The sequence below is a fragment of the Microcebus murinus genome, chromosome 25 (genome assembly GCF_040939455.1).
Source record: "Microcebus murinus isolate Inina chromosome 25, M.murinus_Inina_mat1.0, whole genome shotgun sequence".
Classification (NCBI taxonomy): domain Eukaryota; kingdom Metazoa; phylum Chordata; class Mammalia; order Primates; family Cheirogaleidae; genus Microcebus; species Microcebus murinus.
In genome coordinates, this window is record NC_134128.1 from 4,963,351 (window position 1) to 5,540,066 (window position 576,716).

Here is a 576,716-nt window from a genome sequence, read left to right on the forward strand (position 1 = left end):
ATGCAGCAATTCTTCAACTTTCTCAGTCATTGGCATAGTCTCAAGAATCTGTAATCAAAAGCAACAAATATTGTGAAATCACAAAGTTAATTTGATCTACACTAGTATCAAATAATCTATTTCCAATTTATTGATAATTTTGAGATTTGAGGGTCATTAATAGACTCTCTAAAGGATCTACATTAATTACATACTATTGTATATACACTCCTACAAAAGTTTCCAATATAATAAAGATCCAAAGGTATTCTTATTTTGAAGACTATTTTACATAAGCTTCATATAAAATGTTACACAATAATTTATAAATTTTATTTATTGGCCAGGCGTGGTGGCCAATAGTAGAGATGGGGTCTTTCTCTTACTCAGGCTAGTCTCGAACTCCTGACCTCAAGCAATCCTCCCGTCTCACCTCCCACAGTGCTAGGATTATAGGTGTGAGCTACCATGCCTGGGTAATAATCTATAAACTGTACATTAAAATCTAGGGACTTTTTATTGTATAATCATCAAATTTAAAATGCATAATAAATTAACTAAAAAGGCATCCAACTAATAACTATCAATTGGTGACTGATCAAAGAAATTAAAGTACTTCTATATATGGATTATTATGGAGATATTAAAAAGAATAAAACTAGCTCTGTATGTGCTGATCAGAAAAGTATCTATAATATTTCTTTCTTTTTTCTTTTTTTATTTTAAGACAGGGTCTCACTGTCACCCAGGCTGGAGTGCAATGACACAATCATAGTTCACTGTAGCCTTGAATTCCTGAGCTCAAACAATCCTCCTGCCCCAGCCTCTTGAGTAGGTGGGTCTAGAGGCATTAACCACCATGCCAGGCTAATTTTTTTATTTTTTTGTAGAGGTGAGGTCTCAATATGTTTCCCAGGCTGGTCTTGAAATCCTGGCCTGAAGTGATCCTCTTGCCTCAGCCTCCCAAAAAGCTGGGATTATAGGTGTGAGCCATCGTGTCTGTCCTTACAATTTTTCTTTATAGGAAAAAAAGCTAGTTGCTACACAGCATGTTTAATATGATGCTGGTATTGGTTTTCTTTCTTTTCTTTTCTTTTCTTTTCTTTTCTTTTTTTTTTTTTAAGACAGAGTCTCGCTTGTTGACCAGGCTAGTGTGAGTGCCGTGGCGTCAGCCTAGCTCACAGCAACCTCAAACTCCTGGGCTCAAGCAATCCTTCTGCCTCAGCCTCCCGAGTAGCTGGGACTACAGGCATGCACCACCATGTCCGGCTAATTTTTATATATACATTAGTTGGTCAATTAATTTCTTTCTCTTTATAGTAGAGACGGGTCTTGCTCTTGCTCAGGCTGGTTTCGAACTCCTGACCTCAAGCAATCCGCCCGCCTCAGCCTCCCAGAGTGCTAGGATTACAGGTGTGAGCCACCGCGCCCGGCTTTTCTTTTCTTAATAATTGGAGATATGTATATATATATGGATAGATAGATCTCTTTTCTGAATCAACCTACAAAATACAATTAAAAGTAATTACCACTAAACAGTGCAAATGGAAGGAATGGGGAAGACTCAATTTTCATTTTATACTTCTTTTAATGTTTATTTTTTTAACATTTACATATGCTGTATTACTTTTATTATAATGAACAAATTTATTACTTTTAAGCAAATAAAATCCTTTATCATTCTTGTATGTTTTTTCGGCTTATATATAGATTTTTAATTAAAATTTTACTTTTTTCTTTTTTACCTGTGCAGGTAGTCTGTTTGTTTGTTTGTTTATTTTTATGTTTTCATGTACTTATTTTTGGTAGGGTAGTCTGTTTTGATACAAGCAGTTTTAAAGATACTCTCCCTGCTTTACTGTTTATTTTCCATGTTCCACAATAGAATGTCAGCTCAATCAAAAAGGGCCTTCATCTTTTTGTTTTTGTTCACTCCTATATTTCTAGTTTCTAGCACATAGAAGCTATTTCATAAGCAACCTAGTTTAAAACTGTAAAATTCTTGTTCAAACAACATGCTTTTATTTATAAAACTGATACAGGATAAATTCTCAGTATCTGTGGTAACCAGCAATTTTGATATGATCCTGAGCTGAGATATGTCCATGGACATTACCACCCACCATGTGTAATGTGTGTGGGAGGAGGTTGTTAAGAGGAATTATACAGAATAAACTGTTCACAATTACTAGTTTTAGTGATTATAATTTAATTCTAGTTTATAGTAATTCTAGTTTAATTCTAGTTTATAGTAAGTTATCTAACAGGATTGAAAAGAATGCTTTAATCACAAAATTTGTGATTTGTAATATATTTATAATTCGTAATGTATTTGGATTATAATAATCCTGAGAATTAGCTTCACACCGAAAATTGAAACCATAAGGTAATGTTCATTTTGATGTGACCAAAGTCACAGCTTATAATAAATGGCAAACAATTCAAACATAAACCAGAAGGCTTCACACTACCCCACACTGCCATAATACAAAGACCTGACTTAGCAGAATCCAGTAAGCCAATCACATAACCCATCCTGACCCCCAGTCATCACCTCCTTTGATCCTCCTCTTCTGGTTATCTCTCAAAAAAAGTTTATAAAAAATCTCTTTCTCAGCCGGGCGCGGTGGCTCACGCCTGTAATCCTAGCACTCTGGGAGGCTGAGGCGGGCGGATTGCTCGAGGTCAGGAGTTCGAAACCAGCCTGAGCAAGAGCGAGACCCCGTCTCTACTATAAATAGAAAGAAATTAATTGGCCAACTAATATATATATAAAATTAGCCGGGCATGGTGGCACATGCCTGTAGTCCCAGCTACTCGGGAGGCTGAGGCAGCAGGATTGCTTGAGCCCAGGAGTTTGAGGTTGCTGTGAGCTAGGCTGACGCAACGGCACTGACTCTAGCCTGGGCAACAAGCGAGACTCTGTCTAAAAAAAAAAAAAAAAATCTCTTTCTCGAATTTGTCCTTAAATAAAGCTACTAGATTCAGTACTTGAGTTTTTCATGCCCCATAAGATAAGGCAATGAATTTTGTTCTCAAAAGTGTCAGAACTAGAGAAAAGAAGTATATGCTAACACTAAGCAAACCGCATATTTATTCTTTCAGTAAGCTAGTAATAGAATTTCAGTAGTCAATATAGTGAGAACACAAGTGATCAAAACAAGACACGCTCAGAATTTAAGTGGTTATTCTCTGAAGAAGAAACTTTAAAAATACACAAACCAAGAAGGATGATCTTAGTCATTCGCAAAATTTCATCCCTGATACCAATGCTAGAATACAAGAAATGGCAAGCACGCACACATACATGAGATGGAGATAGAAAAAAGGACACACAGACAAGCAAATCTCAGTCTAGGTAACCACTACCTACCCTTAGAGAAGGCTCTATATAAAGTTATAAGTTAATCAAGCTAATTCAACATATTGTAACCTATCTAAACAAAGAATGTCTTAACAGAAATATTTGGTAAGCTGCATGGACTCTGGAAGAGTAACATCAAAGCACAATAATTCTTCTAGGTTTATCTGGCACTTTTCCTTGATGAGAGACATCAATCAGTTTAAGATGATGAAAATGTCCTGGAAAGGTGCAGATAAACTCTATTAAAGCAAAGATTAACTTCCTTGGGCTTCTTTTGTCCAAGATGAACACATACGTGAAAGCCATCAAATCCCAATGCTCTACTCTCTGTGCAACAGACAATATTATAATAGTAATCACTAATTTGGCCTCCCAAGTGCTTCTGACCTTTTGAGAAGTGTCCTACATATCAGCCCTAAGTATGCTGATCACTAGAAAAGTCTATCACCCACTGTAAGTTATGAAATTGGAACTCTGGTTTTTCCCTCGATCTGCAAAAGATGGTTACCATGAGTCAATCCTAAAAATAAAAGTCAACCCTCAATACTCAGAGAAAGCTAATGTTCTACACTTGTTGCGCTATGAAGTAGACCCTCAGCCATGGTAACTTTTAGGTTCTATCCTTTACAAAACCCTGCCCTAATCCTCCCTCTATTCCAGTGATTATCCTAGTCTCTTTGAAATCCTGAAATAATTAGTCTGGGGTCATCCTGGGGCATTTCTATTTTTTCACAAGATCCCCTAGTGACACTAGTGTGTACCAAGGGTCAATACACTGATCTCTCTTTAAATTCTATAAACATAATGCACATTATTCAAGTACTATAATAGCTGAATACTCTGGAAATCTCCGTTAGATAGCCTCAAAAATTTAATAAAAAAACAGAATTTTATACTTCCCTCTGATAATGAATAAAAATAAACTTTAAAGAAACATGGATTTTCCCCCCAAACCACACTGCTTACTTTATTCCTCAAAGCTAATATCCTACTAAATTGTGTTAAGAGAATTTTTTACCCTAGCAACTTTTTCAGTGACATTTTACTGGAAAATTTATAAATTATGAAAAGCAATTTTCTATAAATTGTTATCCATTATAATATATAAATTAAATACATAAAGTTTCTGAAACCTTTGAATGCAAAAACATGGAATGAGATTTATACTCTAATGAGTAATGCTAAAGAGCAATAGTACAGTGATCTGTGAACTATATTTTTGTTATTCTTGTGAACTATATTTAAAAACATAATTTAATGACTAATCACTGCTCCAGTTAGTAAATTATTACAGTCAGAAAAAGTCCCACCAGTTAGATAGAAGCTGTGGGGGGGGGGAGAGTCTAAAATTCAATAATAAAATCTATAGGATAATGTACTACCCCACAAGATTATTTAGACACATGCAATTTTATCTACTGATATCCATAAAGCTAACCTCTGAAAATAATTCAAAAGAGTGATCAAATTTCCAGTTTATGGATATTCTAATATTTTTAGATTTACCTCTAAAAATTTACTATAAACTTTATTATATTCACAATATGAAATTAAATTTTAAAGTCTCAATGAAAACAGTGTATTCTTTAAATTAGAGAGGTAGTTATAGAAATCCATAGGCAGTGGAAGCATTTTAAGATAGCTTTGGCCGGGCGAGGTGGCTCACGCCTGTAATCCTAGCACTCTCGGAGGCCGAGGCAGGCGGATTGCTTGAGGTCAGGAGTTCCAAACCAGCCTGAGCAACAGCAAGACCCCGTCTCTACTATAAATAAAAAGAAATTAATTGGCCAACTAATATATATATATAGAAAAAATTAGCCGTGCATGGTGGCACATGCCTGTAGTCCCAGCTACTTGGGAGGCTGAGGCTGAAGGATTGCTTGAGCCCAGGAGTTTGAGGTTGCTGTGAGCTAGGCTGACGCCAAGCAACTCACTCTAGCCTGGGCAACAAAGCAAGACTGTCTCAAAAAAAAAAAAAGAAAAAAAAAAAGATAGTTCAAAGCAGCAGTATCATTTTAATCTTTCTTGGGGAAAAAAGTAGAATACACATTGTTTCATCTCCCTCCCATTTTAAATTGTGGCCAAAAAAAAAAAAAAGAAATTAAAAAAAACCATAAACTGTGCCTCTACCATTATTTAATAAAATTAGATAGAAAACAGTGGGTAAGTTTTACTTAATGTGTGAATTCAACTTTATTATTATAGAAGTATGTCCTAAAAATTATAATGATATTTAAGGTAAAACCAAAAAGGTTTTAGATTATCTTTCTTTTTCTGCTTTTAAAAGACTCCTTTGTTATTGTGTTATTTTTTTTTTTCTTTGAGACAGAGTCTCACTCTGTTGCCTGGGCTAGAGTGCCATGGCATCAGCCTAGCTCACAGAAACCTCAAACTCCTGGGCTCAAGCCATCCTACAGCCTCAGCCTTCCGAGTAGCTGGGACTACAGGCATGCGCCACCATGCCCGGCTAATTTTTTCTATATATTTTTAGTTGGCCAATTAATTTGTTTCTATTTTTAGTAGAGACGGGGTCTCGCTGTTGTGCTCTTGCTCAGGCTGGTTTCGAACTCCTGACCTTGAGCAATCAGCCCCCCTTGGCCTCCAGAGTGCTAGGATTACAGGTGTGAGCCACCACACCCAGCCTGTTATTATGTTATTGATATAGTTAAGAGCCAAAAGAACTAAACTCTGTCCTCTGTTGCAGATAAAGTCTTACTTAATGAAAATTGTGAAAATATAACAAAGGGCACAACTTTTAGCAGTATAGAAGAGATAAAAAAAAAAAAACTGTTATAAATCTCCTAAATAGATATTACTACAGAGATGAATACCATCAAACTATCTGGCAAAAAACTAGTCCTTTTTATATATTTTCTTTATGTTCAAAGATAACTTATTTAAGATTAGCAAATAAAGATTTTATAACTTCTGATCCATGTCCAACATAAAAGTGGTCCTCTATAAAAAGGCTTTAAGATCATCTTTAATTGCTTTTTCCCCATTTTTTCCCTTAGTTTTCTATTCCATTGTAAAGGTAAGATCAATTTTTAAATCTTTGATTTCTTCATAAATCTGTCCCTCAAACCAATACCTTGGATATACTTGAAAGAGCTAGTTAATAAGGAATGAATGCTCTTCTTTGGCAATTAGCAGAGAACTAAAAGCATCCTTATCTTATTCTGCTTCTGAAGGAACTATGCATTCACAGAAAAACGCTTGGTACTAAGAAGTCCAGTGATGGCACTATCTCAATTTATGAGTCAAAACTTGTATGAGCATATTGTTGGACAGTCATGTTGACCATTTCTCCTAAATAAAAAGTTCCAAAGCAGAAATGTTTTCCAGACCATCTAGGTACTTCTCAGACTCCAAAGTAAGGGACACAAATATTTTCAAAGATTTTTATTCCCACACATCCTCCAGAAGCTGACTACAGAGAAAGATGTGGAAAATGAAAAAAATAAACAAACAAAATAAAACATATCACCACACTGTGATATACCTTAACGAAAAAAAGCACTTTAACATGAACAAATAAAGCCCTAATAAATTCAATAATCTAGATTCTATAGTATAACATACTACCATCTTCTTGCTCCTTAAAACAAAGCAGCTAATTTGTCTGATCACAAAAGTAAATTTTTTTTATTTTCTTCTATGAATTATGTTTCCTACCTTTTTCATTTCTTCAACATATGCAATCATGGCTTCCTCTTTGGTCATATCACCCAATGAATTCCAAGCATCCCTAGAAATGAAAATATCCAAATAACAACAGAAAGACACCTGATGTTCAATTGCTCAGAATACTATTTATAGTTGATGCTATATAGGGTCATTTATTCAAAACAAGCTCTCCTTAAAGCCATGTTATGTTTCCAAAGGATCCCTTTAAATGTACCACCTTGAAGAAAACTATAACAACAAATAAACTGGAAAATTAAACAGTACTTAAATAAGTACACATCTATATATTAATAAGCTATCTATATATTAATAAGCCACAGAGACTATAGACTATTCACAAATACTTGCTAAGAACTCTTTAAAAGTTTTTACATTATTATAAAGAACAGTAACAGAAATGAACATCTTAGAAGACTATAAATTGTCACAGGCATGTTTAAAATGAACTTAAGTTTTGGTTAAAAATTTCCACGAATTAATTTATTTATTTATTTTAGCTTTTTTTTTGAGACAGAGTCTCGCTTTGTTGCCCAGGCTAGAGTGAGTGCCATAGCATCAGCCTAGCTCACAGCAACCTCAAACTCCAGGGCTCAAGCAATCCTGCTGCCTCAGCCTCCCGAGTAGCTGGGACTACAGGCATGCGCCACCATGCCCAGCTAATATTTTCTATATATATTAGCTGGCCAATTAATTTCTTTCTATTTATAGTAGAGACGAGGTCTCGCTCTTGCTCAGGCTGGTTTCGAACTCCTGACCTTGAGCAATCCTCCCGCCTCGGCCTCCCAGAGAGTGCTAGGATCACAGACATGAGCCACTGTGCCTGGCCAAGTTTTCATTAATTTAAATACAATTCCAAGGCCGGGCGTGGTGGCTCACCCCTATAATCCTAGCACTTTGGGAGGCCCAGGCGGGGCGGATTGCTCAAGGTCAGGAGTTCGAAACCAGCCTGAGCCCAGCCTGAGCGAGACCCCGTCTCTACCAAAATTAGAAATAAATTAATTGACCAGCTAAAAATATATGTACAAAAAATTAGCCGGGAATGGTGGCACATGCCTGTAGTCCCAGCTACTCGGGAGGCTGAGGCAGTAGGATCGCTGAGCCCCGGAGATTGAGGTTGCTGTGAGCCAGGCTGACGCCACGGCACTCACTCTAGCCTGGGCAACAAAGTGAGACTCTGTCTCAAAATAAATAAATAAATAAATAAATACAATTCCACCGGACAAATTTTTATGGGCAAAAAAAATTTTTTTAAATTAAAAATTTAAAAAACTATTTAAATAAAAGCCCAACTTAAACACTTTAACTAAAAGTGAAAATGGTTTCTTACTTCTAAAAGAATGAAAATGTGAGTGACAGAAAATTTTTAAATCCCTAGATAATAAGAATAGTCCTTTCAAACTTTTGCCTGATGTGAAAACCTCCCGTTTTTTACAGTTTCTGAAAAGGAGTTTAACTCCACCAAGATCAATTCCAGGGGAAAAAAATGTGAAGCAAATAAGTAAATTTTCTTAAAATGGAGAGATTAAATAACATATTGCTATTTCATTTAACCTATTATTTTATGATTATTCATAAAGATCTTAGAGGAAACTACAATATTAAGAAATCTTCAAACAAGCTTATGGCACTTGCAGTTCAGGGTGAAGAAAATGAGCACCAAAATGCTTGGTGTTCATGAACTTGGTTCTATCTGAGCAAAAAACAAAAACAAAAAAAGCATGGCTCAAGGCCAGGCGCGGTGGCTCACGCCTGTAATCCTAACACTCTGGGAGGCTGAGGCAGGCAAATTATTTGAGCTTAGGAGTTCAAGACCAGCCTGGGCAAGAGTGAGACTCCGTCTCTACTAAAAAAATAGAAAGAAATTAGCTGGACAACTAAAAAAAAATATATATATATATATATATATGTAAATATATAAATTAGCCGGGCATGTGGTGCATGCCTGTAGTCCCAGCTACCTGGGAGGCTAAGGCAGGAACATCGCTTGAGCCCAGGAGTTTGAAGTTCCTGTAAGCTAGCCTGAGGCCACCACACTCTAGCCCGGGCAACAGAGTGAGACTCCGGCTCAAAAAAAAAATAAAAATAAAAAAAGTGTGGCTCTTAAAACATGCTTCAGCAATCAGCTGAAGCATGTACTTTGTTCATAAAGTACAATCTAAAACTGACTTTTGTTCAACCCCATTAGGAAGGAAAAAATAGGGGAAAGAAAATAAAAATAGAAAAACAATATAAAAATAAATAAATAAATAAAATTGACTTTTGCCAGACATTTGTAAAGTCTTCAATAGCATGTAAGAATATTAGGCTGGGTGTGGTGGCTCATGCCTGTAATTCCAGCACTTTGGGAGGCTGAAGCAGGAGGACTGCTTGAGGCCAGGAATTCAAGACTAGCCTGGGCAACATAGTAAAACATGGTCTCTACAAAAAATAAGAAAAATTAGCTGGGCATGGTGGCATACACCTGTAGTCCCAGTTACTTAGGAGTTAGGATCGCTTGAGCCCAGGAATTTGAGGCTGCAGTGCGGCTATGACAACACCACTGCATGTGCATGCCAGCCTGGGCAACAGAACAAAATCGTCTCAAAAAATAATAATAATAATAATATCAAATGTTAGTCATAGTCAATTGGGAAAATAGTACAGGTATCTCAATAGTTTATAATTCTTTTAAGGATATTTAAAAATCTAATTTCTATTTGAGTACAGTGGGTCAGAAGTGAAGGCTCATATAAGTTAGTGTGCCAGTACCTGAGTCATAGTTTTAGTTATTTATTATCTTAAAGGCTCAGAGCAAACAATGTCACCTGACAAGCAAACGTCATTATTTTTCTTGGCAAGTAAAAGAGACAGTTAAAGTTTGTTTCTTTTTTTTTTTTTCTTTTTTTTTATTTCAACATATTATGGGGGTACAAATGTTAAGGTTACGTATATTGCCCATGCCCCCCTCCCTAAAGTTTGTTTCTTTAACTTAGTCTGGAAGTTGCTTTTGGATCAAAAAAAAGAAAAACTCCATAAAGGGAAAGATTAACTGGAAAATGCTTTTTATCTTAGATACACCTATCCCTTTTGGTTTTATTATTCTCCTCTCTTCCCTGAGAGTTTCCTATTTGTGTAGAATTTTAAGAGGACCTGGAGGATAAAAACTGTACCCAGTACATATGATACTTTATACACAGAATAATATATAACCACATAAGTGACAGTCATATGAATTATGTCATTAAAAATTAAAATTCTTTCATAGTGCATATATAAAATTACCATTTATATCTTCCAATAGGATCCCAGAATGCAGGCCTTGAAAGTTTACAGGGTCCTTCAGTTGCCTGTTTATAGAAACTATAGAACTTAAGCATCATTTCATTTGTTGGCTGGAACGAACCTATTGGAAACATACATTAAATATACATCACTTAGGGAATACAATTGATAATCTAAGGTTATAAATTAACTTGGCTATACTAATAATGATTTTATATTTCATTAATAGTTCAGATAATAATTTATTTCTACCTTATAGAAACAAAAGTCATGGCTCTGTTGCTTGTTCCTTCAATTTAAAAAACACTCTAAGATTCTCAACTTTAATAACAATGCCTAAGACAGTTCAATAAATAAAATAACAAATGAAAAAACATGCTGTAGGTACAACCAAAATAACTGGCAAATGTCACTTTAAAAACAAATATGTTCAAATGTAGATTAATTTATTACACAACTGTAATAAGGTATTTTTATTCAAAGTTTGTGACAAATCAAAATCAACTAGCATAAATGAAAAAAGTACAGGTATACTCTGCCAAATTTCAATTTCTCAGTAGATAAGGAACTTTGGGCTAAAGCCAAATAGTAGAAAAAGAATTCATCTAAGATAAAAGAGATTTCTCATTTCCTACCTCTGAAGTTTTGAAGACATCGATTTCTTTGAAGTCTTCATATATATTTCTAGCATATCTATTTTTTCATGTTTAAAACTTTCAAACTGTATGAGCAAGTCCTATAAGTTACAGTACTATTAATAATAGTGAAAAATTGGTATGTTAATAATAAATTGGTTTTATAATAAATAGCTAAATAATTATGATATACACATATAACAGGTTATTTACAGTATAGCTATAAAAACTTATGTTGCAGAAAAATATAAATAATGGCATTAGAAGTTTCATGATCTATTATAAAATGAGAAACAAAGCAGTTAAAAACAGCATTTATGATGCACTTTTGCAAAATAAGAATTTATATACATTAAAAGTACAGTAGAAGTATAAATAACAAAATGTTAAAAGATGTTATCTCTGGATAGTAGGTGTATGGATTATTTTATTTACCTTTTGGCTTATTTGTTTTAAATATATTTTAGCATCAGTGTGTATTACTTTTATAACAAAAATAACAAATAAAGTTAAAATTGTAAAAAGATATTTTTAAAAGTTTGTAAATTGCATAATAAACAGATAACATGTAGTAATCAAAAGCTATCAGTTTATAAAAGCTGTGGAAACTACCACACAGACAAGCTGAGACCTGGTGTTTCAGGTTTGGCAAGAGTGTATAATTAATTCCAAAATCACAATAATAATTATCTACATACTATATGTACATTTATAAGTATCTATCAGATACTGTGTTTTAATGATGTCCTTTCTACGGCAGAGGGGAAAAAAATGGAGAAACCACAGTTAAAAATGTTTACCTGCCTACCACACCCGTGGCTTAAAGTAATAATTGATTAAAAAATGGTTATCTATTTAAATGACACAAATATAAATTTCAAACTTTAAAAGTTTCATCTCAAAATATGAGGTGAAGTCAACCAAATAAGATTTGAAAGTGTATTGGCTTAGGTGAATGCTATACACATTATGCTAGATTAAAAACAAAAACTGGAAACATTTATTGAATGTATTCTACGTGTAAAGCAGTAGATAAAGTAAGATGTCTGTCCTCAAAGTACTCACCCAGAATATATCTGATATATATGTTTGAAATATTACCTAAGAATTTAAGTTTCTAAAGGCCAAGGTGATACCAAACAGGATGCCATAGGACTCATTATCATCTTTGGCTTTAAATTAAGATTAAGCAATAAGGAGGCCGGGCGCGGTGGCTCACGCCTGTAATCCTAGCTCTCTGGGAGGCCGAGGCGGGCGGATTGCTCGAGGTCGGGAGTTCAAAACCAGCCTGAGCAAGAGCGAGACCCCCTCTCTACTATAAATAGAAAGAAACTAATTGGCCAACTAATATATATAGAAAAAATTAGCCGGGCATGGTGGCGCATGCCTGTAGTCCCAGCTACTTGGGAGGCTGAGACAGAAGGATCGCTTGAGCCCAGGAGTCTGAGGTTGCTGTGAGCTAGGCTGACGCCACGGCACTCACTCTAGCCTAGGCAACAAAGTGAGACTCTGTCTCAAAAAAAAAAAAAAAAAAAAAAAGATTGGGCAATAAGGAATAAAAAGCAAGATCTTCTTCACATAATAGTTCAGAATAGACCAAACGATTTAAAAGTCATATTATAAAAATATCTAATAATTCATTATAACAAACTTCTGCTTCTATTATTATCAATTTAGTTTCAGGGGATAACAGTACACTGGATGTTGTCTAACACAGGTACCATTTGGCAGGGTATCTTAACTTTGCAATACCTTTCTAAATGTTATGCAAATACAAACTGCTTTTTTTTTTTTTTGAGACAAGGTCTTGTTCTGTCACCCCTGGGCTAGAGTAGAGTTGTGTCATCATAGCTCACAGCAACATCAAACTCCTGGGCTCAAACAATCCTCCAGCCTCAGCCTCCTGAGTAGCTGGGACTATAGCCACATACCACCAGGCCTGCCTAATTTTTTTTTTTTTTTTTTTGGGAGAGACGGAGTTTCACTCTTGCTCAGCCTCTACAAACTGTATTTTAATTTATATAGGTTTCCTAATAAATGGTATATAATGTCACTAGAGATAGTGGACCAAAGACATGAAATTTAGCTTCACCAATTTTCAAAAAACTATAAAAACGTGTGGTTTAGGAGAAAGGGTGAATGTACTACTTACATAAAACTCAGAATCATGCCTTTCTAAATTGGGTACTTAAAAAATCAATACCTAAATAAGTTCCTATAATATTTCTTTACCTTTTGTTTATTTTCTTATCTTCAATTCCCAATATGACCTCTACCAATGAAATATTTGAAATTACATAAGAAACAATATTTTGTGCATATTTGTTTTGATAACTTTTTGGAAGCTGCACTTAATGAGTTTTTATTGAAAAACTTATGTTGAATAATTATTACTTAGCCAAATGATGATTAATGAAAACAGAGACCATGACATTAAATATTATAGTAAAATATCAATATTGTAGTCAGTTAGTTTTAATAATACAACTCTGGCATAATGGTACTTGAAATTATTTTTATAAATATGTTAATTGTGAAAAAAATTCATATAATGCAGAAAGATATGGATTGAAAAATTTAAGTCTCCCTCCTTAAGCCTCTCCACTTAGAAGAAAATATTTAAACAATGACCGAAAATCTGTCAACATTGGTCAAAGACATAAAATTGCAAACTCAAAAAGCTCTGCAAACCATGAACAGGATAAATATCACAAAAACCACACCAGGTAGTCAAATTGCTGAAAACCAAGATAAAGACAAAAACCTTGAAAGCAACCAGAGAAATGACACATTACATACAAGAGAACAACTCGAATGACTTTTTTCCCCAGCTGCAAAGAAGGTCCAATATTAGTATAAAAAAAGAGAACATTATACAATGGAATAGCAAAGAAAAAATAGTAAATATATACTTATTTAAAATAAAAAGAAATCATTTTTCAAATGATTATAGTTCTTTCCTTTCTCTCCATATCAAAAGTTTTCAAAAGGCTTAAATAGTAGAGTTTATGAGTATGCAGCACTAGGCATCCCTACCCCTAGATTTTTTTTAAAACACACAAATCTGCAGTCATTAAGTGACACGACTTTTGTTTTCAACAATATAAACTACTTAAAATTTGGATACTATATTGCCTCTGGCTTACAAGATTAGAAGGCAATTATTAATTCATATAGGATACCTCCCCTTCTACTACATCCCTTTGAACACAGAGAAAAGTAGGCTAACAAAGCAAGACTAGAACTAGAAAGAAGGTTAAAGGAGGTAAGATTTAGAAACTGGGGCTTCAAGCCTCTGCCGGGTTTCTTCAGCGGGGGTCGGTGCACGTACCATTTTTCGGCAAACTCTGGATCACCTTCACGGCCGCCTCAAACCTGGTTTCGTGCACGGATCTCGTGTCCGCCATCTCCAGCTGCCGGCCCCGGTCCCCGGGTCTGTCGGCGGGAATCAGGCAGCAGCAGCACCAGCTTTCCCAGGAGCCTGCATGAAACTGGAACATGCAGCGCAGCCGCGATCAACAAGCCCAGCAGGAGGAGGATCAGGAGCGCGGCTGGTCAGTTCCCCTTTGCCCTGCCCTATCCAGGCCACACAGATCTAGGTGGCCCGGCTGCTTCCTCCTCCCCTGGGCGTGACTAAGGCCGAGAACCCGCAACGACAAAAAACAACTCACCGAGAGGAAGAGCATCTCTAGCAGCAGGCAGAGCGGGGCCGGCCGCCGGTGGCCGCGGAGCCGCTCCCCCACCCGCGGGACCCCGGCTGGGCAGCCACACCCCCCATTCCGGCGGAGTCCGTCTGTCAGCCGGCGCCCCCCCGCGGCCCCGCCCCGCAGCCCCGGAGGACCCACCGGCCGCCGCCGCGCAGCAAGCCCCACCCACCGGCCCCGCGGCCGCGGCGATGACGCGCGCGGCCGTCGGCCCAGAGAAGGACCCGGAAAGGGGGGAAAGAAGACGACCTTCCGAGGGGCCACTGCCCCGTATCGGTCCGGGAAGGACCCTGTGCTCCCTTTTGTGCAGACAGGGGAAACCGAGGCCAGAAGGCTCTGTCCCGGCAGGCGGAGCGCGCTGGGGACGAGGGTTGGGTTCTGCGCCGGAGTCTTAAGCACCGCTGGGCAAGAAAGTGACTCCGCGGTCCCCAGCTTCTGCCCTCCCTTAGCTTAAGGCGAGAGGAAGGCAATGGGGCTTAAGCAAAGGGCTTTAGATCCTCGGGCGCGCACCTTCAGTCCTGCCATTTACGCTCTGTGCCCTAGGGCAAGTCACTTAGCCTCTCCTTTGGAGTGGCAATCGCTATGCTACCCCGAAGGGTAGAGGAAAGGATTAGGGATATCGGATGGAGGTGCTTAGCAGTCCTTGGCCCGCAGGTCTTTCTTTGGCAGCTTTCGCCACTCGAGCCAAGGACGTCCGAGCAGCAACCAAAGGCGAGGGGAGGTCGCCGCTACTAGACCGGGCGGGGGGCACCTTCTCCACCACCACCCCGTCCGTCGAGCCCCGGGGAGCCGGGCACAGCCCCCCTCCGGCTGGATTTAGTACAAGAACGGGCGTGGGGGAGGGGCCGACGAGGAAGCATTATGGATTGTCAGCCTGGAAAGCGGAGCCCTGGGCCTTCACCTTCCTAGCGCAACCCCCAGCGTCCTCAGGCATTTGGGAAGCGCCCCAGGCCCATGGGGGTGGGGGGCAGGAGGTGACATAGGTTGTGACGGTGAAGTCCTGCGGTCTGGAAAGCTCAAAATCGCCTAGTTGGGAAAGTCGTTTTTGTCAGCTCGGGATGGGTCAGGAGGGTTACTAGCACAAATCTAGGCGCGGACCATAAGTTACTCTTCCCTCTGAGCCGCGGTGCCGGCATTTTACCTTGGTATTGCCGGGCAAGGCCCGTCCGGTAAGGTCCCCGACGCCCGCCCCTCGCCCTGCCCCGCGGCCTTGTGGGAAATGTAGTCCCCCTCCGGGCGCTTCCGGACTCCTTCCCTGGGCGCCCGGCGTTCCTGCCATCTGTTCCGGTTTGGCTACTCAAGCCAGCTGACGCTCCTGCTGTGCGGCGGAAATCCCTCCTTCCTGCTGGGTTGTACTTTGGGCTCCTTATCGAAATACTACATCCGCTTCTAGCAAAAGGCATACTGGGTGGTGTGTCGTTTGAGAGGTATCCCGGTGTGACTGGACTCGGTCCCAGAGACCTGAGGTCTCATTTCTTGCCCTTGATGCTTACTCACTTTGATGTCATGTAGGAATGCAGAGTACCTTGCAGGTATTAAAGACACCCAGATGGCCGGGCGCGGTGGCTCACGCCTGTAATCCTAGCACTCTGGGAGGCCGAGGCGGGCGGATTGCTCGAGGTCAGGAGTTCAAAACCAGCCTGAGCAAGACCCCGTCTCTACCAAAATATAGAAAAAGAAATTAATTGACTAACTAAAAATATATATACAAAAAAAATTAGCCGGGCATGGTGGCGCATGCCTGTAGTCCCAGCTACTAGGGAGGCTGAGGCAGTAGGATCGCTGAGCCCAGGAGATTGAGGTTGCTGTGAGCCAGGCTGACGCCACGGCACTCACTCTAGCCTGGGCAAGAAAGTGAGACTCTGTCTCAAAAAAAAAAAAAAAGACACCCAGATACTGAGTGCCTGGTATTTGCCAAGCATGTGACACGTATTCGTAAGGTGTTTACTAATGAGGAAACTGAGACTCACCTTTTCTTACTTGCCCCAGCCAAGAGTCACTCGATCCAAAAAACCTCTTACTTTAAGTCATGGACTTTTCCCAGCACACGAAAGGAAGATACTAACAATGTTTCCAATTTATTCAAACTAGGAAGACTATGTGTTTAATGTATATTGCTTCCTCTACTCTTTTCTTGCTTTTTATTAGTTTTCATTTCCAATTCATGCAGACATGCATACTTATAAGAAGATTTTGGATGTTTATTTCTAATCTAGGACTTCATTTTGACAGCTGTTCATTAAGCTTATGCAATAAGCGAACAGTATGTTGATCTTAGATAATGATGAATAAGAATTTCTGCCAGTGATTGCTGTTGAATTTCCATTCACTGGTTGTATGGATTTCCAGTTAAGGGGACTAGTATAAGGATAAAGGAAATTGAGGTTATTGTGGTAAAGGTATTTAAAAAGGATTTTTTTCATATAGCTATGTGGGTTTAGTTGTGGTTACTCTCCTGCTGGAACATATTAATGGATATGATGGATTGAATCAGTTCCCAAGATGTCTTCCAATTGTGTGAACCTGTACTTTTACCTAAAATATGCTATTTCATTAGCACTTTCAGTACAATGCCTAATAGGAAGCATACTTTATCATATATTAATATTTCTGGAGATGTTTTAATTAAAAATTGATCCACTTCTTACACATTATCATAAAAAAATAATATAATAAATTTGTGGGTTTTAAGAAACGTAAAGGAATAAACATTAAAATAACTAAGAGTGGATTCTTTTTTTTTTTTTTTTTGAGACAGAGTCACTTTTGTTGCCCGGACTAGAGTGCCAGGGTGTCAGCCTAGCTCACAGCAACCTCAAACTCCTGGGCTCAAGCAATCCTTCCGTCTCAGCCTCCGGAGTAGCTGGGACTGCAGGCATGCACCACCATGCCCAGCTAATTTTTTCTATATATATATATATTATTTTAGTTGGCCAATTAATCTCTTTTCTATTTTTAGTAGAGATGGGTCTCCGAACTCCGGAGCTCAAAGGATCCGCCTGCCTGGGCCTCCCAGAGTGCTAGGATTATAGGTGTGAGCCACCACACCTGGCCAAAGTGGATTCTTCTAAGATGCTCCTTTACAAACTATTTTTTCCTCCCCTCCCCTCCCCTCCCCTCCCCTCCCCTCCCCTCCTCTCCTCTCCTCTATTTTTTTTTAGGGACGGAGAATTGCTCTGTTGCCCAGGCTAGAGGGCCATAGTGTCAGCCTACCTCACGGCAACCTCAAATTCCTGGGCTTAAGCGATCCTCCTTCCTCAGCCTCCTGAGTAACTGGGACTATAGGCGCTTGCCACCATGCCCAGCTAATTGTTTGTTTCTATTTTTAGTTGCCCGGCTAATTTTTTCTATTTTTATTAGAGAGGGGTCTCGCTGTTGCTCAAACTCCTGACCTCAAGTAATCCTCTCACCTCGACCTCTCAGAGTGCTAGGATTATAGGCCTGAGTCACCTTGCCCGGCCTATAAACTGTTCTTAAACTCCAACTATATAGTAAGTGTACTTGACTATGAATTACAAATCCCCTCAAGGAACTTACAGTCTAGTGTGGTAGACAGACATTTAAAGTAATAATTAATTATTATTAACAAAAAGCAAAAGTGTTAAACTTGGAGGATATAAAAAGTGCTATAAGCTGGGCGCGGTGGCTCACGCCTGTAATCCTAGCACTCTGGGAGGCCGAGGTGGGCCGATTGCTCAAGGTCAGGAGTTCAAAACCAGCCTGAGCGAGACCCGTCTCTACCATAAAAATAGAAAGAAATTAATTGGCCAACTAATATATATAATATAAAAATCAGCCGGGCATGGTGGCTCGTGCCTGTAGTCCCAGCTACTCGGGAGGCTGAGGCAGGAGGATCGCTTGAGCCCAGGAGTTGGAGGTTGCTGTGAGCTAGGCTGACACCACAGCACTCACTCTAGCCTAGGCAAGAAAGCGAGACTCTGTCTCAAAAAAAAAAAAAAAAAAAAAAGTGCTATAATATGTGTACTGAAAGCCATGTACAGAAATGTTCATAAAAGCACTATTTGCTAACAACCCCAAACCTGGAAATAGTAACCCAGTAACCACCACTAGTAGGATAGATAAATATTAACTACTGAAAAGCAATGAGAACAAAAGAATTCCAACCATTCAACATCTATGAATCTCATAGATATAATGTTGAAAAAAAGAACCCAGATTCAAAAGAAAAACTATATGATTCCATTTATATAAAGTTCAAAAGAGGCAAAACCAACATACTGTGTTTGAACTGAGGCGGGAAGTGTAGTGTCTGCAAATGGGATAAGGGAACTTCTGGGGTTCTGGTAATGCCCTATTTCTTGAATTAGATGCCTGTTACATGACTGTGTATACCTTGTGAAATTCTATTGAACTATATAAGATTTGTTTACATTTCTTTGTGTATGTTATACTTCAATTAAAATTTACATTAAATTTTTTTTCAAAAAAGTGCCATGGGAACAAGAAAGAGTGATTAAATATACTTGACACAGATGGGGAAAATATCACAGATGAAGCAACATTTGAACAGATTCTTCCAGGATGGTATTTACAAGCAGAGAGGATGGGACAAGAGTCATTCTAGGGAGAGGTATGAAAGCTAAAAGATCACACCACATGTGATAAACAGAACGTTCATTCATGTGATGGGCCCATAGATACAAGAGAAGGTAGGACAAGGAATGGGATGAAAAGCTGGTTGAAGCAGACTTCAAGGTCACATATGCCATGGAAAGGAGTTAGGATGTTGTTTATAATCCATAAAAACGATATATTTTTGCATCAGGTAGAATTTGATCAGGAAAACAGAACCAATATGATTAATATGGTATCAGAGGTCTATTACAGGGATTAGACTTTATATAATTGTGGGAGCTGATGAAGAGACTTCTTGGCTCTGTGTCTGTGGGTGGACCTCCAGTTGCTATAGGCCAGCAGATTCTAGTCAGGAATTGGTCTAAAGCTGGAAAGAGTGAGGACAAACTGAACCCCCTAAGGGATTCAGGGCTATAGTTTCCTATTTGAATATTGAAATACAAAAATCAACTCCATATAGATTAAAGATTTATACATAAAAAGCAAAACTACAAACTTTTTTTTTTTTTTTTTTTTTTTTTTTTTGAGACAGAGTCTCCCTTTTTTGTCCAGGCTAGAGTGAGTGCCATGGCGTCAGCCTAGCTCACAGCAACCTCAAACTCCTGGGCTCGAGCGATCCTTCTGCCTCAGCCTCCCGAGTAGCTGGGACTACAGGCATGCGCCACCATGCCCGGCTAATTTTTTATATATATATCAATTGGCCAATTAATTTCTTTCTATTTATAGTAGAGACGGGGTCTCGCTCTTGCTCAGGCTGGTTTTGAACTCCTGACCTTGAGCAATCCGCCCGCCTCGGCCTCCCAAGAGCTAGGATTACAGGTGTGAGCCACAGCGCCCGGCCAAAACTACAAACTTTTAAAGGGTATATAGTCTTAGCCAACACACTAAGACAAAAGAAAATGAATGAGATATAATAAGCAGGAAAGACAAGCTAACCATTTTGTTATTTGTAAATGATGTGTTGTTCACATAGAAAATTCAAGGGAAGCTACAATTATTATAACTAATGAAAGAGTTTAACAAGGTTGTCTAATATAAGATCAATTAAATATTAATAGTGATTCTTTAAACAAACAGTAATCAATTCGAAAATGTAATAGAAAAAAATTGCATTTACAGTAGCAGTAAATTCCAAAATACTAGAAACAAAAAAAAAAGATATTTAAGATCTTGGCTGGGCACGGTGGCTCACACTTGTAATCCTAGCTCTCTGGGAGGCCAAGGCGGGCGGATCGTTTGAGTTCAGGAGTTCAAAACCAGCCTGAGCAAGAGCAAGACCCTGTCTCTACTATAAATAGAAAGAAATTAATTGGCCAACTAATATATATAGAAAAAATTAGCCAGGCATGGTGGTGCATGCCTGTAGTCCCAGCTACTAGGGAGGCTGAGGCAGGAGGATTGCTTAAGCCCAGGAGTTTGAGGTTGCTGTGAGCTAGGCTGATGCCATGGCACTCACTCTAGCCTGGGCACCAGAGCAAGACTCTGTCTCAAAAAAAAAAAAAAAAAAAAAAGATCTTTGTGGAGAAAAAATTATAAAATATTATTAATGGACATAAAAGATCTAAATAAATGGAGATAACAATTTTACCCAGTATTATAAAGGTCCCAATTCTTCCCAAATTAATCCACAAATACAACTCCAATTAAGATCCTTACAGGACTCAGAAAATGTATAAACTGGCTCCAAAAACCTACAGAAAGGTCCAGAATAGGCAAGATGATTCTGAAAAGACCATGGTAGTAGGATATATTAGTCAGGGAGATCTAACTGTTATGATAAACAACTGCAATATCTCAGAGACTTCACACAATGTAAAGTTGATCTGTCACACATCACAGTCCAAAAATGGTCAGTGGAAGAAGGGAAAGGGAGAAGGGGACACTGCTCCATTCAGTCATCCAGAAACAGAAACGTAGTGTCCTTCCATCTGGGTGGCTCCATTATCCCACAGGGCTTCAGAGTCCACACTGGATCTACTGCTTCGAGCCAGAAGAAAAGAGAAGTGGCATGGACATGTTTAGGAGCCAAGTCTAGAAAAGGCAAACATCACTTTCTACCAACATTTCATTGGCCCAACTTAACTTCAAGCAAGACAGAGAACTTCAAGCAAGCTAAATTTCAGAAGAAAAAGAAAACTGGGCTTCGTGGACAAATAGCAGTCTCTGTCACAAAGGATTGGCCCTGCCAAATATCATAATTATGAATCATTGGTAATTAATAACAGTACAACAGTTGCTAAATAAAGGCTATTTCATTTATTGGAACAGAAAATAGAACCCAGAGAAGATTGGCACTATTTGTGGAGAAAAAAATTAGTGGGGAAAACGCCGGGTGCAGTGGTGGCTCATGCCTGTAATCCTAGCTCTCTGAGAGGCTGAGGTGGGAGGACTGCTCAAGGTCAGGAGTTCAAAACCAGCCTGAGCAAGAGCTAAACCCCATCTCTAGTATAAATAGAAAGAAATTAATTGGCCAACTAATATATATAGAAAAAATTAGCCAGGCATGGTGGTGCATGCCTGTAGTCCCAGCTACTTGGGAGGCTGAGGCAAGAGGATCACTTGAGCCCAGGAGTTTGAGGTTGCTGTGAGTTAGGCTGACACCATGGCACTTACTCTAGCCTGGGCAACAAAGCGAGACTCTGTCTCAAAAAAAAAAAGGTAATGGGATAATTCCATATAGAAAGCAGAGCTAATGAGATACCTCAGACATACAGAAAATAAATTCTACATGGGTTAAGGATCTAATATGTAAAATACATCTTTAAAATCATTAGGATTTAAAATCATATAGTCATTAGGCCGGGCGTGGTGGCTCACACCTATAATCCTAGCACTCTGGGAGGCCGAGGTGGGCAGATTGCTCAAGGTCAGGAGTTCAAGACCAGCCTGAGCAAGACCAAGACCCCCGTCTCTACTAAAAATGGCAAGAAATTAATTAGCCAATTAAAAATATATAGAAAAAATAGCCGGGCATGGTGTCACATGCCTGTAGTCTCAGTTACCTGGGAGGCTGAGGCAGAAGGATCCTTTGAGCCCAGGAGTTTGAGGTTTCTGTGAGCTAGGCTCATGCCACGGCACTCACTCTAGCCTGGGCAACAAAGCAAGGCTCTGTCTCAAAAAAAAAAAAAAAAAAAAAAAAAAAACAAAGGACAAAAAACTCAATAGAAAAATAGAAAAATGGGTAAGGAACAAGCACTGGCATGTAACAGAAGAGGAAAAACCAGTGGCTAACAAACTAAGGAGAAGATGCCCAGTCTCAGTGGTAATTAGGGAAATGGAAATTAAAATGATAATGAAATACCATTTTGTATTTATCAGTCCTGCGAATAGTTTTATGTCTGACAATATCAAATACTGGTAAGAATATGAGTATACAGAACTCTTACACTCCTACTGAGAATATAAATTGATACAAGCTACTGGAGACCAAATTTGCATTTTCTAGTAAAAATTAAAATATGCATACCTAATAATGAAGCAATTTCCCTTTCTAGCATATATTCTAGAAAAATATCATCCATGTGTACAAGGAGACAAGTATAAGCATCGTCATCAGAGGGTTATTTGTAATAGTAAACAGTGTGAAACAACCAAACTATCTTCAATCAATAAATGGATAAATTATAAAAAGAATAGATAAATAAAATGTAGAATATCTTAACAATGAAATCATATACAGCAATAAAAGTATTGAGCTAAATTAGATATATAAATCTTAGGAATATAATGTTAAATGAAAAAAATCAATTTGTGGTTTGTATAAATTGTTTACTTACATAAACTTAATACATAAAATTATTTTTCAATAGATAGAAGATAATACTAAATTTATACTTATGATTGCCTTGGTGGATGGACTGATTATAGTAGATGAAAGGCCTTTATTTTTATCTGAATACTTTATAATATAAATATGAAAATGTAATAATTTTTAAATTTTTTGTAGGTTGTTACCCAATTGCCCCACATTGCTTATTGAATAATCCATCTTTTCTCCACTGATTTAAAATGCCACCTTAAAAATTCTAATTCCCACAACAAACAATGAAAAAAAAAAGAGATGAAAAAATGGGCAAAGGACTTGAATAGACATTCTTCCAAAGAAAACATTAATGAACCTTGAAGAAATTATGCTAAGTGACATAAGCCAGTCATGAAGGCACAAATATGTATGATTCTGCTTACATGAGGTAGAGTAGTCAAATTAATAATAGCAGAGACAGAAAGTAGAGTGGTGGTTGTCAGGGACTACAGGGGGAAGAGAATGCGGAGTTATTTTTAAATGGGTACTGACTTTCACTTTGGGAAGATGAAAAAGTTCTGGAGCTTGATGGTGGTGATGGTTGCATAACAGTGTGCATATGCTCAATGCTACTGAAGTGTATACTTAAAAATGGTTAAAATGGTAAATTTCATGTTATGTATATTTTTCCATAATAGCAAAAATCTGCTTTATAAAGATACATGCTTTTGTAAAGTCTGGAAACAGCAGGAAAGGGAGAAATTCTAATGCATAAAAATTAATTTTGCAATGCAAATCATATTTTTTGGTAACTGGAGACTTCGTGTTTATTTCAATAAAGCCAAATTCAGTAAACTATTTTCAACCAGGGATTAGTCAGAACTAAAAGGTTGGACTGTTTTCCTTCAGAGACTGAATGTTTTTCTTGCTTGCAATAGGCCAGTGTGTTCCAGAGTAAATGGAATTGCCCTCAGAAAAAGAAAATACTAGTTCCCCTATATTTGGGGGCCTATTTCTATACTGTCTATTATTTTTCACTTATCTCTTTATTTATTTATATGCTACCCAGCCATTCTAATTCCAGAAACATTTAAATATGTTTTAATAACATATGGGGATAGATTTCCTCATGTAAAATAAAAACTATGCATTGCAGAATTGTGGTGATAGCCAAAGAGTGAAAACAATTTAAATGTTCTTCCACATAGGACTTGACTGTATAATTGTGACCCATGTATTCAGTGGAATACCATCAAGAATAATGGGGAAGTTTTAATGTTTAATATGGAACAATCTCCAGCATACATGGTTAAATGAACAAGAAAAGCAAGAAGGCAGAAGACTATATACAATTTATGGCTGGGTGCAGTGCCTTAGCCTACCAAAGTGTTATGATTACAGGCATGAGCCACTGCGCCTGGCCAAATCATAATATACAGCTTTCCCAAAGGAATAATAATCCTTTCTCTCTCCATATGCAGTGAGGTCAAAATTTATAAACTATGTTTCGGATGCAAAAAAATTGTATTATATTTATAATTTATCTTGTTCTCAAGCCTCAGTCTGGGTGAGTACAAGAAAAACCATTTATATTGCCAGGGAAAAGTCATTCAGTCTTCTGTTTAAACACAGTCTCTTTCAGTTCATGCCAATTTCTTTTTGGTAGATAATCAATCTATTCAAAGTCTAAACTTCTACCAGGCTGCCTTTGTACTTTGAAAATGCCTTCCCTCCCAATCCTCCTTCCCAAGTGGCATTGGCTGAAGGGAAGTTCCATGCATCCTCAAAGGAGGGTGAGAGAGAAGCGTTAATTCTTGTGCTGTCTGCTGTGTCAAGTAAAAGACTGCAGCACAATGTCGCTTGGCTATTCTGGGCCTTAACATCAGTCCTAGAGGCCACAGATGTGTGCCTTGTCCAGCATGATTGCTTTAGGCATTTTGTCAACATCAGCTGGTAAATTCTTGGTTCCTGTTCCTGCCTTGGTCTCTGGTTGTAAGGTCCCTGTAACATGCACCTTTTATATTTAAACCCCAGGCCTCCTTTGGAATTTCAGTTCTCTTAGCATTTTCACATGTTCACTGAGGCTTGTGTAAATTTTGGATTTTTTTTACAAAGATCTGCAGTTATTAATATTAGGGAAGGGGCTGGGAGCGGTGGCTCACGCCTGTAATCCTAACACTCTGGGAAACTGAGGCGGGTGGATTGCTCAAGGTCAGGAGTTCGAAACCAGCCTGAGCAAGAGCGAGACCCGTCTCTACTATAAATAGAGAGAAATTAATTGGTCAACTAATGTGCCGGGCATGGTGGCACATGCCTGTAGTCCCAGCTACTTGGGAGGCTGAGGCAGGAGGATCACTTGAGCCCAGGAGTTTGAGGTTGCTGTGAGCCAGGCTCACGCCATGGCACTCACTCTAGCCTGGGCAACAAAGCGAGACTCTGTCTCAAAAAAAAAAAAAAGTAGGCCGGGCGTGGTGGCTCACGCCTGTAATCGTAGCCCTTTGGGAGGCCGAGGCGGGCGGATTGCTCAAGGTCAGGAGTTCGAAACCAGCCTGAGCGAGACCCCATCTCTACCAAAAATAGAAATAAATTAATTGACCAACTAAAAATATATATACAAAAAATTAGCCGGGCATGGTGGCGCATGCCTGTAGTCCCAGCTACTCGGAGGCTGAGGCAGTAGGATCGCTGAGCCCCGGAGATTGAGGTTGCTGTGAGCCAGGCTGACGCCACGGCACTCACTCTAGCCTGGGCAACAAAGTGAGACTCTGTCTCCAAAAAAAAAAAAAAAAAAAGTAAATAAATAAATAAATATGAGGGAAGGAAGGCACTATCTTGGGCCCATTTGCCTAGAAATCTCCTCAACCATTTTTCTAAACTAGCACTTGGGTACAGTCATGTTTCTCTGCCCTTTGCTGAATGGAAAGTGTTGCCTAAGAGGCTTTCCATTTCTTGTTTTATGCACTGAGAAGTCAGGAGAAAGTAACACTAGCCTGAGAGTCCCCAAATCTAATGGATGTTTCTTCCTAGAGCATTAACCTAAACCCTCAGGTCTGCCCCTTTTTCCTCTCTTGCTTGTCTTTCCCTGAGTCTTGGAATTGCTCTGCAGTTCCTTCTCATGACTTGGATCTTCTCTACACACTAGCTTAGTATAAAACTCAATTTTCCAATATCTAAGCTCTGCTTTTAATATATGAAAGGATGGTTTTAGAGTTTCAACATCCTTTTCTCACAATAAAGCCTGACTTTCCAGACTATTCTCACTATAGGTTTTTTTTTTGTTTGTTTGTTTGTTTTTGAGACAGAGTCTCGCTTTGTTGCCCAGGCTAGAGTGAGTGCCATGGCATCAGCCTAGGTCACAGCAACCTCAAACTCCTGGGCTCAAGTGATCCTCCTGCCTCAGCCTCCCAAGTAGCTGGGACTATAGGCATGAGCCACCATGCCTGGCTAATTTTTTGTATATATATTAGTTGACCAATTAATTTATTTCTATTTATAGTAGAGACGGGGTCTTACTCTTGCTCAGGCTAGTTTCAAACTCCTGATCTCGAGCAATCCTCATGCCTCGGCCTCCCAGAGTGCTAGGATTACAGGCGTGAGCCACCGCACCCAGCCTATAGGTTTGTATGTATGTATTTATTTATTTATTGAGTCAGAGTCTCTCTCTCTTGCCTGGGCTAGAGTGCCGTGGCATAAGCCTACCTCACAGCAACCACAAACTCTTGGGCTTAAGTGATCCTCCTGCCTCAGCCTCCCTAATAGCTGGGACTACAGGCATGCGCCACCATGCCCAGCTAATTTTTTGTATATATATTTTTTAGTTGGTCAATTAATTTATTTCTATTTTTGGTAGAGACGGGGTCTCACTCAGGCTGGTTTCGAACTCCCGACCTTGAGCAATCCGGCCGCCTCGGCCTCCCAAAGTGCTAGGATTACAGGCGTGAGCCACCACGCCCAGCCCCCTATAGGTTTTAAATCCTATTTTGCTATGTAAAATCTGAAAATTGACTCTTTCTTCCATTCTCTCCAGAGCAAACTGTTGTTTCAGAATTAAGAGAAAACAAAACACCAAGAAGATTAAATCACATCTGATGGAGTAGGAAAAAGGAAAGCACATTAACATAGTTTTAAAAGGATTACTAGAGCTGCCTCACGAAAGCCCATGAAACACTTTTTTGCTAATTTTAAAAAGGCAGCCCTTCCTCTGAGTGAACGCAGCCCACACAGGGACTTTCAGCTTGGTGCACCGTGTGTGAGTAACTGGCATAATTATACACAGTCATCCTGGATGGGACCCAGGTATCATGTATACGTATTGCCAAATTTCCCCAGCTGTAGTGGACACCTGATACTTTTTTTAATCTACTCTCTCCAGAAACTTCCCACGCCAACCTCAGTTTGGTTCAAACAATTCTGCCACTGCTGCTTGCACATGCCTCTACTGCCAAAGGCAATGAGTGGAAAAAGATGAAATTCAAGTTGGACTAATCATATTTTCTTTTTGAGGAATATGGGTTTGGAACTGAAGGATTTCAGTCTCAGATTGGGCTTCTTGAATGAAGTAGAGGAAAAACCTGGGAGCTAATTTGCCGTGCCCTCCACCATTTAGAATGGGCAGCAAAGAAAGTCTTTTGGTAAACAAACAAGACATTAATTGACAATACTCTCTGGATTCCTGCTGGCCTTACAAAGGATTGTTCCAGTATTTTCTTAGAATTGATTGCATTTCTATTTTTGGGTTCTGTGATTTAAAGTCTGAATTTTCATAAAAGAAATCTTTTTCTTTTTTTCTCCCTTGTCCCTCATTATTACTAGCTTGAATTGTTTGCTGTAACTTCCAACTAAAGGAATACTAACTTTACATGGATTGTCATTTGTCTTTGGAACTTTTTTTGGGGATGGGGTATGGCATCTCACTATGTGGCTCAGGCTGAAGTGCAGTGGCTATTCACAGGCATGGTAAGAGAACACTACAGCCCTGAACTCCTTGGCTCTGGCATTCCTCCTGCCTCAGCCTCCAGAGTAGCTGGGAGTATGTAATATTTTTTTTGTTGGTTCGAGACAGACTCTCACTCTGTCACCCCACCTAGTGCCGTGGCATCATCATAGCTCATTGAACATCAAACTTCTGGCTTCAAGCGATCCTCCTGCCTCAGCCTCCCGAGTAGCTGGGACTACAGGCACACGCAAGTAGGCCCAGCTAGTTTTTCTATTTTTTGTAGAGACAGGGTCTTGCTTTTGCTCAGGCTGGTCTCCAATTCTTGAGCTTAAGCAATCTTCCCATCTCAGCCTCCCAGAATGCTAGGATTACAGGTGTGAACTACTACGCCCTGCCTACATAGAACTTTTAAATGTGTTCTGTTTAGTTGTATTTGTCAGAGTTCAGTCAGGAAAAGGGAAATTACTCTAGATAATTCAAATAGTAAGGCATTTATAACATTTTTGGAAGGACTGGAGGGACAAAATTCAGAAAAGACATCACCGGCTCCCAGTTCATCACTATGTTCAGAGAGTGAGGTACTTGTTACTGCTGGCCAGGTTAACTGCTCCAAAATTTGCTCTCTTTGTTACAAATGCTTACAATATCTTCCTGAAGTTGAAAAAGGGAGGTGGAGGAGGAAATGTTGATTCAGCAGCTTCAAAATTAACAAGAGAATAACTGAAATCATACTGCAAATATTGCAGCTTCTGGAAAAGAAGAAAAACCAATATGAAATTTCACTGAAAGGCTTATTTTTCTCCTAGGACCCCACCTTGCATTTTTAGATATTGCTAATTTTTAATTATTTCATGATAACAGCTTGCTCCACAACAAAATAACCCTGGCATTCTGCAGTGGTTTGGCTTAAGCTAACTAAAAAAGATCTTTTCCCCTATGCTAAATTAATAATCAGATCTGCTTGAAAACTGGTCTGTGGGTCTTTTCTGTTACAAAAATCATGACTGTGCATAAAAGGATTTCTACCATCAATTATAATAAATTTGAAGGAAAAGTCATAATTTATCTGTCTCCTGAAATCCTCTTGCCTTGTGTGGGCTTTGCTAAACAAATCATAGTGCTCCATTAATCTTCCTTCTCTTTCTGGGGGATTCCTGGATGGTAACATTAACTCAAAAAGAAGCTAAGAGGAAATAATTGAGGGTTGTAGAATCCTAGAATGTCAGTCCTTTCTGTGGACTGAATTGTGTCTTCTAAAATTCATGTGTTAAAACCCTAACCCCTAGTACCCTTAAAGAAGTAAGTTAAAATGAGGCCATTAGACTGGGGCTCTAATCTAAGATGACTGGTGTCCTCATAAGAAGAAGAAGAGATGTCAGGGATATGGGTGCACAGAGGACATGCCCTGTGAAGACACAGGAAGAAGATGGCCATTGACAAAGCAAGGAGAGGCCTCAGGAGAAATGAAACCTGCCAACACCTTGATCTTGGACTGTCAGCTTCCACAATTGTGAGAAATATATTTGTTGTTTAAGCACCCAGTCTGAGGGTTTTTTTTTTTTTTTTTTTTTTTTTGAGGTGTTTTATTATAGGCAGCCCTGGCAGACTAATACAGATTTCGGTACTGTGAAGCGAGGAGCTGCTGTAACAAATACTACAAATGTGGAAGTGGTACTGGAACTGACTTATGGGTAGAAGGTGAAGGAGTTTTGAGGTACTTGCTAGAAAAAGCCTAGATGGCTTTGAAGAGAGTGCTGGTAGGAATATGAACTTCCAGCCTCCAGAATTGTGAAAAATAAACTTCTGTTATTTAGCTGGGTGTAGTAACACACACTAGTAGTTCCAGCTACTCAGGAGGCTGAGGCAGGAGGATCCTTTGAGCCCTGGAGTTCAAGTCCAGCCTGGGCAACATAGGGAGATCCCATCTTTCTAAAAAAAAAAGAAAGAAAAGAAAAGAAAAAAATTCTGTTATTTAGGCCACCCAGTCTGTGGTATTTTTTTATAGCAGTTCTAGCAGAGTAATATTAATACATTTCTCCCTCCCCTTCTTTGTGAAGAGGAGAAGGTGACCATGTCACATAGTGGTGGTGGTAGTGGTGGTATGGAGTGCAGGGAGGTGTGAGACCCCCGGTTACTTTCCACTATATCACGTTGCTACTCTACATTCTGGTTTGTTGACCACCTACTTTCTATTTAGTGTCCGGGGATGCCATGTTGGGAACTAATGTTGTGAAAGTCTGAGCTTTTCTAAGTATGCAGTCTCACTCTTTGCGTGGCAGACAACAAGATCAGCAATTATGTACCAAAATAGTCCAAATTATGATTTTGCCTGGCACATCTCTTAATCCCTTGAAAGTAAGGACTTTATGATTGTCAGCAATCTGCTATTTCAGATGAAATACAAGAAATTTCAATTTCTCTTCATGCATATGTGCAGCATTTGCAGTTACAAATTGTTTTTCCTGACAAAATTGATTAGCCTAACTAGACATCCATGAAATGAAATGTATAAGGGCTGTTTTATAATTTGAACCCTAGGAATACATCACTAAGTGTAATATAAATACTGTTATTCTTTATTCTGTTGGGATTTCTTTGAAAGGCATTTCCTTCTTCTTTTTTTTTTTTTTTTAATGTAATCAAGATGTTTGTAGGCATTTCCTTCTAATTTATTTGAACAAAATCCACAGAAAAATACTAAATAAGGAGTATAAAAATGCACATTATGGGAGAGATGTTGGACTTTAAAACATTAGCATAACACTGTTAATTTATTTTCACAACGTTTACCTGTATTTCTTAATTTTAACTCTTGACCATTTAGTCACCTTTATTACTTGGAAACACAAGTTGTGCCCTATCCTTTAGGATGATGTGACTTTTCTTCATATGTCGAATGACAACAAAGACATGTAATTTTTTTTTTTTTTTTTGAGACACAGTCTCACTTTGTTGCCCAGGCTAGAGTGAGTGCCGTGGCATAAGCCTAGCTCACAGCAACCTCAAACTCCTGGGCTCAAGCAATCCTCCTGCCTCAGCCTCCCTAGTAGCTGGGACTACAGGCATGTGCCACCATGCCTGGCTAATTTTTTCTATATATATTAGTTGACCAATTAATTTCTTTCTATTTATAGTAGAGACAGGGTTTGGCTCTTGTTCAGGCTGGTTTTGAACTCCTGATCTTAAGCAATCCTCCCGTTTCGGCCTCCCAGAGTGCTAGGATTACAGGCATGAGCCACCGGGCCAAGCCAGGTTTTGTCTATTTTCAATAATGCTGCTCTGAACATTTGTTTATAAGTCTCTATGTAGATATATGTTTTCGTTTTTCTTGGGTAAATACCTAGGAGTGAAATCCCAAGATCATAAGTGTGTGTTTATCTTTATAAGAAACTATATAACCAAAGTGGGCCAGATGCAGTGGCTCACGCCTTTAATCCTAGCACTCTGGGAGGCAGAGGTGGGCGGATTACTCAAGGTCAAGAGTTCGAAACCAGCCTGAGCAAGAGCGAGACCCCGTCTCTACTATAAATAGAAAGAAATTAATTGGCCAACTAATATATATAGAAAAATTTAGCCAGGCATGGTGGCACATGCCTGTAGTCCTAGCTACTCAGGAGGCTGAGGCAGGAGGATTGCTTGAGCCCAGGAGTTTGAGGTTGCTGTGAGCTAGGCTTATGCCATGGCACTCACTCTAGCCTGGGCAACAAAGCAAGACTCAGTCTCAAAAAAAAAAAAAAAAAGAAAAAAGAAAAAGAAACTATATAACTAAAGTGGCCTTAACATTTTGAGCTCTTGTGTGAGAGTTGCAGTTGCTCCCCATCCTTCACAATACTGGTATTATTAATCTTTTAAATTTTAGTCATTCTACAGGGTGTGTTGTGATATCTTTTGTGGTTTTAATTTGTATTTAATTAATGACTAATGGTGTTAAGCATCTTTTTTTGTGTTTATTTATCAATGTCTGTCTTCTTTGGTGAAGTATCTGTTCAATTGTTTTTGCTTGTTTTAAAAAACTGGTTTGGCATTTTATTATTGAATTTCTTTATAAAATTCCTTTACCAAGATATTTGTTTTGCAAATATTTTCTCCCAGGTTGTGTTTTGCCACCACTACTACTACTTCTCCTCTTCCTCCTCTGTCTCTCTCTCTCTGTTTTTTTTTTTTTGTCACTAAGATTAGGATGTGTCTTAGTGCAGGCAATGGAGCTTGTCCATTGTGCTCTTGATGTGTAAAGCCAATTCTTGAGCAGTGACACTAAAAAGTTGATAGCCTAGTGGATGTTGTACACCAGCTCACCATCTGTCATTTTTACATGGCCAACAGCTACTGACAGACACAGCACATTCATCTGGAACTTTTTGTTTATTTGTTTGTTTTGAGACAGAGTCTCGCTTTGTTGCCTAGGCTAGAGTGAGTGCCATGGCATCAGCCTAGCTCACAGTAACCTCAATCTCCTGGGCTCACGTGATCCTCCTGCCTCAGCCTCCCAAATAGCTGGGACCACAGGCATGCTCCACCATGCCCGGCCAATTTTTTCTATATATATTAGTTGCCCAATTAATTTCTTTCTATTTATAGTAGAGACGGGGTCTTGCTGTTGCTCAGGCTGGTTTTGAACTCCTGACCTTGAGCAATCCACCTGCCTTGGCCTTCCAGAGTGCTAGGATTACAGGCATGAGCCACTGTGCCAGGCCCATCTGGAACTTGATCGTGGACTTTACGTCTGCTTGATCAGAGACTCTGAGGCCAAAAAATCATACTTCTCATTCAGCTTCTTACTAGCTTTTTATTTTTGTTGAGTTTCTTCAGCGCCTAGATATCCAAGTGGGGGATATCCATAGCCTGGGCCTTGTCGCAGGCTGCTGGTACCCCAGGACACATACGGAGGAGTTGGGGCAGAGAGTGGACTTAAGCCAGATAGTACCCAAGAACTGACTGTCCTCCTTAGGGGCATGGTTCTTCAGTGAGATCTGCAGCTCTACCATTTGCAAAAACTCTGGCACTTGTGCAAGTGTTGCTGGAGACTGCTGCTCATGGTGCCCTTCCATTTTCTTACCAGTGTTTTTTTAAAACAAATGTTTTAAATTTTACCGAGACCAATTTATCATTTTTTATTTCTCATTTCATGTTTTTATGTCCTATTTAATCTTTGCTTAACCAAACTGCAGTAATATTTTCTCCCGTTTTATTCCAGAAATTTTATGGTTTTCTCTCTTTCATTTAGGTTTATGACCCATTTCAATGTGGGATGGCAAGGGATTTTGACTCTCAAATTAAAATTTCTTTTAGAAGATAATTGAAAACCCACTTGTTGCCATTGGGTATAGAAGTTAAAGGAAAAAAAGAGAAACAAACAAAAGAAACCCACATCACTGCACAAATTTGTGTAGAAACATAATTTGTGTCTATCTCCTTCCATTCAACCAGTTAAACTGAAAAAAAGTGCAGAAATCTGTAAAACAAGTATCTTGATAAAGGAATTGTATGAAGAACTCTTAAATAATAAGATGCCAAATAGTTTTTTAAAACAAGCAAAAAGATTTGAACAGATAGTCACCAAAGAAGATAGGAAGTACAGATAGAATTGCTATGTGTTACTCAACCTAGTTACTACTGGAAGCCTGAAAATGTCTTCTTTTTTCTTATTGTAACTTGTGCTATTCCCTCTTTTTCATTTCTAATAATGATCATTTGTACCATTGTTAATTTTACCATTCAAACATTTATAGCTTAACTTTTCTGCTTGCTTCTTTGGTCTCTGATAGGGATGTGTTAAAATCTTCCATTTATACCTGTTGCTATGTTAATTTTTCTTTGTAAAGTTTTTGCTTTATTAATTGAGAGGCTGTGATATTTACTGCTAAGAAGTTATGATAACCATATTTTATTGATGAATTATTATTTTTATTATTGAATATCCCTCTATTCTTTATTTTATTTTTTTTGGCCTTGATTCTAATTAACTTGGTATTATTATTGCTATAACAGTTTTCTTCAGGATTATAATTTCCTGGTAAATATTTTTCCATCCTTTATTTCAAGGATGGTTTTGTCTTATAGGTGTCTCTTATAAGCTGGATTATATTTTTTAACATATCATATAAAAAAACCTCAGATATTTTATTTTTTTAACTTGAAAAAATTATTTTGTTAAGCCATAGGTAATCAAATTCACCAATTTGATTCACTGTTTTCATTATTTCTTATATTTCATACTTTCATTCTGATTTTTTTTTTTAACCAAGATAATCATGGTTCAGACATATAGGGTGGTAAACTATCCTGTATGTCTGAAACATGATCATCCTTCAAACAACATTTAGTTGCATTTAAATTCTAGGTTGAGAGTTATTTTTAGAGGTATGAGGATATGACTCTCTTATTTTTTGTACATCATGAAATCAATTTAATGGTCCTTACTAGCATTAAATAAAAATGAAATAGAATAGGAAATGTCAGAGTGTATCATGTTTAGTTTTGTGAAACTTTTATATCTCTATATATCATATATATGTCCTGAGTCATTGTATAATCTTATTTCTTATTTTGAATTGTGTCAAAAAATATTGAAAGCTATTGTTCAGAGTATGGTGCCGTGTTTTATGGTTTTAGCCCCACACAGCCCATTTGATTTTAAATAAAGAAGTATTATTTGATTACATACTATAATTATCAGGGAAACTAGATTGTTTGTTTTTTGTTTTTTTTTAAAATAGAGACAGAGTTTCCTTACATTGCTCAGGCTGGCCTGGAACTCCTGGCCTCAAGCAATCCTACCTTAGCCTCTTGAATAGCTGGGATTACAGCCCCCAGACTGGAAACTAGGTTTCTTTTAAGATAAAAATACAAAGGGTAGCATACTTAATTCAATCACCTTAAAGGTATGAAGGATAACTTCTTGAAGTGGACTTTATATGAACCACAAATATTTGTATACAGTTACACTATTCTCTGGATAATGGCAAGGTCACTGACCTAGGAACTTGACCACTATTTTCAGTGCCTTTAACTAAATCCCTTAACCTGTCCAACCTTAAATTTCCTTCTTTGGTAAAGAAAGAAAATAATGTTTACATTATTTATCTCTCAGAGTTATGAGCATTAAAGAAATTAACAATACTTTGCAAATAGTAAGGCAGTATGACCTTCCTAATCATTCTCCCAATGTTGTTGAAATGTGTAAATATATGGATATATGTAAGCTTAGTGATTTCCATAGTTAAACCCGGCTCATGTAGATAGCAAGATCAAGAATATATCTTACTGACTTGTATTAAAACATGTTTGGATTAATGATAAATATTAAAGGATGACTATTATACCTATTCCAAATATTATGGAAAGTAATCCATTTATTGATTTATAGACACTATAGTCCTTGATGGAGAATCTGGTGGCAAGGGGAAGTTCCCTCTTATTTAAGAGACTTAAGTTTTTCCTTTTAGAGATTGAACATTTTACGGCCCCCAGTAAAGGCAATAAATACCTGTTTGTGGCAATTTTTTAATTTGGTTGAGTAATGTTGTTATTCCTATAGTTATTATGATTCCAAATGATTTCATGGAGAGAAATAAAAATATGGATTTTAAAGTGATCTTTAGTTTCCTTTTCAGACTTTGGACACCACTTTTCATAGCACATTATGTGAAAGTATTTAATGTTCCTGTTGAAGTGAAAAGCTTGAAATACAGGGCCTTTTGAGACTCTTCCAAAGCAGTTGATGATAAATAAGAAAACAAAAATGATCGTGCACAAACAAGAGAAATAATGTGTACATGACTTAAAAAGTGTAAGAAGATATAGAAAATTGAGATTAAGACAGGAAAGAACTAAAAATTTTGAGTGTTTATGTTTAAACTGCGAGTCTTTAAGGGTACAGAGTATTCTTACACAACTTGTACCCTCAGTGTGTAGTACAAGGGTTGGTACACAGCTGGCAATCAACAAATGTTCGCTAAATTCTAAATGAATTAAAATTCATTCATGGGGGCGGAAGTTTACAAAGTAAAGCCTAAATCGCGTTATCGCTAAGAAGACAGAGGAAATAAAGATTTGGAGTGTTCTGTTTTCTACCCCTTTTTAGTCCGTATCTGAATGGATGTCGCAGATTCACTGATACTTCCTAATTAACCAAGTTCTGCCAACTTACACAGCTTTCTCGGCAAACGATTTCATTCCCTGCTGTCACCCGGTGGCGCCATCTTTCGGAACTGTGAGGAAACCGCGGTTTTAACACCGCCGCCTTCCGTGGGCGTTCTTCACCGCGCCCCTCCCCGTCGCTTTCGGAGGCTCTCTAGACGCATGCGCCCTAGACGGGACGCTAGCCTAGGAGAGACTACAATTCCCAGAAGACCGTGCCAAAGGAAAAAAAAAAATCCCGTGGTTGAGGAGAGCCATGAAGACTCGCGAGAGAACGAGGTTCAGGCGGCTGCGCGCATTGGGTGGAGGGAGGCTGGAGAGAGTGAGGAGGAAGAGGAGGAGGTGCACTCCCACAATACCAGGCGGGAGGGCGGGTAGGCGGTTTGTATCCGGGCTGTGAGGTGCTCCGAGCCGCGGCGGACCTTGCTGCCTCTGTCTCTTTAACGCGAGAGGAAGCGATGCAGAGGGGTGGAAAATGGCAGAGCTGCAGATGTTGCTAGAGGAGGAGATCCCGTCTGGCAAGAGGGCGCTGATAGAGAGTTACCAGAACCTGACCCGGGTGGCGGACTACTGTGAAAACAACTACATTCAGGTGAGGAGCGCGGGCGCGGGCGCGGGCGCGGGCGGCGGCGGGCGCCGGCTGGGTGAGGAGCCGCGGCGGCCGCGCGAGTGACCGGCCGCGGGGCGGGGTGGGGAACTGCCCTGCCTCAGCCGCTGCCCGGCGCGGCCGCGGCGGGAGCGAGGCCGGCTGAGGGAGCCGGGCTGCGGCACAGGAAGTGGCTGTGGCGGCCGGAGCCCGAGGAGGCGAGAGGGAAAATGGGCGAGGGAGCCGGAGCCCGCCGCCTGCGCCCCCCTGCCGTCCGCCTCCCGCGGGCTCGGCCCGGAGTCGCGCCCGGCAGCTCCCGCTCGCCGGCTTCGGTCCCGGAGCCCCGGCTGCGCCGCGCCGCCTCTGCGCCCGAGAGTGAGCGGAGAGGGAAGGGCAGGGACGAGGCGCAGGGAGAAGCCGCAGAAGGGAGAGGAAAGCGGGGTGTGTGTCGGCAGAGGGTGGGGTGGGCGCGATTATGTCAGTTCAGCCCAGAGGGTGTGTCTTTTATTTATTTATTTTTTAAAAAAAATTTGTCATGAGTCACATTAAGAGACCTCCCGGAGGAGAGGAGGAAGCGGGTGTGGGGAGTGAGTGAGGGCGTTTGAGAGAAGTTAATCTTAAAATTCCTTTAATTGAAGGTTTGTAAATTTGGCTGCCTGTCCGTTTTCAAGTCGGGTTTCTCCCCCCTTCATCATTTTCACTTCCTCCCCCACCATAATGTATTTTAGGGTTAGGGTTAATGATAAAACACGACTTATTAAATACTTGGAGAATTGTCTTAAACACTCTCTCTTCCTCCAAAAGTTCTTGAACTGTAGCCTTCCTAAGTAACTTAGAATGGTGTCATCGCCGTTGGTTGCTTATTTTCTGAGGTTTCTCTCTTTTCAACCTAAGTAAACGTATAGAATATGAATCCAAATAAATTAATGAAGATATGTATGTAGCTTTTGAACTACAACGTAAAATGTTTGTTGTTGTAAATTAGAAAATTATTAGGACCTTATCTATGACAGATGCTTTTTTTGTTTATTTTTATTTTAATGATTGGAAGTGAAGTGTGTGTGGTAGTTTTCTCTAGATCTTTACCTGTGTAAACCAACAGTTCGCAGTAGAAGCAAATAAAATAGCAGAGCCCTTTGTATCAATATAATGACACCAAAAATGCGCTTGTTGTTGGTAAGGCAAGACCAAAACGTGGTTTGAAAGGTTAGAGTTATTGGAATTCAGAACAAAATTATTTATAGAAATGCCTCCTACGCGATTATCATTTTTAAGAACCAGTAGTGTCTGTATTGGTAAATGCTTTTCGTCTTTATTTTTAGAGGGATATACTGTTTTAAGAATATTTTGAATATTTTTCAATTTCCATATTAGTAACATTGTATCTTTCTTCAGTAGCACTAGGAATTTATCTTCATAATTTTTTTCAAGCTTTTTCTTTAGGAGTTCTGATAAGTAAACTTGTTGAATGTCTGCCATGTCTACTGTATTACTTTTTGCAAACTTTATAGTTAGCCTTTTAAAAAGCATTTTAAAATCTAGTTGAAATGTAGATATAGTTTGCAAACAGAAAACTGATCTTGTAATTTATCAATATTAAAAATATGCAACTTTTATTCAACTTAACATGAAAAGCCTTGAAGTTGAGAAGAACCTTAATTTGCTGAAAGTTTTACCAAGATTTTGAAAGTCGAAGGGAGAGCACAGGAAGTTAAATTGCCCCCATTCCAGAACAGTCATTTCTTCTCTTGAGAAGTCAGCAGATAAGTACTTCATAAAGGGGTGGCTCCTTTTTGTTTTGCATGTTGAGAAATCTGACAAGTATATGGTGTGGTAACTATGTGTTGGCAACAGTTAGTAACTATAAACATGTTTTAACCTGTGTGTTTACTATTTCTTTTTCAGGTAGTTATATGCTGTAATGCTTTTTTCCCCCCCTCCCAGACCCCATCCTTTCCCCCTCCTGTCACCATCATATAACTTTGAAGCACTTTAAAACTTCATTGCTAATATAAGTATTAAGATAAGTCTTATTTCTCATGTGGTCTCTCATTTTAAAAAATATTAATACTATAGTGCCAAGAGCCATTGTTACTGGTCCCAAGTTTTTTTTTCTTTTTCTTTTTCTTGAGACAGGGTCTTGCTCTCTTGTCCAGTGATCATAGCTTACTGCAGCCTCAAACTCCTGGGTTCAAGTGATCATCCTGCTTCAGCCTCTGAAGTAGTTGGGACTACAGGTGTTCACCACTATACCTGGATAGTTTTGTATTGTTTTTTTGAGACAGTCCCACTCTGTTGCCCCGGCTAGCGTGCTGTGGCATCAGCCTAGCTCACATCAACCTCAAACTCCTTGGCTAAAGTGATCCTCCTGCTTCATCCTCCCAGGTAGCTGGGACTATAGGTATGCGCCACCATGCCTGGCTAATTATATATATGTGTGTGTGTGTGTGTGTATGTGTGTGTGTGTGTGTGTATGTGTATATATATACTTTTTTTTATAGTTTTCCAGCTAATTTCTATTTTTTTTAGTAGAGATGGGGTCTCACTCTTGCTCAGGCTGGTCTCGAACTGCTGAGCTCAAAGAATCCTCCTGCCTTGTCCTCCCAGAGTGCTAGGATTACAGGCGTGAGCCATTGCGCCTGGCCTAAGTCTTTAAATTTTTTGTAGAGATGGTGTCTTGCTGGCCTCTATCCATCCTCCCACTTTGACCTTCCAAAGTGCCATCATTACAGGCATGAGGCACGGTGTCCAGCCCCAAGTTTTTTTTGGTGGTCCTAAAGCTGACACCAGTGAGGTATTTTGATCTTACTGAAAAAAAAAAAAAAAAAAAAAAAGATTCACACATAGCGATGATTATCTCAGTATGCTAGTAACCTTTAAACTTTGGGCTGCATTATCCAGGCCACTAGTTGCCTTCCCAGGGGGCTCAGACAGAGTCAGGTTCAGACAAGCTCAGAAAATGATGTGGAGGTTGATGTGGTAGTAGGTGGTGCTGCTAACTTTGTTGTTATGAATGGGTAATGAATAGTACTAGAAATAGCCACTTGAGTGTCTACTGAGATCTTTCCATATCCTTTTTGTGAACTTTATTGGGTTATAACTAATACCCTTCATAAATAACACCTCTCAGGAGGGAAAGTATGCAGTCACTTGTGTTTTGAGAATTTCTTTATACCGAAGGTGAGTTAAGTTATTGCTTAGGTGATTTTTATCCTGAGAATTCAATTTTTATTTTGTTGTTTTCTTACAGTTTGAAAGTGCAGTCCAGTTTAGCTAAGGCGTTTAATTGAGTTCTTTTGGCTGTACTGCATTTGAGTCCTTGGAGCAGTTTATTATTAGCTCTTTGGGTCCTGTTGACTTTATTAAATTATGTTATTCACAACAAAACTTCTCACAAGATTCCACTATCTTAAGAAGGACAGGTTTTAGAAGTTGTTGTGAGGTAAATAATATTAAAAATAGAAAGTGTTTTTATATAGACATCTATATGGACATTTGGGAAAAAAATCTTTTTGCTTTTTTCATCTTTTGTTTGATATGACCAGATTGAATTTTTTGGTGGATTATGGCAAGGACAGTCACTCCTTAACTTGAACGAATGCACTTATTCATCTAGTCAGTTCTCTGTGCTCTACCTTAGAGTCCATACTGGCTTTGTTACGGGAGCTGTTTGGGGGACTAAGAAGGAAAGCTAAGTGAAAAGGAGTAGAAACTGCTAAAGAAAGGTTTCTCAGGATGCAGATTGCTAGGACAGCAAAGTCTTCCATACAGCTTAACTTTTAAATTGAATTTTTCTTTTTCTTCCTCGAATTCTACCAACAAGAACTTTACTGGTGTTAACAAGCATGTTCTACCCTCTGGGAATATAAAGAGGACATCGTCACAGTATGTTACTGTGAGCTACGTAGTTTAGCTTGCTTTACTCCTCCTGTGACATTTGCTCAGTTCTACACATTTGATCTTGAAAGGCAGGTAATTTTTGAGCAGGAATATGTTGGAGTAGGTAAAAGCTAACATTTCTGGTACTGTACAATTTATGCCAGTTTATAAACTATGTTACAATTATAATTCTATGATTTTTTGATTTTCCCTTTTTTTTTTTTTTTTTTTTTTTTTGAGTAACAGATGAACAGTCTGAGGTTCAGAGATGTTAAATGTCTACTCTAAAGTTAATAGCTTGTATGAGACAGTGCCTGGAATCAAACTCAGGTTTTCTGATTCCAAATCCTAATTTCCTTTAAATAAATCCTGAACAGGGTGCTTAACGGCAGCATAGGGGATAAAAACAATGTGTGAAGAGGGTAAGAGAGAAGGGTAGAGGGTAATATTGATATAATTGCCTCTATTTATTGAATACTTTCGCTGTCACAATCTGTGCTGGTTGTTTTATATTATCTTTGACCCTTACAAACTCTACATGATAGGCAGTGCTGTCTTGTATATATGAGGAAATTAGGACTCAGAAAAGTTAAATAAATTTTGTTTTGTCTTATAGCTAGTCATTGGCAGTGAGGATTTCTGTCTTACTCTGACAGACTCCACAGGCTGTGCTCTTTCCATATTATGTTGTTTCCATATGAATGAATCTGGAACTCAAGACTAGTTTAGGAGTGTCATGGAATAAATAGAATAGGCTTTTGGCTGGGCGCGGTGGCTGACAGGCCCAGGCGGGAGGATTGCTCAAGGTCAGTAGTTCGAAACCAGCCTGAGCTGAGCAAGAGCGAGACCCCGTCTCTACTAAAAATAGAAAGAAATTAATTGGCCAACAAAATATATAGAGAAAAAACTAGCCGGGCATGGTGGCGTATGCCTGTAGTCCCAGCTACTCAGGAGGCTGAGGCAGGAGGATCGCTTGAGTCCAGGAGTTTGAGGTTGCTGTGAGCTAGGCTGATGCTACGGCACTCTAGCTAGGGCAACAGAGTGAGACTCTGTCTCAAAAAAAAAAAAAAAAAAAGAATAGGCTTTTGTTGGGCAAGTCTGGGAACCTAATAACTCTTTTACCATTGTTTCTTTTGAAAAGCATTCTTAGTTTCAAGTTGTGAATATAAGCAGAGGTGTGTTTATAATTTAGGGACTTTACTGTATCACCCCAGATCGTAGTAGTAGTTTTGGCACTCTATCCAAAATGCTTGGGACCAGAAGTGTTTCGGATTTCAGATTTGTTTTGGATTCTGGATTATTTGCATTATATACTTACCAGTTGAGCATCCCTAGTCTGAAAATCTGAAATTGGAAATGTTCCAGTGAACATTTCCTTTGAGTGTCGTCTTGGCACTCAGAAAGTTGTGAATTCTGGAGCATTCTGAATTTTGGATTAGGCATCCTGAGTGTGTATAGGAATCATTGGCTAGTTTTTCACTGAGCTCCCTGGATCCTTTTCTGTGCATCCTTGCTTGTTTTTGTTTTTGTTTTTAATTCTGATTTCATTGTTGCAATTGTGATAAGTAGTTTTGTAGAAGAATTAGTAGAGGTAACAGAAAATGTCTTGAAATATTTTGGGTAGATCTGATTTCAGTCCAAATCAACTTTGAGGAAAGAGTCAAAATGATTGAGGAGATTAAGATAGACTAGAATGGTTAGAATTCTTAGAATTGCACTTTGAAGTTTGAGAAAAACAGTGGCTAGCAAAGTTAGAGATAGAGGTTGGAATTGTAAATGAATTAAACAAGTTTAGATAATTTTATGGAAGATCCTCAGTTAATTGTTAAATTGACCCAGACCATGTTGCAACATGTTTATTAATGACGTCGTCATGAATGATACTGGGCTGGGTAGAGCAGGATCTGACCTATTATATCAGTTCTTCTGAAAGTCCATATTACAGAATGTCATATCAGTTTTTGCTAGTAATTTCAAAGAAAATGCTGAATATTTTTAGGACTATCTATTATTTGAAAGTTTGTATTAAAACTGTCCTCTCCTTTTTTTTCTTTTGTAACTTTAAAAATAATAAGAGCTTTTTTTTTTTTTTAACTTTTTAACTTGTATTTCTAAAAAATCTTTTACCATATGCCTTTCAACCCAATAAGAGGTTTACATATGGTATTTCCATCTAGTCATGGTCTGTTTGGATCCTCAGTTTTAGCATGCTTCTTTTGGAGAGTTTTTTTTAGAAAATTGTTGTAATAATCCCTTAGGACACTTTCTAATTCCTCTTTTAGGCTGCTGCTTTCTCCAGTTGATTTTGATAGCTGAGGAATGCTAATAGTCCTGTGGAAAAGAGATATTTGGGCAATTGGGGATCTGCTATGTGGCTATTTAAGTTTTGATTGGGGGGTTATATTTTTTTCTAATGTCTTATGTTGTATTATTTATTGAAATTATGGCTTGATTTTAGAAGAAATAATAGTCAAACTCCAGAACTATAAACTTTTTAGATCTTAATATTTAACAAGACACTATGCTACAGAATAAGAGATTTTTAAAAATAGCGCATCATTGGGAAGATAAGACACTAGGAAAATAGCAGTTATTGGATATTGTTTTTAAAGGAAATAGCTGACTTGATCTCTCAACAGTAAACATCCATTCCTTAGAGACTTGGTTTTTTTGTTTTTTTTTTTAGTGCTTGATGTTGACTACTCTTGTGTCAATTCAAGTTAAGTACTCTTAACCTTGGATCTACTGATTTTCTCCATTTGCAAAATAAAACTTTCTCAGAAATAGTTGGTAGTAAACCAGTGTTTGTGAAGAAAATCTGAAAGCCATACAACAAAACATCCCAAGGAAGATTGTGTGTATAGGTTGAACCTCCTAAATCACAAATCTGAAATTTTTTGAGTGCCAACATAATGCCACAAGTGAAAAATTCCACACTTGATCTCACGTGATGGATTTCAGTCAAAACTTTGTTTCAGGCCGGGCACGGTGGCTCACGCCTGTAATCCTAGCACTCTGAGAGGCCGAGGCAGGCAGATTGGTCCAGGTCAGGAGTTCGAAACCAGCCTGAGCAAGAGCGAGACCCCGTCTCTACTATAAATAGAAAGAAATTAATTGGCCAAATAATATATATAGAAAAAATTAGCTGGGCATGGTAGCACATGCTTGTAGTCCTAGCTACTCAGGAGGCTGAGGCAGTAGGATTGCTTGAGCCCAGGAGTTTGAGGTTGCTGTGAGCTAGTCTGATGCTATGGCACTCACTCTAGCCTGGGCAACAAATCGAGACTCAGTCTCAAAAAAAAAAAAAAAATAAATAAAAATAACTTTGTTTCATACACAAAATTATTAAAAATATTCCAAAAAACTTCCTTTAGGCTATGTTTATAAGGTATATATGAAACATAAATGCATTCTGTGTTTAGACATGGGTCCCATCCCCAAGATATCTCATTATGTATGTGTAAGTAATCCAAACTCTGAAAAAATCTGCATCTGAAACGCTTCTGGTCCCAAAGATTTTGGATAAGAAATACTCAACCTGTATTTTTAATCGCATGGATTCTAATTTTGGTGTGCATCTGTACTTAACAAGTTCCTTACATGTAGATGTTCCCAAATGTTTGTGTAATTGAGTTTTATGTTGACTCAAGTAAAACTTACAGTATAAGGAAACTAAGTCTTATTTTACTAATTATCAGCAGAGTAATTGAAAAAACTCATTTTGGAAAATTTCAAGCATATTCAGAAATAGAAATAATAATATAATGAATGTTCATTATATACTGTATGTTCATTGCCTAGCGTTAGCAATTATCAACTCATGGCTAGTCTTTTATTTGTATTCCTTTCATATCTTCTCACCATTAGTATGTAACACATCTTTTTTTTTTTTTTTTTTTTTTTTTTTTGAGACAGAGTCTCGCTTTGTTGCCCAGGCTAGAGTGACTGCCATGGCATGAGCCTAGCTCACAGCAACCTCAAACTCCTGGGCTCAAGCAATCCTATTGCCTCAGCCTCCCAAATAGCTGGGACTACAGGCGTGCGCCACCATGCCTGGCTAATTTTTTTTGTATATATTAGTTGGCCAATTAATTTCTTTCTATTTTTTTTTTTATAGTAGAGATGGGGTCTCGCTCTTGCTCAGGCTGGTTTTGATCTCCTGACCTTGAGCAATCCACCCACTTCGGCCTCCCAGAGTGCTAGGATTACAGGCATGTAACACATTACAGGATTACAGGCCTGAAATACATCTTTGACAGATCATTTCATTCATAAATATTTCAATATGTATCTACAAGGAAAGATAAAAGATACAAGTTATGTTTCATGATTTTTATATGTGGGGAAAAAGTTAGTGACTGTTAATCCAATTTATTTGTGACAGAAAGGATTAGAGAGCTTTAAAGTAGATAACATTTTTAATTTACAGTTAATTTTGTTAGTGATTCCTTACATAAGTTGATTAAAATATAGCTATATTTGCTTCATAATGGAAATTTAAAAAAAATTGAGATGTGATTGATATAAATCTAATCATTTTAAAGTTTACAATTTAGTGGTATTTAGTACCTTCACAGTGTTGTGCAGCTACCACTTTGGTCTAGTTCCAAACATTTTCATCACCCCCAAAGAAAACCTTGTATCTGTTAAGCAGTTAGTCCCCATTTTCCTGTCTTCTTGCTCCCCAGCACTTGGTGTCCACCAGTTTGCTTTCTGTGTCTTTGGATTTACCTATTCTATACATTTTATGTAAGTGTCTATGTGGTCTTTTGTGGCTGGTTTCTTTCTTTCTTTTTTATTTGTGGCTGGTTTCTTTTCACTTAAATTAAGCATAATGTTTTTGAGTTTCATTCACTTTATAGCATGTATCAGTACTTCATTCCTTTTTATGGATAAAAATATACTCCATCGTATGTATATAACACATCTTTTTTTTTTTTTGAGACAGAGTCTCGCTTTGTTGCCCAGGCTAGAGTGAGTGCCGTGGCGTCAGCCTAGCTCACAGCAACCTCAAACTCCTGGGCTCGAGTGATCCTTCTGCCTCAGCCTCCCGGGTAGCTGGGACTACAGGCATGCGCCACCATGCCCGGCTAATTTTTTATATATATATCAGTTGGCCAATTAATTTCTTTCTATTTATAGTAGAGACGGGGTCTCGCTCTTGCTCAGGCTGGTTTTGAATTCCTGACCTCGAGCAATCCGCCCGCCTCGGCCTCCCAAGAGCTAGGATTACAGGCGTGAGCCACAGCGCCCGGCCACACATCTTTTTTATCCATTCATCTACTGATGGACCATTGGATTGTTTCTACCTTTTGGTTGTTGCGAATAGTATTGCTATGAACATCATTCATGTATAAATATTTGTTTGGGGGCTTGTTTGCACATCTTTTGAGTATATACCTAGGAGTGGTTCATGATTATTTTGTTGTGAAATATATAATTGTCTAAGTTTGCACTTAGATAATTTCGAATTTCTACCTCTGTACTGCATTGTATGAAGGATTCCTAGGCGTGAACATATACTTAGAATTTCACTGTGCATTGGTAGAAATTAAGCCTTGGAATCTAATTTTTCACTTTATATAAAAGTGTGAAAAAAAAAGTGTGATTTTTTTCCCTAGATAACCAAAGTAATATTAAATATGGTAAATGTACGAATTTTAAATTTTTTAGAACTATATGGCTTAGATAGTATAGTACAAGTCCTTTGTAATATCACTCCTATGAACAGCCTTTAGTGAATATATTTATTTTTCATGCTGTATGATAAATACATAAAGAATATACTTATTCTTTTTTTTTTTTTTTGTACACAGACTCTCGCTCTGTTGCTGGGCTAGAGTGCTATGGCATCAACCTAGCTCACAGCAACCTCAAACTCCTGGGCTCAAGCGATCCTTCTGCCTCAGCCTCCTGAGTAGCTGGGACTACAGACTTGTGCCACCATGCCCGGCTAATTTTTTCTATATATTTTTAGTTGTCCAGCTAATGTCTTTCTGTTTATAGTAGAGACGGGGTCTCGCTCTTGCTCAGGCTGGTCTTGAACTCCTGACCTTGAGCCTTCCTCCTGCCTTGGCCTCCCAGAGTGTTAGGATTACAGGTGTGATCCACCACGCCCAGCCAAGTGTGACATTATATTCTTATTCAGAATTTAGATGAAACACTATGCGAGATTTATAGTTGGATGTTCTCAGGGACTTTTAATTGGGGCCAATTTTTATTTATCTACTTGAAACTTAAAGGGAACAAAAATACTATGTCAATGAAGAAGTAATGTTATTGAAAAACTTTAACTTACCTTTAATTTGCTCATTTCTTGAATGCTTTATAGTTAATTCCTGTTAATAATTTCTACATGCTGCAATGAAATCATGTTTGGTAAATTTTATTTTTCCTTCTGTGGAAAGGCAAGTGTGGAACTTTTTCAGAACTCATTCTGCATTATGTAGAAAATGGTGCTTTGTAGTTCAAATATTAGCAACCTAAGACTTGTAATAACAAATGCTTATTCTAAGAAGGCAGTGTAGTGGAAAGAGTACATGGGTGTCATTTTAAAATCATGGTTATCATTCAAAAGTGGCCCTCAACATAGCTTGGCAGTCCCACTGTATTTTCTTCATCAGTTTATTCTTCTACTTACCATAAACTATTTAAAATTTTCTCTTCCCTTTTGAAATCGGACTCTTTTACTTTCTTGTCTTTCATTTCACAGAGAAAATAGACTTCATCATGTGAGACCGATAATTTTTTACCACTACATCTGCAAACCTACTGGGATCCTTGCTCATCATATTATCCTTTTTTTATCCTTCCTCCTAGCTAAATTCAGTCCTTTCTTCTTTGCTCTGGCTTCCATCCCCTTTTGCTTTTTCAGAAACCTTATACTTTTTATGTCTTTATTCCTTCTCTCTTTACTGAATTTGTATAGTCATAACTGAAACATTTCAAGTGTCTCTCATGTTAGAAAACTCCCCTTTAACTTCATATACCCATCTAATAACTGATCTGTCTTCCTTTATGACTTAACTAGTTTTATTAAAACTATTGTCGACTTCTTCCTCCATCTCTCACTTTACATTCACTCTTTAACCTGTTCTATGTAGTTTGTCTTCTTCACTGCTCCATGAAATTATGCTAATAACCTCCATGTTGCAGAATTCATTGAACACTTTTTAGTTCTCATTAATCTTGCTTGTCTTCTCAGCATCATTTCTCACAGTTTATCATTCCCTCTTTTTTTTTTAAGAAGTTAATCCTGTGGCTTCTGTGATACCTTTCTTTCCTGCTTTTCCTATTACTCTCTGCCCCTTATTTTCCTTTGCCATTAAATATTAAAGTGGCTTTGTATAGGCTCCTTTCTACATATGTCACCTCAAGCTGTTTGATTTATTCCCATCTGAATCTCAGATTAGATCTTTCTTCCACTGAGGTTTAGATCCATGTATCTAATAACCTGCCTGACACCTTTGCTTGTTTGGAATGCAGGTACGTCAGACTTAGAATGCTAGAAAATGAACTCATTGCTTCCCACCAAAACTTTACTACCATTCACTCACTAGAAACTTAGGCATCCATTCTGACTCCTCCATTATTCCCTGCACCTGTGCCCTTGCCCACTATCCCAAACACTAATTTATCTGTAACAGGTCCTGTTGACTATTCATGTTAAATGCCTCTTAAATTTGTCTGTCTCCATTGTGCCCCATTGCAAAGCATTATTTGTTGCTTAGCACGTTAACTGCCACGTGAGTTGTATTTAACTATTGCTAGTTTTGAGCCCGGGGCCTCATGAAGTGTATGTAACTCACATGTCTCTTTACCCTGAGAGCCACATGAACTATTTTTCTTTTTTTCTTTTTTTTTTTTTTTAGACAGAGTCTCGCTTTGTTGCCTCGGCTAGAGTGAGTGCCGTGGCGTCAGCCTAGCTCACAGCAACCTCAAACTCCTGGGCTCAAGCCATCCTCCTGCCTCAGCCTCCTGAGTAGCTGGGACTACAGGCATGCACCACCATGCCCGGCTACTTTTTTCTATATGTATTAGTTGGCCAATTAATTTTTTTTCTATTTAGAGTAGAGACGGGGTCTCGCTCTTGCTCAGGCTGGTTTCGAACTCCTGACCTCGAGCAATCTGCCCACCTCGGCCACCCAGAGTGCTAGGATTACAGGCGTGAACCACCGCGCCGGGCCTCACATGTACTATTTTTCAAGTGTGATTTTTCATTTTAAATGACTCGATTTGTTTATCTCCATTGTACTTCCCCTGTTGCTTGGACAACTGCTGTAGCTTCCTAACTGCCCTCTTTTTTATCACCACATATCCCGTTCTGATCTATTATCCACACTATAGCTCCTGTGTAATACTATGGTACTTTATGTCACTCCTCTGCTTAAAAATCCTTCAGTAGCTAGGCATAGTGTCTTGTATCTGTAGTCCCAGCTGTTTTGGAGGCTGAGGTGGCAGGATCGTTTGAGGCCAGAAGTTTGAGACTAGCCTGGACAACATAGCAAGGCCCTTTGCTAAAAAAAAAATTAGCCAGGCATGGTGGTGCATGCCTGTAGTTCCAGCTACTCTGAAGGCTGAGGTGGGAGGATCACTTAAGCCCAGCAGTTTGAGGCTGCAGTGAGCTATGATCGAGTCAGTGTGTTCCAGCCTGGGTGACAGAGTAAGACTCTGTCTCTCTCCTTTTTTTGTTTTGAAACAGAGTCTCAAATAAATTTCTGTCATTTGTAAATTACCCACTCTGTAATATAGTGTTATAGTAGCATAAATGGACTAAGACATACACAGTCTTTCAGTGAGGCCTAAGAGGCCCTATATAGTATAGCTTCCGTCTTTCTAGTCTTGCTGCATTCGTGCCATTGGCTTCATCTTGCTGGTCACATTGGCTTTCTTTTGGTTTTTGAAATCTCATTCTTTTTTGCGTTTGCAAATGTTGTTCTCCTTGATTAGAAAACTCATTCCTCTCGGTCTGAATATTGTGTAATTGCTATGTGCTTGTAATTCACATGAAAGGTTACTCTATTCATTTATACATTCGCTCTTCATTTGATAAAAATCCTTTGATTATCTATTATGTGTCTGGTACTATTTTAGGTCCCAGAGATATAATAGTGAACAAAGCACAGTCCCTACCCAGAGGGAATTTTCATTATAAAGGGGTGGGGACAGACAATAAACACCAAAAAATGAGACTATATTTAGATACAGAGAAGTTGTGTTTAGAAAATTTTTTTTTTTTTTTTTTTTTTGAGACAGAGTGTCGCTTTGTTGCCCAGGCTAGAGTGAGTGCCGTGGCGTCCTAGCTCACAGCAACCTCAAACTCCTGGGCTCGAGTGATCCTTCTGCCTCAGCCTCCCGGGTAGCTGGGACTACAGGCATGCGCCACCATGCCCGGCTAATTTTTTATATATATATCAGTTGGCCAATTAATTTCTTTCTATTTATAGTAGAGACGGGGTCTCGCTCTTGCTCAGGCTGGTTTTGAACTCCTGACCTTGAGCAATCCGCCCGCCTCGGCCTCCCAAGAGCTAGGATTACAGGCGTGAGCCACAGCGCCCGGCCTGTTTAGAAAATTAAATGGAGTGAGATGGGATACAGAGAAGTGGGATTAGGAAGGAGGACTTCTTAAGCTAGGGAGGTTAGGAAATGATACTCTGTGGAGGTGACTTTTGAGCTGATATTAGGAGGTTAGAAAGATATCTTCCATGTAAATGTCTAAGGAGAAGGAAGTACAGAGGCTCTGAGATAGGAAAAATTTTTCTAAAGGTAAAGTGGCTGGAGGGTAGTTAGTGAGAGGGAGAACTGGCAGGAGAAAAGTTGGGGAGATTACTGGGGTCAGATTACCTAAAGCATTGTAGGCCATGGAAATATGTTAGATTTTATTCTAAGTGTACTGGGGTTATCATTGGAGTACTTTATTTACTTTTTAAAGAATCACTCAGGCTACTGAGTGGAAATAGATGAAGTGGAATACATGAAGGGGAGGCAAGAGCAGAATCAACCAGCAGGGAAAGTATGTGCAATAAGTAGAGGGCATTATAGTGAAGAATTAGATCAGTGGGATACTTTTAAGGTAGAGCTGAATGAGACATGTTAGTGGATTGGGCGTTGGGTATGAGATGGAGGAATCTAAGGATGACTCCTACTTTAAATTTTTTTCCTGAGCATGTGGGTAGATGGTGGCAGATGGTCAGGCAGGGGTGGGGTGTGGAGAGGATAGCAAGAGTTCTGTTTTGGACATGTTAAGTATGAGTTACCAATTAGACAACTAGGTGGATAGATAGTCCAGATAGCTATTCTGAAGCTCAGGTAAGAATCAAGAGTTAGAGATCAGCATTTAGGAATCATCACAGAATAGATTAGTACTGTTTAATAGAAATATAATATGAGCCATATATTAATATAAGGAAAAAATTTTCTCTTAGCCACAAGCAGTCCTCCTGCCTTAGCCTCCCTACAGGTGTGTGCATCTGCACCAGGCTGAAATTAATTTAAATAATATATTTTATTTAACATAGTACATCTAAAATACAATTATTTAAATAAGCAATCAGTATAATACACTGTGCATTGGTTAATGCCGAGGATAGATTCTCAGAAATACAGTATTAGGCGATTTTGTTGCATGAACATCATAGATTGTACTTAAATAAACCTAGATGGTATAGCGTATTACTCCTAGGCTACAAACCTGTACAGCATTTTACTGTACTGAATACTGTAGGCAACTGTCATACAATGGTATTTGTGTATCTAAACATACAAAAAGTACAGTAAAAACATGGTATTATATTTTTATGGGATCACCATTGTATATGTGGTTCTTTGTTGACTAAAACATGCAGCACATGACTGTAGTTTATTAATGGGATATTTTACATTCTTTTTTTGTTTTCATTGTACTCCTTGGAATCTGATGTGTATTTTATACTTATAGCACATCTTAATTGAGACATGGGTAGTGAAAAACTGGTAGGATTAATGGATAGGAAGTTCTGTAGGATAGTTGGATAGGATAGTTGGAACCAAGGTGTAGAATAAAGTAATCTGTACAGGTAGAAGATGGGTGTTTAGAATTGTGGGATTTTTGAAATCTAGATTGGAAATGATGTAATGACCTTGGGAGATTTTGACTGTGGTGAAATAAAAATGGAAGATAAAAGTGATTGAGAGCAAGGATTTTGGGTGGGTTATCTGGGTGAATGTTGACATTGCTAAGTGTAATGATAGGAGTAGTAGTGGTTAGTGAGCAAGATGCTACAGTCTTTAAGGAGTGAAGTGATGAGGATTTTGGTAGATGACAGTAAAAAAGAGGTTCTCTGTCCCACCAGGTCAGTTTATACTCTGTTAAATGCTTCCATAGACTCCTATGTATTTCCTCTGTGGTACTCATTATACCTGTTTTTTTTTTTTTTTTTGAGACAGAGTCTCGCTTTGTTGCCCAGGCTAGAGTGAGTGCCATGGCATCAGCCTAGCTCACAGCAACCTCAAACTCCTGGGCTCAAGCGATCCTTCTGCCTCAGCCTCCCAAGTGGCTGGGACTACAGGCATGCGCCACCATGCCCAGCTAATTTTTTCTATATATATTATTTGGCCAATTAATTTCTTTCTATTTATAGTAGAGACGGGGTCTTACTCTTGCTCAGGCTGGTTTCGAACTCCTGACCTCGAGCAATCCGCCCGCCTCGGCCTCCCAGAGAGCTAGGATTACAGGCGTGAGCCACCGCGCCCGGCCTATACCTGTTTTTTTTTTTCTTATTTTTTTAAGTTCTAATTACTAAACATTTATTCTTTATATTATAATAATTTTTATTTTCTTATCATTATACTTGTTTGACGCTCACTTGATTCTGGTCTCTAAGAAAGCAGGACCAAGTTTGTCTTATTTCCACATTACTAGTGCCTGCCCAATGCCTGGCACATAAGTTCTTAAAAGTTTACATGAACTTTACCAGATGTCTGGAGGTTTGGTTCCAGTCCTTATTCTGTTATGAATTAATTGTATCTTAGCCATCCTTTAACTTTGTTTCATCTTCTATAAAAGGATGAGTTGGAACTAGATTTTGTCCAAAGTGACAGTTCCAATGGTTTTTAGTAGAGTTTTTTTCTGTGAGTTACAGGCCTACAATTCTGATGTTTTTCAGTAGAGTTTGTTTTCTGAGTTCTTCAATTTCCTCTAAAGTATCTTCGCTTTATTTGTTATACCTGTTCCTTCTATTTTGTTGTTAGCAAACATGTTCAAATGTTTCCTTTGTTATAGTTAAGATATCAAGACACTGAATAAGTGGGTTGTTCAGGAAATGAGTTAATTCAAATTGCTTATGAGCTGTGATTCCTTTTAAATTCTTAAATGTTTTAAAATCTTTTGTATTAAAATCAATTTTTCTGCTGGGCGCAGTGGCTCACGCCTGTAATCCTAGCACTCTGGGAGGCTGAGGCGGGCGGATTGCTCAAGGTCAGGAGTACAAAACCAGCCTGAGCGAGACCCCGTCTCTACTATAAAAATAGAAAGAAATTAATTGGCCAACTAATATATATATAAAAAATTAGCCGGGCATGGTGGCGCATGCCTGTAATCCCAGCTACTCGGGAGGCTGAGGCAGGAGGATTGCTTGAGCCCAGGAGTTTGAGGTTGCTGTGAGTTAGGCTGATGCCACGGCACTCACTCCAGCCTGGGCAACAAAGCGAGACTCTGTCTCAAAAAAAAAAAATAAATAAATAAAATCAATTTTTCTAAGTCTTACTGAAGAAAGAATATAGGTGAGAATGTGTTAGAGTATCTTCATCTTTATGCCTTGAGCAAGAGCAGCTTTCTATAATATTACAGATCTGCAGGGCTCAAACTTAAGGGTCTCTACCTCTTTAAACTCTTAGAAATTAAAGACCCCAGAGAACTTTTTTTATGTGGGCTATATCTATCAGTATTTACTGTATTAAAAACTAAAACTGAGAAGTTTAAACCACTTATGAATTCATTTAAAATAACATCTAATGGGTTTAGTATTAACATAAATAATATATTTTATGAAAGATAATCATAGTTTTCCAAAACAAAAATTTAGTGAGAAGAGTGGCATTATATTATTGTTAATCTCAGAGACTGGCTAATAGAAAATAGCTAAATTCTCATATCTGCTTCTACATTTAACCTGTTGAGATATTTTATTTTGGTTGAAGTATATGAAGAAAATCTGGCCTCAATAGTTATGTAGTTGGAAAAAAGAGGAGTATTTAGATAGTCTGTGCATGTAATTGTGGGTAATTTTATTGGATACTTCATCACAACTTGGCAGATGGTAGTTTCTTACAGGTTAATTGCAGTGTGAACTCTGAAACCTTATCAGTGAACATTTTATATACTCCATTACATTAAAATTCTTTGCATAGGCCGAGCACAGTGGCTCATGCCTGTAATCCTAACTCTCTGGGAGGCTGAGGCTGGTGGATCGTTTGAATTCAGGACTTTGAAACCAACCTGAGCAAGAGCGAGACCCCGTCTCTACTATAAATAGAAAGAAATTAATTGGTCAACTAATATATATAGAAAAAATTAGCCAGGCATGGTGGCGCATGCCTGTAGTCCCAGCTACTTGGGAGGCTGAGGCAGGAGGATTGCTTGAGCTCAGGAGTTTGAGGTTGCTGTGAACTAGGCTGACGCCATGGCACTCACTCTAGCCTGGGCAACAAAGTGAGACTCTGTCTCAAATAAATAAATAAAATTCTTTACATAGGTCATTTGGAAAATATTTGTTCACTGAGTGTTGACACATTTCATTATACAATATGAAAAAAATCACATTCACTAATATTATTATAGATCTCACTAGAATAATATTTAAATATTGAAAAGCTTTCAAGTTCACATTGATAGATACAAGTTTTCCAAAATTCTACTTTTTGCTTGAATGTTCAGATTTTATTGTTGGCAACAAATATTGCCAGTTATTTTCCTTGAAGTGATAGATAGATAGGCTCACTTCATTCATTTTCAGGAAAATGCCTGCCAAATACCCAAGTCTGAATAACCATAGTTTGTCAGTAAGTTTGGAAGTAATAATGGTGTACTATCAAAAACTGGCTTATTCAGCTTGCAAATAAGCTGCACCAAGTGCCTTTTCTTAACAGCAACCATAATTCTTACTATGTAGCAAAAGTACTTGATGTGTGCTTTCCATTTTATCACACAGAATATTAAAAGGCATTTTCTTAAAGGGTCAAGATTTAATAAAATTAATCATTTTTTCCTGCTTCATAAAGAACATTTTAAGGTGAAACTAGCTTTTTAATTTTTTTTTACATTTTTCCTTTTTTTCCAGTGAAGAACACAAGGACTGCTAGTATAGTTGGTGACATTGTTTTGGTTGATGCTAACGGGCTGATACAGTAGTTTCATTCACCTTTATTTTTGCATCATCATTGCAAATGTCAACATGGAAAAGAAGGCAGATAACAGTGTTATGAAAATAGTTCTGACCTTATGAACTCCCTGAAAGGAAGGGTCTTAGGGATCCTTAGGGGTCTGCAGACCACACTAAAGAACTTTTGGTATAAATGATTGGCTCAGTAGACTTTATTTTTTTTTTTTTTTTTTTTTTTTTTTTTTTTTTTGAGACAGAGTCTCGCTTTGTTGCCCAGGCTAGAGTGAGTGCCGTGGCGTCAGCTTAGCTCACAGCAACCTCAAACTCCTGGGCTCCAGTGATCCTTCTGCCTCAGCCTCCCGGGTAGCTGGGACTACAGGCATGCGCCACCATGCCCGGCTAATTTTTTTATATATATATCAGTTGGCCAATTAATTTCTTTCTATTTATAGTAGAGACGGGGTCTCGCTCTTGCTCAGGCTGGTTTTGAACTCCTGACCTTGAGCAATCCGCCCGCCTCGGCCTCCCAAGAGCTAGGATTACAGGCGTGAGCCACAGCGCCCGGCCTCAGTAGACTTTAATACCTTCCTTTTGTGATAATGGGAGTCTAAATTTTAAATATTATTGTATTATCACTGTGAGCATCCCTGATATAGTCACTATTAAAATAAAAAGTTTAAAGTTCCTTATGTAGTAAGTCTCTTAGCATAGTATGTGTGCTGTACTAATTATTTTGGGTAGTTTTTTTATATTTTGGGTCTTATTGCTCTGTATAATTTGCTTCTCAGTAGTACTGATTTTGAAACTGATGTGTTTAAAAAGTTTCATATATCTGTTATTTACAAATTTCACCAATACCAAAAATTTAGTAAATTATATTAATTTATTTGATTCATAGACAGATGTTCATATTATATGATTTTTAGAAAGCAGTAAGAAATACTAATTTTTTTTTTTTTTTTGAGACAGAGTCTCACTTTGTTGTCCAGGCTAGAGTGAGTGCCATGGCATCAGCCTAGCTCACAGCAACCTAAAACTCCTGGACTCAAGCAATCCTCCTGCCTCAGCCTCCCAAGTAGCTGGGACTACAGGCATGCACCACCATGCCCCGCTAATTTTATTAGTTGGCCAATTAATTTCTTTCTATTTATAGTAGAGACGAGGTCTTGCTCTTGCTCAGGCTGGTTTTGAACTCCTGACCTCGAGTAATCTGCCTGCTTTGGCCTCCCAGAGTGCAAGGATTACAGGCGTGAGCCACCGTGCCTGGCCTATAAATACTAATTTTAATTTTAAAATTATACAGTAATCATTCATTTCTAATTTGAGTGTGTTCCAAGTTAGATTTGAAGAAATCTGTTGTTGATATTATGTATGGAACTTAGTTTCCTTTTCAGTATTAATATATTTACATCTTAAAAAATGAAAACCCAACTAAAGGGATGAAAAGGACAAAAAATGAAGGGGACACACTTTTGTTTTAGCTGTTTCTCTGGCATTTTCCCTCCTTTATTATGAAAAAAGGCTTTGGATTTATCTATTTCTCTTTCAAAGCATATTTGTTTTAAAGGTCTGAGAAACTTGTTTTTTCTTTTTCAGTTCCATGTTCCCCTAAACTAATGAGAATTTTTCTTTGAATAGTAGGAAGACAAACAGGTGATGCTCTCATTCTTTTATTGTAATCAGAGAATGCCATAAAGATCCCAAAGAAAACTGGCAAAATTTTAAAGGATTCCCGACTTGGAACCACAGGGAGTTCCTAAAGAAATGCTCAGTAAAATGAAATATAAATATATATATATTTTGCATGTACTGTGCTTCACAGTATGACAGAATATATCAGTATGTCATCTATTCAGTTAGTAACTTTTTCTGTCTATTATGTGCCAGACTGTATTTTGTCAATCAGATATAATCTCTGTCCTCAAAGGAATTTAGAGCCTGCCTTTCCCATTAATCAAATAAATCACAAACTATAACATTTTATCTAGGGAAGGTACATGTTGACATGAGAGTATATATCAGGTACCCCCATCTAGCTTGGTGTGTCAAAGACATAATGTTGGAGTTGAGATTTGAAGGGTTAACCAACAAAATTTGAGGGAAGGGAAAACAATATCTCTCTTAGGGGAACAGCATGTGTACAGGCTCACAAGTGAGTGCAAGGGGTGATTTTGAACAAGTTACAGACCTGTGTACTTCAGATAGAGTGAGGTACTCTATAATAGAGTGATCTGTGAGGAGGTGGGTAGAGACAAGATCAAGCAAGTGCTTTATAGGCTGTGTTAAGGATTTTGTTTTTTTTCCTGAGGCTGATGAGAAGGCATTTAAAGTTTTAGACATCATTTTTACCTTTTGTGAAGGTTATTTTTGTTTAGAGTGGAGAAAAGATTGAAAGGAGGATTGAGTACAGATTGGAAGGAGGTCAAGAAGAGATTGGAGGGAGGCTAGTCTAGAGGTGATGGTAGCAAGTGGTGGTGGATTATCTAAAATCTCTAATGCGTGGAATCATGGTAGACTGACTATTTTTTTTTTTTTCTAGAAAGAGGAATGTTTGAGGCTATCAGGATGAGTTAAACTGAAATAGAGGAGATTTGTTCAACAAATATTTATTATGCTATAGAAGACTCTGGTAGGTAGTGCGATGTGTTGTGATGTCTATATTATATATAATAAAGCTACGTAGAAATCATTGAATGACAGAGTATAAAGCCTTAAATCTAAGAAAAAGAAAATTGGTCTATAGTATTTATATTTAATTCAGGAAATGTTCTGTATAGAAGAAAAAGAATTGTTTGAAAGGTTTTTAATTTTAGTTTTGGCAGTCAGAATTTTGCTTATGGAAAGAGAAAATGTCAAGCAGCTTTTTTAAAGAGCATTTCAGTAATTAATATGTTCCTATAAAAGATTTAAAAAATAATACAGTTATATTAAAAGGCAAACCCAAAATGCCTCTTTCTTCTTCTTCTCCCCACACTGCTATTCGTCCTCTCTCCCCATACTGTAAGTTTATTATATACCCCTTCCAGTTTTTGCACAAAGAATATGGTTTAGGAAGATTTCATCTTGCATTGGTACAAGATGGATGGGAGAAGGGAGAGACTGGATGCAGAGTGACCATTTAGAGGACTGTTATATTTGTCCAGATGTAAAGAGTATTTCTTGAATCGAGGTAGCTATAGTAATATAGAAAAGGAAGATAAGAATCAGGAAGCCTTGGTGAAGGGTATACCAAGGTGTTGGGGGCAAACGGAGAACTCAAAGATGACTTATTTTACCTGTATCCATTCTCCTCCATTATAAAGCTAATACGCCTACAGAAGGTAATTTGCAGTCACAGAAGTGAATCTATATACCCTCTCTTTTTCAGTCATTAGTACACAGTTGGTTCCTGATGCTTACCAGCTTTTACTCCTCCACAGTGGAATTGATTGGCAGAGCAGTGCGTTGGAGAATAGGAATAAGGCTTGACTGCTAGCTGGCTGTGTGGGCAGAAGAGGGGGAGAGGGAGAAAGGAGAGGAAAGGGACTCTAAGGTTTCAGGCTATAGGCTATTGTAGCATGAGTTACATGTTTCTTCTAATGTTAATTTTGATGTTCTGTTATAACTTTCTGTGTTATAGATGGTTGGCATTTTTATACGCTTAGAATCTTGTTATAGATTTCAAAATATATATGACTTATATGTGGATTGAAAACTATCTCTCTTTGAAAGGAAGTTTTAGAGAGAATTATAAGGAACATTGCAGTCTTGGTGGGGAGTGGATCTCAGGGAAAGCTTCTCATAAAGAATGAATTTAGTCTAGTCATATTTTAAAGGGTTGAGGAGAAGGGAAAATTGGGAGGCAGGGATATATAGGTAGTAGGAACAGCAAGACAACAAGGCTTTTTGAGAGAACTCTGAGTAGTGTCAGATACAAGGGAGGGTAGAGGAGGAGATGAGGTCTCAGTTAGAAGTACATCTGAACTCTTGTCAGTGACTGTAGAAAACCAGATCAGTGTTTCCCACATTTAAAAATAGAGAGAAACCATGTTTTAAATTTAACACTGGTAAGATGATTATGCTTTTGTTATGTCCTGACATACTCTGTTCCTTTGTGTAGACTCATTTGGCATAATCCACAGAAAGCATTGGATGGGTGTATAAATACAAGAGAAGTGAGTTATAGGTATCAATAAATCACTCTTTTTATTTTTTATTTTTTTTGAGACAGAGTCTCACTCTGTTGCTGGGCTAGAGTGCCATGGCATCAGCCTATCTCACAGCAACCTCAAACTCCTGGGCTTAAGTGATCCTCCTGCCTCAGCCTCCCGAGTAGCTGGGACTACAGGCATGTGCCACCATGCCCGGCTAATTTTTCCTATATATTTTTAGTTGGCCAATTAATTTCTTTCTATTTGGTAGAGACGGGGTCTTGCTCTTGCTCAGTCTGGTCTTGAACTCCTGACCTTGAGTGATCCACCCACCTCGGCCTCCCAGAGTGCTAGGATTATAGGGGTGAGCCACCATGCCCGGCCAAATAAATCACTCTTATATGAGCTATTTGTCATAAGTTGGGGACTGCTTACATTAGTGGATTTATTATTAGTATTTATTAATGTCTCAAGGTATATATAAAGCCACTTATTTCCAATCCAGTTGTATATTTCTTCCACCCATTCTTACTTTCCTAAACTGTCCCCACCTCCAACAGAAGCAGAAGAAAGGTAGCATGGTACTATCTGTATTAAAGTCCTGCCACTTTTGGGTTTTTGTTTTTTGGTTTTGGGTAAAGAAGTACAGTGCTATAAGGTGGGATGTATATCACTGAGGAGAATTGCAATAAAACATTCCTTTTCCAGTCAGATGGAAGTTTTAAGAAAAGGTTTGCTTCCACCAAGATGTTTGACCACATGGATACTATAAATCATATAGTGATCTTGTTTCTTTCTTTTTTTTTTTTTTGAGACAGAGTCTCGCTTTCTTGCCTAGGCTAGAGTGAGTGCCATGGCGTCATCCTAGCTCACAGCAACCTCAAACTCCTGGGCTCAAGCAATCCTCCTGCCTCAGCCTCCCGAGTAGCTGGGACTACAGGCACGAGCCACCATGCCCGGCTGATTTTTATATTATATATATTAGTTGGCCAATTAATTTCTTTCTATTTTTATGGTAGAGACGAGGTCTTGCTCAGGCTGGTTTTGAGCTCCTGACCTTGAGCAATCCGCCCGCCTCGGCCTCCCAGAGTGCTAGGATTACAGGCGTGAGCCACCGCGCCCGGCTGTGATCTTGTTTCTTTATCTTTTTGGATTCATAGAAACCAGAGCCAAACTTATGCCTCTTATTTATTATGTAGTTCTCTGGGGTCTGTGTATTAACCTCCTGCCTTTATTTTTTATACTATTGGATATCCTGAATTTTGTCTTTTGTGTTTTCCTGTTTTAATGTACACATTTTTGTACTTGTATAGTAACAGTTAATGGCCCTACTGTAGACCAATGAAATTGGCATCTTTTTAGTGAGAAAAAGTTAGATTGGGTCCCAGGATCTGGAATTTTTTTTAAAGCTCATCAGTGGTACTGATGTCCACCTAAAATTTGTTTTTTGGATACCAAACCAAAGCCTCAGGCTACAAAAACAAAATTAAACAGAATAATGTCAGATTAAAAAGCTTCTGCACAGCAAAGGAAGCAGTGAAGAAAATGAAACAACAGCCTACAGATTGGGAAAAGATATTTGCGAAACCTCATATTTGATAAGGGGTTACTATCCAAAATATATAAAGAACTCATACAACTCAATAGTAGAAAAACAAATAACCTAATTAAAGGCTAAGGACTTAAATAGACATTTCTTCAAAGAAGACATAAGAATGACCAACAGGTATATGAAAAGGTACTCAACAGCGTTAATCATCAGAGAAATGCAAATCAAAACCAGGATGAGATATCACCTGACACCCACTAGGATAGCTGTTATCAAAAAGTGAAGAGATAACAAATGTTGGTGAAGGTGTAAAGAAAAGGGAACCCCCTTGTATGTTGTTGGTGGGAGTATAGCCCTTATGGAAAACAGTATGGTGATTCCTAAAGAAATAAAAATAGACCTACTGTATGACCCAGAATTTCTCTTCTGGGCACATACCCAAAGGAAGTGAAATCACCACCTTATAAAGATAATGGCTTTTGCACTCTCTTGTTCATTGCATCATTATTCACCATAGCTGTGATATGGAAACAACCTGTTGATGGATGAACAGATAAACTGTGCTTTACACACACACACACACACACACACACACACACACACACACACACACACTTTAAAAAGGAGATCCTGTCATTTGCCACAACATGGATAAACCTGGAGGACATTATGCTAAATGAAATAAGCCAGACACAGACAAATATTGCATGATCTCACTTATATGTGAAATCTAAAAAAAGTTTTTTTAAAGAGTCAAATGTACAGAGGTAGAAAATTAAACAGTAGTTACCAGTGGTGAGTGGGTGGGAACAGGGAGGAAATGGGGAGATGTTGGTCAGTGATATGTAGGATGAAAAAGTCCAGGGATCTAATGTACCACAAGAGGGCTGTGGTTTATAAAATTGGACTGTATTGGGGATTCTTGCTTAATGAGTAGATTTTTTAACTGCTCTTGCCACAAAAAATACACCCCCCTCAAAAAAATGGTTAACTGTGTGGGATGATAAATATGTTAATTTGCTTCACTGTAGTAACCATTTTACTATCTATATGTATCCCATGACAGCATGTTGTATACCTTAAATATATACAGTACAATTTATTTAAAAAATATATACTTGATACATAAAAAAATAAAAGCTCACCAGCTGGTGCTCACGGCCACCTAGAGTTAAGAATCACTGTTCTAGAGCAGGAGTGGGAAGATGTTTTCTGTAAAGGGTCAGATAGTAAATATTTTAGGCTTTCTATGACATATGGTCTGTCACAATTAGTCAACTCTGCCATTATAGTAAGAAAGGCACAGGTGGTATGTAAATGAAATGCCTGTGGCTGAGTTCTAGTAAAACTTTATTTGGAGAAAAAGGGGGGTGGAAAGGAAGAGTATTTGGCCTGAGGGTCAAATACTGTTGACCTTTCTTATACAGCCTAAACTTTAATTACTATGCTATAATATAATGAGTAGTAGTTGGTGATGAACCAAAACTGTAATGCAGCTAACATACAGAAATGAATGGCTTTTAAAAAAATATTCTTGTATCCCCTTAATTGGTATTTATATCTCTAAGTGATTACATTATCTATTTGCTTAGGATTTGATGCGTGATAATTCATTGGTAAAATATTTTTCTCTTTTGGTCTCTCCTTTCTGTTTTATAATGTACATGTGTGAACAGAATATCTCTTTGTAGTTCAGGTTTTTTGGAATAGTTGTAATATATAATGGAAAATTCAGTTGGTTACAATAAAGATTTGTTAATTGATTTTTATAGTTTTGTAATTCTACTTTTATAGAACAGATTAAGAAATTAGGATACAAGTAATTTGTGAGATAGTGTCATACTGATCCTGATTTTTGGTTTGGAAAATGTCCCACTTCCAACAGTAGGGATTAAATTTCAACATGAGGTTTGAGTGAGGACAAACATCCAAACTATAGCAGTGAGGAAATAGGCAGAATCAGTGGTAGGACAAGGTACTTTTACTAATATTTATAGAAACCTGATTTTTTTTTAAAGCAGAATGTTTCTCTCAAGTCAGTTAATTAAGGGCGGTGCTGATTGTGACATTATTATTATAAATACCACCGTACCCAGTAGTTTGTAAAAAGATGCATTATATTGCTTAAGTAAATTTCCTAGCAAAGTTACACTTACTTGTTTATGAATTAAAGATGTGAATTTATCACTTCACAGTGAAGAAAAACCCAAAAAAGTATTAAATGTTTAATCTTTGTTTCTTCCATTTAAAAGACCTCTATGTAGAACATCAGTTGTTTCATAGATCAAAAATATTCTCAAGTATCCTGAGAAGGTCAACTTTGGCACTCTCCTCTCTTCACTCTTCCACTGAATTAAAGTTTATGTGGTATATAAATTAATTAATGATGACATGGAGTGGTTCTTCTTAGAGGCAGTACTTCGGTGGTTTCACTCTGCCACATTAGAGCTCTATACTTTGTTCATTCTTAGAATTGTAAACGGAGGCAGTGTGGCATAGTGGAAGACCATAGCCTTGGGAGACATAATGGCTCTATTCCTTCCCAGCAGTGCTGCTTTGGGCAAGTTACCAAGTGGTCGTTCTAAAACCAAAACTAGTCATATCTTCCTGAAAATTCTTCAGTGTTTCCCTGTTAGCCTCAGGATAAAGTCCAAACTCCCTAACATGCTCTAAAGGGCCTATAGGATTTCTCCAGCCTTGTGCTATATTCCTCACTGGGCTAGCTATTGTAGGCTCACTCATCTCCAAACTAATGTTCTTGTTGTTCATTTCATTCCACTTGGAACCCTGTCTTCTACTTCTAGCCCTTTACCACCCCTAAGCTGTTTCTCATGTTTAGAACATTAGGTGAAACAAAGTTCCCATACCTCAAGCATGTATGACAACAATAAGAGCCCTGTAAAGACTACTGGACTAGGATTAAGACCTGGGCTCTAGCCCTAGCTCCTTGATTACTAGTTATGGAATTCTTAGACAAATTATGATAATATCTTGGCTTTATTTTGTGTCTTCACCAGTGAAACCAGAATATCTGCTTAGTTTACTGTGTGAAAATGCTTTGAAAACTAAATACTAATTACATGTAACTGAAAATATTACCATCAGGTAGTTTTTTGGGTATTTGTAAGAAGGCACCATTTCCTAATATTTAAAGAGAAAGATTGTGCTGTGGACTGAATTGTATTCTCCCCTCACCCATTCATATGTTGAAACCCTAACCTCCCATGTATTGGAGATGGGGCCTTTAAGGAGGTGATTAAGATTAAATGAGGTTATAAGGGTGGAGCACTGATCTGACAGAACTGATGTCCTTATAATAGAGGAAGAGACACCAGAGATTGGTCTCTTTCTGCCGTGTGAGGACACAGCAAGAAGGTGGCTGTCTACAAGCCAGGAAGAGATCCCTTACTAGAAACAGAACCTTGGTGGAACCTTGATTGGGGGCTTTGCAGCCTCCAGAACTGTGAGAAAATAAATTTTTGTTTAAGCCATGCAGTATATGGTATTTTCTTAATGACAACCTGAGCAGACTAATAACAGATTAAAATATAATTCTCTTGTGGGAAGGACAAACTGGAGTGATTTCTCAGATAACATTTTAATGGTAACATAATCAGCTGTAAATTAGTGGACTAGTTCAGAAAATAGCCTCAGTAATTTGAGAATTACCCTGATAGATCTTTTGTCTATGTGAGTAGGGGTACTATAAATTGTTACTTTTAAGTTCAGCCAAGACTCTTTTTGAGAAACTTAATTCTCTCCCTCTCCCCATGCAGGAGTTAAATCATTTAGGATGCATTTGGCGGTAGGTAATAAAACTCAATTAGCTTAAGCAGTAAGGAATATTTAGTATTTCATATGACAAATTCCAAGGTAGGATTGTCCCTAGATGGGTTGATTCTTCAATTCAGTTATCAAGGATTCAAGTTCTTTACATTTCCCCCCTCATTTTTGGTGGGGTGGTAGTGAGAGGTAGTGTTAGCCTTATTCATAGTCTCCTGATGTCTACAGGATGGTTGCAGTAAAAATGATACATGATTATTGTGGAAGATTTGGAAATATCACAGAAGGAAGAGGATGAAAACACAAATCACTCATAATCCAACTATTAGCATGCTGATGTATCTCCTCATTATCTGATGTATTAGTTTATATAGATATTATACCAAAAAAATTAGGTCACACTATCTACACATGTATATTTTGTTTTTTTTCCATTAAGATGAAATCACGAGAATTTTCCATGTCATTAAAAATTCTAAGTAAGTGATTATTGATGTCATGGTCATTGAAAAAGTTGGATACAGAAAAATATAAAGAATATTAAAAATTGGCCAGGTGTGATTGCTCACGCCTATAAGCCTAAGACTCTGGGAAGCTGAGGTGGGAACATTGCTTGAGGCCAGAAGTTCAAGAACAGCCTGAGCAAGAGCAGCCTGAGCAACAGTGAGACCTCATCTGCACTGAAAAGTAGAAAAATTACCTGGGGTGGTGGTGTGTGGCTATAGTCCCAGCTACTTGGGAGGCTGAGGCAGGATGATACCTTGAGGCCAAGAGTTTTAAGTTGCAGTGAGGGATGATGACACCACTGCACTCCAGACTGGGGTGACAGAGCGAGACGCTGTCTCAAAAACAAAAAAAAGGAAAGAATATTATTATTACTATTATTTTTTTATTATTATTATTTTTTTGAGACAGAGTCTCACTTTGTTGCCCAGGCTAGAGTGAGTGCCGTGGCGTCAGCCTGGCTCACAGCAACCTCAATCTCCGGGGCTCAGCGATCCTACTGCCTCAGCCTCCCGAGTAGCTGGGACTACAGGCATGCGCCACCATGCCTGGCTAATTTTTTGTATATATATTTTTAGTTGGCCAGTTAATTTATTTCTATTTTTGGTAGAGACGGGGTCTCGCTCAGGCTGGTTTCAAACTCCTGACCTTGAGCAATCCGCCCGCCTCGGCCTCCCAAAAGTGCTAGGATTACAGGCGTGAGTCACCATGCCCGGCCACTATTATTTTTTGAGACAGAGTCTGGTTCTGTTGCCCGGGCTAGAGTGCCGTGGCGTCAGGCTAGCTCACAGCAACCTCAAATTCCTGGACTCAAACAATCCTGTGGCCTTAGCCTCCTAAGTAGCTGGGACTACAGGGATGCACCACCATGCCCGGCTAATTTTTTCTATATATATATATTTTTAGTTGTCCAGCTAATTTCTTTCTATTTTTAGTAGAGACAGGGTCTCACTCTTGCTCAGGCTGGTCTCAAACTCCTGCGATCCACCCACCTCGGCCTCCCAGAGTGCTAGGTGTGAGCACATTACAGGTATGAGCCACCATGCCCAGCCTAGAATATTATTAATAAAAATCACTCACATCTTACCACCCAGAAATAACCACTAACATGTCAATATATTTCCATTTAGACCTTTTTGTTTGTGTATTATATGAATACCTTTTTTCAAAATCAGGCATTGAATACTTCTCTAACTTGTTTTTGTTTGAATATTTGTCACTTTCTATTGTGGTTCATACTCCTGCTACTTTGCATCTTTGCATTCAGCTTATACCTGTGTCCTCATGAGGAGTTTCAGTTGACCAAGGAAGAAAAAACTTAGGCCTAATTTATTGATGGTTCTACATCACTTGTTGATACCACCTGAAAGTAGACAACTGTAGTAGCATCATAGCACACTCAGGGGTGAACCTGAAGGATAATGGTGAAGGGAAATCCTCCCAGTGGGTAAAGTTTTGAGCAGTTCACCTAGTTGCTCCTTTTGTTTAGAAGGAGAGATGGTTAGAGACGTGGATGTACTTTGACTCATGGCAGTAGATAATCGTTTGACTGATTCATTACAGACTTTGAAGGAATATGATTAGAAGTATGGGGAATAGATATGTGAATATGCTTCTGAATGGGCACTGAGTAATATTTGTGTTATTTGTGAATGTCTCCTCAGCAGAGGAGGATGTTAGTAATCAGGTGAACAAGATGTCACTTGTGGATTTCAGCCTTTTCCCCTAGCCGTCCCATCCTTGCTCCATGGGTTTATGAAAAGCACGTAATGGTGACAGGCATGGAGGTTGCGTATGTGCTTAGCAACATAGATTTCCACTTATCAAGACTGACCTGACTACTGCGGCTGCTGAATGACCAACTCGCCAGTAGCAGAGAGACAACACTGACCCCCGTAGATAGTGCCATTCCTCTGGAGAGACCAGCCAGACATCTGGTGGCAGGCTGCTTCCACTGAACTTGTGTAATGGAAAGGAGAGTACTTTGTTCTCAGTGGAGTAACTGCTTACTCTGGGTATGGATTTGCCTTCCCTGTCTCCATTGCTTCTGCCAAAACTATTTGTGAGTTAGAAAATGCCTTATTTATGTCATGGTATTTCATACCAGTTTGATTCTGACTGGGGAATTCATTGTATAGTAAATGAAATGTGGCATTGAGCTCATGTTTATGGAATTCCCGGTCTTCCCATATTCCCTGTTCCCCTGAAGCAGCTGAATTGACTGGACAGTGGAATGTCCTTTTGAAGACTGACTTACTGAACTAGGTAGGTGGCAACTCTTTGCAGTTCTCCAGTTGTGTTCTCTAGAATGTAGTCTATTCTCCGAATCAGCAGCCAGTATGTGGTAGTATTTCTCTCATAGCCAGCATTCTCAAGTCAAGGAATCAAGGGGTGGAAATGGGGTGATTTTCTCTCACTATTACCTCTAATAATCCATGAGCAAAATTTCTGCTGCTTTTCTCAACAACTCTGGGCTATCCTAAGTTAGAGTTCTTATTCCTTTTCTTTTTTTGAGACAGGGTCTCACTTTGTTGCCTGGGCTAGAGTGCTGTGGTGTGGTATCAGCCTAGCTCATAGCAACCTCAAACTCCTGGGCTCAAGTGATCCTTCTGCCTCAGCCTCCCAAGTAGCTGGGACTACAGGCATGTGCCATCATGCCTGGCTAATTTTTTCTATATATTTTTAGTTGTCCAGATAATTTCGTTCTATTTTTAGTAGAGTGGGTCTCGCTCTTGCTCAGGTTGGTTTTGAACTCCTGACCTTGAGTGATCCACCTGCCTCCGCCTCCCAGAGTGCTAGGATTACAGGCGTGAGCCACTGTGCCTGGCCTGATTATAGTTTATCTTGATGTTATTATATCAATATACTATATATTAATATATAGACTATATCTTTTCTGATCTTTTGCTGGAAACTTTTTGTTTTTAAAGATTTGTCTCTTCTAAGCATATAACTGGATTCACAAAATATACTATGATGTTTCTTTTAATGGGAGATACTGCATTTATGTGTAATATATTAATAGTTATTGATATATACTGCTATTGATATATACTGATAGGGTTTTGATATGAATCTTCAAGCAATTAATTTATTATGTTCTCTGTGCTGTCAAACCTTCTGCTAATGGTAATCTGTATTTGCAGCCATTCCCCAGCACTAGTATCACCGCCTCAGCTCCACCTCAGATCATCAGGCATTAGATTCTCATAAGGAGCGTGCAGTCTAGATCTCTCACATGCACAGTTTACAGTAGGGTTGGAGCTCGTGTGAGAATCTAATGCCACCACTGTTCCTGATGGGATGGGGAGCGACTGTAAATACAGATGAAGCTTTGTTCCTTCACCTTCTGCTGTGAGGCCTGGTTTAGTACCAGTCTGCAGCCCAGGGGTTCGGGACCCCCGCCATCTTAAAACAGTTAAGAGTATTTAGACTTTGAATGGAAGAATGCTATAATTGATAACGTCTATTTTAGCTCCTTGGAAAAAAGCTGCTATTTTTTCTTCTGGCATGTGATCTGTTTTGTGTGACGCATGGAACACACTAAGGCTGCGTGGTGGTTACAAAGTCAGTGTATCACTTAAGGACTGGGATATGTTCTGAAAAATGTGTTGTTAGGTGATATTTTCATTGTGCAAATATCATAGAGTGTACTTACACAAACCTAGATGGCATAGCCTACTGCACACCTAGGGTATATGGTACAGTCTATGGCATGTACTCACTTTGTGTCTCTGTGTCACATTTAGGTAATTCTTACAATATTTCAAACGTTTTTGTTATTATATTTGTTTTGGTGATCTGTGATGAGTGCTCTTTGATGTTACTATTGCAGTTGTTTTGGGGGTTCCATGACCACATTCATATTAGAGAGCAAACTTAATTGACAAATAAATGTTGTGTGTTCTGACTGCTCCACTAATTGGCTGTTTCCCTATCGCCTTCCCTCTCTTTTGGCTTCCCTATTCCCTGAGTTACAACAATATTGAAACTAGGCCAATTAAAAACCCTACAGTGGCCTCTAAGTGTTGAAGTGAAAGGAAGAATCACATATCTCTCACTTTAAATCAAAAGATAGAAACGATTAAGCATATGAGGAAGGCATGTTGAAAGCTGAGATAGGCCAAAATCTAGTCCTCTTGGGCTAAACAGCCAAATTATGAAGGCAAAGGAAAAGGTTTTTTTTTTTTTTTTGAGACAGGGTAGAGTGCAGTAGCATCATCATAGTTCACTGCAACCTCAAATTCCTGGGCTTATGTGATCCTCTTGCCCTCAGCCTCCTGAGTAGCTGGGACAACAGGTGTACGCACGCCGTTGGCTAGTTTTTTTTGTATTTTTAGTAGAGACATGGTCTCACTTTTGCTCAGGCTCGTCTCAAACTCCTGGGCTCAAGCAATCCTCCTGCCTTGACCTCTCAGAGTCCCAGGATTAGAGGCATGAGCCACCATGCGTGGCCCAAAGGAAAAATTCTTGAAGGAAATTATAAGTGCTACTCCACTGAACACACAAATGTTAGGAAAGCAAAAGAACCTTATTTGTTGATGTGGAGAAAGTTTGAATAGTCTGGGTAGAAGATCAAATCAGCCACAACATTCCCTTGAATGGAAGCCTAATCCAGAATGAGGTTCTAACTCTCTTCAATTCTGTACATTCTAAGAGAGGTGAGGAAGTTACAGAAGAAAAGTTGGAAGCTAGCAAAAGTTGATTCATGAGGCTTAAGGAAACAAGCTGTCTCCATAACCTAAAATTGCAAGGTAAAGCAGTAAGTGCTGATGTGGAAGCTGCAGCAAGTTATCTAGTTAAGATAATTGATGAAGGGGGTAAACACTAAACAACAGATTTTCAGTGGAGACATCTCCTGTATATTGGGAGAAGATGCTATCTAGGACTTGCATAGCTCCAGAGGAGAAGTCAATGCCGGGCTTCAAAGCTTCAGAGGACAGGCTGACCCTCTTCTTGGGGGCTAATGCAGCTGTTGACTTGAGATTGAAGCCAGTGCTCATTTACCATTTCTAAAAATCCAGTGGCACTTAAGAATTATGCCAAGTCAATGCTGCCTGTGCTATAAAAATAGAACAACAAAGCCTGAATGACAGCACCTCTATTTACACCATGACTTACTGAATATTGTAAGCCCACTATTGAGACCTGTTGCTCAGAAAAAAAGATTCCTTTTAGAAGATTACTGTTAATTGACAATGCACCTAGTCACCCAAGAGCTCTGGTAGAGATTGCACAAGGAGATTAATGTTGTTTTCATACCTCCTAATACAACATATCCCATGGATCATGACTTAATTTCAACTTTCCAGTCTTATGTTTTTTTTTTTTTTTTTTGAGACAGAGTCTCGCTTTGTTGCCCAGGCTAGAGTGAGTGCCATGACGTCAGCCTAGCTCACAGCAACCTCAAACTCCTGGGCTCAAGCGATCCTCCTGCCTCAGCTTCCCGAGTACCTGGGACTACAGGCATGCGCCACCATGCCCGGCTAATTTTTTCTATATATATTAGTTGGCCAATTAATTTCTTTCTATTTATAGTAGAGACGGGGTCTCGCTCTTGCTCAGGCTGGTTTCGAACTCCTGACCTCGAGCAATACACCTGCCTCGGCCTCTCAGAGTGCTAGGAGTACAGGCATGAGCCACCGCACCTGGCCCAGTCTTATTATTTAAGAAACACATTTCATAAGGGTAGAGCTGCCATAGATAATGATTCCTCTGATAGATCTGGAGAAAGTAAATCGAAAACCTGGAAAGGATTCACCATTCCACATGCCATTAGAACATTCACAATTCATGGGAGGAGGTAAAAATATTAACATTAACTGGATTTTGGAAGAACTTGATTCTGATCCTCATGGATGATTTTGAGGGCTACTTAAGAATTCATTAGAGACAGTAACTGCAGATGTGGTAGAAATAGCGAGCACTATTAATAGAATTAGAAGTAGAGCCTGAAGATACGGCTGGATTGCTGTAATCTCATGAGAAAACTTAAACAGATGAGGCGTTACTTCTTAAGGGTGAACAAATAACTGGTTGCATGCTACAGAAGAACTTTTGTGAAAGTAAGAGTCAGTTGATGTGGCAAACTTTGTTTTTTTCTTTTTTGAGACAGAGTCTCACTCTGTCACCCTGGCTTGGAAGGCAGTTGCATTATCATAGCTCACAGCAACCTCAAACTCCTGGGCTCAAGTGATCCTCCTGCTTCAGTTTCCTGGATAGCTGGGACTATAGGCCTGCACTACGATGCCCAGCTAAGTTTTCTATTTTTTGTAGAGACGGGGTCTCACTCTTGCTAAGGTGGTCTTGAACTCCTGACCTCAAGTGATCTTCCTGCCTCAGGCTCCCAGAGTGCTAGGGTTACAGGGTGAGCCACCACACCCAGGCAACTTGGCTGTCTTATTCAGCCACTTCCACCTTCAGCATTTTGCACCCTTCAGAAGCCATCAACATGAAGGCAAGACCACTAGCAGCAAAAAGATTACCAACTCACTGAAGACTCAGATGATTGTTAGCATTTTTTTAGCAATATAGCATTAAAATTAAGACATGTACATAGTTTTCAAAAATGTAATGCTATTACACAGTCAGTAGAATACAGTATTGTATAAACAACTTTTATATTCACTGGGGAACCAAAACATTTATGTGACTTGCTTTATTGCAGTGTTCACTTTATTGTGGTAGTCTCAAGTCAGAACTGTAATTTTTGAGGTATGCTTGTACGTAGTTCCAAAGGCAAATCTATGAAACAAGATATATTTAAAGAATCCCATTTTCTATCCATGTTTTCTCAAACCTGTTTACCCTCTCCCATTGTATGTAATTATTTTTTTAAAATATCATGATTTTCCTTCCTTTTTCAAAAAGTATAGGCATGTATTTCCATATTACTCCCTTTGTTAGTCAAATAGAATATTATGCACATTTTTCCCACATTGTTTTTTTTGTTTTAACCTTAGCAATATTCTGGAGATCTTGGAATGGTGGTAATAGAAATATTTATTGACTTCCTTATTATGACAGTATAGTACTCCATTTTGTGGAGATACCATAATTTATTCAACCATTCTCCTATTGATGGTTGTATGGGTTGTTTCCAGTCTTCTGCTATTATAGATAGTGCTGCAATGAATAGTTTTGTATATATCTTTTTGTATTTTTGACATTTGATTTTTTTCTTTATGAGATACATTCTAAAAGTGAGCTTACTGCGTCAGAGAGTAAAGCTATATGTAATTTTGCTGGCTGTCACTAGCAGTGTGTCAGAGAGTCTTCCTACAACTTTGTTTTGTACATTTGGTAGTTGGGTAGGTGAGAAATAGTTATCTTATTGGTTTGCATTTGCATCTTTTTCTGATCAGTGAGGTTGAACATCTCTTCACGTGGTTAAGAGTGGTTGCATTACTTTTTTGTGAACTGTCTGTTAGATCTCTATTCCATTTTTTCCATGTATTCTTGGCCTTTTTCTTCATTTTTAGGTAATATATTATTGATATTTAGTCTTTGTGATATAAGTTGCTGATTCCCCCTCTTAACCACATCAGTTTATGACTTCTCTCTTAACTTTGTTCCTGTTTGAGGAGTTCTTATCACCTAACTGAGTTATGTACAGGAGTTTGGGAAGGAGCGATGGGTGGGGACTGATTGGGAAATAAGATTCACAGTAGTTTTTGTGGAGATAATAGGCTCAATCATAATAGATAATGATCTATTGGATTTCTCAGGGTGATTAGTGGGGTATAAGGCGGAGTAGATTTAGTTGTTGATGGCTTGGGAGCTTGGAGCTGACAGTAAGGTCCTAAAGATGTAATGCAGTGAATTGGTGGTGGAGAGGGTTTGGGGTGAGGAGAAGCAGCTGGTGCAGTGTGTCTCTGATACTGTGATTACAGTTGCCTGATGGCTCCTTTAGTGGATCTCAGTGGATGGGCTGCTCAGGAGGGTGTGCTTCCCAGCTGGCAGGTAGCGATTTCTGCCATGGCTTAATCCAGTGTCCTGGGACTATTGTCAGATTGGTGCCATAAATTTTTCCATTTAATAGAGCTTTTCTATTAAATATAATTATAACTTTGCCTTTCTGTAGAATATATTTTTAATGAACATTAACCTAAATAACTATGTGTTCTTATTTCAGGCTACAGACAAGAGAAAAGCTTTAGAAGAGACCAAAGCCTACACAACCCAATCTCTAGCTAGTGTTGCTTATCAAATAAATGCATTGGCCAACAATGTACTCCAATTGCTGGACATCCAAGCCTCTCAACTCCGGAGAATGGAGTCTTCCATCAATCATATCTCACAGGTAACAGCTTGTAAATAGCTTTAAATTCCGATTTAATCAAATGGCAGCATATGTCAAAGAAGTATTAATAGACTGAGTATATGGATTTCTTAGTCCTTACTGACTGACTATAGTCATTATCACCTTTAGCTTCAGTTTTGGGTTCAGGAGACCTACTGGTTTTATTTTAGTCTGTTTTTTATTGTGGTAAAGTGAACATAACATAAAATTGACCATTGTAACCATTTTTAAGTGTACCTTTCAGTGGCATTAAGTACATTCTCATTGCTTTGCAACTGTCACCACTATGCTACTCTTCTAAGAGCTTTTTTGAGGTGAAGTTAATTGCGCACAATTAAAGCATACGGTTTTTGTAAATTTTGACACACTTGTATACCTGTAAGACCATCAACACATTCAAGATAATGAACATCCCCCCAAATTTCTTCATGATTCTTTTCAAAATTTATTTATCTTTTCTTCATTGAAGCTGTCCTTCAAAATCTTCATGTTCCTTTATAATCCTTCTCCCCTCTCCCTGCCTTCAGGCTTTCTGTCCCTATAGATTAGTTTACATTTTGTAGAGTTTTACACAAATGGAATAACTCAATATATATTATTTTTTTGGTGTGGCTTCTTTCACTCAGCATAGTTATTTTGAGATTCATCCATGTTGTTGCATGTAAAAATAGTTTACTCCTTTTTATTGCTGAGTAGTTTCCACTGTTACACGTTTTGTTTATCTGTTCACATGTTGATGGAAATCCAGATTGTTTTCAATTTTTGGCTATTACAAATAAAACTTCTGTGCAATACCAGCTACTTGGGAGGCTAAGGTGGGAGGATCTCTTGACCCCAGGATTTCGAGACCAGCCTGGCCAACACAGTGAGACCCCATCTCTAAAAAAAATAAAGTAAATTCTTAAAAATAAAACTTCTACGAACATTTGTGTACAAATCTTTGTATGGTCGTATGCTTCTAATTCATTTGGGTAAATACCTCTGAGTAGAATGGATAGGTAACATGGTAGGTGTCTAATTTAGCTTTATAAGAAACTGCCAAATTGTTTTCCAAAGTGGTTAAATCATCTAGTTTTAGTTTTCTGGGAGTTCTTATTGGGAATGGATGATGGATTTTGTCAAATGCTTTTTCTGCGTCTGTTGAAATGATCATAGTTTGTTTTTAGTTTGTTAATATGATGAATTGCTTTTTTTTTTTTCTTTGAGTATTAAACTGACCTTGTTTTCCTGGCATTAACCCTACTTAACTGTGTTTTATTATCAATTTCCTAGATGGTTAGACTTACTTTGCTAGAACTTTAAGAATTTTTGCTTCTGTGCTCTTGAAGGGTTATTGGTCTGTAGTTTTCTTTTCTTGTAATATCTTTGTCTGGTTTTGTTGTCAGTGTAATGGTAATTTTGTAGAATATATTGGGCAGTTTTCTATTTTTATTGATGGAAAGGCTTTTAACTACATAATATTTAATTTCTTTAGTAGATACAGGTCTAGATGGAGTTTGCTCTGTCACCCAGGCTGGAGTACAGTGATGTGATCATAGTTCATTGTAACCTTGAACTCCTAGGCTCAAGCAGTCCTTCTCTTGCCTTAGCCTCCTGAGTAGCTAGTACATACAGGCACACAGGCACGTGCTATCATGCCCAGCTAATTTTTAAATTATTATTATTTTTTTTAGTTTTGGTAGAGATGAGGTCTTACTATATTGCCTAGGCTAGTCTTGAACTCCTGGGCTCAAGTGATCCTCCTGCCTTGGCCTCCCAGGGTGCTGGAATTACAGACCTGAGCCACTGTTCTCAGCCTTGGCGAGCTTTTTGTCTTTCCAGGAATTTAGCCATTTTTAAAACAGCCCTGTTGGTTAAAAGCAAATTGTACACATTTCATCTCTCAGTTTTAGCTCTGAAATAATATGAAAATCCATATGAAGGCAGTCAAAATCACTGTTCTACACCTATTTTTAGATTTTTCCCCCTTCCGTTGGTTTCTTTTTTTAGCCACCTGCAGTTTTTTTTTTCCCCCGGCATATTATGCCACCTGCAGTTTTATGTGCAATTGCACATGTTCATTTTTTTTCTAATGTCTCCCCTCCCCTGAAGCGTGGCAAGTAGCTTCTCTAATGCTCAGGTTTATTCTCATAAAGGTATTCATAACCCCAAATTTCTAAAATATTTGCAGAATCTGTGGTGATTTTACATTATTCATTCTTGATATTGATATCTTCTTTTATTAATTATTATGGCTAATTTATCAATTTTATTGATCTTCTAAAAAACAGCTTTTGGTTTTATTTTCTGTATTTTTTTTGTTTTCTGTTGCTTTCATTTCCATTCTGATCGTTATTTCTTTTTCTTTTGCTTACCTGGGGATTAATTTGCTCTTATTTTATACTTTATTAAAGTGAAAGCCAAGGTCATTGACTTGAGACCCTTCATCTTTTCTAACATAAGTGTTTAGGTCTATAAATTTCCCTCTAAATAGTGTGTTAGCTGTATCTCATAAATTTAGATACGTCGTGCTTTCATTTTCATTTTTTTTTTTTTTTTTTTGCTGATTAGCTAAAACTCTGTTCCATTTTTCTTCTTGTCTCTTTCTTTTATTCCTTTGTGTTTTCCTTAGGGCTTCTGGTAAACAATTTATCACTTAAAGGTAGACTATAATATTACTTCATGAGTGTATTAAGACCTTACAACAGTTTATTCCACTTCTTTCTTGCTTTTGTGCTGTTGGTGTCATACGTTTTCTTTCTATGTATGTTTTAAACCCCACAATGCTTTGTTTTTATTTTTGTTTTTAAAAGCAACCAGCTTTTAATGAGATTTAATGAGGAAAATAATTCCTTTATATTTATCCATGGTTACTATTTCTGATCAGAAAATATCCGTGATATGATTTGAGCCTTTTCACATTTACTAGGAATTGTTTTATAGCCTAGAGTTCTGGTGGTCTTTATTCTTCTGGTATCCTTTAACATGAAGTGTTGTGCTAGTCTGCTGGTGATGAGTTCTTTTAGCTTTTGTATGTCTGAAAGAGACTTGCCTTTTTTTCCCTTTTATTATTATGGTAAAATAGACCTAAGATAAAATTCAGTGGCAGTAAGTACATTCACATTGTTGTGCAACCATCATCACCATCTATCTCCAGAACTTTTTTCATCTTTCCAATTTAAAACTCTGTATCTGGTAAGCATTAACTCTCTATCCACCACTGCTCCCTACCAACCCCACGTAACCACAATTCTACTTTCTGTCTGTATGAATTAGACTATTTTGGGTACTTCATATAAGGGAAATCATGCAGTATTTGTCTTTTTGTGACTGGCTTATTTCACTTAGCATAATGTCCTTAAGGTTCATCCATGTAGCATGTGTCAGAATTTCCTTCCTTTAAAGGATGAATAATACTTCATTGTATGTATTGACCACATTTTGTTTATCCATTCTTGTGTTGATGAACACTTGGGTTGTGTCTACCTTTTTGGCTATTGTGAAAAATGCTGTTATGAACCTGGGGTCTACAAATATTTCTTGGAAACCCAGCTTTTAATTCTTTTGGGTATATACCCAGAGTGGAATTGCTGGATCATATGGTAATTCTATGTTTAATTCTTTGATTAATCACCGTACTATTTTTTTTTTTTTTTTTGAGACAGAGTTTCACTCCATTGCCTGGGCTAGAGTGTCATGGCATCAGCCTAGCTCATGGCAACCTCACACTCCTGGGCTCAAGTGATCCCCCTGTCTCAGTCTCCTGCATAGCTGGGACCACAAGCATGTACCACCATGCCTGGCTCATTTTTTCTATATATTTTTAGTGTCCAGCTAATTTGTTTCTATTTTTTTTAGTAGAGACTGGATCTTGCTCTTGCTCAAGCTGGTCTTGAACTCCTGAGCTCAAACGATCTACCCGCCTCGGCCTCCCAGAGTGCTAGGATCACAGGCATGAGCCACTGCGCCTGGCCTCACCATACTGCTTTTATGTTTTGTGGTCTCCTATTGCCATTTTAGATTTTAGAACAAAATTGATGTAGACTGAAACTTTGCTAAAATAATTTTCCATATAGAACAGAATCTAGGATAAAAGTGATCTATCCTGAATCTTAGAATTCTTAAACCTAACTTTAAAAATCTAATTCTTGGCCGGGCGCTGTGGCTCACGCCTGTAATCCTAGCTCTTGGGAGGCCGAGGCGGGCAGATTGCTCAAGGTCAGGAGTTCAAAACCAGCCTGAGCAAGAGCGAGACCCTGTCTCTACTATAAATAGAAAGAAATTAATTGGCCAACTGATATATATATAAAAAAATTAGCCGGGCATGGTGGCACATGCCTGTAGTCCCAGCTACCCGGGAGGCTGAGGCAGAAGGATCACTCGAGCCCAGGAGTTTGAGGTTGCTGTGAGCTAGGCTGATGCCATGGCACTCACTCTAGCCTGGGCAACAAAGCGAGACTCTGTCTCAAAAAAAAAAAAAAAAAAAAAAAAAAAAATCTAATTCTCTAAATTCACTTAGAAATAAGGTTTTGGAAAGGGCATGTATTCTTTTTTTTTTTTTTTTTTTTTTGAGACAGAGTCTTGCTTTGTTTCCCAGGGTAGAGTGAGTGCCATGGCGTCAGGCTAGCTCACAGCAACCTCAAACTCCTGGGCTCAAGCAATCCTTCTGCCTCAGCCTCCCAAGTAGCTGGGACTACAGGCACGCGCCACCATGCCTGGCTAATTTTTTCTGTATATATTAGTTGGCCAATTAATTTCTTTCTATTTATAGTAGAGACGAGGTCTCGCTCTTGCTCAGGCTGGTTTCGAACTCCTGACCTCGAGCAATCCTCCCGCCTGGGCCTCCCAGAGTGCTAGGATTACAGGCGTGAGCCACCTTGCCCGGCCTAAGGGATGTATTTCTATCTTATCTTGCCTGCTGGGTGGTATGTTTTTAGTTACAATTCTGCTCTATAATTTCTTAATATAGCATAGATTATGTGCAAATTAGGACATAATCTCATAATTTAGAATTCAGAGCTTGTTCTGAGTTTTCAGTTTCAAAACATTTTTAAACTAAAAAAAAAAATCATCTCCAAATCTGTCAGTACTTGGATAAAATAAATCTTTAATTATTGCCAGGAAGAATTCCTTTCCTTTCAGTGTGGAGTTTTTTGTTTGTATGTTGGCATGTTTTATATTTATGAAGTTTTCTACTTTAACAACCTTACATTTTTTTTTTTCCTTTCTTGGATTAATAGTTAGCAAGTACTAATGGCTTTCTTTGGTAAAGTACTTACCAACAAGTCATTTCTGTAACCAATATTTACTTCTTATTTTATAGATTTTTAAAAAAAAGGTAGATTCTTACATGATGTTTCTGTGACACAGTAGTCATCTAAAGGTGCCAATCACTTTTTCTGGAAGATATAGAAAGGTATATTAGGAAAAAGTCTCCAACTATTAATGATCTTCCAAATCACTGACTTAACTGTTTCGTAATTAAAGTCTTTGCTTTGTAGAGTGCTTAACAATGCCCTTTATGATTTCCTCTTCCATTGTTAATTTTGTATTTTCCTCAAATTATGGAATTTTCAACTGTAAGGGACATGAGGTTATTTTGTTTAGCCTGTGTTTTTATAGTTCATGACACTGATCAACCCAGAGAAATAAGTGATTTACCTGAAGTTGTAGATAGCTAGGATATCATTAGAAATCAAAAGCTAAGCATCTTGACTCATAGATGATCCATTGATTTTCTCTTCTGTACCATAGTGACTCCTATTTATAAGTTAGGGTCTCTAAAATGTAATTAGAAGAATCATTCCATCCCCTGTCTTTCTGTAGTGGGCTAGCTAAACCTTATAGAACAAACTCTTAAAGTAACTGCGTCTCTCAGTGGAACATTAGTTTTATAGGCGAACCTAGTTAGAACAGGTACTGGGGAGGGAGGGTGGGTTCCTGGAATGGAAGTGCTAACTGAATCAGTGTTCTGGGTTCTCAGATGTTTTGTTCTTAGGATCCTTTTACATCTTAAATTATTGAGGATCCAAAGGGCTATGGATTATATGGGTAGGTCTTCTAGTATTTGTCATATCAGAAATTAGAAAATATTTGTTAACTCATTGAGCAGTAAAATAAACCCACTGTAAGTTAATACAAATAACATTTTAATGAAAAAAAAAACTTATCCAAAACAAATAAATTTGTGAGAAGAGTGACAATGTTTTACATTTCTGCAAATCTCTTTAATGTTTAGTAGAAGATAATGGATTCTCATGTCTCCTGAATTCAATCTGTTGTGATTTGTTGTTTTCATTGAAGTATATGAGGAAAGTCTGACTTCATACAAATATATAGTTAGAAAAGCCAGGATCCTGGGGACATCAGTTGGAGAAGCATTGCTTTATGTGGTTATATTACTGTTTAGTCCCTATGGATATGTATTCCCAATATTATATATTTGCCATCATGCCCTCATTTTTAAACCTTTCCCGAATTGATAATATATCTCCACCTCCTGTTTCTTTTGACTCTTTATCATACAACTATTCTTTGTCATACAATTCTTGGTTCATCCTTACTGACTTGAAGGATGTTTTTGGTGCCCTTATCAGTAATATCGGGATTTATGCTAATCCCTAAGGCTTGTTGATATTTTTCTTAGGCTTTCTCAATCAGTTTCTTAAAGATGTTTCATGAATTTTAACATTAAGCATGATACTCTTCTTTGTTACTTGTTACCAGTGCTCCCCCCCGCCCCCATTTATATGTTGAGGTCCCAACTCCCAGTACCCCAGAATATGACTAAATTTGGAGAGAGGGTCTTTAGAAAGGTAATTAAGTTAAAATGAGGTCACTAGGGTGGGCCCTAATCCAATAAGAGTGGTGTCCTTATAAGAAGAGGACATAAGTACACAGACATACAGAGGGAAGACCTTGTGAAGACACAAAGAAAAGATGGCCATGGCCATTTAACCACTTTGGTACCAGCGTCAACTGTAGTCGATAGCCACAGATGAACACAAGCATTGACCTTAACCGACAGCTGTGATATGAAGGCGCACAGCTGTCGACTTTAGTTAATAGCCAAAAGCTTTTACTTTTATCTCTGCAGTTGCAGTGTGTACATTCAGCTAATAAGTTACTATGAATCTGTGACCTTTTAACAAGTCTTTAGTAGGAGTTATTATAGTTATTTTCCTAAAGCTGCCTGTAAAGTAAAAGAAGCTTTCAGTGCTTTAAAGCTTTCCTTATCACACAAGAGCAAAACGGATTCATCGTCAATGATGAATGACAGCACAAACTATCGTGTGGACTACGAGTGCTGGCTGTGGGCAAGGTTTCACAGTGGTGAGCGTGGTACCGAAGTGGTTAAAGCCAAGGAGGGAGGCCCTTAAAAGAATTCAGTCCTGGTAACATGTTAATCCTGGACTGCTAGCCTCCAGAGTTCTGAGAAAATAAATTTCTATTGTTTAAGCCACTTCCATTTGTGGTACTTTGTTATGGCAGCCCTAGCACATGAATGCAACACCCACGTCATCTTTAGCACTATCACTTTTATACTTTTTGTCAGCTATTATGGATATAAACTTTTCACCAGAACTTCCAGTAGTGGCAGAAAGATGTAATTAGATTGATGAGTGTCATTTATATGAGAAAAGCATGAGTCAGTGCCTAATGGATAGGATCATTCAGTAGCACTCACTTGATTCGCTGACTTACTGTGAAAAAACATATTAACTGCACTACTCAGTACTCCAGTGGATTTGTATATACATCTACTGTTTCTGAGATGATATTAGGTTGAGTAATGACCCCCAGGGATATTCAATTTTTAATCCTTGGGAATGTTACCGTATAAGGCAAAAGGAGTTTTATAGATATAAATTAAAGATTTTGAAATGGGAAGATTATCCTGGGTTATGCAGTGGACCATAAATGTAATCACAAATGTCCTGGTAAGAGAGAGAGAAAGGAAGACTTGACACAGAAGAGTAGAAAGTGATACGAAAATACGATTAGAGATTAGAAGGATGTGGTGACAAGTCATGGAATGCCAGTAGCCACCAAAAGCTGGAAGAGGCAAGAAAATAGATTGTGCCCTGGAGCCTTCTGAGGAAGCCTGGCCTGGCTGACTCTTTGATTTAGCCCTGTAAGATTTAGTTCAGATTTCTGGCCTCCAGAACTGTAAGAGGATGAATTTCTGTTGTTTTAAGCCACTAAATTTGTGGTATTTTGTTATAGTGGCTGTAACTAGGTAGGAAACTAATATATTAATACATGCTATAATAAATAAGTTCTAAATGTGTTATGACTTTATATATTTGTATAAATCTTTCATTGAGATTGTTGGTTCTTGTGATCTTCATAAAATGGATTAAAATTATAATTTTAAAAGAATATTATAAAATTATATAATAGTCTTAAAAAAGGAAAATATGAAAAATTCTGGAGGTTTCCTGATAAATTCCTATTATGAAGTAGTATTTTTTATCTTTAAGACTGATATCCAACCTAAACAATTACTAAATTTCCTGTTTTTCTTGTAAATATTGAGGACCAACAGTAAAATGATTTAGAGCAAATTTCTTCACCCTCTTCTTTGGAGGGAGGACACCTTTTATAATTCAGATTACTTAAGCATTCTTCCTTTAATTGTAGTTATCTGCAAAGTAAATTTGTAGAGGAACAAGCTATAATAGAGGTACACTAATATAGATTATAGATTCTTCTCTGAATGTAAATACATGCTACAGAGCATATAAATGTTTATTTAGGGGATAGAGGGACTAAACCTTGTCTCGGCACCAAACTTTATTTCAGCATTATCTAAAATAAAATTCACTTAATTATTGTGTTGATAAGTATTGATATATATATACTTTAAGTTCAGGGTTTTTCTTCTTTTAAAGAACAGACATACTAAACTTATCTCTCGAGTTATTTTTTTTTTTTTTTTGAGACAGAGTCTCGCTTTGTTGCTCAGGCTAGAGTGAGTGCCGTGGCGTCAGCCTCGCTCACAGCAACCTCAAACTCTTGGGCTCAAGCGATCCTCCTGCCTCAGCCTCCCGAGTAGCTGGGACTACAGGCATGCGCCACCATGCCCGGCTAATTTTTGCTATATATGTTAGTTGGCCAATTAATTTATTTCTATTTATAGTAGAAGCGGGGTCTCACTCTTGCTCAGGCTGGTTTCGAACTCCTGAACTCGAGCAATCCGCACGCCTCGGCCTCCCAGAGAGCTAGGACTACAGGCGTGAGCTACCGCGCCCGGCCTATCTCTCGAGTTATTAGTTATTAGTGTGGTAACCAGACCTTCATGCCATAAGAAGAGTTACATCATACTTATTTGAATAAGTAATCGAATGTATAGGGGTCAGAAAACTGATCCATAGGCTACATCTTGTCCAGCCCCCATTTTTATAAATAAAGTTTTATTGGAACATACTTGTGTTCCTTTGTTTACATATTGCCATGGCTGCTTTTGCTGCTGCAATGGCAAAGTTGAGCATTTATGCCAGAACCACATGGTCTGCAAAGCCTAAAAGATTTACTCTCAGGCTGTGTCCAGAAAAAGCTTGCTGACCCCTGATGTAGTGTTATACAAACATTTGCTTCAAAAAATTTAAACAATGTTCTTGGGATTTAACACCAGTTTCTCCAACTACTTAATTTTTCTGGAGGTTGATTTGCTGAAATTTCTGAAGGAGCCAGAAATTGTGAGGAATTGGGCTAGTAGAGATTGTGTGATGATACAAATTGTGCATATTTACGGCTTTATTCCTACTATATCCTTAGAATATAGGGATTGGGTTAGCATGTGTAAGATATGATAGAATAAAGTTCTTTTAGGGGTTTGGTATTGCTTTTTTTTGTTGTTTTGGAGACAGGGTCTCACTTTGTTGCCTGGGGTAGTGTGTAGTGGTCTTGTCATAGTTCACTGCAATCTTAAACACCTGAGCTCAAGCGACCTTCCCACCTCAGCTATTTTTTTGTGGAGACAGGGTCTCGCTGTATTGTTTAGGCTGGTCTCAAACTCCTGGCCCCAAGTGATTCTCTTACTTTGGCCTTCCAAAGCTCTAGGATTATAGGTGAGAGCCATTGTGCCTGGCCATGGTATTCTTCTGACACCAGCTGGAGTACTGCATTATGGATCTGATACTGACCACCCAGAGTTAGTGTGGACCCCATAAGGTAAGGGCTCAGTTCCACAATTCAGGCACCCACAGCAAGCCCACACTTCTAATCAACTGGCTACAAGTCTGGGCTGGGGGTGGGGGAGGTTCCCAGCATTAATAATTTACTAAAATGACTCTCACAATCTAGGAAAGCACTATCTTTATGATTATAGTTTTATTTAAAGGGTACATATCAGGACCAAATTAAAAGACACATAGAGAAGAGTCTGAGGGTTCCACACACAGAGCTTCCATGCCCTCTCCCTGTGGAATCATGGCACATCACCCTTCTGGCACGTGAGTGTGTTCACCAGTCAGGAAACTCCACCAAGCTTCACTGTCTCGAGTTTTTATTATGAAGTTCGAGGGCCAGTGCTGTTCACTCACAGTTGTTTCTGGTTTATGCAGAAGGAAAAATAAGGTAAATCTAGTGTTTATGTATATTATAAGTTGATGAAATGTTGTCAGATAAGGCTTACATTGATTCTAAGGTTTCCCCCTTTTGGTGTTAGAATGATGGGCCGGGCACGGTGGCTTATGCCTGTAATCCTAGCACTCTGGGAGGCCAAGGCGGGAGGGATCCTTTGAGCTCAGAAGCTCGAGACCAGCCTGAGTAAGAGCAAGACCCCATCTCTACTAAAAATAGAAAGAAATTATCCAAACAACTAAAGATACAATCAGGTGGGCACAGTGGCGTGTGCCTATAGTCCTAGCTACACAGGCTGAGGCAGGGGGATCACTTGAGCCCAGGAGTTTGAGGTTGCTGTGAGCTAACTCCATGGCACTCTAGCCCAGGCAATAGAGGGAGACTCTGTCTCAAAAAAAAAAAAAAAAAAGAAGAATGATGGTTGCTGGCAGTATTTTTATTTGTTTTAAAAATAATATTGGCCAATTAAATTGGCAGTAACACTTTCTGATTCCTTCTCTCCCCGCCACTACACTATTCTCTCCATCTCTGTCTCTCCCTTTCCTTATCTTTTCCTTCCTTCTCCCTCTCCTCTCTCCCTCCTCTCCTCCCTTTCCCTTCTCTCTTAAGTCCTTTTAATATAATTTATTGATTTGTGAAATCCACAGTTAATAATAATCCAAACTGCTCTCTATCCCAGTTACCTTCTGACACATGCATACATAGCAACCCACCATCCACCTCATAATGAACAAAGAATGAAAGAGACTTAAACCATCAACCTTAGAGGAGCAGAAAATTATTTATTTTTAGGATAAAGAGAATAGGGGCAAAGCTATGAATTTATTAATACTTTCTGTTCCACAGTAAACCAACCAAATGATCTTCCTATGGTAATGATAGAATAGTTTTCCCACAGATAACCTGAACTCTGAACCAAATATAAGAGACAAAATCTACCTGAAAAGCAACTAATTACAGTCAGAAACTGGGAAGAAGGGGTTGTTAGTTTACACTTGTAAAAATGAAACAGCCCTGGTGGGTTTGCTACATTGATAGACAGTTGGCACTATGCGAGACTGGTAAAACTCTGATAGAAAACTTAATAAAGGTAGATGACCCATAGAGCAGAGTTCATGGTTCATGGTGACCACAACAGTTAGAAACTGAGGGGAAAAAAGAGACCTGAAGGGAAAGAGTACCAAATTTTGCATTACAAATTTATTATGTCACAAGCTGAACTGTGTTTAGAACATACTGCCTGCATCCTAGCCAAGAACTAAACAAAGATTTCAGCTGGTGCCTATCTTAGGGGAGAAAGTTTAGAGTTTAAGTCAAGCTAAGTTCACGATACACACTTTTCAAAGGACTATAACGGGATCTAGAATTTCTATAAGGTATCATTCATTTACCATGTACAGGATGTAATCTAAAATTATCAGACCTTTGAAAAAAAGCAGGAAAACATGACCAAAACTCAGAAAAGGTAATCAATGGAGATCAAGCTTGACAGAGGATACATGTTGGACAAATAACTATTTCTTTGTCCATTCCTTGATTCAGGGACTTAAAATTTTTATTGTCAAAGGGAATTTCAAGATACTGATTCTACTCTCATTCGTGTTTTTCCTCATGTATCTAAAGTCTAAGCTACATGTTAACAGTTTGTTAGTCTCTTACACTAGTATTACTCACTTTCTCTCCTCCTTGGTGTACATCTTCCCCTGTAAGGTGTTAACTTGTTTAGTTATGATAATGTATGATCCAAGGTCCAGGAAACAGAAACCATGCTAGCTATTTTAAATATAGATTAAGTCTCCCCAAATAAGCCCCAGAACTCAAGAACTAATCCACTGGAGAAGCTGTAACCACTAATGGTGCCACCAGAATTGTTAATTTAAGACACTGAGGCAGGGATTTCAGGCCAAGGTTTAGAAAACTTCTCTCACTGTTGCTGCCTGAACTGTCTCAACACCCACAAAGCTGGTGACTGGGCATTGAATCAGAGTCTAGTTGTTGCCTCCAGTACAGCTTTCAGGATCCAAAGAATTTGAGAATGTATACTGGAGCACCATTTTGGGAAATTATCTTATTTCTTGAATTGTTTGATTATAGAAAATGTAAAGGGATAATAGATCTTTACTCACTTTCAGTTTCCTTATCCCGTGAAGGTATTTCATTGATAGACCAGAAATTATATCCAGAAGCATGGTGGTAAGAACAGTTGGACAGTGTTGATTTTCGCTTTTTAGCTTCTGCAGCCCCAGAATGTACGCTTAGAGTCGGTTGGGGAGGGTGGAATGAAAATTGATTGAGCTGGTTTTACAGCATGCATAGAAGTGACATTTCAGTTGGGTCTTCAAGGAAGCCTATGCATTTATCCTATTGACGTGGAGTACAGATGTATATCAGTCTGAAGTAATAGCATTTGACAAAAACATGGGTAGCTTTACAGGATGACTAGGATGTCAGGTGTAATTTTTTTTTTTCTTTTTTTTTGAGACAGAATCTCGCTTTGTTGCCCAGGCTAGAGTGAGTGCCGTGGTGTCAGCCTAGCTCACAGCAACCTCAAACTCCTAGGCTCAAGCAATCCTCCTTCCTCAGCCTCCTGAGTAGCTGGGACTACAGGCATGTGCCACCATTCCTGGCTAATTTTTTCTATACATATTAGTTGGCCAATTAATTTCTTTCTATTTATAGTAGAGAGGGGGTCTCGTTCTTGCTCAGGCTGGTTTTTGAGCTCCTGACCTTGTGCAATCCTCTCATCTCGGCCTCCCAGAGTGCTAGGATTACAAGCGTGAGCCACCGCACCCGGCCTCGGGTGTAATGTTTGGAATCAGGAAAATACCTGGAGGTTAGTTTGAAAAAATAAATCTAAATTATAATTTATCTCCCCTGGATATGGTTTCATTGATGAGGCTGAATGATAGCTTGTGTTGTATTAGGGGTGTACATGGTATCCCTTTGCTGTTTCTCTGCTTCTTGTATCTGCCTAGTGCTGGAATTATACAGCTCTTGAGTCAGACCAACATGCTTAGTAAGCAAATGTCACTCTTATTGAACCATCAGATGGCAACTGATATGATTAAACCCTGAATTAAAGGAAAGACAGTATCTTTTGGAAATTGGAGACTCTGTTCTTTCCTTTCAAGATAAATTGCAGGCTATCCTGCTTCTGTTCAGTATGCTTTTTGGAGAAATGAATTAGTCAAGCCCACAGTTCTGCCTCAATCTATTTGTGGGGTTGAGGAAGCAAACTTTCAGTCTCCTCCCTGTTGATTATGAAGTTTGGACCAAACCATTTCTTTGTTGTCTTACTTAATAGTATTACTATAACAAAGGACTGCACTCATCTCACTCAGAGTAAACACTACCTTTTTTCAAAAAGGGACTTTGGAACCATTCTTCTTATAGCCTTCTTATAATCAGCTAGTTTGAGAATCTTCTTCCAAATCTCATGTTCTTTTGGTTGTCTGTAAGCTGTTCATTAGGCTACAGATCAAACCCTCTAAGTCTGCGTCTTCACAATCACCTAATCTTGTTTCAAAGTCTGGAAATGGTTTTTTACTTCCTATAGTTTAAAGTTCAGATTCCTTAGCATGGCATAAAAGGTTCTTTGATCTGGTCAGTTCTCATCATACTTCTGCCATGCTTAACTTCTTGAATTTTTCCAAATATAGCATGTAAATTTGTGCCTCTTTGCTTTCCATAATCTGTTTGTCTTACCTGGAATTCAATTTGTCCTCTTTCTTTTCTGCTTAACACAAGTACCATCTGGTCTTTACTCATCAGCTCAGGACAGATAGAGTTACTGGCTCTTTCTTTGTGCTATATAGCCTCTGATTCCTACTTCTGTCATTGATTTTGTATACATGTCTGTCTCCCCTCCCTCACTCTTTAAAGATAAGGACCATGCTTTATTCACTTCTGTATCAGTACATAGTAACTGACACTTAAATAGTTAGATAAGTATTTGTTGAATGAATAAGGCAGTGTGGTATATGGCGTGCTTTGGAGTCATAAAGAATGTCACTATGATTTGTCCAAATCACCTTACTCTTTGGGTTTAGTTTTCTTGTATGCAAAATTGAGACAATAATGCTGCCCTTAGAGGCTAAGTAAGGGATTACACATAAAGTATTTAGCCTAGCACCTAAATATATAGTATAAAGTATACTTTATATAGTATACTTATAAAGTATTGGTGCTTTTAGTCATGTCTGTCAACTCTTTTCTCTCTTACATTCAGCCTCTCTTGTGTTCCCACTTGCAATCAACATTTAAGTATTTATATTTTCCTATCTTAAAATAAGCTTTCTGAACCATTGTCTATTTTGTGCGTCACTATATCCCTAGTGTCCTCCATAGGGCCTAGCAAAGAGTAGATCCTCAAGCCCCTTTCCCCCTTTTAAGTCTTTCATTGTTAGGAATCCTCAAGTCTTTGAATTATCAGTATAGCATTTTACAAAATCTGTAGTCCTTTACAAATAGGGCATAGGTGTCAATTTTATTTTTGGAAGGTTTTCTATTTCAAAGCCAAATGGATGCACTGTAGTGTAAAATTTGAATTATCAACTATTTGGTTCAGAATCTTAAATAGATTACTAATGGGATCACTAAAAGTATTTTTGTCTGTCTGTTCCTTGAAAGTCAGAGTATGGGGAATAAAAAACAAAAGGATGATGTAGATTACAATTTTTAATTTAGTATCACCAGTGTTTACATTGTTCTCTTAATTCCCACTTTGCAGTTCTTGTGAAATGGTCAGGCAGGAGCCGTTCAACCAAGAAATAGTAGATCGAATTGACTTCGTTTATTTAAAAAAAAAAACCTCTGTGCCTTTTACCTTTATTAAAAACTCACACTCATTCCTATCAGAGGAGGTCATGTTAATTCTTAAACTTTGCCTTCAGGGTAAAGGTAAAGTAAGCAGAATATTGATGCAAGATTGATTTGATTTCCCCTGGGCTCTGTAGCTTCATTCCTTCCCCTTTTTTGCCTTATACTCTGTTTCAAACATCCTGATTTATTTACTATTCCAGCAGTCTACCTTTGTAGTGGCATGTTCCTTTGTTTGGAGTGTCTGTCTTCTCTATTTCTTCTAACTCCTGCTTACTCTTAATGCTTCAGCTTAATTGTCTCTGCCTCATGGAAACCTTTTCCTTGGTCCCAGAAGGCTAGGTTTGATCTTTCCTGGTACTTCTGTGCATACCTCTACATGACAGATAACTTCTGTTTGATCTTCCTGATCTACTTTCTACTGCCTTCCCTGGTCTTTGCCTTCATAGGCTTACTTGTATGGGTTATGTCAAGGAGCATCTGTGGGTTGGGCTTTGGTGTTCAGCAAATGTAGAACGCAGGCCAGTCAGAAGCAGTGAGGAAGGTAAGCTCAGAATTTTTATTTCCCTGGTTTCTTTCCTGTGAGATTGTTTTGGGCCGGCTGTGTCCCCAGACAGGTCACTACTCCCCCTATGGTGACCTTCTCTGTGATTTTCTCTTCCAAGTTTGTAATCTCTCCTTCCTCTTGTCATTTTTGATTTAGAAGTCTGGCACCTGCCTTTATATTCAGCCTCATCCTAACCCTTCTTGGACTTTTACTTTCCAGGGATGATAAGTGCTTTCTCCCATGTCAGTGTCTTGGCATATATTGTAACAGACATGGTTCACCTAACTAACTCCCACGCATACTTTAGTTCTTAACCCAACTTTTCTTTAAGAGTGGTTTTTCCTTGATTTTTTTTTTCTGAATTGCCTCCTGCCTGTACACATATTATTAGGAGTCTCTGTTAACTGTTTTTGTAGCATCCTATACTTTCCCTTCATAGCATTTATTACTTGAATTATATAGTTATTTGTCCAGTTATTTAATATCCGCCTTCTATAAGGGGTCTGTTATGGCCATCGCTATATTCTCGGCATCTAACATGTATACATTTATTCAGCAAATAAAAGGGAACAATGTTAGAGTGGAAGGAAGACCCAAGCATTTCTTTGGAGGAGTGCGATGCAGAATTTAGGGCCATCAAAGTTCTTCACAGTTTTTAAAGGAGCCATCCCTATTTAATTTCAGTTGATGAAAAAAAATCAGTGCATCCTTTTTTTAAGAGAAATATTATTGGGTTGTGTTTCTCCTCAGATTAATGGAACATTGATTACTAAATACTCCTGAATCAGTTGACTAAAAACAAAATATCATATGCTCATTTTTATGACCAAGTAATAAAGGTGACTTAAAACATTTTGGGGAAACAATTTTGAACTTGCAGAAAAGTTGCATGTACAGGATCAAAAGCTTTTCATTTTGAACAGTTTGAGAATAATTTGTTGGTATGATACCCCATTACCCCTGTGTACCTTCTAGAAACAAGTACATTCTGCATAACCATAATGCAGTCATCAAAGTCAGGTAATTAGTCTTGATAAATCGCTATGAGCTAATCTTTGAATTCCGTTCAAATATGCCAGTTGTTCCAGTAGCTTTATTGGAAGAGGATCCAGTTCAGAAATGTTTAGATAGCACATCTCCGTTGCCTTCATGAGTCTGGAATAGTTCCTTCTCCTTCTCTTGACTTCATCTGACCTTGATACTTTTGAAAATTTATAGGCCAGTTTTGTAGAAAGTCTCTCAGTATGGTTATGTTTAGTATTTCCTAATGGTTAGTTAGATTCAGGTAGTACATTAAAAGTGATTTTTTTGAAGGCAGTACCTTCCTTCCACTCCTATTGTCTTAGTTAGAAAAAAAAGCTTTTTCTGTTTACATTCAAAACTTTTTCTAAGTGTTTTTAGTTTGGGGGTTTGTGAATCTACAATAATCTTTAAATCTAGAGGAAACCTGTAAAGAACTTGGCACATCCAAGACTTAATGGCCCTAAAAATATTTTATAAGAGACCAGCAAAATTTACTCTCATAGGAATTTTTTTTCAGCTAATCAGGAATAATTTATTTTGGTATAATTCATCATTAGGATAATTTCTGATTGTGAAATTCTTTGGCTTTTGAGTTGCAAGTGGTACTTGAGAGCTTCTAAGCATAAATAAGTATATTTAATTATGGCATAACTTGTTTTTAAAATAGCCCTGTTGGTTAAAAGCAAATTGTACACATTTCATCTCTTGGTTTTTGCTCTGAAATAATATGGAAATCCATATGAAGACAGTCAAAATCACTGTTCTACACCTATTTTTAGATTTTTTTCCCCTTTCGTTGGTTTCTTTTCTAGCCACCTGCAGTTTTATGTGCAATTGCACATGTTCATTTTTTTCCTAATTTCTCCCCTCCCCTGAAGCGTGGCAAGTAGCTTCTCTAATGCTTTTGGTTTGTTCTTTTTGAAGAGCAAAATGTAAATTATAAAGCCTTCATTGAGTATTTAAATTCACTTAAAATATATATATATATATATATTTTGGAGACACTGTTCACTCTGTTGCTCAGGCTAGAGTGCTGTGGCGTTAGCCTAGCTCACAGCAACCTCAAACTCCTGGGCTAAGGCGATCCTCCTGCCTCAGCCTCCTGAGTAGTTGGGACTACAGGCATGCGCCACCATGCCTGGCTAGTTTTTGTATATATATATATTAGTTGGCCAATTAATTTCTTTCTATTTTTAGTAGAGACGGGGTCTCACTCTTTCTCAGGCTGGTTTAGAACTCCTGACCTTGAGTGATCCACCTGCCTTGGCCTCCCAGAGTGCTAGGATTACAGATATGAGCCACCTCTCCCGGCCTTAAAAATATTTTTGAGAAAACATGGAATTATTATGGAATAAAGGACCGAGGACTCTCTGCCTCTAGGAATCCTTTTTGATTATGGTTTATCTTGGTGTTATTATATCAATATACTATATATTATTATATGGAATATATCTTTTCTGATCTTTTACTGGAAACTTTTGTTTTTAAAGATTTGTCTCTTCTAAGCATATAACTGGATATACTATGATGTTTACAAAATATACTATGACGTTTCTTTTAATGGGAGATACTGCATTTACATGTAATATATTAATAGTTATTGATTTATTTAAGTTCAAATGAACCATTGTTTTGTGTTTTCTACTCATCTATTTTGTTTCTTTTCTCTCTTCTTTGGATTAATGTTCTTTGGTGGTCTTGTGTGTGTATACATATATGTGCACATGTGTATATATGCTGACTCTTGATTTTGGTGAATTGTTTCTTTTTATATGTGTTTTGTAAATTTTTGTTGTGAGCTTATTTCAAGATGTCATCTTTTGAGATTTCTGTGTAGCCTAATGGATAACACATTGATGAACTAAGCTTAAGGTATATTGTTTGTTTTGCAGAATGTTCTAGGGATAGCATCAGTCCAGGACTATTTATAGTTTTTATCCTGAAAATTTCATGGAAACATATTACACTTTCTAGGGTAATTGTGCCCTCCAACTCCCACCCCAGTGTGTGTATCTTAATTTTCTATTGTTCCTGTAAAAAATTACCACAACTTTATTATCTTACAGAATCTGAAATGGGTTTCACTGGGCTAAAATAAATACATGAGTGGGGCACTGTTCTTTCTGGAAGTACCAGGGGAGAATCTATGCTCTTGCCTTTTTGTTCAGCTTCTAAAGGCCTCCTGCATTTTTGGTTCCTGGGTCTTCCTGTGTTAAGTCAGCAATGGCCAGTTAAGTCTTTTTCATGTTGTGTAACTCTGATCAGTACTGACCCTCTTGCCTCCCTCTTTTACTTAAAAGGACCCCTGTGATTTCATTTGATCCACCCCGATAATCCCAATAAATCCCTCATCACAAGATCCTTAATTTAATTCCATCTGCAAAGTCCCTTATCAGTTCTAACATCCCATTTTCACCAAGCCCAAAGATATTTTTATTTTATCCTCACGTGGTGTAAAAGTTGAAGCCCCTTTGTTAGTGGCTAACAAGCTACTACAGACAGAATAGCTTCAGCTTCATTCATGTTTTCTGTTTTATTTAGTCCGTCCTTCTTCCTACTCTGCCTGGATTTTCTTCACCCTCTAGAGCATTGGACTGTGAATTAAGAAAAGATTCTGTCACGGCATTTCTGATCAAGCATTTTTAGGTAGTTTATAGTGGGAGAGCTTTCAGGTTATCTCATCTACCATATTGAACATTAGATTGCCATATTGACCCATTGACATTCCCTGTGTTAGCAAGGTGATAACGAGTTTTAATAAGATGAAGTCTGGCCAGGCGTGCTCACACCTGTAATCCTAGTCCTCTGGGAGGCGGAGATGGGCGGATCGGGAGACCAGCCTGAGCAAGAGTGAGACCTTATCTCTACTAAAAAAATAGAAAGAAATTAGCTGGGCAACTAAAAATATATATATATAAAAAGTTAGCCAGACATGGTGGCGCATGCCTGTAGACCCAGCTACTCAGGAGGCTGAGGCAGGAGGATCGATTGAGCCCAGGAGTGTGAGGCTGCTGTGAGCTAGGCTGACACCACAGCACTCTAGCTGGGGAAACAGAGTGAGAATCTGTCTCTAAATAAATAAATAAATAAATAAATAAATAAATAAATAAATAAATAAATAAATAATAAGACAAAGTATGTTATCTTTGTTTTCCTAGTATATTTTAATTTAAAATGCTTTAATTTAACCTAAAAAAAACCCCCACATCTTTGAAAATGTTTGTTAGTTAACTGTGTTTAAAATACTTTTTCTTCGGCCGGGAGAGGTGCTCACGCCTGTAATCCTAGCACTTTGGGAGGCCGAGGCGGGCGGATCGCTCAAGGTCAGGAGTTCGAAACCAGCCTGAGCGAGACCCCGTCTCTACCAAAAATAGAAAGAAATTAATTGACCAACTAAAATATATATATATACAAAAAATTAGCCGGGCATGGTGGCGCATGCCTGTAGTCCCAGCTACTCGGGAGGCTGAGGCAGTAGGATCGCTGAGCCCAGGAGATTGAGGTTGCTGTGAGCCAGGCTGACGCCACGGCACTCACTCTAGCCTGGGCAACAAAGTGAGACTCTGTCTCAAAAAAAAAAAAAAAAAAAAAAAATACTTCATTTGAACTTTCTGTTTTGCTCTGCTGTCAACAAAGTGTGCCTATTTTCTTTCATTTGACCCTGCCTGTCTTGGTTTACAACTCTGACTCTACTATTCAATCCGTCCAAGAATATCTCCTACCATACCCTGCATCCCTTCTTGAATGTTTGCTGAGGTTCTCTCTCAGTTTTTAATTTTCTGTTTTCATGTAAATGGATTCATGCAATATGTGGTTCTTTGTGATTGCCTCTTTCCCTTAGCGTGTTGTTCTCAAGGTTCATCTCTGTTGTAGCACGAATTAGTACTTCATTCCTTTTTATTGCTAAATAATGTTCTATTGTATGGATAGACGAGACCACATTTTATTTATCTGTTCATCAGTTGATAGACATTTGGGTTCTTTCCACTTCTTTGCTATTAATGAATAATGTTCCTGTGAACATTTGTGTACAAGTTTTGCATGGACATATGTTTTCAGTTATATTGGTTATATACCTCCTAGCACAATTGCTGGGTCATTTAGTAACTCTGTGTTTACCATTTGATGAACTACCAGCTGTTCTCCAAAATGGCTGTCTCATCTTATATTCCCACCAGTAGTGTTTGAGGGTTGCAGTTTCTCCATATTCTTACAAATACTTTCTTTATCTTTTTTTTTTTTTTTTTAAATGAGGTCTTGCTATGTTGTCCATGCTGGCCTCAAACTCCTGGGTTCAAGTGATCCCTCTGCCTTGCTTCCTGTGTATCAGGGAGTACAGACATGCGCCACCATGCCCTGTTAATTAAAAAAAATACATTTTTTTAAAATTTTTATATAGATGGGATCTTGCTGTGTTGCCCAGGTTGGTCTTCAACATCTGACCTCAAGTGATCTTTCTGCTTAAACTTCCCAAAGTGCTGGGATTACACACATGAGCCTGGCCCAATTTTTTTGATTCTAGCCATCCTAGAGAGTATGAAATGGTATCTCATTGTAGCTCCTTACTTTTGTAGTCTGTAGAACCTGGTGATTTCAGATTTTGAGCCTCACAGGGTTTATTTTTTTCTTGTAGAATAATTTGCCTTGCTGTGTGCAGGTATTTTAGGTTCTAGTTGCTTTTGTTTTGATCATTTAGCTACTTTGCCTCCATTTGCTTTCTGATATTCAAAGATTTATTGCAAATTCTTATCCCTTTGTCATTCTGAAAAATGTGTGTGTGTGTGTGTGTGTAACGTGTATATAGGTATATATCTAAATAAATTCTTTGCAGTCATTTTGGTGAAGTTTCTGGAGAGAGAGACATTAGTATGTAATCAGTCCTCAAAATTTAAACCGAAGTACCAACTTGTACTTTTTTTTTTTTTTTTTTTTGAGACAGACTCTCACTCTGTTGCCCGGGCTAGAGTGCTGTGGCATCAACCTAGCTCACAGCAGCCTCCTGGGCTCACGCGAACCTCCTGCCTCAGCCTCCTGAGTAGCTGGGACTACAGGCATGTGCCACCATGCCCGGCTAATTTTTTTTTATATATATTTTTAGTTGCCCAGTTAATTTCTTTCTATTTTTAGTAGAGATGAGGTCTCACTCTTGCTCAGGCTGATCTTGCACTGCTGAACTGAAAGGATCCTCCCACCTTGGCCTCCCAGAGTGCTAGGATTACAGGCGTGAGGCTCCGCCTCAACATTTACTTTTAAATAGCCTGTCAGTATAAAGATCTTTGAATGTGGTCATTATTTGTAAGAATTACAGGACCAAAAATACTCCTGTGACGAAGAAAGAAATAAGGAGACTCAGAAAGGGCTACTATTAAGTATAGTCAGAATCCTTTCAAAGTATTGAATTTGATGTGGTGATGTGCACTCATAGTCCCAGATACTCAGGGAGGCTGAAGCAGGAGGATTGCTTGAGCCCAGGAATTGAAGGCTGCAGCGAGCTATGATGATGCCACTGCACTCTACCCTGGGTCACAGACCAAGGCCTTGTCTTAAAAAAAAAAAAAAAAATGAAGAAGTAGAAACAAAGTATTGGATTTTAATCTTTTTTGATAATTTGCACTGTTTGTCATTTATGTTAATATAGGTGGGGTATTTTAAATGAACTATGCAACAGTTTCTAAGATTGCTAAAAGAGTTGTATTTATTGGCTTTAAGCTTTTTCTGGTTTAATTTCATTAAGTAAACTCAGAGTTAAATGCTAGAATATGGATTGGTGAACAGAGACTAATAATAAAAATAATAATAAAAGCTAACATTTATTGAGTTTTTAATACTGTCAGACACTGTTGAAAATCCTTTATATATATTACTTCATTTAATCCTTACAATAACTATGTGAGGTTTATACAGTTTTTTGTTTGTATGCTGTATGATAAGGAAACTGAGGACATAGAGTGTATGTCCTCAGTATGTCTCAGCTGTATGATAAGGAAACTGAGGACATAGAGTGATTGAGTAACTTACCCAGGTTCACAGTTAGTAAATGGAACAGTCACTTGTTAAATCCATGCAGTTTATTTAGTTCCTCAGCCTGACTCTTAGTCATTAGACTATACATCTTGAGATTTCTAGAGAATTTTAAATATATTATCTTTTTAAGAAGGGAGAGACACTCATGAAATATTAAAATAAATGTTAATTCTTAGGTAAGGAGCAGTAGGTTGAAGAGTAAGTACAAATTCATGACCTGATGGTTAGAAGATAAACTGTTCTTCTAAAAGTTCATATTTAGCTTAGATCCTAGTTTGGATCAAAAATGGTTATCACTAAACTAAGCATAAAATTTTCCTTTTTAGTTGTATATAAATTACCACATGGAATGTTCTGTAGTTTGTCTTATATTCTTAAGCAATTGGGGAGGAAACAGAAAAATGTCATTGGGTGGTACTAAAAAATTAGTCATGGGCCAAAGTGTTAGTGACAGATTCAGTTTTTCCCAGCATAAAATATTTCAAAATAATTCTGATCCAAGTGTTTTGTGTTTTTCCACCAGAGTCTGATTTTGTAGCTCATCTTTTCTAAATGGATCTATTTAATAGTGTGTATATATAGGTCATTCTGAATCAAGTTAACTTCGAAGTTGATTGGGACCTAGTTTCAAGCTTATTGAACAAAGCTCTGTAACACAGAATTTTGGGCATATGGCCATTTCCAGAGTCTGGTCCAAATAAGCAGTAACAGACAAAGATTGTCTCTTTCTTGGCTGAAGGCTTTCTCTGTTAAGCTTGTCTCAGGCTCTCTTACATTTTTTCTACCCTTTTTTCACCCCTCTCCTTTTTCTGTTCAGGGCAAAAGTATTTCAAGTTTTATTCTGTAGTTATTTCTTTAGCCAACATTTATTATGTTTTTACTTATATACAAGGTTCTTTGCTTGAAACCCATAATACCTTTCTTGTAGAGGCAGTTGTGAGGATAGTATGCCTTCTGATATGATATTGTAGAAAATGTGAAACTTTATGTAGTGTTGCTGTATCATGCTTCTTTCCTGCCTGCCTTTCTGTCTTTTGATAATTAGGAAGGGTTTTTCTGGGAGATCTTTAAAAGAAGCATATGTATTGTTCCTACTCGGCCCCCCCCACCCCCAAAGTGACAAGGGAAAGGAAAAACAACATATTGCTACATAGTAGATTTAAATAATCATATCTTCAAAAATAATTTAAAAATCTTGTCTACTTATGGAATTTATCATTTTTATTTCCACATCTGTTTCAGAAAATAACATTTTCTTCACTAAATAGGATTGTTTTTGGAACATTTTAATCTTTCCTTTAGAACTTTTGCTTACCATGCAATTTATTTTACTTATTCAATTTCCTGTCTGCTCATATTTACAAAAGACCTGTTTGAACCTTTAAAATGCAGTTTTCAAGTTTGGTCTCCTAATTTCCGTAGTCTTTTTTATTCATACTGTTTTAGCTTTTCTCTGATCTCTGAGTAGGTGTCTTATTTTTGTGTCTCTTTGCTGTGGTTTAGGCTGTTCCCTGTGCTTGGATTTTCCTCTTTTCCCCACTTTCCTTTCCTCTCTTTGACCTACTAAATATGGCTGGCTAAAATGAGATTTCTTTTATGGAGTCTTTTGATGCTGCTCTAGGAGTATTAATCATTCTTTTCTCTGAGCTTTTATACTTTGTGTGCAATTAAATATTAATACATTAAAATTATCTTACATTTAGTATGTTCAAAAGAGTAATAATAATAACATATGCTATAACATATGTAATAATAAAACAACCATCTGTCAATCTACCACCCAAACTAAGAACTAGAAAATGATCAAGTTTGTTTCTTCTACCTGTATATATTCCCTTTTACTTTAAATTTTTTTATCACATATATCACATATAAAAGCCCTAAATAGTTATTTAATTTTGCTTGTGTTTGGGTTTTATAAAAATGGATTCATGCTGTATGTAGTCTAGCATGGTTTGCTACTTTCTTTTCAGCATTTTAATTTCTAAGATGGATCTATATTGCATATAGGCAGTTTATTCATAGTACTTTGTTCATTCTCATTAATGTGTAAATATGCTGTTTACTTACACATACATTTCATGGATTTGGAGTTTTTTTTGGTGTGAGGTAGGGATACGTTTTCAGTATTTCTATATGGCAAACTAGTTGTTCTGCTTGCATAATACGTTCTTTCCCACTGTGCTATCAGTGTAAGATACCAAGTTTCCTTGTGAGCATGAGTTTGTTTAAGTTCTCTCTTGTCCTGTGTCTGTCCAGTTATTTAACTCTGTTGAAGAACTCTACTATCTTATTTACTATGGCTTTGTATCTCAACTTACTATGACAAATGACTCTCCTTCCTTCTGATTTTTCTTTTAAAACCATGTCTTAGTCATTCTTTCCTTTTTGCCCTTCCATGTACATTTGAAACCATGAAAAACTCTATTGGGGGATTTTTATTGGGATGCATTGAAGTTGTAAATCAGTTTGGTCTTTGAAGATTTGACATCAATACTCCTGGCCTCAGGCGATTCTCCCACCTTGTCCTCCCAAAGCTAGGGTTACAGGTGTGAGTCACAGTGCCTGGCCTTTACTGTTTTCTTATTTCATTTCCTTAATTATAACTAGTATAATGTATAATCATATAGGGGAGAGAGGTTTTTAAATTTTTTTTTTTTAATTTCGTTTTTTTTAAGACAGAGTCTTACTCTGTTGCCCTGGCTAAAGTGCCCTGGCATCAGCCTAGCTCACAGCAACCTCAAACTCCTGGTCTCACGTGATCCTCCTGCCTCAGCCTCCCAAGTAGCTGGGACTACAGACACATGCCACCATCCCCGACTGACTTTTTGTGTTTTTGGTAGAGACGGGGTCTCACTCTTGCTAAGGCTGGTCTTGAACTCCTGAGCACAAATGATACGCCCGCTTCAGCCTTAGAGTGCTACAATTACAGGCGTGAGCCACCACACCCTGCCTAGGGAGAGTTTTAAAAAATCTTATACTGAGTGTTCTAATAATTTTTATTGTATGATATTTCAGTTGATTATCTTATGTTCCCTATTGCCATTATTCTTTCTTGCAGCTCTTGATATTATTTTTGCTTATCATATCGATTCTCTCAGAATTGTTTTCCAGTGTATTATATTAGCTCTAGATTATGCCTCTTACATTACCTAAATTTAAAGGCCTTGTTTGCTTTGTATTAGGCCACTGCAGGTATTTTTTAACCAGCCCATTGTAGTGCAGTTTCATTTTATGTGTTGAAAATACAATATAAAATATTAATAAAATTCAGAAAATTACTTTTAAAATGTGAAGACTTCCTTCAAATTAAAAAAATTTGTGAGCCATTGCATCATTTCAAAACTGGACAAGGGAATTGCTAAACTGTTTATTATTTTCATTTGATGTTTAATCAATAAACAGAAACACCATCTTTTGCTAAATTTAGTGTTTTGGGTTTTTTTTGAGACAGAGTCTCACTCTGTTGCACAGGCTAGAGTGCTGTGTGCCATGGCAACAGCCTAGCTCACAGCAACTTCAAACTCCTGGGCTCAAGTGATCCTACTGCCCCAGCCTCCCGAGTGGCTGGGACTAACTAATAGGCATGAGTCACCATGCCTGGCTAATTTTTTTTTTTTTTTTTGAGACAGAGTCTCGCTTTGTTGCCTAGGCTAGAGTGAGTGCCGTGGCATCAGCCTAGCTCACAGCAACCTCAAACTCCTGGGCTCAAGCAATCCTCCTGCCTCAGCCTCCCAAGTAGCTGGGACTACAGGCATGCGCCACCATACCTGGCTGATTTTTTCTATATATATTAGTTGGCCAATTAATTTATTTCTATTTATAGTAGAGACGGGGTCTTGCTCTTGCTCAGGCTGGTTTCGAACTCCTGACCTTGAGGAATCCGCCCGCCTCGGCCTCCCAGAGTGCTAGGATTATAGGTGTGAGCCACCGCGCCCGGCCCTAATTTTTTTAATATATATTTTTAGTTGTCCAGCTAATTTGTTTCTATTTTTTTTTTTTTTTCTTTTCAGTAGAGACGGGGCTCCCACTCTTGCTCAGGCTGGTCTCGAACTCCTGAGCTGAAAGGATCTGCCCGCCTCAGCCTTCCAGAGTGCTGGGATTATAGGTGTGAGCCATTGCGCCCAGCCAAATTTAGTTCTTGAATTTTGTGAGCTTTGAATTATATAAGGCCTTTAGGAATGTACTCATGCTTTAAAAGTCTCCCCCCTCCCCATACATGTTCATGGTATCACTTCTACATTTGTCTCATATATATTCTATTTTGACTTTGTCACTTTTACCTCAGGTGCTGATTCATCAAGCATGGGCTTCATTTATGAGAACTTGTCTTTGGGTTTCTATCTTTTCTCTGGTTGGTGCTTCTGATTTCCACACCTGTAAGATCCGCCTTCTTTTTTCAAATGAATTTCATTACAATTTGTTTACCTTGGAATCATTGAGTTTTCAACCTGTCAAGACCTAAGTGCTTATTAGAGTTGCTCTGAGAAGTCCTTCAAAATCCTATTGCTAGTGGCAAAACTGGAGATTTGAACATAATTCACATTCATCATATTTCAAATATATATAATGATACCTTCACATTTTAATATGAATATTTGAATATTTTAGAAATGCTTTTTCTTTTCTTTTTTTTTTTGAGACAGTGTCTCACTCTGTTGCCTGGGCTAGAGTGCCGTAGCATCAGCCTAGCTCACAGCAACCTCAAACTCCTGGGCTCAAGCGATCCTTCTGTCTCAGTCTCCCCAGTAGCTGGGACTACAGGCATGTGCCACTATGCCTGGCTAAATTTTTACTATATATTTTTAGTTGGCCAATTAATTTCTTTGTAGTTTTGGTAGAGATGGGGTCTTGCTGACTTTTAGCAATCCGCCCACTTCGGCTTCCCAGAGTGCTAGGGTTACAGGTGTGAGCCACTGCGCCCGGCCTAGAAATGCTTTTTCTTAATTGCAGGGTTATAGATTGGGTAATTTGATAAATAAGATTTAGATTTACTTTCTTTTACTTTTTTATATCACAAATGTTATAGGTTCTAATATTATCCTATTGCCATTTTATATAAGCAAAATGGAATCTTAGTGAATTAAAATTTGTATCAAATTTTATATCTAGGCAAGTGTGGTATCTCACACCTGTAATCCCAGCTATTTGGGAGACTGAGGCAGGAGGATCACTTGAGGCCTAAAGATGGAGATCAGCCGGGAATCCTGTCTCCAAAATAAAAAAATGAAAAAAATTAGCTGGGTGTGGTGCTGTGGGCTCATAGTCTGAGCTATTTGGGAGGATAAGGGGGGAAGATTGCTTGAGCCCAGGAGTTTGAGGCTGCAGTGAGCTATAACGAGTCCCCATCTCTAAAATAAAAAATTTGTATCTAGTAAGTGAAAGAGCCAGTATTCAAACCTAGGTTTCCTGATTTCAAGTTTGCATCGCATCCCCCCTCCTCCAAAACCTCATGGTTCTAAGGATTGCTATAGGGTAGTCTCCCTGGGCCTTTTAGTCCTCTCAACTAGGATAACTCTGATTTTGTCTCTAGTATATTAAGACTAAAACTAATTTTCTCTCTATAAAATTGTTTCTTCCACTATCTAAACTGAAGAAAAAAGTATGAAAGTAAGGAAATTGATCATGAGAAAGAATTAGTCTTACTGAAAAAAGCTAACTCTCACTTAGTGAACATATGCATACTTCTGTTATACAAATGTTCTGATTTAGAACAGGTTTTGTTCCCCTCCTCCTACCCACTTTATTTGCTCACCCTGCCATATGGAGAGTTGCGCATTGCTGGACGGGTTGTGATTTGGACTTTCACATTTCAGAATTAAGAATGGAGAGTAGACCCAAAGTAGAATTTTTCAAGTAATTGCAAATAATGTCCTGAATAGTTCTGCAGTGTGAGGGAAGTAGGAAAGCTGAAAAAAAGATGATTTTAAGAAGTAGAGTTGTGGACTCCATGATGTTTGAGAAAAATAGAGAAAGAACTTGAGCCATTTTGAATTTATTTTTCCCTTGAAGACTGGGGACCGTGTGGGATGCAGTGAAATATACATGTTTGTATTTTTTTTTTCATTTTGTTTTCTCAAGTTTACTTTTTTGTAAAGATCACCATGGTTATAACCATAAAGAACAGTTTGGAAAAAGGCTAGATTGGATGCTAGTGGACCAAATGGAAGGCTATTGCAATAGCCAAGGTGAGAGATGATAGTGGACTGATTATGATTAAATTGTTGGAAACAGATTTCTCGTGGTATTTAAAGGTATATGTGACAAGATTCAGTGATATTGGATATCAAATAATTGCTAGATGTCTGACTTATTTTTTTTTTTTTTTTTTTTTTTTTTGAGACAGAGTCTCGCTTTGTTGCCCAGGCTAGAGTGAGTGCCGTGGCGTCAGCCTAGCTCACAGCAACCTCAAACTCCTGGGCTCAAGGGATCCTCCTGCCTCAGCCTCCCAAGTAGCTGGGACTACAGGCATGTGCCACCATGCCCGGCTAATTTTTTGTATATATTAGTTGGCCAATTAATTTCTTTCTATTTATAGTAGAGACGGGGTCTCGCTCTTGCTCAGGCTGGTTTTGAACTCCTGACCTCGAGCAATCCGCCCACCTCGGCCTCCCAGAGAGCTAGGATTACAGGCGTGAGCCACCGCGCCCGGCCGATGTCTGACTTATTTAACTTAATAGAGAACTAAAGTAGACACATTGACATTAGGGTTGAGTAGACTGTGTGTTTGATTTTGGGCAAATTCACTTTGAGAGGTACCATTGACATATCTGAGAGGAATGTCAGTTTTATGTATGAATCTACAACTCAGAGGAGGGGTATTGAATAGATATAGAAAAGTTAATGTGTGTATAAATGGTAATTTAAGCTGAACTGTGGATGCATTTGCCAAAGAGAGCTTATAAAGAGAAGAGTGCCTAGAACTAAACCTGGAGACATTGCTTGTATTAATATAAGATGAGCTTGCAAAGGAGACAGAGTGAATGTTCAGGGGAGGCTGAAGTAAGCCAAAGTGAGTATTATTCCATCTTTTTCACCTTCTAATGAAATCTTAGCATTTCCCCCTTTGTTGAATTATGGATTTGTAAACTTAATTACGTGTCAAGCAATATTTGGCTAAAATTTGTGCTAATTAAACTTGTCATGGACCTATTAGAAAAGGAAGGAGTTTAAAAATGTGTAGAAGAATTCTAAAAAGATGTGTCTCCGTACATTTTGTAATATCAACCACTCTATATTAAGCAATCCTCAAAATTTGGGGGGTGGGGTGGTGGTCAGAAGATATGAATTGTTTCCCATACAAACAGTTGTTTCAGGAACTGTGAAGGGTCAGAGATTTTGTCCTCCATGCAGGCTAACAGGTTCGCCTGCCACAGGTTCACAGTTGCTAGTAGAAGACTTTTGGGTCCGAGACACAGGACTTCATTACTCATGAGGGTAGCAGGAGCAGGAGTGTTAACATTTATGCGTTTCCCAAGCCCCCAGCTCCATAGAGTGGAGAAACCGAGTGGTGCCTGTGGTGCAATACAGTCTGTTACAGGAGAGGAATCTCCAGTTAGGGAACCCAAACTTTTCTGTTGGACAGTAAGCCTGCCTGACCTTTGCCCTGGAGGGAGATGACATCATTATTATACTAGACCAGCAAATAAATCTGCCCTTTGCTCCTTAGGGAGACACTGTTTCTCCATCCTTCAAGACTATTCCCTATGCAAACATACTTTAACAAATTAGTATGGAAGAAAGGGAATCAGTGCCTCCATTGGCAAGAAGTACAGAAACTTGACAGACCCCAGTATAATTGCCTTTTAACATTCACCCCTCATTTCTATAATATATCTTCTGGACTTCTGAGAAGATTTCCCATGATTATACAACTTCATTGGTCACTCCTATTAGTCTTTCTGACAGAGGCTGGGACCAGATCCATTTAGTTTGTGTTAGGGGGCATTGAATTAAGGTTATTATCAACAAAGTAGCAGGATGAGGCCAAAACTGCAATATTGACCTCAGCTATGCCCCCCAGGGTCTGAGCCAGCCAGCTGAACAAATGCCATAAACCTTTAGGGTCTACTCTAGAGAGCCAGGTGGCTTTCTCTTTAAATTTCTGTACTGACTTTCCACTTGGCCCAAGGCATTCATCTAGATATTGCAGGATGTATTGCATGTATTGCACAGATTTTGCCTTGGCCTGCCAGAAGGAAATGTAGGGCTATTTTATTATCCATAGCATTCCTGGCCAGTGAGTTGAGACTGACCTGAATGCCTCTAGGACCAACGTGATGTCATTGATTGCTTCTGCTAAAGTCAGGAACAAATTTTAAACAACTTTTTAAAATTGGATGAATCCCAAGGGATTAGTGCCTCACTATGCAGGTCACCACATTTTTCAGAGGGAAGCATTGCCTGACTTCCATACAAGAAGTACTGCCAAGGCCTGTACCTCTATAAGAATGTGTTGTTTACAGTTTCCACACCTCCCTTTAGGTGGGCTCTACTTACATCAGGGGGCATAGGCTGGGTAGTTGCTTCAGTGTGGCCTCCCTGGTGGCTGGTAGACCTTAGGGTTCCCGGTTCAGTATGAATAATTGCCCAGTACTTGTTTTTGGAGAAACTACCTGAAGGCAATCAGTTCAATCTGTCTTACTTATCTGTGCCATCAGCCAGATGGCATTCCCCTGTCCCTTGGAGTGACTGAATGATAGCTACAGGAATGGGGGTAGAAAAGACACCTTGAAGTATTGACAGGTTTTTCATGTGGGAGATGCAGGGGCTTGAACCATCCTCTGCTGCTTCTGAAAGACTTTCTGTGAGGTTAAGGAAAATGATGATCAAGTTGTGATCAGAGCTTTCTGACAGGGTGTGGACAGACCCAGCAGTTAAATTTTAGGTGCAGGAGCTGCACCGGGGAATTTTCCTCTGTGAGGGGTGATGCTGAGAGACAGAGATCACTAATGTCCCTCCTTTTTCCATACCTCCCAAATTCTAAGGTGTTTTCTCACAGGTTGCCATTGTTGCTGTATCCCTTCCACTGCTACAAAAATCAGTGTGTCCCATTCCAGTAGCTAACTTTACCTTTTTTCTAATCATCCCTGACTGAAACCCTGACCTTTTGTCTGGACAGGTTAAGCACAAGAGGGACAGGGACATTTTTATTAAATAAGAGATCCTCTTGTATCTCCCACTTTAGTCCACATGGGCCACCATAGGAGGTACTTGGTGGACATTATATTTAACCAAGTGGTCATTATCTTTATTATGTAAGTCCATGGAAAGCCAACAAAAAAGCCAGGTGGCTGAACCTGAATTAAGTTTGAATTCCCAAAGCCCTCTTTTGCCTGGGCTGCCACCCAGAGAGCAAGCATACGAATTAGGCCAGCCTGGGGTTTCCATTAGGGGAAAGAAAGAAACATCCTGCTCAGGAGTGGTCAGGGCAGAATCCCAGTGGCCAAGTGGAGATGATCTCTTCTTCCTGTTGACAGCCACATTCAGTGACCAAAGTGTTTTTTTGTGTGTCTGAATGAGGAGGTGGTGAGGGAGATAAACTCAGAAATCTGTTGAGTTGATTAAAAAAATTTTTTTTTTTTTTTTTTTTTTTTTTTTTTTTTTTGAGACAGAGTCTCGCTTTCTTGCCTAGGCTAGAGTGAGTGCCGTGGCGTCAGCCTAGCTCACAGCAACCTCAAACTCCTGGGCTCAAGCGATCCTCCTGCCTCAGCCTCCCAAGTAGCTGGGACTACAGGCACAAGCCACCATGCCCGGCTGATTTTTATATATATATATTAGTTGGCCAATTAATTTCTTTCTATTTTTATGGTAGAGACGGGGTCTCGCTCAGGCTGGTTTTGAACTCCTGACCTTGAGCAATCCGCCCGCCTCGGCCTCCCAGAGTGCTAGGAAAAATTTTTTAAATTATAATAAAGGACATATAACAGTACCATCTTTACCAGTTTTAATTGTATAGTTCAGTATTAAGTACAGTCACAATGTTGGGCAACCAATCTCCAGAACTCTTTTCATCTTGCAGAACTTTAATGGATAAAACTCTATACCCATTAAACAAGAATTCACCATTGCCTGTTGCCCCTGCTCCCAGCCCCTGATAACCACTGTCTTTACTTTTTGTCTATGAATTTCACTATTCTAGGTAGCTCATATAAGTGGAATCATATAGTATTTGTCCTTTTGTGACTGGCTTATTTCACTCTGCATAAAGTTCCATCCATGTTGTACCATGTGTCAGAATTTCCTCCTTTTTCGGGCTGAATAATATTCTATTGCATGTATACATCACATAATATCCTTTGATCTGTTGATGCACAATTGGTTTACTTGCTTCTGTGGCTATTGTATAAAATACTCCATGGAGACCCTGCTTTCAGTTCTTTCAGGTATATGCCTAGAATTGGAATTGTTGGATTATATGGTAATTTTATTTTTAATTTCTTGAGGAACCACCATACTGTTTTCCATAGTTGCTGCACCATTTTATATTCACACCAACAGTCATGAGGGCTTCAGTTTCTCCATATCCTCACCAACACTTGTTTTTTCTGTTTTTGTTTTTTTTATGGTAACCATGTTAATGGATGTGAGGTTGTATCTGCTTGTAGTTTTAATTTGCATTTCCCTAATGATGAGTGATGTTGAGCATCTTTTCATGTGCTTATCAGCCATTTGCATATCTTTTTTTGAGAAATGTCTACTCCAAGTCCTTTGCCCATTTTTTAATTGAGTTTTTTGTTGTTGAGGTTTTTTGAGTTGATTTTGAGGGGACTGTTCTAGCACTTACCAGTGTAAGATGCTTGTGGATGTTAGGCAGTGTCAAAGGCTATCACATACCTTGACTAACAGCCCATTGTTGAGTGACTTTGTCATAAAAAGCACACTATTGGCAAATTACAAATGGGTCATAGGATTGTGGGGCCCTAAAGCTACTAGTGCTTTTCTATGTGGACTTATACCAGTTGGTATAATCTCTTCTGAAGTATATGAGCATTCACAGTACAAGCATGTAAAATATCAATACCAGTTACACACTCATCAGTGGCACAAAAGAAGCCACAATAATAGTACATTGGGTTAGAGAGCTTTACTGAAAAGGACACATTAGCTTCCCTTCTCTACCGTGAACCCTCCCCAAACCTCAGCAGTTGAAAAGCGGGTAAGTTATCACTCCACAAGACTGGTATGAAGGTGACTTGGGGTCTTGTATCCAACAGAGCCATAACAGTTCCCACCCCAAAGTTTTCTAGCATACCCAGGTGTGTTTGATCTTCAGTCTCCCTTGGCAACTTGGAGAACTTGGCTCCACCCCTAATCTTTCTCTTGAAGCAGCTGAGGTTGAGGTATGGTTGGTGAGGAGGGGGTTGGGAGAGAGCAGCTCTGTACCATTAAACAAGCATGTACTTTCAGTTTTGCATGCTGGTGTAGATGCATGCTCATCAGCCAAATAAGCCCATAGTGTTTTTGGTCCACCCAAAAACCTATTTTCTGTGGCAATGTTATCATTATGGACATCCATTTCTGTATAGGAACACCTTTATTCAACAGCTACAGCCACATTGCTTTCTGGTGGGGGCAGTGGGTTTTGTCCCCATTGGCTGACTTGAGCTTAATCTGTGGGGTGGCATCATTGTTTTTAGGAGTCCATTTTAAGGTGGGGTATTTTGTGCTCCTTTGTCCAAGATAATGTCTTCCTGGATTTCAGTGCTAGGGCTAGGGGAGACTTCTAAGGCTGCAGGATTGACAGCAGAAATTAGCTAGGTCCTTTGAGCTTTTATAGTTTCTGATTCTCCAGTGAGTTACCTTCATCTGCATTTTAAACCCAATCCAGTACTGTAGACTGGTTGGTGTTGAAGCGAGTTTGTCTTAGGGAAATTTCCCCAAGAGAGCTGAAGGTCTCTTGTAGCAGACAGGACCTATTGCTAAAAAATGCTGATGCCCGTTATTGTCATCTAGAAAGGACTGATTTTTTTTTAATACAAGGTGTTACTCTGTCTAGCTAGAATGCAGTGACATCATCATAGCTCACTGCAACCTCAAACTCCTGGGCTCAAGCAATCCTCCTATCTCAGTCTCCCGGGTAACTGGGACTAGAGGCACATGCCACAATGCCCACCTAATTTTTTCTATTTTTAGTAGAGATAGGGTCTTGCTTTTGCTGGTCTTGAACTCATGACCTCAAGAGATCCCTCGTACTCCTCCTCAGCCTCCCAGAGTGTTAGGATTACAGCATGAGCCACTCCACTGGGCCTCAAAAAGATTGAATATTGACAAGACAGACTGCAGGAGGAGCTGAGCACTGGGACAGCTAGCTGTTGCCATTCTTTTTTAACAAGCATTACATGCCCATACAATGTAATTAATTACATGCCCTTCATCATCCAAGCAAACTAGCCCAGGTTCTAAATATTTGCCTGGTTCTACCTACGATGGCTTCAGATTTTCCTTTTTTCACACTTAGTGTAGATGCATCTCTGTAATTCTTACCCAAAAGGGAACAGAACCCCTCTCCCTTTGCCAGGCAAGCCTTAGCACTGATTGTTGATGGGGCACACCTGCTGAGGCTGACTGTCAGCTTGATGAGGAAGTCCTCCCATCTGGAGGAGAGTTGGCAGTAACCAAGGCTTCATTCAGGCTGTTGTCCTTTAATCTGCCTACTTCCTGGTACTCAGCCTGAAACTTCCTCTTCAATTTAGGCTCATTAACAGGCAACAGAGCGGAAGACTTTTCATTGCCTGGGTGACCATACAATTTGGTTAACATGTTCACTAACAATGCTCATAGACTTTTCTCAGTTCCTGTTAACTGGCCTTTTCTTACCTTTATAGAAAGCGTTGTCTCTGTCAACATTCTATTGTCATTGCCAAAATTGTCAAAAATTGTGAAGGGCCTGAGTTATCCTTGCAAGGTAACAAGTTTGCCTAGTGTAATTTCATGCATTCTGTTGGAAAACATGAGACTCTTGGGTCAGAGACAAAGGATTTGATTAGTCATGGCAATAGCAGTACCCAGAGTGTCAGTGTCAGCATTTGTGCCGGATAACAGAGCCCTGGTTTCCAGAGTGTACTGCAGAGAGAGCCAGGTGATGCCTACACACACAGTCGGTGTATTAGAGGAAAGAGACTCCCAACTTAGGGGACCAGATCTTTTATAGTGGGCAGAAAACCTTTTTAACATTTGTCTGGAGGGTTATATTATCTTTATTATATTGGACAGTAAACAACCTGCCCTTTGCTTTCCAAGGAGATGCTGTATTTTCGAAGATTGTTTATATAAACATCCAGAACAAAGGGAGTTAGTGCATCTTTTCCCAGAATGTACAGAAATGCTACACGAGCATATAGAGAGGTGTCTCTTTCCAGCTTGTTTTGGGGTTGTGAGAGCATTTTTAAATTTTTGAGAAAGAGTCTTGCTTTGTCACCCTGTCTAGAGTTCAGTGGCATCACCAGAGGTCACTGCAACTTCAAACTCCTGGCCTCTAGTGATCCTCCTGCCTTGGCCTCCCAAAGTGCTATGATTACAAGTGTGAGCCACAGTGCCCAGCTGTGATAGTATTTCTGATTATAGGTTCTTTACTAATCAATCTAAAAATCCTGGTGAAATAAGACAGAATTTTAATAGATCCATTTCAATCATAATATTAAGGTTTTCTTTCTTTCTTTCTTTTTCTTTCTTTCTGTCTGTCTGTCTGTCTGTCTGTCTGGTCTGTCTGTCTGTCTGTCTGTCTGTCTGTCTGTCTGTCTGGTCTGTCTGTCTGTCTTGTCTGTCTTTCTTGACAGAGTCTCACTCTCTTGCCTGGGCTAGAGTGCCGTAGCATCAGCCTAGCTCACAGCAACCTCAAACTCCTGGGCTCAAACAATCCTCCTGTCTCAGCCTCCCGGGTAGCTGGGACTACAGGCACGTGCCACTGTGCCTGGCTAATTTTTTTGTTTTTTTATTTTTAGTTGTTCAGCTAATTTCTTTCTATTTTCAGTAGAGATGGGATCTCTCTCTTGCTCAGGCTGGTCTTGAACTCCTGAGCTCAAGCAATCCTTCCGCCTCAGCCTCCCAGCGTGCTAGGACTATAGGCGTGAGCCACTGTGCCCAGCCAAGGTGTTCTTTCTGACAATACCTTTTTTCCTTTCTTTTTGCTGCTTCAGTTCAGTTTAGATCCTGGCCTTTTCTTACCTGGACTACCATAATTGTCTCCTAGCTTGTTTCACTGCCTATAGTTTTGTTCTTTCTAGCCTCAACACAACTGTTTAGAGGGGTCTTCTTAAAATGCACATATGATCATGTCACCCAATTTAAATTTGTCATCCATTCTGCATTACTATTAGGACAAAGTTTTAAGTTGTTGAACAGTTTTGTATTTATTTCTTATGTGCTGACCCATCCAGTTTTTAAATGTCGACAACTAAATAAAATATATTTTTACAGAAAGCCTCGTAGGCTGGTAGTAGGTAGGCTGCACCAAACAAGTTTCTAGGCTGCTTATTGACAGTTGACAATTTATAATTCTATACTTTTGTCTGTAGCACATTGTTCTTTCTGCCTTTAATAATTTCCATATCTGCCTCTTATACTCCTATTCATCATTTAAAACCTACCTACTCTGTAAATCCTTCAGGTGAACTCTTTTCAACCTAGTTAGGTGTCTTGCTCTCAGCACCTTTATAGTAATTTCAAATAAGCTGTGCATGTGTCATTACAGCAATGACCTCATTGTGTGATAATTACTGATTGTTTTTTATCTGCATCCCCATTAAATAAAGTGTAAGCTACTTGGAACAGGACTTCTTTCCCCTTCTATACACATAGCAAGTCTTTAGGGACAAAAACCCCTGCTTTCCTCAGAATTGTTTTAGAATCAGATCCATTAAATGATTTGGTGCTTTTAATCACCTTTAAATATTTCCTGCTTTTAGTTTTGTATAATTTCCTTAATTTTAAAGAGAAAGATAAGGTATTCACTAGAAAAGAGACATTTAGTACAGTCCTATGGTCCAATATTTATGGACCTCATATATATGATTTACCATGTCAAATAATTTCTTGTTTTGTTCAAATTTAAAATACAGACTGTGGATATTCATAAAGAGAAAGTGGCTCGAAGAGAGATTGGTATTCTGACAACAAATAAGAATACATCAAGAACTCACAAAATAATAGCACCTGCAAATATGGAACGCCCTGTAAGGTATATTCGGAAACCTATTGACTACACAGTTCTGGATGATGTGGGCCATGGTGTCAAGGTAAACATTTTATATTACATTAACGAGCTAATTTGTATATCCAATAAATATTTTAGATAGGAAATGTGATAATTTTCTTAATAGATTCTCTTTAGCTAGTAACTAGCATAATAATTTTCATAAAATATTTAACATTAGTTATGTATTTACTAAGCTTGGGGCAGACTTTTACCTACAGAATCGGCTATATTCAAAAAGTTATTGGCTGGGAGTGGTGGTAATCCCAGCACTCTGGGAGGCTTGAGGCAGGAGGATTGCTTGAAATCAGGAGTTCGAGACCAGCCTCAGCAAGAGCAAGACCCCGTCTCTACTGAAAATAGAAAGAAATTAGCTGGACAACTAAAAATAGAAGAAAAAAAAATTAACCAGGCACAATGGTGCACACCTGTAGTCTCAGCTACTCAGTAGGCTGAGGCAGGAGGATCGCTTGAGCTCAGGAGTTTGAGGTTGCTGTGAGCTAGGCTGACGCCATGACACTCTAGCCCAGGCAATACACTGAGACTCTGTCTCAAAAAAAAAAAAAAAAAAGTTATTAAAACTTAAAAATAGTTATTCATTAAATAAACCATTTAAATCCTAGACTATTATTTGTAAGGTCGTGTTGTGAATGGCATGTCTCACTTTCACTACTGAATAAATATTTAAAAATAACAATCTATGTGCTTTCCAGAATTGGTCTAGAAAATAATTTATAAATCCTTACACTTGGCCGGGCGCTGTGGCTCACGCCTGTAATCCTAGCTCTTGGGAGGCCGAGGCGGGCGGATTGCTCAAGGTCAGGAGTTCGAAACCAGCCTGAGCAAGAGCGAGACCCCGTCTCTACTATAAATAGAAAGAAATTAATTGGCCAACTGATATATATATATATAAAATTAGCCGGGCATAGTGGCGCATGCCTGTAGTCCCAGCTACTCGGGAGGCTGAGGCAGAAGGATCACTGGAGCCCAGGAGTTTGAGGTTGCTGTGAGCTAGGCTGACGCCACGGCACTCACTCTAGCCTGGACAACAAAGCGAGACTCTGTCTCAAAAAAAAAAAAAAAAAAAAAAAAATCCTTACACTTTTATTTCTAAATATGTATATATATAATATTTTTATATCTATGTTTATATATGGATTGAATTACAACTTATAAAAAATGAAAATCGTATGTAATTTTCTTTTGTGTAAATACACAATTTTGTGTAAATCCCACAATTAAAAAAAAAAATCTCCCTTTTAGGAGAGAGATTATTAATTGCCCATGTCCATTTCTAAGCATGGCAAAATTAGCTCATCTTGAAGTATACCTGTATTCTGTCAATTTTTTGGTATTCATGGGTCATTTTGCAAGCATCTGGAATGACCTAAATTCTTTAGCCATCTGTGTTCAGGATAAACTGTTCCTTTTAAATGTAGTTATCCCTTTCCAAGAGGACCATTATTTAATTTTGTTTCTGGTCTTCAGAATATTTTATAATAATCTTAAAGGAGTAGGCTAGAATCATGAAGCTTTTCCTAGCAGATTGATGTGACCCAGTACTATTGCTATGTATGTTGGATTCTGGATTTTTTGGGCTTCCCAGTCGAGAGAGGAGGATAGCTGACAACATTGACCTTTATTCAACTTTTCTCTGAGACTGTTGGAATCTCCCCTTCACTTTCATGATTGGAAGTTATATATAAAGTTGAAAGACTTTGGAAATATAGTGGAGACTACAGTTTCTTTCTTGTATTTTATCCAGGGGTATGGCTAGGGTTGTATAGGAGTTTAAATTCAATTTTAATTTAAGGTATTTTATACTGGATTGATCTACGAGATTTGAGTTTTGAGAGTCTGGGAAAAGTGTCTTTTATGTTATTACCCATCTTGGGGTTAAAAAATATATATATGTGCATGCATATACATGTACCTCTATACACATGCACACATACACACTTGCTCATGTCTCCCCCTTTTGCCCCATCTTGATTTTTCTTCCTATTGAAACAACACAAAATCATTTAAAAAATTCTGTCATTACCTTAGAAGTGTATATCCTTCATTATATCATTCTTCTCCTAATAATTGTGTATAACAATTTAAGACGTAGTACCTAGCTGAGAATAAGATGAATGAAAATTTTACAGGGAGGTTTTAGCTAAAGTATATACAGAACATAATATATGCTGAAAGTATATGGAGGTGAATTTTGACAATTTACTTTCTAATCATAATATGGATACATTAGAGAAAGGGTGTTTTTTTGTTGTTTGGTTTTTTTTTTTTTTTTTTTGAGACAGTCTTGCTTTGTTGCCCAGGCTAGAGTGAGTGCCGTGTCGTCAGCCTAGCTCACAGCAACCTCAAACTCCTGGTTTCAAACAATCCTACTGCCTCAGTCTCCCAAGTAGCTGGGACTACAGGCATGCACCACCATGCCCGGCTAATTTTTCTATATATATTAGTTGGCTAATTAATTTCTTTCTATTTATAGTAGAGACGGGGTCTCGCTCTTGCTCAGGCTGGTTTGCAACTCCTGACCTCGAGCAATCTGCCCGCCTCGGCCTCCCAAAGTGCTAGGATTACAGGCGTGAGCCACCACGCCTGGCCTGTTTTGTTTTTTAATTTTTTTGAGACAGGGTCTCCCTCTGTTGCCTAGGCTAGAGTGCCGTGGCGTCAGCCTAGCTCACAGCAGTCTCAAACTCCTGGGCTCAAGTGATCTTTCTGCCTCAGCCTCCCAAGTAGCTGGAACTACAGGCATGTGCCACCGTGCCCGGATAACTTTTTAGTTGGCCAATTAATTTCTTTGTATTTTTAGTAGAGACGGGGTCTCACTCTTGTTCAAGCTGGTTTTGAACTCCTGACCTTGAGCGATCCTCCCGCCTTGGCCTCCCAGAGTGCTAGGATTATAGGTGTGAGCCACTGCACCCGGCCCGCTTTTAAATTTTTATTGTGATAAAATATAACATTTAATAAAATGTACTATTTAACTATATTTAAATGTATAGTTCTCTTACATTAAGTTCCTTCGCATTGTTGTGCAGGCTATGTTAAAATATTTTTTTGGCTAGGGGTAGGAGAGTAGGTTGTCTGTGAGAACAATATATTTTAGAAGCTAATATGTGGCATATTTGTCTATATTTTGTTTCTGTGATTTACAAATACATATGACACATAAACACACAATTATTTTTTCCCTAGTAGGCTTATTGCTGTTTTATTGCCTTAGTTTTATGATTTCTCTAAAGTATCATTGTTGGCTTAAATATTTCTAGAGGATCATAGAGATGCATGTGGATAGGAATTTCAGTCTGAACAAATGCCAGGGCCAAAACTATTAGAAGGAGACGTTTAAATTTATTTAAAATTTGGTATTTTAAATGTTGGGAGACACTACTTATAGCTTTAGAATTATTTTTTTTTCCTTTGCCTACTTTTCCATTTAGAAGTTTGTTTTGTCTTATTTGTAAGAGTCCTTTTTAAAGGAAATTAGTCCTTCATTTATTAACAGATAGTATTTCCTCATATTGCTGTTTGGCTTTTGACTTTGATGTTTTGGTATTTTAAAAAATACATACAAAGTTTAAAAAATTTCATGTAAATATATTAATATTTTTCTTATAACTACTAGGTTTTATGCTTAAGGTTTCCACACTCCAAGATTAATAGTCCATCATATTTTCTTATTTTGTGATATAGATTTTAGTGTTTTGGTGTTTGTATTTGATATAGCTAGGTTTCATTTAAACAATATTTATTGTGTTAATGCATTTTGTACTATGAAATGTACAGCACACCTAAGTTTAGTAGGAATTAAAAATATGGAAAAAATATGCTAAGGTAAGTCTGGTTTGATTTTTTGAAACAGTGTAAGATATGGATAAGATCCCGGCATAGAGAAACTATTAATATCAGAACATATTTATAAAGGAGAATGAAAGATCTTTATAAGTGAGCACAAGTTTTAGAGTAAGCTAGAGTAGGGAAGGCTTGGATATGTAGCAGAGAAGTTTAAGTTTATTTTTGATGCACAGTAATAACAGTTAACACTATTATAGCCTGATTCATAATCTGCAAAGGACTTTGCATATATAGTCAGCCCACTGGAGCTCTGGGTTCCCCATCTGTGGATTCAACCAACCCTGGATCAAACATATCTGGAAAAAAATTTAAAAATGACAAATACAGCAATATAAAATAAGTAAAAAAATATAGTATAACAGCTTTTACATAGCATTTACATTGTATTAGGTATTAGAAATAATTTAGAGGTGATTTAAAATATACAGGAGGATATACCTAGGTTAGTTACATGCAAATACTGTGCCATTTTATTTAAGGGACTTGAGCATCCTTGGATTTTGCTATCCACAAGTGTCCTAGAACCAATCCTTCATGGATACCAAAGGACTAGTGTATATTAGTATGTGTTTATGTGCTTGTTCTTAAGCTTCAAAAGACCAGGTGATATTTTATTAGTGATGTTAAAAGATAAACTTAAGCACATTAAAATTTTTTAGAGTTTATTTGAGCAGACAGTGATTCATGAATTGGGCAGCTCCATACCAGAGGGGACATTAGGGAAAGTACAGGGAAACCAGACAGAGAAAATATTTGATTGGTTAGACGTTAATTGATGGTTTCTGATTAGTAAAGTCCCTAGTTAGGTTAGTGGCAGTTTCTCATTGATTAAGTTACTCTGAGTTTAATTTTGGTTTACTCATGTAGGAACCAGAACATCAGAGTCTTATTAACTTTAATGGTCTCCCAATTAATTTGTTTTAACAGTGTAGACACTAAAGTTTTATAATATTTACATAGCAATGATGTTTTTTAAAAAGTTTTAACTTTATTAAACAGAGGAGTAAGAATTATTTCAAGGAAAGAATTGGCCTTATAGTACCTATGGTACTACCTACCCTACCCTACTTAGAATATAAGGAAGAATCAAAGAGAATTCTTTTGTTTTTAACCTAAGATTCCAGGCAAATGGTAAAATTACTCTTTTATAAATATAAATGTTAAGGAAATGAAATGAGATATTAAGGAAATAAAAATAATTCTTGTTTTAGATATATTTTGAGGACATTTAAGTGGAAAAGTTTTATAGGTTTCTAGCAATTATAATATTTTGAGCTGTAAAATATAGAGATGATTTTCTACCAACACTCCTCAACCCCAACTCATCTGCATCCATAAGCACACTTAATAGAGGAGGCTGAGCTCCACAGGAAGTTAAAGGTTTTATCATTGCATAATAGTGCAGAGTTCAACTAAAAATTTCACTCCCAATCTAATTCTCTTTTTATGCTTTCATTTGGCACCAGCTTATGCTTGGATGCTACTGTTTTTGTTTATTGTTCATGTTAAACAACAAATGAGGGAAGATGGGTGGGCATATTTAGAATATTTTCTTGATTATTTTAGGATAGTATTTAGTGTATTATGTATACACATTATAAGATAAGATATACATTAGGATATGCATATACTGAAGTATATATATACTATAATACATATAAAATGATAATATATACATTAGTATATTTTATCTTCAAGGATTCTAGTGTTAGTCAAATTCAATTTTCTAAATCAAGGGTGAAATGTAGTGGTGAGGTAGAGTTCCAGATGTTGTTTCTGGATAAAAGTGAGCAATATCATTTTAAACATACATTCAAGAATACTAAATTTCTGGCACAGTTTCCATAAATGAGAATGTATTCAAGAGAATGTAAATTCCTCCTTTGGATGATTTTCCTTAATATTGCCTGAAAAATGGCACATACTTATTGAGACTGGCAGATGTTATGGAAAGAACTTAAAACTCAGAAAATCTAAAAAAACTTAAACTAAAACCTGAAGATATTTTTTCTTTTTTTTATTATAATTTTTAAAAATTTATACATTTTTTAAAATGTTTTTCTTTTTTTTTTCTTTGTCACCCTACAAGAACTTTGACTAAGATATTTTTTCTCAATGGCATAGTACCAGTAGTGAAGCTTTAGGACTGCGATCATTGTTTCATGTGTGTAAGCTAGTCACCTTTTGTAGGAGTAGCCTTTAGGATCAAAGTAGCTTTTTTCAATTTTGAATTTTGACTAAATCGGTTCAGGAGAAAACTTAGAACTAAAGCTATCTATACCTTCCTACTAGTGTTGGCCTGCTCAAGATTTGGGTTCATAAGGTATTAATAGAAATGAGAGGGTTTTCCAGACCCTGTTTTTTTATTCCTTAGTTAGAATCTGGCTAAGCGATTACTGGGTATGGTGATTTTGTTTTTAAATACCAAGGCGCTAAGTTCCTTTTTTTTAGTTTGGAAGCAACCTGTGATTTTGAATTTTAACATTTGAAGTTTACCACTTTTTAAAATACTATACTACAATTCAAGTAATGAATACTCATACTTGGGCATTCATTATCCAGTAAAGTCTCAGGTGTTGTACATTGATGTGTTAAAATAGCTTTATATCTAATGCGTTATGGTGTTTATAGTTAAATTACAGAATTTTTTTTCATCTATGATTCAGTTGGATTAGTTACATAGGATAAAATACTGACCTAAGAAATTATTGGGCCTGCACGAGATTGGCATATAAATAAGTGGTGGTTTCCTTATGAATATATTTCTTTTGAAAAATACATAAAACGTATGAATATTTGCCCAGTACTTATGGATATCTTTTTCTGTATGAAATATTTGAAATGTGGCTGGATAAAAGCTTATTAACATGAATTGAATAACTGTAAATGTAAACCTGTCCTATCAGATATAACTTATCTAGCATTAATTTCTACCTTTTCCCCCCCTTTTTTTGCCAACGTAAAGTGGCTAAAAGCCAAGGTAAGAGACGTTACTTATTTGATCCACAGTATTCCCTCTATATTGATAGAGGCTGCAGAGCCACTAAAATGTGAAAACTCTTCTTATGTCTGTCTGCTTTCCCCTGTAGGATTTACGTAAATTAAATATACTCAAATTCAGTTCAAATCAGCAACATTTAGCTTGGCTGTGTTAATATATCAAAGATATATTGACATCTGCATTTATATAGGAACATTAATTTTGCTAACATTTATTGCTTTGCTCATTTTTTGATAGTTGCCTTGCTTTCATTGACTTACAATTAGGAGGTTTCCCAGACATCATATGTGACTTTGTTACTGAATTGTTAGGATACAGATGATTTTTCAGATGGATATTTTAGTAAATTGATGGTGAAATCTATAGTTTATATTTATGCACCCATTTCAAAATTGTTAGGAAACACAGTGTTTGATGCAGATAAGTTTGATCTCCATGAATATGCTTTGCAATGAACTAATGTATGAAATGCAATAATCTCACCTGTATTGGGCCATAAATTGATGGGAATGGCACAAAATAATAGGAAAAAACAAGTGCAAGTGGTTCCTTGACTTTTTAAAATATAGTACCAAAGTCTTATTAAAACTGTCTGGGAATCCTTACTTCACATTCTGATATTAAAAAAATAATAATACATGGTGTTAAAACACCAGGAGAACAATTTGATATAAAAATAAAAGCGTTTCTTTCCACATTTTAGCATGGAAATAACCAGCCTGCAAGAACTGGCACACTGTCGAGAACAAATCCTCCTACTCAGAAACCACCGAGTCCTCCCATGTCAGGCCGGGGAACATTGGGGTAAGAATTCAACTACATTTTAGAAAAGAATTCATATGCTTAAAGGAAAGGTATTTCTTTGACTTAAGGAAATACCTTAAGTCAAATGTATGGATCCTTGCCATGGGACCCTCTCTATGTGACACTACCTGCTACAAATTCATTTTAACTCTTAGTTCCCTGAACCAAATCCAAAATGAATCTGCCTGCTGTATAATAGCCTCTGTAGAAGTCTGTATGAGAAAAGATTTGTATATGTGTTAATGGCATTATTTATTTTTTTGTCTTCTAATTACTTTAACTATAAATCTGACTTAAGTTTGTTTTAGATGGAATGAATGACCAGAGGATTATGTATGGTGCCTTCACATGTATTTACAATATTTATATTACAGAACTTTGAACAAGTGGTCTACTTTATGTACTTTGGCTTGGTTGCCTGCGGCTTTTCTGTTTCTCCTATTATGTGGCACCTGTGCTTAGAGACTCTTTACTTGAAGTACTTTTAACTGTGCTTCTGCTGGCAGCCTTAGGCCCCTTCATACTAGAGTAGCTTTATGGGAAGGCCAAATAGAGAAGTAGAAAGTTGGTGGCCTCTTCCTTCCTGATTCTTAATTACTAAATATACTGAATACTTGGCAAGACATTACATTTCTTTAAGATTGTTCACCTTAACACAGGAAATACTATATTAGATTTCTTGTTTTTCGTGGAGGGATTATAGAACAATCAACTTTTTCAGAGGATCTTAGTTTCTGTTTTCATTCTTTAAAACCTCTGCCTTTGGAAAAAAATGAAATTATTAAACAGATAAGTGATAATCATTGAGAATATAATGGCATTACATTCTGATCCTAGATCAGAGTATTTCTCCATTTATTTCCATATTGACATAGGGAAAAAAAAGTTGTAGCTACGTACGTAAATAAATTTAGTTCTCTGTGTAAAGGACAGTGGCTTATGGGCAACTGAGCTGGTAATGTACATTTCAAAGTTTGACATTGAGCATTTAAAAAATTATAGCCATTATTTTTAGAAATGAGGTTAGAACTTTAAATACCCTTTGCTATGTTTTTCCTAAGAAAAGGTAACAAATTTTCCTTTTTGTGTTAAAGTAACTAAATTAATATACCCAATTTAGAATATTTTTAAAAATTACAAACTATTAAAAATTTAAAAAAATTGTTACACTCGATCACACAGGGACAGTCACAAATTTGGGGGGGAAATACTATTTTATCTTTCTTATTCCTTTCTCTACTATGTTTCTTTAGACGGAATACTCCGTATAAAACCCTGGAACCTGTTAAACCCCCAACAGTTCCTAATGACTACATGACGAGTCCTGCTAGGCTGGGAAGTCAGCATAGTCCAGGCAGGACAGCTTCTTTAAATCAGAGACCAAGGACACACAGGTAAATCTTCAGGTTGAACATTTGAATATCTGAGAGTGGGTGTTATTGACTGGTGACAAACTCCTACAAAGGTGCTGAGCATAGGTGAAGTACTACTTTAATGCTGATACCAAATGTAAAAGTTGGAGGTAATAATATTGCATATGTTTCTGTAAATTTGTGTCTTTACTTCTGTTTTTTTAGATTTTGTTAAGATTGTTAGTATTTCCTCCTTTTGACAGAGATACAGACATATTTATTTGATTCAAGGTGAAAGAATGTTGTTTTAAACAGTGTTTTAAAAAAGGGTAAGACAGCCACTCTTAAATATTTTTGGAGGAAAGGTTAAATACTGTAAAAATTATACAATATGATTTAAACTTTAAGAGATTGGAGAAAAGATTTAGCTTAAGTCAGAGGAATAATTTAGATTGATACACTGGAATATGTTGTTATGTATATTATTTTTAAATGTTCTAAAAATCAAATACCTAGTGGGTTCTTAAAAAACTTCATATGCAGCATAACATATATTCAGAAAAGTATATGCTTTGTTAAGTAAATACAGCTTGATGGACAGTATACACTCATGTAACCCTCTCCTGGATTGGAAAACAGAACATTACTAGCAACTCAGAAGTGCCCCCTCCTCATCCTCTTTCTCAATTATTGTCTCTACCTTCTTCCACCCAAAAGTCGCCAGTTTAGTTTTTGAGCACTTTTATAAAGTCAGGTAAGTTTATTATATAAATTAGTTTGTTTTATTATTCAGTTTTATTTCCTAATAACTTGAGCAAGGAGCATCTCTTTGCCTTTTAGGTTGGTAAATTACAGATAACTTAGCAAAATTATTTTTGGGAATTCAACTAAGTGGGGTCTATCAAGCTGTGAGATGCTAGGTACTTGGTATTTATGTAAATAAATAGTTGATATCTACAGATACTACATCAGCTCAGGTTCAATGAGGACCCAAATTGTTCTCTTTTTATGTTTATTATTATTGAATTATTGGATCAAAGTATGGTTTTCTCTATAGTGGAAGTAGTAATTGTTTAATCACATATAACAACCAGTTCTTAAGAGTTAACTTCATTAGATATTGGGCATATACCAATAAGGTGTCATTCTTTTTTTCAATCTTTTTTTCTTTTTCTCATCCTGTTAGAGCAAGGATCAACAAACTTATTCCTCTAAAGGGACAGATTGTCATCATTTTAGGATTTGCAGGCCATATGGTTTCTGTTGCAATAACTCAATTCTGTCATTGTAGCATAAAAAGCAGGCATAGACAATATGTAAATGAAAGAACATTGCTGTGTTCCAGTAAAACTTTATTTATAATATAATAATTTTAATGTGTTACAAATTATTATTCCCCTTTTGATTTATTTTTCTATTTAAAAATGTAAAAAATGGTCTTAGCTCACAGGTCGTAAAAAACAGGCAGTGGACCCGCTTTAGCCCACAGGCCATAATTTGTCAACTCCTATGGTAGTGAAGAGGTATGTAAGCCAAAATTGTAGATAAGAATAAGTGCTAAAATATTCATGTCTATGATGCAGTGATGACCCATAGCTGAATATTTACCTGGCTTAAGGGAGTTAGGGAGGCCTTCACATCTAAGCTACTTTTGTCATACAAAATGGATTTTTTCTCTTTCATTAACATGTGATAATCTAATTATAGAATGGTCATATTGGGGAAGAAGAAAAAAGTCTTATCCAGGCATCTCAAATCTTTGACCTATTGAGTTTCTGGGCTTATTGAGCAAATGATGTTGATTTCAAAATATAATATGGAGCTTAAGGCTACATGTGCACGTATATATGTTTTCACACATATACATGTGTGCACATATTACTAAGAACACTTGGATGATGCAAGATCATACTCCTTTCTAAAAACAACTAGAAAGTGTCAGGTCTTAAAGCTAAAAGGATCTACTGATCCTTACAGCTAATAAGAAGTAAAATACTAGGGAGTTGGTTAGAGTTTATTAGTAGCAACTATTTCAGAATATCTCACTGAAACTTCACTACTGTCTTTGTTGTTATGCTCATTGTATATGAAATTTCCCTGTTTTATCACCTTTCTCTGAGATAAGTGGAAATTTTCATATTAATCTCTGGCTAGAGTTGTTACCCTTTTTACTTATTTCCATAGTATCTGTACATTCTTTTGTAGTATCCATCACACTATTTTTTAATGTCTGTTTTCCCATGCATGACTGTGAGCTCAATGACAATGTGGTTCCTGTTTGCAGTGTTCACTGCTCTTCGTATCAGGTTTTGAATAAACACTTGTTGACTCACTGTACTATAAGATTTTGTTGGTCATAAATTTCTCAATAGAAATAGTTCTGAGTACTGTTTTATATATATAGATATAGGTTGAGAAGTAGAGTGAAACACAAGAACCACTTCAAGTAGTAGGATTAAGAGTTATAATGAACAGTTTAACAAATTTTTGGCCACATGTGTAGCCCTCCCTAGTTTCTACACCCTCAGATTCCACATTTGCAGATTCGACCATCTGTGAGTCAAAAATACAGTGTTTCTAGAATGTGGAACCTGTGTACACAGAGGACCAACTTTTTGTTTCTGTTGGTTCTTCAGAGCTGACTATAGGACTTTGAGCATCCATGGATTTTGGTATGTGTGGGGGTCTTAGGACCAATCTCCTATGGATATCGAGGAATATTTAGTGGCCTTAGGTTGATTTCTTCTTCTTCTTCTTCTTCTTCTTTTTTTTTTTTTTTTTTTTGAGACAGAGTCTCACTTTGTTGCCCAGGCTAGAGTGAGTGCCATGGCGTCAGCCTAGCTCACAGCAACCTCAGACTCCTGGCTCAAGCAATCCTCCTGCCTCAGCCTCCCAAGTAGCTGGGACTACAGGCATGCACCACCATGCCCGGCTAATTTTTTGTATATATATTAGTTGGCCAATTAATTTCTTTCTATTTATAGTAGAGACGGGGTCTCGCTCTTGCTCAGGCTGGTTTTGAACTCCTGACCTCGAGCAATCCGCCCGCCTCGGCCTCCCAGAGAGCTAGGATTACAGGCGTGAGCCACCGCGCCCGGCCTTTTTTTTTTTTTTGAGACAGAGTCTCGCTTTGTTGCCCAGGCTAGAGTGAGTGCCGTGGCGTCAGCCTAGCTCACAACAACCTCAAACTCCTGGGATCCTCCTACCTCAGCCTCCCGAGTAGCTGGGACTACAGGCATGCGCCACCATGCCCGGCTAATTTTTTCTATATATATTAGTTGGCCAATTAATTTATTTATAGTAGAGACAGGGTCTCACTCTTGCTCAGGCTGGTTTCGAACTCCTGACCTTGAGCAATCCGCCCGCCTCAGCCTTAGGTTGATTATTGGAAATTTTTTAAGTCTCTAGAATTGCTTTTTTCACAGTTTTTTCTTTTCTTTGCAGTGGAAGTAGTGGAGGGAGTGGAAGTCGAGAAAACAGTGGAAGCAGTAGTATTGGCATTCCCATTGCTGTGCCTACACCTTCACCACCCACCATTGGACCAGGTATTTTTAGTGATCTATGTTTAATATGTGGTTATATTCATGAGCTTTGTCATGGAAGGCTGAAATAATATAGTCATATTGGATAAAATTATTAGATTTGTGATTGCTTGATAGCTAATAACAAATTTAGCCATATTTTTAGATTGGTCTTCACAGTCTTTAGGATTTTATCAACTCTTTCTCCTTATATATAGTACATATTAAATAGCTTTGTTAAATAACTTTTTGGCTATTTTGCTTTAGAAATAGTCATCCTTCAGTACCCATGGGGGATTGGTTTTAGGAGTCCCCAGTGGATACCAAAATCTGAGGACACTAAAGTACCTTATATAAAATGGTATAGTATTCACATATGCACATCATTCTGTATACTTTAAATCATCTCTAGATTACTTGAAATACCCAATACTGTATTGTTTAGGGAATAATGACTAAAAAAAAACCAAAATAAGCCTATACATATTCAGTATAGATGAACAGACCATCCACTTTTTTCCCCCTGAATATATTCAGTTTGCAGTTGGTTGAATCCAGGGATGTGGAACCCATGGATATGGAGGGCCAGTTGTATTTTCCTTGAGCACTAGTCAGGAATGACATTTATTATTTCAAAAGCAAACCAATATTGTATGATACTGCAATCAAAGAATCAGTATCTATAGTATCTCAACTTTGGTGTTGGCATGTTCTGTGACTTTACTACATTTATGTATGATATTCAATACATGTTTTAAGGAAATACAATAGGAAAAGTTCATTCACTTTTTAGAGTATAAAAATTTAAGAAATCCTTTGGAAAGAACTAAATTAGTCACTTGATATTTTTGTAACTGGAGACTCTAGTATTAAAAATATATACTTTAAGGCCGGGTGCGGTGGCTCACGCCTGTAATCCTAGCACTCTGGGAGGCTGAGGCAAGCGGATTGCTCGAGGTCAGGAGTTTGAAACCAGCCTGAGCAAGAGCGAGACCCTGTCTCTACTATAAATAGAAATTAATTGACCAAATAATATATAGAAAAAATTATCTGGGCATGGTGGCGCATGCCTGTAGTCCCAGCTACTCGGGAGGCTGAGTCAGGAGGATACTTGAGCCCAAGAGTTTGAGGTTACTGTGAGCTAGGCTGACGCCATAGCACTCACTCTAGCCTGGGCAACAAAGCGAGATTCTGTCTCAAAAAAAAAAAAAAAAAAATAACGTATACTTTAAAAGTAAGTGTGTTTCATGAAAAATGTTAGGAAAAAATTCTTAGTTTTTCAAGCATATTTTTGAAAAAGAAAAAACTAATAAAAACAGGTATATTTTATAGTTAATGCAAGTATGAACTAAATGGCCTTTTTATCTATTATATTAGAATTTTTACTCATTGGAACATGCTTTAGATATGGGTGTCTTTTTTTTTCTCCTTTCCAATACATTGTGCTTTCTTGCTGTTTCAGAATGTTTAGTTTTCCTTTCTTGCACTCTGACCTGAATTATAAACTATTTTATTAGAAAACATTTCTGTCCCTCCTCCTTCTGGAGCTCCACCAGCACCACCTCTGCCACCACTTCTCCCAGTGAGCACTGTGATAGGTGAGATTGCATAACCTTTGGAGCCGTTGAACTTGCTTTGCACAATTTGTGATCAACTCCTCTATAGCTAGTAGACTATTAGCTTTTATAGTCATTAGTTGTAGGTGATAATACAAACGTTGAAGTATTAAATCTAATATATACTAATTTCTTTTGGTGAAAGGCTTCTGAACTTACATAGTAAACAAATATAACTTTTTCTTCCATGCTTGGTTTATAACCAACTTAATATGGTTTTTATTTGTTGTTTGTTTACATTTTTCTAGGATAATTTATGGCAGTGACAGTTAAAAATAAATTTTAATTAATAGTGTAATGTTTTCTTCCCCTCTGAAGTGAAGCTTGATTTGGAACTCCCTGGTATGTACAACAAAGGATCAGGGTGAAGATAGGGATAGGAGGAGAAAAATGCAAAGGAAAATGATGTGTGTTGTGGGGTGCTATGGTGCTTTCCTGTGGAGCACAGTTTCTTACGTGTGAGAATGCCATAAAACAGTTTTCTCAATAAAATGTATTTAAATCGTCCTCAAGTTGGGGATGACTAGATTGAGCATGTAAGGAATTTTAAATACCAGTACAAAAAGCATTCACCCTAGAAATACACAGTAACAGTAATCTGTATGGAAATGGACAATTAGGTGCTTTAACTAATGAGAGCTGAGTTTCAGGCTAAGTGAAATAAAGCTGTATAACAACATCTTTTCAAAACATTGCATATATACACAAAGGGAAAGGGGGAAAGGAGGTAATAAAAAAGAAGACCCTAATAATAGAAATTGTTGGGAGGCTGGGTGTGGTGGCTCACACCTATAATCCCACCTACTTGGGAGCCTGAGGTGGGAGGATCACTTGAAACCAGGAGTTCAAGAGCAGCCTGGGCAACATAGCAAGACACCATTTCTACTTAAACATAAATAAATAAAACTAAAAAGAAGAAATTGTTGGTAGAAAGTCCATGTGGAAAAAAATGCCCTCAACCTAAATTAATAATGAGGAAAATTAGCATTAAAACCACAATGAGATGCTACTTTATATCCCCCAGATAGATAAAAATGTAGAAGTACACTAGTACCAGTGTTGGTGAGGATGTGCAGTAACAGGAAAGTACATTGCTGATGGGATTTTATTAGTTGATACATTTGCTTTGGAAAGTAATTTGTTGTTACCTAGTCAAGATGAACATGTACCTACCCTGGATTTATCAGTTTCATTTGCAGATATTTGCCCTAGAGAACTAGTTCTCAAAATATGGTTAAGGGACTCCTGGGGATTGCCAAGATCCTTTCATGGAGTTTTTGAGGTCAGAACTATATTCATTATTTGCCTTTTTCATTCTCATTATCTTCTAACAATGAGAATGGAATTTTTCAGAAGCTCCATGACATATGTATGATAAAGTCACTGCTTTGACAGCTAATGCAGTGTGTACTTGTGTATTCGTGTATTTTAAAGATATATCAGTTTAATTTCTGTAACCTACACAACCAAAAGTTTCTTAAGGTTCTTTAATTTGTAAGAGTGACCTCTCAGACCAAAAAGTTTGAAAACTGCTATCCTAGACCAGTGGCTTTCAAAGTGGTATTCTTAGACCATCAGCATCTTGGAACTGTTTAGTTAGAAATATAAATTTTCAGGTCCTATTCTAGATCTACTTCAATCAGAAACTGAGAATGGGGCTCAGCAGTCTATATTATAAAGAGCCTTCAAGGTGAAATTCATGTATTTATCAGTGCTGAAGTTTGAGAACCACTGTCCTAGAGAAATTCAGGAACCATCTTTAGGAGTGTTCATAGTAGTAGTGTTGATAATAGCACAAATCTCAATGCAACCCAAATGTTTAATAACAGTAGAATGGACAAACAAATTTGGTATATTCATATACAAATAAAGCAGCAAAAATGAATGATAGCAATTTACTTATCCACATGGATGAATTTTAAAAATTAATATCAAGAAAAAGTAATTCAATAAAATCCATACAGATTTATTCTATTATAAAAGTTCATAAATTAGTAAAAACTATGTGTATTGTTTAAGGTTACATATATCTTTATACATATCCATGGTAAAATTATATAGAGAAGGAAGAGGATGTTTAACACATACCTTGTGGGGTTGGGAATCCTGGAGAGAGGCACACAAAGGCAGCTTCAATGATGATGTTAGTTTTCTACTATTTACGCTGGGTATTTCTGTTATTAAGAATAATTTTGTATACATACATATGTAATATATAATTTATATACATAACAGAGTTATATATCCATCTCATACCCTTTGGCATTATGATTTATCTCATGATAAAATATTAAATTTTAAAATAGTCTGGAATTAGTAAATAATTGATTTTCAGTTCTGAATCACCAAGAAAAAATAATTTGGATGCTATGTACTTTTTATACAAGCTAGGGAAATGTAACAATCATTTTACAAATATTTATTTTGAAAATGATTAAAGGCTCTCTGGAAAACCTTGCCATCCAGAATTACTCATTCATAAAGGCTTTCGAACAGAATATTATTTTTAAAATGTTTCTATTTAGAAAATGAGAATGTGGAAGATTCAAATAATTAGTGACTGCTTGTGGCTTGGGAGTTCCAAAATGTTAAATATCAGCACTTCTTTTAACAAACAACCTCTGCTGTATGGTTTTATCTAATACCTCATATGATCTCTAAGAGAGATTGTTAAACAACTGAATGAAGAAAACCTAGGATACTGGCTTCTTACTCTGTCATGGTTCAGTGTTTAGGTGGGGGACAAGGAGGATCATATTAATCCTGAAGTTAACTTTGGAAAGTATAGTTAACTTTAGAGGCTTTGAATTCTGTTCACCTTTTAAATATTTAACTTTTGAAATGATGGTAAAGATGACAATGAATAAAATTTTAAGTATTAGTATTAATATAATACTTTGGTCAATTTAGGTACTAAGTTTTACATATAAGCCTGATAATTTCCATAAAAGCAGATTGCTTTGGGTATAGTACAGGGAAAAAAGTCCTCCAAAGTATGGAGAAAGATAATAGATTTTCTAAACAAAGGTGCCTTAAGATGCCATATTTTATAGAGTCTAAAAATTTTTTCCAGTTTTGTCAGTTATAAAAATTTAAGTGATAGGGAAATTATATTAATCTTAAAAATTTGGTTATATATGACAAATCTGACATATGTAAATGCTTTGAAAGTAGAAATCATACTTGCCTTAAAACTCATTCTACTGTAATATATATTGATACTAATAACTGCTAATACAATAAAAAATTTTTAAAAATAATTGTAGTTGTGGAAAATATGTTTAAAAGAGTTTTTAATCTTTTAACCTGGATTTGGCTAGATAGATTCTTATACTGTGAGTCAAAATTCTGAAAGTTTTGGCAAGGGAAAGGAAGATGTTTGTAAACCAGATTATGAATACGTTTTACTGCTAAAGACTAATGCTTTCCACCTCAGGCTGTCTTTTGGTATTTACAGTTGATATATAAAAACTACATATTCTAAAATGCACAAAGTTTACTTGTAATATTAGCAAAATACCATTTGGGATTATATTTATTTAAAAGGCTTAAGAATGTTACTTATTTTCTTTTGCAGCTTTCCATGTAGTACCATTTTTCGTTCTGTTTTTAACTTCAGAGATAGAGTTATTTGATTTTTCTCTTTACTTTTCTCTTATTTTGTGCCTCAGTCTTGAAAAAGTATTTCATAGAGAGGCCCCCTCTTTGTTCTGCCATCTGAGGTGATTACAATGCTCAAGTCTCTTTGTTGGTTGCCTTTGACTAATGCTTTTCAGCAGCCCCGGGCTCAGCTCCTGGTTCCCAGTATGGCACAATGACCAGGCAGATATCTCGACACAACTCTACCACTTCTTCGACATCTTCTGGTGGATACAGACGAACTCCCTCTGTGACTGCTCAGTTTTCTGCTCAGCCTCATGTTAATGGAGGTCCACTTTATTCTCAAAATTCAAGTAAGCTTGTGCTTTGCAGGCATACAGCAGTAGTGGAGCTCCTTTTGAAAGAAATTATTTGAAACTGTTATTCTTGCCAGTGATAGACAACAATTGAAACCATGCTATTTCATGTTTATTTTTGTTTCAGGACATTACTCCTCGAATCATACCATTTTATTAATATGAATAATTGCTTATTACTTTCTCTTCCAAAATTCTGATTTATCTGGTGTACTTAGTATAAACTAAAATTTAACTGGTGCTTTTAATATGCTATTTTTATTACTATATAAAGAACCTAGAGAACAAAAAAATCACTGAAATAAACTGAATTTGTTTTTATTGGCATGTTTGAGAAAGTTCAGTAAAACTAAAGACACAAACATTGTTAAAGTTTTCCTTTAAAGTAATATACCGCCGGGCGTGGTGGCTCACGCCTGTAATCCTAGCACTTTGGGAGGCCGAGGCGGGAGGATTGCTCAAGGTCAGGAGTTCGAAACCAGCCTGAGCGAGACCCCGTCTCTACCAAAAATAGAAATAAATTAATTGACCAACTAAAATATATATATACAAAAAATTAGCCGGGCATGGTGGCGCATGCCTGTAGTCCCAGCTACTCGGGAGGCTGAGGCAGTAGGATCGCTGAGCCCCGGAGATTGAGGTTGCTGTGAGCCAGGCTGACGCCACGGCACTCACTCTAGCCTGGGCAACAAAGTGAGACTCTGTCTCAAAAAAAAAAAGTAATATAATGATTGGCTGGGCACGGTGGTTCACACCTGTAATCCTAGCACTATGGGAGGCTGAGGCGGAAGGATCATTTGAGCTCAGGAGTTTGAGACCATCCTGAGCAAGAGTGAGACCCTGTGTCTACTAAAAATAGAAAAAATGCTGGGTGTGGTGCATGCCTGTAGTCCCAGCTACTCAGGAGGCTGAGGCAGGAGGATCGCTTGAGCCCAGGAGTTTGAGGTTGCTGTGAGCTAGGCTGATGCCACTGCACTCTAGCCCAGGCAACAGAGCGAGACTCTGTCTCTCAAAAAAATATAAATAAAATAATAATAATAATATAATGAAATTGCTGGCTATCACTTTTAAGGTTATTAACCTATACTGAAATGAGTTCAAAACCAATTAAAAACATCTGTGATGCCTGCTTACTCTGTCTCTGAATAACTCTAACAGTGGGAGGGATTTTCTTTTGATTTCTCTCTGTTAACCTCAAATTGCACATCTCAACACTAATTGCAATTAATGTTTAAAAGCTGTTAAGATTAGGAAATAGTTTTAGCATATAAGGTTAGGAAGTTAGAATAGTTTAGGGTCATTTATATCACTTTCCATATTAAGATGGTTAATGCAAAAAGGGAAAAAAAATCAGGAATGATCCTGTTGTCTAGTATTTATTTGGTTTTGTTTTGAAATTGTGCTTACCAGGCAGAGACTGAGACATGCCTTTTGTAGAGCTGCATGTTATATTAATTTACATAAAAATATTGAATACTCTGTGAATTCTCCATATCTACATAGGAATTTGGGTTAAGTTGTTTTTTTTTTTTTTAATAATGCATTTCCTGAATATATATTTTAAAGCAGAATGAGAGGGAGACAGGCTTTCTTATTAGTTCTTTGTTAAAATTTTAGAGTTAAAGATTAAATGTGTTAAAGCAAAAAACTCATAAGACTTGAAAACCACTTCAGTAGAAATGTCAAAATCAACAGGGAGTTCCAAAATTTATGCAACTTTTTTCCAGACTAAAATATTCAAGCTACTAAGAAGTATTAAACTTTACCAGTTAGAATTTTGCCTCATTCTACAGATTATCTCATAATTCACCTCATTAGTTTTATGAGCTTTAATTTTTTTCATATTCTGCATTTTTTAGATCCCATCTTTATGTTCATTATTTTTCTTTTCCCCATTTAGGCATTTAGTTTACTAAATGCTATTAGGATTTTTAGTAACTCTTCACATAATACATATTTGTGTAGCTTTAGTTTAGCAATATTTGCATGGATTATTTTTAAATAAGATACTTTTATTACTGAATGTCTACATTCTTTTGACTATTAGCAAATTTGGCCCCCAAATTTAAATATATTATTAAGGTTTGTTAAATTGATTATCCTTCCATCTGAGTTACTGTTGGTGTTATTGTAATAGTAGCAGTAGTAGTAGTAGTATGTAAATGTTGTTAGTGTTTTGATGTGCATATTTTCCCTTTTGTCTAAATGTAGTGGTAATGACAAATATTTTCACAGCATAGCTTTTCTTTTTCTTTACATACTAACCAGCCTGGTTACTAAGGGTTGTTTCTAAAACAATTTTTTAGGTTTGTGGGAGTTTTTTGTTTTTTAAAATCAAAACCTCTAACATTTTTATTTATTAAGAGCCTTATGTATACAGAGTATCCAAATGAAAGAGGACCACTTTCACAGTGAATTGAATGTTATTTTCAGTTGTACAATGGATATTAATGCACATAATTGCTTTGTTAAGTTGTTACTACTTTGAACACTGAACCTCTTTCAAATTTTTATGCTTACCAACCAAATTCTTACATTGGATTAATTGAAACAACCTTTTGATGAAGAGATCCTTGGGAACCAGTAAATTGTTCTCTTTTAATTTAGTGTCACTTCTTGGTGACTGCCAATAAACTGACTTTTTCTGAGCAATCTTGGCAATTTTTGTCTTGTTAAAATGAAACAAAGTAATAAACATGAATATTTACTTCTAGTGTATAATTTTAAATAGATTTGCTACCCATATGAGCATTTGTTATCCATTTCCTATAAATTATGTCCTTTCCAGAAATAAATTTGACTATATTTCAAACTACCCGGTGATTCGTTAGAAATTACTTTAATGCAAATAATTGCATATTTTAACTTATTGACAATCAGGTTTCCTTTTTCAGAACAGTGATTAAAAGGTCACTTTTGAGATATCTTGTGAAACTTTGAATAATTAACATGATATGTGGAGCATTCTTACTCCCTAGTAAATTTAGGAGTGATGTCTTTAAATTGCCAGTTTAAAAAATAATAACAACCTTATTTTACAAACAAGGATTTTTCCCGGAGAACTGTGTGTAAATTTAGATATATAGTAAGAACGGTTTTTAAAGGAAACCTGTTATTCATATATTTATTTATACATGAAGTAAACAGCTATTACACATTTGTATTATTTAGTTGAGTTCTAATTTACAACATTACCTTGAAGTTAGACAAACCTTTAATAGAGTTATGGCAAAGACACGATATTATGGAAACCTGTATAGATATTTCATTCTTACTTATTTATACATTTTTCCTTAAATATTTGAAAATATCATTGCACTAAGGTGAATGTGGTTATAAATTTAAATCTTTCCCAAATAATCTAACATCAAGATTAAATTAAGTGTATTTGTTATTTTATAAAATTAACCAATTAATTGACTAAGCACAAGTTAGTTTTAGGCTTACTTATGGGAAATGAACTTGAAAAAGGTTATACAGGTTTTTGTTTTGTTTTTTGTTTTGTTTTGTTTCATTTGCAAACTGTTCTTTGCATACTTATGTTTGTGGTCCTTGTAACTGACTTCTGCTTTTTGTTTGTTTCCTTTTCTTTCCTTTATCTGTTTTACTTCCCCCATACTGTGTTGTTGCTACCAGTTTCTATTGCTCCACCCCCACCCCCTATGCCTCAGTTGACTCCACAGATACCTCTCACAGGCTTCGTGGCCAGGGTGCAGGAAAACAGTAAGTTTGGAAAAATTGAGCTATCAAAGAGTAGAGGCTGTCTCCTTTTAGCATGCATGGCTGATGAGTCATCATTTTCCTTACTTTTATTGAGTAAGCTAATCTTATTTCCAAATTAGGTGCAGATATGTTATTGAAACTGAAGAGCACGGTCTTCAGTTTTTTATTGTGTGCATGATTACTGACCCATATAAATTTCAAAACTGCGATTTTCTTATGTCTTTAAGTGATCCTAAAACATGAGATCTGATCTCACATATATTCTTAAGGAAAGAGTAATCAAACACAAAAAGTCAAATTGTATGGAAACGTCTTTCTTCTAAAAGTTATTAGGCAAATTCGCATTTTGTATTTTAACATATTGATCAGCGTATAGGTAGTTATATTGTGAGATTAAATTTATTATGAAATTGGGACAGGATTTTTTCCCTTTAATTACAAAAAAATTTTATTGAAATCTTTATAACTTCAAATTTTTATATATAAATGATATTGAACCTGCATAAAAGTTCACTGTTAGGATAAGAGTGGATGTCCAAGAATAAATACATTACATCTGTGCTTCCTATTTAAGGATAAGTGATAAGCAATGTAGAACTCTCTTCATGTTTTGGCCACATGCAGGTCCGTGAGTATTGTTTCCGAATATGTAAATCTGTCAACTTTTTAAGGTCTTCTCTGAATGAAGATAAGGTTTATTGATTTTTGGAAATTATTTTGAATATGTGGCCTTTATCAAGATAAACTAGTTTATGTCTGATTTCTTCTCAAGTTCCTCAAGATGTATAATCCTAAATATATGATCATAGTGAATTTTGTATGTATGGCAAAATGAAAAATAACACTATACTGAATTATATTACAGTAAAATACCTATTGAGATTAAGATGGTAATGTGGCCTAGTTCTAAAGGGCTTCACTCCGGACCATTACCATGAAAATAAAGTATCAGAATGGTCTGAACAAAGGAGTAAGGCAGTTGACCAGCCTGTCTTCTGGGAGAATACATTGTGGCAAATTCCATTCTTCAGCTTTTGCTGACCCTGTTGTGTTACTCTCCCCATTACATCCCTTCTGCCAGTCAAATATTTGTTTATTCAGTGTTGCGTGCTAGGGGCTCTGGGAAGGATACAGATAGTTTAAGACAAAGTCTCCTCCTTCAAGAAATGTATTATCTGATGGATTATTATAAAACATTGTAATTTCAAAATGTTGAAATTTCTGAGTGTAAGCCATCATTACCATTAACATTTCCAAACATTTAAAAATAAGTGAATCTTATTTTAAAAAATAAGTAAGGATAAATTGCTGCTCCTTAATGCAGCAGGGTTCAGAAACTAAGCCAGTTTAGCTTTTTGAACTGCCATATTGATAAGAATTATTAGGAAATAATATAAAATAATCATAATGAACATCACATTTGTGCGTCTAAAGGTTTATTGACTAGCTTTTTGGTAACTTTTTTTTTTTTTAGCTACAAATCTAGTATTAATGTACCTTATTCTAGTACCTTATCCATGGGCTTCGCTCAGTGAGGCCCTTGGTACTATGATAGTTCTTTTTACTAAACATAGGAACTTGAATCAGTCAGTCAGTTAGTTATTCTTGTGCCACAGATTCCCCAACTTTATTTGGCATCTATTTTCTTTGAAAGCATGTTAGGAAGATTTGTGATAAACTGTGTATCAGTACTTTATATGTTTTATGAAGTACAAATGTTTTATGATCTTAAATGTCAGGTTTCTTATGGCACTCAAAGTGTGTGGCAGTGAATACATGTAGCAGTTAACCTATTAATAAGTGTTGAAGATTGGAGCCTCTAAAGAAGTCAGCAGTGCATTTACATCTGTTTATGAATAACACCAGAAAGCATTTTTGAACTAATTATGCATGGTGCTAGACAAAGTTTTATGCAGAAAATTAGTTTATCAGACTCCTGCCATAATTTGAAGATAAGCTAATGCAGATTTATAGCAGTTGGATATAAAGACAACTGAGTGAAAACATTGAACTAGTACATTGTGTATAAATCAAGAGTAAATGCAATTTAGGGATTTAGGCAAGCATGTATAATTTGTACATTAAGCAAATTAAGTATATGTGTTATGGCTGTCTTATACCAGGATGGGTTCATACCTATTTTACTCTCTTCTCAATAATACTAAAAAACTTTATGGAGGAGATATGGGCAAAGATAAAACGGATCCAGGCATAAAGTAGAAAAATAAATTGTAGACCTGTTTGGTAGGTGTTAAGAGTATCACCACACAGGATTTGTTTCTAATAGCTTTATTCAGTCCCCAAGAGGATAAAAAAGGAATTACAGAATTGAAGTGGTTATCGAAGTAGGTCTGTTATCTACAACTGTTTTAAATTTGGACCCCTTCTGAGTAGTGTAGAGTAACCTTTAAAAACCCATGTGACAAATAGATTATGGCTGCTTTCTTTGATCACATAAATAGCCCTAGAAATTGGCATTTGATTTAAGATGTTTTTATTACAAACTTATCACCTGCAGGTATTATATGATTCCTGTCTCAATGTGTATTAAAACATTTTCATATGTCTTTTGAACTTTTAAAGAAATTTGTGGATTGGAAATTTCCAGCTTTGAATTCCTTAATATTGGGAGCATTTGTTACCTGGTATCATAATAGTTCAGTGAACACAGTTACAGCCTGACATTTTTCCATTTCCCTGTTTATATCTTTGATTATTTAAAGCATACACATATATACATACCACGACATCTAGAATTTGAGGTATGAGTCATTTTTATTGTTTTGTTTGATATAAGTTCTTTTTTGTTTTTTATTACATCTTCTCTCAGCACTTTATGTTTAAATCTTAATTGTTGATGTATTATACTTAGAAAATTAAATCTTTAGGATCTAGTGTTTCCCTCATCCCTTGCTTATGTTTTACTAGCAATAATGCAAAATCTTAGCTTTCCTTCTACATTGAAAATTTGATTATGAATACTTTTGAAACTATTCAGTGAGATATTCTAATTAGGAATTCTTTTTTAATTTTTTCTTGTTAAAATTTAAACAAAAGAATAGGAAATGTATGCACAGAAACAGACCTAATACCACCACCTTTACTATCCTTTCCATTAAAACAAACAATAAGCCACAAATAATAAAAGTCTGTTCATGGGAAACTTAATTTCTAGGGAACCAAAACTATTAAAAGCCAAAATCAGGGACACAAATGAGGATAATGAAAAGTTATCAAACCATTAATTTAATGTTATTCATATCATTTATTACGGTCCAAATGACAAACATGACTGACATAAGGTTTATTTAAGCAGATAGGCCTACTAAAGAGAGTGACATTTGTCCTGACCTGAGCCTTGGACTAAGGAAACTATAGCTATAATCCTTATAAGAAGAGACATTGTTTCCTAGCCTCCTACATTCTTTAATTTGTTGTACTTCCTGATGCTGTTATTTTTAGCTCATTTTATGATTACAAAATGATTCTTAAGAGTAACATAACCTTTAACACACCAAGCTTTTATTTCTAATCATTGCATGTTTTATTATAGTGCATGCTAAATATGTTAGAGCTTTCTTAAATTCTGTTAATTTATAAATTTCCATTTAGATTAATTTCTGATTCAGATTATTTGACACTTTTTAGTTGCTGATAGTCCAACTCCACCACCACCACCTCCACCAGATGACATTCCCATGTTTGATGATTCTCCACCTCCACCACCACCACCTCCAGTGGATTATGAAGACGAGGAGGCTGCAGTAGTTCAGTATAATGATCCATATGCAGATGGGGATCCTGCTTGGGCTCCCAAGAATTATATTGAGAAAGGTAAGATCCAGTCATCATTGAATTACCAGCCCAGGCAATATAGTGAAACCCTGTCTCTACCAAAAAGGAAAAAATAATGAGCCAGGCGTGGTGGCTGACTTTGTAGTCCAAGCTACTCAGCAGGCTGAGGCAGGAGGATGGCTTGAGCCTAGGAGTTCAAGATTGCAATGAGCTATGATCATGCCTTTGTACTCCAGCCTGGGTGACAAAGCAAGACCCTATTCCTCTCTTTCTCCAAAAAAAAAAGTCATTGAATTAATGTGAAGGAAAATAACCTGATTATAGAATTTTAGAACAATAAAGAACATGTAGTTTAGTGTTTCTTTCAGAGTGCCTTATCAACCAAAATGATTTACCTAAACCTTACTTCCTAAGCTGTTTTTTTTTTGGGGGGGAGACAGAGTCTCACTTTATTGCCCAGGCTAGAGTCAGTGCCATGGCATCGGCCTAGCTCACAGCAACCTTAATCTCCTGGGCTCAAGTGTTCCTACTGCCTCAGCCTCCCGAGTAGCTGGGACTACAGGCATGCGCCACCATGCTCGGCTAATTTTTTCTCTATATATTTTTAGTTGGTCAATTAATTTCTTTCTAGGGGTCTCGCTCAGGCTGGTTTCGAACTCCCAACCTTGAGCAATCCACCCACCTCCGCCTCCCGAATGCTAGGAATATAGGCGTGAGCCACTGCGCCTGGCCCCTAAGCTTTTTAAGTGGAAGAGTCTTCCTTTATTTTTCTAAATGAAAACTATGTTACATATGCTTCCAACTGGAGATTTAACACACCTGTTTGCATTTTATAGATGAAACAACTAAGGCATAAAAAAGGAGTTAATTGAGTTACTAAATTATATGTGAATGTAATTAGTAAAGATCTAAAAAGTTTTGTTAAGCTCTTTTAATTAGAATAGAAATCTTTCATATGTAAGTAAGATGGTCTCTGACTTGGATGGTTCAGGATTTTTCAAAATGATGATGGTGCAAAAGTGATATGCATTCACTATGCTCCTCTTTAGGATGGTGTTGTGTCTGGATAAACCCATATTAAGTCGAAAGTGTACCTAAGTCGAAAATGCACTTTTGATTTACAATATTTTCAACTTATCTATGTCTGGACATAGATAAGTTGTAAGTAGAAGAGCATTTATATTCAAAAATATATTGTTACTATCATGAGAAAAGCCTCAATTAAGGTTTTCAGTTAGGTGATTTTATAAAAGAAACAGATTACTAGAATTTTATTTCATGAAATTATATACAACTCTAAAGTATAAATTTACCTAGAGTACCTGATATTCAGTATAATTATTAAGAAGTATGGATGAGGAAGAAACAAATTGTGTTGATAGATTTTTTTCCATTCAATTCTGTTTTTAAATCCCTATTTTGATAGAGTTCTGAAAAATACTTGTGATTTACTTGACCACTTTTGGTTGCCCTTGAAATATATTGCCTTTATTGGGTTAACTGACTTTAAGCAGGTAGCCATAGCTCTTGAGACAAGTGGCATTCATTCCTGCTCAAGTTTTGAATGTGTGGCAAAAGTAAATTTGCTTTCCTGTTTTATATTTGTAATCAGTAAGTAATTTACATGTTGTTAAATAGCCTTGAATATTCTACTTTATATTTGGATTTCCACATACGTTGAAACAGAGAGGATGAAAACTTGAGTAATCTTGAATTGTGTTTTTACCCATATTTTCTTATTTGGTAAAAGCAAATTTAACTTTAACTATGAAAACGAGACCATTATATTTATTTAAGTTGACAAATTTGGAATGATATATTGGTTTATATACTTCATTATTAACCAGTAGTTACAGAGCTTAAGGATTCAATGTGGCTTCACAAGTTGAAATAATGATCCTATGCTAGGGGTCAGCACACTTTTTTTTGTACAAGGCCAGATAGTAAATCTTTTAAACTTTGCTGGCTATCTAGTTTCTGTCGCAGCTACTCAGCTCTGTTGTAGCATAAAGGCAGGTACAGACGATACATGAATGAGCAGATGTGGCTGTGTTGCAGTAAAACTTTATTTACAAGAAAGGTGGTGGCTGAGATTTGTCGATGGGCCATTGTTTGCTGAACCCCAGTCCAAATCAAAAATTGAGATTTAGTAGGATATTTAAAGCCTTTAATAGTCACCTTTATAATCACAAGATTAATGAAACCTGGTTTAATCCTATTGCAGTTGAATATGTAAGTCAAAAGTTTATGACATGATTCCAAAAGCCATATTCTTAGGATATGTTAACTTCAGCCTGATATATACCAATATGATCTTATTATTTTTATAAGACTAGTATTATGTCTTATTTTGAGTACCACATTTCAAGATCTTGCAAACAAGAATGCCTTTAATGGGGAATTGATCAGGAGGCTGAAATATCTAGGAAGTGCATCTATAGTGAGAAACAGTTGAAAGCATTGTTCCTAAGTTGGGGAAAGGAAGATTTCAGATATATAGATAGAAGGTAAATAATTGTCTTCAAATATTTATCATGTAGAAGTTGGATTACAGAATCACACTTTGAGTTGCAAAGAATCTTATAGCACATGCATGGCGCAGGAGTTGGATGGGACTAGGCTTCTTTTATAAAGAAGGACCTGGAAAATGGAAACATAATTTGGTTTAGTACTTTTGCCAGGTTAAGTAGAACTAAAATCATGAGGATATAAAATTTTTGTTCTGCTGAGAGTATCAGGCTTTTGTCATAATCAGTATTAAAGATACCTACACCACTCAAAATGTAACCCAATGTGATTCTGAATACAAGGAAATTAATGTACCAAAATTAAATAATTATTAATAATTGATAATAAGGTAAATACTTAGTTAATTTTATATTTATACCATTTTCTTTACTAATAGTTTGTCTCCAGCAATCACCTGATTCTCTTGGGTGGTTATTTAGCCAAAAATAATTCTAGAATACTTAATTTAATATTATTTATTCTATGTATTTTAAAAATTGATCTGCCATTAAGCATATCAAGGTTGTTGCAGGATTAAAATGGAGGGGAATGGACTTGTTGAGACTACTGTTGTTAAGTAGTGTTCTATAAAAGGAGAAAACTCAGCCTGTCTTAGCAAGTGATGACTATGGATCAGTACTTTAGATCTCCTTATCAGAAGTTACTACTTCAGAATAATTGTGAAGAGAGGCCATTTTTCTTTTCTTTCTTTTTTTTTTTTTAGCATATTATGGAGGTACAAAGTGTTAAGGTTACATATATTGCCCATGCCCCCTTCCTCCCTCGAGTAAGAGCTTCAAGCGTGCCCATCCCCCAAATGTTGCACATCTTACTCATTGTGGTTGTATATACCCATCCCTTCCTCCCGAGAGGCCATTTTTCTTAGGGGAAAAATGAATTCCAGAATATTGTAAATATCTTTAAAACTCCCTATTTTAAGAAAAAATACCTAGAATAAATGAGGTATACTCACATATATTAGAAAATTACATACAATTTCAGAATTACTATGCTATAAAGGTTAGAATTAAGGGGATAAATTCATAAATCAATTGTATGGAAAACTAGTACTTTTTAGATTGCCTTCCCTTTCTACTATACTGCTTGCAAAAAAGCAAATACAGGTTGAGCATCCCTCGTCTGAAAATTTGAAATCTGGATTGCTTTAAAATCACAAACTTTTTGAGTGCCTGGCTACTGCAAGTGGAAAATTCTACGCCTGAACTCGTGAGTTCAATATATGAACTCATGTGATGGGTTGCAGTCAAAATGCAGGTGCAAAATAGTGTATTCATCATCCTCAAGGGAAAAAGAACATTACCTGTGGACTATCTGTGTAAAGTGTATATTGGAACAAATGAATTTGGTGCTTAGACTTGGGTTCCATCCCCAAGATGTCTCACTCATTATGTATATGGGAATATTCCAGAATCTGAAATCTGAAACACTTCTGGTCCCAGGCATTTTGGATAAGGAATACTTAACCTGTATTTTGAACTCAAAAGAATCATAGGTACCACAGAATTGCAGAGTTCTCTGAATATTAATGGGTCTTCACTCACCTATTTCCACCAAAAAAAAAAAAAAATTCTGCTCAAAAAAATGTAGGCATACCCCCATAAATTAGCATGGATCTTTGAATGAGTAGGATGTGATTTATTTCCCAGTAACTATGTATTTTCAGATTAGATAGCTTGGGTTGTTATTTGGTTTACTGAATGGCTATGTAGCTTTGCCCAATATTTTTTGAAAAATAGTGCTTTGCATATGGTGAGGGACTAAATGAATGAATTAAAACAACTGGTAAGTCCTAAAATTTAGAGAGCTTTCTTAAAGAGATTGATAGAACCTGTCAATTTGGCCCTAAGTTCAAGCCTGTGATTTAATAAGCACATGGTTGGCCACTGATCTACCTATACTGATAGATACAAAAATTAAGAATCTTCATAAAAATAGTTGATTTTGTTATAAATTTCATTGGTATTAAATTTTAAAATTCAAGTAAATGTTGAATATAGTACACTCATGTGATATTTCAACTGTTTTCTCCATAGTTGTTGCAATATATGATTACACAAAAGACAAGGATGATGAGCTGTCATTCATGGAGGGTGCAATCATTTATGTTATAAAGAAGAATGATGATGGCTGGTATGAAGGAGTCTGCAATCGAGTGACTGGTCTGTTCCCTGGGAACTATGTTGAATCAATCATGCACTATACTGATTAATTTTTTTTCTTTTACAGTAGGTTCTTGTTATTATTCAGTCATATTGTGGGACTATTATGGTTAACAGAATTGTCTTAATATGTTTTAAAATGTGCCCATATTTTCAGGAAATGCTGTTTTATTGGTATAATTGAATGTCTAGCTATAAGCATATATCTTTGAGACAGTTTGTGTTTTGCTAAATAGCAATTTCTACAAGTGGCTGTCCATAACTGATTATGCTTATGTACTTACACATTTTTAACTTTATGACCAGCCTAAATATTCTGGGGAAGTGGGGTATAATATTTAACAAATCATGATTCAGATTGTACCATTACATGTTTCAGTGCAGCATGGTTACTAACGCTATGTCAGACTAATATTAAAATCAGAAAACTTAAATGCTGGTGCTGGTCATAGTTTTTGTTTAGATTCTCTCATTTAAAAATACTGTTTGTTTAAAGCATGCATAAAAATTTATGTATGGAAATATACTTAAAAATTCCAAGATGCTTCCAATTTGTGTAATATTTACCTGGAGCACTCATGTTTAGGCCTCTTGAAATGAAGTGCGTCTCCAAGGTCTCCAGGTGGAACAAAAGAAACAAAAAGGGGGTTATCTGTAATGGTGTAATTTGTACCTAAGTTTTTTTAATGAGTGAAATTTGCATTATAAATTTTTTCCATTCATAAATACTTAAGTGAACCAAAGGTTTTTGTCCTTTCCTTCACTGGTTTGCTTTAAAAAAAATAATAAAAGATTTATTGCAGAATTATGGTTCTATTTTCTCAGTATATTAACTTGGAAAAAATTTTTAGCCTTATCTCAGTCTGTCCCAACAGCAATGTGATGGATTTTTGCAGATTCAAAGTCCGAGACGGTTATTTACAAGTCAATCTACTGAATTCCTTTTTCAAAGTAACTTTTGAAGCTACGAATATCTGTCAAAGTGTTCACATGCATTCTGTAGGTAAAATTCTTAAGGATTGCCATATCAGTCCTTCAGTTTTACAGTGGACTTTTGTACACTGGTTCAATGAAATTATAAGTATCTTTTACATATTGTAAAAGTGGATGCAATTGATTTGTGAATAGGCTACCTGGCACTAGCAACATTAAGATTTTAAAATAAAATAATTGGGGGAAATGGTGGGTCATGTATTAATCAGTGAACAGAGATATATACCTATCCAACAGATTTGTATTATCTTTTGACATAATTGAAATGCAATACATGCACTTTGTGTGTCTCTTAATTTAAGGGAAGGTTAGCGGGATGTTTTCTCTTGTGTATAATTCTGTATTGCTTAGGATATTAAAGTAGAGCACTCAAGTGTGGGTTTCTGTGTATTGAGGATTTGTTTGGATTTCAAATTACAGTTTATGTACTGGACGTTACAGACTTATAACAGCATAGTGAATGGTAAGACTAGTACAAAACATTTATTTCTGAAAATTAAAGAACATTGCTACCAAATCAATGTGACTGTTTCATATGCATTTTGCCTTTGTTAATTTTAAACCAGGTATCATTAGTGATCAGCTAGCTACCTTCTACTTTTCATTTTTTAAGTGGAATGTTCTCTTAATTTGTATATAACCTGTCTGTTGTCTAAATTTTATGTACAGTCTTTTATAATAAACCATTCTCCTATATGGAATTTTGGATACTGTTAAAATACAACTAATGTGGACTTAAATGCAGACTTCACAGTTTTCTGACCTTTACTCCTGAGGTGAAATAAGACAAACCATTTGAATTTTAACATTGATCATTGATTATTTATTTGTGTAATGGCTTTACATGTGGATATTAACAGTGTAAACAATACCACATATAACCATCAAGATACCTCGATTCAAATTTATAGGACCAGAATGACAGATTCAGATGGCTTAATTACATTTAAAAAGTTTTCTGAAAAAACACTGCCAATAAAAAAAATTGCCCATCAATAAGGTTGATATTATTTTTTAAAATGATTTTTGGTTATGTGCACATGAAGCAAAGTGTATTCCACAAAATTCTTTAGGCACAGTCTGGTAAAATAGCTGCCAGAAAGAACAGAAGGAATTGTCATTTATCTCTAGTGAGTACGATTTCTGAAAGTTGAATGAGGGCATCTCTTTCTGGGGATGGTCGAAGTTTACTGATCTCTCTTATTGCTTCATGGCAGTACCGCTGGGCGAGGTAGGTTGTTTGCTGCACACCATCACTCTACAAGACACAGAACAAAACAGAACAGATGCCTGTCACTGACTGTATCAGTGCTTAAATTCCTCCTATAGTGGATTAAAACATACTTTTGAGATCAGATGAGCTGAAGGGTCAGTTATACAGTTAATAGCCAAACTATGTTTCTAGTGTTCTCTTTCCAACTCATAGTGCTAGTAACTTCCTCTGGCTGCTTTTAGGCCCTTTTCTAAGATTGAAGCAGTTTTTATTCTATTAGCATGCAAAGCAACTAACTAACTCATTGATACCAAGCACACTCTATCTTGCTGTATTTTTTTACTTCAGTATCAGAGTTTTTAAAAAGTTCTATACATACAAAATACTTTTATACAAAAATTTAAATGAAAAAACCTAAAGTAAAAAATAAAAAAAGAACTCAGATACAGTAAAATGAAATTCTAGAGGGCTTATGATGAAAATCAACAGTTCGTTTCTCCCAAAGGTACCAGCTGCATCCATTAATTTCTATTTCTTATTAATTTTAGTTATCTATCCCCCCCCCCCTTTTTTGAGACAGAGTCTCACTTTGTTGCCCTAGCTGACAGCAACCTCAAACTCCCGGGCTCAAGCAATCCTCCTGCCTCAGCCTCCTGAGTAGCTGGGACTACAGGCATATGCCACTATTCCTGGCTAATTTTTTTCTATATATATTAGTTGGCCAATTAATTTCTTTCTATTTATGGCAGAGACGGGTCTCCCTCTTGCTCAGGTTGGTTTTGAACTGCTGACCTGGAGCAATCCGCCCCTCGGCCTCCTAGAGTGTTAGGATTACAGGCGTGAGCCACTGCACCCGGCCTATTTTTTTTTAAGATGATGATTTAGCATCTCCATACTGTGCCTCCTAGTTGGATCATTATATTACCACCTTTAGTCCTTCTGTAGATTACCTTTGTTATCATGCAGCATCGATTTCTGATTTTATAATGTATGAGGGTACCAGTGCTTCTGTCCTTTCCTCAAACTATACTGTCACACTATAGATTTACATTCTACTATGTAACCATGTTTTTAGTATTGGTTCTTTCTAAAAGCAGAACACTAATAAAGTATTTATTATTTCTATGATGTAAAAATATTTACTGCAGAATCAAGTCATATACTGTAATTTTATTTCCTTCTCCATGGCTCATGATCTTTGTCATTTAAAGGAGAACATTCTTAACATTATGGTTTGAAAAGCCTCTGATTTTCTGTACTCTACTAATTTTCTTAAAAAAATGACACATTTTAGTTTGCTGTGCTTTTTTGTACAGAAGCCTGCCTTCTCTTCATGTTTCTGCACTTTTTGCCTTAGTACATATGCAAACAACCTACCCAGAAAGTGTGCATGGGAAGTCAACTTTTTAGTCCTTATGTGTGATTTTCTTTTGCTTTCAGATTTAATGGATGGTTTAAGTGAGTATAGGCATTCTAGGTTTAAAATGTTTTCTCATCATTTGGAAGGCCTTGCTCTACTCCTTCTAGCATCTAGTATTTTTGCTATACATACCAGTTTTGATATCTTTTCCTTTTGTAGGTGACCACGTTTTTTATTCCTGAAATATTTGTTACATGACTGTACTGATCCTCTTAGCTTTTCTCATTTTGCATTTCTTCCCCTTCTGTTTATACCTTTGGAAGATTTCCCCAATTTCAGATGGTAACCCTTCTTTGGAGTTAGTTTTTCACAATCATTTTCAATTTCTTAGAGCTTGCTCTTATTTTAAAAATATTATCCTGTTTTTTTGTTGTTGTTGTTTGTTTTTGAGACAGTCTGACTCTGTTGGCCAGGCTAGAATGCAGTGGCGTCAGCCCAGCTCACAGCAACCTCAAACTCCTGGGCTCAAGCGATCCTTCTGCCTCAGCCTCCCGAGTAGCTGGGACTACAGGCATACACCACCATGCCCGGCTAATTAATATATATATATATTTTTTATATGTTTAGTTGGCCAGTTAATTTCTATTTATAGTAGAGACGGGGTCTCGCTCTTGCTCAGGCTGGTTTTGAATGCCTAACCTTGAGCAGTCCATCCCCCTCGGCCTCCCAGAGTGCTAGGATTACAGGCATGAGCCACCGAGGCTGGCCCCTGGCTAATTTTTTCTATATACTTTTAGTTGGCCAATTAATTTTCTTTCTATTTTTAGTAGAGATGGGGTTTCGCTCTTGCTCAGGCTGGTTTTGAACTCCTGACCTTGAGTGATCCTCCCACCTTGGCCTCCCAGAGTGCTAGGATTACAAGCGTGAGCCACTGCGCCTGGCCCTGTTCTTATTTTATTTTTCCCAAGTCATTATTTTTGTTTATTTTGGTCTCTCTTGTTCAGCAAACTTTAATCACTGAGTTGTCCATTCACATTTAATGATGGACTAGGGACTAGATTTAGAAGCTCTATAGGTGAACAGGGAGCTAGAATTTAGAAGACTTTGGAGAATTTGTTTAGAGAACATTCCTGTGGGGTTTTTTCTATGTGCATTTCTGGGTGGGATGGCTGGAAATTCACTATTTTCATTAGAGCTACAATTAATTTCACTCTTTTCGGTCCCACTTCTCACTCTACAGTAATACTGTTATTTCTGAAGCCAGAACCTCTCCCAAGGACACTGACTCCTTTATCAGCTACAGCTCCACCTTTAGATTTTATAGTATTGCCAAACCAACCTCCAAAAAAGCAGCAACCCATATTAGATTATAATGCTTAACAGAACAGTCATAAGTATATCCTTTTTGGAAGGGGGAGGAGGTTGTTTTTTAAATGTTTTAAAGATATGAAAGGTAATTATTTGGGATTATTTCATGTAATGCACTAAGTATAGATCATGTCTGCTTACTAACAGTTGTTTGCTCGATCCATCTCATTCACTAGATCTGTTGGTTCCAAATGACTTGGAACTTGGGGATAGCTCATTCTCAAAAGACAGCCACCCAAACTGAAAATTTGCAAAGAGCTGACTTCTACAGAAAATGTTTGAAGATACATGGCAATATATTTGAAACAAGCCACTAGTCCCTGAACATGGAGTTAAACAGTTCTTTCTTTAAAAGAAAAACATTTCAGTACAGTTTGCCTATGTTGGTTTTGATTTTTTTATTGATAATTTCTTCAGTCACCTTTGTAACAGTTAATATACGATGGACTCGAGAGGCCAGTTATGAACAGACTATTGCAAGAGCCCGGCTGTCACGGCTCGAGTGCGTGGGGGAGGCTGGAGGGAGTCGGGAGGCTGGAGGGAGTCTGGCGGCTGGGAACAGTGGTGCTACTGAGGGATGTGGGGAGGCTGGTTCCAGACCGGTGGGTCTCAACCCTTCCTTCTCATTAGAATCACTTGGGTAACTTTTTAAACAAAATTAATGTCCAAGCATTACCCAAGACTATTTAAGCTAAAATCTTTGGGAAGCAGCCTAGAAGAAAAATGAAAATTAATTGAAAATAAGAAAAATGCCTTTTCCCTTCTCAGTTTTTGTCAAGAGTTGACTAAATGTAGTCTTGCATCTAAAATTTAATGTTACATTATTTGTTTTGTTAAAGGAATTTGCTACATTATACCCTTTTTCCTTTTAAAAATAATCTTACCTGTAATACATACTGTCGAGCTCTGTCCACATCTCCTGGCAAACTGAACCGTCTCATTATCATAGCATTCATTTCTGGAAACTAACCATAAAGAAAGAAAATCTATTTATTGCTCTTGAGAGAATGAATAGAATGTTCTAACATTAGTTTGTAATGACAGGAAATAACAGAAACAAAAAAAAGTGACAAAATGTCTAGATGATGTGGGGGAGCAATAAACTGTAGCAACTAAAGGTGAGCTAAGGGAGACATCCACTGTCCATGCCTGGGCATTGCGTGGTACACAGGAAGAGCAGCCATTGAGTCTTGTGTTCGTTCTGATATTCTATCCTTAGTCCCAATATTGAGTAAGAGAGGCAGGAGGAATAAAGTACCTCTCTAGAACAATATGGTTCTTATCCTTTAGATTGCATCAGAACACCTGTACAGCCGGTTGGTCCTCTCCCCCCGAGATTCAGTTCAGTAGGGATGGGATAGGCATGCATTTGTAACAAATTCCCAGGTGATGCTGAGACTTTTTGTTTCTGCTGACATTTTGAGAATGACTGGCCTCGGATGGTGGTGGGAATTAGGCATTTCACTCTAAGTACTAAAATTGAGTGCCATTTGAAAGCTTTTGAGGTTTCTGAGCAGAGGGTATTTATGAGCGCACATAGCTCTGCCAAGCAGCTTATAGTGTGGATTTGAGCAATGGCGCTTGACACTGAGTGTATACTGGGAACATCTGAGGCAGTTTAAACACCACTGCCTGGATCCTCTTCCCAAAGATTTAGATTATATTGGCTTGGGGTTTAGCCTGGGCATCAGGGTCTTCAAAACTTCCCAGATGTTTTAAATGTGCAGCCAAGGTTGAAAATGATTAAGTTTGAGGAGACAGAGGTAGAGCTACCAATCAGGTTACTGTACTGAATTACAAAAAGGACCAGAATTAAGCTGATGGCAATAAGACAGACAGAAAGAAAACAGGTACAAAAGGCAGTGAGGATAAAAATCAATGTTCTACAATACTTAGCAACTGTTTGGGAGCATTTCCAACATTAATAGAACAAGAACGTGAAGACACCAAATCACTTCACTTCCTAGATCCCAGCTCTAGCCTTGGTTTTACCCCCAGCTGCCACATCTGAGTGAGTTTCTTAATCTCTTAGGTGTTAGCCTCTCTGTCTCATGATCTGAAATCCTTCAGTTATGACAGTTCGTGATTCCATGGAGTAAGAGTTAAGATGTCTTTGGTCCTGGACACGTGCTTACAGCAGTTGCCAGTTTTTCCCTGGCAATGAACTGAGGAATGAAATAAGTTGTTGTCCTGTAACCATCACATGGTATTAGTAATCCTAGAAGAAAACATTGGGTACACATAGAAAAACCTCAACCAAATGATGGCAGATGAAGTAATATAATGTTCCTTTCAGAGCAAAGTAAGAGTTAATACAAAGTTCTAAACCTGTAGAGGTTGCTAATATGCCTATAGAATTTAAAGAGCCAGCAACTGCCTTGTTCTTAAATGAAAGCCAATAATTTGCTTTAGTTACTGATCTTTCAAGGATAATTTAAGGTTTACAAGAAGGGAATTGGGAAAGCCCAAATCAATCAATTTTTGTGGTAAAAAGCCAAATCAGGTAGGCATTTGTTTTAGTTTTTTTAATACCACATCCCCAAACGGGGTATCTACCTGGTCATATCCTTAACACTGATGTGATCCTCTCCTGGGCTTCTGGTCAAATCATCTTGTTTATAGTGTTGAAGCTTTTCCTGCAGTACCAAGTGTGGAAAAATGTGCTGACTGGGTGGTTTCTCTGATGCTTTTTACTATAAAAAGCACTGAGAAAGCAAAATTTGACAAGTATTTGCATTGAGTGTGACTATATCCTTCCTTCAAAACATGTAGAGTGTGCAATTTTAATATGTAAATACCAAACTCTTCCCCTAGGCACTCCCCCAGCCCCTCAGTGTGTATGTGGAGAAGAAACGAGAAACATAACAGGAAGAACAGTTGCCTGCCTGCAGATTTGGTGAGAAATAAGAAAGATTTTGTTTGCTCAGGCTGTGTTTTTAAGAGTAGGCAAACCACCCGTGAATAAATCAGGTTCTAACTCTGTGAAATCTGTCCATATTATAAACTACCAATGTGATAAGTAAACTGGATTAAGTTTACCCAAATAAAACTTGGGTAACTCTAAGGCACCAACTAGTTACCGCAACAGCATAAGCCTGTGCAGCTGGTGCAGGGGATGGTGGTGACAGGTGGAAATATGGCTGGAGCCTGACATTTAGGTCTAGTGACTTAGCAAATAAGGAGAAACACAGAAGAAAGGAAAACATTTCCATTTTGTTTCTGAGGATTCCAAACTCCAATCAACATGTTTTTGTTCTTGAAGAAAATATGTACGACACATAATACTGTCATCCCTGGGATCTCTCTAGAAATCCTGAAACTTTTTTCTTAAATCCCCTGTATCAAATGTTATCCCCTGCACCAATCCATTCAGAGAGATGTTAAAAACAGTGGTATTCACAGGAGAGGGAATTTCTGTCCAGTGTTGGGTTCAGCAAATTCCAAGACAACCCATCATGCCAACTTAAAAAGATAAAAGTGGTTTCCCAAGACTGCTTGTTCTAGTCCAGAGAGACTTGGGCTATGTTCATTAATGGAGAAGTTCAAAGACTATCTAAGCTGCAAATAAAACTCACCTACCTGTAGAAAAGGATTACAAACATCTCACAAGTGCTCCACTAAATAGGAATGTTAATCACAAAAATCAAGGTGTGACACAGGCTATTTTTTAATGTCGTCAGTGCAAGGGTGGAACAGGTTACCTGCTCTGTGGGAAGACCTGCCTGGCATCATACACACCTGTCCCGTACTAGCTTTATCAACATAACCAGTGGCAGTGGTAACACAGGGGACAGTAAGATGAATACTGGTCTTAGAAGACTCGTTCAGCTGCCTGCTGTGCTTTTTACCAGCTGCTTAATTTTGGTGAGGTGTGTCAGTTTATTTGTAGAACAGATATCAGAATATATGCCACAAATAGGAGTTGTGAGATTAGAGATAACAGATGAAAAAATCCTTTGTAAACTAAAAATGCATTTTCATGAAAAGGAGACACTGCACAATCTCATGGTATTTTTGTAGAACTTGTTTTACCGAAAATTAATTTTAGTCCTGTAAATCTTTTGACAGATTTCTTGCTAAAAAGCCCCTTTTTGACAGCATAATCCACAGTAGAGTCTAAGTTTGCTGTTTTATTAGAAAAACAATTCATAAATACAAATTTGACTAACTCTGGCCCATGTGCCACAAGTCAGAGAAATCAGTCTACTTTTGAAATGAGTCCTGTCCAGAGTCACTTCCTGCTGGACTCGGTCTGTGTTCCCTTTTCTGAAGCTGCAGTGCGCCCTTTAGACTCCTCTTCCCCTTGCCTCACGGGCAGATGACAAGAGTGCTGTCTGCTGAGAGTGAGTGGGCACCTCATGACTCTGGGATTTCCCAGGGAAGCACACACGAAACCGTGGTTTGGGGCGCTGTAACCTTTTTTGTTCTTTTTGCTTTAAAAAGCAAAAAAAATCCCCACTATTTTTCAGTCTCTTATAGATTACTGACAGATCAGTGTGTAGGAGGGGTCCATTTCCCACCCATCCTCCTCGCCCCCATTATATGCGAAGGCAGAATTAGCCATCACTCCTTTGTGTAAAGGAAAGTTAGTTAGTTACTTTTGAAGTATGTTCATAGTGAAACACAAGCAGAAATAGGCCAGCCTGTTCTCCCCCGGTCACCTTACGGTTTAAGTAGGATTGTACTTACCATCATGGGACTCAGGACAAGATTTATAACTGGTAAGATTCCAAAAGTATAGCAACCAAACTTTTTAGTAGACTGTAAGTTGCTTCAGGGAAGGTCTTGTTCCTTAGTTAATTACCGTGGCAATCCCAGAACCCAGCTAAATGAATCTTTACTGAGCTGGCTGGGTTTCAGCACACTCAGTCCGTCTTAATGTTCTTTACTCACATTTACTAACCGGCATCTGAGGAGCAGATTAATGTCTGTAGCTGTACAGACGGTAGCCAGTGACTCATTTTTCTAATCTCAGGCATACTTTTACATTTGCATTTCTAATCTCATGCATACTGTTTTGTGGGTTTATGGTAAAACAAAATACTCCTCACTCATGCTTTCGTGTATGAAAAGGAGTTTTATAAATTACTGTCAGAACTTGACACGTGTATTAATATGTTCTCTGAGTTCTGGCTGGCAAGGTAGTCTCACTGGGAGGAGACCCATTTATAGCACACCTTTCACTTCTCACCTCGGCCTCAAAAGTTTGAGGGAATGGAGCTTAGCAATAGTGAGGACAGATGTTTTTACAAAGTGCCCCAACATCTGCATTCACAACCCGCAGTCCTCGTGTGGCTGCTGTCCACGGTATGTTGCCCAGGGTGACCTGGCCCAGCCACCCAAGACATCAGCCTCTCCAGGGAAGAATCACCCTGGCAATGGCTTTGCTGCATGGTGGACAAAAGGTTATCTTTCCTCTCTCAAATCAGAACCTCATCAAAAGCAAGGTCACTGTGTATCAAAATGGAACCACCAAGTTCTATGAAGGACATGAATCATCTTTGTAAATTTTAAGGCTAGGGGCAAAGTCTTTGAAAGACTAAAAGTTACTAACATGTTAGACCAAAGAGCTAGTTTTTAATTTCATGACATGATGATAAACATCTTCATTGTTTTGCCAAATAATGAGTTAAATACTAAGATGAAAATCTATTAAAAAGATGTCCAAGCACCAGCTAATGTCTCACTTACTTTAAATAACATTTGGTACAGCCAAAAGCAACGTGGCCAGGGTCCAGAGCAGGCTGTGAAAATGTCTGCTTTGTAAGTCACTGCAACGTCTTTGAAGCTTTGTAAGCGTTTCATCCATACCAAGAGTATGAAGGCAGCTTGATTTCCTTCGTTCCTTGACAGCCCCTCCATCTGGAGGAGGGACTGTGTGCAAAGACCTAGTGCATTCCACTGACTTCTTGACAGTTTGAGGCAATGGCTGAGGCTCTGAGACCTCTCTCAGAGCAGCACAGTCCATTAAACTTCTAGAACTGGAGACTTTCTCAGAATTTCCTATGGTTGGAGGCCCTGACGCTTCCTGTGCCTCAAGGGGCTCTGAGGAACACCAGAGCCCAGTCCTGTGATCAAGATGTGGAAACCATTCACCTTGCCAGGGCCGAAAATATGGAAATAATGATAATAATGCTACTTAAATACTTCTCGCACTTCACAGTTTATAAATAAGGAATAGTTACCTCAGATAATCCTCACCACCACTCTGGGAGGAAGGTTATAATTTTTTCAAGGAAACAGGCTTACAGAGGTGAGATGACTGGCTCTGAGATCTCAGTCACAGAGCCAAGATCCAGTCTAGGTCTACGGTCTCTTATCTAAATGCCTTCCCATCTATTCCTTTCCTCAACCTTCCCATCAGCTGTGCCTGGAGACCCTGGTTCTGCAGGGCTGCCCACCGGTGTGGCAAGAGTAGATTGTGAAACCTACCTGCTGAGAAGCAAACAAGACAGGGCCAGTGGCCAACCCAAGCTTCAGATCAGCTGATGTTGGTTTGCCCATCTGGTCAGAACAGGAGGTGAAGTCCAACACATCGTCTATTAGCTGGCAAAAGGAAAAAGGGAACGTGAAAAGCACCACTACGCACGAACATCACTGCCACTATTCTCGCTATTAGATTTACACCCTGGGAGAAAATGTCAACTGCGCCAACACACCACCATTCTTACAGATAAGCAGCATACCAACCTGAAAAGCTATGCCCACGTTTTTTCCATATTGATAGGCAATCTCATGCACCACTGGGTCAGGGCATCCTAGAACGGAGACCTGAAACACAAAGGGGATTCTGAGAAACTGCCACCAGACAGCAACAGGTAGCTGGCCGCTTGGTGGAGTCATGCGTGCATTCCTTTAAATGAGGTCGTGAGGGTAGATGATGTACAGGAGCGACTACATCAGGAGGAGACCAAGCATGTACAAGATGGTGTTTTCCATGAAAGAATTTCAGTCTCAAATTGTTTTCTTAAATACTAAGTAAACTATCCTTTCCCCAAGCCCCCTTTCTTACTGGATAAGCAGTCTTTCCACTGCTAAGGAAAAACTGAGCTACAACTAGACTAGTTCTGCTGGTAATATGCTAAGTAAACCTTTCTGACATGCAAAAGAAATGGACCCTAGCGTGTGAAACACTGGCTCCCAGCACCCAGCAAACTGGCCCAGTTGTTGTTGGCTTTAATAACCTCTACTGATTGATCCTTTGTATTGGGGCTAGAGATCTGATGTAATGACACACGGTGCTGCCATGTATTTCCCCATCTCTAGTCCTTTCTTTTAATCATCTTTGGTGAGTTCACTGATTCTGAATGCAGCTGTTTACTGATATGTCTGTAATAGCCTTAAGCCTCGTGCTTCAGACACAGACATCATTTCACATCAGAAGGATTGTCACTGGTCTTACTATTTCCATATTTCTCTCACAAGAACTAATATAACTAACTGTATAAAAGCTGCCCACTTTCAGTGGGGAGAAACTGGAGGCTTCTGAAAGTCTTCTTTAATCTCCAAAAAAAATCTAGCTGGCACCGGCCCCGAGCGCGTTTCCCACTGCTGTGCTGAGCGTGCTAAGCAGCCCAGCCGCGTGTGCAGAAAACAAAGCCTGGGCAGAAACCAGAGGGGGCGGGGAGAGACAGTCCCTGCTGTACCGGACAGGAAATGTCTACACTGACTCGATGAGAAAGCCAGACAGGGCTCTGCAGTCTCCGTTCCATAGGGACGGCTGATGACAGGCCCGTCCGCTGACCTTCAGTCCCTACCTCTGTGGTTCTCTGCGCGGACACAGGTATGGCCCGGCGGTGCCAGCCCTGCAGTTAACTGCCAGGGTTGGATTCGTGCCCCTCACAGTTACCAAGTGACCGTGGCATGTTACTTAATCGTTCTGTGCTTCAGTTTCCTCATCTGTGACATGCAGAAATAAAACACTTGCCTCATAGAGTTGCTGGGAGAAATAAATGTGGGGGCTATATTTAAGCCCGTAGTATAGTGCCTGGCATCTGGTTAGAACTCAATATATGTTTGCTATTGTTAATAACCACCCTCCTCCTCCTCCTCCTCCACTGGATCCAGAAGCAGGAGCTTTGGCAATGTCCCTGCACCTCTGCTAATTCACGCCAGATCACGTAATGTCCTTCCTTAGCCCTGTGACTTTTTGACAACTAAGGAAGCCTGTGACTGTGTAACCCTTGGCTGTTAAATGCATCATAAAACTGCACACACCATAAAAGTCCAGGTGGCTACTTACCCGAGTGGATAAAAAACTCATAGCTGCTTTCAACAGCGAAGACCTTACCACTAGCGGCCACTGACCCATGGGCTCCTCTTTTCAACTAAACAGTCTGGGAGACCATGGAGGACAATTTAGAAACTTCGGAAGAAGCCAAGATACCCATTATTCATCAACTTGGCTCAAAGGATGAGAGCGTGGCAGGTTTGGGCTGCCCGGGATAAGTGGAGCCCAGACATTCCTTTCCCAAGGCAGAAATAACTGATAATCTCTCCTGTAGCGAGATTAATGCCATTTCCTCAACACAAAGCCAAACAGAAATATACACTTTCTTCCTGAAAAGTAAAAGATTTTAAAAAAATTATTTCTAAACTTAATGAATGAAAAATTTATGGAACACGTATGATCCGCACTTTGTATTATTTTAACTAAACCTCACACTATCCCATAAATACTTATGAGGCTGGGAGTGGTGGCTCACGCCTATAATCCCAGCTCTTTGGGAAGCTGAGGTGGGAGGATCTTGATGTCAGGAGTTCGAGACCAGCCTGGGCAACACAGTGAGACCCTATCTCTAAAAAAAATTTCTAAAAACTTGGCTGCGTGCAGTGGTGCACACCTGTAGTCCAGCTACTCTGGAGGCTGGTGTGGGAGGATTGCTTAGCCCAGGAGTTCAAGCCTGCAAAGAGCTATGATCACACAACCCACACCCCAGCCTGGGTAACAGGGTGAGACCCTATCTCAAAACAAACAAAATCTTATGTGGTCGATGATAAAAGCTAACAATTCCTGAGCATGCACTATATGTGTGCTCCCTACTCACATCTGCTAATAGAGAAATGAGCTCCATTTCAACGGGCAGCTTCTGCCTCACACACGGTGGAAGAGCAACTAATTTACTTAGATTTCAACTACCACAGGGTAAAGACCACCCCAGAGTCCTGTCCCCCAGCCCAGGTAAGGACTGTCTGGACCTACGGCAAGAAAACCGAAAACTGCTACCACAACTAGGAAACTCAGATGCAACCCAGCACGACACACTCAGTGGCAAGGACGGGTACCCACTCGGAAGGAATGCCACTTGCTTGCGCCCAGCATGAGAGATGCCTCACATCTTTCTGCAAGTGGGCGGAGCATGAAAAATGATTAAGTCCAAGAAAGTGGAGCTCGACTAATTGTTCTGCTTGAGGCAGATGCTACAGGGGGCTGCGTCGTGCACATGTGCTTCTTTCTGGGGAAGGTCCACACCTTGCATCACAGGCCTGTGAGTCTTCTGACTGGGAAGACTGTTTGCACTGGCAGGGGCAAACACCTTATAGTTTTATATTTATCCAACCTCTCTATATTTGTTGGCTTTTTAAAATTATTATTTGTTTTTGAGATAGGGTCTTGTTTTGTCACCCAGGATGGGGTGCAGACTATTAGCTCACTGCAACCTCAAATTCCTGGGCTCAAGGGATCCTTCCTGCCTCAGCATCCCAGATAGCTGGGACTACATGTGTGTGCTACCATGCCAGGTCTAAGCAACTCTATCTTTGAAGTGTGTGTGTGTGTTTATGCCACCATAAGCATATTCTGATACATACATGTATTGTGACATTAGTTATTTAAAATGGTGAAGCATGCTGGGTGCAGTGGCTGACACCTGTAATCCTAGCACTTTGGGAGGCCAAAGCAGGAGGACTGCTTGAAGCCAGGAGTTCAAGACCAATCTGAGCAAGAGTGAGACCTCGTCTCTACAAAAAATAGAAAAATTAGCTGAGCATGGTGGTGCTGTAGTCCCAGCTACCTAGGAGGATAGCTTGAGCCCCAGAGTTTGAGACCAGCCTGGACAATACAGCAAGACTCCGCCTCAAAAAAAAGAAAAAGAAAAATAGCGGAGAGCATTTGAGCTCCACCACCAAAGAAAATAACATTAAAATGGGGTGTTGTCAAAAACCAACTGAAAATATTGGGAGAAAACATGTGCAACATAATATCATGATAAAAAGCTAATATAAATATTAATATATAAAGAGCTCTTACAAACTGGGGGGGGGGGAGACAAAACACCCAATAGAAAAATGGGCAAAGGACATGAATAGACAATTCACAGAAATGAAACTGTAAGCAAAAACAGCTCTTAACCATCTGAAAAAATGTTCATATCTTCTGTGACAATCCCTTCTTTAGGAGAAAGAAAAAAAAATGAAAAAATGTTCAGCTTCACTCAGAAAGGAGAGACGTAAAGTAAAACTCCATGGCAAGATGGCCTCTATTAGGTTGGCAAAAATCCAAAAGTCTAATGCCACATTTAGTGAGTAAGGATGCGGGGATAGGCAGGATACTCATCAACTGCTGGTGGAAACGCACACTGGGACAGCCCCAATTGAGGGAAATTTGATAGTGTCCAACAAAACTACACACGCCCTAAATTTACCCTGAAAACACACTTCTCATGACACAAAAGCACATTTACACAGGTTAGCTGTTGTACTATGATTTGTAATTGTAAAACCTAAAAGCCCTGTATATAGAAGTGTGGCTCAGTAAACCATGCTACATCCATACAATGGGATATATAGCTGTTTTAAAAATGAGGAAGATTCTACTCGTTGACATAGAATCATTTGCATAATATATTGATATTTGCGGAAAGCAAGGGGCAAAAGCAAAACAAACGAATAGTCCAGTATCCTGCTTATTGTTGTAAGAAAAAAGGGAAAATAACACAGTAATACATGTGTGTGCTCATTAGTGCAAAAAGAAACAGAGGAAGGAGGAACCAGAAACTCATGAGACTGTTCCTTGTGGTGGCGGGGGTGGGGTGGGAACAGGGCAACGGCGTGAACAGGGAGTCAGCCTTTTGTATAGTTCTGACTTTTAGGGCTATGTTAATGTTTCAAACACTCAAAATAACAAGAAAACCCTCAAAACCAAAACACAAAATCAGAATGGGAGGGAGCCCCTAAAATGGAATAAAAATGAATAGAACTATGAATAAAATCAAATAATAACATAACCACACTGGTGTTAGATGCATTTGGAGCTATCAGTATGATTCCTCATCATTTTGAATAACTATGAATAGACATAGAAAGACATATCCACACACATATATGTATTTCCTAGCTCTGTCCACTGAAAGCCCAGAAATAATGATACCCAGCCCAGATTTTGTTTCTAGACACCACTGTCCACCACAAGGAACTTGGGCTCCTTGGAGAAATGTTGGATCCCAGGGCTGGGAAGTACAAAGTGAGCCTGGAACATCTCCTGCAAAAGGGAAGGGAGTGCTGAAAGAATGATGGGGTCATGTTGAAAGGTCACGGGAGTCAGCATAAAGGGCCTTCTCCATTGGCCAAATATGGGACAATTGAGCATTCAAATAAATAATGATAATGAATTATAATCCATAGACTAAAATAAGAATCCAAGAGCACGTAAGATAAGAGCTTCCTTACAATAGAATATCAGTTCTATTGTAGAGTGATAAAGAAGGAATGACGGAATTAGAAAAAGTGCCATTTGGCAGCCATCACAGTAATAACTGCCTCAGGAAAGAATCATAAAGAGATGCTAAAACCAGAGGGTGAGAGTTTGATGAGAAACTGCATATTTACATAATCTGAAAATACTTCCTCCAAAACAGGGAGAAATAGTAATTTTAGAGGGAAGAAATCTGGCAGATACCACCCTAATCAAGTGATCAAAGCACACATCACCAGTTAATAGGCTAGAGAGATGGCATGTGCCTCCCAGTGTGATAAACTGAGAAGACAGCATCATTTCTGTTGTGTTCCTGCCAAAACTTCATAGCCTGAATCTAATCTTCAAGAAATAGCAGACAAACCCAACTTGAGAGGCTCAACAGCATAACTGGGCTACATTCTTCACAATATCCGGGTAGTAGAAGACAAAGGCAGACTAAGGAAATGTTCACATCAAAAGAGATTAAAGATTCATGACAACCAAATGTAACATGAGATCCTGGATTGGATCCTGGACCGGAAAAATTGTTTTCCTTTTTTAGAACAGTTTTTGGGCAATTGACAAAATTTCAATAAAGCCTATAGATAAATAGGGATATCATTAAAAACAAACAAACAAACAAACAACACCCCAAAAACCAGTGTTCTCTGCTAACATGACCTACAAAACAAAGCTCTACAGTACACTCTGGAACTTTGAAAATAAAATAACAGGAAGAGAGTCCATTGATTCCAGGCCACAAGTAGGCCTGGAGAAAATAGAAATTCAGCAAAAAATCATGAGAAAAACAAGGCAGGATTTCCTTACCCAGTTCTGAGTTCAGGTCCCAGCTTAGCCACTGTCTAGCTGAGTAACACTGGACAGGCCACCTGACTTCGCAGGTCTCAATCCCATCAGATTTTCTAGGGAACAAGTCACACCCTTCACTGGTAAGCTACAGAATGTATTTTGCACGACTGTCTATGCAAATAAATAGCCAATCATCTTTTGATAATAAAATCAATTCTATTTTAATATCAGAGTTACAACAATCCACCTAGATGGCCTCTGCTTTGAGATTTTAATATTTCCACTAAAAATACAATTAGAAAAGGGGGTTGTGAATAAATGGTGTCCTTAGTAGAATGAATTATAAGCTTTTAAGCTTTATAAGTTTCCTTCAAATTCCCAAAACATTTAAGAATCCCATTAGTTCTATAATAATTCTGATCTTTAAATTCTCTGTATCCTCTCTTTTTGGTATGTCTAATTGCTTTGCATGCATTCCTTTGGAGCTCGCATGGCTTTGCATTTTAAATACCAAGAGTACATAAAAATAGCAATTTTGAATACATAACACCTCTGGAATATTTCCACCCATAGGCACTTAAATATAGAAACTTGTATTCAAAGAGCTCACACACCATGATTTTGCTTTATTATTCTGACTGCTCAGGAGTTCAGGAATAAATCACATGCAAAGTAGGCAGTTGTGGGACGATGCCAGCATGCCTCCTAGTGGTCAGCACAGAACGTTTTGTTTGAGCCATGCTGATGTACATGTCCACTGTTTAGCTGCTCATCTTTGAAGCACTGGGGTGCTCTTTATAAAAGAATACATGTGCACTATCTTTGGCTTCTTAAGCAGAGGGCAGTGACCATAATTAAGACTTTCCTGAAGTGTCAGGTCCATCTCCTCGGACCCTCGGTAAGGTTCCGTTACTGAGTGAATTTCTGTTCTGGCTCCCATGCCCTCCTGTGCCTGGGGGAGGTCTACTCTGTGTGAACAGTGACTCTGTTTCCAATTCCTAACCTAAAGGGCCCTACCTACTAGTGTTTCTCAATGGCCATCCCAAACTTGTGACATTATCAGTGAGCTTCACTTAACTCACTTGTGTTGTAAGAGGGTGGATCTTGATCTTCAGGGAGCCTGGGGTCACCAAGGGTATGAGACTCAATGAACAGCTTTATGGCACCCACTCTAAATGGGTCATTTTCTTATTGAGCACCCAGTGTCTATTGCATTTTCTTCTGCTTCTTTTTTTTTTTTTTTTTAAAAAAAACACATTTGTAATTTCTTGGAAAGATAAACATAATAGCCCTTTCAAGAAAAAGACAAAAATGCCTGAGATTATAGCTAGCATGTTCTACATAATTCACATTCTTTAGGGTTTTGATTAAGTCTTTTTAGGAAGAAAATGTCTTCATTCTTTTCTTTTCCTGCCCACAATTAGACATTTCTTGACACTTTTCAAAATAGATATTGTCAGCAAGGGACTTTTTCATCTGACAGGTCTGAGAAAAAAATCTTTAACTTTAGTTATGTTAGGAGTATATCTTGACAGCAGTTTACATTTGACCCCAAAAAGTTTTCCTTTCTTGTGGCTTTAATTACATGGGACTGTTACTTGTCTAACTTTTGTCTCTGTAACCTGTTAGGCTAAGAGATGGTCAGATGAACAGTTCTGTGAAGAGATTGTTTCTCATTCATGAGCTAACAATGAATACCACATATTAGCCTACACGTTAATGATAACACTGATTTAAAAAAAAAAAAATACACACACACACAACAGAAGGAAGGCCAGAGAGAAAGCAGAGGAAAAGTTACAGTACACATTCAATTTCTACTCTGAAGCAATACGACTTTTTTATATTTCCTGTAAAAATACTGGAAGGTTCTACTACTCATAAAAAAGCATGTAGAACAATCTAATAGATATTTTCTCCTGGTAAATATTATATTTAGAAAACACTATTTCCAAGGGTTCCAAAAAAATTAAAAAAAACAAAAACAAAATACACACTTCATAAAGTTTTAAAGGTAAAATGTCAGAAATAGCGTGACAACAATCTTATGAGAAAAAATATTTATGATAAGCTGTTCAAAGTGGCGCTTAGATTAGGGAAAATCTTAAACTTGTTTTGATTTAAAATTCTTGGGAGGACAAGATGAAATGTTAATGTCTGCATACCAGAAGACGACAGCAAAAATGAAAACCACAGCAGGAGTTCTCTGTTGTTCGGAGTTGTAATTCTTTCCTCATTGATCTCTTGGGATTTGGGATATTATTTTAAGGTTCTCCAGTGAAATATATTTTTGGAGAATTAGCTCCCAAGAAAGAGCAATGGGGTAGTTTTTTTGTTTGTTTGGTTTTTTTTAACTTAAAAAAAGACAGAACGTACATACTGCTTTACAACTGTTGGCTATCAGACTTGCAGTCTTCTTGAAGGTCTTTTCAAGGTAGTGTGCAAATCTTTCATCTTCATTTTCTTTTGACCCTAGCTGAAGAAATTCACCTGTAAACGAGGAAAAGGGTCATTTGAGATGTGGTTTGATTGCCTGGCTAAATACCAGGATCGACTAAAACAGAATAATAATCAGAATCAACCTACCACGCACCAAATCTTCAATAACTTGGGTTAAAATAGATATGACAGTTGTATTTCCAATTCGTGCCAGAGCTATAGATGCTGCAGAAAGAATTAAATCTCCAGCGAGAACAGCCTAGAAAAAAGAAGGAGGAAGAACACTTTCAGAGACTAGGATCACGGAGACTTGTCAGAAGATAAACACAGACTGGGAGGGAGGGCTCATCTTGGATGGAAGTTTTTTCATCTTCCCCTAACTCAGCAGGATTACATAATAGTCAGTTACAGATTGGGGACAATGTTTGAACTTCACTGGCTTCCAGAGATGACTGTGTCTCTCTCCCCAATTCACAGCTGAAGACACGAATGCCTACAGGGGGAGGGCAGCTTCCCCACGGCCCCCACCAAAACGCAGCTGCGACACTGGATCATTCGTTCTCATGTCAAGGCAAGCTGTTGCGCCTTTCTCCTGACTGTTCCTTCAGCTCGAGAAGTCCTCCGTCCCCTTCTTCACTGAGCAGACTCATCTGCATCATGGGCTTAGATGCCACCTCCAGGAAGTCCCCCCACATGCCTCAGCCTGGTCAGACGCCTCCCCGTGTGAGCGCCACACCCCGCGCACGCTGCTGCCACCACACCTGGCTCCCCAGGGCGCGGACCAGGAGCATGTCAGCTAGCACGCAGCACGCCCCGGCGCCTGGCACACTTTCAGTGAGAACTGAACCAAGGCATTCCCGCTGTAAGTTCAGTGCTCTCTGCACTATACTACACTGCTCCTCATGCCTGGACAAAACTGTTTTTTCATTGAACTCTAGGTAATCAACATATTCCCAATCTTCTTTAGGTTGTGAGTGGATGTCCCACTGTATTAGCAACTACTTACAGATTACTGTGTACACAGATGCAAGTATACACCACGCTGTTTTAACGTTATGATACACATTCCACATGCATGGATCCACCCATGTACCCTACATCGTTAGCAGCTCAGGGCCAGGGACCCCTGGAGACCAGAACATTCCAGATGAAACTGAAGCCACAAACTGCGCACGGTTAGGAGTGGGGAGCAAGGAGTGAAGGGCCGGCAAACCCAGGCCAGGGGTAACGACGGCCCATACAGAGGGCCTGGTGTGGGTGGATTTTTAGACCAGGGACACAGTGGCTGTGGTTCATAGACAGAAAAACGTGGGGGCCTGGTGGGCAGCCCTGTCAGAGCTGACAGAGGCAGGCGAGGGCGGCACACTTGTCCTGTCCCTGCCCTCGGAAAGAGGCCTCCACAGCAGCGGCAGACACTGAGGGGGCTCGCCCAGGAGAAGACCATCATTTGTTCTCTGGATCTTTCCCTCCCTGAGGGCTCCAAATAAGGCTTTAATCTGGCCCTGCCCGAAAGGACACAGCTGATGGCAGGGATGAATCATGAAGTTACCCAAGTCCTCTCCAAAATGAAACCCCACCCTCTTTTCGCCAACATGCTGATGAATAGAAGAATTCTGTCCATAGGACATAAAACCTCTTAATCTAAAACTTGAAAAAAATCGCATATAAATGAAATTGTAGGACTTGATTTTTCACAGCAAACTCGTTTACGTTAAAACCTGCATGTGAAGATAACAATGAACGTATGTATTTCTTTTAATAAGGATAATTAAACAAGAAAGAACCAGCTACTATAAATATATGAGGGTGAGGAGGGTGAGAGAAGGTGAATTATATTTGCATACTTTTTGTTTGCTCTTTGGCCGGGCAAGTCGGCCCACGGAGGAATGTGTGGCCTTGGACACCTGCGCCTATAAGGCCTGACATCTTCATTTTTTTTTGTTCAACTTTATACCCATCCCTAGGATTTATATATCCTTAAACAAAAGTCCCTATTTCACACATTCCCTTCAAGGAATACTAACAAAATAACATGGAAATATGCTTTAAAATATGCACATACAAACCAAACCCAATTATACAGCTGCTATTTCAAAAGGTAAAATTTTCATGGTAGAACAGTATTAGCTCTAAGGTTTCTTTTTCTTTTTTTTAGTTTTATTTATTAATATTTGTCTAGACACTTACATGTGGCAGTCAATCAACAAATGTTTAAGAATCTAAACCAAATCTGGGTAATTCGAGCCCAAAAGTAAAATGTATGATTCCCCATCAAATACACTTTGTGGATATCCATGAAAATACCTTTCTTTAAAAGTAAAGGAATTCTAGATGAAACTGTGAAGAATCAGAATTACTAAATTAATTTTTCTATGGTATTTTCTATTATCTATTAAACATCTGTATACCAACAGGACATAAATACTTTTGTTTGAATTTAGAAGACTACATTTGAGCATACCTATTTTATTTTAATGATAAAAGACTGAAAAACAAATGTGATCCAAAAAGCATGTGATTTGGCAAGAAAGATTTTAAAAAATCAAAAACAAACAAACAAACAAAATCATACCTTCTTTTCACCCCAGATCTTATTAACTGTGTGTTTTCCTCTTCGAGAACTTGCATCGTCGATAACGTCGTCATGAACCAGACTAGCGGTGTGGATCATTTCTGCAATTAAGGCTATGGAGCGCTGGCTGGCTTGCACATCTCTAATTAACAGAAAGCAATGCTTTTTTAACAGACGCCGCCTAGAACCTTCTCAGCAATCACCTTGTGAAAACTGGACATCGGATCTAGGATAAAGAATTTTATTTCTCTAAGAGAAACTGTATAAAGACTTTGGCTTCCCTACAGAGCCATTTCTACCATTTGGAGAACATTTAAAAAATGCACGAGAAATTCTGCTAAGACTATATATGGACTCCATATTAAGAAACAGAATTTGTATAATTAACAAAAGGTAAACATCTCAGAAGTCTGGCCATTGGGCTAAAGAATCACCATTATAATGGTGGTCTTGGTCAGTTATTCAAGGTTATAATTAGGTTGCAATTAAATATCAGGAGTGAACAGGGAAAATAGGTACGATTTTTTAAAAAGTATATTAAAGAATCAACTGTCATGATGTTCAAAATTTTTAATACTGTCTTAAATGTTTAATATGACAATCTCAATAACTAAGAATGTTCGCAAAATCTTTCTTCCAATTCATATTTAACATTTGCATTAGAAATTTAAACTTTTATTAAATATTTCCCAAGTTTAACATAAACTATAGTATAAGTACTCTTAAGATACAGTACATAGATGTGAATTTTACAGTTAAAAGGGTATGTCCCCAGTTTATTTTTAATCATCACCATAATTATTATGGGAATTTAAAAAAACTAAATTTCCAGAAAATCAAACTGGGGAAATAACCATTGAATTTTTGGAACCCAAAACATATGCCTAACTTAAATACACATGAAACAAATGTTTCACTTAGTCCCATAGTCTTGGGTACTTTTCAACTACCATAAGGTTATATCTTAGAGGGGAAAAAAGTGAAAAGGATGTTGAAATATGACTTTTTCTTTAAAAATCTATATAGGCCAGGCGAGGTGGCTCATGCCTATAATCCCAGCACTTTGAGGTAGCAGGGTCCCTTGAGGCCAAGAGTTCGAGACCAGCTGAGCAATAGCGAGACCCCCATCGCCCCTGCAAAAAAACCTAATTTGAATATCCATACAAAGTAATGCTCATTCTGATTCCTCAGACCCAGCCTAAAGTAATGAAAAATGAAGTGTCACTATATAAATGATGCTGGAATTTAAATACAGACACTAAATCGTATGCGATCTTCTGATTTTGCTTGAAATATAAATTTTAAAACATGTTACCTTGCCAGATCCTCTTACCTAAGGCCTTAGAACTAAACCCTAGAACCTTCCAACTGCTTTGCTTTCAGCCTGGAAATCACTTGTAAAGTGCTACTCTTTATTAATATTTCACAGTTATAACAGTTTGTAATGCTTCCAGATCACAATAGATTCTAAGGGGGAAGAACTAAATCAAAAGCAAAGGATGGGAGGGACAAATTGTCACATAAAACCACTTCAGCAAATGAGAAAATAGAAGTTCTCATGCATTTAAGAGCTTGCTATTCAATCCCTCAGTGAGACACTCAGATCTTGTATGAGGAAGCTTAAAATATTTTTCAGGCAAATTTACTAGGCCATTATCTTCTTTAAGTTGAATGCACAGGAAAAGATGCAGACTTTTGCATTTTCTTTAAATATAAAGGCTATTATTTGGAATATTTTCTCAAGTGATTTTCAATCTAATAAAATGTACACTTCCTACTCGTTAGTAGTAGAACTTACCTGAAAACAACTGTTAAGGCCTCTAGCCTTTCTCATGCATTCATAAACTGGGCACACTTCCATTAGCACAAATTATATCAGCAGACAGGGCTCCTGCTGGGAAGTTGTAGTAAAATGGCAGCACTCACTGAGACGCTAGTTTTTTTGTTTTTGTTTTAATAATTTGAAGCTATTAAAACAAAGATTTCTTAAAATATTTCGAAATTTTATAGACCACTCTATATGCATATAAAATGTCATTTTGCATGGCCAAAAAAAAAAAAAAATCAGGATTCTTGCTTAGAGTGTTACTAGGCATTATGACACAGCCTCTAGGTACAATAAACATCATGTTTTAGATACTTCGTAATTTTTTCTGATATATTTTTTCCGGTGCAGTTTGGCTTTAATGCGTGTTGGCGTGTATCTGGAAAATCCTGCCACTGCTTACACATAACATAATGGTGGGGTACATGAGCAAAATTTACAGATTACAGGAAAACCTCACACTGTCTTTTAAGATGAAATCTCCAAAGTGCCAAATGGAGTCATGCTTTCAAAAAGCTGGGCACCATTTCTACTTCCTCCTGTGAAATAGCTGCCACACATCCCCAGCTTCTGGGAGAGGTGACAGGCCAGGCAGCATGAGAAAAGGCGGCCCTTAGCTTTGAAGGCTGGCTGTGTCCTCTGTACTTCAGACCTGCAGGACTATGCTGTGATTCAGCAAGCCACTCCCGACGTTTCTCTCTCCCCTTCTCTAGGTTAAAAACATTTTTTTTAAATAACAAAGAATTTCAAACATGCATAAAAATAGACCTACTACTACGAACCCCCCACAAACCCTTACCTCAGCTTCCATGTTACTTTAGAAAGGAGTTTTACCCTATTCATACTAATACATAACCTGAAGTTTTAAACAAATGACAAGTAAACCCCCAGACTGGGGGGTTGCAGCATGGGTGGGAATCTGCCACAGAGGTGTGGTTCCTCAAAGCAGAGGGACGCCTGTGTGCTCCAGCACGCTGGCCACCATCCCTTGTCGCTGGCCATTCACTTTCGTAAACCTAAAGAAGCACACCAGGCCCAGAATGAAGTCTCTCTTAGGTGAGAATGATGGTTTTTTAAAAGCTTGATCATAAAAGTCATAGATTTGTTAGCAATTTAATAGTAAGAGAAAAGAACTGAGATTGGAAAGCAGCAGCTCTTGAGTATTTTCAGATTTAGGAGCAGATAAAAGGGATGGCTGCAAAGTTGCACCACCAATGATACAAGGTTCACAGTACTGTTTATTTTCTTGCCACCTAAGAAACACTACAGAAGCTTGTGAGTCTTGGGATATGTGGGGAGCAACCCCCATGATGACAGCCTGGATCTGCATCTGATCCTGGTTGCTCTATGCAGGGCTTTCTCCGTAGCATCCAAGGTACTACAGAATAATGCAGCATCTGGTTTTTTCAAATTGAGCATGGAGAATAAAAGTGTAGAAGCCGATTCCTTTGCAGCCAGAATCAGCCTCCTCATGGCGAGGAGTGTGCTGAGAAGGGTGCACATGCCACATCCACGAGCCCTACAGCCCTCTTGCTCTCACTGTGGTTCTTATGCTTGCCTTGACCTCACCAGGAAAATGAAGACCATCTGCTCATCAAAATCTCCACCTTAGTGGGTGGGTACCCCTTGCTGTTAATATAACAGATTATATTTCAAAGATCCATTTTAATAGTGAGTAGGGACACATCAAAAGTGCCACCTCCTAGGTTAAAGACAAAAACACTTCCTTTGGCACCAAGCTTCTTGCCTATTCCAAAAACCACAGCAGCGTTTGTTCTGGCTCAAATGATTCAGAACACACAGAACCCAGCAACGGGGTTCTAGGATCGTCAGTGGCTTGACCTTGGGAATTGTTAAGAGAGTCGGTGCTTAGTGACGGTTTTTTTACAGTTTTCCCAGGGGGGTTTTTGGTAATTTCCTTAGTTTTTATAGAGCTATAAAAGTTACCTCCTCTCAATATAAGATTTTTATCACACCTGGACCCTTGACCTATTTATTACCTAATGTGATAACTGCCTCTTACAATATGGCCGTCTAATAATCCAGTCCAGCTTTGAAAACTAGGCTAGTGGATTCAATGCTATTTGACTATTTGCACAATCAAGATCAACAGATCTGTGCACAACGTAAGTTGGGCAGCCCCGTAATCCTGATCGTTGGCAATGGGAGTGACTTTCCAGTGCTGGACGCGTTCCATGCAGAAATGGATGGTGCCAAGATCCAGGTGCCAATGCTATAGTAGGTCCCTTTAATGAGGTTGCTGAGCAGGGGATAGCTTTGGCTTATTTAGCTGTTAAGCATAACTGTGCTGTATTCCATGGAGCAATTTTATAGGCATCTATTTATTATAAAGTTCTCTTTTGATCTGGATTCTTTGATAAGTCCTGACCTACAGTTCAGGTTTTTGCCAAACTCTATTACAAGTTAGGTTCTCCAGGAAGCAGACTGTGCAATAATGAAGTTTAAACGTACAGGATGTTAACTCAGGAATACCCCTGGGACCCACACCTGGGCAGGGAGGCAGGAAGGAAACAGGACTGGGCAGAGGAAGAAGTTGGTCTGCAATGCAGCCCCTTGACAGTCTGACACCCCATGGGGCACCGTGGAGCTAGATGGGTCCCTGGATGTGGGCTGCCTCCAGCAGGGGCATAGTCCAAGGCAATCCTTGAAGGAGCTGAATAATAGAGGCCAAGAGGTACCAACAGTACCTGGTACAGCAGCTGGGGCAGAGTCCCGCATTGAGGGGGAACTGCAGACACATCTCAGAATCCAGCACAGTTCTGTTTTCTGGACATTTCATGACTGAGTCATTTGGTGTATACATCTCTACTTCACTCACCCAAGACTGTGGTTCAGGGCATAGACAGGGAACAAGATAGGGTCTTAAGCTTTTCAGGGCCATATTACCCTTTGAGAACACATTTATATTACAAGCCATAGATACTCTTCCCCAGAAAAATGCAAATATGCAAAAAATCTTACAATCAATTTCAAGGGGTTGACAGAGCCCTATAACTCCCACGGATCTCAGGTTAAGAGCTCCCTGTAAGGTAATCTAGCAGGGAACAGAAAAGCTTAATAAAGGAAAAAGAGAAAAATCAATAAAACTTAGTTCCCCCCCTTTTCTCTATTTCTTAAGATATCTATTCTATTCTGTTTTCTAAAACTCCCTCCAAGGTTCTGTTTCTAGAATGCCCTATTTAATATACACCTAGGAAGCAAGGTATCTGATAAGCCTCACTGGAACCGTTAAACTCTGATTGCCAAGTGATAAAGTGCTATCTCTCAATCATGCCATCACCAACAAGCAAGCATGTCAAGTTCAGGAGCAGGTTGTGGCGCCACAGGGGCTGGAGGCGGCTCTGGTGGCACAAGATGAAACAGGCTGTGTGTGGTCCCACTCCTGACTCCTTAACTACTGCTCTCCCCTGTTGCAAATCACTCATGGCTCGGCTCTCTGGAAGCTGCCCACCCCTCTTGCATGGCGTGGAAGTAACAGCTAGTTGACAGCCCATAAGAGCTTGATCCAGAGGGTCCTTAGGAGGTAACAAGTATTTTCAAGAAGTTGGGGCTGGAAGAGTAACACTGTTAGGGTTCTGTAGGACCCAAATCTATGCCACAGTCAGACTCTTGTCCCCATGTGGGACACTGCTTCTGCACCCTGATAAGCCCTGCTCTAGTCACTTACGGGGAGCTGAGCTACGGTCAAACATCCCCTGGAGAGGGCAATATTGCCTTTTCTATTACATTTGCCCATGTGTTCTGCAATTGTTTATAGTTTCAATAAATCAAACTGAGAAAACTCTCAACTATAAGGACAAGGACTGAAGGAGAATTTAAAGCAGTGAAGAATATTTTCCTTCCTATGTTATCTCTTGAGGGTAACAAACTGTATTATGTATTAATATAAGAAATTAAAAATATAAACACTCTCTGGACCAGTGTTCTCAACCAGAGGTTGATTTTGCACCACATGGCACATGTGGCAGTGTCTGGGAACATTTTTTGGTTGTTACCAACTGGGGGGCATCTAGTGGGTACTAGGCCAGGGATGCTGTGAAACATTCTAAAATGCATAGGACAGCCCCCCCCCAGCCCCCAACAAAGAATGACGTGGCCCAAAATGCCACTAGTGCCAAGGCTCGGCAACTCTGCTCTAGACCACGTGAGATGTAGTTCAAGGGTGGTTCAGAGAGAGCATTTCTGTTGCTCGGCCTTGTAGGTAAAGTGAAAGTGGTCCTGATAATGGTTAGAAGGTCACTTGCAGAGATTCTGATACTTGCTCAAAATATACTGTGAGCTCTTGGAAAGGTCCAGTTTAAGTGGAAGCCACCCCCAGCACGGTGTGACGTGCTGGACACGGAGGGCATGGGGCAGGCACAGCAGACGGTGGGCAGCCGTTAGGAAGCCGTATTTGATGCTCTTTCTTTACAACATCATTTAATTCAGTGCTGACTAATCTTAGGCATTCTTTAAAGTGTTATCTACTAAGAGGAAATATAATGCAAATATTCAACACTACGAAATGTATTGGTACTTTATGCTCTATTGGAATTTCCATCAATGGATTATAAGATATAATTATGAAGACTGTTCAGCAACATGGGAAAGAGTTTAAAAAACAAAAGTAAAACAAAGCAGAATACAAAATTTTATATATATTATATATAAAATAATATATATACTGAATGACTAAATATGGTTAGTAGTTTTAAAACTATGGTTAGTAGTTTTAGACTGGCCGGGAGTGGTGGCTCATGCCTGTATCTTAGCACTCAAGGAGGCCAAGGCTGGGGGATCGTTTGAGCTCAGGAGTTGAAACCAGCCTGAGAAGAGCGAGAACCCGTCTCTACTGAAAAAACAGAAAGAAATTAGCTGGACAACTAAAAATATATAGAAAAAATTAGCCAGGCATGGTGGCACATGCTTGTAGTCCTAGCTATTCGGAAGGCTGAGGCAGGAGGATCCCTTGAGCCCAGGAGTTGGAGGTTGCTGAGAGCGAGGCTGACGCCATGGCACTCTAGCCCAGGCAACAGAGGGAGATTCTGTCTCAAAAAAAAAAAAAAACAACAAAAAAACCAAAAGTTAGAAGGAACAAGATCTAGTGTTTGGAAACACAATAGGTCAACTACAGTTAACAATAATGCGTTGTATATTTCAAATTATTATATACTTTAAAATAACTAAGAGTGGAATTGGAATGTTCCTAATCCAAAGGAATGATAAATGCCAGAGGTGATGGATACCCCATTACCCTGATTTGATCCTTACAGACTGTGTGCCTGGATCGAAATATCACATGTACCTCCTAAATATGTACAATTCCTATGTATCCATAATAACAAAAGAAACGGAATGGAGGGAAGGATGGAATGAGAAGATTGCTGCATTGGGTAACGTGGAAAATTCTTTTTCCTTTTAAGATTTGCTTTAATATCCAAATGTTGCAGTTGTCTTAATATTTTAAAATTCTATATATATTTAAAACCTAAGAGTTAAAATGTCTTCTTTAAAAAATATTTCTCTTTTGCATGATCAGAAGGTCACAGGGAAGCAGGCACCCCAGGGTGTGTGCTGCCCAAGATAAAGGCGCACCTAACCTCTCTAGAACAATTGACCTTTGGACTAACTGCCCCACGCATATAATGGTTAAATGTAGTCACACATCCTGGTACTCTTTACTTCCTAACAAGAAAACAATTTGGCTCTTAACATTTTTCTAAAATGTTAATTTGCAGCCAAAGTTGTTCTTTGATGGACATTAAAAAGTCTGGAAAAGGAAGATGGCTAGGCTAGAGTCCAGAGTGCCTTTAGTGACTCAAAGTCCCAATCTATGAATCACAAAGGGAATTCTTGGACATATACTACTTCTTAAGTGGGAAATGAAACAGTAGCCTTGGGAAGAAAGAATTTCCAAATAAAAAAATGAGAGAGGAGTGAAAGAAAGCACTTACCGGGAGTTATTATGGTGAATATTACACGCTCGGGCCATTAGCACCACAATAATTGGTCGAAAGGCTTTTCCTTTTCCATCAAAGTAATACTCAGACATCTCCTTAAGTTCTGTCGTAGATATGAGCAGTTCCTGAAATAAAGTTGCTCTGTGTGAAAACGGCATCGTAACTGCACAGAAAGTCAACAGGACTTCTTTTACGGAACTCTGGTTTGATTGCAGCATATTCATTTCAGTTGAGGAATTCAACACTCAGGTGGACAAAGCTCCAACGCCGGGAGGCCACACACCTGGCTGCCCGGAGGCTGGGACACAAACAATTCCAGGCTCGGCCAAGTGGCCCAAGGGCTGGAGCAGGTACAGCCGCCTGCACCGTTTACACAGCCTCAGACACCATGAGTCAAGGACACAGTCGGAGGGTGAAGTATGCACTGGGGTACCCAGGGACTCTGGGTGTGGACAGCTGGATAGAAAAAGGCACAGGGGCCAGTAGCAGCTTGGAAGATGGATGGTGGAGGAGAAAGATGGGGATGGTGGGAGCCAGTGGCTGTCGTTGCCCAGGAAGCAGGTTGGGGGTGTCCTGGGTAGGGCAGAAAGCTATTTATTAGGAGCAGGAAGATGGTACAACGGTGGCTGGGGAGAAGCAGCAGGGATCAGTCAGTCTGGCTTGGCCTTTATTAAGCCAAAGACATTTTGAAGGTTCAGAGAGGTGGTGTAGGGTATGGCTTGCTTGATTTCGAGGAGCTTACAACTGGGGAGACAAAACCACATTAAATATATTGAAAGTTCAGAGAAGGGAGAGATCAATGGGGGCCACAAAACCCAAGTATTTCATAGGGGAGATAAGCTTTGACCAGGAATCAGCAGGATTTTGATTCATGAAGAGGAAGGAGAGCCTTTCAGATGATGGGTGTGTCTGTCCTATCTGCCACTCCAGGACAGGTTCAACTGGATCAGAGCTGATCCCCTGGAAGTGGCGGGAGCCAAGAATGAACCCTCAGGTGGCCCATCATTCATTCTCTAAATTACCGCAGTTAGTGCCAAGCAGTGTAATAAACACAGAGGCCGCAAAGCTAAGTAAATACCCTGTGCCTACAAAGAGCTCAGGGTCTAGATTGGAGAAGTAATGCAACTGTTGCAGTTAATGCCATGCAGAGTGACAGGTGTGGTGCTGTCACCGAGGTAGGCACCGTCACCCTGGGAGCACGAATGGGCACCTCTGGCCCGGTGGAGACAGGGAGAAAAAGAGCAAGAACGAGAGGACAAGAGGCATGGGGGTGGCCTAGGGCTGTGGGGACCCAAGGCAAGAAACAGACTAGAAGGACATGGAGGGGAAGGACAGGGATGAGTCCAGGATCCTTTTCATGTTCCTGGTGGTACCTTCAAGGGGCAGGGAAAAAAGGAGAAAGAGCTAGCTCGTGGGAGGAAAGTAGAGTGTCAGCTATAGTAAGATCATCATGGACACTCCACGGAGCTGCCAGGAGAACAGGTCGCTATAAGGGTGTAAGGGGGCAACGCAATCTGGAGGAGCGAGGTCACCTGGGGGGGGTAAGTACGGAAATGGGTATTTAGAGGACACAGAGAGAGGCAGGCACAACAGAACCACAGGGAACGGCAAAGTTAAAGGGGGTGGAATGGAGGTGATGAACTGAAGAACGGCCTGGGGGTGAGGAGGGAAGCGTGGAAGCCAAGGAAGCCTAAGCAGGGGGACAGTCAACAGTATCCAGTGTTCACAAAAGTCAAGCAAGAGAGAAGCCAGAAAGTGCCCATTTGGTTTAATAAAAGGAAGCTACCAGGGCAAAAGCAATTTCGGTGGAGAGGCCAGAAAGGGAGCCATGGTGCATTGGAGGAGAAAGCCTGAAGGGGCAAGAGAGGACAGAGGCTGAGAACGCTGTGACAGAGAGAAAGGGCAGGGCGTGGCCTTTTAGAAATGAAGCAGCGGCACCTGGAGCACCTCCAATGGATGCGAAGGAGACAATGCCAGGGAGTTCGCAGAGCAAGGACGGAGGGCAGACAACCGCCAGAGGACTTCCTAGGAGACTGAGGAGGGAGCAAAGGGGCTGTCCCTAGACAGAAAGGGGACATTACTGCTCTGAGCTGGGAGGAAAGGATGCTGGCAAGGAGAGAGGGCACACGCAACTTGCACACGGCGACAGAGCAGGAGCAGAGAGCTCCTCTGCACCTCTGGGAAACAGGGAAGTGGTGGTGGTGTCACAATATGACAGCCAGCGCCCTGGGGCTTGAGGAAGGGCGTGGGGAACTCTGAAAGGGGTAGGAAGCTGACAAGGGGCACGTGGACATTTCTGGGCAGCAATTCAGAATCCATGTGAAGTTAGGAGCCACTGAGGTTTTGGGGGAAAAGGGTTGAATGAAGAAAGCCGTATTTGTGGCAGTCTGTACATGACATTCAAATTAGACAAGACAGTAGTAGGAGTCACAAGGAGGTGATTGATGGATGTGAAGAGGAAAGGTAAGATAACTCATTGGACAAGTCTGTGCTACCTGCATCATTTTGTTCAGTTTCCCAACTCTGCAACTGCCTCTTTCTGAACAGCAACACGTATTGCGCTCTCCACACTGCCCCGCACTAGGCTGTGCGTGGTTGCTTAAGAAACATCTGGAACTTGACTTTTGCAAATCAAGTTCGCAATGGCATTGCACATAGCTAGAAACCTGTGCTGGTTTTTCATAAATCTAATACTTTACTAAGTTTGGGTAAGTGAAAAAATGACTTGACAGCAGAATAAAAACTTACCTTTCTTATGTCCTCATACAGACCTTTCAAGTCTCTCCAGCCCAGTTTAAAAGGATCGGTGAATTTCTCACCACTCCGTGTTTTACTGTAACAGCACGCTACTGGTGTCGTGTGATGAAACCTGAGATGAGCAAAAATGCACAAGACTTCATTTTTAAGTAAGTTTTGTATACCCATACATAAACATAAATGCAGTAGACTCAGATGGTGGAAAACTAAGCCCGAATACTTGCTGGAAATTCAGTATGAATCTTGAAAAGGTTATTATAACTTGAATTCTGTTCTTGGTAAATGATATAGCATTTTTATAAACAGGACCTTGAGAACCCACAAAATCAAAGAACAACTAAACTATGTTCATTTTGTTCTGGGCTGAGTTCAAATTTTATTATATTCCAATTTTTTTGAAAAGGCAGAGATCATATAGGGCAGATATTGTGGCACTTAGTTAAACAATACAATAAATATGTTGACCTAGCCCACTATACTTTAAAGTATAAATTTATTGGCAATATGATTTAGTAATTTTAGTAGTTGCAGTATGGGTTATAAACTTACCTTGATATACTATATACATTTGGAAATGCAGATGTTAAATGCTTCATAAAATGAAAACAGGCCATCTATAAAATAAAAGTATCAAGAAACTTGTAAGAATATTCCTGAAAAATTTGTTTCTAACATTAGATGATTAAAAACCTCCATAATTCATAATAATCTTTATCTTTTAATTACCCATAAATAGATTGGCTGCAAGCTTGCTTTCTTTCATTTTTACTTGAAATCTTTGTTTATCGCAAGCTTTGGAAAAAGGATAATTTAAAAAGTTTCCATTCCTTATTACAAAACAATACTTGTCATTCAGAAAACATAAAAAAGAAAACAGTAGAAAATAAAAACCATGTATAATCCATCCCTTCCCCTAAAGACAGCCACTTTCCATATTCGTATCTATCTTTCCAGACCTGAAAAGTAGTTTTTTTTTTTTTTTTTTTTGAGACAGAGTCTCACTTTGTTGTCCAGGCTAGAGTGAGTGCCGTGGCGTCAGCCTAGCTCACAGCAACCTCAAACTCCTGGGCTCAAGCGATCCTCCTGCCTCAGCCTCCCGAGTAGCTGGGACTACAGGCATGCGCCACCATGCCCGGCTAATTTTTTTTATATATATATATCAGTTGGCCAATTAATTTCTTTCTATTTATAGTAGAGACGGGGTCTCGCTCTTGCTCAGGCTGGTTTTGAACTCCTGACCTTGAGCAATCCGCCCGCCTCGGCCTCCCAAGAGCTAGGATTACAGGCGTGAGCCACAGCGCCCGGCCTGAAAAGTAGTTTTAAAACAATTTCTTTCTATTTAACTAAGACTGGTCAGAGGACAGTAAAGATTAATATTGTTTATATTCTTTTAAATTCTCAAATCAGTTTAAAACAAAGAATCAAGATCTTAAAAAACATCATCCCAGATGGTGAAAAAAAAAAAGATTTCAATACTAAGGAAGAAATTTACATTTACACAAACACTGCCTATTTTAACTTATTGTCCCTAAACATACTTTGGAAATGGTACTTCAGGATAAATAACATTAAAAACCAACCTACCTACCTCAGCATTACATTTTGATAATATTAACTGGAGATCAAAGAATAACAGTGGACCACTTCTAAAATATTAAGAGGTGGTAACAAATATTAATTCCAACAATCACTGAGAACAATTATGGCCCAGGAACTGTGACAGGCGCTAGGGACCCAAAAATACAGACTATAGAATTCAGGGATTCAGAAATTTAAAAAAATACCAATTTACTGATCTAATGTGGTAAGGGCTCTTATATACCATTATTTCATTTGATCCTCACAAATACTTGCTTCTATATGTCTGGGGAACTTGAGGTTCAGAAAAGTCAAGTCTGAAAAACTGACATGTAGATATGTTTACAATATATCAAAGGGGAAAAGCACTTGCAGAACTAGGTACATTATGTGATACCACTAAAAATTTATATATACACACACCAGAGAATTGGATTTGAAAGCACAGAAACAAGGGTGTTAAAAGTAGTTATTTTGAAACAAATAGGATCATGGGTGTGTTTTGTTTTATTCCTTTTTTTGGTATATATTTTCTGATTTTTCTCTGACAAACATGTATGACAATAGGCTGGGTATGGTGTCCTGCCTGGGATGCGGAGGAAGGAGGATGGCTTGAGGCCAGGAGTTCAAGACTAGCCTGGGCAATATAGCCAGACCCCATTTCTAAAAAATAAAAAAATTAGCTGCAAATGAGGGTGCATGCCTGTAGTCCTAGCTATTGGGGAAGCTGAGGCAGAAGGATCCCTTTTTATTTTTTTGAGACAGAGTCTCACTCCGTTGCCTGGGCTAGAGTGCTGTGGCATCAGTCTAGCTCACAGCCACTTTAAATTCCTGGGCTCAAGTGATCCTCCTGCCTCAGCCTCTCGAGTAGCTGGGACTACAGGCATGTGCCACCATGCCCGGCTAATTTTATATATATTTTTAGTTGTCCAGCTAATTTCTTTTTATTTTTAGTAGAGATGGAGTCTCACTCTTGCTCAGGCTGGTTTCGAACTCCTGACCTTGAGCAATCCTCTCGCCTTGGCCTCCCAGAGTACTAGGATTACAGGCATGAGCCACTGCGCCCAGCCAAGAAGGATCCCTTGGGCTCAGGAGTTTGTGCCACTGGGTGACAGAGTGAGACCTTGTCTCTTAAAAAAAATAAAATAAAAGACAATAAAGGTTGACTTTGCCAGGAAAGTCAGGAAGTCAGGTCTGAGTTTCACTCTTTTCACCATAGCATTACATATTCATTAAACCAATAAGAACATTATGACATCCCAAGCATTTATAATATCCCAGAAAACAAAGCGATAATCCTCCCTTTTGCTTTTACTATGATATGATAACTTACTCCTTTCCATCTTCGTGGGTAATTAACTCATGAATTCAGTATTTTATTATAATACTTATATATAAGGGCACCTTAATGGAAGAGTTATAATTACTCAGCTTGAGATCTAATGATAGTCCTCTAATCTGGGGTGAAGGGTTCAAATTACATAGCTAATTAATACAGGGGGCTTTTTTTTTTTTACCACGAAGTAGCCTAATAGTTGTTAGTAGCATAGTCTTAGGAAGACAGACCTTAGTTCAAATCTCAACTTCTGTGTTACCTTGTACTATCCTTTTGATAACACCCACTCATGGAAAGATGCTGAGATTAGAGAGTATACTATACATAAAGCTTTTAGCTCAGAGCCTAGTGCACAGTATATATTTAATATAGTACTGTTCAGTAAAGCTACTTTTTGCTTAGTAACTTAGAACAACGTTTTCCAGAGTGAGGTTAGAGGTTCCCAGAATAGTAGTGAAGTATTAAGAGAGCTGTGAAACTACAGCAGAAGCACACTGCGAGCAGGGTCAACACTCATTTTCCAATGCCAATTTTGTCCCCTACCCTCCCATCACACACTATCCCTGAAAGTCATCCTTGCCTCTCATGAATTTGCTTTCTAAGAGAAGAGAAAATGCCGAGTAAGAACCGAAGACATACTGGCAAGTCACTTGGCGCAGTCAATGCATGCTGGTCTTTATCCTGTTGCAAGGTTTGTTCACACTACTGGAGAAGTCAGGAGGATGTGCAAACATCAGGGTGCAGTAAAGCTGTGCTGGGGACTCAGCCGTGGCTTAATTATTGTTGCTCTTTGTCCCCAAGGACTATTAGGCCCTGAGAGACTTGAAGTAACCAAAACACACATGCCTGAGGCAGACACCAGAAAGCTAATGTATTAATGTCAAGTGAAATATATCACTGACACACCAATCATAAATACATGACATTGGCATCATCTGGCAAGTCCCTCCTTGGGGCCATTCAGGCAGACATGGAAACCATGAAGCACAGTCTCTCCAGAAAAGCACACTTCCTGTGGTTAGGGTTGCTTGGTGGGCATGAAATCAAAAAGAGGAGCATCAAAGGAAAGAGTATCTAGTGGCATCAGAGGGTGGATGCATCCATCTCCTCATAAAATGTCCTCTCATCTGTGGAATTAGAAATATCTGAAGTTTGGCGAGGACAGTACTTCTGTCACCCGTTTTATTCTCTCTTTACTATCTAGTCTATCTACTAGTCCAGGTGCCATTCTCACTCCAAACGACTTTTCTGGATGATAATTTTATATGCATCCACTTTGGTACAAAGTAGACATGAATAAATGCCATACATTCCATAGTGGGAAACGGTGTCTGATGAGTACCTAGACACATAAGTGTACCAAATCTGAATGAAACTGCAGCGTCCAAAATTCAAAGAAACTTAACCTAACTTAACTCCACAGATTGTGCGCAGTTAATGCTAACAGTGTGGGCTTACTCCGTGGCACACTGAAAATTAATCACTCCAAAGTGCAGAAGGACTCACAGAGCCATAAAAACATGTCCATTTACAGAGGCTAAACTGACTGCAAAGGGAGAAAAATGAGACTGGATCCAAAGGCACCAGGGGATGATGGCTATTGCTGAGATTCAGACTTTACTTCAAGAAGTCATACGTGAAATCAGAGATGACTCCAGGATTCCTCCCTTCCGACATCCCTGGCCTTTTCCCCTTGCAGTGCCCTTCCAGCCCCAACCAGGTGTGTTCTCCCTCCCAGCAACTGCTGTACGTCCGGTACCCCCTAACATCAACCCTGCGTTCTCCACAGGTCCTTCTCCGACTATTCCGAGGCCAATTATCTCCACATCCTGGAGAGCTCCGAGCACCTTTTCCTCTAAACTTCCAAGCAAGATCTGTCTTCCTCTAATTGAAAGGAAATAGCAGCAGCCGGTACCCAGGCTTTACCTTTGGCCCCAAGCCAGTGGACAATCCGATTATTCCGGCGTTCCCCCGAGACCAGGCTCCTCACCGCTTTCTCCCCCCAGCCCCAAATGCCCCCTCGGTCCCCAGGACTCAGCTCCGCACCCCTGCGTGGGGCGCCCCGACTTCGGCCAAGCGCGGGGCTGCGTCCCACGGCCGGCGCCCCGCCACCCCCGAGCCCCAGCCGGGAGGGACCCGGTGCGCCCCCGAGCCCCGCGCACGTGTTGCCCGCTCTCATTCATTCCGCGCGTGGCTGTCAATGGCGCCGTGACCTCTGCGCCGCGCCGGCCGCGCACCTCCCGCGCTCACCTGCGCGCGGGCGTCGGCGGCGGCGCGCGGCCCCTGTGGCCCCGCACCGCCTGGGGAGCCCGGCCCGGGGCTGCGCGCCGCCGGCCTCCAGGAGCAGCCGCGCCGCCACCGCCACCAGCGCGAGGCCATGGTCCGAGTCCGAAAGTCGCGGCAGGGAGGCGGCTCCGCCTCTGGCCCCACGGCCCTCCCCCCAGGACCCGGAGCCGGAAGCCTGGCACAGGAAGCGCTTATCCCGCCCCGCCCCGCTGCTCGCGCCCCCCCTCGACCCCCCGCGGCCGGCCGCCGGCGCCTCCTGAGTGGCCGCGCGGAAGTCGGGCCCCTTTAAGCGCCCGGACGCCCGGCGGGTGCGAGGAGGCCGAGGAGGCGGGGTCGCGGCGGAGGCCGGGCCGGCCACACCAAGCGTGACTTCCCCGGGGCGAGCCCTCTGAACGTGCCCTTCCTCGAAGCGGCTCACCGGGAGCCGGTGACGCCAGTAGTCGCAGCAAAAGTGTATCTTTAGGGGACCGCTGTTAGCCGGAAATAGCACAGTGTGCCACGTCTGCGGCCACTGACTCTTGCCCTGAGTATTTATGCAGAAATATGACTCAGAGAATCGCGTTCCTGATCCGGAGGCTACAGTTCCCGCGTCTGCTTTTCTTGGGTATGACCCACCACGCCCTGGTCTGCTGCCTGTTGCAACCTGTGCTTGAAGGAAGTGTCACCCTTTGGCATCTTTCTAGTAACGAGTCCAGTCACCTTCAGGGCTATTGTGAAAGAGAAGCTAAGTTAGCCTCATCTCTCGACTTTTGGACTCTGTCTTCCGATAATCTTATAGGTATAGTTTGGCAATCTTGCTCATACCTGGATATGTGAGCCCCACCCTTGGGTGTCCTGAATTGCGTGAAATTGTTTAATGTTTGGTAATGTTGAGCCTTTTACCCAGCCCAGGAGGTGTAGGAGACTATAGGATGGCTACCCCTTGTGGGTCAGATAAACCTTTCCTTAGCTCTACATCCGCATCTGGTCTCCTCAGCGTATTTCAACAGAAATCCGTAATATAATTAAGCATTCAACACGTGCACTCAAACACACAGCCAGTGTGAGAGGGTGTAAGCATTAGGGATAGAGAAATAAACTTAGTCCTCAAAAAATTCATTCTTAGGAGGAAATAGACCAGCAAATAGGTAACTGCGATTGTCTGATAACATTTTTTCTTGTACTTTTGAACCACACTTCTTGAATTAAAGAATGCAGTAGCCCTATAGCTGTGCAAGTTATTTTGATATTTATTTTAAAAGTTTAGTTTTTTTATTAAATAAAAGCATCATGGAATATATAAAGAAGTCTTAAAATAAGCCAACTTTTTGGCGTTTTCGTGTCTTGAAGGATAGTATGTAAAAAAAACGCAAAGTACTTTACAGATAAAGGTTAGTATGCACCTGTGTTTTATCTTGATGTAGATTAGGTTTATGTATTAAAGAGGCAGAATTTGCCAAAGTAGAGTGTAGCAGCAAAACACTTTGTATTTGGCAATCTCATGACTAAGATACTATCGTTTGCCCCATTTTATTCAGATGAGGAAACATAGAGGAAATATCTTGCAGTAAAAAAATATCTTAAGTGCATGCCCACGCTCCTATGGTTGGCAAATACAGCACTACACAATTCTGGCAGGCCATTTGCATTTAGAGATTGCTTGGCCAGATTAGAACAGAAAACCTGGCTCTTAAAAAGATGCTGTAGTATGGCAAGGCTAAGTGGGGAAAGCAAGTGCAGTTACTTAAGGCACCTGACATTATTATATGGCAAAACTCAAGGAGCAACAATAACCTACCGATAGGACATGCAGAATTCAAAAGTGGTTCTTTAATCTGTCACAGGATCAGAGTAAATAAAAAAAGTTTTTTTTTAAGAAAGTGGTTCTTTTGATCCAACTAGGTCAAGCATGAGTTTATGAAGTTAAAAACATCTGAGCAGTGCAGGTAACTGCTAAAGAACAGGCTTCTCTTGTGCAGGCTAAAAAACAACTTTGGTTTTTCCTAGTACACTTATGCAAATGAAACAACCAGTATGGACGGACCAAATGGACTATGTGTGTAATTGAAAGCTTTTTGAAAGTTGTCATTTCAATGATGGAGGATTGGGTACACTCAAAGACGTTTTCTTGCCATATTGATGATACTATTCAAAATATATTATCTGGCTGGGCGTGGTGGCTCACGCTTGTAATCCTAGCACTCTGGGAGGCTGAGGCCAGAGGATTGCTTGAGGTCAGGAGTTGGGGACCAGCCTCAGCAAGAGCAAGCCCCCACAAACACACTAAAAAATATAAAGAAATTAGCCAGGCAACAAATAGAAAAAATTAGCTGGGTGTGGTGGCGCACGACTGTAGTTCCAGCTACTTGGAAGGCTGAGGCAGGAGGATACCTTGAGCCCAAGAGTCTTAGGTTGCTGTGAGCTAGGCGGAGGCCACGGCACTCTAGCCTGGGCAACAGAGTAAGACTCTGCCTCAAAAAAAAAATCTGCGATAGGACCAGGTTTTATAGCCAAGGAGAGATTATAAATATACTATATATATTACCATGTTTTGGTTAACAGTACTGTGTAAAACATCTCATCCTGATGTTATTGGATAAATGACCAATTAATTACCCCAGTAACTCTGGTAAGAACATTTATTGAGAGAAAAGGTTCAAATAGTTGTACTGAAAGGGTCTTGGTTTTTGTGGATTTATGTTCTTAGGCAAAACTGAATTGTAAAGAATTTTATTTTGCAACTGCTGATTTTTCTGACATGTTAAGATAAAGGGTCAATATGCGTTTGGAATTCTCTCTGGGATTTTTAGTTAATGACCGATGAGTGGGTGAAAGCACCACAAGTGTGAGGGTTGGACACCCCGGAAGCCACTGGTCTGTAGCCAGTGATTACTTGTATTGGCTGATCTTGACAGAATGTGCATCAGTCAGTACAAAATCATAACTACTAATGGAGTGTTATATACTGCCTGTGCTCTGCCGAATGTTAGAGCATCATAAAGGAGAGTGTATTAATTATATAATTTAGTGAATTTCACACAGAGGCTCTCCTAGAAGAGAAGAAAATATACAGTTGGATCTTTTAATTATATAGTCAGGTTTTCCATGGTGAATATTGAAATCACTTGTTTTTTTTTTTTTTTTTTGAGACAGAGTCTCGCTTTGTTGCCCAGGCTAGAGTGAGTGCCATGGCGTCAGCCTAGCTCACAGCAACCTCAAACTCCTGGGCTCAAGCAATCCTGCTGCCTCAGCCTCCCGAGTAGCTGGGACTATAGGCACGTGCCACCATGCCTGGCTAATTTTTTCTATATATATGTTAGTTGGCCAATTAATTTCTTTCTATTTATAGTAGAGACAGGGTCTTGCTCTTGCTCAGGCTGGTTTTGAACTCCTGACCTCGAGTGATCCACCTGCCTCGGCCTCCCAGAGTGCTAGGATTATAGGCGTGAGCCACCTCGCCCAGCCCATTTGTTTTTTGGTTGACCAGTCATTTATTTCCCTAAGATGCTGCTGCCTTATTCACCATGGACTCAAGAGAAAGTACAAAGGGCTAAATGTGGCTCATATTTGCCTATTTTGGTTGCTCATTTGAGGAAGATGTAAGATTACTCTTATTGCTGTTATAGCTGATATTTAGTTCACTTAGGCATAGATAGAATAAATTGGAGTTTTTCCAAATAGTTGAGCAAATTGTCCTTATGCCACCTTTCACCACTGATCCGAAATATTATTTTTGTTATATAGGAAATTCTTATATGACTTGGGGTTGTTTCTGTGCTTTTTATTGAGTTCCAGTGATCTTCACATCTTTGGGATAACAACATTTTTAAGTTATTGCATTCTTATAACTTTAATATGATAAGCAAACTCTCATTTCTCTTTAAAAATTTAATCTGTTTATTTTTTCAGATTTCCACATTAAGATTGTCTGTTTCTTCAAAAAAAATTCTACCAGGATTTTGATTGGATTCCCATAATCTTTATTAAATAATTTGGTGACACATTTTGACATATAATCTCTATCAGAAACGTAGGTTTTTGTGTCCCTCAGTCTTGTGGTTTTATTAATGCACCTATTCCATTTGCTTTTTCTTTTAATTGCTTTGCATTAAAACAGATTAAGAGTTTATTGTATGTAAAGCAAGTATTAATAAATATGTTCTGAGTATCTAAAGCATGTTCCAAGCCCTTTTTAGCTCTACAGCTTTTAAAATACAGTATATGTGCTTTAGTGTGTGGACTTTATGAAACATAGTTCGTCTCTTCAGAGGAAATTTTTAAACTTCTAGCCTTGTGAGCAGGCATGTATCAACTCTTGTGGGATACAGAGCAGTTTTGTACATCTAGTAAACCATGTGTTGCCTGGTCTTAGAGTTATTTATTTATATTGTATGTCTGTTTCCTTCAGTTAATTGTGAATTTCTGAGGGGCAGAATGCAAGTAATTAATTACATGCCTAATATTTGTTGGTTCCATTGAATTGACTACTGTAATTCTAATCTTGTAATGTAACTCACCTCCATTTTATTTATATGTTCCTATATATAAATATGTTGCATTTCCAATTTGTCTCGGATGAGTGAAAATCTTTGAAGTTAGGGTATGTGTCTTATTTTAAACTTTTTCCATTTCTCATCCTCTTCTTGGACAGTTCCATATACTATATAAGTGTTGGATAATGTTGAAAATGGTATATTTTAAATAACAAAATATGAAGAAAATAGTGACTTAAGTTGATTTTCTTCAAGAACTATAGTCTTTCTAAAGAATATTTATGTAGTATATGCAACAAATGAGAACATTAAGAAGGATTTCTTTTCTTATCAGCTTTGCTGCCAAGTGATCCTGTTAAAGAAAATTATGTTCGTAAAGTGAAAAACTGTATTTTTTCAATTGCCTTCCCAACTCCTTTCAAATCAAGAGTACGTCTTGTAGCAGTTTCAAAGGTTAGGCTTTATTTTTTCACAACACAAATAACTAAAACAATTGTCTAAAAAGATACAATATTTTATTCCTAGCTAACATTATTCTATTTATAAATGACTATATTTGTGCTTGAAATTCAGATACTTGGAGAATTTCATTCTTAGAAATCAGTTTTTGATACTTATTCTTGGAATATAGTATTCAGTTGCATCTTAAAGATATTTTACAAGGAAAATACACTTTTGTGAAAAAGGGGGAAATAAGTTAAATTCTTAGTGTAGATAACATTTAGAAATGGTTTCTAATAGTGGACTTTAACTTGTTCTCTCATGATATGAATGAGTTTGGGATAAAGACAGGATGTTTATTTTTTTCTAGTTCTTTAAAAGAACCCGTGTTAGGAAAATATTATTTTACCATACACCACAAGAAATCCATAAAAATTTTAGAACCATCTAATAGAATTGTTTTTTCCAAATAGCATAAATAATCATAGAAAGTGTGATATATCTCTTTTGAAAAAATGTTAATAATATATTTTGGGAAGAGATTTAAAAGAGGTTTTAAAATTTTTTCTTCTATTAAGTCTCTGTTCTTAAAAATTATTAAAAGATTAGTTAAGTGTATAAATATTTTTTTTTCCTGCCTCAGGAAGTTCTAGAAGATATTTTGGACCTTGATTTATCTGTCTCAAAAACAGATGATTTTATCCAGCTTGTAAGTGGCAAGAAGATAGTGTTTGGATCCATTCCACTGGCCCACCGATACGGGGGCTACCAGGTAAGAGTAGCAACAGCATCACTTCCTGTATGCAAATATGATCTTTTGGTGGAAATGCTGTCCTATTAAAGAAATTATTTTGCATTAATTCCTCTAATATTAGCATATCGAGGCTTCAGTAAGATGTTCCTAGAAGAATGTGTCATATAATGTCTACAGATTAGCTGATATTATTTCTTGCTTACGTTCTTTTAATGGAATTGAGAAGATTAGGGTAGCACAAATATAAAATTTCTGTGAATTATGGCTAGGGAACTCATTCAGTACCGTTTTGGCAAGAATTTTAGGCAAAATCAAGTAGAATAATGTGTCAATATAAAAGTCTCAGAAGGACAAATAGATTATAATTTGCCCAGGATAGCCACAGAATGAAGTTATAGAAAGGTAGTAAATCAGAATTTATAGGGGTGTTTTATATGCTATAGCAAACATGAAGCAATTAATGGACATTCTAGAGATAAGATGTTGAAACAAGTTCCTGAACTTGCATGGTATCTAACTTTAAAAAAAGAGGAAATGGGAACATAGGATCAATTATTGAAATTTCTGTGACTTTCCTGTAAACTAGATAAGATTAATTTAACACTCTGGTTTTTTGGGGGGGTTGTTTTGGTAATGCTGGTTTACTCAGGATTAATTTTTAGGACAAGTAGTATAGTATAACAGAGTTGATGTAAGGATTAAATTAAGAAATATAGGAAGAGTGCTTAGCATATTAGCCATTATTATAATTATTATAACATCAGGTTGTAGTTTGTCAGGTTAGGTATTTTGTATGTCTTTTTCTTTTCTTTTTTTTTGAGACAAGGTCTTTCTCTGCTGCCCAGGCTGTAGTGCAGTGGCATCATCATAGCTCACTGTAGCCTCTAACTCCTGGGCTCAAACAATCCTCCTTCCTCAGCCTCCCAAGTAGCTGGGACTATAGGTGTGAGCCATTGCACCTGGCCTGGTATTTCCTTTCTTCTTCAGAGTCCTGTAGGCTAAGAAGCAAAGTAGTATAAACCATTAGAAGGACTTTAAGAGTCTATCTATGATAAACTGGAACCTCAGTTTTCTAAATCTGTAATGTGAAGGGGTTGATTCAGATCATACCCATTGTGAGAAGTGCTACAGCAAAGAAATCTGCTTAATTTTATTTAACACACCATTTTCCAAACATATTTGATTGCAGGGTTGTGTTGTTTATAAGGAATAACTAATAATATTTGGCTGAACTGTGTTTCTTAGTTTAGAAACTTCAGACTAAATGCTCCTTTTGATCTTTTCTAGTGCTCATATGCAAGGGTTCCATGGTTTAAAAAGCCATCTCCCATATGGGAGATGGCTTCACTCAAAATGGCAAAGTCATCCCTATAAATAAATATATCCCTATAAATAAATACTTACAATTATAATTTCAGATCAGGGAGAAGCAAGAGATGAATGTGAAATTGATAAAAGCTTTAGTTCTAATTTACTATACTACCAAAAACAAACAAACAAAAAACCTACAAAATAGAATTGCTTAACAAAATTCTGCTGGGCTTACAGCTCTTGCTCTTTCTCTCAAATTGCTGCTACTCTAAGGGAGTGATAGACGAATAGATGAATTCCTATAACATCAAGGTTGTGATAAGGATAAGTGTAGGAGTTATAGAAACTTACAGGACCACCCTCCTAGTCCAAGAAAGTCAGAGAAGACTTTTCAGTGGAAGTACATCATGTTGAGAATGGAGTGATATCTAAGTTAGCAAATGATTGTTGGCAATGCAGTAATGCAATAATAATTACCCTCTTTTGGGCATTTGCTTATGTCAGACATAGTACAAGGCATTTTGCATACATTACCAGTCATTCTTACAACCTGGGAAGGCTTATCCCATTTTATGGAAATGAAAGGTCAGTCTTGGTCAGATTAAGTAACTCAAACAGATTTCCACAGCTAGCAAGTAGCATAGCTGGGAGTTGAAGAGCTGTAAAGAGATCTCAACAGAAAAGTTTGCAAACAGTTAATTGTGCAAGTTGAAAAGGAGTGTTTTGAGGTACAAGGGTACCTCATGATTTTATATTGCATACATATAATATAGGCAAATTTTCTACTCATAAATTGTTCCTAATTCATATTCTTTAAATAGATCAGTTCTAGGTGTTGTACACCTAATAAATTTGAGTTTAGCTATAAGATGATAAAGGAATGAATTATGTTTTAAATTTATATTTTATGCAGCTGGGTGCAGTGGTCCATGCCTGTAATCCCAATACTTTAGGAGGCCAAGTTGGGAAGATCCTTTGAGGCCAGGAATTTGAGACCAACCTGGGCAACATAGTGAAACCCTGTCTCTACAAAAAAAAGTATATTTTATTAAGTGAGTTTCACTTATGTTTGATTGAATTTTATTTTCACCTTTATTCCAATTCTTGACTGTTATCCTAAAATGCAATGCCTCATTCTCAATTTTGGCAAAATGACTTTGGCTATAAAAATTCTTACACAAGCTATATAGGGTGGGTGCCATGGCTCATGCCTGTAGTCCTAACACTCTGGGAGGCTGAGGTGAGAGGATCGCTTGAACTTAAGAGTTTGAGACCAGCCTGAACAAGAGCAAGACCCCGTCTCTACAAAAAAATAGAAAAATTAGCTGGGTGTGTTGGCACTCACTCACCTATAGTCCCAGCTACTAGGGAGGCTGAGGCAGGAGAATTGCTTGAGCCCCGGAGTTGGAGGCTGTAGTGAGCTATGATGCACTTTAGCCAGGACACAGAGCGAGACTCTGTGTCCAAAAAAATAAAAAGCTATATAAAGATTAATAAATATTCTCACTAACGTTGACTCAAAAAAAAAAAGAAAAAAATAAAATAAAAAAAAGATTAATAAATAATAATTTTCCTTTTTCCTCTTTAGTTTGGGATATGGGCAGATCAGCTTGGGGATGGAAGAGCCCACCTTATTGGAATTTACATGAACAGGTACCACATATTTTCCTACATAATAGCTTTTTTGCTTAATATTAACATGACTCTTCTAATACGTGACTTTTTTGAAGACAGGGTGAAAAATGGGAGCTCCAATTAAAAGGCTCTGGAAAGACCCCATACTCCCGGTACGGTTTGGTAATTTTAGTCATCTAAAGAAAAGCTGATGTTGTCTTAATTACAAATGAAAATCTTTTACATTTTATTTCCTCTAGAAATGGTGATGGTAGAGCTGTACTTCGTTCCTCAGTGAGAGCATTTTTGTGTAGCGAGGCTATGCACTATCTTGGAATTCCAACTAGCCGAGCTGCAAGGTAATTCCTTTTTCATGGAGAGCTGACTTGCAGGACTATGTCATGCTATCTCCAGAAACATGACAGTGAATTAAGCAGATAAATCTCTCATGGCAATATTTCTTACAGTTCCTTACTGTTTTACGTACTTCTTGATAGCATTTAAAATGTAACTTTGGGCCGGGCGTGGTGGCTCACACCTGTAATCTTACCACTCTGGGAAGCCGAGGCAGGCGGATTGCTCGACATTAGGAGTTTGAAACCAGCCTGAGCAAGAGCGAGACCCTGTCTCTACTATAAATTGAAAGAAATTAATTGGCCAACTAATATATATAGAAAAAATTAGCCAGGCATGGTGGCGCATGCCTGTAGTCCCAGCTACTCGGGAGGCTGAGGCAGCAGGATTGCTTGAGCCCAGGAGTTTGAGGTTGCTGTGAGCTAGGCTGACGCCACAGTCCTCACTCTAGCCTGGGCAACAAAGTGAGACTCTGTCTCAAAAAAAATTAAAAAAAATGTAACTTTGATTCTCTTATATTTCAGTCTGGTCGTAAGTGATGACGAAGTGTGGCGAGATCAGTTTTACAATGGAAATATTACGAAAGAACGAGGTAACAACAATTTTTAGAAAATGTGCATAAAATTGGACTGAGTTCTTAAAGAAACACAGATATTGGACATTTGTGCAGTCTTCTTAAAAAATATAACCCATGGTTCTTCAAGATGTAACTAGGCATATTACAGTAGAAATCCTTTGCCACATCCCTATGTCACTAATCCATCCATTTCAAACAGCAAACATCTGGGAAGTGAACAAAAAATATTTATGAATAGCTGGTAAAATGTTTCAAAGCCAGTACAGGAAAGTTCATATGCTTTCCTCCCAGGAAAGCCCCACAGACCTTTCCACAAGTCTTCATGTTTACTTCCAATAAGCTCAGTTAACTTTTTCCTTAGCCTTTAGTAGCGTAGAAATAAAAAATTAGAAAGGGGATGAGAAAGGCACATTTAGAGTAGCAAAAAGAGAATGAGAGAGACTTGACTGTGAATCTCTGAGAAGAGGAAGAGACCTGAAAATCAATTGTAAACATATTTAAGAGCTTAAAAAGCAGAGCTGTCGAGAACTTTTGATGGCCCTTAGTGCTGTAGTGAGTCCTGTGGACATCACTGTGTCACAGGCCAGTGTTCTTGGTGACATTCACAGTGATTCCCCAGAGCACATTTTATGTTCTTTATACTTAGTGCATAATATGTGTCTTAGTTAGTCCGTTTGGGCTGCTATAACAAAATACCTTAGACTTGGTAATTTATAAACAACAGAAGTCTGTTGCTTACAGTTTTGGAGGCTGGGAAGTCCAAGATCAGAGTGCCAGCAGATTCAGTGTCTGGCGAGGGATCCTGCTTCCTAGACAGTGCCTTCTCAGTGCGTCAAGACAGCTCTCTGGGGCCTCTTGTATAAGGACACTGATCCCCTTCACAGGGTAATTAGCTCCCAGACACTCCACCTTCTATTACCATTACCTTGGTAATTAGCTTTCAACATATGCATTTTGGGGGGATGCAAACATTCAGACCATAGCAATATGTTTTTATATGATTTTCATAAAAAAACTACCCCCCAAAAGTATTCATGCTTAAAGGAGTTAAGAATTATCTTTATGGCATCTCTCTCTTCTCCCCTTTAATTTCATCTGGATAAAATGATAGTATTATACCCAGGCCTGTGATATAATAACTGTTTAAGTCTTCTTGCTTATGGTGATTAGATATGAGATGACTGGTACAACATTACTAACTTTTGTGGCTGTGACTTATCTATATATATTTTATTGCTCAAAAAAACAACACATGAAAATAAATATTCAGATTAGTATTGTGAATAAGTCCTGCCTACATGGATAATTCAGTCATCCCTGAAAATACTAGTTGGCCCTTTTCTGTGCCTGCTATTGGGCTAAGGGGGCCCAGGAGTAAGAGGTATGTCATGATCCCTGATCCTAAGAAATTCACGGTCTTTGTGGAGAAAAGACTTAAACACCTGGAACAAATGAACAGTAAGACATCAGAGGTCAGTAAAAGGGGGATGGGATGGATCAGTGTAGCCTTATGGAGGAAGTGGGAATTGATCTTGAATATACGGTTAGGTAGGAGTTCAGTAAAGGACAAGAAGGAGTTGGGTATATGGATGAGGGGAGAATAGCACCAACAAAGGCCTGGAGGTAGCAGTGAGTATGGTGGTCCCTTGAAGGACAGTACTCACAGTGCAGGGATTTTGTCATCTTGGTATAGACCTCATTTTGACGTCTAAACACATGTAGGTACAGCATTCCTTGAAGGAAAGAATCATGAATTCTATTTCTAATTGTAATTACTATAAGGGCCTGTGCAAAATAAAGAATTCATTAATTCCTCTTTTCAGGATACAGTTAACAGGGAAAAGGTCACAATTGATGAGACAGTGGAGAATCTGAAGTTTGGAGCCTGATAACCACCTCTCAGCCTTAGCTAGGTTGGAGCCTTGCTGTCTCAAAACGTGCTTCCTAACGTTCTGATTAAGGCTTATAGGGATACAGAAATACCCTTAATCTTCTATGGAGGGTAAATTAGTTGCTTTTCTGATAAATTCAGTGACTATATTCTTTTTTATTAAAATAATTTCTATTTTAAGAAAGACGTATTTTGATATATTCACATAGCTTGTGCTAAGGTAAATGTTTCTTTTTAAGGTGCGATAGTACTGCGTGCTGCAAAATCATGGTTTAGAATTGGATCGTTAGAAATTTTGGCTCATTATGGTGAACTGGAATTACTGAGGTAAGAACATGACATTTTTTTTTAAGCTATGAAAGTAAGTATTTTCCTCCCAGCTTTATTGATACATAATTGACATATAAAAATTTGTATATATTTAAAGTATATAGTGTGGTTTTTTTTTTTGTTTTTTTTTTTGAGACAGGATCTTGCTCTATAGCCCGGACTGGAGTACACTGACTTCATCATAGCTCACTGCAACCTCCAACTCCTGGGCTCAAGCGATCTTCCCGCCTCAGCCTCCTGAGTAGCTGGGACTACCACCCCCCGCCACCACCACCCCCAGCTAATTTTTAAAAATTTTTTGTAGAGACAGGGTCTCGCTCTTGCTCAGGCTGGTCTGAAACTCCTAGTCTCAAGTGATCCTCCCACCTTGGACTCACAGAGTGCTAGTGCATGGTGGTTCACGCCATGGTGGTAGGTGTGAGCCACCATGCCTGGCCGTGATGTTTTGATATATATATACATTGTGAAATGATTGCCATAATCAAGCTAATTAGCATATCCATCACCTCACATAGTTACTTTTATGGGTGTGTGTGTGTGTGTGAGAATACTTAAGATCTACTCTCTTAGCAAATTTCAAGTGTGCAATACATTATTATTAATTACAGTCTGTACATTAGGTCTTCAGAACTTATTCATCTTGTAACTCAAACTCTGTGCCCTTTGACCAATATCTCCCCATTTCTCCCACACCCCTAACCCCTGGTAACTGCCGTTCTACTCTCTATTTCTATGAGTTCACCATTTTTAGATTCCACATACAAGTGACATCATCCAGTTTTTGTCTTTCTGTTTCCAGTTTATAATTAGGCATAAAGTCCTCAAGGTTCATCCATGTTGTTGTAAATGGCAGGATTTCCTTCTTTTTTAAGGCTAAATAAGGAGATTACATTTTATCTCAACAAATTATATATAGGAGAAAAAAATAAACAACAAAGAAAATTACATTAAAAAAAGATACAAGATAGTTGGAAAAAAATGCTTATTTATGTACTGTGGAGTTAAATACAGTTGACCCTTGAACAGCATGGATTTGAGCTGTGCATGTCCACTTATACAAGGATTTTTTTTTTTTTTTTTACCAAATTATGGCTTGAAAATTTGAGATTGGTGGGATGTGAAACCAGCATATTCGGAAGGCAGAATTTGTTTCCTTGCATTCCACAGGCTGTCTGCTGGACTTGAGTATGTGAGAATTTTGGTGTTGGGGTTGGTCTTGTAACCAATCCCCTGCGTATACCAGGGGACAGCTATACTTTCTGTTTTCTTGTAAGTGAAACAAAGAATTTCAATTAATATTTTTAATACTTGCTATGTACCTAACACTTTGAGTTTTCTAGGAGGTTAAAAAAAGAAGTATAAGACCCAGTAGTCCCTTTTCTCAAGGCATTTGTTATGCAGGATGCACCTCAGTGACAGCTGAGGGCCTCTGTGCCATTCAGAGACTCAGAGTGACTCCCACTCCCCAGTTCTGCAGCCTCAAGACCTCCAGTGCTCTCCTCCCAACTCCTGGGATTCCCCAGGGGCGTCCCCTGTCTCATGTCTCACCCGGACACATGTCTACTTTGACGTGTGTTGGTGCCTTTTTCACATTTGGCTGACCCAGATGTGAAACTCAGCCCATTACAGGATGAAAACAAACAAACAACAGAGCCAATTTAAACAAAGCGTTTAAGAACAGAGCGCACCTTACTGAGTATTTCTGTGAGGAACACATAGGAAACGTTACTTCAAAAGAGCAAAAACCTGTACTCTCAGCACTTTGGGAGGCCAAAGCCAGGAGTTAGAGACCAGCTTGAATCTGGGAGTTTGAGACCAGCCTGGGCAATGCGGCAAGACCTGTCTCTATGAAAAAACAAAACAAAACAAAACAAAACAAAAAAAAGCCGAGTGTGCTGACATCTACCTGTAGTCCCAGCTATTCAGAAGGCTGAGGCAGTAGGTCATTTGAGCTGAGGAGTGGAGGCTGCAGTGAGTTATGATCACACCACTGCACTCTGGCCTGGGCAATAGAGCATGACCCCTTGTCTCTTAAAAAGAAACAAAAACAAAAAGAGCAAAAGCAATAAATTCTTGCCCTTGGGTCATGCAGTGTGGTTTCCATCTTTCTTTGAGGTCTTGGTGCCTGCTAACATCTGTTCTCACAAAATTTCATCTTTTTCAGGCAGACTTAGCAAGATGTTTCTTCAAACAAAAGCATTTCCTCCTTTAAGAGGAAGTCTGTTTTCATTTGCTAAGATAATATAGTTTTTGAAGTCATTGGAAATATATAAGAAAAATTCTCTTAGATAAACTAGAATCATTTGGAATATGGATCCTACATAGTAGTTATCAGCCTAGTAAATCCAGATTTGGTCCATGACGAATGGAGGAAATATGAAGGAAATGAATAAGCAAAGCAGAACAGTCATCACACTTGCCACAAATGTTCTCTGAGTTTCTTACTTCAGCAAATGTTCACTGAGCTCATGGTCAGCCTGGGTGGTAGAGAGAGTTGTCTACCCTCACTGGGTGTTATTTCTAACTACTCATTTGCTTCTGGGGTCACTTCTGCTTGGATTCACCCTGGCACTGAAATTGTTCCATCTAGCGGTCATGTTTCAGTTATAGTTCACTTATTTCTCTGGGATTTGTTGCTTGTTGTCCACCACTTCATCCTTGCAGTGCCTCCACTGGCTAATGTGACGTTACTCTCATATACAGTATATGTATGTGAGACATAGACAGATGTTAGTCAAACTCTAACATATTGTTTTGACTGGGTCTTAGTAATTTCCAAATTGTATCTAAACCCATATTTTTTTCCAGATTCCCTTTTATCTAATGCAGTCAATGCTAGTGGTTAGTCAATTAATTAGAATAGTTGGTTAAAATAGGGAAGAAAGAGTATGATAGATATTTATTTAAAGTATTTTAACTTTGGACATTTACCAATTTTGGTCACCTCATTTGCGAAGCCTTTAGTAAACCTCCACAAATGATCATTCCCTGCTCTATTGCTATACTTTTTTTTTTTTTTTATTTCGGCATATTATGGGGGTACAGATTTTAAGGTTTCAATAAATGCCCATTTCCCCCCCTCTATTGCTATACTTTTTATATATTTCTGTTACTGCATTTATTATACTGTAATGCCATGATTCTTCATATGTTCTTCTCCTGTAATACGCTGTGTGCTCTTTGAGGTCTGAGTCTGATCATTCTTTGTCCTAGCACTTGCCCAGGGCTTGGCAAGTGTAATAGGTATAGTAGGTACTTAATGGATGTTTATTGAACTCATCTGAATTTGTAAAATAATAGGGTAAAATCCAATATGATCTTAGAAACATATTTTTGTTTTTGATTGATATTGAGGAAATATTTTTCTTTGGCTGTTTTGGGAGTAAAATCTTATTCTTAAAGTTTTAAAATTTTGAGCTTGATTTAATGAATTCATAATTGTTGAGGGTAGATTTAGGTGCTTGGATACTATATTCTGAGGAACACTGAAGCTCTCTCCTTTTTATCTTCAGGACATTGTTAGACTTTGTCATACAGGAGCATTTGCCCTCAATAGATGTCAAAGAACCTAATAGATATGTGGTAAGTTTTTAAAAAGAAAAGGCAATTCTCTGTGTTCTCTCGTTGTCCTGTCAATACTAGAGATTACAACTTAGAACATAAAACACTCAAGTTAGGAAAGGAAGTATAGAGCACTTTGGACGTTTTGTTAGAAGAAGATGAGATGACCCACTTCATAAACAACACATAGACAAGACAGTTATTTTTTTTGAAAGATGCCTACAAGAAAGAACAGGTGCTCCTATTTCCTGACTATGTACGTTATTTTTTTGAGCAGCATTTGTAACTTGGTCACATATATTCTTTACTCACATATATGATATGAAGATATTTCTATAGTGGTAGTTCTAAAATAAGCACAATATATAATAGCAAAATGTGATTTTCTATTCTTTTGGAAATTTTTAAATCTTTGTAACTTTTTCTTTTTTTTTTTTTTTTTTTTGAGACAGAGTCTCACTTTGTTGCCTAGGCTAGAGTGAGTGCCGTGGCGTCAGCCTAGCTCACAGCAACCTCAGACTCCTGGGCTCAAGCGATCCTTCTGTCTCAGCCTCCCAAGTAGCTGGGACTACAGGCATGCGCCACCATGCCCGGCTAATTTTTTCTATATATATTAGTTGGCCAATTAGTTTCTTTCTATTTATAGTAGAGACAGGGTCTCGCTCTTGCTCAGGCTGGTTTTGAACTCCCGACCTCGAGCAATCCGCCCGCCTCGGCCTCCCAGAGAGCTAGGATTACAGGCGTGAGCCACCGCGCCCGGCCTGTAACTTTTTCATTTTTTAATTAGACACAGAGAAGGGAATTCTGTTTTTTTCTCAGTGATACATTTCAAAGTTTAATAACATATTTCTGAAATTTAACTCCTTTGTGCTTAATTCTATTGCTTTCAATAGGGAGAAGTTGGATTATACTACTATGGCTGAGCCTTTTATGTATTATTTCTGTATGAATAATTTTCCTTTTTTCCATTTTTCCTACATGTACTAATTTCCAATCCTTTAATCATTTTTTGACCCACCTTTGAATTCTTCTCATGTTCTTGTGACCACCAGAGGATCCTAAAAGAGTATGCATTATCAAAACCTTAAAAACATTTCTAAATTTTATTTTAGGATTTGTTTTCTATTGTGGTATCTGAAACTGCACAACTTATCGCCTTGTGGATGTCTGTTGGTTTTGCTCATGGTAAGTTGTATATTGATATTATAGTTTGTTGAAGTAGAAGACTTCTTTTTTTATGTATTTATAAGTATTCCTACTGATGAGCTTCTTAACATTTTTAATGCAGTAGTTCCCCCCATCTGTGGTTTTGCTTCCTGCAGTTTCAGTTACTCTTTAACCTATGGTCCAAAAATATTAAATGGAAAATTCCAGAAAGAAGCAATTTATGTTTTGAATGGTGTACCATTTTGAGTAGCATGATGAAAGCTCGCTCCATCCAGCCTGGCCATGAGTCGTCCCTGTGTCCAGCGTATCCATGTTGTATGTGCTTCCTGCCCATCGGCCACTCAGCTGCCCTCTGGGTCATCACATTGACAGTTGTAGCGTCACAGTGTATGTGTTCAAGTAACGCTCAGTTTATGTAATAATGGCCCCGAAGTACAAGAGCAGTGATGCTGGCATGTTTTCATAATTGTTCTATTTTATTATTAGTTATTGTTGTTAATCTCCTACTGTTCTTAATTTATAAATTAAGCTTTACCATAGATTCGTGTGTATAGGAAAACATATAGTATATAAGGGTTTGGGACTGTTTGTGGTTTCAGACATCCACTGGGGGTCTTAGATTGAATCCCCTACTATAAGAGGGGACTACTATATACAAAATTGTTCTTAGCAACAGAGAAATAATTTTTTCATGTTTAAAATGATTTGGAATGGAATAGTAATCACATAATAGGAGACTGTTACCTATAAAACTTTTTAACCATAGGATTATGTGTATGAGTATTTATTATGTTTAGATCTCTTTAAAGCTATTTAAAAACTTTTAATTATAAAAGTACTACATGCTTATGGTAAATAACTTAAAATATACATAAGTGAGCGGAAACTCCATTTTCCAGTGTATTCACTATTAACCATTTCATATCGATTTTTCTAGACTTTTTTCCTATGATATATAGATGTCTCCAGAAAAAAAACAACAACAAAAGGCAGGGCTTCCCATACTTCTCATGTCCTGAAGCTAATGACTTTCATGGGGGCACATATCTATATTTTTATCTTTTCCTCTTTTTGAGAACCTTTGAAAATTAATCTTACTCCTTTACTAATCTCAATTCCATTTCAAATAATATATTTTAATTAATGCTAGAAATTGAGGATAAATAAAAGAGGGGTATTATTCCTATAGTATTTGAAATCTTTGTGGGGGGATCATAAAACACAAGGCTAAATTTATTTTTAAAATATAGTTTTAACATATATGAAACTATTTGATAATCACCAATTAAACTTTCCATTTTAATCTAATTTTGTTTCATCTCTAAAACAAAGGGTATTTCTGAATAATTTTATAGACTTAAAAGAAAAACATTTTTTTAGTGTCATGTTTTTGGAATTCTTTTGTTGTTTTAGGTGTTTGTAATACTGATAACTTCAGTTTGTTATCCATTACAATTGACTACGGTCCATTTGGTTTTATGGAAAACTATAATCCAGGTATGTATGATTTATATTTGTGTGCATACATACCCACATGCGCCCCTTATTTCACTAAAAAAAATCATTTCAGGTTTATTTTATTTAAATAAGCTGTTAAAGATCATATAGTGATGGGGTAGTAGAAAGAACTCAGTTCATTCATAAAATGGTGATTTTTATGTGGTTACTAGATTTTCTGAGCACCATAAGTGATATAACAACGGATCCTTCCGTAATCTCTGCCCTCAAGGAATTATATACTAGAGAAGCTGGCATGAGGTGTACCAGGGAATATGTTGTCAGACAGACTTGGGCTTGAATTCTAGCACCCGATCCTTCATGGCTCTGGGCCTTTGGAAAAGCTACATAACTTCTCCCTCTAGTAATATATATAATGGCGGTGACAGTAATACTGTACTTACCCCTGCAGGGATCAGAGAAGGCTTTGTGGAGGACCTGCTACCTAAGTTGGAGATTGAAATATATATGTGATAAACTAGAGAGTCTTGTGGGTTAGAAATGTATTTCTCTATTAGGCAAATTTTATATTTTAGAAGTTTTTAGTGTATATTGACATTAAGGTTTCTTATTACTTTTGAATGAAATATTTAATGTCAGAAAGTTTTATTTAATAAATATAAATGTATTAAGTTTAAATATAAGCTTAAAAACAAAGAAAGAAGCTATTTCTTATAATTATCCCTATGTAAAGCTATAGAATTTTGTTTTAAATACAGATTATGTACCAAACACATCTGATGATGAAAGAAGATATAAAATAGGCAATCAGGCCAATATTGGAATGTTTAATTTAAATAAGTTGTTACAAGCTCTAAACCCATTACTGGATCCTAGGCAAAAGCAACTGTGAGTAAATCCTAAATCTACTAATAAAAGCTACATGAAAAGGCTGGGCATGGTGGCTCACGCCTGTAATCCTAGCTCTCTGGGAGGCCAAGGCAGGTGGATTGCTCAAGGTCAGGAGTTCGAAAGCAGCCTGAGCAAGAGCGAGACCCCGTCTCTACTATAAATAGAAAGAAATTAATTAGCCAGGCGTGGTGGCACATGCCTGTAGTCCCAGCTACTCGGGAGGCTGAGGCAGTAGGATTGCTTGAGCCCAGGAGTTTGAGGTTGCTGTGAGCTCGGCTGACGCCTCAGCACTCACTCTAGCCTGGGCAACAAAGCGAGACTCTGTCTCAAAAAAAAAAAAAAAAAAGCTACATGAAAATATTTTTGTATAACAAAAATTTTTTGAAAAGTAGGAAACTAACACTTTAAAAACCATCTTATTTAGTCCTTACTAATGAAGGCATTTAAAACTATATATTTTTTCTAGTACAATTTGTACTTTTTTGCATGGTTTTTAGGATAAAGTTTTTCTTATTTATTCCTTTTTAGATATTATGAAATCTGTTTATTTCCTATTTGATCCGAGGGTTATTTATCACTGTATTTCTTAAGTAGTAAGAATTGTATTTCTAAGTAGTAAGGATTATTTTGTCTGTATTTTTAGGATCAGAGAATGTGTTTTGTAAAATCCCTACTATTCAAAATGTGTTAATGTTTCTTTGTGACCCAACACAGAACATTTTTTGATATGTTTGATGATTTACATAAAAATATATACTGTGTAGTCAGAGGTTTTAATATTGAGGTCAAGTTGAGTGTATTGCTGTATTAATATTATTCAAGTCCTTTATGACTATTTTTTATCTGTTAGATAAGTTAGATTCTTAAGAGATGTATATTAAAATTCTTGTTTTAATTGTATTTTATCACGTTTTTTTTTCTAATTGAAATTTACATATTTTGCTATGTGTTACTGATACCTATAGGTTTTTCACTTATATTTTCTTTAAAAAAATACTTTTTATCCTAATAATGATCCCCTTTATTCTGATTTGTACTTTTTTTTTTTTTTATTCTGATTTGTACTTTTAATACTCAATTTCAACTTATCTGACATTAATACTGCCATTCATGGTTTCTTTTTGTCGGGTTACTTTGAATCTCACTTTATTTTCTACTTTTCTTTTTGTACCCATCTTTATTTGTTTTAAAGGGTGTTTCTTGTAAAAACAAACAAAATATATACCCAGGTTGTAATTTTATGTGATGGTTTCTGTCCTAATAGAACTCACATATATTATAACAATTGATATATTTTATTTATTCCTACTATCTTACATTGTACTTAATCTTTATTTGACTATTGGTTTTTCCCCACTTTCCTTATCTCTTTCTGATTTGAGCTATCCATTCATCCCCCCCATCCCCTTTGATTTGGAAACTCTACTGAAAAAAAGGTTTTGTATTCCGCTAATAGTTACCTTGTTTTTTCTGCCACTCTCTCTACTGTTACATGAAAAAACAAGTTTGCATATATTTTTTCTCACTAAGCTCCTCTTTGCCCATTGCGTCCTCTTCATCCAACAAGATGAGACTTTAGAATGTTTTTATCGTTTATATCTACCTACCCAGCTGCTAGATTTTGCTAAGATAGTTTAGTATTTTGAACTTCAGATGATGAGGTTTTTCCTTGTAGTGTCTCTCTTCTGTTTTAAGCGTCTTTGGCTTCAGCACTCCCCCACACCCCCTCTTAGAGTCATTTCACCATTCTTTTTTCATGGTTCCATCTTAAAGTCTCTGTCTTGATTACTTTCTTAAGTGATTCACTCAAATGGGGTATATAGGTGATATGTTCTCCAAATTCTTGCATCACCATTAGTACAGGTGTTTTTATTTTACTGTGACAGGTGATTGATATCTAGGGTGTCAGAGTATGGATTCCATTGTGTGCAATGATCTGTTACCATGTCTGTTAATCTGCAGACCTGAGCCGTATTCTCCAGGCTGGTTTATATTAGTAATAAGCTGAGGTTTTAATCTCCATCTCTCTACTGTGTGGCCCCTCATTCTGAATTTATGCTGAAGAGTAAATGGAACATGGTTGCCTTTTTTTAAACAACAGAGTAAACAATAAATAGACAAATTTGCAATTTTATAATTTCTCAAGTTGAAATATATTTATGTAAATGAATAAGTATGAATGATAATCTGAATACATTAATACTTATATAAAATGTTGAATATTTATTGATCGAGCCACCAGACTTTGAGCTCTTTGAGGGCAGGGACCACATTTTAAACATTTCTATGTCTCCAATGTGAAGATAAAATACATTTCTCCCCCCCCCCCATCCCCCTATCCCCTACCCCCAATCTAAAATTTACCGTTTCTGGTACAACAAGATCGCAGATGGAAGGCAAGGCATAGAGTGATTTTATTAATCCCAGGTAGCAAAAATATTACTTCAATAAAAATAAAAGGTTTGTATTCCATCTATAGTTTCCTTAATTTAATTAAAAAATATACTGGCAATACCATTATAGTTCAAAATCAGAGAGATATAAAATGATATTCATTAAGGAATCTTGCTCCCATCTTTCTCTCCATCAAGTTTATACCCATTTTGCCCTGCAGAGTTCATTCATTCTACAAATATTTATTTATTTATTTATTTATTTATTTATTTTATTTTTTTTTTTTGAGACAGAGTCTCGCTTTCTTGCCTAGGCTAGAGTGAGTGCCGTGGCGTCAGCCTAGCTCACAGCAACCTCAAACTCCTGGGCTCGAGTGATCCTTCTGCCTCAGCCTCCCGGGTAGCTGGGACTACAGGCATGCGCCACCATGCCCGGCTAATTTTTTATATATATATCAGTTGGCCAATTAATTTCTTTCTATTTATAGTAGAGACGGGGTCTCGCTCTTGCTCAGGCTGGTTTTGAACTCCTGACCTTGAGCAATCCGCCCGCCTCGGCCTCCCAAGAGCTAGGATTACAGGCGTGAGCCACAGCGCCCGGCCTACAAATATTTATTGATAGTACTTAGGTGCTCAGTATGTGCCACTTTGCTGAGTGCTAAGGGGACAGCAATGAAAAAACAAGGCAAAAAAATTGTGCCCTTATGCTTACTTCTGGTGGGAGACCCAGTCCATAAACAAAACAAGTTACCTAGTATATTAGGAAATAAGTACCAAAGAGGAAAATAAAGCAGGTAGGGAGCCCAGGGAGGGAGGGGTTTGGAATTTTAAAAGATGGTTGGCAAAGATCTCACATGAGCAAAGTCTTGAAGGAGCTGCAGGAGGAAGCCACACAGTTGTCTTGGGTAAGAATGCTACTTTAAGGAGCAGCCTGTGCAAAGGCCGTGAGGGGGAGTGTGCCTGGTGCATTTAGGGACAGCAAGGAGGCCAGATGGCTGCAGCAGAATAAGCCAGGGGCACATTGGAGAACATGAGGGCAGACTTCCTTTACCTAAAGGAAGTGGACTTCACAATGTGTTCAGCTCTTGTATAACCAAAAATGCATTTAAGAACGTTAAGAAATGGATACTTAATTTGTTTAAAGATGGGTTTAAGGTTAAAACTCTAATTTTTATATTTTATGAAATATTTCATTATTTTTTCATACTTTTAGACAGATAAAATGTTATATTGGATAAGGTATATATTTATAATGCATTATTTTGAGTCTAAGATGATTTTTAAAATACACCAAAAACCCAATTTATTTAACTCTCTTGGTATCACAGAGACATACCAACATTCATTATCTTATAAGCTAATTGTTTATGGTGACTTTGCAGGGGTGACATGATTTGACCTGTACTGTATCCAAATCTTTGAGACAATAAATTTATATTGACAATTTTCTCTGCGATAGGGTATATAATTAAACTACTAAACCAGAATCAGTAGCATGTAATCTCTGTTATTTTGTATAATAAGATGTTTCACTTTGTTCTTATAAAATATAATTCAAGAACGTTCGGAGTTTAACTGTCCTTCCTCTCTTCTCTCCTAGTGCTGCTCAGATTCTTGAGGGGTACCCTGTACTTTATTACACAAGGTTTGTCATTTTTTTTTTTATTTTTTTTTTTTATTTTATTTTAATTTTTTAGGTTTGTCATTTTTGAATACAGACATTAAAGCATCCTAGTTGGTTTGAAGATAATTCTTAAAATAGTGAGAATTTTAATAACAAATTGAATCAACACTTCTTTTAGATTTCAAAAATTGTTCAAAGCCAAGTTGGGATTACTTGGAGAAAGGGAAGGTGATGATGATTTAATTGCATTTTTCTTGCATGTGAGTTTATCATTTTATCCTTTTTTTGATTAATATTTGATTTATTATACAGCATATTTTTGGTTATTGGGATTGATAAATATAATTACTTTTTTTAGCTCATGGAAAAGACAGAAGCTGATTTTACAATGACGTTTCGGCAGCTTAGTGAGATCACTCAAAGCCAGTTACTGGAGCTCAACATTCCTCAGGTATTAATTTGTGACATTTGGCTTTTCTTAATTCAGTTTTCTTTAATAAGTTCATTGATATACAATTTATATATCATAAAATTTCATTTAAGTGTACAATTCTGTGATTTTCAACAATTATTGAATTTGTACAGTTACTTACAATTCAATTTTAGAACAATTCTATCACTCTAAAAAGATTCCTGTGCCCATTTTACAGTCAATTCCTGTTTCTACTTTCAGCCCCAAGCAATTGCTAATCTATCTTCTGTCTCTAAAAGTTTTACTTTCTAGATATTTCCTATAAATAGAATCATGTAATATGTTGTCTTTTTGCATCTGGCTTCTTCACTTAGCACATTTTTGAGGTTCATCCGTGTTGTAACCTATGTCGGTAGTTATTTCCTCTTTATTACTGAGTAGTCGTCTATTGTATGGATATACCACATTTTGCTTTTCCATTTACCTTTTTTTTTTTTTTTTTTTGAGACAGAGTCTCACTTTTTTGTCCAGGCTAGAGTGAGTGCCGTGGCGTCAACCTAGCTCACAGCAACCTCAAACTCCTAGGCTCGAGCGATCCTTCTGCCTCAGCCTCCCGAGTCCCTCCGAGTCCCAACTGGGACTACAGGCATGAGCCACCATGCCCGGCTAATTTTTTATATATATATCAGTTGACCAATTAATTTCTTTCTATTTATAGTAGAGACGGGGTCTCGCTCTTGCTCAGGCTGGTTTTGAACTCCTGACCTTGAGCAATCCGTCCGCCTCGGCCTCCCAAGAGCTAGGATTACAGGCATGAGCCACCGCGCCCGGCCTCCATTTACCTTTTGATAGACATTTGGGTTCTTTCCATTTTTTGGCTATTATGAATAAATGCTGCTGTGAACATTCATGAACAAGTTTTTCTGTGGGCATATGTTTTTATTTCTCTAGGGTAGATACTAGGAGTGGAATTGCTGGATTGTTTAGTAAGTGTATGTTTAACTTTTTAAGTAACTGCCAAACTGTTTCCAAAGGGGCTGCACTTAATTCATATTTAAGAATATGTGTTGCCTTTTTATTTCAATGCTAATACATTTCATTTGTGGAATAATATGGTATTACCAGAAGACTCCTACTTAGTGTAGAGTTTTAGAAACATGAATCTATTTATAAGGTCCATGTCTTTCAGATTGCAGTCATTGTTTTTATTATTTTTAAGATTAAAACCCAGTTTTAATTTAAAGTATTATGGGTTACAAAATAGTTTGGTGTTTTGGTTACATGAATCACTTTTATAATGCTTGAGCCATGGTTATAGAAGTACCCATCACCCAGATATTGTTCATTGTACTCGTTATGTAGGTTTTTGCCCATCCCCTCTTCCCCTTTCCCCCAGGTTGATTTCTGTTGAGTTTTACTTCCCTCTATGCACATATGTGCTCATCGGTTAGTTCCTATTTAATAGTGAGTACATGTGGTATTTGTTTTTCCATTCTTTAGATACTTCATTTAGGATAATGGTCTCCAGTTCTGTCCAAATTGCAATAGGCATTAATTCATCCCTTTTATGGCTGAGTAGTACTCCATAGTATACATATACCACATTTTGTTAATCCAGTCATGAATTCATGGGCACTTAGGTTGTTTCTACCTCTTTGCAGTTGTGAATTGTGCTGCTATAAACATTCTAGTGCAGGTGTACTATTTCGCATTTTCCCTATATATGGTGACTTTTGGGACACCCTGTATATTTCTTTTTAGAGAGAAAAGTTTATTAAAGAAAAAAGTAAAAAAAAATGCTTGAGAAGAAAGATATTGTGATTTTTTTGCAGGTTTAGTTTCCTGATATTCTTGATCTATTTTTTAAGGTAATCCCTGGGTTAGATCACATAGTTTCACACTGGGAATGGACCTTCAGGATCAATTCATTTTACAGTGTGGAGACTGAGGCCAGGAGGGGCAAAGGACTTACCGAGTGCACAGAACAGTTTATCACAGTCAGAAGCAAGACCCACATTTTGCTTCCCAGTGCTTTTTCGTTATGCCAGCTCTGCCAGTTCTTCCTTTGTTAATTCTACCTTCATTCTTTGATATTTAAAGCCCCATTACTTTTCTAAAAATCACTCCTGTTTTCACACACAGTGAAGCTGAGTCAAGAATAAAGGCTTTTTCACAGTCATTTCAAGAGGACGTACCCTTTGGCGGCTGAAGAGGGCAGGCTTGGGGCAGATGTGGGGGCTTCCACCTGGGCTCCCTTTGCAGCCCTGTGGGCTCGCACAAGCTACACAGTCTCTAACCCTCACTGCTTCATCTGCAAGATAGGGCTAGTAATAATCATATCTCCCTCCTATGTACTCAGTAGTTGCTGCTCTCAGTAGTGATGTACGAGTAAGGTAAGCAGCAGTAGTTCTCTTAATTTCAGTCCTCTGCTTTCTTAGTATGATCTCTAACATCCCAGCATCAATTCCACGCAGGGTTTGAAGGAAGGGGAGCCGGGATTGAAACAGCGAGATGCACCAGCCTCTTTCCACTGACTGTGCAACCACTTTCAAACAGAAATGGCTGTTGTCTGTGGAGCAAATGGGAGTTAAAGTAGGACTGTTTGAAAAAGAAGCAGAGCAATTATTATTGCTAAATTAGCTGTGGATCATGCTAATTATAAGGAAAAGTATTATTCTTACAGGTATGAGCCATGAATTGCTCATGAGCTATTACAGGTAATAGCCATGAATTGTACTTTTAGGAGTTTTTTGAATAAAAGAATATCTGTTATCACAAAATGCAGAAAAAATACAGAAAAATATTAACCAAAAGGCATCTTTGATATAATTTTAAAAATGTCAGTGATCCATCTATCATAACCAATTAACATTTAATTAGTGATAACCACTAATTAACATTTAATGTGTGAAAAACTGAGACAAAGTAATGATACTAGGTTGGTGCAAGAATAATTGTGGTTTTAGCATTGTTGAAATTTTCTGTTTGGTATTGGAATATATTCTTAAATAAATGTGGTTATGTTATACACCATTTTAATGCATATTTCTCGCCTTATTTTTTTGCTAGTGACTTATTACTTGCTGTTTATTTTATATTTATTTTAGATTATGGAAATGATGTTAGGCAAAAAGCAACTTTGAGCAATTTTCTCATTCAAGTTCAAAATGGATTGTAAAGCAGCAGCGACAACTTGTAACATAAACAATGCATTTGGGCCGGGCACGGTGGCTCAGGCCTATAATCCTAGCACTCTGGGAAGCCGAGGCGGGCGGATTGCTCCAGGTCCGGAGTTCAAGACCAGCCTGAGCAAGAGTGAGACCCCGTCTCTACTATAAATAGAAAGAAGTTAATTGGCCAGCTAATATATATAATATAAAAATCAGCCGGGCATGGTGGCACATGCCTATAGTCCCCAGCTGCTTGGGAGGCCGAGGCAGGAGGATTGCTTGAGCCCAGGAGATTGAGGTTGCTGTGAGGTAGGCTGATGCCACGGCACTCACTCTAGCCTGGGCAACAAAGCAAGACTCTGTCTCACAAAAAACAAAAAAACAACACATTTGGCCCAGGAATTGCTAACGAGTGTATAGTGCAGTGGTGGTTCAAGTTGTTTTGCAGGCTGGGCACGGTGGCTCAGGCCTGTAATCCTATCACTCTGGGAGGCCGAGGTAGATGGATTGCTTGAGGTCAGGAGTTCGAAACCAGCCTGAGCAAGAGCGAGACCCTGTCTCTACTATAAATAGAAAGAAATTAATTGGACAACTAATATATATAGAAAAAATTAGCTGGGCATGGTGGCGCATGCCTGTAGTCCCAGCTACTCGGGAGGCTGAGGCAGAAGGATTGCTTGAGCCCAGGAGTTTTAGGTTGCTGTGAGCTAGGCTGACGCCAGGGCACTCTCTCTAGCCTGGGCAACAAAGCGAGACTCTGTCTCAAAAAAAAAAAAAAAAAAGAAAAAGAAAAGAAGATGAGAGCCTTGAAGAAAGATGAGGAGCGCAGTGGCCGGCCATTGGAAGTTTACAACGACCAGTTGAGAGAAATCATTGAAGCTGATCCTTTTACAACTACGTGAGAAGTTGTCAAAGACCTTAAGGTTAATCATTCTGGGATTGTTGGGGATTTGAAGCAAATTGGAAAAGTGAAAAAGCTCGATAAATGGGTGCCTCATGAGCTGACCAAAAATAAAAGAAATCATCATCTTGAATTATCATCTTCTCTTCTTGATCGGATTGTCACATGCAACAAAAAGTGGATTTTCTACGACAACCAGGCGATAACCAGCCCAGTGGTTGGACCAAGAAGAAGCTCCAAAGCACTTCCCAAAGCCAAACTTGCACCAAAAAAAAGGTCATGGTCACTGTTGGGTGGTCTGCTGCTGGTCTGATCCACTACAGCTTTCTGAATCCCAGTGAAACCATTACATCTGAGAAGTATGCTTAGCAAATCGATGAGATGCACTGAGAACTGTAATACCTGCAGCTGGCATTGGTCAACAGGGCCCAGTTCTTCTCCACGACCATGCCTGACTGCAGGTCACACAACCAGTGCTTCAAAAGTTGAATGTTTGGGCTGCAAAGTTTTGCCTCATCCGCCATGTTCACCTGACCTCTCGCCAACTGACCACCACTTCTTCAAGCATCTCAACTTTTTGCCACGAAAACACTTTCAGGATGCAGAAAATGCTTTCCAAGAGTTCACTGAATCCCGAAGCATGGATTTTTATGCTACAGGAATAAACAAACTTATTTCTTATTGACAAAAATGTTTTGATTGCAATGGTTCCTATTTTGATTAATAAAGATGTGTTTGAGCCTAGTTATAATGATTTAAAATTCACGGTCCAAAACTGCAGTTACTTTTGTACCGATCTAATAAATTGTCTTGTTGAAGTTCAAGACAGGTATAAATATTTAAATTACCAAAAGTTGGGAAAATTTAAGTGAGAAGAGATCATTACATTTCTAATCATTTTAATAGTTAATTTCTGTGTCTTTTGAATATGAAATCTTTTCACCTCTCTAACTACCTAGGTAGAGCTAATTGCTTATTCCTTTGTTTTTCCTTAGCCTTTTATATATATTTTCATAACGCTTCTAAAATGGCATTGAATTTTTTTGTTTATATACTTTCCTTCTTAAAGTCAGGGACTGTTAATTAGTAATTTTTATATCCTTTCTTGAACATAGTTCCAAGCTCATAGTAGACAGTTCATAAATGTCTATTAAATGAATTAATAGGTAACTAAATAAAATGCAATTGCAAATTAAGTTTTTAAAAGTAAATTATGCATTAAGGGAGTTCCTTATATAATAGAAGCCTTTTGATAATATAAGTATTCATCATGTAATCTGTTTATAAGAATTTTGTGTATATTATTTCAGTTAAATCATGCCATTACGTGGATTTCTATGAATTCTAATTTTAGAGTTGAATGATATATAAGGAAAAGGAAAATATTCCTTTTTGTACTACTTTTACTTGAAATAGCATTCTTTATAAAAATCTAGAGAAGTTACTATTAAAGAACATAAATAATTTAAAGGAACATGAAGTTAAAATAAATAACAAATATTAACATAATAAGCAATATGTTACTGTATTTTCATTTAGCAATTCTGGGCACTGAAGACAGTTTCAGAGCACAAACTCTTTCCTGCCTGGGTGTCCCAGTACCTTTTGAGACTGAAGAGGTAAAGTCATCTACTCACCTCCCAAAAAAGCACGTGATGTATTATTTTATCATTGTCCACCTATCAGGTTCCTCTCCTCCTTTCCACTGTGTAGCATTTCCTTTTCACTGCTGGGCACTCTGCTGTGGCTGAGATGTCTACAGTAACACCTCCCCATGCAGAGGGCCCTCATCTGTTCACCTCAACTCTGATAACACAGCTTGGCGGTTTCTAGAGCCCAAAGCCCTGACACTCTGGAGGGGAGCACCTTAGGCTTCCCAACAGTGTCTATTGTCACATCTTATGCAATTGTATGAAGTCATGTTGTCTTATAACTCCACTGTGAATTAAAAGCAACTAATATGAAAGAGAAATGAAGTTGAAAGTTGCCAAGTTTGTTGCCCCAGCTACTTGGGAGGCTGAGGTGGGAGGATCACTTGAGTCCAGGAGTTGGAGGCTGCAGTGATCTGTGCATTCCAGCCTGGGTGATAGAGAGAGACCCTATCTTGTTTTTTTTATTATTATTTTTTTTTTTATTTAAAGACAATGTAAGTTGTCAGTGCAACTGAAGGGAGAAGGAAGAGGTAGGAAAACCACAGGATGCACAGTTTAATGGCTGCTGGAGACTATTTATAAAGGGGACCTTGAGTAAACAAGACAAAGTTAAATTATTTTCAGAAAACTATGTTTAAGTTTAGATTTCTTTTCAGACAAAAAGATCTTTTAATTGATTAAAATAAGAGAAGGTTTGTTACTGCCTAAAAAAACTAAACAAGGTAGTTTTTTATATTAATACATTGTTTAATCAAACTCAGTATTTTCTATCTTCAAACACTGATTCAGTGTGATTTTGGAATTTTTTTCTCATTATTTGTCTTATGAAATAATTCCCTCCTATTTGAACCAAAGATATAGTTTGGGGAGATAGTGGTTAATTTTGTTCTTTGTTTTATTCATTTTTTAGTAACATGAATGACTCAGATTCTGAAAGAAGAAAAAGAATGACAAGTAAGTAATCCTTTTGATTTTCTCTATGTTAAAGATTATCACATAAAAGCAATGACTTAAGGGGACTGAGTTTTTTTGTTTTATTTTGTTTTTAACTAGAATAATTCTAGGTGACTGTAAGTTGAGTTGAAGTGTCATGTATGGGCTTCTTTAACTTCAGCAGGTGACTTAAAATAAAATATGATATTTGATAGTTTTGCTTTCAGTAAGTTTACATACTAGTGTTAAAATAATATTGTCTTAAAAGATGGTGGAGAGACAAGGAAGGTGGTTTGGGATGTGGTAGAAAGAATATGGGTTTTAGAATCTGGCAGATGAGTCCTGTCTCTGCTACTTTTTGGCTATATGATCTGAAAGATACTTATCTCTCCAAGGTTCAAGGTCCTTAGCTGTGACAAATGGGGAATATTTTGCAGGGATGTTGTAACGATTAGAAATAACGTGTATGAAGTATCTTGTTATAATGCCTGGGCCATAATACACATCCAATAAATGATAGCTAGAAAAGTGAATCACTTTTATGTATTCATTTTCACTTTACCATGTGACTTCATATTTGCCTTGGAGGAGAAAAAACTGGAAGGTTTCTTTGCAGTGCGGGTTCTAGCAAGATCAAGGAAGTTAAGACAGAAGGACCCAAGTGCTCCAGCCTTCACTTGTATAGAGAGCTAGTGCATGTCATCGGGTGGCTGATTCACATGCGTGAAGTAAGGATGGTGCTAACACTCTGTGTTAGGTTAGGGAATGCGATTGCTTCTTCAACTCAGGACATTACTGTAGAGATAAAAGCAGGTTTACTTCTTACAACGAAATGAGTGATCTGTTTAGGGTTGAGCATGGATTTAATTGCTAGCCCCTTATACCCCATGGTAATGAAAAGCATTTATTAAACATAGTTTTAATATGATCCTGGGCTGAGCACTGTGTAGCATGAAAGAGAAATGACCAATGCCCATGGGTTGTTTATGATCTTAGAGTTTAGAAGTCTAAAAATAATAAACATTGAGCATTTATATCAAGTTAAGATATAGTTCCTGGAATTTTTCTATGTGCCATTGTTATAAGACTTTTTAATATGAAAAAATGCATGGTTACTGTCAATAGTACAAATTTATAAAGGGTTTGCATACATATGACCTTTCCTCTTTGCCCCTGGGTAACATCAGCATTAAGCAGTCCTACTGAGTCAGACCTTATTTCTGTGCTTGAAGATGTTATAATAAAAGCAACTGTTTTCCTTTTTGCTTAGGCAAGAGGGCCTAATCAAGATGCATTGACTTCTCTAGGCCTAGTGAACTGGAAATGGTGAAAAACCAAATTACTAATGAAATACTGAAAAGAAAAACAAAATATAATATTGATCATAATGCTCAAAAACAGTTTTTTCTGTACCATAAGATAATAAACACTGTACATCGTTTATAAATAATTAAAATTGATACTGATAATGTATTCTCTTTTGAGCCTTCTGGCAAAGTTCTTAAAGGTTATCAGATTCAGTGGTGACTTCGTATGTCTGTGGCGACTTAATTTATTGTTGTTTTTTGTAATTTATTTATTGTTGAATTTATTGTGATTTATTGTTTCAAGATGTGCTTTTCCCCCTTGTTTAAGCTGTTAACCCAAGGTATGTGCTGAAGAACTGGATGGCAGAATCTGCAGTGCAGAAGGCAGAAAAAAATGATTTCTCAGAGGTAGGTGGCTGACTTTTCTGAGTTTATTTTTATTAATTTAAAATCGATCATATTTTAATCACACTTATTTTCTTTGAAGATGTGCTAAACTGTATCATTGCCAACACCAGCTTCACAGATTTCTCCCTACTTGGTCTCCCTTTTTGTTTATTAGCCAAATTATTTTATCATATTTTCCATTTATTCTTTCACTTATTTAAATTTTTAAATATTCATTTTATGATGCACTCATATACATTATTTGAACTTCTAGGAGTCTGATTCTGTTGTTTATTATTTGTGGAGTGAAATTTTGGATATTAATCTTTAAAATCCAGCGAAACCTGATATGAAGGTGTATCTCTCCAGATGGAATTAGGGTTTGTTTCTACCAGGTATCTATGGCACTACCTGGCCCCACTTTAAATTAATCTTGACAGCAATGAAGATGAATAAACTAGAGCTACATGCAGAAGCATGGATGAATCTCACATATAATGTTAAGCAAAACAAGCAGGTGGCAAAGGAATTCATACAGTATGTTACCACTTAAATATATTTTAATAACTATAAACTATTAATAGTTTAAAAACATGCAAAATCCTGTCAATATCATGCAATATGGCATCCACCATATTGGAAGTATTTTATTTCTGAAGTTGAATGGAGGATACACAGGTGTTTGTTATATTATTCTGCATATACCTTCTCTGCCTCAAATATTTCATAATTAAATTGTTTAAAAATGTGTCACCTCATGTATTGTGGCCCTGGCTATCATGCTGACACTCTCCCGTCCTGTGCCGGGAGCAGGCATTATCGGTGACGTGGTCCTCTTTCTCTGTAAATCCAGTCAGCCTCAGGATCTTTGTCATCACAGCGTGCCAGGTGGTCACTGCCCACCGATCAGAGTTGGCACGAGACAGAAACTTTTTGCTGTTTCTAATTGCAACTTGCATTAACATTTTATTTCAGCAGTTTAATTAGCCTGACAATTCTAGGTTTTCATTTCAGAAAATAAAATATTTAAAAAAATAATCTTTTTATGGTATTAAAGGAGAAAAAAAGGAAGGGAGGTAACTCAGCATTTATAATTAGATAAATTTGTCTAAGCTGGGGGAACTAAACAGTATTTAATAAGTTGTTTCATTGGCCTGTTTCTCTTTCCTTCCCTATCTTTTGTTCCTCCTATCCTTACAATTATATTTGAGTAATGATGCAGTGCACACTGGGCAGGGTGGGAAGTGTTTTCTTGGGTTCACGTAAACATTCAGATTCACATGGCTGTCACAGACACGCACTTGGCCCCACGCAGCCGAGAGACATGCAGGACTGGCACGTACTTACCAACAGGGCAACCCCAGGCTCCTCGTGGGCGGAGTTCTTGCAGCAGCCACGCCAGCGGGAAGGCGCAGGCGCACGGCCCAGGCACAAGGATGTGACAGCCACAAGGATGTGACAGCCACAAGGATGTGACAGCCACGCTGGGAAGCTGCAGGGGCAGCCCTGGCTTAGAAGCTTCCTGCTCCTCAGAGGCCAGAGTCTCATACCAACTCCATAGGCATAATTTTCAGCATCCTCAAAAGAGACATGCCTTCTGCCAAGACTCACCACTCTTAGGAAAGCCTAGAGCATCCTATCAGGTCTTGACGGTCCTCCCAGTCCAGAAGCTGTTTGTCTCTCACGGGCAACGCGATACAGGGGCCCTACCCCTTTATCAGGCTACCAGGGAGCAGGCCCAGCAAGTTAACTAAAGGTCAGATTCTCACATGGGAGAGGAAAAAGATTTTGTCAAACCTTAAGCTTTGCATTTCTTTACACATACAATTGGTGTTTCCCTTCATTCATCAAACATTTCTTGAGAATCCATTCAACGCAAGGTGCTGTGGAGAATTGTAAAAACCCGTTTAAGCAGCTCTTAAACTGGCAGGTGAGATTGATGGGTACACAACTAACTTCAATAAAAGGATATGTATAGAAAGTAGCCAGGAGAAGTTCCAAGATGGGCTTTAAGAGCACTATATTTATAATGAAGCAATCTTTATAGTTAAGATATTAGTGATAAAGTACTCTTTTTGATCTCTTGGCTTTACTTAGTATAGGTAATCATCTATCTTTTTCTATCAGAACTAGGCATTTCCTTCATAATACCCGAAGCAATAACAAAACCACCAAAAATATATATTTTGGTTTTAAATTTATTCTTGAAAGAGGTGTGTTCTTTGGTGCCTCAGTTTATTACCCATAGGGCAAAATTCCAAATGAGGAAGCAGCATGAGCTAGAATTCATGCCCTTGATTTGGAAAGATTATAAGTCATTAACATCCTTCAATTTTATAAATATTTTAGAAAATTATTCTTTTAATGCTATGAAAACCTTAAAATTACTAGGATATATTTGTAGTCTTCATGACACTGTATATACTCTTTTTTTTTTTTTTTTTTTTTTGAGACAGAGTCTCGCTTGTTGCCCAGGCTAGAGTGAGTGCCATGGCGTCAGCCTAGCTCACAGCAACCTCAAACTGCTGGCTCAAGCAATCCTGCTGCCTCAGCCTCCCAAGTAGCTGGGACTACAGGCATGCGCCACCATGCCCGGCTAATTTTATATATATATTAGTTGGCCAATTAATTTCTTTCTATTTATAGTAGAGACGGGGTCTCGCTCTTGCTCAGGCTGGTTTCGAACTCCTGACCTCGAGCAATCCGCCCGCCTCAGCCTCCCAGAGTGCTAGGATTACAGGCGTGAGCCACCGCGCCCGGCTTGTATATACTCTTTTATTTATTTTTTTTTTTGAGACAGAGTCTCACTTTGTTGCTCAGGCTCGAGTGAGTTGCCGTGGCGTCAGCAACCTAGCTCACAGCAACCTCAAACTCCTGGGCTCAAGCGATCCTGCTGCCTTAGCCTCCCAAGTAGCTGGGACTACACGCATGCGCCACCATGCCCGGCTAATTTTTTCTATATGTATTACTTGGCCAATTAATTTCTTTCTATTTACAGTAGAGACAGGGTCTCGCTCTTGCTCAGGCTGGTTTTGAACTCCAGACCTCGAGCAATCCTCCCGCCTTGGCCTCCCAGAGTGCTAGGATTACAGGCGTGAGCCACCGCACCTGGCCACTAACTCTTAGTTTAATATAAAAGTAGTACTTAAGGAACTTTCTGCAAAATAACAGAAATCTAAGTACCAACTATAGTCAAGGTTTTAATAAGACAAAATATAGAAACATTTTCAAACAAACTTAAAATTTACCTTGCCTTTGTACAAATTTAAAAATTTGGCTGGGCACAGTGGCTCACACCTATAATCCTAGCAGTCTGGGAGCTAAAGGTTAGGAATTGGAGACCAGCCTGAGCAAGAGTGAGACCCCATCTCTATTAAAAATAGATAATTAGCTGGGCATTGTGGTGCGCACCTATAGTCACAGCTACTCCAGTAGCTAAGGCAGGAGGATCTCTGGAGCCCAAGAGTTTGAGATTGCAGTGAGCTATGATGACACCACTGCACTCTACCCAGGGGGACAGAGTGAGACTCTGTCTCAAAAACAAAAACAAAAAAATTAATGAAGGCTAAGTAAGAAAACCTAAATTTACCTATTTAAATTGTTTACTAGGTCCGTCTTCTACAGCAAGTTCTTCGGCATCCTTTCCAGAAGCATTCTGCAGCCGAGAAAGCAGGCTACGCTTCACCTACTCCTTCTTGGGCTAAAGATCTCAGAGTTAGTTGCTCATCTTAATTTGGGAAAAATAAATTAAGGAATACTTCTACCATTGAACTCATCATAGAATGATCATCCACATTTTGATGACAATCTTACATTTGATAATAATGATTGTATAAATACTTTTAGCCAAATAAACTGGAACTTACTCTTCGAAATATCTTTGTGATCATTTTTGATTTTTGTTCTATTCAATAACTTTAATGAAATAATAAAGTGTTTTTGATAAATCACATGAGTTTTTCTCAATGACTAAGAAATCTTACGACAGTTGTAATCAAAATAGACTTGTAAATATCTAGCATTTACTATGTACTCAGCACTTGGGGATACATCAGTAAGTATTTAGTTTTATTGTATGCCAAGAGGGTTTCTTTTTCTATTATGAATTTTTAAACTTACTGAAGTAGGGAAAATTTTGGTAATTTAATGAATCCAATTTATTATTTAATGGGCTTATTAATTATCAATACATGGCCAGTCTTGCTTCATCTATACCTCTACACACTTCCCTCATATTCCTAGTTGTTGTTTCAGTTGAGGTATAATTTGCATATCCCCAATTATTTTTAGGAAAATTCAGACATTGTTTCATTTCCTCTATAAGTATTTCTGTATGTATCTCCAATGACTTAAAACACACACAGACCCATGATACTACAGGGCCTTAAGACAAACTAGCAACTCAAAATGGAAAGGCTGGTGGCTCTCCCTGGCTTCCTCATCACTCCTTGGTTCCCAAGGCAAGCCACTGGGGTTTTAAGTATACGTTCTTTTTTCCTGGTCTGAGTTGAGCTGGTTGTGAAGCTCAGGTGTCAGGATTAAGCAGGTGTATGTAAAATTATTTTACTCCTGTACTAAACTCTTGCGGGCAGAGAGGTGTTTCAGGGGCTTCCCTAAACCCTCACAAAATCTCCTGGCTTAAATGTACCTACTTGGATTAGGACCAAGGAGATGGAAGGGGAAAAGTGAAGACAAATCGTTCTCTCCTAGCCACAGGTAACTTTTGCAAACCTAGGCACAAAGATGATCTTTTCTGGCAAAGAACTTTCTGCTTGCTCTTGGGTCAAAGTTTCCTTGAGTTGGTGTTCTGAGAACAAAGGTGCCTTTCGTCAAGACTGTGACTTGCAGGGAGGCACCAATTATAAGCTTTGTTCCCTGTTGCTAAACAGGCTCTGGGGAGGCATTGTGGTGGGCTGGAGGGGGGACAGCTGGTCTGTAATCTTAGTTTACCTTTTTTTAACTGTGCAAGAGTTGGCTGGTTAATCAGCTATAAAATGGGCCCCATAATGCCTAGTATTGTCTGGGTCTCAGGTTGTGAAGAGATTAATGGGATAAATATGTAATTGATTTCTGAAAAGTAAAATCATGATGCATGAGCTATTGGTAGAAACCAGAACACCACATTTGGCTAATGTCTAATGGGCACAGCCCTTCCTCTGCCAACAGTGGAATAGATAATAATGGTTTACATTTGTATGATGCAACTTCCCCAGAAATTTCAGGCAGCTGAATTGAATCCCTCCGTTTTTAGTGATAATTATCATTCAATTGTCATTTTATCAGGCTTCCATTAATAACCTCATACCACTGAAGATTAAATTTAGAAGTTTTTTTCTAACAAAGTGCCTTTTGATTGAGTTTCTATTTGATTTAGTTTACGTAGCATGATAAGCTAATTAACTGGTGATTTTTTAAAAAATGTTTTATTTCTGAACAGGCAGTTGGGAATTGGTGCTCACACATAGCTAAGTGATTTCTATTCTGGGATTCTTTTATTTCTTTCTGCATTTTGAAATGCTTCCTTTCAATCGACATTATAGAAATAATGCAAATAATAACAGCTGAAAGTGCATTTACATGAAGAGACTGTCAGGCTTGAGAAGATAATGAGAATATTAGAGAAACACAACTTTCTAATGTTCTTGACCTTTTAAAAATAGTTTTCAAAATTCTATGCCTTCTTAAGTCTTGTTGATCTTAGACATATTTTCCATCTCTGTTTCTGTGACCTTCAAAATTTTCAGAAAATTAAAAGAGAAAGAAAGGAAAACATTAGAACAGATTTGGATTTACAAAAAGAAAACAAAATAAAAAAAAAAGAAAGGAAAACATGACAGGCAGAGTATATTTAGTTTCTTCAAGACAGACTGATTGCGATCCTGCACACGTGCAGTTTTATTTTTGCTTTTTAAATGGTTGAATAATATAGCAATTTCAAAAAATAGTTATTTAGATAGTTTTTGGATTCTCTAATATTACAAGGCTATAAATATTCCATAAATTAAAATGGAGGGACAGGAAAAGGCAATCATGTAAATTCTTCAACCTGTAATGTTTTCACTCAGAGACAAATGTAATGCCCAATTTATCCTAGGTTCTTGTCACTTGCATCACTTCTCCTTCTAATTGGCTTTGGATAGGCCTTTTAGATTTTCTTAGTTTTATTTTCATGGCTTTTTGTTTTCTTGTCTTATTTAACTGTAAAATTCCTCAAAATCTTCTTAAAGTGGGTTGATGTCGCACTCTATTTAGGCAATGACATTTCTAGAAATACCGGCTTCAGGAAAGATTTTTTTTATTAATTTGATGCTTCTGAACATAATAAAATAAATGAACCTAAACCATCATTTTAGTTAACTTGGAGGGGACTATATAGGACAGATATGTACATTTAGGCAGATAGCCTAAATTCTGTGTTAGGTGAATGGTCATGCATGTGTTACACCTGAGCACAACAGTGAACAGTGTGACATTATTTCTAGTCTGAAAACTTCCAGCCTCGATCTAGAATGAACAGGAAAGATGTCACGGCAGTAAGGCAGCATGACATGCCCTGAGGGGAGAGAGGCCTGTCCCTACGCCACACGGACGTCGCTGGATGTCCCTAGGACACGTTGCCCCTCTTCTTCTGCAGGGCTTTCATGAGGTCTGACATGAAGTCCTGCTCCCCGCTTCCTCCCGCGGCGGGGAGTCCCGGGCCGTCGAGCCTCTTGGGGGGCACGGGCGGCCTCCTGGCGGCCGCGGGGGGCGGCCCCGCGGGCTCGGGCCGGAGCGCGGGCGGCGGCGGCGGCGGCGGCGGCAGCGCGGAGCCCGGGTCCCCCGCGAGCGCGGGCGGCGGCGGCGGCACGAAGTCGGGGGGCGAGTCGGCCGGCTCCGGGGGCGGCGGCGGCGGCGGCGGCGGCGGCGGCAGGAAGTCGTCGGGCGGGGCGGGGAAGTCGCCGCCGCCCGCGCCCCGGGGCTGGCGGGGCGGGACCGGGCTGCAGCCGGTGTCCGAGGACCGCCGCGCGGGCGGGGCCGGGGCCAGGCTGGCCTTGGGGAGCGGGTGGGCCCGGGGCGCGCCGGGCTCGCGGAGGCTGCCCGGGGCCGGCCGCCTCTCCTGCAGCGGGGCGACAAGGCGGTCACTGCTCGTGGCGTCGCCTCCCACACGCGGTCGCCCCGCCCCGCCCCTCCGTGCCCCGTCCCAGTCATGGGGACCGTGCAATGGGGACACCCAAGATGCACGGTTTAGAGTGTGGCCCTTTTAGCAGTCTGCTAATCTGCTTTGGGGACCCAGTTAGCACTTTCAGCTAACTGGCTGCCCTGATATATTCGGAGAGAGAGAGAGAGAGAGACAGAGAGACAGAGAGAGACAGAGAGAGAGAACGGCCCCCCCCCCCCCCCCCCGCATAAAACTCAGGTGTGCCACTTTTGGAGGGTGCTGACATCACTTGACTAATCCAAGAAAATCACTCTCGTGAAAGTAAAAGCAGCTAAATACCGCCAGCATTTAAAAGAAATTCTTACATTTTCCCTAAGCAGTGTGATAAGAATTGGATTTAACTTTCTCTTTTTTTTATATAACGAATGCAACCTTGATAACTTTTGATTCTAGTGTATGTAACTTTAAGATAAAAAACACAAAACAATTTCCTACATGAAATTATAGTGATTTCTCATTGCTGGAACCGTATTTTCTTTCTTTCAAAGAGCAGTTGTTGGAACGAAGCTCCGGGTTCAGAGCCCGGGTTTGCAGGGGACAGAGGGCATGTCACGTCAGCGGCTGTGCCGCCTTACCTGGGCCGCCGGTCTCTGCGCGTCTCCCAGGGCAGCAGCGGCGCTGGCAGCAGGGGCGGCCTGCGGAACCTGCCCGTTGGGCTGGGACGCGCCCGTTTTAAGTCCTGAGAGGGAGAAAGAGAGAAAAGAGCAAGAAAATCATTTTCAGCATTCTTGAAAACGAATCTGCAAATACAAAGGGGTTTCTGCCTCTAGCAAAAGAAAGGGATTCACGGGCATGGTACGGTACACGGGGGCTGATGAAAAATCTGAGGTGCTATGGCCAAACTTTATATGAGATTCGGCAAAAGACTCCGGAAAGCGACTACTGTATTCAATAAAGCCTCCAGAGGAAGATCTGGATTAGCTGGGACCTGAGAGAGAACAGAATGTTCCGCTTTTAAAAACTTTTTGGTAATTGGAGAATAAGCCTGAAAACCTTTTTTTCTTTTTTTAAATTCCTGTTGTTGATTTACCTGAAACGTATTGCTCAAGTTTCATACCATGCTGAGTACAGGAACAACTTTTGAACATTATCCTCAACTAAAAGTACTTTGGACACAGAGACAACAGAGTTAGGAGAAATTCACACAAACCCAATATACCCTGGAATTAGCTGTGTTCTTTCCCCCCGCTGAATTCTGATATGAACTTATTTTATTTTCCTGCCTTTTTGATTTGTCCTTTTGCTACAAAAGTGTGATTGTTGGAGGGTTTACAGTTTTGAGAGAATGAGTAAGCAGATGCAGTACGTTGATGTCTCTGGCTCCTTAGAGGAGTGTCCCAGAGAGGACAGTCACCTCTTCACACCTCTTCACAGGGGCCATTTCTCCTGTGACTGAACTGCCACCAAGCCCAGCCCAAGAGGTCTTCCGCCCCGAGCCCTGTGGATGCAGAGATGGCTTTGGCCATGTTCAGTACCAGCTAGTCTGTCAAATATTTACGAACTGTTTAGTTCTTCAAATAGTTTCCCAATAATTTGAAAGACCCATTGATCTCCATCACAACTCAACTCAGAGAAAGACTTCAGGAGATTTGAAAGAAGAGGGAAAGTTTGACAAGGAATAGGATAGTTTCACCATCTCCAAGTACTTAATAGTGATTAAGCACAAAGTGAAAAAGCTACACAGGAGAGAAGTTGGACAACTTCTAGAGTGGTCAAAGTGCAAGAGATCCTTCGTGTTTCCACAAGGGCAGACAGACACAGTGTTTCTTCCACTGCGAGACCCTGATAAGGTCACAGCAGCACTCACGTCTGCCCGAGGTGCAAAACCTGAAGAATTAGGAGGAAATAACAGATGAATCCAAATTGAGGGACATTCTATAAATGGCCCTTATTCGTAACAAAAGGAGAATGTCTTGATAGACAAAGGCTAAGGCACGGTTCTAGATGAGAGCAGACTACAGAAGCACGAGGACTAAATGCGACACAGGATCTTGGGCTGAAGCCGTGCCAGGAAGAATACACTGTGTTCAAGGGCAACATCGAGACAACTGGCAAAACTGGAATATAGACTGTATAGACTGTAGTTCCAATAAATACACACTGGAGATTTAAGGGACAAAGGAGAGTGACATACGCCATCTACTCCCAAATGGTCCAGAAACAAATATGTACATGGATAACACATGTAGAAAGCAGTGTGGAGTGAGAAAATGACAAAAGAGATGTGGCAAAATGGTCAATATTGGCAATCTGTGTAAAGGGTACACGGGAGTTCTTTGCACTAGTCGTGCGGCTTTTCTGTATGTTTAGATACTTGTATCCACTTGTAAATTTAAGAGTGTTGGCTAAAACTATCTGCTAAAGTCATTTTATAAGTACTGGAAAAGCCTCCATGGCTGTTCCCTATTAGGAAAGAAAAAAAAAATTGCCATTTGTCTAGAATAAATGACTTCTTGGTGTACACTTTGGATATATAATAGAACAACGCTGCCTCGTGTTCTTTGCAGTTTGGGGAATCCTAGTAGAAATGCGCTAATCCCATGTGGTTTGTGGCCTGACAGCCAGCGACCTTCCCTACTTCTCATTGCTCCAGGACTCTAGTTCAACTGTGGAGAGAAGGGAAGGCAGGAGAAGAGGAAGGTGGGGAGGAGGTGGGCAGAGAGGGATTCTAGATCCCCTGAGAAAAGCTGCTGACTAATGCTCAGAAGCCATCAGGCAGATGGGACCTCTGTCCCTACCAAATGGCCTTGCAGCTTGTCCTGAGGGGATGCAGTGTGAACGCCATAGCACCCCTCAGCTCAGTTCTTGTTGGGATCCATCCTGGAGGTTCCTAAGGTCCACTCTGCTGGGCTCTGACTCAGGGGAACAGTTCTTAGGGGTGAAGGGGGCTCCCCGACTAGTGCCCCAAACGGCTAGAGGTTCAAGTAAGTGCAATCAGCCAATAACTCCTCTGACCCCAGGGAATGTTTTTCCCCCAAGACTATTCTTGAAGTTCATTTTAACTGTATTTTGAGGGGCGGGGGTGTTGGAAGGACATATGGTTTGATTTGTCCTGGGCTCCTTGGACGGACAAAGTTCCCTTAAACACTTCCCAAGGGCCCTACTGGTTTTGTGACATGAATTCAGGTGGAGACAGAGAGGCTTCAATAACAGTATTTGGCAAGAATTGAATTTTTTTTTCAAGATGAGGTCTTGCTCTGTTGCCCGGGCAAGAGTGCAATGGCATTAGCCTAGCTCACAGCAACCTCAAACTCCTGGGCTCAAGCAATCCTCCTACCTCAGCCTCCTGAGTAGCTGGGACTACAGGTGTGTGGCACCATGCCTAGTTAATTTTTCTGTTTTTAGTAGAGACGGGGATTTTGCTCTTGCTCAGACTGGTCCTGAACTCCTGATCTCAAGCAATCCTCCCACCTTGGCCTCTCAAAGTGCCAAGATTATAGGCGTGAGCTACTGCGCCTGGCTGAGAACCAGATTTTAAAAGATGGCATCATTTCTTCAACCACTAAGATGCAACCATTGTATGTGTTCATGTATGTGTATAACTGAGAAGAATAAACGTCAGTCCCTTCCAAGCTGGTCACTGATGCAGCTCTTCAGAGTTTAAAATCCCACACGGCAGGTGCCCGTGGCAATAGATTCGGCATAAATGAAAAGAAATCTTGAATTGAGGATTTGTTTCCCCTTTAGAAGCCCACTGAAGCATTGCATTAATAAGCAGGGACGGCTCCCAGTACGTTTGTTTTAAAATCTCAGCATACTGTTCTCTGTAGGGCTTGCAGCAGTGACAGAACCTAAGAACCTGTGCTGACATGAACCACCTGTAGTTAGTGTCAGACGCCGCAGATTTCGGGGCTCAACCCTATGAGTTGGCTACCTGCACTTCTTATCAGCCTTCTTCAAATTCAGGACCCCTTCAGGTTTAATTATTTGCTAGAATGACTCAAAGAACTTAAAAAAAGCACTACACTTATGATTTCAAGTTCCCCCAAATCAAAGAACTTAGAACCTCAGTTTTTCCTTGGTCAGACCTTGTCTGTCAACATCAATCCAGAGTCTTAAAGAAAATGAGATGTCCATGAAAAATAGGTTGTCAAGGAAACAAAACAAAACACGAATCATACTTAAAAACGATTCTGAAGTTTTCTTTTCTAGACTTGAAACTATGTCTACACGAAAGGGAATGTTGGGTCTGTTCCCCACTGAATTTACAAAGTAGGCACCCAATCGTAAGGTTTGAATCATAATTCATTTTCATGTCCTGGGTGGAGGCTGCATAAAGAGCTGGTTCAAGACCATTTAATGACCTTCATTAAATTCCTTTAATGACCTTCAGTGAGTCCTCCCAGGAATGCTGGATTTAGAAGAGATTAGACATATGCCGCTTTCTGGAAACAGCCAGAGGAAGAAACTGGGCACATTTCCCGAGCCCTTGTCAGTGAGAGAGACTTGAGCTTGAGTATCTGCCCCAGAACGAAGTATCTAGGTACTAGATGCTCCTCTCACCTGCAGTGCCCCCCGCTGTGGAGTGGGGATCGGGATCTAGATTTTGCAGGGACGCTGTAAGAACCAGAAAATAGTCCCCGCTGCATCCCTCAGTGTCCTGTTCTCCTTCTTAAAAGCACAGACAAGGTGCTGTTGTGCCCCCCGAGCAATGTGACCTCCAAGACTGGGTGCAGGGTTCTAGCCACGATGCCACTGAGGCACAACACCGGGGGCGAGCTCTCCCTTGGCATAGGAAGGCTTCTGGGGACTAACGGAGCCTCGTAGAATATTTGTGCTCCGACGAGAAACACCTCCCTAGTCACCCTAAATTGGAGGTCAGCACCTTGGCCACAAGCATATCCTGAAAAAAGTGGTCAATACTTTGTCAAAGGTCACTTATAAGAAAACAGATTCGGGGTGCGTAGGGGGGCTAGGGCCATCAGAAGAGGGACACATTCTGAATGGTGTCTATAATGTCCTGTTTTTATAGAATGTATTGGATGCGTTTTGAACATGAGCACTGAGCTCTGAGTAAGTGTTGGGATTGCTCCCGCTTGGTACCTGTGCAAGGCTGGGCTGGTGTCACTGCGTTGACAGTCCCCATGCTGATCCACCGAGAGGCAAGGCCAGCCCTGGCCATGGCCCGCTGGTAGTTGTCATAGAGTGTCTTCCCATACTAGAGAGGGGCACAAAGGAGAGAGAAAGGAATCCATTTATCCCAAATTCTGCACTTGGCTGCAATATACACATTGAGAAAAAAGAATATTCCAAGACTGCCAAGTTGGTTCTTTGGTATATTTAGACTAAAAATATCCACAAATTGTTTTTTCCCATGTTCAATAATTTTCCAGATGAACAGAATCCATTAATCCTTTTACCCACACATTAGAGAGCTTTGGCCACACAATTCTGATTACATGTGTCTTTACCTAACTATTGTACAGTCCATGTTGTGTTTCTTTTTTCTCTTTTTTCCCCGAGACAAGGTCTTGCTCTGTCTTCCAGGATGGAGTGAAGGGGTCCACATAGCTCACTGCAGCCTCAAACTCCTGGGCTCAAGCGATCCTCCCACCCCAGCCTCCCAAGTAGTTCCAACTATAGGTGTGCGCCACCACTCCCCACTAAGATCTTGTGTTTCTTAACTGCACGCTAAGCTTGCAATAATCTCCAAGAGTAAATATCTGAAAAGTCTTATGTGGAAGTCAACCCTCAACTCTCAGGGCACCGGAGAGCTCCCTGTTTCTATACTTCCTGCTAGTGAAAAACCCCACTGGGCAGGTGGACAGGACGATGTCTGTGGCTATACCCAAGAGTGGGTCAGCCGCTACAGCGGCACAAAAGTCAGACCCAGGCCAGGAGGCTGGCACGTTCCAGGTAGGGGACATCGGGACACGCTCTCACCTTGGCGATCCGAATTCCCATAACCCACTGGTTGAGAGTTCTTGCGTCGTCACAGCAGAGATACTTGATATACTGGGACTCCTTCTGAATTTGGGGGTGCTAGAGAGAAGCAGGTTCAAAGACAATTTATAAACACTTCATTTATTAGGAGCTCAAAGCACCTGTCAGAAAAAATTTTTGGAAAAACGAAATATATGTGATTTACTGAGGTGATGGCAAAAATTACTGGTTGCGATTTTGTGGTCGGGAAGAGGGGAACTCTTAAGAATTTTTCATATCTTTTATCATCAGCACTTTCATTCTAGTATCGATAATAATTTTCACGTCTGCATTGTTAACTTCTGAAAGCCTTCCCCTCTATCGTGTCTCTGGCCCGGGAGGGATCTGAGCTGTTTCTCCCTTTGTCAGATGACAAGGGGGCTTACCTGGTCTGATTCTTACATCACAGAATTAATGCCTACAGGACTTGCGATTCTGCAACCTCCACAATCTAGTCCTGGGGTCATTTCTGCTCCCAAGGACTCAGTTTGGCAGTGATAACTTCCTTAACTACTATCGCCTACCCGAGTGGGCCGGTGGCCTCCGGATGCACAGCCTGGGCAAGGGACATTTCTTTCTATCGCACTTGGTACAAGTGGCACTGAGCGGTGGCTTTGGGTGCTGAACAAGGGTTGCCCAGGCCTTCCGGGAGCTCGCAGTCAAAGACAGCGATGACAGGGACAGGCACGAAGGAGAAAGAGAGACACCCTGCACGCCTCTTAATCCTCATCACGCTTAATAATTCCTACACTTTGTTTCTGTCTCTGAAAGTCTCTGTCCTCCATTAGACTGGAAGCTCTGTCTGTCTTATTCGCTACTTAGCACACGGCCCTGAGCACGGCAGGTGTTCCAGCTCCGATGTCAGAGAAATTGTGGAGGGAAATAACACCAGCACAACATTTCCTGTCCCCCTGGAAGTCTTGCAGCTGTCAGGTGAGGGGGGCCAGCAGCCACACCCAGGTTCTGCAATATGTGTCATGTGGATTTTCGTGGATCGTTATAATTTTAGTAAACTTTATTATATAGAAAAATAATGACCAACCACAGCCATCGTGTGTGGGGGACTACCTCTTCCTTTTCCTCTTTTCCTCAGAGGAGTCTGTTGATCTGGCTAGGTTAAGCATACATTTCTGACGGTGCTGAAGGCGACACAGGAACCAAAAGAGCTGCAAGCACCTGCCGGCTCCCCAGCGGGCAGGAAGGGGGGGGCAGCTGTCCAAGGCCCCCACCCCCACCCTGCACTTTTGCTTTCAGCTGCATCACCGGCCTCCACGACATGGCTGTTTTCAAAGTCGATCTAATCAAAGGGCCTCGAGACCTTAAACTTCTGCCCTAGTTCCCCTCCTGGCCCGTCTAGCGACCCAGCCCGCAGCAGCCTGTGCTGCTGTCGTCTTTGCCCAGAAATACAATGAGACACAGTCTCCAAGAGCTTGATGAGAGCTCAGTAATTTTCGGATTTACAGATGAGAAAACTGAGGCTTAGAGAGGTTCCTATACATCTTACCCCATGACCCCCCAGAACCCCGGTGGTCTTTTGACCTCTCACCTAGAATTTCTATATTTATTTTAAGCTATGTAGCCCACATCCCATATTTTAAAGATAACCACAGAAAAAATTCAGACATAATAAAGAATTCCTTTTTGTGGCCTTGTGATGCAATTGAGGAAAGTCTGCTCCTATACTTTTATCTTTAAATAGGCTGTTTTCTTTATTTAGGTCTTTCAGCATTTGCATTTGAAGACGTGTCAATTCCGGTTTGTGTAGCTACTGGGGGTTCCTCTCCGCCCTTGACCCAGGGCAACAAAACAGCCCCGCGCCGGCTGTAGTTTTCCATGCGGCCAGCAGATGGCAGAACACGCTTTCGGATGGCGGCTGGACATGCCATTGTCGCTGCGGTTCAATGCTTCCTCATGAATTCCCCATGTTAGATTTTTTTTTTTTTTTTTCCAAATGTTACTTCAATAATCATCCTCTTTGGAGGCCCTTAAAATTGGAAATCTCTATCAACTCAGGTAACGTGGCCCAATAGCTAAAAGGATTTGTTGCCTCAATTAATCTGAAGGTCATATTGACGAGAAATACACTAAGCAGAGCTTATGGGATGGAATGTGACATCCCACCCATTCCCACAGCATTCTCTTCGCAAAGCCAGACAGATGCCCTTGTCTTTCAGCACCTGAAACACAGCTCTCTAACCTACATAATAGGGTTCTTATTCTGCTTGTCATGGGAGAGAGACAGGTGTCAGTCTCTTCAGCAGTTTAATGTTTATAATTCTTCTTAAAAAGCAGCTTTTTTTCCTACCCTGAGGCATTTAGAAAGTTGGCATTGTTACCTCGAGTTCAGTATATTAACTTTCTTTGGTTTTGATCTTTGATGCATGTCAGGTGAGAGCCCAATTTCCAGGAGTAAACTATAAATCTCATTGTGCTTGCAACGAGATGCACAAAGCAGCTGTTTGCATAGAGGTGTCCTTTTAAGCAGCAAAATAAACAATTCCTTAAGTATGTTATTCATCTGAATATAGTAAAATGTGGTCATTCCCCTAAATAAAACAACTTTTGACTATGAAACAGAGGAAGAACTCTTGACAATGGGGTAGATAGATGTATATATAGACCTTGCTGTGGGCCAGTCTCACCCATCTCCTTACTCTGCATGCGTGCTATGAAGGCATACAGGGGAATTAAGCATCAGATGACTCCTAAGGTCTCTTGCAGTCCTCCGATTTTATGGTTCTGAGCTACTGGGTGGGCACAACACTCCTTTCCGGTCCCCTTGGCAAAGCAGAAATCCTTCAGGCTTCCAGGATATCATGCAGAAAGTCGCTGTGGCCTGTTCCCCATCGTGTGTTAGACCCTGCCTAGGGGCTTCCCTAACTAAGCCTTTTGCTGAAAAATTATTTGCAAAGAGGTTTCAGGAAAATGCTAGTTCAGTGTTACTGGCCAGACTCTTCCCCAATTCATGTGATTGTTCCTGACCATAAAAACAGGGAAGCTCTCTTAGGACATGAGCGCAGCACACCAAGGTCAGGGCCACTGCAGAATGTCACTGATTAAGGAGTCTCACAGATTCTCTAAACTCACAAAATGAGGAAACCGAGCCTCCAGGAGGTTAAGCAATTCATTCAAGGCCAAAGGAAGTGGCGGAACTAAGGCCCCATTTGTTCAAAAAATACCTCTGGGTGCTGAGAAGCATACTCATCCCTAGGTATGTCAAGATGAGTCAGAGCTCACACCGCCACTGGGCAGTGAGTGCCGGGGGTGTTGCTGGGGGAGACGTAAACAAATACGTGATTACCTCACGATGTGGTCAATTTCATAATAAAAGTTTGAAAAAGGCTGAAAAAGGTTCTGTAGAAGTGACAGATGTTGTAATACATTTGGGGACTGTGGAGAAATTCCGTGTGGCTGAAGTCTGGGAACCATGGGAAGTAGAGGCAGAAATTTAGCTGGAGAGAGGCAGGAGTAAAAAGCCATGTGTCCAGCCAGAATCTAAACATGGTCCTCTAGGCCAGCGGTCCTCAACCTTTTTGGCACCAGGGACTGGTTTCATGGAAGACAATTTTTCCACGGACCAGGATCGGGGGAAGAATGGTTTCAGGATGATTCAAATGCATCACATTTATTGTGCAGTCAAACCTAATGTGCTATGATCACCTGCATTTGCAGCCGCTCCCCAGCATTGGCATCACCGCCTCAGCTCCACCTCGGATCATCAGGCATTTGATTCTCATTAGGAGCTGCAACCTGGATCCCGTGCACGTGCAGTTTATGTAGGGTTCATGCTCCTGTGAGAATCTAATGCCGCAGCTGATCTGACAGGAGGCGGAGCTGGGGCGGTGATGCGAGCGATGGGGAGCGGCTGTAAATACAGATGAAGTCGCTCGCTTGCCCACAGCTCAACTCCTGCTGTGCAGCTGGTTCCTAACAGGCCATGGACCAGCACCGGTCTGTGGCCCGGGGGGTTGGGAACTGCAGCTCTAGGTGGTGGGGAGCATCAGACATGATGCTCTTTTAAAAGAGCAGCGTGACACTGGAAGTGACCGGTGGCTATGTGGGAGGTGGAGCTGGCGAGACGGTTAGGACCAGGCAGTGGGAGGGCTGAATGAGAGGCATAGACGGAAACCCAAAGAACCTGCTTGGGATTCAATGAGAAATGGGAAGATGAAGGAATTCAAAGGACTATCTCTCTGATTCTATCTTGGTAGAGCAGGTGGGTGTTATGGGTTTAATTTTGTCCTCCCCACAAAAGATATGTAGAAGTCCTAACCCCTGGTACCCGGGGATGTGACCTTATTTGGAAATAGGGTCTTTGCAGATGTAATCAAGTTAAGATGAGGCCATCCTGGATTAGGGTGGGCCCTAAACCAATACGACTGGTGTCCTTCGTGTGCTGCACTCATGTCCTAAGAGAGCTTCCCTGTCTTTATGGTCGGGAACAATCAAATCTCGAGCAGTCTAGAAGAAAGACCTAGTAATAAGAGAATGTTGATCCTAAACCCCAGCTCTAAGAAATTTCAGACAGGAAGTGAAGAGAGTTTGTTTGCAAGAGAACACACTTATATATCTAGTAAGCATGAGTGGCGTTGCCCAAGTTCATGAACATTTGGGAGTTTCTGGTTCCGCATCTTATAATATAGGGATGATAGTGCCTCCTCCCTTGAGGAGTCATTGAAAAGATTAAATGAAATAATGTATATAAAAAGGACCCAATAGGGTGCATGAAACATGGCAGGGCAGCTATTACTGTTACTATTAAATATTAATATTAATCATGAGCTAGGTTTTGAAGAGCACAATGGGGGAGGGGCTTGACATGCATTTCTATCCATCCACCCATCCATCCATCCATCCATCCATCCATCCATCCATCCATTCATACAATGTGTAAAATACTGATCCAGTCGCTGGAACACAATAGAAAAAGCCCCTGCTCTCAGGGTGTTTATATTCTACTAATGGAGAAAGCCAATAAAAGTTCAAACACTAAGTAATATAATTTTACATTGTCAAAAAGTACTATGGGCTGGGCGCAGTGGCTCATCCCTGTAATCCTAGCACTCTGGGAGGCTGAGGTGGGAGGATCGTTTGATCTCAGGAGTTCAAGACCAGCCTGAGCAAGAGCGAGACCCCATCTCTACTAAAAAAAAAAAAAATAGAAACAAATTACCTGGACAACTTAAAATGTATAGAAAAAAATTAGCCGGGCATGGTGGCGCATGCCTGTAGTCCCAGCTACTCAGCAGGCTGAGGGAGGAGGATCTCTTGAGCCCAGGAGTTGGAGGTTGCTGAGAGCTAGGCTGACGCCATGGCACTCTAGCCCAGGCAACAGAGCGAGATTCTGTCTCAAAAAAAAAAAATACTATGAAGAAAATTTAGCAGATTGCATAAGCCAGGAATTTGAACAAAAAAGAAAAAAAATAAAGCAGGGTAGGGAGTAGGGAGTAGGTGAGTGATGGGGCAGGATTCCGGTGCTAACACGTTTCCATAAAGACATCATTTCTCCTGGAAGGTCTTTGCTTCTACTGCCAAACCACATCAAGCTGCAGCATGGAGAAAGAATGCACAAAGCAGCTCCACCCCAAGCTCAGAATGGGACTGTGCACCAAGAAAAGAGGGTGCAAGGAAAGAAATGATTCTTGAGCAGTAAGCACTTTCTTTGCATTCTGATACTTGTTCCTGTGAGCATGCAAACCTCTCTAGGGACAGGTGTGTCTACATTGTCTTCTCAGAGTGTGGCCCCAGACCAACAGAATCAGCATCACCTGGGAACTTGTTAGAAAAGCAAATCTGAGGAAGGAGCAGAGCGAGACGGCAGAGTTGATCTCCCCAGCCATCTCACCCTTCAGGAACATCCATTTGAACAACTACTTGTGCACAAAATTACCTTCACAAAGCTAAGGGAGCCTGAACACGTGAGCGAGACTGTGGAGCCCCTTGGACTGCAAAGACGAGTGAAACTGGTGGAACAGAATGGAGACCAGTTCTCTGTGATCGCACTGCCCCTCCCCCAGGCGCCTGTGGCACGACACTGTGGAAAGTCCCCCTGGACTCTTGGTCTCTACACTGGAAAACCCAGAAGCACTTGGCACCCACCATCCCAGGTGTCCCTGTGGGAGACCTGCTTCCGCGCTGGCCCCAGGGACCATCGCGAGTACTTATGGTGTGGAGGCAGACAAGGACACAATAAAGAAAACTACAGGCCAGGCGTGGCTCACGCCTGCAATCCTAGCACTTTAGGAGGCCAAAGTGGAAAGACTGCTTGAGGCAAGGATTTTGAGACCGGCCTGGGCAACATAATGAGACCCCATCTCTAAAAAAAAATAGAAAAATTAGCTGGGCATGGTAGCATGCATCTGTAGTCCCAGCTACTTGGGAGGCTGAGACAAGATGATCCCTTGAGCCTAGGAGTTTGAGAGTTCAGTGAGCTATAATGACATCACTGTATTCTAGCTTGGGCGACAGAGTAAAACCCAGTCTCCAAAAAAAAAAAAAAAAAGGAAAAAAAAGAAAATTACAGACGAATGTGAACATAGATGAAAAAATCCTCCTCAACAAAATACTATCAACAAGAATTCAACAGTGCGTTAAAAAGATCAGTTGCCATGACCAAATGGGATTCATCCCAGGGATGCATGGTTTAATATATGTAAATCAATAAATATAACACATCACATTAATAGAATAAAGAAAGGGTAAAAACCAATCATCTCAGTAGATGCTAAAAAAGCATTTGACAAAATTCATGATTAAAAACTTCATGATTAAAAACTCTCAACAAATTAGGTGTAGAAGAAATAAACCTTAACATAATAAAGTTCAGATATGATGAACTCACAGCCAGCATCACACTGACTGTGAAAAAGTTAATAGATTTTTCTCCAGTGTCTGGATCAAGACAAGGATGCCCACTTTCATTACTACTATTCGACAACATAGTATTGGAAGTCCTAGCCAGAACAATTAGGCAAAAGAAAGACACAAAAGGCATCCGAATTGGAAAGGAGGAAGTCACACTAGCCCTGTTTTCAGATAACATGATCTTACATATATAAAACCCTAAGACGCCACCAAAAAACTGTTAGAACTAATAAACAAATACAATAAAGTTGCAGGATACAAAATCAACATACAAAAATCAGTAGCATTTCTGTACACCAACATCTAACTGTTTGAAAAAGGAATCAAGAAAGTAATCTCATTTATAATAGCCACAAAAAACCTTAGAAATAAATTTAATCAAGGAGGTGAAAGATCTCTACAATGAAAATTATAAACATTGATGAAAGAAATTGAAGAGGATAGAAATAAATGGGAGCATATCCCATGTTCATAAATTCAAGAATTAATATTGTTAAAATGTCCAAATTACCCAAAGTGATCTACAGATTCATGCAATCCTTATCAAAATTGCAATGTCATTCTTGATAGAATAGAAAAAAAGATCTTAAAATTCATATGGAACTATAAAAGACCCTGAATGGACACAGCAATTTTGAGTAAAAAGATCAAATCTGTAAGCATCACACTACTTAATTTCAAAACATACTACAAAGCAAAAACCCAAATAATCTGATTTAAAAAATGGGCAAAAAACATGAATAGATATTTTTCCAAAGACACACAAATGGCCAATAGAAATATTAAAAAATGCTCAATAGCACTAAAAATGAGGAAAATGCAAATCAAAACCACAATGAGATATCAATCATCTCATCCCAGTTGGAGTCGCTACTGCCAAAAAGACAAAAACTAACAAATGCAGGTGAGGGTGTGGAGGAAGGGGAACTCCTACATGTTGGTGGGAATGTAAATTAGTACAGCCATTATGGGAAACAGCACAGAGGTTCCTCAAAAAGTCAAAAACAGATCTACCATCTGACCCAGCAATTCCACTACTGGGTATGTACCCAAAGGAAATGAGATCAGTATGTTGAACAGACACCTGCAATCCCATGTTTACTGCAGCACTATTCGCAGTAGCCAAGATACAGAATCAACCTAAATGCTCCTCAATGGAAGAATGGATAAAGAAAATGTGGTATATATACACACATAATATTATTCAGCCATGAAAAAGGATGAAATCCTGTCATTTGCGACCACATGGATGAGCCTGGAGGACATGCTATTGAGTGAAATAAGCCAGGCACGGAAAGACAAATAGCACGTGATCTCACTCGTGTGAAATCTGAAAAACTGATCTTCTAGAAGTCGAGGGGAGAACAGTGGTTACCAGAGGCTGGGAAGAGTAGGGGGCAGGGGGAGATGGGGAGAGGTTGGCCAGTGGGCACAATGGCACAGTCAGGAGCCAATTCTGGTACTCTATTGCACAGTAGGGCGACTACAGTTATTCACAGCAGGTGACCGCAGTTATTAATAATGCATTATATATTTCAAATAGCTAGAAGAGAGGACTTTGAATGTCCTCAACACAAAGAAATGATAAACAGTGAAGGTGATGGATATGCTAATCATCATGATTTGATCATCATACAATACATGCATCTATCAAAATATCACATGGTACCCTATAAATATGTACAATTTCTGTGTGTCAGTTAAAAAAGTTAAATAAAAAGGAAAAGAAAAGCAAATTTCTGGGCCTGATCCCATTTATCGAGTCAGAAACTCTGGGGGCCCAGCAGTCTGTGTCTTAATCCTCTAAGTGATTCTGATGCGAACTAACGTTTGAGAACCACTGGCAAACAATAAAAATATTTAATACTAGAGTACAGTCACAATAACTACCACTTACTGAGTGCTGTTATGTTTCAAGACATTGTACTAATGATTTTATCTGCATATTTTATTTAATCCTCACAAGAAGGGGTGGGTACTCTGATCTGCACTTTGAAGATGAGGCAATGAGGTGGAGAGCCTCAGTAGTGACCTAGTTAGTGGGCGACAAGGCCGGCACTCAAACTCCATCTTTCTGACAGCCCCCCATGGCCTGTCGCATTCATTAGGCTCCTACTGATGAGAAACTCGGGCCTGGACTTGACAGTCTGCGAGTGTCAAAGGAATCACATAGTCTCTTAACGTGTCTCTAGTATCCTGATTCTTTCCTGCAATCTATGCACACATTCTTTGTAATTTGGAAATTGGCTCATGCTAATGAAATATTTGAATATGAAGAGCTTTTTTTTTTTTTTAAATAGTGGGCAGAAAGGGAAATAAGTGACCAAAAGGCTCATAAACAAATTAGGTTCTCAAACCACAACAGACCCTTTTACTCAGCAAATGAATAAAAATTCCCATTGTTTTGGAACAGGAAATGCACATTCTGCTAGCAATACTCATGAGTCTTGTTTCCAGATCTATCGGCCCTGCTGGCTTCTCCACCTCTGAGCCCTCTCCCCCCTTTGGGAAGGCCCTCAGCTCTCTCCTGAGGACAAGGGCCTTGGATGGGAGGGATTTTAGAAGTTCTAATTCAATACCCTGGGACCAGCACTGCCGTTCTTGGTGCAGCCCAGGATGGCCTGTGTCTCAGGCCAGGTAGTGCAACTCCTGCTGTGATTCTACCACCTAGTCCCAAACTTGTGCATCCGTCCATTCACTGTGTCTAAACCCCCATCCTCTAGTCTGAGACCTTGTCTTTCTCTTGACGGACATCCCTGCTCTGGCCTCTGGACCCCAGCCCTCGGGTTTGCTCCCATCTGCTAGACTTTTGTCCCATCTGCCCACTCTGAAGGGTGTTTCATCACCAGCCAAGCCCTGACTACTGATGGTTAGAGAGAGGAAACAGTCTAACATTCTGAGTGCAAAACTTGACTGTGCTCAGTAAAAATAGAGATTCCTGGGCTTCCTCCTTAAACATTTTGATTCAGTGGTCCAGGGCCTGGGAACCTGCATTTTCAACAAGCCTCCAGTCACACTGATTCAGCCAGTTCACTGACCACCATTTCAGAAACTCTCTCCAAAACCACCTTCTCCCAGTTTAAGACGCGTGGCCAGTGCTTCAGGGATGAAGTGTGCTGGAATGCCCATATGGACATTAGGAGTTCCATTTTGGTAATTTCTCAAACAAAGGCCACAGGGTCAGATGGGGACATGGTTCAAGGGCAGGGGGTAACGTGGGAGGAGCAGGGTGGCAGAAGATGCTTCGTGTCCAGATCTATGGTGGCCTAATGAACAGTGTCTGAGAAGGGCTCTGAGTCACACTGCCTGTGTTCTCATCCTGACTCAACCACTTATTGGCTGGGGAGTCTCTGTGCACACGTTCCACATCTACAAACTAAATGCTATATGAATGTTTGTCCTTATTCTTACTATCTTTCTTATACCAGGAACAGACAAAGAGGTGCAAGAACCAGAAGCAGGCAGGGCATCCTCCTCACCGCTCTCTTTCATCTCACCAAACAGATTGCCTGCCCCAGGACCTTTGCACTTACTGTTCTTGTTCCTGGAAGATTCTTCTCCCAGCCAATTCTTGCTTCCTCACTTCATTCACATATTTTGTCAAATGTCACTCCCTTGGAGAGCCTTTCTCTGACCACCCCATCCAAAGAAGCCCTGGCCCTTGGGATGCTCTGTCCACTGCCCCGCTTCATACTGACCCACGCCTTACTACTGCCTGACATCACATTACGTGTTTGTCACGTTTCCCTCACATTGAATGCAAACTCCATGAGGACGGGGATTATTGCATGTTTTGCTCGCTGCTATATTCCTAGCACCTGGAACAGTGCCTAGAAGATAGTTGTCATTCAACCAATGTTCCGAGAATGAATAAATGAGTGAAGGAATCCAGCCTCTCCCTTTAGTCAGTGGCCATCACTCCGGGCTCTTCTATCGAACGCAGTTTTCTCAACAGGCGCATTGTTGGCATCTGGGCCAGAGAGTTCTTTGGTGTTGGGGCTGTCTTGCCCACTGCTGGGTTTGAGCAGCATATCTGGCCTCTGCCCACCAGACAGTAGCACCCGCTCTGCGCCCCCAAGATATGACATCAAAAATGTCTGTAGACATCTGCCAGATGTCCCCTGGGGGCAAAATGCCCTTGGTAGACAGCCACTGGGGCAGTGTCAGGCTGGCTGAGCTAAAACAGTGTAAATAACTAAAAGTGGATGCTTTGTAATGAAAAAGAGGACTAGGATGTCGGAATGAGAACTACACAATATATCCTGAGGCCTCAATGAAGCCAATAATTTCAACCGATTATTATTTGATGATTATAATAAGTGACAGAATTGTGCAAGGAGTCAAAAATATTAAACACGATTGATTTAGCCTAAGTATTGTATTTGACTTAGAACAAACACAAAGCAAAACGTACCGTAGTCCTAATCCCAGAGGTCTGTAGACATAAAGACCCTCAATACATCACATCTGTGGTTCTAATAGCACATCTACTGTCTGAGATGCTAATCTTAAAAGATATAAACCAGATCAAACACATGACAATGCATATTGCCTTTTGACAATACATGCCTTTAAAAAGTTTCATAATCCAGTACCTTTTTTGAAGATTGTTTTTTGCTATTTTCTATATTTTTTTCTAGAAAATCTTTTTTTTTTTTCAAGAAATAACTCAGAGGTCTAATCTAGAAAATCTTGACAACCTTCTAATTTATAAAACTCATTCTTACAGTGGAATCAGTCCAATAAATAAAGAACTGAGAACTTTTCTCAGTTTTATCAATAAAATTATATGTTAATATGTTCAAAATGTAGAACTTTTATTTTCAGAACTGATGACAAGCCCAGCTGATTAAAGTTTCAGGCTCAGATACAGGTATTGGGGAGAAATGACCCAAACTAATAGAAATGTTTCCCCTGCTCATATTTTGGTTTTAAAAAAAAATTTTTTATGGTACACCTGTGGATAATTCTATAACATTTAACATTTTTTCCTTAAAAGACAATATTACCTAAATGGCTTATAAAGCTAAATTAAGGATTTCTTACAACATACCTTTAAAACAAAGCAGTAGTCAGTGGGTGCTTTATATTTCATTTTGCACTGAATCCCATAGTAAATATTGACATTTTCAAACTGTATAAAACATGCCAGATCTCGAGATGTCTGAAAGAAAGAGAAGAAATAAGCTCAACTGAGATGACAGTTAATAATTTCCCAAGGTTGTTTTTTTTTTTTTTTTTTTTTTTTGAGACAGAGTCTCACTTTGTTGCCTAGGCTAGAGTGAGTGCCATGGCGTCAGCCTAGCTCACAGCAACCTCAGACTCCTGGGCTCAAGCGATCCTTCTGTCTCAGCCTCCCAAGTAGCTGGGACTACAGGCATGCGCCACCATGCCCGGCTAATTTTTTCTATATATATTAGTTGGCCAATTAGTTTCTTTCTATTTATAGTAGAGACGGGGTCTCGCTCTTGCTCAGGCTGGTTTTTGAACTCCCGACCTCGAGCAATCCGCCCGCCTCGGCCTCCCAGAGAGCTAGGATTACAGGCGTGATCCCAAGGTTGTTTTGATGACACAACTAAGGATTACATTTTAATAGAGAAAATACTGACATGTAGGTAATTTATATAAACAATGACCATACATAATTTTCTAAAAGCCGAGCCTGCATTTTGAGAGGGGAAAGATATTCAATGTTCCCAACACAAAGTAGTGATAAATGTTTGAGATGATAATATGCTAATTATCCTGATCTGATAACTACACATTATATGTGTTATATCAAAACGTCACTATGTATGCCGTGAATATGTACAATTATTTGTCAATTATAAAAAGCGTGCAACCAAAGCAAAACAGTGTGCACTGGCCCAGAAACTCAGTGAAAGATTGTACTGCTGTTCTGGTGCCTGCCCGGGACTCCCAGAGTCAGAACAGACTGTCCTTGAGATGTCATTATTGCTGCAGTCCCAACAAGGTGACCACCTCGTCAGAAATTTCATTTTGGCTTTTGCCATTCTAAGTCAGGGAAGGATTTTGTAACTGGGCATTAAAAAAAAAAAGTCCCCGCACAGAATGAACAATAAGACATAAATTGGAGGCTGAGTAAATTAGCACACACTTCATGTGCTTCCTCCTGAGCAAATGGATTTCTTTCCTGCTTTCTTTTTACTGCAGGCATGTTGCCATGGAAACAGAGACCTCTCCTCCATGCATAATGTGCGTTGTGAAGACTGCAACCTCTAATCTACATATTTGGTTACACTTCAATTACGAATTTGTTCCATGACGCTCTGTTTTTCTTTCACATTCTATACTTCTTTATCTAGTTAGAGAATAAAGAGCAGAATTGTCACACCCTTGTGTGCAATTATTCCTTATATTCCAATTATATATGGTTGTGCATTTTTATCTTAAAAGATATTTTCTTCCAGATTTTTAAAGTTTTAATTACAAAAATAATGCATACTTGTCACAATTAAACTATATATATAACATAAATGCACATCTACATTCCCCACCCCTTTTTCTTATTCACTCTTTTATCTAGAGGTACCATAGTTAATAGTTTGGTAGTATTCTTCCAAATGTTTTTGGGTAAACATTTATGAACACATGTATGTGTAGATATACCCACTTATATGCAAAGACTTACACAATTTTCAAAACATGAATGAGATTTTATTATGCTGTTCCATGGCTTGTTCTTTTACTTATTTATTTATTTATTCATTCATTCATTCATTGAGACAGAGTCTGACTCAGTCACCCAGGCTGGAGTGCAGTGGCATCGTCATAGCTCACTGTAGCCTCGAACTCCTGAGCTCAAGGGATCCTCCCACCTAACTGGGACTACTGGTGTGAGCCACCAGGCCTGGCTAATTTTTAAATTTTTTGTAGAGACCGGATTTCACTATGTTGCCCAGGCTGGTCTTGAACTCCTGGTCTCAAGTGATCCTCCAACCTTGGCCTCCCAATGTGCTGGGTTAACAGGTGTGAGCCACTGTGCCTGGCCTAGAAGTGTCTTTTTCTGATGAATTTTAGAATCAGTTTGTGAACTTCGAGTAAAAAGAATCCTACTAAAATTTTCATTTGGATCGCATTGACTTTATATTATAGAAAAATATGGGGAGAATTAATATCTTTCAACTAGCAACATGGTACATTTCCATTTATTCAGTCCTACTTCACTTCTTTTCTTAAATTTTGTATTTTATGCCATATAGGTCTTGAACATTTTTTAAGTTCATTGTTAGATGATTTGCATTTTTTGTTTTTACTATGCATGAAATCTTTTGCATTATATTTTAATTTGCATATTATTTGTCTAAATGAAAATAATTTATTTGGTAATTTATTTGGTCCTAATAGGTTTTCAGTTGAGTACTGGGTAGATAATCATGCCACGTGTCAAAAATGAGAGCTTTTGCGTCTTCTTTTCCAATAACTATACTTACTCTTTTCCTTGACTTACTGTCTAGTTCCTCCATCCCAATGTTAATTGCAGCAGTGAGAGGTACCCTTGCCCACACTAATGAGAACACTTAATTTTTATCATTCAGTAGATTGTTTGTGATAGGTTTATTTATATGTCTCACTTATATTTAAATGCCCAAGACATAACATTTCTAAAATAAAACAAATGAACTATAGGTCAGTTGTTAGGTCCCCAGCGAGATAGGAGGGAAGCATCAGATCTAAGACTGAGACCACAGTCAAAGAGGAGAACAGCTGCACCCTGGATCAGAGTCACCCACAAGGCCCCTCCTGCCTTCCCACACGGATGCCAGAGTCTCCTTTCTAGAGGGGGCCACCTGACTTCACCTGCTTGGATAGGTGGGTTAAGCTCCATCAGAGGGAGCATGCAATCCACAAACACGCCATTTGGTGGCGCCCTGCATTCTGAAGGAAAGGCAAAACACTTTGGCTTACCCCAGATACAGATAAAAGATACATCCTAGGGCTCTTTAAAGGCAAACAAAAGGTGGAAATGTCACAAGGCTCTAAGAAAAGTCTTAGAGCCAGCCCGGTGGCTCAGGCCTTTAATATTAGCACTCTTGGGAGGCCAAGGTGGGAGGATGGCTGGAGGTCAGGAGTTCGAGAAAGGTCTTAGAAAAAGCTAATGGCCGGAATGACAGTTAAAATTACATTTCAAAGAAGAATTTAAGATATACTTGGAGGTTGAGGCAATAATCCCAAATCACTAAATTAACTGACGCCTAAAATATTCTGTTAAATTAGGCAGGAAAATGCATACAGTACACCTCAGAGAGCAATTCAAATGTTCTGAGTACAAGGGCTAAAATCTCAATGAGGATGTTATCAAGACCTCTGATGCCTCTGTGATTCCAGGTGGAAGAAGTTTTACTGCAATGATTATAGAAGAAGATTGTAAATACAGGGGAAAAATAGTCCCCGGAAATGGATATGTAGAGTAACAAAATAATCTTTAGAAACATGCATTTGGCATACTTTTTGAAATCTCATTTTAAAATACATAAAATTCTTTTATTTTTAAGAGAGAATTATGGAAAAAATGGAAAAGGGTTTCAGTAACTTTGTCCAATCGGGCATATACGTATTTCTATAAACACTGCAGTACCACAGATCCTAGAGAGACAGCGTGTATTGAAATTGCCACCTCAGTATTTCTTTAGCTTCACTTTTGTGAAATGCTTTATTGATAAAGTGCTTTTTTATTTTTGCTTTTGCTTTATCTCTCTGACCTTGGTCTTTCCTTTGGGTACATAATAAATTCCAGAAGCCCGTAAAAGGAAATAGCGCCTTTTCCAGGATTTCTTTCCATCTTCTTTCAAATAAAGAGCTCCTTCGAGTTCTGGTACAATGATAGACGTTCCACAGAAACTTTCCTGAAATTGAGATTCCGATGACATATAAAGCACACAAGAGGTAAAGCACACATTCCTGTTCACATTTCAACAAATTGGCACAGTAGCCTTTAAACTAAAAGTTAGTTTTGGCTACGACTCTGATTGAATGCACAAGTTTACATTGCACAATATTTGCCCAAAGGGAGGAAGAATAACACAGTGGTCAAGAATTGTGGCTTCTGAGTTGGACCTCAAGTGACTATGGGCCACGAAACCTCATTTCACTTGTAAAAATGGAATAATAATAGCCCAACTTCATAAGGTAGGTTGTCAGTACAATCTTGGTATATTATACAAGCAAGCATTTAATAAAGGCCATTGTTATTACAAATGCAAAACCAGAAAAATTATTACTTTCCTGATAAGTAAAAAATAATTACTATTTCATTGCTGGTAAGTATTGTAGAAAAATTATATTATATAATAATATATAAAATAAGTCAATATCTTATTGGGATAGTTTTCTTTTCAAAGAATGACAGAGGCAATTATTAATACTACAGTATCAGAAAAGAAGGAGAAAGCACATTTTCTAAGTATAGATTTTCAAATCTCAAAACTTGCAAATAATTGTATTTCTTAATAAATTTCTTTTAAAAAGCAGTAGAATAAAATTGCATATTATTCTATGACAGTTCAAATGCTCAAACTTATCTTTTGCTTTTTATAACTCTCAACATCCTCCCATTTAGTCTCATAAATGCAAAATAACTGAATTTTGCATCTTCCAAGTAAATTTATATGCAGTAGAACTGGAAAACATTTTTGTTCAACTTTCCCTCAATTTCTTCCCAAATTAGCTAGTGCTAATAATCCTAGCAATAATTTCTTAAATTCATGCAGATTTTGGGCCCAGATTAGACAGAAGGGTAATGCTGATTTTTCAAAGCATAACATGCCTTGCATTTTCTTTGACATCCAACCGTACAGCACTCTGGAGTTCTGTAACAAGAACTGTACTGTTGGGCCTCCCAGAAATGCCCACTGTGCTCAAGGACCCGGGAAGCAGAAGCTGTGACAGGTGCTCAGGGTCTGGGGAACAGCTGCGGGTACTGACACCAGCTTCATCTGGTGCAGGGCTGAGATGCCGGCAGGGAATAGAGACCAAGGGCGTCGGGGCAGGACCTTAGTGAACGGGAGAGGGCGCCCTTCAGCGTCTGCCAGTTGGCTCCAGGTGGGAACACCGGCTTAGGCATCAGCAGGTCTTCTAGTTTTTCAAGAAAAGTCCAAGACCTACTGACTCAACAGAAGGTCCACACACTGTCGTGGGCAAGTAAGATCTGGTCATGGCTCTAGTGTGTGACCATGTGTGACCCATGATCCGCACTCATTTCACTAGCCTTATGTGCTGGGAACAGAGCTTCGATTTTTAGCACAGTCACGATGTGAAAACTCATTAGGAGTTTTCAAAAAATCAATTGCAAATAAGCTTCTGGAACACACCCCAGTAGTGATCATCACCAACACCTGTACAGTAAATCACAAGTTGAATTATATAAATAGCTATAATTTAGTAATAATTTGATTTTCAAACCCCGGCTTAACATTTCAGTGCATGTCTCAGACTTTTGCATTGTTCTGGGAAGCAAATAACTTAAAAATAGATATAGCAAAACTCCTTCTCTTTTCTTCCACTCTGCAAAATTAAGCTTACCTCGAGTAAAGATTCCTTGTTCTTAGCATTCATTTTCTCATTGGTTTCCTTGCCTTCTTTTTTTCCTTTGTTATTCAAGTAGAAATTCTAAATAAAATGTTAAAAGATGAGATGAGTAAGCGTTCATTACCATGCTAGACACTGCAAGGAACTCATGGTCTTGCTGGAGAGAGATGTACAGGTGTGAAATGAGCAGGTAACCACACCAGCAGGGCCTTCTCCAGTGCAAGTTACTCCCTCGCTGAGGCCGGAGTAAAACCTCCCCTCCCTCCCATAGTGCACAATCCATGAGGAGATAGGAAACACCAGCAAAAAATACGATGGTATCTAACTGTTAAACTCCATGTTCTAGAACATACGTGTCAAATGCTGGAGGCTGGGAGCCCCTCATACACTGGGAGGAGCCTGGGGCTGGAATGAAAGTGGAACCCATGTCCCATGGGAACTGCTCTCACTGGTGGATGCCATGGGGGCCACAAGGCCTTATGGACTAGAAATTCTGGCTTACAAGGCAAAGCCTGAAATCTGGATTTTTGTAAATGTTGGTGATTTCTTTTATTTTTTACAAATTGTGTGGGCCCATCACAACACAAAGTTTGCTACTTGGCAACTTCTGGGCCAGACAGAATTAGAAAGGGCATTTCTAGAAAGACAGCCGCCCAGACAAAGGCAGGGAAGACCGTGGTTTAAAAGCACTCAAACATGGACACATGGTCTCTAAGAGTGGTTTATATTAATTAATATCATGTGACCCAGCATTAATGTCACGTCTTGTTAATACTGAATGTCAATGAGACGGCTAAACATAAAGCGTGTAAGTTTCCAAAAGAATCATTAGCATTCAGGACTAATTTTTACATAATCAGTATAGCTGAGGTATGCACATGCAAAGCGAATACTATGGGTTACTGCTGTCATAGTTAGTGGTTGGGATGTTTATGTAACATAGAGTTTTATAAACTAATGCATGAAAAATATATTAAAAGTAAAAAATACATCTTAGGAGTACAGGGAGTAAATTAAGGACCCTCCTGAACCTAGACACAAATGTTATTTATACCATAGGAGTATTTATCTAAGTGTGATCCTTGGTGCTCAGGAAAATGCACATTCCTGGGCTCCCAGACTACTGAACTGGAATCTCTGGGGTGAGGCCTGGAAGTCTGCATTCCAATCTGCTTCCTGGATGATTTTTATGCACCCTGGAGTTTGAGAACCGAGTGTACTGGACAGAAAGTTAGGACTATAGGCAAATAAAATGTACAGACTTATGGTATTTACTAGAAATAGAATGCACAAAAATGGTGATTTGTTAACTTAAATAGGGAAAATAAATACAATGTCTTTGATAATTCTTATTAAAAAGAAGTTTTCTTTCTTTTTTTTTTTTGAAACAGAGTCTCACTTTGTTGTCCAGGCTAGAGTGAGTGCCGTGGCGTCAGCCTAGCTCACAGCAACCTCAAACTCCTGAGCTCAAGCAATCCTTCTGCCTCAGCCTCCCGAGTAGCTGGGACTACAGGCATGTGCCACCATGCCTGGCTAGTTTTTTCTATATCTATTAGTTGGCCAATTAATTTCTTTCTATTTATAGTAGAGATGGGGTGTTGCTCTTGCTCAGGTTGGTTTCGAACTCCTGACCTCGAGCAATCTGCCTGCCTCGGCCTCCCAGAATGCTAGGATTACGGGCGTGAGCCACCACGCCCGGCCAAGAAGTTTTCTTCCAATATGTTTTTTCAAGACCTTTTTACTTGTTCTTTGAAAGGGCAGTGTACTGTGAGTGTGATCATAATATAGGATGCAGAAAGCTATTTTAATTTTACCTGTTTGGCTTGAAAGCTACTACTAACCACGATGGATAACAGAGTCTACCTGCCAGAACTCTGTGCTAGGGCTTTACAGGTGTGTTTTTCATTCGTCCTTATGAGAATCCCACGACATAGGCACTATTGCTATTGCTATTTACAAATAAGGAAACAGAGTGATTTGCCCAAGGCTGATCAGTGGCAAAGCTTTGAGTTTTAAAATTTTTTTTCTCAGCATTAAAATGCTCTAAGTCCAGAGCCAGGCATGGTGGTGTGCACCTGTAGTCCCAGTTACTCGGGAGGCGAGTGGGAGGATTGCTTGAGCCTGGGACTTGGAGTCCAGCCAGGGCAACATAGCGAGATCCCATCTTGAAAAAAACACTTTAAGCACCGTAGGAGAGAACCTCGACAACAATGTGAATGTACTTAATGCCACTGTAGGGTACACTTAAAAATGGTTAAAATGATAAATTCTACGTTACGTGCAAACCTTGATTTAGAGTGCTAGATACGTGAATCTCATATTAATATGATGAAAGGAGGAACGAAGAGCACGACGCAGACTGCACAGCACGTTTCTCATCATCATCCGAGAAAGGGCGAGCACGTGTCACCCTCTGCGAGGACAGTTAAGGGAAGAGCCCGTCTATATGGTGGCGTGCCACATCGTACAAGGGTGCCTTGAAGAGTCGGGATCTGTAGCCGTGACTTTCCCTGACACATGTCCTACTTTTGCAGCTTCTGCACAATGTTTGACCTTCTAAGTGACTGTGCTCTGCTGTGTTCTTGTGTCTGTTTTTATGAAAAAGCAAAAACACCAAGTACATCTGTGCCAGAGGAGGGCCGTCCCTACAGTCAGACAGATGGCCCTCGGGTCACAACTGTCCCCTGTGGTGCCCTGGCACAGGCAGTGGAACTCAAAACTTAACCAACATCGGTTGTAAATGGAAACTGGACAAATCTGAGTTGAATAATAAGGAAACTATAAAACAGGAAATGAGACAGGTCCCAGCTTTCTGTCTTTTCTCACAGCTTCTGAGAGTGCAAGATCTGGGTACAGCTGTGTAAAAAGAAACAGCAAATACATTACTTTTAAAATATCAGCTTCTTGGAATAAAGAGCAAATCAAGCAAGCAGCGATCAGTCCACGAGTAGATGTGAGTATCCCAACACGTGCACAAGACCCCTGTTCGTCAGAAGCTTGCCGTCACATTGAGAGACAGGTGGACAGACGCCTGTGCACCTACAGATGTGGGACATATGACACTAAATCCATTCAGAATGAGCCACGTTCTATAGATTTTCAGAGAGGAAGAAACTGCAATGGGCTGAGATGGTCAAGGAAAACTTCGCAGAGGAGATCAAAGTTGGAATTAGACCTTGCAAGATGTTCAGTGTTCAGGGAGGGAAAACGAATACGGACAGCATTCCAGGCAGGAGAGCAGGACAGACAAAAGGCACAGAGGTCGCTAGGCACCAGGTGTCTTTGGAGTGCCAGGGAACAGCCACTCCGGCCAGGGCCATGGGATTGGCACAGTGCACTGAGTGGCGATTGGACCATGGCTCCTCATGCTCTGCCTGGTGCCACGTGGCTGGGCAGTCACTTCCTCTGGAAGGGACAGAGCTTATTTCCTTGCCTCACCGATGCTGAGTCTGGCCAGGGGACTTACCTTGTCAGCAGCCTGGGCATGGAAGGGACAAGGCATCAATTCTGAGCAGAGGACTTGAGGGGTGTAGTAAGAGTCTCTCATTTGCCCACACTCTTGCCATTCATCATGGGAAGGAATACATCACAGATCTGATGTCCAGGGACAATGAAAGACATGCGGAACTCCTTGAACCTGACTCACATTCTGAGCCAGGACAGATCAGCTGCAGACCCGACAGAGAGGACATGTCTGTCGCTGTAAACTGCTGGGATTCTGGGTTTTTGTTTTATGCATCAGAGAGTGACGACTGCACACGCCCACCCAGGGTGGTCTGAGGATCCAGGGCACAGATGCCACGGGTGGACCTCGCTTCAATACAGTGGCCCCCACTTAGGACCGTAAAGGTGATGACTCCATGGCTTCCCTTCCAGCCTGGGCCTGGACGGTCAAAGATTGCCCGAGGCAGGTAGAGGGAGGTTGGAAGGGAACAAAGGAAAGATGCCACGAGGTCATTTTTTCCCACAGTGGCTGCCAGGTATGGGGAAGAAGAAGTTGTGTTTCTCTCTGCCCCTCACCCATGCAGCCGACAGTAACCCACAACCACCACCAAACTTCAGTTCAGAAACAGAACCACCTACAGAATAAACATTGCCTAAAATATCAATAGTGATGATTGCTAGAGAGTGAGATTATGGGTGATTTAAATTTCCTTCCTTATATTTTTCTGAATTTTCCAACCTTTCCTTTTATAATAAATTGATATTATTTTTGAAGTTAGCAAAAGAAAGTTATTAAAAGAAATAAAAAGCGGCACAGTAAGGAAACAATCCTATGTCAACTGACTTCACCAGTACCTTCTCTGCAACAGATTCTTAAGGCTCCTAGCAGTAGGAATGGCTGATGTCAGTACTGGAATGACTTTTCAGTCTTCAATGCTCCAACCTCTCTTTTGGTTTCAGGTGATAGGGTTGAGGACATAGTACTCCAAAATATGGCACGTTGGCATTTGAGAAAATAACAGAAGCAAGAAGGTCTCTCTGACTTTCTCCTGTCCTTCTCCTCTGAAGCAGGTCATGAAAGAATCCTCTGACCTTCCTCTAAAGTAGCTCACAAGACCCTCATCAGAGAGAGATGTCCGACCTAGACCCAGAGGAAAGGAATGTCCCTGTCTCTGAAGACACAGGGACTCAGAGAAGAATTGGAACAAACAGGCCTTGCTAAGTACACCCCTCCAAGTTTATTACCATTAGATCACACCCTTCTGTCCCCCCAACTTTGTTTCTGCATGTCTCTCCATAAAAATACGCACTTTCCCCTGTTTCTTTAGGTCTTCATTTCTGAAGGCTCCAGAGCTACATAAACCTTACAGTAAATGAACTTGTGTGCTTTTTCTCTTGTTAATCTGTCTTTTGTTGTAGCAGCCTCGGCCGTGAACCTGGCCATGGGTGAGAAAAGAAATTTTTTCTCCCCTACACAAGCGACCTACTTTCCCCAAAAGAGACTGTACGGCCTGGGCAGGGGGGCCCCTGTCGGGGAGAAAAAGTAGTACCTTTTCCTCGCTCATACTTGAAGCCCAGACAGCTTTGTCAGCGACAGAGTGGCCAGAACTGCTCATGTGGAGGACACATCCCCTCCCCTCCCTCTTCCCAGCGCCTCTTGCCCGTCAGCCTACAGCTTTGTTCGACAGGCGCCACCCTGACAGCTCTGTCCTGGTGCTTAGACACAGAGCCGAGCACCGTCCTCAGCCCACTTCGCTACCGCGGCCCAGGCCCAGGCCCTCGGCAGAGCAGCACGTCCCCGTGTCCCTGCACTCGTCCGTCCTCTGCTCGGACCTTCCTTCCTGGGGGCCACTGGCTGTTCTTCTGGCTTCACTCTGTCTCCAGGTGCGACTGCCCCTCCCCCACCGTCTCCTCTGCTGGCTTCGCTCCAGCACAACGTAGGCACCCAAGAGATGTGTGGTGACGGCTCTTGAGCTGATGCTGGGCATCTTGGCGGCACCCAGGGATTAAGGGATCAGCCACCTTCACTTGTCCTGACCAACTTCAGGCAGCCTGAGGTTGGGCTCACATGTATCCTTCTTTAGACTCCCTGCCTAAAACTTTCGCGATTGTACCGCAGCACGCCCAGCTTCAGCGTCTGCGACAGCCCCACTGGGAGCAGCTGCTGCAGAACACAGGAGGCGCCTTCCTGGACAGCTGTTCCCGGCCCCAGTCCCGCTCCCGGCCCCAGTCCCGCTCCCGGTTCCTCCCTTCTCCTGCCTGCCCCGAGCTGCTGCCGCGTGATCTTTGTGGCTGGCGACGGCCCAGTGCCCCACTGGAGTGATCCTGGCCTTCGAGTCCCACGACACACTTTGAAAATAAACTGTTCCCGTTTTTCAGATAAGAAAATAGGGGCGTGGTGAGTTGAACAGTTTGCTCAAGCGCTCACAGTTGGTGAGCGACAGAGCCAGCGTTTACGCCCCACCGGGCTGATTTAGGGCCCATACTCTCAGCCACTCCGCCGCGCTGCTCTCCAGGGACAGGCAGCTGCCCAAAGGCAGATTTGAGCAGAAAGGTCACCTTCTGGGAAGCTGTGACTCCACATCAGCCCGGGGCTCCGCGCTCCCCAGAACGCTCTTCAACCAGCCTCCCGGCCTTTCCTGCTCCTTGAACTTGTCACACGTCTTGACGCTGGGCCTTGATAATTCTGGACTGTGGCTTGAAATTGTCCCTCTCCTGTATCCCCCCAACTCTTTCATCTCAATTCCCTTTGTGAACATTGGAGACATCACTTCCTCAGGGGGGCTGACCCTGGCCCCCAGACTGAGGGAGCTCCCTGCTCAGTCCTTGTCACAGACATACTCCACTGGCCACCCCTTGCCAAGCGTCTGTAGCGGTTGGCAGGAAGTTCAATGGCACCCGCCCTTAGTGAGCCTTCCGACTGTCGAAGACGATAAATAATGGCATACATGATTATTTCATATTAAGTGCAACGGTTTTGCGAAGCAGGGACAGTTAACCCCGGGGAGCCTGAGCGGCTCACCAGTGAACCACTGTGCAAAGCCAGGGGTCTTCATACTGTGTCCCCGCACAGCCATCCCCTCCCCACACACCGCCCCCGCCTGCAAAGTACTGGAAGCTTCTTTAAGGACACGTGGCATCAACTGCCACACCCTCAACCTCCAGGTGCATCTTTTCTACAGTGGGTCTGTCTGAGAACGGAAGGCCCCTGTCACAGTTGCCTTTTCATTCTTTGCAGAGGAAGCACCTTACTGCCCCAGCGTGTCAAGCTCAAAGGCCCTAAACAAAGGGACGCTTGAAACACTGGTGCCCAGAAAGAAAAGTCAATAAATCCCCTTGCAAGTCAAGTGGTTTCTGATTCTTTGTTTTCAACAGGATAGAAGGAACCGTGTTGTCAGCTGATGGAAGAATCACCATGGGTCTGCCTGTGACTTCTGGCTAGTGCCTTGGAAGGAGTTCAAAGACCTGAGTGAGTGGCATTCTTCTAGCCCACCTGTTATTTATGTGAACAAGGTTTCTCAACACTTTCATCTGTAACAAGTGCTCAACACCTATGCAAATGAAAGCCAGAAACACAATGGATATGGACGTCATCCATTGATCCTGGAATTAATCAGAAGGAGGAAAAGGCTCCATCTGTTTATAAAATTAAGAGATGTCCCACTCATTTTTACTTTTTAAGTTTAATTAATGTCAAAATGTATTATTTTAAAAATGTTTTTATGTTGTTTTAATTGACTGTGATTTAAAAAAAAAAATTTAAGTGCCCTATCATGAAAGAAAAGAAAAGCTTACCTATCAGTTTATGAACATAATTTGTGGAAGAGAAGTGAGACAGAGAGACCAATAAGAGACTTTCAAGCATGTAAATATATTACAACAGGATAAATATTTGTAGAGGAAATGGAATGGGAGTAGTTCAAGGCAAAAAAGAGGAACAATATAAAATGTCCCAAATGTTAAAAAATCTTCCTGTACAAGACCAAGAGTGAGTCCTAATGTCAGCTATAGACTCTGGGTGACAATGATGTGTCAGCGTACGTTCACTGACTGTGACAAATACGCCACTGTGGTGGGGGACATTGATAGTGGGAGAAGCAGTGCGTGTGCAGGACCCGGGGTTGTGGGAACTCCCTGTGCTTTTCAGTTTTACTGTGAATCTGCTCTAAAACATGAAGACTATTTAAAGAAAGCTTATTCATGTACTTCTTAAATGGACACTCATGGGAATCAAATTGCCATTGAACTGTACTTAGATTCCACTGGATAGTTTTTTAAACTGTGAAAATTTGAAATATGTTGGACATTGCACTCTTGGCATCTATTTAAACTTGTGATGAAAAAGTCTGGATGTCTACCAACAAATGTACGAGGTGGCACGTGGTTTTTGAAACGTCTTCGAGGGGGAATGCATGCACGGAATATGCATTCGTAGATGCGGCTGCCACCTGAGGTTGGCCACACGGGCTGTGCAGGAACAGAGGGGCGAGCACAGGAAGGGCGTCTACTGAGAGTGAGGGGAACGACCCAGCTGTGTACAGGGACAGAGAGTGACAGAGAGAGACGGAGGCTTGGGGGAGGGCTCGGGCCAAGATGCTCCATCCTCAGAGCCAGTCCCTGGGAGGCCTATCCGTACTTCCCATCTTTCACTCCATGAGATGCCTCTGGATTCTTAAATAATCACTCTGAAAAAATCTTAGTTAGAGCAGTATCGGTTCTCATGACCCAGTGCTCCCCAGTGACGGTGACGGCAGGGAGCTGACAGTGTCTGTGCATTCAGCAATGCTCGGAAGAGCCAGTGATGGTCTTGGACCCTCACCAAAGCTCAGCAGTTAGACTCATACACAGTTCCTGCCTCTTGGGAGTGAAGTTAAAGCAATGACTGTTCCAAAAAGCTGATAAATTGTTCTTAAGTGTATAATGGCAACCAATGGGAGAATTTATTGCGAGTTGTTCTGATTTTTGTTCTCATTTTAAAATGGGGTGATCTGTTGTTATCTTCCAAAGTATAGATGAATCGTCCTTTTGGAATTCCTTCCTATTTAAGCATTTTTTGGCCCACAAATTTTCAGAACCTTGTTTCTCTCCATAAACTTATTATAGATAACTTTATTGTAGATGACTGCTGAAATTCAGTTGAGATCCAACCAGTTTACCTTTATACATAACTTCACGACATATCAAGCAGTTTTCCTGCTGGATTTGGTCCCGTGAGATGGGAAGTACAGCAGCACCACCATCTTACTAACTGAAAAGCTGTACATTCAGGTGTTGTCAAAGAGCACACCTAGGTTACGTACACAGTGGACAACATTTGAAACCCAGGTGTGAAAAGTCACTTTTCCAATCATCAGTGGAAGAGGATGCCTTGTAATTATGCCCACATACACACGTCACTAATGTCTCCAAATTCTTACTTACTGTTGTTACTGATAATTGAGCTCAAAGCCTTTATTTGCATTCATTGTATTGCCTTCTCTCCAGCCCTATTGCCAGAATAAGTAATTTGTTAAAAGACTCCTATTAAGTATTGAAGATTTCAGTATCAAGATTTTTAAGTATGAAATTTTACACAGTTTTGTATGGTTTAGTAATTTTCCAGAAGAACTGAGGAAAATATGGCCCAGGTGAGCTCTTTCTTAGTCAAGCTGCATATAAATGTTAATCCATCTGTCTTGGTCTGTTTTCTGTTGCTATAACAGAATACCTGAGACAGGTAATTTTTAAAGAAAATAAGTTTATTTTGCTCATGGTTTTGGAGGCGGGGAAGCCCAAGGGTGTGGCGGTAGCCTCTGGTGAGGGCTTTCATACTGTGTCATAATATGGCAGAATAGCAGAAGGGCAAGTGAGCGGGGGCGAAAGAGACCGCAGGAGTGAGCTGAGCTTGCTGTCATAACAAGCTGCTTTTGCAACAGCTGACTGACTCCCGAGAGAACTATTTTACTCTGGAGAGAACTCATTCACTTCTGAGATAAGGGAATTAATCTACTCATGCCAATCATCTCTTAAAGACCCCACTTCTCAATACTGTTGCATTGGCAATTAGGTTTCCAACACATGAACTTTTGGGGGACACATTCAGCTGCAGCACCATCTGTTATACATGAAAGGGGCCAAGGGTAGGCTAAGAACAAAAAGACTGACTTTGAAGTCATGTATGCAGATTCCAAGGAGAACGACAGAATTTGAACTTTCATGCACCCTGGATATACACGTGCAGATCTATGGGAATCTGCATTCTTATTTCCTAGGGGCATAGAGGATGTCATTTACCATGCAAGATAATGTGATGGTTAGATAGCACATGGTTCTCAAGGACTGGTGAGCTGGGCCAGGCCTTTGCATGCACTTTTGTACAGAAAGTAGAATAATAAACTTGGGCTTGTTCTGATCTGCACCTCCTGGGATCAGTCTTTTCCCACTGTGCAAAACTGAGCCACTTTAGTAACTTTGGAGTCAACTGATTCCACTTGTGGCATTGTTGCAATAGCTGTATTCAATTTATCTTGTCTGAGGACTACCACAGTTGCTAAGTGCACCAATGTCATTGTGGGTTTCCTTTAGTCTGGAGAGCTCTGGACAGAATAATTAATCTGTGAGAACTGCTCATCAACATCCTCAATGATAGCCTTAAGATCAAACAAAGGCCTATCTTTGATCTCAGTTTTCTCATTTGTAAAGGAGGAATTAAAATACATCTTTTTTTTTTTTTTTGCTTTTTTAAAATTTCAGCATATTATGGAGATACAAATGTTTAGGTTATGTATACTGCCTTTGCCCTGCCCAAGTCAGAGCTTCAAGCGTGTCCATCCCCCGGATGGTGCTCACTGCACCCATTATATGGGAATATACCCATCCCCTCCACCCCCCTCCCACCTGCCCGACACCTGATGAATGTTATTACTATATGTGCACTTAAGTGTTTATCAGTTAATACCAATTTTATGGTGAATACATGTGGTGCTGGTTTTTCCATTCTTGGGATACTTCACTTAGTAGAATGGGCTCCAGCTCTGTCCAGGATAATACAAGAGGTGCTAGATCACCATTGTTTTTTGACAACATCTTTCTTAATCCTTACAGTTGTAAAGATTAATGATAATATATGCACAGCACCTACCCTAGCATATAGCAGGTATTAAGTAAACAGAAATAGTTTATTATTGCTCCTGGCAATTTCCCTCTTCTCCTGGATCATCGGTTTATTTTCCCTGCATTTGGTAACAAGTAGCCTTTATTACAAACTTCCGGGGAAATGAGTTCCTAGGTCTGACACGTTAAGATTTGAAGTGTCAGTTCCCATCAGTATCCTTATCAGCAGAAGTTTCACTTTGCAATCACAGAGGGGAGTCCCTTAACACAATGAAAGTTTCTGGGGAATATGAGGACAGAGACAAAAATCCAGTTGATTACTTTCTCCTTTTGTAAATGCCTCTGGTCTAAGGATAGGCTGGATGGGGGAACTCTCAGCAATGGAAAGATTTCCACTATCTCACAAGAAAAGGAAAGCGACTCAAGGAAAAATTTAGGGGCACATATCTAACATTTATAGATAAAATATTGTCCATCTGATAGAAAATACTTAAGTGAAATGTGTAAATTTCATGCTAAATATGCAATGTGTAAAAAGAGTTTGTTTTAGAAGGAGAGGGAGAAAGCATGTTTAGGGCCAAGGCAAACATGTTCCTCTCCCAACCTATTTCTCTTCTTGTGCTTCCTCCCCCAGCGAATGCCACCAGAATCTACCCATTTCCTTGCCTGAAACCAGGGTGTCATCCTTGTCTCCTTCTACATCTCTCTATTATCCTAGCAGCCAACTGATCACCATATTCTATAAAATATACCCCCTAAATATCTCCAACACCTTCCACATAGGTGTTGGATAAAGCTTCTCTTCCATTTCTAACATTCTTTGATTTTCCTTAAAAAAAAAAAAAAATAAAGACCTTCATGCAATTACCATTGCTTGAGGCCTCAGCAACACCCCTGTAACACATGACTTAAAGGAATAATTTTCAAAATGAAGAACAATGATTTTTACTTGCATAGATTATTTGAAGGATGGAATCAAAATAATTTGTATATTTTTAGTTATCCCAGTTAACAATAGAGCAATAACATCCAAATACAAACAATGAAGAAAAGAGCATCTTTCAAACGGGAAGCATTGATAACCAATAGCACGTCAAGGTATATTGGATAGAGCCAAACAGAAACAGAGAAGAGGAGAAGGATTAGACAACAACAGATATTAATAGATATGTGTTGGATTGTGAATGAAAAGAAACAAAGTGGATTTTTTTCTTTCTGAACCCTTCAAAGGGCTGTTAGTTTATACATGGCCTAAGAGCTGAGTTTGCTTTTATTTGAAAAGAATATACTTATAAATGGTGTGGTTTGTAAACAGGCAACATTAAAGAAAAATCCTCTATATTTTATATGGTTTAACAATACACAGGACATCTTACCTGGGGGTTTTTAAATACAGCATACTTTTCTTCTTTTTCCAAAAATAGTACTCTATTTTCTGTGTCTCTTGTCCAGTCTGATAAGACTTCAACAACATTTTCATGGTCTTCAAAAAACCTCTCTGATGAAATAAGAAAACGTATTCTTTCAGACCCAAAACATCAGGGTTTCTGAGAAACAAACTATTGTTGAATTAGACACAATGCTTCATAGTTTTCACCAGGTTTCTAAGATTCTTAATTCTCACATGACACCATACTGTAACATTCCCATTATGTTAAACTTCTAGGGTCAGGCCTTCAGTTTGTTCTCCATAAAAAACAAGGTGGAAGAACCCGTAATACAGTGACAATGATCAGTTTTAACACTTTTTTCTTTCTTTCTTTTTTTCCCCAGAGATGGGGTCTCACTATGTTGCCCAGGCCGAAGTGCAATGGCCACTGACAGGCATGATCATAGAGCACTGCAGCCTCAAACCCATGGGCTCAAGCAATCCCCCTGCCTCAGCCTCCTGAGTAGCTGGAACTACAGGTACACCACTGTACCTGGCGATGTACTATTTTCATATTAGCATTTTTTTCTTTAAATAGTCCCAGGTGGTGGAAACAGTCTATCTGTGAGGAGGGCATCAATGACTGTTTAAACAGTGTGAATGAAATTGTGAAATCCACAGGCATACTCTAAAACGTCACTCCTTAAAACTCTAAAAATGACATAGGGCTACCCGAACTAAACTTAAATATAGAGGAAGGCTTTCATCTCTTTCCTTGATTCATACAATTGAAGGAAACTTCAGCTGTAGCCCATTGCTGGAAAGGGGACTTACCAATTTGTAGTTCTGGGTATATTTCATAGAGACACCAGTCTACATTGCAGTCACAGTGAGTTTTCTCAAAAAGGTTGTCCAGAACATCTCGGGCCAACTGCCGCTCATCCACCATCAGTGACTTCGTGCTGTTGTCGTCCATGTGCACCTTGACGACGAGCTGAGGATAAAGCCATGAAGCAGCCAGTAAATTTCAGCAACTGGAGAAGGCCACTAAGATTAAGGTTTCAAAGTCGCTATTGTTTCTGCAAAGTTAGGTAAGAATGTGTTCTGTGAACTCATTCGATCTAAACTTATTAACACTTATATGCCAGGTTCCTGTTTTAGGTGCTAGGAATACAGAGGTGGAGAAACCAATATACAAAAGCACAAAACAATGAACAAAGTCCTTGCTGAGCATTCAGGGACTTGGCATTCTGTAGGAGATTCAGAAAACAAACAGAACCCAAGAAGCTCTGACTTCCTTCTTTCCCGACAACATTCCCTGTTACTTGTTCTGTCCTGGAGCCCAGAAACATTTCTTGATTGAAAACCATGCCTGTATCTTATAATAAATTCTTCTCTTTTGCTTGGCTGAAAAGCAACCCAAGAGTCTGAAGACACCAGGTGAGACCAAGGTGGTTAATCTACAATTCTCTGAAGGTCCACATAGCGTACCGCGACACAGTCCACTGCGGGGCCTCAGTGAGAGGCAGATTGTGGTACAACACACACAGCTGAGATCAGAGGTGGATTACGTGAAACGAATGTGGACAGAGAAACAAGCTGTTCTGGAGGCATGCAGGCAAATGATGATCTCACTTTTTATTCCATTTTCGAAAAAAATTCTATTGGATTGAATTCACAATCAAATTAGTAGTTACCTCATTTCAAATCTGGAGTTTGGTGGGAGCAGAACTTACTTATCAATGGCTTTTTCTAGGCAACTTGTCAAAGTTATTAAACCTTCTGATTTTGAGGTAATGCAACAGTTAGTTCATGAAGTGATGCAGTGAGGCTCTGGATTTTCTTTGATAGCTGTGTATTTGTAGCATATCTGCCCAGGGCTGGTCATAGTTATTTGCCGATGAGACTCGCCATCATTAAAAAAGTGATTTGACGGGCAGGAAAGGAGGAGGAGGCCATAACATAGGTAACATTTCTTCCTCTCCAAGAGTTTGGCTTAGGGTCTGAGCAGATGGGAAACTGCACTTTCTGCCTCATTCCCGCCTGACTTGACCTTGAAGACACTCTGCTGTGGCCAGACTGAAGAGTGCAGTTCCTGCAGAGTGTTGGGCAGGGTTACGACGGCCACCGAGGGGTGCTGAGCATGTGTGCATGGTAGTAAAAGTCTGGGTGAGGCGCAGGCAACAACCACAGCTGAAGCGCTTACATAGCGCCTTCTCTTCCCAACACGCACCCACGCGTCAAAACGTAGACACTGGGCAATCAAAGCACACTTCCTCCTCCAGGGACCATTCAAACGAGCCCCTGCTTGCAGGCTTGCCTGAAGAATATTTTTTCCCCTTGAAAACCTGTAGTTGGATAGTTGCTTTTTTCCTGCATTTGTCTTTTTATATATTTAAAATTCTAGGCCCAGGTACCACAGTGTCAAAGATACATTCATCTGACCTTAGAAATAAGTATTGGGGAGTTGCTTGGAAAAATAGAAATTCCTCAAATAGTGGTCTCTACTACGATCTATGTTCTGTAGAAGGCATATTTACTGCTCTCTGCTGAGAATTACTGCTATAAAGTAGCTGCATGTGCTAAGAAACACTACCAACTTTGGGGCTTAGAAAATTTAATATTCTTGATGGAAAAATTAATGATGTTTGATCACATTTATTCCTGTTTAGGAATTCTTGAGAAAATAAAACATATGTTGGTGTTTTCTTTTGTTTTTATACAGAGAAAAACAATACTAAACCACATAATTTGGCAATGATGAAAGGTTTTTGAAAATTTATTTTTTGCAGAAATTGCAAACTAGATTTAATCCACATGTACTTACGAATGTCCACAATCACAGAATTTAGAAAACAAAAAAACAAGAGAAGGCTGGTGACATTTAACAAGAAGGAATCGTATTTACTATTCTCCACAGTTCCCTCACATTAGCAAGCTGAAGAGTAGCTCTGTACCAACACACAGCAACATGAAATCACAGTCATGTGACTTAGCAAGCTAAATTAGAGTTAAGTGATTTAGCCAGCCAAGTACTTTTGTATTTACACTATATGATACGGGGCAAAATGATTCAAGAACAAAAAATACATCATTTTTCGAATCCATTGAAGATTTTATAGTTTATATAATTTGTTCTTATTTTTCTTTTGAAAGTTGTTAAATACAAAAATATCCTAGCCCTAAATCATATCTATATGATATGATATATAGGATATGATAGATGTGATACATAGTTTCTAAAATAAGATTTATAAGTAGAATTGTTGTCCTGTGTCACAGGGGTTTCAAACAAACAAATAAAACTAACACACATGTCTGATTTCACTTCTGGTGCCAAAATCTTTATACCACAAGCTGTGTACATCATTTGTAATTCAAAATGATGTCAACAGCCCACAGAATACTTCAGATAGACTTGATTTCCATCCTTTAAAAACACATTGTAGATTATGTGTGAGTACACTGCAGTTACTTTCTTAAAGTATGAGTATGTCTCAGTTATTTTTAATGTTCTGTGCCATGGACAGAACAGAAATACATTTGGAGCGTCTGAAATCAGAACAAATCCATAACTTATCTTCATAATTTTCTTTCCTTTCCCATGAATCAAGTGGCTTCTGTATTACATCTCCTTTGTTGAATAAAGGCAGGTTGTGCTTCGTGTCTGTCATTATAATTCATCTAAACTAAATCGTGGCAAAGCTCTCCTGCTTTCTGATATAGGCAGGAAATACCTGCTATGCTCTCCTGTTCTCTTAATCTCCAGCTGAAGCAAACAGATGGAATTTGCTAGCTGTTCTACCTTTTTATCTAAGAAAGAGCTTCTCTTTTCCTTTCCCATCTGAAAATATATATAATGTGGCCGTCATTTTATAAATAATGCAGGGCTTTGAAATAGTCTAATTGTGAATTTACTTTTGCCCATTTTCTTTTGTCTTTTTACCTCCAGAGGTAACGTCAGTGACTCAGTGCAGCCCATCCTCACCCGCTGCGCAGGTGTGACTCAATTCAACACACGTTATCCGTGTGTAAGGTTTTGTGCTAGAACCCTGCTCTCACCCCTTACCCCTACAATCCTCTCTCCACAAAGTGGCCAGTATGACCTTTAAAAACCATATGTTAATCTCATACGCCCTGTTTACAACCCTCAAATGTCTTCCCATTGCACTTGCAACACAACCCAAACTCCTCCTCCAGCCTGGGAGGGACCCTGTGGCTCCCGCCTCTCTGTCCTCAGTTCCTTCCTTTGCTTTTCTCAATGGCTCGTTGAGCAATGACTACACACAGACCTTCACTTCTCCCAAAACCCATCCTTCCCTGTCCAGTCCCTCGGCCCAGGACGGCTCTCCTGCATCACACCGTGTGTACTGGCTGCTTTACTAGAGAGCCACCTCCTCCAATGGCCTCCTTATCCCCAAATCCATCTGGAAGAGTCTCCTGGGTCCCCCCGTCACTTCTTCCTGGTTTGTTTCCTTGAGAGCGCTCATCTCCCCCGTGCGACCTCACCTGACTTGTTCACCTCTGTGCATGCTTGCACCTGTTCTGAGAGATGGAACCACACTGGTGAAGAGAAGAGACAGAAGTCCCTGGAGGAGCTCCCAGGGGCTGGGGACAGGATACAGGCAGCACATGCAATAGGCGGGCAGGGCAGACAGCCCCTTGGATGGTGTTAAGCACTGAGGGAACAACATAGGAGGGAAGGTTCTGGCGTACTGGGGACGTGTATGCAGTGTCGGGAAGGCCCCGCTGAGAAGGTGACCAAAGACTTAAAGGAGGGATGTCACCAACCTACCCAGAATCTGGGGACGTGGGAGGGGAACCGCAAAGTGCCAAGGTCCTGAGGCAAGGGCAGGCCTGTAGCGTCTGAGGAGCGGCCGAGAGACCAGGTAACTAGAACGGGGTGGCCGAGGGGGCGACCCATGGTGACCGGCAGGCAGATCGTGTGTGTGTAGGGCATTGGAGGGGTCTGGCCTCACTGTGCGAGACGGGCAGCCATGGGAGACTTTTGAGCAGAGGAGGACAAGAAGAGGAAAGCTGAACTGGAGCCCAAGAAGAGAGGCTGGTCTTGGAAACATGATGGTCTATGCATAGTGCCAGGAAAGAATGTGGGGTGCATGGGGACAGGGGCAGGTAGGTAAATGTCTTGGTGGAGCTGCTACAACTTTTCTTTTGATCGCTTCTATTTTCTCTGTGAAATGGGTAGCAAAATCATTAGCTGAGAGAATTCAGATGAAGAAAGAGGTTTTGGAGGTTTTATAAGTGACGGCAAGGCATAAATGGTTTTCTAGGTTAGTGGGGGAGTGATTGGGCCAGGGAAGCTCGGGCAGCACTGATGGCCCAGGACGGAGCTGGGGGAGGGTTGGGTTGAACCAGGGTTCTCTGAGAGGCAGCAGAGAGCAAGAATGTAGCACTACAGTGATGGACTGTGAAATTTAATCACATGCAGAGAGCAGGGGAGAAGAATGGTGAAGCAGCTCATGCATGTTTGGAATGAATGGAACTAGATTGATCTGGGAAGATTCTCCCAGATGAACAGTGAAAGTCTGGATCTGAGGATAGTCAAAGACTATTTACTGAATATCAATCGACATGTGTTGATTCAAAGAACTGTGATAGGTGCAGTGGGAATATAAAGTGTAAAGAAAGCCCTACACGAAAAGGACAATTCACCCAACAACTTATTCTTTTTTTTAGAGATAGGGTCTCACTCTGTCGCCCAGGCTGTAGTGCAGTGGCTCGATCAGAGCTCACTGTAATCTTCAACTCATGGGCTCAAGTGATCCTCCTGTCTCAGCCTCCTGAGTAGCTGGTACTTCAGGCACGTGTTACCACATCCAATTAATTTTTATTTCTTTGTAGAGATGGGGTCTCACTATGTTGTCCAGGCTGGTCTTAAACTCTTGTCCTCAAGTGATCCTTCCACCTCAGCCTTTCAAAGGGGTAGGTAGGATTACAGGTATGAGTCACTGCGCCTAGCCAGTAAAAAGTTCTTAACAAGTCTCAGAGATGTTACACGCTTCAGGAGTTGAAATAAAATAAAGACTGTTTCATCTTTCCCTGAATTTACCAAACTATTATTAACACTTAATTATTAGGTATCTGCTTCTTTTTTTTTTTTTTTTTGAGACAGAGTCTTGCTTTGTTGCCCAGGCTAGAGTGAGTGCCGTGGCGTCAGCCTAGCTCACAGCAACCTCAATCTCCTGGGTTCAAGCAATCCTTCTGCCTCAGCCTCCCGAGTGGCTGGGACTACAGGCATGCACCACCATGCCTGGCTAATTTTTTCTATACAAATTAGTTGGCCAATTAATTTCTTTCTATTTATAGTAGACACGAGGTCTCGCTCTTGCTCAGGCTGGTTTCAAACTCCTGATCTTGAGCAATCCGCCTGCCTCAGCCTCCCAGAGTGCTAGGATTACGGGCGTGAACCACCGTGCCCGGCCAGGTATCTGCTTCTAATGAGGTCAAATACATGTGTTTCTGTTAGAATACAACACACGTGTTCCTGAAAAACTTACCCTCTGAAAAAAAAAAAAGTGCACAATAAAGTTACAGTCTCATTGGGAAAGTAGATTTGGGGCAGATCACTCAAAACCTATGCAACTTTGAAACCAGAACAGCAGCAGAAACAGCATTTGGCACCCTAGGGACAAGTTGGATATCTAGGGCTGGCAGCAGGGCTGGAGGCTGCCCCAGGGGATATGAAAAATGCACAGAAGCAATTGTGGGAATGCAGAGACTGGACCAAGGGAAGCCGAGTGCTGACCCAGTTAAGGCCGCCCCCGAAGGTGGCGCCACCTGCTACCAGCTTAGAGCCCTGCAAAGGCCCGGGGAGGGCCCTCCAGAGAGGGGGCCTTGTTTGTACAAACTTATTGTTAAATTTTTTACAGTAGAGCTGAAAGAACCTCTGCCTATGCAGCAGCCCAGCCAGGGGCCTTTTGCTTTCCTGTTGAAGGTATAATTCCATCGCCACTATTTCAGTTCCCAGGAAAAATCATGCATAAACCAACAAAAAAATCATGCACAAGCCAAGGAGACATCCCCATTTATACTAACACAGGCCCCCTATTTATCAATTACAATTGAGCTAACTGATGTCACAGAAAGAATAATGATATAACTTATCTTTATAATTTATATAATTATATCATTTATCTTTGTCCTTAAAATTAAAAAAAAATTACCGCTGTTTGGAAAATACCACTCAACATTTTTAAGATTTTTATCATTAAGTATAATCAGATGGCATTAATTTAACTCCCCCCATGTGAAAGTGATTCATAGTTTACCTTCTTAACCTTGGCCTCCTTAAGCTTTTCCAACGCCAGCTTAATTTTATCAGCCTTGGCTTGGGCTTCTTCTTCTTCCTGCAAAAAGGCAAGATATTCAACGCAGTCCATCCAATAATACCCGTGAGTAATTACCTGTGTCATTGCTAGTGTCTTAGTTACTTTATATTAACAAAAGGTGCCAAATGGCTCGTGTTTTAGAATTTAAATGACTATAACAAAAATCTTAAACTCACGGAGATAGAAGGCAGTCACCCTTGATAGCTTGGGTATAGTAACTTTAAAAAGATGAAATGCTAAGTTTAACAGTGCTTCACATATTTAGACCACAAAAATCTCAGCTTGGCTCACAAACTGGGATCTAACCTAAGGAATCTACAGATGGATCCATTGTAACTGATTCAAACACTCTCTGAAATTATATGCATATTTTTGGATCAGAATGTCTTTTTTTGGATTCCTAGTTTTTACTGGATTCTTAGGAGTCTTTTTTTTTGCTGCAGTAAATTTAGGTATTTGATTTAATAGTAATGTTCCTTTTAATTTATTTTATTTTATATTTTTAATTGACACATGATGATTGTACATATTTATGGGGTTTTGACATATATAATGTACAGTGATTGGATCAGGGTAATTAGCATATCCATCTCTTAAACATTTATCATTTCTTTGTGTTGCGAACATTCAATATCCTCTGATGTCCTGAAAGTTAAGACTTGGACTCAAACTTATAATTCACCAAAAAAAGCACTGAAAGCCAGCAGAAAAGAGAGTGAAGTATTTTTTTGGCTTTTGTTCCTCTAATGAGTGAAGTATTTTATGAGCTCAAAGCCCTTTGATTTTTGCAAGCTAATATTCCAAGAATAAGATTTTTAAGACAGTTCTCTTTAATGATTGAGGAAATGAACTGGTTACACTCTAATTACTTGAAAAATATATATATACACACACACACATATATATATGTTCTTATATCAGCAATTCCTAAATTGTTTTTGAGCCACAAGCCCCTGTGAGGATACGTGGCATGCAAAGAAGAAGTTTCACAAACGCATTCAACTTTGTATTTTCTTTTGAGGGATTCATGTCCCTCGAAATCTTCAGGGACCCTACATTAAGAGCCTCTGCTCTATATTAATCACCAATTTGCAAATAATTTTTCCATTGGGGGGATAAAAAAAAAGACAAATAATTTTTCCCAAATAAATACACAATAGAGCAATGAGTGTGACAGAGTATGATTTAATATTTAATTCAAATTTAATATTTGTTCATTGAGAAGACATTGTGGGAACTGTCAGGGTTGCTAGGGTCATATTTATGAATCGTGATCATCAGGTACAACAAACGTAGAAGCTGCAGGACACTGCGCTGGGTTCTCCTCTAACATGTTTCTAAGTGGCTGATTCTAAAACCCTTAATAGTGTTTTTTTTTCTTTTATGAGAGACATATTATAAGTTAATGTCACAAATAATGACAATTCGAATTTTCCAGGTGCTTGTTTTCCAATATTCAGAAATTTCTCACTATCAGGTTCCCATCTCCTGTCTGCCTTATAACACCTCTTCCCCAACTACAGTGTCACAAGTGATACTTGGATATATCTTTATCCTACTGCACAGGGCTGCTGAATTCAACAAAATTCACTTTAGCTCAATTCAGAAAATGTGTAATGAATATCTTCTATTCTCTATGTCCTGGGCTAGGACAAGGGACATGGAAATATGTAAATCAGTTCCATAGTTCCTAAGATGTTAATAAAACATTTCCCCAACAGGTTGAGTGTTATCAGGGAATGTCTGTATATATACTTTTTAACCAAACTATAATAAATCATGAATATAGCCCTAGCATGTTCTTTATACACACCCACACATCTCGTCTAGGGAGGGCTCTGGCTTTGCAATGAACATGCTCAGGATCCTTGTTTTTTAGTATCACTGAGCTTTGGGCATATAAACTTATGAATGCAATCATCGCGTTAAAGAAAGTCAAAGGTGAAAGGTAGCAGAGATCAGTGGTCCTGCTGTCGTCTCTGGCCTCCCACACTTACCCGAGAGAGAGGTTCAGGAGGGGGTGGTGGTGGTGGCAGTGGAAGGTCTAACACAGGATCAGCCGGTGGAGGTGGCAAATCATCCACACGGGCTGCGGCGACATTTGCTCCATAACCCAGGGAGCCTGCACCACTGAAATTTGATGCCTCTGGAGATGCTGAGTGATGCTGATTCTGCAAAGACTCTTTCTGTGCCTGGATAGTCCTCTGCTCGGCTTCACTTATGTCTGCCACCAGGTCTGCCATGAGAGCATCTAAATCTTGGTCTTCCAGGGCATTTAAGGATTCTAATAGGGAAAGTCACATGAATGATAAAAATAACCATTTGCACCTGGAAAAACTGAAAGACGATCATTTTGAAGAGTAATATTTGAGTAGGGGTTATCATTAGTTTGACTTTTTAGGATATAATGAGAAAGGTTGAGCATATTTCTATTTAATAGTGCACACGCAAGCATAGGAATTCCTAACACGATTGTTGCTGTAGCTGTTGAGTGATTAATGTGAGTCAGCTTCTGACACCAAGAAAGGGAGAAAATGTATTCTCTACACTGGAGCACCTCACAAATCAACTATAAAGTCAAATCCAAGCACCAGAATAGATGCCTAAGTAGGGAATTCTTACATATTCTAGTGCAAGATCTTAGAGTTTTAGAAAAGTGTGGGGAGTATATTGTAAAAGGATGGAAGGGGAGTTCTCCCCAGGCATCTGGAGGGCAGAGAGAGAGTACTGCTGATTGATTATTTGGAAGAAATTGAGTTTCAACCAACTGGGGTTTAATAAACTTGAGACTTTGGGGTGAAGATAGAGCTTCTCAGTAGGCTGACCACTCAACTATAGAAAAATCTCACATTCAAAGAAAAAGCAATTAAGGATGAATAGCAGGAATGTGTCAAGGAGTAAAAAAAAAATTTTAATGGGATTAAATGGTAAAGACTTTATGAAGATGGTGAGCTGGGAGTTAACTTTTAGAAGAAAGAGTAGACATGGATTTTCAGAGTGAAGGGGAGAGGGGACGGTTCACCTTAGAATTTCTTCCAGGCGTGAGATTACTGCCATAGATCAGATGTGCGATCCTGAAAGTGGATTAGAGTGTGTGGCACAGTGGCAGAGGTGCTGGAGTGTAGTGTTAGCAGAGCACTTTGAAGAAGCCTTTCATGTCGAATGTAATGAAGGCAGGTGGGCAGGATGGGAGTGATCCAGCTGCCATGGGTATGGCCAGCTGGGAAAAGGAAATGGGAGCAGTGGACACAAAGCCTACTCAGTGACAAATACGCAGAAGGCTTTGTGGAATAAGTCATCGCCAACCACTGCCACCATGAACGCCATGCAGCACACAGCATTAATGCTGAGAGTCCTAGTTGGACTAAAGTTCAGATTTTCTAAATAGGTAAGTAAGGCTTATTTTATTATAAGCCATTTTTTACATAAAACTTCTTTATAAAATTAGGTTGAGTTAATTTAAAATGTTTTCAGAGGAAATACATGTAGATCTAAAGAAGTATATTCATCATTTTCTAATGTAATCGCTCACACTGTGCCTCTTGACCTATAAACCTTTTACTACATTATAAAAATTTTAGGAATAAAATGCCCATAATGATACTTATATTAACAATTTCCAAAGCAAGCTTAATATATTAAATTATTATATTATTCATTCACATATTACTAATATATTAATAAAGGATCCTAAATTATCAATATAGGTTAAATGTATTAATATAGATTAGTTAAATTTATGAATATGGAATTGGGGAATGAGATAGAAATGAATTTCACTCTGGAGTTTGTTACTGACTCTCTGAATGACTCTGGACAAAATATTTTGAACTCAGTTTAGAAATTTAGTAATGTTTTTCCTAATCTAATTCCCAAGAAATTTCATTTTCTGTATACATCAGTAGTTTTTAATGGTCTTATCCCATGCCCACATTAGGTTATATTCATATACTTTATCTCCTGAATGAGTTTCCTTTTCTGTCCTGTAACATTATTATGTTTATATATTGCTGGTTTCTTTGTTTTATCATTTTCGGCAGTTTTTTCATACCAGGCACTAAATTAATGCATACAAAACATTGGTTGATTGAGCACCACAGTAGTCTTAAATTAAAAAAAAAAAAAACATTGGTTGAGCCAACTACATTTGAACCGAAATACTGATTAAATTTTAATTTTAATTGAAGTGATTACAAAGCACTCAGCTGTTATGAGTGTGGTCAGGCTAAATCTGCTTCATTCGTATGTGCAAGTATGTGTTATCTATTGCTGTCATAATTTTATAAAAGTGGATTACTTTTTTAAACTTGATGAATGTTACCATCTTGGTAGAAATGACTGGCAGAAATAATAGGTTTGTATGTGGCAAATAGAAAAGAGTATAGGAAAAAGAGAAAATCAGAAGAGGCATATTATAGTCTATCAAGAAACACTCACTGCCACCAAATGGTTTATCAAAAAACTACTGAAAATTACGGAAATAAGAAAATCCAGTGAGGTATATAAATAAAACTTAGAACTCTAGATTCTTGTAACTGGACTTTTCCTTTATTTTGCTTTTTATATTGTTGGTAGGCACTTTAAGTGTTTGGTAAATATTTTTAAGAGTTCCAGTGAATTCTATTAATTTGGAAGTGACTGCTTCAAGATGTATTGTAATTTGAACAGCACATGGGCTAAAGATGTGTCTCCACTAAATAAAAAGAGAGATTTTTATTAATAAAATAAAGTGACAAGCTCAGAAAGAATTAAAAAATGTCAAGTAAATTACACATGCATTTATTACATACAAATTAAAATATGTTACATTTTAATTAAAATATTATATTATATATTGAATCATTAATAATTATGAAATGGACAGCTCATTTTTATCCTGTAATAAAGAAAGGGACATTTCTTTATTAATATTTTGTTATACTACTCCTTGTTACTCTAAGGGCTTAGTAATAAAAAGAATCCCCTCTTACTTCAAAAAATAAGATCATTTTGAGACTTTTCACAAATCAAGATGGTGTTCCCTTTCATTAAAGTCAAAAATATCTTTTTGACTCTCTCAATTCAATCCAAACACAGTAAAACACCATCTGAAATCCAGGGATTTTAACAATGATATTTATCATGATGTCAAAGTTCTTTTAGTTTTGTTTTCAAATTACAGTTCGATAGATATTTTAGTCATCCTTATGATTTCAAACTACTTAAGAAAACAAATTGTTATGCTTACCATTTAAATCTTTAAAACCCACACTGTAGTTAAATTCAGCTCTGGGTGGTTTAGGGTCAGGAGGAGGAAGAGTGTCGACTCCTAAACTCTGTGAAAACAGATCCCACCCCCCAAAAAAAGTTATTCATAATACAAACATTTATGTAGCACAATTTAATCAGCAAGTTAAAAACCATTTACTATTTATAAATTTTCTCTTTAAGTGTGTTCTCTAAAGCCACATTCTCACTTGAAAATATTTTGTGATTTTTTTTTTATCCTACAGAAAACTACAACTTAAAACATTATTCTAGAAGGAACATCTTGAAACAGAATATGTCAATTGAGAATGATGAGAATGAGCTAGTTGAGTTCATTTTTTATAAAGAACAGGAAAAAGTGTCTTGTAATGATGAACACATACACCATATACATAATTCTATATGGTCTTAAGTAATGACATCAAAAGAAGAAATATCTAGACACTTGGAGGAGAAATGCTGTTTCAGGATGGGATCTGCCATTATACAATAAAACGTTATGCTGTTACTCTTCTTCTTTAGACAAAGTGAGGCCTTTTCCTTACCCTGAAATCTTGGCACCCACCTGTTGGGAGAGCTCTGGTAGCCAAGCAAACCCCATGGCTACACCCCCTCGGGCACAACAAAGAAATGACAAAAGCCAAAATGACCTTGAGTAAAGGCAAGTCCAAGAGACTCCTATGGGCTGTTTCCAGTCTTAAGTGACAGTAACAATACTTAAATGTGGTCCCATGAAAATCCCAGACTCCGACCAATCAGAGCAGTCACTTCCCCCGGGGGCTGCAGGAGTTCAGGAAAGGACTGAGGGAGGCCACAGATGTCCACTCAAACCCTCCCCCTCATGGGAGGAAAAAGCAAAGTCCTCATCTGCAGGAATGTGGCCGCCATTCCAATGCTCACCTTTCCTTAACCAGCACCCCTTCCTCTAAGCCTACTGTCTCTTATTTTATCTCTTCTTTCATAGAATCCAACTTCCTTGGATCTTATTGGGAGTATAAAGTAGATGCTAACTGAAATCGGTCTATTTTTCCTAAAATAAACAGTCTTTCAAAACATTGACTATTCATTTATTTTGCAGAAAACTTTTAAACATTCCTATCTTACTTAGAAATATTGGCTTATGCTTCTTTTGCTATTTTATGCAGAAAAGTGCTGAGCTGACGGGCCTCTGAATCAAAGCAGCATTTAAGAGAGCACTAAGAGACACACTAAAGCTCATCTGGCTTTGTCACCTGGCTGGGTGGCCCTGGGGTCAGAAGCCACTGGGCTCCAGTGGGCCTGACAGTGGGGGTGACCTCGGAGTTCACCTGTCTTAGTGCTGGTGGCTTTGCTCAGACTTGCAGCCTATGGCTGGATGGCTTTCACGCTCCTTTGTGGGGACTAACTTCCCACGGTCTGATCAGGAGGCCATGAGAACTCGTACTTAGCCCTTTAAAAATGTAGCATTTTCTCAAAGGTTGGTAAAAACTTTCCTAAAGGTGATGTCATTTTCTTAGCTAGCCTTTACAAAGGTGACAGCAGGGGAAATTGCTCAGTGGCAGTAGTTGTGGGGGGATACGCTCGAGGGAAATTCCTCTATTGGTGAATGTTTGGACGCTACTAGCCTGATGTGTGTGTGACCAATGCATTAAATTAATTGCACTCAGAAGGGCACAGCCAGGAAAAAGCTTTATTTTCCCTGTCACTGTCATAGTCACCTCAGGAAAAGATAATATTCGTAATCAGCAGGATTCCTTTTGAAAGACAGTTCTCTTGTCAAATTAACATCAAATTCTGTAACCCCAATTTTTCTCTCTAATTTGCAAGTTAAGAAGGGAAGTTTACCTGGGTCAGAAGATCCATCTCCCCCAGCAAAGTGCTGAACATTTGGTCTATGTCGTCACTTGACTCACCCATCTGAAAAAGGAAGCAATCCAGATATTAACCATCTAATAAAAGCCCGATCCTGGGATAACCATCCCATCTCTTTCTTTTCTTTTCTTTTTTTTTTTTTTTGAGACAGAGTCTTGCTTTGTTGCCCAGGCTAGAGTGAATGCCGTGGCGTCAGCCTAGCTCAAAGCAACCTCAAACTCCTGGGCTCAAGCAATCCTGCTGCCTCCCGAGTAGCTGGGACTACAGGCATGCGCCACCATGCCCGGCTCATTTTTTCTCTATATATTTATATATTAGTTGACAATTAATTTCTTTCTATTTATAGTAGAGACAGGGTCTGGCTCTTGCTCAGGCTGGTTTCGAACTCCTGACCTTGAGCAATCCGCCTGTCTCGGCCTCCTAGAGTGCTAGGATTACAGGTGTGAGCCACCGTGCCCGGCCAATCCCATCTCTTTCTTTTCCCCAAGAGCCCCGTCCATGCGTAGGTGAGCTGGGAAGAGAAGTACATGAAGAGGAATGTTCACTATAGCCTGAAATTCCATGCCTGATCTCTACCTAGTTTGCTGGACCTAGATTGAGCCAAAGCTCTGGAACTGCCTTAGAACCACAGCTGAACTTTTCCAAACTAAACGGATCTCCTTGGAGCCGAGTAGACAAAGTAGATGTCATTTAGGAAGTCATCTCACCATCATGGATGGCATCTACTTTGTCCACTTGGCCCCAAGGAGACTCTGTTTATTGCAGCCAGAAGAAGGGAAGAAAGAAAGCTCCCCACTCTGATTGAAGAGGGGAGTTAATGTGAAGATTCACTCCTGTGTGGTTTTATTCCTTTCCAATTGCTTACTAAGTATCTGATCATACCCTCCCTTCTTCAGATTTCCTACAAAATAGCAGAGAGTAAATAGAGGATATATCCATGGTTTCACAAATTGTCTCCTAAAATAATTAACATGGTATTCAAAATCCTGTAATGGGGTTTTACTTATTACTTTAATTAGGGGAAATCAGCAGAATAAACAATAAAATTCCAGAACTGCTCATGTGAATTTATTTCCATTTGAGTACAATAGTGTGACAAAACAAATAATTCAAATGAATTATTATTAACAGAAAAACTTAAGAGTATTAGTGTATTTTCAATTATTTTAATAAGAGTAATCCATTCAGAGTGAAAAAGTAGATTTATTTGCTGACCTCAAAACTGCCAACCAGTGGTACAACTGGTACCAGTGGTACAACTGGTTGCAACTTATAAGATGCAAAGATGATGCCAGTAGTAAGATTCTTGTCATTATGTGTTCTCTTAAACCATAAGCCATTCAATTTGGAAAAGCACTAAAATGACAAAGAATGAGGTCTTAAAAGGAAATGGGGCATCGATGAGTCAGGAAAGCCCATTGAGCCCAAAGACCTTAGTTTCTCAACCTGTACAAACCAACAATGGGTTAAGGACATGCCGGAGTGAATCATCCATCTAAGATGGAAAAAACTCAAAAATAACAGAATATTCTCGTGACCTCTCCTGAAACTCTCTCTGTGATCGTCTGGTAAAAATCTTACCCTTGCTCTTTCATTCCTTTCCCCCAGAGTCTGGTATCAAATTATTTTAATTCCAGAATATTGTAAGGGTACAGATGTTTTGGTTCCATGGATTGCTTTTGTACTGCTTGAGACAAAGTTATAAGTGTGTCTACCTCCCAGATAGAGTTCACTGTACTTGTTAGGTATGATTTCACCCACCTCCCCTTCCCTGCTGTGCTACTGAATTATTAAAAGGACTAGACATCAAAATTGTGCTATAAACCTACAGCCATAAGTCAACATGCTAATGAATGGGTCACGGTTTAAAAGAGTTGCATCCTTGGTGAAAGCAATAAAACATTTAACTTAAGGGCATTTTAAACAAATTTTTTTATTAATCTGTATGTATGTGTGTGTGTGTGTGTGTATACACACACACACACACATAAGGGTAAGAAAATAGGGCTGTGCTCATTTGTATGTGTGACATTTTCCAAAGGTCAAAATAAAGATTAAAAGAGAAAATACCCAGCCCTGAGAGCTAAAAGTGTTAATCAAGTTAGCAGCCCAAAAGAGTTGGTGCAGAGTGGCCAGAGAGAAGCAACATATTGCAAAACAAGCCATGTTCACATCATGACTGGGTGGGATAAAAATCTTTTGAGGAGTGTGTCATTTCTGAGATCATTGTGGATCTTGGAAAGAATAACAAATTGTTGAATAACAGAAAATCAGAATAATACTTTGCCAAAATCCTGCCTCAGACTTCCTGAACAGCAAGAGAATTTTCCCTAATGTTCAATATTTCCCTAAGACTCAAATTTCTGGACCTTGGTTTTTATCCTCAAATAGTTTCTCTTTGCCATATCCATAAACCTCAAAAAATATATATTTTAAACATCTATGCTAAGTACTCCACTGCATATGTTTAACAGGACATATATTTATATCTATGGCAAAGTTAACCTCATATGTTTAACTCGGTTCTCAGTTTGGATGCAGTTTGGATGAGCAAATCCAGCCATGATTCTGGACCCAGATCAGGGCATCCCTGATTGTATCTGTCAGAGTAGCTCCCCTAGAGACCTGACCAGATTAAAAATCTCTGCACAGCCAAGGAAACCATCATGAGAGCAAACAGACAACTTACAGAAGAGGGGAAAATATCCACATGCTACATATCCGATAAAGGGCTGATAACTAGAATCTATATAGAACTCAGGAAAATTAGCAAGAAAAAATCAAACAACCTCATTAAAAAGCAGGCAAAGGACATGAACAGAAATTTTTCAAAAAAAGACAGATTAATAGCCAACAAACATGAAAAAATGCTCAACATCTCTAATCACCAGGGAAATGCAAATCAAAATTTGATCCAGCAATCCCACTACTGGGCATCTACTCAAAGGAAAAAAAGACATTCTATAAAAAAGACATCTGCACTCGAATGTTTATAGCAGCACAATTCACAATTGCAAAGAGGTGGCAACAACCCAAGTCCCATTAATACATGAATGGATTAATAAAATGTGATATATGTACACCATAGAGTTCTACTCAGCCACAAAAAGCAGTGGTGGTCTAGTACCTCTTGTTTTATCCTGGATAGAGCTGGAGCCCATTCTACTAAGTGAAGCATCTCAAGAATGGAAAAACAGGCCGGGCGTGGTGGCTCACGCCTGTAATCCTAGCTTTCTGGGAGGCCGAGGCGGACGGATTGCTCGAGGTCAGGAGTTCGAAACCAGCCTGAGCAAGAGCAAGACCCCGTCTCTACTATAAATAGAAAGAAATTAATTGGCCAACTAATATATATAAAAAATTAGCCGGGCATGGTGGCGAATGCCTGTAGTCCCAGCTACTCGGGAGGCTGAGGCAGGAGGATTGCTTGAGCCAGGAGTTTGAGGTTGCTGTGAGCTAGGCTGACACCACGGCACTCACTCTAGCCTGGGCAACAAAGCGAGACTCTGTCTCAAAAAAAAATAAATAAATAAAATAAAATAAAAAAAATAAATAAATAAAAAAAATAAGAATGGAAAAACAAGCACCACATGTACTCACCATGAAACTGGTATTAACTGATCAACACTTTTGTGCGTGTATGGAAGTAACATTCATCAGGTGTCGGGCAGGTGGGAGGGGGAAGGGAGGACGGGTATATTCACACCTAATGGGTGCGGTGCGCACCATCTGGGGGATGGACATGCTTGAAGCTCTGACTTGGGTGGGGCAAAGGCAATATGTGTAACCTAAATGTTTGTACCTGTAATATGCTGAAATAAAAACAAAACAAAACAGTCAACTCAATGTCCCCTTAGCCTGGCTAATGGCCACTAGTTACTTTCAGTCTGATTTAGAAACCCTGGCGCAGTTCTCCCCTCCTCCCCATTTTCCATGCAATTGGTTGGGAAATCCTGCTGGCTCTTCCTGTGGAGGGCGTCTGCTTCCTTCATTCTCACTGGCAAGCCACAGTTGAGACCCTCAGCAGCTCACCCAGCCTCCGGTCTCCTGGACTCCCCTTCCATACTTGTCACCACCACCACCACTGCTAATTCCGAAACACACGTGAACGAGTCACTCTCCCGCTTGGAAACCTTCTGCAGCTGATCATGATGACGTGCGAAAGCTCAGCGTGTCTTTCAAAGTCCTTCACGGTCTGCCCCAGCTTTTCAGGGTTCGACTCTTGCTATTTAGGGCCGTTGATGTTCTCTGAGCAGGCTTTTTAGAACTCTCTTTGTCTTTCCATATGCTATTCCTTTTACATAGTATCCTCCTCTGTCCGTATCTCCTTCATAAAATTCTATTTATCATGCAAAATCCAGCTTTCGTGTCAACCCTACAGCAGTGGTGTCTTCACACCCAGGAGAGAGCACTGCTGTCCACTGCACTGCTCAACATAGCAGCAAATCCTGGCCCCGAGAACCGCCCTGATAAGGTATTCAACCTCCCTGCTTTCTACTTCCTTGTCTGTAAAATGAGGGGAATAATAATTCATGATTCATAGGACTGTTGTGACATTTGAACAAAATAGCACACAGGACTTGGCATAAGCACTTGATCATAGCATTTACTACACTGAATCACATTATTTTTGTTGTCCTGCTAGAACCTCTCAGAAGACTGGGAGCTGTTATTAAGTAAGAATCAGTTCTTGTTTATCTTTGTATTCAAAATGCTTCATTGAATGCCCAGAGATTAAGTAATTTCCCAGATTAACGGGAAGAGCTGGGCTGGAGCCCCAGTCTCAGGGCTGCATAGAAAGTTCTCTGTCACTCCACTGGCTCCTCTCTCGACATGGTTCCTGTTGTGCCACACTCAGAAATGTGACGTTCCAGGGCACGGCAGTCCTTAGAGGTCACCAAATCCCACGTTGCCTAGAATTATCAAGGCAATTAAACAGAAAGTCTATTTCTAAGCTGTTGTCAGAGCTGCATGTTTGTGGAACTGCACTCACTATAACAACACTTTTCCTTTTTCAGTGCTTTCCAAATATTGATATTTACACACATGAATTTTGTTGGTAAACACAAAGGTTTCACTGGGGCTCACGTATAGTTAGGCCTGAATCAGTTTTCAAACCAAAAATTTAAGTTGCTTTGAGGAAAATTCTAATAGCTGTCATGCAACTTGAGTGACATTATCAATAACTTTCCTTTTTTTCTAATTCGATCTGAAGTCAGTTAATATTTCAAGTACTAGGTTAATCAACCATGATTTAATAAATAACAAGTTATGTTTTCTATCCTAATGATTCCTTTATTCACATGATATATCTAATTAATTTCATTTCACCTTTCTAAAGTTGCTTTAATGTGTAACAAAAATGAACACACATAGGAACATGTTCAAATACTTTTTTATAACATATATGTCATAATTTCTTGTTATGAATTGAATTTCAATTTAATATTATTAAATTAAGGAATTATTTGATGCACTTAAATGAAAAGAATTATTCATAAAAATTATCATTTTATATATTACATAAAGTATTTAATAATAAACTCATAGTAAGAATTTTTTTTTTTTTTTTTGAGACAGAGTATCACTTTGTTGCCCGGGCTACAGTTCCCTGGCGTCAACCTAACTCACAGCAACCTCAAACTCCTGGGCTCAAGCGATCCTCCTGCCTCAGCCTCCCGAGTAGCTGGGACTACAGGCATGTGTCACCATGCCTGGCTTATTTTTTTCTATATATTTTTAGTTGGCCAATTAATTTCCTTCTATTTTTTTTTTAGTAGAGACGGGGTCTCGCTCTTACTCAGGCTGGTTTTGAACTACTGACCTTGAGCAATCCTCCCACCTTGGCCTCTCAGAGTGCTAGGATTATAGATGTGAGCCTATGTTTCATAAAACAGAAAACAAATAAAAAGATCGACTACATTTTAAATAGGTTTTTAAAAAGTGGGCCTACCAACTTCTGCATAAAATCAAAAGATTGTTAAGATTTTTCTCTTCTTGTGATTGTCAAATTTTGCCTTTACAGAGTTGATGTATTCAGTGGCAGTAAGCATCATTATGATGAAGAACCTCATGTTACTTATATTTTTACTGAAGCTTATCTATCAAAGCCTGCTTTCTTGTAGCACCAGATTAAGATATTACAAACTTGTGGGTGGTCTAAGCTAATGTAAATGGCCTCACAGTTCATCTTTTCAGTTGTGTTCTGACCTATACTTAGTCTTTACTTGCATTGAGGTACCAATATCAATAACAGAATGAAAATTTTAGAGCAGGAAGAATTAAAAGAGAAGACAAGATAGAATGCTTGTGAGTAGCATGAAATGAAACATCCGAGGATATATAAAAACAACTTTCCAATCATTAAAGTGAGTTACAGGCAATTAAGTTCAGGCAGGTTCGAATTGGTCTTCAATATTTCACCAGAGCGGATGCTGCCTACCTTCCAAGTAGAAAACTCCCCACTCCGTTGCTTCTTTCTGTGCATGGCTGTTCGGGCAGAGAAAGAATCTTTCCTCTACCTGCCTATTATAATAAAAACAACAGCTAATAACTATTAGGTATTCTCACCCCGTGCCAGGCACTGTCCTGGTGTTTTATATGTTTTGACTGATTAAATTCATCTTCACACCCTAGGTAAGACACTTTTATTTTCCCCACTTTACAGATGAGAAAACTGAGGCACCCAAAGATTAAGTAAAATGATTTAAGTATCTGGAATTTATCTACATACTGTGCATCTTTCTGTTTTGAAGACAGTTAAAAAAAAAGTTTGTCTCCTTGCATTAAGACCATTATAGGTTGGGCATGGTGGCTCACACCTGTAATCCTAGCACTTTGGGAGGCCGAAGCAGGAGGATTGTTTGAGTCCAGGAGTTTGAGACCAGCCTGAGTAAGATTGAGACCTAGTCTCTACAAAAAACAGAAAAATTAGCTGGGTGTGGTGGCATGCACCTGTAGTCCCAGCTACTCAGGAGGCTGAGGCAGGAGGATTGCTTGAATCTTGGAGTTCAAAACCAGCCTGAGCAAGATCGAGACCTCGTCTCTACAAAAAAATAGAAAAATTAGCTGGGTGTGGCAGCATGCACCTGGAGTCCCAGCTACTTGGGAGGCTGAGGCAGGAGGATCACTTGAGCCCAGGAGTTTGAGGTTGCAACAAGCTGTGATGATGCCACTGCACTCTAGCCAGGGCAACAGAGTAAGACTTTGTCAAAAAAACAAAAACCACATTATATTTTTTACCCTAGAGTGTTATGAGTCTATAACTAGATTGCTAAAGCTAAAATAGAGCTGAATTTAATGAGAAATAAGTTAAAAAATCTGAGGATCTCTTAGTATCAATTTACTTTGTTTTTTAAAATCATTTTAAACTAAAAGCTATCTAGTAATGTTTATTTTTTTAAGAAAAAAAAAACCAGCCAACATATTACACCCAAAAATCAAAAGAGGAGAAAAATTTTAAAAGCATGTTCCCGAGAGGGACTGCACTTAGCGTGGAATATGTCCTGCAGAAGCCAGATGCAGGTGGGAACTAGGCAGTTGCCAGGGTCCAACGTGATCAGAAAATAACCTGTAATATTGAATGTTACCTGATTCCTTTGGTGTAGTATTTTTTCAAAATGCAACGAAAGCACTTTGCCGAGAGGAAGTGGTTCACGGAATAACACAGAGCATGGTTAAAGGTTCTCACAGTGTTTGGGGGAGGAGAACGGGGGATGCCAAGGCTTCTGTGTAACATAAAACCGGAAGCAGAAGCATCTCTGCAGTTACACATAATGTCAAATAATCCGCTTGACAAAGAAACAGGACCCTGCTTCTCCTCTGGCACCCCAGCAGCAACACGGAACCCTGTCGCTAGGAGATCCCTCTGGTAGGGGATCTCAACAAAAGACCCTCTTGGGCCAACTTACCTGGCTTTGCACAGTCCCCTGAGATCACTGAGAATCTTAAGAAACAGGCTTGCAAGTAGTTACTGAGTTAAGGGACAATCACTGTGTTCACATCAATTCGCACTAACAATGGCCAGTCACAAACAAAATGTGTGTACGAGCATCTGTACATATATGTATATACATATGTACGGTCAGATAAAAGAAACATCTGAGACAATAGGGTTATTTATTTATTTTTTTGAGACGCAGTGTCATTCTGTCACCCTGGCTAGAGTGCTGTAGCATCAGCCTAGCTCACAGCAACCTCAAACTCCTGGGCTCAAGTGATCCTCCTGCCTCAGCCTCCAGAGTAGCTGGGACTACAGGCATGCGCCACCTGCCGGGCTAATTTTTTCTATTTTTAGAAGAGACGGGGTCTTGATCTTGCTCAGGCTGGTCTTGAACTCCTGACCTCAAGCGATCCTCCCGCCTCGGCCTTTCAGAGTGCTAAGATTACAGGTGTGAGCCACCGTTCCTGGCCGACAATAGGGCTCTTTTGTCAGCAATATTGTCATGGCAAAAGTTAGATGGAAATAACTTTGTAAATAATAATGTAATCATGAAATGACATGATTTATTTCAGTAATTTAAAAAACACAAAGAGGGTGCTTTGAAAAGCTTTAGGATTTGGCACAGTGCGCGCACACACACACACACACACACATAAGGAGATGAGCTACCACATTTTTAAAAATATGATTTTTAAATGTACTTATTTGCAAATTACTTTGATTCTGAGCGAATGCAGGGCAGGGTGAGACAGACTGGGAGACTCTGCTACGTCCAGCCTCAGGGTGGGTGAAAAGTGGGAGAGCTGAGTAAACCCACTACTCAGCCATAAAAACAATGGTGCACTCACACCTCTTGTGTTATGCTGAATGGAGCTGGGGCCCATTCTACAAGTGAAGTATCCCAAGCATGGAAAAACAAGCACCACATGTACTCACCAGCAAATTGGTATTAACTGATCAACACTTAAGTGCACCTATAGTAGTAACATTTACTGGTTGTTGGGCAGGCTGGAGCGGGGAGGAGGGGATGGGTAAATTCACACTTAATGGGTGGGGTGCACACTTTCGGGGGATGTAGCTCTGACTCAAATGGTGCAAAGGCAATATATGTAACCAAAGTGTTTATACCCCCATAATATTCTGAAATTTAAAAAAATGGGGAAAAAACCCCAAAAATGTTCAACAGGACTCAGAAAGGCAGGAGCATGTGACACAGGGAACAGAGGTCAGTGCATATGAAACCAACATTCTCACTGCCATCTGCCCGGCTGTTCTCCCATTCTGGGACGCATGTCATGGACGAGTTTTGTGTGGATATTATGGGCTAGAAAGAGAGGGCTAAATCTTGATATTTTCCAAAGTTCTCTTTCTCTTCTACTTTGAGTATCTACATAATGAATGGGGAACTGTTTTTATATTTAAGATCCACTGTGACATAAAACCAAGTGACAACCCGATTTAGAGTTTGTTGAAGAGAAAAAAAAATAGAAAAAATTCTATTCACTCATTTTATAAATAAAATCCATGAACATTAATTTTTACAGGCAAAATCCTGTGAATAATTAGCATATTGGCTGTCTCCTACTTGTCTCTATTTTCACATGAATCTACCCGTCAGGCTTTTGTTCCCACCACGTCACCAAACTGTGACAAGATGACCAATGACCTTCATGTTGCTGAATCCAGTGGTTGATTCCTAGTCAGCACCACTGATTACTCCTTCCTGGAAATTATTTCTTCTCTTGGCTTTCCTGATGGTTTTCTTTCCTGCTTTTCCTCCGAACAGAGGCCAAGTGACCTTGAAACCAATCGAGCTTCAACTTGAGGGCTTCTCATTTGTAGACTGTGCTTGTCTGGCACCCCAGTGGCAGCATGGAACCCTGTTCTCCTGCTGGGAGACCACCTGGTAGGGGACCCAGCGCTTGCAGCACTTTCTCCGCTTCACTCAGAGTCTAACAAGAACCCTCCATGGTGACTCGCACGGATACTGGACCCCATCTTCTATCCTAGGAAGATCTCAAGGAGATGCTGGTCTTTTTGCATGGGGTCGCTTTGATCCAGGCTTCGTGACCACCTTACATCATTCCCCGGCCCGGCCTACCAGTAGGGAGGGGGCAGCAACCCATGGCTGTGAGGTCCTAGCCTGCTGCTGCTTGGGCCATTGGAAGCCACAGGGCCCCCTGCCATGTCTAGTGAGAGCAAAATCTGCACTGCTCTGAGGTCTTGCTCCTGGGCAAGAAGTACCGTCAGAGCAAGAAACCACAGAGGAAGTGACAGATGAGGCCTTGCCATGGAGCGCTGCAGGCTAAAGTCAACTTCTAAACTATCAGTCATAAAAGTTAATTTTGAGCAACGATGCTGGAGGAAAGACTAAATCATCTACTGCCCCTACAGAAAACTGTATTTCAAATTCATCCTCACAGGAAGAGGCGATCAAAGAATATGCAGCCAAAAAAATGTAGGAAAAATCAATTGAGTAGTTAATTATAACCATATACCTAAGAATGTTGCTTTTTAGGTATGTATGGTATTTGTCAAGTTTTAAAAATTGATAATTTGTTGTGATTTCCTTTCTGGCTCTAAATAAATATTCACTTTTGTTCTTAACTTTTCATTCATAATTTTGTATTCTTTTTTTAAAAGGGAGCCTCCCAACACTGCAGACAGTTTAGGCCTCAGAGATCCAGGCTCTGGTCCCTGCCTACCCCACCAGCCTCTCGGTTCAGCCTCCTCTGTTGCTTCCTCCCCACCTGTCCTCACTTCCTAGTTTCTTTTCTGGCCTCTGTCTGCTAGGTGACTCATGCTGCTTTGTGGCTTTAAAGACCATGCACGAGCTGCCAACTCCCAAACTTCTTCTATTTCACATATTCACCTACCTGCTCAGCTCTGCCCCCAGCCCTACCCCCACCTCTTTGCCTCTTGGACTTTGTCTCCCTTAGCGCTCAGCTCACATGGGCCTCCCAGCTGTTCCTGGGACACTGGGAGCATCAGCATCAGGTCTTTGCTTAAATTGTTCCCTCATGACCAATGTTCCCTGGCCAATGTCAAAATCAACCCTTCCCACCACCTCAGTGTTCCCTGATTATGTTCTCTTCCTGCTTGCCAACTAGAATGCGAGACCCATGAGGGCAGGGGTTGGCTAGTTTTGTTTACTGTTGGGTTCTCAGTAACTAGAACGATGTAGATGCACGATAGACATTGAGTGATTATTTGTTAAATGAATGGATAAATTAAAAAATTAAAAGTACGCTATATCCATTTAAGCTCCGCGAGGACAGGGCTAGAGGTGACATTATTCACCTTTGTGTTCCCATCGCTAAGCATAGTCCTTACCTTGGTCGTGGAAGACCTTCTAAACCATCTGTCGAATAAGTTAACAACTTAAGGGAAAGCAGTAGAGGAGGAGTGAAGAGATGGGGAGATAGATTAAAGAAAGGAAAACGATTCTACAGCCACCATGTTGGGTGTCAAGAATAAACAATGGGTGGTAACACCATTGGATGAAAGACAATGGAAAAGGTGACAGTCACAAAGCATCATCCCACTTTGCCAAGTCAAGCTTTAAGATAGGTAAAAAATGAGAAGGCTGGATAAGATCCCAAAATGCTCAATGGGACTTAGAAGTAAAACTGTATGAAACCTACTATTTAACACTTATCAAGGGAATATTGTTTTTTAAGTGAGGAAATTTGTTGGACACAACTTTAACCAAATGATGGACTTAGGGTGGCCCATGATGGGACCATCTTCCATCATATGGCCCCGATGCAAGTCCCTGAGGACACAGCCTCACCTCTGTAACACTTCTGCCCAAATCAAGAGGAATCAATCAGCTAAATCCAAATTGAGGTGCACTTTGCAAAACAAACAAAAAAACCAACTATTTTTATTTTTATCTCTTCAAACAAAAGTAGATATTCTTGGGATAATTTGGAAAATTTGAATATGGACTATGTATCAGAAAATAGTATTAAATCAGCTAAATTTCCTCATTGTGATCATCGTACTGTGATAATAGTATAAGAGAATGTCTTTGTTAAGAGCTAAATGGATGGTGAAAAAAATAAAGAGTGAATGTGGCAGAATATAAACAATAAGTGAATCTCAGCAAAGGGTGTATGTGTGTCTATTGCACCATTCTTCCTGTTTTTTTTTTTGTTTGTTTGTTTTTTACAACAGTCTCTCTCTCTCTCCGTTGCCCAGACTAGAGTACTGTGGCATCAGCCTAGCTCACAGCAACCTCAAACCCCTGGGCTCAAATGATGCTTCTGTCTCAGCTTCCCAAGTAGCTGGGACTACAGACCTGCACCACCACACTCAGCTAATTTTTTCTATTTTTAGTAGAGACTGGGTCTCCCTCTTGCTCAGGTTGGTCTTGAACTCGACCTCAAGCAATCCTCCCTCCTTGGCCTTTCAGAGTGCTAGGATTACAGGCGTGAGCCACTGCGCCTGGTCCATTCTTACATTCTTTTTGAAAGTTTAAAACTTTTCAAAATAAAAAGTTAGGAAGAAAAGAATCAGAACCAATCTTTTGGTTTTTTTTAAGTTGAATAAACCTGGATTAAAAAACAAAACAAAACAAAACAAAAAAAGGAGGAAGAAAATGAAAAGTAGAGGCAGGCAAAGACAATGTAAATGAAAAAAAAAAAATCTATCCTGTGCACTCTTGATAGACGATCTCATCTAATTCTTATAAAAACCACGCAGGGGTAGATAATATCACTCCTGTTTTCTTAGAAGAGGAGCCTGTGGTCATGAGTTTGAGTGACACGTCCAAGATCACAGAGGTTGGACGTGGCAGGATGGGATTCAAACCCAAGTCAAGTCTCTTTCCCTACACTGCTCCTGCTTTCCCCAGTAAATAAGCCAGGTAGACAGTAAGTCACAGCCAGAGAGGTGTGTGAAGGAAGAACACAGGTGGAACAACACTTAGATACACGGAGTGCAGCTAACATGTACTCAAACACATAAAAAGAAACAGTAAGGGAAGACACAGGCACACGCCAGCACAGACAGACAAACAGACTTGAGTGCAGTCCCCACCCCCCAGGCCGTGGGGAGGTACTGGTCTGTGGCCTGTTAGGAACTGGCTGCACAGCAGGAGGTGAGCAGTGGGCCAGCGAGGAAGCTTCATCTGTATCTGCAGCTGCTCCCCATGGCTCGCATCACCGCCTGAGCTCCGCCTCCTGCCAGATCAGCCGCATTAGATTCTCATGGGAGCACGAACCCTGCGTAAACCGCACACTTGAGGGATCTAGGTTACAGGCTCCTTATGAAATCTAACGCCTGATGATCTGACGTGGAACTGAGGTGGTGATGCCAGTGCTGGGGAGCGGCTGCAAGTACAGATTATCATTAGCAGAGAGGTCTGACTGCACAATAAATGTGATGAACTTGGATCATCCCAAAACCATACCCTCTCCCAGCCCCTGGTCCGTGGAAGAATTGTCCTCCATGAAACCAACCAGTCCCAGCTGCCAAAAAGGTTGGGGACTGCTGTTTTATAGGGTGGCACTTCTATCTTGAAAGGGGAGGAGTCTTTCATATCACCGCTTCTAGAAATTTCTAAAACTGAGCTGTGCCTTCATAGACACGATGCCATTTCCCCTCTAGAACAGACAACACTGAGCTGAGGTCCAGATCTGGCCATGGCCTTGAGATCCACCACTAGGCTCAGTGAAAAAGCAGAGGCAAACAGACCCCTGGGTCTACATGTCTTGCTTAACAGTCAGGTTGAAGTGGAAATCTTCAGGTAATCACAAGATTTTGAGCAATGGTTTAAAAGAATTAATCTCTCTCCTTCTAACTCCAAGGTGAAAGTGGAGAAGGAAGGAGGGGGAAGAGTTTTTCATTTTGCTTTGGCATGGGAGACAAACATTTTCCAGTGCAAAGAAGATTTTCCTGTGTGATTAGTAAAATTCTTAAGTAGCTAAGTATGGCAATATTAATGCCAAATGGCTTTGTAACTTCCAGGAGTGCACAGGACAAGTCCTAACAATTAAAAGCCATGATCTTGTCTATTACTGGAGTATGAAAACCAGGCATGTCCACTGAGGCTTGGGAATCAGCACCAGGCAGACCACAGATTCCAGGCTTTGCTTAGAAAGCAGGATACAGCCACTGAAGAACTGAAACCCCACCTTATATAGTCCCTGGAGGGCTGAACCTGCCACAGTATTGCTCCACAATTGATGGTCAGTTTTGTGAGTTGTTTATAATTGCAAAATAAATCCATAGATTGCTGAAGAACATCAAAAAGCACTGAAAACATAAGGCAAAATAAAGACAACATATTTCTTGAATTAGAAAATGTTTTTAGGTCAGGCATGGTGGCTAACACCTGTAATCCTAGCACTCTGGGAGGCTGGGGCGGGAGGATTGCTTGAGGCCAGGAGTTTGAAACCAGAAAGACCCTTTCTCTACAAAAAATTTAAAAATATCAGCCAGGAATGATGGTGTGTGCCTGTAGTCCTAGCTACTTGGGAGGCTGAGGCAGGAGGATTGCTTGAGCCTAGGAGTTCAAGGCTGCAGTGAGCTACGATCATGCCACTGCACTACGGCCTGGGTGAAAGAGTAAGACCCGGTGTCCAAAAAAAAAAGCAAGTTTTTATATGTTAGTGCTTCTGAAATCATGATGGTTGATACAGTAGACTATGAGATTTGGCTACCACCAGCAGGAGTCACCATCTATGATGTGGTTTTCCTCAACAACTTATGTGCAAAACCGAGTGGAGCAGAATTCATCATTCAGTTGAGTTATTTGCATTCATAGTAGAATACACTGTTCATCCATTAATTTAACTTTGGATCCCAAGTCATCATTTTAAAAGCTTTTGAAAAGATTCACAATGATGCAGCACGGAAACCCAAAGTTCCCATTTGGAGAAGACTGCTGTTCACAGCCCAGGCCAGGCAATTACGACTACAGGAATTCCTGAAACACCCACATTGTAATTTTCAAAGTCAAGCAAGCCTGATGTGGCAGATTTATCCCTCATGAAAGATCATCCATCAGGTACCAAATGCCTGCTTGGCAAATGCTTCCCATTGGAATTCAAGAGAAGTCATTAAACTTCCCGCAATACATAATCAGGTAATGAAAAATAAACCTTTGTGTTTAATCAAATAGGAAATTTAGAAAAATCTATGACATTCTTTGATAAACCTAAAAATCATCTTGTGAACTCTAAAGGCTATAAGGAGCAAGACTATGGGCTTGAGTCATGAACAGCTGAGTGTTCTGGCATGTTCCACATGCCTTAGAATCTTTACAATGTTCAATGTAAAGAAGCGAAGACACACTTTATTTGTAAACCTAAGAAGAAATGGTACGTAACTCTATGAATAACTGTATGCTGCTCTTTCTTAAAATCTTTCTGCACATTTTATGTGGCATCTTCCCAACTGCAAAAGACAATGTTAATGAAGTAATGAATGAAACACGATGGCAATGTTGAGTGTTCTCAAAGAGACGTGAAAAATGACCTTTGGTTTAACCGCACAGATAACCTCCGTGGTTATCTATGGATGTGTGTTGAGGGTGGGGAACAACTAAATGCCTTCAGAAGTGGGTGGGGAATGCAGATAGCAACACAGGCGACTTTCCGAGAAGATGGGGTCCATAGGGTCTGTAGCAATCGTCAAGCCACTTTCTCGGCTCCCAGCATCTTTCCTGCGGGTTCACTGTGCTAGAATGTGACTGTTGGGCTTGTACAGCTGCTCTGCTTTTCAAGCTCTGAGCTAAATGTTTTCATGTGCAGAAAAATTATATGCAGCATGGCTCAAGAAATAAAACTGGAAATATCAATCAACTTTTGCTTTCTTGTGGGGTGAGCAATTTTCTGGGTTTTTCTTTTGTTGTCGTTGTTTGTTTGCTTTTTGTCTTGGTCAGTGCTCTGCACCTGGCACTCAAACCCCCCAAAGATTGGCACTCTTAGTGAAGATTCACACATTGCACAGTAAACTCTGCCTTAATGAGCTCAAACAGTATAGGCACCACTGCGCCATGTTTTTTTCTCTATTTGGAGTATTCATGGCCATTTCTGTGTCTGTGTGTTTAAAATATAGTAGGGTGGTACACGCCATGGAAAAAGTTTATATTAGAAAAATCTGAGGTGCCACTTGTGAATTTTCAGGGGCAACCCAGTTTTAATTTTTTTTTTCTGAGTTTCTTAGTAAATATTTTCTCTTCTACTTCAAAGACACTACTGATAATACTTTTCACTTTCCTATTTTAAAGCAAGAAAGGAACTGAATCTTTACTCCTCTACACTCAGGGTGATTCATTCTTTAAAATAAAACAAAAATAATATCTAATATATTTTTTTCCAAAATTATCTTCCATAAGTAGCCCTGAGTACAGTGTGGGGGTTTCAATTTTGTGCACATTTCCCTGGTGACACGTGGGTCCACCTCGGTGGGCCTCAGTGTGGGGGACCACTGGGCATGAGGCAGATAATACCTTCCTTCAGAGGTGAGAACAGAGTTCAAATCCCACCACTGCCGCTTACTAGCTGTGTATCCTTGGGCAAGTTACTTAACCTCTCAGTGTTTTAGTTTTCTTTAACAAAAGGTGTGATTTCAAGCTATCCCATGGGGTCAAAGTGTGAATTCTACAAATGAATGCATGCGAAGTGCTTAAACAGGGCCTGGCTTAGCACTGAGAGCTCAGGAAATGTCGCTTTTAACACCACAAAGCAATTAGAACTGCAGTCATCGTGCAGGCTGAGGGTGGTGACTCTGACCACAGTTCTGGAGAGGAGGAGGTTGGGGACTACAGTGTGGCATATCACAGATGCTCCTGAACTTATCGTGAAGCCACGCCCTGACAAACCCTCATAAGCTGAAAATATCGTCAGTCAGAAGTGCTTTGGCACACCCAACCTACCGGCCATCATGCTTAACCTCGCCCATCTGAAATGTGCTCAGAGCACTCACATTCACCCACAATTGGGCAAGATCATCCAACATACAGCATGTTTGACAATAAAGTGTTGAGTATCACGTAATCTATTGGCTACTGTACTGAAAGTGAAAAACAGCATGGTCACATGGATCCTCGAAGTGCAGTTGCTACTAAACGTGTATTGCTTTCACACTGTGAAGTTGAAAAATTACAAGTGGATCAATTACGAGCCAGGGACCATCCATATTGGATTCAACAGTCTCCTGACCAGGACCTTCCCTCCTGCCTTCTCCTGTCCCCACCAGGGAAGCCACCTGGCCTGCCTGTTGGAGTTAGTGGGGGAGGGGAGGTCATAAGTTGAAAGAAAAAGGAAAGGATTTTTTTTTTTAAACACACACTATATTTTCTGAGACCCTAAAGGAAGCCAAGAGCACAGGACTGTTTTGTGGTTTACGCTGGAACTGTCTAGGGTAACGGCTGGGCCCCCGGCAGTTGCACAGAGGTCAGAAGAGGAAGGAGGGAGCTGCAGTCTCAGGAGGGGTCAGAGCCAGGTGGCCACAGGAACAATGTGTAACCTGCAGGGACAGCACTAGTCCTGCCACTGGGAGCCACAGAGGGGTCAGGAGGAATGACTGAGATCCTCTGCACAACACAGTCAACTCGAGAGCTCCCATCAGACACGGCCAGGACTCTGTGGACAAGCCAGGCAGAGCCTGTGAACAGAGGCTGCAGAGACACCATCGAAGGAGCTAAGCCAGGGACTACTGCTTAGTTACTGTTATAATAACCCTATTTCCCAGCTGTGCCTTAGGTTGGTGTGACCTAGAGCAGTGATCCCTGACCTTTTTGGCACCAGGGACCAGTTTCAAGGAAGACAAGTTTTCCACAGACCAGGGCAGGAGGTGGGGGACGGTTTTGGGATGATTCAAACCCATTACATTTGTTATGCACTTTGTTTCTATTACTATTGCATTGTAATATATAAGGAAATAATTATACAACTCACCATAATGCAGACTCAGTGGGAGCCCTGAGCTTGTTTTGCTGCAACTAGACTGTCCCATCTGAGGGTGATGGGAGACAGCGACACCCAATGTGTGTTGCTTATGTCCAGTCTACTCCGTAATCTCGTGTTTGTGGCTGGCACTGCAGAAAACCCTGCTTCACAAAGATAGGATGTTGGCAATGGAAGCAGGCTTTTCTGTGCTTTTGTGGTAATCTCAGTATATTCCTCCTTGACTTCAATCCAGGACGTTTGAAAATTTGAAGTTGCCTCCAACATACCTTTAAGGCCACCATCATATGCGATCTCCAGCAGTTGATCCTCTGCTAGCACGGACAAAGCCGGCTCACTTCTGTGTATAAGAGAAGATGTGTGCTCTGCGCCCATCTCGTCACGGAGCTTATGTGGCTTGTTCCCAAATGGGTCACGGATCCATTCCCTCTCAGTTCGGGGGTCTTTTGTGGTTGGGAAGTAAAGCTCAAACTCTTTTGAAAGTGAGATAGGTGATCACGCACCAGCTGGGAGAAAGAAGGCCCTGGCTCAGTCACTTTCAAAATCTCTGCTAATATTTGAAATATGTTAAAAATCCCAATGTTCCCTCATCACCACCATAATTCCAGTTTGGCTTTGAATGCAGCCACTTTATTTGCCGACTTCAATGCAGTTGTTGTTCTCCCCTGAAGTGACAGCCTGAGCTGGCTGAGCAGGTTGAATATGTCACAACACAAGTAAGCAAGTTTTGTGACCCATTCTGTGTCACTGAAATGTGTTGCCTGTGATGACTGTTTTTCTTAAAGAAATCTCTGGAGCAGATCTCGTAACTCAAAACTCTGGCCAGTGATCTACCTTTGGAAAGCCGTCTCACTTCTGTGTATAAGAGAAGACGTGTGTGCTCTGCGCCCATCTTGTCACAGAGCTGCACGAACAGACGTTGTGTGCCCTTAACACAACTTAATATGGTTGATAATTTTAATCTCATCCCGCAAAGTGTTGTTTAGCTCAGGTGACATTTTCTGGCTAACCAGCATTCCTCTGTGGATGCCACAGTGTGTAGACTCACATTCAGAAGTGACCTCCTTGACCCGAGTAGTGAAATCAGAAAGCCGTCCAGTCATGGCAGTCACTCTGTCCATGCATAAACCGACACAAAATGACCAATTCAGTTTTCCTGACTTGTCATCATGCAAAGACTTGAATAGTTCTGCAGCTGTGGTGTTGGTTGGCAACAAAAGCACACATACATACCCTCATGCACATCCCCCTGAAAAATATATCGCACAAAACCAAGTGTTGTTGCCTTGTTATCAACATCAGTAGACTCTCGTCAACCTGGATTGTGTACCAAGGTGACTCATTCATCCTAACAATTGTGCCTCAGTGTCCTCTGCTATTTCATCAGTTTGTCTCATTATGGTGCTAGCTGGAAGAGGAACATGTACCACCTTCTGAACTGCAGCATCTCCTAAAATTTCATGGCAAATGTCCTTAGCAGCAGGCAAGATCCACTCCTCACCGAGAGTAAAGGGGTTCTCAGCTCTAGCGATGCAGTCAGCCACTAAGAATGATGCTCTCAGCTCTGACACATTTGATGCCGTGCTGGCCTTCAATAATTGCTTCTGTTATTTGTGTTCACATTGTTTTCTTTTGAAAAACTCCAAAGGCTTGTTTTTTAACGCAGGATGCTTGGTCGCCATGTGGCGAAGCAGTTTTGAAGGTTTCCTGGCTTTGTTGGGTAGCTGGTCACCACATATTATATAAAGCAGGCTTGAAGAATGTGAATCACCTATTGCAGTGAACTTGTAATTTAAGCAGGACTCTTGGTACTTTCCTTTAAATGCAGCTTTCATTTTGTTGGCGGTCTCAGAGTCTTCTGCAGCAACAATCATAGAAACTAGAACCACTGTCACTGTTTAGGTGGCATTCAACTTATCAGGCATATGGGCAGCACTTTGCACGTGGTATTTTCTCTAGTTCTTACAAAACCCAGTGAAATGTTCCCCATTTTATAGAAGAGGAAACTGAGGTTATATTAAGGCTGGGTAAGTTTCCCCACATCCTGCAGAAAATGCCGAGCTGAATCCAAGTCTTTGAGATTTTAAAGTCCATGTTCATGTTCTTGACAGCTAACATGCGTTCTGCCTGTCCTCTCAGGCTGCTGAGAACACCTCCTCGCCCCAGGAGAACGGCCTCTCTTTTCTCGTATCTTATTATTTTATTTATGCCTTTAATATTACTGTTACATAGTGCTAAGTTATTTTCATGTCTGTCATCCTCTTCAGACTTTGAGCTTTATTCATCCACTTAATAAATATTCAAGGTATGGGTTCTGGCAATTGCCTGGCAGAGAGTTTTCATTCCATAAATGCTTGTTGAGTGAATGAATGAATAAAATCAGAAGTGAAAATCATGGTATAAGACCCTGAGTTATCACTTTGTAGATAAATGAGTTCTATGGAAATAAAAAGTGATCCCTATGTGCGTATGTTTGTGCACCCCCTGCTTCTCTAGGTCTGCAGCCTCCAACGCCTGGGCCCGCACAGCGGGAGGTGAGCAGTGGGCCAGCCACCGAAGCTTCATCTGTATCTGCAGCCGCTCCCCATCGCTCGCATCACCGCCTGAGCTCCGCCTCCTGCCAGATCCGCAGCATTAGATTCTCACAGGAGCTCGAACCCTACTGTAAACTGCGCGTGCGCGGGATCCAGGTTTTGGCTCCTTATGAGAATCTGATGCCTGATGATCTGCGGTGGAGCTGAGGCGGTGATGCCAGTGCTGGGGAGCGGCTACAAATACAGATTATCGTTAGCAGAGAGGTCTGACTGCACAGAGACCATAATAAACCAATTGCTTGCAGACTCATATCAAACCCTCTCAGTGAGTGGCAAGTGACAAATGAGCTGCATCTGGTGGCAAGTGAGTCAATGTACTTCAGCTGTACAGCTGCGTCTGGTGGCGGCTTTAAGTCAGAATCTGATGCTTATTTGAGTCCATGCGTGGCCCTCCCATTATTTTATTTACCACTTCTGCCCACGCCTTTCCCGCACTGCGCACTTGTCTCAGTCACCGTGTTGGTAACCCACTAACTAACCCTAGCAAAAATAAGTAAAAAATAAACGTCACTGGAGAGCTTCTTTGAAAAGGGGAAAACATCCAAGCTCAGAGTCAGCGAGGATGAGAATCAAGGGACACCCAATTGGAGGAGTAATTATTTAAAATGCTGTAGGCCATTTGACTTTTCTGTCACAAGGAACAATGAGTTTCCCCAATTGTCCCCAGTCTACAATCAGCAAGGATCACTGGGAGAAGTGTCTCCTTGGTTCCTAAGGTGGATCTTGAGCCTCCAAAAATATTAGAGCAGAATGCTTGGGACCCCATAACAGACAGGCAGACCAGGCAATCATTCAGTCAATCAATCAGTCACAGTGGAAAGATAATTTCCACATCCAGTGAAATCGAAAAGGGCGAGCCGCCCGCCGGTCTGTGAATACCACGCTTTGCAGAACCTCACGGTTGTCCAGAGGTAGGCTTGCTACAGCGCCCAAGGGAATCTATACCCCCTTCTCTATTATTCTAACCCTTTGATTAAAATTATGAATTGACAACCAGGAGTCATCAAATATTTGAGGAAAAACAAGAGTATGGGAACATAGAGGCTAAAGATCAGAATACTGACCCTTGAGGAAACAGTTGATGAAAGAAATAGAAGAGAGATTGTTAAAAAATTCCAGTTGATGTCTTTAGAGAGATTTAAGATGACACAGCAACAAGAATAAATTGCCATTAAAAAAGCAATCAGAAAATATGAAAACAACAAATCCGTCTCACTTATAAGGAAGGAAGAAAAGGGGAAGGAAAGATAAAGACATCTATACGCAAAAGTTTCAGATAAAATTTTAGCAAACTGGTTTCAGGAATATATTGAAAGAATATAACCAGGAATGCAAGAAGAGCTCACCAGTGGGAATTACAGTAGAATAATCCATTAAATTAAAATATTAACGATACTCTATATGATCATCGCAGTGTACAGTAGACAGGAAGTTGGTAAAAATCAGTAGTCATTTCTGATAAAAACCTCTCAGTAAGGTTGACATGGTTGGTATTTTCCTTAACTTGACAAATGGTATCTACCAGAAGCCAATGGCAACCATTATTCTAACTGTAAAACATCAAAAGTGTTCTTATGTCAGACATAAGTCAAAAGGGTCCCCTCATTATTGCTACACTTACTTTTGTTTTGGTGGTCTTAAACAATAAAAGTCCAGAAAAATATCTAAATTTATAATTATTTTATGGCAGAATTTGATCAACTTTTTCTATAAAGGGCCAAATAGTAAATATTTTAGGTTTTGCAGGTCAGGTCTGCCATCGTAGGGAAAAAGCTGCCATAGACAGTATGTAAACAAGCAAGCAGGCACCACCTGGAGGCTGGACACACTTGAAGCTCTGGCATAGTGGGGTGGGGAGAGGAGTAGGGGCAAGATATGTAACCCTAACAATAATTGTACCCCCATAATATGAAGTAATAAAAAAAAAGAAAGAAAATATCATGTTCAATAGAGAAAAAAAAATACAAAAGCAGCCACAAGGGATGTGGCCCACCGGCCCAAGGGAAAAGATGAAATTAGCATAATATGTAGGTGATATGATCATCCTCATGATTGTCTACATATCAAATTCAAGAGAATCAAGTGAAAAGCAGAATTAATAAGGTGACTGATAAGAGGTAAATACATACGCATCAATAGCAATCCTACATATATAGCAACAAATATTAGAAAATGATATGGCAAAAGGATCATATTTATAAGTATAACAGCAACAAAAATAATGAAAAACATAGAAATATTGGGAGGCTGAGGCAGGAGGATTGCTTGAGGCCAGGAGTTTGAGACCAGCCTAAGCAAGAGTGACACCCTGTATCTACAAAAAATACAAAAATTAGCTTGGTGTGGTGATCCTAAACACTAGGTAGGCTGAGGCAGGAGGATCACTTGAGCCCAGAGGCTGGAGGTCACAGTGAGCTATCATGACACCACTGCACTCTAGCCCTGGTAACAGAGACCCTGTCTCAAAAAACCAAAAAACATAGAAATAATAAGCAATTTGCCAGTTCTAGATAGAAAAATTATAAAACAAAATGGCATAAAAGATGACTTCAAAAAATGGATGGAGATCTCATGTTAAGTGAACCTTCAATATGGTAAAGATGTCACTTCTCTCTTGCAATTCCAATTAAACCCCAAATGTATTTAAAAAAAAGACAGAGAGAAAGAAAGACAAGTTGATTCTTAATTCTTAGAGAAAAGATGATCCTTAAATAATAACAAAAATGCATTTTAAACAAAAAGAAAAATATTTGCTTCTTCAAGATTTACACAAATAAACAAATGGAAAAGGGCATATTTCAGAATTTAAAGTTAATGTATGAAAAAGTTGGTATTTTATAATCAGTAGAAAAATAATAGAGTATTTAAGGAATGGTATTGAAACAGTTGGCTATGCATTTGGAAAAAATAAAGTCAAATCCCTATCCTCATCACCATATACAAAAGAAATTCAAATTTGATAATGAATCTGAGTATAAAAGCAAAATTATGTGTCATAGAAGTTTTTCTTTCCTTCCTTTTTTCCTCCCTCCCTCCCTTACTTGGTTTTATAATAATTTTGTGGCAAATACTGAGTTAGGAGTCAGATGTCCTTCAAGCAATTAGGGCAGGGGTCAGAAGGAGAAGTCCACCAGAATAAGAGAGCCACAAAAGTGTGAATATGCTTAGCTAACATAAACGTAAACAATAGGGACCCTTCAGTTCTTCTATTTTGACAGTAGCACCTTTATCTGAAGCAGAAGAGGAATTCCTTTAATTGAAACATGGGCACAATTGAGGTGACAAAGTTCCTAAATGATCTAGCCTCATTAGCATGATAAAAACACACCCGCCAGTGCCATGACAGTTTACAAATACCATGGCAATGCCCAGAAATTACCCTCTATAGATGGAAATTACCCTATACCCTCACTTCTGGGAACTTTCTACCCCTTTCCCAGAAAAAAACATGAATATTCTGCCCCCAGCTTAGTATATTATTAGGGATTAGTATGAAAAGGGAAAACCCAAACTCATGGGGGCAGCAGCCTCCTTTGGAGCACTCTGCTCTCTGCCATCTTTGAGAGTGTACTATACTTCCTGTAGTTCGTCTTTCATGAATGTCTTTGCTTTGCATGTGGCGCTGCACTTGAGTTCCTTCTTGCACAGAGGTCAGGAACTCTCTCTGCCTTCACAGGTGGTGATCTGCGCCAGTATTACTGCCGACCGGCTCTGTGAACATCCTCTCCACGTGCCTTGTATGATGCGTCCCATCATACTGAAGCTGGAAACTTGGAAATGCTGTTTCCCAGACTCCCCTGCAGCTTCCCAGACTCCCTGTACCTGGGATCGGCCAGGCAGACACATTGATGTGAGACCTGGGAGATGGAAATGAGCAACAGGAAGTGAAAGCCACACGGGGGGAAACAGAATCTTTCAGGGGCGCTTGTCCTGTCCCTAACAGCTTAGACCGAGAGTGGGCGTAGGCAGCAGTGAGCTTTCAGCCAGACAGTCCTGGTCCTCCCACTTTTGTATGCAGCTGTATACCTTGTAATAAACTCTTTCTGCTTAATCGAGATTGGATTCTGTTTTCTGATCATTAATGTAGCGAGGTATTTTCTAAGCATGACATAAAATTCATTAAAGATTGACAGATTTCATTGTATTCATTCCTTCATCAACAAATATTTATTAAATATCTAAATATCATGGAAATGTTCATTCTCTTTGGTTCTCTAATTAAACCACTGGAATTTAATTCAAAGAAAGTTTACAAACTATGAAAGAACTCCATAGTTTGAGGATGGAAACTGCAGCATTACTGGAAATTTAAAACCATGTAAGTATCTGACAAATATGGGAAGAGTAATGCACTCCATGTTTTTTGTTTTGTTTTGTTACTATTAACAACAATGACTATGGAGGGTGTAACAATATCTGTTAAGTAAAATAAATAAAATACAAAATAATTTATACTCTAATATTACAAGAATGTAAGAAAACCAGGGACATAGAAAAAATACTGGAAGATAATACATCTAGAAGATAATACATATGAAATAGTGTTTGTATCAGGGTGCTGGTCTCTTTTCTTATACTTTCCAAATTTTCTATAATATGTTAATTTTATAATTTAAAATAGAATTAAGAGTCACAAATCACCACACAAGAAGAAGCAACTGGTGTCGAGTCTAAGAAAGTAACTTAAAGGCCATGTTAGCAAAACTGGAGGATAAAACATAAAATCCCACTTTGAGGGCAACTCACAAAGGGGGAGAAAAAGATTCTTCTCCACTCCACCCTGTTGTGACTTTACTTGCTTAAAACATCTCCAGGAAATCAAATTGAACAGAACATTTGGAGGTGTGGGCAAGTGCATCACAACAGCTCCTTGTCTTTCTTGACTAGACTCAAAAATCCTAAATGACTCTTAAAATGCTTAGTGAAAAGAATATACAAACTAACATTTATCCTTCACATGTTGTTTCTGATAGGCAAATTTTATGATGACTATTTTTTTTAAATTTCAGAATATTACGGCGGTACTAATGTTTTGGTTACATAAGTTGCTTTTGTACCTTTGAGTCAAAATTATAAGTGTGCCCACCCCTGGATAGTGTACATTGATTGTACCCATCAGGTGTGAATTTATCCATCCTCTTCTCCCTCCTTCCACCTGCTTGATTTCCAATGAATGCTATTTCCATATGTGCACATAAGTGTTGATAGATTAGTTCTAATTTAATGGCGAGTATATGGTGGTGTTTGTTTTTCCATTCTTTTGATACTTTTTTCTTTTTTTTTTAGAGTCAGAGTCTCACTCTCTTGCCTGGGCTAGAGTGCTGTGGTGTCAGCCTTGCTCACAGCAATCTCAAACTCCTGGGCTCAAGCGATCCTCCTGCCTCAGCCTCCCAAGTAGCTGGGACTACAGGCATGTCCCACCATGCCCAGCTAATTTTTTCTATATATTTTTAGTTAGCCAACTAATTAATTTCTATTTTTTAGTAGAGATGGGGTCTCGCTCTTGCTCAGGCTGGTTTCAAACTCCTGACCTTGAGCGATCCTCCCGCCTCGGCCTTCCAGAGTGCTAGGATTACAGGCGTGAGCCACCACACTTTACTTTCAACAGTGGTCTCCAGTTTCATCCAGGATAATACAACAGGTATTAGCTCACCATTTTTGTGGCTGAGTAGAACTCCATGGTATACATGTATCACATTTTATTAATCTACTCATGTATTGATGGGCACTTAGGTTGTTTCCATATCTTTGCAATTGTGAATTGTGCCGCTGTAAACATTTGAGTGCAGGTGTCTTTTTTTTTCTTTTTATAAAATGTCTTTTTTTTCGTTGGGCAGATACCCAGTAGTGGGATTGCTAGATCAGCTGGTAGTTCCACTTTTAGTTCTTTGAGGTATCTCCATATTACTTTCCAAATAGGTTGTACTGGTTTGCAGTTACACCAGCAGTGTACGAGTGTTCCTATCTCTCCACATCCACGCCATATGATGACTATTTTTAAGAAGGGTGTTTTATTTGTAAATTTTTCTTTACTGTGCTCAGTAATTTTCCAGGGAGTGTTTTTCTGTCATCAGCTAATTATTTTCTTTATTTCTCTGGAGGCAACAACTGCAATTAAGAATTTGGCATTATTTGTCTTGGTTCAGAACTGATTCATCATTAAATTTTCCAGCCAAAAACATATTACTTTGTTTATACAAATTATTTTGAAGAGTAAGTCAATGTTTTGTAGAAAATAAAACTAAAGATTTGTGTTACAAAATTATGAGCTTAGCAATGGCAATTCATTTCTTCTATTTCACTGATTAATGGGTCAAAAATATAAAGATATTATAGAGGATTTGAGTAAACCTAGGCTTAGCTCATATAATATTTATTGAAAACTAGTTCTATACCAGAAATCTCAACAAATTCCCCAAAGGAGAAATTGTACAGCCGTATTCTCTGACTGAAATATAATAGAAATTATAATAAATAATAATAGAAATTAATAATAAAGGATTAAACAAATAAAAAGAAACCCTCCTTCACTAACAAGCATTTTCCTAAACTTAGGGAACAGAAAAGAAAATTTCAAAAGAACAATTGTAAACTATCTAGAAAATAACCATAATAGAAAAATATATATGTATACATGCAATATATATAATTTAACCAGAATCAAAATCAGGAAATCTTGTAGGAAAAAATAATGAAAGCAGACAATAATTAGAGCAGAACAGAAAATAAAAATAAAACAGATAATAACAGGACATAAAGGAATGTAGAAATATATTCAAGAATATCAGAGATTTGGGGTTTTATAATCTTACTAGAATCTAGAACGAAATGAAAAACAGTCTTAATTTGGGGGGTAGCCTTTGTTTTATAGCTGCTTATCACTAATAACTTATTTCACCCTTACAACGGTCCATGGATGATGTTTAGATATGAAAGACAGATAATATTTTAAGATACAGCTTAGGTTTCTTTTGATGTGGACACTGAGAGCAAAATGTGCTACTGTGAAATATTCCGAGTTCATCTTTTTGGTCAAACGTTGATGGATCTTCCCAGATAAGGTCTCAGTAAAACTTTCAAGAAACATCAAGTCCTAGAACTTTGGTCCTGTACATCCCCCTGCTGCCTCAGGGACTGACTTGACAAAGGCATTTATTAGTCAGACAGTAAAATATCCAGATTTCATAAATACGAATAAAGATGCAGCTTTAACCATCTGCCGAAGGAAAGGTGGCCACAAGTTTGCCCTTTCCGGAAAAAAACGATTAGTCATTTCAGCTGTGATCCAGATTAGCTTTGGGCAAATCCTGCTTGATCCCTGTTTTATATTATACCGATTCCTGTTGCCTAATCTCAGTAGATACGGCTTCAGAGCGCAGCAGAAAAGTCTGGCCCATCTGTGTCTCCACCTCCCTCCTCTCTCTCACGCCCTGCAGCTCTGCGTCCCATTGTGCACAGGGCACTTCTGCAAGGCCGTCCCACCAGTGGGTCAAACGCCACGTGGCCCCTTCCAGTCTCCTGTTCTCCACTCTGTCCCGGGGCCCCTGGCTTGACAGCGGAGGCTGTGGTGTAGTAGGACCCCAGCCAGAGGTTATCTCGGGAGCTGGGGAGAAAGTCCCGGCACAGAACCCTGCAAGAAAGTGACAGCCAGGGTTGGGAGCGCAGCAGTGCAGCCAAGTGAGGCTGCGACGGATGGGTGTCTGGGCAGAAGACACCAGCATCAAAGACGAGGTTACCAGAATTGGGGAACTGAAACAGAAGCGCATGTTAGGATGTGAAAAAGCTACAAGACAAGGGGAAGGAAAGGGTCAGAGAAGAAACAGGTGGGTTGACTCCATAGCTGTGGCACTTGCAATGACCAGGGGCTGCCCTGGCTCCTGGGCTGCAAGTCTATCTATAAAAGGAGCCACCTGGACACAAGTGTTCCTCTCCCCAGATAGGCCCTCCCCTCCTGCAGAAAACAAAACAAAAAGCCAGACCACATTTATCTTGACCTGTAGGCTGATTATCTTCTCTAAGGCATTCTTCTCAGGAACTTCACCCGTTCCTGAGGTCTCCAGTCTGATCAGTTAGTCTGGTCAATTCAGCCTTCCTAACGCCCTTGAACTTGATCTGCTCTTTCCCTAACGACCACCCTAGTGCAGGTTCTCAACATGTCTTATTAGGACTCATCCTTCAGCTTATTTTTTATCTCCCTACCTCCAGTCTCTCCCTCTTAAATCAGCTTCTATAATGCCACCAGAGTTTTCCAAAGACCCAGCTCTGTTCATATCCTTTCAATTTGCAAAACTTTTCAGTGGCTCTCAATTGTCCATAGGATTTAATCTAAACTCCATAACATGGCGTTTGAATTCTTCCACAGTCCAATCCCCATCAACATCTCCAACGTCATCTTTCAGACATCCATCCCATTCTCCCCTAAACCTGCTACACTCTCCCTCCCCTAAACTCTGCTGCTATACCACCATTTTCTTTGTAATTTCCTGGCACACTAAATGCTTTCATTTACTGTACTGAATCCAGAGCACAAATTGCTCCTAATGCATCTTTTCATCTTCCCAGTGGTTAGAGAAGCTCCTTGGACACAGGCCAAATGGAACAATTTACCCATTTAAAGTGTATGATTCAATGGTTTTTGGTATAATCACGGGGTTGTGCAACCATCACTGCAATCTAATTTTAGAACATTTTCTTCTTCCCTAAAAGAAACCCCATACCCATTCATCCCTCACCTGCCCAGCCCTAAGCAACCACCAATCTACTTTCTCTGTATCTAAATTTTTCTATTCTCGACAATTCATAACAATGGGATCATATAATATGTGGTCTTTTGTGTCTGCCTAGCATGTTTTCAAAGTTTATCCAGACTGTGATATGTACCAGCACTACATTTCTCTATCTGTGATGTGCATATTCAAACAAAAAATACTTATGGAGTCATTGGTGCAAATATATGTATATTCTTTTACCAGTGCATATGATAAAATAAAAGGAGACTATAGCACTAAGTGTGACAGCCCAGGACTAATCCCAACTAATTTAGGGTCAATTTATGATTGCTTCTTCAAAGCACCAGACTCCAATAAACCTGGTTTAGACTGAGTTCATCCATCCTGGCAGGAGAGCCCTGTCCCTGCCCTCACTGTCACTGTGTGTACAGATGGTCCTCTGGTTTCTCCAGATAGCTGGAAGAGCTGCTCAGAGCAAATACTTTGTAGGACGGGCTCACCCACAATCTTCACCCACAATTTACTCACTGCTCCAAATTCATCTCCATCTTCTTCCTCTCATTAAACCTTTACTTGCAGTGAAATAAATTCACTTCTCTTCCCCTAAGCAGGCCATTTGCATTACCCTTGTGCTGTTTTCTCCTGTTTTTCTCCACTCAAATAAGTCCTACCAACTATGAAAGGCCAGCTCAAGGTCACAGTTCCATCCTAGCAGAGTTAGATTCACATTTTTTTTTTTTTTTTTTGAGATAGACACTCACTCTGTTGCCCTGGCTAGAGTGCTGTGGCATCAGCCTAGCTCACAGCAACCTCAAACTCCTGGGCTGGCCTCAGTCTCCCAAGTAGCTGGGACTAAAGGCAGGTGCCACCATGCCCAGCTAATTTTTTACATATATATTTTTTTAGTTGTCCAACTAATTTCTTTCTGTTTTTTTGGAAGAGATGGGGGTCTCGCTCTTGCTCAGGCTGGTCTCGAACTCCTGACCTCAAGCGATCTGCCTGCCTCGGCCTCCCAGAGTGCTAGGATTACAGGCGTGAGCCACCGCACCCGGCCAGGATCACAAATTTGACAGTTCATGACCTGCCTATGGCTTGTGTGTGTGTGTCTCTCTCTCTCTCTCTCTATCTCTATCTCATCTAATCCTTATCTCCTCCACTATGTTGCAGGGCTTAGTACTGGGATAGTACCAGCACTGACCCTTAAAACTCAATATATGCTGCTTGTATTAATACATATTAGCACCTACTTTAAAATAAGAATAGGAGTAACAAGTATGTAACAATTACTACTGGTTGGGCACCTATACTATATCATTTAATTCTCAAAACAATCCTACGAGGTAATGATATTACTCCAATTTTGTAGGTTATAAAAATCAGCCCTAGAGAAATTAAATAAGTTGTATAGCCAGTGAGTAGGGGAGCTGGGCTGTGCCCAAGTCTAGCTCTGAAGCTCATGTTCACAGTCGCCATGCTGCTCTCTGAAAACATGGATTGTGATGATTGTGAAGTGGAAATTGGAAGCTACCTTGTTCATACTTTTGTTACAGCGTCTACATGTCCAGCTCTAATGCAATTGATTGCGTGTCTGTCTTTGAGACCACACAGTGAGTGTAGGCATGGAATCTTGTAATTTCATCCAAGTGTGTGACATACAGCATGTACTCAGTAAATGCACCTAGCTCTAGGTGATCTTGGGCAAGTTATTTAACCTTTCTGTTGGCATACTTTCCAATACAATGAATGAAAATAGTTCCCACCATAGATAATGGTACTAGACTGGAACATCCTTTAGGGTTTTATTTGTTTTTAGATAAGGAATAAACACATATTCCTTACTTTTTTCTAAGAATATATGTTTGCTACAGTCAATAAAATCTTAAAAGTTGCTAGTTATTTAAAAAAAGTTTCCACAATTGAAATATATCACTGGTAAATTTGATGTCCCATAAGACCTCATATGTGCTACCATATTTGATGTCCTATAATATCTCATATATGCTACCATATATATGGCACATATATAAAGGACATTTATTTATTTATACTTTTATATGCTCTAACCATCCTTAACACCAAATAAAAGCCTTGTTTTGAGAGGAAGTGTTGACAATTGAGACCTTCTAATATGTTAACCTCACTTAGTGGTTTTAAGTCATTTATGCTCTTACTTAGGAAGTCTCCATGTACTTTTAAGTACTGACTGAATTAAGCTAGTTTCCTTCATGAACGGTCCTGTCTTCATGAATGTAATCTTAATGCATTAGATTAGCTGGAAAAAAATAAACTCAGTTTAAATTAATCCAAGCCTTTCATTTCCTAATTGAGAGAACTGAGAGATGGGGAAGATAAGTGACTTTCTTATAGTCTCCGTTAGTTAGTTATTCTAACAGCTCCTGAAAAAGGATTTAAGGCAATTTACAAATAGAACACAAGAGGATAGTGTCTAAACAGCAGTTGAATTTGGCCACAGATATGATTCTGGATGTCCACGTGGCATAAGGAGAATGCATTCTTCGCAAAGTCCAAGGTGCCTCTGAGCTACGTCAGATCAATCACGTAAGTATAGCACAGCATTCCTACTGAGGAATTGTTCCTATTGAGAACAATGCTTCCATCCACTACTTTCTTATTTAGAAGGCAAGCAACTCACCCCCAACCTGGTTTCTTTCCTCCACACCTCCCAAGTCCCTCCCATTTTTACAATTTCTCTTTCTTTAAAAGTGATTGCTCTGTTACATTTTTCCCATCTTGTCAGCACTCTTCACACATCTGCATCTCGTCGCTTCAGAGTCTGAACTCTCAGAGGACAGGGGAAAACACCTACTAGTCTTACATGGCCATAGCAGAGTGTCCTACAAATAGCAACTGTCAAAAACTACAAGCAAAGAGAAGGAGAGGGACAAAGAGAAAGCATAGAAATATTGTCGTGTACTCTTATCTACCTATGGCTCTTGTGATGAAAAGATAGTGTCTGTGCAATTGTGTTTAATCTACAATGTTTCCTGCCCTTAAAAGCATGTGAATAAGACAGACTTATTTCAAATGTCAAAATAGTAATACAAGGAGGAAATATAATACTTGACTCATTTTCAAGGGTAACTTAGGGAAATTTATTTTTGTTTTGTTTGTTCCAAAGGTTTGAAACAAAATATTTCAACATCTTTTGAGCACTTTCTACATGCCACGCATTATTCTAAGTGCTTTGCATATACAGACTCATTTAATGACTAAGTGTTTATAAGACTTCAACCAATGCCTGGATTTGATTCACTGCGAAACTGCCCAGAAATTAACAAAACCCTTCTTTGCCCTCTTGCACCCTTCTGTCAGATGCTGTAAATCGTTCTCCATGTTTTTCCCTTCCTTATTGCTATGTTGCTATGTGCACCATTTCCAACAGGACGTTGCCAATTTTCAAGCACCTTTGAGTGCTGATGAAAAAGTTTGATGGCTATATTGGTGACTGTGGAGTCACATTTGCAGTAATGGTTTGCTACCTACAACCCTTCTATAAATGGCAGTCGGTGATATCGCATTGAAACAAACGCCAACATTTCTGTTCTACTGGAATTTAGAAAGAAACTAAAGACTCTCTCTTCTCTCCTTCTCTCTCTCTCTCTCTCTCTCTCACACACACACACACACAGTTCCTACCTCTTAGGGATCTATTATAATAATGTCTGGAGCTTCATATATCAGCTATTGTTGATCATCATCAACAAACATTTTTATTACCATTTTCTCCCCCTAAAACCACCACTGGAAACGAGTGTCAGTCACTTATTCACAGGCACACACACATACACTCCCAAGTTCACAACAGGATGGTCACTTCTGTCTGCTGCATTTTCACGCACCCGGAGCTTAAGATGGCCTGCCATTTTTTGGAAGCCAGGCACCCTTAAGACTTTAAAAGCTGTCCACTGGGAAGGACACCTGTAAGCATAGTTTCTAGGACAGAGACTCTTAACCGTTCTGAATGAGAGAGGACTGCCCTGGAATCTCCCTGAGGCTTTTCCAAGTCATAGCCTAGGCACCCTGACTCCCTCTTCCAAACCTTAGCATTACCGACCCCCTGGAAACAGAGGTGTGTTTTTGGAGTTAGGCACCACTGCAAAGAGAGCTGCTGATGACGACGTGTTATGCTTGTGAACTAGCAGGTGGGATTAGAAAAAGAAAACAAGAGTTCACCACCATGGTTGCCTAGGGCAACAGATCACATTTTCCGGATGTGGGTTTAGGGCTTTCTACTTTGTTTCTAGTTCTTTTTCAGTCCCTGGTACTTTTAGGCAGAATCCATAAAATATACGGTGTGTAGGGAGGTAGGAAGGAAAGAAAGGATGCAAAGATAAGTAAGCAATGACAATTTAAGGTTTTTTTTGTTTTGTTTTGTTTTTGCTAGAGGGTTAATAGTAACCCATTCTGGGTGTAGGTTTAAATATGAATTAAAATCAGGTTGTGGTGGCTCATGTCTGTAATTCCCAGCACTTTGGGAAGCCAAGGGAGGAGGATCACTTGAAGCCAGGAGTTGAAGACCAGCCTGAGCAAGAGCGAGAATTCATCTCTGCAAAAAAATAGAAAAATTAGCAGGGTGTGGTAGTGCATGCCTGTAGTCCCAGATACTTGGGAGGCTGAGGCAGGAGGATTGCTTGAGCCCTAGCCCAGGTGACAGAGTGAGACCTTGTCTCAAAAAAAAAAAAAAAAATCAGGTTGTAGGTAGGCACAGGTCCCATACTAACAGCAAATGCTGTTCCCTTCCTTTTCCCTGAAAAATTCAGAATACTGCAGAATTTACCTAATATCCTCCACTCAGCTACACAGTCAACACAGTATAGGATACAACATTTGTGCATTTATATAAATCGGTGCTGTCCAGTTTGATAGCCACCACCACATGTAGCTATTCAGCTCCTGAATTTGGCTGTAATCCAATCTAATCTCATCTAATCAAGATGTGCTATAGCACAAAAATATACTGGATTTGGAAGACTTAGTATGAAAAAACAGAAGAAAATAGCTCATTAATAATTTTAGTAATATTAAATTTAATACAATTTCAAGTAATGAACATTAAAACGATCATTTTTGTATATATCATTAAATAAAATGTATGATTAAAATGTCACTTGTTTCTTTTTACTGTTTCTAATGTGGCACCGGAGAATTTAAAGTTACACATGTAATTTGCATCGTATTTCTATTTGAGGGCACCGGGCCAGGGTGCCGCAGTCCTGTTTTTGCAAGTGCCTCAGCATCTGACTCAAAGATGATCCATTGTGAGGACAGCACCATGTGAAGGTGATCTGAATATCACTCGCCAAGGATGAAGTCACATTCGCCCTGTTTCCTTTCCCACCGCACTGTTTGCTCCAGCACGGACAGACTGTCTCATACCTCTGGTGCCTGGGGCAGCCTCCTTCCATTTGGCCACCTGGGAGTACCTTTATCCTTCAAAGCACCCCCACATATTGTCACCCCCACATATTGTCTTTCCCATAGTCACTGTCTTCATCTTATTATTTCTGTACCTATCATGGCACATTTTGCCCTGTAATGTATTTATTTACAAGTCTGTCTCTCCCACTAGACTAGAAGCTTCTTGAGGTTGGGCACCATATCCTATCCTATCCTATTTTTTTTTTTTTACTTAATTATTTATATGGGACCACTATCCCAATTATATTGTGTTGAACAGAGGTTTTTAGTTTCTTTTGTTCAGAGACGACAAGCTCTGGCTCTGTTGCCCAGGCTAGAGTGCAGGGGAGCAATCATAGCTCACCGCAGCCTAGAACTCCTGGCTCACACGATCCTCCTGCCTCAGCCTCCTGAGTAGCTGGGACTACAGGCACATGCTAATTTATTTATTTATTTATTTATTTTGAGATAGATTCTCACTATGCTGCCCAGGCTGGTCTCCAACTCCTGGGCTCAAGCGATCGTCTCCTCTCAGACTCCCAGAGTGCCAGGATTACAGGCTGAGCCACCGTGACTGGCTGTTGAACACAGTTTACGTCAAGTAAAGTGCATGTTTGAGTACTGTAGACCATTCTGTAAGTCCAGCCTTGAAGAATAACGACTGAGTACAGTGAGCTGCCCTGGGGTTTCAAGCTCCTCCACTGTGTAGTGGTGCCACAGTCCTTTCACTGTGCTGCTCTGTAATGACCCATGTTCGCGCCTAAGCAGGCTCATTTCTGTGTGTTGCTTACAATAAGGGAAATACAATGGCCACAGAATTAGTAAACATATTAGGAAATAGTCTTGGTTTGCTAAGCCATACCATTTATGGAATTTAATTGGAAGGAAGACATTATCTTAAAAAGAAAACAAAACTACACATCAAACCTAATCAGTTTATTGACTTAACTGTCAGTTGTGAATGTTATCAGCCGAGATGATCCATTCGTTAATACTACAGACACAGTAGCCTTAGATAAATTTACTTAATCAACAACTCAATTATGATAATGCACTGTAATATGATGTGAAATCACCTGAAAAAGATTTTGTGAGATCCCCTCCTCCCTGCACCTACACAACTAATTTGTTCTTTTTGAGATGAAATCCCAACAACCTAATCCTAACAACCTATGAAATCCTAACAACCAATGGTAATCAATGGCTTTTAGCAAAATTCTACTAAATATTACTTTCATAACTGATACCTTGATACCGACTCAAAACTAAGATAAATGAATGGTTAGTTATCTCAATTTCTATTAGTAGCTACCTCCCAACCATTTTCAGTTTTCCAAATATCTTAACAGTGTCATCCAGAATTCCTCAACAGCTTCTAAAGAATCTTTATCCCCGTGCTGATACTTGATTCCATTTGAAATCCAGCTGTGTTAGCTTCTCTCTGCCAAATTTGGTCTTAGAATTTTTTTTTTAGTGATGGGGTCTTGCTATGTTGCCCAGGATGGCCTCAAACTTCTGGGCTCAAGGGCACCTCTTGCCTCAGCCTCCCAAGTAGCTGGGACTATAGGCACCACCACTATGCCTGGCTCTGGTCTCAGAGTTTGGAAATACATACATCTTGAACCTCTGGGCACCAAAAGCTCTTTTGTAGAAAAGGCCTTTGTCCTTCCTCCCTTAGAATCTTGTTTCTAAAGTGCACAGTCATAGAAACCTTGCATTGCGTAAGGTCCATGTCAAGGCTTTGAATATGGGGCTTTTCAATCAATATTCATTTCTTGCTTTCCATTTATTAAAAATAATTTTCATCATCTTGATTACCTTGGAGGTGGAATATTACTGATTAGCTATGTTCGTATTTACACTACATAATAAAGGTGCTGGTCAACCCTTTCACCAAGTTGTGAAAGAATAGTTAAAAGTTTCAGGATGTCAAAGATCTTGTTTTATGGTCCATTTCTTAAACTGTGTAATCTTGGGTAAACTCTCTACACTGTCATTTGTAATTCATAAAATGAGAATAATAATAACAGTACTTTCCCAAACAGTCGCTTGGCTTGACCTTGGCCTTATATATATAATAAGCACAGCGATATTCCCAACTGGGATTTCATACCCATATCCAAAACTGAACTTCTGGTTTTCTCCCCTCTAACTTCCCCACTTCAGTTGGTGACAATCCCACTCTTCCAGTTTTTTTGTTTGTTTTGTTTTTGTTTTTAGGCCAAAAAATTTGGAGTCATCCCTGACTCTTCTTTCTTAAACACCAAACATCTCATCCCCTGTGTCGGGAAATCCTGTTGGCTCTACCTTCAAAACACATGCAGACTCCCAAAACTTCCTCCTGGGCTCCTGTACATTCTCAAGCAGGCAGTGCAAGCCTTTGCAAGGTAAGTCAGATCATATTCTTCTTCTCAGAGTCCTGCAGTGGCCCCTCGATTTCACTCAGCATAAAAGCCAAAGTTGTATAATGGCCTCTGAGACCCCATTGATCTGTCACCTCCCTGTCCTCTTCTTATCTCTCCAGCCACATCTCCTGCATCTTTTTCCCTTGCTCACTTACCTCTAACCACAGAAATACACTGGCATGCCCTTGCCTTATAACCTTGGTACTGGCTATTCCATGTGCTTGGAACACTGTTCCTCCAGATGGGCTTTTGGTTAACTCCATCGTCTCCTTCAAACCTTTGCTAAAATCTCACATTCTCAATGAGGCCAAGCCTGACCACCATATTTAATACTGCAACTTTACCTTACTCAACGTTGTCTTCTTAATAAGTCTTTTCACTTACTAATACCGGTATTATTTACTTATTGATTATGATTATTGTTCATCACTTGTAGCTCTCTGCTAGAATATAAACTCCACAAATGCAGACATCGTTGTCTCTTCTGTTCACCCGGAAATACCCCTTGCACCTAGAATAGTGCTTAGCAAATATTTTTGATTGAGAATGATTGAATTGTGATTGAAGTGGAAATCTAAGTAATATGAAAAAGATGGGCAGTTCCTAAGTTACATGTTCTTTATTGCACTTAAAAATTCTAGTTTTCTATTGATGAATCCTGGTTATTTCGTTAATGACTAAGATACCACTATCTCTGTGCTACTTATGCTTAATCATTTTTAACATACTTTGATTTTACACTACTTAAAGTAAGTTGTCTTTACTTAACAGTGCAGTCTACTTAGGACCAGGCCTACAGTTGGTGGGGATTCTAATCCCAGTTTCCCAGTGCAAATGTCCTCTAATCCCCAGTTTGACATCATCCTTTACAAATGTATATACTTGCTTCCTAAATGCTTTTTTAAAAACTAGCACATTCAGAATAATGATTACCTCTAGAATGGAAACGGGACTGTCATTGCAAGAAGGCCAGGAGATATATTGGTAATATTCTACTTCTTAAACTAGGTGATGGGTACCCAGATGTTGGCTTTACTATTATTCATTGTAATTTACATATATGCCATACATCATCTTTTGTATGTATGAAATATTGCATAATAAAAAATAACAGAAAAAATAAATCTAGTCATGGTTCATTTGTTCTAAGACCACTTTTTATTTCTCTCAGGTTTGATAGGCTGTAGCTCTCTGGATGTAAACAAGCCTTCCAGCCGGTGTGTGGAAACACAATTGCTGTGTGATTTAGCATTCATCCCTAGTTTCCAACTCACAACCATCTCGCTGCTGAGTCTGTGATATGATACCAAACCAGAAAGATCCCCAGCAGAATGAGAAAAATATATCAGACTCACTGTTTTGTTGATTTAATCTACCTAGCAGGCTGTCATGCAGGATTAGAATAGGATATAGATAAAAATGAAAACACACGATTGCTATCAAAGCAGATCATTTTTTCAAAAGACACATAAAACGATAATAACTTCAAAATTGATTATATCTTGTCTTCCCACTAAAGACAGGATAAATTCTTTGCTTGGTTTCTTTCTATTCATCCTCCTTTCCTGACCTAATAATAGGAAAATATTTAGAACTTTTTATTTTTAGGAGAAAAAACGCAAAAAAATGGAGAATAAGTATACATTCTTAGATACAGAAATACAAACATCAAATGGATCCTACATAACCTAGTATTGTGTTTAAGATTTAAAGTAACTAAAGTCATAAAGTAATCCACATTGCAGAGTTATAGTTCTTGAGAAATAGCAATTGAAGAATTTTGAAATATAATATTGACAAGCTTGGGCTATTCTTTATCTCACTTTTTTAAAGGAATGGGGAATTTGCCTTCTTACATATAGGTCAGATACTGACTGTGCTTTTACAGGAACTTCTCAGAAACAAAAGTCCTCAAAAGTGTTCATATTTCAGAATTTACCAAAATCTTTTAGTATTGTTATTTTCTCCATTCTTTTTATTAGTGATCAGCAATTCTAGCATTGCCAGTGTTCCAGATGGGACAAATTCAAAGAATTATAGCAATCCCTCAATTGCTATTTTAATGATAGACATAATATAATCCAATAATCTCACTTTACTGGTAAGTTATCTGAGGTCCAGAGAGGTTAAAACAACTTAATCAAGGTCATCCTCATCTAGTTAGGGGCAGATACGGAGCTAGAACCCAATTCTCCCAAATACCCACAAAAAATATACAAATTTTAGTAAGAATGGAAAAATTAATAGTCGAGGATGACATTAAATTTCTTAGACTTTTCAAAACGCATCGAGCAGACCACCGGAAGTACCACCAGGAAGACACTACAGATCCCTGCTGATTTCACCAGCCAGCGTGATCGCCCCAGTGGCCCATGTGCCACGCCAGGATTTCAGAGAGGCCGGAGGGAAAACTGCCACTCTTGGTTGACACAAAACGACAAAGGTTCCCTTTTTGAAATTTCAGTTTGGAGGCCCAGTTTCTAGAACGAAGGGAGGGAGGCTCGCCTTTGTTTAAGCCACCTTGTTCCACCAGAAATGACGCCGGGGTAATCCTAAACTCGTGGGCCTTTTCCTTATGTGATTTCCCGCCATTCCTTCATCTCTCTTATCCGATGATCACATTAAAAGCTCTTTTGACCCTCAGCACTCTGAGTGGCTCTAGACAACAGCACAGGTCGCGTTCCACAAGGACAGGAACGCCGAGACGCCTCCCCGGGGCAGCTAGGCGGTGCGCCTGGCAGGGCCTCCGGGTCCCCTGCGCCCGGGCTCTCCGAGCCACATGACATCCTCCGTAGCTGCCTTCATGCTACACGTCAAAGGCCTCGGGACATTTGTTCCAGGCCAAATGACGAAATTGCGCCCGGCGTTTAAATCCATCTTTATCGTATTTTAAAATGACAAGGAGACTAACTCAGAGGAAAAGTTATTTTTAAAAAGAAGAAACGGTTATCAGAAAGTTTTACAGGAAGGAAACACGAACGCGCGTCCGACTGCGACTGACACTCAGATTCCCACGCGACTTGCACCTGATCAACAGCGCCCGAAAACGCCCCAGGACGCCTCCCGACGAGGGTTCCGACCGGTTCCCCGTCGGACCCTGTAGCGATTTCCCGGGCGGGAAATCGGTGGAATCTGAGGGAACGACGCGGGGAAGGCGGGCCCCGGCCCCAGGCCCCGCGCGAGCGGGGTCAAGCGCGGAGATCGGCCGGGGGACCCGGGGACCCGCCGCCGGGAGGGCCAAGCCCCGGCCGCGCTCAGGACGCCAGCGCCAGGGCTGCGCCCGGCCTCGGACCCGACGGGCTCGGCGCCCGGTCCCGAGGCAGCCCCGAGGCCCCCGCGCTGCGGCTCCCGGGCTCGCGGGCGGGCACGGCTTACCTCGACGGCTTGGCGGGGCGGCGCGGCGCGGCGGGGCGGCGGTCGGCTGCTCGGGCCGGCTCTGGGCGGCGGGAGGAAGTGCCGTCAGCCCTGCCCTTCCCGCGCGGGGCGCGCCGGCTTCGTGCGTCGAGGTGCAAGGAGGGCCCTGGCTGGAGACGGGGACAGACAAAAATACGGATAAAGGACTCAGAAAGTTGGCGCCAGCTCTTTCCAACTCTTCAGGTCTGCGCCCGATTTTCTCTGCCCTCTCCCCTCCCCACCGCCACACCACCACCTTGAAGGAAAAAAGTTTTTGTGTGTGTTTTAATTCTGGAAAAAGGTGTGTCTTCCCTCCCACCCGTCCCCTACCTGCGGCGCGCGCCCTCCCCTCAGCGCGGCCCCTGGCGAGCCGCCCGCCGCTGCAGCCTCGGCCTGTTACTGGGGACGAAGGGCCCGGGCCCGCGCCGCGGGCTGAGACGCGGTTTCTTTCGCAACGGCTTCCCCAAGCGTTCCCTTCAGCCCTGCGGGCGCTTCCTCTTTCGGCGGTTGTGCAAGGCTTCCCGGCCGCCCGCAAGGGACGCGACGGGGCTGGGGAGGTGACACGCGGCGTGCCGGGCGGTCGCTTCCCGGGCGGGGTGGGGCAAGGGCGTCCTCAGCGGGGGCCGTTTCTCAACCCCTCCTCCTCCTGGAGTTCAGCCGCCCTCAGTCGGGGGCGAGGCTGCGGAGGCGGGTGGGCACCGCACGCGTCGCCGGTGGCAATGCAAAATGGGACGACCCCGGGAGGTCCCGCTCCCAGGAATGTGTTACTGAGAAGTGCTGATGCAAGAAGGGAGGCGAGTGCACACAGCCACGTGTGGCCTCGCGGTTTGTAAGAGCGAAGGACTGACTGGACACGGGTGTGACTGTTGGGAGCGGCGTCCCCGAGAGAAAGTGGCCGGGAGGGCTGAAAGTACTGAAGTTACAACCAGTTACCGTTTGTAAATGTGGTTGAATTTACACATTTCCTCCTCTTCCTCCCTACAGCTGTGTCTTCAAAGGCCTGTGTGGAGGAGGGTGGTGGAAACAAAGTCATAAACGGGACTTTATTAGGCGATTTCAGGTAGTTCTGTCCTTGATTTAACGAGAAACTGTTTATTAAGCACCTACTCTTATAAGAACAATGAAAACAGTGAAGTAAACAATTTCTGCTCTCATGCAAGGTGCATTCCAGTTGGCAGAAAACAGACGATTAAAAAGTTGGCTGGGTGCGGTGGCTCACGCCTGTAATCCTAACATTCTGGGAGACCGAGGCGGGAGGTCTCTCAAGGTCAGGAGTTCGAGACCAGCCTGAGCAAGAGCAAGACCACCGTCTCTACTAAAAATACAAAGAAATTAATTGGCCAGCTAAAAATATATAGAAAAAATTAGCCGGGCATGATGGTGCATGCCTGTAGTCCCAGCTACTCAGGAGGCTGAGGCAGAAGGATTGCTGGAGCCCAGGAGTTTGAGGTTGCTGTGAGCTAGGCTGATGCCACGGCACTCTAGCCCGGGCAACAGAGAGAGATTCTGTCTCAAAAAGAAAAGAAAAGAAAAGAAAATTAATATTTAGCATGTCAAGCAATGTAAGTGTTTTGAGGGAAATTAAAAGGTGAGGGGAGGAGAGTGATGGGCGTGGGGATGGGGTTGCCATATGAATTAGGGTCACTGAGGAAGATCTATTTGATAAATGGCCCTTGAGCCAGACCTAAATGACATGAGAGATTCATCCAGGTTGTGTTTTTGGACGAGAATATTCCAGGCAGAAGGAATAGCACATTCCAAGGCCCTGAGTTAGGAGAGTGCTAGAACGGCTGAGCAGGGTGAGGGGGACAGAGAGTAGATGAGATCAGAGAAGAAAACGTTTCCAGATCACGTGTGGTCTTGCCGGCTGTGGAAGGGACTTTGCTATGAATGAGATGGGAGGTTCCTAGCAGAGTCATCAGTGCTATATATTACAGAAAGCAAAACCAAGCAATGAAAGAGAGAGTGACTTTCTAGAGGGAGGAAGCATGGTCAAGGATCACCTCTTTGCAAAGCAATGAGAAGGGGCAGCCACTCGGAGGCTTGGAAGAGGATTCGAAGAGACAGAAGAGCAAGAAGAGGTGTTGAGATAAGAATGTAGGAGGCTAGAAAGAAGGCAGGCCAGTGTGGCTGGAACATTCTGGAACAGTAGGGTAATGGTAGAGGGTAGGGATGGGGACAGAGGTAAGCAGGGACCAGACCAAGCAGGGCCTCGTGGCCAGCGTTGGGGACATGGGGGTTTATTCTAATTGTAATGGGAATCTATTGGGAGGTTTTTAGCAACTGAGTGTGTGATTTGACTTATGCTATAAACCATGCTGCTGGTTGGTGATTGTCTGGAAAAATCAGTGGAATGGGGCAAGAGAAGAAGCAGAGAGAGATCACTGAGTAGGGCGTGGCAAGAGCCCAGCTGAGAGATGATGGGAGCTTTCACTAGTAATACAACAGTGGGGATGGTGAGAAGAGTTTGGATTCCAGATAGTTTTCAAAGCAGAACCAATAGCATTTGCTGATGGGCAGGGGTGAAGGAGTCGCAGAAAGGATTAGGAATTGAATGTAAACCACCTTGGATCATTCTAGGCAAGGCTGTGTAGAAAGGTCAGTGGGGACAAGCCATGTAGGGTCACGTGAGAGAAGGCACCAACACTGTGCATACCATGGCAATATTATTTCCTCTAATCAGTGTAGCTTTTTCTGTAAGACTACTAAACTGTAAGCTCCTGGAGGGCAGGGATTCTAGTTTTGTGAGAACTAGCCATTCAGTTCTCACAATGAATAATCCTCATCTTAAATGGTTATCATAAGGTGAGGATAAGGAGATCTGGACTATTGACTATAGGTAAAATAAAAAATTAAAATAAAAAATAAAAAAAAATAAAAGAAAATAATTTAAAAAAATAAGGTGAGGATAAGAATATGCACGAGAATATTTGGCATGGGGTCGTATGTAAGAGGTTTTAAATAAATAGCATTTGAATCAGAATCAGAAAGTATAGTTTTCAAGATAATCCAGAGTGTAGTGATTTTTTAGTAGAGAAAAAACCTCCACCATAAATAAGAGAAAATGATAGGGAGTGATGTCAGTGAACAGGGAATTCAAATAAAAAGACCCAGGCTTTGGCATCTAAAGTCCTGTTTGGAATCAGCTCTGCCAATTGTAAACTGGCTCAAGTACTCCATCTTGTTGAGGTTTCCAGCAACCTCAAATGGGTAATTCATGCTCACATTACAAGGGTGTGTGACAAACTAAATTACAGTGGTTTTTTAACTTGGCAGAGCAATAACATTCAATGGAGACACTGAAAATAATTAAAAGTGAATTCCATATTGAACAGCACTCTATTTACTCCGCTCTCAACTTATAGAATGACATAGTTAGCCTCTGCATTCCTTCATTTTGTCCTCGGGACAAGGCAGGCACCCTGTTTGTCACATAGCAGCTTCTCAGAAATTTGTCCTCAGGGGCTAAAAAAAAAGTGGCATAGGCTTGCTATTTATTTATAACCCGACTAAGCAATTAAAAATCAGGCAACATTGAGAGGCAGAATGATATTCTAGAAAAAGCTCAGACTTTGGATCCTGATAGAACTCAGTTCAGATTCAGATAGATGAGGGTTTAAATTGTAGAGCTTCTACCTTAATAGGTGTTTGGCCTTCAGCAAGTTATTAATTGAAAGTTAATATTTTATAAAGTAGAGGTTTTAATACCTGTCTAGTAGAGTTATTTTGAGGACAAAATCAGGTGATAGATTGTATAGAAGTTACTTAGCACAGTGCCCTGTGCATGCTAATTACATTACTCAATAGATGCTATGTAGCTATTATTAGCTACATCATGAGTCTGCAGTGTGCTCAAAGGAAACTGATGAAATATACCTGGTACATAATTGGTGCTTAATAAATGGTGGTTATTATACAATTATAATCCAGAATAGGAGAAAATGGATTCTTCCTTGTTCCTAATTGTTTTAGTCTGTTCAGCTGCTGTAACAAAATGTCATAGACTGGGTAATGTATCAACAACAGAAACTTACTGCTCACAGGTCTGGGGGCTGGGAAGTCCAAGATCAAAGTGCCAGCAGATGTGATGTCTGGTGAGGGCTCATTCCTTACAGATGATGCCTTCTGTGTGTCCTCATATGGCAGGGGAGCCTAACAGGATCCCTCCAATCTCTTTTTAAATCCTAATCCCATTCATGAGGGCAGCGGCCTCATGACCTAAAGACCTCCCAAAGGAGGACCTAATGACCTAATGACCTCCCACCTCTTAATACTATTGCATTTGGATTAGGTTTCGACATAGGAATTTGAGGGTGGGACGCAAACATTAAGATCATAGCACTAAGTAAGATATCAAAGGTGCTTTCAACTTGGATGCTAATTGCAAAATACTGGTGGATAGAAAAAAAAAAGTACTTAATGACATTCATTGTGTGTGTGTGTGTGAGAGAGAGAGAGTGTACACTGAGCTATGATCACAAAAGTTTTACCTTTTAGCTGACAATGTTTTTAAAAACAGTTGCTACTGCCTGATACATACGGAAAGTATTCTTCCTATAAATTATTCTATTTCGTGACACACAACTTACAAGATGTTCCGTTTCATGTGACATGCACAGTGAGTGCCATGGATTTGGCGGTTGGAAAGTATATGCTTAGTCTTTTTGACGTATCTCCCATAAGGCAGAATGTTACTCTCTTGGAGAGTAATAGCATAACTTGATTGATTTTAGCATAACAGAATTGAAAAAAAGAAAAGAAAAATAATGCGCGTGGTGAGCAGGGCGGTGGGCATCATTTTTGGATCTACACGTTTGGCCTCTGAATTCGAACTGGGTCTCAGGCGGGGCGGTCGGTCTCTGCAGCCCTGATTCGCGGTTCATCCTCGCGGCGTCGCGCTTCTCTGGGCATCCTGGGAACCTTCTACGGGGTCTGGGCCTTTCCAGGCTTAAAGGGAGGTGCTTTGGAAGCCTGATGCTGAAGAGGTCTGGGGAATGTTAGGCAAGTCACACATTCCTTGCGAGGCTTTCGGGGGAGGTCGCTGGGCGGGGGCTTCTGGACGGAGCAGTCGGGCTGCAGGGCGAGGACTCCCACCTCTGCGGACGCCGATCCCTCGCCCAGGGCAAACCAGCCGCCAAGACAGCCTTGGGCTGGGCTCCAGGAGACCAGAGAAGTTTCCAGACTGCGGGTGAACAGGTAGGAAGAAGAGATACAGGAGGGTGCTGTCCCCAGACGGCGCCCTTTGGGGTGGTGGTGGTGGTGTCGGGCTGGAGGGACATCTCCAGGGCCCTGGACTCAGTTTCTCTGGCCAAGTCCCCAGAGTGTGACCCACGAGGTGCTGCTCCGGAGAGATTCGCGGGTGGACGTTGGAGACAGGCGCCCCGCCCGGGTCTCGGGCGCCCAGTGGCCTGCGCTGCTGTGGCTCCTCGTCACTTTCCTCCTTCGTGTGGTCGCGAAGCTGGACTCAAGGTCAAGATGGGCAGGGGCCGCCGGGGTGGTGGCTTTGCCTGCCCGGGGCTGTGCGTCCTGGTGCTTGGAGACCCCGGTGCGACGCGGAGCGCCGCTGCCCAGGTGGAGCCTGGCGGGCCGCACCGTGCACCGGGCCAGATCCCGGCCTCTGAGGCCCCCTCGGCGGCCCGGGCTGGAGGGGCAGGTGGCCGGGCAGCAGCAGCGCTCCCTGCGTTGTGCCGAGGCTGGTCTGGCCGGCGACCGGAGCTGAACCTGCTATGAGCTTTCCAGCAGGTCGCCCAGAGCCTGGGGGAGGCGCCTCTGCGACAACAGGACAGAGGGCTGGGATTGGAGAAGGCCACACGGTGGCTCCCAGACCTGAGAGTGCAAGAGTGTGACAAATGCAAGTGAGGGACATGCTGAGACTATAACTGTCCGGTGTTCAAACCCATCAAATTGTAAACATTAACAACGTGCATGGGTTTCTTTTGTATATCAATTGCACTTCAATAAAGCTGTTACAAAACAAAATTGTCTGGATGCCTTCACCTGGGCCCGATGAAGCCCGGGAATCTGTATTTTGCCATGAGTTCTAGGTTATTTGAGACTTTAGGGAGTCTACTACCTTTGCATGGGAGTTTCAGTTCCTTTTCTCCGAGCAAAAGAGAATTTTATGTCACGACACCAATAAGCCTAAGAATAAAGAAAAAAGGCTACCACTGTTAGTATCACTGAAAGAAAAAAAAAAAAAAGAAAGAAAAAAGGCTGCAACTGTGACATCCAGCTGCTTGAGGCAGTGTGGCTTGTGTGAGATTAACCAAAGGGCATGCCCAAGATAGACAATTTTCAAGGAGTTGGAAGTAGTCTAAGTGATTAATTTATAGGGCCAGTTGACTTTTTAAATTTTTTAATTGATACGTAATATTTGCACATATTTGTGGGGTATGTGTGCAATTCTGTTACATGTATAGAATGCATAATGATGAAGTCAGGGTATCTGAAGTGTCCATCACCTTGAGTATTTATTATTTCTCTGTGTTGGGAATATTTCAAGTTCTCTCTTTTTGCTATTTTGAAATATACAAAACATTGTTAACTATAGTCACCTTACTCTGCTATTGAACGTGCGAACTTATTCCTTTGATCTAACTGTATGTTCATGCCCATTAACTAACCTATCAACATCCTGTTTTGCCACCCACACACACCTGTCCCAGCCTCTGGTATCTGTCATTCTGCTTGCTAACCTCCTTTTTTTTTTGTAGAGACAAGATCTCACTATGTTACCCAGGCTGGTCTCAAGCTCCTACCTTCAAGCGATCCTCCCACCTCGGCCTCCCAAAGTGCTGGGATTACAGGTGTGAGGCACTGTGCTCAGCCCAAAAAAAATCAGTTTTATATCAAAGTCTATTACTTTTGATTTTAAAAAGCATCTATCAAATTTTGATGCCTTAAGTAATCTAAGATTTTTGTACATTTTTGTACCTATGCTTCCTGTTGGTCCATAGGTACAATTATTTGGAATACTTAGGGTTTCAAGTTTAAGGTTTCCGAAATAGGAAGTTATGTTATTAAAAATGGCCATTTTTAATTCGACATATATCTTTTAACAGTGCTGAAACTAGAATGGAAAAAAACAAAGAGCAGTTACGCAGGTGACCTGTTTGCTGTACCTACTATGTTACAGGCGAAAATAAAATCTCATTTGGACGTGCACCAGTTCTCTAATTGGAGCTTGCAAAAGGATAAGAAAAATTTGTTAGGATGCTGAAGAGTCAGCACACAGTTATTGCTGATTTGCAGCAAAGATTCACAAAACAACAGCAAATATTGATTAGTCAGCAACAAGTTATTCGAGACTAGCAAAATAAAACGTATGAGCAAATGAATCTGGAAAAAGTCGAGCGTGGTGTGCTCTTTGAGACTGTGAAGCAGATGTCTTTCTGTAGTTTGCAGGAGAACGCCCAGTGCTATTTTGAAATTCCTCTTTAGGGAATACAGACAAGGTCTGAAATCATCTCCAGAAGTCATACTCCATGCAGAAAGTTGAAGATGATGCAAAAGTGATTAATGTTGGGGAAAGCTCCCTAACTGTGGCCTTTGTGAAACTTATGAATTTTGCAATTTCCAAAAGAGAACATCACAGTGAAAAAAAATGTATTTTATGCCCTGCTGGACTTTTTTCCCCTCCAAATGTCTGAATGTTCTACTAAGTTGGACTGGATTTGTCAGGTAAAATATAATAACTTTATCTTTTATAATTTGGAATTTAAAAGTGCTTCTGTTAGGCAATAGGCTGCATTCCTTAAAGTTGAAGTAATTATGACTAAGTTCAATTTCACATGGGTTTAAAAAAAAGTTAATGTAAAATATTTCAAACTAATGTTTAAATGGTATATAATGAGCGACCTGAAATTTTTTATTTGCCAAAAATACAGTGGTAAAGTTAGTGTAACCTAAATAACCTCTTCTGTCTGTATTTACAAACAAAATGTCCCTAAACTCCATTGGTATTTCCAGTTCTAAGTTTCCTTGTCTTTCCATAGGTGAGTGAGAAAGGTATACTATTTCCTCAAAATAAGCTGACCAAGTCAACATTATGGTGTAATTATATAATTTCTGTTTTTGTGACTCATAATATGATTATTATACTTTTTAGGATAGTGTCTATTTTTATAAAAATGTGAGTAAGGATAATAACAGGCTGGATTTGATCACTTGAGGTCTTTTCAAACATGTATGCATTTGCATGAACTAAGTATAAGTTAATCCTTGCTCAACTATATATGGATTAGTAAATTTCTGAACTTTCTGGGGAAAATCCTTGTTCCAAATTACCTTCTTTTAACCTCTTAATATTCTTTTGGGGTTTCCCCTATCATCTGCCTGTGAGTTCTCAGGAAACACAAAACTATCTGAATAGTTATCAAGGCAGACTGCAATTCAGAAGGTAAATTGGGTGCAAAGAATTTAACAATGCATTTGAAAGCCAAAAAAGACTTGAGTTAGGTTATTTGGGTTTCTTGGAGGTTTCCTTTCATTAATGCAGGTGACTGACCCAGCTCAAAAAAGGTTAGGACCAGTCCTTTGATTAAGCAGGAACTCCCTCTTGGTAGATGGCAGGGATTCATTAACAGGGTTAAATTATATATTATTTTTTTCCCTGGAGTAGAGTCCATTTCTCAGTGGCAGAAAAAGAGAGTGAATGGGTGTGGTCCCAGAGCCCCTCCCTTTGTGGGATCAGCTCACTGGGCTGATGGAAGAGTCTCAGAGCTTCTGCTCTCTCTTCCTCCTTCTGGGTCTAGGGAGAAGGCCGCTGCCTTTGCATATCTCTCTCCATCATTCCTTGCTAGAAGTGAGGAGCTGAGTCAGGGTAGAAAACCACAAATGTGATGGAGGAGCGCATTTCCATTAGCGTAGAGAAGGCTGACAGAGGACTTGAAGTGACTCTTGTCTGATTGATGGCCTGGAGGCTCCTGTGGTTCTCTTCCCATTTATCACCCAAAGACCAGAGAATCACCTGGCCATACAGATCCTCTTTGGGAGTCGACAGCTGTTCTCATTTTAGCCTGTTGCCTGATTAGATTAAGTTGTCCACTAGACTGTGTCTGAGGTTTTTGGAGTCTTGCCTGAACTTGGAAACATTTAGTTTGAACCAGGACAGATTTAGAAGAGTTCACTAGAATTTACAGTATGGTTATCATGCAGATTTTTTTGCATAAACAGGATTGGTGTTTTCACTTCAGAAGTTTTGTTGTATTTGATCTCACTTTTGTTTTTTGTTTTCTTCCCCTCTCCTTAGGCTAGTTGTCTTTTAGACTAGTTAATAGCGTTAGAATCTTTTGGTTAAAAAACAAAAACCTCGAAAAAAAAAAAAGGATGGATCTTGGTAATTCAGCTAGTGTACTTTCCAAATGTTTATAATAAGCGAATGTTTAAAACAGAATAGAATTTGAGGAGTAAAGGACCTAATCTGCTTGGAAGTCAGACTGTTTGCTATTTAATTAGAGAAGAGTATTCTTAAGTTTTAAGAAGACTAGTTTTTCTCATTCATCTGCTAAGCCCCAGCCTACCTCCCATTGATGGGGAAAGAACCAGACATAATGAATGAAATGCAAACAGGGATGTGGACATCTAGTCAACTCAATTACTCGGGTCAGGGTAAGGTTAAAAAGAACATCTGGTGTCTCTCTTGCCAAGCTGTGCTTCCAAATGTTGTGTTTTCCATAATGAGACAGGAATATGAAAATGAGATGGAAATTAGGAAATGAGTAGTGGTGCCTCTATTTTCAATAAAGAAATGCAAGAATATTAGGCTCATCAGGCAAGACCTGCTCAGAACTTGGTGGTTCTGGAAACCAGCTCACCAAGACCTGGGCTGCAGATATTGTTACCCTCAGCTGGGCCTTGTGCGTGAGCCTGTCTTGGGCTAAAACTCAAGATAAAACTGTTCCATAGTAGCAACAGCATTTACTATGGATTGACCTCAATTTGGCCATTAAAACACAACTGTAGAAACTCTCACCACCTCTCTTTAAGGTTAAGGAACAGCGAGGAGGGGTCTGGAGCTGGCATTGAGCCACCTGAGGGGAGGCACTTCCGGAACCCTGGTGTCAGCAGCTTGCACAAGTGGAGCCTGCCATGCCCTCAAATCATGCCTCTGGAGTCTTAATCAGCTTTGCAACCTAGGCAAAGACTCCCATTTGCATGCTCTTCACGTGCCTGCTCAGCTCGTTTTGGTTGTCTCATGACACAAGGGGCGGTGGCCACGAATGCACAGATTTCAACAGTGATACGTTACCAAAGTAGCTCTCCTATGTTAAAAATGAACTTCATCTGACACACATGTGACCAGTCTATCCCATGAGGGGAGGGCCTTATGGTTCACTGAAGCTGACCCATCAAGTTCATGTTCCACTGATCCTTGCATGCCACGGGGTCCACTGATGTCCACGAAGGGTCTTCCTTGAGCTCCTCCATCATCAGGAATGGTGCCAACGTGGAACTGATGAACGCATGCAATCAGGTGTAAATGGCCAAGCGTCATCACTCTCCACGCCTGGAGCAGCCAGGGCCCAGCCTGGAGACCCCATGAACTTGGAGATTCTCTCCCCTGATCAGTGCCCTGTTGGATATTTTGGAGGCAGCTCTGGTGCAAGCACGTTTAGCCTCATCTGGATCCCATCAGCAATTTCTACTGCTCTTTCAGCCGCTAGTTCTAAAACAGGATTGCTTCCTGGAGCGGACAGAAACAAATTGCATTTCATTCTACTTATATCAGATGAGAAACAGACACAGCTGGTTTCTTCCAGTTGGTTTGCTCAGAAGTATTTCAGATTTACTGCAAAGAGCATTGCTAATGTTGCTTTTAATCTAAAGCTGATCCATTCGTGTAATATAGTTAATATTACTTTAAATGAGCTGGCTCGTGGTGATATGTAACCAGTCGCAATTTCTCAGCAAATGTGATCAGATGCCCAACGGAAGCTTGTGGGCTCATTTAACTTTCCTTTCTTCCTTTGAGGTCCACAACTCTGCCATGAGCTGTTTTTCCTGATGGTGTTCATGGAAGGACCACTCAGATTGCTCAGGGACATGGGGCTAGCATGTCTAGCATGTCTATCTTATGGATTCTCTCCCAACATCCTTGGAGAATAGAGAAACCCTACTGACACATTTTGAATTGTCCTGGAAGAGCACCGTCCAGTGTTCATGTATTGTGAAATCGACATTTAATAGAACTGTGCATTTGAAATATATTTGAGTCATTGTAAGCAGTCAGTTTCATAAAAAGAACACCTAGTCTCCCTTTTTCTTAATCTCTAGGAAATGTAGTCTTATTTATAGTCTTATTTCTTGTGAACTGGAGTTAAAAAGATTTGGGTTAAACATCAACTCTAATTGTAACTAGTTAACGTAGCATAGTCAGGACATTTATTGGACAACAAAGCATGTTGCTAAATAAATGGTACAGAAATTACATGCATCTAACTTCAAGTTAAGTCAGCATGTACTTGTTTTGGTTTAAGCAAAGCTCATAAGAACACTTTAAGATAAATTGATACTTCTCACTTGGGTTAACTAAGGTAACTAATAGGCTTTTTATGAATTAAAGTTGGATTAAACAATGAAATTCAACATCTAAATGCTGAAACTATCAATATTTGTTATGCTGACCTTGATATATTTTTCTTCACATTTATTTATACGCAATCTTTTTCTGCTTTTGAAGAGTATTTTGGGCTTTCTTTCAAACATCGGGTTGTACTTTTGTTAGTTGCTTATTCTTAGAACCCTCAGGAACTCCTGCCTTTTTGCCACTTGCTTTTATCTCTACTTTGTTTCCTTTGCATTATGCCCTCTTCAAAAATCAGTCTTTAGCTGGCAATCTATACAGGTGGTTATAATTGCCATGCTTCTTTTCTTTCTACTAAGGCTTCTCGATAAAATCGCACTGCTTCTTTAAAGATTCGTAAAAAACCACAAATGTGTCATCACAAGGGTAGGACTACAGAGAAAATGCAGTGTCCATCGTAGCCATGTATATATCAGATTGCTTGAAGGATGGTGGCTACTTATTATTGATGTCTTTTGCAGTTGTTTGGGAGCTTTCCTGTTTGCATCTACAGATTCTGATTTGTTTATTGTTATATACTTAGGAGATCAGAAAAGTGCCTCTCCTCCCCCAACCCCAGCCACCAACTCAGCTAATAAGGAAGGCAAACTTCATGTCCAGAGAATAATCAAAGGAGCTTTATATGCCAAAGGAAATGTTCAGTACCAAAGCCAAGTTCAAAATTCTTCCTGGTTTTTCAGCTATGAATAAACAAAATCTCAACACTGTTCAGTGGCACTGGGGTAAACAACCTGGACATATAAGAGAGCCCTGTGTCCTTGGTGTGGTGTGAAATGAATCTTTGAGATGGAGTTGAAGGGCTGATAAAAACTCATTCACTGATTTGTGAGGCTGTGATTCTTAAGCCCACTGCAGATGATGCACTTGGCTCTATCTGTGGTTTATTTTCAGCCACGTTAAGTGATAATGTGCCTTCCAGTCACATTTGATATCAGCTAGCAGTGTAGGTGCACACTCAACTCATGAACATTAAAGTCACTAAAAATCTATTAATTGTTTAAAGTATCAAAGATAGGAATATAGGATGTGACCGAAGTAGTCTACCCTAGAGAATTTTAATTCAAAAGATAGGATCATCATCTTTAAATTGGTTATTTAAATCCTGACGTTGAAATATTTCTTAGTGATTTTGATGTAATGTCTCCTATTCATCTATTTAATCCTATAAAAGCTAGTTTGCTATCAAGTGGTTACTGATTAAATATATTTCAATATTCCTAGCCTTTTGGGCTAATAGATGCCTGAGAGGCATCTATTATGGTTATAAACTATAATTGATTACACAGTAAGTTATTTGTTGAAATAGCAGAAATGCTAAGTTGTGTATATTGTACATTTAAAGTGAGCTCAACCCATATATATTAGAATTAAAGGTGCTCAAGGAAGGATTTTTTGTGAGGTTTATATTACTAGTTATTTCAAGTATACTTTAGTGGTTGACTTGTATCATAGCTCCAACTGCCATAACAAAATACCATAGACTAGGTGAATTAAGCAACAGAAATTTATTTCTTCAACAGTCCTGGAGGTTGGAAAGTCCAAGATCAGGGTCTCAGCCGATTTGGGGAGGGCTCTCTTCCTGGCTTGCTGTTGGCTGCCTTCTTACAACGTCCTCAGATGGACTTTTCTCAGACGCATGCACACTGGGCAGGGGAGGAGAGAGAGCAAGCTCTCTGGTGTCTCTTCTTATAAGATGCTAATCCTATATGATCAGGACCCCAACCTTTTGACCTCATTTAACCTTAATTTTACTCTTAAAGTCCCCATCTCCAAATAAAGTCACACTAAGGATTAGGGCTTCAAAATGTGAATTTTTGGGAGCAGAAAAGCACAGACATTCAATTTATAACAATTGGTAACCCACAGGTCTACATACAGCAGGGAAGTTACCATTTATGACAGATGAATGGAACTTTCACATAGAGTTGGAATAACTATGAGATATTGTCATAATTTGTCTTTGAATGACAGGCAAAGACATATCACGAATTAATATGAAGTTGCTTATATTTTTTTCTTTGTTAGCCATTTATAGCAAATTCTTTCATTGTGTGTGAGCTAATCAATTTTAAAAACACTGTTATATTGTTTCTTTCTACCACACTCCTGATAACTCTTTGTTGAACAGTTAGCATATGCCAGGAACTGACTAAAATTTTTATGTTCCTTATTTTATTTTAATCTGTATGATAACTGTCTTAGGTAGGTAGTATTTTATCCTCTTTGTGGTGGTCTAGAGAAGTCAATGACTCGTCAAGTTCACAAATTTGTGCTGGCAGAGGCCTGATTTGAACTTCTGTTCGATATCTCAAAGCTTGTGCCCTTTTCTACTTCTTATAGAAAAGTGTCACATGCCCAGGGATATAATGGAGCAAAAGTAGGTTCTGCGCTGGGATTCCCCTACCTTGGGAGTCTGAGCTGTTTAACCTTGTTCCTATTAACTGGCCACAATAGCCATAGGACTGCTCTATTCAACAGAAGCTCAGTATGGAAACCCCTACCATTGAAATTCAAGAGGAGTTTTAAAAAGAAATGTTTTCAAGGCACCACCTTGAGAACTGTAGCCTGTGTCAACTTAAATAGTGTCAAAGTAGCTCTGGTGGGGCTGTCTGAAGCTTGGCCTGAACACCTTGACAGCTATATTCAAATAGACCTGATTGTAAAATATTTTCCTGCTTTATTTTTCACTTGTGCATTCCAGGTTAATGGCTTCTTCGAAAGTTAAGTCAGTTCTTTCTGGTATCTGGTGGTGTTTTGGGGCTACAATGCTGTAGCATGGGAATTCACACCAGGATTTACCAACAGCTATCTGTTGAATAGAAAGTGTCAAACGAACTCCATAAAAGCACGGGGTCAGCGGGTGCCAGGGCAAATGCTGGCCACTAAGCATGGATGTAGACTTCTGACATGACTTAGGACAGCTTTAAGGAAGTGGCAGGATAAAAATAAATTAGAGAAGGATGAATCGAGTTCCATCCAGTTTTTGACCATGTGTGCCCCAGCCTGGCTCTCTGTGAATTTGGCAACATTAACTGATGACAGTGCAGTGCCACTTCCTTGGTGTCTGTTAAAGTCAACTTGGTCACAGAAAGGTCTCCGTAGCATTTTCTTTTGTATCATAAGCTAGTGCTCTCATTTTACCTGCAAATAGAAGACAGATCATACATAACCTTTAGACTAAATATAATAAGTAGCTGCCAAAGGGACACATATTGCAAATGCAGGAAGAGCCCAATTCCAACTTTATTTTCATGCTGAACTGGACACACATATGTTTGCATTTATTTCAAATGAGAGGCAATTAAAATATGAAAGTAGTGTTACATAAAGTTAACAGTTCTTCCATTAAAACAATAGGCATTCAGCAGTTTTAGAATTTCCCTTTATAGTTTTCTTTCTAAAACTGTTTAGTAGAGATTTTTACATTGTAATACTGAGGCAAATTTGCAAAAGGCAATTTTGACAGTACTCTAATGGTAGTGTACCACACTTAAGTTTCTAAAAATAATCGAACTCTATTTTAGAGTGGCGTTGATTGTGACTAATTAAAAAGAAAATGTTCATTATATCTAGTTGCATTAAAAGAAGGTGACTATCAGGGCACAGTGAGGTGACAGAAACCACATCAGTAATTTAAAGAAGGAAAATTTAATATAATGGTTATTAATTAGGAATTAGTAAAAGAAGTATAAGAAAATACAAGGAATACAGCAATAGCAAAGGTAGGTCACAGTTACTACTTCAAAGGCTAAGGGAGAGAATTGGAAGAGGGCTCCTTCACTACCTCCCCCAAGACAGCTAAACAGACCTCACTGGAGGTGGTACTGCTGTAGCCTATGCCAACGAGGTTCCTGAGGTTCCTCAGACCAGAGCTGGTCCGCGGCTGTTGGCCTGGGGCTGGTGGGAAGAAAGTTGCTTGCCAGGGGCCAGCCAAACTTGCAAGAAGTTGACCACCAGTGGGTCTCTTGCATGCAACTGGCAGCGTCAGCTTAGGAAAGAGAAGAAAAGCACAGCAGAATCAGGAGGAGAGCCTCCTTGCTCTTCTAGAACACAGAAAAGCTTCCCCTTGTGCTGGAAGACAAAGATAAAACATTTACAAGGTCTAGCTCCACTATCTCAAAGCACTGCAAAGAAAGGTGGGTTCCACAATGAGATACCACTTTGCATGCACTAGGATGGCTATAAATGTCAAAAAGATGCCAACAAGACAGGTAACAGCAAGTGTGGGCCAGGGTGTGAAGCAACTGGTGCTCTCATATACTGCCAGGAAATGGGAAATGGAGGAGCCACTTTGGAAAACAATCTGGAAATTCCTTAAACGGTTAAACATAGAGTTACCAATCTGGCAACTCCACTCCTAGGAATGAAAATGAAAGTGAGAAGAAAAAAGAGAAATGAAAACTCTTGTCCACATAAACACTTGTTCACAAATGTTCACACAGCATTATTCATAATAGCCCCAAAGTGGAAACAACCCAAATGCCCATCGACTGATAAAAGGATAAATAAAATGTGATATATCCATGTGATAGAATGCTATTAATATTTGGCAATAAAAAGTAATGAAGTACTGATACATGCTACAACACAGATGAAAATTGAAACCATCATGCTAAGTGAAGGAAATCACAAAAGACCAAATATTGTGTGGTTCTGTTTGCATGAAATGTCCAGCATAAGCTGAACTATAAAGACAGAAAGTAGATTGGCAGTTGTCAAGGGGAAAGGATGAAGGATTGAGAGGCAATGGCTGAAAAGTATAGGGTTTCTTCTTGGGGTGTTAAAAATGTTCAAAAGTTGTTTGTGGTGTTGATTATATACCTCTGTGACTACACTAAAAATCCCTGAATTGTACACTTTAAGTGAGTAAATTGTATGGTATGTGAATTACATCTCAATATAAGTGTTACAAAAACTTTTTTAATTAAAAAAGAATTGGATTTTTGAAACTGAGAGGCAATAAATTGATAATTGCCATAACTCTAAAAAAAACTTTGGATAACAATGTAGGCATTTTACTATGTTAAATGTCAAAGTTTTTTGTTTTTGTTTTTAAATATGAAGCTGATAAAAATATCTGAAGCACAGAGGTTAGGTGAGTTGCTCAGAGTGTGGTTTTCCTGACTCCCAGTGTATTGTTGTACAAGACAATACTACTTCAGGAGAATCTCTGGGAAAGGATTCTAACAACCTCTGTCCTTCCCAGAGAGGGACATTCTTTGAGAAATGTGTGGCAGAACTTATTTATCTCCATCTTGGAGGTGTTAAAGGGGCAAAGTACTAAGCAGTCTATGAAGGTGCAAAGTACATAGTCTCAGACCCAGTTATGAAAAACAGGTTGAAAAATACATTACTAGTTGGAAGATGAAAAGACTGTTTATGGGATGTAGGAAGAATTTTGAAGCAAATTATCAAAACAGTTTTGAATTTTGATAAGTATAGACTCCTTTCTTAATACAAGAGAACCTCCATTGCTTACATGCACCAATCTTGCAGTAAGAAGAATGGAATTGAATAATAATAATAATGATGATAATAATAAAGTCCAGTTATTAATAATAAATGTTTACAGATCCTTGGAAAATCTGGCAAAAATTCAAATAATCTGTTTCTGAATAAAAAGAAAAAACATTAATGACCTTAATGAAAACAGCATAAATGTACCCAGCAGTTTAAGTTACTTATGAATATGGGCACCTTCACGTTTTAATGAAACATACTTAGCACTCTCATTTCAATGAGATTGTTGCACTTAGTACTACAAAGATAACCTGAAATGTGAAGTTTGCTCAAAGAAAGGAAATTACAAGGTGAAACAGATTCTCTCGAGTTCACTGTGTTGTTATTGGCATTGCTTTGCTCCCCTAGTTGAAGCAGAGTGGACTTGTCCCATGCTGCTGGCACCACCAGGGCAATGAAATGGTTCTGAGGAGTATATGCTTGTAGGTTGCAGATGGGAAATGGAGGACCTGAAAGAATAACTTTAATTGCATTATTACACCATGAGTGGAAGACCAGCAGGTGTCAGAATAAAAACACAATTCTTGCTGATTTTCATTTCACCCAGATGAAAAGACTCGGTCCTGTTGCTCATGTGAATCAGAGCAGCTGGAGCTTTCTCCCACTTCCAGATGCTTAATTCCTCCTCTGGGGATAGAGCAGCACTCACAGCTATCTGTAGAAGAATTGTTTCATGCCCTTGGAAATCACCTGTGCGAGCTGTCCCCCATTCCCATACACATGCCAAGTCCCCATCCTCAGGATTCTTGCTCTACGTGTCTAGGGTAGCATCATGGAATTTGCATTTTAAAATAATCTCTGTAGATCATTCTGATGCAGAGTCAGGGTTGAGAATTGATGTCTGCAGGAGTAATAACAAATATATTGTACATACTCTGGGTGATGGGCACACTTATATTTTGACAAAGCAATCCATGTAACCAAAACATTTGTAACCCCATAATATTCTGAAATAAAGCAAGAGAAAAAACCAAATATAATATATTATACTTACTTCTTTACATACTTGTTTTATGTAAGTGTCTCCTTGGATTTTACTCTTTTTTTCCTGAAATCCATCTGTTGATTTATTGAGTGATTGATTCATTTATCAGTTAGCCTATAATTTATTGAGCCTACTACACCCCAGGAATTGTGCTAAGTGAGGGGAAGGAGGTGTGACAGAGGAGATAAATTAGAAACAAGTAATTTCAATGTAAGGCTAAAAACCATGATAGAGTAAGACTCAGCAATGAGGAGGGGCACTTAATCTAAGGGACATATTCATGGTGTGACTAAAATATGCATGAGGTGGAGAGGGCAGGGAAGGGAGCCTGGACAGGCATGGGTGGCCCTGTCCTTGGTGCTGAACCGTCTCTTCACCTGCTAGAGTTAAGGACATTTTCCCTCAACACCTGGTTTCTGGTGATTTCTGCACTAACCCACTAATTCTGAACCAGATGGGAAAAGGAGGAATGGAGTAACACAAATATAGGCAGACTAATGGGGTTTTTGGAAAGACAGCCACTGAATTATTGACTTGGTGAAGCAGGAATTTGGGAGATTAGGGAGTCAAGATTTCAAATAATTCATATCCAAGAAGAATGTTTTCTTATTTGGAGAAGTAATCTCTCCAGTACTTTCTATAGTGCTACACTTACAGGAGCAGAAGCTTTCCATAAGTGCTAACAATCTGAATTGAGCCCTGAAACGGATCTCTTAGTGAACGGGGCTTGAGAGGCATTCCAGGGAGAGAAAATGTCATTAATTAAAAAAAAAAAAAAAAAAAAAAGAGGACTTGCTCAAGGATCCACACATAGTTTGACATGGCAAGAACATACAATGTGATGGCAAGATAAAAAGCTGAAGGTATAGCCTGGGGTCATACCAGGGAGGACCTTGTCCATAGAACTCATAAGAAGGGGCTGGCAAGGTCATTCTGATGGGACCTCAAACTCAATAGAGTCTAAAATTTTGGCTGCTCAGTAGTACATTTGGGTAGAGGAGGAGAATGAATTTCTGTTACATGTGTTGACTTCTGCCTTGAACACACACACACACACACACACACACACATGATACATATGCATACAAAGATAACCAGATAGATTTGAGACCCCAATGGCTGCTGGCCACAGAAACTGTTAGTAGGTGCTCATAATTACACACAGAAGGTGAGCTAGCATTGTGAGTGAGAAACAACGTTGCCTCACTTTAAGAATGTTTGGTTTGATTATGTTATGAATATTCCACCCACAGAGCTAATATTTAGCCAGTGCAATTGGTTGGGCTCTTCCAGGTACTAAAATGTCAAAATAATTCTGTACTGGTTCATTAACAGCTGTTACCCTAAGTGACTCCTGCTGGCATTTTGGCTGCCCTCGCCTCACCTTGCAAACTCTTCTTGGTCAGTGACTAACGGGCCATACCTGGCCAATGAGGAGACTTCAGACCAGGTCTTGCACACGTGCTTCTGGTTGGTTGGTTATTGTGCCATTGCTAATTGTTTTGAACACCACCACTGCCTACTCATGCTGTGACCCTCTCATTCTAGAGAGCACAGAGAGATATTCTCCTGGAAGGTCTACACTAATAACTCTGTATTTGAAAAAGATCGTTTATTGGTTTCTGGTACTTCATAGGTAAGTACATTACTAATGAATCATCAATTAAATAAATTTCTTCATGGCACTCTGCATTTCTTCATTTTACTTCTTTTAAAAGTTGTTCTTGTCCTTTTAATATTTTTATATTTTTTGTGTACATAAGTTTTACCAATTTCACATAAAATATAAGCAAATGTGTTTACACTCAGGTATTCAGTACACATTGTTTTTACTTTAATCAAATCTGATGGTGGTACTTTTTTGATTAATTTGTACTTGTAATAGCCACACTTTTTTCTAGATACTGAGTTTTCAGATTTGGGGCCTTGTTTGGAAAATGATTTAGATAATATCATATCATGTTATCCATAAGTATTTCAGTGTGTATCTCTAAAAAGCAGTATGACTACAACAATTGTCTTGTCACATCTGAAAAATAACAATAATTTCTTAATATCATCAACTATTCAGTCAACATTCAGCTGTCCCTAATTGTCTCTTAAATGTTTTGTTAAGTTCACATGTTAGTTCAGGGTGGTTAAGTTATTTTAGTATCATCTTAAATAGATGAGTTTTTAATAGTTTTTAAATAGTTTATGTATTATTATTTTTACTATTGGTCAAATTGCCCCACCTTTGGCCAGGGGGAGCTTCTTCAAGTTGACTCAAGAGTGATTTGATGTATAGTCAAATCACTGTAGTTTAAAATCACTTGAAATAATTTCTCTCTATGTGGTTAAACCACCAATTTGATACACAGATAACTTCATTTGTTTCATTTTGCTTTTGGTAATTAGGGGCTGCTTTTTTTCATTTTGATTTGTTTTAAGCTTACATAAAACATTTACATATTCCAAAGTCAAGTCTACAACACAGGTTATATATTCAGAAATGTCTAGCTTCTTTCTCTGGGCCTTCCCAGAGAAAGTTTGACATACTCAAACTTTAAAATGATGAATTACCAGAGGGAGCAGAATAGGTGAGGAAAAAAACCCAACAAGGTTTGGAAGGAGCCCACAGAGGGCTCCAAAGGACAGGTAATGTTGATCTTAAGCTGAGTGTGGGGTTCATGAGATTTTTTTTTCTTTTGACTTATGAGTCCTTATAACTCATTCATCTATCATAAATTTTTTTTTTTAGTTTAGTTTTCCAACATCTTTAATCAAACTTGATCCATGCTAAAAGAGTTCTATTAGGTTCTCAGACCTCTGCAGATGCTCATATCATAAATATTTTATATTTATTCAACATTTAATAAATTTTTCTAAAGAATCATATATCAAGTAGTAATGTTTAGAGATCATGAATATGTATCTATACTATGAATGAAAATATTCATAAGTGAAAATATTCTATGTACGTTATCATGGCTTGGAATACAGATTTCAGAGCCAAACTCGAATAATCTCTTTTTTTTTTTTTTTAAGAAACTTTATGTTTAATTGTTGGAGAATATTTAGGAAATTTGGTAAAGTCATATCATAGCTTTTAGAGTAAATGCTACATGATAATGGGAAACCTCAAATGTGAAATAATATTAGATTAAGAAAGTAAAATACAAAATCATATATGCAATATTTGCCCAAACAATATAAAAAGAGCCAGGAAGAAATAATGGATTAAAATGAACCAAAATGATTAAGTTAGGATAATTCAATCATAGTTATTTTTGCCCCTTTAATTCTAAACATATACACACATTTATATATCTATAAATTTAGTTGTTTAAAAATATCTCAATACTTATATGATTAAAATGACACAGTTACAGCTTATTAATTTGTAGGCACTTTTTTTTTTTTTTTTTTTTTGAGACAGAGTCTCACTTTGTTGCCCGGGCTAGAGTGAGTGCCGTGGCGTCAGCCTAGCTCACAGCAACCTCAATCTCCTGGGCTCGAGTGATCCTTCTGCCTCAGCCTCCCGGGTAGCTGGGACTACAGGCATGTGCCACCATGCCCGGCTAATTTTTTATATATATATCAGTTGGCCAATTAATTCCTTTCTATTTATAGTAGAGACGGGGTCTCGCTCAGGCTGGTTTTGAACTCCTGACCTTGAGCAATCCGCCCGCCTCGGCCTCCCAAGAGCTAGGATTACAGGCGTGAGCCACAGCGCCCGGCCTATTTGTAGGCACTTTGATGTTGTTTTCTATGTTGACTCTGAAGCCAAAATTTAAGACAATTATTTACATAATTAGACAATGGAAACAAATTTACATGTCCAAAAACTAAGGGAATGGTTAAATAAATTATAGTATTTCTATTTGGAAAAATATTGTGCACATTTTATTTATATACAGGGACAGTGTAGCAGCACTGGAAACTGTGTATGTATGGTAAGTGAGAAGTTCATTAAACTTATGTTCCCTGTTATTACACATATTTAATTATATGTCTATGGGAGAATATAAGAGAATACAAAATCATTTCATTATTAGTATTTGGGGAATAAAATTATGAATATTTTTCTTTAAGACTAAGCTCTTCATAAATTTGTCATGTTATTTTGTATTTTTTTTTTAAATAATTTTTTTTTTGGCATATTATGGGGGTACAGATTTTAAGGTTTCAATAAATGCCCATTTCCTCCCCTCCTCCCACAAGTCTGAGTCTCCAGCATGACCATCCCCCAGATGGTGCACATCTCACTCATTATATATGTATATACCTGTCCCCCTCCTCCCTGCCCAATACCCTATTACTGCAGTACCTATGTGACTGCTTAGGTGCTGTTCAGTTAATACCAATTTGCTGGTGAGTATATGTGGTGCTTGTTTTTCCATTCTTGGGAAACTTCACTTAGTAGTATGGGTTCCAGCTCTAACCAGGAAAATATAAGATGTGCTATATCACCATTGTTTCTTAGAGCTGAATAGTACTCCATGGTATACATATACCACATTTTATTAATCCATTCTTGGATTGATGGGCACTTGGGCTGTTTCCACAGCCTTGCAATTATGAATTGTGCTGCTATAAACATTCGAGTGCAGGTGTCTTTTTTGTAGAGTGTCATTGGATCATTTGGGTAGATGCCCAGCAATGGGATTGCTGGATCAAATGGTAGATTCACTTGTATCGCTTTAAGGTATCTCCATATTGCTTTCCACAGAGGTTGAACTAATTTGCAGTCCCACCAGCAGTGTAGGAGTATAGAATTTTTTTATTTCCATCTTGATTTCTTCATTTATGAAGTAATCATTTAATAAGAGGTTGTTTAATTTCCACGTTTTTGTGTAGAAATGTGAGTTTCTGTTAGGGTTGATTTCTACTTTTATTCCACTGTGATCTGAGAAGGTACATGGTATGATTTCTATTTTTTTAAATTTCTTGAGATTTTCTTTGTGTCCTAGGATATGGTCAATCTTAGAGAATGTCCTGTGAGCTGATGAGAAGAACATATATTCAGTGGATTTTGGGTAGAATGTTCTGTAAATGTCAGTCAGACTCAATTGTTCTAGAGTTTTGTTTAAGTCCATTATTTCTTTATTAATTTTCTGTTTGGAGGATCTGTCTCGTGCTGTCAGTGGGGTGTTGAAATCTCTGGTGATTATGGAGTTGCTATTAATCCATTTGCTTAGATCCAGTAAGGTTTGCTTTATGAAACTGGGTGCACCTAAGTTGTGTGCATATATATTTAAAATTGTTATCTCTTCTTGTTGAAGTGTGCCCTTCACCATTATATAATGACCCTCTTTGTCTTTCACTACTTTTGTTGGTTTAAAAACTAAATCGTCTGAAATTAGAACTGCTACACCAGCCTTCTTTTGGCTTCCACTTGCCTGGAATACTGATCTCCCCCCTTTACTTTTAGTCTATATGCATCCTTGCAGGGTAGATGTGTTTCCTGAAGACAGCATATACTTGGCCTGTATTTTCTTATCCATTCAGCCAGCCTATGTCTCTTGAGTGGAGAGTTTAAGCCATTCACATTTATTGAGAGAACTGATAGGTAAGGTAGATTACTGATCATTCTGTTGGGTTGGATGTTGTTGCTATGATTTCTGTCTTGAGCCATTGTATTATCTGGCCTTTAATCTTTTGGTTTTGGTTGTTTTTATATTCGTGAGTTTTTATTATGGTGTTCCGTGCGTAGCACTGTTTTGAGTACTTCTTGTAGGGCTGGTCTTGTCTTGGTGAATTCTCTGAGACTTTGCTTGTCTGAGAATGTCTTTATTTCTCCTTCATATATGAAGCTTAGTTTTGCAGGGAATAAGATTCTAGGCTGGGCATTGTTTTGTTTCAGAATAGTAAGAATGGGGCCCCAGTCTCTCCTTGCTTGCAAAGTCTCATTAGAGAAGTCTGGTGTTATTCGAATTTGCTTTCCCTTGTATGTCACTTGCTTCTTTCGTCTTACAGCTCTTAGAAGGGCCTCTTTAGTTGATATTTTGGTCAGTCTGATGACTGCATGTTGTGATGTCTTCCTGTTTGCATTGAATCTCCCAGGGGTCCTCTGAGCTTCTTGAACTTGTATATCGAGATTTTGAGCAAGGCCTGGGAAATTTTCCTCTATTATATCTTCAAATAGCTTGTTCAACCCTTGGGTGTTGTCCTCTTCCCCTTCTGGTAACCCTATGACCCTCACATTAGGTTTCTTCACATAATCCCACATCTCTTGTAGGCTTTGCTCTTTTTTCTTGTTTCTCTGCTCTATCTCTGTGGTGGTTTTATTTAGTTGGAGGGTGTTATCTTCAAGCTCTGAGATTCTTTCTTCTGTTTGATCTACCCTGTTCTTGAGACTTTCCACTGTATTTTGTAGTTCCCTGAATTGATTCTTCATTTCCAGGAGTTCGGTTAAACTTTTCTTCATTGTGTCTATTTCTTTAGTGAACTTTTGTTCTAGGTCCTGGAGGCTTTTGGTGGTTTCTTTGTGTTGGTTATTGAGTTGTTGTTGCAGTTCGGTGAGTGTTCTTATGATCCACATACGAAATTCCTCTTCTGTTATTTTGGTTGCCTGATTTGGGTTGGTGTCCGTTTCTGGGGGGCTGGTGCTCCTCTTTGGGGGTGTGTTTTCCATTTGGTTCTTCATATTTCCTGAGTTCCTTCGCTGATTTCTTCCCATGTCGATCAGTTGTTGTTTCTTTCCTTTAGGTTTCTGTTTGGGTATTCACACGCCTTGTTTAGTTTCTGAGCCGTTAGGTGGTGTCTGTGGGTGAGATTCGACCACTCCCTGTATAATGAGTCAGTGGGTGCCGTGAAAAGGCTGTGCAGGATGCCGTCCCTGTCAGTAGGTGGCGCTTGCTTGGAGGAACAGGCTATGCTGTTGTTTTTGTGACCTGTTATCAGCTCTTGTTCTAGGTGGAGCTGGGTTGGGTAAGCCTGCCCTCAGGCACCAGCAATGTCATTAGCAGGGGTCAAAGTTCTGTTCTCTGTTTCCAGGAAAAGCTGTCAGGGCAGGGCTGGAATGGTCCCGCTCAGCCAGAAAGTCTGCTTGTGGGGGTGGGGCTGTCTGAGACCTGCAGTCTGGAGCGGGCCTCACTTCTTTCCACCCTCCCCAACTCTGCAGCTACTCCTGGGCCTCTGCCAGCAGGCCAGACCACACGCCACCAGGCCTCCCCAGATTGTGATGCCGGCGGGGAGGTTCCCTGAGCAGGAATGCCACCTGGGTGGGGTGCACGGCCTCCCTTTGGGGGGAGGGTTGCCCTCTCGGACGCTGATCTGCCCCTGGAGGCATACACACCTCACCAGGCTGTTCACTAATATCCCTTCTTTGCCCCGGGCAATGCTATACCTTGGTGCATGGGATCTGGTCTGCAGGTCCGACGTCTGGGTCCCAGAGTTCAAACTGTATCCCCACCAGAGAGAGGAGTTCCAGTCTCACAGGGAGCCCAAGCTGTGTCTGTGTCTCTCAGCCTCTGAGTCAGCACCGTTCTCCTGGGAACACCATGCCAGCAGCACCTGGGAGGGCTGGCGGGTAGGGAGCTCACAGTCTGAGTTCCCCCAGTCAGCTGTAGGGTCCCAAAAGGGAAGGTCCCATTCTCTGGAGGTGCCTCAGGCTGGTGGCTGTATTGTCTCTCTGGGCAGCCTCGGGTAGGGTCGGCGGAGGGGAGAAGGAGGCAATATGGCGCCTGTCGCACTGCTCGGGTCTGTGCACACGGAGGTGCCCCGAGGGATTTGGGAGTCAGGTGCCAAGTCCGCTACAGGCTCGCCCCTAGCTGGCGGCGGCCGTCTCTGGGCTGGTGTCCGCAGGTCTCTCCACCCGCTGGGGAGCCCACCAGCAGTCCCAAATGCAGGGGAGGGGAAAGGTGATTTATCCACCTACCCTTCCCGCTGGTCTCCGGGCTGCTCTGGTGGTCTCAGCTTCCAGTTTTCCTCCACAGCCTCCTTGCGTGGAGTCTCCTAGGGTCTCAGGTACCCCTCCTTCCGGCCCTCGTCTGCTGTATGCTCGCTTTCTTGTTTCTTTTTTCTAATTTCTGCTAGAATCTGTCTTTTCTGCAGAGACACTCTTTCTGGCGGTGTTTCTCGTCCGACATGTTGATCCTCCTCTCTCGAATAATCTTTTTTATGGTATATAATAGTGGAAAAAAATTAACTTTGCTAAATTAAAACATGTTTAAATAATACGTGATGTAAGTATACATGTAACTAGGCTACAAAATGACATAATACTGCCAGGTAGACATTTGACTATTTCATATATATCCCTCAATGTTTATGTATCCTAATTGACCAAAAATTTTGTAGGCAACCTCCCCTAAGGGTGGGCTGCGGTTAGAAGAACCATTCCTTCTCTCTTTCCTCTCTCCCTCCTCTTCCCACAGGGCAAAGCTTTCTTTGTTGGTAGCTGCAATTATTTTTAAAGGATGGATCTTGTCTTGCCACTTTATTGTTTGTTGTCTAATGCTGACTGAAGACCATAGACTCCTGGTGACAGCTAAATCTGAGGGCCCAATTATGGGCGTGTGGGTGGGGGAATGGCTTCTTTCCTGGGCTTACCAAGGCTCTGGGAGGACCTACCTGATTGACTTTTTAAAAGACTCCTTTTATCCTGAATGACACCAGAAGACGCTGCAAGGTTTCCTGAGCACCTCTCTAAATTGTCCAGGTCACTGTAGTTCTTAGTTTTGCGTACCCAAGCTGTTGGCTACTTTCCCATCCTACTGCTACGCATTTTCACATAATATATTCTCATACTACTTCATTTTCTCAGCTCCTTTTTTATTTCCTCTTTTATTTCAGCATTTCTATGTTTACTTCCTTTTCTTTATCTCCTATCCACTGGTATCTTCCACTTTACAGAGTCATCAGTTTCTCTTCCTGATTTTCATTTTCTGTGAGTGCTCAACTGGTGTTTTCAGCATAGTTAGATATTGTTGTGAAACCTCTAGATGATGCAGACAGATCCTAGGGTGGTCATAGCTTTCCAGTAAATTCTTGGTAAACAGTTGTTGACAAAATAAGATACATGGACAGCACCATCTTAACTTCCTACTTGGCCTGTGCTATTCAGGCACTGCACCTGGCACTTTCTACCTTTGCCTTGGTAATGTAACTCACAGCTCACTTTTACCTTAAGAAATGAGGCATTCTCAATTTCCACTTACCCAAACCATCTTCTTTCATACAAGCAAAAGACACACTAAAAATGCATGAAATACAAAATATCGATATTCCTAATCTCTTAGATTCATCATTCCATGGGTTTCCAAAAAGAGAAACGATAGTACCAGCGATGTGTTGCTTTTCTGATTGGCTGGGCTTCCATTCTGAGCAATCAGTATCCACACCCTGCCAGACATTAAATATTTTGATTATTACTTCTTCCTATGATGCTATAAATTCTTTCCATTCTACATTGGATTTAATCTAGGAGTTGAAACAGCACACGGAGCAGTTTGTGCATATTTTCAGTGGCGGGTCGTTATCAGGACAACACGCTCCTCCTTCTGAAATGCTGAAGCCACCTCTGAGGGAGTGAGGGTCCCAGGCACATGCTGCCTCCTGAATTTCTTCATCAGGTCATTTATCTTGATTTGCCAAATGTGATGGAAAAACCACAGAATCATCTCTCTGAATATCTCAGGCCGCTCACATGCACATTAGGTACCTTAGACTAGCCCCGTGGCAGAGCCACTGTGACTTCCACACTGAGAAAAATTACCATGAATCTTTTTTCTCAAGGATTTCAGAACTGAATTATATGCCTTAAAAATGTTTTCATTTTAAATGCAGCCACTCCCCTTTTTTCATAATTAACCATGAAATTTCCATTTTAAAAGTTCTGCAAGCTTTGGAAAAATGTAGCATTGGATGTACCAAGGGTAGCACCATCACAAACAGTAAATATATATAAAATATAGTCTGCCTAACGGAGTGTCACACCGTTGGTAGACGTTACTGGTAGATGTTACTGATGTGAATTCAGAGCTGTGAGGCCAGGCTCTCTGCCTCTCTTCATGGAAGTTACCAGCGTGGAAGGTCAGGGAGGCTTTTCTGGGGAATCAACAGAGGTGTGTAGAGGCCTAGAGAATGACTAGCATGCTGGTGCAAGGCCACTTCCTAACATGTTGTAGCGAACCTTACTTAATTTGGAACCATTGCGAATGTCTTGTATTTTCTCAATTGGTTTCCCTACAGAGCTCAAATGTCGGGCTATCTGATCCAAAATCACATACATGGCACTGTCTATTGCTTGGCAACTATTTAGGCAAAAGCTTTGGTTGTGCATTAAAAGAAGCAAGGAAAAAGAGGGGGAAAAACTGAAAGAGAAAACTGGAAGAGCATAAAATGCAAAGAGGAGACAGAGAAAAAGATTAAGAGGAAGAGAGACCAAAAGATTGGGAGGGTGGAGAAGGGATGAGAGGAGGGAACGGCAGCCACAGACGTTATTTTAAAAGAAGAATGTGAAAGAATGGAGGGTTAGGAAGAAAGCAAGAAGATAATAGTGATTGCTGCGGTGTGAGTTCGGTGGAGCAACTGGGCAGATGAGAGGTTAATGGAGTGAAGAATATGGGTGGGGCTTCCCAAGGAGCCTGTTCTTCCTGTTTCTTGTCTGGCAGACTCTGGGGTCAACAGCGCAGGACAGGATGCTGGGCCAAAGGAGGGATAAGTCAAAGCTGTAAGGACAAAGGCCAGATGGCAAATGAGTTAATCTTGGAATAATATTTGGAGGCAATGGCCTTGTTCGGAGGGGCCTGGAACAAGATCAACAATTTGGATGGAGAAAACAGAAACAGGCTGGGTGCAGTGGCTCACACTTCTAATCCCAGCACTTAGGGAGGCTGAGGGGAGGACTGCTTGAGGCCAGGAGTTTGATACCAGTCTGGACAACATAGTGAGACCCCATCTCTACAAAAAATTTAAAAATTAGCCAGGCATGGTGGTGCATGCCTGTAGTTCCATACTCTTCTAGCCTGGGCAATAGAGCAAGACCCTATCTCAAAAAAAAGAAGAAAGAAAGAAAGAAAGAAAGAAAGAAAGAAAGAAAGAAAGAAAGAAAGAAAGAAAGAAAGAAAGAAAGAAAGAAAGAAAGAAAGAAAGAAAAGAAGAATGAAAGAAAAGAAAACCAAAACTAAAACATAGAAACAGAGTTCTGCCCCAGCCAGGGAGCCTCTTATATACTCCTCTATCCACTGGAGTCAGAAGTTAAACCCAGGCATGGCTGCCAATATCAAGTACTGAAATTGCAACAGCAATAAAAAACCTTCCTAAAAAGAAAATCCTGGACCAGATGGTTTTACACCCGAATTTTACCACACCTACAAAGAAGAACTGGTGCCTATCCTGCAGAAATTATTCCACAACATTGAGAAGGATGGAAACCTCCCCAACACATTTTATGACGCGAACATAACCCTGATACCAAAACCAGGAAAGGATGCAACAAAAAAAGAAAACTACAGACCAATATCCCTTATGAATATAGATGCAAAAATTCTCAACAAAATCCTAGCCAATTGAATCCAGGTGCTTGCCAAGAAAACAATCCATCACAACTAAGTGGGCTTCATCCCAGGGACACAGGGATGGTTAAACATATGCAAATCTATAAATGTAATTCACCACAAAAACAGAAGCAAAAACAAAGACCATATGATCCTCTCAATAGATGCAGAAAAAGCATTAGAGAAAATTCAACACCCTTTTATGATAAGAACGCTCAATAAAATAGGCATAGACGGGGCTTACCTAAAAATGATACAAGCCATATATGACAAACCCACAGCCAATATCATACTGAATGGGGAAAAATAGAAAGCATTCCCACTTAGAACTGGAACAAGACAAGGTTGCCCACTATCTCCACTTCTATTCAACATAGTGCTGGAAGTCCTTGCTACAGCAATCAGACAAGAGAACGGAATTAAGGGTGTCCAAATGGGAGCAGAAGAGATCAAACTCTCACTCTTTACTGATGACATGACATTATACCTAGAAAACCCCAAGGATTCAACCAAGAGACTCCTTGAACTGATAAATGAATTTGGTAAAAAAAATTTTTTTTTTCTTTTCAAGCAAATGAATGAATACCTTTATTAACATGGTAAGTTTTTTTTTTTTAAAACATGGTAGGGTTTTGACCTCGAATACTTGTTAGGTCTGCTACTCAAATGAACTTACAGCTGGACAACATATGAACCTTGAAGATGCCTCTTTCCAGTCCACTTTAGGGTCCAATGCAGCCGATTCCATGCTTTCTTTCCTCCCCTATCCCCTCAAGGGTTTTTGCAAACATCTCTTCCATTTTATGCCCAGAATCCCTTGAAATACATCAGGGTATTACATCAACTTGTACAGAATATCAAGATCTCATCCCCTATTCTAGGTTCCATGTCAAATAAAGATGAATTAGGTTGTCCAAATAAACTCACCAGACAGGTTACATCAGATAGTGTACCACATAGAATTTAAATTTTGAACAAAATACATCTCTCCTCCTTTGGTCTCACACAGAAATTAAAATCCCCAAATACAGACAATACTATCCTCCACTCAGTCTTCCAGATTCATTAGGCCTCGCCAAATCAGCCCCATCCACATTTCCAGTTGTAAATTTACCATTTCCAGGTAAAGTCTCAGGATACAAAATCAATACACAGAAATCAGAGGCATTCATATATGCCAACAACAGTAAAATTGAGAACCAAATCAAAGACTCAATTCCCTTCAACATAGCAACAAAGAAAATAAAGTACCTTGGAATATATTTAACTAAGGAGGTAAAAGACCTCTACAGGGAGAACTATGAAACATTGAAGAAGGAAATAGCAGAGGACGTAAACAGATGGTAGAATATATCATGTTCATGGGTCGGCAGAATCAACATTGTTAAAATGTCTATACTACCCAAAATGACCTACAGAGTCAATGCAATCCCTATCAAAATACCATCATCATTTTTCACAGATATAGAAAAAATAATTTATGCTTCCTATGGAACCAGAGAAGACCCTGTGCAGCAAAAATCAATCCTAAGCAATAAAAACAAAATAGAAGGTATCAATTTACCAGACTTCAAACTATACTACAAGGCTATAGTCATTAAAACAGCTTGGGGTTGGCACAAGAACAGGGACATTGACCAGTGGAACAGAACAGAGAACCCAGATATTAAACCATCTTCATATAGCCAACTAATCTTCGACAAAGCAGACAAAAACATACACTGGGGAAAAGAATCCTTATTCAATAAAGGGTGCTGGGAAAAATGGATAGCCACATGTAGAAAACTGAAACAAGACCCACACCTTTCACCTCTCACAATCAACTCACGCTGCATAACAGAGTTGAACCTTAGGTGTGAAACTATTAGAATTCTAGAGGAAAATGTTGGAAATACTCTTCTAGACATTGACTTAGGCAAAGAATTTATGAAGAAGACCCCAAAGGCAATCACAGCAGCAACAAAAACAAACAAATGGGACCTGATCAAATTAAAAAGCTTCTGCACAGCCAAAGAAACTGTCAAGAGAGCAAACAGACAACACACAGAATGGGAGAAAATTTTTGCAAGCTACACATCTGATAAAGGGCTTATAACTAGAATCTATTTAGAACTCAGAAAAATCAGCAAGAAAAAAATCTAACAACCCCATCAAAAAATGGGCAAAGGACATGAGCAGAAACTTTTCAAAAGAAGACAGAATAATGGCCAACAAACATATGAAAAAATGCTCAATATCTCTAATCATCAGGGAAATGCAAATCAAAACTACAATGAGATATCACTTAACTCCAGTGAGAATGGCCTTTATCAAAAAGTCCCCAAACAATAAATGCTGGTGTGGATGTGGAGAGATAGATAGGAACACTCCTACACTGCTGGTGGGACTGCAAACTAGTTCAACCTCTGTGGAAAGCAATATGGAGATACCTCCCAAAGTGATACAAGTAGATCTACCATTTGATCCAGCAATTCCACTACTGGGCATCTACCCAAAAGATCAAAAGTCACTTTATGAAAAAGACACCTGCACTTGAATGTTTATAGCAGCACAATTCACAATTGCAAAACTGTGGAAACAACCCAAGTGCCCATCAATTCATGAGTGGATTAATAAAATGTGGTATATGTATACCATGGAGTACTACTCAGCTTTAAGATAGAGCTGGAACCCATTCTACTAAGTGAAGTATCTCAAGAATGGAAAAACCGGCACCACATGTACTCACCAGCAAATTGGTATTAACAGATCAACTCCTAAGTGGACATATAGGAATAACATTTATCGCGTGTCGGGCAGGTGGGAGGTGGGAGGAGGGGATGGGTATATACAAACACAATGAGTAAGATGTGCAACGTTTGGGGGATGGACTCACTTGAAGCTCTTACTCGAGGGGGGAGGGGGACATGGACAATATACGTAACTTTAACACTTGTACCCCCATAATATGCTAAAATTAAAAAGAAGAAGAAGAAGAAGAAGAAGAAGAAGAAGAAGAAGAAGAAGAAGAAGAAGAAGAAGAAGAAGAAGAAGAAGAAGAAAAAGTAAACTATTGACCAAACTATATGAATTTTAAAAATTCATATTTTAAGAAATTTAAATTTAAGGCAGTAAATTCAATGTGAATATTTAAAATTGCGTGAAATTCTGTATAGAATTCACACTCCATTGGACTCATGTCTTAAAGAAAACTGGGCTATATTTAGGATTCAGGTTGGTATGAAACTGAGGGTCCAAGTTTAATTGACCAAGTTTCAAATCAGTCCAAGAGCCATCTGTCAGGAGAGGCTGTGCTGGTGTCACGTGGAGTTTTAAAGGAAGCAGAAACTGATGACGATCTTCCTAGACCTTGAAGACAAATTGAATCGGGGGTTTAAGTCTCCTGACAACCTCATGTAAATGTTTACAAGTGTTTCAAAGGGCAAGATAAAGAGAAACTGTAGAAGATTTTTTTCATGACCTTTCAGCTCATAAATTCTCTGAGAAATATTTCTCCTGGATAGATCTGAGTCATGGACAGAGCTCATAAAAATGCAGAATGGCAAGGAATGTTTATCATTTCCCCAATATTCAACATTGATTATGGTGAGATTGACCATTTTTTGGTCCATTTTAAGAGCATTTCCTACCTCATCATGCGAAATAGTTTTATCTTATATATATTAGAGCCTTATTATTACCTAAGGTCTTCCAAAAAGAGAGAATTGGTATTTATTGCTTTTAAGCATGTGCACTCCTAACTAGAGACAGGCAGAAGTCTGGGAGAGGAATTCTGTGAATCAGAAAAGCAGAGAAAAGAAAGATGGAGAAATTCCTCATTATAAGACCCTTTCCCCAAAACCACCTTGCTGAAGGACACACAGCACTTACTCTCTTGGAGTTGTGCACCAACTGCTTGAAGATCTCTTCTTTTTTTTTTTTGCAATTTTCCATCATCCTAAATATAGAGCTCCTGTCCCCAGACATTCTCACTCCCAGCCCACATCCTTTTGAAAGAGACATTTACACTTAACAGAGCTTTTGATTTAGGACACCTTGTTTCCCTCCAAAAACAGAGCAAAATATCCAAGAGCAAACATTGACAATATGCTTTCTTTTTTCTTTTCTTAGAGAAAAGGCTCTTTTCTTTACCAACTAGACATATGTTCTATCTCTGGGACTTCTTAGATCCATCTGTGGGATTCTAACACTTATTTCTTACCTCAAAAATACTCCCTTAGGGACACTCTGCTTCTTCTCAAATATAGGCTCTTGTTAAAGTTTAAAAAATCATAGCCATAGGATCACTCCATATACGAATGCTCTAAATAGATTTTTCTTTGAATAACATCAAATCTTAAGTCAGCTAACTATTCTTTCATCAAATGAGGAGAATGCAAAGTCATGACCACATAAGATATATATTCTCAAGATAGATCTGCATACCCACCCCAGCCTTCAACCTGTTGCTATATGTTGTTTCAAACGGAGTCCTCATATACATATGCAGTTGGCAAAGGAAGGAGTGTTTTAGTAGCCTTTTCAGATAAGTTAGTTGCAACAGTGAATCTTAAACCATATCAGTCAAGTTTTAGTACTCTGCTACATTAAATTCCATTGGTCTCTCTTATACTTTGAATGCATCACTTAGCTGTGTGTGATTTTGTAACACTGTGTATTGGTTATGTGGAAAATATTGGTTTACCGAATTATGCAGATATTCTAGATATTAACTATCATATTACATACTATTTAAAAATCACCTTCATTAAAATCACCACTTATATTATCAGAAAAGTCTTTAAAAGTTGTCATGTTCATGGTGGTGGATACAAATTTACCCAGTCTCAGGTTTCTGTTATAGCAGCACAAATGGACTAAGAAGACCACAAACTTAGTGGCTGAAAACAACACAAATCTATTAACTTTGAGTTCTGGAGGTCAGAAGTTCAAAATTGGTCCCACTGAGCTAGAATCAAGGTGTCGGCAGGGCTGCTTTCCTGCTGGAGGCTTTAGGGAAGCATCCATCTCTTTGACTTTTCCAGCTTCTAGAAGCTGCTGCATTTCTTGACTCATGAAACCTTCTACTTTCAAAGCCAGAAGCCTAGCATCTTCAAAGCTCTCTCTGATTCTGCCCCTTCTTCTGCCCCCCTCTTCTCCGCCTAAAAACCCTTGTGATTGCATTGGGCCCATCAAGAAAATCCAGGACAATCTCCCTAATTTACAGTCAATTGATTAGCAATCTTAATTCCATCTGCAACCTTACTTCTTTTTGGCCGTGCAACCTAACAAAATCACAGGTTCCTGGTAGAAGTACCTGGAACTACCTACAAAGATGTAGACATCTTTGGGGACCATTATTCTGCTTACTACATTCTGCCTCTTCATATTCATGAGATGATAAGAAATGTAAGAGTTTTAACTCTGAATTTCCCAGCCATGTTGATGGAGTGAGTTCCTTCCATCAACATCCTAAAGTGAGATGTAGGAAAGGGGGCACCCAAAGAGAGTCTGTTGCCAAGGAGGCTGGTGCCCCAGCACTGCTACCATGATAAAAGCTGGGGGTCAACCCCAGGTTATCCAGTTCAGATATGATTCCCCCAGGCCAGCCACGTCTACACTGCCAATGTATCTCTGCTGCAGTTAATCCACTGGGGTAAGATGGAGTCAACCTTAACACCCTGTGCCCCTTCCTTAAGAATCTTACGAATCGTAAGGGGCCTCCCACTCCTATAATGAGGTGGGGGTCAGCATCCCAGAGGAAGGATAGAATGGATTTCTAGACCTCTGCCATTAATGGCAGTTGGGGGTGGTGGAGGTGTAATTTACATATTTTTAAGTTCCCAGGGCCAACCAATTCCCAATTCTGATAGTCACAATTTCTATTCAGATGTCAACGCAGTAAATACATTCAGTCATGTTATAATCGAATTTTTGGCAGAGGGGATCATGCTGGTTTTTATCAATGATGCTTTGGCATGTTTCTATTCTGATCCACCGTGTGTTGATTTTATGTTTTACATCTCTCCAGAGGACAATCCTATTTGACTGATTTTTATGCTCTTGATATACTGACGAGTCCTAACTCCAGATTAGGGCTGCCTGGAAGGGGCCAGTCGGTTCTGAATCTTTTTGAATTATGAGGAATGCAGAACTTCACCATAGTGACTTATAATGAAAGTTGATAGTCAAGTCTCTGAATATTACTGGAAGCAGAATGCTGATTTTACTGAAATGAACAGAAATAGCACCTCATTCAAATACAAACATACAACTTACTTTCAAATGAGTTTTTTCTAAGTTGTGACTTTTTTTTGATACCTTCTAAAATGTTTCTCATTAAAAAAGGGCCACATCCATTAAAAAAAACAAACAACACATTTTATTTCTTATTTTTAATTTTTAAATTATTTTAAGGAAGTCACATGATTTGCAAAGCTAAAAATCTGGGCATGTCTACACTTTTATGTTTTACCACTGAGAAAATTAAAGCAATATACAATTCCTGAACAACAATTAGTATTACCACCTGTTCCTAAAGACAAATGTAGTCAATCATCTTGTGCTTTTTGGAGTCCTGATTTTTAAAAATATTTTTCTCCTAAACCTACATTTTTTTTCCAGAAGAACTTTCTAGGACTATGCTAGAAAGCCAAATTTCTATTTAAAGTAGGATAATATTTCTACAAGTAGTCTGGATAAAGGAAGAGAAGGACATGTCTATCAGGTTCACATATGATACCGAATTAGTAGAAATTGAAAACATATGTTAGTTACACAGTCGGCTCTCCCTATCTGTGGGTTCACCATCCGCAGATTCAACGAAGCACACATACAAATTATTTGGGGGGAAAACTCAATAAAAATAACAATAAAGTAATATGAATAAAACAATACAGTACAACTATTTGCATAGCATTTACATTGTGTTAGGTACTATAAGTAAACTAGAGATGATTTAAAATACACGGTAGGATGTGTGTAGGGTATATGCAAATACTAGGTCATATTATATAATGGACTTGAAGGTCTGTGGATTTTGCTATCTGAGGGGGTCCTAGAATCAATCCCCTGCAGATACTGAGGGACAACTGTACTGATACTTTGTAAGACCAGAACAAAATTTAAATGGGAATTGAGAAATTAGAAATATAGTCACACACAAAAGAGGATTTGGATAGAGAAGCTAATCACTTACTCAGTATCCCCACCTACTTCTCCAAGAGCCTGACTGTCCCCATAGCCTTGATGAGGCGCTCCCCATTTCTAGGTGACACTGACCCTTCTCCACAGCTGACTGGAATTAAGTTAGTCACCTGGCCCTCAGATGAGTCAACTAGATTCTCTCTCATGGGAATCTGGAATTGCAACATAGAGATTAAAGGAATTTTGCTTCATGCTGTTAAAAATATTTCTGAGACATGTATCAGGACTAAATGCAAGTTCCATAATAAAACAGAGTCACATGTAAGAAAGTTAAAGGAGAGGAACAGGTGTTTGGAGAATCACAGAGGAAGTGGATTCAATGAGCAGATAGAAAAAGACAAGAGATCACCTCTCCAATCACTTCCTTCTTTCCTTCCTCTTCCTGCATCTTAAATTCGTTTTCCCTCCCCTTCCTCTATCCCTACTGCCTACTGCTCTCTCCCTTGCCTTCCTTGTCTCATTCCTGAACTATTATCTCTGGTATCTCTTTTGTTGCTTCTACCCCTCATACACATTTCCTGTGGATGCCAGAAGGGGCTTTTCAAAATGTGAATCTGTTCATGTCACTCACGAATGAAAAGAACCCTTGAAATAAAGCCAGCCTGTTTTCCACACTCCACATGGTCTGGCCCTAATGTATTACTCAGCTTTACACCCTATCATTCTCCAAACCAAACTTTGCAAACCCATTAACTTTTCATTGAACTTGCTGTCTGTTTTCCTGTTTCCCTTTATTCATTCTATCTCCTTTGTTGTGCAGTATATTTCTCACCACACGTTTGCTATCCAACTTATGTTTCCTTCAAGTTCAGGAAGAAGAAAATATCAACACCAGAGCATATTTCAAGGGTAGGTATAGATGTCATTTGAAAATATTGTTATTATAGCTAAAGTGCGTGATGGTTGAGGATTTTTTTTTAATTTCAAAATATTAAGGGTGTACAAATGTTTTGTTGCATAGATAGCATTTGTAATGCTGTAAGTGTGCCCATCACTCAGATAGTGTTCACTGTACCCGTTCAGGAGGTTTTTGTCCATGCCCTTTTCCCCTCTCCCCCTGCTTGATTTTCAGTGATTTTTTTTACTTCCCTCTGTGCACACGTGTGCTCATTGGTTAGTTCCAATTTATTAGAGAGTACATGCAATGTTTGTTTTTCCATTCTTGAGATACTTCACTTAGGATAATGGTCTCCAGTTCCATCCAAATTGCTGCAAAAGGTATTAATTCATACTTTTTATGGCTGAGTAGTACTCCATGGTATACATGCACATTTTGTTGATCCACTCATGAACTGATGGGTGTTTGGGTTGATTCCACATCTTTGCAATTGTGAATCGTGCTGCAGTAAACACTCAAGTGCAGGTGTATTTTAGATAAAATGACTTCTTTTCCATTGGGTAGATAGATATCCAGTAGTGGGATTACTGGATCAAATGGTAGGTCTACTTTTAGTTCTTTGAGAAATCTCCATACTGTTTTCCATAGAGGTTGTACTAATTTGCAGTCCCACCAACAGTGTATAAACACTCCTTTCTCTATATATCCACACCAGCATCTATTGTGTTTGAACTTTTTAATAAAAGCCATTCTAGCAGGGGTAAGGTGACATCTTATTGTGGTTTTAATTTGCATTTCCCTGATGATTAGTGACACTGAGCATTTTTTCAAATGTTTGTTGGCCATTTGTCTATCTTCTTTTGAAAAACTTCTCTTCATGTCTTTTGGCCACTTTTAAATAGGGTTGTTTTGTTTTTTCTTGCTGATTTGTTTGATTTTCTGTGGATTCTGGATAATAGCCCTTTATCAGATGTGTAGATTTTCTCCCATTTTGGAGGTTGCCTATTGGCCTTGTTGATTATTTCCTTAGCTGTGCAGAAGCTGTTGAAATTAATCAAGTCCTGTTTTTAAAGTTTTGTTATTGTTGTAATTGTCTTTGGGGTTTTAGTCATAAATTCTTTGCCTAGGCCAATATCTAGAGGAGTTTTCCTACGTTTTCTTCTAGAATTCTTACATTTAAGTCTTTTATCCATCTTGAATTAATTTTTGTGAGTGGTGACAGGTAGGGGTCCTGTTTCATTCTTATACATGTGGCTATCCAATTTTCCCAGTGCCATTTATTAAACAGGGCTTCTTTTCCCCAATGTATGTTGTCCACTTTGTCAAAGATCAGTTGGCTGTAGGTAGATGGTTTTACATGCGGGTTCTCTATTCTGTTCCATTTGTCTATGTCTTCATTTTTGTATCTATACCATGCTGTTTTGATTATTATAGGCTTGCAGTATAGCTTAAAGTCTGGTAATGTGATGCCTCCAGTTTTGGTCTTTTTGCTTAAGATTGGTTTGGCTACTTGGGCTCTTTTCAGGTTCCAAATGAAGTGTAGAATTATTTTTCTATATCTGTGAAATATGCCATTGGTATTTTGATGGGATTGCATTGAATCTGTAATTTGGGTAGTATGAACATTTTAAAAATGTTGATTCTACTGAAACATGACCATGATATGTTTTTCCACTTGTTTGTGTCATCTGCAATTTCTTTCCTCAGTGTTTTGTAGTTCTCCTTATAGAGCTCCTTCACCTCCTTGGTTAAGTATATTCCTAGGTATTTTGTTTTCTTTGTAGCTATTGTGAATGGTATCGTATCTTTGATTTGATTCTCAGCTTGACTGCTGCCAGTATATAGAAATGCCACTGATTTGTGTATATTATTGTTGAGGATTTTATGTGAGATTTGAAAAGGCAGATAAAAGTCTAAAGAAAATCAGAATATTATTTTTAGGTTATGAGGTCTGCTATAGAGCTTTTAGAATTAGTTATACAAGACCTGGAGCCAGCCTCATGAAAATTAGGATCTTGCAAGTAGACAGCTTTCCAATATAGTGTATTTTCTTGGAAGCCACTATCTTTATCTTTAATGGACAGGTGGATTGCAACCCCTCCCAACCCAGGCTGTTCTGCAGGTTACAGGAATGAGACCCAGAGGCTTCTGGAAAACTGACCTGGTTCTGGTCCTCAGCGCAAGTTCATAATTGAACTTGAACCAAGCTAGGAAAGCCTGGAGAGGTGAAGGATCGTGTGTTTGTCCTTGAGGTTATATCGTTGCCTGTATGATTATGACAGATGAAGTGAGGTCTGGCACAGGTGAGGTGGTCTCCACCATACTCCAGATTAGGGCTGCCTGGAAGGGGCCATTTAGGCTTCTACTGCCATCAGTAGTTATGAATTCCTTGTCAGGGTTTTTGGAATCCAGAAGCTTCTTCCTCTAGATGTGCTGGATGATGTTGCTGATCCCTTTGCTGTGTGTCATGACTATACTCTGTTCCCTTCCTATGGATAACCTTTTCAATATACCTAAGTCTAGTTTGTTCTAAACTATGGAGATCTGAGCCAACCATTGACATTTGTCAAAATGGTATCAGCTTTATTTATGTGAGTTTTTTTTTTTTTATCTGATGAGGTTTCCCAAAAGCTATGTCTTTAAGAAGTACTGAGCTCCAATGTTTTCCTGAATGAATTCTTTCAAATATTCAAGAAATAGATAATTATAATGCCTTTATAACTATATCAGATCATAGAGAAAGAAAAGCTTTTTATAAAACCAGCACATAAGTTTTGACAAAAACTAGCACAAAAAAGAATATTATAGTCTCACATGTGAATATCTATGCAAAAATCCTGAATGACATGGCAAATAAAATCCAGCAATAAACTAAAAGAGCATGCAAAACCAAATGAGGTTTATTCTAGGAGTTTAAGAAATGTTTCATATTAGGATATTTATTAATATAACTCACCATTATGTGTAGGTCAAACGATAAAAATATAAAATCACATTGATAGGTGTAAAAGAAGCATTTAATAAAAGTCAAATGCTTGACTTTTATCAAGCATTTGATAAATGTCAGTTCCTGATCATTTTGATCAGTCTGTTCCTGATCTTAAAGAAATCATAGTATAATGGCAGTAGATGAATACTCCTTTAATATGGTAAAAGTATATCCCTCAAACCAAAATGTAGTGTTGTACTTATGGCAAAACACTGGAAGCTGTTATATTAAAATCACAAATAAGAATAAGATGCTACTATTCCTACTACTACTGGACATTAATATACAAAAGTTAATACTTTTGTTATATCAGCAATACTTAGTGAGGAAATAGAATGGAAAAAACGAGTCTTGTCACCATATAAAGATGTTTGCATATATCCCTAGAGAGGGATTTAAAAGAAGACAAATAGCGAGGCATATTTTACTTAGAGATGGGAAGGCTTATTGGATATAAATCTTCCTAAATCAATGTGTACATTCCTTAGGATGCCTATTTAAAATTAGATTTTGAGTGAAATTTATCAAGAATAATTCCAAAGTTCAGTTAGAAAAATAAGTATGAAAAAATATTCTGGAAAATTCAGAAAGTAAAGAGTCAAAAGAGTAGAATACCGTAGTCTCTAGGGCCAATCTAGGTTCAAATAGTGACTCTTCCACTTAATATCTGTGTGAACTCGGGTAAATTACTGAACTTCTCCATTATGTTCCACTTGTAAATCACAAAAATAGTACTAGCATATAATAAGCATTCAGTAAATCTCAGCTGTTTTCATTATGAAGTCACCTTAATTAACACAGTAGGGTATTAACACCGGAATAGAGGGAGTGATCAATGGAAAGGAATAGAGAATGCAGAAATAGATGCAAGAACTGATAGGATTTCAGTGTATAAATAAAAGTAACATTTCAAGTCAGTGGGAAAGGTGAATTAATAAATAATGTTGGAACAATTGGTTAGCCATTAAAAATAGATTCTTATATTATTTACATTATATAAATACAATATAGTCTAGGACAATTTTCAGTTACAGAAAAGATTTAAATGTAAGAAATAAAATCACAGAAGTACTAAAAGAAAACATGAGTAAAAAAACCTGTTTTTATAATCTTAGGGTATGGAGGGCCCTTATGAGTAGGCATAAAACCAGAGTCCCTACAGAAAATGTTAATCAATTTGCTTTTGTGAAAATTTAAACTTTTTATGGTCAAAAGAAAATCAAAACAAAAATAAAAGCAAATCCAAAAAGTCCTCTCTAGACATTTAAAAAAAATACATTGACTAAAGTTAAGAGGAAGATTGACTAAAATTTTGTGCCTGGAAAAAAAAAAACAGAGTTTGTTTTTGCTCTAGGGGAGAAAGTGAGGAAAGACAGGTGTGGACAGAGGGGGAGAATGGAGCTCACCTGGGCCATGTCACTGTTGCTGCACCTCAAGTCGCACCCAGCGGGTGGCCTGCCTCTCCTCCCACCCTTTCCTGTCATCTTCTCTCCTCTCCTCCTGCCCTCCCCGTGGCAGAAGCAAATTTTCCTCATTTATTCCTGGGGATCAGGTTAATCATTTTAGAACAGCACCTGACATATAGTAGGTATTCAATAAATGTCAGCCATAAAAATAATGATTTTTAAATTAATTAATCTCGTGTATTACTTTGTCTCCTGCAAATACCCATGTCCTCAGTGTCTTACCTCCCATCCCAAATAGACTTGCAAAAGAATTTTCTTTTTTTGTTTATTTTTTGATATATCATAGTTGTACATATTTTAGGAGTATCTGTGATAATTTCATACACGTATACGATGTGTAATGATGAAATCAGGGTAATCAGGATATCTTTCACCTCAAGCATTTATCTTTCCTTTATGTTGAGAGTGTCACAATTCTTTTAGCTATTGTGAAATATACAAAAAATCTTTCTTAAACAAATGCACTTACCATGCTGAGAGAAATGGTGCCAGGGTTAACAGACAAATGTGTGTGTATGTACATGATACACACATTCACACAAATACAAATAAGCTAGAAGACTGATCATGTGGATGTCAAAGTTTTATAAGTTGATTGTGGGGTGAAACGATTGGAAAGGAAACTCAGATATTTAGGCATCCAATTCAATGTTGATGAACTCATGTATCTCAATGAACTCATGTATCTCCTTCAAATTTCTGTTGGCTTTTCGTGCAGTCCAAGTACTTGATAAGTTTTACACCTTTTGTTATGCTATTTACTAAGGTAAATTAAGCTGCCAGGGATGGACTGAGCGATTAAAATCCAACTCTATAAATGTAGTTTTATCCTCCCCTCTTGAATTTCTGAAAAAATGTAGCACTATATTCTAAGTGCAGCATTTGTAAAATGAAGTATTGGGAATAATTAAATTATAGTTGAAAATTTAAAAGCCCTTGTGAGAAGCACTCTATGAAAAACAATGGTGTTTTCCTTAAATATTATGAGAAACAGGTGATGAGGCTATTTGAAATTTTCTTGTAGAATTTTAAAAAGATGTCATAGAATTTTCTGTGGGGAGATAAGATTGAAATACAATTTTAGATGATGCAAGTCTCAAGTTATTAATGCAAATTACTAGAATGTTTCAGGAACATCTCGAATACTTGAGGTTTGCTTTACTTGCAGTAATCTTGTTTTCACAGTAAAAGTCTTTTGGTGTCATGCTCAGACATACGATCTTGGGAAAAGTCAGGTGGCAGTTTTTGTTTCAGCCAATATGTGTTATAGTTTCTCCACAGTTCTGAATCCATCTAGTGTCTAACAAGCCAGGTCTGTCAAAAGGGAGGTCACAGCAGGGTGGGGGTGGGGAAGGATAAAAGAGAGGAAAGGAAGAGGGTTGGAAAGGAAATATGTCGCCATTACTGCGAACTGCCTTGCACATTAATAGGCCTGTTCACGTTCATAAACTGAGAGACGTTTTTGGGGATGTTGATTACTGACTGAGATTTCCCTTGGAAGCTGGGAAAAAATTCTATGTAAATGGCAGCAGAGAATTTGCCAGGGAACACCACAGAGCAAGCAAAGGCTTGGATCAAGGATTCTGGGTTTCTTTTTCCCCTTCTGGAAAGTTGCTTCTCATTCCTGTGTTAGATGCTCCAACCCTAGAGCGATGCATCTTCTATTCCTTTTTTGTTTGTGCCTTTCAGAATTTGATGGAATATGATGTAGCAGTAAAAGTATCTGGTTGGCCACAGTTGGGAAAACACATTAACTGGACACGACAATAATTAGAGAAAATAAATCACATGAATATTATTTCAGAGCCCATTAAAGTTCACAATGGCTTGAACTTGCTTAAGTAAGGAATAGAAGCTATTTGGGGGCAAAATAATATGTTTTAAGAATTTTTAACAAACTTATTACAGAGGGAAGTTACAAACTTGAGTGAATGCCTGTGAAACTGTGCCCAATACATTTGTTCCAGGAGACCTAGGCCCTCTGGTTTCTGAGGCAGGAAGTGGACGAGGAGAGGAAATTTAGGCTCACTGCTAAGGTATTAAGTACTCCCAGCTCTTCCCCCAGGAAGCAGAGTTGCAGGCACAGGGCTATGCTCTCCATTAGTGGAGTTTTCTGTGTGGCGTTTCTACGGCAGGAATACTTTTACCCAAGTTCCTCCTCCAAGCATTTGATCCTAAAATAAGAGTTAGTGCTGAGTTTACTTTCATCCCCAATTTTAACAGGTTCTAAAATATATTTTGGAAATGTAATAGTTGGCTGTGTGAGAGATGAAACATACATATTTTAATATAGATTTTGAGGTTAATCAAGCCCCTTTAATCTAGAATGATTGGGAAATGACATATTCAGTAGAAATGGTTAACTGAATTTCTGTAAAGGCAATACTTCTATAAGCATTGACAAATTTTACTAAATGCAATAAAATGCATCTGCCACTAAAGTTTTATTTTGTTTAATATGTGGCTTACAGATAGCTTCACTTTTTTTTAGATAACTCATAAACATGTGAGGATTCAATCGTGCTAAGGGTCAGCTTTACTAACAATAATGTACAGCATGCAATAAAATTCCTGTCCCTCATGAGTTCTGAATGATTGTATTCCATGTAAATAGTGATTCTTTGACATTGGTTGGTTATTCATGTTTCTTTCAATTACTCATAACATACTTATTGGCACCTACTCTGTGTCAGGAACCATATGTGTACGTGACTATAATAGAGCATAATCACAGGCCTCAAAGAATTCACAGCCTGGGGAGGGGAATAGCCCAATGAACAAATAAATTGCTCATATGCTTAGGTGATGGCAGCCACCCGTGTCTAAGCTTGGAATAGGCCACTCCTTGGACAGGTACCCTCTGTGCATTGGAGAGTCCAACACAGGTGGAATGGCTGGAAGAGGAAGTGGGAAGGTGCTGGGGGCTTGGAAAGGAGGAATTGGCAAAATCTTAGGCTGGAGAGATAGGAAAGAACCAGAACATAAAGGCCTCATATGTCATGCTCAGGAGTTTGGACTTACTAGGGTTGTGAAAAGTTTTAAGGAGGGCTACTACAGAACACTTAAGATGGTATGAAAAGTGGAAGGTTAGACCAGATTGGCTCTTTGATAATACCCTCATTCTTGATGGCTAGAGAAGAGGTAACACTTATTTATTTTGAGACAGAGTCTCACTTTGTTGCCCAGGCTAGAGTGAGTGCCGTGGCGTCAGCCTACCTCACAGCAACCTCAAACTCCTGGGCTCAAGCAATCCTTCTGACTCAGCCTCTGGAGTAGCTGGGACTACAGGCATGCGCCACCATGCCCGGCTAATTTTTTCTATATATATTAGTTGGCCAATTAATTTGTTTCTATTTGTAGTAGAGACGGGGTCTCACTCTTGCTCAGGCTGGTTTCGAACTCCTGACCTCGAGCAATCCACCCGCCTCAGCCTCCCAGAGTGCTAGGATTACAGGCGTGAGTCACTGCCCCCGGCCAAGACACTTATTTTGATACACACAGAAATACATATCCAGTTGATGTATTTATGAAAATTGTATATAAACTTAGTTTTGGTAAATTGGATATTTTGAAAGCTTCACTTTAACTCTTAGGAGAAATCACAAGTAAAATCTTCTAAAAGGAAATTTTGAGTTCTTTTGTAGTGTAGACTAATTCTAGACTAATTATTTTATAAATTTGGATTTTTCATGTATTTTCATGTATTTCAATTTTCCTAAAGCAGGGTTTGGATGGGTAAAAGCGAAGTTGGAGAAATTCAGTCCTAGAAACTCTAAAGCAACTACCATCACATCCAGTCACTGTTCAAAAACAGGCACATGCTTAGAGAGTTTAAATGTGCCTATTAAAAAACAAAAACAAAACTCTGGATTTAATATAAATTTTAAAAGATGCTATTTTACGATTTCCTTTTTTTTGGGAGGAGGGCATTAAAAATCTATTCGGAAAATACATAGGACTAAAAATGGGAGCATTTAAGCTTTCTATATTGCTGTTAAAAAGAGTAAGAGTTGAGGTGGTGTCACCAAAATAGCAGAGGAGAAGCAATCTGAATTCTTTTTTCTCCACAGAAAACCAAACACAACCTAAGGGGAGACAAAATGATTTTAAACTTGCCAGTTTAGATGATTAACATTGCTCAGAACTACATAGGTGAAATATTGATATTTTACTACGGTCAACATGGACATCTGCAGGGTCGATTATTGTTTGCAATTCTTTACTCCCCTTCCAATTTTAAAAGATTTATACATCCTTGGGGTTTTGCAGTGCCTCCTACTCGATTAAGAAGAGTGTGTTTTCTTGCCCCATTGATGTTGGACTTTGCTATGTGACTGCCAACAGAGGCCAACAGAATGTTAATAGACACGACACAACAGAGGACAGAAGCTTGAAGTGTGCTCATATGTATAACTTGGCCTTTTGTGTTTCTGCAATCCATCATGAAAAGAACACTCTGGGTAAAGCCAGTCACAGAATCAGAGATATGTGAGTTAGAGCTGCACCCAGCCAGCAACCCAGAGTCGAGCCTTGCTAACACCAGCCAAGCCTGGCAAAGCCACAAAGCTGCAAAGACCTGTGAGCAAGAAATAAATGATCATGCCACCTCTAATTTTTGCAACTTTTCCCCCCCAGCTACGGGCATCTTGGCCATGTTCTGTGGTGTTGAAGTTTTAGAACTTCATTAATTTTTAATTTATGTTCTAGCATTGATCCAAATTGTACGATAAAAGCAATTCCATTTTGGCCTGCAGGTATTCTGTAAGCCCACCTTTATGTAGAAGTAAGATGGTTGTCAAGGTGAGTTTTGATTATCCTTGATGACTGCAAAAGGAAGTCAGTCTAGCCATGTTCCCAAGTCAGGTGCTTAACCAGGACTTCACATCAGAATCACCCATAGAACCTCTTAAAAAATGCACTTGCCTGCGCTCTGTCACCAGAGATTGTAGTTTAGTAGTGCTCAAGCATAATTCTTATGAGTCTACTCTTAACAACATCATTCTCTCTGTCTTTTTTTTTTTTTTTTTGAGACAGGGTGTCACTCTGTCACCCTGGCAAGAGTGTGCAGTGGTGTCATTAGAACTCACTGCAACCTCAAACTTCTGGGCTCAAGGGATGCTTCTGCCTTAGACTCCTGAGTAGCTGGGACTATCGGCGTGTGCCACCATGCCCGACTGATTTTTCTATTTTTTGTATTTCTCTATTTTCTATATCTTGCTCTTGCTCAGGCTGGTCTCAAACTCCTGACCTCAAGTGATCTCCACACCTCAGCCTCCCAGAGTGCTAGGATTACAGGCATGAGCCGCGCCCGGCTGACACCATTCTTATAACAAAAGACCCCAACCTTTTAATAAAATCCAGTTGGGATAAAGATCATTTGGGAGAAAGGTTTATGGGGCATTGTCTAAAGGACTTATGCATATTTATTCTTCTATGTGGTCCAGGTTTCATCCATGGATCCAGTTGTACCATTAGCGAGGCATTTTTATATTTTCTTAGTTCCTCATAAAAATGCTTTCATTAGTTGCATTTTGGACTCTCTGAAAAGGTCCATTACCTTATTGCTGTTGTTGAATGTATTATCCATTGCATCTTTTTCTCTTCCCAGTATTTCCCACTTGCCGCATCTTTAGGGCAAATATTTAGTGCATGCCTGAGGGGGAGAGACCCAAGTAGTTCTAGTTGAACAGGATTTGTTTTTATAAAATACCTGCCTAAATGTTATTCCCTATTTTTGAAAATTTCATGAAACACACAAACACCCACATCCCCCATGATTTTATTTTATTAAGCTAATCTCTCTTATTTTTAAAATATATTTTTATAATTAAAAAGTAATATGTGGCCTTTTTAGAAGATTTAGAAAATAATTAGGAATAAAAATTATCCATAATCTCCATTTGAAAGATTCACCATTTGGTATATTTCCTTTTAGTTCCTTTCTCTCTTTGTTTCTGTCTCTCTCTCTCTCTCTCTCTGTTTCTGTTTATATGATCCTACCATCAAGATAGATGTTGTCTATATATATTTATGGTGATGAAACTCATTTCAAAAACTGAGCTCATACTCATATAGTGTTTTGGATCTTATACTTTTTACATAATATTACATACTATTTTAATGAAAGTGTGGTCCATTGTATGAAGGTAGATATTTTAACTCTAGCCTTATTGTTGGTATTTAGACTGTTTTCAGGTTACTATTATAAACCATGTTATGGTGAACGTCTATATGTATATACCTTTGTTTCCATGAAAGGTTATTTCCTTAAGACACAATTTCAAGAATTTAGTCTCCTTAAAATGTTCACATTCACATTTTTAGCTACCCAGAGCAAATAAAAAGCTTCCTTTATATCTTTCAAGCTGGCCATCAATTTCTTGTAGAATCCTATACAGTGAGCACATGGCTTCTGGATTTTATTGCAAAACCAATGAGCTGACAAAGATTTAATGAGTCCATCCACTTGAGGCAGACTTGAATAATAAAGTATTCTACTGTTTTTCATCAATTGTGCTCTAGTTATATGGGAGACCTTAACAACTTTTCATTCCATTTCACTATTTTCAAATAATCTTATTTCTCTGTATGTTCACGTCATTATTTTGAAAAGTGACCTGAAAGCAATTTTTTTAAGAATGAAAAACAGTTCATATTATTGAATAATATTTTCTCTATGATATATATCCCAAATAACCTATGGGTGATAAAAGAAATAGAAATGGAGTTGTGGTATCCATCTCTTGAAATAAAAACAGAGAATAAGATTTAAGAAATGTTCCTAAGATATTTGAACATTATTTACTAATGTGAAACTTAAAGTTTTGTGTGATCTGGGTCAACTGAAATTTCAACACCTATTTGACCAATATTATCTTACATGAAGTTTTATTTTTATGGATATCTATTTGAGCTTGACCATTGCTTCTAATTTTCTGCACCCCCAAAGTCTTCTGGATTATTTGGACTGGCTTGGTCACTCTGAATCTATAAGGACATCTTAGGGACTTCAGAGGTCTCATGAGAGTCTGTTGAGTTACGGGCTATAAAGGGGAGATTAACGAATTATAGTATAGCTATATAATAGCATATGCTCATCAATAAAAGTCATGTTTGCAAATGATATTTAATAACATGAATATGGCTTGTGCTCTCACATCTTCTTAGGCACACAGGAAAATGAAACTTCCCAGTCTCCCTTTAGGTTATATTGGGACCCTGTGACTGGATTCTGGTCAATGGTATGTAGGTAGAAGGAGTATTACCTGTAGACCTAAAGAAGAGGGGTCATTGCCTGGCTTTGAGTCTTGGAGGGGCCCTGCATATTACAAACACACAAAAACCAAATTTATTAAAGAACACATAGGTGTCTCACTCAGGTACTAATTGATGTTTAGAGTTGGCCTAGCATTTTCTGTAATTGTAAACATTTATTCTTGTGCCCAACACTATTTAGGCCCTACGTTACAACGCTTGCTGTGTACACTCAAAATAAAAGATGACTGTGTTCAAATCCTGTGAAAATGTGTAGGTTATGCCACTGCTGATGTTGGAAATGAGTATGGCTTCTGAGTGCGTGGAATATTTGAGGAACAGGAGAACTTAGGCAAGAGAAAAGAAATTAATGTATCAAATCCTCTTAGAAACCATGAATACCATGGATTCTTACATAAAAAGCATCATTTCTCAGTTGTGTTTAGTATCCATTTTTTTTTTTTTTTTGGTTTCTCTTTGTTCAAGTATCCGGAGAGACTCCCAAATTAGCGTGGTATTTATGAACATTTGCACATGGTACCATAGAACTCCATTTGGACTCTTGACCAGGATCTACAGATGTTAGGCGAAGCCTGAGTGGAGGTGATGTGTCTCATATGATCCTTCACATTCTCTGCTTTTGCTCAATCTCTGGTAGAATATGGAAGATCCATTGGAAAACTTTGAAGAGAGTCAAGGACAGCAGAGCCGGTAGATGAAAGGAGCATGATTCATTCTTTCTTTCTTTTTAAATTTCTTTAATTGATACATAATACATGTACATATTTTTGGGGTACATGTGATAATTTAATACATTCATATGGTTTGTAAATATCATGTCAGTATAATTGGACTATCCATCACCTTAAATATTTGTCTTTTATTTAGAGCATGGTTCTTTTCAATGACTGCAAGAGACAGACACCCCTGCCAACTACATTGGGCTGTGGTGTTAATGAGAAATAAACTTTTATTGTGTCCAGGCATTGCAATTTGTGGGTTCATTTGTAATATATTACAGCCTATCTTAGTCTGACTACTTTGGTGGAAAACTCACTATGTAATTTTAAGCTAAAAAAGAATAATTGAAAACTGTAGATGATCCAAACTTTGTAAAAGTTTCTTCCCCATCCCCAAGTACACACAAGTACATTTACATTTGCCAGAGATTGCTATTTCTCCCAAGTGTCTATGCTCTACTTCTTCCTTTTGGTAATAGAGCCCCACCATTCACTTTGGGTTAATTGTGTCCCTTCCAAATCCATTTGTTGAAGTCCTAACTCCTAGTACCTCTGGGTGTGACCTATTTGGAAATAGCGTCACTGAAGATGTCATTAGCTCAGATGAGGTCATTAGGATGGGCCCTAATCCAATATGACTGGTGTTCTTATAAAAAGAGGAAATATGGCCACTGAGATGCACACAGGGAGAATGCCATGTGAAGATAAAGGCAGAGATTGGAGTAATTTTTCTATAAGCTAAGTAATGTCAAAGATTGCCAGAAAAATCCCAGAAGCCAGATGAGGAGCATGGAACAGATTCTCTCTCTCAGTCCTCAAAGGGAACCAACCCTGCAGGCACCTGATCTTGGACTTCTAGCCTCCAGAACTGTGAGACTATCAATTTCTGTTATATAAGTCACTCAGTTTGTGGTACTTCATTATAGCAGCCATATCAAAAACAAAACAAGCCAAAAACAAAAAACCCACTTATCTCTAACCCCCATTTTTGGTGGGGCATCTAGCCACCTGGTTAGAGACTCCACTTCCAACTTCCCTTGGAGCCTGGTCTGATCATGTGACTAGGTTTTGTCCAGTAGGATACGAGCAGGTGTGAAGTGTGTCACTTCTGCCTCATGTCCTTAAAGAGCAAGTTGTTCATCTTCCAGCCCTCTCTATACTCTTTCTCCTAGGTTGCAAAGCAGGAATGGCAGTAACCCAATCTTGAATACGCAGATGAGTGAAATACCCATTGCCCAAGTCCAGGGGGCGCCAAGCGCAGAGAATGTGCTTGAACAGCCCCTCCTCGCCTTATGTAGTGCAGCAGCCCTGGCTACTGTGCTCCAGGAAATGCCCTATTTCTTTTATATATCAATTTATTTAATTTTCACAACAAATCTCTAAAGTAGATACTGTCATTATCATCATCATAAACTGAGGAAACTAAGACCCAGAAAGATTAAGTGTTCTTCCCATGGTCACCAGCTATTAATGGAAGAGCTGTAATTAGAACCTGCAAAGTCTGGTTCTAGGATCTGTGGTTTTAATCTTTCCTCTTTCTACCTTTCGTAATGCATTATAATGCCTCAAAAAATAACCCTAATATTGTTTGCGGTTAGACTTGTGAGGTGGAAGTATGGGTGCTTTGTATTTTTTCAGTACTTTCCACAATGTTGTAACTCTCTACAAAGAGAAAGCATTATTTGAATAAGAAAAAGTAATACGTTTATCAGCATTTTTAAAAAGAAGGACCCCTCTGCATCTCCCCTTTGCATTTGGATAGGTAAAAGTCAAGCATTTTTCCACAAAGGATCTCATTCTGGTTTGATCCATCTGCACGGTCACCCAGCAAGCATTTGCTGAGAACGTTGTGCCACACACCGTGCTGCGTGTCTGGGAGAGAAAATTCCATCACTGTTGCTGCCTTCAGAGAGCTTACAGTCTAACAAACTTTGCTGCAGTGGGACAAGGGCCCTGCCCCGGTTCTCAGGCACCCTGTGCCATTCAACTGAAGTCCCAGTGCAGCGATGGGAATGTTTCTCAGTGTAAGAAGCATGTCACTGCTGTTTTCCTAGAAGGCACATACTTACCTCAGACTTGTAAGACCCTAGAGCACAGAGGAGGGATGGAGGCAGGTAAGGAAGAAACGGCGGTGGGTAGAGACAGATGTTGGCAGCACTGAGGGAAGTGTCGGGGAAGCTGACTGCTTGGAACAAGAATGAGAGACTATCACAATTGTCACACCCAGGTTCTAGACTGAACTAGGAATAGAGAAATGTCCTAGGTAAGAATCAAGTATTCAAGACATCAGAATGCTTACAGAAGGAATATCTGGCAAACCTTTGGTAGCATTTTTTCTGTTCTACATTCTTCTAGAAAATTCCATGTAACTCATTGCTATCACTTCATTCTGATAGCTGCCAAGCAGAGTCATGGTTCTTTCGTAATTCCTGAGAAATCATTCACTTTGAAAATTTCCTTAGAGAAATGGTTTAATTTCATGGCACCTGTTTTTGAGCAGGGTCAAGGAGCAGTGATTGGGGTTGCTTTTCCAGTTATTGAGTTACTGATGGAGGCTCTGTCAAGGTCTGGTCACCCAGAGCTGGGACAGTTTAGCTGTCATTGACCAGGGACACATGAAGGGGTTGAACTTTGCTGACTCGTGGCAGATGGCCCTAAGTGAGATTTACACACAGACCCTTTTCCTCACACAGATGTTTTCATTGCACAAATGTTTTTCATTGTAGATGTGTGTGTGTTTGGACTACTGTCCAGAGCTAAATAGTCCCTGAGAAGAACTTTTGCTGCTAAAATGAACTTGCCAAGACATTATAGGTCACACAATGATTAGTTTGCACCAATGATTAATTCTCATTGCGTAAATGGAAGCAAGACGATTAGGTAAGTGACCATATTAGCAACTCCCGTGAAGCCAAAGCCACTATTCCAAGTCGTTTTGCTCTTTTGGATGGGTACCAGTCTGAGGCAGGCCTGTGCCTGGGGAACAAGTACTGGATAATCATTCCAAGTGACAGAATTTATCTCCTCTTGCCCTTCCTTCTCCCCTCAGCTATCCTGCCCCGCCCTCTGGGTCTCTGTCCAGTCACTAGTAAGGCTAAGACTGAGGATGTGACCGGGGCTGCCCCAGCCACCAGCCTGCTCTCCTCAGGGATGGCTCGTGAGGTGGCTTTCCACAGGGAGACGGAGAATGCCGGCTCAGTTCGCGATCTTCTCCAGGTGAGTTTATGTAGGACGAAGGGTTTGCATCTGAACCTGGTTTCTAGAGGCAGCTGCACAAAATGAAAATGAGATGAACATGTGTGGAACATTCCCTGTGTTCCAAGAATTGGGCTTTTATCTCACTTGAATGTTCACTAGGGTTCTAGGAGCTAAGTGTTATTTCTGTCCTTGTTTTACAGATGAGAGAACTGAGGTTCAGAGAGGTTAAGTGATTTGCTCAGGGCCACAGAGCTAATAAATGGCAGGCCAAGCATTTGAGGCCAGGCAGGCAGACTCCAGCTGCTGCTTCAGCAGTCGCTGCATGAGAGGAATGAAAATGTGAGCACGCAGATCCGCCCTCTCCTGGTGTGGGCTGGCTTTCCAAGCTGCTGCAAACCCAGCCCCTTGGGATACCTCCTCCCATGAGATCACAGCACTCAGAACAGCCACCGAATCAGATGCGTATTTGCTTGGGCATGGGAATCCTTGGGAAGGAAGTTAACAGGATTCAGTGCCTTAGTAGGCATCAAGACCCTCTTCTTGGGCCCCCTGGGAACTCTTGGCTTCCAGAATTAACATCTCCAATTTATTGTTTTATCATAAAGGCTGGGCAGGCCATTCAAATGCTCTTTGGGTTAGCACAGTAATTGGAATTCCTTTACTATGACGCATGAAGAAAAATCAGGAGAGGGGGGTGGAAATAAATAGGGCATCTTTAAACATCTCATATGCATTGGAACAATATTGTTTTTACAGTGGAAACAAAGCCCTTTGGATGTTTAGTCTTAAAATACTCAGATGTACATCTGATGTAGGTATTTGGTCACTGTGGCTCATCAAAGGCCAGAAGAAAAGGAACTTTCTATTATAAAATCCTTCTGGCTGAAGTGGTTAAAACTACAATAGCAGCTTTGTCCTCTCTCTTCATGCTACCTCCCTCCCCATCCCCCATCCCCTACTGCAAGAATAAAGAAAAGCACTGTGTTTATTAAGTAATTTCAAACCAGAGCTTTCTTTGCATAAACAAAGACAGATGTTAAACCAGGTGCTTTTCCTAAAGGGAAGTTTTGATATATGTTGGGGAGAATTGTCCGTTTCCATGCAGCAGCAAGTGTTGTCAAATGTGTGAACTGGTTTCCATCATGGATGAGGAAACAAACGTGAAGTAGAAAAAGGATTTTCCCCTCACTGGGGCAGGGAAGAGTCTCCAACATGAAGCAGCCCCAGAACTCACTCTCATCTGAAGCAAACAGTGTGAGACAGAGAGATGTTTTGATATTTTATAGTCACAGCTTCTCATTCATCTATTGAAGACTAATTTTGAAGGTTTTTGTTTCTTTGAAACATCATGAAAGAACTCGATTATTAAATGGCTACCTGGAAAAAAAAAGATGAAAGTCTCATTATTTTGCATTATCAGAGTGAAGCCAAAGACAGCACCTGCCTGGGTAAATTGCAATAAAATGCACACAATCAGGTAGGAGGAGTCCAGTGCCGAGAGGTGTTGGGATGTGTGAGAATTAGAAAGCAAAAGCTTTATTGGTGGATCCTTGGCTTCTAGTAACATGTAGATTACATCACAACCCACCGTCTTTCAAAGCTTTCCATTTGACTTGTAAATAGTCAAAGTGCCTGGAAATATTAAGTGCCTGGAAATGGAGATTGGGGATGGGGACAATCTGAAAGATTTAATGAATTTAGTGCTTCTCAGATTTATGATTTACATACCAGCATAATTTTTAAAAAGCAGGAGCCCAAAATAGAGTTGCTGTTTCTTTTGCCGAGTAACATATCATCGCTATCACTTTATGAATGGAAGGGCATTTTGTGAACTATAATGATAGAAAAATGTAACGAGGACATAATCTGAGACAAGAGATTGCCCTGGAGATTGGATAGATTTCGATTTTCAAACAGCTTTCTTGGTTTTCCTGAGCTGCTCATTTTGTCACAGATTGGGACATCTTCATTCTGCCCGGGGCCAAAGCCCAGGGTTTGGAAGACTCTGGATCTTTCAGCGTCTTTCCAGGTCTCCAAGTCTGTGACTAGAAGCCTCGTCCCTGACCTCAAAGGGAAATGGAGAGGCCAGACTGACAGAGGAACAGCCGGAGAAGAGCCTGGATGCCATGAGTGTCAGGACTGCACAAGAGAAACGCTCAAAGCACAGTGTGCTCACTTCAGCGCGAGTGAGCAGGGCTTTGTTAGAAGGTGAAAGGCAGTCAGGTCTCCTAATTAATTGTATTTCCTTGTGTTGAGAGATCAAATGGGAGTGGCCCCTCCAGACTGGGCTGCAGGGAGGGACTCAGAGAGTCCAGGGCTGGAAAAAGGGCTGCCGAGTCCCCCAGCCAAGGAGAATGCCAAGTCCAAGGTGAATATTTTCACTTACTCCATCTTCTGCCTGTTTCTATCTGCCCTCTCTCTCCACTCCTCATGTTGGAAGTTTTATTCCATCTTTCACACTCAGCCATCTGCTCTCCCCTTGGCAAAATTGTTCATTTGTAGTTACTTTACTCTTTAAAAGCAATGTTTATTTTACATTTTTCTCAGAGATCACTGGTGGGTGAAGGGTGAGGGTGAAAGGTGAAGGGTGAAGGGTGAAGAATGGGCTGGCTGGGTGGGGCAAGGCACAGGGCTATTCCCAGAGCTGCTGCCCTCCCAGCTACTCCAGCCAGGCCTTGCCTGTCTTCACAGCCTGTCCATTCACGGCCAGAGGCAGACAGGCCTGGTAGCCACCCAGATACAGCATGCCTTTATAGCCTTTAATTTTGGGGAGATCAATTCCCCCTTTTCTCTTGAAATTTAAGATCTGAGCTATTGATCATTTTGTAACAGAGCACTCACCCCTCCTCCCATGGATATGGACAGGTAAAATTGAGAGTGGGGAATACGTAACCGAGGGAATGGCCTGAACAACAGGCAAAAATATTTTCTGTCTCTAAAACATCCTCCACTCCTTTTTGAGAACTAAAATCTGCATCCCTGGCTCAGGCCAGTGGTTGGGGGAGTGGGGAAAAGGCCTTTTGTTCTTATCCCAGGCCCTGCCGGCCCCCCAGGTGGCCCCAGGTGGGGCTTTGCCTTCAGCAGAGATGGGAGGATTAGAATAGTTAACCACAGTAGCCTAGACCTCAGGGCACTCCCTTTAAAGCCTCTGTATTTCTGCTTATGGGCAGGAAAATTTGGATTTCGAGATGAGAAGGTCTACCATTTTTCCTCCTTTGCCAGCAAAGTAATAAACGTCTCTTTCCTTTTTCTCAAACCTCTTGTTCTTGTTTTTCTGATGTGGCCTCAAGGACAAATGCTGAGTTTTCAGTAACAATTTGGTGAGTGTTTGCTCTTGTTTGGTGTCAATAATTGAAATAAGATTTTATTTCCATTATAGGGCATTATTGTATGTATGCACTTTTATCTATATAGCCATATATAAGTGTATGACATTTATGACATATGTATAGATATATATAGACATACATTCAGCCTTATATTCATGTATGCGTGTTTTGATAGGCAAATACATTAAAAGAGCAAGACTGCTCTGCCTGGCCCTGTTAATGGAATACACACATGGAACCTCAGACAGTTGTCTGAGATAGTAACAACTGAGTTAAACTGAACATTGCCTGGGGGTTAAATTTAGAGTGAGGTGTGTGCACCTAATTGGAGTAGACAACAGTTCTTTCAGCCTGATAAGCTGAGAGATGTTAATTGACTCTGTTTAGATTCTACATTGGGTACAATGAAGACAATGCCAAAGATACTGTCGCTAGTCTGAACTTGCTAGGTAGGTGCCCAATGAGTTATACGACCAAGAGTGAGCAGTTGGAGAATTTCAAGGAGGGAGAGTGTTTAAGGAGGTGACACGAGCTCACTTGCAGAATTCACATAGAATTAATAGCATCACTACAAGAAGAAGATTGGTGGAGTGCGTATTGGGTTCCAGGCGCCATGCTAAGTGCTGTACATACGTTTTATTTAATCCACACAAAAACCTTGTGAAGAAGTTGCAGTTGCAAAACTGGGAAACAGAGTCAGGGATGTCAGGCTATGTGCTTGGGTCTCACAGTTGGTCAGTGGGGGGGCTGTGATTTGGTCCCTGCACTCTCCACACCCATGAGACATTGCTCCCCAATCTAGGAGGAAGGGGAGACTCTTCTAGGCCGAGGAAGTAATGTGAGCAAAGGCAAGAATGTGCAGCGTCCTCTTCGTTTGGCTGTTGTCTGCTGGTTCCACTACAAGCAGTATTGAAACTAGCTAGAAACCTCATCCTCTTCCTTGTTATGTCTCTCCACTCCCAGCACCTGTTTGAAATCCCCTCTCTACCCCAGCATAATGCCTGGAAGAGCGTCTCCAGCCTTTGGGGCAGCCTGGACTGGACATATACTCCACATACTAAATGCGCACGGCTTCCCAGCTTTTAGCCTGCTCACACTGGGTAGCCTCTGCTCCTGAGAGCCTGGGAGAAAAGTCCCTGAACACAGAGGCCCACAGAAGTCCAGAAATCGACTCAACTCAATGGAAAATACACAAGAGCATATGCCCAGCCGTGTGCATGTGGCATCGCACTGCATGCCTGAGCTGTAACATCCAGCAGTCCCGAAACACGCAGTCTCGCAGGGTTTCCTGGGCCACAGGCCACGGGCTTTGCTATGAAGCTGAGAATTGGGGAAATGAGAATACCACCTGGATATTTAATATTATTATAGCAAGATTATTATAGCTTTAGCTGTGATAGTGGGGTTGAGGACATTTAAGAGCCTGTATCTTTTACAGATTCATATAAAAATAATTTATTATTGGGGAGGGAATGGATGAAGCAAGATTCAGTAGAGGTTGAAGCTGGGCGAAGACTACATAGGAGTTTATTATACCATTTTCTGCATTTTTTTTATGTATGTGAAAATTTCCATTATAATGTTTCATAAAAAGATTGGATCTGATGGAAGGAGAAACCAGCGTAGGGCAACAATACCCTTCGGAAGCTGCAGTGGTGGTGGCTACAGAAGAGCTTTCTTATCACCAACCAAGACCCAAAGGCACCTGAGCTCCATGTCAGGGTGAGGGGCCTTCAGGCAATTCATTGAAAATCATTTCCACCACATGACAAAGTCAGAAATAAGCATGCACAGCCTGAGATGTGTCCACATTTACACATTTATTTGGGTTTAGAGAGACGACACAGATAAAATACTTTGATCATACACAAGTTTATATTTGGTAAGAAGAACAGGTTGCCACATGTTTGTATAGTTTATGTTTTTATTTTTTTCTGTCATTAGTAATGGAGTAATGTTGGGGAAATGTCAATGTCATTCAGAAACACCAATTGGGAACAGTATTTTGGCACACGTAACTAATAAATACACAGTGTTTGCATTTAGCACTTAAAAACAGAAGAGCACGTGCAAGATGATACCCAGTTTGAGGTTCCTTGATTCCTTGTTTTGCTATTATATTTACACCTGTGCTTTCTGGTCCATCTTTTGAGGAGTAGCACCTACTCCAATGCTCATCAGAGTCGGCACCTGCGATTTTGGCAGTTTGTGACACTCCATAATTGGTTTCTTCTATTCCTAGAGACAAAGTAGTGTTCACCTTGCATTTTGTGAAATCACACAATTCTCAAAGGAGGTTTCTCAGTATGGGGCTCAGCTGGGGGCAAGTTCTCTATTAGAGCTGATATGGAGGGCTCACAGTTTAGAAAAGAGAGAGAGAGAGAGAACAGTAACAGATGCAAATGTAGTTTTCATAATATCAAAGATCAATACAGCTACCACACGGAAAAAGACCAATAATATATTGTACAAGCTTTCACAGAAACACATGTTGATTTGCAACACTGCACAGTTCAGCTCTAAAGTGCACAACCCCAATTTGAGGTGACAAGACAGTACTATCAATATAATAAAGGCAACACAGTCACACACAATTGATTTCCTTTTCCTTCCTCACACCCTGTGACAGTACATGAAGTCCATACCGTGTTTAGGTCTCAGATAAAGACATACCACACCTTTTTTCAAGTATCTTAAATAATAAACACAATATTGCTGTATAAATGAAAATGGCCATGTCGATTCAGATTAAAGCTAAAACCAAACTTTTCTAAAATTTATAAAGGATGGTCCCACATAAAGACCTTTGGCACTGGGAATTTGGACTAATATTTAAAGCAATCTTCCTCCCTTCCTTTCTTCCTTCCTTCTTCCTTTCATCCCTTCCTCTCCCTGAGCAGATTACACACCTACTTTAAAGAGTTTTTATTAAACTACTGGGACTCACTAGGCTTCTGTTTGTCCCATCCCTGGGCTACGGTTGGTAGGGACTTCCCTGCACAGGTCTGAGCATGGCTCTTGGCAAGTTTCAGAAAGGACCTGCAAGTGGCAGGGGAGTGCGTGGTTAAAATAAATGGCTATTGGCTAAAATTGTTTTTCTGGAATTTCATGCACAGGCACAAATTGTCCTTTTAAATTCTGTCATCTCATTAATATGAAAAGCAGCAGTTTATGATCTAGGACCTATACCCCAAGGGACAAGCATCCTGGAATAGAATCCATTTGCTTTCTAGACAGAAAGGGCCCAAAGCCATGTTCACGTCAAGCATCAGTGTTTTTGTAAATAACCTGGGAGAAATAATGTAGGGGCAAGCCTGTGAGGACTTCAGATGGTTGGCCCCTGTGGTTATACACAGGACGTTTCTATCTGTTGTGGGACAGCGCCCTCTCTCTTCGCTTGTACACCTGTATGGTCTTTCTGCCCAATGAACTACCTACCTGGTCCATACCAAAGGGTGAATGTTCCTAAATTAGTATTTGCAGTCTCCAAATAAAAGTCTTTAGTTCTCCTACAGCACTTGGAATCTGACAATCTGTGGCCCCATGAATATCTATGGAAGCTTTTGTTGGCTCATGTCTCTCCATCAGGTTTGCAGAGGAAGAAGGATGTTGTAAAAAATATTATTTGGGATTCTCAGGATCTTATTACCCTGCGTATACTAGTCACTTTGGATCTTGATAGGAGACAGATAAGAGAAGGTCTTAAAATGATGTCTCAAAATCTAGGGTGAGGAGCTCGTTTCATTAAAGGGAAACAACCACCTATAGAATATGAATTATTTGGGATCCAGTGATAGGGAGTCTAGCAGGAGAGACTTCTGTGGGTAGAAACAGAGAGGGAATAGGAATAAGCAACTACCCTGGAGGCAAATCACTCCTTCCTGGACCCTGCCAATGTGGCACCCAGGATGATGTCATTATTGTCACACAGAGACCTCCCAAGGCCGAGTTTAATTTTCTGGGCTCACCACATTCTGAGAGCAGGCTTCTTTCCTCTTTGCTCAAGATGATTAGATTTAATTTTTATTTTTTTTCTAGTTAATCCAATGACCTAATAAAAGAATACTATTTGGGCAGACGCCTCAAGAACCAGCATCAACTTCCTGTCCAAACAGGTGGAATTGGAAAGCCCAGCAGAGACAACTGCCGTCATTTAATCTAAGATGAAGCTTGGTTGGTTTGTCACGCCTGGCAGACACTGTCTGCCAAGAGTCAAGTGGGTGGAAAACTTAAACAGGAAGGGAATGCTTTTGCCAATCTAATCAATCATTTTAAAGAACTTGCAGTATTATTTTGCATTTGTTTTGAGATACTAACTTTGGAGATGTAATAAGCTATAACGTGTATAGAAAGAAGGAATCCTACCTTTTAAGAATCTTCGTGGGCCTATGTTTCAAAATAACTTTGCTGTGTTTTATTGTGCCTCCATTAAAAGAAAGAAAAAAAAATCTGGCTTAGTTTTTATATCTGCCCCTGCAGTTTGTATAACCCATATAAAATAAAAATCTATAATATGTTACAAAATAGGATTTCTTTTTTAATATATATATTTTCCTTTTGTAAAATTATATGTATTTAAATACATTTGAAATGTCGCTATAGGTAAATTAGAAATTTTTTTTTCTAATACTATGAAAAAGGCAAGAGTTTTTATTGTCAACATACATTTTATATTTACTATATCCTTTTCACTGCACCCCAAAGAACCTTTTATGATTCAGGGGCAATTTGGCACTATTCAATCCTACTACTCTGAAGTGAAAATAAAGTTTGATTTGCACACTATATTAAAAGTAAGGGAAGTATTTATAACAACTTTAAGCGTTTCCTTATTAATTAGAACACAGCCTTCTGTCACTAATTGAGAGGTATTCTAAACTTAAGAAAGGATTTTTAAAAGGAGCAATGTTTTTTTGATTTTTAAACTCTACTCTACTCTGACATCACAATATAGAAATAGATTTACTTTGGAACAAACTACAAATACATTCACACAGTTTGTGACAACTTAATTGTCTACCTAGAGAAGTGAAACAGAGCTTGGTGAGTTTAGGTAATTATAAATCTTGTCCGAGGCGTTCTATTTCTTCGATCAGGAAGTCAATGTCTTGGTGAGTGGCTGCGGGGTTCGAGATAACCATGCGGAAGAAATTGACCTTGTCTCCCAAGGGTTGGTAGCTGACCATGGTGGTTCCATACTCCATCATTCTGGCTTTAATCACTGGCGCCACCTATGGGACAGGGCACATCAGCATGGTGACTGTCTCTCCTTGAACTCTCCCCTTAGTCAAAGAACCCAAGAGCAAGCAGCATTTTTAGTTTTTAACTAAACAATCAGAACCATATTTATTTTCTTTTGAAGGAATTGCCTTGAATTTTCTTGGGATCAGAGGACTACAACAGCTCAATACATTCAAGATCCTGAAGGTGATGAGAACAACAATAAATGGTAGGCGATCACATGTTTGTCATCTTATCCTTGACTTTCTAGTTAAAGTTTTGGGAGAATGTGGTAGTGGCCTCAAGGCTAAACAGTTTAGCAATACAACATTTGGGGGAGTTTTTTTTCCCCCAGCCAACATAAAAACATTGAAATAAGACATAGTTCAGAGAATTGTCACCAAAAGGTAATTTTCAATATCAAGTCATATATGAAGATAAATAGACTTGTGGCAACTTTCTTAAGACCGTAAAGCTTTCTAGTTTCTTCTCATTCTCAGTTTGCATTGCTTTGGTTCATAATGTATTTTGAAAGGTATTCCTTAACGATGACAAATGATCTGGGCAAAAAGCCAAACCTAGGACTTAACATGCATGTGTTGCATATCACATATCACAGACAAGATTTTACTCTGCTTGTGGATTAGCCTCAGTAGTTCTCTACCATGTATGAAATTAAATTTAAACTCTTTAGCTCAACACCTAGGTCTGAGGACTCATCTTCTACTGCTCACCAAAATGAATCTTCAACACTGACAAGACTCCTTTATAAAATATCCCTTGAAGGTACCACTTGTATCCTTAACTCTTCACACATGTCATCGGTGGTACCATGTCACACTTGTTCTCTTTGCTTAGAATGGCCTTTCTCTTCCAGTTCACATCCTACACATACTCCAGTGCTCCAGCACAGTCTCGCAGCTGTTAGGAAGCCTTTGCTGCTTCTCTGTCTCTTAGTATCTCTCTTCTTTTAAATTGTAAATACATGAGTCTTCCCCATAGATTCTGACTATCTGCTGATTTCCTACCATCCTCTTACTTAGGAGCAAACACATTTCTGGAGGATGGACATGGTGTCTTTCACTTCTCTTGTTTAGCACAGTGCTGGGTACATGTGGAAGCTTCCTGAGTTCTTGCTGACGCATAATTTATGAAGAGGCACAAATTTAAATTACATCTAACCGTAGGTATGATCTGCCCACACATATTTACCACTGGAGTTTATAGATATAACATTTGATCTTCTATGTTCACTGTTGCAAATACATAGAATGGTAGACGTCAGAAAAGCTTCAGACTCCTTTGAGGTATACATGGTCAGAAACTCAGTTCAGAATGGGGACGTGCCTTACATCACAGACAGATTCATCTTAAATGAAGGGTAGATTCAAATGGAATGCTGTTACGCACATGCGACTTTTGAATATCAGCTCTTAAATAACCATTGGTTCACAATGAGGTTTTCATCTTCAAAGCACCCAACGCACAAAATCAGCAAGGTTCCCATCAGGCCTGATCATCTGTTAGTTACCAGAGAGAAAGCCAACAGACGTCACCTTCACCTCGAATTCTGAACCTAATTTCCTCATCTAAAAGTGAATGTGGATGATGACTGCAGCCAGAGCGGGGATTTTCTGATTCTAGATTAACAATTGCTTCGTCCCTTCCTGCCCCTCCTGGTCCCATGGGAAGGTGGCATGAAGAGAAACGTTTCTGTTGGGTTGGTCCTTCTTTCACTTGAGGGATTAGAATGTATGTAGAGCATCAGGCTCATCCCAGGGGATACATATAAGAATGAGTTTAAATATCTTAATTCTGGGATTAAGTCCTGGAAATAAATCTACTAGAATATTCTAGCCAAAGGGGCATGACATGTATTACTTTGTGCCTCGAGGCACGTCAAGTCTAATGTGGTTCCTGAGAAGAGAAGTCCCAAATGAGAAAAGTAATTCCAAATCCACATTGCCGCAGGAATTTAAGGGAAAGTCATGTAAATATTCCTTAGTTTTGTCCATGTAATAAATGATGTTTGCTCTTCAGAACTGATAAAATAATGGCAATGAATTACTCAGTGAATTAAATTCCTACTTAGTTTTCTTGGTCACCCAAGCAAAAACACGTAAGAATGGCAGTAATTATTAAGGACAATTATCTCTAACTTTTCAGATGAATGCAAATCAAAGGTCAAAAGAAAAATGTCAACAGCCACATTCCAAACAGATTTTGGCATAAAGTGAGATTGAATCCCCCAGTTCCTGGAGCAAGCCGAGTGGGCAGAAATTGCAGCTGTCCAAATACATATGACTTTTGGCTGCTTCCAGAAAATGCTGATGAACTAAAATTAGCAGGAGCATGGAACATCTACTTCACTGTGTATTCTATAATTGTAAGTTGAGAAGGAAAACAAGATTCTGACTATTCTGATGAATATATAGAGTTTTCACGTATTTCCAGGGTTTTTCAGGTTGTTGTTGGATTCTTGGTTTTGCTGAACAAAAAAAGTCAGTTGAGAAACAGAGAAGCTGCATGTTGAAGAACTCACTAAAGGCTCCATCAGTAAGAGCTCTTTGGGGCCATCTTAATGTGTTTTATGGTATTGTTTTCTCTCTTGTGCTATTAGCTTTTTCAGACTTTTAGAAAATAATAACCAAGGGATCCTTCCATAATTGCAATCTACATTTGTTTCCTCTAAGAAACAAAGCAACTTACAAGCTGTCATAGGAAGGTATTAAAGCAACTTACAAGCTGTCATAGGAAGGTATTTTTCACTATGTTTTAGAAAACCTCTGTTTTTAAATTTTGGAAGCCTGAGAGAAAAATTTAAAAATTGAAAAAGCAAACTAACTATAAAGATGATGTCCTAAAATGTTAAAATCTCACCAATTAAGTTCCTCATGATACTTGATAACAGACTTTCAAAAAGTCACCTTCAAAATAAGCCCAAACTATTTCCTTACTGATTTAGTATTAAATCCATTGTTGACCTTTTGAAAGTCCCTCCATCATTATAGGACTGTAAAAGCTGGTAGAAGTCATGCAGATAATGATCAAGAATAATGAAAATTCTGACTTTCTTCAGGAAGAAAAAAAAAAAAGAATAATGAAAATTAAAACAGAAGAAAAAGATGATGAAGCAGCAGAAACACAAGAGATGACTGACAGACCAGCCTTTTTGATTCTTGTTTGATAAATATCCGCACCGAGTCTCCTTGCTGCCCCTTCCCCGTGTCTAAGGTGTTTGTGTGGCTCACCCCCCACCCCCCAGCGCCACATGAATTCTCCCTCTGCCTCGGTGACAATGCGCCACCTGCCACTCACAGTCCCACCTGGGCAGTGGGAAATGCACCGATTGGGTTCTCCTCTTTACTCCCTGGTGTAGATGTGACTGATCTAGGTCTGTCCACAGCTAGTGTGCTCTGGGAAAAGGCCTATGGCCACTACTAGGTTTCCTACATGTTGTTTCCCTTCCTTACTCTGGGATTTGCAAAAGGTATGTGCTATAGACTGAGTATTTGTGTCCTCCAAAAATTCACATGTTGAAATCTTAACCCCCAGTGTGATGGTATTAGGAGGTGGGGCCTTTGGTAGGTGATTGGATCAGGAAGGCAGAGTCCTCATGAATGGGACTAGTGCCCTTATAAAAGAGACCCAGAGAACTCCCTTGCCTCCTTTTGCCATGTGAGGATACAGTGAGAAAAAGGCCATCTATGAACCAGGAAGTGAGCCCTTACTAGACATGAAATCTGTTATGCCTTGATCTTGGACTTGCCAGCCTCCAGAACTGTGAACAGTAAATTCCTGTTGTTTATAAGCCACCCAGTCTATAGCAGTTTGTTTGGGGGGCCTGAACAGACTAAGGCAGTACTTTAGTTCAACAAATGATTTTTGTTCGTCTATGTCAGTAATTTTTCAGAGTTTCAGAAAAGTTTCTTTTGAGTGGCTATGGTATGCTAAAGCCAAGTACCAGGCAAGAGGGTATAAAGAGCAATTCTCTACCTTATATTGTCCAGAATTTAACTTCGTTCTCATTTCCCACACACCACACAGAAGACTCCACATCTCTCCCCGATCTGGCTCTATATCAGCACTGGCCAGGAGACTCTGTGTAATGATGGAGACATTCTACACTTGCACTACCCAATGCAATAGCCATTGGCCAGAAGTTGGGCAACTGAAACATGGTAGTGGGATTTAAGAACTGAATCTTTAGCTGAATTTAATTTTGATTGATTTAAATTTAAGTGTACACAGTCACATATGGCTTTTACTATCATCTTGGACAGTACAGATTATTCCTTCTCTGCTCTTTCCCTCTGGGTGTGTGTGGGTGCGTGTGTGAAGATTTTATTGGTTCCTGGACATTATACTTTAAGGGCTTAATGCTTTTAATAAGAAACTTTTCTGAAACTCTGAAGAATTATTGACACAGACAAACAAAAGTTAACCTTGATAATTCATGTGGTTCTACTTTCATTTCCAAATCCAAATTGTTGAATTCTATTACGGTAATAACAATGGAGTTGGAACAGAGAGAAAAATCAGGAGAATTCATTTTGTAGTCTCCAGAGACTTTCGAATTTGAATTACCAACAGTCTAAAAACAGTTTACGAATATCCTGATTGCTGTCCCTAGGAAACAATCGCCATCCCCATCACGGTTTATGTAATGTGCTAAAATCTAAGAAGCATTTGTAGAGTTGTATTTAAATGGGGGAGCCTCAGAGTTGACTTTTGCTCAGAAAATAAAAAAAAAAAAACCTTTTTTGTTCTGTAGTCCCATCCTGCTCATCCCTCAGCCCAGTGATAATGAACAGACCCAGCAAATGAAATCAGTGGAACCACTCCCTGGATCTTCTATCTGGTCAGTTGGTTCATTAAAGAAGTCAAACGCAATAAGAACGGAAACACCTAATTTCTAAAAACGGAAACACCTAACCGCTTAAATAAAATTGATCATTGTTAAGATAATTTACATTATGAAGAAGCTACAGCATAAAAATTTCAGGAAAATTATGAATTCTTTCCTCTCAAATGACAGCGGCCCTGTTTTTTCTTCTTGTTGCACTTATTGTCTTGTCTAAGGTAACCTCCACGCCCTCCTTCCCACCTCTTGGCCTTGATTTCTTGGAAAGAACCACTTTCACTAAGACTTAAAACACAATCACAACCCCTGCCACTCCAGACATGTGCATCATGGATGCCAGTTCTAGAAGCTTCCATTTGTTCCCCTATGTTAGGCTTTCTCAAGCTGGGCTACATCAGCTTGCAGGTGATTGGAATCACCTGTCTAACCTTTAGAACCATTCCCAGGCCTATCCAAGAGCAATCTGGTTAAATTCTCAGGGTAATACCTAGTCAGCAGTGTTTTTTTATGAAGCTTCTGGATAATTCTAAGGTACAGCCAGGGTTGAGAATTGCTACTCTGATTAGCAGGCTTGGTTTAAAGACCCGAACCATGTGTAGGTTTCTTCCTGATGAGGAGTTTAATCCAGGGTTGCTTAAGGGCAGGTGTTAACATTTAAAAGCTTTTCTGAAGGTTTTAAATCCACACAAAATCCTGTTCTTCATTTTACATAGAAGGAAATGAAGTGTTGGGAAAGGTCTAGTGACTGGAGGAGGTTCCCTCTTTTACGATAAATGAAATAAGCCCAGAAACTAACCCATCAACAAACCCTCTGAGATCCAATACACATGACCATCCTACTTTCCCAGTCCTGGGGCCCTGCGCTGGTCTCCCTCTGTGTGCACGTGAGCCGTGTCCACCCCAGTGTCCATGCTGGGAGCAGGAGAGGACAGAGGGTGAAGGCATCTTACTGGTCACAGCAGAATTTAAGGCTCAAGCTCTCAGGTTCTAGAGGCAGACTTTCTGCATGACTCCGGGAAAGTTACTTTTTCTCCCTGTGCCTCAGTTTCCTCATCAGCAAAATGGGGCAGTGACAATAGTCCTTCCCACATCTGGTTCCTATGAGGCTTTAAGTGATCTAATGCCCTATAAGTTGAGCCTGGGACACAGTTCACACTCTATATGGTGGCTTTTTTTACTGCTCTTTGTCCTGTTACCTTCTGGGGGTCACCGCTGCTCTAAAGACCCCACAGGGCAGCCTTGACCTTGGCATCTCAAGAAGGTCCATGCAGTTTTCATATCATTTCTGGTATCTGAAGCCTGTTTGTGCTTGTAATTGAGCACCAGATTAGCTTGGAAGATGTGTCAACCTCAGCCATGGTTCATGCTGCTTTGTGAGCGCCAGCAAAGGTTACCATCTAATTACTTAAGGTCATAAACTCGCTTGCAGAACACAAGCAAATAGAGTTGTTGAGAGTCTGGCTACATGGGGCTCTGTACATCCTGGCTCTGCAGGAGCCCACAGAAGGGAGTGGACCCATGCACCAAGGTTAGGTCTCTCCCAATGACATATGTGTATGTCATGGAGAAGATACAGGATTAAAAGGCCCAGTGTACACACATATCAGAGGAGCTTGGTGCACTTACCTTTGAGAGGCGACTCATTCTCTCTTCATTGTCTTCCAGGGTGCGCAAACTGGGAGGTACGTACCAGAAGCAGACGTTTGTGTGCTGGGGCTGCAAAGAGAAGAGGAAGATTCACACCCAGCCCCAACTGGCAATTTTGGGATTCCATTTCAAATCTATTTATTTGGCAGATTTCGAGTATGATTCCCACTTTTAAATCAGGAATTGCCTTTGGAGGGCCTGACTTTCCCAACATGATACGGAGTCATGTGCCAGTTTGATCTTCATTCCAGCTTAGAAGAGCTACCCGTCACCCACTGCTTCCCTCTGTGATGGTCCCACCTACCTGGACAGCGCGTCGTTCACACCAGACAATGTCAGTGAGAAGAACGTTCACACCAGACAATGTCAGTGAGAAGAATGTTCACACCAGACAACGTCAGTGAGAAGAACGGGAACTGACTAAACTTCTGGGATTGTAGAAATCTGAGTACATACCTTCCCATCAAACACCATCTCGTATCCTTCTCGGTTTTTTATGATGTTGTATAAATACTCTGCCAGCTCCAAACACTTATCAACGTGCACTTCAAACCCAGTGGTCCCCTAAGAAAGAGAAGAACAAGCTCGCTAGACAGGCTGGGCACGTGGCATGAGTGATCCCTCTGGAGATGATGCTCTTCCTGCGGTGTCATCTCAGCACCGCTCTGGCACTTTCCCACCCCGAGACTCATTCTCCTGTGTTTATTTTCTCTTCCATGCTCTCGCTCTCAGGGGCTTTTGTCCCCTGTTATTACAGCCCTCTACAGAAGATTCAGTTTCTTCCAGAGCCTCCATTCCCCAGGCAATTATTTTGATTACTCAAGGGGAAAATTCATCTCTGTTGTTCACAGGAGTAATCATGGAGGTCATAAATAGTAACAGGGCCAGGCCATTCTCTTCCTGCAGACAAGAAGCATCATCAGAGACCCCGAGGAGGCCTCTTAGCCCCCACCCAGCCTCGAGCATTGTTTGTCAGTGCACCCGACACAGAACAAACAGGGTGGTGCTCAATGAATTCGTTGAACAAATGGATAAAAGAATCTTAGGGAGCTCGCAGAGGCTTTGCCAGCCTTTATTCTGCCAGGCTCTGCAGTGTTCTCCTTTGGTGACAGATAAATGACTCATGTGTCTGTCATAGGTGAACATTATCATAAAGGTCTTTTAGTTTCCAGCTCTGAAAGCCCTGGATCTGGACTCAGGAAAATCAACACAGCAGTCTTGGACTGAAGCTATTTAACTGACGTCAGGACATGGAGGGGGTTACTTCTCAAAATGGCTTTTCTCTTACCTCCATCAGCCGACCTGCAACTAGAGGGGGGGCCGCAGTGAGGCCTGTTCACACACGGGTAAGGGGCCCAGCACGGCCCAGCGATGTGTGACGGTGAAGCGTGTGTAAGAACAAGTTGCACGGAGAAATCTACTTGGTTCAGAAATTCGTTTCTTTGGTGATTGCTGCTCCAGCTGACTGGCTCAGGCAGCTGGCGGGTCCTGATGCCCCAGGGCTCAGGCCAGCACCCTGGCTCCATGGGACAGTGGGCGTTAAGGAAATCAGAATTGGTTTGAACTGATCTGGCAGCTTGGGTCCACTTGGGATGGAATGCAGGAACAGAGAAGGAAGCTAATTGTTCTTCTCCAAACTGGGTCCGTTGGACCAGTCTAGAGTGGATTTAAACTTGTACCTATCCAGTCTAGGCTGTGGCCAGGAGCAGCCCGACTCTGACCCTGTCCAGCCGTGTGGCCTTGGCTAGTGTCTCTGGTCAGATGGGGATGAGGCTGCCTCTCTGATTTCTCACACAGGGATGCAGTAAGGTGAAACGGATGCTCTGAAAGAGTTTGATCATTTCATTTTGCAAAAAAAAAAAAAAAAAAATGCAGCTTCAGGTTGAAAACCAAAGGGAAGTTTTGTGCCATTTCGATGTCTAGATACTTGTGGTTTTTGCACAAGGAACTAAAAGATCATGTACTCGTGAGTAATACAGCTGCAGTGATTCCCACCAACCAGCGAAATGAAAAACCAGCTCATTTCAAAACAGCTTGGGAGTACGTCAATAATTTATATTGTTGATTTTTTTCTTTTTTTGCCAAATGAAAGTGTCATTGCCAACAGAATGAGTTATGTTGGGTGGTGGGGACCAGTTATGTGTCCTTCTCGGGCTCCCAACTTTCAAAGGAGAAAGGGCGCCCCGTGCACCACCCTCACTGGGCCCCACGGTACAGCCTCCTTCCGGTAGCTGCCTCGCACTTAGCAACGGTTCAGGAAAGTTCCACAGGGGGTAAATACTATTAAGGAGGCTTCCCTGGAAACCATCAAAGAGTTATTTCTGCATCAAGACTGTTTTTCTATTTAAATTGCCTTTCTTCCCCCAGAAAGGATTTAAAGAAGATTCCATAAAATACTTGAGGATTATATTGTTTCATTCCCACACCCTCTGTTAATCTTGTTAGCCACCTACCCCATCTGCACTGTTTAAGGCACTTTAGTTTACTTTACACAATTTTATAAACAAAGGCGTGTCAAATTCATCACTGTGGACACGGTTCCTACCTCTTTGCGCAGACCCAAGGAAGAACACATTCCCTGGTCTTATCCTGGCAAACCTCACTCCTGCTGACCAAGTTACTCGCTTTTTCTTAGGGGACGGAGCCTGTTACATCTGTGTGGGCTTAGAGCCAAAGCTGAGAGGTAAATGTGCGTCCCCCCTACCAATACAGGAGCTCAGGGCATATCGGCTCCCCTTTGGGAAAGGTGTCAGTATCAAAATGGAGTCACTAATGTTAAGAAAACCTTGACAGACAGAGCGAGGGAAGGCCACAAAGAGAAGGTTCTCATGCTTGTATGACTGACAGCAAAACCAATCACAGAAGACTGCAAAAGCCACAGCCTTGCACAAAGGCCATCGCAAGCTTCCGCAAAGGACACTTCTGCAAGGACATCTGCCCAGCAACTGCCTGTTCAACTTTGGACTGGTGTCATCCTTGTTATTGATCTTTGTAGCCAAGGGTAATTGTCTCAAAACAATTATGTAACCCTCCCTATTTTTTTCTTTAAAAACTTTTGTCTTCTTTTACCTCCCTGAATATAGACATAGTTTACCATGGCATCTATTCTCACTGCAACGCTTTATTCCCAAATAAACATCTTTTCTTGTAGAGAGCCTCTCTGATTGTTGTTTAGATTGACACCTTTGATCTCTGCTTTTCTCATTTTCCTTTGTTAGGTTTCCCTGGAATGCACTTTGCACTTGGGTTTCTATAGCATATACGACTGACCGTCCATGGCCTCCCGCGAGAGACAAATGAAACCTGATGGGAAGTCACTAATTTATGACCTTTAAATGAGAAATCTGGTCGAGATTAAAACTACAATCTTTGACCTTTCCAGCCTGCTTCGTTTAGACACAAATGTCCTTGGAAAGCTACACTGAGGTCCGGCCAGGAATGCACACCACTAGTTACCGAGTTACCTTGCCCAGAGAGGAAGGGTCACCAACAGTTCAATTCCAAGGTCAACAGAGAACCCCAGCTAAAGGAGGTGGTTAGCTACTGCTGGAGTTCTACAAAAAGACTTATAATTAAAGGTTATCCCTTAAAATGTCAAAAATAAGCTATCATGGTGGGGTTTTTACTTTTCCTTTTTTATTCTTTAAAAATATACTTTCAGATTGCATTAACCTTACCTGGGTGATCAATCACTGGGCCTAAAAACCAAGAGTCAGGGGATAAAGAGCCCAACAACAACCACCACTTACTAAAAATCAAGGTGTTCTGCCAATAAGGAAAAATGGATGTTTTCTACATGAGTGAGCATTAGAAGCAATTTAGCTTAAAAGGGACAAAAACAAACAATGGGTTTGATTATATTCTTGCCCGTGTCGAATACAGGTATTTAGATACAGAATTAAAGAAACAATCTTGGGTCAGTAATTTGCAATTTGGAAATCAATTTTTTAACATATTATAATAGGTGTCACCAGATAGTTTTTGTTTTTAGCTGGCATTCGTCTGTTCTGCACACGCTCACCTTTGCCCTCCACATCAGCCATAATTTAAAGACATCAACGTGGCGTCCACACTGTAAGGCCTTGTCTCCAGTGTCGTAGGACAGATCATAATGTTTGTCTTGCTGAAAGAGGTAGGAGGCATGCATTTGGTTGCAATTCTGCATCAATCCCTGCAAGAAAGAAGAGAAAATTTAGGAAAGTCCATTGGCTACCATTAGATTTATGTCGTGGTGGGAATTATTAATATTAACACACAAACAAAAAAGGCACAGTGTATATCTTGGAGAAAGAAAACAGTAAGAATCAAATGACAAAAAAAAAAAAAAAAAAAGTGGGCCAGTTCTGGTCAGGAACGCCCAGGCTGTTGTGATAGGTCAACTCTGTGGGATGAAAAGGCTCAGGGACAAATGTTGGGGAGGTTAACAAGGACAACTTACACTCTTACTCTCTCTTTTAAGAGAAGACATTTATGAAAAATTCAATCAATAAATGAAGGTCAAAATCACAGTATGATGTTTCTTCTTTGGGAGAACATTCTGATAGTCTGGTTTTGTTATAATTAAAATATTTTGGAAACTCTTCTGTAAAATATCATTAGTGCAATTCTAGCATTTCCATCCATATCTAGTTCAAGCACTTTATCGTTTAGCTGTTAGAGTGTGAGCTCTCTTTGGAAATCATTTCTCTTTGGAAAGCTTTTAAGATAATTCATTGCTATCCTTTTTATATGTTAAAATCTTAAAAAAAAAAGACATTGCAAATCTGAGATGAATGTCAATAACCATCCTTTCCAATGTCATGTTCCTCTCTCAAGAGTGGTCAGAGCTTCAGTCCTGCATTTTCATGGTCGGGTCCTTATGGCAGCTATAGTGGAAAGTTTCACTGTCAGTGACCATCCATTTGCCCTCGCTAGCCCTGTAACCTTACCATGGCAATGGGAGGCAAACTGATTGAACTATTCAAAAGAACACTAAATGAATCACGCTTTCTGACTAAAATAGCATTGCCAGTCTCCTCATTAGAAACCCCACCATGTTCCAGTTTGTCACGAACCACTGGAAGCCTTTGACTCTTTTGTCATCTACTGTATAATTGTGATTTTTCAAAAGCTTTGGCATTTGGTTTCTGTTCTCTTGTGATGCATGACAAGAGAAGAAAAGACTAAAATGTGATCACTTCGTTGAAGTTAGAAGTGAGAACACTTTTTGAAAATTATCCAAATCAAAACACCATGCAATGCAACCACAGTTTAAACTAGGTTTTGAAAGACAGAGTACCCCGATGATAGGCAAGAGAACTGGACTCTACCTTGTAGTTTAGGCTTCATAAACATTGGAGTCTAGTAAGCTATTTTTGAGAATAAGAAGGATTATATACAAATACAAGGTATTTGTATTAGAACAGTAGAAAGACAATGAACTTGAAAAAGAAAATTCACTGGAAGACCAATAAGATGTGAAAATTGCAACAGGCGCTTCTATTCGGTTTCATGGTCACAGAACCTTTGTACCATTCTTCCCCTGGCCATGCAGGTTCACAAATAGGTGCCATCAATACTACAGGAGACACACTAAGCTTTTACTACTTACTATTACTCTTACTACCACCTCAGAGAGTGTGGAAAATGGTGGGTGGATCAGACCAACTTCTACTGGGATGGAAAAACAACTTGAAGCACATGACCTCTAAAAAGTTGGCTAGCTCCAGTCTCACTATTGTACCAAAGGACAGGTGAAAGTGAGGTTGTTTTTCATACAGAAGGCCTCAGTGAGATAATGTCCTGGTTCTGAGCCATGACAAAGTTATAGACCATCATGCACCAAACCATTTTAAGACATGTTAATAGTTACTGTACAAAAAGAGATTCTCATGCTCAAATAAATTTAGGAAGCTATCTCATAAATCCCTTCTTTTTAGGTATTGCAGTATACATCAGCATATTAAAGGCTCCAATAAGTCCTGAAATAATGAAACTTGTTTTTAACTCTACTCCAATATATCCCAACCTTTTTAATGCTGAGAATTCTCTTACTGCAGAATACTTATTAACATCTATGGAACAGTATTATTCCTTGGGCCCCAATAAAAGAAATGCTGTCAGAGCATAATACACTCCTGGATTCAGAAGGGAGTTGAAATCTCATTTACTCTATTCCTACCCCTAATAAAGGGATACTTTCTACATCCTTGCTAATAAGTGGCTGTTCAATCTCTATTCAATCACTTCCTATGATTAATTTATTCTTACCGTTAGACAGCTTAATTTTTAGACAAGTGTTCATTTTATCGAACCCAAATCAGACCTAAAAGTCACAGTGTGCTCTGATGTTGCCATCAAATCGGTAGGACTCAGTGTGACAATCCAGCCCCCCAAAAGCCTTAAGAAAAAAAAAATCATTGCCACTTGAGAGTCCTCTCAACTGCGAAGGCTACTATCTTCCTCCCTGTCCCTACATTTCTTGTTTTTCCTTTCTCTTCTCCCTACATTAGACACCCTTAGTCCTTCTGACCGTCCCTCTTACACGTTTACTGGTCGGTCCCCACTGTCTGAGCTCTAGCCTGATAGGGCTCCGTACATGGTTTGGCACCAAGCTAAGCAACACGCCGCAGGGGTGGAGGGAATGAGACCGCCACCTTCTCAGGCTCAAACTCTACTGCTTATATCTCTTTCATGAATGGCATTTTCTCTTCATTCATTGTTGACCTGGAAGAGTACAACCTCATGTCCTCGGCACTTTTCACAAGTGCAACTATGTAGCCATGTGTCAAACAAGCCTGCCTAGTTCAGTCCAAATACAACCACCCAAGTTATACTTGGACCCTCTTATGCTGATCCTCGTTAGCAATCCCCATTCTTTGGCTGTGGCTCACTGGTGCAGTCTGCAAACATCATGTCGTATTCTGTTTATGTCGTGACCCACGTTTACTCGACCTCCCAGTTTCCTCTCATCTGAGATGTCAATAAACTTCCAGGTTTTACTCAAACTGTCAGTGAATATTTTGAACGATACAGGGTTAGGCCCCCAGCCACAGGCTCTACCCTGGGTAACGTCAAGTCACCAATGAGCAGGTCCTGCAGTGCAGTCATCTGATCAGTTCCAAATCTAACTGTTTTCGCCTGGCTTTCTTTCTCTTTTGGTCGGTGAGGACATAGTGGGAGCCACTGTCAAACAACTGGCCAACATCTACACAACAAAAACTTATTTCTCCTTTCGAGTAACATAGCACGAGCTAGAGGAGATGATAATATATTGAACTGGATTTTTAAGTAATGGACAATCAGTCCAAAAGGATATTTTTCAAAGTACTCATTTCATTTTGAAAGGCGATCTCTGTCTTCGATCCTGTGTCAATTATTTTCTATTAATTACTCTGATGAAGACACTTTTGATGAAGGCAAAGATGCTATTTAAATCTGCAGCTGGCAACAGGAGATATTAAGAACCACAGAAATAATAATAACCTTTGATCCAGAAATCCCACTTTGTGGTATCTACTTTAAGAAAATAATCAGGAATGTGATTGAAGATATATGTTTAAAAATTTTATCAAGCCACTATGGAAAATATTGGTTAGTATTTTAACCACAGGGATATGATTCATTAATTATGTGATAGAATAATATAAGGCCATTAAAAGTCATGTTTTGGAAGATTGTGCTCACAATATAATGTTAAGTATGGAAAAGAATAAACATGTATCTATGACATGGATGATAGCAATCTTATTTTAAATATATATTTATTTATGTTTTTTATATTCCTAGAGAAAGGTGGGAGAAAATATTACAAATCAGTAATAATATTTATCTCTAAGTGGTAGAATTTGGGGTGACTCTAAATTTATTTCTATTTTCTGTTCTGCTCAAATTTTCTAATGTAATTATATGTTACCTTTATGATTGGGAAAAAGGAAAATATTCTTAAACTAAATATTAAAAAATCCCTTTTATCTGGAGTTGCTTTATTAATGTTAAGGAGATAAAATTTAAAAGAGATAAGCTGAAGGTCCTTTCTTGGGTCTCATCGATTAACCCAGTGTAGGAGCGAGGGTGTGGGGCCCGACCGGCGTCACAGGGACACGCAGAGGTGCCGACCGGCAGAGAACATCTGCGGGGAGCCGCCCTGGCCTTGTACACAGCAGTTGTGTGAATGGAAGAGCCTTTGCTTATTCTTCATTTGCTCGTTATTAAATATGCAGAGTCCTTACATTCTGAACATGGCTTTAGCTATTAAATAGACTAGACTGTAGTTATGAGATCTACAATACACACACACATATGTAACTAGACTGTAATTATGAGATATATAATACACACACACGTATGTATCTGAATCCTAATGCTAACTTTAGTCCCATATCACATATATTTTTTTAATATAGTAAAAACTATCCCTTCTCAGATTCCAGAAAAAAACTGGAAATTTAATTTTTTGAGAGAGTAACCTACAGGGACTCTGGATTAGGGACACCAGGTCTAGCTGAGGAAACAAGTAGCTTACTGAAAACATGGAGATTAGGTCAAAGTTTATATTCTGAGAGTTGAGCCGTCCTAAACCTGTTTTCCTGCTAGGCAGACCTGCACCCTCTGGACGGAGTTGAGAAGACGGCTGGCTGGGGAATGTGAGCAACCAGGGAGGGAAGACCTAGCGATCTTGACATTTCAAGAGAAATTCAACTGTAGGATGACAGCGAAATGCCACCGATGGCCTGGGCCGCAGAGTGGGGGCGGACATACCTCTTCCCTAACCAGGAGAGCGGAGCACTGCAGGGGGACCCCCATCATCTTGTGCGGATTCCACGTCACAGAGTTGGCCCTAGAATACACAAATACGAGAATGACACTCCAGGACAGGCCCAGGGGATGGCAGCAGCTTGTGTTCCTGGGTGTTGTTTCTCAGACCCCAGGATGACACTGAATTTACAAAACAAAAAGCAGAATCTTAAACGTGTGACTTTTCTTTGTACACAAAGACAGCAGGTGAGGGTGTAGGTGACCCTGTGAGTGACCAGGGTCATTCCACCTACGTTCCTGCTTTGGCCACTGGGGATCGGACCACCCGGCAGGCGAAGGCAGTTGCCTCCTGTGTCCCCAATTGTCCCTGCAATGTGGCCTGGAGCTCAGAGAGCAAGCTCGTTCCACAGCTGAATTGTATTCTTTTCTCGACATTTCTCCACTGTTTTTTTGTAGGTGCTTCTAGCTGCTTCCCTCTCTTCTCTGGCCCAGGGCTGGAGCTGTGCCGCGGCTCCCGGGCAGACATTCCCCTCCTCACCGGCCTCACACCTGCGACAGGTGATGCTCCCTCCTCAGGGACAGCGGCTCACAAAGCAGATTCCCAGCTCAGGGATTTATGTCATTTCAAAAGCCTGAACCGCAGTCCTGGTTCAGATTCTCTTAATAATAATAATTATTATTATTTTAATCTGGATACAGCCGTTTTGCCTTAACTGACTCTCGGTCTCCATTTCATCCTCCACCTGGTACCAGAATCATCTTCCAGCTCTGTGTACAACCCTCTCTTCTTCCCAAATAGCTGACAACCCCATGTGCCTCCCGCCCAAGTTCCAGACTGGGGGCCTGGCCCAGGACACCCCAGGACGAGCCCCTGTTACAGTTCAGCCTCTCGTCCCTTCACTGTCCTTTCTCCGCTTGCATCTCACCAGATTATTTTTTGTTCCCGGAAGATTCTGTTCACACACTCTGGGAAAGCCATCTCCCTTCGCTTCCTCTGGCTGAGTCCTGCTTACTGCTCAAGGCCGCAGCGTGTCGTCCCTGCAGACTTGTTCACCTGCCTTCCACATCTCTGTCTCCCCGAGGTGCTCCTCCTGCAGGGCCCGCAGAGCAACTGCTCCCATCTGCATTCCATCCTGCTCCTCACACGCTCGTTTGCCAGGCAAGGCGAGTCTCTGTGCTTGTCTCCTGAGGGACGAGGGGTCCCGGGCGAGGCTCACGGATGTGACCGTGGTCCAGACAAGCCCACAGGAGGAAGGGAAGTGGCAGAACCACCCGTGGTCGCTGCCTGCAGAGTGCCAGGGTAGCTGACCCAGCTCGGGCTGAACAGTAGACTTGGGATCCCGCTGCTCACAGGCCTCGGGAAGAAACTGGAGGCCAGGAAAGACCCCGTCCATCCATGCGGTGAGTGGCTGGGGTTGCCAGCCTGTCGGAGGACGCTTATTGGCCGGGGGATCTTATCTGAGCCAACGAAGCGTCCAGCTCATCTGCTGGTGTCTCTTTGGCCCTGACACTGGCTGTCATACACATTGAGGACTGGAATCGGGGAAATAGAGGCAAAGGCAGTTCAGGGTCAGATTACTACTCCTGGAAAGAGGACTAAATGAACAATAACAGAACTGTAGTATTGAAAAGTGCCTTCCAAGAAAATATCTTCTTGCTCTGTAGAACGACCTTGGAGTGAAGAAATCTATGCTTGAGAGTAGTAGGTAATCGTGGTTAAGGGAGAAGGACTCAGGAGCCCGAAAATCTGGGTTTGCCTCACTTCCTGTGTGACCTTGAACAAGTTACTTAACCTCTCTGTGCCTAGATGGCCTCATCTCTAAAAGGAGAATAATAGTAAATAGTTTGGGAAAAGTGCTTATAACTGTGCCTAACACCAATGAGCATTAAATATGGTTGTCTGTGTCATTTATGAGCTCTGTGACCTTGGGCACATACACACCACCATTCTACACATTCTGTAATCTTCTACAGCTAGACAGCTAATCCTGGTAAACTGAGTTCTGTCAACAAGGGTGCCCGATGGGAGAAGAAAAGCGTTGTCCTCCCCTTCTTGACGGCGGCTGTTTTTTTCCACGCAGTGGCCTGTCTGACTTTCAAGAGGGAAGCTGCCAAGGCACAGCCACCTGCCGCTGAAGCCCCTGCCTGCCTCTCTTGGAGGCATGAAGAGTCTCACAGAGATGGCAAAAAGCCTCGCAGACCGGTTCGATGACATGGCCTCGCTTCTGTTGAGAAATGTTGCCAATTTGTGCAAACACAGCCTCGGGTTCATTTCAAAATGTTTTGCTGTGGATTCAGTCATGTGGCTTCTGCAGACTCAGTAAGTTGGGCAGAACCGAATCCCCCGGGCTGTTTTAAGGCGTATCCTTGTGCCCTTATCTGCGCCTAAACCCACAGGCCCCAAATGAACTAATTAACCTGCCACTGCTCATCCTTCTCAATGTATTCTTTCTCCTCTGTATTCTGTGTTTCCGGCATTGTTTTCATTCCAGGCATCAGCCCCAAACCTCAGCGTTGGGTTTGGTTTCATTCCATCCTCCTCCCTCTCCTGACATCGCCCCTTCCTCGCTGCCCTATCTCGTCCCTCCGGGGTCCCCCACTCATTTCCCTGCCGTGGCTGCAGCTCTGCCCACACCCCCGTCCCGCGCCTGGCCGTTCCTCGTAGTTTAATAGCTTCCAGGCAGGCCCTGGCTTCCGTCTGTGCTCTGATTCAAAGTTATTCCAAAACACAGGCGAGGTCGGGTTGTTCCTCTGCTCTAAACCCATTCCTTTCTGTCTCCCCATCAGCTCACTTGCCCACCTCTCGAGGCTTTACTTCCTCTGCCTGGAACTTTAACCCATTGCTCATTGCCACTCTTCTCCGCTGGGTTCTGAACTCCTTGAAGACAGGCTGCAGGTCACATTCATTTGTGTGCCCACCAGGTACCTCATGGTGTGGTTTGCACAGGACAGAGCTCAGACCTGCTGAAGAAAATTCTGACCCCTGGCTGTCAGGGCGGGAGGGAGGCCGACTGTGGAAGCAGCAGGAGCTGCACTAGAACCTTCAGCTGGGCCTTAAAGCCTTGAGAGTGGGCACAGCAATGATGCAATGGCGATCACAGGGAAGCAGCAGCCCGCGCCGAGGGGTCGGTGTGCCGACACAATGCACAGACGCATGTCCTGGCCAGGTCTTGCTCTGTGGTCCAGGCTGGAGTGCAATGGTGCAAACATGGCTCACTGCAGCCTCCTGGGCTCAAGCAAACCTCCCACCTCAGCCTCCCGAGTCCTAGGCATGTGCCACCATGCCCAGCTAAACGTGTCACCATCTGTAGCCATTTTGACAGTGCTAGCAAGGAAGAAAGCTATTCCCTGAGAATTTGGGTGGTTCTCAAAGGGGATGCCAGGCAGAGCTCCTGGAGCTTTTGCCATTTTGCTGTGAGAATGGCATTTGGGCCCCTCTGTGACCACGGAAGAACCTCTGAATCTGGGGACAAGAAGTGACTATGGATTTCCTCCATTTTGTAAGAAATTAGTTAATTTTGCAGTTAGAGAGCACTGTGATTATATTTTATTTATTTAAATTTTTTTTACATTTAATATTAATAAATTTAGAGGGTACAAGTTGAATTCTGCTACACGTATACATTGTATAGTGGCGAAGTCTGGGCTTTAGCGCACCCATCACCCCGGTCATTTATACTCTATCCCACAGGTGAGTTTTCATCCTTCATCCCCACGCTTTGGTATGTAATGCTTGGGCAAACATCACTCCCAAGTGAGACAAATGTCTTTCCTAATCTTGTGTTCATGCACATTATGGGCCAGCGGTTTCCCCTGGCCCTACAGCTTCACTCAGAAAAGCACGTGTGCCTTTTCCTGACAGGCAGCAAGAGGGGTGCCCCCAGGTAAAATGAGTGGCCGAGAGGGCTCTGCTCAGAGCGGAGCACCAGCAGTCCCCTCATTTTTAGGACTTCGTACTTGGCTATTCTATTTGAAAGATTTCTTTACAACATAGTTTCCAGAATTGTGGCAATGAGCAAGGACTTCATGTTCCGTGATGAACATTCTAAGCTGTGCTCTCAAATAACAGTCTTTAGCACAAAACCGCGTGGGTGTTCCTTTTCCTAAGGCTCAGGGGAGGTAATTTAGTGAGCTTTCAAGCAGAGGATGTTCCAGGGGTTTCAGCACTTGCAGTGACATGTGTCGTCAAAGGTAGAATAAGAGACGTTCCCTTTTTGTGCCAGTCAAAAAGAAACTCGAACAAGAGAAGGTGCTGTGTATGGGCCACGTCTCTTGAAAGCACATGCATTTAGTTCTTGTTCTGATCATCTGAGCAGACACCTTCCAAGTTGTTTTCTCTTTCTTTTTTTTTTTTTCTTCATCGTCTCTGCCTGTTTAGTTCACTGACTCGAATGAGCTTCTGGTTTCCTGTAGATCTTCATGATGGGAAGGGGTTAGGACTTCCCATCATGAACCAGAAGCAGAAGCCTGGAACTGGCTGACTCTGGGGGACAGGGAGGGGGAGGAATGGCCTGCTTTCATCCACCCACACCTGATGGGCACCTGCGGTCAGAGCACGAGCGACTCTCGGTGCCCAGCCAGACCCTGACCTCGTCCTGGAGCAGAAACTGTGCCAAGACATCTAGGGGCAGAGCCAGGGTGAAGCTCTTCCTGGGCAGCACCTGGCTGCTTCTCAGGGCTGGGGGAGCATTTGGCAGCCTTGGATGAATTCAGGCTCTCTCACTTACCTGGAGGGTCAGGACTCGCCACGGAGGCTGACCTGCGTGCTGTGATGGCGAACTGGGCCGCCTTTGCACGTGGTCTGCAGCCAAAGCCTGAGGCTGTATTTTGCATTCTGTTTTTTTTTCCTTTGGACCTGAATATGCTAATCAAATATTACCTCCTTTGTGTTTTGCAGCTTTTCTCAATGGTTCTCACTGCAGAGGCTCTAAATAAAAGATGCTTTGCAGCATCAATCAGAGCTACGTCAGAAAAAGGTTATTATGGGAATTAAACCATGAGACGATGTTATCACGAGTCTGTCTCACTGTAAGTGAACTGGACCTGTTAACCCCCAAACCTGAACTTTCAATGTTGATAAGTTGCAAGGGGCTTTTTTTTTTTTTTTTTTTAAAGCAGTGGATATTATCCTTTTATGGAACGTGAAAGCTGTAAATCTTCTCCTAGAAAATGTGGACTTCCTGCAGGTTTTAAACAATTTTGGTGGCTGGCTCAGAGATCCCAGGAATAGACCCCTGATAGGAATCTCTATGTTTAAGAGATATTCTACCTGGGTCACTTGACTTAGCGCTTGATTTTTTTTTTTGCTTGTTTACACATAACAGTCACCAGTGCAATGCCACACGAGGCAAGGTATATAAGCACTCACCTGTATTCCAAGAGTTCCTGGAAATTGAGTGTTATTTGCTTTTCACATCTAGCTTTCAACACTTTACATTGTTAACAAGAAAAACGCACATACCTCTCCACACCACTCAGTTTCCACTTGTGTTTTCGGGACATCAGTAATCCCCCACCCCAAGCCGCCTGGAAAAGAAAATCATACAAGGAAAGAGGTAGCGGGTTTTCATTGCCTGATTTCTACAGACTTATAAGAGTCTCATAGGATGAAAATGATCTCTTGGACTCCAGGCAACCTAGGGAGTCGGCCAACTTCTTCCGGCCCTAGACCTTCAAGGTTTAAATTGGAGGGCCATTCTAAGGCCTCAGATTCTATCCTACATTTATATGGTGTAAGGAGCCAAATTAGGGGCACATTTCTTCTGTTTGAGATGGATAAAGGGCCTCCCCACAACCCACCACCCCCATCATGAGTTCTAGTGAAGCCTACGTTCTCAGAATGAGAAACCCTGTGGTCTCCACGGTTCAATGTAGAGCAGACGGACTGAGCACCCATTAAACAGCTTTCAAGTAGCAAAGGAAACTCTTTTGATAAGTCTGGATGATTCCAGAGGGAAGAAGCAGTTTCGTGACTTTATTTTACTGATGTGTAATTTTGGATAATTTTTGTGTCAAAAAAAAAAAAAAAAACCCACCATAAATCCACAAGCAGGAAAGATTGGTACCAGTCAATTAGCTGAGCAATTAGAACACATCCCTTAAAAATTTGTACTCAAGTTTGAAGATTTGAATTGGTGTAGTAATCATCGTTAAAAATAGAATGTCAAGATGGGGATTCATTTGAAAATGTTAACATTCTTTATTCTGTGTGTAAAAATAATTCTGGGATGATTTTAAAGAAAAAATCTGTTATGATATAATCACTTTTCCCCTCTTTGTTGTAATTTCAGTTTTTTTACACTTCGAAAAATTTGATTTTCCAAATGTATACTATTTTAAGATTTTTTTCCAGTTTAATTATAGAATGTATGAATGTTAAAGCTAATAAGAATTAGTGATAAACTTAATGGATTTCAAAGAAAAGCTAATACAACCAGTTAAAAGATCCCCAGGTTCTAATTTAAGTAGAAAAAAAGACCACAACATCTGCTGCTTCAGGAGAAATAAATATTCTTATTTTTAAAGTTGTCAGGTAATCATCTTCCTGAATCAGCCAGCAGGGTCTAACAAGCTTTCCAGTTCTGAGACCCAGCAGTGATGGTACCTGAGTTGTTCAGTCTTTGTTTAGTTTTTTCACGTATAAAAAGGTTTCTCTGGTAGCCTAATGAACAACTCACATGGTGAATCAGGGAAGGAAAAGCAGATTTGTAAGTGCTCTGCAGATAACTCTGGAATGAATGGAAAGGCACACACCTTAGCCTGTGGATGTTTTCTGCTTCCAAAGAAAGGGAAATTAATTTGGTCTGAGTACATATTGAACTAAGCCAAAGTGACCTAGGGCACTGCTCCTCAAAGTGATGGCCCACAGTAACATTGGATCTTGCATCAGAATGTACATCACCTTATGCATTCCTTCAATGAGAACGTTTTGCAATGAAAAAAATATCAGCTGCACCAAACATTGTACTTAGTTTGTGACGGTTTATGATTAGTGATGGTTTGGCACAAATTCCTTATCTCTTTATGGATCGTGAGCAAACAGTTTACAGATGGCAGCTGATCTGCAAACCACACTTTAAGAAACACTGACCTAAACGTATATCTTTCAATTCATACTTCTAAAAACTGGTTATTTTTCATTTGAAAATGTTCTGGTGGGCCACACCTGCATTATTATTATTGTTATTATTATTTTTGGTGTCACTACTAGGTCTGGAGTCAAAATATCTCAAATTTAATTTATCTTCTTAGCTGGCCAAACTAAGAAACTGGAAATTCGGTGGTCTGTATTTCTCGGTAAGTCGTCAAGCCCATTTTCCTCCTCAAATGCATGAATACCTAACCTGAGCTTAAGTTTTTTTTATCCTCTGGATTTCCTGTAGAAATGCAACTCCTTCTGATTCATCCTACAAGGGAGGAAGACCTCCACGTGTGACTGTTGTCGACTGCATCCTCCGTGGAGGTGATGGCTCAGTGAACGGAGGACCAAGTGTGCAGCTCTGGGCTGATCATAGCAATAAAAATATTACCGTGTTGGGAACATAACGGCATAATCACTCTCAGGCTGTGTACTGTGTGAGTTGTGTGCTAATTTGTCTCTGCAATCTTTAAAAGCTTAAATATCACTATTCTGTAATTAAGCTGATGAAGTAAAAAAAAAAAAAAAAGAAAGAAAAACCAAATTTCATTCTGTGAGCCCTGGATGAAAAATATGCAAGGACATTTTGGAGGCCAGTCCCTAAGGGTTACTCACATCCACATGCATCCAGATCTTGTACTTTTTGCAAATGTCAGCGATAGCCAAGAGCGGATCGAATGCGCCATACACAGTGGTTCCGGCGGTGGCGCTCACGAGGAAGGGAACAAATCCCTACACAAACGAGAAAGCCCCAAGTAACGTAAAATGGGGGTTCGAGGAGTCTTTTAAAAAGCTGGATTAAAAACAATGGCAATGCTCCTCCTACCATACTCATCAGTATTTTGGGAGCATCAGAAGGGTTATCAATACCCTGGGGTGTGGTACGTATTAATGTCAACTCTCTCGAATCTGAGCTCTGCGTTCCATGCTGTGGGCCTGACGGTGCCTTGTGATAGACATCCCGGTTTGCAGAAGAGGCTGAACTGAGGTTGTCAGTGATGTCCACAAGCTGTTTATATATTCCAGCTAGACTTTCTGGCCCCTTTTACCCACTTTGCTCACTTTCTTCACAAAAGGGCCTAAGAACTTAATAAATACCCTAGAGCGAGCAGGCAGGACAGAGAGAAGAAACTGACCAGCCATTATCCCTACTTGGAAAATGCTCAGCTAATTTATTGGGAGTCTCAGAGGGTGGGGGGTTTCACATGGGCTATGCCATGGATTTTATCTGTCTAAGCAGTCCTCCATCTCTCTGGCCATGGCTAAATGAAAACTAACTGAAATAACAGGCCGTTGTTAGAAGAAGGCATTAGAATACCGCAATAGTGTCAACCTGTTCACTCATTCCATAAAGACTCTGTCCTGTTGGTTTATAAACTGTGGTGTTACAGAGTCCGTCTTTAGGTGGCAGCAAAGGTTTAATCTTGTAGTTGATGTTCTTAGAAGCAATTCCATCTAGCACCTGTATAAGAACTAGAGAAATCACCTGCTACCACTTTGTAAAAACAAAAGAAGGCCATATGAAAAGAAATTATTCCCGAGTTCATAATGATAAAATGCATCTGTGTGTCATTAAACTAGGAATTGTAGATTCTATCTACTAAAAGTTCAACAGAAAATTCTAGAAACAAACTGACTTGTGAACCATCCAGGGATGTAAATGACTTTCTAGAGCTTTGTGGATGTCTTTGGTAGGGCTACAGAACTTGTTACTTTTAAACAGGGTTCTAAATTGCTTCTTGCAAAGTAAGATGTTTGGAGAGCCAATGGTATCAGCATAACCTAGGCAGGAAAAACTGGCCCCTTTGAAATAAATATGCAACAGTAACAAACATGCTACAGTACCATCATTTGCACAAGCATACAGTTCCTGCTTGTGAAAATGATCTTTCAAAAGTGTCTGTTTAATGCCAACCCTCAGTACCTAGGGAGACAAACACTTTGGAAACTCTTACAATATCTCTGTGTAAAATATTTACTCAGCAATTCAAACTTTTCTAAAGCAGAGCCTACCATTCAAAGAAAGAAACAATGACCAGATGCAAAATTCTATATTCTCACTAAAGCTGGGGATTGAGGCTTGAATCCTCTTTTTAAAATAAAACTTGACGGCCGGGCGCGGTGGCTCAAGCCTGTAATCCTAGCACTCTGGGAGGCCGAGGCGGGAGGATTGCTCGAGGTCAGGAGTTCGAAACCAGCCTGAGCAAGAGCGAGACCCCGTCTCTACTATAAATAGAAAGAAATTAATTGGCCAACTAATATATATATAAAATTAGCCGGGCGTGGTGGCGCATGCCTGTAGTCCCAGCTACTCGGGAGGCTGAGGCAGAAGGATTGCTTGAGCCCAGGAGTTTGAGGTTGCTGTGAGCTAGGCTGACGCCACGGCACTCACTCTAGCCTGTGCAACAAAGCGAGACTCTGTCTCAAAAAAAAAAAAAATAAAACTTGACGTGTATTCCTCAGTGGATGGAAGTAGAAATATAGATTGAATAAAGCTCTGTGCAGAAACTTACCTTCTGTTTGGCTTCAAGGATCCTTCTTTCAAGATCAGATGGGATCATTTTGCCTCTGAAAGGAAAAATAAATGTATCACAGGTTTGCTTTGAGTAATTGACTGTGTTGTCTTTATAATATAAGCAGCCACATGAGGGTAAAGTCCAACCCTAAACTGTTGATGATCATGTTCAAATGCCTCCTTGGCTGTTTGTAGGAAGAAATGGATTTACCTCTGTGAATAATGCATGACTACAGTTTCTGACACTCTTTCGACTTTGACACTCCTGACCAGACTGTGTTATTCTCTGTGGAATGGCCACAATGGCTGTCTACACAGAGACTTTTTAAAAAGTAATTCCTTTAATTCGATTAAAACAAGCCTCATTTGGAACAAGACATTTGGCAATGAAAGGAGAGTTGAGAAAAACATTTTTATTCCAAATCTTCTAATGAATGAGCCTACGATTTTACATATAGATAAATGCCAAGAGGAGAAAAATCTATTCTGAAACAGTTGAATGAAAATATTAAGTCAAAACCTACTTAATTACATTTCAGTGCTAAAAATGCAAACGCAGGCCAAGAAATCATGGGCTGAAATTTCAAACAATGAGAAAGACATTGGAGAAAGAAACTTCCTTTCATCCTGAAATGTCTATTTCTTAACATTGATAGTATTAATACTTTGTTTACTGCCATGATAATTAGAGGAGTTGATTTCTGCAAGAATCTAGATGTGGCTAGATGTGTGATCTCAGTCATGTCCCTTAATTTCCTGTGCCAAATATCCCTGGAAAATAAGATTACTTATAGAGTTATGAGGATTAACTGAGGTATTAATGCAAAATGATTTTTAAAAGGGCTTGACATATGGTAAGCATTCAATAAACGTTAATTTTAATTGTCGAGATTGTTTTTTTATGCATTGTGATATTCGTATTTTAAGACTTTGGGATAAAAAATCAGACAAAGTAGTTGCCGGGTATGGGAGACGGTGAAATATTCTTTATAACAAAATAGCTCTCTGGAGGTGGTTACAATGACCAAACTTTACATCACAGGGTCACTGATGTAGGTTTTTAAAAGACTATTTTAAAAAATAACTTATGATAAAGCTGGATTATCAGAACAAGTGGTCGAGTGATGCTACTAGCATTTAGCGAACAGCGAGTAGGATTTGGTATTTGTCACTAGCACAATAGTTCATCTGTGGCCTTCCCCGTGAACGTGAGTCTAGACACACAGCAAGCATCAGACTACTTCATTACAGCTGCTAGTGTTGTCTTGCCTAAGCTTTTACATATTGAAATGTTCTTTTATTACAAATTACTTGTCTTAAGTTTCATTTTTTAAAATAATGTGAGCGTTATATAGTGAGAAGGTAAGTTATATTTTCTACCATTTTCATTTCAGTCAATAAAGGAGGTGTGACAAGTATTTGGAATAAAAAGCAGATATTAGACCTCAAAGCACTGAGAATCACTGACTTAGGTGAAGCTGTTTCCCAAGAAAGACAATTGCATGGGCAATGGGTGTGGACAAGTTAGTAGTGATTGGTTTGTTGGGCTGGAATGGAGCAAGGGCGTCACAGGTACCTTTGGTGCAAAGGGTCTGGACTCAGGTTCAGAGCAGCCCACCTCTGGAGACTTCCGTGAGACGGAGGGGATGGGAGGGAGGGTGGTGTGGTCCCAGAAAGAAGTCCTAGAGAGCACCCACTACTTGCGCTTCTCCCTGCACTGCATAGCTTCGCCTGGAGAACCCCTTCAAGCAGCGAGTTTTAACCTCTCCTACATCAGGTTGTGCTGAAACACCTTGCTCCAGCCCCCACAACAACAACATAACATATTCAAATTTCAGAAGAAATTTGGGCATTACCTTTATCTTTTACATAAAGTTTTAAGCACATGAAAATCATCATAGTATTTTTGTAGGTAAACATGGAAACTGAGAGAATTCTTAGAAATTGTTTTGCAAATCTTGCATCTTAACTAAATTTCCCACAAGCTAAACAACTTTGTGTTGGAGAATTCTGGGTAGACTAGCTTGACAGCCATTCTAGTGACAATCTATTCTATTTACTTATCTAATCACATCAGGACATTTTGTTATGTGTAAAGCAGTAAGATGTCACTGTGAAGTTGGAGATTAGGATACGTTAGAATTAGAAGGGGCTCAAGACCTGATTTTACTTGAACCATCTCATTTTTCAAAGAAGGTAACAGGCTGAGAGGTGAGGTGACCGCACAAGGTCAAATGCTGGTAAAAGGCCGGGTTATAACTAGAAATAAAATGACAGCCTTCCAGAATGAACTCAAAGGACCAAACACATAGGAAACCTATTTAGAAAGATTGAATTCTTTTAACATTTGTTTTCCAATATGCACAATGAGACCCCTTTGCATTGCGGTCAGGCTATGGGGGCAGTGACTTTTGTGTGTAATTCTAGAAATATTTATTCTTTTCATTGACTTTCTCCACAAGCATTTCCTTAACACACATCCTTTCGCTGTACAACAATCCAAGTGATGTGCAGCTGGGGACTTGAGGTGATGAGGAGCTATTTTCTTTTTTATGTGACATTCCTTGTGGCTGCCAGTGAGTGCTAGTCCCAGAGCTGACAAGGAAGTATGTGGGGAGGGAAACCGTGGGCAGGAAGGTGTGCAGACAACTCACATCCCTCCTTCTCCCCAAACTACCACACCTCTTCCCTGAATGTGTCCACAGACAGAAGTAAAGGATTATAATAAGAGGTCCAATTTACCATGTAAGAAACCATGCTTGGCTATTCTAAATAACCTTTGAGTCCAGGAGGAAATCAAAACAGCAATTACAGAACATTAAAAATTAATGACATGAGAATACTACATATAAAAATAAGAGAAGCATCCTAAATCATTCTCAGAGGAAAATATACAGCCCTAAATGCCTTTGGAATTAAAGAACAGAGAATAAAAAGAATTAATTAAATAACAGAATAAAAATAACTAGAGCAAATATTTAATTCAAGAAGCTAGGGAAACAAAAACAATATAGGCAGAAAGAAGAAATGAATTTTTCAGTGAATTAGAAAACTTAATAAAAAAAACTTAACACTAAATTCAAAAGCTGGGGCATTGAAAAGATCAATGGATACACAAATATCTGATTAGTCCAATAAATAAAAGAGAGAAAATATAATATTCAAAGTGAGAAAGGACCTTACAGATAAAGACATTTTAATACTACAGAAGTCTATATAAAGCTTTATGCTAATCTTAAAAATCTTGAGAAAATAATTTTTTTTTTCTCTAGGAAAATATAAATTATAAAAATTGATTCATGGCCGGAAGCAGTGGCTCACGCCTGTAATCCTAGCACTCTGGGATGCCGAGGTGGGTGGATCACTCAAGGTCAAGAGTTCGAAACCAGCCTGAGCAAGAGCGAGACCCCGTCTCTACTATAAATAGAAACACATTAATTGGCCAACTAATATATATAGAAAAAATTAGCCAGGCATGGTGGCGCATGCCTGTAGTCCCAGCTACTCGGGAGGCTGAGGCAGGAGGATTGCTTGAGCCCAGGAGTGTGAGGTTGCTGTGAGCAAAGCCGATGCCATAGCACTCTAGCTCAGGCAACAGAGTGAGACTCTGTCTCAAAAAAAAAATTGATTCAAGAATATATAGAAAATTTTAAGGAAAAAAACCCCTAAGAACCAAAAAATCAGTGAGAGGAATGTAGCCAAAAACTGACCCCCACCAAATGTCAGGCACCTATGGTGAATTTTAACAAGTCTACTGCTGGCAGGCAATACTTCTAAAATTCTTACAGAGAAAACAATGGAAGGTTTCAGAATTCATTTTCTAATTAGCTTACTCTGAAAGCAAAATCTGTTAAAGATAGCTCAGAAAAACCTCTACATATGTATTAGAGATATAGCTACAAAAATCCTGAATATAATATTGGAAAATATAATTCAGAAGAATTAAACAGAGGACCACGTAGGATTTGTTGCAAGAATGCAAAGGTGTGAATTATTAGGAGATCTTTTTTAGGACAACTCATCTTATCATTAGATCAAAGTTAGGAAATTATAGCATCATCTCAATTGATGTTTTAAAGGCATTTCATGAAAGTCAACATCCACTACAGATGAAAAGGAAGGGCTGGAGGGGAAGAATGAGGAAGAGAAGAAGATGGAAAGAGGAAAATTGAAAAGCAATTCTTGGTAAGTTAAGAAAAGGAGAACACTTCCTTAACACAGTAAGAACATCTATTTCAAACCAAGAGTCTACATCATATCTAAATGAAAAATCCTAAATACATTTCCATTAAATTTAGGAACAAGAACATTATTCTTAAAGAAATAGAAAATCTGAACAGATCAATAACAAGTAAGGAGACTGAATCAGTAATCAAAAATCTCCCAGCAAAGAAAAGCCCAAGACCTAATGGCTTCACTGGGGAGTTTTGCCAAACACTTAAAGAAGGATTAATAACAATCCTCCTCAAATTCTTCCATATAATTGAAGAGGAAGAAACACTGCCAAACAAGGCTAGCAAGGTTTACCCTGATACCAAAGCCAGACAAGGGACAAGGGCACTATGAGAAAAGAAAACTATAGGTCAATATCCCTGATGAACATAGATGCAAAAATCCTCAACAAGATACTAGCAAACTGAATTCAATAGCACTTTATAAGGATCATACACCATGATCAAGTGAGATTTATACCTGGGATGCAATGTTAAGCATATGCAACGAATAGATGTGACATACCACATTAACAGAATGAGGGATAAAAACTATATGATCATCTCAATAAATGCATTTGAGCAAATTCAATATCTTTTCATGATAAAAACTCTCAACAAATTAGCTATAGAAAGAATGTACCTCAACACAGCAAAGGCCATATATGCCAAGCCCACAGCTAACACATGCTCAACAGTGCAAAGTTGAAAGCTTTTCCACTAAGATCAGGAAAGGAAGGTATGGATGCCGACTCTTGCCACTTCTACCCAACATAGCACTGGAAGCCCTAGCTAGGGTAATTAGGCAAGAAAAAGAAAGGAAAGGTATCCAAATTGGAAAGGAAGAAGTTAAACTGTCACTAAAGACTCCACTAAAAAGCTATTGAAACTACTAAATGATTTTGGGAAAGCTGTATATTCAAAAATCAACATACAAAAAAAAATCAGTTGTGTTACTATACACTAAAAACAAACTATCCAAAAAAGAAATTAAAAAAATTCATAATAGCATTGAAAAAATAAAATACTTGATAATAAATTTAACCAGAGATGAAAGATTTATATACTGAAAACTGTAATACACTGATAAAAGAAATTGAAGATGACACAAATAAATGGAAAGATATCCTGTTTTCATGGGAGCAGTGCTTTAGCTATTAGTCTTCTGTGTTTCCATATTAATTTATAACATTTTTTTCCTCTATTGTGAAAAATGCCATTGGAATTTTGATACAGATTTCATTGAATCTGTAGATCACTTACTATTGTTAAATAGTCCATACTTTTAACAAAACTGGTTTCCAAAGCTAACGCAATCTTGAGCAAGAAGAACAAAGATGTGATATGAAAAGTACAGGTAACAAAAACAAAAATAAGCAAGTGTGACTACAGACTACATCAAACTAAAAAGTTTCTGCTTTTAGTAAGGAAACAACCAACTAAATGAAAAGACAGCCCCTGGGATGGAAGAAAATATTTGTAACCTTTTATCAGATAGGGCAAGGGTCCTCAAACTTTTTAAACAGGGGGCCAGTTCACTGTCCCTCAGACCGTTGGAGGGCTGGACTATAGTTTTAAAAAATCTATGAACAAATTCCTATGCACACTGCACATATCTTATTTTGAAGTAAAAAAACAAACGGGCAAAAACACCCGCATGTGTCCCACAGGCCGTAGTTTTAGGACGCCTGAGAGAGGGGGTTAATATCCAAAATATATTAGGAACTCATCCAACTCAATAGCAAAAGCCCCCAAGTACCTGTTTAGAAAATGAGAAAGGACTTGAATAGACCTTTTTCCAAAGAAGACAAAGAAATGGTTAATAGGTATATGAAAAGGTGCTCAACATCACTAATCACCAGGGATATGCAAATCAAAACCATAATGAGCTGTCATCTCATACCTCTTAGGATAACTATTATCAAAAAGTCAAAAGATAACAAGTATTGAGGAGGACGTGGAGAAAAGAGAGCCCTGATACATTGGTACAGCCATTATGGAAAATAGTATGAGGGTTCCTCAAAAAGATTAAAAATAAAACTACCATATGAACCAGCAATCCCACTTCTCAATATATACCCAAAGGAAATAAAATCACTGTCTACAAGAGACATCTTCACTTCTATGTTCATTGCAACATTATTCACAATTGCCAAGATATGGAAATAACCTAAGTGTCTGTCAACAGATGAATGAATAAAGAAAATGTGGTAAATATATACAATGAAATCTTATTCGGCATTGTAAAAGAAGGAAATTCTGCCATTTGTGATGGCATGGATGAACCTGGAGGACATTAGGCTAAGTAAAATAAGCCAGGCACAGAAGGACCAATACTGTGTGATTTCACTTATGCATAGAATCTAAAAAAGTCAAACTTATAGAAATAGTAGAAGAGTTGGTTAACCAGGGTTAGGGATGGGGAAATGGGGAGATGTTGGTCAAATGGTACAAACTCTCAGTTATGAGACCTAATGTACAACATTGTGACTATAGTTAATAATAATGTACCACATACTTGAAATCTGCTGAGAAAGCAGATCTTCAGTATTCTCACAAAACAAAGGGTAACTGTGAGTAATGCATGTGTTAATTGGCTTGATTGCAGTAATAATTTCACAACGTGCATGTATAGCAAAATATCACATTGTATACCTTACATGTATATAATTTTAATTGGTTAGTTATACCTCTGTAAAGCTGGGGAAGAAAAGATCATTTTTCTTAAAATTTTAACCAATAAACTAAGAAAATGATCACTACATATTAGAAAGGAGATAATATAACAATCAGTATCTGAAACCATATGAGTAAACTGAAACTATCATAAGTCTGAAAAAATTCAAATATCAAAAGGTTTCTGATATTCCAATAATGATCAGTAGAAAATAAAATGAAAAAGAGAGAACTTTAACAATGGCGACAAAAATTTTAAAATATCTGGAAATAAACTTAGTAAGAAAATATAAAATCTATAAAAAGAGAAAAACAGATCTTTACCAAAGGACACAAGAAAGATCTGGATAAATGAAAAGACATATCATGTTCTTTGATAAAAAAAACTCAACATTGCAAACACATATGATTAATATCTAAACTTAACACAATTCCAACAGGATCCCCTGTAGGAATTTTAAGGGAATAGGAACCTGGGAAAGCAATTTTAAAGTACAACAGGATGAAAAACATTAGTAAAAGAAAAAAAAAAAAAAGGAATGGGCAGGTGACAGATTTTTTTCTATTAGTTAGTAGAACATATTGTAAAACTATAGTGATTAAAAAGTATGGTAATGGAGCCAGATAGGCATATCAGTGGAACAAAACTAGAAGATAAGAAATGCCCAATATAAATTTAGTCTGTAACAATATATCAGTGATTTTTTTGGATCTTAAATGGTAAACAGGATTTGGCAGAAAGAAAAAGAAAGAAAGAAATTGATTGATTTCACATTTCCCACCACAGACCAAAATAAATTTCAGTTAGATCAACTATTTAAATAATAATACAAGGTTTTTAGGGGAAAAAAAGATGAATATTAACACATACTAAGAATGGGAAACACTTCCTAAAGATGCTAAAGGTGAAAAATGGGCAATTGATTATCATGCTATCAAAAAAATACCACAAATGAAATTAAAAAGCAGATGATACATTTTATAAAACATTTGCAATGTACATGAGAAAATGTCTTCTTTTTTTTTTGAACTATAAATAACTGGTAAGCATAAAATACTCAGCTTTGCTATTTATCAAAATGCAAATGAAAACATGAATAATAAAAAAGCTCCATCACACTGACACAAGTCACTTATTTATATCAGTGAAGTCCATAGTGTAGTCAAATTCATAGGGACAGAAAGTAGAATGGTGGGTGCCAGGGGCTGCAGGGAAGGGGTGATGGGGAGTTTGTGTTTAATGGATACAGAGTTTCAGTTTTGCAAGATGAAAAGAGTTGTGGAGATGGATAGTGGAGATGGTTGCACAAGAATATGAGTGCATTTAATACCACTGAAATGAGCGCTTAAAAATGGCTAAGATGGAAAATTTCACGTATATTTTATCACAATAAAAAATGGGGGGGGGGAATCAGGGGCTGTGTTTAGTGAATAGTAGTTCTCTTCTGAGTCCAAGTCCTGACTCTTCACTTACCGGCCACATAACTTTGGACCTGTCACCTGTTAGTGTTATGAATCAAATGGAGGGGGAACCCCAAAACTTTCCATACTGTTTGAAATTGTGGTGTATATGGAAACACTTCATCAACTATGGCAGTACCAGGTAAATGTAAGGAAGTAGGCTCTTTTGTGTCTTTAATTAAATGAATTAATTAGAGCAATTGTGTACAGTGCCCAGGACTGTGCCTGGCATGTCATGAAGACTCAGTGTCAGCTGTTATTATTTTCTAATCCTTCCTGATATAGGACATAATGAAGCACACACACCACTAGCACCCCTGAGTTCTCCGCATCTAATCCCACATGAAATAAGGCATTCGGTGAGCTTCCCACAGCCCCTGCTCAATAGTAATTGGTTCGGTTTCTCTGTGAAGTCTGTTCTATTATGATACTGAACGGCTCCCCAAGGACCCGAAAGAGTTAATTAGCATCCCTAACCACCTTCAGGCACTGGCTGCAATTCAGCTAATTTAATAAAAAAGTATAATGACCCCAGATTATTTATACTTTCAATTGTTTAAATCAATTGTATGATAAAGTGTGGTACTTAAGCAGCACAGGGAAATGTAGTCTAACTGTAATTTATAAAGCCATAGGGATGTGTTTAAAAGGAAGGCAAAGATGTATACAAAGGCACTAGTACTTAATTTGTGGTATAAAAGCATTAATCAAATAGCTCACAAAATTCTTGTGTTACATGGGAGCTAGAAAAGCCAGTGATTCTTCTAGTCCTCTGCCACCGGGTAGCATGGGTCTTGGTCAGATTTATTTTCTGTAAGGTTTTACAACAAATGACTGCTAATTTAGATAATGTAAAGGAAACCCTGAAGGTAGCAGAAAGAGAAGCAAAGATGGAAGAGAGTATTAATTTCTAAAAACACCCTTGAGTCCATACTGACAATAAGAGAGAGAGAGAGAGAAAAGAAAAAGAAAAAAAAAAGACAAAAAGATAAGGAGAGCTCTACCCTGCAGTAGAATGAAAGAACTAATAAATAAAGACGGAATGGTGGTGCTAGAAAATCACTATTCTGCAACCATCGTAACAATAATTCAGGCAGAATTCATCAATGGATGTTAAACTAGTGGGTGAACATTTCAGGAGCAACAGGATATTTATATAGTCTCAAAGCATCCCCTACAAGACACACATTAGCTGCAAAGGAGACAAATAGTCATTTTATAGTGGAGAAACCTGGGAAGATGGTGAAAGTTAACACTACCGGCAATCTCATTTTGGGACGAGATGCACTCGAGGAGGGCCAGCATTGCCTCCCCCAGGTCCTGCTCCACACGCATCACTGGAATCTAATCACAAGAAAATTATCAGGCAGATCCAGATTAGCTATAAAATAAATGGTCTACATGGTTCACAAAGACCAACCTCATAACAGACAAAGGCTGGCTAAAAAGAAGTGGTGACGATTAAACGCCACGTGTGATCCTGGACTGGGAAACAAATAGCTGTAATGGATATGACCGGGACAGTTGGCCCAACTTGAATAAGGCACGTAGAGTTATTAAGTGTATTGTATCGGTGTCAAATTTCCTGATTTTGATAACTGTTCCATGATTGTGAATATCATTCTTCTTATGAAATACACATTGAGGGCTTAAGATGTAAAAGCATCATGATGTCTTGTAAGGAACTTTCAAATGGCCCAGAAAAAATTATATCTATAATTAACATACCTACTATTTGTTACATTTGATATGTAATATTGAACTTTATATACAGTATATCTGGAGAGAAAGAGAAAGCAAACGTGTCATAATGTTCACGACTGGTGAATTTAGGTGTAGGATATATGAGAGTTCTTTTTACTGATCTTGCAATGTTTAAGTTTGAAATTATTTAAAAAATACAATGTAAAAAAAAAAAAAGTTGAACGAGTTAACGTCTAAGAACCTTCCCCAGTCCAGGGGCGTCTGACTTGGACCCGGTGGGCAGCCTGTCGTGGGGAGGCTCAGCCGGGCTCGTCCCCAGACCTCCCGCCTTCGCCACTGTCCCCTCTCTCCCCGCGAGACAGTGCCACAGTTCCTGCGCGCCTCAGAGGAACACCCTACAGTCTTGGCCAAAAGAACAAGGAACTCACGAGGGAAATGAAACCTCTGCCATCTATTTCATCCCTTCTTTTTCCCCACAGAATTCGCATTTCCTCTCCAGAGGTCCCCCGCCCGCCTCGCAGTGAAACCGGAAGTCACTGGCGGGACGCAGCGCTCCCTCAGGCGGCCCCACCGCCTCCCTTCACCTCAACCTCCCTGTCGCCTGTGTTGGTGCTCCCTTTTCTTGTCTGCCACTCTCCCCTCATTGAAGCTGCTCTTGCCACGCTCAGCGGCCACCTCCTCGTCAGTGGAGCCGAGGGGCAGTGGCGGGCCTCGTCTCCTCCACGGCTGGCATTGGTCCTGTTGACCGCTCCTCCCCGAGACACACCGCGTGCCCTACGTCCTCCTCCCACAGCTCCGGCCCCTCCTCAGCCTCCTCGGCGGCTCCTCCTGCTCTGCCGGTCCGAGGTGCGGTGCCCGCAGAGCCCGTCCCCAGGCCCACTCGCGCGTGGCTTCCCCTGCGCCCCAGGCCCATGTTCCCAACTGCCTACCTGACGCCCTCCCTCGTCAGGGCGTCTCACAGCTCTTCCCTCGGCACCTCCTCTTCTTCCCTCGGCACCTCATCTTCCCTCAGCGTCTTCCCTCAACATCTCCTCATCTTCCCTCAGCGTCTTCCCTCAGCGTCTCCTCATCTTCCCTCAGCGTCTTCCCTCAGCGTCTTCCCTCAGCGTCTCCTCATCTTCCCTCAGCGTCTTCCCTCAGCGTCTCCTCATCTTCCCTCAGCGTCTCCTCATCTTCCCTCAGCGTCTTCCCTCAGCGTCTCCTCATCTTCCCTCAGCGTCTTCCCTCAACATCTTCACATCTTCCCTCAGCGTCTCCTCATCTTCCCTCAGCGTCTCCTCATCTTCCCTCAGCGTCTCAGCGCAGCCGCGGTGCTGTGTCTCACAAAGAGCCCCACTCATGTGGCCTCCTGCCTCCACCTCCCCGCCCGCCAGCCAGCATTTCTATCGGCTCCACATCCCTCTCACGGCCAGGGCCTGCGTCCCGTCAGCCCCCCACGTGTCACCCCTCATTCCTGTCACTACAACAGCCACCAGCTCGCAGTCTCGAACCCCATCCCCTCTGCACTGAAAATAATCTTTCTAACGTAAAACCACGATGTGGCTTCCCTGCTCAAAACAGTGCCCCCCACGCCTTCCGCCTCAAGTTCAAACCGCTTCACCTGGCGCACAAGGCCCTTCATGCCGAGGATATTCTGACCACATCCTCCCCTGACGCTCTCCCATCCACCATTTAGAAAGTGCTGCGGCCTTTCCCCAGAACATTGTTTCCTTTCCTGTTCACGTGGCTAACTCCCGTCGTCCTTCCTCCAGATGAGAATGGCAGCCTGTCCTCCCATAGTATCTTATCATCGTGTTCACCTTCCTGACATGTTTTTGCTTCTTTCACACCAGACTAAGTTTTGTAGCATCTGTGACAACGTCCACCGCACCTGCCACTGGGTTACCAATCAAGGCTACTGCTCATGCCAAACGGAGTAGCTCACAGGGCTCCTGCTTCCATCACGTGGGAACTTGAGACGCTTCCAAATTATCACGCATACGATAGAAACTTCCTCTCCTCTTCTCTTGACTGAATATTTGGCAAACGTCTTTTTTGTTCAGTGGCCTAATCCAATTCTGAAATATCGCAGTCTTCTTTCACAAATACTTATTTTATTCTAAATATTAACTCACTTTTCTTCTCTTTCCTTAGACATATCCACACAGCATTAATTTGGATGCCACTAATTCAGATCTTGCAAATGTTAGACCCAATGACACTTGAATAAAAATTCACTAATCCCATCACTGTGAATATTCAACTTTCCGTTAACAAGGAAAGGGAACTCTTAAACTAGAAATGAAATAAAGGTTTAATTCAACACATTTCCCTCTTATGAATTTAATAACTCATTTTTACAAAATAGACTACTCCTTTTTGGTCATGATACTTCACATTAAAATGTAAGGCTTGGAGAACTCAAAGTTTGCATTACCTCATCATATTCTACTTATTAGAATAAATTAAAATGCTTTTTGATTTTCAACTCTGAGAGAACCTAATCCAAACAAATAAATATTTCCTATACGTCTCTCTCTCTCCTTTTTTTTTTTTTTTTTGACTGAGAACCACGTTTCACTTTGAACTGGTCACCAGAGTAAGCCCCTGTGACTGCCGATGAAAAGAAGGCACCTCACTGAGGTCTTCCTCCACGTGTGGCTTTGGGTCATAGCTAGAAAGGCACAGACTGTCTCTCTCACTGAGACATTTCCCCTCAATCATGAGCCTTCAGCTAATTCAACTGTCTGCTGACACAATAAAACCATCCCCCAGCCGCTGACTGACTGACGTGCGGTAGGAAGGAAAGGGAAAGGCAAGCCTTGAGAGCAGGTCCAGGCTTGTGTTTGGGGGAAGCCTGGACAAACTTCACAAAGCACAGGTAGGAGAAACCAGCGTGCAGGACTCACACCGTCGGCCTTCAGTGATTTTCTGAACTACAGGTCTGACTTTCACAAGGACGTCATAATAAAAACAAACACGCTGAGAGTGTTTTAGCTGATTCTATGGGAATGGTGGCTATAAATGATTGTCCAAGGCCTTTTCCTGGGCCTCTGACCCCAGACACTTTAATTTCACTTAAATTTGCAGCCCCCAATGCCCAGGCTGCGGACTGGAACCGGTCAGTGGCCTGTTAGAAACCAGGCTGCACAGCAGGAGGTGAGCAGTGGGCCAGTGAGCAAAGCTTCATCTGTATTTGCAGCCGCTCCCCATCGCTGGCGTCACCACCTGAGCTCCGCCTCCTGCCAGATCAGCTGCAGCATTAGATTTCTCACAAGAGCAAGAACCCTACTGTGAACTGCGCAAGTGAGGGATCCAGGTTTAGGTTTCTTATGAGAATCTAATGCCTGATGATCTGCAGTGGAGCTGAGGCGGTGATGCCAGTGCTGGGGAGCAGCTGCAAATACAGATGATCATTAGCAGAGAGGTCTGACTGCACAGTAAATGTGATGCGCGTGACTCATCCTGAAACCATCCCCCACCCCAGTCCATGGAAAAATTGCCTTCCACAGAACCAGTCCCTGGGGTCAAAAACGTTCAGGACCACTGACTTAAATCATTAAGGCAAGACTCTCAATCTTAAACTCATGCTATACAGATGATATGAATTACCAATACAAAGTCAAAGACTACATGTAGCTACAAACATAGCTTTAAATTTTTTTCCCCCAAAATACTCTCATATAATACTGCTAAGTGAATAAACAGGTGAAACCGTTGCAAGGCAAGTTGGCCTAATGTATCTCACTCCTTCAAAACATTCATGTAATTTTCGTTAGTAGGAACACGAACAGACAAACATGAATGGAGGAGCTGTAGACAAATAAGGATGTTCACGGAAGGATGGAACGGTTATTTGTAGCAGTAATTCCAGGAACAGGAAAATGCCCAGTAAGGGACTAATATTTTGTGCGTACCCTGTTCTAGGTATCATTTTTTAGCATTTTGCATTTGTCAACACATTTAATCTTCATAATCCTATGAAGAAGTAGGTGCTACTACTTTTTCCTTTTTTCAGCTAAAACAAGGCCCAGAGAGGCATGTGCCCACTCCGGCCGGCACTGAGATCTGAATGTAAACAATTCAGTCCCACAGCCAGCTCTCTGAAGTCCTATAACACTCCCTGACACAGTCACACCTGAAATATTATATAGTTAAGTGTGTTTCTGTGTGTGATAATGTAGAAAAATACTCATGTTATCTTGTCTACTTAGGAAAAAAATGATCACAAATATGCAAAGAGAAAAAAAGATATGCTTCTATGCTTAGAAAAGAGATTCAAAGGTTTAGACACTGGTATAGTATTAATGATGATCTTTGGATAGTGCAACTATGATTTTTTCCTGTTATTTTCTATTTTTTTAAAAGTAAGCATATGTTGGTTTTTAGATGGTCAAAACTATAATTCCTTTAAACGAATTATTCCTTTAATTTTTTTAATTATTTAAAAAATTTAATTATGGTTTCTTTTAAAGCTCCCACTGCGCTTCCTCATTCTGCTCAAGTTCCCCTCTGGGTCTCTCCTTGCTCCTGGCTTCCTCCATGAACTGTCTTCTCCTGCCCTTGTTTTTTCCTTCCTTTTGTCTCCTATTCTCTTTGGTCTTTCCTATTTCCTTCTTTCCTCTGCTCCACTCTCTCCCTCCTCCATCCCACCAGGTTCATCAGCTAAAAAACCATACTTTCTAGCATTATTTTAGTTTTTCTAATGGCTTCTAAAATCGTTGAAATAACATTCTTTGACTTCCCAATCTGAGGCCACCTGGCCTATCACTGGTTCTCACCTCCACCGGCTTCCCAGCACGCCTTGCCTCCTGCCTCCTGCTCTGCCACTGCTGGTGTGTGACAAGCCCCTTTGCCTGTCCCTGACCCCTTCCCTCAGCTCTTCCCTCTTCACCAGGCCTGCACGGCTCTCGTGAGCGTGACGCTGCCTGCAAACGGTCACATGTCCTCAGGCCTTTTGCTCCCATGAGGCCCCGGCTGGCTGGCTTGGTGGACTTGTCCAAGATCACTGCCACTGTCACACCTGGTGTTCCCAGGAGAAGTGGCAACCCTCATGCTTTTAAGAGTGGAGGCAAGGCCGGGCACAGTGGCTGACGCGTGTAATCCTAGCACTCTGGAAGGCTGAGGCAGGAGGATCGTTTGAGCTCAGGAGTTCAAGACCAGCCTGAGCAAGAGCGAGACCCAATCTCTACTGAAAACTGAAATAAATTAGCTGGACAACTAAAAAATATAGAAAAAAAACGGCATGGTGGTGCATGCCTGTAGTCCCAGCTACTCAGGAGGCTGAGGCAGGAGGATCACTGGAGCCTAGGAGTTTGAGGTTGCTGTGAGGTACAATGATGCCACTGCACTCTAGAGCGAGACTCTATCTCCAAAACAAAACAAAAAAAAGACTGGAGGCAGGAGCTATCCCCTGTCCACCCACTGGGATTCAGCTCAAGAATGCTCTACCTAGACTAGAGAGGATGACAAGGACGGCCAGTCTAGGGGATTTTCTTCCCTGAATTCTAGATTCCTTACATAAAACAGATCAACTCCAGAGTAAGAAAAAATGTGAATTCATCTAAACCTTTATTCCTAGTTAGCAACTTTATTTTTGGCTAGTTGTCTCTTCTAATCTCAGTTCTTAAGTACCTGCTAGTGAGGCACTCGGATAGCCTTAAAAATACAAGGCAGTTCCTGGCTTCTGTCCTGTTGTCAGTTCATGCCTGTCTTACTGCTACTGCCTGAGCCTCCCGCCTGGCCTCCCCTGTCCCCTTGCTTCCTAAAGGGTGGCCTCATCCATGTCCTTCTTGAATAAAAATGCTTTCAAATTACCTAGTTCCCAGACCTATCAAGCTCAAATCCTAAATTCAGCTCCACTGCTCCCAAAGGAAAAATAACACACTCCCCCCCCCCCCCCCCCCCCCCCGATTGTAAAAGGAACGTGTGTTCTTTGCAAACAACCAAACAAACAGGCACCATGGAAAGGTATAAACAAAAAAGTGACATCACCTTTAACCTCATCACCCAGAGGTGAACGCGGTTATGGATCAATGGGGTGTTCAGAGCTTTCGGGGTCCACGTGACCAACTGTATTTGCCACGGCCGTGCCCTCCTCCTACGTCAGGTCGGCCCAGCTCCTCGAGCCCCAGGAGGGGATTATTCATACTTCTGTGCTTTGCAGCTGCTGTGGAACCTTCCGTAAGTGCCCCTGCCTTTCCCTGCACCCATCCAGCTCACTCCTAATTTAAAAAACCCAGCTGTAGTCCCGCCTGTTGCAGGAAGCTTTCCATGGCTTCCAGTGTACACGCGTGCACCCTGTGTCGCGCAATCCAACCGTGTAACCGTCCCTCCGGACACTACTGCATCTTCCCATGTAGATCACACGTTGCCAGGGATCTGGGATCGTGTATTACGCTTCTCTAGAGCCTAGTGACACGCCAACCAGTCAGTACACATCTACCTAATAAATACGTACGAATAAATAAATGATTGAGTGGCTTCCTTATAATTTAGTGAAAGGTGTTACCCAAACCTTTGAAGACTGAATCTAGTTTTTACTAGGTTCCAGGCCTACAGGCCAGAGATACTTTACATGGGTACCCTAAAAATACTTTAAAATCTCCCCCCCAAAGCAGCAGCCCAGATCCCAGAGAGCCTGTGGAGTTCAGGTGCCGATTAAGACAGGGATTTTCCCCAGGAATCCTTCGGTTCCAGCACAAAGTTGTTGCGTTACTGGTGCGTTATTCACTCCTGCTCGCTAAACTGCACCCTGTCCTGTAATCGCCTCATCAAGTTGGTGCAACCCATGGTCCCGAGAGTGATGCTACCCCCATCAATCAGGGTTCAAATTGCCCACCGCTGCTAAGGTGCCCGGGTGATGAATGTCCTTCTGCACCTCCTTGGTGCAGACTATTTTGATTGATGTAACAAAGGTTCCCACTGAGTCCAGGGCTGTGGGAGGCTCCATGGCACTGAGGAGCAACGTCCAAGGGCTCCAAGCAAGAGCCCATGCTAAAAAGGAACAGCGGCCGGCAGTGGCCTGCTGCCCCACAATCAGCTCCTGTTTTCACACCAACAGGTATTCATGGTGGAAGGTGCAAATTGCGAACCAAGGAGGGTTGCAGATGCGTGCTCACCTCTCATCACATTTAATCAGGATCACGCTGTCTGTCCCAATCCCCAGGGCTGCGGCTCCCTTCTTGAGAGAAAAATGGCTCTGTAAAAGAAAAGAAAGCATATTTGAAATGAGTTCCATGTAAAGACAAGATCCATTCCCTTGGCTTTTTTCTTTTTCCTTTCTCCCTTTATTTCTAGTCTGTTCCTCCAAAGCCTGGGCCGCTAAGGGAAGATGGCATCCTTCACTTGTGCCTTTTTAAAAAAATTGTACTGAAACATGTAATGTAAATGCCTTCTTAACCATTTTTAAGTGTACAGTTCAGTGGCCTTAAGTACACCGAGTTTGTTGTACAGCCACCACCTCCATTCATCCCCAGAACTCTTTTCATCCTGCAAAACTGAAACTCTGTACCCATTAAACAACTCCTAATTCCTCCCTCCATCAGACCTGGCAGCCACCATTCTACTTTCTGTCTCTGTGAATTTGACTACTCTGGGTACTTTATATAAGTGGTGTCATACAGTGTTTGACGCTCATAAGTGTTGTGTTTCATGTAGCACAATGTCCTAAAGGTTCTTTAATGTTGTAGCATGTTTCAGAAATCCCTTCCTTTTTAAGACTGACTAATATTCTGCTGTTTGTACAGACTACCTTTTGTTTATCCATTTATCCGTTGATGGATGCTTGGGTTGCTTCCCTTCCACCTTTTGGCTATTGTCACTCATGCTGCTATGAAACATGGGAGTACAATCGCCTCTTTAAGACTGGCTTTCAATTATTTTGAGTAGATACCTAGAGGTGGAATTACTGGATCACATAACATTTCTATTTCTAACTTTTTAAGGAACCTCCATGCTTTTTTCCATAGTGGCTGCACCATTTTACATTCCTATCTGCAGTGCAACAGGGTTCCAATTTCTCCACATCTTCACCAACATTTGTAATTTTCTGCTTTTTGATAATAGTCACCCTAGTGGATATCAGATGGTAACTCATTTTGCTTTTTTTTTTTTTTTTTTTGGACCCATTTATCTAGCTGATCATTTTGCTTTTGATTTGCATTTTCCTAATGATTAGATGTTCAACATCTTTCTTTTCATGTGCTTATTGGGCATTTATATATCTTCTTTGGATACATTCTATTCAAGTCCTCTGCCAATTTTTGAATAGGGTTATTTTTGTTATTGCTGTTGAATTCACTTGGGCCTTTTGAAGGAAGATAACGAGATGTTGGAAATTGTAAATGGATCTAATACCTCAGCACACAGTAAGCCGAAGCCAATTTGACATCAAGTCATAAGTAACCAACCCATGTAATCAGCCACTTCCAGCAACGAAGTATAAGTATTATATAGTTTCCAGACTTGCATTTTGCTACCAAGAGATTACACTCAGTTTCTCCTAAGCTCAATGAAATTGTGTGCACTCAGGAAGTTGGAGGAGGAGTTGGCCCTAAATTTAGCACTTTTCATCCCAGCGATGGAGGGGCTGTCTGTCGGGCAGGCAACTGCCCAGCCCAAAGCAGACTTTGGGAGGAGGCAGCAGTTCCTGGCAGGGGCAGAACGACTTGTCTGTGTGCAGAGAAAAGGCTGCACGGGCAAGCCATTGCCAACTCTTTGTTTTGCTTTTGGTTATTGATTCTGGGTAGGGCTGTGTGTCTCAATGGTCGTAATCACTGTGCCATTTGGAGGGCTGAGGAAGGCTGACCAAGCCCAGCTGTGCTGCAGCCAGCATCGGCCTCTTACTATTAACTACAGATCATTAAGCTGTCCAAAAGGAGAGCCGCTTCCTCAATTTACATCTCCAAAGGGCTGCTGACTGGAATTTTAAGTTGGGGTTCCAAAGAGGGTACTCTCTCCTCCAATGCCACTTCTGACTCATCTGAATTCTTAAATATGCACATCCAGCCCAGGAACTCTTAACACACATATTTTTAGGGCGTATGTCTAATAAGCAAGAAGAAATCGCATTTATAACAGCAGCAAATAATGTTAACCAATCAAGGGGACATTGAACAGAGGAGCTGAAAAAGCCCAGTGCTGCTAGACATCACGAGGAAGGGCCATTAGCTTCATTTTACAACCTGAGAATGACAAAGTGGACGATTGTTACCAAGATACCTGGGAGCCAGAGGAGAAAGCTTAATTAGGCCAGGTGGGTAAAGATGCATGACTCTCGTGTCAAAAAAAGGGTTCTCGCTTGTGTATTTAGCAGAGTCTTGCAGGGGGAGGGGGGGTGACAAGACAGAGGAGCAGCTGCCCCCAGCGAGCGAGGGAACTCAAGCCACTCAAATGATGGCCTTCCCTGGATGAACGAGCTCTTAGGCACTAAACTGCCAAATGGCAAGTGGGGGCCAAGTAAGAGATCCGGAGCACCTGGTCAGCGACAGGGACGTGTTCTCGTCTGGTCCTTAATGAGAAAGAATAGGGGTCCTTAAATGAAGAGCAATCACCCAGGATAATTGATCACGGCACCAAATGCCAGCGATTTGAAGAGGAACGCGTCCCCAAATGGAAAGCTTAAAGATGGGGAACAAAGGTGAGATGAGGCATGAAAAAGAAATGAGGCGGCGAGCATTGAGTCTGTTTACATTTGCAGGAGAGGGAGACGAAAAATAGCTAAATGTTGCCCACGAACAGCAGGGCACCCGTGGAGAGGAAGGAACTTGAGAGGGAAAAACAAAACCCGCTGCCTAACGAGCAAGAAGCGAGGCGGACAGCGTGAGTGGCGCCTCTCATTTTCAATCCCGGCGCCACATTTAATGGAGACACCTGTTGGTGAACTGAGGACGGGACAGGCTCCCGCCGGCTGAGGACCCTGGAAGGCAGGTGTCTGAAGAGGACTCAGGAGGCCTGGACACAGGTGGAGGGCGCCAGGGACCTGTGGTGCGAGTGGCCTTCAGATGTGGCATCCTGCGCCAACGTGGGGACGGGTGGACTGCTCTGTCCATCAGGCAAAATGCTGAACACAAAGTAGGAGCTACGAGGATTCAGATCTGTCCCTGAGTAATAAGACTGTAATTATTACACACTACTACTAAGACTCGCAAGGATCAGTTGTGCATCGACAGAATGTCTGGAAATAAGCTAATGACCCCTAACCCCCCCTTCCCTGATTTGGGAAAAATAACAATAGACCCTTGATAGACTTCCATGCTCAATTAGGACTAACTCATATTTCTGTTTAAGGGTAATACATATTAACCCCCCCCATGATTTTTATTTTATACTAAATGAAAAACTCAAGGTTGATGGAAGAGTAATTTCTCTATTTTTTTTTTTTAATATGAGGGAAATTCAGACAGGTGACATGATTTTGCTTGGCTTTAAAATGTGTGCAAACAAAAAAGGGATTTTGTAGTTATAAAATACTTATAGGGGGAGGGGGCGAAAGGGCATTTATTGAAACCTTAAAATTTGTACTCCCATAATATGCCGAAAGAAAAAAAAAAAAGAAAAAAATACTTATAATTAAAAAAATAGGCAGGCTTTCTGGGTTTGAGCGGGATGAGACTATGTAGCACAAGAACGAGCGAGTGTCCCCAGGCTGGCGGAGGGCGTCCCTGCCGCCCAGCCAGGCCTGCACTGGAGTGTGCGTCAGGAGCTCGCTGGCTGGCTCTTTAATGGGGACGATAAATCTTACTTCCCCTTGGGGACCGTGTGAGCGTAAGGTGAGTGGTGGAAAGCTCAGAGACAAAGCAGTTCCGAGTGTTGGCAGGCCAGGTTCTCTTTCTCTATTAGAACTGAGATAAGAAGTTTGGAAGGCTGTGCTGATTCTTCCAAGCCACTGTTGGTCACATCCAGATATTTAGCTGAGACCCAGATCCAACTGCCTACTGGATCACAGGGTTTCGGGGGAAACGTGTGCTGGGCTTGGGGGACACCAGAAGGCGTCCTAGTTCCCAGCTACCTCCCCCACCTCCCCTACTCTCCCTACCCGGCAGTATGGCCTCCCTGGCCTTCTGGGAGCTTGCAAACTTGTTCCTGCCTCTAGGCCTTTGTAATTGCTGTTCCACTTCCCTAAAAACCCTTCCTTCAGATATTTATGTGGCCTCCTTCCTCATTTGACATAGGTCTCTGCTCATATATCACCTCTGCAGAGAGATCTTTTACGACCATTCTATACAATAGCCCAATCTCCCCTACTATGTTGTCACCACAGGACCTCAGGGGACATACTTACTAGTTCGCTCTCTGTCCCCTACTAGAACACAGGAGGCTGTATGAGGGCAAAGGCTCTGTTGCGGTGCATAGCTGATAAATGTTTGTTGAATTTGTCAACCATATACTCAGAGAACAAGTCCAGGGAAATGTCACTATTGCCATAAATTTCTGGCCACAAATCCCAATGTTGAGGAATGGCTTTCGTGGTTGGAGCCAGATGATGGTGGGCTCAGCAGATCCCAATGCCTCTAACCTAAGGCCCATTCTAAAAGCAGGTCCAGAGGTCCCCTTGGCACCTACCCCAGAAAGCCTAAGATGGGTCCTTCCCAAGCAGGGGGCAGCGACAGGCCCTCCTATCCACACCTGCTGCTTCGAGAAAGAAAGCAGCAACCCAGAGACTTCACACAAAGAGAAAAGACACACTAACTTGGAAATCTCAGCTCTTAACTCTCCTGACATTCTACCAAGCGTTCTACCTTCTAGCTCTAACATCACTCAGGTGTCCTTGGACTTGATCCTTTTGTCCCGGCGCCTGTCCCCTTTGTGGGTGGAATGGACAGGGGTGTGCAGAGAACAATGAACACATGGACGGGATCTTGTTCTCACGGATCCCCAGCTGGGAAGGAGCTGGAACCTGCTCCTGTGACCCTTCCCCAGGCCCTAGGCCCCCCACTCTATCCCAGCGGTGGCGGCTCCAACAGCACCCTGGTACCCTCTTCCCCCACACCCCTCCTGTGCACCCACTGGCTTGCCTCCTGCACCCCAAGATTTGAAGGAAATGGCACCCACGTCTGCCTTAGGAGGATGGGTGGCCTCTGCCCTTTCTCTGTGCATCCACTGGCCTAAAAGAGCAACCTGCTTCCCAAGAAGCTCTGCGAGACACCTGGCTGATTTCTAGTTATTGTGATGGGGTGGGGAGGGGGGCCCAGCCTCATTTTTGGCAGCTGTGTGAGCTGGAGGTGATCCGTACCCAGGGCACTTCTGCGAAGCTGCTACCTTGTCAGTCCTACATGATTCTAAGTAGTGGTGTAAAGTCACCCCCTTGTGAGCTTGCACCCCAAATACGTGTCAAGAGCAAGGAATGGTGTGTACCAGGATTACGTTTAACACGAAAAGAGATTCAAGGATGACATTTGGTGACAACTGCAAACACAGGTACTGGGAATGTATTCGGTCATTGTGAGCACTCCGTGGACAATGATTATTTCCATGATTTTGGGATCCTGAGAAGAGTGGATGAAAATATGCAATCGAAAGAGGGAATTTGAGGCAAAATGATACTTGGTTCTATTCAGGCAAGTTATTTCCTTATTCTGAGGCATTGTTTGTTCTGCTGCAATGACGGGTCCCTCTCCCGGCAGAACTGGTGAGAGAAGCGTGAACATCGCACGCCAAGTCCCTATGGACAGCTCAGCGCTCAGCAGGGCTCACGCAGGGTGGCTCCTCTTACTGTCCCGTCCTCCTACCTAAGTGAGACCATCCTCACGTCTCCCTCATTACCTTGAGCGGGACTTTGAAATCTTTAAATGAAATTAATGTCAGTCTTCCTTCCTTCCTCCCTTCCTTCCTTCCTTCTTTCCTTCCTTCCTTGACAGAGTCTCACTCTGTTGCCCGGGCTACAGTGCCGTGGCATCAGCCTAGCTCACAGCAACCTCAAACTCCTGGGCTCAAGTGATCCTCCTGCCTCAGCCTCCTGAGTAGCTGGGACTACAGGCATGTGCCACCATGCCAGCTAATTTTTCCTATATATTTTTAGTTGGCCAATTAATTTCTATTTTTAGTAGAGACGGGGGTTTCACTCTTGCTCAGGCTGGTTTCGAACTCCTGACCTTGAGCGATCCTCCCACCTTGGCCTCCCAGAGTGCTAGGATTACAGGCGTGAGCCACCGCACCCAGCCCACTTTATTTCTTTAAGTAAGTATGTGCTCTATGGATTATATAGGGAAATCTCAAAATTATACCAACCCCAGTACAGGATGGAAATTCTTTTGAACCCTGCAGTATTGCTCTGGCATTCTGAGAGGGGGCACATCCCTCTTAAGGAAATCATTTGCCCTCAGACATGTCCCCTGACTTGTCACTCTCTCTGCTGCCTCCACGTTGCTTCCTGGTGGGGCTCAGCTCCTTCTCCACGCAGGACACGGGCGGGTGGCCGTCCCAATAGCAATCATCTGGCTGCCTGTCTTCAAGGCCTCTCCCAGGGCCAGGTGCAGTGTGCCACCCTCTGCCCTGTCACCCCACTTCACCCTCCTGACAACCACAGGAGCTGGGCAGAGTCGTCCCTACTTCAGGGGTGAGGAGGAAATGAAGTGTCAGGCCCTGGAAGGTGGCAGACCTGGGCCTGTCACCATTTCTAGTCAATTCCAAAGCACATGGGCTCTATCTGCTCACTTGGAGAAAAATAAGTCCATCCAGTTACTTCTGACCTGACACTCAGAACCGGGGGGAGTGGGTCACCTGACGTGACTTGTGACCTCAGGGGGCCCCTGCAGACCTTCTCCCTGCTTTCTGCCCCCGTGCAGTGGACGCTCCCTAGATCAGGCACTGAGCTGTTCTGGGAAGAGCCTGGCGCAGGGAGGAAGGAAGGAATAAAGAAATCATCTCACTGCACGGTGGCCGGGAATGTGCCTTCCGGCCTCCTTCCTCTGCCTCCTCTTGCAATGGAAACGCCCAGGAGAGGCGATGCTTAGCTCTTCCCAACCACTCGCATCTCAGAGCAGCTTGCACATCCTTTCCTGAGAGCAGGTGTTGATGGGACTGGGTAGAGAAGAAGAACATGGGAGGGAGGAGGGCCCAGACGCGAAAAGGAACAGGCCGACTCAGAGCAGGGTGCTAAAGGTAAACTGAAGCGAGCTCACAATTTCACTGGCCATCAGTTCTGCCAGGCTACGTCTCTGCCTAGTGGGAAGCATCATATTTTGTGGGAGTTTTCTTTTCCCAAGCTGCCCAGGTTGCTGTTTTTTTTTTTCCCAATCTACCGAGGCCACCAGGGGCCTCTGCAGAGCACTGGTGACTGAGTCCAGGAGATGTGGATTGAGCCGGGCTTGGTTCCTAACGACCAGAGTGAGGTAGTTATGGCGGTGATTTGCCTAAATGATCCCAGTGTCCATTACAATTAGGAAGAACATTTTTCCCAGATGAAGTTATGCTGCTTCACAGAAGCTGTTTCTGGAAGAGCTTGTGCCACATGAGGAAATAAGAGAAATCTGGAATCAAGCTCATGGTTTAGGCTGTCAAAGGATTCAGAACTAGAGATGTGGATTACTGAGCTAGGATCTTAGCTCCCCTCTACACCTACTTTTAAGAAAGAATCAAAAACCCATCAGATTAATTTTTGCCAAGCCTTCTATCACTGGAAATCTGGGGAAGGCGATGAGATTCCAGCAAAGGATGAATGTTCAGCCAAATGATCTTTAAAATCCCTTCCAGTTCTGAGATTTTTGTGATTCTCTATTTTGGAGGAAAGTAATCTTCGAACTTTTTACTCATAGCTTAAATGCCATCTCTTGTTTCAACTCAGTGATTTATTCACTTCCTCTACTATTCCTTAAAGCAATACTATTTAATTCAAGTTTTATAAGAAAACAGTTAATTTGTCAGCTAGGTACAGTTCCGGTCTGTGTTGATGGGCAGTGTTGGTGAGTGCAACAGAGAGATAATGAAACATCATTTAGAAAACAAAAGATGACTCTTCTCTTCCTGAATGTGTGAAGCTTCTGCTTTGATGACCATAGAATCTCTCAACATGGTTTCCACATCCATGGCTCTAAACCTGCCGAGTGATAAACTCAGTGCTCAGAATAGAAGAAAGGACAGTAACTTGACCTGGTTCAGGAGATCAACATTAGCACTAGAATAATCAACATGGGGCAAAAGGGATTTGAGAAAAGATGCTCCAAGTGGATTTAGAGCAGCCAGCTAGAGAGTGATGTTCAGGACATCCAACCCAGTAGTTGAAAGAGCAATGTAGGGATTGTAGGGAAACTGAGGCTCTAGATCTAGCTCTGCCACTGACTCACTGTGAAACCTTGGGCAAAGCAACTGACATCTCTGAGTCTTGATTTCTTCATCTATAAAACAAGGTTATTGTTTTTTAAGTTACCTAATATTTACATAGAGCTTTCTATGTCTCAGGAGCCAAGGTGAAAATTTTATAAGGCTGTTGTTTGATTCTCCAAAACTCTTGGGCCTTGGAGAGAGAACACCCGAAGCAGCTTCTGCCTCTACCCCTGGCCTCCCCTCTCCTCACTGGACTGACACAGCTGCCCGACACTACCCTTTCCCCCTGTGGGCCAAGCAACTCAAGAAAGAAATCTCCATGCAAGGATTGACATTGTTTAGCCTGGAAAAAAAAGCATTTGAGAAATGACTTAGTAATTTTCTTTCATCAGATCTATTTCTGGAGCTGGTGGAGACAAAGTGATTGTAAAATCTGAAAAGACCGAGGGAATATGTGGCCTGCCTGGCCTGAGGCCAGAAGGAGCTACAGTAAATGATGAATTGAATATAACGCATGAGGTCTAGAGCCCAGAAGGAACGAGAGATGGGGATCACGTTACCTTTCAACTGGAGCTTTGGAGGCAGGACTCACTTTTAGTTCAGCCCCCTACAGTCCAGTCCTATAGGATAATGAGGAGGCTTTTTGGGGGGCAGGGGAAGGCAGTAATAATTTAGTGTCTCCTTCGCATTAAGAAAAAAGCTCATGGTGGAAATTTGATTAAGGGATAAAGGGCAGCCTTACTAATAACCTATCTAACAGAGAAAAATAAAGTATCAAGCAGAAAGCAAGAGAAATAAACTCACAGCACATACTTGCCCCTCCGAAGAAAAACCCACAACACAAAGAAAAAGTCACAACACAACTGCCCTTTGATTTGTTTGATTAAATATCTGGGACTTAACTCATTATCTCTAAGAGTTCGTTTTCACAGCCTTGCAGAGCCCTAAGCAGACAGTAGGGGTGCAAACTTCCTGCTCCTGCTCTTGCCAGGACTCCGATAAACCCAGCCTCGCAGAGAAAAGAAGAAGAAGAAAAAGGGAAACACAAACTCAGCTGCTCCACAGCCACTTCTGTTATCAGCCTGCACCAAGGGGGGAAAAATGTTTTTTTACGCTTTAAAATACCAAGCTGCTTTTGTGTGCTGTGGCCTCTCCCTCCTCTCTTTCTCTTTCTTTCTTTTTCCCTTCTCTCTTTCCTTTCTTTCTCTCTCCCTCTCTATCTCTCCGAGAAAGCAAAAACACTTGTAAACTTTTTACATCTTTATATCCTAATCTTTATGTGAGAACTCTTTCTCAGCCTGTGTATAAATTCACACCCTAACAAGGAAGATATGAAATGTTAAGTCAATTGATGAGCTGTTGTGTACAAAACTTTGTTGCTGAATCTTTTAATTTTATTTCCACGGTGGTAGTCAAGGCAGGGACTTGACTGGTCTAGGAGTCAGGAAACCTGGTTTGATCCTCTCCCTATCTAGCTAACTTCAACCTTTTCATTTTTAAAATGCTGATAACAATCTCTGTTCTACTTTTCCCATGAGGTTGTTGGGAGAATCAAACCAGCTTATACATATTGGCAGTGTTTTTGGAAACTGTCAAATAGTAATCGGATATAAGACGTGTTAGAAAAACAGTTTATCTGTCAAAAATGATAAGCTTACTGTTAGAACCAATTCATATTTTAGGAAAGGTTCATAATTCAAACAATCATTCATAATGATGTGCATGGATAGAAATACAGAAAGGAGCAGGGAGAACCAAATGGCTGTTGTGTGGTGAATCATCTTTCTTTTTTTCGGTAATAAAGAGGAAGACCCCAAGTTTATAATATCAGGAAAAGACGGTATAGCAAAATCATTCCCAGACCTCATGGCCTGAGCTTTTTGGACAAGGCCAAGTCAATGTATGTCAAGCATGAGGCTGAGAAGCTTGCGCAGAAACCAGAGATGCCTGGCAGAGAGCACTGGGCAGCCTGCTGCCAGGCCCTTCTCATTTGAGCTCATGGAAACAACTCGAAAGGTAAAAGAAAAAGATGCCTGATATACGGCCACCTGGGCTTTCTGAGGCTGAGAATGTGGTTGCATTTAACTATCTAAGGGTCCAAACCCACTTCAGGGAAATAATAATTGAGAAGAAAAATTATATTTTTCTACCCTTGGAGAAGCTGAGAAGTGAAAGGTATCTCTTGGTGGGGGTACTAGCTGTGGTCGGCTGAATAATGAAGACCCCCTCCACAGCTGTCCACATCCTTATCTTTGAAACCTGTGAATCTGTTGACTTATATGGTAAAAGGGACTTTGTAGAGATGATTACAGTAAGGATCTTGAGATGGGAGATTATCCTGAATCATCCAAGCAGGCCCTTATATGTTACAGAGTAACGCAGGAGGGGCAGATCAGAGACAGAAGGAGATGTGTGGTAGAAACAGAGGCTAGAGAGAAAGGCGGGGTAGATTTGAAGATGCTACGCTGTCGGTTTTGAAGATGGAGGAAGGGGCCATGAACCAAGAAATGCAAGCGGCCTCTGGAATCTAAAAAAGCCAAGGAAGTTAATTCTCCCTGACAGCCTCCAGGACTATAATCAAATGGATTGACATTGTTTTAAGCCACTAAGTTTGTGACAATTTGTTTCAGCAGTAATAGAAAGGTAACACACTATTTCATTTCAAACTATGGTCTTCTTTGCTAAATTTGACCCCTGTAAACCAAGGAAGGGCATTAAAAATAACAAAACCCCAAAACATTACTGAAAACAAGATGTTCAAGATAATTTGTTAATACATAACCACCAGTTTTCTTTAATTCCATAGCTACTGCTATGAGTGACCTGTATCTACTGCCTTCCAATCTGTATTCACCCTGTATTTCCTTGTTATGAACACACACAACCACACACGGACAGACACACAGATGCACACACTCCACTCAAAATAGGAAAAAGAAAAATTCCATGGTGAATCTGAGACCCACTGTGGCTCCCTACTTCTCAGGAGTGACGTCTCTTACAGGAGCCCCAAGTCTCCCTACAGACCGCCTCCTCCCTTTCCCTGTCTCTCTGTCCCCTAGCCATCAGGGCACGTCCTGATCGTCTCCGAGGCAGCCGTGGTCCAGACCCCAGGCTCCTTTGAGGCCGAGGTCACGAAGGCTTTGAAGGCCAGGGGAGGAATACAACATAGTACAAGGACGATGAAAGCCATCAGCCCCTCCCTGGCAGCGGGCAGGAGCCTGAGCTTGACGGAGACTGATCTAACCCAAAGATCAGCCATGACAGACCCCTCTGCTATTTCTTTATGGTAACAAAACCTCTGGTAAACTCAGCCAAAGAGTAATGTTAACTGGTTCGAGGCGCCCTGAGGGTAGAACATGTGTTGGATCATCTGAGGGAAGGTTTAAGCAGAAAGCCTGTACCAGCCGGAAACTCTGGAGTTTTGATTACACAGGCACAGCGTGGATGGTCCAAGCGAGTGCACCGCCACTCCGCCTTGTCGCCTCCCCTTCCCCAGAACGTGACTTTGTCTCAGAGAGGTGAAGGGTGGGAACCAGCAGCAAAAACATTCTGCTTTATCTCCGAGGGTTTCCCCGAATTTCAGAGAGACAAGGAGGACTGTTCTCTCTCAAGAGGTGTCTTCTGGGGAGACGGCATTTCCAGCCACCACTCCTTCAACCCGGGCTTTACGCAACATAATCTTAGGCTTGGAAGGAACAGAAACACGTACGTGCTCGGATGTGAAGGCAATGAGCCTGGGGACAGCAGCCATTCCTTTCTCCTTGACTTCCGGGAACATCTTAAAGCGCGCGATCATCATGGCGTACATGTTCGAAATGGCGCCACCTGGAGTGCACAGCACACGGTTACTTTTCCTGTTTACTGTCAACACCATCTCACATGCAAGTCCCTTCCTTATTTCCACTGCCCTAGACTCCCCTCACTGCACACAGCAGGAAACCCTGTTGGCTGTCCTTGGAACTGAGTTCTCTGACTTAAGGACACCTTGTTCCCACCCCACCCCACCCCTCTCGGCCACTATGGGGGACTGCAATTGATTCTGCTCTTGCTGGGAGCCCTTTGAAGAGGTTTTTAAAAAGAGAAAATTTTGCCTTCCTTCCCAGCTTGTGAGTGTGGTCATCCCGTATTAGGCCTATAAAATCCTATTTGTATCCTGATGGAGAACTCTTATTTCTTTTCATTTCAACTCATGCAATGCCTTGCACTTGGATTAAGAAATCAGCTGCTGTTAACATTGTGGGCTGTTAACCGGCAATTCCTAGAGAATGAAGGACAAACACCCATCTCCATCTCATCATACTCATTCTCTCCACATTGTCCTTCCCTCTCAAGGACATTGTTGAAATAGAAGTGTATCTATTAACAAAACTGATTTCATCATTATAAGGGAAACGCATAACTAAGTCCATACTGACTTATTTTCCCTCTGTCATCCTAAGATTGTCAAGGATTCCACACCATAAATTTATGCCTTATAAGAAGAGTCTCACTTGAAAACACAAGTGTGATTTCCCCAGGGTTGTTGGGAAGCTTGGGATTTTGCTATGCAGGGAAAAGACAGATTGTGACGAATGTGAATGAACATGCTGGCATGGAAAGCATGAGACCATGAGGCAGCGTGAAGGCACCACCTCCCCCTCCCACCCAAAGGGGCTGCCACCATGCAGGTGCTCTGAGTGGCCTTCCCTCCTGGTGGCTAAGGGGCAGAAGGCTCTGCGCCAAGCTGAATGGCCCACGCACGGCTACGACTTTTGCCTCTTGAGTCCTGGGCTCCGACCCAAGCAGGCTGCCTGGCACAAGGCAGTCATCACACCCAGATCCTGGCTCTGTCACCAGTCGGAATGAGGGCCATTCCTACCTTTCTGGACCCCAGAGACACAGGACAAGCAGAATCCAGGTCAAGCCTGCTCTGAGCACACTCCCTGTCTAACAGACTGCGTGTAGGACGCCAGACGTGGGGTCAACTTTTACAGGGACGTCCACTCTAGCTCATAGTCTCTCCGTCTTGCACTTATGATATTTTGAGCCACACAATGCTTTGTGGAGAGGGACGTCCCGGGCATTGTAGGGTGTTGAGCAGCGTCCTGGCTTCTACCCATCAGGTGCCAGTAGACTCCCAGACAATAAAAAATGTCTACAGATATTGCCAAATGTCCCTTGCAGGGGCAAAATAGCCCCATTTGAGAACTGAAGTCCTAGTTGTCCTTTTCAAAGAGGCTGGGGAAAGAGGGAAGAGACAAGAGGAAGGGGCAATGTACCCAAAGAAAGTACTCTTCACATGCAGCTACCCCTGGGGCCGAAAGACCCAGCAGCCCTGAGGGGTGTGAAGGTCTCAGAAGCTTGAAGCCTGCAGATGTTATAGACAGAGGTAGGTGCAAGGCCCATGAACTGGGCTATGCAATCAAGTCACACACCTAATTCTTCATGCTGAGTCCCAGAGAATGAGCCTTTTAGATCACAGGCACATCCGATGTATGATTTTCTCTGTCCCCAACCCTTAAACTGTAAGACAACCTTTTTACCCCAGGAATGAGGCTGGGTGCCACCTGGAAAAGCATCCATCAGCAAGGAAGGATGCTATGGCCATTTCTCTCCTGTGATGCTTTGTAGAAAGTAGAACAGAAATGGGTTGCCAGTGGCCGTCTCTACTGTCCCCTCTGTGCTTTGCAATGTCTGCATTACCCTGTGGAGTGACATCTGTGGCTTGCACCTTGGGGTAACACATATGGGTCTCTGGGCTCCAGGAGAGCCTCTAATCCTCGTGACAGGGCTTAAGCGTTCTCTACCTGGTCCTTTCTCATCATCACTAAGGGCAGAGGGGAAAGCCCTGAGTCTGTACCTAGCCTAGCAGGACTGCCCAAGAGGATTCTTGCTCAGTGTATGTTTTCTGGGACATGTAGGTCACCAGACCAACCAGTAAATTAGGCCCAGCCCCGGAGTTTCAGGGTCAACAGGTGCAGCTGTTCTCTGTCCACTCTTGGGGACCATCGAAACAGAGCCCAGCACGATCTCGGTTCATCTCGAGGACAGCTCAGCCCTGCAACCGGCCACATAAGCGGAGGACGAATAAAGGCAGAAATGATGTTGAATTCCGTACCCTACCTCATTCCTCTTGAAAAATACCTGCAAAGCACCAGTTTCAGGTGATGGTGGCAAAGCTCCCTCAACTGAGAAGATTTTCCGAAGGAAAACTAGGTATTAAGTTCCCTACAAAATAAAGGCTGGCTTAAAATTCATCACAGCTGGTGTTCAATGACTGTTTTTTTAAAAGGCTACTTTCCCCTCCTATTGAACTAACACTTTTTCCTCTAGCACCTCTGAAAAATTGTGCTTTACGTTTAAAAACATAAAATCGCAGACCTGAGCTTGCAGACATGCTTCCCTTAAGCCCTGGCCTTGAGGTCACTGTTGTTCGTTTATCATCTCTTCTTTCTACTTTTTCTTTTCCTTTTTCCCCTCTCTCATCATCTGCTTGTCCTTGTAGATCTGCTGAAGAGAGCTCACTCGTGGCCTTTGCTTTGCCCAACACTACAGTTAGGTGTGGCTCTGGCCTCTCCAGCGGGTCCCTCTCGGTGGACTGGGGACACCACTTCCTGCCACCGCTGAGGCGATGGGCTGCACACCGGGTCTCTTTGCCATGGGTCAGTGACTCCCTCTTCCCACTGCCTCCCTAGTTTCTATTTCTTCTCTGCATCAAACCAAGGTCACACGTAGAACCGTAAACCAAGGGCATGGCCTTTTGTTTCAGGTTGATTCTCTTGGCTCGAAGAGCTGTAAATAATGGAGCTTAGAATGCAATAGCCAGGCATGAAGGGCAGGATGGAAAAGATTGGGCGGCATGATAAAGGAGAGAAGGGATGGGAAACCTCTTGAAGAAATCATCACTGCTTTTTTAGCTCTAAGAAATTATCTCCCGAGGCACTCTGCCCTCCTTGAAATTAATGTAAATTTGGCTCCCTGCCTGTTATTTCAGAGGATGGAGTGGTACATATGCTCTGTTGAGCAGATCTGCCTTGTTACGTGCCCTCAAACAGCAAATGCTTTAGTAAATGAGTCAACCCTTTTCCTGTCACTAATTCTAGGAGGAGCATTAGAGAGTGAATTCCCTTATTAGGAATCTTTATTGGTTTTTTTTTGTTGTTGTTGTTGTTTTTTGTTTTTGAGACAGAGTCTTACTCTGTTGTATGGGCTAGAGTGCAGTGGCATCAGCCTAGCTCACAGCAACCTCAAACTCCTGGGCTTAAGCAATCCTCCTGCCTCAGCCTCCCGAGTAGCTGGGACTACAGGCACGTGCCACCATGCCCGGCTAATTTTTTGCATATATTTTTAGTTGTTCAGCTAACTTCTTTCTATTTTTAGTCGAGATGGGGGTCTCATTCTTGCTCAGGCTGGTCTCGAACTCCTGACCTTGAGTGATCCTCCCACCTCAGCCTCCCAGAGTGCTAGGATTACAGGTGTGAACCACCTCACCCAGCCAGGAATCTTTATTCTTTTGTCCCATATTATCCATACATCCTGCCTGTAGGATCACAGAAGTACTGGGTAAGCACTATCTCTGATTATGCTCTTTTTGAAGACAATAAGTCAAGTTCAAGCATGTCTTAGTTAGCTTGGAGGCATGTCCAATGGTCATGTGCACTTAATCACGTTCATTCTTTTGATGAACATAGTCTATTTAACCTAAGCTGAAATAAGGGTTAGATAATTCATCCTTCCTAGATTCATAACAAGGCATTGCATAGCAGAAGAAAACACACAAAGAAAGGTTGAAATATTAAGTACCAGGAGAAAATATCCCGTCGCCGGAGCCCCCTGGCCAGCCAACGATTTCTCTCATTTTCTTTAGCGTGACATATTCCAAAAGCACAAATACTGGAGCAATTTCGTAGGTGAACCTGAAATGTAGTAATGGCCACATTTTATGTATGTAACTCAAAGAAATAATTTACTATTACAATAGCTACACTTATAACTATTTCCTTTTTTAAACTGCACATTCACAAATGTTATGATTATAACATTAAGCCGAGAGAAAATGATTTCGAAAAGGTCTTCCAAAAGGTTTGCTCATTTTTCTATATTCCTAAAGTCAAGAGCTTCGATCATTGACATAATGCACATGAATGGTTTAGCATAGTGAATAAATAAAGAACATTGCAGGGTAACATTTAAAAGACAACATCTGGTCCCATTTCTCTTTCACATTATACATAATTATAAACCGAAAATGCCAAAAAAGTCCTTTTTGTGTTTTAAAATTTTTGTATAGTTTGATTGGATGAAAGATATATCAGGACTATTTTCTATTAAGTTCAAGTGAACACTTATATACTTCTTTAGTTTGTATGATTATATTAGGGGCTACTTAAAAATATTTTCACGTAAGAGGTAAAGACTATAGAATCTCACTAATAGTTATCCTGGATTACACAAAAATACATTTAGCTACTTACATGTTAGTGTTTGCTGTTGATGTCAGCCAGTCGGCTGCCAATCCAACCATGTCCAATCCCGTGGAAAGTTGATTGAAATATCTGGGATGCCCTGAATACATGAAAGACCAGAATCAGGGTTGCCTCCAATGAAAAAAAAATACTCTCAGACATATGATTTCTGTAGCTAAAGAACCTTGAAAGATCTTTCAGCAACAGGAAATTCATATTCAGAAAGCCAACAATCACACACATGTGCGAATGCACAAGAACACACACATACACACCACAAAAGCATTTCCTGTAACCACAGAGACACCGTTGGCTTTTGAGAAACACATTCTAAAAACCTTCCTTTAAACATGTCATATAAAAAATTACAAATGTAGTTTGCAAGCTGGACACTAGTTTATTTTCCACATTCTTTCAATATTTTTGAAAACGAAAATGCTCCTGGCAACCCAAAGCAAATCAAAGACAGGTTACTTCTTGTTTGCACTCACGCTGCTAAAAATCCTTTTTTGTTGTAGCCCGTTTGTTGAGAATCAGTCATACCGTGACATCCGCCAGGCATGCCAACATCCATAATAATATCAGTGACAAATGGCTGATGATTACAAAAGACAGGGCAAAAATGAGAAAATAGGACACTCTGCTGAGTGATTTGCCCTGGATTCAAAAGGTGGCTGTCTAATGATGGCGTGGACAAAACTAATTCTTGTCAATTCTTTTCTGTCGAATATTTGATTTTAAACAAAGAGCTTCCTCAGAGTTATAATTTAAAATAAAGCCCCATACAGTCAACATTGCTGTCTTATCAACAAGATACATGAAGCGATATTTAATGGACTGGTCAGCCCATTACCAAGGCTTATCTAATTAACTTCTGGATTTCTCTAAAACTCTCTAAATGGATTGACATCCGCATTCTCCTGAGGCTATTATATTTAAAATGTGATTCTAAATATCTCATTAGCATTCTGTTTCCTCCTCTCACCCCACAAAAGCCTACCGGTAAGTCCCGGGATTTGCATAGCAGCAAAAATTGGGGCAGATTAACAATTATGGAAATAGCATCTGATAAAAAGGTATCTGCCACTTACTGGACACCTGTCTGAGGCCTGGGGGTGTGATAGTCTCCTCGCCAGCACTAGCAAAACAAGATAAAGGCAGGCACTGGGGGAAGCAGGGACAAAAGGCAACACAGGCTTATCTCCCAGGCTGGAGAGCTCTCTTATCAGCCTGGGCATGTGGCCAGAGAGGTGGACTGGGAAGAGATAGGTGCTGGGAACGGGGCATTCTAGAGGGATTGGGACGTGTCTCCAGCATGATTTTGTCTCCTCCTGGCCTCCCACGGTGCCCTTCCACCTTTTTGCTCTTATCTAGACCCTCTGAGGCTAACCCCTCAGTCCGCCCATCCAGGAAAGGTGAAAAGGCCTTCTTTGCTGCGGCGCTGACGTCTGGGACAACCCTCCCCTCCTCTCTGGCTCATTGACTCCCCATTTCATTACGCAGCCGCTGAAATCACAGCTGAAATCACGCCTTCGTCCCCCCATGTGCCTTCATTTCTCTTTCCCGAAGCCTTTTTTTTCTTAAAGTGAGGATTAGCAAATTAATAAGGATTAGCAAATCTATCCATTCATCTAGTCTCCCAATTCCTAGGAACTTTCTGGATAAATCTGGGGTCCGTTAGCACTCAGTATTTAACACCAGGGGAAGGTCAGCATGGGAACCTCTGCAGAAAACTGAGACTGCAAAGGGACGTGCCGGGCCCTGGACATCAGAAGGCCAGTCCGCCCCGTCCGCTATCAGTGGGACAGGGGAAAGCAGCGGCATGCTTCAGCTGCTGGGTGGCCCTTTTTCTAGACGTGACGTTGACTTTGGTCGGCCATTTCCCTTGCATCCCTCCTGCCTCAAAATTGTCATTCATTCACTCACTTTTCATTCATGATTATGTGAAAGTACGGAGGGAGGCAGTTTGACAGGCAGGACAACAGGCTGTCTTGCTGTCTGGTGGAAATTCCCCCAACTGTAATTACTCTTGTCCTGTGGCCCCCGCAGGCTGCCCTCCAGGGCGCCCCAGCAAGTCGGGCAGGGCTCTCTGCGCCAGAGTGTGAGCGCCTGTCAGGCCCGCAGCCCCAGCCCCCACTGCCCGCGCTGCAGGCGGCCCGAGACAGCAGCACCGGGATGGCCTGCCACGCTGGTGGCCGCACACAGCCTGGGCCAGCCAGGGCGACAGAGCGCTGCAGACCCGAGATTCCTGCCGCTCTCACTCTGCACTGGTCCCCACAGGTCGGTGAGTGAGCCCGGAGGATGCTCAGACTCTGGAACCTCAGGCAACTGGGACTCGGAGCTCACAATCGGTTTCCGGAGGGACAAACGTCAATACAAACTTCCCTTTCTGTACTGGCACTGGGGTAGACTCATTCATTTATGCTTCAATTCCCTTTGTCTGATGATTGGGTTAAAGATCCTAGACTACATTAACCCTTCCTGTCTCCCCAGCCACCTTCTCCACCACCAAATCTAAGGACTTCCACAAATGCTAACTGTTCCAGAATTTTGTCATTCCCTGCAGCTTTGTATTCCAGTATTTCTTACAGAGGTAATTTTAATAATCCATGAAGACTTCATTTTAAAGTATTTCCTCACTGCCCCTAACTGCTCTCTAAGCTTGGAGCCCAAGTAGAAATCAGGTTAAGGTCTTGCAGTAGAAACCAGGGGATAACATGCATTTTATAAAATAATCTCCCCAGGACTATTACAATATCTGTGTATTACAATATGTGTCAGGTTGGTAACTACCTGACACATCCTAAATACTACTGGATGACAAATTTGACAGTTACAGCATAAAAATCCATAAACTTGCCAGTTGAGGAGAGCAGATGACTGCTGTTAATTTTTCAAGATGCTATTTGGGGGGATAAGGGCAGCAGACTAAATATGCTATGAATAACATTGAGATATTGAATTAGTATTGATACACTTTGCTTAGAAATCCAACTCAATCCATCATATTTTTATTGAAATTTTAAATAAAATGCATTAGAGCAATACTTGACTAATAGTTGCACAAGCATTATGGCAAAATCTAAGTATCGAATTGGCCCATCTTTTTCTGATATTAAATGGAACACTGGAAGACAGAACTATTACTTTCAATGACTCACAATTCCCATTATCTTAACTCTTTAAATTGCATTTCAAACACAACTAGCTTTGAAGAGTGAAGATGTAAAACATTTTCATAGATTCTTTTTGGTTTGGCAGCAATAAAAATAATAGGTAGCAATTCACTATTACTTATTTAAATATTAGGCAAGGGGAATGGATCAAAGAAAAAGGAATTAAAAGCATTGTTCAGGTTTGCACTGACATACATAAAAAGCTGGGTGGGTACATTTCTTGATGCCTAGTATAGACATCATGTGGGTTCTCACCAACATTAATTGCAGGTGATATCTAATGAGCCTTCAAAAATTATACGCCACAGATCAACTTAGATAGAAATCGACAAGTTAAATTCCTTTCCCTATGTATCTAGTTCTAGTGTCATAAAAGAGTATGCTAATAACATAGTAAATCGAGTTCCCAAGGATTCCTTTCTTCTATGCATACCTTTCCTCTCTGTTGGTATAAAGAATGTGAAAAAAAAAGAGCTAAAAGTCCGTTAGAGTAATAGTGATAATTCACCAACAAAAATTGGCAATATAAAAAGATGACATTCCTATGGTAAATAATGTTCATGCTATATTTTACATTTTTTACTTGCTAGCAAGCCTTTTTAAGGCTACTAATCAATTTAGATTCACAAAGTCTCTCCTCTCTGCCCCCAGAAATTCATTCATATTTATTTTTATTGCTTTAATGAAGTGCCATGCTATCATGCATCAGGATGATTAGAGACCATGTCGAAAGGAAGGGTAATCATGACCTGCAGATGAATAGCCAACTATGTGCAAATAAAATGAAAGCTTGGGGTGCACCCAAGTAAATATTACACCTGGAGCTATATAATGGATGGAATATTAAGAATACTGTGAAAAACCAATAGTCAGACCACAAAATAGAAAACATTAGAAAAAATTTACCCCTAAGGATATCTGATTCACTCCTCCCTCCTTCTTTCTTTATCTTACATACACAGTGGCTGTGAAAGACACACATCCTTATATAACATGGCTGAATTGCTAGTCTATGTTGTCTACTTTTGTCTATGTGTGCACATTTCTTTAAAAATAGGAGAAAGTCTGGAATTCAAATCTGTAGTCTTGGCCATTTGAGACAATGCCAAAACATCACCCCTCTGGCTCAATCATTACATAGCATGATTAGCCCAGTTTCTGATCAGTTCTATGCCAAAGAAACTACCAGCACGACACTGGAGTTTGGGCTTTTGTTTGGATCATGCCTTTTGAGCTTTGATTTCCATATTCCTTTTTCTTTCTCCATTTTGGGTTGCTTCTACTGGCCTCTGCTGACAAATGGTTGCTTCTACACCAGTGGTTAAATCTTCACAACCAAATACTTGCAATGCAAAATCTGATGACTTATGCTTGGATACTGTTTCTGATATTATCAACTTCAGAAGTATTAACAATAGGGGAAGGTGCCTTTGATTGGAAGCATTCTAATAATGACTATTTTTTAAGATGATGAAAATAACTGCAAATTTGAAAATACCAGTAACTCCATAAAACCAAACATTTTTATATCAAAAAATTGTAAAAGAAAAAAGAGCTTTATTATCTCTGATTGGACAATACCTGTTTTAATTGCATACTTTAGAGTTGTTTGGCAATGCATCAAAATTTCCTCCAAATTTTGTGGTTGATCTGCCAATTCCCAATTATACTCTTGAAGCAGCTCATTAGGATAATGGAAATCAATCACTTTGGTGGATCTATCGAAGCTTTTCACCACATACTGAAGCAAAATGTCCATGACCTCTTGCAGAAACGCCAGCGTGGGCCTCTCCCCGTCACAGGCAGGCAGCAGGTCTGAGGAATTGGATTAAAATGCCACACTTTAATCTACTAGGAAAATAGTCAGGCCAGATCTTGATCAGGCGATTTCCCTTGGAGCTGAGAAATTTCATGTTTACAAAAAATCTTTTGGAAATGCAAACTATTTTCTTTAAAGGAGAGGCATTTTTCAAAGAATGAATGAGAGAAATTACAATTTCTCCTCTCCGAATTAATTCTTGCATTTTAACCTGTAACTTATTGTTTGCTTTCTGTTTTTTTGAAGACAGTGTGCCTATATTTATCTATTTCACCGCATTTAATTATTTTCTAAATGTTATTTCTCAGCAAATCATCTTAAACGATTATGGAAATATTTCCCATCAGAAACGTTTGAGGAACGCTGCGGGCGGACCAGGCGAAACGGGACGTGCAGCCCTAGTGTCTGCGGAGTGTTACGAAGGGCGCTGTCTCCACCACGCGTGTGTGTGTGCATGTGTGCGTGCATGTGTGTGTGTGTTCACGTGTGAGTGTGCATGTGAGTGTGCGTGCTTGTGTGTGCATGTGTGTGAGCGCGTGCGCAGGCGTGGGGCAGCGCGTGTGCAAGCGCACGGGGATAGCACCTGGCTCTGGGGGGTCTCCCGTGAGTGGGATCGAGCTCCTGTGAAATGGCAGCTACACATCACAATTGCGACCCGATCTAAAGACCCGAAAGATCTCTGCCGTCCGGAACTCGCCGGCCCGGCGTCTAGAAACCGGACTCACCCGAGGCCCCAGCGGCCGAGGAAGCGGACCCCGAACCGCAGCGCGCGACGCGTCTGTCGCCGCCACTGCAGGCCCGCGCCGGGGACAGAGCGCCGGGGACAGAGCGCCGGGGACAGAGCGCCGGGGACAGAGCGCCCGGGACAGAGCGCCCGGGACAGAGCCCCGAGGGCGCAGACGCCGGCCCGGGCTCGCACCCAGCGCGCGGCCCCGCGTTCCTCGCTGTCATCGGAGCCTGTCGCAGGGCCGCTCCGCCCGCCACCTCGAAGCCTCGCTCGGCTGCCCGCGCCCCGCCCTCCCGGCCGCGTCGGGCGCGCTTACCCGTCGCGTGCAGGAACGCGTAGTTGGCGTCCGCCTTGGGGCAGCTGCAGGGCTTCTGGCTGCAGGCGCACGCGGCCTTGCGGGGCGCCGCCCGCGGGGGCCCGTTGCCGCCGCTCTCCGCCGGCCTCTCGGCGTCCCCGTAGAGCAGCGCTGCGCGGGGACAGGGACGCGGGCCTCGGTCAGCCGCCCGCCAGGCCCCGCGCCCGCGCCCGTCCGGGCCGAGGAGCCCCGACTCCGCTGGCGCGGGGTGCGGAGCGGAGAAGGCGGCGGGGACCCCGCGGGCCGCGAGCGCCCGACCGTGCCCGCCCGGTCCCGCGTCCCGCGCGCGGACACTCACCGCACAGCTTGTTTCCGATGCCGCCCGTGAACTTCTGAGCCACCTGGCACCAGGCTCTGGCTGCGAGGAGGCCGGCGCGGACGGCGAGGCGGAAAGAGAGCAGCGACGGACGTGTGAAATGTCGTTCTGTGCGAATGCCAACAGGCCGGGCCAGACGGGGCCGCCTTCCCCCGCGTGGCCGCCGCCCGGCCCTCGCCTCGAGCGCTCGTCCCCGGGAAGCCACGCCGCGCCCTTCGCGCGCCTTCCAGGCGCCTTCGGGCCCGGCCAAGTCCCCTCCTGCCCCGCTGGGGTGAGTTTTCCCAGGCGCGAGGCTTCCGTCCATTCCCGCAGGCTGTCTCTCTAGACCACCGGTCCTCTCCCCGTCCCCATTTTCCTGTCCCCACCGCCCTCCGCCCTCACCGCTCCAGGTAGCAGCGCCCGGCCCACGGAACCGCGTCCCGGAGACGCCGCTGTCTTTGCGGGGCTCCCCAGCCGCCCGCGGAAGGGCCGAGACTGCCAGGGGCCGTCCCAGGGGCCGTCCCAGGGGCCGAGGGGCTGCAGAGGGCTTGGGCTCCGGGGCGTCAAGGACTTACCCCGACAGCAGGGCGAAGCGCCCGAAGTTTCCTGCCGCAGGTGGAAAAATCTGCATCTTCCCGGTAGGTAGCCCCGCAAAGCCCAGTCCGCCCGCAAAACTCTAGTGCTGCGGGTCCCCAGTCGCCTACCTGTGCCGGGATTCTCGGGGTCCCCGGAGCCATCTTCAGACCCGAAGGACCAAAAGCCGGAGCCGGGGGATGCCATGGGCGCTGCGAGAGCGGAGCCGGTCGCCGCCGAGTGCGGAGCTGCGGGCGAGCTGTCTCCGCTCGGCCTGCGCGCGCCTGAGTGGCGGGAGGGGCCCGCGCGGCGACGGCGGGTGTCACACGGGGACAGAAAGCGTGCGTGCCAGCGTGTGCGCGTGTGTCGGCGCTGGGGTTTAGGGACGCGGCAGCGGGCTGGAAGCCGCGGAGTTTGAACAGGGAGGGGACAGAGTGCCCTCAGGGCGCGGAGACCGGAGAGCGCGGCGCGCGGGCGAGGCTGTGGGCGAGCGAGCCCGCGGGGCGCGGGGTGCGGGGCGGCGGGGGACGCCGGGAGGGGCGGGAGCTGAGGCGCGCGGCGCGGGGTGGGCAGCGGGGGAGCGGGAGTCGCCGCGCGGGGCGGGGGCGCAGCGGGTCCCGGGGGCAGGAGTGGGGGGCGGGTCCCCGGGGACGCGGGGAGGGACTGGGGGGCGGGGGACGGGGGGCGGGGATGGGGGACGGGCAGCGCCGGCCTCAGTGCTCCCGGTTCGCTGTCCAGGGTGCTGCGCGCCGGCCTGGGCGAGGGGCGGACGGGTGACCTCGCGAGGCGGGGAGGTGGCCGAGACGACTTTCGCGTCTGCGCTGATTGGTGTATTGTTTGAGGTCTGGCTCGGGCTGCGGGGCGCAGTTCCCGCGCCTCCCGCCTCCCGGCGGGGCTGAGGTCGCTGCGACCTCGAGAGCTCCGGCCGCCAGGCGCGAATCGGGCCCTTTCACGAGGTTGGGGAGGGGACAGTGGGGGAAGGGCGCCCGCCGGCTGGCGGCTGGGGGGAGAGACCGCGGGTTGAGGCAATTAGAGTCCACGCTGGAGTCTGTCACCGAGGACCTCGGGCTGCAGAAAACAAAAAAATAAAACGATGGGAACTTCTTGGAAGGGAGTGGGGCAGCGAGGCGAGAGCCCGCAGCAGTGACGGCTGCGGGAGTCGGGTGGGATCTGGTGGCCTTGGCCGGCGGAGGCTGGAGGGGCCCCGCTTACGTGCGGCGGGAACCCGCGTGTGCGTGCGGGGGTGCAGGGGTTCCCAGCTAAGCAGCTCGGCTGTCCAAATCTGTAGGAAAGAAGGAATCGCCTGCTGGGCCCTCGTTTTAGGGGCCTCAAACCAGTGACACCCCTAAGAGTCTTCCCGGCGGGGCGGGCAGGGAGCGCGAGGCCCGCATCCCTAAGGCCTGGTGGCCAAGGGCTCCTGCTTTTCTAATAAAAGGCGTGAAGGAACCTATCTGATGACGTCCTCTCTCTAAAGAGCCGTGAGCAGGGTGCCTGGAACTCGCGTGCCTTTCTCCTGGCGGTCGAGAGCAACTCCGAGCACACCGGGCCGCCCCGGGGCTCGCGGCGACAGGCACAGGATGACCCTGGCGGGAAAGAGCCGCGCGCGGGATCCGGAGCGTCTGCGCTGCCCGCGCCACGCGCGAGCGCGGGTCACTGCGTCGTGTCCGCGGCCCTTCTCCCTCTGGCCTTCGCACCAGTCGCCAAGCTGCCGCCGAAGCAGAGACCCGTGTGGCCTCAGCCCGGCCGCCGCTCCTCCGCCCTCGCTTAGGTGGGCGTCGTGGGGCTCGGGGTGGCCAGGACACGCGTGGCCAGGTCGTGTCCCCGGGCACAACTGGTCAACTCTCTGCACAAAGCGTTGTCTTCGTTGGCTCCCACGCCCGCGTCCGGGGATCCCGAAGGAGCCGAGAGGCGCACGCCGTGGCGGGACCCCGGCTGCCGGGCGTGGCGGTCGCGAGTCCAGGCCTCAGCTCCGCCCGGTTCCTGGCCCTCCCGGCTCCGACGCTCCAGGTGACGAAGGCGACAACTCCAGGAACGCGAAGGCTGCTCGGTTTGCCATGGGCACCGTGGCAGCTGCGCCGCGCCCGCTCCAGCCGCGCGGAGACTGGCGCTTTGTCTAAATCCACACCGAGTCTGCAAAGGCTCTGCTTCAGTCCCCCGGCTGGGGCTGCAGAACCGTCCTACTATGGACGAGTGCCGAAAGCATAACGGTTCTTAAAAACAAGCCTTTAAAATACACACGGGATCCCCAAGGGAAAAAACGGATTAAAATAAGAGGAAGGTAGAAATCTCAACACCTGAATTTAACAGATTTTTTTTTCTTTTGGTAAAGCAATGACTTCAAATGCTATTGTTTAAACTCCATTAAATCCCGCAGCTCCTGGGTACTTTGAATCTAATGGTGGTATTTACATTTTTTATTTAAACGCACCCTGCTTGTGATGCAGACGGGATCTGATTTGTCTCCCCTCAACTCAGGCCCTCCCTAGACGGCAATTTGCTTTATAATGACTTTCATTTCGCCAAAGAGCCCTTTCCCCCCTCTGCGGGCCTCTGAGTTGGAGATAACAAAAGAGCTCTGGGAGGTAATAATTACAGTCATTAGTTCACAAAGGAGGCAGCCGCCGAATGGGGAGGAGGCCGGCTGCGCTGGAGAAAGCGCTCGAAAGCTTTTCCTCGAATCCGGGGGCGAGACCGCAGGGGCGGCTTCCTTGGGGGAGCCCTTTCTGGTCGGTGGTTTGCCCAGGGATCCGGCGCAGGCTCGGCCAAGGAAGAGAGGCTGGTGAAGTTTTCCCTGTGTCCTTCAGGGCTTAAATGTGGAAGGACACAGAAAGGAGAGATGGAAAGAAAGAGAAAGTAAATGGAGAGAAAACAGAGAAATACAAAAGAAAAAACCCCAAAACAATAACATTGCAGCCGTTCCCCAAGAGTTTGCCATTCTCTTTTCTAGTCTCAATTAAAAAAAAAAATAAATAAGTGGGGGAGAGTTTAGGGAGCGTGTCTGTGGCCTCCCCGCCGGGCAGCGGAAGGGCAGGACTGCGGGCTCGGGCCTGCAGGCTCCCGCGGGAGGCCTGGATTGAAGGGAGGGCGGGCGGCCGCGCGAGCTGGGCCCTCCCCCGCCAAGCCTGCTGGAGGGGGCGGACGGTGGGGAGGCCGGGGCTGGGCCACTCGGGTTAGACACTCTTGTCCCCCCACTCCCGCCCCTGCTGCCCTGCTGCGCTTGTTTCGCTGGTGCCAGGGCCAGGCCTGGCCGCGCCGTCGGGCCGCGCAGCCAGCCAGGGCGACTCCTCGCTTTCCGCCCCGGCCCAGAGGCCGCGGCGCTAACCCGGGGAAAGCAAGGCCTGGAGCGCACGGGACCGGGGCTCCGCCCTAGCCCAGCTGGGGGTTCCCCTCCGCCCGATCGCATTTGTAAAAAGAGGTGCCGTGGGTCATCCGTGGCTCCCTTTCAGCGCCAACTCGAGTCGGAGAGGATGTCACGGCCCTCGGATGAGCGGCGCTGCGAACGCCGAAAGCCCTCGGCGCGCGCCCCCACTCGCCCCTCCAGTCTTTCCCGGAGTCTTCCGGCTCTGGCCCGTGGGTGCAGGAGCTGAGGGCCCCCACGGAAGGGGTCAGCCTGTCCGGGCCAGAACCCTTCTTTCCCGGATTCAGTCATCCATGAGACCACCTAGTCTCCCGTCCTCACCCTCTCCAAGCCGCGTAGACGCGGACAGGGTCAGTTCATAGAAGAGTTTAAACCGGTGCAGTCAACTGAAGAATGCGAACCTCTACCCACCCTCTAGCCTGCTCCCCCATCTTAAATACACCCAAATTCGGAGCAGCGAAAATTGCCCCAAATCTGCAGGCGAGGAGGACCTAAAATCTGACAGTTCAGCTCAGTGGCGGGGACCAGGATGTTTACAGGCCCGGCTGGGAAGGCACCGTGCGCGTGCGCAGTGCGTGTCTGGTGTGCCGGGTTGGAGTCTGGAGGCCGCACGCGCGCCGCAGGTGCGAGGTTTTAGCTGGGCTCGTTTGCTGGCGGTGGCTGGGTGGTGGGGTGGTTCGCCGGCGGAGACACAGGGCCTCAGCGCCCCGCCCAGAGCGCGGCCCGGCCCAGCCCTGCCGCAGATGAGCCACGCAAACCTCGGCTTTGCAAGGCGCTTCCTTTATTGAGTAACCGGAACCGAGGGCAGGGGAAGCGCAAGCTGGAGATGAAGTTCACCTTCAAAATTCTCCCCTGCCCAACCCGGGCTTTGTGCCCCAAGACCACCCCGCCCGCGAGTGTCCCGTGGGCCTGGGGAAGCCAAGAAAGAAGGCATCTTTGAAGTCACCCAGATTGAGAGGGGCTCAGCGCAGTGGGGTCCACAGAAGGAGTGGCAGACATGTGAACCAAGAGATCCCTTAGGGGACCAAGGACAGGGATGCTCCAGCCCGGGCGAGCGGGAGTGCGGGCTGCGGAGCGCGGAGAGGTGGCGTCAGGAGGGTTCCCGAGGGTCCGGGTTCTCTTCTTTCGGAGCACGCAAGGCTGGCCCTGGCACTCGAGGGGCGGGCGCAGCAGGCAGCCCCTGCGGAGGTCAGGGCCGCGGCTTTGTTGCCGGGTGCCAGCGCCCGAGGGGACCCGCTTCGGCCCCGCACCTTCCGACGGCGGCGGCCGCCGGGGCTGCGCTACAGCTGCTGCAGGAGGCGGCGGCGCTGGGAGGTTTTGCGCAGCAGTCTCCGGTAGTCGTACGGGCTGGCGGCCGGCCCGCTCTCCTCCTCCTCCTCCTCCTCCGGGCTCTCTGCCGCCCAGCACCTGCGAGCGAGACCCGGCCCGGGTGTCAGCCGCGCCACCGCGCAGCGCGGCCCCCACCCCGAGCTAGCAGGGTCCTCTTCCCCACGGGTTCCACCAGCCGCGGCATTTGCGAAAGGCACAAAGTGACAGGATAATGGCCAAACGGATCTGCCGGAATTCGCCCAGCCGCGGAGCAGCAGAGGGCTGGTGGCACCCGGCGACTTCGTGTCTGGATGAGTGTTAAGCAAAGCGTCAGAAGGTGCAGTTCAGAGAGCTGAGTTGCATTTGCATCGAAATAACCACCACCAATAAACAAATATTATTTTAGTACCTTAATGTTTGGCACACTTTGGTCAAAAAGGAAAACACAAAGTGCCTAAATAGACACCCACATCTGGCATCTTAAAGCTGCTCAGCTGTTTCTGTAAGAAACGGCCCTCCGAATGCGACCAACTGCTCTGTTAGCAGCACAGGGGTGTGGCCCTGCTTGCTTTGTCAGTGTTTCCATGTCTTCAGTGAGGCTGCTGCGCCAACAGTTCCAGGCCCATCGCGGGAACCCCTGCCACCATTCGCCTTTAAATTCTGCAGCATGCCTGGGGCAGCGAGGCGCTCCCTAAAATGCAGCTACACACATTCACTCATTCATTTGTCGGTAACTAAGTACCAGCCACCAGTAGAGGCGACAGGTGAGCAAAAGTCCATATTTTCATGGAGTTTATTGTCTGCTACGGAGAGGACCACAGACAACTTTAAAACACCAGGTGCTCACAGGTGCTGTGCAGAAAAGCAAGGCAGGGCAATGGGGAAGGAGTGATGGTGTGTGTGTGTGTGTGTGTGTGTGTACACAAGCTATTTCATAGAGGGTGGTCAGGAAAGGCCTCTCTGATAGGGTGACCTTTGAGGAGACACTTAATGGAAGAGAGTGAGCATGCAGATCTCTTGGGGAAGGGCAGGCATTCCAGGGTGACAGACCAACACGCGTTAAGGTCCCAAGACTAGAGTGTTGAAGGAACAGCAAGGAGGCCACTGTGGCTTGACTGGTGGAAGCGAGGTGGGGAACTGCAAGAGATGACAGCAAGATGACAGCAGATAATTTAGTGCTTTGGGACCGTGGCAAGGACTTGAACTTTACTTTGAGTGAGAGACACATTGAAGGGTTCTGTGTGGAGGAACCGGTGACTCATAAAGTTTCTGGCTGCCAGAGGGGAAGCAGGGAGACCCGTTAGGAAGTACAGTGATAGTCCATGCAAGACTGAGAGTGACTTAAACTGGGCTTGTGGAGGAGGGGGTGGGAGCCGGCTAGATCTGGCCATACGTGGAAGGTAGAACGGCTCTCTGATGCACTTGGACGTGGGCTGCGAAAGACAGGAGTCAAGAATGCTGCCAAGGTTTTGGGCTTAACCAACTGGAAGGATGGAGTTGCCATTTAGTGAGATGGACAAGGCTGGAAAGGAGCATGGTTTTGGGGGAAGGGGTAGGATAAAGATTTCAGTTTTGGTTATGCTAAGTTTGAGATATTTGTTATTCATAGACACGCAAGAGGAGATATTAAGTAGGCAGTTGGATGTCTGGGTCATGATCTAGGCTAGAGATTTCAGTGCAGGAGTTTAAAGCACACAGATAACATTTCAGTCCCCGAGGCTTCGTGTTGATGAAGCAAAGGACTCGGACACCATTGTGAAATGACGGAGGTTGAGCAAGGGACTGCGAAACAGCAGCCAGTTGGGCAAGAGGCAAACAAAGAAATGACTGTCCTGCAGGCCAGTGAGGAAAGCGTTTAAGGAAAAAATGAGTGGTCATCGGTATTAAATGCTGCTAATGGGAGAGCTGAGGCCTGGGCGTCATAGATCATGGGGCGCAGCAACATGGAGGTGGTCATTGGCCAGTGTCAGGGGAGTGGTGGGAAAGGAAACCTGAGGGAGGTGGCTCATGAGAGAACAGGAACAGAGGACGTGGAGGAGGTAGTATCTTTATTCTTTCATGGGTTATTCATTTGCTATAATGAAGAGCAGAAACATGGGCGGTCTTAAAGGGGGATTGGGTCAAGGGTATTTTATATGATGGGTCTGATCATGTTCACGGATTGCCAGAAATGATTTGGTAAAGAGAACAAACATTCAAGATGCAGGAGAGAGAGGGGACAGTTGCAGGACAATGCTCTTGAGTAGATGGAAGGACTTGGATTTCGTGCACAAAGGGAAGGTTCAGCCTTGGCTAGGAGTGCAGAGAGGCCACCCACAGTATCCTGACGGAAGCACACTGAGAAGGAGGCAGGAGGGTCGGTAGACTTTGCATGTGTCTGTGATCTGTTATTGGGTTAAAAGAAGACCGTCAGCTGAGAGTGAGGAAATTTTGAGGGTTTGAGGAGAGAAGGGAAAGTCTGAAAGAGTGCACTGGGAAAGTGGGATAATGGATTTTCAGGGAAATGTAGTATTGCAAAATAACTCTAAGGGCCTGCCTAAGGTGTGTGGCCACACATTTTAAGTGAGATTAGATTGTGCTTTTCTCTAGCCACGTTCAGCTACGAGGGTGTGCGCAGAGATGGGGTGGGAAGCTGGCTTCACCCAGCACTGGAGCTTGCCAGTTGAATATACATGAGGGAGAAAAAGCCAAGGCCACTGAAGGCATATGCAAATGAATGCAAATAATGATGAAAGGAGAGGAGTAGAACTTGGTCTGTAGATGGAATATGCCTTTGTTCTGGTCCATTCTGAATAGGGAATTAAAAGAAGAAAAAAATCTTTGGCAAGGTCTTTTGGGGCATCTCAAACTCAGTATATGCTTGACAGGAAAGGGTACAAGTGTCATCACAATGGGTACTGATGGAGTAGATCATCTTCTTCTGAGTTACTAGCTTGAATTTTTATACCTGTTCAGCTGATTTATACCTGTTCATCTGTTATATGAACACTAAATATTGGCCTAATGTGGTGGCTCACACCTGTAATCCTAGAATTCTGGGAGGCCAATGCAGGAGGATTGCTTGACGTCAGGAGTTCAAGGCCAGCCTGAGCAGCAATGAGACCCCATCTCTACTAAAAATAGAAAAATTAGCCAGGCATGATGGCACATGCCTGTAGTCCCGGCTAGTTGGGAGGCTGAGGCAGGAGGATTGCTTGAGCCCAGGAGTTTGAGGCTGCTGTGAGCTATGACTGTGGCACTGCACTACTCTATTACTCAGAGTGACAAAGCAAGACTTTGACTCAAAAAAAGAAAAAAAAAAAGAACATTAAGTATGAACCACATGCCATGTACATCACACACATTACCTCTGATTCTAAGAACACCACTGCAAGGCCGTAGGTTCCTCTTGTCCTCTATCTACAGAGGAGGAAGCAGACTGATTCCAGCTGATACAGCCAGTAAGGAGTGGCGTGAGGACTCAAACACAGGTCTGTAGGGCTCATCTTTCATGCTTTCCCCATGTGTCCTTTTGCCTCTTTTCTGCTGATGCTTCTTTCCTGACTCTCCCATCCCTTAACTGAGGCACTGGTACTCCTTCTAATGCTTTCCTCTTCCACCCTCCATTTATCTTCTTACCACAATTAAAACCCAGCTATGCCCTAAATACCCCACAGCTCTTACTACTGCCCAAGAGAGACCCCACTGGGTCCCATCATAGGAGTGGACAAGGAGATGTCAGCCTCCTGCTTCTCTCTGATGCCGTTCTCTAATCACTGATTACCTGCCTCTAGCTTTTATTCATTTTAACATCCACAAGGACATGCTTGAGGTCAGGTGTTCAAGACCAGCCTAGGTAGAATAGTGAGACCCTGTCTCTACAAAAAATAAAAAAAAAATAGCCAGGCATGGTGGGTGCACCTGTAGTTTCAGGAGATTGAGTTACTCAGGAGGTTGAGGCAGGAGGATCGCTTGAGCCCAGGAGTTCAAGGCTGCAGTGAACTATGATTGTGCCAGTGCACTCCAGCATGGGTGACAGAGTAAGACCTTGTCTTTTAAAGAAAAAATAAAAATAAAATAAAATCTGCAAGAACAATAACTATCTGCAAAAGAAATCAAGAAAATAATTCCATTTACAATAGCTATCAAAAAATACTTAGGAATAAATTTAACCAAGGAGGTGAAAGATCTGTACATTGAAAACTATAAAATGTTGATGAAAGAAATTGAAGATGACACAAATAAACAGAAATATATCCTGTATTTGTGGATTGGAGGAATTAATATTATTAAAATGTCTATACTATTGCATTCTATAGGTTAATGCAATCTCCATCAAAATTCCAATGAGATTATTCACAAAAATAAGAAAAAGAATTCTAAAATTTTGTATATAGCCACAAAATACCCCAAATAGCCAAAGCAATCTTGAGAAAAATAAATAAATAAATAAATAAATAAATAAATAAATAAATAAATAAAGAAAGCAAGCAAGCAAGCAAGCAAGCAAGCAAGCAAGCAAGCAAGCAAGCAAGCTGGAGGCATACCAACACCTGATTTCAAATGAAATTACTAAGCTATAGTAATTAAAACAGCATGGGATTAGCATGGTATTAGTCTATTAACACATAGACCAATGGAACAAAATAAAAAGCCCAGAAATAAACTAAGTATTTACAGTCTTTTGATTTTCAATGAAGATGTCAAGAACACACAATGGGAAAAGGACAGTCTCTTCAATAAATGGTGCGGAGAAAACTGGATATCCACATGTAGAAGAATACAATTATACCTTTATGACATGCCATATACAAAATTCACTTAAAATGGATTAAAGACTTAAGACCTGAAACTACAAAAATACTAGAAGAAAATGCAGGGGAAAAGCTCCATGGCTTTGGTCTGGGAAATGATTTTTTGGATATGATGTCAAAAGCACTGGCAACAAAAGCAAAAATATTATGAGTGGGATTACATCAAACTAAAAAGCTTCTGCACAGCAAAGGAAACAATCAATAGAGTGAAGAGATTGAAATGGGAGGAAATAATTGCAAACCATATATGTAATAAGGGGTTAATATCCAAAATATATAATGAATGCATACAACTTAGCAAAAAACAAACAAAACAAAAACCAACACCCACAAATAACCCAATTAAAAATGGGCAAAGGACTCAAATAAACATTTCTCAAAAGAAGACACAACAATGGCCAATAGGTATATGAAAAAAAAATGCTCAGCATCACTAATCACAGAATGCAAATTAAAACTGTGATGAGATATCATCTCACACCTGTTAGAATGACTATTAACAAAAAGATGAAAATAAAAAGATGACAAGTGTTGTCAAGGGTGTGGAAAAAAGGGAACCTTTACACAATGTTGGTGAAAATGTAAATTAGTACACCATTATGGAAAATGTATGGAGGCTCCTAAAAAAATTAGAAATAAAACAACCATATGACCCAGCAATCTCACTTCTGTGTATATAGCCAAAGGAAATGAAATCGGCATGTTGAAAACATATCTGCACTCCCATGTTCACTGCAGCACTATTTGCAACAGCCGTGATATGGAATCTGCCCAAGTATATATCAATGGATGAATGGATAAAGCAAAGGTGGTATGTATGCATGATGGAATATTACTCAGCCTTAAAAAAGGAGGAAATCGCCGGGCGCGGTGGCTCACGCCTGTAATCCTAGCACTCTGGGAGGCCGAGGCGGGCGGGTTGCTCAAGGTCAGGAGTTCAAAACCAACCTGAGCGAGACCCCGTCTCTACCATAAAAATAGAAAGAAATTAATTGGCCAACTAATATATATATATATAAAAATCAGCCGGGCATGGTAGCTTGTGCCTGTAGTCCCAGCTACTCGGGAGGCTGAGGCAGCAGGATCGCTTGAGCCCAGGAGTTTGAGGTTGCTGTGAGCTAGGCTGACGCCACGGCACTCACTCTAGCCTAGGCAAGAAAGCGAGACTCTGTCTCAAAAAAAAAAAAAAAAAAAAAAAAAAAGGAGGAAATCCTGCCATTTGTGACAAAGTAAATGAACCTGGAGAACATTAGGCTATGTTGGATCAGTCAGGCACAAAAAGACAAATATTGCGTGATCTCGCTTATATGTGGAATCCAGAAAAAGACAGGCTCATACAACTGAGAGTAGAATGGAGGCTACCAGGGGCTTGTTGTTGTTGTTGGTGTGTGTGGGGGTGTTGGGGAGATGTTAGTCAAAGGATACAAAATATCCTTAAGACAGGAGGAATACATTCAAGAGATCTGTTGTACAACACGGTGACTAGAGTTAATAACGAAGTATATTTGAGAATTGCTAAGAGAGTAGAATTTTTAAGTCTTCTCACCATCAAATATGTTAAGTATGTGAGGCAATTCACATGTTAATTAGTTTGATTAAGCCATTCCACATGTATACATATTTAAATCATGTTCTACTCCATAAATATATATACTTTTTATTTGTCAATTAAAAGAAGTCCGTGAGGCACTCAATTCATCATTGCTGTTGTCCCTGACTCCCAGACTGACTGACTCACACTCCCCTGGGTTCTTGGGATGTTCACAAACACAAGGACACTCCTTGTGCATTCCCATGGTCCAATATAGAGTTTAGTCTCACATTCTCCACTCGTCTCAAAATGTTCTTTAGAGCTGTTTTTCTGTTTGTTTTGTTTTCTATTTTAAATCCAGGAAACTATCAATGTTCATTAACTGCATTTGGCTGTTTTGTCTCTATAATCTTCCTTAGTTTAGAAAACCCCCTCTTGGAGCTGTGTTGTTCAGCTTTGCTCTATCAATGTCTTTCCCTCTGGTGTCAAGCTCTTTGAAGGTGAGGCCCAGATCTCATGCACCGTCACACCACCCCTTCCTCATGCCGGCACGGTGCTCTGCGTGGGGTGGCAATGCTGTGTAACGGTCAGGTTCACCAACTCTGAACTTAGAAGGCCTGTGTTCAAATTCTGGCTCTATCACTTATCGTCTGGGTGACTCTTTGCATTCACTAAACTTTACAGACTCAGCCTCCTCATCTATAAAATGGGGCAATAACAATAACTGCTTCACGTGGTTGCTACGAGGGTCACGTGAGACAACGACATGGTGCCCAGCACAAAGCAGGCATTCTGCCAGCGCTAGCTGCTAGCATTCTCATTCTAGGGGACACTAAATGCACATCCGCAGACATCACTGAAACACCAGGCAGTATTTCAGGCTTTATAGCACACATGCGTCTGTAGGTGGGCGGAATACATACTGGAGAAGAGGCAGAGTGGCCTGCTAAAATGGGAAGCAGGTGAGGTAGTGCAAAGCAATTGGGCAGGAAGTGAAAAATCTTGGATTTTAGTTCACTAACTTAATGTGCGACCTTGGCCAAGTCACTTAATCTTTCTGGCATTTGGTGTCCTCCTGTACAGAACTCTGGGTTCATCTCCAAGCTCCAAAACGTTTTAGGTTTTTTGTTTTGTTTTAATAGAGTCTTGCTATGTTGCTCTGGGTAGAGTGCAGTGGTATCATCATAGCTCACTGGAACCTCAAACTCCTGGGCTCCAGTGATCCTCCTGCCTCAGCCTCCCAAGTAGCTGGGGCTACAGGCATGTGTCACCATGCCCGGATAATTTTTCTATTTTTAGTAGAGACAGGGTCTTGATGTTGCTCAGGCTGGTCTTCAACTCCTGAGCTCAAGCAATCCTCCTGCTTCAGCCACCCAGAGTGCTAGGGTTACAGGCGTGAGCCACCACACCCAGTTCTCGACCACAAGATGGAAGAGCACATCATCTTTTGGAGACAAGGGGCAAAAATCATAGTTCAAGTGGATTCTCAAAAGCCAATAAAGGTGGTAATAGCCGCCACCTCTTCTCTGCCACATGTAGTATTACGTATGCTGTCATTTCATCTCCACGACAAAACAGAGAGGCAGTCATTAGTAAATCCTTTAGCAGGAGTGGAGCAAGGCTCAAAGAGGTTGGGTCACTCGAGCAAGGTCACTCAACTACTATGTGGCAGAATCAGGATAAAAATCTAAAACTGTGGGAGATGGTCATGCTGGAGACTCAGACTTGTGGGGGTGGGGGGGAATGGGCATTTATTGAAACCTTAAAATCTGTATCCCCATAATATGCCGAAATAAAAAAAAATCTAAAACTGCCCGACTCTAAAACCTCTTCTCTTGGCTGCCATGTCACACTGTAAGGGGTCTGAGGGCTCTAGGATGACAGATGTACCCTCAGGATTTTGGGTAAATGGCTTTGCGCTGCCTGCCGCTGCTCCATTTCTCCTGTACTGTGTCTCCATCGTGTTATGTACCTTGGTCTCAAAATTTCACAACTATTTTTTGGAGAAAAAACCAAAATCTCCAAAGTAGTAAATAAGCTACAAAATAAGTAATTAATGTAAAAAAGTCAGTGGCAAGGTGAGATATCAAATCCAAAATATGTGTTTTTCCATGAATCTTTCTCCCAAGTATTTTTGGGTCTGACATCACTGATTCTGAGAAATTACCAGCATAATAAAGAAGCAAGTGATTAAAATTACATTGGTTAAAACTTGAATGAAGATTTTGGATATGGCATATTGCTTATAATTAGTTTGACAAAATAACTTACCATCCAAACTAAGGCACTTTTTAAAGGAGATACTATTAATAATTATACCAAGACAACAGGTATAAACAGATTTTGCTAGAAAAACTGAGATGCTTGATTCCTCTCCCATAATACTTAATGATTTTACTTGTAAACAACATATCACTTAAAAGATGCAAAAGTCAGTGAGAATGCTTTGTCATTCATCCACACATAAATCAAACTGCTTAAGAAATAGAATTGTGAGTATAAAATTGAAAATGCTGTACTTTAAAGTATAGTTTATTACCTTTCATTAGCCTTAAAACATTGATTCTGGAGTTCTCGCTGAGGTCTTCGTTCTCTTAAACTAGGGTTACGATCCTTTGGTCCAAAACGACTGGGCAAAAATTCCTTATAATAGAAATCTTCCAAATCTAATAATTTTCCCTGACTGTAAATGAACACATAAACACACTATAGCATCAATCTCATTTTCTAATCATTTAAACTTGCAAGAGGCTTGCTTTCTTCTTTAAGAATATTTACTATAATTTAGAAGTAACACATACATGCCAATAAAAACTGGGGAAGTCTCGAAATGTGCAAAAACAGTATATACTCTAAATAAAAAGAAAAACCTTCATCTCTTACCCTGAACAGAACATTAGCTGCTGGAGTAGGTTTTCCTGGTTCTGTCACATGTAACTTGGCACCAAACTAGTAGTTACTAGAATTGCCAGTAATTATGATATTTCATTTTGGCCAGTCTAGATCAGACTTCACTTCTGACTCTTGGGCCATCACCAGAAAATCTGGCTTTTTTTGTGCTAACACACAGCATTTTCAAATTTTATCAGCCATCAGGTACATTGATATACACAAGATTTCATGACTTAGCTCCTTCATGGGTAACATTCTGTCCTCCCTCTACCTGTTGGTCTTTATGGGATTAATCTGTGCTAGATTATAATACCTGCCTATGACATGCGCTCAAGGTGTGTCCTCACTCATTTTAATTCTGGGATATGCTTAGCCACAGTCTGGTTCCCGTGGTGCTCAGCATCTGTAGTCTGATGGGACTTCACAGGAGGAAAAGAGGTAGATCTGGAAAGCACCCGGTGTTAACAGTGCTTCTGGGAACACATGGTTTTCAAGTTACAGATGCCAATTTATAGATGAGCTTTCAGAATGGCATCGATTCATAAATTAGAACTGTGTGTTCATTCACACTTAACAGAACTCTTGTTATTAGCACTGTCTGGAGATTAGTTGACATGGATATTGATCCAAACAGTGGTATAACATTAAAATAGTAAAATATTGGCAGACTGAAATATTATATTAAGAGAAGAAGAAGAATGTGAATCTAAGTGTGCCACACCTGCAGGTGACACCGACCTTATGTTTTTAAAACAAATCCATAAAAATTATAAGCAGCAAGATTTGGCATGGTTTGAAGAACAAAAAGCCAAAAGGAGTTTGGGAAAAGAAAGTTCATGGATATGGGCATGTCCAAATTGCCCAAGTAAAACCATTTAATGGACTAAGAGAAGCAAATTCTACAGTACAATTCATTCAAAACATATTGGAGTTCTTAGTGTATGTACTGTGCAGGCTCAATATATTTCTAATAGGCAAGAGCTTATAAATTACATACAAACCACATCTTTATAATATGTTTTGAGAGCACATTACTTTCCAAATCTAGCCATATAAGATTAGGTGATTTTTAATCACAATGTGAACATATGGATTTATATTTTTGTTTGAATAAGATGACTTACTGAAATCTAGAAATAATAATTACCTGTCTTTCCTTGGTCTTCGTTTTTCTTCTTGGATTGACTTCTAAAGGGAATAGAAGAATTCAAAAGATCTATATAATATTATGCTCTTAATATAATGTAATTGATATATCACTCTAATCTTAATATGTAAATACATTTATTTCTAAAAAGTTAAGTTAGAAAGAAGCAAGTGGATACAATGTTTTAGGTTTAAAGAAACATAATTTGCCCAAATTTTGTTAGTATAAATTTCTAATTATTTTGATCAAAGCTGAACTTAAATGAAAAAAGTGCTTACCACACTGGCCAATATGGACAAGGTTACCTGAGGTCTATTTGCCTACAAATGGGAGCAAATTGTAAAATTTCTGGGAAGCCCATTTCTCTATCACAAGTGCAGCTGTGGTTTAAGCAGGTTAATTAGACTACTTTGATGTCTTGCTTACACGTCATTCTTGTCTGCAGGCAAAGCAGATGGGTGGATGTGGAGGACAGGTGTGTCAGTCCATAAAAGGAATGGAAATGGGATGTCCTAAACATATAGAAGCCCATTTGTAGCATAAACATAGCAGCGTAGACAATACATACATTTTATTTGCACAATGTTTGCATAGTTGAGAACTTTGCATACCAAGGCACAAATTAAGATATTTAAATATGGAAATAATTAGATATATTTTATTCGATACTTCAGCTTGAACACTAACAAAATGGTAGCACATTTTAGCTTAGAAACAAAGCAATATCATCTTTAGTATTGTAGCATTAAGTAAGATGTTTCTTTGTGTGCTACCTTGATACATTTGAGCTCATATATTTATATGTTAGGAGAGCATATATGTCTTTTAGGCTGAGAAAACAAATACCACACTTACCTTGAACCTGTTAAAAATATAATTGTACAACCCTACTGCGGATATTGTGTTGGCTGGCACTATAAAGTGCAAGATAATATAATGGCAATTAATAAAGGTTTGTAAATATTGAGGAGCTTCCCCCACTATTTTTAGAGACATGGTAAATCATTTTTTTCCTATGATTTATCATTTGCAATACTCTCAAATGGGGATGAGTTCACAGTTCACAGTGTCTGTTATTCTTACTGGCTTGGATTTTAGCAGGTGGATGAGGTAGAAGTTGGTGCTTCAATTTGGCAAGTCTGGGAGAAGACCAGCCAGGAGAGAAGGATGGAAGGGACAGGGTAACAGTGACACTCCTGTCTTCCTTCCCATTTCCTATTATCTCATATCCTTGATCTAATGTCCTTACATATAATTATGTGACCAACACAGGTACAGTGGCCACTAGCAGTTCAGTTAATGATCCCTGGGGCCAGAGTGGTGTTTGTTGTGGTGGTTGTTGCTGTTTTGATAAGACATTAGTAGTGGTTTCCTACAGAGGTCCTACCTCCCTGATCCATTATCCCTGAAAGCAAGTCCCTTTTATCCTTGGTAACACTGTCTGTAATCCAAAGTCATGCTGAAATGATGGCACTATGTTGAGTGACAGAGATGCCCTTTACAACCAAGAATCAAACAATATCTGCCCTTGAATCTCAAGCTGGTGAGAACCCCTTTTTGTACTTAATCAGCACATCCTTCTGGGAGGTGGTGTCTATAAGTTGGTTCTTAGTTATGGGAATTTCTAGAAAAGGAAATACTGTCCATGCTTGTTTCACTCTTGCCTGTGCTAGAATATTTTAATGAAATATAATTCAATAATACATTTTTCCAAAAATTATTTAAGATGGCTCAGAACAGAAGTAGTTCTATGGTCAAAGTAATAAAGTAGAAGTTGTAAATGAGGAACAAAGAGGGCAACAGAAAAAGGTATATTAAGATGGGGCCTTATGTTTGTATTTTAGTTTCCTAGCAGCGGGGCTAAAAAGGAACAAAGATACATTAAACCACTTCCCTCATCATGATATAAAAGCATATCATTCCTCAAGGGGGACAATTTAATACAAATTTTATCACATGGGGCTTTATATTGGGGGCATTTATTGTTAAGATGCACAATATTTTCAATTATAGTTTTGAAATTATAATTAAAAACTTGAAATGTAAAATGAAAATACAGAAGCTAATGTCCTATGTCAGTTTCCCATAGAACTAGGGTAAAGAAGAGAGAGAGAGAGGAAATGAAAATGACTCCATGTGATTTTCTGGTGAGGGTGTTTCTTTCGAAGGGCTTTGAAAGAACAGAGGTCTGAGCTCAGAGGACTTGGAAGAATCTGTTCCTGAATTTGGCACATCACTCCCCCAACCCCACCTGAGATAAATGCATTTTATGCCCAAACTTTAAAATTCAGATCCACGACATCATGGTGGACACAATCTTACTGTCCTTTTGGAAATACACTAGTACTTTATTTAGAGAGCTTCATGAGGATGCAGAAGGAGCCAAAACATAGAAATAAAAGACAAGGACTGAAGTGGCCAATCTAGCTATTGCCTTAGCTCAGGAAAAGTACCGGAGAGAATAGTAAGACTGGAAGGGACCGTGGATAGGACTGTATTCAGTTACTCATTTTTTGAGGAAACCGCTGGCCCTATGTCATTTTGTGTGCGGCACCACAGGGCCTCCCCGCCCAGCCGGTCACGTTCTGAGGCTTGGCTCGCTCTGATTCTGCATGAAAGCAGCTACATTTCCTAGATATAGGAGATGAAAGGCATCAGATCACAGGACAGAGCCGGTGTTGATGCTAATGCAGCCAGATTGAGCCAGATTGAGCAGTGACATCCAAGGAGAAACAAAACTTATAAAAATAGGGAAAACAACTGGAAGTGCAGATGTTTGTGTTGGCCAAGGGTGAGGGAAATGATTTTCCACAGCTCAACACTGCTAGTTTGTTATTTAATGAATAGTGCTCTAGTGACTACATTCAGCAGCACAGGGTTCCAAGTAGCTGGCTGTCAACAGTGAGCAAAGACCCTGCCCTCATGGAGCTTTTAGTCTACAGGGGGAGTCAGAAGACAAGTAGACGATCTTTATAAATGCTCTGAGGAGAGATGAAGCAGGCCAGGGAGGTACAGAGAGATGGGGGACTGCCTTAGACACCGAGTCAGGAAGCCTCTCTGATATGCATAGAGCTGAATACAGTACAGACAGTTTGAATAGTGCTGCAATAAAACTTAGCAATGATTTATTGTATATTTCAAAGTAACTAAAAGAATGAAACTGGAATGCTTCTAACACAAAGAAATGATAAAGACTTGAGGAGATGGATACCTCAATTACCCTGATTTGATCATTACACCTTGTGTGCTTGTATCAAAATGTCTTATGTACCCCATAAATATGTACATATTTATGTACATATTATGTAGCTATAATAATTAAAAAATATAAGGTACAGACATTTTTTTCTCTCACTACAATGACCTTGGGTCATCAAGAAAAGGTTTATAGTATGCAGTATAATATATTTTTGAAAGATTTTCATGAAAACCATTTAAAATTATAGGAAGTATTTTGGTGGTTCAAGGAAGTGGGTCCCCATTACAGCTGTAAATTTCATTTATTTGTAACACTCCAAATCCTGGGGATGGTGTTTTCAATTATAGTAATATACTAGTTTTCTGTGTTTTATTTTTCAGTGAAGTCACAGACTTAAAGCATTACAAAAAAGTATCCTAGTCACTAATAACTTAGGATTATTAAAATACTTTATATCCAATTTTAGACAATAGTGCAATGACAAAGCAAGCTGCTTCTTGGGGGCAGGGGTGCATTTATGAGGCTCAGAATCTACTCCATAATTCTCACATCAGTAATAAACATTTCACCTCATTCAAGACTTACAATTTCTCATACTCAGAATAATATCTGTTGTTGAAACTGTTACAATCATTTCAGTTGCACTTAATAAAAGTCATTGAGCATAATTTACTGCTTAAATTCAGGGTAATTGGGGAATGTTTGATAATTTCTAATTTTGTTCCCTGTTATTCTATTTACCTATATAAACAAGTGTCTGATTAGTTGCTTCTTTTTTTTTTTGAGCAGTGTAAAAAATATCAATATCCTTTCGTAATCTGTACTCCTTTTTTTTTTTTTTTTGTTTTATTTTGTTTTTCAAAGTGACTTACAGATTCAATGTACTCCTTATAAAGTAACTGTCAAACGCAGGTCTCTGGAACTTTAGACTTTTCCCAATTTACTCTTAATCGTATTTTGCTCTTTTATTTCATTGCACTCATGCGTATAGCTGCTATGCACCGCATGCCTATTACACTTTGGGCTAAACGCAACAGGCAAACTCCTTGACCTCCTGAAGCCACATCAATCCCTCTTTAGCATGATAAAATGTCACACTGCTGAGGGAGGACACAGGCAGAGCTCCCTTGGGATGTGGGAGTGTCAGGAAGGCCTCCTGAAGAAAAAGACACCTAGGCTGAGGGTGTTTGTATCATGAATGAGAAGAGGAAAAGGAAGTGTGTTCAAGGCTGATGAAAGAGCATGTCCAAGGACAAATGTCAATGACATTTTGAAAAAGAGAAAATTAAGAGACAGAAGGACTGCAGGGGGGAGTTTGAAGGGATGAATGCATATCAGGGACTGAGGCTGGAAAGGTAAGCCTTGGGCAGATTCCCACAGGACTTTCTTTGTATCTTAGGGCAGTGGGAAGCAGCTGGAAAGTTTTCCGTTGATGGTGGGGGGGGCGGGATGGTGAGTAGCATGATTGGATGCTAATTTTAGAAACACAACTCTGGCTTCAGTGTGGAAGATGTGCTAGTTAGAGGAGGTGGAAACGAGAGACCAAGAGTTGAGTATGAGGAGTGATGCAGAAATACGGACAGGACACGCTGGCCTGGAAGATGGCATTAGCACAGGCGTGGAGGGAAACAGGGAAATTCAAGAGGTATTTACAAGGTAGATTTTTGGATATGGGAGATGAGAAAGAAGGAGGCAGGATAATAGTCAGATTACTGGCTTGTAAAACTAGTTGATTTTTGCTAAGAGACATATTGTGTGAGTCTATTTATATGAAATGTCCAGAATAGGCAAATCTATAGAGAAAGAAAGTAGACTGGCGGTCACCAGAGCTTGGTGGGAGGTGGGTAGGGGACAGGGAGTGACTGCTAATGAGTATGGAGTTATTTTGGGGGGTGACAAAAATGTCTTAAGATTGACTGTGGTCATGATTGTACTAAAAACCATTTAGTTGTACCTGTAAGTGGGTGAATGGTATGGCACGTGACTTATATCTCAACAAAGCTGTGTGTGCACCACACATGGATGCGTGTGTGTGTGTATCTATATCCAGTGCCTGTGCACATCCATGTAGATTACATAAAACAAACATCAGGCAGTTTAATATTTGATTCTGGAGCTAGAGGGAGATCTAAGCCAGGGACAAAGACTCAGAAATTAGCAGCAACTGAGGTCACGGTCGCTGAGGGGATTGTCCACAGGGAAAGAGCGGGGAAGGGAATGCTCGAGCGACTCGTGGGCAGCTCCACGAGGGGAGGAGACTGCTGCGGAAACTGGAGGGAAGTCACTGGGGAGCAGGGAAAGGACTAGAAGAGATCAGCTAACTCGGAGGTGGGAAACGTATTTCCTATTAATTCTCTGGGTTTTAGCCCATTCTCTGGGTTCTTCAGGGTGTGGAGAAGAGCCACTCTGTCACCGTGGCAGCGGGAGCGGGAGAGAGAACAAACATTGCAAATGGGGGCAGTGACAGGAGCCGAGAGAACGCTGCCGGCTGGCGAGGGGACACGGCCAGCCAGGACGCAAGGTGACGCGCAGTCCCGGGTCTGGCGAGGGAGGCCTTGGAAGAAACCTGGAGTTTATGCTGAAGGAGTTGCTGAGCCACTAAAGGGACTATCCAGGGAGGAACATCATCAAATTTAGGGTTTAGAGACATTTTCTGGTGCAGGCAGGAAAGGATGAGATTTGCAGCATTTAGGTGGGGCCTGGAATGTTCCGGAGTGAGAAATGATGGTGGTCTGAAATAGTTGCTGGGAGGTTAGAGGAGGGAGGTGGACTGGAGCCAGCTTTTGCAGGTAGAAGCACAATTTAGAGCAACTGATGAGACAGCAGGTATGAGAGGGAGGGCAGGATCCAGGACGACTCCCAGGTTCTTGGTGTAGGAAACCAAGCAGATGACGGTGGCACAGTGGGGAACAGGACGGGGAGGGGAATGGTGGGCTGGCAGGGCTGGCGCCGATGAGTTCTCAAGCTGCGAACTGTGAGTCTGAGACCACAATAAAGTTAATGGCCCTGACAACTAAGACGTGCTTATCTCGGTCTCAGAATCCTGATTCGCCAGATGTGGGTATCACGTTAAGGGCTACTTCTAGGGTTACATATCACCGTGGATGTGATAATGGCTCACTTTAGACCCAGAATTTAAAAGATGCTCAATAAATGTCTACCTCTCCCCTTCCTTATTCTACTTTCACCATAACCCATCAATTTACACTAAGGCCCCTCTCTCGGGAGCTCCTGCGTGATGGAGCTCTCTTTCTGGGTTGATATTTGCACCTCAGCTCAGGTGAATGGACCAGCAGAGAAGCTGCTGGGAGGACACGTGGGTGCACGACCATGGGAGCAGCTTGGGCGTGGGGAAGAAGGGCTGGAGGAGGACAAAGTGCCAGAGGAGGGGCAGTGAAGAGGAAACGAAGTGGCATCTCCGTTCTGCCAGGCCTTCTGTGACAGGCCTAACATAGCCACAGTTTCACACGGGCCTGGCTCATGCTCTGGCTGCCACCGACGGTAAGAGTGAGCCACTTACATGCAGCAGGTAATAGTATGTGGAGTCTTCGGGGTTATTTAATGTTTTGGGTTTCCGGGGTCGTCTTGGGGGTCTCAACATTTTTGATTCTTCTCCTTTAGGGTTACCTATAAGAAAGGTGACCATAAACAAGAATTCAGTGACAAAGACCACTATCAAGCAATGCTTCCCTTCTGGGGTAACTGAGAAATTATCTACATGCAACTGAGGCTACAGCTGGGAGAAAGAGGAAATGCCTTTGTTCCCCCAATTAACCTCTACAGCCCCCACTACGTGCTTTCCTCCAGTTCTCTGGTGGTCTCGGACCCTGACAGCTGGGAGAAGACAAGAGGAGGAAGGAAAGGAACGCATAGTCTGGTATTGCAGAGTGGGGAGCAGCAGTTCAGAGACAGATGGGGTGAGGGGTGAAAACTCCCACAAAAACTTTAAAGAGATTATAATGCTCATACAATCTCTGCTCTCCCTTTCCTGCCCCTGTCCCTGGACTCTCGTGGTGACCCATCCACCCAAGTACTACATGGTCTTCATTTTAAAGTACCACCTCCTGTGTTATGGCCCAAACGGAGAGACTGTCCTTTTGCAGGGTTGACTCTTTTCTAAAAGCCTAATCTAGCCTTTCACCAAAATTTAGAATCTCAAACCATTAGAATCTTCAGATCTTACTTTAAAAATAGTGACTAAGAATAAATTTCATCATCTTTTCCTGCTCTTTCTATCAATACAGCCAAGTTCTCAAAGCTGGAGCAGCACTGAGCTTTGGTGATCTGCATGCTTGGTTGATGGTGTTCATTACAAGTGGCTTTATATTTACAGAGCTAACGGGCCTCTAAGTATTTCTGTCCACTTTTTTCATGATTCTTGATCATTCCATCTTGACTGCATTTGTGCAAGAATGTCTGCTTGACACAAACATCAGAGTGAGGGTGGGAGCTGGGCGTGGCTGCATTCAACAGATACCTGAGCACCTATTTCTAAGCAGGACTTTAAAAGCAGCAGTAGATCATGATTGCATCTACTAAAGGGGCAGTGGCGATTCCTAATCTCCAGATGTAGAAATACACAAGAGAAACCGAATTGTCCCAAACCACACTAATCACATCAAGCCAAATCTAATCAATGAATATTTATACCTACTGTGTGTAAACAATTGTGACTGGCAGTGGAAATCAGCTCTAGCCAGCACGGAAGACTCAAGGTGTCTGACCTCCTAGTCCCATGATCAGCCCACTAGGGGAACATGTTTATCACAACAGCATTCATATTCGAACATCATCAAGCTCGTTCATGTCACAATTTATGGGAAATTGCTGGATGACAAAGGAGATCAGCTAGTTGGGAGTATTTCCAAGAGGTGTAATGCATGAAATAATGCTAATCAGAGAAAACCTCAACAACCATGCACTACTGTCCTCTTTTGAATACAAGAAAGAAAATAAGATATTTATTAATGAGATTATGTTAATAGAGATTAGTAATCGACAAAAGGAAAAGTACTTTTGCAACCAATCCCTGCAGGTTCATCTACCATTTTCTCTCTCTCGCTTCTACCCAGGAAGGGACAGAAGAGGTGTGAAGAGTCCAAATATCGGAGCCATTTCTGGATCCTGAGTTCCACTGTCACCGGCACAAGGAATGATGGGAAAGTCTGAATTCTTGCCACCAGCACAAATAACAGTCTTTTATTTTTTCCTTCCCTTCACTTAACGTCTCTCCCAAGAGCTCCTGTTGGCTCTTGCATAGTTTTATCATCTTATTTTATTTTACTTATTTTTTTATGTTTTTGAGACAGAGTCTCACTTTGTCGCCCAGGCTAGAGTGCCGTGGTGTCATCATAGCTCACAGCAACCTCAAACTCCTGGGTGTAAGGTTTCGTGGAGGTGGCAAAAGAAGGTAATCAGAGCTGAATTAATTCGCTATCAAAGGTAGCATTTATTAAAGCACTCCCGGGCGAGGTTCAAGGGTCCTAGAAAAAGGGGCCCCAGAAGTCGTGCTGCCCAGGACTCTGGGCTAGCTTTGATAGAGGAGCTGGCTGTTGCTTTTTTGCTGTCTCTGGGAAGATGCAGGGTCTAGGCAGGAAGTTCTGCACCTGGATGTCTTCCTGCTTTGTCTTGGCAGGGTGCCTGGGTTAAGATGTTCCATTGATAACAGGATGTGGTTGATAACGGGTGCAGCGGTTGTGCAAGGGCTGCAGTCTTGTGTGACTTGGCGGAGTTATGGGGTGGAGGAAGAAAGGGGAAGAGTGGCCATCGGCCCTACACTGGGCTCAAGCGATCCTCCTGCCTCAGCCTCCTGAGTAACTGGGACTACAGGTGCCACCACTATGCCCAGCTAATTTTTCTTTTTCTATTTTTAATAGAGATGAGATCAGGCTGGGCTCGAACTCCCGAGCTCTAGTGATCCTCCTGCCTCAGCCTCCCAGAGTGCTAGGATTACAGGCGTGAGCCACCACGCCCAGCCAAGTTTTATCATTTTAAAATGTAGTGGTCATATCCACTTATATTACTCATTTGAATCTGAATGGCAAGAAACATAAAAATATAGTATCAAGTTATTACATATTCTTAATATTTTTAGAAACATAGGAAAGTGGCCTGTGACTAAATGTTAACTTGACTTTAATATTATTTGGGGTCTGAATTAAAATATTAGAACATTACTATTGAGATTATAAGTTAATTAAATTGAAGATGGCAAAGAATCTGAATAAGCGCCAGGAGAGTGAAAAACAAAAAAGTTTCTGGGAGTAACGGCATTCTTGAGCTTGTCTCCATTTTCTTAGCAAATGTTCTCCATTCAATCTGATTCCTGTAACCCAGGCTGCTGAAAACGCTTTCTAGAAGGTCAAGGGTGCAGTTCATTGCCAAATCCAAAGGCCCTTCATGTGTCCCTGTTATCTCTGACCTCTCCATCACTAAGCATCATCCACCCTCCCTGCCTTCGGGACTGCGGATGGCATTCTGAGGGCAGATGCCGTAGCGTATTGATCTCTGTATTACTGGCACTTAGGGAAATGCTTGGCACATAGTAAGTGCTTAATAAAAGTTTGCTGGGTGAGTAAGGGCTCTCCCCTTTGCCTCATGGGTTGAGTGAGTCATCTCCCTCCCAGTTCCTTGTGGTTTGCAGAGAATACTCCATAGGGATGTCCTCCTAATGCACACTGCACATTGCACCCTCCAATTCCACATTAGCCCCTGTCCTAATGTCTTATTCCCTACTGAATGCTTCCATCTCCAACTCTCAGACTCCAACGAACCAGTGGTCATCTTTCTTCTCCATCTAGGACTCTGCACACTACAACCTCAACATTATTTCTGTCTCCCAGGTTCCAAGTATCACTGTCATCTTTGCCTCACTGCTCTTCTTCATTTCCTACAGACAGGCAATCATCAACGTCTGCAAAGTCTGTTTTTCATTTTTTTTTTTTTTGTTTTGTTTTTTGAGACAGAATCTTGCTCTGCCTCCCTGCACTCCCAGGGTAGGGTGCAGTGGTGTCATCATAGCTCATTGCAGCCTCGAACTCCTGGGTTCAAATGATCTTTATGCCTCAGCCTCCCCAGTAACTGGGACTATGGGGACACGCTACCACACCTAGCTCATTTTTCTGCTTTTTTTTTTGTAGAGATGGGGTCTTACTACTGCCCAGGCTGGTCTCAAACTCCTGGGCTAAAGCGATCCTCCTGCCTCAGCCTCCCACAGTGCTGGGATTACAGGCGTGAATCACCATGCCTGGCTTCTCAATTTTTTTGATATGTTATTCAAAATGTCTAATATTCATCCAGTTCTTCTCGTTTACCACTGCCACCCCTCTAGGCCAAAAGAACTCATTATAATTATTATGGCAGAGTCTTAATCTGGTTTCCATGTTTTATCTCACAAATGAAAACCAGATTTTCCTTCCTTAAATAGCACTTTAATTATAAAATGTCATTTTTCAAAAATTTATGATGATGCCTCTTTTTTCCTTCTTTATCAAGCTTAAAATTCTCCTGAATCCAGGTCATTTACAGTCTCAGCAATTCCAATTTTATCTCCAGCTTTTCCACCAAATGAGCTAGCTGCTGTGGTCAGTACAGTGACCTCAACACAATCCTGACACGTGTGCCTAACGCTGTGACTTCGCTGAATCTCACCTTCTCACAGGAGGAAAGCTTTTCACAGCCTCTCTGAAATCTCACTGTCTCTTTCATGAAGCTTTCACTGACGGCCCAGTGGTCCCCCCTCATTGAACACCAGTGGCACCTGCTGGCTGTTCAGACCATTTGCAACCTGTCAGGGGCTGAGTCGGCCCCCTCAAAGTCCACATGTTGAAGTCTTCACCCCCCACTACTTCACAATGTGAGTGTATTTGGGGATAGGGTCTTTAACGAGGTAATTAAGTTAAAATCAGGTAAGTGGGGTGTCCTTATACGTAGAGATGAGGACAGACACACACGAATGAAAGACCACGTGAAGACACAGGGTGAAGATGGCCATCTACAAGCCAAGGACAGAGGACTCAGAGAAAAACAACCTTGGGGACATCTTGATCTTGGACTTCTAGCCTCCAGAACTGTGAGGAAACACATTTCTCTTGTTTAAGCCACCCAGTTGGTAGTGTTTTGATATAGCATCTCTGGAAAACCAATATAAAACCTAATTCTATATTTCTTACCACTTACTCTTTTTACCTGTCATTTTTTAAAATAGTGGGACCAGAAGTTTCTGGGTGGGGGGATCATGACTTAGGTTTTGAGGTCCTCCTGCCATTTCACTGGGTGTCTGCATGGCGTAGGTGTTTGAAGATGCTAAGAGGTTTGATTCCTTTTTCACTTAGTGACACAGTGCTAAGTGAGGAGTAGAAGATAATATACTTTTGTTAACTGGATCACTATTGCCACCACATATAAAAAGATATTCCCGATGCTTTATAGATAGCAAATAAAAGAACTAATAAAACTTTTGGCAGAAAATTTAGAAAAATTCATGAACAATCTAGGGGTATAAATGTTGTAGTTAAAATTTAGAAGTACTAAAAAAGGTAAGCATATTTGCCCCTAAAAATATGGATAAAAATCTTTCTATGGCAAGGAAGTCAAAAGACATATGATAGACTTGAGAAGGTATGGTTACAACACACAGGACAAATACGGGGTTGATATGTTTAATGTGCAAAGAGTGCTCACAAATGACTACAAAAAAAATATAGACCAACAGAAAAAAAAATGGGCAAAAGATATAAGTAGGAAGTTCACGATGGGCAAATCCAAAAAGCAAATAAGCATGGCAAGGAACCTGTGTTTACTAGCAAACAAGGAAATATAAAATATTAGTAAGATGCCATTTTACTTCAGACACATTGGCAAAGATTTTTTTAAAAAGCATAACACGATGGACAGGATGTCAGGACAAGTGTAGTCTCACAAATTGTTGAAGGAAATGTCAATTGTTAGAGTCCTTTAGGAAAGCAATTTATCAAAACCAAAAATACCTTTCAATTCCATAACTCCATCCCTAGAGATTTATTCCATACAATTAAATCCCAGTATACAAGAACATTCTCAAAGATATTTACTGCAACATTTTTCATAGTAGCAAAAAAACTGAAACAAAGCAAATATCTAATAATAGGGAAATGGTTATATAATTATTGTGATTCACAAATAGACTATTATGTAGCCATTAAAAAGAATAAATTATAGCTATACTATTAATAGCTGATGTGGAGGGATTCTTGCCAAGGTATTTAGTTAGAAAAGCAAGTTGCTTAAGTGTTTACATTATGATTCTATTTATATAAAACAATGAGAAAAATCTCTGTTATGTATGCATAAGTGCATATATGCATATCTGCAAAAAACATGAAGGAATATATGTTTTATAATAAGGGCTCCCTTGGGGGTGAGTAATGTGAGTTGAGAGGGGCACAGAAGGAATGAAACAGGAAAAAAAGAGAAAAAGAAAAAAAGCACTGCATTAAAAAAGAATCCTGGAATGCATGCTATGGTCACATTTATGCGAAATTATAAATATGCATGTAGGTGTGTGTGTATTATAGAGATAAAAAAGGTCAGAATGTGTTGAATCTCCAGAATTTCTGAAAATCTAATCTGCTTTAGTGTTTGTTTATTGACTTCTTTTCCTTCACCAGGATAAATTAAAGCAGAAGGCTGAATATCCTTAAATTTCACTTAAGATATTGCCACTAAAAGTGGACAGCCAGCAAGTGAAAATTATGGCAAATGGATTGTATTCAACAAAATCCGATTGTTCAGGTTAAATTTCTTCATACTATTTTTTTTTTAAGGGCAAACTTCTCATGAGCTTCTCAGCATACAAATATTTCAGAAAAGGCATATGTTTATTTGCTCTCTAATGGATCTGTGAATTTTTGTTCCTTTGGGGGAATGCATACACTGTCTACTAACATCATCCTAACCTCCTAATTACAAAAGTGACATAAACATTTATAATCACAAATTATCAGCAGCATACTGATGTTGGCACTAGCATAATGCAGTTTGTGGTTATTTCATGTGTTTATCATGATAAATATTAGCTTGTAAAGGTTATGGCTGTATTAAATAGCCAGAAGGTAAGATATGTATTTATATTATAGTTCTATAATAGTTTCATTACGTTTTAGTTGATCAGAAATGCACTTTTTTTTCAGCTAATGAATTGACTAACATCTCAACATTTTTGCATTCAGAAGAAGGGAGATAGATTTAAAAATCATTGCCAATATTTGCTTTAGAAAATTACATTTCAGTATTATTCTCATCTTAATAATAATCACACTACTTAAGTATCCATGGAGAGTACAATTTGCATATGTATCATGTCTAAATCAGATATTCGCAGAACAGAAACATATAATACTTGCTACTGTAATTTTTTCTTTAAGCAATCATTTTTTTTGGGTAAATTTCCATTTCCTCCTGACAGTCTGTGACCTTCAAGCGGTATAACGACCTACAGGAAATCTTAGAATGGAGGAATTTTCACTGCTGCATGTTAAAGGCAGACTCACTCTGGCCATGGTTGCAACCTGCCTTCTGCAAGTTTCCACCATCTATCTAACTTGCCCTTCAGCTGGGCTGGCCCCTCCTGAGACAAAGAGAACTGTCCCCAGGTTCTGATCTTGAGGTGGACAGCTCAGCTCCAAAGTGCTCCTCTCTGCCTTGTGCTGCCTCGTGCCTGTAGCTCCTGGAGACGTGTTCAGTTCTCATGCTTGCCCTATTGCTTCTACTCTGCAGTGTGTGTGTTCTCTCAAGTTTACCCAAGGTGAAGAGTTAGTAAGGTGCTTGTCCTGCTTAGAGTGTCCTTAGAACTTAGGAGATGCCTTACTGTTTAGGGGATCTGACTCACAGCCTTCTGTGACCTTCCCAAGAGGCAACTAGCAGCCCCCAGCCCCATTCTGAACTACACAACCCAGTCCTTGGGCTCTTCTTTTTCTACCAATTGAATACTGATGCCCCAGGGCTGGCTTACCTATCTTGTACCTATCTTGTAGCTCATGGGCTGTTAGCTTTTTGCCACTCACTGATTTGGGTACTCTGCACTAATACCCAGAGCCTTGAAGACTGAACTATTACTGTTTAAACTGTACTCTTAGGTCTAGGCAAGGCACTGCCCCAGCCTGCTCCTCATACCTCTCCTAGTTATAGCACAGGAGGGGCAGGAGGATACAGCAGCCTGTTTCGGGGGTGAGATCACTAGACACATCCATTTGGACCATCGACTGTCTTCTGGACATGATCACTACATCTCTGCCATCTACTTCTGCCATCTCCATTGTGCTGAGGTCGTGGATTAGAGTCCCCAAAGGGTAATGAGTTTTGTTCTGGCCGATGGTGTCAGAATGCTCTCTTGCTCCCAGCCATCTTGCATATATGTGCACAGCCATCAAAACAGGGTGCCATGACAGAGCACATGGGAGTGCCATCTTTGTTGGGGACTGTGAGCTGTCATGCTGAACACTGTGAGCACGTCTTCTGTGTATGACTGTCCATAGGATTATGGATACAGTTAAACAACAAAAATATTCACTCTCGTGCCTGGAGAATAAGGAAAACTCAATGGTGGCATCTAAGGCCCTTCATTGCATCTTGGCTATTTTTCAAAATGATGTTGATATTAATTCATCTGAAAAAATATTTGGATATATAGCCTGAGATGAAAACTTACATTAATTTTTTCCAAAGATCCAAACTTTAAAAAATTATTGATTGTCTTTAGTCATTTTCTTATATTGACCTTTTAAGAACACAGAATAGAAGAACATTCTCTGATTTTAAACATGCAACATTTATTTTTTTCTTGCCCTCTGCTCATACTTTATAACACATAGATAAATGAGTTTTTGATTCCTATCAAGGTCAGGTGAAATAGACCAGTAGTTTTGAAAAGCCATCATTCCTTATTGGAGCATGTCTGGTCACAAACTGGCAGGAGGAAATAGCAAGCAACCTTGCAGTGGCTCAAGACAGTCTGCAGCAAAGATGACTTATCTGGGGATGACACTAGTCTAGTCTGATCATATTTGGTTGTGGAAGTGCTATGCCAGGTTGCAATATTGTTCAGATTCTTAATTTATACAGAATGAAGTCAGCAAGGGATGAAGAGTGTTCACGCTATTGGAGAGTACCTTTTTCTTACTCAACTGGTCACTTGGCTTTTCTAGAACTCTATGTTTAGGTGCTGTTGTTAGTGAACCACCTCACGTATTAGAACTGACCTATTTACAGTATTCCAATTCCAAGTCTGCAATATTTTGTTCTGTAGTTAGATTGCTAGCAGTTTGCTAAGGTTATTCTTTGAAAAATGAATTTTCCACATATGAATGTGTCATTACTTATTAATCATTCTCTTATTGTCCAGTTTTATTTCTTGCCACGTACATACATTTTTTTTTCCAGCTCTGATTGTTTCCTTAGGCTATCTTCTAGTCAGTAGGTTTATTGGGTCCATGATATAAACTATTTCAGTGTTTTGTTTTGTTTTGTTTTTACATATTGCCAAATCACTTTTCAAAATGTTGACTCTTCACCACTTCACCATTATGTTTGAGAATAATGAAATTAGCACATTCTAATTACTGTTAAAATGTTTTTTCATACTTGCCATTTTGATGAGTAAAAATTAGTAACTTGTTTTCATTTATAATTTTTTTCAGTCCTAGAGTTTTCACACGTATGCTTGTTTTCTGTCTGCCTTTCTTCATTTGTAAATAAATTAACAGCTTGTGCCCATTTTTCCATTGGGAATATTAATGCTTTTGCTAATGATAAGAGCTCTTTCTACATTAAACATATTAACTTTTTACATTTGTTCTCAATATTTTAACTAGTTTGTCTTCAGCTCTTTAACTATTAACAATGCTTTGGAATATCTAGAAGGTTCTAATGTTTATGCAAAAATCTATCAGTTTTTCTTTGTAACTCCTTTTATTAGGTCTTATGCTTTGTCCTTTTCTAAGCAGAGATTGTGAAACACTAAGTTCATAACATCTGGTTTCTTTTGGTTTGTTTGTTTACTTCTTATATTTAAATGGTTAATGCATCTGGGAAATATTTTGGTATTCATCATCAGGTAAGACTCTTAGTTTTTCTCCTTAAATCAGAGAAATTTTAAGCATTACCCATCCATTTCTTATTGGTTTGTGTATCTTTTCGTAAGTACAGGTTTTTATGAATATTCACATCAATTTTAGGGCTACTCGGTTCCATTAATTTGTGATTGAGTTTTACACAGAGGCATATGGTATTAATTATTACAGCATTATATTACTCATCTTCCTATCTAATAAGAAAGTCCTCATTTATATCTTTAGGGACATTTTCTTAAGTTCCAAAGAAAATCTCATAGAAACTTTGAATATAATTTTTTTAAAACCTACGAAGTAATTTTAGAATGATCATGTTTAAAATATCTTATCTTCCAGTCCAGTAATACAATGTATCATTCCATTATGCACCTCTTCATTTTTGTTTCTTTGTGGTTTTATTTTTAGTTTATTTCAAGTCATTATATTATTTTTTGCTGTGATTTCCAATGAGGTCCTTTTTCATTATAAATTTTTATAGGAAAGAATATCTGTATATCTATATCTATATATCCTTACTGCTAGTACAAATCATTATTTTGGTCTGTTGTTTGCATCTTTAATGTAAAATTCATGTTGTCAAATAATATTCCTATTTTTTCCTTTTTCATAGTTATGCTTTTCAGAAACTTCTCTTTGCTCTTTTATTGCATTAGCTAGAAATTTCCAAATAACATAAAAATGTGTTGTTTTAAATTTTTATTCTATTTATTTATTTTTTTTGAGAATGAGTCTTACCCTGTTGCCCAGGGTAGAGTGCAGTGGCATCATCATAGCTCACTACAACTTCAGATGCCTGGGCTCAAGTGATCCTCCTGCCTCAGCCTCTCCAGTAGCAGGAACTACAGGTGCACGCCACTACACCCAGCTAACTTTCCTATTTTTTGTAGAAACGAGGTCTTACTTTATTGCTCAGGCTGGTCTTGAACTCCTGGCCTCAAGCGATCCTTCTGCCTCTGCCTCCCAAAGTGCTAGGATTATAGGCATGAGCCACTGCATCCTACCAGGATCCTTCTCTTAACCCTGATTTTTGATGAAACTGCTTCCGGCATTTTATAGTTAATTATGATGTTGACAGTTGGTTTAAGAAATATATCCTTGGTGGGAGGGAGAAAGAGGGGATTGGTATATACATACATAATGAGTGCAACTGTCTGGGGGATGGTGACGCTTGAAGCTCTGATTTGAGGGGGGGCACGGGCAATATATGTAACCTTAACATTTGGACCCCTATAATGTGCTGAAATAAAAAAAAAGAAGAAATAAATTCTTCATGTGGTTAAAGCATATCCTTCTATTTTTAGTTTAGTAAGAGATCAGTACTGAGTGTTAGATTTTATTGAAACCTGTTTTAACATTTATCAAGATGACTTTTTTCTTTTGGCCTTTTGATAAGCTATATTAATATGTATTATTTGGACAGGTTTTTAATGTACTATTGCATTCCATTAGTTAGCATGATAATCAGGAGTTTTACCTCTAAATTCAGAACTGAGATTGATCCATAGCTTTTTAAAAAATGTTATTTGTCAGACTTTTGTTCTAGGAGAGATGAACTATATAAAATAGGTAACTTTCCATATTTTTCTTTTTTTTTCCTCAAACAGATCTCACAGTATGGAAATTATCTGTTCCATGGATGTTTGAATGCATTTGCCTAAAACACTGTGAGTTCTTGGAACTTTTTGAAGGTAATTCTTTGAACAGACATATCAATCATAAGTAAGTCCTCACTTAACAATGTTGATGGGTTCTTAGAAACTGCAACTAAGCAAATGACGTACAATAAAACCAATTTTACCACCTGCTAATTGACATAAACAAGAGTTAACTTTCTATGGCATATTTCTGGTCCACAATAACATCACCAAACTTCTAAATAAAGACCAAAACACTTCTAATATTAAACATTAAAATAAATGTGAACTATATACACAATTAAGAAGGATTAATAAAAACAAATAAAATAATTCTTTAACCAATTATTTCAGTTCAAGGTGGTGGGTGGCTAGAGTTTATCCATGGCAGCTCAGGGTGCAAGGTGGGACCCAAGCCTGACAGTCCCAGGGGGAGGTGATAAGATTGCAGGGGGGACGGCTATCTGGAGCAGGTGTGGACAGGTGAGAGTCCAGACTCCAGTCTCCAGGTGCCGCCTGCAGGGCGTGGGAGCAGCAGGGTGTCTGGACTTGAATAGGAACCACAAGTGTCCCAACAGTACCATCACGGGCAAATGACCAGTGGCTGCAGGCTCTACCTGATCCTTTGGTGGCGTGTAAGGCCCTAGGAATTTTCCACTGAGACTGAATGCCCCACCAGTTTAGTATAATGGGGCCACAGTGTGGCTGAGGTTGATTAGAAGAAAATTTATAAAGGTCTTTCTCATGTATTGGGCTTTGTACATCTGAAAAGAGATGTGCATCTTCTGTACTCTATATACTCAAGGTTACAGATGTTGACAAAAGAAAAATATTTCAGTGCTAACTCTCTCCTATGAAAGCTGCCCCCCAGACCCCTCTCCACACACCCCTTCTCATTCCCTCTGGTGTCATCTGCCAAGTTCTAGTGAAAGTCAATGTTAGGGACAGGTGTAGGTGGGCAGCAGTAACCACAGAAAAAGCGGAGGGGGACAAAAATGAACATTTCAAACCAAACCTGCGACAATAGGAACTTGAGGGTAGGGACGTCTCCCAGCCAGGAGCATACACAGAAACTGGGAGCTCACGTTCAAAGCAATCTTTTCTCCATTAACACCCACTAACACAGTAAAAATCACACCCATTGGTGCCACGACAGTTTACAAATGCCATGGCAACCCCTGAAAGTTCCCTATAAGGATAAAATTGGGGAGGGCCCTTAGCTCTAAAAACTCTCCACCCTTTTCCCAGAAAAACAATAAATATTCCACCTACCATTTATCATATCATAAGACACAGACATAAAAACAAAAAGGTGGTAAGACCCCAGTGTCTTCTCCACACATGGAGATAGACCCATTTCCCCTCAAAAAATATCCTTTCACTTTCTATTCCATGCTCAAAGGCCTGCAGTAAAAACTACTCGCGTGAGTTGCTCGTGTCTGTACTCACTCTGTCAAGTGCCAAGAAGTAGATTCTTCCAAGCCAGGAGCCAAAAAACCAGGACAACACCCCTCAAAAAAATTGACCCTGAGAGTGAATACAAGGGATGGGGGAGGAGAAAAAGATGAGAAGAGGAGGCAAATGAAATGAGAGAAAGTATTTAATAGGAGGTGGCTAGAACATTCTGGAAAAACGTGTATCTGCATATAAGATATGAAATGAAATAAAGGTTTTCCCCAAGACAGAGCACAGGCACCTCAAATCTGCCAAAGAATAAAGGTGGAAAACGAATAAACAAAGGAAGTATCTGGCATTTCCTTCCCCTTCAGGAAGTTCTAACGCTACTGGTTTTACCTGAGAGGTACTGCTGAGAAGAAACCCGTCTATTAATTGGCTTATGGGGACAGACACCCACATAAAGTGGCTTCAGTTGCTGTGACAAGATCATTTCATTCAATTTTTTCTGCAGAATGAAATATTCTTCAGACAACTTTGATATCTAAAAAGAAGGTCATGTGTCAGATTATATCAAGGAAAAGGATGCAGAGAGCTCCTCAGGCACTCGGGGGGCTGATCAACTCCTCACTAACACCCCTGGGGACTCGAACCTGAGTCTGAGGTAAAGCCTTCATTCGACATAATGTGCCGTGTGTGCCACTTGGCCATCTCGCATTTTTCATTAAAAACTGCCGGACACATCACACCACCCACGGAATTCTATCCTCATCAACCCCTTCCCGGGTTCCCGAGAGCTGGCTTCCATCCTTGCCCTTCTGCTGTGTCTACCTGAGGACCCCTCTGCTGTCTTTGATTGTGTTAAACCCCTCATTCCCTTTCCAGTATTTTTTTTTTTAAAACAGAGTTTCACTCTGTCACCCTGGGTAGAGTGCAGTGGCGTCATCATAGCTCACGGTAATCTCTAACTCCCGGGCTCAAGCGATCCTCCTGCCTTAACCTCCCGAGTAGCTGGAACTACAGGTGCGTGCTGCAACACCAGGCTAATTTTTCTGTTTTTAGTAGAGACTGGGTCTCACTCTTGCTCAGGATGGTCTCGAACTCCTGAGGTCAACTGATTCTCCTGCCTTGGCATCTCAGAGAGCCTGACTTCAGGGCTGCTCTCCTCTGGGTCCTCTCTTCCTACCTTCAACCTCTGTCTCTTCTGCATCCCAGCTCTGGTGACATGGCTGTTCTGCCAGCTAGAGTGTGGGGCTCCTGCCTCTAGCTTTGTCCCTGAGGAGTGTTGAACCCACTCCCGTGGTGTTGTTAGCCAGCTCTAGGTGGGGGACTTCGTAATTCTACATCTCCGCAACATCTCAGTTGCATAGCAGGTCTGGGTGCTAGTTCCTGATTTGGTCTTTGGAGTGAGAAAATTTATGCACTAGGGAAAGGAAGGACTGCATGTATGTCAAACTCACTATTTACATGTGCTTAAAAAAAAAAAAGACCAGGAAGGAACTGGGTAAATTAATCAATGGCAGATGTCTATGGACAGCTGGAAGTTGGAGACATCCCGGCCACACCTCTAACACTAAGGAGGGGGCCACGGGTAGTTACTGTGCTTTCTCAGAGGCTCAGCCACCTTCAGAGGCAGAAAGCAGAGGGTAGGGACGCAGGGTACCAAACGATCCTTCTTCGATATCTCTTCTATTACCTGTATTTCTTGTATTACTCTACACCACTGACTACTCTGGTGATTCATGTATTTTAGAGGTCATCTAGTTAAAACCTTACACAGGAGAAAACAACAGAGCTGGCACATAAGGTGGTTTTCTTAAGGTCAAACACCTAAAGAGAAGGACTAAAGGACCTGAAGGAAGAACTGGAATTGGCATTTATAGAATTGGTTCCCGTGATCCTTCTGTAGCACAAATTTACCCGTGGTACAGGCATAAACACGAGAAGCCCTAAAACCTACTGCTGCTTGTAGCAGACACAGAGGAAACATGCCTACTACTGGCACAAGGTATTCTCCAAGAGCGAATTTTTCTCCGTGGTTTTTCTTTCTGATTTCTTATTGTCCGTGGTTTTGTCATGATGTAACATGTGGACTTTCACTTTTACTGCATATATGCCCAGTATGGCTACACATCTAAATTTGATGCTGAATTATGTCTTCTCAACTTAAATTTTAGGAAGAGAGAAATCACAGACTTTAGGGGACTTAGAAAACTTAAAACAAAAATTTGTTTAGCTCTAAAGATCTCACAGATACATCAAACTTTACACTGTCAAATCCCAGCATTTCAATAAGTTGTATAAAGCTAGTATCCTTACTATATGAGGTTTCTATAACATTTTATACTATTTTTATCATAGTAAATTGGGTTAAAAGTTCATGGCTATTTGAATAGCACAATCCTTAAGACATTTAATTAAAAAGGTTTACAGTCTCATAAACACAGATGAAACGATCTACCAATTATTAATTATTTGTTAAATTCAGTTAGTGTGTAGGTCCCAGAGATCTTTTTTTCTAGTAAATAAATGTTTATTAACATACCTGTTTGGAAAAAATCGCCAAATCACATGCTTCTTTTTCTAAAAGTGCTTTTGAGTCTTTGTTATCCTTCATCTTGATATTGTAGGTTTCCTCATGTTTTGTGGGCTGAGGATACACATTGCAAGTGTTTCTTGCTGCTTCTGTTGGTGCGGCAACAATCTTCTGATTCTTAAAAGAAGATGACATCCTGTCCTTCTTTAATTGCTGCCTTGTCTTGTAACCCCGGTATTTGCTCTGAATGAACACGGCCGCTTTATCTTCCTCCTGGGCCTGAACTACCGGTTCAACTTCCCTCTCCTCGTCCCCCCCTTGTCTCGGATGGCCTCTCTCCTGCCTGCACACGGGTGCGTTCTGGGTAACCACAGACGTCTTCTTTTCTTTTTCTTTGCTATTTGCATTTTGGTCAACTGGCCTTTGGCTAAGACTAGGTTCCAAAGTTTTTTTAAAAGAAGTCTCATGCTCAGCTAACCAGGGTCCAGGGTAGCTCGGCCTTTCGGACACGCCCTTCCTTTCTAGATATGCAGCCTTTGACCCTTCAAAGTTCTTCTCCTCCACGTACCTCCGGTAGTAACTTTGAGTCATAGCCTCCTCTGTCTCTACTTCCCTTCGCTTCCTCTTCTCCTCCAGGTCTTTGACGTATTTCTGTTTGGGACTCACTTCTGCCCAAGGGTCCCCTACAAGGTACAATTCTTGCTTTGTCTCTTCTCCACACACATTGTTGATTTTTTTCAGAGTTTGGGATCCTCTGTTGTTACTCTCAACAGCACCAGTGGCTTCCTCTTCAGCTGTGAAAGCAGCATTCTTCACTACAGCGGGGCTCCCTTTATTATTTGGAGGTGGGGTGACTCTTTCATTAGTAGAGATGGCATTTTCGGTTTGTTTCTTCCCAAAAGATTCCCTGTGTAAAACATATTGTATCTGAATATATGGTGCTAAACTAGAGCTTATTACTTCTTTTGGCAAAAGCTACATGCTACGTAATGGTGGGAGAAAAGCAAGAAGAACAAAGAAAGCTCAAAATAATCACTTAGCAAGTCACATTAATCAAGTTCTTCCCCAAATGTTCTCTCTAGTGACAACTGTGATGGGACCCTAATGATGGGAAAACTGTAAGATTCAACTTAGAGTGAGAAACAGCCTAGCGTATGAAAAATCATAATTTCATTTAATGAGATATCAAAATTCTAGGAATTTAATCCTTCAAAACATGTCCTTTTCAAAACAAAATACCTGCAGTGATGAGATCTTTTGGAAAACATACCTAGTTTTGAGACCAGTATGCAGGGTATATTTGCCGGGCTGATACACTGTACTTTAATAAGCACTAAGTTTACTTATCACAGGAAATATCTTGCAAAATTAAAGGAAAAGTAATATCCTCGCTACAGTTCATGATCACGTGCTATGTTGGCCAAAATTTCACAGTTGTTATTTTGTTAATATATTCCAAAATGATTTCCCTTTAACTTGAAGATAATGTCTTCTCTGGACTTTTTTTTTTTTCCAGCTGAGGCAAAACTCTCACAAGGGCAACACAGCCAAGGGAAGAGTATTAAGGTGGAGGGAAAATGTCACACCTGACACCCTGACCTGCTGACACCTCTCACTGTTACCTGGGGTGGCTGATGCCCAAAACTTTTCATCCTGGCCCAGAAAGCCATGTGGGAGTTTGTGTCTTTTGCAATCTGTTTGTGAAGAAGGACTCTTCTTTGAGCCAACCCTGGCAAAAGCTACTGGGACTCCATTTTCCTAATTCTGTTGGCTACTTCATAGGCCCACTGTGACATTTCTGGGTTCATACAGGAGGCATAAGAGAATCAATCGTACCAGGATCAGTGGGAAAACTATGTAGGGAACCAAAAATCCCCACCATTTTGATAAGTGGCTATGCTACTAATAGTATTTTGAATTCCTCCATAGTACTCCCTTGAAAATGCTTATATTTACTCAAAATATGACTAATAAGACAAGATATGCATACAGTCTCTAACCAACTACATTCCAAAAAATCCATTTATAAGTTAAGTTACTTTTGATACTTTAAATGCATTTGCTGGTGAAACCTTGCTGTGTACACTGCTGCAGACCTCATATCAGTTACATGTCTGGAATTACGCTACAGAACACTCCACCCTGTGCCGGAGGCCAGCACAGCACTTGGAGGACCTACAGACCACGTGCAATGATGCTTCTGAGGATCGGCCTTGCAGAGTGCCAGCCCGGAAGGACTAGTGATCTCTGCTGGCAGGTGCGGGGGAGGCTTGCAGGAGTGGACCTTTCTCCAGCTCCCAACTGTGCTTTTCTAGGTCATAGGTCAGGGACTCTATCGGTGATGGGTAAAGTGACAACAAGGGTTGAATGGCACTGGGGGAAAAGGAAAGTCGGAAGTTGTGGAGGGCTGAGAGCGCCAGCCTGCAGATCTCAAGAAGGGGGCCTGTGTCAGGCTCTCCTGCCTTTGTCCTCCCCAACCTTCCTCTCTCCTTCCTCTGAGCTTCCCTCATCTCTGCTTGTGCTTCTTTTATGTCTAACTTTGTGGTCCTCCTCCTATGATGGTCCAATAAATGTCAATTCCCCATCCTTACATGCAGGGACAGTTTCTTATTCACACCTGTGGGCTCTAAATTGGATCTTGTATGTGGTAGATGCTTAATATGTATCTGCCATATTGGAAGCTAATCCCTGGTACCCTCAGAAGAAAGGTGGCAGCAAATTAGTATCTAACTGAACATCAGACATCCTTATTAAATGTAATAGCTACAAGTAGTAATTCCTAGAGGTAGTGACATTAGTCCAGGAGTCCTCAAACTATGGCCCACGGGCCGCATGCGGCTCACTGAGGACATTTATCTGGTCCACCGGGTGTTTTTGCCGCCACTGCCTGTCCTGCTTAGCAGCCAATTCGTCCCGGGCCCACAGTGCGCATGTGTGGAATGTGCACCACACCCTCTGACGACCCTCCAATGGCCTGAGGGACAGTGAACTGGCCCCCTGTTTAAAAAGTTTGAGAACCCCTGTGAGTGCATCTTTCTTCCATGTTTCTCTCAGACTCCTGAAGTGTAGCAGTCACAGGTCACATCCCCCCTCCTGCTCCTCTGGTGGCCTGTGATGTTTCTGAAGTTTGCTGAACTGTTTATAGCCAGTAACAGAGAGAAACAAATCACCTGGATCCCTGCAGGGAGAATACAAAGAGTATAGATGTAGGTCTCTGAATATGTAAGAAATTAAAAACACCAAGTGCCTCTGTGTTTCAGGTAAACATTCATGTTTGTCGTATGAAGAGACGAGGTTGCCCTGGGTGACACAGGGAGAGTGTGGGTGCCAGGGAGGGGGGACGGCAGAGAAGGCATCTGTGAGACCATCACTGCTGGCGTGAGGGGACATTAGACGTGGGTGTGTGGGGAGAGAAGGAAGCCATCTCTTCTTCCAGCACATTCTCTCACTCTTCCCATGGCCAGTCCTGATGTTAAAGACAAGGGGCCTGGGGTGGGGGCTAGAATGATCTATATCTCCCTGGACAACCACTTATCCATCTTTGGACCAATCCGAGTTTCACCACTTAGGCAAAATCTAGATATTTTTTCCTTTTCCTCTCACCACTGACCAAGGCAGGGTTCCCTCCTTCTTGTCTACACTGCACCCGTTGCATATTTTTATAGAAGAGTTAACCCATTTTACTAAAATCATGTATTTATTGGTCATATTTTTCCCCCATAATACTGTGAGAAATTGGAGTGTAAGAATTTTGTTTCATTTATCTCTGTCCCTGGCCTAGCATAAAGCCCACTGAGCCAATGAACTCAAGTGGATTTGCTGATACGCGCTTGGCATGGACCTGAGGGCTCAGAAGAAGAAAGGCAGCTGGTGATTCTGACTTAGGGGCCAAGGGCGTGTTGGCTGTGAAGGCCACAGGAATGAATGAGAAGGCCCAGGGACACATTCGGATGTGGAAGAGGATTTAAACGTGGGGAGAGGAGGGAATATTCACTAAGGACACTCAGAATTAGAAGCAGAATTGTAGAAAGCAGTCTGGTAGACATCAAGGAGGAAAAACTTTGAGAAGGAAAATGTGAGATGACAGCAAACTCTTAAATAGGACACAGAACACAAAGTGGCCCATGGATATTCGCTGACATTTGATGAGTCAGTATCAGGAACCTGGCTATGTGCAAGAAAGATTGTGAACACTCTTTTAGGATTTTACAGATTTGAAAAATCAGTATGTCACAGGGGTGTATGAATGAACATCACTATACCTTTTATTTTCAAAGTTTTTCTTGTAGTCAAATTCCCGATCGTAAGTCTGAATGGTTGTTACCGCCGTGTTTTTCATGTTAACAATCTGTTTTCTTTGTTTCCTGACTAGGTGTCCTCTTGCAGCTGAGACAGACAAGGCCCAGAACAGTGTTAATCATAAGAAATGAAAGAACTTGACTTAAGTCAGCAGAAACAAGTGGATTTGACCACCACTGTCAAAGAAGAAAGTGAAATTAAAGATGCCAAATAAAACAGGTTCATCAAAAGCTGGGATTCATTAACAAGACTCTTCCAGTTGGGAAGCTGAGGCAATAGAATAACTAAAATATCTTTTGTATTAAGGAGAGTACAAAAATGAAACCAAAATGATAGGGACAAACAAAGTTGATGACAGAATGTGCTTAAAATTTGCTAGTAACTCTTTTTTTTTCCTTTTTTGGTATGTCTTTTGGACATTTTGGCCAATTGTCCTTGGGGCCAGATATATAGAATTCAGATTAAATTTTTTTTTAATTTTAGAAAGTTAATACAGAGCAAATATACATTCTGTAGCATTCCCCATGTCAGGGCAGCATCCCATAATCAAACACATGCATATTTCAAACACATGCATAAAAGCACAGGCTATTTTTCCTAAATGGGATAGATAAAGGGCTGTGAATAACTTCACTTCACATCAGGATAAGTTTCACTGCCAAATAAGTTGTGAAAAATCTTTTTTTTCTGAGCTTTATGAATTTTGAAACTGTGGATAAAGAATTAAATCTCAATTTGATGGGTTTGCATTTTGATGCCTTGGTGAGAAGTTAAGGATTTAAAATTGCAAACGAGATGATGATGCCCTATTCCTGACCGACAGAACTGGGACAGGAATGTGAACCTCCTGACAGTCAGCCAGCTGTTCATGCTGCTAACAGCTCAGTATTCTGCAGAACACAGGCTGCGGACCACTACGTGGATCAGCACATTGAGTCAGTGGGCAAATCTAGCATCTGCAAATGAAATGGAATAGACTACCATAGAAAATTCCAGAATCTATTGCTTGCAGTGTGTATGTGTATCAGGTTACAAAGTCAAATATATATATATATATATATTTTTTACTATGGGTGTCCAATCAAAAAATTTTGAAAGATACTGTGTCCAGCTATGCTAGGCTTTATCTAAATTTTGTTTCTTATCGAAAAATAGAGAACAAAATCCAAAGTCTATTAATGCATTTTAATAAAAATTTGCTAAGTAAAGTACAGTTATAATAAATATTATTTCCCTACAGAAAGAAATAGATGCCCTTTAACAAAATAAGATTTAATTAAGTTGTCAAAAATTATGGCAAGTGTAACCTTTAGAATAAAGTAGGAAAAATCTTATTGTCCGATGAGTTATAATAATGATATTCTCAAGCTCCATAATTAATTTAGTCATCTGCTGTGTCTTGCACAATAGGTCATTGTGCAATTGTGTGTCATTAATTCTTGATGGAAAATTTAAAAATTAAATTATTTTATATAAAACAGAACATTTATTCAAATATTAAAAATGTCAATCACTAAAACAATCTGACTTAGTTTTAGTATAGAGAAAGTTTCAAGGCAATGCAAAAGCTATGTAAAAATTGGAGGCTGGCCTATAAGAAGTATCATAAGATTTGATTTTATGCCATATCTAAACATAACATTGTGTCTTGTTACACAGGGAGACAGTCAGAGTAATTACCTGATTGTATTATTATAGCGCTTTCTTTTCTTTTCTCCTGTATTTTTTGGTATCTTCTTGAGCCCAAGAATGCTCTGACACAGGCTTGAATCAAAATAAGCTTGTCAATGGCTTCCTTTCGCATTAGATTTAACTGCTCCACATGATAATATTTAAGGAACACCTTAAAAAATTAAAATAAAATCCAAATAAAAACATGGCATGCAGAAGTGAAGCAGTTGTGTGTTATGCTTTGAACAGACTGTATTCTAAATTGTTTTAGATTTTGGAAATCACCATCTTTTGTTTCTTTGGCTTGGATGTCACTATGACAAAATAGATTTCTCTGCTTGAAGAAAACCTTCCGGAAGAAATGCAGAAGATGGCACTCACTGTTCATTTACAACAGGTAACTTTAGGTTTTGTTGGATGGGCCAACAAGAGTGGTAGATGTAGAACTCGGCCAGCAAAGTTTTAGCATCATATATTCCGGGCTAAGCTAATTTTTATGCTTTTTACTTTTTAAATACAGTTATATTTACCAAATTTAAAAATCTTACAAATCTAATTGTAAGAGAGAGGACAGTTAGGGTTATGCGAGTTCATTCACCAAGTATTTATTGAGACCTATTGTATGTACTTATCTGCTGCGGATATACAAACAAATAAAACATGGTCATGGTCCTGTGGGGTCTGAGAGTGTCACCAGTGTGGGCAGAGAGAGACGGCCCAGGCAGCTTCCATGTTCTTATGAAACGCGAAGGCTGTCATGGAGGGAGGAGGGCTGACCTTTGATTATTCTAAAATCAACATGAATCCCAGCAAGAGAGGAACCTGAAGGCCTGGAATGTTCTCTTCTAACAATCTTTAGCTCTGTCCTCCCCTCCCCCAAGGAAACAGAAAGGGTGTATTTTTTCTTTTAATGGCTAAATTTACCAATAAAAGTCACCTTGAAGAGTTTGCTGAATTCATCAAGATAGTCACTTGAATTCAAATTTTATGGTTGAGTTATAGACATGGTAATCCTGACTGGAGAATTTTCTAGCGTTCAATTTACTTGAAAGCTTGACACCATAGGCAAACAGTTTAGCATTACAGTTTTGATTTAATTCAGTTTTAATTTCTACAAGACTCTAGATGTTAATATATTTAGTCCATTCTGCTGTTGACAATTCATTTAAAATTCAATCTGTTTAAAAAGGTCATCATATTTTTTTCTATGGCATTAGAAATGTTCCTATATTAAATACTTTTATCCATGTTAATGAGTTGGAAAAGGTGAAGTGGAAAAATACAAATAGCTTTAAAATGCTACTTAAATATCATACAGAAGCAGAACAACGCAGGGCCTTTTCGTAAGTTAAAACTCCATTGAAGTTAGGCATGTACTTCGGACCATAAATCATGAGATTTTCACCTGATGAAATTCTTCTTTGTAGGCATCCAAAATGGTTTGATTAAAATACACGTTTTTATATGCCCCAAATAACCCCTTACTAAATACTATAATAAATATGGGTTATCTCTGAATAAGTAGGATACTCAGTCTAAGGTAGACTTTATTTATTTATTTTTTTTTTTGAGACAGAGTCTTACTTTGTTGTCCAGGCTAGAGTGAGTGCCGTGGCGTCAGCCTAGCTCACAGCAACCGCAAACTCCTGGGCTCGAGTGATCCTTCTGCCTCAGCCTCCCGAGTAGCTGGGACTACAGGCATGCGCCACTATGCCCGGCTAATTTTTTTTATATATATATCAGTTGGCTAATTAATTTCTTTCTGTTTTTTTTTTTATAGTAGAGACGGGGTCTCGCTCTTGCTCAGGCTGGTTTTGAACTCCTGACCTTGAGCAATCCGCCCGCCTCGGCCTCCCAAGAGCTAGGATTACAGGCGTGAGCCACAGCGCCCGGCCAAGACTTTATTTTTTTACTCTCTAAAATTGTTAAGGGACTTAATTCCTCATCTGAACATTATTAAAATCCTCTCCCACATCTCTCACCACCAAGACAGCTAATATATTAATACATTTCTTTGCAAATGTGCAAGTTTGTTTGGCTTACTTCTGTGGTCCGGCTGATGGTGGTTATTCTTGAGTGGTCGATGTCTGAGTAGCTCTGTTTTAGCTTGGCTGTCTTCCCCAGACCCCAGTGACACATTTAGTACCACCCTAAGATATGTGTAGTGTACGCCAGTCCCCTGTTTATCTCCATATCCCCACCTGGTGATGCTAAAAGAATGTCCGAGAAGCCCAACGCATGGTTTCTCCCAGCAGCAACCTGTCCTCATTTCCATATTCAAAATTGGCTATGATTTTTTACTTTTCTTCTTCAAGGGATTAAATAAGCTAAGATCTCATAGACTCTAAAAGCTAATATATAAACACGTTGATGTCCAAATACATGTAATGAGTCCAGTAATAATGGTGAATATTTTATCCCAGATAAAGTTACAAAGTTTCAATTTATGATAGAAGTAGATTTGAGAATTAGGAAAAAAAAACAAAAATAAGAATCCTATTTAGATAATTATAATTCTCTACAGCTTTTTGACTATTTTTGGTGGTGATAAAATGGAGAAAACATGTCTGTTTTCAATACTATTTGAAGTATATTAATTTTAAGTTTTATCTTTATTTTTGATAAAACCTCAAGATACATTTTTCTTGTATTTCTTAAAAGAAACCTTTATGAAGAGCAAAAGTGTTTAATTTTGTTGAAGAAGGACACCAGTAGGAATTTATAAATTTACTTCCCCTATTTTAAGCTAGAGATTTTGTAACATAAAAAGCTATAATAGTTTCAATCATTGTAAAATGTTATAATTCTCAGTAAATCTAATGTAATTGTTCACTTCTTCCTGAAAGTTACATGAAAACATTACTTTTGTTTTTCCAAGAGCCCAGTTATCGAGACCAGCTTTTTCCAAAATGGCGGCACAGGTGTCAGGGCTCACGGGGGGCTCCTCGCTGGACTTGTAGCATAGAACAGAGTACCTGAAAATGGAAAAGGGGCTGCTTAGTAGTGTACAAAGTCCAGCACCTCAGTAGCCTGGTGGTCACAGACAGGCATTCTTAGAAGGGTAGACTGAATTCCAAACTGATGCAAACCCAGACGGGTCTATTTGTAGAAATTTGTAAAAAAATACGCTGTTTTTTTTTTTTTCTTTTTTAAGCAACCTTTCTCCAGGTGATAAAAGCAGAAGGTCCTTTTATTCTTTTTTCACTTTCCGGTGTTAACAAAACACTGGTAGCTGATCTTAAAATCAGGCTAAAGAGTTTAACTACCTTCCCATCCTGTATACACGCCTGCCGCCACTGTTTTCCCTTGAGTTACACTGTGTCTCCTGCCGCAGTTTCTCTCTATTGGTTCAATCTACAAACAGTTGAGAGGAGGAAAGAAGGAAAGGTGAATGCTGGAAAGAACTGAAGCAGGTCCTCAGACTGAACCACCAGACTTACTGGGAAAAAGGATGAATTAAAAGAAGAAAATCTAGTTTATACCGGATTTTACACTGGTCAAGAATCTTATGCAAAAAAGGCATATTTCCAGAGTTTTCAGCACCCTCTTATTTTTAATTTCTTGGTGCAAGATTAGCCTGAATGTTCTGTAGAAACAAAGGAGCAAATTTGGGTGGGTTTCGATTTTCAAAAAAGAGGTCCTGATGTATAGAAGGCACATCACAGAATGTATCAGTTTCCTTCAATAACATATTTCAGCTCCACTAAGCTTCACCTCATTGAATCTGCAGATGAACCAGCGTGTGTTAGGCTCTTTGAAGAAGAATCCTGGCCTAGAATGGTCTAGAATGAAGTGATGGTCACGGCTTTTGCTGCATGCAAATAACCTCAGGGAGCGCCCTGAGCTTCAGGCCCACCCACCTCAGGACCAACTGGCTCTTGTACACATTGTGACCCTAGTGGTGACTCTGCGCTCTCGGCCTGTCAACTGTCCTGGCTTTGCCTCCTTCCCGATCTAGCCGGGATCTCACAGTTCATCCCAGGAGCCACCTGTAGGCAGCTTCTTCAACTCTCTCACTGATATGGTTTGGATGTTTGGCCCCTCCAGATCTCATGTTGACATTTGATCCCCAGTGTGGTTGGGGCCTGGTGGGAGGGGTTTGGCTTGGTGCCCTCCCCCAGATAATGAGAGAGTTCTCGCTCTATTAGCTCACTTGAGAGCTGGTTGTTTGAGGGAGCCTGGCCCCGCCTCCTCCCTCTCTTGCTCCTTCTGGTGACACGTGGCACGCCTGCTTCCCCTTCGCCTTCTGCCTTAACTGGAAGCTCCCTGAAGCCCCCTCCAGAGGCAGATGCGGTGGCCACACTTCTTATGCAGTCTGTAGACCAGTGAGCAAAACAAACCTCCTTTCTTTATAAATGACCCAGCCTCAGCTGTTCCCTTACGGCAGCGCAGAGTGGACTAACACACTCTCGTTCTTTTCTCGTGCATGCTCTGCAAACATGCACACCTGGACCATCCGATCAAGCATCTGTTCCTCTGCCCCCATGCCAGGCTTTAGAGCAGAGCCAGAGAAAATAGCCTTCCGTTCACAGCAGATTCCTTGCGGACGCGTGGTTTCCTGACTCAGCCAGCACACAAGGACGCTCAGGGTCCTTCCTGGTGTTTAGCGCCACTTTCCTCTCTTGTTCCTCCCAACATATTCAGCTCTGTTGTGTTTTCTTCAAGTCTCCCACCTGCCCCTGCCCCTGCCCACCTCTCAGTAGACGATCTTGTCTACTCTTTCACTGGAGCCCCCGCCAGACCCAGGCTTTTTCCTCCTCCATCTGCCTGTGTTCTAGACACAATCCACTCCTCCTCTTCTCTCCTGTTTATTTTCAATCCCATTTCTCCCTTCTGGCTCCTTCCATTTACAAAATGGATGTTCGTTTGTTGTTACAAAAGACACCTTAAGCCTCTCCCATACGTAATGGTTCTACTTCTCCCACTAGCATCACAGATACGTCAAAAGACTGTTTAGGATAAGTGTCCCCACTTCCCTACTTCCCGTCCCTCCTTAGCTCCTGAGATCTTATTTAATCACACAGTAATAAGGACTCTTGCTTAATCCTATAGATCTTTTAGTGGTGAAATCTGAAGCATCCTTTTCCATCCTGATCATATGTGTTCTTTTCATAGGACTTGCTGTTGTTGGTCTCTCTCTGTCTTGCTCTCTCCAAGGCTTCCTGCCCCCACCCTGTCCCAGCTTCTCCCCCTCCCTCTCATCTCCCTACTGCCCCATATTTATCCTTTCTGCTTAAATCCTGGTGTGCAGCAATGTCCTATTTCTTTCTAAGCTAGCTCCACAGGCGTCTCATTCACACACTCGGCTCCCTTCACTCCCCGTGTGGCAGGAGTTCTCAGCCCACGTCTGCAGCCCTGTGTACATCAACTCTAAACACAGGATTTACGTCTTGTCACTCTATATCCAGACACTCCAAACACAGCAAAATTCATAACTTGCTTCCCTTTCTCTGCTATTTCCATCTCAGTGAAAGATATCACCATTTTTTAGAAGTTACTCAAGCTAGAAATCTGAATGTCAGCCAAGATTCTTCCCCATTCTTCACTCTGTGTATCTAACAAGCTTAAAAATCTCTCTGGGGCCCATTTCCTTCTGGCTGTTCCTGCTGCTGTCACCTGCTACTCCTCACCCCTCTCACCTGGACTTTTCTGCAATTGTCTCCAGACAGTTACTGCCACCTTCACTCCACCCCCAACTTCCACAGCTCTGTCCCGGTTATCTTTCCAAAGGAAAATTTGATCACGCCCTTTCCTGATTCAAAGGTCTCTATGGAGTTCCCAAGTTCTAAGCTGGGATGGCAAAAGGAGGTGTTTTTGAAGGCTGGGCAGATCACATAAGTATGTGGGCCAGGGAGCAGGGGGATGCAGGACATGGGCAGGTTACACCTGCTGGAAAGGATTCATTGTCAACTGTTTGCCACACATGACGACTGGCATACAACCCCCCCTGCTCTGTGCCTTTGCCGCCTTTCCAGCCTCCCCTCCCGTTATTTCCCATAGCTCTAGCTCTGGTCACTAAAGTTATGTACAATGATGCCACAGGGCCACCTTTGCTCATAGCTTTGTAAGTGTTACTCTCTATACCTGCATGCCCTTCCATCCTCTCCCTGGTTCCTTAAAAAAGACCTACTCTTTCAACATTCTAGAAACTCTCTTTAGCATATCTTCGGTTAACAGGCAAACTGGATTAGTGGACATTTTCCTTTCCTGTGTGCAACACACCAACTAGGTCCACTGCACACCTGGAGCTCGTGGCTGACAGCTGTCACGAGTGTGCCCACAGGCACTTGCTCTCACAGGGTGAGCTGAGTTTGCTCCCAGACCCGGTTATGCCAGTTGTACTGGATGTGACATTATTCACATAAACATCAGGTGGAAATCTGAGTGAGAAAACTCAGAGAATTGTTTCTATAAAACATTATCAAATGCTTTGATAAGACTTTATATAGAAGTCTTCTAAAAAACTATTGAGTTAAACAAGCAGTTGCAAAGAGTTAAGGAAGAGTCTAAGAATCAAGACATATTCAGCCCCGGTGATGGCTTCACAAGTATCTCTAATTTCCTGCTTTACTCCAAGAAATGTTAACTGGAAATCAAAATGAAGAATGATGGACAGTTTGTGCAAGAAAGAGTCAATAAACAACGGTTAGTGGACTTGTACTTAAAGGAAAAAAATTAAGCCTATATCAAAAGTTTAAAAAACAAACATGTTCATGTTTAAGTTTAATATTTATGGTATATATTTATATATTACTTTTATGATTCTCTGCTTTGTCTAAATTTCTACTATAATCTAAACCATCCCTCCTTTATGTTCTTAGAATACCCTGTGCATACCTTCATTAAAGATATCCAGTATTCCCCATTCATTTGATACATATGTGTGCACCTACTCTTTGCCAGCCACTCTCCTAGGTCCTGGAGACACAGCAGTGAACACGGGACCAACACTCTGCCTTCTGGAACTGCCTTTACATTGTATGATAGTGAAGACTGTTTAATCCCTGTTTTCACAACTGGTCTGTGAGTTTCTGTCAGAAGTTCTTTTATTAATCTTTGGATCCTTAATCTTTGAACTCATCTTTGAATGATTGATTTGCACTACTATTTTGTTCGAGGACTGGATCTCTTGATTAAATGTTGGTTGAAGGTATAGTGAATGAACTGCCACGGGGACCTGTTGTGGAGATAAACACCTGGGCAGAGCAGAGGTACTTGGGGAGAGAAGCCCTGAGACCCTCACTGTGTTGCGCCCCTTGTTTTAAAGACTACGGTAGACTATTGGTAGTGGACCGATCACTACCCACTAGCCTCGGCTTTGTTTTTATGGATTAGCTTCATGGTTTACACGGTGGGATTTAAGATCCCAGCAGTAAAGGTCATAAGTCATTCTGGAAGCTTGGGACTAAGGCAAAAATAATAATGAAAATAATTATAGCTAATGTGTATTGATGACATTTGGTTCTACCAATAAACTCCATATAGAATTATCTCACTTAATGCTCATAAACACATATAAAGTAGACACTGTTATGATCACCTCTATTTGTAGAGGAAGGAAATTGAAGACTGGAGCTTATAGAACTCAAATAACTTTGAACAAGGTCACATTTCTATTACAGTAAGTGGAAGACTAGAGATTCAAACCTGGGTGTGCTGACTTCGAAGCACGTGTACTTCCTCCTCCACTATCCTCCTGCCTTTGGTGAGCTCTGGTTGTATCACAGATCTAGGAGCCAAACCGTTGTGTTCAGGTGCCTACTAGGAAAATGGAGCTAACTTTGGCGGCTTCTAAGTATAAGGGTTAATTTGAAAAAGCTACAGTAAAAACCCAGTGTCTTGTGCAAAGGTAAGTTCATGTGTATCTTCTCTTAAGATTGTTTCTTTGTCACAGAACAGAAGAGTTTATCTACAACAGAACAGACAAAGGTCTGGGGAATTTTGCATTCTATGCAGAGGGTTAGGCAGGATGGATGAGGGTGATCTACAAAGCTCTATTTACACTCCTTTGCAAATTGTTTGCTTGCCTGAGAGTCTATGCCAATTTGGATGACAACTTTCAAATTAGTGACAGAGGAAAGGTTTAGCTTTTTTATTTCTGAAACTTCTTGTATTCAGCAAAGCTATTCATGAGTTTCTCTCTCTCTATTTTTTTTTTATAAGGTTAGGGGGGCATTTGAGAGTCTCTTCATAATTTTAACCCAACTGGTTTTTTCATCTTGTCTTCTGTCACTTCACTAATGCTGGCTCTGCCAATCCAGTCCTATCTGAGTCCTCTAGCTTTGTCTCAGCAACCTGAACACCGAGAGAGCCCCTGTCTGTCTCCCCACAAACCGTCCCACCAAGAGAACCCCTCTTCTTGTATCTGCTCCTATCAGCCCGCCGGGTAATGCTCTTCCCTTCCCGGAGCTCTCCCACGTGCATGCCATTTTCTCAGACCTTGGCATTTATAACCTTGCGTTGCTTCTTAACTTTCCACGCCTGTGGCTCTGATAATCCTAACTGGATTGTCAATTCTTGAAGATCAAGTCAGTTTTAAAATTCTGTGTTTCCCACAGCGCTTAACATTGTGCCTTATGCATGAAAAAAAAAATCACTGAAATTTAAGGGCACTTATATTATTATTACATTAATATATTTATATTAATATTTAAGGAAGTTAAAGATCTGCTCTTTTTCTAAAACATGAAGTGCACGATAATAAGGTCAAATTTTAATTTAAATTTGAGATTTGAAACTCCTTTGTGTCTAGTACTTTTGAGTTACCTGCTTTCATGAATAGAATGGAGAATTTCCCAATTGGCCAATAAAAAATTCCAATATTTTTTATTTCTTAGTTTTGGATATAAAATTGGGTCTGATCTGTAGGAAGTGAAGTCAATGATTAGATGCTGGCTATATTTCTGAACTCTAAAACTTCAGGTTTTAAAGTCTGTCTTAAACTCCTATAATAGAAAGGACTGGCCAATATAAAAGTCATCATGTTTATGTAATTTTGATCTCCATCATGAAAAAGTGGTAGAGTTTTCTTGATTTCAAGGCACTTCACATGAATATTCCCAAGTCTCTAAAGAAAAAAAAATCAAGAACTACCACGAGTTGCTAAAAATATGAAAATTAGAAGAAATAATCAGAATTCTCATTACATTTTGTAACTGTAAGTAAAATAATGCCTGATACAAGACATAAAATTTGGGGGGCAGGAGGGTTAGAAATCACAGTTTCTTATACAATCACAAAACAAAGCTTTTTTTTGTTCTTAATACTAATTTACACACTCTGAAAATGCCTGGAGAGTGTTATAAATGGAGACTTCTGCAATCACTAGGTTTCACTTGAAAATTTTAATAGACTTCACCTTTGAAAATTAAAAGTCCTTTAAGTATAATGACTACTAGAAATTATAAAACTGATAACTATCAGAAATATGGGTATTTAAAATATTAAATATTTAAGATCCTGAACCTCTACCTTACCACTAGTGCATTACTGAATAGACTGTATTTAATATATAGTTTAATTCATTTTACATTTATCTCAAATATTAAAAAGAACTCCTTATATCTAATTGATTGTTTTTTCTAAAATTTAATTAATTTTTTAAATTGACAAATAAACCTAATTGTTTCTTTGCATCTTCTAAATCATCTTTAGAAGCAATATCTCATTTGATCATTGTAACAATCCTCTCGGGTAGTCCTGGCAGATTTAATATTGGAGGAAAATAAGGTTCCGCATAGGCCAGGGTTTCTCAACTTCAGCACTGTTGACATTCTGGGCTGGAAAATTCTCGGTTGTGGGGGGGTTGTCCTGTATGTCTAGAATGGACGGTAACAGCACCTCAATTCTCTACCCGCTAGACACCAATAGCACCCTGCAACCCTACCAGGTGTGACGACCCAGAATGTATCCAGACATTGCTGAGTGTCTTCGGAGAGGCAAAGTCTCTCCAGTAGAGAATCTGCGGTATAAGCCCGTGATCACATAGCAAGTAGCAGAGCTGGACAAGGACCTGGACTTTCCAACTCGTCAGTATAGAGGCTTTGGCCTCAAGATCTTTCTGCCTGAGACGCGTACCCTATGTTACCGCCCAGGGTCTCCCAGCTGACAGCAGTCTTTCAGCCTCAGCTAATAGTTACCTTCTCTTCAATTCATGATCATTTGCATGAACAAAATGCCTCCTTCCTAGACTACTTAAATAATTCTTTCCTATTTTGTTTCCTATTATTCTTCTGAAGAATTTTTATATAAACCATATAACAAAAACTGAAAAAGAAATCTACATACCGCTTTATAAAGTTAGCAAAAAGTATCCGATGTGAGTAACCCAGCCTTCGAATTCTTGCTGTTTCCAGAATTCCTGTGTAGCGAAGCTGTAGCAGAACTTTCTCTTTGTCATATATTCTTGCCTGACGCTCATTATTCGGTTTGATGCAACGAACAAAATGCGGTTGGCCCACCACCATTTTAGATAACAAATCCATCAGAGAATACTATAATATGCAACAAAAATAAATTTCCCAGTGTAGCATACAAATGCTTATGAGCTTGCAGTCTTTCTTTTTACTACAAGAATAAAATTTGAAAAACGAATGTTTCAAATGCTCATACTAGTCACGGTAAGTGGAGGGAAATCTGTATTAATGAAACTTTTATTTATAGTGGTATATTTTTAAAAATACAGATATACTTACAAAAATGTAGAAGCAATAATTAGATACTTAGCTATTAAAAGTTTGTTTATAAAGTCTTAAGGCAACTTTAATAAATAGTTAAAATTATTTTTGATGTAGTTTGTTTATAAGTAATTATATCCTCTCAGGCCAACTTGCCAAATTATAATATTTAGGCACATAGTCTAGTTAATTCTGCTTATACATTAATTTTGTTGTCCAACTCTTTCTTTATAGAAAGTGTAAAAGTGAACACTTTAATCTCTGTCAGAATCATCTCTTTAGTTTAAAATAGAGAAGTTAATGGAAATATCGGACATTGATATAAAAATAAGCAAGGCAATATATGTTTAAATAATCTGTCATAATTTGATCATTTTCTTATTTATTTTAGGGATTTTTTAATCACACAGATATGAAAACTGTGTTCTATACAAATACCTTATTAAAACAGTAGTCACTTATTGGACAAATAAGTATACCATTAGGATAATCATGGTTCAACTAAAAGTGGAATTCCAGAAAACTAGTTATCTCAAAGACTAGGATCACATGTATTGGTGAGGTGACCTATGGGCACAGATAGCTACGTAGGGCTGGATCTGTTTTAGTGCTGAAGACTAAAGCCCACTGTCACAAAGCCAGCACAAAACAAATGCTGCAACTGGGCAACTGACAAAGCACTGAATTTGCATGGCTTCCTCTTGGGCATTGAGACTCAGATGTGATGTGATCTTTTCACACAGCTAGGCCTGCCACTTTGGAGCCTTTTTCATTGCATTGATCTGTAAGTCATCATTCCTTTAGTCATGCAAACATCTGCCAGGCACTGGTGACACAAAGCTGCTACTCTGAGCAGGAGCTAACTGCAATTTAGGCACTGGTTTTTCTTAGGGACTAAGGCATAGTGTTAAACTATGATCATTCTTCTCTGCAGAATGAAAAATAACTTTCAAAACACACTACATATGGTGTGGAATTATCTTTTACTGTTTTTCACTTCAGCCTGAAGATTAAAATAATTTCAGAAACTAATCGGGTTTAAACATACACATGATGTTGGATGCCAACAATAGTGGTATGATAATGGTCTTGGATAACTCACTTAAAGAAAGAAAATAATCTGGGTGTAAATTTTAGTGATTTAACTGTACTGCATTTCTGATATGAAGTGAATGTATCAGCAGCAAACATAAAACATTGAGCTATGAATATACCAGGCACTACTCAAAGTTGATTAAGCACACGGTGTCTTCTATGAGCTTAGGACTTGAAAAATGCATAATAAAAGTATTCGGATATTTAAAAAAGGTATTTCATGAATCCGTTAGAGAACTGGATATATTCACTGAGCACTTTTAGTAAATTGAATCCAGTTTCCTCTATTTCTTCCACATTAAATTACATTACTAATATTTCCCAAGTTTTAGGTGATATTGTCTTCATTGCCTGGTTTATCAAAGAGAGAAACAAGAACTAAAACCAATTATAGGGGCAGGGTTATCTAGAGTTCTCTAGAGCACAGAAAATGACATACTTCTTTCTTTCCTTTCTCCCATATTGTCCAAGGAAGGAAGGTGATCTTGATCCTACGCTAAGCACACTCCCTTGGCATGTTATCGTGTCTCCCTGGTGACTCTTCTCCTTGCACCGTGCCTACACTGGGCTCTATTTTCCTTTTGAGGTTTTCAGCTCTGTATATGAAGGGTTACACAGAATGGAGAAGGATGCTCAACCTTGCCCTATCTGTCTATCCTAAAATAATTCAGGAGGAGGAAGAAGAATTGGTAGTTATCACAGCATCAAATTAAACACCCTTTTAGGTTTCATTCTACTGGAAATGCATTTATGCATTTGGTTCTATGGACACATTTTTTAAATTTATTTTTTTCAGCATATTATGGGGGTACAAATGTTAAGGTTATATATATTGCCTTTGCCCCCTCTCCCCCCTCGAGTCAGAGCTTCAAGCGTATGGACACATTTTAATCAAGGTATAGACCACCATTTAGATTGACCTGGGATATAATAATTTTACAGGTAAAATATAATCAAGCAAAGTAAACCAAGCCACAGATTTCTGATCGTACACACTAACATATCCTGTATCTACCAAATAGTAAATGGAATACAATAAACATTCTCTTTTGCTAGTGGCACTCTGATATTTGTTCTTAGCTTTTGATCTATAACTCATTTAGAATAAATAACGTTTCTAAGCACAACACATCATAATTTAATATCTTACTCTGAAATACGATGCCACTGTTTGTGTTTTCATGTTGGTTGTCTCTCTAGCATGACGTGTGGCGTCTCCAATTTCACCCTAAGGAAAGGAAGACAGAGATGCTTCAAGACCCATTGTACTTTATGATTTACGGGAGCATGTGGAACTTTACTTCAGGTTGTCTTAGTTTATGCATTTCAGTACATAAAATAGAAAAATGTTGTCGATATTCTTACTTTAGGACAATTGTTTTTGTTAGTCTCATTGGAATTTTAATTGGTCTTACATAGAATGTGAATATCTCTGACCCTTGCTGGTACATTTTTAGTGGTGTAGACTAGCTACAAAAGAAGGGTTAGAAATATATCAGAAGTGCATGATTATTTTAGTCACTAGCAGTAACATAAACATAACATAAATATCTGTTCAAACAGAAAAGATCAGAAGGAGAAAAACAAAGGAAAACCTGTCTACTTGTAGGAGCACACAGATATTGCCATCATAAAAGTTAGATTCTTAGACTCACCACCATGAAAAAATGCATTTTCTTACCTTTGTCAGGTTGATTGATTTTTCTGAAGTCTTCATTTGATAGTTGATAATATTTTTAGTTTTAGAAGGTGGCAGATTACCTATGGGAATGTAGAAAAAATTAATATACCCTTTAGGATCCTTAACAGCTAGATGATTTTTCTCATTTACTTAAATGTTAAAATAAGTGTTGATGATCCTGAAGTATTCATACTCACATGCTTGGTTAACTATTTATTCAGACACTTAGGGATAAAATAATATTACCTAAAAATTTGTAATAAATTTTAAGTTTAAAAAAATCCCTTTAGCTTGGAAAATAGAAAAGGGAGAGGTAAAGTGTTAGATTTCCTTTGAATTGCAAGAAGATATGAGGTGATTATGATGAAGGAAGCAACTTGTTTCTTATTTTTGTTTGTGCTAAATGATATCTGAGGGTTTCTTTAATGCAGGCTAAGCTTTACAATGGGCCTTAGAAATCATAGGGATCATTAATTTACAGGAGTTTTGCCCTTTCTTTTCCAATATGTTTGTTGTTTATTTCTTCTTTCTTGGTGGCACTGGCTAGAATCCCCAACGCAATGTTGAATACAAGTGATGAGAGTAAACATTCTTGCCTTTTTCCTGATTGTAGGAGGAAGCATTTAGTCTTGACCATTAAATATAACGTTGGCTGTAGGTTTTTCATAGATGCCCTTTATCAGGGGGAGGAGGTTGTCATTAAGAGAGCTTGCCAGACTTTCAGAGCCTCAAAGAAACATCCAAAGGCTGCCCACTCCCGAAGATGGCATGCAATTCTGAACTCTCTGGAGGTAACTATACTCTTCTAGTCAGTAGCTAGGACACCGCCATGTTTTCTGGGCGAGTGCTACAAACATTTATCTTCAATGAAAACCTAGTTTGTTTATATTTATTTTTACATTTTCTTCAGATGCTCTGGGGCAGAGGATATTAATTAATGAATATTTAGCGAGTTGAAAACAAACAAATATGAAAAATTGAGGATTAACTTCATGGAAATCACAGAGACAGAAGCCACCGAACTGGGCTCGAGGAAACGTCTCAGTTAAGGGAAATCGCCTTACCTGTTTTTGTCAGTGGGTGGCTGACTAGTTGCCGAATTACATTGTTTTCGGAAGACCTCAAAAGTAGCACGATATCAGTTGGAAGAGTGTCTCTGTTCTTTGCTAAGAACCCACTTGCACTATAGAGGACCTGTCGATAAAGTATGCTATTGTAATTATCACAAACATTGTCATTGTCATCATCAATAGATACTTATTGAGAGCTTACTCTGCTGAGCAACAGGAGATACAAAGATTTACAAAAGTAACAGCTGACAATTTGGCTGGAAAAGAGAATCTCTCCAGGTTTATGGTATATCTTAGAGAAAAACTTGTGTCTCACTGATTGTATTAGGGTTGAAATGAACAAAGAAGTTTGATTCCTCCCATTTATTATGTTGGGGATTTGTTATGTTTCTTCTCTCTATTTGGAGACATGGGGGCAGCAACAAGGAAGCACATTGGACCACCAAGGCATTCCTGCTTCTAGGATCATTGATTCACCTGCATTGAATTGGCCATGCTAGATTTTTATCTCATAGTAGTGTGGTCTAAATACATTGCAGGTGTTTGCATTTTTGGCACCTCTAAATAATTTTAAGATTTTTAAAAAGATCAGTGTAATCCAAAAATTCCCAAAGAATGATCCAATATAACAATTGGTATGGATTGAATTGTGTTCTTCCAGAATACAGATGTTAAAAACTCAAACTTCCCTGTGATGGTACTAATATTTGGAGACAGGGCCTTTAAGGAGATAATTAAGGTTAAATGAGATTATAGGAGTAGGGCCTATGTCCTCATAAAAACAGAAAGAGACACCAGATGTATCTCTTCCCACCTTCCCCCCACCCATTGACAGAGAAAAGGACACACTGAAAAGGCAGCTGTCTGCAAATCAGAAACAGAGGCCTCACCAGGTGCCAACCTGCTAGGGGCACCTTGATCTTGGACTTTCAGTCTCTAGAACTGTAAGAAAATCCATTTCTGTTGTTTAAGCCACCCAGCCAGTGGTATTTTTGTTATGGCAGCCAGACAACTGGATAACATGATCACAGGCAATTCTTCCTGGACATTTAAAGGAGGCTTTATTTAGAAAATCATATGCTGAAGATCATATGCTAAAGCTCAAAAGGAAAGCTATAACTGAAATAATTTAAGGTATACTTTTTAATGACAAAAGTATAAAGACACATGGAAGTTGCCAACTGGACTAGAATGCTTGAGGTTCTGTGTATTATTTTTTAAATGTATTTCTCATTTTATACATTCTTGATTTGGTATCTTCTCAGCCCCCCAATATTTATAATATCATTGTGAGGGAATGACTCATTATTCTCCACAGAAGAAGGGGAGCATCCTCTGGGTGCAGGACAACATATCTGAAGTATGGGAACATGTCTCTATGAACCCAGAAACATTTCTTCCTCCAACTGCACAGCAGTCCATTGGCCAATTCTGTCTCTCTGGGGTAGCTCAGGACCCAGAAGAGCAGAATGAGGGCTGGATGGGGGCAGAAACAGAGGGCCAGCTTATCATAACCATCTAGAAATATTTTGTGCCATAATCTTCATGACTGTCCTTATTATTCAATAAAAGGCTAAAAAACTCAGTTGTAATTCTCAAGAGTTCTTACCTTTCCCGCGTAATGGTGAATCCCAAAACTAAGTTCCATTCTTTTGGGTCTCCAAAAGTACTGTGATTTCAGGTTACCTTCAAATTTTTCTGTAGAAAAAATGAACCCCAATATCAAGCATGTAGGAGATCCTCAAAAAATATTGTCAGAATCATTTCCCTCACCAGAAAAAGGAAATGCACAATGAAGGTGGAAAGTTTTATGTAGCTTATATAAGCAGATTTAATATATAATTATAAATTGTAAAGCAGAACTCAAGATCATGACTTGTTACCATTTCATTAAGGTTTAGAGACTGGTTCTCAAACTGTAGTATGCATTAGAGTCCCCTTAAGGGCTTATTAAAACAGGTTGCTGAGCCCAATCCCTGAAGTAGTTTCTGACTCAGTAGGTTTGGGGTGGGGGCCAAGAATCCACATTTCTAACAAGTTTCCAGGTGATGCTGATGCCCCTGGCCTGGGGACCACATTTGGAGAACTGCTGGTCCAGAGGAAGGGAACCACTTGAGACCAACCAGTCAAAGAGATTCGTGAAACACAGTTTGATGGCAAGCCATGAGCTTAAAAATTTGATGTTTGAGTTCTCCTTTCTGAGGAGCTATGGATTATTATTGATTACAGAAAAGGTACAATAGGATTATAAAGTTCGTTATATTTCTATAACAATTCTATCACCTTCAGAGACCTTGTCATTCCATGTCCTAGGAACATTTGACATCAAAATCCAGTGACTGCTATGAAATTATTTTCCCTGCCACCTTGGGGTTATTTTCTTTTCCATCTAGTGTTATCCAGTTAGAGGAGGGAATAAGCCAATTGGTGGGTCACAAGGAAGCAACATCACAGACTTGATGATAAGAAACAGGCTCTGCGTATCACCAAAAGTAAGGGAGGGAAAATGTGAATCTAAATTTTCTGCAGGTACTTATCGTACATAACAAATATCCCCTATCATCAGGGAATATAGTGTTCCACAGTAAAAACAACTTTCTCAGATATCTGAAAAATCTACAGTTTTTTTCTTTTTTTAATTTAAGGAGCAGGACATTTTCATTTTAACTATCTTGGATGGTAATCTTTTAAAATATATTATCACATCTCTGCCTTCTCAAACAGAAAAAATACATTTAATCTTTCTTTGATGACTCAGGATTATTATCATGAACATTTATTAATGTACTGAAACTTAGAGGTTATTAAGGTATTTGAGGCTATTTGCCTCTATTAAATAAATGAACAGAACAGAACATCACAGATTAACTTATTTCCTGCTGGTTAGCTTCCTTTTCAGATCCTAGAGCTGTCCTTCTAATTTGGGCTGGATAATTTCTAAGGTCATTACTAACCTATGATTCTATGGTTGGGGCTCTACCATAAAATAAGAAGCACAGTATCCAAACTTGTTTAATTTATCACTAAATAATTCAGCCTTTTCTTCAACGTCAGATATGCAGACTTCGTGGCAGCTGTTTTTCCCAGATACTTTCAAGCAATTTAAAAACCATGCAGAATCACATCACTGCATTCATAAAATCATGCAGACAGAGTGGATTTAAAACTCACCTACAAGAGTCTGGTCGGTGGCCTTGGGAAATCTACTTTCTTCGTCGAGTAGGGAGAGCAAGCCCATTGGCTTCTGCAGAAACATATCTAGGAGGGGCCGGTTATCTTCATATTCAATGACTCTAGCATCGATATCTTCATTTAGGTACTCACACTGTAACAGGTCACGATACACACAAAATCGCTTCAAGCTTTATGAATAATACATAGCTTGATAGCAAGCACCTAAAATTTTACTTTACATGTATTTGAACAAATCGCTCCCTATAACTTTGCCCATTAACAGAGGGCATAGTTTTATTTTTCCTTCCACAGAACTGCTAGTTCCTTAAAGTCTGCACTGATTATACTGAGGACAGTAATACAAAGATTCCTAGTCTCTATTCTAGAATTACAGGCATCTCAAGCGTTGAAGATGTAGGAGAATATGTTGTTAATGAGAAGTGGCAAAATTATGTTCCGGAATTTATAGAATATTAATTGGATGTGTCTTAGGGTTATACTTTCCCCATTGACTCTCTCAGGAACATTTACGTGACTTTTCTGTCATGATTCCAGACACTTCCATTGTTAGCAGGTGGACAGCAGCAGGTCACACAGACAACCAGTGGATTTTAGAACCAAGGAGACATCGGCTCACATTCGAGCTCTGCCCCTTAACTAGCCACATAATCATCTGTAATTTCCTCACCCTATAAACTTTCATTTTCTCATCCAGTAGGTGGGGGCAACAAACCCATTTCACAAAATAAAAATATATGGTACATAAATAATCAATTGCTTTTGAGTATATTGTAACATAAGATGTGCACAATAAAAACAAGGAACCACACACAATTAATTACTGCAGGACTGTGGTGCCAGCACAGTGATCTACTTTACAAAAAGGACACGAAGACTTGTGCCTAGTTTGCTCCTATGACTTTGTGCTCACACGCCACCCTCAGCCCAATGCTGAAGTCTGTAAAAAAGCACATACGTGGTCTCCAAACTGCGCTGTGTAACAGTGTGTGCATGCGGGGTAGTCACAAGTTCTCAGAAATCAGTACTGGGTAAGTGTCTGAAACCAGCATCGCCTTGGGCCAAATGTTCTGTATCATTCACATGTTCAAATTATAGGCTGTTTTCATTATTATCTTAATATGTTCTTTAATTCATTACATATATTCATTGGATGCCTTATAATAATGCATTGTAGTGGGAAATACAGACATCTTTAAAACAAGTTTCCTGTCCTCAGCAGGTTTAAAATATAGTTTGAGTGATAATACATGGTAACATATGATAGATAAATGCTATATACAATGTACTACAAGAGTTCAGAAAAAGCAAACTTATTTCTGGCAACTTCTGGAATTTAGCCAGTGGCAGGGGGGACAATTGATAAATCAGAACTTTTAATCACTATGGTATGAGCCTTATGAAGCTGAACTCTCATTTCAAGGGTGTCACCACGAAAAATAAATTTATATTTTCAAATAAAACAAAATCTAATGCATAAAAATGAGGTTAGAATTTGTGATCTAAAAGGTGGAGATCCTCAAAGACATTCAGTTTATCTAGCAGAAGAAAATGAAAACAATGCCTTGAAGTTTCACCGTTTTTGCATTTGAAGGTAACCTTGGGAGAAGTATGTTGACCTAGAATTATTTTCCTGTTAGACACATTATGTTGACACCATATTATGGTTTAAATGACAACTGAAAAGTTCAAAAGAATTTTGTATGTTTTATATTGAAAGCACACAAGGTTAAGGTCTGAACTGATGCATCTGTCATTTCTGTTTGCCTGTGTCAAAATCCACTAAATGCTTTTGTGGCAGGTCACACAAAGCAGAGATGAGTGACTTGGAAAACAATGGGCTGCCTTCAAGGCATTTGTTAGTATGAGGAACCCCAGGCAAGCCAACGAAGAAAAAAAATTCTATTTCTTATGATTTATAAGGTACTTATAATAAAATTATCATGCCTAAAATAATATACTACATTTAAAAAAATTTCAAAGTATTACAGGAGTACAAATGTTTTTGGTTATATGGATTGCTTTGTAATGATTGAGTCAGGGTTAAAAGTGTGCCTGTCACCCAGCGATTGTTCACTGTACCTGTTAAGTAGGTTTTCACCCATCCCCCTTCTGCTTCCCTCCTGCTTGATTTCCATTGAGTTTTACTTCCCTCCGTGCACATGTGTGCTCATCGGTTAGTTCCAATTTAATAGTGAGTATATGTGGTGTTTGCTTTCCCATTCTTTAGATACTTCACTTAGGATAATGGTCTTCAGTTCCATTCAAATTGTTGCAAAAGGCAATAAGTCATTCTTCTTCATGGCTGAGTAGTAAGCACTCTATGGTATACACATGCCACATTTTGTTAATCCACTCATTAATTGATGGGCATTTTGGTTGATTCCACATCTTTGCAATTGCGAATTGTGCCGCAAAAAATATTTGAGTGCAGGTGTCTTTTTGATAAAATAACTTCTTTTCCTTTGGGTAGATATCCAATAATGGGATTGCTGGATCAAATGGTAGGTCTACTTTCAGTTCTTTGAAGACTTTCCATACTGTTTTGCATAGAGGTTGCACTAGTTTGCAGTCCCACCAACAGCGTATAAGCTTTCCCTTCTCTCTGCATCCATGCCAGCATCTACTGTTTTTGGATTTTTTGATAAAAGTTATTCTGACTGGGGTAAGGTGATATACTACATATTTTTATTGCAGTTATGATCTCGAAATGCTTAGTTGTTTATAAGCGTATTTGGAAACGCAAAGCTCCTATCTCTTGAGAAAATCCTCTGTAGATTACAAATATATTTAAAGCGGAAGAAAAGCAGAGTATTAACTGTATTACAGCTGAAGAGTGTAGCCTATACAATCCCCACTCTGTTCAGATTGCCTGAGCTCCCTTTTGAAAACAGGTAGACGAATCATCATTTTAAATACACAGCAAGGAGGCAAAGGAACTCAGAAGATTTCGATGTTAGGGAACTCTGTACATGGGTAAAGTTCTCTCCTGTTTTTCATTGAATTGTGAGTGTGAGTCATGAAAGGACAGAGTGGTAGGAAGATGCACCATCATAGCTATGGTCCAAACAACAGACTTACAGACACAGGGCCAAACTGCCATCCCAGGAGAGATTCAATATTGCTACACTGAGCCTTGCACCATAGCATGGAAGGGAGGTCACCACAGGCTCAGAGAGGCCGCAAGTTTGCATGTGGTTTCTAAGGCAGGTGCAAATTTAAGCATCGATTACTCAGCATAGATTAGTAACACAATAAAGGTCTACTCTCATCTTCCGGGTCTCACCTCCTCAGAGAGACCTTCCCCCGTCTTCCAGATGAATTGAGTGATCTCTGTTCCTCAACTGGCCACTCTCTGGAGTTTCTGCACTTGATCATGCTTTAAATTCTTTTAATAGTATTTCTAGCATTTTTCATTGTTTATTATTCTCCCTCTCTCCCATTAGAATGGAACCTTCATGAGGGCAGGAACTTTGTGTTACCATTTATTCCATTTTAATTTTACCTTATTTCCTGTGACAAGAGGAAAATAACATATAAGCATATACCCATGTAATTAATATGTTTTCATAAATAGTATTTGAATGGCTACATGATATATCCTGAAGTTTCCTATTCTGTTATTTTATTTCGAGACATTTTAGATTATTTCTTTATCTATTTTAAACAATGCTCTGAGGCACGTCTTTGTGCACCAAGCTTTTCTGTATTTTGTGTTATATCTTAGGAAAAAACAAGATGATTGAATGGTATGAACATTTTACAGGCTCCTGGTAAATGTCTGCAGATTGATTTTTTTAAGCTTGCAGCGCTGTGCACTCTGATCAGCATGGCGTCAACACTCCTAACTTGCAGCACCCCCACTAGCAATGAATACCTTCACTGAAATATTTATCTGATATTTTTGATAGGTGAAAGGGCAGGCTAGTGTAGTGTTTGCATTTCTATGGTTACACAGTTACCTAAGAGGATAGTTTTGGGGAAAATAAAGTAAGAAATATGCTTAGCACATAGTATTAAAAGCACAAACTTAATGCCTGCTGGCTATTATTAGGAGTATTATTATTTTGAAATAGAAAATAATAAACATAACTTCTTCTTGGAGTCAGAGACACCACTACACCATCAATTATTGTGATATTGTTGAAAGTTTGTGAAGCTAATGATCAGAGTTAAATGAAAGGAAAAGCTTCAGGCCATTCTTGAAAACATCCTTGATGTCAGGCTGATTTTTGTTCCCTTGTCTCTTTTTTATTTGCCTCTATGTGTCCTCCTGATGGTGTGACTATCTCTGTACGAATTTGTTTATGAAGATGGCTTTTGAGTAACCTTCCTGGGAATCCATCTTCTTGAGTGTCAATCACAGTGGACTGACGCAGCAGAGGCAGTGACAGCTTCCACTGTGGTTTCTGCACCTGTCATCCATGGGGCTAGACACCATTCTTGGTCGCCTGGTCACACCACTTCTACTGATCTCATGTTGCCTCTCTGTGGCACGTGAAGTCCGACTTCCTCTTCTTTCAAGAATATGAGCAATGCCATTTTGGAGAAAAATTTATGCCCCAAGCCTGCACATTTTTCTTTATATCACCATAATTATAATATTATTATCAGAATATTCTTAAAGTATGACAACAAGCTACACTTTTCTTCAAGTGTTCGTTACAATTAGACTTTAAACAGAATTCTAGAACATTGTTAGAAGTAAAATCTCTAATAATAAAAAATACAACTGGAAGACATAAATGAAGTAGCATTGGCTGGAATAATGGTGAACTATTTCTATATCTTTCTGTTTCCTTAGCTGATGTTCTACAATTATCCAGGTCTAGAATAGTTTTGTGTTTTTAAGGTAGACCTATAGTTCTATTTCACAAATAACTTCAGTACACATAGAATGAATGTTCACTGCCCTTCCCTGGGCTACCTAAATCTTTAAGAATCAATAATGATTTTATTTTTTTAGTCTTACACAAATTCGTACACACCAGACCCATCAACCTGTATTTAATTTGTTTTTATTTCATATCAACTACCTGGATAGCAGGTGATGGATACTCCCAAAGTAGGCAGACCGCCGACATCGCCATATAAACAGACAGGACCTGAAACAGCGTCCTCCCCACGCCCCCAAAACACCACCTCCTCATTTTACTGCAGGGGAACACTTTTTACTACTTTCTGATAGTTTTATCCAAGTGTGAAGTTTTAGAAAGCTTCTTCTAAAATCGCTCTTTGAGGTGATTTGAAGACTTTGGCTCATGACATTTTTCCTTACTAGGGAGGATAGAGAGAGAATTGTCAAAGGATACAAAATCTCAGTTAGATAAGTGGAATAAATCCGAGTGTTCTACAGCAGTGTGGATGACTACAGTTAACAATAATATATTGTATACCTTCAAACAGCCGGAAGGAGATAGTATATGTTCCCAACATGAAGAAATGACACGTTTGAGATGATGGGTATGCTAATTACCCTGAGCTGATCACTGCACATTATATGTATAGAAACACCACTATGCACCCCATGAATATGTACAATTACTATTTGTCGATTAAAAAATAAAATTTAAAAAAATGTGGGTCTATGCAGTGACAGGGCACACTTAGACCCTTCGTGGACGTTACACCTGGGGAACCAAGTCCCAGCTCTCTCAGGTAGGCGAGTCCACCGTTAGACATTGCTCTACAGTTTTAGATATTTCCGATTCTGGAAAGATTTTCACAGCTGGTATATGATAATCCTCAATATGTATTAGGTTATTAGTACTTAAGTACTAAGTTTGGCAGTTGATATCTCTGACGTCTCACTTTGACACTTCTTGTTTTATGTTTATTGTGAAGGTACATCCTCGGTCTTTCAAATGCACATTTTGGCTTGTGATTATCTTTCAGATATTTTTTTAAGAGCAATTTTTGTGAAACCATGGATAAGTAAAAAATTCATGTTATTTTCGAATATGAGTTCTGTTGTGGAACCAATGCAGCGCAGACAGTTCGAAATACCAACAAAGTGTTTGGGAAGGATGTGGCTAATGAACGCACAGTATGTGGATAGTTTGAGAAGTTCCATTCTGGGGATTTTAATCTTGAAGATGAGCCACGTGGGCGACCTGGACCAAGGAGGATAATGATGAGCTGAAAGCTGTAGTGGAAGTGAATCCATTTCAACCTATGTGTGAATTAGCAGCAAGGTTTGACATTACCATTCCAACAATATTGGACCATTTGAAACAAATTGGCAAAGTAAAGAAGCTGGTAGATGGGTTCTACATGGATTAAACAAGTGTCAGCAGAGAAGTCGTCTTGAAGCTTGCCTTTCTTTGCTGTCACCAAATAAAGGCAAACCCATTTCTACACTGTATTATTACGTGTGATGAAAAATGGATTCTTTTTGACAACCTCAAGCGATTGGCACAATGGTTGGATAAAGATGAAGTTTGAAACACAGTCCCAAACCAAATATTCATCCAAAAAAGCTAACGATGTCTGTTTGGTGGTCCAGTGCTGGTATTATCCACTGTATTCACCAGACCTTGCACCAACTGACTACCACTTCTTCCAGGCTATGGACCACTTCTTGCAAAAATATTCAATTCTCAACAAGCTTTGGAAAAAGCCTTTTGCGATTTCATCGCCACTTGCTCTCCAGGCTTCTTGTCTGTTGGCACAAACAATCTACTGTTAAGATGGCAAAACTGTCAATAGTTTGGGAGCATACTTTGATTAATTGTATTGCTTCTTGTTTGATTAGAAATCGGACATTTCATATTTAATGACCAAATATTCTGTTTGCTGTTTTCAAGTTATAAATCAGCATGTCTTGTTTTCATAATTTTCCACTTTTTTATGGTTCTACCCACTTCAGGTGATGGAAGAAAGAATGAGATTTCTATCAAGAGATGGTGTTTGCGATTCCCTCAGGTCTGTGGAACTGTCTTTGTACAGATCATTGCAGAAGATGCCACATACGCCAATTCTTCACATGCTCCTGAAGCACCCACTGTGTGTATGTTTAGGGGCAGGTGGGGCTGGAGAAGGTAGAAATAAAGATGAAAATGATAGAGTTCCTGTTCTTTAAGGCACAGCAAATGCTCTGTGCTTTTCCACTCCAACCCTGAAGTCACATCTTCGAATTTCTTTGCTTTGGGTTGTATTCTCCTTTATCTTCTAGTTGTAAATCTGTCCTGTGATGGGGTCTCCTGCCCCCTCCGATGTCACAGTCTCTGCTGCGAGCCTCAGAGCTACTCCTCATCTCCACTGTCCTTCCGTGTGCCTTGTGTCCCCGTGAACAGACTGACCTACCTTTCTTTCCTTTCTTTCTAAGTAGATGGAAACACTCTTTTCTTCTGCCTGGGAGATACTATGTTAGATCCCTGGTTCTTTTCAACTTTGTTTGTTCATGAGGAAAGCCCTAGACAGCTGTCGGAAGACCCGGACTCCAGTCCTGCTTTCCCCTCACCAGCCTGTAACTTTGGGCAAATCACAGAGGCTCATTTCTGTGAAATCTGTAACATCTATTTGGGTTTCTTCTAGTTCTAACTTTTCAGGATGCCCAACTGCCTGGATGTATTGTGAAACATAAGGAATAAATGTGGTTAAAACTGTTGACAGAATGTTTGCAAAAAGAGAAAAACCACATAAACACACATATTCCCTGAAGTCTGTCTTTTAGTAAAAGAACTCCTACTCACCAACTGCTCCAATGAGTGTACAAATTTATGAAAACATTGCCCATGGTGGAAAGAAACCATTGAGAAGAAGTTACTCATTCTAATCATTGACAAAAGTCCTCTTCACTTTATCAAGGAGAAAGAGTTTGTTTTGTTTGTTTTCCTGAGACAGGATCTAGGCCAGTTGCCTGGGCTAGAATGCAGTGGTGTCATCATAGCTCACTGCAATCTCAAACTGGGCTGGAGGGATCCTCTTTACTCAGCCTCCCAGGTAGCTGGGACTACAGGTGTACCACCATACCTGGTTATTGTTTAGATTTTTTTTTTTTTATTGAGACAGAGTCTCACTATGTTACACAGGCTGGTCTTGAACTCCTGGACTAAGTGATCCTCCTGCCCTGGCCTCCCAAAGTGCTAGGATTACTGGCATGTGCCACTCCACCTGGCCCAGGAGAATGATTTTAAAGGTTGAAAATCTAGGACTTATGTAAGGGTGCTACCAGTAGTGAAGATGAATTCAGTATGTTTCTTATAGTGAAAAAAGAACTTTTGTCACTTCTTATTTTGAAATAATTTCAAACTTTTAGAAAATTTCAAAAATAGCACTAAGAACTCCTGTGTACCCTTCACATAGTGGCTATTCCCCAGCTGTTAACATTTCACCACACTTGCTTTTTCATTCTCTCTCTTTCTCTATATATGTATTTTTAATAACACTTTAATGAAATAACTATTTTTAAAAATAAAACATGGTGATAATACATGCATTGTAAAAATCTGAACTCTTTATGTAAATAAAAATTTATGATTTAAAATTTGTTTCTTCCAGTATTTTCTATTCAAAGCTGATATTGATGATCCTGTTTGTATGTCAATGTTAGTGGCAAGTTCATAGGGAATGTTGGCCACCATTAACTTGAGATAGCACAGGCCATTAATTCAGAATTTGACAAATAACCTAATGAGAGGCTGGGTGCGGTGGCTCACATCTGTAATCCTAGCACTCTAGGAGGCCGAGGCAGGTGTATCCTTTGAGCTCAGGAGTTTGAGACCAGCCTGAGCAAGAACGAGACCCCCATCTCTACTAAAAATAGAAAGAAATTAGCTGGACAACTAAAAATATATAGAAAAAATTAGCTGGGCATGGTGGCGCATGCGTGTAGTCCCAGCTACTCAGGAGGCTGAGGCAGGAGGATCACCTGAGCCCAGGAGTTGGAGGTTGCTGTGCGCTAGGCTGACGCCACGGCACTCACTCTAGCCTGGGCAACAGAATGAGACTCTGTCTCAATAATAATGATAATAATAACCTAAGGAGAATGTATTTGGGATAATTCCTAATAAAATGTTCATGTTATGTTTTACATACATTATTTGAACTTTGGAGGAAGAGGTTTTGGAATGGTTTTTTTCTAGAGTAGCTTCCTTATTCAGAAGAAAAAGGCACATAATGCATGTTGAGATGAAAGTTCCAATGTAGTCACTTTTTGTGCATGATATCCATTCCTGAAAATTCTTTAAGAGCCATCAAGAATTTTACAAATTTGTATTCTATTAACAAGTATTGGCTGAGAATAAGAAAGCATTTGGGTTAGGAATTCAGAAATGCTGCTTTCTATATAACTTTTACCTTCAACTATTCCCTTTCTACTGTCATGTTTAAATCTTTACCAGAAAATTTTATTCCAGTTTGTCAACAGTATGTGCTAACCTTATTAGACCATACTATAGAAAACAATAGCACAATTATATATATGCTATGCTCCTAACTGTATGTTTTGTTGAAAATTATTTTATCAAAATTTTTAAAAATTTAAAGATATCACCAAATTGTCAAAATAAGTGTTACAAATCCCCACATCACATTGAAGGTGCTGACCCAGCTTCATCCATGAAAGAGAAGCAGCCTGTGTACGTGAGAAGTTTGACTATTTAAATGTGGTCTCAAGCAAGCCAAGGCTTGGCTGGGCATTTAAGGAAGATTTGCTGCATCAAGGACTTCCCAAACATATTTGGCTATTTTAATGCTTAAAGAAAATGCCTATAAATGGCCTTTGTCACTTGGAGAGCTAAAATAAGACAAATGTTACCACCATCGTACATATACGGCTTACTTGGGAAGAAAGTTGGATATAAAATAAGAATTCACACTTTTAAGCAGAGTAATTTGGAGAAATTTATAAGGGATTTATTTTAAATTGCCCACATATTATTTTAATCAGATGACTGATTATTTTTCCTTTATAATATAAAAAAATGTTGAAAATGTAGGTATTATATATTGAATCAATTTTTATTCTTTGTAGTTGCCACAAATTAAGTGTTGGAGCCCACATTTAAAATCTCCAATGCTGTAAACTTTAGGATATGAACAGCTGGAGGTGAAAGTCATATGTATCACTTTCTGCTAGAGCAGCCAGAGCCAGTTACTGTTTCCATTATGTTCTGTAAATAGTTTCCTGCTTATGAAATGACTTCTGACGTTCAGTTCTAGCCCCGCGGGTGCATATATAAATGATATATGTAAAAGCCCATCCTTGCACAGAAACGAATATTAACAGCTCACTTTAAAAATGAACTGTAGTCCAGTTAATTAGCTGTTCTAATGGATGAAGAAAGCTTATCCAAAGTAAAAAATAGGCATATAAGTGACTAAAGTGAATACTCAGGATTCTAGAAAATGTTTGGCAGAATCACATGCATGTTCTAGGTGTCCAGTGGCCCTAAAGAACAAAGGCACATGCCAAGCAATGGTCAATATATGGTTGGTGTGTGCTCCCCTGGGTTGGAAATGTAAATTTCTAGGGAGTGGGATCATTTCTCTTGTATGTACCGTACCACAATGATTATAGCATAGTGCCAAATTAATCAGAGGACAGAAACTGCCACTATAGCACCAGCCCGAGAATACCTTTGGCAAAGGTTGTCCATTTCTGAGATGAGATTCTGATATGAGATATGAGACTCCAGAGAACTTCGAACTTTATATCACACTTTGATTAATTACTGTTGAGCTCTCTTTCAAATGCAAGGAAACCAGAAAACAAACAAACAAGAACAAGCCAAACAAACCCAAAACCTTGCCTAAATATTTAGCATGGAAATTCAGTGTGAGGGCTATTGCAAAAGATGGCTCCCTATGGGAAATGGCAAAACAGCTCTTTGAGCCACTAACTAAAAGCCTTCCATAAAATGGAATTCAACAGTGCGCATCACAATGATGCTGTACAAATGTACAAGGAAGGCTAACATATGAGAACTAGGTTTGTGGAATTAATAAAATTGAGAGAAAATTTTATACTTTTTAGCTGCAACCCATTTAGAAGAGTTTGAATGAATCTCACATTTTAAAATGGTTACAACTATACTCTCCAGCTGATCAGCTTCTATCTGCAGGGTGGGGACCTAGATTATCATCTAATTTTCAAACTGTTGTTTTCAGATACAAATTGTCCCTTTAAATTTTATTAAAATCAATATACATAAAATTGTTCTTCCAGTGCTCATAAAGTAAGAAATCTTCAAGAACTATGAGATATCAAACTCCAGAAAATTTTCAGGAGCTATATATTATACACAGTAAAAAAAATAATGCTTTTATAGACCAGCTCACTTAGCAGTCTAAGGATCCAGATATTGAGAAGAAGAAAGGGATACACGTTCTGGAAGCTGTGGGTTGTTGTGCAGAGATTCCAAAGCATGCGATTAAGGTGCACAGAAAAGTAAGTTATGAGGAAAAAGGAGGCATGACTGCCAGGGATTCTTGGATTTAGGAAAATGTTTCAGAAGTAATACAAATGGTTATTTGGAGGAAACCATTCCAAGAAACATAAACTACCCACTCAGCAAGCTATAGATTAGGTCACCATCATACACATTCTTTCACTAAAAACGTTTTACTGTTGTCTGTTGGTTATTTTTTTATAATGGAATGCAATGGGAAATTCAAAATACCTTTGCAACCTGCTTTGCTGTAGTGTCCCACTGTATATTACAACTAAACTGAAATTGGGCTAAATAAGGAAACACTTTCAGTAGACTGTTATTTATGTTCCAATGTTGTAGAACTGTCAATAAAGATAATGTTCACTGGTTTGGGCAAGAGCAGAAGCATTTCCTCTGTAAAAGTGCTGCTCAAGGCTTGTGTCTTGCTGAGATTTGGTCAGAGCATTTGTATGTTCCATGAACGTGAGACACTACGTCTTACTCATAGGCATTAATGGCTCTCTTAAATTAAGGAGCTCTCAGATCAAATCTGTGATTATATTCAACCAAAGTGTGGCCATGACTTTAATTAATGATTTGGTTTAATAGCTATTTCTCTTTGACAGGAATTAGTGTAAGTGTGCTCTCTGTAATAGCTAACACATACAGTTAGTTACCTTTTCTTAGTTACATTTTCTGTCTTCACAGAGGCATGACAGAGTGAAAGAACAAAAAGTGCACCCACATGTTAAAATCAAGAGAATCACTGACTAATCCTGTATCTACTGGATAACACACTCCTCAACCTGGTCATACTCAGCCACCAATGTCTGGTCCATAAGATTATGAAGTAGGGATTTCTAGCTGTTAGCCTAGGAAGGCACCTAAAGGATTGGAATGGCCTTGATTTCTCAAAGTGCTTTGTGTCATCCTAGATTCTAGTTGAATTTTTAATTTTATAGGGGGGAAATTTTGAGTTCTTTTATTTTGAGAGGATATTTCAAAAGGCCTGGTAGACAAAAAAATCAAGAGCATCAGGATTATGGATGAATTCAAGTCTATCAATCAAGACTCGATTGATAGTAAGTGACTTGATTATGTGGGAACTGTAACATTTTATAAAAAGTGAAAGTAATAATTATTGAAATATCTGTACATTGGTTTAAGGTTAAGACAACAACAGAGGTCTACCAATGCAAGTCACTGATGAATCAGATACGGAATCCGTGCGAATGCATGTGGTCCCATACAGTGGGTAATCCCGATAGACTCATACCAAAAGTCCAAACCAAAGAAATCTGACTTGTTTCAGTTCCTGAATGGGTTCTGTGAGATTGTGAAGCATTGAAGCAAGATGGCATTAATTTAATTAATATTTATTGAGCACTGGCTATATATGTCAGCCTCTGAAAATACAGAAAGAATTAAGACACAATATGTGACCTAAAGGAGTTTGCAGCCTAGTAAGAAAGGCAGAAATGCACCACTGAGGGATGAGGTTAGGAAGCACCATTCCAGGAGAAAGGGAGATGTCAGAGCCAGATGCTATGGCCTCAGTGTACCCAGGTGGGGACTAAGTCAATGCAATGCAGTGAGTGTGGGACACGCTTTCAAGGAGGTTGGCTGTAGGGGAAGAGAGAGCACCACAGCCACAGAGATAAGCAGAGTGGAGAAAAGTCTTGTGGGGTTTTTTTCCTATTTGTTTTTATTATAAGATTTTAAAGAGGTTTCTTCATATTTCTAGGCTATGGAAGAGCACCAATGGAGGGGCAGAGGAGAAAAGATGGGAGGTGGAGAGAGAGAGGGAATAACATTTCATGGAACAAGATCCTGGGGTAGGTGACAGAGAGCTGGACAGATATAAATTAAATCTTAAATTTATGTCCTTTTATGGCCTAAGAAATGTCAAGATCTAAATGTATTCTTTTGTGACCACCATTTTCAAAATGCAATTTCAAAATAAATTCTCAATAACCATAAACATTTTGAATAAAAAGAAGTGCGCATACCTCTAATTAATCATCAGTTCTAATCAATAAAGACAAAACAATGTATTATTATTTGAAGGAGGTAAATGACATACTGAATGATATTAAATATGACTCTTTTAGTCGTCATAAAATAATTTAAATAATGTTACAGTTTTGCTAAATGCTATTCAAGTACATTTCTGATTTTTCTCTAAGGAAGAATATTTTTTGAAGCTGAATCATAAATTACACATTGTACCCTGACAAAATTACCGTTTCATGGCATTTGCATCAAATCCATTATCTTGTGTTCTGTTGCCTAGCTACCAGAATTCTGAAGTTTAATGGGTTTTAGATGGATATTGAAATTTCAAACAGAATTTCAGCTATGCAGTCTACAGAAAGAGAAACTGTTGGATACAATTGTTTACTTAAGTTTGCAAAGGAAATTTCATTGTTTGCAAGGGCTCAGACTTGCTAAGTTTTGGAGAAGAGTGTACCAATTTTTAATGGAGGACATTTGACATCACATATCAAGTCACACTAAATTCATATACTAATTTTTTTTGTTTCAGTTTACTATGGACATGGAGAAAAGAAAATCTTTGTTTTTTTTAAATGTTTAAGGCTTTAAATCTATAGTTTAGGCCCTGCCTCATTTATACAATTCCTTGTATAACACACACATGCATGCATCTTTATAGTATTAATAAGTACCTCGACTTACCTGTTCCCATGCGAACACATGTTGATTAAAATAATACTGAATTTGTTCATTTGCAATATTAATGCACAGCTGCTCAAAGGAATTTTTTTTGAAATTTTCAAAGCCAAATATATCAAGAATGCCAATGCTCAGCTCCTCACCATTCCCACTAGAATTAGAGAGGCATTATTGTGAGTTCTTATTTATTTCCTGAAAAGGTAATATAAATCAAGGAATCTTCAAGTTCCCATTTGTGACTGAGCTTAGAAACTGCTACCAGGACATACACTTAGAATGAGATTTTCTTAATTGAACAAGTTTCTCTCTGTAGCACATAAAGATAATGGAGGCAAACACTGGTGTTAATAAGTAAATGGAACAATATTTTCCTTGTACTGCAGAAACCACTCCTATGCTCTTACACACTAAAACAAAAGAAAGAACCTTTTTCTTCCTTAAGCACAAAGTCATAGCCCTGAGTGAGTCAGGAATCACAGGAACCACCTGCCTAGCACTCAGCACACAGCAAAAATAAATTCAATACAAACTGTACCAGAAAATCACAAATTCTGTTAGGGAGTTTATTTAGTCTTTCATTTTTAAGAGAATAATTTTTTAAATCTTACTGAAAAGATCTTAATTATTTTAAAGGGAAAGTACAAAAGCTTCTCTTTGTGTTCATCATCTAGGTAGTCTACGTTATGCTTAGTATTGTGCAAGGAAGTGATCTGGAAATGTCAGCTAGACTAAACTATTTCAATCAGTCTTGATTTTGTCTTTTAAACTTTCTGTAAACAATTAAAATCTAAAATTTGGATAGTTTTCATTAGTGTATGGAAAGGAAAGCTACCATTTAGCAAACAGGCTATAGTGAAATATTCAGTAGTAGGTCACCCTCCTGGGTACCACTTAGTGTCAAACATGCAGATGATAATTAACAAAATGAGGTCAAATCACTAAATACCTTGCTTACATTATGTGGAATACACAAATAATGAACAATTCCTGAATATTTCCATTTTCATATGAATGCTTGACATCATGTAGATGGCCATACATGAACATCCAAACCATTTTGACCATTAAATCAGAGGGGAAAATTGGACTGTGGTTTGCAGACTTGGCCACGATAGGGTACAGTTCGGTAGGAAGCTAAAGGGAGGTAGAAAAGCAATTTTGAGGGACAGAGAGTTAAGATTATGGAGGAATAATGGATAATCTCTTAGTCTCACTGGATAATATCATAGTATGGTATGTCTTTTAGTGAAAAGATGATTAATTGTGTACTTGAAACGTGTATAAAATAGCCTCATGCTTAGTAAGCAGTTGTGAATGAGATGATCTTAATTAAGGGAGGCATCCATCTTGCTTTTCCACATGTAAAATTTCTAATGATTAGATCATTTATGGCAGAACAAAGCTTTAAATGGCAACGTAAGGACTTGTATCTATGCACAATCCCTGGTATATAGAGAGCACTCAGTCGATGGTGGCTGCAATTGTCTTTATTTCTAAGGTGAGGTACCAGGAAGTCTGTAGATTTGTAGTCAGATAACATTAATCCTCGTATCCTGGCTCTACCATTTCCTATTATTTATCTACCATTATCTAGTGCATTTCTGAACCCAGTTTCACTGGAGATCATGACATCTACCCTTATAAGGTTATAGCAAGAATTAAAATATGAAAAGAAAATTTTCCTTTACCTTAAAGATTTAATTTAAACCCTCAAAACAAAAACAAAGAATTGATGAATTGACGTTTTGTACAAGTATAAAATGGTATATGCTTAACAGTACAACTTCTAATTGAAAGAACATATTGATAGTAAGAGGTGACATTTAAAAAATTCACTTTCTATTGTATTTATTCATGTTGTCACAGTTTTAATGTTGCAGCAATTTAAAATTTTTACAGTTATGTGGCATAATGCAGAGGTACCATTAGGAAATGAAACATATCCACTGAACTATAACTTTGTAACTAAATTATATTAATCGGAAACATTTTCAAAGGGACTCATGCAAATTAATCAATTAGAAAATAGATTTACATCTCTGACATTTGGGGCAAAAATTTCTATAAAAAGTTTTACCTTGGCAATGAGTCATACTTGAGCAAACTGTTAATGCGATTGACTATCCAACTAAAGAGACGTCCATATAGAGTTTTAGCCATGGCATCTCTGACATCCGTAGCTTTTTCCACAGTGTTGGGTCGTATAATCGTTTCTCCTCTAGTGACCACACAGTGGGAGGTGAGGGCTTCTTGGAGCTCATCTGCCTGAATGCAAAGCAAAGACGCAGCTGAAAAGTAAACAGATGTATTGTTAGAAGAAATTATGGCAATGAGATCACTCCTGGAAAATGAAAATGTCTTAATTCACCCTCTTCAAATGACAAGAAATAGATACGTGAAGATTCTGTAATGTGAAAATAAGTTACTATTCAACATGAGTCCTGTGTCTCTTCTTGATCATTTTTTCTCTACTTATTTCTGCTGGTTAAACTTGGGCTGCTGCGTAACATATCACAACCCACACCAAACCGGCTGACACAGTGAAACTGCTACACACGTGAGTGGTTGTTCATGTGATGTCAACCATAATTTCACTGAATTATGCTAAATAACTAAAGAACATTTGGCTTAATTTGGCTACCATTATTATATACACATTTTCAAAAGGTAGAAATTAATTGGAAGGTAACTTAGTCTTCAACCTAAAGAAATATATTTGAAGTACCTTCCATGATATACAATGGAAAGAGCATAAACTTACCTTAACATTCATGTATTCTCATCATCCTAGTTTCATATTTTAATTACTAAATTTTGTTAAAACTTGATGCCTGAACAAACATTTATTTAGCATTTAACATTAATTAAATTTCACGGGGAATTTAAAATTAATAATACAAACTCAGTGAATAAAACTCATTTTTTGAATATAATAAACATCTTTAACCAAAAATATTACATGACAGGCTAATTTTTCAAACTGATTGTTCTCCTTTTAAGATATTTTGATTATTTTGAATTTACTTTTAGCATTTGTAACAAAATATTTCTTAGTTATGTGGCTAACATTGTTAAACCCTACCTTAAACTAAATATTTTTTTCACATTGTACAAGTAACACTGGCTCATTGCAGAAATTTTACAAAGTTAATATTCTGCATTTCTTTCCTTTTAGGCATGTTTATTACCATTATTCTGCACAAATATTTTATCTTAAGCATTTCTTTTTGTTCAATATTGTTTTTAAATATGATTTTACTTTGCTGTATAATATTCTGACATATATCATAATATATTAATAACTTTTAAATGGTGGGATGCTTAAGTTGTTGCCATATGTTCATAATTATAAAAAATGCTAGGATAAATATTTTAGGTATAAATCTGTGTTCATATTTTATATTATTTTCTTAGCATAGCTTGCTTAAATTCAGCAATTGATACAATGTATATAAACATGTTTAAGGTTTTTGATATACATTATTTAACTGGTCTTCAAAAACTCTGAACCAATTACACTCCTATCAGCCAAGTGACAAACTAATAATTTCAATACAATTTCATGGACATTAGGGATTATCATTTTAAAACTGGCCAATTTGATAGAAAGAAAATATCTTCTTTCTATTTGTTTTTAATTGGTTCCTCTGAAGCTGGACATTTTTCCTTTCATATTTTTATTGGTGATTTGTGGTTCTTATTTTGTAAACTGTAATTTTTTCATTGATATTATGTTCATCATTTCCTAAGAACTTTAGATGAGCTCTTTATAGCTTAGAGAGAGTAATGCTTTGATATGTATGTTGCAAATATTTTCCCTCGGTTTTAATTTGCATTTAAATTTCATTTATATTTTTTCTTTTTGGTAAGAAAGAGTTTTGATTTTAAAATGCTTATGGTAAAATATCCATTTTTTAAGAAAACTATTTCTGCTTTTGGTTTTCTACACATAAACTCTTCGAGTCCTTTCTCAGCTCAGGAGTATAAATGCATTTCAACCTAGCACTTTTATAATGTTTTGCATTTAAATTTATATATGCTTAGAATTCATTTTGGTTTACGGTCTATGAGAAGGATTCAGATTCTCCATTCCCCAAATGGTTAGCCACTGGGTTGTTCCAATAATACTGATTCCCTAGAGATTTGTAATGCTGGTGCTAGTAATTTTTCTTGGATCTGTTTCTGAACAGTGTCTCCCACTGATCTGTATGTCTATTTCTAGTCCCACATTGTTCATTTGATATATTAATATATTACGGAGTGTCTACTATATGCCAGGTATTTTACCTGGGTACATATTGCTAAGTACAATACTTTGTAAAATAAAGTTCTAGACTTGGATAGTTCTAGCCTCTGGATAAAAGCCTTGATGGACTTTATCTAGAAGGAATGGAAAGCTAATTGAGAAATTTAAGTGGGAAGAGAGAGGGAGGAGGAGGAATGGAAGGAGTAAGAGGAGGAGAGGGAGGGAGAGGATGGGAGGGGGAGATTGAGAGAGTTCCCTGATACATGCCTTATGTAATTTCTGAATGAATTGTGGGAAAATGACCAATTCTCGATGTGGAATGAACAATTGGAAGGTCAGTTAGTTCAGGTAAGAGGTGATGCTGTCTTTGATGAGAATGGTGATGATGGTGATACAGAGCAGAGGTCAGATTTTAGAGCTATTTATGGGGTAAAATGAATAGAACTGGCACCGGCTTGAAACAATACACTTGGAAAACCATCTGAAATGCAGTCTTGGTTTGGAGATGATTCCTTTATAACTTTAATTATAAATCACCAATATTAATAAAATTTCTACTTTCCATGCAGGGCTATTCCAGAAAATACTTTAATTAATTTTATTATATCCATATTAACTTTTCATAACCTATATGACTGTCTGATATTATGTAGAAATAGGTTCTCAATCATCAAAATGATTTTTTAGTTTGGTTGTTTCTAAGTATATTCTTATCTATAAAGTATCTCTAATTGTAACTCATTCTGTTGGCTGCTGCTAACTCTTCTAATTATGATCAGATGATGAGATTTGAATTTAATCAATGGTATTGTCTAGTTATTACTTCCATTTCTAATAACCTCATATCTTGAGTGCCAATACAATTTTCTTTATATATGGAAAATTAGAACAGGCTTCCTTGAGGTTTCCAGATACATGCCAATGGCTACATGTCAACCTCAGACACTTGTTCTGCTGTTTTGCCACACTGGTTCCAGGGACTCTCTGGGACAGAGGTGATAGGGATCATGGGGACAGGCCCAGACCAGGATGGTTTGGCATTTGCCCTCTGAAATTACCCTAAAACATCTCATTCTATTCCTGAGTAGGTATAAATCAGCAGGAATATATAAATACAATTTTATATTATAATTTTCTAGGTTATGGATGAAACTTACAACAAATCAGGACTAATGGGGGCATATGCCAGGATTAAAAATAAAAGAATAGGATATACTCTAAACAGTGAAAAGCTATGCCATTGGAAGATATCAGTAGAAAATCGTAAGTTATTGAAATAATTCATCAAACTCTACTATTAAGAAAAAACTTGATTTGAAGAGAATACCATGATGTCCTTCCCTAATGTAGAAAATGACTACAAAATTAATCCACCCAGGAAGAAGGGATGTGCAAAAGTCCATCCAATATGAAAACATACAGGTCTTTATTACTTTAAAAATGACACAGATGCTAAATCTAAAAGATAACAATTTACAAATATTTTCAGATCAGTTTACTAAATTTTAATTATATTATCTGTGATTTTATATCAAATGTAAATAGCTCCTAAAGTAGTCGAAAGTTTTTAGAAATGTTTTCTACAGTAATCAGTTAACTTGTAGGCATGAAGATCTGTTTTAAATAGTGAACTTAAAAAATTTCATTTTATACAAATTGAATCTGAGTACTCTTTTAAGGATGTTGTATAAGTACATTTGTTTGAAATTACCCTTATGCGACACTTACGGTATGTCATAAGACTTTGAAAAAGTTCAGTTTTGAATGGAAGATAATAAAACTCACAGTTTTCCAGAGCTGCGTGATTAGAAATGTGGCTCTTGTCAATCTGGTGTTCAGTTGCCACAGAAGAAAATTCAATATTTCCAACATTCAAGATTGCAGCAAGTATACTGTATATACTTCCAAGTTGCTGAAACACATCATAGAAACATTAGCATCATTCTCCCCTTGAGTATAGCAAGGCAGTGACCATGGCTGGGGGCAGACCAGGGAAGAAAGCTTAAGCTCCCGCATGAGAAGGTCATCCCAGAGACCACGATGTCAGACTAAGAGATCCAAGTAGGCTCAGCCTCATTCATTATCTTAACTTCAGAGGTGAGCACAGTGCCTTATAGCCAGTAAGTGCTTAAACTTATTTTAGGAATGCAAATATGAATAAAACATAGAAATGAGCTCTCTTCTGTGGAAGTAGACACATCTTATTAGGCCACAGATACATGTGAAATTTAACTTCAGAACTTAGTGTGGTGGTTACCATATGTACATTTTCCTTGAGGCCATCTTAAAAGTGAGGCTGTACGTGTGGATAAATGAGAGTTAAGATATCCCAACAATTTATTTATCAATTCACTGGCTGAAGGACATCTCAGCTGCTTCCAAGTTTTGGCAATTATGAATAAAGTTGCTATAAATATCCATGTGTAGGTTTTTGTGGGGATGTAGTTTTCTATTTGGGTAGATACCAAGAAATGTGACTGCTCAATTGTACCTCAAGAGTATGTTTTTTTGTGTAGGAAATTGCCAAACTGTCTCCCAAAGTGGCCATAGCATTTGCATTCCCACCAGCAGGGAATGAGAGTTCCTGTTGCTCCACATCCTCACCCCTCTTAATTTTGGCTCTTCTAATAGGTGTATAATGATACCTCTTTGTTTACAAAATTTTATGTAAAAAGTAACATCTCTGTTGCAGGACTTGAAGACCCTGAGAATGTGTCTGCATAGCCGGTTGGTTCATAGATTCCATTAAGTATCGAGCCTGTTGCTACCACGTAGCAGGCGATGACTACAGGTTTGTGTGATGAGTGCATAAGTGTGCTTTTCACAGTAGACCATGAAAACCACCATGGTGAGAAGTTCAAGGAAAACAGATTGATACATCATCCTGTGGCTCTTTATAAATATTAGGATGTATCTGATTTATAAAACATAGTATTCCAATAATTTCTTTACAGGTGATTTTGTTTGGGATGTGGAACATAAAGCTATAACACAAAGCACCTCACTCCTTGAAGGCTTTGTCAACACTCAGTATGTAACTTGCTCAGAAACTAAAATAGAACATACCCCTCCCTGAGCCTCCCACACTCACAATCTTTATTTTATTTTTTTATTTTTAGAGATAGAATCTCACTATGTTGCCCAGGCTAGTCTTGAACTCCTGTTCTCAAGCGATCCTCCCACCTCAGCTTCCTAAAGTGCTGGGATTACAGACGTTGGATTACAGACGTGAGCCAACACGCCTAGCTAACACTCACAATCTAATAGAAATGTTCCACTTGTGTAATAAGCAGAAAACAACACTATTAATTTTTTTAAAAAATATAAACTATAGGAAACATATCCTCAAACAAATAAAACAATACATAATGCAAGACATGGTTATTTCCCAACGTGTTATAACACAATACCAGCCTAAAGACAATACCAAAAATAAGAATACAACTTATTGGGCTTCAACTGTGGCACTTTTTAAATGAGATAAATGTAAATTTTTGTACAGATTCTTAGGGGGATTTGGTAAATCCAAAGTGTGGTAGTGGCTGATGGCTTTGGTTCTATTTTATGTCTAATTTAATTTAAATATATATTTTTCTTGATATGGATGTTACCAACATAAGGTGCATAAAACTATGGCCAATGAACTTGGAAATGTGAAAGACAATGCAAAATTCCATCATCAAGTATAAGGGACTGATTAGATCCAATTAAATAGTAAAGAGGTTTAGCCAGGGTTGCCGTGCCAAATCCTACCTACCCAAATATGCATAAAAATTGTTCAAAGAGGTTATGATGGAAATTGGGTAGGAGTGGCTGGGCGCAGTGGCTCACGCCTGTAATCCTAGCACTCTGGGAGGCCGAGGCAGGCGGATTGCTCGAGGTCAGGAGTTCGAAACCAGCCTGAGCAAGAGCGAGACCCTGTCTCTACTACAAATAAAAAGAAATCAATTGGCCAACTAATTATATAGAAAAAATTAGCCAGGCATGGTGGCGCATGCCTGTAGTCCCAGCTACTTGGGAGGCTGAGGCAGCAGGATTGCTTGAGCCCAGGAGTTTGAGGTTGCTGTAAGCTAGGCTGACGCCATGGCACTCACTCTAGCCTCGGCGACAAAGTGAAACTCTGTCTCAAAAAAAAAAAAAAAAGAAATTGGGTAGGAGTAACACCTGGAAGATGGCCAGGGGAATATGTGATACACTGGGTTACGCAACTAAATACCAGCTGAAAGGTACAGCTTTGATTTCCCCACCGACAGGGGTGAGAAAACATAGCTAGGGAATACATCCAGATATGTAGCTTGGATTAAATTACCCTAAATCAGTGATTCTCAACTGTTGGTGGGGGCGAGTCTCTCCCCAGGGGACATCTGGCAATATCTGGGGATGTTTTTGGTTGTCACAAATGGGGCTGGGTTGCTACTGGCACCTAGTGGGCAGAGGTCAAGGATTTTGCTCAATATTCTACACTGCACAGGAGAAACCCCACAGCAAAGAATTATCTGGCCCCAAATATAAACAGTGCTGAGTTTGAGAAACCCTGTCCTAGAAATATGCACAATCTAGATCCTTGACAAAGTCTCAAAATTCTCTGTCCCAAATAATGGGCCAGAACTTTCAGTCTCAGCTCACAACCTTAGGTCACAGTTCAAATAAGAATAGAGGTGTTGACGCAAACTAAGTCTATAGTATCAGTTGTGGGTTAAATTGTGTCCACCCCAAAATTGGTATGTTGAATTCCTAAACCCCAGTACTCGCAATGTGATCTTACTGGGACACAGGGTCATTGCAGATATAAATAGTTAGGTTGACATGAGGTCATACTGGAGTAGGATGGGCCCCTACTCCAATATCCTGGTGTCCTTTTAAAAGAACACCATGTGAAGTGATAGACACACGCAGGGAGAACCCCACGCGCAGATGAATGGAGGCAGAGATTGGGGTGGTGGATCTGCAGTGCAAAGATCACCAACGATTGCCAGGGAAACACCAGAAGCCAGGAGAGAAGCATAGAGCAGATTTTCCCAACAGCCCTCAGAGGGAACAAACGCTGCCGCATCCTGACCTCAGACTTCAGACTCTGCTTTGGGAACAATAAGTTTCTGTTGTTTAAGCCACTGAGCTTGTGAAACTTTGTTCGGCATCTCTAGCAAACTAGCCCAGCATCAGTACTTCTTTGTTAAATTCATGGAGAAGATATGTAATCTTGGGATAATCAATGTGTTTATTCCTACATGTTTGAAACCTTTAAGAAGATATTTGGGACATAGTAAATAATCTGACAATTAGTCTTGTGACTTCAACTTAAATGCTTATTTGACATTACACTTACAGTTTTAATTTGAAAACCACAACAACGTTTGATTGCAAATTGCATTCGAATGCATAAGATAACTTGATTTACTATATTAATAATTTTAAATTCTAAGATTTTCAATGATAATAAGTATAGTGCTTAAGAAGATTTAGTTACATGATTAGAAAGTGTAGAAAGCACTTTTCAGTCCTTGCAAGGCTGCTCTGTCAGTCATCTGGAGTGTTCTAAAGACTGAGATATACTAAATTTTTATATAGGTTCAGGCATTTAAGAGAATTTAATTAATTATGTTTGGTCAGGGCAATTTAATATTATGAGTTAAGTGGACAAAGAACAACTGGCAAAGTGTTTTCTATTCTGTTTATACAAAGATGGTTAGGGATTCACAAATAGAATAAAAAGATGTGTAAGTAGAACTTAAAACCTTTAGGGCAAAACTAGGTACAGGTATTTGGTTTCAAAATCATTAATATGTATATCGAATTAATTAAAGGTGAGCAGCTGTAAATAGTCCTCTCTGAGCACAAATATGCCTTCTTTGAACATTAAAAGCAACTAACAGGTGAACCACTTGCATTAGTTTCATGCTTCTCTGTGAGGGTCAGGGTCATGTCTAGACTCATGAACGTGATCAGCGCAACGCTCCTAACTGGTCTCTTGCCTTTGGTCTTACTGCTCTCCCGTCCTTCCACATGGCCATCAGGGTGGTTTTTCTAGCAGGCAAAGTAGATCATCTTCTGTCTCCAATTAAAACCCTTCCATGGCCCCTACTCCCCTAGGAATGAAGTTCCAGGTCCTCACCAAGGCACACAAAGGAGTGTTCTGCAGCTTCCTGTGACCATCTGTCTCTCCACTGTCGTTTCCAGCTACTTTCCTCCCACATGTTCCAGCAGCCAGACTACTCTTAGCTTTCCAAGAATTCCATATTATTTTGATACTTCACTTCTGGATTATGCTGTTTTATTTTTTCTTTCTTTCTTTCTTTCTTTCTTTCTTTCTTTCTTTCTTTCTTTCTTTCTTTCTTTCTTTCTTTCTTTCTTTCTTTCTTTCTTTTTTTTTTTTTTTACCATTCTTCACACATAATCTCTTCTTTGAATCTTTCCCTGATCAACCCAGACTTCATGTTTCTATAACATTCTCTGTTTGCTATCATGGAATTGATTACATTTAATTGAAACCATGCCTAGTATATATTTCTTCTACCAGATTATAAACTTATTGAGGATAGACACTATGACTAATTCATATCTCTAATTTTTAGCACAGGGCTTGGTATACAGGTGGCACTCAACACATGGTTGTCAAACTGTTTTCTTTTGTGTTAGTCAAGTGTCAGCAAAATTTCCTTTGCTTTCAAAACAGAATCTCTCATTTGTCTTATATGTACATAAGCCTCTTAGTCTGTGCCTCACAGTTTCTATTACTATTTGTTTTTCTCAAAATTTTTTCTTAATCTAAATGTCCCCCTTTTTTGGTGTCAAGCTTTGTATCCTGAGTTAGTACTTAGATTTTATGAGAACAAGAAGACCCCACTAAGCCAGGATGCTCTTTTCCAAAAGCCAATTAACTCCTCCAAGTGGCAGAGCCCTGTGGTTGGACAAGGTGTGACCCCTTTTCTCTGATTTTGTTCTGGGAGTGGAAGCTACAGCCGGTGCTGGATGGACTGAGATTGGTGCACAGAGCCCTTCTGGTGACATGCGGTGAGTCCTTTCTTAGGGCCCCAACCCACACTGGATGCGTAATGAAAGCCATGCAAGACAATGGTGGAAAAAGGGTCAATACCTGGACTGCAAAGTATGTGGAGGTCACCATGGGCTAGGATGCAGTGGCCAGGACGAAGTGGGGGAGCAGGCAGGCTGGGACAGGATGTGATCAGAGCTCACGTACTGGGCAAACAGCAACTGATGGGAGAAAAGGAGCTGCTCTGCAATCAGCATTTGCAGCTGTTTGTATATAAGGGATATTAATATGTCCTCTATTCTTAGGTTGAATTCTGCAGACACTTAAAGCAATAAAATGACATGAGCAATCTGCAAAGACTAAGAGGAAATTAAATGGCCCTCAATTTGAGTCATAAAATCACAGATAGTGAGAGCTGGAAGTGAGTCAGAGATTAACCATCCCTCTCCCCTCCTTTTACTGATAAAGAACCTTAGAACAGAGAGGCCTAGTTATTGGTTTAGTTATGGGCACACAGGCAGAATGGAGCAGCGCCAAGGACTTTGGCCCAGGGATCTCGACTCCCCAGCACAGAATTAGGTTTATTTTACCAACTGCCTCCCAGGTCCCACCATTCAGTTCAAGTTGTCAATGTTGGCTGAGTAATTACATTCTGAAATTATAAGTTGTCTTATGCTTTTTGGATGAAAGCAACAGCTAGGTTTCAAATTATTATTTTTACATAATTATAGTTGACTAACCAAAAGGGACACACACACCCCTTCCATCCTGACCAAAATCAATTTTTTAGAATGAGGTGAGAGTATTTCATGCAAGGAAATTCAGTGTTTTGTGCGATACTTTGAAATACTTAATTTCTTTCACAAATGCTATTTGAACATCATTAAAGTTACAACCGATAATCCAAAGAAAACATGCTAGAGTGTGATTTTATACTAATCTTAAGAAATGTAAGCAAAATAAAAGTAGAAAAAAGCCATTTTCATCTTAGACGTGAGACATGACTTTGTGCAAAAAAAAGCACAAAAATTTCTGTATTACATGGTAAAATTTGTCTCTAAATGAGACATGCTACTCATTGAATCATCCAACTACTATGAATCATCAAGCTACCAATCATTTATTTTAAAACTACAGCAGGAAAATGGCTTAGGAAATCATACGGTTTAAAACTTTTAAGAGTTTTCCAATTTGTGTTATTTTTAGAGAATATCTGGTTTTGATTTGCCTGTCATTCCTTTGGAGTGTGCTGAATCACAGGAGCACTCCTGAGCTGTAAACTCTGGGAACATTTAAAGGGACACACACACTGTGGGTGCTGTCAACACCAATGAGAGGAAGATGGAGGGAGGGAAGGAGAGAGAAAGAGTGACTGTATATTGGAAAGCCACCAAAATCGTGCTGCAGTAAACTGTGAAGGCAGCATGGCGTGCCCAGAGGATGTGAGAATCAGGCCACTTCACTGGATGTTGAAAGTTGCCTCTTTCCAAAATGAAACAGCTACTGACAAAGACCATATCCAAGAAAGCCAGTAAGAGGGCCTGACAACAAGAACAACAACAAAATCTGGACTGGGATTAAAAGCAAGTAAACACCCACTCGGTTTAATTCTACCATCTCTAAACTGGGGCAGTCTGCCCTGTTAACTCTGTCTCTGTTTTTAGATGGAAGACCATCACACATTAGGAAAATCACCTTGAACTGGACTAAAAGTCTTCACAAAATATCTAGCAGTGGTTGTGCTTTGGCACCAAGAACAGATGCTATACTTTCCTTTATCCTAAGCTATGTGTTTAGCTGTTCCATAAACACTAAGTATGTTTAAATTTGGAATATACCATTTGAAATCAATGAATTATATTTGTCAGTAGATGCGAACTGCAAAACTGGTTTCATTTTAATGTTACTAAACATTGCTCCCCAAGCAGGAGGAGGGAGCTGAGCCATGTGTAAGTGAAACATCGCTGCTAATGAGGGGGACTGAGAAGTAAACCAACCAATTAAAAATGATTCCTTGCTTCTAAGTTAGCAACCTCTGGGGGAAGGACTGGGGAAGAAGCAGATCAGCTCTGCTGATGACAAAAGGCATCAGGGAAAAGAACTACAAAGAGGCCCAGTCCTGGTCTCAAGCAGGAGCTGCTGTGGCTGTTGCATGATGTCTTCCAAGTTTGGGGGATGCCCTGTGACCCCACTGGCTGCCCCTGTTTCCCCCTAACCAGGCATCCAACAGGGCCAGACCAGGGTCCAAAAGGAGCATCTACCACTAGCAACACTGATCTTATGACCAAGGATTGAGGAAAAGGGTGGATGCTGCTTTTTTCTTTATTCACTGTCCTCCTTCCCCATCAGGGTTGATTTTGAAGAATGTTGTCTCCTTGCTTGGAAAAATTGCAAGCAGGGCTGGTGCAGCAGAGATGACAAACACATAGCACTTCCATGCAAGCAACTTTGATTATAGGCTTTTCAGTCCAGGCAGCGAAAGTACATTTCCTGAGGGGAAACAGGTCTATCTCCGAGAGTGGGGAAGACGCTGGTTTTACCACACATCTACTAGTATTCATATGTCTACAGCTTATGATATGCTAAATGGTAGGTGGAATAGTCATTATTTTCCTGGGAAAGGGTAGAGTGTTAGAGCTAAGGAGCCTCCCCAATTTTATGCCTATAGGGCAAGTTCCAGGGGTTGCCATGACAGTTGCAAACCGTCAAGGCGCTGATGGGCGTGATTTTTACTATGCTAATGTATGTTAATAGTGAAAAGGTTACCTTTGGACATGACCTCCTAGTTTCTGTGCATGCTCCTGGCCAGAAAAGTCCCTAATCTCAAGTTCATGCTGTTGTGGGTTTGGTTCTAAATGCTCATTGGCCTCCTCATTTTTGTCCCCCTTTTTTCCTGTGGTTGGCACTGCCAACCTGCCCCTGTCCCTGAAGCCCCTACCCCCGATAAATTGGCTCTGCTTTAAGAGCCAAGGACACCCTGGGTGCTAAAGTCAGCTCATGTCCAGAGGGACAAGCTGTGGGAGAGGTGAGCGCCAGCTAGGGAGAGGCTAGGGAGAAGGGAAGCGACATAAAGGGAGGGGCCAGATCTGAAACTGAATTTTGGCAGGGGAAGTGACAAAGATGAACCCAGAAGATGCACTGGGCAGTCATGCCCAGGAAAGGGTTGCAATAACTAGCAAGAGCAAAAGACTCAAGTGGTCACCTATGATTGATGCCTGGGGCTTCAGAATTACAGCGTAAGAATGAGTGGAATCTCCTTGGAGCATCTCTGTCTCTGTAGGTAGTTTGTTGGCTGTCTCTGTGTGGGGGCCGCTTATTGCCTGGAACGTGGCTGGAGCTCATGCCTTCTGAGTCAGGAAGTTTCTCCCCCAAACGAAAGCCACTACGAACACGTTTATTCCACTAGCATTAAAAATATCTATTTTCCAGAAATATATGAGGGCCATCTCTGACTCCAGATGCTACAGTTCAGATCCTGTTCCCAAAAGGCAGTCGGGTAAGACCAGCAGCACAATTTCAGCATGATGCAAGTCCACCTCCTCATGGCACGTGCAAGGGTGGACACCACTGCCCCTCACATGAGGCGTCCACGTGAGTTCTACGTGCTTGGTGATGTCTCAGTTGTTCAACTCCCACCCAGTCCTCATCATTTCCCCCCAACTCTCAAACAAAGGGTGCTATTGGCGAATTCTTCCGTACTCATATGTCAATCTAGTCATCCTGCCCACCTTTCTGTGCTGCTGCTTTTATTTGGAGGGGGGATGAGAGGATATGAGATGCACATATTGGCCATTTTAAGAATCAGGCTCTGGCCAGGCATGGTGGGCATTCTGGGAGGCCAAGGCAGGAGGATAGCTGAAGGTCAGGAGTTCAAAACCAGCCTGAGCAAGAGCGAGACCCCCGTCTCTTAACTAAAAATAGAAAGCAATTAATTGGCCAACTTAAAAATATATATATAGAAAAAATTAGCCGGGCATGATGGCACATGCCTGTAGTCCCAGCTACTCAGGAGGCTGAGGCAGGAGGATTGCTTGAGCCCAGGAGTTTAAGGTTGCTGTAGCTAGGCTGATGCCACGGCACTCTAGCCTGGGCAACAGGGTGACACTGTCTCAAGAAAAAAAAAAAAAAAAAAAAAAGAACCAGGCTCTGTCTCACTGGGAAAAAGTTCTTCACAATAACAAATTACAGCTGAGAGCAAAGTCTGAATGCCTCTCTGAAAGCCTTTACAGAGATCTTATTAAATGACGGATTTTTGTTCCTTTTTACAGCTTAAAAGCTATCTAATGCTTCAGCAGAGAGAAGGGCCCCATTCATCTCCTTTCTGCCTTAGAGACCACAGAGCCACTGGGCTCCCAGCTTGCAGCTGGAGTTTAGTAGTGAAAGAGTGAACAGCCTGAATTGTCAGCCCAAGTTCAAGGCAGGGTCCATCAATCAGTGGGGAGAATGCATCAGTCAGAAATGAAGATGGCCAAGTTGGAGCTGCTGCCTTCTAACTCAAAAAGTTATCTAAGTTCATCTCTGGACTTTTTTGTGAGTAAAATATTTGCCTAAGCATGCATTCAATCTGCCATTGAGTCTAGAGTACAGCTTCTCTCTCATCCTTCTAATTCACAATGTCTGGCAAAAATTGAGAATTCTTTGGGGAAATTGCTGTTATCACTCCCCCTCTGGTCCCAAGAGAAGTTAATTCTCCTTGTGTGGTCCTGGAAACAGCCTTCTTAGTCCTCTCTGGTCCCTCAGTCCCTCTCTCACCTACCTGTCCCCACAACCAATTAATTCATCTAGAAACAGAGTAGCAATGTTTATTCAGAACTCAAGGAGAAACTCTAAGCAGCCAGGAAAGAGTCTCCCCACCAAATATGAATTCCTCTTGGCCATGGAGGCCACACTAGAAAAATGTACTCTAAAAGTTGAAACGTTTCACAATAACCACTGCTTTGACTATGACACACCATATTACAGTAGCCCCCCTTATCTGTGGGGGATACCTTCCAAGACCCCCAGAGGATGCCTGAAACCATGAATAGTACTGAACCCTATATACATGACTATGTGTTTTTTGTCTGATGACCGAGACAGCCACTAAGTGGCTAAGGGGCAGATAGTGCATACAGCACAGATACGCTGCACAAAGGATCAGTCACATCCTGAGCAGGATGGAGCGGGACGGTATGAGACTTCATCATGCTACTCAGCAACACATGCAATTTAAAATTTATGAATTGTTTATTTCTGGAATTTTTCATTGAATATTTTTGGACCATAGTTGACCACAGGTAACTGAAACTGTGGAAAGTGAAACTGCAGGTAACAGGAGACTACTGTACTCTAAATATTCATTGCTATAGATACTGTCTGGTTTGTAAGTCAAATCTAACCAAGTTCATTTTATAGTAATTTTGATTTTTTATTTCTTAAGTTAGGATGGCCAACTTGTATCATTCATCTATATTTTCCATGCTTACAAGGATTACACAAAACAAAATCTTACAATAAGTCCTTATTAAGATAGTTTGTAACTTGGAACTCTATCTGAATCTATGCATTCCTGTTCTATCAAATATCTGTCTGGAACATCCCTGGGTTATAATGTTGGCTTTGAGGAGATGGATCACTGAAAGTCTGTAGGACCCAGATGAACAAAGATGATCCTGGATTTACCTAAACTTCCCTCAAAAGGTAGGGCCCTAATTCCAAATTGAAAGAAAAGCCATTTATCTGTCCTTTTCCAACCTCACCCAGTTGGCAGAAATCACACTTCATTCCCTGGGAGCAAGGTCTTGAAAGTATCCCTGCCACCTGCCCACAGGCCTACAACAGGGATGCCCAAGGTGAAACCGAGAGCTTTCAAAGAGAAGGCAAGTCTGAGAGACTCCTAACACCGAAGCTGCCAACAGCGTAAGTTCCATATTTGGAGAAAATGCACTTAGCAAACTGTTTTCTATGCCAAGAACACGTCCATCTTTGGAAATATTATTTTCTGGCAAACAAACGTATCACGTGACTAAAAGTTAGTGTTAGTAGCCTTTTATTTTAGAAAGGAGTGAACAGTGTCTTAAAAGTGGGCTATAAAATCAGTAGATTGAATAACGTCACAGCACATAATTTGAATGATTTTTGCAAAATTTCACTTCTATCAGCATTTCTACATTTTATATTTTGCTGACAAAATTTTCCAAATTTTCTGAGAATTAGGTTTTTGTTTTTTTTTTTTAGCTTAAGCCCTTAGTAGAGATCTGTTAACCCCAGGAATCTTAGTAAACTTCTTAAGCAGAAACATTAACTGCTTAAACCCGCAAAGAGTGTCATTTATAAAAATGAAATGAAAATTCAACCAATTGCACATTACTTTCTTGGAAGAGTTCATCTAAAAGCCTGATTTATATTCAGAGTGAAATCTTTTATTACACGATCTGAACACAGAAAACAATAAACTGCTAAGAGCAAAGTTTGAAAGCTTCTCTAAAAGCCTTCAAGAGTCCCTATTAAATAAGATACTTTGTTAGAAAAATAAAAAAATACAACCTATGGGACAGAAGGAAATTTTTATTACTCAGGAATAAATTTCTAGCCTTAAATGCCTTCATTATTAAATAAGAAAATGAAGACATAGAGGAACCAAGTGTTCTCTTTAAGAAAACGATCAAAAGAAATCAAATGACTAAATTATAATAAAAACGTAAAAATAAAATTGAAACCAATAATACCGATAATGAAAAAATTTATATGATAGCTTAAGTGCATCCAATAACAGCTGTTGTTTTATTTTTGCTTTCTTTTTTTTTCTTAAAGATTGAAAATCCCCTGTAACTTCAATTAAAGATAAAAAAGAACAAGTCCAGAAAGTACATATGATTAGAATGGGAAAGGAAACAAAGCCAGAGATACAGGGTAAATATAAAGTATTATAAGAAAAATCAGCAAGCAAATCTATGGCATGACATTTGATTATAATTTCTTAGCAAAATACAAATAACCCAAATAGAAAATAGAAATTTGAATACATAATTATCATAGAAGACTCAGAAAGGTGACTAAAAACTCAATATTAAAAAGGCCCCAGGACCACAGGCACGCTGAGTTTCACCTAATTAAAAAAAAATTTTTTTAAATTTCTTAATTCTAAGCTTTAAGAGCCACTGTCCTTGATCTTCTCTAATGGTAAGAATCACGTGGGGTTGCCTGTGAAAGGCACAGGTTACTAGGTCTCTTCCCTGGAAATTCTTCCACAGAGGGTGTGGTCCACACGCATGTATCTGTGTCCAGGTGCTTCTTATCTTCAGAGAACACTGGGAACTGATTTTAACTCTCAGAGGCCAAAGAAAGAGATAAAAAAGCTCACTGGCATAACTTTAGTACTCAAATCTGCTATAAAAAAGCTAAAACAATAGATAAATTTCATTGATAAAAACAGGGCATCCCCAAAGTCACCATATATAGGGAAAATGTGAAATTGTATCTAAATGTATCTTTATTTACAAAATACAAAATATTCATCACAAAATTTTACAAAATGTTTCCTTTGTGTGGGGACTTTTGGGATACCCTGTATATAGGTGCAAAAATTCCAAGTAAAACACTAGCCCATAGATCCAGAAATTTATCAAAAGAGTAATTCAGTTTAACTATATTGAGATTTTCCCAAAGATGTGAGGATACTTAAATATTAAGAAATCTGTCAACATAATAAGAGATATCAACAAACTGCTTTAGGAAAAAAATATGATTATATCAATAGCTGCTGAAAAAACATTGGGTAAAATTCAGCAGAATTCCTAATAACAAATGCAAGTAAAATAGTAATAAAATAAAATATTCTTTATAAAAAATATCAGCAAAATACTAAAATCATTTCACTTAAAATCAGAAATTAGACAGAGAGGCAAACTATAATCATTGTTATTTAATATTGACGTAGACTAGTGTTAGATGTCTTAAGTACATAAAAGAAAAAGTGACTGCCATAAGATAAAAGGGTTAAAACTATTCTTTTTGCTGATGACATGATTATATATGTAGAAGATTCTACCAATGGAAAAAACATTATATTTAGAATAAAAACCATAACAATTATAAATAAATTTAAAAATAAGGCACAAATTCTAGATGAATAAAACTATAGATTATTTTTTAAAACTCAAAATAACATATAAACAAATGGAAAGGATATCAAAAAAAGTAAGTCATCTTATAATTTGGGCTGAGAAGATATAATATCATACAAATGACAGTGCTCCCAAAATTAATGTATAAATTTAAAGCAATTCTAACTGGAATTCCAACTAGGGTTCTGGGAATGGAATAAATTGATCTTAAAGTTAATATGGACAAACAGCTGCTAGACAATAGCTAAGAAAAGTATGGAGAAGAAGAAAGTGAGATTAGGACTTGCCTTATCAGATAGGATGCCTTACTAGAAAAACATATAGATTCAAACCATTGTAATCAAGTCAACAGAATGTTGCTATAGAGATGGAAAACATAGATCAGTGGATAAAACAGAGGTATCAGAAATAGATCCTGTGTCATATAAGGCCTTAATATATGGTAAGTCAATCTAGTGGGAAAAGGATATAATATTTAGTATCAGTAACGGCAAAATCTCCTCTCCATATAGAAAAAGAAAAGTGGCGCATCATTTGGTACCATAAAGTAAATTTCAAATGAATTTAAGATAAATTTACTTTTTAAAGTTTCAAGAAAATCTAGGAGACTACAAGTACAACCTAAACAAAGACTCGAAATCTAGATGTTATAAACAAAAAGATAAACTTGTTTGAATATACAAAAATTTAAAATTTTTTTATGGTAAACAATGTGACAAAAGGAAGTCACAGACAAGTCATACAACTGGAAACATTTATAACACAAATGATAATGTCTACAACATTCAATGAGCACTCACAAATTGGCATAAAGCATATAAATAATTCAATAAAAGGGCAACATATATAAATATACAATTCATAAGGGTATTAACCTAAGCAGCTGGCAAACAAATGGAAAGATGTTCAAATATACTATTAGTTAAGGATGTGCAAACTAGAAATGAGATGTTACTTTCACCCATCAGACTAGCAAATGTTTAAAAAGCTGCAACATATTGCTGGCAGGAATGAATGGAGAAAGAATATTCACATGCATTGTTAATGGAAATGTGAAGCATTACAGAATTATTGGAAGGCGATCTTGCAATTTCTAGTCAAAATTAAAATACATATACTCTTGAACCCAGCAGCAGCACTGCTAGGAACCTATCTATCCCATAGAAACTGAGCAGTACCACTACTAGGAACCTGTCCCATAGACAGAACAGTAAATGAGGACATACTTCAGCTTTGCTTGTGGTGGAAAAGATCTGGAAACATCAATAGTTGCATGCCCAGTCATAGCTGAATGGCTGAATAAACTATGGTAGTACATACACCATGGAACACTGTATTACCTTTAAAAGGAGTGTTTCAGTGATATACTAGGTGGCTTGAAGGAATTTTCACAGACATTGCTGAATAGGAAAAATCAGATGTAAAGAAGTGTGTATAATACAATCCTATATTAATAAAACAATGACCACCTCTCCAGATATATGCAATGCACATATTTGCAACTGTGTGTGTCTGTGTATGTGTGTGTGTGTCTGTATGTGTGTATGGGGTGTCTACAAACAGGACTCTAGGAGCAGGAGATAAATATGGAATATTGGACTATATATATTGGGTTGTTAATATCCATTTGCTGAGGGGAGAGAAAAAGAAAACAGATGTGGATGAAAGGGAGCAAGATGGGGAAGAGAAAGCTGAGCAAAAAAGAAGCTTTTAAAAAATCTGCACTGGAAATTGACAATCTTTAAAAAGATTTAAAAGTTGGAGGACTCACACTTCCCAATTTCAAAACTAACTCCAAAGCTTTTACCACAGTAATCAAATGTGGTACTGGTTTAAGGATAGACATATAAATCAATGGAACAGAATTAAGAGACCAGAAATAAACCTATGCATTTGTAGTCAATTGATTTTTGACCAAGATGCCAAGAACATTCAGTGGGGAAAGAAAAGTCTTTCTAACAAATGGTGCTGGTACACTGGATATCCACAAGCAAAAGAATGAAGCTGGACCCATACCTCACACCATACACAAAAATTAACTCAAAATGGAATGATGACATAAATTTAAGAGCTAAAACTGTACAACTCTTAGAAGAAAGCTTAGGAATTTCTGACTCTGGATAAGGCAATGGTTTCTTATGTGACACTGAAGTCATAAGCAACAAAAGAAAAAATGGATAAATTGAACATCATAAAATTTAAAAACTTCCATGCTTTAAAGGACTTTTCAAGAAAGTGAAAAGACAAAAAAAGGAAGACAATTTTTCCAAATCATGCATCTGATCAGAGGCTAGTACCTAGAATATAAAGTATTCTTATAACTCAATAATAAAAAGACAAATAACCCAATTAAAAACAGGCAAAATATCTGAGTAGGCATTTCTCCAAAGATGATATACAAATGACCAATAAGTACGTGAAAAGAAGTTTAGCATCATAAGTCATTAGGGAAATTCAAAGCAAAACCATCATGAGATACAACGTCACATCCACTGGAATGGGTATAGTCAAAAAGACAGATAACAGTAAGTACTGGTGAAGATGGGGAGAGATTAGAACCTTTACACAGTGCTGGTGAGAATGTAAAATGATGCAGCCACTTTGGAAAACAGTCTGGCAATTCCTGAAAAGGTTAAACACAAGAGTTACCCTCCAATCCAACAATTCAACTACTAGATATATACCAAAGAGGAATGAAAACTTACGTCTGCATAAAACCTTGTACATTAGTGTTCATAGAAGCATTATTCATAATAGCCAAAAAGTGGAAACAACCCAAATGTCCATCAAATGATGAATGAACAAGTAACATGAGGTCTATCCATTAAATGGAATATTATTCAAGGATAAAAAAAATGCAGTACTGATACATGTGCAACATGGATGAACCTCAAAAACATTAGGCTGAGTGAGAGAAACCAGTCACAAAGGACCACATAATATATGATCCCATTTAGACATCCCATGTCCAGAATAAGTAGATTTATAGTGATAGAAAGTAGGGTTGAACTTGGAACAGGAAGTAACTGCTAATCGCTGCCATGTTTCTTTTTGAGGAGAAAAATTTATCTCTTTTTTTTCTTTTTTTTTGAGACAGAGTCTCGCTTTGTTGTCCAGGCTAGAGAAAGTGCCGTGGTGTCGGCCTAGCTCACAGCAACCTCAAACTCCTGGGCTCAAGTGATCCTACTGCCTCAGCCTCCTGAGTAGCTGGGACTACAGGCATGTGCCACCATGCCCGGCTATGAGGAGAAAAATTTAGAACATGACAAAATTCTAAAAATGATTATGGTGACAGATATACAACTCTATGAATATAAAAAAAGTCACTGAAATGTACACTTTAAATGGGTAGATTGTATGGTATGTCAATTAATAAAGTTATAAAAAAGACTGCACTAAAAATAACATGCACATGCATGCATTTATGTAAAACTTTTTATATATGTGGGAGATGCAAGTGTAAGTAAAATAAAATACTAAGAACAAACCCAAATTCAGTTATATCTCAAGGCCATTATTTCTTCGTCTATGAAGTAAATATCACATTTACATTTATTTCATAAGGTTGTTTAGATCCATGTAAAGCACTTAGCCTGGTTTATATTAATCACTCAATAAATGCTAATTCTTACCCTTAGCAATGATAAAAAGATACTTCCTAAAGAGGTTCAAATGTCTTTTCTACTTACCTCCATAGTAAAACCTATGATTTTGAAACATTGCTCAACTAATTCATACTGGGATTTATAGAAACTATTATTCATCATGTCCTGTACTGTTCTGAGGTGGTCATTTTGTAGGTACCTGAAAAAATATGAAAGAAAAGGTAAAACTCTAAAATTAAGTGGAAAGTGGAAGTATTACTTATGAAAGTACAAACTGGTGCATTACCTGGGAGGCTTATTATCAGGCAATTTGTAATGGGCTAGTTTCTTCTTTTCAGCTAAACCAGCATAAATGTAGTAAAAAATATGAAAATTTTTTTCTCCACTGAAAAAATAAGACATTTTCAATAAGGAGGTTAGTAAGAATGCATATTGATTGCTAAAATTACTTGGAGATATGTTGATTAAATCAACAACTGTGAGTGCTGATCTGGGCTTCCTGAATGCTGCATTTTGGCTTTCTGTGGTTGCTATTGTCATTATTTTCAACAACCACTGTCATTAAATTCTAGACACCATAATAATCACTTTGTGTGACTCATTCAATATATATTTATGACTGAGTTCCAGGCATTGTTCCAGGCACTGGGGATATAGCATCAGCAAACAGTCAAAAATCCCTAAATTCTGCATGCCAATGGAGCAGACAGAAAAAGAAACAATGCATTAATATATAGCATGCCAGGCCAGATGGTAGTAAGTGCTACATTATCTCATAAGCCCCCCATGACTCGCTGAGGTGGGCATGCTCTCCCCATTTTACATAAAGGAAACTGAGGCTTAGAGCTACAATCTCCCCCAAAGTCACAGAGCTGATGACTACCCTGGATTCAAACCAGGTCTACTGGACTCCACAGCCCATGTCTTTAACCACCTGTTCACACTAACCTTCTGAGGCTCAGTTTTCTCACTTATATGAGGAATCTTTTATCTTGTAAGTCTCGAATTCCAGGATTCTATAATTCTAAGTAGCATAAACAGTGTTTCCCAGTTGCTGGAGTAACGCCACCAAGGGAACATGGATCACAGCCGGCGAGCCTCTGGCTCAGGATGTTCTACAGCACAATGGGTGGGGCCTCGGGGTTACCCTCTCCTGCCTCCCTCACGTCTTCCTTTTGCCCGGTGAGCTCAGGGGGCAGACCACACTTTCCAGCTCTCTTCTGAAATAGCTGAGGATGACACCCCTGCTTGTGGCTTCCCCATCTCCACTGCCTCTTCTTCGGCCCTGCTTTGCTTCCTTCCAGTCTCCATGACACTACTGGCCTTTTGGGAGACCCTGGGGTTTGCATTTCCCAGTGGCATTCCCACTGGACCCTCTCTTGTTTAGGGTGGTCCTAAATTATCACCAGGCTCCCAGAGTATGGTTGGGGCAGGAGAGGGTTCCTCTTCCAGGGGTTAAATGAATGGTAACATCTCAAACCCAAAGGCCTTGCTGCCATCACTCCTTTCCATTATTATTAATACTTCTCTTTCAGTTAGTATAAAACACTCACCTTAACACATAGTTCTGGAGGTTGCCACAGGCTTGGGTCAGGAGACACTGAGCTGTTGCTGTGGCTGTTCCCTTCCTGTCACACTTAGTGGCCCAAGCTGTGCCCAGGGTGCCCCTCATCACCCTCCACATGGAAACTCCAGGGGCAGCTGGTCTCCCCCCTCCCCACAACTTTTATCAGCAATCTTAGGGGAGCAATGAAATATTTTCAGAAAAGGAATTATTATTATTAAGCTGTTTTTTTCCTTGAACAAATAAGCTTTTCCACATGAAGTACATGCAATAGAAAAAAAGCCTACTTTGTGATATGCATATTTATACACAAATTATTTTACCTAACAGGTAAGAAAGGATTTAAAAACTTTCCTGTGCCTTCTCCTCCTATATGTTATGCGGTATAATCTCAGTGGTGATGGCAATTGTATCTGTGCTCTCTTTAGAAATTATTTTTACTTTCAGTACACAGACGTTTTCCTCAGAATCAATGGTAACTCAAACATATCCATATATGTTTATTTTTCCAATAATGCAGTAAAAGATGTTTGGAGTAACATCTATGGCTTTATTTTGTAATTTCTAGTCTTTGTTCAAGGCTTTGAGAAAAACCAGTATAAGAAAAGTTTTCGAGAAGCTCATTCAGCGCTCCAACACACAATTCATGTAGGTTTTAAATAACATGATTAAAGGTTTGATATTTATGCCACACCAATGACTATTCAAGATACTCCTTTTGGCATTCATTGAAATTTAAGAGAAATACCTAATATGAAAGTGTAGAACCTGATAAAGTGAAGAATGCAGAGATCTCTGTTCTTCCTTGTTAGTGTTTCAAAAGGAAGAGACGAGTAACAGTGCGATTGATTAGTGTGCATTCTGGGTCGAGACTCTCCCATGAGTCTAGGAAGGAATAATATCACTAAGCCTTGGAAGAGAGGTCAAATGCCCAGGAGATCCAAATCTTTCAAATATCTGGATCATAAGCAACAAGGGTGTGAGGTAAAATAGCATCAGAGGAAGAGAAAGTACAGAAGAGATAATAATATGATTATAGAGGTGAACTAACACATCTGCACAAATATTTAGACATAGAAAATGAAGAGACAGAGGTTTTATCTAACTAGAACAGTTCCATTCCAAAAGAAAGGGGCTACGAGAAAAGAAACAGATTTGGGATGTGTATTCGGTTGAATTGGAGATGGCAGCAGGACACTTGGGTAGCTGGAAATGGAAAATGTGAACTCAGGAGAGGGGGAAAGATATGTCTTTGGGTGTCAGTCCCATAGAGCTATCTGTTGAGGCCATGATGTCAGAAGAAACTGCAAAGTGACAGCATATAGAGAGAAAAGAGAAGAGTTTCAAGGAAAAATCTTTGGTAAGTATACATTTGGGGAATGCATGGATAAATCTAAGTCAGTGCAGAAAAATTCAGAGAGGTGGGAGAAGAATCAGGAGGAGCTGGTCACAGAACAAGGAAAGGTGGTCCACAGGCAGGACGGGAGGGTGTCACATCCTTTCTAGAATGTCTCAGAGTCCCATGTTCCATACCCACATCTCTTCCTTGTTGCAGTCACCAGGGATACCGCAACAAACACGGCATCGCACATGAGCGAGGTTAGAACAAAACTAAAAGTTTCTTTTAGTTCTTGTCTTTTCTCACCATGAAATAATGAAGACTTCTCTAGGACTGGCACAGCATATAATTTGGTTTGCTTTGTTCTAATGAAATCACCCTGATTGCTCGAGTTGTCACATCTTTAACACTTAAATGATGCAATGTACAATTAGTGAAGTGACTCAGAAATGTAGACACACAAAATTAGTGTATTTCTCTTTAATTATTAGTTTACATTTACTGAGAATTGTAATTTGACAAGACCTGGAGATATTATGGGAAATATACTGACCTTCAGTGGATAAACAATCAGAGAGTTAAAGAGACAGGAAAAGAAGGTATCTCCAAAGATTACCCGTCTCATGCCCTGGTCCTACCTACATCAAACTGTGCTTAAGAAGGCAGAGCACCACATCACCCGCACTTGCCAATGTGACCAGTGGTTCCAGGCCCGGACCGCCTGGGGACAGACGTAGGGTCTCAGCAAGTTACCAAATAATATTCCTCTGACTCTGACCCTGCTCCTACTTGTGGATCCTCTAATACTTCCCCAGAGTGAGTTCCACTCAGCCGCTTGCGGGCAGGCCCGCGGCGCTCTCTCACACGGGTGCATCTGCCTTGGACCCTGGGACCACCCATGCAGCCAAGGCCTCTGACACCTTCAAAACTGTGGCAAAGCCCTCACAAGCATGTGGCTTAATTCACCTATGAAACCTTTGAATCTTCAACAAAGCGGCCAACCATAAGGCTCCACTGGAAACTGAATAATGAAGCTTTGCATTCTTAAGGCTCCATGGGGTATTCATAAAATAGTGCTTTTAGTTTTCCATTTTTAATTACAGCTTCCTCCTCCTAGACACGCTCTTCCTGGATATCCAGTCTTCTCAGTCTCCTTCTCTTGCCATCTACCTGCTGGCTCTTCGCAGATAAACTCATTCCTACTTTCCTGAGAGACTAGAACCGATGAGTGACCAGCAAGCTTTGTACTAAGGCACACGGGGCTCTCCAGACAGTGAACTGCGTTACTCAGGAATCCTTTCTCATCCTTAGCTCCTGTGCCCAGCACACAGCAGGTGCTCAACAAATATCGGATGGATGGATGATGAATGTATGAATGAATGGTGGGCTTTGGGGTCAGAGAGACAAGAGTTCAAACTCAACTCACTAGCTTTTTGACATTAGGCAACTTATTAAAATTCTCTTAGTCTCTCTCCTCATGTATAAAAGAGACAATAACATGCTAATTGCACATGATTGCCAGAATTGAAAGAGATAATGGCTGCAAGGTGCTTAGCACAGTGCCCGACACAGAGTAATTGCTGCATAATATATTTTTATTTCCCCCACTGTAGAGAGCACCACACCTGCCACTTGTTTATGTCCCCTATAGAGTCCAGCAAAGTGCTGGCCACATGAGAGAACTGTAACCCATGTTTGCTGAACTGAACTGTACGAACAGGACAAAATGGTGGCGGAAATAGCTATAATTTATATTTCCGAGAATTATCTAGCATTGCCTACACTATGCTCATTTTCTTCTTGAAATTAAGTAACCTCTTATTAAATTTTCTTCCTTAAAATTATCATTTTTTTAAAAAAATGATTTAAGTCAAGTTATAAAATAGTAACATCATTAGAAAGGTCATTTAAAAATAAATGTGGTCAGAGATTGAGGTGGAATGACACAGGCAGAGGCAGAAAGACAAGAACTAATTCTCTTAAAAGAAATGGGCATGCCATTAAAAAAATACTTGTCTGCTCTGGTTATTCCCTGCCCCTAAGGTTGATTCTCCACTCTGCTTGGCTTTGCTGTGTGACCCCAAAGATCAGGCTCTGCAGAGCCTGGACTCCCCTGGACTCCAGGGGAGCCTCAGCCCCTGGACTCCCCTGCTCACTGGCTTCCATTTGGCGTCAGCCAACAGGAAGCGCAGGCAGGAGGCAGAGGGAGGAGAGAGGTGGGGTATTCACTGCCTTGCTCTCTGCTCTCGCCTTCACTGGCTGCAGCCCTTTAAGGCCACAGCTCCCAACAGGCAGCCCCTGCCCCATGGCTACAGCTCCCACCAGCTCTGGACCCTGTCCTCCCCCTGCACTTCCTTCTATCCTCCCCCGCCATTCCCCAGCCCTCCCCCTGCCCTTCCCCCTGCCCTTCCCCCTGCCCTTCCCTCTGCCCTTCCCCTGCCCTTCCCCTTGCCCTTCCCCTGCCCTTCCCCCTGCCCTTCCCCCTGCCCTTCCCTCTGCCCTCCCCCTGCCCTCCCCCTGCCCTTCCCCCTGCCCTCCCCCTGCCCTTCCCCCTGCCCTTCCCCCTGCCCTTCCCCCTGCCCTCCCCCTGCCCTTCCCTCTGCCCTTCCCCCTGCCCTTCCCCCTGCCCTTCCCCCTGCCCTTCCCCCTGCCTTCCCCCTGCCCTCCCCCTGCCCTTCCCTCTGCCCTTCCCCCTGCCCTTCCCCCTGCCCTTCCCCCTGCCCTTCCCTCTGCCCTTCCCCCTGCCCTTCCCCCTGCCTTCCCCCTGCCCTCCCCCTGCCCTTCCCTCTGCCCTTCCCCCTGCCCTTCCCCCTGCCCTTCCCCCTGCCTTCCCCCTACCCTTCCCTCTGCCCTTCCCCCTGCCTTTCCCCTGCCCTTCCCTCTGCCTTCCCCCTGCCCTTCCCCCTGCCCTTCCCTCTGCCCTTCCCCCTGCCCTTCCCTCTGCCCCCAGAGCCCTAGTTCCCCACCCTGGTTATTCCATGGGTGGCTTCCCATTCATTCTTGGTTCTTCAACACCCATTTGACATCCGTAAATAATTTTCTTAGCTAAACCCTTCGAACTTGCTCTTTCCTTTCACTGCCCTGATTGATACAGTGTATTTATAATAAATGTATAATTAAATAATGTAACTACTGAGAATTCTTCTACCACATGCCTGATATTTCTATTTTTATAGGTCACAAAAAGCTTCTCTAGAACTTAAGAATGCAATTCCAATTAAGTAAAAGAAAAAAATAGATACAAAAATGGAAAAATGTTTTCACTATCAATTATAAAATAGCTGTGTTCAAATTATAATTGAGTTGTATTCCAACCTGATTGTGACTTTGGAACTTGGAGTGCTTTTCCCCAATAAACAGTGTTGTAAAACTCGAAAAGATCTTTAGGCCAGCTGGGGAAAAAGCCTTAATTAATTAATTAATTAATTAATTCATAGCATGCCTTAAATATGATCCCAATTATGTTATTTCTTAGAATACAACCTGCCTTATTTCAGTAAGTATTGATGAGATTATTTGTATGGTTTCAAACCCAGGGTCTCACTATGTAACTCTAGAGGGTACTGCTCACATGACATTCTATGCGAATGGTGTCCCTGCACGTAACTCCATGGAACACACCGTGAATGATGTGCCTTGACATTGTGCAATGTGTCAGCAAGTTACTCTTGAGTAGCTCTCCCCAAAGGCCTGAGGAGAGGCTTACACAATTATGAGAACAGAACAAATACTTTTGAGAGTCAAGTAAGACCCTGGGGTCCTTCTAGGTACATGTGACAAAGGTGTTGACATGCATGTCCACTAAGTTCTGAGTGCTTGAAACACACATCAATCAATAGTAGCTGCTGTTTATTGAACACCTTTGAAATCCCAGGTACTGTGCTAGATGTTATTTCTCATCTTCACAACCATCAACCCTACTACTACTACTAATGGCTTAAACTTACGGGGTTTATTTAGTCCCTTGTCTATAAATATAGGAAGAACAGAATTAATACAAAGGTCTATGTATATACACCAGCATTTAAAAGGGGGAAAATGGCTCAGTTAGTCTAATGAAACTTCACATTAATTTTGTGCAGAGAAACATATTCTCTTCTACTTCAGAGCTTGCTTGAATTTCCTTTGTTAGTATCTTTATGATAAGCTTAGGTTTTCTCCCCAGTAGCATAAATTTTAGGTTATTTATTAATTCCTCTGCTGGATATAACATACATGAGAGTAAGGCAGTGTTGAGATCTCTGTTTCCAGTGATAAATGCCTTGCACATAGTAGGTGCTCAACAAAATTTTGTTGCATGAGAAAGACATTTTACTATTAAATCAGAAATGCTATCTTTGCTTATGTTTTCCCTAAAACAAGAGATATTTGACATGAACTTACATAGCTTGGTGGATAACTCGAGATTTTTCCAGAAGATATTCAGAAATCTGTGCCCCCACCACAGCCCCAGATGAGGTAAATTTCATTTCTAAGTATTTTCCAAATCGGCTGGAGTTGTCATTTATAATAGTGCAGGCATTGCCAAAGGCTTCTACCAAATTGTTCACTTGTAAAATCTTCTCTTGCAGGGTTCTGTTATTAGCCTAGAGAGAAAATGTCAAGATATAAAAAAAGTTAAAAAGTTAATTTTGTATATGACAAAATGTCTCTTCTTCAGTAAGCACTTTATGTAGACATAAAGGAATGAGAACATGCTCTGGGTATATGCCAGATGTTACAACCTGGTCTATTTCCCCCTCCCTTATGTGCCTTCACTCACTTGCTCTCTTTAAAAGGGGCGAAGGCATATTGTGTATTTTTCTATTCAAATATAGCTCTGTTCAGTGCCTAATTTACAAATACAATTTGTAAGTGGTCTATGCATATTGAGGTACACCTGTCATTTTGTCATTCATTCCTCCTCTGCCTACCAGGGCCCCCAACCAAATCTTCACCAAAGCCAGAACCACTTCCTTTGCTTCCATGGACACTGTTAACTCTGAAACTAAGAGTAAAGATGATTTACCAATTCAGAGGCCGGGGAAAGGGAAACACGGTGAAAGTTAAGAATAGCTTAGGAGTGTGCATGGGTCTCGGCCAGCAGGCCTATGTGGCCGTCCCTCTCTTGTGCTCTGCCCCCCAAGCAAGCATTGTTCCACTTTTCTTCTTTACCACTTTAGTTGAAATTCAGAGTGGAAATTTATTTGCGTTAACAGCTAACCACTTTTAGAAAGGCCTTCCTACCCACTCTTAGAGGTTTAGGGGGGTATCAGTCATTTACAACTTGGCAGAAATTAGCTCAAGTAGATTATTTTCAGTGTAATAGCTTAATATCTCCCTGAGAGCAGCTGTGTTAAAGGTATAGAAATTTACAAATTGAGAGAAGTAGTAGCTATTTCTGGAACATAGGCTACATTAGGATTTGAGTGGGCCACAGGGGGCAATCACAGTGAGGTTTTAAGGCTATATAAGGACATTGTGTATCTTATAAAAGAGGAAATAAGGGGTGACAGAAGAGTAGTGATTTTGAGGACAAAATTGGCTATTATAAAATGTTGTTTTGGGCTGGCTGTGCACCCATGAAATTGGTGAGATAATATCTTCATCCACCTATATTAAATAGCAGTGACCGCATATTCCAAAGGTAAATTCTACTCACCAAACACCCCATTTTTGCATCTGGTAAATCTTTATCAAGGACTTAAGTAAAAAACAAGATAAGACCTGATAATGGTAGGAATCTGGAGATATATATATGTATCTGTCCCCAATTAACATCAAATCACATTTTTAGATCTAAAACAAGACAATGAGATTAGATTAACAAGTTTGCTGGTATCTGCAAACCAACATTCACATAGTTAATCCATTATTGATGAGAACCTCTATCAGCCCACAAATCAAGACAGAATAGAAAGGCCCTTGAATAAATTAATCCAGGTGTCTAGTTCTTATATGCCAGGATATATGCTGTGCTTCACTGTCCCCAACCCGCCCCATATCACATCTTATTTCACTGTCATTAAACCTTTCAGAATGCTACTTATCCTAGAAGTAGGAGGAGAGGGGGGCTGGTGGCGGGTGAGGAAGGGGCTGAGATAGGTCCCTTAGGGTAGCACCACCTTCCTGGTCTCTACTGGCTCTTCCAGGCCTGAGGGGTCACAGGTCTGGTGAGTAGAGATTATATTAATCCACTGAGCATGTCTCTATTTCACATAACACACCTGATAGAAAATATTCATGTTGGTCAATTAATTTTTAACAGAAACATGGAATTCTTCCCACTTATCATTATGAAATTAGAAATGACGTCAACAAGATGACTCACTAGAAGCTCCTAGTGCTCCCCCTACAAACCCCCCAAAACAACAAGTAAACAACTACATTTTGACCAAAATAACTAAAGGAGCACTGCAGAGCAGCAAAGCAGCAGCATCCCAGGAGCACAGATGCCCAGGATGGCAGCACAGAGAAGAGAAGGAAACACCTTGCTCTGCCAGCAAAGCTGTCCTTCAGAAATGAGGGGAAATAAAGTCTTTCACAGTTAAGCAAAAGCTAAGGGAATTCATTCATTATACCCACCTCAGAAGAAATGCTTAAAGGAGATCCTCAGGTAGAAACAAAAGGATGGTACTTACTGTCATTAATACATATGAAAGTATTAAACTCACTGGTAGATGTAAATTCATAGCCAAATCCAGAATATTCTAATACTTTAATGCTAGTGCGTAAATCATACACACCGCTAGAGTGAAGGTTAAAAGTCAAAATGGCCCCAAATAGCTACACATACAATAATTTGCTAAGGAATACACAATATAAAAAGATGTACATTGTGACAGCAAAAACATAAATTGTGGGGAGTGTAAAAGTCTAGAGTTTTTTTTTTAACTGTTTAAAACTTTATTTTTATCAGAGTAATACTTGGACATAGTCTAGATTTTTTTATGTGCCAGAAGTTGTTATCAAGTTAAAATAGTAGATTATAAGATGTTTTGTGTAAGCCCCCTAATAACCACAAAACAAAAAGCTGTAGCAGATATATATACCAATGATAAAGAGAAAGGAATCAAAGCTTAGCAGTACTGAAAATTACCAGATCACAAAGGTAGACCACAAAAGAGGAAGAGAGGAACAAGGACCTACAAAACGATCCAAAAACAAATAAGATGGCAGTAGTAAGTTCTTACTACGTGAATGTAAATAGACTACTTTCTCCAAAAAAAGGACATAGAGTGGTTGAATGGCTAAAAAAAAAAAAAAAACAATATCCAACTATATGCTGCCTACAAGAGACCCACATAACCTTTAAGGACATACCTAGGCTTTAAGTAAATGGATTTCCGGAAAAAGATATTCCCACACAAACGATAACCAAAAGAGAGAAGGGTGGGCTATACTTATAGCTGATAAAATAGACTTTAAGTCAAAAGCTATTGCAAGAGACAAAGAAGTCCATTATTTAATGATAAAAGGGTCAATTCATCAAGGAGATATAACCATTGTAAATATATATGCATCTAACATTGAAGCACCTAAATACCTAAAGCAAATATTAATGGACATGAAGGGAGAAATAGCTAGCAATATAATAATAGTAGGGTACTTCAATACCCTCTTTGCAATAGATAAACTATCCAGACAAAAAATCAATAAGGAAATGCTGAACTTGAACTGCACTTGTGACCAAATGGACCTAACAGACATATACAGAATTTTCCATCCATCAGCCACTAAATATACATTTTTCTCTAGTGCACATGGAATGTTCTACACGATAGACCATAGACCATATGGTAGGCCACAAAACAAGTCTTAACAAATGTAAGAAGACTGAAATCATATCTAGTATTATTTCAAACTGCAATGGTAAGAAGCTAGAAATCAATAACAGGAGGAATCTTGGAAAATTCACAAATAGTGAAAATTAAACAACATGCAGTATTGCATTCTGAACAACCAGTGGGTCAAAGAAGAAAATAAAAGGAAAATATAAAAATATTTACAGACAAATGACAACGGAAATACAAAATACTAAAACCTATGAGATGCACGAAAAGCAGTTCTAAGAGGGAAGTATAGAGCAATTAATGCGTACATTACAAAAGAAGAAAAATCCCAAATAGTTTAACATTATGCCTCAAGGTACTAGAAAAACAACAAATTAAACCCATTATTAGTGGAAGAAAAGAATAAGAAGAATCAGAGCAGAAATAAATCAAATAGAGAACAGAAAAACCATAGAAAGAATCAATAAAACTAAAAGTTGATTTTTTGAAAAAACAAATATTGACTAGACAACTAGTCTAAGAAAAAAAGAGAGAAGATTCAAATAAATAAAACCAAAAGTGAAAGCAGGGAAATTGTAACAGAGTCTCAGAAACAAAAAGAATCATAAGGGACTATTATAAATGATTATCTGCAAACAAATTGGGTAAAGTAGAGGAAATGGATAAGTTCCTAGAAAAATACAACTTACCAAAATTGAGTCAGGAAGGCATAGAAAACTTGCACAGAACAATAACAAATAAAGAGACGGAAGAAGTAACAACAAACTTCCCAAAAAAGAAAAGCCCAGGACCAGATGGCTTCATAGCTGAATTTTACCAAACATTCAAAGAAAAAATAATTTCAATATTTCTTAAACTCCTCCAAAAAATAGAGCTAGCGGAAATACTTCTGTACACATTTTATGAGGTCAGCATCACCTGAATTCTTAAGTCAGACAAAGACATCACACGAAAAGAAAATTACAGGCCAATTTCTCTCATGAACTTTGATGCAAAAATCCTCAATAAAATATTAGCAATACAAATCCAGCAACACATTAAAAAGATTACATATCATGACCAAGTGGGGTTTATCCCTGGCATGGAAAGCTGGCTGAATATACATCAATCAATGTAATGTATTACATTAAGAGAATGAAAGGTAAAAATCATATGATCATCTCAATTGATGTGGAAAAAGTATCCAACGGAGTCCAACATCCTTTTTTGATAAAAACTCTCAACAACTGAGATATAGAAGGAAAGTCCCATTTATGAAAACCCACAGCTAACATTAAAATCAATGGGGAAAAACTAAAAGCTTTTCTACTAGAATCTGGTATAAGGCAAAAGTACCCACTCTCAACACTTCTATTCAACATAGCACTGGAGGTATTAGCAAGAGCAATCAGACAGACAAGAAAAAGAAATAAAAGGTATCCAAATCAGAAAGGAAGAAGTGAAATTATTTCTACAGTAGTCCCCCCTTTTCCAGTGTTTGGCTTTCCACAATTTCAGTTAACTACAGTCAACCATAATCCAAAAATATTAAATGAAAAATCCTAGAAAGAAGCAATTCGTAAGTTTTAAATTATGTGCCATTTTAAGTGGCTTGATGAAATTTTGTGCCATCCTGCTCTGTCTTGCTCAGGACGTGACTCATCCACTTGTCCAGCATATCCATACTGTATATGCTGCCCACCCATTAGTCACTTAGCAGCCATCTCAGCTATCAGATCGACTGCCGCAGTATCACAGTGCTTTTGTTCAAGTGCTTGATAGTGGCCCCAAAGCTCAAGAGTAGTGATGCTGGAAATGCAGATGAGCAAAGAGTAGCCATAAAGTGTTTCTTTTAAATAAAAAGATGGAAGTTTTCCACTTAAAAAGGAAAGAAAAAAATTGTATGCTTGGATTGCTAGGATCTATAGTAAGAATGAATCTTCTATCCATGAAATTGTGAAGAAGGAAAAAGAAACTCATGCTAGTTTCACTGTTGTACTTCAGACTGAAAAGTTACAGTCACAGTACATGGTAAGTGCTTAGTTAAGGTTGGAAAAGGAATTCAATTTGTGGGTGGGAGAAATGCACAGAAAATGTTTTCCAGTCGATGGCTACTTGTTGCACCAGAAAGCAATGAGCCTGTATGCAGACTTCAGCAAGGGATCCCCTGAAGCATGTGACCCCAAGCCCTTTATTTCAAGTAAGGGATGGTTGCACAGACACAGGAATAGCAAAGGTCAGTAGCAGCCCAATGCCCACGTGACTCATCACACTTCGTCTCATCACGTAGGTTTGTCTCACCTCACATCATCACAAGAAGAAGGGTGAGCACGGAACAATAAGATATTTTGAGAGAACACATTTACATGACTTTTATTACAGTGCATTGTTATAATTGTTCTATTTTATTATTAGTTATTGTTGTTACTCTTTTACTGTGCCTAATTTATAAACTAAACTTTATCATAGGTACGCATGTACAGGAAAATCATAGTATATATAGGGGTATCCACCATGAATAAGGGGGGGACAATAATTGCAGCTGACATGATCCTATATGTAAATAGCCCCAATGATTCATTAAAAAAAACCTGTTAGAACTAATAAATTAACAAGTTGCAGGGCATAAAATCAATATACAAAAATCAGTAGCATTTTTATATACAAAACTAGCAACCTAATTGAAAAAGAAATCAAGAAAACAATCCCATTAACAAAAGAACAAAAGCATCAAAAAAATTACCTAGGAATAAATTTAACAAAGGGTGTGGAAGATCTGTACACTGAAAACCATAAAACATTCATGAAAGAAATTGAAGGAGACACAAATAAATGGAAAGATATGCTCATGGAACAGAAGAATTATTAATAATAATGTTAAAATGTCCATACAATCCAAAACAATCTACAGATTCAGTGCAGTCCCTATCAAAATCCCAATGGCATTTTTCACAGAAAAAAAAATCCTAAAATTTATACAGAACCATATAAAAGATCTGAAAGAGCCAAAACAATTCTGAGAAAGGAAAAGTTGGAGGCATCATACTTTCTGATTCAAAATTATATTACAAAGCTATAATCATAAAAATAGTATAGTACTGGCATTAAAACAGACAGCAGACCAGCAGAATAGAATAAAGAGCCCAGAAATAAATCCAAACACACATGGTCAACTCCTTTTTGACAAGGGCATCAAGAGGACATGATGCTGAGCAAACTAGATTTCCACAGGCAAATTGATATCAAGTTCTGAAATATAACAAATACTGCTGATAGGCTAGAGAAAAAATAAATTATACCTTTCCAAGCACTGTCAGCTGCTGAACTAAAAGATGAGCACTTTCAGTCTTCCCAGCACCACTCTCTCCAGAAATAACAATGCACTGCACAGAAAAAAGGAACCGTGAGAAAACTTTACCTCACAGAATTCAGCAGACACATAAGAAACTAAGAGGGAAAGTTCTAAGTATGTGAGACTGTTCTTACCTGATCTGAATTATATGTTATCATAGATTGATATCCTAAGTCGGCCATTGCAAAAATGTGAGGAGGATTGGCAGTTCTCTTTGCTCCAACATATAGTTTGGAATGCTAAAGGTTAAAGAAAATACATTTTGTAGGGCTTTTCATTTTTGTTTTTATTTAAACCCTGGATTATTCACAGATACAGCTCCAATTTTCAAAGCAAAACATACATAAAAATACCATTTAATACCACCAAAGCATTATTAATACATGCTACATACACACATATCAAATACATATATGTACAAATCATTCACGATTATATAAAAGGAAAGCTTAACATAACACAGCTCAGAAATATGATATGACATAAAATGATATTTAACATCACTCTGGTGGTCATATTTAAAAGATTCTGCATACCATTTCCAAAGCAAAATTCAAAGTTTCAAAATACTATCATTTATTTAAATAAAAAGACACTTTATAAATAAGACAACCAGGTATCATTTTGTTGACTACTCTTTGAATATAATAATGTCTGAAATATGACCTGAACTTTTTCCTTTCACATCATTTAACATACATTCTCTCATTTGATTTGTCAAAGATCACACAGTTAATTGATAGCAGAATTGCACTAAAGCCCAGATCTTCTGAAGCATGATCAAGGTTCATAAATTTACTACTATTCTTGTAAATGTTAGGATGGTAGAGGATGACAAAGATACATGCTTTTTGCACATTAAAAAAACTATTAGATACATTATCAAATAATTTTCTAGGGTAAACAAATAGTAGAGAATGGTTTCTCTTTCATTAAAAATGAAAAACAGCTAGTTTAATCCCAGAAAATTATTCTATATTTTCATTAGAATATAACCCCTAATGGTTTCATTAGGGGTTGAATAATTGATAATTATATACTTATACTCATAAAACATATTGTGTAATATTAATGAACCCAATCAATATGTCAAAAGGAATTTTTAAACTCATAATGACAATTTTTACAGCCATTAAGTATGTATTATCTATGAAAACAATGCAATTATATTTTTGACTCTCTGATAGTTGGTTCATAGGCAGACATTAAGTACACATTTTTTAAGGCATCTGTTTAGTGATATGATATGTAATGTGGAACAGTTATGAGCAACTGGATGCAATTAACATTCTGACACATACTTTTGGAAAATACAATACCACCAACTGTACCCAGATTGACTTCATCTTCTGTTTCCCATCTCTATGCTTTAACAATAATTGTACAACTTTATTCAAATACTGAATAAATTTTTTATAGGCATTCATTTAAATTGAGCATCTGAATGTATAATTATTTATACGAAGTAAGAGAATGCATGCCACACCACATACCTTTGTAGAATAAAGACCTAGACTCTGGAAAGGGTTAAGAGCAATGAGTATATCTCCCACATAGATATAGACCTGATCTCTGGAATAACACTTCTCAAGTTGCTCTGAGACTGTATTCTGTAACAAAATAAAGTAATTTCTCTTTCTTAAAAATCATTGGTGGTCAATTACAACTTAAAAAGTAAACAACAATAAATAAAACATCTGGAATCTGGACCAAGGATTTGAAAGAAACAGACGTATCGATAGCAAGAAATGTAACATCTGGTCTGGAACCACCTGTTCACCTGACAGGTATTTTCTTTTGTTTTGAGTGCCACAGAGGAATGTCATTGTTACTTGCACTTTACAAAGGACATATTATATGTTACAGCAATTTTTTATGTATATATAAAATATATATATAAATTATATTGCCTTTGGAGAAATAAGTAAATGCAGTGTATGAAGTAAAGAGAAAAGGAAAGGGAACATAAAGTGAACATGAACATGATTTTATTCCAAATCAAGGTGATTTAATGATTCAATGGCTTTGTGGAATGTTCTAGTCTTTTTTTTTTCAGACTTTTGGCTTTATGAGGCAGTGTGAAAAATCCAGAAAAGTAACTTTCATAGTTGATAAATCACACAAGTACATGAATCAGTTTTGGTATTGTCAGAAATCATCATTTATAGTACATGACATGAGAGAGGAACAAAAAAAATTCTTAGGTTAAAAAAGAAACAAAAGATAAAACACAGACAACAGAAAGAAATAAACTCAGTATCTAAAATATTAATACATTTGTCAGCAACATGATTAGTGAAACCTTCCTTATAACCCACAAGGCTAAAACTCCCACCATTGGAAAATCTGACATGTAAGGATTCAGGATGGTGTTGGCAATCTCTGACTTGCAAACACTATTTGATTTCAAGATGGTTGATGTTCCTGAGAGAGACTATTTTGAGGAAGTACTTGAGTTGTTTTTGCAACCCTAAATTTACCAAATGACTACTTCTGTTCAGGATATGTCTCTCGATTTGTTGCATTTCTGAGTAAAATGCTCAGGCATGGATCAGAAGTATTAAAAAATAAAAAGCTAATCACAATGAACACTCTCTGGGTGACAGGCACACCTACCACCCCAACTCAAGCATTACAGATGCAATCCTTGTAACCAAAAATATTTGTATCTCCCTAACACTTTGACATAAAAAGTAAGTAAGTAAATAAATAAAGAGCTGTCGATTAGGCAGGACAGAAGTCCCAAGGTTTACTAAAAAGAGGCCATTTGTTTTTCTAATGATCTGACTGTCTGGAAGAAAGAGGAATGAGGGGAAAAGAGACTGAAACTGTAACCTAGTGGCTTGGGTTTGTACCTCACAAGAAATGTTTGACATACTTTCAAGGTACCTGGAATAAGTGTTCCACACGGAATTCAACGCCCTGAAATGTGCATTGTGTGAGAGCAGGGCTCTGTGATTCCACAAAGGGGACCCTGACTGTGGTGCCCGGGGACTGCCCCCGGAGTGGGGACAGGAGAGGGGAGGCTGCCACGTGGTGGTTGTCAGGGGCAGACTGTTTTCCTGAACACGGAAAATCATACCATTGAGACTCCCAGAATTGCTTAAGGACAAAAAAGATGTGTGACCTAACAACTCATGCTGGGGAACCCCATATCTTTGTCACTTGAGCATCAAAAAAAAAAATATTGACACTAGGCTGGAAAGATCTGGATATTTGAGTTCTATTTATTAAAACTGAAGATTTAGAGAGGTAACTGGAAGCTAAGAGACAAAGAAAGCACAAGACTTACAGATGTTATTCAAAGAAATAAATGCCCACATCCCCTATAAATTAAAAAAAAAATCAAAAGAGTATAGAATGTCTAAGTTTAATTAAACTGAATTCTTACCTCATCCAAAACTTCTAGGGTTGCTAAATCATCTACATCCTTCAGTCTGGAAATTAGAGATCTGTTGAAGTTACCTTTCTTGGTGTGAATGCGTTCGTGTCTGTGGAGAAAAAAACTTTCTGATTTTCATTTATTACTGAACATATTGGAAGTTTTAGACACATATAAGACTGAAAAACCTCTATGAAGCCATTTAATAAATTCAATGATAACTTACCAGAAAATATCCTATATATTTGAGCTTTGCTGTTTGTTTTCTCCTCTCCATTGGAAAAAAATGTAACATACAAAACTTACCTCGTGGATAAACTAAAGATTCCATCAAGAATGATCGTATATATAAGTTGCTTTAAAGCTTCCTCTACATTCATGGGCGATTTAATCTGCTGCAAAGTAGTGAGTCTGATGGAATTCATTACATTTCCAATTTTGTTGGAAATCTCCACACTCCATGGAAGCAGCTTTTAAAGACACTAATGACCTTCATGTCGCTAAATCCAATGGTCAATTTTAAGTCTTCATTTTACATCACTTGCCGGCAGCATCTAGCGCTTCCTGCAAGGATTCCCTTCCTTCCCTCACTGGTATCTGCATCTAAGTACCTTTTTCTGGTTCCTTCTCATCTTTCTGATTGTCACATTTTGGGGTCTCCCAAGCTTCAGTTCTTGGAGCTATTTTTTTCTCTATATTTATTCCCTCATTTGATGGCTTTAAATACCGCACATGCACTGACAACCGCAGACTCCTGCATCCAACCGCTCCTTTGCCACTTTACTTGGAAGTCCAGTAGGCAGACCTCACACATCCCAAACATGCTCTTTAGTACCCTGGCCCAGACCTGCCCTACCTCATGATTCCTGATCTAAGTCAATGGCGGCTCCGTTCAGGACAAAAACCTGAGAGACGCCCTGGGTTCTTCTCTTTCTCACACCCCTCATGGCGTCTATACACAAAGCCCGCCAGCTCTACCATCAAATCACAGCTAGGCCCAGACACTTCTCACTGCCCCCCTCTCTCTAGCTCCTGCAACAGCCTCCCACATGGCCCCTGCTGCCACCTTAACCTTCTGACACTCTGCACTGCAGCCAGAGCAGTCCTTAAAACACAAGTCAGAACACGTCACTACTCTGCTCGAAGTTCCTGATGTCTTCCCATTATTACTCAAAGCAATCTCCAAAGACTCACCACGGCCTACAAGGCCCTATATGATTTGTGCATCTGCACCGCCCCCCAACACCTCTACTGTTTCTCTAATGTTTCCTCTCTCCAATGTCCCCCTACTCCATTCCTCCATCCACACTGGCGTCCTGTTACTTTGTGAACATGTTAACCATGCCTCTACCTCATGGGCTTTGTACTCACTGCTCCCTCTGCCTGGAGCGCACTTTCCCCGGTATCTGTAATGCTCCCTCTCACGTCCCACATGCCTCTTTTCAATATGACAGTGATCACAGTCCTTTCCTGGCAAATGCACGTAAGTTAGCACCCTCTCTCCAGAACCTCCCACTGGCCTTTTCCTACTCTATTTTTACCCTTTGAATTTCCTCCCAATTCTTCTCACCACCTCTTGTATTTTATCATATAGTTTATTTATTTATTTATTTTTGAGGCAAGATCTCACTCTGTCACCCTGGGTAGAGTGCAGTGGCATCATCATAGCTCACTGCAACCTCAAACTCCTGGGCTCAAGCAATCCTCTTGACTCAGCCTCCAGAGTAGCTGGGATTACAGGCATGCTCCACCATACCTGGCTAATTTTTCTATATTTCATAGAGAAGGGATCTTGTTTTTGCTCAGGCTGGTCTTGAACTCCTGACCTCAAACAATCCTCCCACGCCCAAACGATCCTCCCACCTTGGCCTCCCAAAGTGCTAGGGTAACAGGTGTGAGTCACTGTGCCCAGCCTCATAGAGTTTATTGTCTGTCTTCTCCCATTAGATCACAAATGAATCTAATGACAATCTAGATCAGATTGTCATGGTGAGACAGAGTACCTGTGTTGTTCACTGTGTCCCCAGCATCTATTACCATGCCTGGGATGTGATAGGCTCTCCACAAATACTTGTTGAATGACTAGATTAATGAAACTCCTTGTTCTTGTATTCAAGGCTTTCCATAATATTGTCCAAATCTGTCTTTCCAGTGTTATTTGCCACAAAACCTTTTTATACTTTAGCTTAACTGGACTTGTTCCTGTTTCTTACACTTTACATCCCTGTGCTTTCTTCACTTGTCCTTTTGTTTTTGTTATGTCCTCCTCAGCCCCACCTGTCTGATGAAACCTCACTCACTTTTCATAGTCTGCCTCAAATGCCACCTGTTTTTTAACTCCCCCAGCACAATTCTATATACCCTTCAGGACAAATATCTTAGCTAAGTGTCATTTTAGTCATTCCTTTGTATACTGGTCTTATTCTCTTTACTAGATGGTAAATTTCCTAGGATAGGAATATTCATTCAATATATGGTGCTAGAACAACTGAATATCCACGTGTGAAAAAAAAGAGACTCAACACAGTGATCTTACACCTTTCACAAATATTAATTAAAAATGGATCACAGACCTAAATGTAAAACGTAAAGCCGTAACACACCTAGAAGATAACATAGGAGGAAATATAGATACCCTTGGGGTTGGAAATAAGTTTTGAGATGCAATACCAAGAGCAGCATTCATGAAAGAAAAAAATCGGTAAGTTGGATTTCAGTAAAATTACCAACTTTTGCTCTGCAAAAGACACTATTAAGAAAATTTAATAAGCCACAGACTATAAAAAATATTTGCTAATCACATATCTGATATAGGACTTGTATCTAGTGATAAGAATAGTGGCTTATTCCTACCATGGAATTCTTAATTAGATTCTTCCATAATTTTTATACCACTTATGCATTTATTTGTGTGAATAATCTAGTTACTATTTGAATTCTTTACAAAATCTAAAATTTGTCTAGTATTTCTTATCTCATTGACTGACATTACCATCCATTTAATTGTACACACCAGAAATCTCCATCTCTCTCACCTCCCATATCCACTCCATCACTAACTTATGTCATTTTAATTTCCTTAAAATTTCTCAAATCTCCATTTTCTCCACATCCACTGAGGAGGTGATGGTGCCATTGACTACCAGCGTAGAGATAATTGAGGTTGGGCACAGTGAGAAAGACAGGAGGAAAAAAAAATAGACATCATGAAAGCTACAGAGGAGAGAACTTCAAGGAGAGAGTAGATCAATATAGTTAAAGGACACAGAAAAACTAAATAGGATAAAATTTAAAAATGGCAGCTGAACAAGAAAATAAGAAGGTCATCTTATTTTCAAGAGGCTGATAACAGCAGTGCTGATGCCAGAGTTTTAGTGAGTTGAGGAGAGAATGCAAATAAGGAAGAGTTCTGTGAATTCAGACTGCCCTTTGAGAGGTCGACACTGAAGAGTAGAGAGGGTTATAGCTTGAGGAGAAAGCAAAAAAATTGAGAAACCAATAATTACGATGGTAGCAAACTTAATAAACTGAGACTATGAATCCAGTGGAGAGGAAGCTTCTGATGGTTTGATGGACCAAATTACACAGGAAAGAGAATCAAGAGACTGGTTACGAGGGTTAATTTTGGGCAAGAAAGGTGGCACCTCCATCCTGGGAATGAGGGAGAGATGGGGGGGCAGTGGGTGCGGAGAAATGAAAATATACTTACATTTTGACATAGAGGAGAAGGAACCTGAATGAGTTTGTGTTAGTTTTCACTGAATAAAAAGGGAAATAGATACTAGAATAGATCGAGGTAGAAACTTTTTGGACAACTGCTATGGATAATGAGGTACCAAGTGTTGATGGGTAATATATTTAATAACTAATGAATAGACTTCAGAGTCCAATGGAAGGAAAACTCAAATACTTCATGTGTGCATTCTGTGATCAGAAATCAGCAACATTGGCGCTGGAGAGAGTCAATGGATGGCTGGATATATTAGTCAGGGTTCTGGTATGAATAATATGACACTCCAAAGAAGTGTGACTGAAGAGAGATTTTGCTTTTATTTTTTTTATTAAAATACACTTTATTTTTTAGAGCAGTTTAAAGCTTGCAACTAAATGGAAGTGAAGGTACAGAGATTTCTCGTATACCCCCATATACATAGCCTTCTCCACTATCAACATCCCATGCCACAGTGGTACAAAGGATGAACCTACATTGGCACATCATTACCTAAAGTCTGTAGCTTACATTAGTGTTCACTCTTGGTGTTGTATATTCTATAGGTTTTGACAAATGACATGTACCCACCATCCTAGTGTCTTACAGAATGGATTAACTACACTAAAAATCTTCCGTGCTGTTTATTCATCCGTCATTCTCAACCAACTGCTAGAAATTACTGTCTCCATAGTTTTGCCTTTTCCATAATATGATAAAATCAGACTCCTATAGCAGACAGTCTTTTCAGATTGGCTTCTTTCACTTAGCAATACACATTTGAATTTCCTCCATGTCTTTTCATGCTTTGATAGCTCATTTCTTTTTAGTGCTGCATAATATCCCATTGTCTGGATGTACCAGAGTTTATTTATCTACTCACCTACTGAAGGACATCTTGGTTGCTTCCAAGTTTTGGCAATTATGAATAAAGCTGCCATAAATATCCATGTACAGGCATTTATGTGGACATAAATTTTCAACTCATTTGAGTAAAATCCAAGGAGTACCATAGTTGAATTGTATGGTAAATGTATGTTAAGTTTGGTAAAAAAAAATGCTAAATTGCCATCTAAAGTGGCTATACCACTTTGCATTCCTACCAGCAATGAATGAGAGCTCCTGCTGTTCCACATCCCCACCAGCATTTGGTGCTGTTAGTGTTTGGATTTTGGCTGTTCTAATAGGGCATAGTGGCATCTCATTATCTTAACTTGCAATTTCCTAATGACATGTGATGTTGAGCATCTTTTCATTTGCTTATATCTCATTTGTATATCTTCTTTGGTGAAGTGTGTTCAGATCTTTCATCCATTTTTAATTCAGTTGCTCATTTATACTGTTGAGTTTGAAGAGTTCTTTGTGTATGTGGATAAGAGTCAGACACATCTTTGCAAATATTTTCTCCCAGTCTGTGGCTTGTCTTTTCATATTCTTGACAGTGTCTTTCATAGATCAGAAGCATTAATATTTAATTTTAATGAAGCCCAGATTATCAAATCTTTCATGGACTCTGCCTTTGGTGTGGTACCTAAAATGTCATCACCATACTCAAGGTCATCTAAGTTTTCTCCCATATTACCTTCTAAGAGTTTTATGATTTTGCATTTTACATTTAGGTATGTGATCCATTTTGAGTTCATTTTTGTGAAGACTATAAAGTCTGTGCCTACATTTGTTTCTTTGCATATAGATGTCTAGTTGTTATAGCATCATTTGCTGAAAAGACTATCTTTTTTCTCTTGTGTTGCCTTTGCTCTTTTGTCAAAGATCAGTTGATCATCTTTATGTGGGTCTGTTTGTAGGCTTTCTAGTTGGTTCTACTGATTTGTCTGTCTATTCTTTTGCCAGTGCCACACTGTTTCAATTACGGAAGCTTTACAGCAAGTCTTAAAATTGGGTAATGTCAGTTCTCCAAGTTTATTATTCTCTTTTAGTATTGAACTGGCTATTCTGGGTCATTGAATCGGTTTGCCAATATTCACAAAATAATTTGCTTGGATTTTGCTTGAGGTTTCACTGAATCTATAGATCAAGTTGGAAAAATCTGACATCTTGATGATATTGAGTCTTCCTATCTGTGAACACAGACTATCTCTCCATTTATTTAGTTCTTTTATTTGTTTAATCAGAGTTTTGTAATTTTCCTCATATAGATCTGTACACATTTTGTTAGACTTATACCTAAATATTTCATTTTGGGGGGGTGCTAATATAAATGGTATTGTGTTTTCATTTTCAAATTCCACTGATTCATTGCTTTCATAGGAAAGCAATTACTTTTGTATATTAACCCTGTACTCCGAAACCTTGCTATAATTGCTTATTAGTTCCAGGAGGTTTTTTACACTGATTCTTTGCTTTTCTATTTTGGATGTTTCTATTGACATTATCTTCAAGTGCAGAGATTCTTTCCTCAGCTGAGCCCAGTCTACTAATGAGCCCATCAAAGGTATTCTTTATTTCAGTTACAGTATTTTTGATTCCTAACATTTCTTTTTAATTCTTTCTTAGAATTTCCATCTCTCTGCTCACATTGCCTGCCTGTCCTTACTTGCATGTGGTCCACTTTGTCCATTACAGTCCTGAGCATATTAATCATGGGCTATTAGTACCTATGTGCACCTAAGTGGACACATAGGTACTACAGTAATAGGGTATTGGGCAGGTGGGAGAGGGGTGGGTATCCATCTGGGGGATGGTCATGCTGGAAACTCAGACTTGTGGGGGGAGGGGGGAAAAGGGCATTTATTGAAACCTTAAAATTTGTACCTCCATAATATGCCAAAATAAAAATAAATTTTTTCTCCAAAAAAAATAAAATAAAATAAAATAAAATAACTCCTGATAATTCCAACATATCCAAGTCTGGTTCTGATGTTCGTTCTGTTTCTAAGTCTGGTTCTGATGTTTGTTCTGTTTCTTCAAACTGTGTGTTTTGCCTTTTAGTATGCCTTGTAATTTTTAATTTTTTCTTGATAGTCAGACATGATGGATCGAGTAAAAGGAACTCTGATAGACAGGCTTTTATTAATGTGGTGGTAAGGTGTTTCAGTAGAAGGTAGAGGAGGCATTCTATAGTTCTGTGATTAGTTCTCAGTCTTTTCATGAGCCAGTGACTCTGGACTGTGAATTTCATAAGTGCTCCTCAGTCTCTTCCTCCTCTATGCCCCCTTCTACTCTTTAGGGGGGGGACAGGATGGCTGGAGGAGGCTGACGTTGGGTATTTCTCTTACTCCAGGTTAGTTTGACTCTTAAAAAAAAAACAACGCTAATAGTTTAGACTCTGGTAAAAAGTTTTCCATGAGGACAGGCCTTGTTAAAGAGAACAGAATGCTCTGGCATATTTCAAGATGGCTCCTTTTCCCTTCCACTTGGTGTAAACATTAGGGGATTTTTCTCTGATATTCACAGTGAGAACATGGCTCATCTCTTGGAGGTAAAATTCACAAAAGTATAGGGGCCCACTACAACTGGGCTCCCCTATAGTTTTTAACTCTCAGACTTATCCACATCGAGCTTCCAGAAATTCATCAATTACAGTTCAAATTTTCCTACCCCAGTAACTATGGAGGATTCTGCTTGTGGGTCTCTGACTCAGATAAGTTGTGATTCTCTGTATCCACCCACCTGTCTCTTCAATTCTGTGGGCAGTAGTTTGCTGTGTAACCTCACATCTCTGATGGATACAAGAAAAGTTGCTGATTTTTCAGTTTGTTCAGTTTTATATTGGTTGTTAGGATGTAATGACAACTATCAGACTAGAAACTGGAAGAAGAGAGTTTTTTAAAGAGGCTATATTTATGAAGATGTGGGTAGTGATAAGGGAAACCAACAAGAGACAGTGAAGGTCTCTCTATAGCAATTTTTGCCACCTGAGGCCTAAAGATGTAAATGGAAGTGGTTTCTAGAAACCAAGATAGAGCTGTAGCTAGCAAATCACTGCTGGATAGGAGATGCCACCTTAGGTAGAACACGGCCACTGTCACCTCTAATCTGCGGGTGCTTGGTTGGTGCAGCACACCAGGGTAAGTTTTCCAGGGCACAGGGCAGAGTGAGGAAGAAGGAAGTAGATCTATTTTCCTATTGCTGTTGTAACAAATTTATCACAAATCTGATGGCTCAAAATAATGAGCTTTTATTCTTACACAATTCTGGAAGCCAGAAGTCCAAAATCAGTTCCATGAGGCTAACGTCACAGTGTTATCACCAGGACTAGTTCCTTCTTGAGGCTCTAGGGGAGAACCATGTCCTGCCCTTTTACTGCCCTTTTACAGATTCTGGAAGCTGCAGGCATTCTTTGGTCACGGCTGCATTGCTTTCAGTCCTGCTTCCATCCTCACATTCTTTTCTCCCTCACTGACCTTCCTGCATCCCTCATATTATTGACAAGTCTCTGATTAAGGGCCAATCCAAGATAATTTCCCCATCTCAAGATCTTGACTTAATTACATCCGTGAGTCCCTTTTTCCATGCTAAGGGAAATTCATGAGTTCCAGAAATTAGACCTGGGTATCTTTGGGGGTCATTATTCAACCCACTATGGAAAGTATGCAGCACACAGAAATGCTAGCAAGAAGGTGAGAGAAACTGGACCTTATGCAAAAACAATTTAGCAAGTTTGCCCTAGATTGTGATTAGATACATGAGTGAAAAGGGGGGATTTCTTACAGCTGAACAATATTCTTCTGTCCTTCTAACTCCTGAACAGAGAGAGTATTTAATAAAACCCTCAATGTTTATTTTTGAGGCAAAACCTCCATTGCTGCTACTCTGATGTTTAAGCTGCCATCATTTCTTACCTGGATTATTAAAAACAGTGAGAATGATCTTTTATTTATTTTTTTATTTTTATTATTATTTTTTTAACTTTTTTTTTATTTCATCATATTATGGAGGTACAAATATTGTTAGGGTTACAAATATTGCCTCTGCCCCCCCTCCCTCCCCCCGATGTATCCAATCTCCCTGATGTGTCCAATCCCCCTGTGGTGTGCATCACACATGTTATGGAAGCATACACCCCTTTCCTCCTCCCCCCTACTGCCTGCCCACCACCTGATAAAAAGTTTCGTTTTGATTTTTTTTTTTTGACATTTTGGTTACATTGTATATCTTTGCCTCTCCCTAAGAAAGGTTAGAGTTATGCCCTTCCCTTCCAAAATACTCGCCACCTCCCTAAGATTGGGTCTCCCCCCTCCCGAATCCCTGGTGAGCACTGCCACCAGTTGAAAACCATAGTTTTAATCAGTCAGTACCAATTTGATGGTGAGTAGATGTAGAGCCCATTTTCCATGTCTTGTGTCGCCTCACTTTGGATAACGGGCTTAAGCTTAATCCAGGATAGCATAAACGGTGCTAGCTCACCGTCATTTCTTAGGATTGAGTAATATTCCATTGTGAGCATATACCACATTTTAATTATACACTCATGAATTGATGAGCACTTGGGTTGTTTCCATGACCGTGCAATAGTGAATTGTGCTGGTATAAACATTCGGGTGCAGATGTCTTTATAATAGAATATCTTATGCTCTTTTGGGTGGATGCCCAACAATGCTATTGTAGGGTCGAATGGTATTTCTATTTCTAGCTGTTTGAGGTATCTCCAAATTCTTTTCCACAAAGGTTGCACTAATTTGCAGTCCCACCAGCAGTGTAGGAGTGTTCCTGTCTCTCTGCATCCTCGCCAGCATTTGTTGTTTTGGGATTTCTTGATATAGGCCATTCTTACTGGGGTTAGGTGGTATTTCATTGTGGTTTTGATTTGCCTTTCTCTAATAATTAGAGAAGTTGAGCATTTCTTTATATGTTTGCATGCCATTATTCTGTCTTCTTTGGAGAAGTTTCTTTTCATTTCTGTCGCCCATTTCTTGATGGGATTGTTTGATTTTTTTCTTGTTAATTCTTTTAAGTTCTAGATAGATTCTTGTTATTAGACCTTTATCAGAGGTTTAGAGAGCAAATATTTTCTCCCACTCTGTGGGTTGTCTATTTGCTCTACTGATGGTTTCCTTGGCTGTGCAGAAACTTTTTAATTTGATCAGATCCCATTTGTTTATTTTTGATGCAGCAGTGATTGCCTTGGGGGTCTTCCTCAAAAATTCTTTGCCTAGGCCAATGTCTGCAAGGGTTTTCCCAACACCTTCTTCTAGGATTCTTAAGGTTTCATGCCTTAAGTTTAAGTCTGTTATCCATCTTGATTGAATTTTTGTGAGAGGTGAGAGGTAGGGAATCCTGATTTGCTCTTCTGCATGTAGCTAGCCAGTTTTCCCAGCACCATTTATTGAAGATTCTTTTCCCCAATGTATATTTTTGTCAGCTTTATCAAAGATTAGATTGCTGTATACTGATGGTTTCATTTCTGGTATCTCAGATCTATTCCAGATATCTATGCTTCTGTTCTTGGGCCAATACCAGGCTGATTTAACTATTATTGCTTTATAGTACAGCTCGAAGTTAGGAAGACTGATGCCTCCCAGTTTGTTCTTTTTATTTAAGATTGCTTTGGCTATACGAGGTTTTTTCTGGTTCCATATGAAGTGAAGAATTATTTTTTCTAGATCTGTAAAGAATGCTGATGGTATTTTGATGGGGATTGCATTGATCCTGTAGATCACTTTAGGTAATATTGACATTTTAACTATATTGATTCTACCAATCCATGAACAAGGTAGATTTTTCCATCTATTTAAATCTTCTGCAGTTTCTTTTTTTAGTGTTTCATAGTTATCCTTGTATAAATCTTTTGTATCTTTCATTAGGTATACTCCTAGATATTTAATTTTCTTTAGGGCTATAGTAAAGGGTATTGTGTTTTTGATTTGAGTTTCTGCTTGATGGCTCTTGGCATATATGAATGCAGTCACAAATGTCACCCCTCTGATAAGAAACCTCCCCATGTCACTCAAAGTCAGGTCCCATTTAATCCTACCCCATGCCCACTCCACTGCCTCTCCCACCTAATCTGCCAACACTGTCTCCCTGCTCACTCCTCTTAAGCTCCCTCTTGCCTCAGCCTCTAACTCTCAGCTCACTCCTGCCTGACTGTTCTCTCTGCCCAGAGAGCCACAGGCTAAAGTACCTGCCTAGATTGTAAGGTCTGAGCTGACCATGGTTTTCAGCATTTTAATTCCACTCCGCTTCCCCCTCCCCACCCCCCTGCCAACTCCCAGGACTCCCAATCCTCCTTACATTGCTCTACTTTTCTTTAGCATGAATCACCATCTAATATACTATATTGCTTACTAATTTATTTTATGTATTGTTTGGGTCTCCCATAGATATGTAAGCTCTGTGAAAACAGATTTTTGTTTTTTTCACTGACTGATATACCCCAGACTCCTAGGTCAGATTCTTGCAAACAGTGGGTGCTCAAAATAAATTTGTCAGGTAAAGGAGTGAATATTTTGCTTTTACTAAATATTCATCTACTGTGCTACCAAAGAAAATTTATTTTTATTTTTTTATTCTGGTTATGAACAATTGAAATGTTTGAAGAAAAAATACATAAATTTCAGGATAAGTTTACTGTCTTAATATTTTCCTTTTGCTTTCATTTTATAGAATTGGTTACCAGTCTTGTTACTTTATTAAATGTTTACTTTCTGTAAGACTTGGAGAAATCAAAGTCAGAATCCTTTTATAAGATTCTTGTTCTTGTGAAAAGTGCAGCTTTTAATCAGATTATATTTCTCATTTACTCTGTAATACTGGAGAGACATAGTTTTAGACTATAAATATTTTCTTTCTGTGTTGCCAAAGGTTACAAATGCCCTTAGGGCAGTTATCATAGCTTCACTTGTATTTCAGTTCTACACACTAAAAAAAGAAACAATGTTGTTGCCTGATGTTAAATTTTTATCCTTACTATTAATATTTAGTTGTACTATTGTAATGGAATAACTTTATTTGCTTTCACATTGGTTAAAAATACTCTTATAAATATCAAGCTCTATCACCTAAGGTGATTCAGGAGCCACTGGGGTAGAATAGCAATCCGTTGTTAAACACCAATCCAATCAATGGTTTTGTATTACTTTCTTTATCCACCTTAATTCCAGTAACAAAGACAACTGGGAGTACCAAAGAGGGTACAGGCTCTCACTGGTGTGCCTGGAAGATTAGTGTGTATTTATCTGCACTTTGACCCCTATGTTCACGTGTGTAGCTCTGAAGTGACAGTGGGGAAGGAAGCACAGCCCAGCCAGGTGAGTCGTCGCACCAGATCAACAATGGCACTAACTGGAGTGACAGGTGTCATAGTTACCCAGCCCCCAAGAACTTTTAATTGCCCTCTTCATTCCTGGAGCCTTTCCTCTTTCACACATACTTCTTTATAAAGATGTGCTTTTGTACAGATAAATACATACTTATAAAACTTGTAGCAGTGCTGGAAGGAAGGATGAGGTTAGAAAAGTGATATATGGAAATAGACAAAAAATCTGTTAACTATGTTACCTATGTCACTGAGACATATGAAATAAATGAAATCTATGTGATTTTATATACAATTTGTATGTTCCTATGTGATTCTCTGTAATGCTGTCATGGCCACATTTTAAATCAGTTCTTGGTTTTTCTTTTTTCTAGTGTTTCTTGCTCATTCATTACCATAACCAAGATTCCACACTCTAGGGCATGTTTCCTGTAAAGGGCCAGATAGAAAATACGTTCAACTTTGTAGTCCATACAACCTGTGTTACAACTGCTCAACCCTGTTATTGTGGTATGACAACAACCATAGATAATATATAAATGAATAAGCATAGCTGTGTTCTAATAAAACTTCATTTATAAAAATAGGTGGCAAGCCAGATTTGGCTGGGAGCCAGTTCACTGACCCTGTGAGGGACAAAACATCTGGAGAAACATATAGAGAAGAGGCTGGAGGGGAGGGATGGCAAACATTATCAATGATCTATGGTTCACAAGAAAGACAATACTTTTTAAAGAATATATGTATTAAAGATCAATGCATGCTTTGTAACTGGGAGAATGAAATTATTTTTAAAAATTATACCATGAAATGTCTAGTATTACATTAAAAACTTACAAGCTAGTAGCAGAATAGGTTGGCACTTTTCTATATGGTCACCCACTTACACGCCTCATTTAATGCATTTGATGTGTTGGTGGAAGAGGTATGGGAATTGAGTTATTTTCCCCACTTATACTTTTATCTAAGAAAAATATTAAATTCTGTCTCACCTCTAATTTTTAGTGGTTTCCAACATTTTAAGCTTTTCTGACCACCATTCTTGATGTTTTTGATACAGTTATAAAGAATATTAAATGATGTTTAAGGGCCTTGTTAAGATTTCCATTAATGCTCCAGTTATTTGCTTGTATATAAATATAAAAAATTTGGTACACTGGCTGCCTCTGGGGAGAGACATTGGCGGGAAGATGACTTTTTCACTGACTATCCTTTTGAACTATTTCAATATGCATGGATTTCCTACTCAAACGACAGAAGAAAAGATATATCACATTCTGGTATAAATTTTAATTTGCAACTAAGAAGCAACTTGCATGAAGAAGCAATACATGATCCTTTATTTATGACTTGGACAATAGGCACAATCTCACCTATTAAGAGGAATAATTTTATGAAGCCTATTAACAGATTTTAAGCAACATCTACCATATGAAAGTCCCTTTTGGGTGGTTCTGAGCTAGAGGAAAGTGTGTCTGTGTGCTCTTGAAAAGGAATCAGATTTCTGGAGGCTGAAGAAAAAAACTGCACACTGGAAAATTTTGTGTGTTTATGCTGTAAATGTGACTTCTCTGTGCTGTATATCATTCTAGATAGAGTGACCTGTTTTTTAGATGTTGAAGTAAATGTGACATCTGTGTTTGCAGGAATATTTGATGGTTATTCTCCATCTGCCAAGAATTCCTAACATCTTTCCAATCTTAGCTTAAAGATGAGTAAAAGAGGAGAGAAGAGATATAGTTTCTGTAAGTAGAATTTTGTTAGGAAGACGGAGCAGGACGGTTCCTTGAATATACAGAGCTGCATTACCAGCCCGACCTCAAGCATCTGTAGGACAAACACCATTACAGTAAAATAATCTGGCTAATGGCTGAGGAATTTGTGTAGTTCACCTTTTCCAGGAATCATTATATGTCATGATGGGTCACTGGAGTATGTGTGATTGTTTGTATTACATTATTTTTTCCCAAGTATAAAAAGACTACACATTCTTTGTAAAACAAAAAAACTGAAAAATGCCAAGAAATAGAAGAAGAAAAAAAACTCACTTATAACTCCATCACCCAGAGCTAACCACTATTAACATTTTATTTTTTTCCTTTTATTCTTTTTTTTATGTCTGCATATTGTTTAAAATTTTTGATTCATTAGAAATTTGGTATCATATTGACTGCATAGCTTTGCAGATCATATTTTTACTTAACATGTTGAGCCCTAGCCATGTCATTAAATAGTCTACAAAAATTTCATTTTAATGTCTATATGGTTTTCTCCTTAGAGTCCATGACTCATGTAAGCATCTTTCTATTGTTTGTTGTACACTCCCCTTTATTTACTATTATGAATAACTCCATAATAAATATATTTGTACAAATTTTTTTTTCTATTCCTTGAGACAAAGTTCTAGAAGGAGAAATGTTGGGTCAAAGATTATAAATTTCTATAATCTTTTTTTCTGATTATAAAGTATACATTGTTCACTATGGAAAACCTAGAAAATAGAGTAAAGAGACATTCTTCCTACACTCCTCTGTAGGAATGTTACAGAACTCCCAGCTAATGACCATAACTCATACTTCCTTGAGCAATTATAAACAAGTAGAAATAATTTCATTTCCACATCAGCTTACTCTCTCTGCCTCCTTTCTGGTTCCAATGGAGAAACTGTCCCTGCTTTGAGCAAAGGCTAATGCTTCTACTTTGCACTTGCTTCCTCTGGGATTCACTATGGTAGTGACACCCTCTCACAGGCATCACCTCCACTTCCTTCCATCAGTGTGCAGTGTTGCTCTCGTACCCCCACCTTTGAACATCTCTCCTGTGATCCTCGATCCTTCCCTGCTATTGCCCCATCTCTCATCCCTTTATAGCTGAGCTTCTTGGAAGAGTAGTTCATATTCCCCATCTCTTCTTCCTCACCTCCCCTCTCTTCTATCTCACCCCACTCTGCGGAGATGCCTCTTGTAAAGGGTATTAAAGAACTCTGTGTGGCCAAATTCACTATTTTCCTTGAATTATCAGCACTATTTGGTAGACTTGACTATTCTCTCCTTGAAATACTAGTTCACATGGGTTTACAGTAGACCACATTCCCTGCTCTTCCTTCCTCTGGGGCTGCATTCCCTCAATCTCTCATCCTGATTCTTGTGATAGTTCCTAAATGTTGCTCTTGCCCAAAGCTCTACCTGGTGTCCCCTTCATTTCTCTTTCTCAATGCACATGTTCAGTGACCTCATCCAATGCCATGACATTGAATACTTCTATAAGCAAAGGACTCAAAACACTATGTCCAACTTGGGCTTCTCCCCTGAAGTCCAGACTACAATATCCAACTACCTACCTGATAACCCTACTTTGATATTTAAATTGTCATGTCAAATTTAGCATTGTCCCCCATAGAATGCATGACCACTCTCGACCCTAGTACCCTATTTGAAAAACTACAGGAGAACTACACTATCCTCCATGGACAGGGAACAACACCCAGATCTTAGTCTGGGCTGGCCAGGTGAAGTAAGACTTCTAGTTAATATATATACACAAATACATATACAAACATGCATATATATCATACACATACATACATCTATCATATATATAATTTTTTGATGGGAACTCAATCTATAGTCAATCTATATAAATCCACCATGAAAAAATAATATTCAATTTCAGTTTCTATTCCTAAGACTAGAATTGTCATGGTTAGATATTTACTTATTTCTCTCTCTCTGTGTCGTTCAAGCAATACTCCCACCTCAGCCTCCCAAGTAACTAGGATTACAGATGCATGCCACCATGCCTGGCTAATTAAAAAAAATATTTTTGTAGAGATGGGGTCTCACTATGTTTCCCAGAATGGTCTCTAGTGACCCTTCTCCCTCAGCCTCCCAATGTGCTGGGATTACAGGCATAAATCATCACTTCCAGAAAGCCTCTTTCTCTTCTTTTGATAAAACATTGGGACTTTTGACTTCAGATTTTTTACTTAAAAAAAAACAACTCACCTTTAACTCACCCATATTTATATAAATGCATAATAGCTAACTTCAAAGTGAATCAGAATCTTTCAAAACCAAAAATTCTGTGAAATATAGCATTTTTTTTTTTTTTTGCAGAGATTGGAAAAATAAATGGGGAAGCAAACAAGATTAGGGCATCTGAATAGCCAGAGATAAAGCTTTATGTGCCTGGCAGTAGGGAATGAGGCGGGCATGTCATTTTGAATTCTATTCAAAGACTGGAATACTCTGCTTTAAACCTTGATTACTATCCTTAAAAAATATTTCTCTCCCTTTCCCTTTCAAACAAAGTGGCTAAAAGTTTTCTCTACTTTAAAGCATAAATTTTTCCAGTAAATTACTATACATAGATTTATTACTAAGGCCTTTGACATGATGATAAAAATCTATTTAGAGGATTAAAAATGTGAAAGCACAAGGGGAAAACATGCCATTCAACCATGCATCTTGCTTCACTGCAAAAAAAAAAAAGAAAAAAATTATCATCTATACTCAGTGTCCTGCCTCCTTGGGGCACTGCAGAATTCAATAGTAAATGTAATTCTATGCAAATATATCTTTTCTTAGGGCAACAATAGCAAAATGGATTCAGTCAAATTACTAAGCATTGCTAAATTGCAAGAAGAGAAACACAAAGGTAATGTTGCAATATTTATTGGCACTTTTATAAGGTAGGTGAAGGCTCCTAATAATTCCTTAGGTTGTTTACATGGAGTTCTTTTCTCTCCACAGTAAATTTTTTTTAAAAGAGCAAAAGACATATACTTAGAATTTTTTGGAAAATATTGTTCCTCTTAGTAAAATGTGTTTTATTTCTCTAAGTACAAAAATTTTTGGACTCATGTTATTTCATGAAATCAAATGCAATAGTTTTCAGAAACCTCTTTAAATAATTATAAAACTACAAGAAAATATTCAAATATTTTAAAAACAAGTAGAGAATTGAGTCAATTTAATGTAGCTAAAATGGGTAATGCTATCAGTAAAGTAATTAATGATTTCTGTCTAGATCATCATTGGAAACATTAACATTACAGGATTTTGGGAATCTGATTCAAACTTTCATAATTGTAAAGTCATCTTTATAGCTGATAAAATTTAAATTTCCCTATTAGTATTTAGCATACTTTAATACTAACTACTAATGAAAAACAATTTTCCACTGAATGATTCTGAAGATACCAAAGAAATAACTAATAAATTAGTGCACATGAATTTTAGAGAAGCATGACAGGATTTCATCCTTGTATAGATCTGCTGAATGCATTTTTAGGTGAATTCAATCTAATGTAAAGTACTTAGGAGGACCAAAGTTTTCAGGCTAAACTAGGACCCAGATCATAAACAATAAACCAGGGATAGCATTTTACTCTATCCAGTTTCTACTTGTGCTGAAATCATGAGTACATGGCTAATATTACAGATGGTAATCTCTTTTGGGTTGTAAAGCAAACGTATTCAAAATTTTCCAGGCCCCTGGTACACACATCCACATTGCCCAAATCCAGGGGCAACCATTTAGTGTTCTATTTATGTGCTCTGGGATAAGGGCATTGGCGTGGAATGTGAAATGAATGGCGTCTCCTGGAGTTGCACAACACGTGCCACTGGTGTTGAAAACACAAACTGATTTTCCTCTGCTCTCACACCACAATCAACACAATTTTTCTGACACCAAATGTGTGGAGGTTTTCACACCATCAAGCAAGCAATCGATTCTTCAGTGGACACCAGTTAGGCGTCCTCCAACCTAGTTCAATTCGGACACTGCCTACCTGGAGATCCTCTCAGACCCCACAGGTTAAAGGCTCAGTCCCACAAGACTGCTCCCCACTTCTGATGCCAATCGCAAGCCCCAGGCGACTTTACCTGTGCTTCTGACCAACCAGCTATAAATCAGGGTTCCCATGACCCCCTCCTGATTAATTTGCCAAAGTGGCTCACAGAACTCAGAAAAACACTTACATCTGCTGTTTTATCATAAAAGATATTACAAAGGATACGATGAAGAGATGGATAGGGCAAGGCATGTGGGAAGGGGCACGGGGCCTCCACGACCTCTGGGGAGTGTCACCCTCCCGGCACATGAATGAGTTCTGATTCACCTCCCTCTAAGCCTCCACGCATCCTCTGGGCCTATTCATGGAGGCATCATTGGACAGTCATGATTGAAGCATGGACAACCATGTAGAAATGTGATTAGACAAAAAAGGTCTGATCTAATACTAACGGGCTGAGTGGGGAAACCCAGCAAGGCCTGTCTGTTTGTGCAGACCCTTCCTCCTGGGTCGGGGCGGGACCCTTCAGAAATCAGGGTCTTATGACCTACAATCAGGCAAGGTAGGTCAGAGAATTTTGTTATGGCTAGCTCTAAGACAGAAAGGTAGGGGAAGATGATATTTTTAGTTTCTATGGCCTTTCTTGGGGAGAAAAAGCAGCAGGTGGAAAGTTCAGAGAGATGCTGTTTTCTGAGGCCTGTTCCTGAGGCCTAGAGTACCCCAACATTACAAAGAAAGACTTTCACCTTTATTGCTCAGAAGCTGTTCAAAGTTGTTTCAGGAATCAAGAACAAAAGGTCAACTACTTTAACAAAAGACATGCTTATTGTTCCAGTCACTTGGGAAATACAAGGGCTGTGGGAATTATGAGCCAGGAACCATGGATGAAAAGTAATATATATATCACACTATCACACCACCCCATACTACTTTTGGGTACAATTATAATAGATGCCATAATACTAATAATCAAATGTCATAGGCTGATTGCCATTACATGCTAATGTAGGACTTCTGTAGCCTAAAAAGTCTCCAAAAATATATCTCACAAGTACTCGTGGGCAGGTCTGCTTCAGGCAGACGCCACTGTTACTCAGCTCTTGCTTAGCAGGGTACTGGTCTCCTTCCCACTTTTCGGGGCAGATGGTGGCCGGCGCCTTGTTAGTCACTCTCAGAGTTCTTGCTACCTCTCAGCATATGGAGTCCTTCCCGGCCAGGGCAGGAGAGGCACCCTTAATGCAAGAAGTGTCAAAACCTTGTGGCCATCTATAACCTACCACCCCTATCCAATTTTATAAAGAAGCCAGGTAAGGGTTACTTCAGGTTAAGGATCACAGAGTAAAGTAATTGTTTCCTTCCCTTAAAATTCACTGAACAACAAAAAGAATGGAAAGTAAAGAGAAGCCTCTTTCTTTTGTGAAAACAGAAATGGCCATAGTCCCAAAGCACAGTCTATAAAATATAACCATTAAATACTATGAAATCTGTGTTAAAAAGAGAGGAAAGCTGAGAACCAACACCTACCTCCTTAGACCATACTCGGTATCTTATTTTACTGAAAGAAGGTGGCCTATGCAATGAGCTTGTTTGCAGTTCCCAGTTCCAGGGACATGCGTAGGCCATGGGGGAAGTGGGACAGGGTCCTGATGGCACTCATGTCAACATGCAGGAAACCAAGGGGAGGGGCCTGAAGATGAGATGGTGACAGTGACGTACCACCTACTCTTCCAGCAGAGGGGTGGCCAGTGGCCAGGGCAGGGCCGCAAGGGGAGGAGGACAGTGTCAGTGTCAGTTGCTGGGTCATGATAGACTGTTGCTGTGGGGTTTTTCTGGGAGCCGCAGGGTCACTGTAAATGGTGCTGCCTGGGCTGGTACAGTTCAGAGGCCATTATTCTGATCTCTTCAAGTTCAAAGCTGAGGGGCAATGTGCCAGGGCTAAGGAAGTACAGGGTGTTCAAGTATCACCCTTATCTGAAAACGTTTCTAACCATCCTTCCACCATTCCCACATTTTCTTTTTTTGCTAGAACATGGTTGTTTTCAGTCCTACTTGAGAAGAAATTCATCATCATACATGTTTTTAACCAAAAAAAAAAAAAAAAAAAAGAGGAGGAGGAGTTAGGAACATAAACAAAAGACAGATGAAGAACATACACCACTATGGGAGGGAATCAAGGAACAAGTTCAGACAAAAAGTTCTTAATCCCTCCAAGACATTTCCAACATGATCTCTCACTTAAATAGCAAACATATCCATGAGAAAGTACAAAGTTTTAATAAAGAAATTACAAGCCAATAGAAAGAGATGAAAACTGAGCTGGCTGAATTCAGAAAAGAAATGAATAAACATATTAAATAATAAATCATGACAGAAAAACAAGAAGACATAGAATAAGCACAACTAAATTTGCAGACAGAGTAAGTATCTGCTTAAACACACAAAATGAAAGAGACGAGAACGAAGATTCAGTTGGTTTCTCATGAGCTGGTGGGACCACCCCCGTGCACTGCAGTAGACTGACATGGGCGAGACCCAGCTGGACAAAGTTCCAGAAAACCTCATGGGTATCCTAACAGGGCAGCCAGCCACCAACACGGGGGAGTCGAGTTGCCTTGCTTCTCTCAACAGCAACACACACAGCCAAAGAGATGGTGGGACGGTGATATTTCGAGGAAAAGAAATGTTCACCTGGGTATCTCTGACCGAACTGAACTGAGCTTCAAGCTCCAGCATTCAGGGTTTGAGGCTCTCTGGAAATAAACATGAGATGACACAATTTAGCTACCTAAGAGAACAGTTTAAAAAGTCAGAAAAGGAGAGGGTATGGTAAAAAAAAGATTGTGGTTGAGCACTAGAGCCATTTAAATATAGAAAAAAGATTATAAAATCCTAGAATTTATGGTTATAGACTGACTACAAATGTAACCTTGACAAAGTAAAAGGAAAGTGTAATAATACCAGGAGGTGATGATAAAGGAGGTAAGAGGTTGTGTAACTGTGTTAACTTCATCCTTCAGAGCAAGGAGATAACAGATATTGTCTAGAATGGAATCAAAATAAATGTTACCTTTAAACTTTAACAAAATCCAAGAACTTTTGAGGTGAAGGAAGATGAGCATTTCTCTGAACTTCAACAACTTCATTTTCACTTGTTTCTTTTTATCCTATTAAATTTGAGTAAAATACTGACTTAAAATGATATTTATATAGCTTGCAAAATGTAACCATAGAGGGAAGTTGGGTAGAGAAGTTGGGTAGGTACATGAGGTTCCTCTATGATTTCTTACAGATGCGTGTAAATTTATAATAGTTTCTGCCCCAATCCAGCAAGAGGACTATAAAAAAATAACCATTAAAAAAGTGTTCTTTAGAAAAAAAATTTTAAATCTTTCAAAAAAACAAAAAAACCTTCCATGTTAATTGCTTCTCCAATTTTTCTCATAGTAAAGTAACAAATAGCTAAATTAATTGTATCTATTGACTATATAAAGCCAAATCAAGGCTTTTTCCCCCCAATCTCAACTCATATATATTTATTGAGCACTTATTACATACGAAGTGCTGGACTTCAGCACTGGAGATACAAAGATGATTAAGATTCATGAAATATAGGTACATGCAATTATCTATAAAATGATGATCATTGCTAACACTGTGCAGGTGTTTCATGCTTTTTAAGTGTTATTCCATTTACACTCACACCTTTACTGGACAGACATTACTGGGGTCCTCTCTTCATAAGCAAGGCAAATCTGAGTCTATGAGAGGTTCAGTAACTTGCAAGGAGTCACAAAACTAGTACAGGCAAGGCTAGTACCTGGCAGGATAGAGACTTAATCTCAAGTCTGTCTGACTGAAGTATGGACAAAGTGCTATATGACCATAGAGGAAGATAAATGTATAGTGTCTGTCTCAATCCACGATTACTATGGTAGCAAAGATTGTATCACAACTGGTACTGGGTTGAGTGGGGAAGTTAGAAATTTAGTCTTGCCTTGGACTAAAAACAGATAGTAGGAGACAGTAATAAATCAAGATAATCCCTAGATTTCTGGTTGGCATAATGAGATAAGTGGTGATGTCATTAACAATAAAGGGAACAAAGAATGAATTTTGGGTGGAATAGCCTAAGTTCAATTTTGGCTACGTTGAGTTGGAAATGTGTTTCAAACAGTCATGTGGAGATGGGGATTGAAAACATGGTTATTAGAAGAACAGCAGGGATAGCATTTTTAAAATCCCACATGTTAAGGAAAAGGAGTAAATGTTCCAAAGGGTGAATAATTCTCACCACGACATAGTCACAGCCATTAGAGCAAAATTATCTCGCCTAGAAGTGGGAAGTAAAATGGAGTCATGCATTGTGTCACGCAAAGAACCCTATTATTCCTTCCTATTGATTTTTCTGCTTCCTCCGTTGATCGTTCCGTTTTGTAAAATCAAAATCCTACTTGAACGAATTTACATTGCATTAAGTCCCACATCTAATAAAGAACGGACAGCTTGAGCCAGGCACTTTTAACACTGAATGGCTGATCAATTTTTTAGTTTGTCTTTCAGTTGCTAATCCTTTGAGAGATGTCTCAAAGGTGCCTTAAATTCTGGCCTGAAAACCACATTCTATATGCTGGGACAAGAGGACTGATTGCAACAGCACCACAATTATAGCCTGTGCTTTTGGTCTAAGAAACAACAGTGCTTGAATTACTAAATCCTTTCTGCTCCTAGGAGATTATATGCAAAATATAATAATTTATAAATATCAGAGTTAATCACCACCAGCATATTGAAGGTATCCAGTCAAATCTTAAAGTTATTTCTACCTGGACATACTTTCTTAGGAAAAATGGAAAAAAAAAGTCATTTCACTTTGCATATAAAATACAAAAGAAATTTACAACAATAATATGTTAATAATATAGCAGCCACAAAAAAAGTTTCAATTTGGAATCAATTATCATTTAAGCAGATGCTGGGCTAGATTTTTTCCTTTATTTACAAGAAATGCAAATCACAGCTTTTAAGTCAATATTTTTAGGCACATGTTCAAGATATGTAAAAGAAAGAATTTCAGGAACCTGTTTAAATGCTCCATATAATGGGTAACCACCCATTGCTTCAGCAGCTCAAAAATACCCTTCCGATGTGGGGAGAAATTCCATAATGGTTGGGAGGTAGGACTCTGCCTCTCACATAGAAACTGGAAGTGAGATGGGACCCAGGGTCTCTCATCACCTGCTTTCACCTAGAGCATGGGCGTGTCACCTATGCTTGCGGAATCCGATGGTCCATCATGGAACAGAGGTTCAGGGGAGTGGCGCAAAGTTCAAAGTCAGTTTACAAATATTTGGAGGTAGTTGTGGCATTCAAGAAACCAGTGTTGCTGCAGGAAATAGTTGGGCAGGTGAGTGAGTGTCAGTGGCAGCCTTGTAGCAGACAATTCTTAAGAAAAGTATTTGAAGCCCCTGCTTCCTTCTTCATTCATGCCTAAGCCTGGCTCTCCACCTTCCCCTGGTGTTCTCCAGCCAGTATTGCTCACTAAGTTGCTTTTCTTTTTAAGTTGGCTTGTATTGTTTTTCTTCAAGAATGCTGAACAGTACATTTCAATAACAAATGACTTTTATCTATTCCCATTAAATCAGATAATTGGATATTTTAAAATACTGAATTTGACAGTAAAATTTTCCTTTAAAATATTTTATGATTCAAGTTTCTCCTGGTCCAGTCTGTACTCTAACATTGTCAATTTTAACTCCTGTGAAAAATGCCTTCCCATTTTTTAAGGAGTGTAACTGAATGGAATGAACTCCTCTTGGCCAAGGAGACCCCAGAGAAACCTTAAAACTGAGCTCCTGGCCATTATAGGATGGGAGGTCAGACACACCTTGTTATACCCCTCCCTTGCTAACACTGTCAGGCATTATTCCCTAAGGGCTAAACAGAAACCAAACTCCTGATCCACTCCTCCCTCTCAGGGATTTCAGCCCTGCAAGTGACTAGCATTCTTTCCTGATAAGAGACCACCAACCGCTGAGTTGTTGTAACCAGTCTGCATAGTACACACAGAGGGAGTTTTTCCTGTGCTCTGCCTCACCTTTGACATTAGAAGGCTGCTATTTCCTAAACATGGACCCCATAAAGGGGCATAAAGCTTGATTGCACATGTGCACGTTTCTCCTTTCATAAATATTCATGACTCCTCTAATAGCTTGCTAAATGTGTATATTTGGCCACTCCACTCGGCATAAATTCCTGTTCCCATCCTCCCTCCCTTGAAGCATGTGTTTCTGGCTTCTGGCCAGAGGCGCTGCTTCCCAGCCTGTTGGGATGGCCACCCACTACAGGCTGCCACCCTTTATGAGAACTAGAGCTCTGCTTTCCAAATTTATGAAGCTCGTCATTTTCTTAAGTTAGCAGAAGCAGTGGTTATATACACATAAGTCTTCATTCCTCAGAATAGGTGAATAAGTTATAAGAGCAATGGGTTATATTCAGGCCTTGATTTCTAATACAAAGTTCTTGTATCCATTCTGCAATATCTCCCAGAGACATCCTTCCCTCACAACCCCCAAATAAGGAATTTCAAAGTACTCAGTTTGCATTCAATTTATATTAGGATAGTTTTCTTTAAAGCTGAATATTTAATTTTTTAAAAATTATCCTGGCCGGGCGCTGTGGCTCACGCCTGTAATCCTAGCTCTTGGGAGGCCGAGGCGGGCGGATTGCTCAAGGTCAGGAGTTCAAAACCAGCCTGAGCAAGAGTGAGACCCCGTCTCTACTATAAATACAAAGAAATTAATTGGCCAACTGATATATATATAAAAAATTAGCCGGGCATGGTGGCGCATGCCTGTAGTCCCAGCTACCCGGGAGGCTGAGGCAGAAGGATCACTCGAGCCCAGGAGTTTGAGGTTGCTGTGAGCTAGGCTGACGCCACGGCACTCACTCTAGCCTGGGCAACAAAGTGAGACTCTGTCTCAAAAAAAAAAAAAAAAAAAAAAAAAAAAAAAAAAAAAAAAAAAAAAAAAAAAAAAAAAAATTATCCTGCCAAGAACATACCTCAAAACAATTCCAAAGGATAACATCATATACACAAAAAAAATGACAGCTTTGAGTCAGCTATGCTGATTTTTTGGATCAATTTTACCAATCTCAGGAACTGTGACAAATCAAACCATTTTTCATGATCTTCAAGAAGACTACTTTTGCTCAGTGTGTTGCCAGTGGCATACGTAAGCCTCTTTTCTTTTGTCTAAATACATCTCACACTTTGGAACTAGTATATGAATGTCAAAAACAGGAAAATCTTTCATTCTCCTTTGACTATGAACTAAGATCTGTGGTCAAATGGTATGGAGTGTAATAGCATAATGATTCACATTCCACTCCCACACCCTCCAAATATACACTGTAAAAAATAAAATATTTTTAAAAAGTGTTTAAAAAAATTTAAAAGACAAATACATTCTCTAAATCAAGACACATTAGATAAATTTCGGGTGAGAGGGCAGAAACTACAGGCTAACTCAAAGCCCAGTACCAGAAATAGGCAGAAGAGTCCTGGAGGGTAAAGGAACAAAATACCCAACTCATAATGAAGGCCCTGCCCTGGGCTTGGTAGAAAGAAAGGAATGTGTGTGGGGGGTCCCTTGTCTAGAAGAGAAGATTGAAAAAAAAATCTGAACCTTCTTCTTTTATATGGAGCCAGTTGCTCAAGATTGCAGGACAGAACAGAGACACGAGGTCTACTTCCCACTGGCTGGGTGACTAGATCTGCAATATCCTTTAAATCATGATAGGCAAAAAGGCTTTGGACTAGGGAATTTGGAAGCCAGATTACAGCAGAGGCAAAGCCTCCAACATACAAGAGAACGCAGAAAGAAAGGAAAGGCAAAACAAAAGACTTCCCACTCACGATGGAAGAGCAAACTAAAATTCTAAACCCATAGACAG

At 40.0% G+C, this 576,716-nt stretch overlaps 6 protein-coding genes and 1 long non-coding RNA gene across 29 annotated transcripts in view; 2 read left to right on the forward strand and 5 right to left on the reverse strand.

Annotated features, from left to right (window-relative positions):
- The window catches only part of ACBD5 (acyl-CoA binding domain containing 5), a 42,266-nt gene extending 26,419 nt beyond the window's left edge, over positions 1-15,847 (reverse strand). For 2 of the 4 annotated variants that reach the window (XM_020284204.2, XM_075997681.1), the window contains exons 1-5: positions 14,598-14,744; positions 14,258-14,417; positions 10,292-10,412; positions 7,019-7,091; positions 1-48 (exon numbers count right to left, since the gene is read on the reverse strand). The exon at positions 1-48 is cut by the window's left edge and continues 67 nt beyond it. In XM_020284204.2, the coding sequence (XP_020139793.2) occupies positions 1-48; positions 7,019-7,091; positions 10,292-10,412; positions 14,258-14,417; positions 14,598-14,612 (417 nt within the window). In that variant the 5' untranslated portion in view covers positions 14,613-14,744. Of the gene's footprint in view, positions 49-7,018; positions 7,092-10,291; positions 10,413-10,926; positions 11,028-14,257; positions 14,418-14,597; positions 14,745-15,771 lie in introns of those variants that run through there. The other 2 variants (XM_075997682.1, XM_075997683.1) reach the window with 2 other exon arrangements.
- A 12,529-nt stretch (positions 15,848-28,376) lies between these two features.
- LOC109730043 (uncharacterized) lies at positions 28,377-36,192 on the reverse strand. Its single transcript, XR_002222637.2, has 2 exons — positions 36,054-36,192; positions 28,377-28,653 (listed from the first exon to the last, which is right to left on the reverse strand). It is a non-coding gene; the product is annotated as an uncharacterized LOC109730043 (long non-coding RNA).
- Positions 36,193-36,345: 153 nt separating this feature from the next.
- On the forward strand, positions 36,346-143,420 carry ABI1 (abl interactor 1). Of its 13 annotated transcripts, XM_012777320.2 has the most exons (12): positions 36,346-36,635; positions 72,966-73,133; positions 111,171-111,347; positions 118,131-118,145; positions 118,870-118,970; positions 120,224-120,364; positions 123,767-123,867; positions 125,361-125,441; positions 129,239-129,412; positions 133,052-133,138; positions 136,787-136,972; positions 141,496-143,420. In XM_012777320.2, exons 1-12 carry the CDS (start codon positions 36,519-36,521, stop codon positions 141,669-141,671), a joined length of 1,524 nt encoding a protein of 507 aa, XP_012632774.1. In that variant the 5' UTR covers positions 36,346-36,518; the 3' UTR covers positions 141,672-143,420. The 13 variants fall into 13 exon arrangements, with proteins under 13 accessions (XP_012632774.1, XP_012632777.1, XP_075853623.1 ...); XM_012777323.2 differs by lacking the exon at positions 125,361-125,441 and having other exon boundaries at positions 36,348-36,635; XM_075997508.1 differs by lacking the exon at positions 118,131-118,145 and having other exon boundaries at positions 36,348-36,635; positions 141,496-143,131.
- Positions 47,042-215,342, forward strand: LOC105878114 (protein nucleotidyltransferase YdiU-like). Of its 6 annotated transcripts, XM_075997502.1 has the most exons (20): positions 47,042-47,053; positions 180,117-180,570; positions 184,599-184,717; positions 185,349-185,477; positions 188,359-188,423; positions 188,501-188,557; positions 188,645-188,743; positions 189,263-189,330; positions 191,446-191,533; positions 195,049-195,118; positions 196,210-196,282; positions 197,678-197,761; positions 198,481-198,610; positions 202,607-202,651; positions 202,809-202,890; positions 202,989-203,081; positions 208,653-208,732; positions 209,676-209,719; positions 211,334-211,413; positions 215,002-215,342. In XM_075997502.1, exons 2-20 carry the CDS (start codon positions 180,336-180,338, stop codon positions 215,122-215,124), a joined length of 1,764 nt encoding a protein of 587 aa, XP_075853617.1. In that variant the 5' UTR covers positions 47,042-47,053; positions 180,117-180,335; the 3' UTR covers positions 215,125-215,342. The 6 variants fall into 6 exon arrangements, with proteins under 6 accessions (XP_075853617.1, XP_075853616.1, XP_075853618.1 ...); XM_075997501.1 differs by lacking the exon at positions 47,042-47,053 and having other exon boundaries at positions 180,007-180,570; XM_075997503.1 differs by lacking the exon at positions 47,042-47,053 and having other exon boundaries at positions 180,007-180,396.
- On the reverse strand, positions 143,451-308,750 carry PDSS1 (decaprenyl diphosphate synthase subunit 1). Of its 3 annotated transcripts, XM_012777306.3 has the most exons (23): positions 308,657-308,750; positions 268,250-268,321; positions 266,406-266,493; positions 263,176-263,462; positions 261,119-261,196; positions 254,664-254,823; positions 253,837-253,958; positions 241,919-242,005; positions 240,100-240,243; positions 236,430-236,540; positions 224,474-224,572; positions 223,634-223,748; positions 219,166-219,269; positions 175,142-175,206; positions 174,584-174,704; positions 171,830-171,960; positions 164,051-164,192; positions 161,626-161,737; positions 161,420-161,529; positions 153,246-153,326; positions 152,988-153,101; positions 147,440-147,520; positions 143,451-143,872 (listed from the first exon to the last, which is right to left on the reverse strand). In XM_012777306.3, exons 2-23 carry the CDS (start codon positions 268,319-268,321, stop codon positions 143,732-143,734), a joined length of 2,565 nt encoding a protein of 854 aa, XP_012632760.1. In that variant the 5' UTR covers positions 308,657-308,750; the 3' UTR covers positions 143,451-143,731. The 3 variants fall into 3 exon arrangements, 2 of the variants coding, with proteins under 2 accessions (XP_012632760.1, XP_012632762.1); XR_012914873.1 differs by lacking the exons at positions 143,451-143,872; positions 147,440-147,520 and having other exon boundaries at positions 161,416-161,529; XM_012777308.2 differs by lacking the exons at positions 219,166-219,269; positions 223,634-223,748; positions 224,474-224,572; ... (8 more) ...; positions 268,250-268,321; positions 308,657-308,750 and adding an exon at positions 179,757-179,955 and having other exon boundaries at positions 143,567-143,872.
- A 58,295-nt stretch (positions 308,751-367,045) lies between these two features.
- On the reverse strand, positions 367,046-436,554 carry GAD2 (glutamate decarboxylase 2). Its single transcript, XM_012777334.3, has 16 exons — positions 436,184-436,554; positions 435,483-435,542; positions 435,146-435,295; positions 433,865-434,098; positions 429,117-429,207; positions 428,446-428,558; positions 424,373-424,488; positions 412,518-412,597; positions 395,364-395,418; positions 393,466-393,582; positions 391,174-391,238; positions 385,716-385,794; positions 380,998-381,147; positions 377,433-377,540; positions 376,956-377,045; positions 367,046-370,476 (listed from the first exon to the last, which is right to left on the reverse strand). Exons 1-16 carry the CDS (start codon positions 436,257-436,259, stop codon positions 370,303-370,305), a joined length of 1,758 nt encoding a protein of 585 aa, XP_012632788.1. The 5' UTR covers positions 436,260-436,554; the 3' UTR covers positions 367,046-370,302.
- Positions 436,555-440,064: 3,510 nt separating this feature from the next.
- MYO3A (myosin IIIA) overlaps positions 440,065-576,716 on the reverse strand; it is a 202,469-nt gene continuing 65,817 nt past the window's right edge. The window contains exons 9-33 of the mRNA XM_020284090.2: positions 551,049-551,148; positions 549,151-549,267; positions 547,792-547,896; positions 547,605-547,688; positions 540,938-541,140; positions 533,938-534,036; positions 533,736-533,850; positions 516,736-516,862; positions 512,782-512,992; positions 510,708-510,855; positions 496,615-496,768; positions 495,053-495,141; positions 493,438-493,567; positions 492,374-492,453; positions 491,843-491,920; positions 489,209-489,414; positions 481,785-481,896; positions 478,931-479,093; positions 477,214-477,337; positions 472,961-473,858; positions 470,815-470,959; positions 457,801-457,907; positions 451,082-451,122; positions 449,582-449,725; positions 440,065-440,817 (exon numbers count right to left, since the gene is read on the reverse strand). Coding sequence (XP_020139679.2) covers positions 440,691-440,817; positions 449,582-449,725; positions 451,082-451,122; positions 457,801-457,907; positions 470,815-470,959; positions 472,961-473,858; positions 477,214-477,337; positions 478,931-479,093; positions 481,785-481,896; positions 489,209-489,414; positions 491,843-491,920; positions 492,374-492,453; positions 493,438-493,567; positions 495,053-495,141; positions 496,615-496,768; positions 510,708-510,855; positions 512,782-512,992; positions 516,736-516,862; positions 533,736-533,850; positions 533,938-534,036; positions 540,938-541,140; positions 547,605-547,688; positions 547,792-547,896; positions 549,151-549,267; positions 551,049-551,148 — 3,907 coding nt within the window. The 3' untranslated portion in view covers positions 440,065-440,690. The remainder of the gene's footprint in view (positions 440,818-449,581; positions 449,726-451,081; positions 451,123-457,800; positions 457,908-470,814; positions 470,960-472,960; positions 473,859-477,213; positions 477,338-478,930; positions 479,094-481,784; positions 481,897-489,208; positions 489,415-491,842; positions 491,921-492,373; positions 492,454-493,437; positions 493,568-495,052; positions 495,142-496,614; positions 496,769-510,707; positions 510,856-512,781; positions 512,993-516,735; positions 516,863-533,735; positions 533,851-533,937; positions 534,037-540,937; positions 541,141-547,604; positions 547,689-547,791; positions 547,897-549,150; positions 549,268-551,048; positions 551,149-576,716) is intronic.

What these genes read in the sequence shown, in the direction of transcription:
- PDSS1 (XM_012777306.3), bottom strand. Translation starts at nt 268,321, where the DNA reads ATGGGTGAGTCAAGTGACGACATAGACCAAATGTTCAGCACTTTGCTG. An exon ending in AGGAGGCCAAGGTTAAGAAG is followed by an intron (nt 254,824 to 261,118) that starts GTAAACTATGAA and finishes CTTTATCCTCAG; the next exon opens with CTCGTCGTCAAGGTGCACAT. An exon ending in TAGCCAACAGTTGTAAAGCA is followed by an intron (nt 153,327 to 161,419) that starts GTATGTACGTTC and finishes TTTGTGTTTCAG; the next exon opens with GTCTCCGTTCTAGGATGCCC.
- LOC105878114 (XM_075997502.1), top strand. Translation starts at nt 180,336, where the DNA reads ATGACTCAGAGAATCGCGTTCCTGATCCGGAGGCTACAGTTCCCGCGT. An exon ending in GTCTTGTAGCAGTTTCAAAG is followed by an intron (nt 184,718 to 185,348) that starts GTTAGGCTTTAT and finishes TTCCTGCCTCAG; the next exon opens with GAAGTTCTAGAAGATATTTT. An exon ending in GGTGAACTGGAATTACTGAG is followed by an intron (nt 191,534 to 195,048) that starts GTAAGAACATGA and finishes TTTTATCTTCAG; the next exon opens with GACATTGTTAGACTTTGTCA.
- GAD2 (XM_012777334.3), bottom strand. Translation starts at nt 436,259, where the DNA reads ATGGCATCCCCCGGCTCCGGCTTTTGGTCCTTCGGGTCTGAAGATGGC. An exon ending in CGCGTTCCTGCACGCGACGG is followed by an intron (nt 434,099 to 435,145) that starts GTAAGCGCGCCC and finishes CCAATTCCTCAG; the next exon opens with ACCTGCTGCCTGCCTGTGAC. An exon ending in GGCTGATGTGGAGGGCAAAG is followed by an intron (nt 377,541 to 380,997) that starts GTGAGCGTGTGC and finishes TCTCTTTCTTAG; the next exon opens with GGGACCACTGGGTTTGAAGT.
- ABI1 (XM_012777320.2), top strand. Translation starts at nt 36,519, where the DNA reads ATGGCAGAGCTGCAGATGTTGCTAGAGGAGGAGATCCCGTCTGGCAAG. An exon ending in GGCCAGGGTGCAGGAAAACA is followed by an intron (nt 133,139 to 136,786) that starts GTAAGTTTGGAA and finishes GACACTTTTTAG; the next exon opens with TTGCTGATAGTCCAACTCCA. An exon ending in CAAGAATTATATTGAGAAAG is followed by an intron (nt 136,973 to 141,495) that starts GTAAGATCCAGT and finishes TTTTCTCCATAG; the next exon opens with TTGTTGCAATATATGATTAC.